At 44.1% G+C, this 576,716-nt stretch overlaps 2 protein-coding genes across 2 annotated transcripts in view; one reads left to right on the top strand and one right to left on the bottom strand.

Annotated features, from left to right (window-relative positions):
- Positions 1 to 153,265: 153,265 nt before the first annotated feature.
- On the bottom strand, positions 153,266 to 430,397 carry FER1L6 (fer-1 like family member 6). Its single transcript, XM_029591997.1, has 41 exons — positions 430,287 to 430,397; positions 393,732 to 393,814; positions 385,253 to 385,385; positions 382,309 to 382,363; positions 380,243 to 380,374; positions 379,873 to 379,935; positions 375,296 to 375,374; positions 372,272 to 372,428; positions 369,689 to 369,875; positions 362,526 to 362,718; positions 360,025 to 360,374; positions 357,120 to 357,228; positions 353,417 to 353,603; positions 346,616 to 346,736; positions 338,854 to 338,954; positions 337,107 to 337,197; positions 335,218 to 335,334; positions 332,381 to 332,533; positions 326,591 to 326,774; positions 324,196 to 324,320; positions 313,345 to 313,479; positions 310,553 to 310,702; positions 300,831 to 300,941; positions 289,903 to 290,064; positions 289,068 to 289,257; positions 274,499 to 274,737; positions 272,415 to 272,543; positions 259,994 to 260,033; positions 248,572 to 248,690; positions 246,153 to 246,284; positions 243,393 to 243,518; positions 241,368 to 241,495; positions 237,307 to 237,477; positions 232,372 to 232,526; positions 214,163 to 214,305; positions 201,956 to 202,044; positions 194,591 to 194,689; positions 185,960 to 186,201; positions 181,699 to 181,862; positions 159,656 to 159,756; positions 153,266 to 155,938 (listed from the first exon to the last, which is right to left on the bottom strand). The coding sequence occupies exons 1-41, from the start codon at positions 430,319 to 430,321 to the stop codon at positions 155,758 to 155,760; spliced, it is 5,661 nt and encodes a 1,886-aa protein (XP_029447857.1). The 5' UTR covers positions 430,322 to 430,397; the 3' UTR covers positions 153,266 to 155,757.
- A 132,800-nt stretch (positions 430,398 to 563,197) lies between these two features.
- The window catches only part of LOC115085691 (E3 ubiquitin-protein ligase TRIM39-like), a 139,914-nt gene continuing 126,395 nt past the window's right edge, over positions 563,198 to 576,716 (top strand). Inside the window, exon 1 of the mRNA XM_029591996.1 lies at positions 563,198 to 563,595. Coding sequence (XP_029447856.1) covers positions 563,209 to 563,595 — 387 coding nt within the window. The 5' untranslated portion in view covers positions 563,198 to 563,208. The remainder of the gene's footprint in view (positions 563,596 to 576,716) is intronic.

Genomic DNA, 576,716 nt, shown 5'->3' with positions numbered 1-576,716 from the left:
TAACCAGTTTGTAATCCACGCCACTACCTTGGCACTTGCTCTCAAGCTTCTCATTTTATTCTCAAGCCTCCTATGCAGGACTGTATCAAAAGCTTTGCTGAAATCCAAGTAGATCACATTGAGTGTTCTTTCTCGATCCAATTCTTTAGTCACCCAATCAAAAATGTCAATCATATTTGTCTGACAGGATCTTTCTCTGGTCAATCCATGCTGCCTCGGGTCCAGCAATCCTCCTGACTATAGATAGTTCACTATCCTTTCCTTCAGCAGAGTCTCCATTAATTTTCCCACAACCAAGATAGGCTAAATGGCTGTAGTTTCCAGCCTCCTCTCTGCTACCACTCTTGTGAAGCAGGACCACTACCGTTCTTCTCCAATCATTCAGCACCACTCCCATTTCCAGGGATCTATTAAACAGATCATGCAGCGGACCTGCTTTCTTTAAGCTGCTGGTATTAAGTGTTTATTTTGGTAACCCACAACAGTGCTCAGTGGTTGAGCATAGTCACTGTGATGACTGGCCTTGCATAGTGGGGCATTTAATAATGTGGAAACTCTTGTGTAATTGTGCATGGAAAGCTCAAAACACCATAATCCCCCCATAGAGATCAGTTAACCAGTTAAATGGTAGCCCAGAGGAGCCAGAGAAACTACCAGATAAAAAAAAAATGAATAAACTTAAATATCTAATAACATTGGAATAAAAACTTTCATTCCAATGTTATTAGCTGACTAAGTTTATCTGGCTAATTTTAAGACTGGACATTGGTAGCCTTAATGCCGAAATTCAGTGTTTATCCAGCTAACTTAGCCAGATATTTGGCTTTGCTCCAGAACATCCCGACATTGTTCCTGAGCTAGCCAGATAACCTTTTCACCAGGTAAACAATTATCTGGCTATTTTGGCACCAGTCAGCAAGGCAAGATTTTCATATTCCATCATTTGTCTGGCTAAATACAGCCAAACAAATGGCACTGAACAAGGACCTTGGTGATTTTTACCCAGCTTTTATACAGTACTATGTTCTTTTTTAGTTAGGGAAACGTACACTAAGCTGATAGAAATCCAAGTTGGTCGGAATCCTATATCTAGCAGCTTGCAGTAATTTTTTAGCCTGGTAGCTTAGTCGAATGCCCGTGAGACAGGGTGGCTTTTTATGTTCTTAATCTTTCACAGACTTGAGGTTGAAATATGGAAGTTTCCTGAGAGCGAAAATAGAGTAGTTTATGGATTAAAGAAAAAAAGACTTTTATTTATTTTTTCTCATTGTTATGGCATCTCATAGATCTGCTTGTCTGCGAAAGAGGCATGATAAATGTACGACATTTTGTTAATATCACTATACTGCCACTGTGCTCCTGGGATATTGCCTTGTCTTTCTTAAGATACCCGTGTGTGAACGTTGGTATATAAAAACAAATAAAGAGACTAGAATGTTACAGGGTATGGTGGGTATGCTGAGCAATGTGTTCTTAGTTTGATTTGTTCAAATGCAAGTGTCATGTGTAGGAGGCTATTTTCCAAAATTCGGTATAGAAACCATGCATGACTCTAAAGGTTAATGTGCTGCATTGTCATACATCAGATAGAGAGGCAGCTTGTTGCCTGTGCCTAATGTAATAGGGCGTTATATTTGCAAAAGATTGTGCCTTGTCTGTTAGAAAGGGGCAGGTTTGAAATTGAAACCTGAAAGAGCCATTTTGTCTGCTTTCTAGGGCTAAGAATTAAAAAAAAAAAAATAGGATAGCCAGTGCTCCTAGCTATTGATTATTTCCCTCCCTCCCTTCCTGCCCCTCTACCCACCCACCCCAGCTTTACTTTCGTATATACTCTTCCCTGGTCTCCTAAATAATTAGCTTCAGTTACCCCATCCCCAATTACTTAGTAGTTCCTTATAGCCTAGATATAATGTATACTGTCATATTGCTTGTTAATTTGGTTTGCATATTCTGCCTATTAATCTTTTCTGGATAACACATACTTTTAGTTCAAATACCTATTAAAAATCTTTGCTAGGCACTAACCATACCTTACCTTATCTTTAGGATTTTAATTAGTCAGCGAGAATAGCTTTAATTCAATGCAACAATTGTGATGCTTATGTCCCAAGGCTTATCATTTGGAGAACCAAGGGCTGTCCCTTTTACCTTCAGCTGTCTAAAATTAAAATGGAGCTGGAAGGGATAGAAGGTAAAGTTTGTCTATTTGCAAATGATACTAAGATCTGCAACAGAGTGGACACACCGGAAGGAGTACAGAGAATGATACTGGATTTAAGGAAGCTGGAAGAATGGTCGAAGATATGGTAGTTGGGATTCAATGCCAAGAAATGCAGAGTCATGCATCTAGGGAGTGGTAATCCGAAAGAACTATATGCGCTGCGGGGTGAAGGGCTGATGGGCACCGAGCAGGAGAGAGACCTTGGGGTGATAATGTCTAACGACCTAAAGTCGACAAAGTAGTGTAACATGGCGATAGCCAAAGCCAGAAGAATGCTAGGCTGCATAGAGAGAGGAATATCTAGTAAGAAAAGGGAAGTGATAATCCTCTTGTACAGGTGCTTGGTGAGGCCTCACCTGGAGTACTGTGTTGTTCAGTTCTGGAGACCATATCTCAAAGGGGACAGAAACAGGATGGAGAGACGGTCCAGAGAAGGGTGTCCAAAATGGTGTTTGGTCTCTACTGAATGACTTATGAGGAGAGGTTGAAGAACCTGAATATGTATACCCTGGAGGAGAGGAGGAGCAGGGGTGATATGAACTTGAATTCGCCTTCTTCAGGTCCAAACACCTTCAAATATGCTTAATCTATGCCCCCCTTGAGCTCCTAGATTCAGACCCTTCCCCTCTTATCGAAAACATATCAACACCGATTCCCCAGCCATAATCCTGGGAGACTTCAACTTACATGTCGACGCTACCCCTCAATCTCCCAATTGCGAATTACTACTCTCCTCTCTTAGTCTCATGGGCTTTAAACAAATCATCAATAGTCCCACCCACAAAGCAGGACACACTCTGGATTTAATGTTCTTAAACGAAGGCCTCAATATCGCCACTAAACCTAAATGCTCACCTGTTCCTTGGTCTGACCACTGGATGATCTCTACTACTCTTGAAACCACCGATCTCCCATCCCACTCCCTCACAAAAACAACAGTTCAAATCAGGAAACAATGTACCATGGACAAACTTAGTTCCCATCTCTCCAAAGAACTAACCCAGCTCAATCTCTCAGATGCAACTGCAGCCACTACTTCCTGATTCAACATTACTAACAAAGTAGCAGAGCAAACCTGCCCCATAACTACGAAAATAATACACCGGAACCCTGATAACAGGAAACCCTGGTTCACACCAGAATTGAAGACCTTCAAGCAGGAACTAAGAAGCAAAGAACACAGATGGCGAAAAAACCCCTCCACTATGACGCTGACCGCATACAAATCACTCATGCATCGCTACAGAACACTATCCGTAGAACAAAGAGAGATTTCTTCGCCTGAAAAATACATCACTTCATCTTTGACTCCAAAGCCCTATTCTCATATGTCTCTGCTCTCACCAGTCTCCTCCTCCTATCCCGGATGACCAAGCACTAAGCAAAGCCGCAGAACTTGCTACCTACTTCAAGAAAAAAATCACCAATTTGATCACCCCTCTCGTCTCAACCAATCGCCAGCCCCCTCTACTTCCCACCTCGTCAATCCTCTATGATTCAAGATTTGAAATTTTTGAGCCTACATCATCTCTGGAGATAGAAAACATCCTCAAGAAGCTCAAACCATCCTCTCACCCATCAGACCAGATCCCGTCAAATCTACTCATCTCCATCCCTAAAACCATCACTAAGCACATTGCTGAAATCATAAATTGCTCCTTATCACAATGGCTAGTACCAGACCCTCTAAAGCTCACCACTCTCAAACCCCTTTTAAAAAAACCAAATCTATCGGCAGCTGATCCTGCATACTTCCGCCCTATAGCCAACTTACCATTTATTGCCAAACTCTTGGAAAAAATTGTCAACAAGCAACTCACAGAATATCTTGAGGAACACAAGATCCTCGCCCCTTCCCAGTTCGGTTTCCGCAAATCTTTGAACACCGAATCCCTATTAATCTCACTAACAGACACCATCCTCCTGGGCCTAGAAAATAGACAACTGTTTCTTCTCATCCTTTTAGATTTATCAGCAGCCTTTGACACAGTTAACCAGTCAATACTCCTTGACCGCCTAGCAGACATAGGCATCACCGGAGTGGCCCTCAGCTGGTTTAAATCTTTCCTAAGCAACAGGTTTTTCAAAGTCAGAATTAACAACAAAGAATCCCACCCGGTCAGCTCCACTCTGGGTGTCCCCCAAGGATCGTCTCTCTCCCCAACCCTTTTCAACATCTACCTCCTCCCGCTCTGTAACTTACTTTCAAACCTAAAGCTAACTCACTATATCTACGCCGACGACGTTCAAATTCTCATCCCGAACACGGAGTCCTCACCAAAACCCTCAGCTTCTGGAACAGCTGCCTTCAGTCAATCAACCACCTTCTCTCCAGCCTTAATTTAGTTCTAAACACCAACAAGACTGAGATCCTCATCGTCTCCCAGGACGACAGCTATGGATCAACCAACATCCCACCTTCATCCCATTAAGTCTCTCCCAACAAGTGAGAGACCTGGGTGTCATCCTGGACAACCACCTAAAACTTAAAAAATTCATTAACAATACCTCTAAGGAATGTTTCTTTAAACTTCAAGTCCTAAAAAAATTGAGACCCCTCATCCACTTTCAGGACTACCGCACTGTACTCCAATCCATCATTTTTTCAAAAATGGACTATTGCGCTGGAACTTTGCCATTTGCCTCAGGCTGGTAAGCCTTTACAAATTTTCCTAAGCTGATTGGTTCCCGGACTGCAGGAGGAGGGCTCATCCCTGCATAAAAGAACTGCTGTAGCGGCGCGACGCTGCCGCCGGAACTTTGCCATTTGCCTCAGGCTGGTAAGCCTTTACAAATTTTCCTAAGCTGATTGGTTCCCGGACTGCAGGAGGAGGGCTCATCCCTGCATAAAAGAACTGCTGTAGCGGCGCGATGCTGCCGCCGGAACTTTGCCATTTGCCTCAGGCTGGTAAGCCTTTACAAATTTTCCTAAGCTGATTGGTTCCTGGACTGCAGGAGGAGGGCTCATCCCTGCATAAAAGAACTGCTGTAGCGGTGCGACACTGCCCGGCGTGTTGCCTAAGCCGCGCGCGCCGAAGGGGTGCGCGGCTTTGGCCGGCTTAGGCCGGAGAAGGTGGGAGAAGGCCAGGATTTATCTTTGAAACACTCGAATTTTGTAAAGGTATTTACCTTTTACCTTTTTCTATATAAATTGCTCGACGGCCACTAAGATACACATCTTAGGTATTTGAAGATATTGTCGGTTTTGGTGCTTTCTTTGTGACTCTTGTATGATGCCACACACCAAAAGAAAAGCAAGGGTTAAAGAGTTAACGTCTACTCCAGTTCCTCGTGTTCATCAAACAAGTATAGAAGAGAGTTTCAAAAGGTCCTCAACCTCGGGGATGGCTGCAGGGGGTGTCAATATGGAGCCAGAATTGAGCCCTAAGCCTATTGAAACATCGTTAAGCCCCGGGTTCTCCCACGAGACCTGAACCTCCACAAAACAGGAACACTGAATTAACATCAACAATAACATCAGACCCCACAACCCAGAGGAGCTCAGGGATAATAACTGAGTCTCCGGTGGGCCCAGTGGAAATGGGTCCCAGAGTAACAGAGGGGATGCACAGTATTATACCTGATTTGGAGGACACTATGGGAGAAGGAGAAGGTGTAATACAAGTAATAACTGTGAGAGAATTTACTTTAAAAGAAATTGGTGAAATGATTGTACAAATGCCCAAATCAATAAATAATATGTCCCATAGAATCCAGCAAGCTTTACAATTGAACCATGAAGTTGAACAGAAGGTGGGAAAATTAGAAGAGGAAATTAAGGTGGTTAAAGAGAAAGTAGATAAAAATAGTGAGGTCCAAATTAATTTAATAAGATCAGAGAAAATGTGCCTTGATAGAATAGAGAGTATTGAAAATCAATCTAGAAGTACAAACTTAAGACTTCTTAATTTTCCAAAGATAAATCTTATTTCCCCATTAGACTTATTTCACAGTTATCTAAAAAATGTATTAAAATATACAGATTCCTCTATTCCTGCTCTATCCAAGGATATTTTACCTTCCAACTTATAATGATGAAGTATTAAATGCTTCGAAAGGAGAAATGGAATCAGAAATTAGTTTAACAGATATACTGGAAAAATCTTTTGAGGTGAATATACCGCTGAGAGCGACTTTAATAGTCCAATTTGTTTTTCTTACAGAGAGAGATGCAATCCTGAGATCCTATTTTAGGAATCAGGATAAAAAGTTCTATGGGCAAAGTATAAAAATATTTCCGGACATAGCCTGTTCTACACAACTTCGTAGAAAAAAATTCTTAGTAATGAGAGCCGAGGCTCTACAGAAAGGGGCTAAGTTTATTTTAAGATATCCGTGTCGCTGTATAATTATTCACCAAGATTCCTGCTATATTTTTAATTTTCCAGAGCAGTTAAGGGAGTACTTGAATTCACATCCCCAAAATGCCCCATAGGTAGGGAGGTTAGTAATGTAACTGAGGGTCAGACAATTATTATATTAAAGCTATTTCTTGAATAGTAGCTCCACTATTATAGATGTGTATTCTTATTTTCTTTGCATAATGATTGATGAAAATAATTCAATTTTGATTTCCTTTGTTTGTAACAAATGTGTTTTTTATATGGATAATTTACATTTAATCGATAGATGTTAACTGTATGTTAAATTGAAATTCAATAAAAATATTAAATATAAAAAAAAAAAAAATGGACTATTGCAACTCCCTCCTCCTCGGACTCCCAGCCAACCACATCAGACCCCTGCAGATGGTACAGAACTCGGCCGCTAGGATCTTGACCAACACCAACATAGAACACATTACCCCTATCCTTTGGAACCTCCATTGGCTACCTATCAAATTCAGAATTCTCTACAAAGTCCTAACGACAATCCACAAAGCCCTTCACAATCTTTCTCCTCTTGATCTCAAGATCCCTTTGCGGTCCCACTCCTCCTCCAGACCTGAGAGAAGCGCCTACAAAGGCATTCTATACTCCCCCCCCCCCCCCCCCCTCCCCAGCCAAGACCTCTCTAAGGAAACACGTTCTATCGACAGCCGGTCCCCCTCAATGGAATGCTCTCCCCCCGGACCTTCGTCAAGAACCGTGCCCACTGACTTTCAAAAAAAAGCTCAAAACATGGCTATTCAGCCTAGTTTTTCCCCATGCTGACGATCATTAAAGAAACTTAGACGATTAATACTTTTTTAATGACGCTTAATGGCGAACACTGACGTTTATTGTACGTTTAAGGATGACAGTTTAATGTACACTCCCGAGTCTATTTATAATTTATAACTTGTTTGTTACTTCTATCTCTGAATCTACTGTTAATTTCTTGAACTATCATTATGGCTGGCGTTACACCTGATGGTTATGTTAGTAGTTTGTATTTACCCCAGTTATTTATCTTCATGGACCCCAGTTACATTTTCCCCTGTTCCATGTAATGCTCTTATGCAACGTATATAACTACTGTTTTAATGTAAACCGACGTGATATGTATTTGCTACATGAATGCCAGTATAGAAAAATTCAAAATAAATAAATAAATGATACAGACCTCAGATATTTGAAAGGTTTTAATGATCCATGGTCATCAACAAACCTTTTACATTGGAAACAATTTAGTAGAACTAGGGGTCATGATTTGAAACTCCGAGGAGGAAGACTTAGAACCAATGTCAGGAAATTTTTCTTCACTGAAAGGGTGGTGGATGCCTGGAAATGCCCTTCCGGAGGAAGTGGTGAAGACTAAAACCGTGAAGGATTTCAAAGGGGCATGGGATAAACACTGTGGATCCCTAAAAGGCTAGAGGATGGGAATAAATAAAAAAGCTTAACCGGCATGGCACGGCAGTTACTACCCTTAAGAGAAACATGGGGGTAACCTGCACGGAGCAGCAGTGACTACCTTAGAAAGCTTGCTAGGCAGGCTAGATGGACCATTTTGGTCTTTTCTGCCATCATTACTATGTTACTCTGTTACTATATGTTACTTGCCTAGCAGCTTGATTCTCCAAGGGTTGAAGAGTCCTGTTGTTGCCCTGACTCTCTTTAAAGGCCCCAGGACCATCTTGCTCAATCAAGCTGTTATTAACCTATCTAGAGCTTAACTTACAAATTTCTAATTTGTAGTGCTCCCTTAAAATATCCATCTCTTTTAAGTCCCTCTTTCTATTTGAAAGGAAAAGCAAATAGTGCACAGAGCAAGTACTGTCAGAATGTTTTTTGAACCCCTCAATGTATATTATTAACCCCCTAAGTTGGTGTGATATACACAAAATTAAGACGTTGGCTTCCCTTTACCTTCTGTGTACCCACTGTGGATAAAACAGTATAGTTGCTATGGGGATGGGAAGAAGTAGAAATGTAATTTCATTTTTTTTTGGGGGGGGGGGTCTCCATTAATTTCATTTTGTTTAATGTTTATTTCATTTATTTACTATATAAAACCCAAAATTAAACAGAAAAAACCCCCCAGAAAAAATGAAATGGGGCCTCCCGAAACCTTCTGTCCCCACCAACCATCCCTCCCACCCAAAATATACTGTGGGCCAGGATCATCTCTGGCCCCCACTTACCTCGTCCAGGGGGATCTAAAGCAGAGGCCTAGGCCTAGGCCCTGCTCAAGGCCCAGGTTTAAAGGCCTAGGCCCGATGCTGGGGCCTCAACCCGGGCTCAGAGATTGAGTCCCGACCAGATTCAGGCCCGACGCTGGGGCCCAACCCAAAATGAAATAGGAAATTTCATCTCGTTTCCTATTTTGTGTCTCCCGAATGCCCATCCCTAGTTGCTATGTTAGCTCATTTAAATAAATGGAAATAAGGTCAATAAAAATAAATAAATAAAAAATAGTCATGTGATACCTTTTTATTGAACTAACTTAATATACGTCTTGACTATCTTTCAAGAGCTTATACTCCTTTCATCCAGTCAAACAAAATGAGCAGGACATAGTAAATGACAGCAGATAAAGACTAAAATGATCCATCTAGTCTGCTCGGTAGAGATTTATCCAATTTAGATAGATGCACATACAAAATCCCTTATGTACCCCAACAGCAAAGCAAAAAATGATTGCTTGAATTACAGTTTACATTACAATAATGTGTGAAAGGGAAGGGAAATAGGTGTGCATGTGTTTGAAGGAGTGTGGGGGCAATGTGAGGAATGAGTGATGTGTTACTAGAATGATAAAACGATAAGAGAGGCAGCAGAAGTCTGTCTGGTAGTGACATAAGCCTGAGTCTATCTTATGTCCTTTTACGTTAGTTTTGGCGTATTAGATCATTTTAACTTCTAATGTCTTTCCTGTACATTCCTGGATAGTTCTGAATTTCTTATACTTCACTCAGATACAGCTCCAGCACTGCTATCTACGATGGCAGGGGTGGAAGGGAAATAGAACCAAAAAAGTTATTTAAAGGGACAAGAGTAACAGAAAAGTATGAAAAAAAAAAAAAAAAAGCGTGAAAGCTTGCTGGGCAGACTGGATGGACCGTTTGGTCGTCTTCTGCCGTCATTTCTATGTTTCTATGCTTCTTATGTTAAAGTTGAGAATAAACCCTCACAGACACAAATGCACATCACAAAGAAAAGCAAGGCAACACCTTCATTGGAGGGGGAGCCAAACTGCTGCATCTATGTCCTTATGATTTTGATTCCAAAGGGAAAATTCAGAACTAATCACAAATGCATGAAATTTGAAGTTAAAAGGATCAAACGGTTTTGAGCTAGCCTTTAGTAATGATCCATTCGCATCTGCAAATTATTTAAAAGTATTTGTGGTTTTTTTGGGGGGTTTTTTGTATTTACATATATTGATGCTTTTGTGACTGTCACAGCTGCCTCTCATTCTATGCATCATTAGTATGGTATGGCAGTTTTTGAGCTTTTTCTTTTTGATTGAGTGAAAAGCATACTGCTGGATATTTTCGGCTGCACTTGAATAGCAGCAGGAAGCCAGCCCGGAGTGCTCTGAGACGTCAATAGAACTGACAGAGACTCTTGCATGGCAGGAAAGCATCTTTTCAAAAATGAAGCTTTTTTTTTTTTAGCTCTGTTTATTATGAAAGAAAAAATGGAAAAGTCATAGATTTGTACAGGAAGGTAAAACTTGAAATGAAACAGAGGGAAGAAAAACCATGCTGACTGTTCTTTCCCTTTAGACTATTTTAAGAGCTGGAACCTGCTTCCAGCTCCTGCTGATTGTTTCAAGAATGCTGAAAAATGAAAAGTGTTTACCCTGGGGCAACCTGGGATGATTCTTTTGTAGCAGCCTTTGGGATAATTGTGCCAGAATGTCCTAGGTTGACTTGCTTTGTGCACTAAAGTGCTTCCACAGAGGCAGTGGAACCGAGCTGACATCAGCTCTTAAAAAAAAAAGTGAAAACAAAAATGTGTGTGTATATATGTGTGTATTCCCTTCCTCCAGTTCAATACTCCTGGGAGTCCATCATGCTTTACCTATAAAGAGGAAAAGGCCAACTTAGAAAAGATTAAAATTGTAAATATCCACTCGTTTTTTTTTTTTTTTTGGGGGGGGGGGGGGGGGGTTGTGCATGGAAAGAATTTTGTGTGTTTTTCTATTTCATTCTGTTCCATTTGTTACTTTATTAAATGGTTTCAATTTGTGTTAAAACAATTTAGAGAGCACTTAAATGACAAACAAAATAATATTGTTTGTGTTTCAGATAAAATGAGACAAAACCAAACAGCAAATGTCATTTTTATTTCTCGGAGGACAAGCAGAATGGCAGTCCTCACACATGGGTCCAATCATCCAATGGAGCCTGGCTCGGAAAACTTCTAACAAAGTTTTTAGAGCTTTGACTGTGGCAAACCACGCATCCTTCAGTCTTTCTTTTTCCGCGGAGCCTTTCAGTCCTGGTTTGGTGTCTTTTCTATTCTGGGCCTCTTTTGGATTTTTTTTTTCCCAGTTCACAGGATCATTCATTATGGGGTCCTGAGATCTTGTTCCTCATAGTTGCCCTAGGTAAGATTTTTTGGTCTGTTTTCTAAGTTTTCTTTAATTGTTTTCTCTCCACAACAGTGTGCCATTGGTGCCTACTGGCCATCGACCCATCATTCCCATCAAAATTGATTTTGTATCCCTTTTGTTTCAGCTGAACATGTCTAGCGGGTTACAGCGATGACTCCAGTGCAAAAGGACAATGTCTATTATAGACACCCATGATTAATGTGTTCTTTGCCTGGAGGCATAACATGATGTACAGAGATGTCGCAAATATACAACCAGGACCCTAAAAGGCTGCTGGTCCCAATTGGAACTTATGGAGAGACTCTTTAGGCACCAGAAGATCAATCTATCTGCATTGGTAGCATTGACATCAAATGACTTTAGAGCTGAACTGATGGAAGGAGTGTCATCAACATCAGAGGAGCCACTGGTTCCCTCAGTGCCATCAGTCAATAGAGAAATCGGAGACAGGCCACTGTCTGACACTTCCTGGACAAAGAAGGTTTCAAGTTCCATCTCTTCAACTCTGGCATTGAGGAGATCTCATGCTGAGTACTTAGGGAAGCTGAAGATGTTGAGAAGTTGACTTTGTAACCTCTTGAGTTATCTGACAATGTGTCTCGAGTTCTTCTAGCTTCAAGAATGGATTCCACTAGAAAATCCTATAGATTTAAATGGAGGAGGTTTGCCATGTAATATGACCTAGATCCTTTCTCCTGCTCTGCACAAAAACTGCTTGAGTACTTTCTACATTTGTTTGTCTTGACTTGAGTGCTGCATGCAACACAGTTGACCATCAGCTTTTAATAGATGGACTCCATGATATGCATTACAAAACTAGGCAATGCCCTGGCTAAACTCCTTTATGGAAGCAAGAGCTGCTTATGTTAATTGGAACTGTTTCCAACAGTGGCCAATCCAAGTCACAAGTACCTGGGAAGTACCCAAACATTTAAATAAATCTCAAACTACTATTGCTTATTAATTAATAGCAGTTTATGGATTTTTCCTCTAGGAACTTATCCAAACTTTTTTTAAACCCAGTTACTCTAACTGCTGTAACCACATCTTCTGGCAATGTGAATTCCAGATCTTAACTATGCGCTGAGTGAAAAAACATTTCTTCAATTTGTTTTAAATGAGCTACTTGCTAACTTCATGTAGTGCCCCCTAGTTCTTCTATTATCTGAGAGAGTAAATAACCGATTTACATTAATTTTTTCAAGTCCTTTCAGGATTTTGTAGACTTCTATCATATCCACTCTGTCGACTCTTCTCCTCATAAGATAGTTGTTCTATGCCACTTAGCATTTTGATCGCCCTTCTCTGAACTTTCTCCAATGCAAGTATATCTTTTTTGAGATGCAGCAACTAGAATTGCACACAGTATTCAAGATGCAGTCTACCATGGAGTGATACAGAGGCATTATGACATGCACCATTTTATTTGTCATTCCCTTCCTAATAATTCCTAACATTGTTTGCTTTTTTGACCGCCAGAGCACACTGAGCCAACGATTTCAATGTATTATCCGCCTAGATCTCTTTCCTGGGTTGTAACTCTTACAGGCCGATACAGTAAAGCGCGGCTGCGATTACCCCGTTTCTAACCCGCTTTGTAGTCAATATAATGACTACATTATATTGGGCCTCGACAAAGGACAGGCCTTCCTACTGATTTTATTGGATCTATCGGCAGCTTTCGATACTGTTAACCACGCCATATTACTAAAGCAACTGGCGAACATCGGTATTGCAGGATCAGCACTAACATGGTTCAAGACATTCTTAGAAAACAGAGGTTTCAAAGTTAAAATCCACAACAAAGAATCCCCCAGATACCCATCTTCACAAGGAGTTCCTCAGGGTTCCTCTCTCTCACCAACACTTTTCAACTTATACCTTCTCCCGCTTTGCCAACTGCTAAACAAATTGAACCTAAAACACTTCATATTCGCCGACGATGTCCAGATTGTGATCCCCATCAAAGAATCCATCACTAAAGCTCTAGAACTTTGGGAAAACTGTTTTCAAGAAATTAACGATCTCTTATCCAGCTTAAATCTTATTCTAAACCAATCAAAAAGCGAATTCATGCTAATCTCTCCAGATAATTGCAAAATCACTACAAACCCGCCAGCCAACTTGCAAATCTCAAAAGTAAGAGATTTAGGAGTTTCTATAGACAACCGGCTAAATTTAAAATCGTTTATCAACCAAACAACCAAAGACTGCTTCCACAAACTGCACGTATTAAAAAGAATAAAACCCCTATTTCATTTCCATGATTATAGAACAGTGCTCCAAGCAATAATATTTGCGAAAATTGATTACTGCAACTCTATCCTACTAGGCCTCCCATCATCCCACACTAAACCTCTCCAAATGATACAGAACACGGCAGCAAGAATTCTAACAAACAAAAGGAGAAGAGATCACATTACACCAGTCCTCAAAGACCTTCACTGGTTACCAATCCACTACAGAATAATTCATAAGTCCCTCACCACAATCTACAAAAATATCCATGGACTGGCTCCACTCCATCTACAAATAGCTCTCAAAAAACACTCCTCCAACAGACCCATCAGAGAAGCATATAGAGAATATCTACAAGTACCTCACAACAATACTACCCAGCATATAACATTGAGAGATCGGGCCTTCTCCACAGCAGGTCCCCCACTATGGAACTCAATCCCCTTAGAATTACGACAGGAACCATGTCTTCCAACCTTCAGGAAGAGACTTAAAACATGGCTGTTCATGAAAGCATTTCCGGACCCTTAATGATTCACTTCCATCAAATGCAGCAACACTGAGCATCTTCTATTAAACTGAAACAGACAATACCAACCAATCACTACAAGGTTTTACTTCTTGTTAAACTTTTTATCTCTCCTCTAACTCTAATCCCAGTTAGAATAACCCCTGTTTTATTGTAACTTTTTCTTCTATGCACTTGTTATACTTTTGTAATGTATACTCTTACGTTTTAGCTATGTACGTTATAATGTATTGCTCACCCCTTGTTTTATGTAAACCGACATGATACGAACTTCCGTGAATGCCGGTATAGAAAAACACAAATAAATAAATAAATAAATAAATAAATTTGGCCGCGTAAGTCCAACCCGCAATTCACTATCCCTTTTAACCCATCCCTACCGCTTCTTTAAATCAACGGGTAACCCTTTCCGCCCGCGGCATGTATATGATATGTAAATGCTCCGATTAGCTATTCCCTCCCTTACAGTAACGTGCACCCCGACTATCACCTTTTTAACCTGCAGTTTAGCCGCATCTTTAACCTGCTAACTTACCGCCTACCCTTACCCCTGTGTTAGAGGGTAGGCGGCAAACTTTTCCCCAGCCCCCGCTCACCTGCCCTGGCCGTATCCATGGGTGCCGGTCTCCCGTACGGGCCCGCGCTGACAGGGACATTGACTCACAAATGTCCTTTCACTTTCTCTTTCAGCATGCTTTCTCCTGCTTTGGCTCACAACCCTTCACTCTCTCCTCCAGCATTCCTTCTTCCGCTTTGGCTCATGTTGCCCCTTCATTTTCTCTTTCAGCATTCTTTCTTCCGCTTCAGCAGCCTGGGGCAGATCGGGTGCTCTCCACGAGGCGACTTCCAGCAGCCCCCGCCAGCGAAGATGCATGAACGCACGCCTGTACTTCCAATTTGGGCGCTCAAAGCACCTTCGCTGGCTTGAGCGCCCAAATGGGACATACAGGCGGTCATCATGCCAAAAATATTGCACCGGCAGGCAACTGGAAGATTGCCAGAGCAGCGGAGCCAGGGCCGGGGGGGGGGGGGGGGTGCGCGGGAGGGGGCGGCAGCTCCCCTACCTTTCCTGCATGCGGGGCAGCTCCGGCTCGCCTGCCTGCCTGCCTCCCTCCATTCCGCCGCTCACTGCCTCCCCAGCGCCATCTTACAGCTTGTGACGTCACCCTTGACCCTTGAGCGCCCAAACACCAGCGAAGGTGCGTCCAATTTGGGTGCTCAAGCAGCGAAGGCGCATGAGCGAACGCCGTGACCTCTTGGTAAGAGCCTTCGTGTGTGTATGTGTGTGTGTAGTTTTTTTCTTCTTTTCTTTTGTGCTGCAGAGGATTTCATGATATGGTCCGCACAGGCATCAAGGCCCTTTTCCTGGGTGATGAATCCCAGTACAGAAAGAAACCAGCATTGTTTTACTGTAGTTGGGCTTATTTTTCCCTATGCGCATCATTCTGCACTTTTCCACACCAAATTTCATCTGCTTTTCAGTTGCCCGGTCTCACAAAGTCTTTCTGCAGTTATTTATTAAATTTAGGCCTGGATTTTCTAAAATCGCAGGCCTTAGTGAATCGCGCGGCACCGGGGGGGGGGCCTGCGAAAGCCGGCAGGGATCGCACCACTGTGCTGCCGGCTTTCGCACCCAATAGAGCCACCGTGAAAGGTGGTGCTATTGGGCGCGATACTGGCGGCGATAAGGAGTCTTACCTTTCGCCGTCAGCGAAGTTTCCGCGGTGTCTGCCTCGCCGCCGCCCCGACTCCTCCCCTTCCGGTGCAGACTCCGCCCCAATTTAGCTATCGCACACGAAAAGTCCCTTTTCATATGCGATACCGTTGGATAATGACCCCTTTAGTCAGTTTATTTCTATCCCGCTTTTCGGCACTTCAAAGCGGGTTACATTCAGGTACTCGCAATCCACTGCTGCTTTAACAAATTTGTGTTTGTTTGTGACTTCTACAGATTTGATCACCTCACTCGTCGTCCCCTTTTCCAGATCGGTTACGAATATGCTAAAGCGCACGGGTCCCAGAACCCATCCCTGTGGGTTACTCCACCTCTGGGGCTTGTGCAGCACAAAATAGGAGCTTGTGCCAATGAGCCGGTTTCTCCAGCACGGCCGTACTTTTGCAGACCTGTGATATGCTGTGGTAATGCTGATCACGTAACAATCATGTATGATTTTTAGCAGCAGCAGTGACAGTTGCCCTCTGCCAGACAAGCCCATGATGCAAGATGTGCTTCTCAGCTCAGAGGGTGGATGAGACTGTATACTATGTATGATCTGCAACTCTCTGTCAAGTTTCAGTGCTGAATTAATATGTTTGCTCTGATTTCATCCCCTCTGTTGAGTATTTTTCTTTTAGGTGTTATGTTATTCTATTTGATTTCTGTTCACCTAGGGCAATTGTCAGAGAGTGTATTATGGTTAAGCTTTCTGATGGTTCTACTTATCCACATTTTCTGTGATTTATCTGCTGTGTTTTCATTCTGCTGATCATCATTCCATCTTGCTGCTATCCTTGGGCTTTTCTGGTTCGGTCTGTGATTTGTTTTCTTCCTCTCTCTCTCTAACTACTCTTTTTAAGCCCTTGCTAATAATTCCTTCTCAGACTCCTCTCCTCTCTCAGTTGCTGATTCCTCCGCTTCCCTTCCCTTCTCTGTTTGCTCTCACAGTCCTGCTCCCTTCTTTCCTCTTGCTTGATTGAAATACCCACACAGGCACGTGCTGAAATCCCTTTTACACCACAAAGATATTCCAGATCCCTCAGCTGCGCATAAGCACTACTGGGCTGGCGTAATAAATGGGGAGGCTGTTTTGTTTATATTTTCCTAGTTTTGCTGATTTAATCAGCCAGTGGCACTTGGCAGACCAATATGTGGTTTTCTGTAGATCAAGTGCAGCTGAGACTACTACTTATTCTGATGGCCTAAAAATACCAAGTCTGTCATCTCGACCTGCTGTTGGGAAGGTGGGATTTCTCCATATTAATAGCAGAAGCGGAGCTCTTTTGTGTGGCACCATGCCCCCAGGCAGCCCTAACCCTGGGTATATAATCGATTGCAGGCTCACAATTTGCCAGAGATGTCTTCCTAACAGTAGATCCTTCAAAGGGTCTTCCATCACAGGAATCTTAGATCTACCAGAAACAGAGGAAAATTACATTTACTGTTGTGCTGTAGGACGACTAGTCAAGGCAAAGCATCAGTTACTGCTGTTATTGCTTTTGCCGGTACAAGGTAAATGTCACTGATGTCTCCTAGGCTTTTCTTACATTTATACTTGGAACATATTTTCAGATCTCCGTCCTGCTACAGTTCAGGTCTCCTTTCTTTCAGGCGCTTTTCATCATTCCCCCTAAACAACTGTCCCTTGTTGGTTAGCCGATTCATTTATCCAAGCTTGCTAGGTATCTGCCAGAAAATTCAAAGCCCCCCCATGCCTGGGAATGTTAAATTCTTTGATTTCAACAAATGTCTTGGTCCTATCAGTCAATGTTTTGTCCCAGAAACAGATGAGGAAGATGAGAGGGAGAGCCCAGTGCTTTTCTGTTTGAATAGTACAACAGGATTACTTAGCTAGGTGTATGCACTGCTGATAATGGAGTTAACTATACAACTTATACCTGCTTATTTACTGTGTCATCACCTGAAAATATAAATGGAGAATGCTCTTGTCTTCCCGAATACTCAGGTCTCAGATATACTGAAAATCAAGTGATAGTTATGCATTCCGGCAGGAAACAAATAAGAAAAATAAATCTTGTCTTTTTATTTGACAAAATGCATCAAAATACTGACACTATATTTTTTTTCTTGGAGCAGTGACATATTCCATCTTTTATTAGATCTGCCTCTGACTGTAAACTAGGAATCTTTCTCTCTTGACTGTGGATAGCACACATAAAGAAAAAAAAACAACAAAATAAAAAGCTCCAGATTGATTTCTTGCTGTAGTAAACCTCCCTAAAAGCAGCACAAACCAAAAACCTCTAAATTGGAGGTAATTTTCCATGAGCTGTCTGACACTGGGAGCTGTCATTTATCACCTCATTGCTGTATTTCGAAGTGAATGTAATATGCAGTGAGAGAACAAGGACACCTAGAGAACTAATTAATAAGCTATGGTAAAATGGTGCATTACCGTGCAATTTTACCACAAATACATTTCTATGGGTTTCGCTAAACTGCAATATCCAAGTACCACAGTTCAGTAAAACCCACAGATTCCTTTACTCACTCACAGTGGTGGTCACTCATTCTGGATCGTGGATCCACCATCTTTTAAAAGGCCCACAGTGCCCTGTCAGAGACCTCTCCCACCCACCACTGGTGACCCCAACTTCCTTCCATTAAATTCCTTCTTAGCCCATAAATGCAAGCAAAAGGCTACCATGATTGAGCCTTGCCACTTTCAGAAAGCCCACCGCCTGGATCCTCTCCAGAGGGTCTTCTGGGATAAGTAATCCTGACTCACTCCTCTCCCACTGACCCCATCTTTCAAAATGGTATTGGCTGACCCCAGGCTTCCCTTTGTCCCTCATATGTGGGGTAAAGGAGTACTTGGGGGTCAGCTGGTGCCATTTTGAAAGGTGATGCTGGCAGGACAGGAGCAAGTGGGGATCACTCCTGTTTCTGAAGAGCCCCCATGATTTGGGGGAAGCCTGGGGAAGGGGGTGGGCTTTCTGAAGGGGGAATTTTGGACAAAAGAAGGTGGGTCTTAAGGCTTTGTGGTAGGGCTTAAGCATAAGTCCTCACTTGCTTACAGTTCTGAGCTCAGTGGGGATTTAGGGAAGGGGAGGAGGTCAGCTGGGTTCCCACACAGACCACTAAGCTCTTTTAAACATTGTGAACCTTTTAACTTAGTGCCCTGGGAACATCGTGCGACAGATCTTCCTGGTCTGGTCCCTATTTTATTTTATTTAAAATCTTTTCTATACCGTCGTTAAGCTAGTTGCCGTCACAGCGGTTCACAATAAGGCACATAATTTCAAACTTAAATGTGTTGAATTATATTAACTAAACAGGTGCCATCAAATACTGTAACATAGTTTCATATTAAATATTACTTAGTGGTTGTGATAAGTCATGTCGACTTTAAGTATATCGGCTATAAGATAAACTAACACTTAAGTCTGGTCCTCTGTTGTTGCAATCTAATAGAGGTAAAGTAAAATAAAATATACACGCACACACCATTCGAGTAAGCTGACGCCACTATCCCTGTCCTTAGAATATACTTAGTGGGAGCCCTCCCACCAGGAAACTTTGGATTGGGTGACTCAGTGTTATTTAGCTCAGTCAATTTAATACTCGGGTGGTTCAGTTAGAGAGAGCAGCTGCAGAATAAACACGTATTTTTTTTCACACTCTGGAAGGGCCTCCAAGCCCAAAGGAGATTTCTTTTAGAAGAGATCCCTCACTGTGCACTCCCTGCCAGAGGGTCCTTTTTATAACTTTCAGTGAGATGGACCTTAAACCTGATACCCCTTTGGGGCAAAGGGGCTCTCTTCAGGGGATCAAAGACCTGTGAGCCTACTCTACTCACTCGGTAGGCAGGCACCAGTGATGGATCCTGCTGTGAGAGATTTTTTGGAACTGAAGAGTAGTGGGTAGGATTTTGGATCCCCCTTCTCCACTGGGATCTCAGCACAGGATTAAGAGCCTGGACCCCAGATTTTTCCACAAGAGAAATCACCTGAGGTAACAGCTGAGGAATAAAGTAACAGCATAACAAAAGGAAGAAAGAACAAGAGAAGTAGATTCCATCCGGATTTCCACCCAAGGAATCAGGCCAGGCCAGGTGTCCATGGGAAAGAAGATCTCTAAAGGTAGAATTTATGCAGTAAAAAGGGAAACCTCTCACTAGGATTTCACAGGACAGACGATGGGAAAGTAAGTGCATTGAAATCACCATGGTCTCTTTCTAGAGATCTGTAATAAGGACGCCTACCTATACAGAAAACAAATCCTGTAACTACAGTCAGATATACACTCATCGGTTTGGACAAATGGACTTTAATTAAACTTTAAGAATCAATAAACTTTACTTTAACACCCAGACCTGGTCCTCTCTGACAGGCCGATACAGTAAGGAGCGGTAGGAAGAGCTGCGTTAGTGCCGGGCGCACCCGCGGTTGCCGCACGCACAGCCCAGCTCACCTACCGCTCGATACTGTATTTAAATAGCTTGCAAATGCAAGCTGCGTCTAAGAAGCATCCGTGAAGCGTTAGGCCCGCGCAACCCATTTTACTGTATAGAGCGCTATACAGTATCCTGGGTGCGCTTGCCTAACGCTTCACGGACACGCTGGTATCTGTCATTTCAAATGTCATTTCAAATGACATTTGAAATGACTGGTACCAGGAAGTGGACGGTTCTCTTACGCTCGGGATTGCCAGTCCTCTCTCCTCTCCTCCCGAAGCAAGCAACGAAAGCTACCTACCCTTACCCCTGCCTCTAACGCAGGGGTAAGGGTAGGCGCTAAGTTAGCAGGTTAAACACGCGGCAAAACGGCAGGGTAAAATAGTGATAGTCGGGACGCACGTTACTGTATGGGAGGGAATAGCTAATTCGATCGTTTACATGTAATATACATGCCGCGGGCGGAAGGGGTTACCCGGTGATTTAAGGACACAGTAAGAGTAGGTTAAAGGGGATTGTGTATCGCAGGAAGGGCTAACGCGGCCGGAAAGTGGGTAGAAAGCGGGTTAGGAGCAGGGTAACCACGGCCACACTTTACTGTATTGACCTGTGAGTCATTAAAGCCTCTCACCACATGGGAAGCACTTAAAGTACAGCACACACACTGGCAACCTTCTTTCATTGTCTAGGCCACAAACGAAAGCTCCCCCCCGCCTGTAAAAAAGAACTCCCCCCCCCCCCCCCAATGGATTGAGTCAGTGTGGGAGTGAATGGTTAACCGGAGCAACCCCAGAAGATATAAATAAGATTGTGTGCCCTTGGGACTTAAATCACACCAAGTAAGGGTTACAGTCACACAGTATCTTAACCTGCTGATGCTCTCCAGGGGAAGGGGGAGTTAATTATACTCTTGAGGTGTAGCTAACTTTCACAAAGTAGCACAGTACTTCTACTTAGCATGCCAATGAGTGTGTTGTATGCAGCTTCGAAGTTCCCTCGAATTTTGCTTGATTCCCACCTATGCTGGGATTCCAGTGTGTGCCCTTGCAGTCACGAATGTGTCGGCTTATGAGAACTTAACACGCAGTTATCTACCCTCCCCCCTTTTCCTGTCTGTTAAATTCCTATATGAATAGCAGTAGTACTCAGAGAGGGTAATTATAGGTGGGTATATTTTTTCTTACCTATAATAAGATAATATATTTCTTTTATCAATAAGAAAATAGATTACAATAGAACATAATATAAAATACAATGGTAACAGAGAGCATATAGATAGAGAGCTAAGCTGAGCAAATTTATTTCCCTGAGAAATCTCTGAATCTGAAATGATTGTCTGGTCAAGCAATCTTCCAGTCAGGTAGGCAGGTAATCAGGCAATTGGGCATATGAAAGCGATCACTGCAGACAGGATCTCTAGGCAGGTGAAGAATTAACTGTATGGGAGTGGGAGTTGGGGAACAGCTCTGAGGAGGGCTTCAGGCATGAGCCTATGTGCTCAGTTTGATGGCTCAATAGTACTTCGCTTTCCTGTCTTTTGTCTTGGTCCTTTATACAGGCTGGGCACATCATCCTGGTCCTAGCATTCCGCCCTTTGTATACAAATTCTTTCCCTACATCTTTTCCTTTCATTGGTGATTACACACAAGTACACGCCCTTGTCCATGTCCTTCTTTTCCCATTTATCTGTTGTCTCCCTGTCTGCTTTTTAGTTTCATTCCCTGCATCACCATGTTGCCTTTTCTGGTATTGTTATTTACAGTTTATTCTCGTTCCCAACTATGTATATGAACATAGAAATACAAAAACATGTTTCACTCTCCTGCCCTCTTTGTTCACAGTATTAGAAAGTATTTAGAAACAATGCAGTGTCTGTATTTACATGACTACATTGTTCACACAGGGTTTCAAAGTAGCAGGAAATCTCTAATTACTGTAAAAAAAAAAAAAAAAAAAAGAAAAGCTCACAGCAGCTTCCAAGACAGACATTGCCTTGCATTAAGCATTTAACCCTTTCTGTTCCTCTGTTTGTGATCAAGCATTCTTTGAACCCAGCGCCATCCCTGTAGCAAGCAATTTAACCCTTTAGCCACTATATATGTTTCTCTATGAGCTCCGTGCACTACACAATGAGCAAATTTCTGTATGCTATTTTCCAGTCCCTAAATCAAGCTTGGGACTAAGAAATAGCATGTGGAAGTTTTCGATAATTGCAAATTCTGCAATTTCTTTCCATTTTGCCTTCAATAACATGTTTTACTGCACAACAAATATATTGTCACAGCTTAATAAATAGGACCTCTAGTCAGCTTTTTCATAACAGCATGGTCAAATTCAGAGAATTCGTCCTATCTTTTCATTCTGTGCTTCTGGTGCTGAATGTTTGGTTGTTTTTTTTTGTTTGTTTGAAATGACAGAACACCAGGAGTTGAAAAGCAAGCAGATTTATTTGAAAAGATTATGCAAAAATAGCACTGCAGATTTTGAATCCACTGGTAATTAAAATATCTGTTGATTAGACTCTTTGTATACATACAACTTTATCCCTGGTCCAGATTTTGAGACTGCCCGTATACCTTGATTTCACTTAAGATCTACCATTATTCTTCATGGTTAGTTGGTTCTGCAGTATAGGATAGCATTTAATTTATCTATGCCACTAAGTGATTATATTGTAAGAGATTAGTTCTAAAGGGGGGTACGGTCCTAGAAATACAAATCTGAGTTTCTGTCCAGAAACTTAGAAAAACCCAGACTGAGAGTCTAGAGTTAGAATCTCTGGGAGCAGGACTTGCTCTTGGTTTCTGGGTTTGTCCCTTAAGGCCTTCTGGTTCTTCCAAGCCAGAAGGCCTTAAAAAGGACATACCCAGAAACCAACAGGGGTCCAGGCTGGGAACAGCAGTCGATAACATACTTTATATGGGCAGGGGGAAGAATGGGCAAAACCCTGTCAAAATCCCCATTATACTGCCTGCTTCTCTTTCCGAAACCAATCAGAGAAACCCAAACCTTCAAGGAAACCCACACACATCACACAAATCACTTTATCAACTGTCATATAGTGCCCACCCATCTCATATGCCATCCTGTGGTTTTTTAATGCTATGGCAGCAACTAAAACGTTTAACATTATTCCTTAACTAGCCAACCATGATAGTTTTCTCGGGTTTCCCCCACACAGAATCTTCTGTATGCCCCTAGGCATCACAAAATGGCAGAAATAATTGACGGTTTCCGCACATCTGTTTCAGATATCTCTGAGCTTTTAGCTGACAAAATGAAGCTGAAAGGGTGTAGACTCAGGAGCGGCTTTAGAAAATATTTCTTCACAGAATGGTGGATGTATGGGAGAGCCTTTCCCGGTGGTAGAGGCAACAATGATAACAAAATTTAATAAAGCCTGGGATAAGCTCAAAGGATCGCTATTTGAAAAGGCGTGAAGAGAAAGCCAGAGATTGAGTCGAGGTCTACAACATTGTAACAAGAAACAAATTTGGGCAGACTAAGGGCCTGATTTCCTAAGTATTTGTTTCCCCATAGACCCAAAAAGGGGAAAAAAGCCTTAATAAATCAGATACTAAATGGGTCTTACAGTCCCTTTTTTTTACCATCATATTCTGTGTAATGTGGAGAAGCAGCCTAGTGGTAAGAGCAGCAGGCCGAGAAACCAAGAAGCCAGGGTTCAAATCCTGCTGAGACTAATCACGTCACCTTCCATTGCCTCAGATACAAACCTAGATTACAAACCTTCTGGGGACAAGGAAATACTTAATGTAGCTAAATATAATTTGCCTTCAGTTACCAATGAATAAATGTGAGCTAAATCTAAATTAAGTTTCTCAGGGGAGAGGTGTTCATAGTGTACGGTGTGCATAGGTACCACCAATTTTAGATGCTATATACACAAACACCAATTCCTGCCTCCTGATTTCCTCTGTGCTCCTAAGGCCCATTCTTTCCTTTCTCCAACCAGCTCCTGTGGGTTGTTGCCCTTCAGCTCAAATATGGGCACCTCCCCCCTTCTGCAGCTTCATAGTGAAAAATCCCCTGCTTGAAGTGCGAGGCTCTGCATCTATGGATGTGTTAAATGTCTGCTGTGTAATGCATGTGTTAAATGTCTGCTGTGTAATGAGAAAGTATTTTAGAAAATGTCCTATTTCGTATTTGAATGCCAATGTTAAGATTTGGCCTCATTTACATAATCTAGTCGAAGGGGTTTTTTAGCCCTGCGTCAAGAGGTTCTTGATTTGGGTTTTTCTTTCATGCTTAAATTTCCTTGTAAATGCGTCCTAAAGAGGAGGGGGAGAAATCTTTATATTTTTTTCTTCTGAACAATTAAGGACTTTTATAGATTCAAGGAAACCAGCTACATCTAAGCCCATTAGTACATGAAAATGAAATGTGTTGCTGTCAGCGTGCTAAGTTTCTTTCAGATGTTTATGTATATTTAATTTAGTACAACTCTCTTTAAATTGTGGGGGGCCTAAATAGAAATTATTGATTTATGGGCTATAGGGAAATATTTGTTAATATGTAGGCGGTTTCTTTTGTTTAAATTCTGAAATGTTTAACTCAGCTTTTCGAATTTGCAAAAATGATTAGTTTTTGTAATGGAAAAATGATAAAGAATTGAAAAAAAATAAATGCTGTTAGAACTGTGTGGCCCTGTGCATTTCTAAGAGCAGACGTTTGAACCATGTGGGGTTCCGTTAGATATTGAACCCTACAGTTCAATCAGGGAATGTTTCACCATGAGGCTACAGGATTTTAGACATGATCAAATTTGAATTAATGACTGGATCACTTTCGAAAGGGAAACTTTGATAAAATGAGAAAAATAAGTTAAACAAAAAAAACCCCCTGAAACAAAGGTTAAGAGTGTGCAACAGGCGAGGACATTGTTACCAGCATAGAAGTACAGTCCAGATAATGTATTCCATGCATTAAGAAAGGTGGAGGGAAGGCCAAACAATTGCCAGCATGGTTAAAAAGTGAGTTGAAAGAGGCTATTTTAGCCAGATCTAGCATCAAACATTAGAAGAAGGAAATAGCATAAGCATTGCCAAGTTAAATGTAAAAATTTGATAAGAATTTGAAAAGAAGCTGGCTGTAGAGGCAAAAACTCATAATAAAAGCTTTTTAAAATATATCTGAAGCAGGAAGCCTGTGAGGGAATCGGTTGGACTGTTAAGCTGATCAAGGGGTTAAAGGGGCGATAAGGCCATCGCGGAAAGACTAAATTAATTATTTGCTTTGGTGTTTATGGATGAGGATATTGGGAAGATACCTGTTCCAGAGACTGTTTTCAAGGGTGAACATTCAGATGAACTAAACCGAATCATGGTGAACCTGGAAGATGTAGTAGGCCAGATTGACAAACTGAAGAGTAGTAAATCACCTGGACCAGATGGTGAACACCCCAGGGTTTTGAAAGAATTCAAAAATGAAATTTCAGATCTATTACAATTAATTTGTAACCTATCATTAAAATCATCCATTGTACCCAAAGACTGGAAGGTGGCCAATGTAACCCTGATATTTAAATAGGGCTCCAGAAGTGTTCCAGGAAACTATAGACCAGTGAGCCTGACTTCAGTGCTGAGAAAAATTGTGGAAACTATTATAAAGAATAAAATCACATAACATTTAGATAGAAATGGTTTAATGGGACACAGCCAACATGGATTTATCCAAGGGAAGTCTTGACTCACAAATCTGCTACATTTTTTTGAAAGGGCAAATAAACATGTGGACAAAGGTAAACTGGCAGATGTGGTGTATTTGGATTTTCACAAGACATTTGACAAAGTCCTTCATGAGAGGCTTCTAAGAAAACTAAAAAGTCAAGGGATAGGAGGCAATGTCCTTTCGTGGATTACAAACTGGTTAAAAGACAGGAAACAAAGTAGGATTAAATGGTCAATTTTCTCAGTGGAAAAGGTAAACAGTGGAGTGCCTCAGGGATCTGTACTTGACTGGTACTTTTTAATATATTTATAAATGATCGTGAAAGAGGTACGACGAAGAAGGCGATCAGATTTGTGAATGACACAAAATTATGCAGCGTAGTTACATCAAAAGCGGATTGTGATAAATTGCAGGAGGACCTTATGAGACAGGAAGATTGGGCGTCCAAATGGCAGATGAAATTTAATGAGGACAAGGGCAAAGTGATACATATAGGGAAAAATAACCCTTGCTGTAGTTACACGATGTTAGGTTCCATATTAGGAGCTACAATACAGGAAAGTGATCTATGCTTCATAGAGGATAATACATTCAAATCATCACCCATTGTGCTGTGGCGGTCAAAAAAGCAAACAATCGGGCTGATACAGTACAGTGCGCTCCAACGGAGTGCACTGTTAACCCGCCATTGGACGCGCATTTTCCCTTATCCCTTATTCAGGCCCTATTACACATTGACGCTCCCATTCCTTCGACGATCCCCTCTATTAAACACTTTCTCCCCTCCCCTCCCCCCCCTACCCGCTTCTTCCCCTCTCACCTCCCCTTTCATCGCCCTCGTTCCTCATGCAACCTTATCAAGTCTTTACCTGAAACCACCTAACATACCCCGAGCTCCTTTCCAGACCCATTTCATACATTATCCCTCCCCTGCTCAGATTGCTATTTGTTCCACATAATAGCTAATGAATATCATATATTATATCTTCGTATAGATTATCTCCTGTATATAATTTTCCCATTTAATATGTTAAATAAGGTTCTACTCTTTGAATGTTAAAGATAGTTATAAGATATTTGTATGTATTACGTTGTTATCCTGTAAACCGGAGTGAAGGCAAAACGCTATACTTCGGTATATAAAAAACCCCAAATAAATAAATAAATAAATAAATAAATAAATATTAGGTATTCCCGCGCAATTCAGGCCCTATTAGGTATTCCTGCGCCATTCAGAAAACAAAATGTGCAGCCAAGCTGCACATTTTGCTTTCAGAAATTAGCGCCTACCCAAAGGTAGGCGCTAATTTTTTCAGGCACCGGGAAAGTGCACAGAAAAGCAGTAAAAACTGCTTTTCTGTGCACCCTCCGACTTAATATCATGGCGATATTAAGTCAGAGGTCCCGAAACTTTCCAAAAGTGTAAAAAAAAAAAAAAAATTTGAAGTCAGCCCGCGGCTGTCGGGTTGAAAACCAGATGCTCAATTTTGCCGGCATCCGGTTTCCGAGCCCGTGGCTGTCAGCGGGCTCGAGAACCGACACCAGCAAAATTGAGCGTCGGCTGTCAAACCTGCTGACAGCTGCCGCTCCGGTCCAAAAGGAGGCGCTAGGGACGCGCTAGTGTTCTTGGGGTTTCCGTTTCAGTTTTTGGCTGCATTTTTCTGTTTCTAATTTGTGGTCCCTTATTTTGTATTAGGTATGGTTTGGTTTGTGTGTGACTGAGGTGATGAAGGATTCTGCTGGCATGTAGTGTCTGACTTTTCTGTTTTTCCAGAAGGTGTATTGGTGTTCTAGGGCCTATAGTAATAGGGGCAGTGCTGCCTCTTCCCAGGTACAGTTTCTGCTGTTAGAATCCTGAGAGTTTGTTATGGCTTGGCAGGTTCTGAATGGTTTTTTTCGTTTTTTTTTTTTTTTTAAAGGTTTTGTATTACTTCAAAAAGGTTCTGGCAGTGAAAGGTACTAGTGTGGCTGTTAGTGAGGTGAACACTAGAATGTATTTATTTATTTTTTTGTATGGTGAGTTGGTGTGGTCTTGTCTCTTGGAAAGTGTACCCCTTTGGGGTATCTTAGCAGGGGCAGCGGCGGGGAGGCATCTCATCCTACCCTATCCCTCTCCTCAGGCAGCAGATTGCCATGAGCCGTTCTTGACTGCCGGCACCAGTTACCGATAATGTAAAGCTCTGCTCCTGCTCTGGGCTGCCAACACTCTGAACTGCCTCCCACTTCCTGACATCATCATCAAAGGCCGGCTCTATGTCCTGCGGGTTAGCCTGTCATAAGAGACCTTTCAGGCCTGATCTTTATTGATGTCAGGTGGGGGCGGGGGAGCAGCTCAGAGAGTTGGTCACATGGCAGCAGCAAATTTTCTGATGCACCACCAACTTCAGAAGTCACCCTGCACCCCTGACGTTTCTATAGCTTCTGGTAGTACTTCTGCACCGTTAAGCTTAATCATGGAGGCATGCCAGTTGTTACTGACACAAGGACAAGCTTCCCTTCCAAAATTGCAAAATCATTCCTCTGGCACCAAATGGCAAGCAATGAAGGAAGCTTTTTTTTTTTTTTTTTTTTAATTTGTTCTCTGAAGAGTCACTACTACATGGATAACATTCTTGCAGGCTTTAAACATTTTCTTAATCTCTCTGCTTACCCCGGGCTAGAAAGGAAGAATGTTATCTGCAAAAACACTCAAGGTTAAGTACAGGCTCAAATGGTCAGCAATCTTGCAAGTAAACACCATCAGAAGCAAAATAGCCCTTGCAGAGTTTAAATTGCACATCCCATGTTTTCTGATGCAAAGAAGCTTTAGCGATTTAAAAGTCAGAGAACGGAGGAGTCTAAATGAAAGATTTAGGTCTTTTTATTCCAGTTCTGCCAGCGGGCATTGCTTCATTTCACCATAGGAGGGTAGAGCAACGTTTATAAATGGCAGGCACTCCGGGAAAGCTCTTCCCATGTGCACCATCTGTATCTGCCTCAGGAGTGCTCCGCAGTCCAAAGAAATGAAATGATTTGAATTTAAGGGAATGAACCAGCTGATTTCTAGGCAAGCCACTGGCCAGCTGCTACTTGTTGACATCAAGTCAGCCACTGCACATCTGAAATCACGATGACAGGGTGCTGTGGCATTTTTATCCCTGGCTCGATTAGGGAAATATGTAACTAAAAAAACCCCAAAAAACTCCACAAAAAAACCCACCTTATCTTGGTGATAACTAAATAATTATTACAAAAACCACAACCAGCTGGACTCTACAAAATAAAGAGAGACCTTCATATATAATAGAGTTTATATCTGGTGGTTTTTTGTAAAAATGAATAATTTGTATAGGGGAATAGCTACAGTAGCTGAATGCAATCTGCTTTGAAATACCTGGCAAGTTGAATGTAAATCAGATAAATAAATAGAAGAAATGGATGATGGGGGTCATGGAGGTGAAGAAATCTGTGCTGCCCAATATTGGAGTTCAGAGGATTTCTCATGTTGTAACAGATGCATTTTGTGTTGTGCGGGAGCAGCACCGATGACGAGTTTGACTGGAAAACTCTGAGAGGTTTACACAGTTCTTTATGATCAATGAAGAAAGTGCCAAAAAGCAGGATGTGGTGGATTTTTTTTTTTTTTTTTATTATCCAGGTTCATAGTTGTGACCCTAAGCCCAGACAAGCCAAGTGATAAATCTTATGGAAAACTCATTGCTGTATTGATGTCATTTTTGACTCCAAATTCCCTCATTATTTATTTATTTAGATTTTTTATATACCGGCATTCGAGACAGCAGTCACATCATGCTGGTTCACATAAAACAGGGGTGCAAAGTAAACATAACAATAACAAAGTGCTGAAAAGGCAGTTACATATAACAAGGTGATAAGAACTTGGCTTAGAGGAAGAGAAAGGACAGGTTATTAATTTACACAAGTAAATGATAGGAGATAAGGTCGACCATAGTGTAGATGGAGATTAGGGGTGGCTTGTAAGTATTAGATCAATTGACGTCTGGGAAGGCTTGTATGAATATCCAGGTCTTTAGTCTTTTTTTGAAGGTTGAGATGCATGGTTCTATTCTAAGATTTGAGGGTATGGAGTTCCATAACGGTGGGATGGCTGTAGAGAAAGCTCGGTCTCTTAGTGTGCTGTGTCTGGTAGATTTGGGCGGTGGAACCTGTAGCGAACCCTTGTATGCATCTCTTGTCGGTCTTGACGGTGGAACCTGTAGCGAACCCTTGTATGCATCTCTTGTCGGTCTAGAACTAAATGCTTTAAATATAATCAGTGGACTAAAAGAAGGTGAAACTATTTCTGCATGTGCCGCAGAGCTAGTGTCCGTCAGAACATGATGCCGTTCCACAAGAGGCATTGAGGGACAGTTTTGTCTGTGGACCGAGACATGCAGATCTCACATCTACTCTAGCTATAGGAACAGCCCTGGCAATAGAAATGACAGAGAAAAAGTCCAGTGACCTGGAAGGAATGAATGTGCCAGATCTCGGCATCTTAAGGGGGATGAATGAGAGAGGATGCCTAGGAGTGGGTCATGATGAACCATAAAAGCAAACTGAAGAAGCTGCCTAGAACCGGTTTTTGCCTTCAAAATGTGTGTAGAAAAAGCTTTCACTTCTAGGTTGGCAACAATTGTATATATATTAGGGACGTGCATTCGTTTTCAGAAAAATAGCCAATGGCAACAAAATTGTCTATTTTGTCTTGTTTCGGGAGCGCCATGAAACAAAAAAAATTGACGAAATTTCATGAAAATTAGTATTTCGTGTTAGTGCGCGCTAGCTATAGTTTTCCTATTTATGGGCTTAGTGTGCACTAACGGGACTTTGGTGCACACTAACTAGATGTTAGTGCGCATCCAGTTAGTGCGCCCTAAGTCCTAGTAGAGTGCACTAGGGATGTGCATTCATTTGCAACGAAATAGGAAATAAAGATGATATTTCCTATTTTGTTGTGGTTCGGGGGGCCGACGAAACGATAAGAAAATCCTACGAATTTTCGTGTGGTTTTCTTATTGTTTTTGGGGCAGGGAGAAAGGGCACATTAAAAAAAAAACCAAAAACCCCAAAAAAACAAACAAACCCACCCCCCCTTGTTTTATGTAAACCGACATGATACGAACTCCGTGAATGCCGGTATAGAAAAATACAAATAAATAAATAAATAAATTTAATTAATTGCAACCCCCCCCAAGACTTACCGAAAGTCCCTGGTGGTCCAGCGGGTTCCCAGGAGCGATCTCCCCCTCTCGGGCTGTCGGCTGCCACTAATCAAAATGGCGCCGATGGCCCTTTGCCCTTACCATATGACGGGGCTATCGGTGCCATTGGTCGGCCCCTGTCACATGGTAGGAGCAATGGATGGCGCGTGCCAGCTTTTAAGATGGCACCAGCCGTCCATACCATATGACAGAGGCCGGCCAATTCTGCTTTTTAGTTCAACTTTTGAGGCTCCTCAAAACTTAACACGAGCTCGGGGCTGGCGTTAATTTTTGAGGGTTAAAATGTGTGCATTGGTCACATGGTTACTTTTTTAAATTACATGTGATGAGCGCTATTAGCTACTTGCTGGTTTAAACGCATGTTTTGCTGCTGCCATGGATCAAACTCTCTGAGCTGCCTCCCCAGCCTGACATCATCAGTAAAGGCCAAGCTCAAAATGTCCACTTTGACATGCTAACACGTGCGACATTGAGCTGGCCTTTGATGATGATGATAATGATGATGATGTCAGTCTGTGGGAGGTAGTTCAGAGTGTTGGCAGCCCAGAGCAGGAGCAGAGCTTTACTTTCAGGCTGATGCAATTCTGTGCTCTGGCTGCAGCATACGGCTCAACACGCAATTGGACGCACGTTTTGGACACGTGTCCATAACCCCCAATGCAAAACGTGAGTTAGCATGTCCAAAATGCACATCCAACCGTAAAATACACATCCAACATGTAAATTTATGTTGATGAGGCTATTAACTATTTCCCCCAGCGCAAAAAAAATAAAAATGTGTCCCTGTTGCACACATGTTTACCCTAGAAAATGAATGCTTTCTCTGGAGCAGGCATTAATTCTTGAGAAGCCCAAAATGTTTACAGAAAAAAAAGAAAATACTGCTTTTCTGTAGTTCCTCCGACTTAATATCATGGCGACATTAAGTCGGAGGAGCCGAAAAAGGAGAACCCTTAAAAAAAAAAAAAAAGTGTGCCTGCAGTCAAGTTAGGAAAAGGGACGCTCAGTTAACGAGCGTCCATTTTCCTAACCCATGGCTGTGCACAGATTAGGAAAACGGACGCTCATAAAATTAAGCAGCCACCTCTCCTGGGCATCCGATGCCATGGAGGCACTAGGGCCGCAGAATTTCCCCTAGATCCTTTTTTTTTTTTACCACGGCACTTGATTTAAATCTTAATTCGGGCACCCCGGAGAGGTGCATCAGCGCACATTAAGAGAGCGGGCGCTCAATCATAAATGCCCGTTTTCTGTGCGCCGATATTGCATCGGCCTATTTATCGGTAACTGATGCTGGCAGTTAGCAACAGGTCATGGCAATCTGCTGCCATAGGATAGGATAGGGTGAGAGGCCGAACCTCCCCCCCCCCCCCCCCCCCCCCCCCAGGCTACTGCAGCCCCTGCTAAGCTGCCCAAAAGGGATGCACTCTCCAAAGCCATCAACTCACCATACAAAAGAAAATTCAAATTCTGGTGTCACCTCATTAACAGCCACACAAACTCCTTTCACTGCCAGAAAACCTTTGAAGTAACACCTGGGAACTTTTGATTTTCAGTCACCCTGAGATTGTCCTGGATTAGATAGAGGGGAGCAGGGAACACACAAACTTTCTCCTCTCTCACAAAACCCTTCTACCCTCTCTTTTTTTCTTATTCCCATCTTCCACTTTCTCATTCACCCTCCCCCCTCACTCACCATTCCCTCTGTCAGTCACCCCATCCCTCCCTCCCACTCAACCCTTCCCTTTTCTCTCAGTCACTCTCCCCTCCCTCCCATTCCTTCCCTTTCTCTCAGGTACACACATACGCTGGCTCCTTCCCTTCCCTCTGTCACTCATTCCTTCCCTCCCACTCACCCCTTCCCTTTCTCTCAACAATCCCCCCCCCCATGCCACTCACCCCATATATTCCCTCTGTCACTCAATCCATCCCTCGCACTCACTACCACACAGGGTTTCTTCTCACTGGGGAGGGATGGTTATGGTTACCCCTCCAGCGTATCACCACAGAGCACTGCTGAGCAGGGCCAGTGCTAGCTTTTTTTGCTGCCCTGTGCGAACAATTACCATGCTGGCCCCTCCTCCTCCTGTTTTTTTTTTTTAATGTTTAATTTGTATTCTTTTTCTAATCATCCTAACTAAATCTTACAGTTTTGTGTCCAGGCCTTCCCCAAACTCAGCCCTCTCCACACACATTTTAATATTATGCATTTATAATATAAGATTTTACATGAAAAAGGACACTCAAAAGTACAGTCTTGAAGTAAAAATATCACAACAGCATGTATATTATAATTACATGCACTGCTGGTGTCAACCAGAAAACCCTGCATAAAAGCCAAAAAGACACTTGGAACATATGGTATTAGGACTATTGTAACGCATAGTGGATGTGGGCTTGGTCTTCAGAAAGCCATGAGGAAACTAAAGTACAATTACAATATAATAAACCTCCCATTTCAAAACAACACTAACTGCCAGCACTCAAACAGTAACAGCCCTACCTATGAAAATGCAGCACTGCAAATACTACACCAGGCCCCAAGACACTAATACATCTGCTATTAGGAAAACAGATGTTATGAATCGGCTCCTGAGGAAGGGAGGAGTTAGCAATCTGTTATGATCTACTCCTCAAGAAGGGAGGAGTTAGCAATCTGTATGAATCTGCTCCTGTGGAAGGAGGAGTTACCAATCTGATATGCTCAGCTCCTGTAGAGGGAGTAGTAAACAATCTGTTAGGGTTTAGACTGCGGAGTAGCAATCTGTTATGAATCTGTTGCTGAAGACGGAGTAGCAATCTGTTACCAGCGGAGTGCTTGGAGAGGGCACTCAGCTGTAAAGGAAAGTAGATAGGTGGATCCTTGGGCCGATGGCAGATGACTGCACCCCCAGGAGGACATCCTGAGAGGGACCACCGGCTAGGCTTGGGTACGGAGACAGACACAGATAATTCTTTTATTAGAGAGGTTAGTAGAACCACCAGAGGTGGCAGTAGTGAGCTGATATGCCCGGCAGGGCTGAAGTCCCTCAGGTACTGGAACAGCGATCCCAGGGTTGCTGAACAGTAGAGAAACTATAGATAGTGAGTAGACAAGGTATGCTGTGTTCATAGCCAGAACTAGATGATAAAACTCACATAAGGTCTTAAGGAAGCTCAGTAGCTGGAAAGGGTTAGGCCCTCGAGGAGCGAGTACCTGGTTCCAGGGAAAGCTCTGAGAGAGCGATGGTAACTCACAAATGTCTGTATCTGCGATAGCTTCCAGGCAGTAGAGAACCTTCAGAGTGTTCAGGAACATGGGCCCTCGAGGAGCGAGTACCGGTTCCTATCTGCAATTTGAAAAAGAGAAAAGAAAGCGAGACCCCCGAGGAGCAGGTACCTCTGGTAAGTCCAAGGAGGCAGAGTTGCTTGGGAGAAAAGCCGAAGCAATCCCCTTTTATATTGGAAGCGGACCTTTTATATTGGAAGCGGATGACATCATCTCAGGGGGACGCCCCTGAGGTTCGCGCCCTTGCTGGCACATCAATTGGAGCGCGTGCGCGCGCCCTATGTTATCAGGAACATGGCAGATCCGCAGCGTAGTGCCGGTCCGGGGACGCCGGAGGGAGATGGCAAGAAGACGCCGCGGCAGCTAACCGTCCATCAGACCTGGAGGGAGTCGCCACAGTGGTAAGGAGGGCGGAGTGAGGGCGTCGAGCAGAGACGGACGCAACAACAGACAAGCCAGGCTGCTATAAATCCCTACACAGAAGCTACAAGCTAGCAATATACCTCACCTGTGTCACACACCTGCAGAACCCAGACAGACCCTCACTAAATGCAGAATAAAGAGATCATAAGTAGAAGCACGCAGACAAAAACTGTACTGGGAATCACAAGTACATACAATGTGCCCCACTGGAAAAACAGAAACCTCACCATTCCTCAGACAACATCAAGAAATCTAAAGCATAGATTATAATCGTAAAACCATACTGATGAACAGAACAACATCCAATAATTAAAAAGGCATATTTTTTTTTTTTACATTTCCCAAATATCAAAATATTTCATATCATACGGATCAATTAACACCTGATTAATTAAAATCGATAAGAATAAAAAAAACCCCCACTCTCGCCATACTTGGGAACTTTTAATTCCAGTTGCCCTGAGATTGTTATGGATTAGCGGGAGGGGAAGGGAGGTGCACAAAATTTGTTCTCTCTCATATATACAAACATTTATTCTCATGCTCACACAGACATATGCAAACACTGTTTCAAAACTCACACAAGCTCACAGATACACACACACACACGCTGGCTCCCTCTCTCAGGTGTGCATGTTACCTCGGCCGCGCAGGTCTCGGCGCGACGGCGTGTGGGTGGGACCGTCCGGGCTCCGGGTAACGGCGAGGTCAACTTAGCAGCAGTGGCGGCGCGATCGGGCGAGGATCGGGGCGTCTCTCTTCGACGCGTCAGCCAGCACCCGCGCGCAACTAGGGGCTCCAACTCTCGCGCGATTCGGGTCCTGGCCACGCCCCCCCCCCGACGTCAGACGCCGGCAGAGGCTTCCCAGCGCGGGAAACTTGAGTATTTAAAGGGAGCTGTTTCCCTGATTCCCTGCTTCGGCCACAATTGCTCTTGAGCGCTTGTCTGGGGTTTGTGCCTGTGGTTCCTGCTTGTTGACTGCTGTCTGACTCGGACTGTGTCTTGGATTTCGTTGCCTGCCGCCTGCCCTGACTCGGATAGTGCATCGGATCTCGCTGCCTGCTGCCTGCCTTTGGATTATCTGCTTCTGGTTCCGGATTGTCTGCTGCCTGCCCTGACTCGGACTGTGTCTTGGATTTCGCTGCCTGCTGCCTGCCTTTGGATTATCTGCTTCTGGTTCCGGATTGTCTGCTGCCTGCCCTGACTCGGACTGTGTCTTGGATTTCGCTGCCTGCTGCCTGCCTTTGGATTATCTGCTTCCGGTTCCCGATTGCCTGCCGCCTGCCCTGACTCGGACTGTGTACTACGTTCCTCGCCTTCAGGTAAGCGGTCTCACCAGTGGTTCCACTACTATCTGTAAGGCTAGCGTAACAGTTGGCCGAAGCCATGGAGTCAGTTGATTTGACCGCTCTACAAGCCATTCCCGGGATGGCCAATAAGATCCAACAACAGCAGGGAGTCTTGGATCAAGTGACGGGGGTCCTAGATCGATTGGTGGCACGTATGGATGCTTTAGCCCACGTACCCACAGGGCCCGCTCCCAGTCCGGTGGTTACTCCTGCTCCCATCCGGGTGCCCCCTCCGCCTCGATTCAATGGGACTGCAGCCTTATGTCGGGGTTTCATCAACCAATGCCGGATGCATTTCTCTTTACAACCTGCTTCTTTCCCCAATGATAAGACGAAGATTACTTTCCTTCTGTCCTTACTAGAGGGTCCAGCACTGGCGTGGGCATCTCCCTTATGGGAACGAGATGACCCTATCCTCCATTCTCTGGACCGGTTCCTCAAAGAATTCCGTCTGATTTTCGATGAACCCGGACGTTCCTCTTCCGCAGCGAATGAATTGCTTCAGATACGACAAGGCTCCAGAACTGTGGGTGAATATGCCATTCAATTTCGTACCTTAGCAGCTGAACTGGCCTGGGGAGAGGAGAGTCTCACGGCCATTTTTCGACAAGGTCTAGCAGAAAATATCAAGGATCAATTGGCTGGTCGGGATCCTCCGGAGACCTTAGAGGGCTTGATTCGGTTAGCTATCCGTTTGGACTTACGTGTTCAAGAGAGAAACCGAGAGCGAGCTGTCACTCGCAGGAATTTCCGTTTGGCCCCTACGTTCCAGCAACCGCTGGTCGTACCTCCAACGTCTCAGACTGCGGGGGACTCGGAGGAACCCATGCAAATTGATAGATTTCGCCTGACTCCTGAAGAGCGGAATCGCAGACGGGCAAAGAATCTCTGTTTATATTGCGCCGGAGCAGGTCATTTCCTCAATAAATGTCCCAACAAGTCGGGAAACTCCCGGACCTAGGTCGGGTGGGAGAGGCCTCCCTGGGTTCCACCATTCCCTCTCCGCAATTATTACTACCAACAACCATTTGCCTTAATGGCGAATCACTGCATTTCCAAGCCTTCATCGACTCAGGAGCAGCGGGAAACTTCATTCAGGAACACTTAGTAGAGAAGTATCGAATTCCGGTGGAACCATTACCTACTCCTCTGGCGGTAACCTCTGTTTCCGGGCAACCGGTGGGAATGCATATTGCCTACATAACTAAGCCCGTGTTGCTACGCACCGGTATTCTTCATCAAGAAAACATTCAACTATTTGTACTTCCAGCATCAGTGAATCAGATAATATTGGGACTACCCTGGTTACGGATTCATCAGCCGCACATAGATTGGGCTTCTCTACAGCTCACAGCATGGAGCCCCTTCTGTTTCCACCATTGCCTTGAGAAACTTCCAGTTACCTCCGTATATACTACGCAACTCTCCAGTGCTATTCCGCTTCCTTATAAAGACTTTCAGGACGTTTTCACTAAACAATACGCAGAGACCTTGCCACCCCATCGAAAGTATGACTGTGCCATTGACATTCTGCCTGGGCAGACTCCACCTAAGGGACGAATCTACACTCTATCGGAACCAGAGTCCACCGCTTTACGTCAATATATCTCTGAGAACTTAGTTCGTGGTTTTATCCGACCCTCTACTTCCCCGGCAGGAGCTGGATTCTTTTTTGTTAAAAAGAAGGATGGGTCCCTAAGACCTTGTATTGACTATCGGGGTCTTAATTCTATCACCAGGAAGAACAAGTACCCTATTCCTCTCATTTCAGAATTATTTGACCGGATTAAGGGGGCTCAAATCTTCACCAAGTTGGACTTGCGGGGGGCTTATAATTTGATACGGATTAGGGAGGGGGGATGAGTGGAAAACCACGTTCAACACCCACGACGGGCATTATGAATACCAGGTAATGCCTTTTGGGCTTTGCAATGCTCCAGCGGTGTTTCAGGACATGATAAATGACATCTTCCGCGATATCCTTTATTCCCACGTCATTATCTATTTGGACGACATATTGATTTTTTCTCCCTCATTGTCCCAGCATGTGCTTCATGTTCGACAAGTTTTGCAACGCCTCCGGGAGCATAAATTGTTTGCCAAACTGGAGAAATGTGTCTTTCACCAGCAACGCTTACCGTTCCTCGGTTATATTGTTTCTAACACCGGATTATCCATGGACCCTGACAAACTTAATGCCATTCTGAACTGGCCTCAGCCGGTGGGGTTGAGAGCCTTACAAAGATTTTTGGGGTTCTCTAACTATTATAGACAGTTTATTCCTCATTTTTCTTCCTTAGTGGCGCCACTCACAGCTCTCACTAAGAAGGGTGCTTCTATACTGAACTGGCCGGAGGAGGCGGTATTAGCCTTTCACCGGTTGAAGGCTGAATTCACCAACGATTTGTGCCTCCGCCATCCTGATCCTGCAAAGCCTTTTACACTCGAAGTTGACGCCTCAGCAGTGGGCGTAGGGGCGGTTCTTCTACAACGATCAGAAGAGGATCAGTGGGTAACATGTGCGTTCTTCTCTAAGAAATTTACACCGGCGGAGCGGAATTATACCATTGGTGACCGAGAACTTTTGGCCATAAAATTGGCCTTTGAGGAGTGGCGACACCTTTTGGAGGGGGCCCACCATATCGTCACGGTCTATACCGATCATAAAAACCTTGAATATTTGGCGACTGCCCAGCGTCTGAATCCACGTCAAGCCCGGTGGGCGCTCTTCTTCAGCAGGTTTCATTTTCTCGTCCGCTTCCGTCCGGCACAAAAGAATGTCCGAGCCGACGCCCTCTCACGCAGCTTCGACGTCATTGATGCTCCGGATCCTCCCCGCTTCATCATTGATCCCGCTCAACTTCAGTTGGCTGCCACCTTCACTGTACCGATTGGGAAAACCGTTGTTCCAAAACGGTTGCGCCTCAAAGTCCTTCGGTGGTCTCATGCTGATCAACTAGCGGGCCATCCGGGGGTCGCCCGTACCAAGGAATTGCTCTCGCGTCATTATTGGTGGCCCAAGTGGGAGAGGGACGTCAAGGATTTTGTGGACTCCTGCTCTGTCTGTGCGGCTCAGAAGACACCGCGCCGGAGACCTCTTGGCTTACTACACCCGCTTCCTATACCAACACATATTGCCACCGATTTTATGACTGATCTTCCGCCCTCCGGTGGTAATACTGTAATCTGGGTGGTGGTGGATCGTTTTTCCCGGATGGCGCATTTCATCCCTCTTCCTGGTTTGCCTCGGCCCCGGAACTGGCACGACTTTTTTTGCACCACGTATTTCGCCTCCATGGACTGCCTCTTAGTATTGTGTCCGATAGGGGCGTCCAGTTTACAGCACAGTTTTGGACTAATCTTTGTAAACTTCTACGAGTGAAGCTTGATTTCTCATCTGCCTATCACCCTCAGTCCAACGGCCTTACTGAACGAACCAATCAATCAGTGAAGACGTTTCTTCGAGCATATGTTAACCAACGCCAGGATGATTGGGCCTCTCTGTTGGTCTGGGCTGAGATCTCCCATAATAATCACGTTCACCAGGCCACCGGCGGCTCCCCGTTCTTCTTGGTGTATGGCAGGCATCCACACTTTCCTCTGCCCATTCGTACCGTTTCCAATTGCCCTGCGGTCAACGCCACGGCCACTTCTATGTCTCGTCTGTGGTCCGCCACTCATGCCTTGTTGGCCAAACACGCTGCGGCCATGAAGCGGCGGGCAGATAAGATGCGGATTCCAGCCCCTGATCTCCATTGTGGGGATCTCGTTTGGTTGAGTACTCGTCACCTTCGCTTACGTCTCCCATCTGCCAAGTTTGCGCCCCGTTTCATTGGGCCGTTTCCGATTCAGCGACGGATCAACCCAGTTACCTATGGGCTTTGCCTACCGCCCTCGTTGCGTATTCACAACGCATTCCATATCTCATTACTGAAGCCTGCTATCCTATCTTGGCCTCAACGGAGACGGAGGACCACCGTACCCATTCTTCCTGATGATGGTCAGTACGAAGTACGTGATATTCTCGATTCCAGACGCGTGAGAGGGCGACTTCAATATCTTATTTCATGGAAACACTTCGGCCCTGAGGACAATACCTGGGAACCTTCTTCTCATATACAGGCTCCCCGTTTTGCTTCAGGCCTTTCACCTTCGTTTTCCCTCCAAACCGGGGCCTCATGGAGGGGGGCGGGGACCTTGCGGAGGGGGTACTGTTACCTCGGCCGCACGGGTCTCGGCGCGACGGCGTGTGGGTGGGACCGTCCGGGCTCCGGGGAACGGCGAGGTCAACTTAGCAGCAGTGGCGGCGCGATCGGGCGAGGATCGGGGCGTCTCTCTTCGACGCGTCAGCCAGCACCCGCGCGCAACTAGGGGCTCCAACTCTCGCGCGATTCGGGTCCTGGCCACGCCCCCCCCGACGTCAGACGCCGGCAGAGGCTTCCCAGCGCGGGAAACGTGAGTATTTAAAGGGAGCTGTTTCCCTGATTCCCTGCTTCGGCCACAATTGCTCTTGAGCGCTTGTCTGGGGTTTGTGCCTGTGGTTCCTGCTTGTTGACTGCTGTCTGACTCGGACTGTGTCTTGGATTTCGTTGCCTGCCGCCTGCCCTGACTTGGATAGTGCATCGGATCTCGCTGCCTGCTGCCTGCCTTTGGATTATCTGCTTCTGGTTCCGGATTGTCTGCTGCCTGCCCTGACTCGGACTGTGTCTTGGATTTCGCTGCCTGCTGCCTGCCTTTGGATTATCTGCTTCTGGTTCCGGATTGTCTGCTGCCTGCCCTGACTCGGACTGTGTCTTGGATTTCGCTGCCTGCTGCCTGCCTTTGGATTATCTGCTTCCGGTTCCCGATTGCCTGCCGCCTGCCCTGACTCGGACTGTGTACTACGTTCCTCGCCTTCAGGTAAGCGGTCTCACCAGCGGTTCCACTACTATCTGTAAGGCTAGCGTAACAGTGCACACATGCTGGCTCCATCTGTTTTAGACACACACACACGCTGGTTCCCTCTCTTAGGCACACACATAGGCTCGCTCTCTTTCAGACACTCACTCACTTACTCACTCACTCATTGAATCCCTATCTCTCAAGCACGCACACACACACACTCTCTCATTGGCTCCTTATCTCTCAAGCACACACACACACACACTCTCTCTCTCACTGGCTCCCTATCTCTCAAACACACACACACACACACACACACACACTCTCTCTCTCTCTCACTGGCTCCCTGTCTCTCAAACACACACACACACACACACACTCACTCATTGGCTCCCTATCTCTCATGCACACACTGGGGTGGTTCTATAATGGGGCAGCCGCTTCAGGCAGCAGAATTTTGAGGCGGCAAAAAAATGTCCCTTTCAGAGCACCATTGTGGCGTCTGCCTCACCCTGCCTGCCCCCACCGACCCAGGCCCATGGTGGCAGAAAAGAGGAGGGTTGTTGCCGCAGGCCACCGCTGGAGGCCCGGCTGGCGGCGTGGAGGAGGGAGAAGGGACTGGGGGCGAGGGGGCGCCATCTTGTCTCTCACCTCAGGCGGCAGATTGCCTTGAGTCGCCCCTGTGCACATATACATGCATGCTTCCTCTCCTCCAGTTGGGCCTCGTCCTCATCCATTAATGGCTATTAATCAAGTTTACTTAGGGAATAGCCACTGCTATTAATTGCATCAGTAGCATGGAATCTTCTTAGTGTTTGGGTAATTGCCAGGTTCTTGTGGCCTGGTTTGGCCTCTGTTGGAAACAGGATGCTGGGCTTGATGGACCCTTGGTTTGACCCAGTATGGCAATTTCTTATGTTCTTATGCCGGGGACAATCTTCAACAACTGCAGGGCTGCTTTCACTTTGGCCGGTGGGCGGGATAGGATTCCCTGGCAGTCGCGTGGCCCTCTTTCACTTTGGTTGCCGGGCGGGCCTCTTTCACTTTTGGCTGCAGGGCAGGATAGGAGCCCCTGGCAGCCACCCGGGCCTCTTTCATTTTGACTGCCTGGCAGGATGGGATCTACCGGCAGTACAGATGTCTAAAATTGGTGGTGCACCGCACACACTTTTCTGAAGTTAGCAGTGCCTGTGCACCACTGTACACAAAGGACACTACGCCCCTGCCACTGCCGGCCCTGACCCCGGCCCACCATGCACTGGGCCTGTCGGTCACCAGACCCTGCAAGAGAGAGAAAATATGTTCTCTTGATCTGTGCTAAGCCTGGCATTACATAGAAAATAACTTTTAAATGAATAAAATTGTTAAATGAATTGATAATAGTTCTGAGAATTATAGCGCTGTGAGGTCAACGTACTAACCTGGGGGTTTTCAACCTTTTTATGCCAAAGACCCATAGACAGGAGCTAGGTAGCAAACCTTCATGCAAAAGTTTGCTATAGGAACCTGCCCTAAAAAGATGATTACACCTCATTGACTTATAGTTTTATCTTTTTTTGCAAAAAGCAGCCCGCAAAGATGTTTTTATATGCTGGTTTTTGCTAAATTCAGAATTTATGCACTGCTTTGCAGGAACTTGCATCAGAGCAGCTCATTCAAATTGAATAGAAAAAATGTCATGCATAGCAAACTATTAGGGCCATTCATCAAAATGCGTTAGGGCATCATTGCGGGCGTTAAGTCACTAACGCCTGCAATAACACCATAATGTGTTATTGCATCGCGAGATGCGTATGCAAATTTTAACATTTTAGTCAAAGGGGAGGAGTTTAGGCGGGGTTTATGAAAATGAGGGCTGTTTAATGTTGTGTGCGATAGTGTGTAATGCATGTTATCATGCTGAAAATATCTACACAGTTTTTTCCTGGTGTAAAGCTGTGCGATATGCCTGAAACAGGTGGGAGAGGGCGTGGAGTAGAGAGAGAGGGAGAGAGCGCCTTTGGGATGGCACATCTAGGTAGAGAGTTCATCAAGCTGGGGCGAGAGTACATTGTACAAATCTAATCTTTGTGTACCTTTCCTCATTCCAAATCACATCAGATGTTCACTGATGTGTACTGTGCTGTTCGTACCTCTGACTGTGCATGTAAAACTGGCTCCAAAACCCGAGAGCACCACCAAAACCGCACCTTGAGTTAGTAGTTGATCCTCCTACAGTGAGATAAACCCTTATGAATCTCTCTCTCTTTCACTCTCACTCACATACACACACACGAGGAGCATCTTAAATCATGGGCTCAATGAAAAATTGTGCCAGCAGGGCTTTGTGCACAAAACCCTAGTATTTAAAGGTTTTCCTGTGTTTTTATGCCTTGAAGACCCATTGACTATTATTTTCCCTAATATTCTCTGTATTTTACACAGTCTATGCTATTTCAGCCTCAGACTTTCAAGCCAGAAAGATGGAAATGGCCTATTTAGTTTGCTATGTGGTTCTGCAATTTCAGAGGCAAAGGTCACATTCTCTGGAAAGATCAGAGACGCTTGTCAATTACAGTTTATTGCAGCCCTTCTAAGCAGGAATGGTTTGCTCTGCACACCACAGGACAGCTCGTCCACCAAATAACCCTTTGCTTGATAAAGCTCTGTACTGGAAAAGCGCAATGAAGCAAAAAATAGCTCCAGCTAGAAAACGTCAAGAAAGATGATCTCAAGCTTTAAGAAGCAAGAAGAAAGCTGGAAAAATGAGAAAATAGGCACCTGTTATAGGAAAAGGGCATTGAGGATACCTTATGCTGTATTCATTCTCTTATAATATCTACTGTGTACAGAATTTTAGCTAAACGCCCTTGTAGTTCTTAACGAATCATTACTGTACTATAATTTTATTTCTAATATTAAATTATATTCTGTATTACATGATACTTTATATATTATGTACAAAATGTTATATTAATGCGCAGGAAGCTGCTAATCAATTGCATTTTACAATGTTGTGCACTATGAAAAATATACAGTATGGCTGCCATAAATACAGAGGGTAATATATAGAAAATCTTGCTATAGTGGTGAATAAGGGCTTATTTAAAGAGTGACCATCATATAGTGCTTAAGGCTTTCCAAACCGGATCTGCCCTATTTAGCAACGGGACTTTGTAATCATCATTCACTCTGTGTGTGGGTTATGAATGCTTATGATTATAGCTATTCATACAGATGCTTGTGAAAACGAGCTATCTCCACACTTATCTGAAAAAACATCCACTGAGTTGGCGAGCCTCTTAATGGATCAGTGTCCTACATTGCAGTGTTTCGGAGTCTTCATAAATCTCCTTCTTCAGGGAAAAGATTCGCTTATGTGGACCAATGTCGTTTGTTTGATCAGTCAGATCCTGCGTGCTGAACGCTGCAAAGCAAGTTAATTTAGTGATAGAACGTCAAGATGCTATGAGCACCTTTCTTCTTGCTTCTTAAAGCTTGAGATCATCTTCCTTGACGTTTTCTAGCTGGAGCTATTTTTTGCTTCATTGCACTTTTCCAGTAGAGAGCTTTATCAAACAAAGGGTTGTTCGGTGGACGAGCTGTCCTGTTAAGGTAGCTCACAGCACCTTGACGTTCTATCGCTGAATTAACTTGCTTTGCAGCGTTCAGCACGCAGGATCTGACTGACCAAACAAACAACATTGGTCCACATAAGCGAATCTTTTCCCTGAAGAAGGAGATTTATGAAGACTCCAAAACATTGCAATGTAGGACACTGATCCATTAAGAGGCTCGCCAACACAGTGGACTTTTTTTCAGATAAGTGTGGAGATAGTTCGTTTTCACAAGCATCTGTATGAATAGCTATAATCATAAGCATTCATAACCCACGCACAGAGTGACTGATGATTACAAAGTTCCATTGCTAAATAGGGCAGATCCGGTTTGGAAAGCCTTAAGCACTATATGATGGTCACTCTTTAAATAAGCCCTTATTCACCACTATAGCAAGATTTTCTATATATTGGCTTTTGCATGAGATTCATGCTATTGGGGTTTTTTTTGTGATTTGATTGATAAATACAGAGGGAGCATGGCTGGATAAATTATCCATTCTAACTTTTTTTTTTTTTTTTTTTTTTTTAATATTGTCCTCCTTAATGCCATATTGAGAGGATGCAGAGTATTTGCAGTGCTACTTGCCAGTATTTTTCATTGGCTTTTAAAAGGAACCTCTTTAAAACTATCTGGGTCTCTTATGCATTCCTTAAGGTTATTCAGATTTTGTGATGTTATGCAATGTCATAACTCTGTTCCTGTTTACTGGCAACCAATGGACGCACAAAGCAGAGGGTGGAATTTAAAATGTTTTAATTTTTAAATCTTTGTGCATGATTGGTCCCTCTTATTTGGCAGATCTGATAACCTCTTACAATCCATCCTGCTCTCTGCATTCTCAATCTAAGAATTTCTTAAAAATTCCCTCAGCTACTTCCACTAAATGTATGGCTCCAAGGAATTGTGCATTTTTTTCCTAAGAGCCCTGATTTGTGGAACGTAGTGCCTGACTTTCTAAGAGCCTTTAATGATATCGTATTTTTCTGTAAACATCTTAAAGCTTTTTTTTTTTCCAAGCAGCTTACGGCAGTCTTCACTTTTAAGCCAGTGAGCTTGCTGCTCATGTTTGCATGGATTTTATGAAATATGTTATGTTTGTTTTATTTAGAATGTTTTTGTATTTATTTTGTTTATTTAATGTTTGTTATGTGCACTTCTATTGTAATCTGCTCAGTATGAATTTTTTTTTCAATACGAGTGGAATATAAAAGATTTGGGGGATGGGCTATGTGAATGGGGAGGTTTCACAAATATTACATTTCTGGGAAACCGGCCAGCGCTAGGGGTGGGTTGGACAAGGGGTCTCTGGAGACTCCCAGGGTCTTACTCATTGTTTTTCCTTTTTTTTTTTTCCCTCTTTCTTTTAGTTCTCGTTAAATAGTATGGACTATTTGCAAATAGCACATACTATTTTCTGAAACACAAAAAAAGACAAATATAAACAACATGTTTTGCTCTGCACACATCTAGGCCTTTGCTCCACTGTTCACAAACGGTTTTCATCTTTTTTTGAATGGGCATTCTACACACTTCTCTGTGGTCCCTCTAATCATGCGTCCCTCAAGGATCTGCCCTTTCTGCAGCCCTGTTTAATATTTATATTGCCCCTATCTGCAGGGAATTAGGTGACTTAGGAGTTTCAGTTTTTCTTTCCAATTGAGTCTAAATTGATTTGACTTTGTCAGAAATTTCTACTTGTTTAATCCAAGGTTACTAAATAAGAGGATGGTACTAGCTGCAGCTATTGCACTGACCTGTTCCCCAGTTCCTGGTATCTCGGCCACTTTTGCTTTCAACAGAATACAGATTCCCATTTCTAATCAAGTATGCAGTCCTGGAATCTTGCTTGAGTCCTTTAACCGTGCATTCCCTCATCAAGCATGCAGTCAAGGCTTCCTTTTTTTTTTTAAAGCTGCTGCTCCTTTGTAATATAAAACATGTTCTGAATGACATTGACTTCAGAGCTAGTATCCAAGCGTTTGTTACTGCGCCACTAGATTACTGCATTCTGCTATATTTTGGCCTTCCACAACCTGCGTTTAAGCTGCTCCAAGGCATTCCCAATGCTGCTGCTTGTCTTCTTTCTGGCATTCCTTTACGTGAGCACGCATCTCCCCCACTCCAAAAACTTGAGATAAGGCCTCCTGGCCTAACTTGGTGTTTGGGAGGAGATTCCGGCAGTGCACCCCTTGCCTGTCAGGATCTGCCTCCAGTTTTGTGGCAAAGAGGTTTGAGCATTTTTGGGTTTTTACATGTGGTAAGACCCCGGTCCATTCTGGTGAGGGACGAGCCCTGGATCCGGAGGCCAGATGTTACAAGATCTGTGTGCCCCTCTTCCTGCAAGTGAGGGCTTGCAGTGACTTGTCACCTCAGAGGAAGTGTGGATTTTTTTTTTTTTCCGGATTGTAAAGAGGTTAGTACTGCCCCTTTCCTCTCACTGAAGCTGGGCTCCTCCAGCAACAGACCTTTTCCTATAAGAGGTCACATCAGGAGGAGGCCGCAGTACGAAGGACAGAGAGAAGAGGAAGACATCTTTGGAGACCCATCCTTGGATTCCCCACCCCTTTGTGGACACCGGGACACAAGCTGGGGTTTGACAGACTTGTTCTCTAGTGGGCCTCATGTATGATTCTGAGACCGAGGGGATCACACACACACGGATTTCCATTGCCTAACTGGGATATCTTATTCACACACTTCCCCGAGGGATGAGCTCTAGCCCAGGATCTTGAACTAAGGACCCATCCGCAGAGTTAGGGAGGAGAGAGGAGTTCAGTAAAAGAAGCCAGTTTGAACACAGACAAATCAAAGTAAACTTTATTTTTGAACGTCTAAACTGTGTCCTGTCTGATCCCTGCGGCACCATCAGAAAGAAAGGGCAGGAGGATAAAGGAGGGGATTGCACTGAACTGCCTGGGCCTGGAAAGGTCAAGCTTCCCCCAGTAGAAAAGAACCCGCTGTTTGGGGCAAGAAGAGTGGGGAAAAGGGGACAGCTGGAGTTAGCCCCGAGATATAAATTCTTTATGGACTCTTAGGACATAGCCCAGCCCCTGAAAGAGGATCGCACAGCAGTGGGCAGGAGCTCAGAGTGGTTCACTTCTTGTTACCGCTGTTGTAGGATTGGAGGTATTGGGAGAGGTCGTAGGTCTGTGTATTGGAGGCTGCTGGATTCCATTACCATGTTGAAGGGGGGGGGTCTGATGTTGCTGAGCCAGTATTTCTGTAAGAGAAGGGATTTGGGGGGGAGGGGGGGAAGAGGGGTGCTAGCTCTTTGCCAAAAGAAATGTGGTTCTTTACCCACTAACAGACAGCTCTCTCTGTCCTCATCCTTTTACTTTACAAGACTTCACAGCGTTGAAAACAAACACCATTACCATTGTACTGCAACCTGCAATGCATTTGTTTGTTTGGGCAACTGCGGCAGTCGATAATTCTGCATGAACCCACCGTAGGGAGCACAGCTGTCGAAAGGCAGTCACGACTGCAGTCAATAAATAAAAGTAAAACAAATTACAGTAAAAAGGTGTCAGATTCAGATAACGTCATTGGCATGACTATTTTACATGTATCACCTACATCCTTTTTGTTAACCCTTTATTTCCACATACTTAAGGGGACAAACATGGCAGCCAAACTATTTTATTGTTAAATACCTGTGGCAAACCCTCCCAGTTTGGCCACTAGATGCCACTATCCCTGTCCTTATAATACTCTTAGGGGCCGATGCAAAAAACCACGCGGAAAGTGGGCGCTGAAAAATCAACGCCTGCTTTCTTAACGCGCGCATGGTGTCCTCAAGGGGGTGCCATGCTATATGCAAATTAAGGGGGGGGGGGGGTCGCGCTAGCACCTCCTTGCTAACACGAACCCGCGACGGATGCTGGTTACGAAAACCGACGCCGGTAAACTCCCAGTCTCACCCAAAGGAGTTTCTTTCAGAAGTGACACCTCCCAGTGCACTCCCTGCCTGAGGGCCCTTCCCCTGTTTTACAGAGAGATAGATTTTAAGCCTGATACCCCTTTGGGGTGAAGGAACTCTCTTCAGGGGACCGAAGACCTCTGAGCCTACTCTACTCCCTAGGTAGGCAGGCACCAGTGATTCACACACTTCCCCGAGGGATGAGCTCTAGCCCAGGATCTTGAACTGAGGACCCATACACAGAGTTAGGGAGGAGAGAGGAGTTCAGTAAAAGAAGTTAGTTTGAACACAGGTGTACTTTTTTTGTATCCGTTATTTTCAGTTGATTGGACTTTATTTATTCTGCTGTGAGAGACACTGAGGGCAGAGAAGAGATCCAGTTTAACTTTTGAAAGTATGATTTGGACTCTGAGTTAAGGGGGGAGGTTTTTGGATTCCCCTTCCTCACTGGGACGGCAGTGCGGAGAAATAGCCTGATCCCCTGATTTTTCCACAAGAGAAATCCCAGGAGTAACAGCTAAGGATAAAGGAACAACTGAATCAAAGGAAGAAAGAGCAAGAGGAGGAGACCACCCATCCGGTTCTCTGCACATCAAAGAACCGTGACAGGCTGGGTGTCTGAGGGAAAGAAAAGGTTTAAAAGTAGGATTTTTGCAATGCAAGTGGGACCCCTTCCATAGAAATCCCTTACAGCCACTGGGAGAGTATGCGCATATAAAATCACCATGGGCTCTACCCAGATGTCTGGAACAAAGTCATGCCTGTACCATCAGTCAGCTGTAATCTCACACTTCTGAATGATGGATTTTGTTTTGCCTTAAACTAATTGGTAAATTATTATTTAGCACCCAGTTCCTGGTCCTGTCTGTTCTTTTGCAGCATTTCCCTCCAGGGGATGCCACAGCTACAGCAAACACAAGGGATACACTAAGAGGTAGATTTTAAAAGCCTTGCGCATGCAAAAATGGCTACATACACACGTAAGTGGGCTGACAGGAGCTACGTGGATTTTTAATAGCCAGGAAGTACACGTACGCCAGAAAAAGTAGGCAGAAAATGGGTGTTCCAGAGGTGGAGCCAGCACTGACGCACACACGAATGTTATGCCCATAACTTTGCTACAGCTCCTCACTAGCGAGCATTTGGGCGCGCGTTTTGGATGTGCTAGCTTTACCCCTTATTCAGTAAGGGGTAATAGCGCGTCCAAAACATGCGTCCATCCCACCCCGAACCTAATAGCGCCCACAACATGCAAATGCATGTTGATGGCCCTATTAGGTATTCCCGCATGATTCAGAAAGCAAAATGTGCAGCCAAGCCGCACATTTTGCTTTCAGAAATTAGCGCCTACCCAAAGGTAGGTGGTAATTTCTCCGGGCACCGGGAAAGTGCACAGAAAAGTAGTAAAAACTGCTTTTCTGTGCACCCTCTGACTTAATATCATAGCGATATTAAGTCAGAGGTCCCGAAAGTTTAAAAAAGTAAAAAATTAAAAAAAACAATTTAAAATGGGCCCGCGGCTGTCGGGTCGAAAACCGGATGCTCAATTTTGCCGGTGTCCGGTTTCCGAGCTCGTGGCTGTCAGTTGGCTTGAGAACTGACGCTGGCAAAATTGAGCGTTGGCTGTCAAACCCGTTGACAGCCGCCGCTTCCGTCAAAAAAGAGGCGCTAGGGACGCGCTAGTGTTCCTAGTGCCTCTTTTTACCGCCAGGCCTAATTTTAAATAAATTAAGATACTGAATCACGCGCACAGGAGAGTGGCCTGTGCATGCGCCGGGAGAGCGGGCGTTCGCTCGCTCTCCCGCGTTTTTACTGTATCGGCCCGTAGGAGAGAGAGAGAGAGACTCATTATAAAGCTCAGCCCGACACTCAATAGATGGACCATTATAAGGGGGGCACTTTGATTCGGTGTGAGTTTTTGGGAGGTGGGTTGGGGTTTGGGGGGTGGTGCTACAGACACATTCGGAGGTGTTTGTTGTAAAATTGACATCATTAAAGAATTTTTGACCTTATAAGTGATGAAAAGGAGTTGATTTGTACATTGCAGCTAGCAGAGACTGCAGTGTACAAATCAACTCCTCTTGTTAGAATTGTCATCGCTTATAAGGCCTAAAATTCTTTAATGATGTCGATTTTACAACGACCACCTCTGAATGTGTCTGTAACCGCACTCACCCTAAACCCCAACCCACCTCCCGAAAACTCGCCCCGAATCAAAGTGCACAGATAGAGTGTCGGGGGAGCCTTATAAAGAGACTGTCTGTCTGTCTCTCTGAGCTGCAGATGTGCATGAAGAGTATTTTGAAACCTACGTGTATGCTTTAAAAAATAGCACGTATCTTTCCACGCGGCGAGATCCACCCGTTTATGGGTGCACCCGCGGCCCTTTTAAAATCTACCCATAAAGTTCTCTCTCACTGTCTGGGCCATAGATGAGAGTCTCCCCCCCCCCCCCCCCCATATAAAGAATCCCCACAAGGGATCAAGAGTCAAACTGGGAAGGAGTAGGCGAGCCGAAGGTTAGAAATGTGATTGTGTGCCCTTGGGACTAAAGGCCCCGGGTAAGGGTTACGTACCCATGAAACATATTTATAACTTTAAACATTTTAATTTTAAGCATTCACACCCGTCGCTTCCCTCTGCCTTGCATTGGTGTGCTTTGGCCTAGCATCCTTTTTGTGCTCCCTCTGGCATGGCTTTTTACCACCTCACGAGAAAGTCTGTGCACGCGCCCGTGAAGAAGATTGCAAGGGGCAGTTTCTTCTCCTCTGCTGAGTGCCCTCGGCCAGTTTGCAATTTGGTATTTACTAACCTTCAGCGGGGCTTGGCGACTCTTTGGCGCTATGATGCTACCTCTAATCCTCTCGGCATTCACAGCCCTCCTGCAAGGAGCTGCATTTATTCATATGATTGCATTGCAAAGACCCACCAGCCCTTTTTATACATTACACATACAAAAGCCCTTAGCCCTGACACCTGCCGCAGTGAGCTGTGATAATAGGCAGAAGAGCCTCTGCTCCTGCAGATGATGCGGCTACAGCGCTTGCTGAGGGGATTTCAGTGCCCTCCCTGACAGCTGGGGACCTCTGAGACCCGAACTGGTTCCACCTCAATTTTCTGCGTTCAGATTAATAACTGCATCTAGGCTCGTTGCCGCTGGCTTCTTCCCAACAGCCAAGAAGTATTTTAAAGTAGCTAAAGGTTTTGTTTGGCTAATTGCACAGTCACAATTTTCCCCTTCTCCTGCTAACTTTCTGAGCTCCGCGATCTCGTTCACTATATTGGTGCAATGCTTATTTGTAGAAGAGTAGCTAATTAGAGCAAAAGAAGGGTCTGGTAACAATTTAGCCGTAAGACCCTAGAACATTCCCCAAGCTTTGCTGGATCCCTCCTCATGTTTTCCACCCCTTACTGGCTGTCCACTCTGTTGTAGATTTTGGTGTCATTAGCAAAGTATGTGATGTCTAGTAGTGTTTTCCCTTGATCAACTTTCCAGTCACCCAATCAAAGAAATTGATCAGATTTGACTGACAAGGTTTACCTCTAGTAAAACCATGTTGCCTCGGATCTTGCAATCCACTGGATTCCAAAAAATGCCCTATCTTCTGTTTTAACAGCGATTCTATTAATCTGCTCACTACAGGGTTCAGACTAAGTGGTCTGAGGTTCCCAGCCTCCTCCTTACTTCCACATCCACCTGTCTCCAGTCCTCCGGAACGACTCCTGACTCTAAAGAAGCATTGAAAGGGTCGGCCAGCGGGGCTGCCAGGACATCTCTACGTTCCCTCAGTACCCCCTTCAGTGTATCCCATCCAGCCCTAGCGCCTTACCTACTTCGAGTTTAGTTAGCTCCTCATAAACACACTGCTCTGAAAATCAATTGAGGTTTACCTCACTTGAAGTCTTCTGTTTGTTTTTTGTAGTCCGGCCTCAGGCCCTTCCACAGTGAGCTCGGAACAGAAATAATTGTTAAGGAATTTTGCTTTTTCCTCTTCAGACTCTCCATATTCCTCCTCTTTACCTCTGAGTCTCACAATGCCACATTTGCACTTCCTTCTGTCAATAACATATCTAAAAAAGAAAAAAAAAGTCTTGTTCCCCCCTGTTTTACCATATCTTCTACTTCTTCTTCTATTTACATTTTTGCATTCCTGGCTACGTTCCCAGCTCTCTTAATTTTTCCAGATGTTGTTGCCTCTCTTTCTGCAATCTCTTGTAGTTTATGAACGCTAACCTTTTCTCCCTTACCTTTTCAGCTACTTCTTTAGAAACACATAGTGGCCTCTTTTTCCTCCTTCCTTTATTTACTTTCCTAACAAAAACGTTAGTTGCCTTTATAATATCTCTTTTTAGTTTTGCCCACCGCTCTTCTGCTTCTCCTAGATTTTCCCATCCAGCTAATGACTCCCCCATTTTAAGAGAGTTAGTCTTCCTGAAATCTATGACCCTTGTCTTTGAATGAACCTTCATCTCTTATGCACAGAACCGCACCATCAGGTGATCACAGCGTCCTAGATGATCATCCACTACAACATCAGAGATATGTTCAAGCAGGGCGAGCCTGTCTGGCCCTGCGGACATAACTGTAGTCAAGTGAGAGAAAGGAAGGGCGGGACATTAGGCAAAGGGGAAGGAAGAGCGGGGGGAGGGGGGGGAGAGAGAGCGAGGGGGAATGTAGCCAATGGGAGGAATAGAATTCAAATAGGAGAGCAGGATTGGCGGATAAGGAGAGAAAAGAAAAGGTGGGGGAAATAACTGCCAGTCGGTGAGGAATGACCGAGGCAGTAGGTTGAGGCTTGTAGGGGTAAGCAGAGTAATTTCTATATAAAATAATAATAATAGAATAAAATTAACAAATCAATCCAGTTACGACATCAATTCAATTGATAATTATCAGGGATAGCTAAGTAAGAAGTTACTAATTCTATAGTTAGTTTTACTTCAGTAGCAGTGCTAGTAGGCTATAAAAAAAAAAAAAAAAAAAAAACACAATATCAGGCACTGCCCGACCAGATTTAAATTCCCTCCCCAGGGTTTTTCCCCTGCTACCCAGCAAATTCCTCCCCCTAGGGGTACTCGCCTTCCAGCGCCTTGGCATGCCTAAGAAGGCCAGGGATCGGGGCCGTGCTTCCTCGGCCACCGGCTCCCGCCGGGCAGCTTTGCCTCCCCCCCTTGCCTCTGACCAGGCTGCCTCGCCTCCTCCTCGCCGGCTCCCGCGGGTTGGCGCTCCCTCAGGCGCTCCGGCTGACCCTCCTTTCCCCCGCTCTCGTTTTTCCCCGTCGGCGCCTCCCTCCTCCCCGCCCCCCCCCCCCGGTTTCATGCAAGCAGATTCCGGCGAAAGCGGCCCCGAGTCGGAGGAAGTCGGCTTGGGCCCCGCTGACCCTCCGCCCTCCTCCCCCGGCGACGAGATGGCGGCAGATGTGGCTGAGGTTTCCTTAAATGCCTCAGTTTTTGATTTCAGCTTCCTGCCTGCTGAGGACAGCTCGCCTCCCGCCCGCTCCCTTTGCGCGCCGGCCTTTCGCGCCCCCCCCCTCCTGCGGCGCTCTTACCTCCTGTCCCCTCGGCAGCCCGTGCTACTCGCCGTTCTAAGTTTAGTTCGGCGCAGCCCAGCGGTAACCCCCGCGCGCGCCCAGTCGGACCTCCCCTCCCGGGTTTGCGTGGAGCTGGTGGAAGGAGAGGCCGTGCCGGCAGGCTTGCCCATTGCGTGCCCCGGTCTCGCCTGCCTGTCCCCGGTGCTTCCGGGCCACGTGGGCCTGGTGATGTTCCCGGCCCGACCCCTCATCCAGCGAGCGGGGCACCTCCCGATGGAAGCCGGGTGAGTAAGCACAGCTCACAGGACACAGCAGGATACATTAGGAAAGGGGAGAAGTTTAGTGTGGGTAGCTCAGTGCCTACTGTTATTCCCCGGCGCTGGGGATCCAGCTTCCGGGGCCGCATCCGGGATTCCATTGTGCGGGGTAAGGGGTTGTTGAGAGCCCCACGGCGTGGTGACGGAGACCAGCCTACGGCACCTCCCAGTGCTTCCCTTAGTGAGCACGTGCTCCCCCATCAGTTTGCAGGGAACGCACTAGAGCAGGAGGGATTCGGGGGATGGACGGCATGGAGCGAGCGCTCGGCCGGGCTGGGGGATAGGGCGGTTGACCCTTTATTTGGGGTCCTGGCCGGCAGGCAGGAGGGTCAGGCAAGGGGTAGAGCACGCAGGGTGGCAGCAGGGCCTGATCCGCGGGTGAAGGGTTCCCATGGGATAGTGGGGGTGGGTAACCGGGGAGGGACGGAGGTGTGTTTTCTTCCAGATCCCGATGACGACGAGTTACCAGGGACTTCCAGCCATGAAGCTTGGAGGGAGAGAGAGTTTCCTGGTGCATTATCTAGGCCGGTGCATAGTGGGGCATTGTCTAGTGGATCAGACGGCAGCAGGAGGAAATTGGCGAAGGAGCAACGGAGCAGGGTGGATGCTGGCGCAGGTGAGAAAGTGCAGGCGCATAGGAGGGGACAGGGAACATCCAAACGTAAGAGGTCTAGCTCTCCTTCCAGTTCATCTTCTAGCGATTCTGAGTCATCTGAGTTTTCTTCAGATTCAGGTCCCAAGTATAGGAAAGTGTTAGAGGAAGGACCCTTGCATGGGGTTGGGCAGACGGCTAGCGCTACGTTGGCTGAATTATGGGAAGGGGTCCCGAGGAAGTTACGCAGGAAAATTAGGAAGAGACGATACGTGAACATCTTTAGATTGTTAGAAGGGAGGAGGAGGGTGAAGAGGAGCAAGAAGAAAGATAAGAAGAAGCATTCTAAGTCAAAGGGTGTTAAGGTGGCTAAGAATATTGTGAACTGGGTACGAGGATTTTTGAGGCTTGCCAGTGTAGTTGGGCATTATGACGCTTCCCAGTATGGAGCTTTACTATCATATGCTGATAGTATCCTCGGAGCGTTCAGAGATTATGAAGGTTGGGCATGGCTCAACTACGATGAAAAATTTAGAGATAAGATGGCAGGTAACAAAGGGATGTCCTGGGCTGCTCAAGACATCAATTTGTGGTTAACTCAAATGACATACAAAGGGACTAGTGGGAGCAAGGCTACGAGCGTTGGAAGTGGAGGTGCGAGTTTTGGTGGTGGAGCAGGGTCCAGTAGCGGGATAGGGCAGTCCTTTCGTGCGGGAAGTCAAGCCCTTCGCAGCTTGCAAGGCGGAAAGGCAAAAGCGGGTGGAAGCGATACCTGTTGGCGATTTAACAGGGCAGTTTGCTTGTTCCCAGATTGCAAATTTAAACATACGTGTTCGAATTGCGGAGGCGGGCACTCAGCCCTTAAATGCGGTCAAGCGGGTAGTGGAATACCAGGGAAGGGAGGGAAAGTTTAATACATTGTTTAGGGTGGCGGACTCTCCAGTGTCGGTGCAAGCGATGACCCCTTGGTTGGAAAGATATCCGAATAAGCAGGCTGCCCAGTTTTTAGGGGAAGGGTTTCGGGAGGGTTTCGTGATTCCTTATGTAGGTCCCGGGTTTGGGGGTACGGGCAGGAACGCGCAGTCGGCTAGTACCCACGCGCATTTGGTAAAAGAAAAGATAGAGGCAGAAATACGTTTGGGTAGGGTGGAAGGACCTTTTATTGATCCACCGTTTGTTAAAATGCACTTGTCTCCGGTGGCAGTCATCCCAAAAAAGGAACAAGGAAAGTTTCGTTTTATATTGAATTTATCGCATCCTTCGGGTAGTTCGGTGAATGATTATATCCCACGGAATTATTGTTCAGTTAGTTATGCTTCATTTGATACAGCCGTCAGCTTGGTCCTAGCTGCTGGGAGAGGTGCGTTGCTCGCAAAGGCAGACATTGAAGCAGCGTTTCGTCTATTGCCCATTCATCCAGCCTGTTTTCCTTTACTGGGTTTCCGATTTGAAGGGCGGTATTATGTGGATAAATGCCTGCCGATGGGATGCTCTGTGTCTTGCGCGTTTTTCGAAGCATTTAGCACTTTCCTGCATTGGGCTGCGGAACAATACACGGGCGGGGGGGGGTATTTTGCATTATCTGGATGATTGTTTATTTGTTGGGGAGGAGGGGACGGATAGATGTCAGGGGCTTTTGCACGGTTTCCTACAGGTAGCACGTCAGTTTGGAGTGCCGATCGCAGCTCAAAAGACAGAGGGCCCGGTTTCCCGTTTAGTGTTTTTAGGGATAGAACTAGATTCCATCACCTTGGAAGCGCGTTTACCCGCGGATAAGTTGGACACGTTGAAAAGGTTAGTAGGGTCTACCAAGCAGTTAAAGAAAGTGACTTTACGTCAGATGCAGTCCCTGATTGGTGTGTTGAATTTTGCTTGTAGGGTGATTCCCATGGGTAGGGCTTTTATTCGACGGTTGTCCAGTGCAACGAGGGGCATTAGAAGTGGACATCATTTCATTAGAGTGACGTCTAGAATAAAGGAAGAATTGGGAGTGTGGGAGGCTTTTTTGGCTTCGTTTAATGGAGTTTGCATTATGCAACAGGATGAGGTTTCCAATGCGGAGTTGGAGTTGTATACCGACGCAGCGGGAGGGATTGGATTTGGTGCCTATTTTCGGGGGCAGTGGTGTGCTGAGCAATGGCCTGAGGACTGGAAGGAGCGAGGATTGACAAAAAATATTACTTTTTTAGAATTATTTCCGATTGTGGTGGCGTTATATTTATGGGGGGGGCAATTGGAGAACAAACGAGTGTTGTTTTGGTGTGATAATTTGGGTGTAGTACAGGTAATTAATCGTCAGTCAGCAAAATGTCCTAGGGTATCTGAATTATTACGGGAATTGGTATTTCGCTGCTTACAGTTGAACCTGACCATCCGTGCGCGACATGTGCCTGGGGAACTAAATGTGATAGCCGATGCTCTCTCTCGTTCCAAGTGGCAGGAATTCCGAAGAGTGGCGCCCGGAGCGAAGGACGTGGGAGAGACGTTGCCAGATCAGCTATGGCGGTTGGGTTGCAGGCTTGGACGCTGATTCGGAAGTCACTGGCGCAGTCCACTTGGAGGGCATATGTGAGAGGATATGGCGTGGTAGGAAGCTATTTAAGAGGAGAAGGATGGCGCAGGGGCAAGGTACCGGAAGATCAACTGGTTCAATTTATTTTGTGGGCCAAGTCTAGTGGTTATTCGCTGGCGGCGGTACGGGCTCACTTGACGGGATTTTCCTTTTTTCAGAAGTTATATGGATGGGGAAATCCGGGAAATAGTTTTTTGATTAAAAGAATTCTAAGGGGCTGGAAACGGGAGCAAGGCGCTATGCCCGACATGCGTCTTCCCATAAGGTACAGAGATCTCAAGATGATAGTGGAATGTTTGCCAGAAGTTTGTTGGTCCGAATATGAAGTGCTGTTGTTTAAGACGGCGTTCATACTAGCATTTTTTGGAGCTATGCGGGTAGGAGAGTTGGTAGCATCTTCCAAATTCAATGCCGGGGATAGGGGTTTGAAGGTCCAAAATGTATGGGTCGGGGACGGGATAGTTACCATGTGTATTCATAGGTCCAAGGTAGATCCATATGGTAGGGGTCAATTAATTCGATTAATTCCGGCAGAAGACGGGTGCGTGTGTCCAGTGGAGTATGTCATGAGGTTTATGGCAGTGAGACCCGCGGTGGATGGGCTATTCTTGATTCATAGGGATGGATGGCCGGTGACGGTATATCAGTTCGTGCGAGTTTTGAAGAAAGCTTTGAGTTGTTTAGGTTGGGAGGGACGACATTTCACGTCCCACTCGTTTCGGATAGGGGCAGCGACTTCGGCAGCAGAAGGAGGACTGCCGGATAGAGCAATACAATCGATAGGGAGATGGAAATCCAAGGCTTTTCAGTCTTACGTTCGGCAGGAGAAATAAGGGTGGAAGCTTGCAGGTCAAAAAAAAAAAAAAAAAAAAAAAAAAAAAAAATAGTAGGGCTTTCTATCTTTGCCAAGGGGGGGGTCGATTCGGATTAAGGAGGCAAATGAATTGTTGTGAAGGAATTCACTCTGATGTGTTCTTTCAGAAAGAAAGTCAGTGCGGGGGCAACAAGAATGTGTCTGGGTCGTGGGCCATTCTTTTATCCATTGGGCTGCGAATAGAGCGCAACACAGACCGTATGGGCTGAACTTGGAGTTGGATGAGAGGAGTTGGAAGATCGTATGGCTCAGTCATCGAGGGATGAAATGGGACAACTTGCTATCCATGGTGGAACAAAGTGCATCACAACTGGAGCTTCCAAAAATTGTGCTTATTCATTTGGGGGGGAAACGACGTGGGCGCGGGATCTTGCAAGGACTTGATCGTTAAGATTAAGAAGGATTTCGGGACTTTGATGAATGCCATGCCCGATACACATTGGGGGTGGTCGGACATCATTGTTCGTTTTAAATTCCTGCAGTCTCACTTATGGTGTAGGGGGGTTAAAAAGTTAAATACACAGGTTGGTAAGTGGGTCGTTAGGCAAGGGGGTTTTTGGGTGAGACACGAGTGGGCTTGGGAGGTGATCCCAGGGTATTTTCGTTCAGATGGGGTACATCTCTCGGATATAGGTATCGATTTGTTTAATACTACGATACAGGAGGGTTTCACACAGGTAATTGGTAATATGAGGACCGCAGTGGGGGGGGAAACAATGACAACTAACGTCGTCATTGTTTATGGCGGTAAACCCGAGCCTCAAATGTTGTTTATTGCATTGTGTTGTTAAGTTTACAAGGGGGGGGGGAATCTTGTGCAGTGCGGGGGGGCTGCTGCACGAGATTGCCAAAGAGCAAGAGGGGGGCCGATGCTCGGAGGCTTTACAAGGGGATGCTCTACCACTGGAAACGGTGGGGGGCGCTGTTGGACTGTTTACTTGGGGATGCTCTACCACTGGAAACGGTGGGGGGCGCTGTTGGACTGTTATCAGAATGGGGGGAAAAAGGGGGGATTGTTATATGATGTTATAAGTACTAGGCGAGGCTCGGGTTAATATAAAATAAACTGCGGCCTTTATTACTCCAAAGAAGTGTGGTGTGATTTGTGGGAAAACGTGAAGACAAAAGGGGGTCAAGAGGGAAGGGGGGGGGGGGAAAGGAATGAGCGAATCTTGTATCTAGCAGTTAGTTCAAGCAGGGCGAGCCTGTCTGGCCCTGCGGACATAACTGTAGTCAAGTGAGAGAAAGGAAGGGCGGGACATTAGGCAAAGGGGAAGGAAGAGCGGGGGGGGGGGGGGGGGAGAGAGAGCGAGGGGGAATGTAGCCAATGGGAGGAATAGAATTCAAATAGGAGAGCAGGATTGGCGGATAAGGAGAGAAAAGAAAAGGTGGGGGAAATAACTGCCAGTCGGTGAGGAATGACCGAGGCAGTAGGTTGAGGCTTGCCCACCCTCCCACCCGGTACTGTTGGAAATGTGTTTTCGGGGGCAACGTTGTATTCGTCGCAGTGGCGGTAAACCCGAGCCTCAAATGTTGTTTATTGCATTGTGTTGTTAAGTTTACAAGGGGGGGGGGGAATCTTGTGCAGTGCGGGGGGGCTGCTGCACGAGATTGCCAAAGAGCAAGAGGGGGGCCGATGCTCGGAGGCTTTACAAGGGGATGCTCTACCACTGGAAACGGTGGGGGGCGCTGTTGGACTGTTTACTTGGGGATGCTCTACCACTGGAAACGGTGGGGGGCGCTGTTGGACTGTTATCAGAATGGGGGGAAAAAGGGGGGATTGTTATATGATGTTATAAGTACTAGGCGAGGCTCGGGTTAATATAAAATAAACTGCGGCCTTTATTACTCCAAAGAAAGTGTGGTGTGATTTGTGGGAAAACGTGAAGACAAAAGGGGGTCAAGAGGGAAGGGGGGGGGGAAAGGAATGAGCGAATCTTGTATCTAGCAGTTATGATATAGCAATAGCACCTTCCTTTTCATGGTAATCCTGTGAATATCTTCCATTAAATCTCTATCCATTTCTTCTGGCTGCGATAGAGATCTATTTATTGCACCAATATATATAGATGTTCCATTCCTTTCCAGATTAATCCACAGTGCCTTCTCCTTAGCTTGTAAGCCCTGCAATGCTTTTGCTTTAATATTGGGTTTTCTTTTTCTTATATATATAATGCCACAACTCCTCCCTTCCTTCTTAAATAGATTGTAGCCTGGTATAACTTATCCCAGACATGGTTTTCTGGGACATCGGCCTGGCTATATAATTGGCTTTTATCTGCCATTATTTACCAGATGGGAATAAAGATTAACAAATAAAAACAAAACAAATATATATATATATATATATATATATATACACACACACACACACACACACACACACACACACACACACACACACGTACACGTGTATAAGGTGGCACCTTTTTATTGGACTACTGTAATACATTTGTGCCAAGTTAAACCCCGTCCTAATGCATTCTGGTACCTGCAGTGCTGACTGTAAATACCAGAATGCATTGAGATGCAAGTTCAGAAACCAGGACTGGTCTATACTCCCTGCAGGGACTGGAAGCTCCAGATTTCATTTACGATTGCAGTTCCAGATCCAGTGAGCCTGACTTGTTAACTCCACTTTCTGACTTTTGCACAGATTGCATTGAAACAGACCTTGGAAAAAAAAAAAAAAAAGAGCTGGCTCAGCCTGAAATCCGGTGTTTGCCATGGAGCTGTTCCTTCCCCTGCAAGTGAGTCTGTGTTAAAAGCAGAATAATTGTTATTTTTATAACACTTTTATATCACCCAATATGTTCCTTCATATGCAAGTGATTCACATCACAAAAACACAAAAACCTGCCATGGATTACTATTAGTAGTCGTACAGCACATATCAGATGCACACAGCACTGTACAGACACATAAGGACAGTCTCCACTCCTTGGAGTTTATAATCTATTCAAGACAGAGAGAGGCGAGGCACACAGCAAAACTACATAAAAGGTTTTGAGGTAAGTGAGCAAGGCCATGACTAAGGAAATTTAAAGGATGAAGGAATTAAATCAGGTGATTTCTGGGTAGGTTTAAATTTTAAGAAGCTTTAATTAAATAAAGTGATAAAGAATCAACAGTTTCCCTAATTGGCGAATCAGCAAAAAATGTAAATCTTTGCACCAGAAGCTATCTATATAAGTGTGACAAGGTAAGGGTACCTGTCCCTATGAGCTTGTATGTGGTTCTAGTCGAAGCAGGACAAGGACTTTGAATGACTTAAAAACTGATAAACTGATCAGCTGCCTTTAAGTCCCATACAGGGAAGGCACCTACCATTTATGACACTCCTTTACTGAAATAAAGAACAAAAGAACTGTGAGTTTTTTGTAAATGTTCGCTGCTCTCTGAAGCCTCCCTCTCCCTTCCTGAGGACAGCTGAGCTAAGCTGCTAAAAGAATAAAACGGAAAATGTCTTAATGCCTCTGTATCACTCCATGGTGAGACCACACCTTGAATACTGTGTACAATTCTGGTCGCCGCATCTCAAAAAAGATATAGTTGTGATGGAGAAGGTACAGAGAAGGGCAACCAAAATGATAAAGGGGATGGAACAGCTCCCCTATGAGGAAAGGCTGAAGAGGTTAGGGCTGTTCAGCTTGGAGAAGTGACGGCTGAGGGGGGATATGATAGAGGTCTTTAAGATCATGACAGGTCTTGAACAAGTAGATGTGAATCAGTTATTTACACTTTCGGATAATAGAAGAACTAGTGGGCATTCCATGAAGTTAGCAAGTAGCACATTTAAGACTAATCGGAGAAAATGTTTTTTCACTCAATGCACAATAAAGCTCTGGAATTTGTTGACAGAGGATGTGGTTAGTGCAGTTAGGGGTAGATTTTTAAAGTTATGCGCAAGCGTATATTTGTTCGCCCAACCCAGCGCGAACAAATCTATGCCCGATTTTATAACATGTGCATGCTGCCGCGCGCATGTTATAAAATCCAGGGTCTGCACACACAGGGGGATGGGGGGGGGTGTGCACAATTGTGCAATCTGCTTTCGCCGAGCCGAGCAGCCTGTCTCCGTCCCCTCCGAGGCCGCTCCGAAATCGGAGCGGCCTCGGAGGGAAATTTTTTCCGGCCCCCCCCCCCCCCCACCTTCCTCTCCCTTCCCCTACCTAACCCACCCCCCAGCCCTAACTAAATCTCCCCCTACCTTTGTGCAGAAAGTTACGCCTGCCCGAGGTAGACATAACTTGCGCGCGCCGGCAGGCTGCCGGCGTGCCATTCCCCGGCCCGGGGGCTGGTTCGGAGGCCTCGGTCACGCCCCTGGAATGCCCCCAGCTGGATTTACGTGTGCAGGGCTTTTAAAATCTGCCCCTTAGTTTAGCTGGGTTCAAAAAAGGTTTGGATAAGTTCTTGGAGAAGTCCATTAACGGCTAATAATCAAGTTTACTTAGGGAATAGCCACTGCTATTAATTGCATCAGTAGCATGGGATCTTCTTAGTGTTTGGGTACCTGCCAGGTTCTTGTGGCCTGGTTTGGCCTCTGTTGGAAACAGGATGCTGGGCTTGATGGACCCTTGGTCTGACCCAGGATGGCAATTTCTTATGTTCTTAAGTAAGTTGGACCAATGGGGAACCTCATGACTGCCTGGGGAAAGTGAGGGGGCTTCTATCCAAGGAACAGAGAGATGGGGAAAAAAAAGACATGGGCTTCTGCTAAAAAAAAATAAAAATAAAAAACATAGAACAAAAACGGCAGTGGAGAGGTGGAAGGAAAGACAGAGACCTGGTATTTGTGTAAACACCACACAAACTTCAAGAAGTTGTGCTAGCACACAGAAACACTGGGATATAAACTGGAAAAAAATCTCTCAGCAAGGGAGTGGAGTCAAGTTAGCAATAGTCTCCTCCTTGGCTACTCTCCCTGATATCAGGAGACAGTGGTTGCAGCTTCTGTGGAGGGGGTGCTGTTCTACTACAGAATGAGCCAACTGAGATAAGCAAAAGGAAAAAAAAGAGATAAATGCTGACGTAAGCTTAAGAGTCAGAGTTTCCTTGAAAGTATCTCCCTGCACTTGCTACTCATAGTTCTATGATGTGGGTCACCTCCATTTCACACTGCATCCAGGTTTCACTTGCACTTGTAAACTCTGAAGGGGAGATAAACTGCTGGGGGTGTAGAGATCAGGAGCAGTGCCATGAGCTTTACACGTGGGGACATATAGTGGGTACCTGCATCAGAAATATACATTGGATTAAACTCATTTCCCGGGAGGGGCTGTCGATGACAATGCAGCTGCATTGTATGGACGCTTGTTTTATTCAGGATGTATGGGGCCCTTCTGTGCTTTTTTGGGTGTTTGTGAATACAGTATCAGGAATGGGGAAACCACACCTTGCTTTCTTTTCCCTTGCAGTTTATAACAATTACTTTGCAGGCTGCTTGCGATCCTTCTGATTGGGTCCGGGGATGCTTTTTTTTGTTAATAGTGACATATCCTGCTGCTGTTAAAATCGCATATATATGCATGTATAATGGTGGTTCCTGTTTGTTACTTGTTTAATTGCCACTGCATTTATGTTGTTTCCCATTTAACAAAGAGTAAAGTGGTGTGTTGCTGGGGGGGGGGGGGGGGGGGTGTCAGAGGACCAATGTAAGAACCAGTGCTCTAGGGTATATCTCCTACCCTTCTTATCTTGCAAAGTCATTACTGAAGTAGCATTAGTCTGTCCTATATGTGCAGATGTGTTTCCTTTGTGGATGGAAAGCTTTGTTACTGTTCCCAGCATACAGCTATAGTATACATGACCGACAGGAGGTGACATTTGTGCTCAATGAGATGTGGGCAGGAGGATGGGCACGGTGTCCTATCCAGAAGGCGACACTTTCTAAATTTCCGTTGCCCCCCTTCATGGCCGCTAGAGCGTATTGAATGAAGTGTCTATGTCCTTTCTAGTGAGAATCTTATAGCAGCAGGAGGCTCAGAGAAGGTTCCGGTGGTGTATGTGGTTTACTGGAGTGACGAGGTGTTCCTCCCTCCCCAAGGGTATGGGACAAAGGAGGGAGTATAGAAATGCCTCCCACGAGGTATAGCGTGGAGTTTGCAGGACTCAGGAGTTTCTGGTGCTGAAAGACCAGTCTATTGTTTGTGCTGAGATTGCTAAGCAGTGAAGTGTGAAGAGCTGGGAGAAAGGGAGAAGGAAGGAGTCCTTGCCCCGGCTCGCCTCTCCAGTCCTTGGTTGTGTCTGTGGGAGGAAGAGGACCTGGAACGCTTGGCCACTAGAAGCCAGCTGGAGGATTTCCGTGGGTCACCTACTGTGTTGTGACTGTGAGTACTTTGAGTAAGATCAAGAGAGACTCGGCAGTTTCTTTTGGGGAACAGCAGAGAACCTGTGAAGGAAGGAGTAGAGTGCTAAGGTCTGCCGAGACTTATAGAGCCTAAGACCCCATTATGCGGAGAGTAATTTTGGAGGAACGGTGAACTTTATATTTTTGTGTCCGGACTTTTCTGCTGTGGAATTTGTTCTTGTCCTGGATGGAACTGGTTTTTTTTTTTTTTTAAATAAACTTTTTTTCGTTTTGGTGCACCAGCATTTGGTGTGGACACATTTTCTGTAACTTCCTTGTAAGTAGAAAGCTCTTTATGACCACAGATGAAAGATTTCTCTCTTTCCCTTGCCCATAGAACTGTATGGAGTAAGGGCTTATATCAGGGGTCTTGTCATATTTAAATGAAGCTATGTGGTTACTGGGACGAGGACAAGTATTTTTTGAGCTGACGTCATGGCAGGAGTTTGCTCAGATGATTTCCTCCACCTAATTTCAGGTGCTAGAATATTGACGTTGTATATCCAAAAATGGATAATGAGCTCCATCCGTACTGCAATAAAGCTGATAATGTATTATGCGACTCTGGTGGGATCCAATCTAAAAACAAAAAACCCTGAATGAAAGGGGAATATTTCTATTTTCCTAGATATTCAAGGCTTCTGAGCAGCATTTCAGCATGGGGTTTAAATTATTTTTGTATGCCATGATTGATGAACACTATTTCCAATGGAAATTTTCCATAGTCCCAATTTTGGGTGAATTGAGTCCTTAAAACCTGACAAGTGAGTTTATATCTAGAATTAACTTTTCATCAGGAATTGTGACACTGGCTATTTAAATTATTGTCTGCAATCCATCTGTGCATCCTTGATATGTTGCTCTCTTATAAAGCCAAATCCCCCAGGCATACTCGTTGACAAGTATAGATAAATTCTCAGGACACGTTTCAGCAAAGACAGACAAATTTGTTTTTCAGCTGATGGCAATTCATGGGTATCCTGCTGTGAATCTAGTGCAGGACTGCAGCCTTGGCTGCCATGGGATAACACAGATTAATGGCACCCAAGAAGGGCCAGCTCCGCAGCAGAGGGGGAGCCCTGGGAACACCCCCTATCCGTGCACAGGTTGGTAAGTGGGGAAGTTAGTGATCCAAAAAGTGGACTGAATTTCCTCGGACGTCTCACCGAGCTTTACAAGACTACTCTTTCCCGGTTCCGTGAGATTCCCCGTACGGAGACTTGTCCAGCCATGGCTGGAAAACTCCCAGCGCTGAGCAGCGCCCTAGCTTTTTAGCAGGCAGGGTCTGTTCTGTGAATCTTGCACCTCAATGTGGAGGGGCTGTCGCTGTCACTCAAACAGTCCAAAAGTAGTAATATCCGTATACGATGTTAAAACATTAACAAAAATACCTCTGAGACTCGACTTTAGTGTGCAGTATTTATATAAGCATTCATTCCTGTTCACAAAACCTGGATCTTCTGCGGCTGACCGTGAGAAACCCGTGGTGACTCTTCTACTACACATGGAGCCGCACGTGGATTTTCCATGGTAATAGTGAGTCCTGTGGAAGTCCGTGCATTTACACTGTTGTCATTATGTATTGATCTCAACCAGGCTGAAAAAAACCCCATATTATTTTCAAAGTGACCATTCTGCTGGGAGTGTTAGTGAGATTGCATGGAAAATGCAGCTGATGACCGTAATGCTCAGAATACAGTACACTGAATTTAGTTAAAATAAGCAGTGAGTGGGTAGGCAGTCTAACCTTCCAGGAGTGTTTTACAGCTGGGGTTCAAGGTGCAGGATTAGTCATTTCGATAGGATAAACCAGTCATAAGTGTGGCCGGACCCTCTGGTCTGCTACCAGATGTCCCTAGGTCCTAGTTAGATATTTCAACTCTCATACGCCTTCCATCCCTCCTTGGAGAGCTGGGATCGTTTGCTCTTGTCTTTATAACCCAGCCATTTTGTGATTCAGGCAGTACAGATGTCTGTTTTCTCCCTCCTGCTTGAGGCCTCCTTGTCTCATCAGGCTTTGGCTTTTTGAAGAGGACCTACTCTGTGTCCTCCCTGCCAGAGGGTCTATCTTATATTAGTTGCAGTAAGGAAACTTTTTGTCAGAGACCTATGGGACTCCTGATCCAGGGCTGAAGACCAGTGAGCCCGTTCACCCCCATGAACATGGCAAGCACCCATGACAACAGAACCCAATTCAAGCAAGATTTTTGAATCAAAGATTTTTTTTTCTCTTTTGGTGGAGGAGGTTTTGTTTTTTTTTTAACCACCCTTTCTCACTGGGAGCCAGGCTGGAATAACAGGTTCCTGATCCTAAAGACTTTTCAACATGAGGAGTCACTATCTACAGGAGACAAGCAAGATGTGGAGACCCCATCTGGATCTCCACTTATATGGCACCAGGACACAGGATTGAGCTGGTAGAAGGGGAGCCCTGAAATAGGAATCCTGGTAGGCTTCTGGGAGAGCTTTTGTGCGCATTTTCATCACCATGGGAAGCTCTGCCGACGTTGAAGCAAAGGACACCTACCCAGAGGGAACACCCCTGCCTGTACCAAATGAACTTCATAATTATGAATAAAATGGACTTTAATTTTGACTTTAACAAATCAGTAAACTTATTTACTTATTTATATGAAACACATTTATCCTTTCCGTTTTCTATCCCTCTACAAAACTTTTATCCATGATTTAGTAATCTCCGTTTGCCCCCTCTCCAGCTCATTTCAGACTTTGGCAGCTTGCTGGACTTCTCAATTCATTTCCCAAATTTTTGTCCCCTTTTCAAGACTGTGTTTTTCAACAACACTGGCTTCCCCTAAAATGACCCTTGCATAAATTTACGTACATAAACTCATTCTAACCTGTCTACAGTCTCAGAATCTGTATGATGTCTACATATCTCCTGGTTCACAGGCAGCTTCTTTGCTTGTATTTATTTATTTATTTAGTGCTTTTATATAACATTAATCTATAATTCATTCTTAACGGTTTACAGAAAATTCAAAACATGGTCATAAAACAGTAAATTGTAAAACAAATTCTTCATACAATGAACATTAAGAAACAGAAATAATATTTTAACCGAATCTAAAAATTAAATTATTCAATATATTGCAATAAAAATAAAAAGTAAAAAAGATAAAAATAAAATGAAACTTAAAAAAGCTAAAATATAAAGGTAATCGTCAAGAGCCTGTCATAGCTCCCAATTCAGCTGTTGTATGCCTTTTTAAAGAGCCAAGTTTTCAAAGTCTTCTTGAAGACTTGTATTCCACATGGCCGCATTTCAGCTAATCAATTTTTGACCATTTCCCTATGCCACTGATAAGGAACAATCCTTGCCCTGACATAAGTTGCAGATGACAGTAGAAAAAAAATCATGTGGCCCATTCAGTCTGCTGGGTTATTCTGGCCACCCAGCTGCCAACCACAGCCTATAATTGCCTATGACATCTCTCCCTCCCCAGGGCACTCTCTTATGTCTTCCTCCCCTCTTCTCCATTATCTTGAGTAGATGAGCACAAAAGATCGTCATTAGTTCCCTTTATTCCCATGTCTAAACACAAAGCTCTGTAATAATGTAAAATAGTCAGCAATGCTAGTACATTCATTGCCTCACGGGAACCCTGCGCAGCCTGCTGGACAGCCCGGCTCCGTGAGTGCTTGCGTTTCTGTGAGGTCTTCTTGCGATTTCTTTACTTGCAGCATGCAGCTTTTCCTCATCTTCTGGATTGTCAAAAAAAAAAAAGTTTCCATCTTTCTTCTTCTGCTTTTTAACTCTTTCACTGCATGGTTGGCTGTAGTTCCATCCGGCCTCCTCACCAGTACCAATTTATTTTATTTATATTTATTTTTATATACCGGTGTTCGATTTTACATATCACATCGGTTTACATTTACAATTTATAATCTTTCTTGGTTAGTCTCTCGTAATGGGTTTGTGTTTTTACATACAGCAAGGCAGAAACAAGCTTCATTCATAAACCAGGCTATTACTAGGCACAGCCTCAAGCTCTCAGGCTTATTGCTAGTGCTTGTATGTGACTGCTCTTATGTTTTATAAGGCATGTTGTAGAAAGGTATCGTCTAAATGTGTTAAAGGCATATGCAGCCTTCCAGCCACCCCAGAGCACTTCTCTGACAGGGGGGCACCAATCAGTACTGAACTGAGTTCTGTCTCACACTTTCCGGTCGTGTAGGGTTCTCCAACGGGGGCTTTTACCTTTGGGGCACAAGGCTCTAGGCTTGTAACTTGATCACAATGTCTCCTCACTCTGTAAAAGTGATCCAAAATAAAGTCTTTACTGTAAAACTTCAACAGAAGCCATTTGGCACATGACACATTTTCTCCTTATGGCATCCACAGTAAACAGGATCAGTCATAACTCGGGCTTCCTGATCCTTTTCTGGACACTCTTCTGCGATCTCCTCTCTTCCATCTTGGAATTTTTGTTCCCTGTGCACTGGTGTTGTGTCCCTGACTCCAAAACGATCCCGTATTGTACTATTTTGCTCCCATGCGTGATCTTGGTTCATTTTTACGCTCTCCTTGAACGCCTCAGATATTTCTCCTCTCCCAAAAGTTGGGATCTAGATGCAGAGGCAGCGGAATGCTTTTTTGATTTTTTTTCGGGAGGAGGGGGGGCACCAACCAAGCTCCGCCCTTTGTTCCACCCCAGCTCCACCCCACTGCCAATTTCTTATTTTACGTTTACAGTTAATGTCATTCTTTCTTACGTACATTCTATGCATAAATCATAGATTTGAATTATTCATTCCTAGACCTACCAATAAAATACTTGATGCTAGAAAACCGCTAAGGCCTTTTATCTGCCTGAGGGAAGTGATGGCCTGCCCCTGAGATAAAGTTGGCCGGGCAAGGGGCTCATGCCCGTTCCAGTGCCTTATCGGTACTGCCAACTCCTACTTGAAGAAAGTCACTAGATCCACTGTGAACAGGCTCTAGCTTGGGTAAAATTGTAGCTAATACCATGTCGTTGCACACTGGCATAGGCATAGGTGGTGAGCCCAAGCATGGTGGGAAAAGGAGCTGCTCACGTTCCCACACACTTTCTTCCTCTGCTCATGCTTGTATTCTCTCATTTCACACACTGTGAAACACTCTCAGACACAGACACAAACACACACACACACACTGCTGTCACAGGTGCTTGCCACATTCATGGGGAGAATGGGCTCACTGGTCTTCAGCCCCTGCACTCTGAATCCAACCAGCGAGGATGACCTTCATCAAAGGAACAGAGTGAAATGCAGTCCCTTCGGTGCTAGAGTCCTTCCAGGCTTCACGCACCTCACATAGCCAAACCTGTCACAGGTGCTCTTTTCACTCAGGGGGTGAATGGCTCTCTGGGCTTCAGTCAAGGAGTGCAAGTTCCAAAAGGAATCAGATCAAGATGATATCCCTACTGTAACTAAATACCTAGAATCCACTGGCAGGTTGTGCAAAGCGAATCCCCCTCCAAAAAGGGAGGCCTCATCAGGGAGGGGAAAAAAAAAATCTACATCTTTTTCCTCTGGTGTCTGCTTTGCCCTGACTTTAGCCACACCTTTAGTCACAAAATGGTTGGTTATAAAGGGCATGAGCAACCAATCCTGGCTCTCCTAGGTGGGAAGAGGGCAGAATAGGATGGATAACTCAAGATGTTTAAGACATGGGAAATGGAGCTAAGGCACATACAGGCTGATACAGACGGAGCGCACTGTTAACCCGCCATTGGACGCGCATTTTCCCTTTCCCTTATTCAGTAAGGGGCGGAAAACGTGAGTCCAACCCGCTGAACCTAATAGCGCCCTCAACATACAAATGCATGTTGATGGCCCTATTAGGTAAGCGCGCGGGATACAGAAAGTAAAATGTACAGCCAAGCCGCACATTTTACTCTAAGAAATTAGCCCCTACCAAAAGGTAGGGGCTAATTTCTTCGGGCACCGGGAAGGTGCACAGAAAAGCAGTAAAAACTGCTTTTCTGTGCACCCTCCGACTTAATATCATGGCGATATTAAGTCGGAGGTCCCGAAGAGTAAAAAAAGTAAAAAAAGAAAAAAACCATTTGAAGTTGGCGGCGGCTGTCGGGTTGAAAACCGGACGCTCAATTTTGCCGCCATCCGGTTTCCGAGCCCGTGGCTGTCAGCGGGCTCGAGAATCGACGCCGGCAAAATTGAGCGTCAGCTGTCAAACCCGCTGACAGCCGCCACTCCTGACCAAAAGGAGGCGCTAGGGACGCGCTAGTGTCCCTAGCTCCTCCTTTTGCCCCTTTCTACCGCCGGGCCTCATTTAAATACTGTATCGCGCGCACAGGCCACTCGCCTGTGCGCGCGCCGGGAGAGCGGGCATTCGCCCGCTCTCCCGCGGACTTTACTGAATTGGCCTGATAGTGATGGACTCGAGGTCCGGTCACACACAGGAGGGGAGGGAGAGCAAGAGTAGAGAGGAGGATGCTAAAACAATCTCTGATGTAGAGAACAGATTGTTCTAAATGGCCAAGCTAATGCTTTAAGCTCTAGGGCTTCCTCCATGACCAGTCAACCTCTCGCCTCAGAGAACAGGGATCGAAGCTCCAGGGAAACTCAACCAGCTAAAATAGGTTTTTAAAACCTGGGAGACAGGCTGCTACTTCTGCTATTTCTCCAGAAGCCATGGTCTTTTTAGCTGTTCCAGATTAGGTAAACCCAGGTTCTCGAGGGACATCTCATGTCCTTGATTGCTGGAGACAGAGTCTACTGGCGTCTGTCTCAGAACACAGCTCCCTTATAGCCAGGAGTGGCATTATGGGAGTGAAAAGATTACAGGTATGCCCTCTGTCTCCAGCAACTGTGAAGTGGAGATATCCCATTCCTGCTCCAGCAGAAAAAGAAGGAAAAGCCCATTACATAGTAGGCGAATGTGGTCCTGTTCTAAAAAAAACAAAACAAAAAACAATCTACACAGTGCAACTTGTACATACAGGCCTGTATTTCTGCATAGGTTTATTAGGCTTGTGCCTAGGGTGCCACAATTCTGGGTGCTGCAGAGTTCGGAGGGTCGCAAAATATATCAAATCTGAACCACAGCACTGTACTGTATCGGCCTGTCAGATAGTTACTGTTATGCAGCCACAGAGGGAAGCAGAGATTTTCAGCTCTGGCAGTTTGCCCAGTCGAGATGGGTCTTACTGATACTATCCTGCCTGATGCCTCTGCAGCTATCATTGCTTGGTGGAGGCTGTGACAGAAGGGCTCAGGCTGCTGAAAGACATGGGGAGAGGGGGAGACACAAGGGAGAGGACCAAGTGGTACAGGGGTTGGCCAAAACCTAAATCTATCTCTGCTTTTATATTGAGGACAGTAAAAAAATACCCCCTAATAGGAGTAATAATATGTTTGAAAGATAATAGGTTAATATGATAACTGTAGAAGATGCATCTATTCTTGTCAGACTGGTTCCGGGATACAGTGGTTGGAATCTGAGTCTTTTTATTCTGCAGAATCCTCAGGGCACTACTCTGACAAGGCAGGTTATACGTAAACCTTTTAAATTAATAAACAGAGTGAGATGCCCCCCTGACCACATACATTTATCATTAACCCATAATTTTGAGTTAATATAAATAAGAAAATTCAACACAGAACAGAAAGAAGACAATGAATTGAATTTAAAAAGTTATGTAATCTGAGCATAGTGCAATCTACACTGCAACTGCGTGAATGTCATTTTTTTGTTTTTTTGTTACTGAAGCACGGTAACATTACATCAGAGTACAAAGCTCGGCGGATACCATCTCGAAGAAGAAAGGAATGAAATTCTAATAAACGTGGAAGGACATAGTACATGTGGGGAGACCACCACATATGTGCTCCTGTTTTCTGTTCTAGTTACACAAGATATTTTGATTGGGGGAGACCCCAGGATTCTCATTCGATTGAAGTTCATCTAAAATGTTTTAACTGTTTAAGTATGTAATACCACTGAATGACCACAGGATGGCATTTATTCTGGGAGGGTTTATATGATGTCTTAACGATGTGTGTTGGTCCCCTTAAGATTGTGGGTTCATGTGAGCGGTGGAAGATGGTTTTATACCTAGTTTTAGACCTTCCAGGAAGGTCTAAAACTAGGAGGATTTTCTGGGAGTTTGCCTTTTCCTAGACGGGAGTCTGAGTGAGAGGGACCACTAGGATGTAGTGGTCTGGACTTCCCTGGGGGCACTCCTCACGTCAAGAGAACCCCTTTCTTCCTCCTCCTGCCTATTTCCTCAAGGAGAGGAACCACCTCTTCTCAACCCCATCAGCCTCGGGCATTTTTTCTAAGGTGAAAAGCCCCTGCAGGGCCTCCCTCCATTCTAGGGTGGTTCCTGGGGCCCGCCTGCCCACAGCCTGACTACTCCAGACCACTACATCCTAGTGGTCCCTCTCACTCAGACTCCCGTCTAGGAAAAGGGAGACCTTCATGTTATTGGATGGGAGGAGTCGAGAAATTCAAGTGGAATAGTTTGAGTGGCCAAGGAGTCGGAAGTAAATCCCAGGACTGTAATCCTCATGTTCCCACAGAGATGTGAGTAGGGTATCTGAAAGGAACTGGAGTTTGAGGGAGTATTGTACCTGCTCCATGTGCTTGGTGTGGGATAAGATGTGTAACTAATTTGGAGACTTGGAACTGTAAGGATTGTAATCCAGATATTCCAGATATGGGGAGTTGGGAGATCTGTTTGATGTTCAAGGGAAGCCTAACAGGTTGCTACTTTCATCCTGTGGGTACCATATGGTTAACTTTGGGGAAGATTTATTCTATCCCATGAATTCTGGGTATGCAGGACTTATATACCTATCGTATTCTATTCCTGTTCCCACCAGAAATAAAGTGAAGAGTCTGTGTTTATCTAAGAGTGGTGCTTTATTTGTGTCACCACTGAGGGATAGTGGGAAGGGCCAGGGTTCATGGGGGGAAGGAGATGGTTGCTCTCCCTGACCAGTCCAGAGATTGTAAGCTGCCCCTATTGTCTCTACTTGGGTCCACGTTGGCATACGGATGGCCAATAACTTGGAACCCACTAAATAAGTTTGAGAGGCTGACCCTTACTTCAATAGGGAAAATCCTCCCATCATTTTGTGTGCCCTAGGGTGGGGGGTTACAGTCTGTATATATTTGATTCACAGTAATGTAATTCCACCCCGGGGAGCTTACTGCACTCTGGCGGGATCTGAAAAGAAAAGAATTTAGTTTTTCTTCGGGGCTGAAATCACTCCTGGTTAGCACTAGCATGTCTCTCTCTTCCCTAGGGCTAGGATCCTTATTAGTGGGGGGCAAGTTTCCTTCCAAGGCCCAGCGTGCTAGGAGTGACTCTTTCTTTGTCCCTGGGAGGGGGGGACACTTTTTCTCTACTGTGTATGCTGTATGGGCCAATAATCACATGGTTAGGGTCCAAAATTAAAATCCTTTACTGTCACAAAACGGCAGATGAGAATGGCACAGTTCGACTCGATCTACGGCACCACAGGCTCTCTTTGTTAACAATCTCTTCCCTCTATCTGTGTAGGAATCTCATTGACCAGGACAAGGGAACGCTTACCCTCTAGGACTTGGAAAAAGATTGAGTCCCCAGGTGGGTAGGGGTATCCCTCAGACGGGCAGGACACCCCTTCCAAACTGGTAAAAAATAGAAAGTCGCTGTCTCTGCACAGAGAGCCCAAACCTCTCTCTCTCCCCAGGGTGTGCAGACCTCAGATGGGTGTCCTCAGTGTTCTCAATTAAATCCCTGAAAAGGAGGGATCCAGGCTGGAACAGCAGCTCTGATGGGCAGGAAGAAGGGCAGCCAAAACCTCCTCTCAGATCTTCTTACAAAAAAATCTTCTTTTCCCAAAACTGAGAACAACACTGGAAGGTGCTGGCATCAGGTCACCACCTCCTCTGTCTTCGCCGAGGGTGCAGAGGGGCTGCTCTTCCCCTAACTCGGGCAGCCCCAGACACAGAGTTCCCTGCGCCCCCGAGCCCAGGTGGGGCCCAGGGTTTCACCAGATTCCCTACCAATCCCCATAATAGCCCCAGGATGCGGACCTTACCCAGCAGGGAGTGGACGGGAAAGGCAGGTCTTCAGCCTAACTCGCAGACTTCCAGCAGGGTTTACTGGAGTCCGCGGAGCAGGCCCAAAAATCCAAAGAGAGCAAAAAGCTCCAATCACCTCCCCTAATTTCTGAATCAACTCACACTGCTCGCCGAGCTCTCAGTAGGGGGACGGCTCTTCCAGCACCCTCAAAGGCAGGGGCTGCATGTGACTGGCTCCTCCCCTTCCTTCACTAACCTGCGCGGCACTAGCACTATAGGGAATACCCGGGGCTTATTGGTAACGGAACTGGAGTGTCCGTCGCATTAAGACACAATTGTTTTTGAACTATTAAAACACTTAAAAAAAGAAAATTGATCAGTGGGTAAGCCTGGGGTGGAAGGTCTCTGATTTGATTCCTTAGCTGGGTCTTTTGCTCCTTGGGAGAACTGGGGCTTGGGAGGCTTTTTTGGGATCATGGGGTGGAAGTGGGATTGGTGGGTGGGAGGGACATTTACGGGGACTGTTATACTTTTTGAGGGTCTAGGGTAGAGTGGAGATTGGAGTAGGAGGAGGGATTGAAGGTGTTACTTTATTGTTGAGTAGGTTAACTTTTTTTTGGATTAGGTGGAAGGGTGACCTTTTCTCTCTCAGGAAGAATCTGGGAATGGCTTTACTTTTAGAGGGCATTGGATTCGAGGACTACGTACTGGTAATTGTGCTGTGCATAGGGGGCGAAGGCTATTGTGGATTTATTGTTGACATCCCAGAAAAGCTGAGACGGGAGAAAGGGAGGAGAAAAAAAGTATAACGAGGTGTAGTGAAATAGTTGTAGCTGACTTTGAATCCCCAGCTGCTCTTGCTTCCCTTGTCTAATCTCGAGTTAGTTTATTGCTCTGGTCTCAGCTTCTTCATCAGAGGTGCATGTGTGTTTCATAGAATGGGGCTTCCCAAACCTGTCCTGGGGGTCCCCCACAGGCATTTTCAGGATAGCCACAATGAATATGCAAGAGACAAGTTAGTATATACTGGGTTTCCAAAGTATGCAAAATGTATCTCATACATATTCATTGTGGCTATCCTGAAAAACCCAACTGGCGGTGGGTTTGGGAAGCGCAGTCTTAGGGTCTGTGATTGTAAATGTTTCTAGTGGGGAAACCAAGTCTCCGCAGAACCATTACAGCATCTGACGAAGTGCACTCTGTCCTTGAAAGCTTAGGCCTCAATAAATTGGTTAGTCTGTAAGGTGCCAGCCGCCCCTTGTCACTACAGCATAGGAAAAGGTAGTGCAAGTTTGCCCATGCTGCCCTGCCAATGTGCTTCAACCCTGCTCGAAGGTAAGAGGCCAATTAAATATTTCCATGCTCACTCTGCTTAGACCGGCAGCAAAGTCCATTAAGTGCAAAGTTTGATTCTCCACTAGAGACTGAATTTAAAACACAGCTCCTCTCACTGAAGCTGCCAAATGACTTTCAGACACTACTAAACCGAACTGGACTTGAACTGTAGCCAGAGAGAAAAGACTGAAGTCCTCCGTCAATCCACTGAGCTACCCGATCTTCCTATGACTTGCTTTATTGGTATTTCAGACATGCTTGATAAGGTGAACAGTTTTCATGGCTAAGAGGGTTTCACTGTAATAGAATTTAATTCCGCAGAACCTCCAGTTACAGGGAAATGTGCACTCAGGAGGGTAAGCTCTAAAGTAAGACCTCTCTTAAACATTTCTATTGCCTTTGAGGTGTGTGCTCCCAAATCAATTATAAAGCACTTAAAGCTAACTGATTTGACTGAAAATGAATTGTGTAAAAAAAAAAAAGGTTTTTTTTCCAGTTGTCATGTTACATGCACAGGATATGGTTCAGGTATATAGCCATAAGATTTCAAATAATTTTAAAATAATCTGACAGGCTGGGACTTCTGCTAAGTAACAAGATGAGCAATACAGGCTTATAATTTTCTAATTCTCCGCATACAGTTCACAAGTACTGATAACATTCTGGCTCCAGAACTTAGGAGAGACTGCCTCAGACTCTATAAAGACAATATATGTTCATTAGCATGAAGTAATTTTACTTTACTTTGATTACGTTCATCTACAGTAGATGTTCCCTTAGTGATCATTCTGTCATAGACCTGCAGTCCTCTCCCATATGAAGCATTGAACATAGAGATAGTAACTTTAAAATGAGAACGCAGGTGCCCACACATGTGTGCATGCACTTGAAAGCACACATACACAGGAATTTTAAGTCATGCGTGCAACTGTGTGTGCAAGATTTAAAATACAACCATTGTGAGTGTGTGTGTGCTCCTAATTTTAGTTGGTTACCCGAGCAAGTATAGTTCACATATCTTCCTTAGGACTGTGTCAGCTTTAACGCACGCAGGTAAGCAGATTTTAAAACCATACTCATGTGAAGGACATTCCCAGTTTTACTAATTAGTCCACCATTTTGCCCAGCCTATCTCTAGGTCATCCAGATTCTCTGGTTCTTCAGCCTGTACGCCCCCAGTCTACCCAGATCCCGCACCCTGTTCATTTAGTCCTAAAAAGATTTCTGCAGAAGTAAATATATGCAGCTAACAGCCTGCCCCATCCTGAGGCTGATGGATTTAAAATACAGATTTATACCCCAACATACCCTAACACTCCACCCCTTTTCCCCACGCATTTAGTTGCTCATGCACGCGTATATATGCGCATAATTGGGTTGCTTTAAAACACTTTTTGTGAGTTTATGTTAATGTTTTTATTTTGGTGATTGTACATTTGCTTTGAGTAATTTTTTACTCTGCAAGAGCGATTAAAAGTGCTTTTAAATAAATACATAAATATGGGCCTTTTAATGCGAGGAACTCTTACAATTCACCCATGAGTAAATACGAAGCACTTTTCGTCAGATTTACCTCATAGAGTGAAAGGGAATATGCTGCAGAGCAGGAATTGGAGGGGATCACATAGTCATGGATTGAAAGGATTCGTTGCGTAAGGTATGAAAAAGCGAAGCGCGAGAAATTGTTCATAATATATCTTATTTTGGAAGGGTTTTTTTTTTTTTAATTTTCTGTTCACTGCCTTTGCTGCCCAGATAAAATTATTGCAGAGCCCTGCTAAGAACATGCTTGGAAGTGAGGCGGTCTCTGAGAGGACGGATTTGGTTTGCTCATTGGTGATTTTAAGGGTAAAACTATCTCATCCGGTGAGTCTACATTACGTCTGAGGGATTGTTTTGCTGTTGTGTGCTCTTCGGTGGTGATAGGCCCTGTAAGTGATGCTCTGGGTCAGTATTTTTAACACTCTTCAGCACACAGCAAAAAGTTCTTTGGCGGCGATCCGATCTGGCTGCCTGCAGGCAAGCAGGCTAACACTCCTGAGTAGACCAATGAGGGCCAAACTTTGGGGAAAAGCCCAGCCATGGGCCTGGAATTTAGTTCAATGAAAATGATGAGGATGAGGTCACTTTCAACAGAGTCACATTGAAAAGCCCTGGAAATGTCATGCATTTGCATGATTTTTACCTCCTGCCTCGTTACATGGGAATAAAAATAGTCAGGATTTATTGAGTACCTTCCATCTAAACGGAATACCAAAGCACTTTAAAGTGTAATATTCAAGGGCAGCTCAAGGCAATCTGCTGCCTGAAACAAGGGATGAAAAAGGCACCCCCTCCCCCCCCCCCCCACCCCTCCACACACACATTTATTGCTGAGACAAAGTAAAAGAAAAGTACATAATACAGAAAGATTTCTGTCTGCATGGCTCTATTTTCCCATGTGCAGCCAGCGCAGAGAGATTTACACCCTTGCAGACAGGTCGCTTTGCAACAGAAATGCTGGCGTCTATTTGCAAGGTTTTTTTTTTTTTTAATCCTAATCATATACATATCAAACAGGTTTCTTCAATTCAGAGAAAACAGAACATGCCAATGAATGATCATATAGCCAAGAATATACTTAGGAAGCACTACACATTATGGAGCAGACTTTCAAGGATTTACACTCATAGGGGGGTTACACGCACTGGGCCTATTTTCAAAAGGCCCGGTGGCGCGAGTAAAGTCCCAGGATGTGTGTATGTCCCAGGGCTTTTCTGAATGGACGGGCAGGGGTCGGTATGGGTGCGGGGCGGTCCGGGGGCATGGCTGGGCGGTCCAGGGGTGGTCCGGGAGACGTGGCCGAGGACTCCGACACAGGGGGATCGTGCGCCGGCAGACTGGCAGGCATAACCTGTGAGATAAAGGTACGGGGGTTTTTTTCGGGCTGGGGGCGGGACAGGTAGGGGAAGGGAGGGGAAGGGGGGGGGGAGGGAACGGGGAAAGCCAGTTGTCCTCCCTGAGGGCTCGGCGCGTGCAAGGTGCACTAGTGTGCACTCCCTTGCGCACGCCGACTCCTGATTTTATAACATGTCCTGAGCCCTTGGTTCCTCGTCGCCACTTTTCCTGGCGTGCCATGTCGTGGCACAGGCCTGCCTTCTCGTCTGCAGTACAAGTCTCTGGAAGGTCATCCTGCCTGAAGCCAAGTTTGTCTTGGTCCTATTTCTTGAATCTTCCTGTTTGAAGCCAAGCCTCATCTTGGTCCTCTGTCCTGAATCTCATTCCGGCCCTCAGATTCCCTTGTGGCTGCTCCGTCCATGCCTAAGACTCTGTTTGAACTTGCTGCGCATCAGCGCCATGTTCCAGCTTCAACTTCCACATATCCGTCTGGAGTCTACCTCGCATCTAGCGTGGTCTGCGACCAGCCCCATGGGTCCACCCTGTGGTGGGCTGTGTAGGGCACGCTGCATCGTAGCCTCGACTTTGATTCTGAACCGTGATCCTGGACTTCTTCGTTCCAAGTTCCTCATCTGAGACTCCCCGTCCAAAGTTCCTCGTCTGAACCTTCCATGTTCCAAGGCCTTCATCTGACCATGGCCTCCGTCCGGCCTGACGCTTATTGCCGTTACACAGCAGCAGGTCCGAAAGGGCGTGAAATGGTCGGAAGACCATACAAAGATCACCATTGCATTGTTGGTCTTCCTGAAAGCGTGCAGGTCCGGTGGAGAGTTTGAATCTTCAGTTTCCACCCATGCTTGTACACGTCTCGCCTGCCTCGGTACCGCCTTGGAGCCCTCTGGAGTTGTGCATGGCCCAAGGACACACATTTCCCTCAAATGGGACCGCTCTCCTAGCGCTCCCTAACAATTCAGGAAAGAGACCATTTTCAAAATTCCAGTCAGTGTCATTTCTATAAAATATTTATATAAAATTCTCAACAGTATCTCTTCAAATAAGTGAACACCCCCCCCCTTCCCCCCTTAAATGCGGATTAAGTTTTTGTATCATTTGTCTAACCAAATCTCTTGACTGAATATAAAGGGGATCAGCAAGCCATGTCGCATGTGATTATTATACCACCACCGGACTACTCAATCATTTACCCCAGTCAAACAAGATTGTATGAGTCTCCCTTCTCCTGCTTGAGACCTGCTGGTCCGTTGTTGAATAAATGGCATATTGATCATCCTTCAGATAAGTACTATTGGAATGCTTTGCCCCTGACTTCACAAAACATCGGCTGATGCCGGGCTGCATGCTGATTTTAAGAATTGTGGTTCTCGGTAAAGATGTTTTTACTTGCTTTCTAAAATTCACAAATAATCTTGTTTGACGGGGTAAATGTTTAACTAGTCTGGCAGCGGTATAATACAACCACGTGGAACATGGCTTGCATCAATGATACCCCAATATTCAGTCAAGAAATTTGGTTAGATGCATTTTTTGACTTTGACTTTGTGTTATGATTTTTGGCTTAGTCTATGCAGCTTTGTGGTTGATAATTTTTGTATAAAAATATTTTACACATTTTAGAAACCTTTGATTTTAGAGTGTGAATTTAGCTTCTGATGCCCTAAAGTCAATGACATTGAATAAACAAAGGCCAGTCCTTATTGGCAAGGAAACAAGTAATGTGGGGAAATATTTTTATGCTTATACTGTATATGAAAATACTTAACTTACTGAATGTGGGTATTGGTACTAAAACTTCCATGGCAGCCCCTTACAGTAACTTGTTCATGCCCAAAATTTCACTATCACTACTAAAACGCCTCTAACTTCAGTACTATGTTAAAATGCACTTGATATTCTGTACTTTATTTTATGTATATAATTGATATCTGTTTTATTTTGCAACAGCTGCAGCCCAGGGCAGTAGTGATATTGCTGCATTGTGCTTCCTGGATGGCATGGGGGAAACTTGCATGGAGCAGCAGTTGCAACCCTAAAGGGGATGCAACGTGATTGGGAGTTGGGGAAAATGCACAAGTAACCCCCTTCCAACAGGGTAGGTATAATGATGAAATGGGACCTCCTTGTTGTGCAGTGGTCATCCCTTCCAAATTTATTTTGGGGGGTTCTTAAAATGGTTGTGCAGATGGTAAATGAAACCACAGGGTTTCATCCCTGTAAAAGTTCAAACTCCTTTTCCCATCACTGACTGGATAGGAAGGACATCCATTCCCCAACATGACTCTGAACCCAACCATATGCATGGAGTAGACCCCAAGTTCAAGCTTCCAGCACTATTAACTATTTTCTGGAATTTTCAGCCAGCGAAACTGTAACAAGCCTTTGGCTCTCCACTAGAGGAAATAAAGATTTCAGGAGAAGGAGCTCCTGTAGCATTAGCAAAGAAGAGTTTAGTGAGCGGTGTGGCAGTTTAGGAGTTTCTTTTGAGGGAATCAGGAGTGTCTTAGTGTAGAGTTCTACTCTCCCAATTTAGGTTTCAACCTAGAACAGAGGTGGAGAGGTACAGCCTAGCCAGATCCTTTGCAGGACTGGTAGGGGGCCTGAGAGGAAGTGAGAGTTTTTGCCATTTTTCCAGTTTTTTTCTTGGAATCATTTTCCTTGGAGACCACCAGTGCCTTTCTGGGAGGCTCAGGAGGCCAGGAGAGATCTGTATACCTCTTTGTTCCAACCAAGAAGAGGTTGCAGTGACCAAGAGTGAAAAGAGTTTTCTGCCTCTTGTATACCTGAATTAGGGAAGAATGTTTTTCCATGCCACCCTTCTTTACCCTATAGCTGGAGAGCTCTAAAGAACTGTTTTCCAGGAAGAGGACGTTCTTCAGGGACAGTCTACAGCCATCTGTTGTGAAGAGGGGTTCAAGAGAACATCTGGAGATCCCCAAAGGAGCTTCCACCTGGGGACACAGGGTACGCCCAGATTGTGAGTACCCTTGGACCTCAGCTACTGTGGGGAAGGGGACCTTATCCACACTTATCTTTCCATCCCATGGAGGATAAGCAAGTTTCAGGACTTAGCACTGAGTGACACCTCTACAGATATAGAGAGACTGCAAATCTGTACTCCCAGCCGACAGGAAAACCTGGTGGTAACTGGACATCACATTGTTTATGCAACTTTGAGATCGTCCTGTCAAAACTTATTGTCTGTTCCATTGTTCAAGTAAATTAGTTTAGATGAATTTTGGGAAAAGCTGCTTTGTATACGAGGATTTCAGCTCTGGAACCTTTTGCCAGAAAAGCTTAAGGAAAAACCCTCACTATTAAAATTTAGGAAGCTGTTAAAAGCATTTCTATTTCAGCAAGCATTTGACAATTGAGGCCTGGATTTTCTAAAGTCGCAGACCTTAGAGAATCCGGTGGTAACGGGGGCGGGCCTGCGAAAGCCTGCGAAAGCCGGCAGCGATCGTACCTCTGTGGTGTTATCCCTGCTGGCTTTTGCACCCAATAGCGCCATTGTGCTATTGGGCGCGCTACTGGCAGCGAAAAGGGTTCTTACCTTTTTGCCGGCAGCGAAGTTTCCACCTCGTCCACCCGATGAAGGCCAGATTCCTCCTCTTCCGGGGCCAACTCTGCCCCAACACCAGCTATCGCATGCGAAAAGGGACTTTTCACGTGCAATACGCTACGAAAATGACCCCCTAAATCTATTAAGTAATGTCAACATTTGCTTTTATATGAGATTGGTTTTTTAAATGTGCGGCCTTTTAAGTGTGTGGATGTTTTTTATTTAGTTTTAATGGGGTCTGCTGATTGTTATTACTAACCGTTACATATATTTATGATTTTACCATTTTAATATTATGATCTTAAGGTATTGTTTTAAGTTGTTTGCTATTTCGGGTTTCTATAATGTTTTTTTAATCATATGTACATTTATTTATTGTTAGATGTTATTTATGATGTTAAATCTGTAAACTGCTTAAATTTTTAGATTTGCACCATAAATAAATATATTATTTACTTATATTCCGCTTTTCAGCACTTCAAAGCAAATTAAGTTCAGGTATTGTAGGGATTTCCCTAATCCCCGAGGGTTTACAATCTGTTTGTACTTGTTTGTATTTTGCAACTAATCATAGTAAACTTATTTGAATACCCAAGCTATGAGTCCAGCCTGGTTTGTCAGTGTGCCTGCCCCAAAGATCCATAGTAAAGCACCTATGTCCTGAGCCTGGAAGGATATCCTTCCCCTCAAGAAATCAAGAACCCACACCTAACGGCAAAAGGAACCATGACTAATATTGGGACATAGCCCTAGGATTTATAGGCCCTGCTAGGATGCAGCTCTTACACTGAATTGATGTTACATAACTATTTACATGGATGAGGATTTTGCTCTACCTCTTTGTTACTGAACATGTCAGAAATTCATGGACATACTGCACAGTCAGCTCCATTTTTTATCTCTATGGCCAGTATCAACTTTTCCTTCCATCCCTGGTTAGAGGCAGGGATCAGCTTATAATACCCTCATATCAAAACTCTTATCCAATAGGGGCCAAAGATATATTAGGGTATACATGTTTTATTCACTCTTCCTCTGCTCTTCACTTGTTCTGGTCCTCCAAGAGCAAGTTTCCCTGGATAGCTGTACTGCCTGGACCTTTTGGGGGTACTCCTCCCTGAGGACTCACCCTTCCTCCAGACCTCTTCTCCCAGATGTTCAGTTAATTCCCCTGGGGGTGGGAGAAGAAACCCACTGCAAGCACTCCATGGCCTTTGGCCTCTCTGCTTGCTCCCTTCTGGTTGACTCCTCTGGATGAGGAGACTTCTTCAGCGCCTTGGCCCTCTCTCCATTGCCCTTGGAGGTTCCCTGGACCTCCCAGCCCACAGGCTAAGTATTCCAGTTGATCACATTGTCAAGAGGTTCCTTTACCCCACCCCACAGCGGAAAGGGCGGGAAAGAAAGGGTAAAATACTGCCAAAACGCCACAATTTTATACCTACTGCTTTAACCTTGGGCACTCAATTAGAAAGCCCTAAAACTTTAAAAGAACAGCTGCACATTTCTACAAAAGCACATTATGGTTACCCATCAAATGCAGAGCACAATATAAAATATTATCAATCATTCATAACTTGGTTAAATGCCTCTTTGCATCTCTATATTCCCAATAGAACTCTTAGATCTGCAAACAAAGGTCTCTTACAGGTCCCTACTATTTATGGAGCACATTTAAGTGAGGTCAGGGACAGAGCAATCTCAATAGCCGGCCCTAAGCTTTGGAACACATTGCCGAGTGAGTTAAGATTGAAATCCAATAGCAAGATCTTTAAAAAAAAACACTGAAAACATGGCTATTTAACAATGCATATCCAAAAAACAGTGACTGAGCATTTTATGCTGAAGCTATTTGTTTATTTAAAGCTATGTATATTAGGTTATAATTTTATTGTAATTTAGAATTGCGTATGCTGTCATTTTATGTTACTCAATGTACTGTAAACCGCCAAGATTGATCATATGGATTGACAGTATACCCCAAATAATAATAAATAATAAATGCTCACACCCCTGAAATGTCATCCAGCCCATATTACCACATGCACCACTTAAAACATTTTCTAAAAACAGATAGCGATGATTCCCATGGTTTCCCCCTCCCAGAGCTTTCTGTACACCCAGACTCAAAGTGTACTCTAATTGGGGGTCTCCCTACATACAAAAACATTACTGGGCAGGCTAGATGGGCCTTTTTTGGTCTTTTATTATGTTACTATAGATTCTTGTACGATGTTTTTATCTTTGTCTTTAATGCTTTTGGTGCAATATTTTTCCCTTTGTTGAGTGGGCTATATAAATAATTGAATGAATCACATTTTCATAGGGACAGAATTCCACGATGACTCCAGTATTTGTCCATGGTGTACCGGAGAAACTGCACACACATGAGCAGGTCAAAAGAAAATATCACTGCGGCTGCCATCATCCTGTTTTCTGTTACCCTATACCTCTGTTATAGTACCCTCCCTTCCCCCAGCCACCTTCATGGAAACTTTGAACACGGGAGCAGTCGTGCCAATCCTTTGAAATGGTGCAGGCCCGCAACACTATTTGCTAAATGTCTTTAGATCCTGGCAGCACTGGTTAATTTTTTCTTGGCATACTTTTTATTAATGTTTGTGCCAACCTAAAATCATTCACAGTCTTACCCAATCTCAGCCTTCTATAAAACAGTCATGCTGAAGTTCTCAAACAAGATTTATAGCAGCGCCGATGAGAAAAATGTTTAAAGAACGGGAGAAACAGACAACATGATGCAGGACAGTCTCTAGCTATTTCTGGCCAGTTTGTTTTTACATTATCTACTTTTCTTACAACTATCACGCTGGTTAATGCCTTTTTCAGGCCAGTGGATAGGATAATAGGTGGTAGTGGTAGTGGTGCTGGGTTGAAGATTCTTTGCTCCGGGTTCACAGTCCCTCTGGTTCTGGAGTCCTGGGGTGGACCAGAAAAAGTCCAATTTTTTGAAGTTAAAAATGGTAATAAAGTTGGTGCATTTTTTAAATGTTACTTCCCTTTTTAGCGCACCTGGCCAAAGTAAAAAGGTGTATTGAGCTTTTTATTCATCTTTTAGAGCAGTTTTTTGTCTTAGTGTGCTTTTTTAAACTCTTGAAGCATTTGCATATCATTTGCTTACTGCATCAGGAGTTAACTTTTTAAGGCCTGGATTTTCTATTGTCGCACAGCTTTGTGAATCCCGCGATCACGGGGGGCGGGCCGGCCTGCGAAAGCCAGCAGAGATTGCACCACCGCGGTGTTATCGCTGCCGGCTTTCGCACCCAATAGCGCCACTGTGAAAGGTGGTGCTATCGGGCGCGCTACTGGCGGAAATAATGGGTCTTACCTTATCGCCTCTAGCGAAGTTACAGCCGCGTCTGCCCTGACGCCAACACGACTCCTCTTCCGGTCCAGACTCCGCCCCATCAAGCTGATAGAAAATGACCACTTAAATGTGTTAGTATAACGCATGCTAAATTTTAGCATATATTTTTTTACTCATCTTATTACAGCGCCCTAAAAGGGCTCGGTTTGCAAAGGCTTTTTTTACTTATTCTCTGTCCAGGGGACAGGGGGGCCACAGTTCAGGGATTGATGGTCACTAACCCACTTGTTTTAGTGCCAGGACACAGCGCAGGTTCAGGCTGTGGGGGAGCAGAACACGTCTGAGGCTCTAGGGATGGTCAGAACGAAAGACAAGTCCACACCACATAGACAGGCCGATGCAATACTGACGCGCTAAAAACATGCATCCAAGCTAGACACTTTTTTTTATAAACGCGCACAGAACTCCCTCTCCTGGGTGCTCGAGGCAATAGGCAAATGAGCCACAAGGCCAAAAAGGACGGGCTAGGAATACATTGTGCATCCATGGCATCAGAGGGGTCAGGAGAACCCATGCGAGTTTGGGAAATGGACACTCGTAAATTAAGCATCCGTTTCCCTAACCCGCGCACATGAGGAACCACAGAAAAGCAGTACTTTCTGCTTTTCTGTAAACTTTTGTCAGCTCTGGGGTTGGCTTTAATTTTTGAAGGTAAAAATGTGCGTGCAGGCCTATTTTTTATATCGGGGGTACTAGCTAATAGCCTCATCAGCATGGTATTTACATGGTAAGAGCGCTATTCGCTACAGGGCCGATTTTAAATATTACGCGCGCAGGGTACATTTGTATGCGCTACCTGGCACACACAAATGTACACCCGATTTTATAACATGCGCGCGCTACTGTGCACATGTTATAAAATCTGGGGTCAGTATGCGCAAGGGGGTACACGCATGTGCAACTTCGTGCTCCGAGCCCGAGGGGTGCTCCGATGGCTTTCCCCGTTCCCTCCGAGCTTACAATCTAATAAGACAAACATACAGGACAAAAGACTTGGTATTTCATAAAGCAAAATAATGGTTACAAAAAACAAAGAAAAGAAATTTTAGTTAATAAGGATAAAAGCAGACAATCAGGCTTAAGGTTTAAAAACAGCTTCAAAAAGGTGGGGGCGTCAATAATTCAAAACTGACCGGTTAAGTAACTTAGCCGGTCAGAACTTATCCGGCCAAATGATTGAGTGGCACAGCTATGCTACTGAATATATGTGTATAACTGAGCGATTAACCAGATAAGTCTAACTGGCTAAGGTTAGAGCTGCTCTATGGCACATCTAGATTAGATGTACAACATGTGGCTAAGTCCAAATATCAGTAGTTAGCTGCATAACTCGCTCTGCCCCGATCCGCCCACAACTTAACTTTGTGAATGCATATTCAGCAGCTGCTACTTAGCCACATAAGTCCTCCTTATACAGCTAAATAGCACTGAGTCTTTAGATGGGATTTAAACACGGCAAGAGGGAGCATGACGCCCCAGTTCAGGAAGGCTATTGCATGCTTACAATGCAGCCAGAAGGAAAGCACAGAGTTGGGAATTGAGGAGAAGGGTAGGGATAGAAGTGACTTGTCAGATAAGCGGAGTGCATGAAAAGGGGTGTGGCAGAGAGATAAGAGAGGTTATGTAAGGTGCTGCAAAGTGAAGGCATTTGGAGGTGAGAAAGATGAGCTTGAAATGGATAGGGAGCCAATGCAGTGACTTCAGAAGAGGGTTTATGTGAGCATAGTGACTCTATATACTATATATAATACATTTAAACATTATTGATGTTTAAATGTATTAGACTAAGGAATTTTACTTCCTGCTCATTCTGTTTCATTGTAAACCGGTTTGATATGCATTTTATGCAGGAAAATCGGTATAAAAAAACTTAAAATAAATAAATAAATAAATAAGTTATACAGCTAAATTTAGGACAGATTGCAGTGGAAAGAGATGGCTTGATGGGAGATCTGCGAGGAGCAGATTGCAATAGTCTAAACGAGAGGAGAAGAGGGAGTGGATAAGGGTTCTGGTAGTGTGTTCAGAAAGGAAAGAACACATTTTGGCAATGTTATAAGAAAGAAACAGCAAGTTTTAGCAGAGTTTTGAATATTTATTTAATTTTATATTCTGCTTTTAGGCACTTCAAAGTGTACATCAAAGTGGATTACATCCAGGTACTATAGGTATTTCCCTATCCCCACAGGGCTTACAATCCAAATTGTCTAAATGTGGACTCCAAGGTTACAGGCTGATGAGATGGGGACGATGATTGTGTTATCCACAGAAACAGAGAGACTTGGCGAGAAAGACAAGAAGCTCTGTTTTGGCCATGTTGAATTTACGGTCGTGGCAGGACATCCAGGCAGCTATGTCAGACAAGCAGGCTGAGATTCAAGACTGGTGTAGAAAGGTAGATCTGGGATTCATCAGCATAAAAATGGTACTGAAAGCCATGAGAGGAAATCAGAGAACCAAGAGAATTAGATTATTGTGAGAAGAGAAGAGGGTCCAGGACAGAACCCCGAGGCACACCAATTGATACTGGAATGGCAGTAGAGGAACCACCAGAGGGAATGCCAAAAGTGTGATGGGAGAGGTAAGAAGAGAACCAAGACAGGACAGTCCTGAAATCCAAGCGAGGACAGAGTATCAAGGAGTAGGTGTTGATCACTGTCAAAAGCAGCAGACAGGTCAAGGAGGATAAGGACAAAGTAAAGACCTTTGGCTTTAGCCATAAACTGGTCATTGAAAACTTTGGCAATTGGATATAGAGGGTGAAAACCAGACCATAGTGGATCAAGAGTGGCTTGAAATGTAAGAAAGTCAAGACAGCTGTGGTGAATAGCACGTTCAAGTAGTTTGGAGGCAAAAGGGAGAAGGGAGATGGGATGATAGTTGGTAGGACAGGTAGGATTCAGTGAGGTTTAAGGAGTGGTATGATTTCAGCATGTTTGAAGGCAGCAGGAACAGTAGCAGTGGAGAGTGATAGATTGAGGATGTGACAGATGGAAGGGATGACTGTAGTGGAGATGGACCTGAAGAATTGGGTCAGGACAGAGGAACAAGTAGTGAATTTAGAGGAAGACAGAAGGCTAGTAGGTTCTTCTACTGTTATTTCAGGAAAGGAGGAGAGTGGTGGAGGCTAGGGAAAGGGTAGAGGAAAGAAGTGGGGGAGAAGCAGGTAAAGATGACCTGGTTGAGAACTCAAGACTAATTTTGTGAATCTTGTTATGGAAGTAGTTAGTCTTAGTCTGGCTAGAGAGTAAAGGGGAGGAGGGAGGTGAGGGAATTGAGTGTGGCAAAGTGACAGTAAGGGTTTGTCAAATTGACATAGTAGTCTTGTTTGGCAAATGCAATAGCAAACTGGAAAATGATCAGAATGAATTTAAAATGTACGAAGTCTGCATGGGCAAGGGATTTTAGCCAGAAACATTCTGCAGAGCAGGTGTGGGAATGTAGGTAGCAAATTCTAGGGGTGAGCAAAGGCTGGGGGTTCAGTATGCTTTACAGGATGGATAAGAGAAGGGGCAAGAGTGTCTATAGCTGAAGAGATTATATTGTTGTAAGAAAAAACTGCTTCATCAGATTCAGACAAAGTTGTGGAGGAAATGAGAGATGAAACAGCAGTGGAAAAGATGCAAGGGTCAACAGCTTGGAGATTGCTAAAGGTGTAAGTGGTGATTGGATGAGTTTGCATGTGTGTGGGGAGGTTAATATGAAAGTTATCGGATGATGGCCTGAGATCAGAAGAACTGAGGTGGTGAAATCTCAGAGACAGCATTTGGAAGCAAAGATTAGGTCAAGGCAGTGGCCATGCTGCTGAGTAGGGGTGGTAGAGCAGAATCTGAGATCAAATGAAGAGGTTAAAGAAAGGAGTTTTAAGGCATAAGAGTTAGAGGGGTCATCAACATGGAGGCTAAAGTCACCCAAAGAAGATGGGTCAATGAAGAAGGAAAGCCAGGAATCAAAGTCAGTGAGAAAGGAGGAGGGAGATTTATCAGGGGGTCGATAGTCGACAGCTACCTAGAAAAATAGTGGAGTGAATAGGTGGTTGGAATGGGCTTCAAAGGAAGAAAAAGAGTGGGGATTGAGGTGAGAGAAGGGGGTTGAAATCTACAGGAGTGGGGAGAGCAGCAGTCCAACACCGCCACCACAACCTACTGGGCGAGGTGTGTGGGAGACAAGATAATAACCTCCACGACAGAGCAGCAACTGAAGCAGTGTCCTCAGGGGAAAGCCGGGTCTCTGTGAAGGCAAGGAAATGGAGAACAAGATCTAAAAAGGGCCTGAAAAATGGCAAGCTTCTTGGAGATAGAGTTTGCATTCCACAGGGAGAACGAGAAAGGACGAGAAGAGGGAGGGAAGAAGAGGAATAGTGATAAGATTGGAGATATGGCTTGATATGGGATAATGGGGTGAAAATTGCCTTGAAGGGCCAGGATTGGGATAGATATCCCCAGCTGAAAGTAGGAGGAGGAGCAGGATACACAGAAGATAGGCAGAGGTGCGCTAATAGCGACAACAATGAGATGGTGTCAGGGATAGTGGAAATGGCAGGATGAGGGGAAGAAAACTTCGAAGTTCAAGAGCAGTGGAGAGTGCAGATGACAGATTGGAATGTAAGAAAGAATGCAGGGATAGGGGAGGGGGTGCTTGATAGTAGTAGAGGCTAAGTGGCAGTGGAGCTGGAAAGACGTTTTTCAGATTTTTATTCCTGCTGGAAACTTAACTCCATCTCTGACCCATTGTTAAAAAACCCAGGTTAGGCCTGCCATCTCTCTGTATTAGGAGTACTGCTTAATGCCCTCATTTGCATGGGATTTCCATGTGAGAAGAACTCACATTTTGGAATGCACATTTTGGGAGCGTAAAACTCCATGCAGTATCGTTTGTACCCACAAAATGAGCCTTCCAATGCAAGTTAAGCTGCGCATTGGGCCGAACACACCTTTGTGCATCACAGCCTGCAGATCAGCAAGTAGCAGGGACAAGAAAATCCGTCCAGAAAATCACAGAAGTCACGGTTCCAACAAATATTTGGTTACAATCTTCTCACGGTACTTGAGTAAAATCAACTGGAAGGGCCCTTGCCTTCCCCAGACTCTCACCCAGGCCTTTCCTTCCTCCAGTCCCTGATGACAAAAGGCAGGAAAACTCTCCACATCTCTCACTCCACTTCAACCTCACGTCTCACTCCACTCCTCAAACTTAGCTCTGAAAACTCAGAGTCACCTTTTATACCATGAAGCTTTTGACCCACCTTATTGGGAGGGGGTGGGGTGGGGGAACAGATCCGTCTGTCATTCTTTTCCACCCCATATCTCCCGAAACTCCTATTTCTGGAAAATTATGTTACAGGCTAGTTGGAACTAAGCAGCCCTACGGGAGGTGGGAGGAAGAGCTTAGTGAAGCATGCCTCATGTGATGTAAACTGCGGCACACTTTGCAATGTAAACGGCTGATAAAAATAGCCCGTGTGTTAAAATCTGTTATGTACAGGGTGTGCACAGGTACAGGCAAGAGAAAATGTTAATAGAAGACAAGTGTTGCAAAATATTGTTTTACAATATTCTATTGTCAGAGTAATTGAGACAAATTTTTTTAACGTAATTGCTCAAAGAGTTTCTGAATGGCTTTCATTAACCATCAGAGAGACAGATTTAACCGATTTTGCTAATTGTGTTTCACACTGTTAATGCAGAACCGTTTAAGTAGTCTGTAAAGGCACCTCTTGCTATAAGCATGTTAATTTGCTTCAATGCTCGACCCATTGTGACGTGTGCTGGTAAGGATTCCTTGAGTATTTTTGTGAACTTCATCAATAAAATAAGAGAATAAAATAGAGAATATCATAATGTCTCTGTATCGTTCCATGGTGCGACCCTATCCTGAGTATTGTGTGCAGTTCTGGTCACCACATCTCAAAAAAAGATATAGCAGAATTAGAAAAGTTACAGAGAAGGGTGACCAAAATGATAAAGGGGATGGAACAGCTCCCCTATGAGGAAAGGCTAAAGAGGTTAGGACTCTTCAGCTTGGAGAAGAGACAGCTGAGGAAAGATATGATAGAGGTCTATAAAATCATGAGTGGAATGGAATGAGTAAACGTTAATCAGTTGTTTACTCTTTTGAAAAGTACAAAGACCATGGGGGAGACAATGAAGTTACTAGGTGATACGTTTAAAACTAAGAAAATATATTTTTACTCAACGCATAATTAAGCCCTGGAATTTGTTGCCAGAGGATGTGGTGAAAGCTATTTGTTTAGCTGTGTTTAAAAAAGGTTTGGATAAGTTCCTGGAGGAAAAGTCCATAAACCATTATTAAGGTGGAGTTGCAGAAATCCACTTCTTATCTCTGGGATCAGAGGCATGGAATGTAATTAGCCTTTGGTTTCCTGCCAGGTACTTGCCTGGTTCCCGCGGCTGGGGCTGCCACCATGCCAGCGCAGCAGGAGCCGCGTCGGGTTGACCTTGCGGCATGGAGCCGCTCCTGTCCTTCCTTCACGGCTGGAGGAGGCCGCCGATGCCGCCATCTGATGCCGTAACCTGGAGACAGCATCCCTCGATGTCTCCTGCGGCAGGAAGCCGCTTTTCAGCTTCTTTGATGCAGCTGGGACACTGCCGCTCCCTCGTTGGGTCTGCCGAGGCCTCCTCCGTTTCCTCTCCTCGCAGCGGCAGCATGGCCGCTGTCCAGGGTCCTGCCTCTTCCTTCTTAGGGGCAGGCCTGTGGCTTCTTACTGGATTTAAAGGGCCAGCCAGGTGTGGCCCATCTGAACCCCTCCCAGGGAGTTGCCTGTCTTCAGCCCTATAAAAGGGCTTCTCCGTCAGTCAGTCCTTGCTTCAGCAAGGAGCTAGTCCTCCTGTGCTACATCTCCCAAGTACTCCTTGAGGGCTTCTCCGTCAGTCAGTCCTTGCTTCGGCAAGGAGCTAGTCCTCCTGGGCTATGTCTCCCAAGTACTCCTTGTTTCCAGCTCCTTCCTGGCATCCTGATTTTGTCCATGAACTTCCGTGTATCCTGTATCTTCGTACCTCCATGGTCTCCTTGATGTTCCTGAGTTTCCTTGATGTCCTGATGTTCCTTGATGTCCTGTGATGTTTCCAAATTCCGTGATGTCCTGATGTTCCTCGATGTCCTGACGTCCCAAGTTCCATCATGTTCCCGGTCCTAATGCTCCAGGTCTGGTGGGACCCATGCCTCCAGAGATTCCCTGCTTTTACTCTGAGTTTCCAAGCTTGAAGATTTTATCTCGTTTCCCAAGTCCCGACTCTGGAGGATCCAAGGGGTTTCCACTAACCTGCGCTACGAGACTTCCTGAGCCTGTCCCGATCTCCTTGTGGTCCACGACCAGCCATGTAGGGTGCGAAGGGGACAGTGTGGTCCGTGACCAGCCCCATGTGCTGTGTAGGGTGCCTGAGGGTCTTGCTCATCCCTCTTGTTTCCTGTCTTTGTCTCAAGCTCCACATCAGAGTCTTCACTCCAAGTTCCAGTCTTCACTCCAATACCTACGACCTCCTACCACCGTGACTTCTGCTACACCCTGAGGCAGGTCTGAAAGGGCTTGGAACGGTCGGAGGACCATTCATGGTCATGGGCATGCAGGTCAGCGGAGGATTCGAGGTTCCTGATTCCCAGACTTGGACTGTCTTCACTGCAAGGGCACGCATTCTCCTTGTTCCATGCTGGAGAGTACTTGGTTGTGCTCCGTCCCATTGTCAGCTCAACAGGATTGCCAAGCCTTGAGCATCCCGAGCTCGAGGCCGACACAAGCTCCAGCACTTGTGACCTGGATTGACCACTGTTGGAAACAGGCTACTGTGCTTGCTGGACCCTTGCTCTGACCCAGTGTAGCAAGTCTTATATAAAACTCCATTTTTTAAAGCAAGTTAAATAGAAGAGAGTCAGTATGGTTTTATTTACCATTTATTTTCTCATTAAAAGATTTGCAGTGCAGAACAGATCAATTTCACTGACATCATTATCTGTTGTATTCTCACTGTGCTAATCATACCATGCAAAAGTGATTACATTATCTTGCCTTCACATGTCATTTGTGAAGGAAACTATTAATGGCTTGTGACAGCACCGGCAACTACTTTTCAGATGAAAGCTTCAGGGATGGGAAGGAAATCTGACTTCAGAAATGTTCCATCGCTCAGTCTAGTGACTTCCCTTGCTCCTCCCCCTCCCCAAACATCCAAAGCACGTACTCGCACATTCTTTAGCAAGAGTGTAAAGCAAAGGATAATCTTTCTTGATATTTTTTCTTTCTGCTGCAAGCCTACATGCCAGGAGATGGACTCGGGAGCAAAACCAGAAAAACATTTCTTCACTGAAAGGGTGGTGAATGCATGGAATGATTTTCCAAGGGAGGTGGCAGAGACAAAAAAAAATGGTAGCAGACTTTAAGGAAGCCTTGGATAAAGAGAATTGCAGTTAAGTGAGAGGAAAGGCAGAGATCAGTTATGGGTATACGACAGTGTATCAGGAAAGTAGTTGAGCCTTACTGTCCTTATCAGCTGTCATATGCTGTGTTCCTGTATAAGAAGAGCTGCAGAGTGCCAGCAGGCACCAAAACAGACTTGACAGTAACACTCATAACAGTTGTATTAAGATACTGGCCACTTGTATGTGGAGTAACAGCATGAAAAAGCAAAAAAATAAGTCAGTTCTTGTTTACATTTGAATTATTTTAGCAAGCAGTGAATGATATGGCTTTGGCCACAATCTGATTGTTGATAGCCAGTGAAATTATTATTGACATTTAATATATTTTCTCTACAGCTTAACATGAGCCCAGTACATAAGACTGCCTACACAGATTTTTCCAGCAGCTTCTGTTCATGGCTCGAGCTTCTTTGTCACTCAAGAGGGCAGACCAGCAGAACCTTAGATACAAGGTCAAGTTCTAGAAACACTACACAGCTTCCAGTCTGGCAGAGAAAGCCATAGTAATATGTCAGATATCATAACACCCTGCAAAAGAAGGATTGCCACCAGCAATGTACTAACTATAACAGACACATCTTGCCACTTCACTTTTCCAGTTGACATCAGTTCAGGTGAACCAGCAGTCATCCATCAGTGGAGAAACTTTGTAGAGAGACTGAATAGTTTGTTCACAGAGATGACACCAAAGCACCAGAAATTATGGAAGAATGCATTCACTACATTACCTTTTTACTATCCTTCACAAGTTGCCCCCAGAAACTGTGCAAAAAAAAAAGGCAAGATGGCTTCTTTGTTAATACCCTGGGATGCCAGTCCTATACTGAGGAAAATCCAATCTTGTATCAAATTGCCAGTCACATACCCTTTTTCCTGAATGTGCATGCCAGTTCCCCATAGAAAATAGCCTTTGGGCAGCGTTTTCTGGCTAAATCTTAAGGACAATTTTAAATATTGTGCCTAAGTAGACAAATAGCCACTCAACTGTGGGTGCCTACAATTTTCCCTGGATTTTGAAACTAGAATGCAAGCCATCTGTTCTCAAAATCCCACTATGTCAACCCACAAATATATACACATAGGGGCGGATTTTAAACCCCCTGCTCGCATAAATCCGGCCGGAGGCATAGCAAAGGGTGAGCCTTGGAGCCTCTACTCCCTTCACTTTTGGCTCAAGCCTCCACCCCTAGCAACAAGGTCATATCTCATCTGAGTCAGCCCCGTAAATGTGCAGGAGTTAGAGGACATGGATGCACTGAAATCACTACCAGTCGATGAACCTCTGTCCCTTTAAGAGGGATAACTTGAATGGGGAAGTACTACTACCCTTGAACTAGACAAGTAAAGGTTTGAGGCCATCAAAGTCTGTTTACTTTTAGCAGTAATTATCCCCACCTCCTCTCAGCCCCTTAAAATTTCAGGAATGCTTGTATAAAAGGCTAGACACCTATTTACATAATTGCCTTTGGGAGACCTGACAGATTAACAATGCATAAGGTGACAGCTTTAACTCCAGAGGGAGAGGGTTGCCAGAAAGTAAGGGTTTCGTAGCCACTGCCTTGAAGACCCATATAGAATGGGGTAAGGGGTAGGTAGGGGTGGGGCTTGGTCCTTCCCCCCCAAAAAAATATGATTCTGTCTATGACCTGTTCCTACCCACAAGGCAGAACTATCTGTCTCCTAGGACGACCTCCTCCAATGTTACAAGTATCCTGGTGAGCTGATGGACTTATAAAAAGAGGTCAGGAAATTTTGGCTCTGGGACCGGAAATGGGATTTGATTCAGCAAATCTGTCCCACTGTCATTTTGTAGCTTATTGCAGGACTTGTAAGTATATATATTTCCAAATTTTAATTTAATTCTGATAGTTATAAGCTTTCCTTTCCAAGCCCGTGATCCACAAGATATAGCATAAGGGGCATAGCAGCGAGGAAGAGTATTTGCCAAACTGTGTCAGGCCGAAAGTGCATTAAGCCTATCATGTTTCCAACAGTGGCCAATTTAAGTCATGTTGTGAGCATGGACGTGAGCTTGAGCCCCTGAGCCACGACATGACCAATACAGCCCTGGAGCTGGCCGTGGTCCATGTTGCTGGCAGGCTAGTGTATCCAGGCAGAGGATGGACAAAACAAGAATACTCTTGACTTGGAACAGGAACACTTGGATGTCCAACATGCACTAGGAACTGAGAACCAGCAGCCCTTGCTGGTCTCTGGGGTAGCGCTCAAGCCACTCTGTAAGACCTATTGGACTAAAAGCTTAGGAATGGCTTGAGCATAGGACCGATGAAGGCTGAGGGCTCTGGACACTCATGACAAGATGAAGGCTCTGAAGACTTGGAACAAGACAAAGGCTATAGGACTTGAAAACACACAGATGGCTGGAACAAGAACTCCGGAGACCAGGATCAGGACTCAGGAACTTGGAACTCTGACTCAGAATAAGGAAGAGACTCCGAGGACTTGAATCAGTGGACAGGACTCTGAAGACTTGGATGCAGGATTGAAGATTTGGACGCAGGAACCAGGAGACCAGGAACATGGAGAACCACATGAAACAAGAGACCTTGAAAGACCAGAGCAATGGGAGAAATGGCCTTTAAAAGGCCCGAGGCAATGACATCAGGAGGGGCTGTGAGGCTTTTCCCGCCGTGGTTCCTTTAAATATCAAACAGGGGAGCAGGCGTGCACCTAGGGAGAACAGGAGCAGCAGCAGCATTTGGTAGTGTTCCAGGCCACGAAAATCACGGGCACGATGGCATTTCTCAGCCGCAGGAAACTGGCCAGACCTAGGTGGCATTGGGGTCAGTGGCACTCCAGCCATGCAAGAAGGCAAAAGGTGACCACTCAGTCACAAAGACCAGGTGCTGCAGTGGCAACTCTCCTGCTGCAGGCACCTCCTGCGAGCTGAATCGCAACAGTACCCCTTCCTCAAAGTCCCTCCCTCCAGCTTCAGAGGGGATACAGATAATCCCTTACTAACAGGGGTTTGAGGGGCAAACACAGCATCTGAATATACTTGGTTTCAGGAACTGAAGTGAGGAATCATATTGGAGAAGCTGAACTAAGACATGACTGCAAACTGGATGAAGACATGACATGAAACACACTGATGGCTAGAACCAAGGCTGAAGAACGTGAACAAATATCTAGTTGCAGGTACCTCCTGTGGGTTGAAGGCAAAAAAAAAACACAAAACAACTCAGGAAGGAACAAGAGTCAAAGTATGGAAGGCCCATCATGGGGATAAGTTCACCAAACTTCGCAATCTGAAGTGAGCACGAATGGATGCAAGCTTGAGCCCCTGTGCTGTGTCATGACTGACAACCCAGGGGCTGGCTGTGATCCACACCACTGGTGGGCAGGTGCATCCAGGCATAGGCAGGTCAAAAGAGAAACACTATTGACGTGGAACAGGAACACTGATGTCCAACATGCACCAGCAACCTTTGCAGGTCTCTGGGGTAGCACTCCGGCCACACTGTAAGCCCTTTCAGACTAACCGCTTAGGTATGGCTTGAGCGTAGCACCAACAAATGCTGAGGTCTCTGGACACTCATGACAAGACAAAGGCTCCGAAGATACATGACAAGATGGAGGCTCCGAATAAGACAAAAAGGTTCCAAAGACTAGGAACAAGATGGCTCAGGACTTGAAACATACAGATGGCTGGAACAAGAACTCCAGAGACCAGGGACAAGACTCAGGAACTCAAAACTCAGATCTTGGACTCAGAGTAAGGTAGAGACTCTGAAGACTTGAACCAGCAGCGAAGTCTTGGATGCAGGAACCAGGAATACAGAACCACATGAAAGAAGAGACCTTAAAGGTCCAGTAGCCTTGCGAAGGCCTGGAGCAACGGGAGAAGTTGCTGTTAAAAGCCTGAGGCAATGACATTTCAGGAGCAGCTGTGGGGTTTTTCCTGCCAAGGTTGCATTAAATATCGAGCAGGGGCATGCACACATGCCCAGGGAGGACAGAAGTAGCAGTGGTGTTCAGTGCTGTTCCAGGCTGCAAAGATCATGGGCATGTCGGCAGCATCTCTCAGCTGAAGGAAACAGCAGCCAGACCCAGGCAGCATTGGGGACAACGGCGCTCTGGCCCATCAAGAAGGCAAAGGTGGACACTTAGCCGCAAAGACCAGGTGCAGCGAAGGCATCTCTCTTGCTGAGGGATGTGGCAACAAGGTAGAGGCGGCATCTGAGTGAGTGAGGCCGCTCGCATGGCACCTCCCACGAGCAGAATAGCAACAAGTCACAAGTATCTGGCAGATCCCAAAAAGTACATAGATCCCATGCTGCTATCATGCAGTGATAAGTAGTGGCTATTCTTTAAGCCTACTTGGTTAATAACAGTTTGACTTCTCCTCCAGGTAAATGTCCAAACCTTTTTTTTTTTTTCAAACTTGTTTATTGTAACTGTTTCAAAATACAATAATCAAAATCACAGATAGAAAACAGCATTTAAATTGAGATATAATATACCAGAATAAACCAGAGATGCACATAAACAACCTCTTTTACTTGTACTCATGGTTTCTTTTCCTTCCTCCCTCCCCCCACCCTACCCTTCACTTTTCTTGTTCTTGGGTCACAATTCCTTATCATGCAATCTAGATCACTCTTCATCTTATATTATGAGTAGCAACATTCCCAGACCTCCCTTACTTCAACCACATACAAATTAGCAAGTGTGCAGTTACAAATTTAATATTACAAATTCAATATAGTAGATTCAGTGCTACAGATTCAATATTACATTCTATACTACAGATTCAATATTACATTCGGTACAGTGGAGGACAGATGGTCTATGAAATTCTGACAGAGCTCCATCATAGTAATATATTTTTTTCTATTTGAACAGTTTTTAGCTGTAGGATATTCAAAAGCAAGTAATCTTGCCATTCTAGCATGCCAATGGGTTAACTGCGGGCTCTCTTTACTTACCCAAGTGGAGAGAATTATTTTCTTTGCTAGTAATCCTGCCTTTTCTATGAATAATAATTTACTAGGCCCTAACTGTGTGCCTTTGAAAATCACAAACAGCCAAATTTTTTGATCACCCAGAAGAGGTACATTTAATACATTGGAGCCAAAACCCCTTACTTTTTCCCCAAAATTTTGAATTTCCTGGCAAGTCCAGACTCTGTGAAAGATTTCCTTCTTCCTTACTTCTTTTAAGACACAGCTGAAGGACAAATTGTGGCCTTATGGGCTTTCTCTTGCGATAAAATAAAATTGTCGTAGACATTTATATTGTGTTTCTCTCAAAATCACATTCTGTTATCTCTTGTACGTGCGCAAAACAAAAGTTATTCTTTCAGTGTAAGTTGGAAAGCTGACCATCTATTCCATTTAGCAAACTTATGGTATTTAAGGCTTTGTTACAGAGTGTAACACTTTTCTGTTGCCGCACCCGGGTCGGCAGCCACGGCAGGGGCAGGCAGGGTGAGGCAGACGCCACAGTGGCATTCTGAGAGGGGCATTTTTTGCTGCCTCACAATTCTGCCACCTGAAGCAGCCGCCTCACCCTGCCTCATTTTAGAACCACCCCTGGTAGAGAGAATTTCTCTTGTAGCTCTTGAAAACTATGAACAATAAAATTCTCAACAAATAGTTGCTGAATGCTTTTAAATCCCTTCCTATACCAACCCTGAAAAACAGTATTATCCATGCCCGGAGGGAAAAGTGGATTATTACAAAAATGCATGAGATGAGACTCTGCCCTTTGGATGTGATATTTTGCAGAGCAATATCCACGCTGTTCTGCATGAATTCATCAGTAAGTGAGAACTTAAGTCTTTCACCTCATGTCAATTTGAGGTAATACATTCAAAGAAATCAACCCAAACCTGCTCTGTAAACATTCCTGGGGAGAGAAATGGGATGAGTCATCTACCCAATCTGCAACATGTCTTAATATGCAAGCTGTTATAGCACTGCAAATTTGGACAATTTAAACCTCCTTGTACTAGAGGCCTTATCAATTTCCTCAATGGGATTCTCGCCTTTTTCCCCCATTCTAAAGGTAGTTTCTAAGGAGCCCATCTACTTCTTTAAGGTCTTTTCTAGTTACCCAAATGGGTAACATTTGCATGACAGAGCCACTTAGGTATTTCCATCAGTTTAAGTAAATGTATTTTTGCCTATAAGGGATAGGGACAGAAACCAGCAGGGTGCTAAGGATTTAGCCATACCTTGCAATAGGGGTTTAATATTCACATTATAAATGGAACTAATCTTGGAGGGTATTTTAATTCCTAAGTATTTCATTTCCCCTTTGTTGAGATTCTGCTTGTCATGCAGCCTCCCAACCACCAGAGGTCCTCTGGGAGCTGTCTCTACCCTCTTTCCAGCTCTAGTCTTGGTGACCTCCTGACTAAGATCTCTGCCTATTTAGCCCTGCCTCAGTCTACACTCAGTGCCTTGTCTTTGAGTCTGAGTCTGCTTGGCCCCTCGTGTCTTGTTCCTTGTGGCTCTCCATAGCCTTCTTACCATGTACTCCTTGTGGCTGTCTGCAGCGTTCTGCCTTGTGGTTTTCCAAAGCCTTCTCGCTTTGTACTCCTTGTGGCTCTATGCAGCCTTCTACCTTGTGGCTTTCCTAAGTCTCCTGTCTCTAGCTTGCCAGTAATATTAGCTCCTTTCTTGCTCCAATGTTCCATCCCAGACCTTAAGAACATAACATAAGAAATTGCCTTACTGGATCAGACCAAGGGTCCATCAAGCCCAGCATCCTGTTTCCAACAGAGGCCAAACCAGACCACAAGAACCTGGCAATTACCCAAACACCAAGAAGATCCCATGCTATTGATGCAATTAATAGCAGTGGCTATTCCCTAAGTAAACTTGATTAATAGCAGTTAATGGACTTCTCCTCCAAGAACTAATCCAAACTTTTTAAATTCAGCTACACTAACTACACTAACCACATCCTCTGGCAACAAATTCCAGAACTTAATTGTGCGTTGAGTGAAAACATTTTCTCCGATTAGTCTTAAATGTGCTACTTGCTAACTTCATGGAGTGCTCCCTAGTCCTTCTATTATCTGAAAGTGTAAATAACCGATTTACATCTACCCATTCTAGACCTCTCATGATTTTAAGGACCTCTATTATAACCCCCCTCAGCCATCTCTTCTCCAAGTTGAACAGCCCTAACCTCTTTAGCCTTTCCTCATAGGGGAGCTGTTCCATCCCCTTTACCATTTTGGTCGCCCCTCTCTGTACCTTCTCTAGTAGAACTATATCTTTTTTGAGATGCGGTGACCTGAAATGTACACAGTACTCAAGGTGTGGTCTCACCATGGAGCGATACAGAGGCATTATGGCATTTTCAGTTTTATTCACCATTCCCTTCCTAATAATTCCTAATGTTTATTTATTTATTTATTTTGAAGAGTTTATATACCGGGGTATAGCAGTTTGCCTTCACTCCGGTTTACATTTTAAACAACATATTACAGGAGTAAACAAGAATAGGTCACATTAATACATAACATGTTGTTTGCTTTTTTGACTGATGCAGCACACTGAGCTATTGATTTCAATGTATTATCTACTATGAGGCCTACATCTTTTTCCTGGGTGGTAGATCCTAATATGGAACCTAACAGTGTAACTTCTGCATGGGTTATTTTTCCCTATATGCAACCCCTTGCACTTGTCCACATTAAATTTCATCTGCCATTTGGATGCCCAATCTTCCAGACTTGCAAGATCCTCCTGCAATTTATCACAATCTGCTTGTGATTTAACTACTCTGAATAATTTTGTATCATCTGCAAATTTGATAACCTCACTCATCGTATTCCTTTCCAGATCATTTATATATATCTTGAAAGGCACTGGTCCAAGTATAGATCCCTGAGGCACTCCACTGTTTCCCTTTTCCACTGAGAAAATTGACCATTTAATCCTACTCTCTGTTTCCTGTCTTTTAACCAGTTTGTAATCCATGAAAGGACATCGCCACCTAGCCCATGACTTTTTAGTTTTCTTAGAAGCCTCTCATGAGGGACTTTGTCAAACGCCTTCTGAAAATCCAAGTATACTATATCTACCGGTTCACCTTTATCCACATGTTTATTAACCCCTTCAAAAAAGTGAAGCAGATTTGTGAGGCCAGACTTGCCTTGGGTAAAGCCATGCTGACTTTGCTCCATTAAACCATGTCTTTCTATATGTTCTGTGATTTTGATCTTTAGAATAGTTTCCACTATTTATTTCAAGCAAAGGCATATGCACAGCCCTATTTATACAGTTTAATCCATCAGCATAGTCAAAGCACATCAAAATCATAGACATATAAATCATAAAACATCTTCAAATTATGTGTTTGATAGTTTGGATTTCTGTTTGTGAAATCCTTTTAGAGTCTCTTCCCCTTGTTTTTCTGTAAGCTTAAGTCTTTCAGTTGTTTACAGACTTTCCCCTCCCCTCCCCGCCCCTCCCCTCCACACAGTTGGGTTACAGCCTTCCTTGCAGCCATCCCCCTGTCATACCCTTCCCACACACACACAATTTAAAATTATGCATTTATAATACATTTTGCATAAACAAGAACATTTAAAAGTACAGCATTCTGAGGTAAAAATCTCTCTTTTAACATGTATATTATATTTACAAGTACTGTTGTAGTGCCAACCAGAAAACTCGGAATAGGTATTATATCTTTTGTAAGATGTGCTGGGAATGGGCTTGGCCCTCAGAAAGCCACAAGTAAACTGAATTACAATTCCAATATAGTAAATCTCCCATACCAAAACAGCAATAACTGCCAGCATGCAAACACTGACAACTCTACTTATGAAAAGTCAGCACTGTAATTACACCAGGCCCTAAAACACCAATACACTTCCTATTAGGAAAACAGAATAAGCCAAGCTGCTATAGACCCCCTACACAGAACCTGCATGCTGGCAGAATACGTCACTTTGGTCACACATGCAAAACAGAAACAGACCCTCACCAAATGACAAAGTAAAAATACAAATGTGCAGACAAAATCTGAACTGGAATCCACAACAAGCCAGACTATGCAAGTAGTGCAACAATGGAAAAATAGAAACATTACAATTCCTCAAAATATCAAACAATAAAATCAGGAACTAAAAGTCAATAGAATAAAAAGAATAATTATTTCAAAACAGCTGACGAATAGAATAGCTAATAATTTAAAAAACTCTTACAAATTTTCCAAAGGCATAACAACATGCTATACTGGGTCAGACCAAGGGTCCATCAAGCCCAGCATCCTGTTTCCAACAGTGGCCAATCCAGGCCATAAGAACCTGGCAAGTACCCAAAAACTAAATCTATTCCATGTCACTGTTGCTAGTAATAGCAGTGGCTATTTTTTAAGTCAACTCAATTAATAGCAGGTAATGGACTTCTCCACCAAGAACTTATCCAATCCTTTTTTAAACACAGCTACACTAACTGCACTAACCACATCCTCTGGCAACAAATTCCAGAGTTTAATTGTGTGTTGAGTAAAAAAGAACTTTCTCCGATTAGTTTTAAATGTGCCACATGCTAACTTCATGGAGTGCCCCCTAGTCTTTCTATTATCCGAAAGAGTAAATAACTGATTCACATCTTCCCGTTCTAGACCTCTCATGATTTTAAACACCTCTATCATATCCCCCCTCAGCCTTTTCTTCTCCAAGCTGAACAGCCCTAACCTCTCTAGTCTTTCCTCATAGGGGAGCTGTTCCATTCCCCTTTAACATTTTGGTCGCCCTTCTCTGTACCTTCTCCATCGCAACTATATCCAATAAATATTTTAAAACAGCAGACATAAATGCCACCCAATACTTAAAACTAAGAATAAAACATCCTTTGCTGTCCATACCTGGGATCTTTTGATTTTCCAATGCCCTGACGTGGATTAGCAAGGGGGGAGCGGGGAGTTTTTGTTCACAAACTTTTTCTCTTGTTTTCTCACCCACACAAACATTTTACACGCTCAGACGCACACTTTCACAGACATGCTCTAACACACACACACACTCTCGCTCTCACACACGTATATCCACAAACACAGACATTTATTTATTTATTTTTATATACTGACATTTGATCCGAGATATCACATCGGTTTACAGCAAACAATTAGAAATGGATAAGGCATATGCATCTTATTTCTTACAGAGTAACTTAGTAAACAGTATAAAGCAGTGTTAAACACTCTTATGTAGTTATACAGAAAACTTAGTAACGGTATAAACAGTTTACAGCAAATGATTAGAACAAATAAGGCATATGCATCTTATTTCTTACAGAATAATTTAGTAAACAATATAAAACAGTATTAACTTCCTCACCTAACTATACAGAATAACTTAGTAACGGTATAAACAGTCTTAATATTACTGTGTAACTAAGTACTCAGACTCTGGCTTTGAGGCTGGGTTTACAGCATTGGAGATTGTGGTTGTTGCAGCGATAGTCAGGTTTAGTAGAATGCTTTTTGGAAAAGCCGTGTCTTAAGGTTTTTTTTTTTAAAGGTTTGTATTACGGGTTCCATTCTTAGATCAGTTGCTAGTTTGTTCCATAATATGGGACCTGCTATGGAGAGGGCGCGTTCCCTGACTGCGTTAAGACCTGCTCTCTCTCTCACTTCCTTCCCCTCGGAAGTACAAGGCCAGCAGTAGCAGCAGCAGCCTCCTCCTTCAGCCCCTGTGGCCAGCGGGAATTTCCCTCTTTCTTCAGGCCCAGGGGCTGATATTACTCTGCTTGTTGTGCTTAGCAGCGCATGACCATGCTGCTCCTCCTGCTTCTCTGGGGTCTTGCTCCTCTTCCTACTGCTGGCCAGGGACCAGGGCCGATGCTGCTGTTTCCTCAGGTTGGCGAGGGGGGGGGGGGGGGGGGGGCATGCTGATGCTCCTCCTCCAGCTCTTAAATGCTGCACAAAACCGGGGCCAATACTGCCCCTTCCTGTGCGGGGGGGGGGCTGCACTGTTCTTCCTCCTGCTTCTGGCACCTGCGCCATTCCACTTCCTCTTCTGGGGTGCACAGACGGGAAGAAAGAAGCCGAGCTGCCTAGTGTTTACACAAGTCCTGCTTTCCCCCCTTTGTTACCCTAATTCACTTTTTCAAATGAACAAATACATTTAATTTTGGGGGTAGGTAGGGCACATCTATTTCTTATTTATTTATTTATTTATCTATCTATCTATCTATTTATTTATTTAACAGCTTTTATATACCGGCATTAGTAAAAAAAAACACATCATGCTGGTTCACATTTTCAACAAAAAGGCGTGGAAAATACAATGCAACAAGGGATTAAGGGGAAAACAGGATAACAATAACAAGAGAAAGGCAATGAAATGATAGATCTCAACTAGATTAATAACAAAATCAACCGAAGGTTAGAAAACAAGAGTGCAGGTCAAAAATCAATAGAATACGATGTTTTGAAAGGGGGAGAAAGAAGGGGGTGGGGGTATAGGTAAGAGAGTGGGTAAGGGAAAGGAAGGAGGCGAAGAATATGGAGCAGGGAAGCCTTCGAATAGGGAGAAGGAGAAACCTCAGGGAAACCTACGAGATAGTGAGAGAGAGAAAGATGAAGCGTAAAGAAGCCTACGGTGCTTTGTTGTTGTTTGATTTTTTATTTCTTTTGCTGCTTCTCAAAGCCTTTAGAAAGATTTATGGTATTTATTTTTCCCCGTCTTTCATTCAGAAGGCTTAAAACCTCACTTATCTACATATTTTTTTGCATTCATGTTTTTTTGTTTGTTTAAGCAGCAGCACAGAAACCTGCCGAGGGCTGCTGGCTCGAATTACCTTGCCGGAGCAGCAGGATGCCAGCACAGTCTGAAGTGAGCCACTTCCCCCTCCCCTCCCCTCCCCCCATCTTCTCTTACAAAGCTGTTTCTATTTCTATTTTCTTTTCAGCACTGCTTTCTTATCCCCCTTCAAATAGCCTTAATTTCCCCCTGTTAAAACCCTTTTAAGCGGGTGCTTCACTCCCATTCCCTCACTGCCTCCCCCGCCCCTCGCACAACAGCAGCCGAGGCGGGGATGAAGGGAGAGAGGCAGCGGGGGTGGGGGGAAGACGCGCCCTCTAGCTGGCTCCAGCCGCCCCCGGGACGAGGAAAGTTGCTGGAGTTCATTTTTCTCTGTGAGGTGGGAATCGGGATTGCCTCCAGTTCGGTGCCAGTACCCCGAGGCTGCAGCACCACCCTCTGCTGAAGCCGCACCCCCTGGTACTGGAGGTAGCAGTAACAGCTGCGGCGTGGGAGTCCCAAAGTCACCCTGGCCACTGCCGGCATCCACCCAGGGAGGGAGAAACTAATAAAAACGTCACTCGCTGTCCTCCCTGGATGTTCCTCCTCCAGCTCTACCCATGGGAATGTAGCCCTTTTGCTGGCCCCGAGTTCATTTTGCTACTCCACTAACCTGGGTGGCCATAAGCTCTCCTTTTCACCCCCCCCACCCCCTTTACCATTACAGCCCACCACCAAAATACCACAGCACACGTTGGTTGAAAGGTATTAATAGTGCTGCAGCTTTATTGCATATTCATGTGTGACGTTATGGGCCCCCGAGCCAGTTCCAATTTTCTCCGACCTAGAGAGCCCTCACCTTCCTCCACTACCCCACAGCCTGCCATCCGGGACCAGCCAGACCATGGGAGAGGCTGGGGCGGCCATCCAGGACCAGCCCGCACCCCCCCCCCCCCCCCATGCTGCCGCCCTCCAGCCTGCCACGTCTCCAGCCATGCCGGCCGCTCAGCATCCAACATCATCCTTGGCAAACTACTTCTCCATGCTCTCACTGGCACACGCACCCACCTACCCCCAAGCTGCGACACAGGCAACACGCGACCCCTTTCACAGATATTTTTTCACAGGCCTACCCATTTAACATGACTAACACGGAGGGTGAATGGGTGGGAGCAGGAAAGGGAAGAGAGGGATTCACCTGCTTTTCCCGCTTTCATAGCCACTGGCTGCCCAGCCTCCAGCCTCTCCCCTCAACCTGCCTCCGGAGGAAATGACCCTTGCAGACAAAGGGAGGGGGGGGGGGGAGACCCACACCAGCTCCCCTCATCAGGTGGGCAACGTCGTGAGTTAATGTCACCTGCCCAGGCACTCTGGCCTGGGAGGGAGCTTCTTATAACTCGGGCAGCCTTAAGCTCCCCCTTTTCACCCCCTTCCCATCAGCCTTGCAGCCCGTCACCAAAACACCACACCTCACTTTGTTTGTTGGGAACATCGGAACCGCAGCTTTATTGCATATTTATGTGTGTGACTCCGATTTTCTCTACCTATGAAGCCCTTTCCTTCCTCCACTATCTCACAGCCTGCCATCTGGGACCAGCCCGCACCCCCCATGCCACCACTCTTCAGCCCGCCAGGCCGCTCAGTGTCCAATAGCATCTTTGGCAAACTACTCCATGCGTTCACTGGCTCGGGTGCCTGTCACAGTTTGATGGCATTGACTTTGCCTCAGACTCCCAACCAAAGCTGCGGCACATTTATCAGCATCTCAAGGCCCTTTCTATTGCATCTTGCATTATCGTATTAAAAATATCATTCCCAATGTCAGATAAATGCACCCTATCCGAGTGGAAGATTCAAGGTCATTAGCTCGTGCTGAATGGCGTAACTCCTCCATCCCGCTGAATAAAGCCACTGACTTGCTTGTTGACCTTCTTCCATGATCTGTATACTGGTTTCCAGGAACCCCGCTTTGGTCATGGAATGATGTTCGATCAAACAAACTGAACCACTGGGTAGGCTGTGCATAGCCAGGCTTAGGTCCCTTTTGATGTTCCTTATCAATGCCAGGGCTGGCATTCTGCCAAAATCATTGGCTCCTAAGTGAATGACCACTGCTGCCAGACAAGCTTGCTATTCCAGTAGATGCACCGTCACCGTCAGAAGCTGTGACCCGCCACATGCCGTGGCACCTATTCCACACCACATGGACACCTCCTGACGCCATCCCGAGGTATTCCCCGTACATCCGAATCCAAGCCCTTTTTCCGCTCGGACCATGAAGGAGTGTCCAAACAGCCACACCACCACTGACAGCACGGTACTTGCATTTGGAACACAAACATTACAAAAAGGTTAATATGAGCCAAGCACCGGCACGCAGTGCTTGTTGCACACATAAGCTGTGTATGCTGCGGACTTCCTCCTCTGTATGGCCGCTCCTGTTCGGAAGGAGTGCAACTCAAAGGGGCCCGGGGTACAGAGACAACGCTGCTAATATCTTTCTGAAAACTGCTGTAAACTAGAACTTCGTCAGGGGGGGAACCATCCTCATGTATCAGGAAACGGGTTCCGCCCCTATAGCTACAAGACTTGTGTGCCCTTAGATTGCTCACCGGGCATGTGACAGCATCAACTTCACCCCTTTACCCTTTTGGTTGACATTGGACTTGTGCATCTTAAGCTGCACCTTTCCATCCATTAATGCCATATTGCCTGCCAGTAAACCGGTGTCACCGCTGTTGCTCTTTGAAGATGCCGCCAGTTCACCAATGTGCGGAGCCCTGAAGAATGCCAGGGAGAAGGCCAGGCAGAAGATGTCGTTTCAGATGCAGAATGGCATCTTCCTCATGCCTCCTCCCACAGCTGGCACAGTATTTCACGTGTGACCGGGCGCCTGCCATCCTAGCAAACAGGCCGATACAGTAAAATCGCGGGAGAGCGCACTGGGAGAGCGGGCGAGTGCCCGCTCTCCCAGTGCGCGTACAGGCCACTCTCCTGTGCGCGCGATATAGTATTTCAATCTATTTAAATTAGGCCCGGCGGTAAAAAGAGGCACTAGGGACACTAGCGCGTCCCCAGTGCTTCTTTTTTGACACAAGCGGCGGCTGTCAGCGGGTTTGACAGCCGCCGCTCAATTTTGCCAGCGTCGGCTCTCGAGCCCGCTGACAGCCTTGGGTTCGGAAACCGGACACCAGTAAAATTGAGCATCCGGTTTTCGACCCTCCAGCCGTGGGCCCATTTTAAATTTTTTATTTTTTTTATTTTTTACTTTTTTAAACTTTCGGGACCTCTGACTTAATATCGCCATGATATTAAGTCAGAGGGTGCACAGAAAAGCAGTTTTTACTGTTTTTCTGTGCACTTTCCCAGTGCCCGGAGAAATTAGCGCTTACCTTTGGGTAGGCGCTAATTTCTGAAAGTAAAATGTGTGGCAGAAGTGAGAGACGCTGTGCGGGATTGAGCGATTGCAGGGGAGGCTCGACCGCATGGTCACCCGGCTCGGGGCTGGATGCCTACCAGCGGCAATGGGCTACTCCGCCGGCGCTACTCCTGGCCTGGGAGCGCCGCCGGGGAGCGGTGGGGCCAGGAAAGGGCGGCACAGAGAGTTGAGCCGCGGCACGAAGGGCTCGGCATTTGGTTGTAGGACGGAGGACAAATGCCGGGCCACTGCTCACAGCCCTAGAAAAGCTCAGCAAGGAAAGTCAAGATGCTGCCCGGAGGGGGAGGAAGGCAGGGGGATAACAAGGGGGCCCCCCCGAGGGAGGACAAATGAGGGGAATCCCTGAGCGGGAGAGGGGAAAGAAAGGGAAGGGACTGGCTCGGCAGGGATTACCTTGCTCCACGGCCAGCGGGAAAGGGAAAAGAGAGCGAGACACGGTCACCTGGTTCACCCCCTTTTATATCCACTAACTGCCTGCCAACCTCCACCCTGCTTTCCCCTCACCCTGTTCTGGAGGAAATGACCCTTGCAGACTTACAGGCCGATACAGTACAGTGTGCTCCAATGGAGTGTACTGTTAACCCGCGATTGGACGCGTATTTTCGACACGCTCGCTTCCCTTATTCAGTAAGGGGTAATAGTGCGTCGAAAACGCGTGTCCAACCCCCCCGAACCTAATAGCGCCCGCAACATGCAAATGCATGTTGCGGGCGCTATTAGTTATTCCCGTACGATTCAGTAAGTAAAATGTGCAGCCAAGCCGCACATTTTACTTTAAGAAATTAGCGCCTACCCAAAGGTAGGCGCTAATTTCTGCCGGCGCCAGGGAAGTGCACAGAAAAGCAGTAAAAACTGCTTTTCTGTGCTCCCTCCGACTTAATATCATGGCGATATTAAGTCGGAAGTCCTGAAAGTAAAAAAAAAAAAAAAAAGAAAAAAAAATTTGAAAGAGGCCGATGGCTCGCGGGTTGAAAACCGGATGCTCAATTTTGCCGGCATCCGGTTTCCGAACCCGTGGCTGTCAGCGGGCTCGAGAACCGACGCTGGCAAAATTGAGTGTTGGCTGTCAAACTCGCTGACAGCTGCTGCTCCTGTCCGAAAAGAGGCGCTAGGGACGCGCTAGTGTCCCTAGTGCCTCTTTTTACCGCCGGCCCTAATTTAAATAATTAAATTAAATTACTGTATCGTGCGCACAGGAGAGTGTCTTGTGCGAGCGCCCGCTCTCCCGCGATTTTTACTGTATCGGCCTGAATGGGAGGAGAGGGGGGCCCTACGTCCCCTCCCGTCATCAGGTAGGGAACGGCGTCTAGCTAACGGGGCCTGCCCAGGCAATCTGGGGAACTTCTCCTTCTGCTCTTCCTAGGTGCTCCTGATGAACCTTTCAGAAGCATCACTGCTGCTATTTTGAAGACTGGAGGGTCCCAAAGAGGTACAAAGCATGGGATGCAGGAAGGAGGCAGACAGCCTGGCAGGCTAAGCAGAGGATCGGAGAGACGTGGGCTGCATGCACAGAGCCTGGAGAATAAAGGTTCACAGCTCTGTGTTCTAACCATTAGCCCTCACTGACAGCTCAAGCCTTTATTAGCATGAAATGTATTTATCTGTTTACTTACATTACTTATATTCCACAATTCTCAGAAATTCATTGGTGATTATATAGTAAAACAGTGTTCCACAATACAACCTAAAAAAAATAAAATGAAAATTATAAAGTCAGAGTGCAAAATAAAACTCAATTATTAAAAGCTTGCGTAAATAAAAGAAAGCTTTCAACCTCCTCCTAAATTTAAGGTAGTCTGACTGGCTGCGAATCTCCAGTGGAACAGAAATCTGCAACACTGGGCCAATTACAGATAAAGCTTTAAGTCGGGAAGCATTCAACTTCATCTGAGATGTGCTAGGGATATTAAGCAAACTTTGCGAGGCAGAACGTAGGGTTCGAGAGAGCACATAAAATATTTTATCCTTCAGACAAAAGGAATAGTCATGTAATGCTTTACGTATGAGCATTAATTTTTATTGAATTGTTTGAGCAACAGGTAACCATTACAGCGCTTTTAAGTATGTGTGTGTGTAGGGGGTAATACTTTCTCTACACTGCAAGCCAAACACCGTCTTTACTGCAGCAAAACATGTATTAGATATATGGCCAACCTGACATACAGAAAAGTTACAATAATCTAAATTAGTTAGATCCATAGCCTGTACTACTAGAGGGACATCAAGAGGAGATAGAATATGTCTCAGTGACCTCAGAAAGTGCAGTTTATAAGAAGCAGTCTTAGCTACTCTTTGTACTTGAGTGGTTAACAGCAAGATGACACCTAAGTTACCTGCTTCTGACTAATTTCATTAAAGCATCACCCAAAACATGGGGAGAGAGGCACCGAAGGTGAGGACAAAGCTCCTAGCCATAAAACAGTTGAGAACCAAATCATTTCCTACAAGCCACTGTTTACTAATCCTCAAATTGCTATTAAAAGACTTAATAGGAAATTCCCCAGTCTTTTCAGTGAGTAAATCAAAGGGCATGTCATCCACATAAATCCTGTATATTAACTGTAACCTTTCCTAAGGGTTTTAAGTAGACATTAAAAGGGACAGGAGACAATGAGAACCCTTGTAGTGCTCCCCGCCTATTATCCTACCACTTTGAACAGTCACCATCAGCACTGACTTACTGCATTTTTCCCTGAGGAAAAGAGGCAAACAAATTGTCAATACTACCCCACTGAGTCTAATATCAGACAATCTCTTAATCAGCTTCAAGTAGGGGGCAGTACCAAAAGCAGCTTTAATGTCCATTTGGACTAATATCCCACTCCCCCCCCCCCTCCCATCTAAACATTGAACATCATCTAATAAAGAGACCAATATAGTCTCAGTCCCCTTCATTTACAGAACCCATAATGGCCTTCATCTAAAATACTATGTTCTTGTTAAAAAAAAAAAAAAAAAAAAAAAAGCAATTGATCTAAAACACATTTTTCCAAAACCTTTGCTGCTAAATCTAGATTGGAAATAGGTCAATAATTTGACAGTTTGTCTGAAGAGATAGCAGAGACTTTCATCATAGGCCTCACTATAGCTTTTTTTTTAACCTGGCAAGAATTTCTTCTTGAACTAGGGACAAACTGATAATTTGCAACAGGTATCCAGCAAATGTATCTACATTATTCTTAACCTATATAAATGGGCAGGGGTTCAAGCTGGAAGAAGTTACCCTTAACATAGATAAAACTGTCTCCCAAGACCTTAGCAACTAAATTAAATGTGTAATGCCCCTAAACCTCTGAGCACCTCCAGTGTAGCACCCTGCCCTGTGCTGCCTCCAAACATCCTGGCTAGGCTTTTCTGCCGCCTGGGCCCCTTATAAATGTCCTGCAGCCAGGACTTCCTGGAGCACCGGCTGATGACATCACATCCTGCCTAGTATACAAGAGAGCTCTGAGCAACCAGCTGGCCCCTCAGCAACAGGTCCTCCTATGATAGTTGTTGGTGCCACTGTTCCTACTTTTTCTCAAGTACTTGGCAGGATCCTAAAGATTACTCAAAGGCCAAGCCTTGCCTCCCTTTCCAGCCTTGTTTCCCTGTCTTGCTTTGCCTTGCCTCCCAGTCAGCCTTCCTTGCACTGATCTTTTGTTGTTGACCTGGATGTACTCCTGCTCTTGCTGTGCTGTTTCTCTGCCTGTCCTAACCTCTGCCTGGATTATTGACCTTGCTAGTTCTCTGCCTGCCCTGACTATCATCTGGACTCTGTATCTTCTATACACTGCCATCCCAGCCTCCTTTCTAGTCTCATTCTCCTTGCCTTGTGGTGTATTAACTGCCACCTGCTAGGGCCTGGCCCGTGATTGTATGCACCATGCTGTGTCAACCTAGCAGCGGCCCAAGGGCTCACACCCCTAGATCGTGACAAAATGTATCCCACTTTACCTCAGATGATCCCTTAATATCCCCTGCCTCCTCATATAAATAGGTGTTAGCATCTGGAGTAGACACAATGGGCTTGATTTTGAAAAGCATTTACATGTGTAAAACTGGGCTTTACCTGTGTAAATGGGCTTTTGAAAATTGCTACAATACATGCTATTGGATTGTTCATAGGATTTACTCGTGTAAGTGCACTTCACTCAGGTAAACGGCTTTTGAAAACGGCTACGATTGTATCTTACATTTACGTGCGTAACTTCTTTGAAAAGTACCTCCTCTAGAAAACATAAGGGCAAGTCATCCCAGCTAGGTCTGAATACATTGACAAGTTTAGGGGGTTTAATTGCTGCCTTTACAATGCTAACGAGCTCTAAAGGCTTATTAATTACTTTGGTCAATAAATCCAAAAAATTATTTTTTCTTAGTGTCTAGTAGCTCATTTTTAGACATAAGTTATGATACTACATTATCTATCTTAGCAGCTTCTTTTTTTTTTTTTATTTCCCACACTTCCTTTCTGCATTCCTTAATTTTCTCTTACAGTCTCAGATTAGCATTACGCGGTCCTCTTCCCAAATCTCTTGGTAGTCATTTCCATAGGAGCTACTATAACATATACTTTATTAAGGGAGCTGTCCCACCATTCTAAAGCTTATCTGAAGTAGCAAAATGTGATCACTTTGATCAACGGTATTGCAGCATTACAAAAACACTTCCGATTCAACTTTTTTCCTCATTAGCCCCAGGTCACATCAGAAATCTCATCCTTATGGCCCAGATTTACAGACTACAGTCACGTGCACTCTTATTTTTTTTTTCTGGACCTGAGCGTCCTGTTTTGAATAGAATTTAAATGAATTCTGCAAGGAGCCAGTGGACAGCATACAATTAGTTGCCCCTCTCCTATAAATGGCTTTTGGTCTTATTTGCATGCATTTTAACAAATTTATTCATCTGCGAGGGAAATAGCATTTGCCCTTGCGTTTTAACTTATATCTGAAAATGATTAAAACTTAAAATGGGTAATAAAACAAAAAGTAAAGCCTTGCATATTGTCATTTTTATTGTACACGAGGCAGCTATGCTTGCTATTTCACAGGACAAAAATTATAGCCCAAGGAAAAGTAAAAGCAATAAAAAAATAAAATAATCAAGTATGCTGCTTGAGATAAAAAAAAAAGTAAAGGATATGCAAATTAGTGTGTGATTATGCAGCTTATCTCTTCCCATTTGACAATGAAACAAAACCCAATGCTGAGCACCTTGAACAGAAGAAAGTAAGAGGCAGAAAAAACAAGCAGCTGATCTATTTATTCTCCCCCCCCATATCCTTTGGAGCTGCCAGACTGATCTGTAAAAGAGGGCTAAAGTATTCAAAGTTAATTTTGTTTTTATACCTGCAGTCCGAGAAAGGGCTCTCACATCCCTCCAAGCTAAACTTTTGTCAGTGAAGGTGACAGCGGAGTATTTCTATAACTGCACTCATCAAGGCAAGCAGTGAGGATGTGCTGACATTTCAAAATGACATTTAAACACCAAAGATATTTGTTTCATTTTGTGCCTTTTCCCCATCAGAAACAGCACATAAAAAAAAATCCCCCAACTGAATGGTGTTGCATTTTGTTTTTGTCATTTAGCGTTTGCTAATTGGGTGTGGTACACGAGCAATCCTGGCTCTGTCTCCCTGAGTAAGAAATCAATCCTCTGCTCTCCCAAAGGCTCCACTTATAAGTCCCCTTCTAAAGTAAATAGCTTTCCGTCTTTTCCTGCTTTGGCTGACACCCTGCAGGTGGCATTGCCATTAGGGATGTGAATCGTTTTTCAACGATTAAAATTATCGTCCGATAATGTTTATATCGTCTTAAATCGTTATAGAACACGATACAATAGAAATTCTAACGATTTAGTGCGCATTAACTGAAAATGATACAAATAAACACTTTCCAGGTCACTGAAGGTCAGTTAGGAATGAATATGTGTTCCTATTGGCTGGCTGCCCTCTTATCTATTGATGTTACCAAGGTTACCACTGAGGTGATGGTTGGGGGGATGGGAAATGGAACTGGAAACTAACGAACACCAACAGAAAATGAAACAAAGTGTTCACACTTCCCAGGTCAGTAAAGGTCACTTAGGAATGAATATGTATGTATGTATTCCTATTGGCTGGCTGTGCTCTTATCTATTGATGTTACCAATATGGTTGGGGGGATGTGAAATGGAAACAGTTGGAAGCTTGACAAAAAAAGTAATGTAATGATCAGCACTCACGTGACTAGAACTTGTTTGTTTATTATTTTTGTTAGCAGGCACCTGAAATGCTAGTGCATGTTGAATTTGCCAATCACTGTGCATTTTAGAAAGGTGGTCCTGGCTGGAACTGTACACAGTTCAAATATATGTAATTGATTGTTGGTAAGTGTATTTTTTAAGTAGCCACACTGGCACCAGTATGTTTACTTTTCCTCCTACTTAACTCACTAGCTCAGCTTTGTAAGAAGGGCTTCTCTGCTTGTGTGTTGTTTTTGTTTGGTGTGAGGAGAGCAGAAACATCAGATCTTTATTCAATCTACTACAGTCATCTCTTACAGTGCCCTATCCCTATTAATACCAGGAGTGTTGTGATCTTCCTGCACACAGTGCCCTAACCCTGATACCAGTCTGAGACAGCTCCCTCCCTGCATTACTAGTGAGAGGCTGGCTTCACAGACAGGGGGGAGCTGCCTGACCCTCACTCCTGACTTCCCCCATGTCCCAGCTAGTGAATGGTGTGTGGGTGAGGGGGGGGGGGGAGGATGGTGAAGTCTGAGACAGCTCCCTCCCTGCATTACTAGTGAGAGGCTGGCTTCACAGACAGGGGGAGCTGCCTGACCCTCACTCCTGACTTCCCCCATGTCCCAGCTAGTGAATGGTGTGTGGGTGAGGGGGGGGGGGGAGGATGGTGAAGTCTGAGACAGCTCCCTCCCTGCATTACTAGTGAGAGGCTGGCTTCACAGACAGGGGGGAGCTGCCTGACCCTCACTCCTGACTTCCCCCATGTCCCAGCTAGTGAATGGTGTGTGGGTGAGGGGGGGGAGGATGGTGAAGTCTGAGACAGCTCCCTCCCTGCATTACTAGTGAGAGGCTGGCTTCACAGACAGGGGGGAGCTGCCTGTCCCTCACTCCTGACTTCCCCCCATGTCCCAGCTAGTGAATGGTGTGTGGGTGAGGGGGGGGGGGGTGGATGGTGAAGTCTGAGACAGCTCCCTCCCTGCATTACTAGTGAGAGGCTGGCTTCACAGACAGGGGGGAGCTGCCTGACCCTCACTCCTGACTTCCCCCATGTCCCAGCTAGTGAATGGTGTGTGGGTAAGGGGGGGGGGGAGGATGGTGAAGTCTGAGACAGCTCCCTGCCTGCATTACTAGTGAGAGGCTGGCTTCACAGACAGGGGGGAGCTGCCTGACCCTCACTCCTCCGGGGTATTGTGATCTTCCTGCACACAGTGCCCTATCCCTGATACCAGGGGTGTTGTGATCTTCCTGCATGCAGTGCCCTATCCCTATTAATACCAGGAGTGTTGTGATCTTCCTGCATGCAGTGCCCTATCCCTATTAATACCAGGAGTGTTGTGATCTTCCTGCATGCAGTGCCCTATCCCTGATATCGGGATGTGTGCAAGAAGATCACAACACCCCCGGTATCAGGAATAGGGCACTGTGTGCAGGAAGATCACAACACCCCCAGTATCAGGAATAGGGCACTGTGTGCAGGAAGATCACAACACCCCTGGTATTAGGGATAGGGCACTGTGTGCAGGAAGATCACAACACTCCTGGTATTAATAGGGATAGGGCACTGTGTGCAGGAAGATCACAATACCCCTGGTATCAGGGTTAGGGCACAAGTTCTAACTCCCGTTAGTGCGCACTAATCGGAAAAAACGATTTTTAACGATTTTTTAACTAAAAAATCGTGCCTAAGACGATTTTCTTGCCCTGCCACACGATTTCTATCGTTAAGACGATATGGAAAACGATTCACATCCCTAATTGCCATAGCAGTGCAGCAGGCCCAGCCAGCCTGTGGATCAGGAGCTGGAGATATGCACCAAATCCAGGTCATAAGAACATAAGAACATGCCATACTGGGTCAGACCGAAGGTCCATCAAGCCCAGTATCCTGTTTCCAGCAGTGGCCAATCCAAGTCACAAGTAGCTGGCAGGAGCCTAAAGATTCCATGATGCGTATCCCGGGGTTAAGCAGTGGATTTCTGCAGCTCCACCTTAATAATGGTTTATGGACTTTTCCTCCAGGAACATGCCCAAACCTTTTTTAAATGCAGCTACACTTAAAGCTTTCACCACATCCTCTGGCAATGAATTCCAGAGCTTAATTTTGTGTTGAGTAAAAAAATATTTTCTCTTACTAGCTTCAAATGTATCAACTAGTAACTTCATTGTGTGTCCCCTGGTCTTTGAACTTTTTGAAAGAGTAAAGAAGGATTCAAGGGTTCCCTCCCCTCTTCTGATAAGACTCTCAGCTCCCAGATGAAATCGAGTGCCTGAAGGTTTTCCAGGCCCCGGACAGGCAGTCGTGCAGTCACGTTTAACCCAGAGCTCCCTTTGGTGCCCTTCAATCGCCAACTTTAGTCCATGAAGCCGGCAAGCTCTGTCCACCACTTTCCTGGGGGTCAGCTGCCCAAAACTGCTTCAGGGCAGAAGCAAGAATGCAGAGAGAAAAAGTCTCAGTCATTTTGCATTAGCACCCGAGGGGAACCTAGTGCATAACATTCTGAGATGATCTATTAACCAGGCAACTGAAAAACAGGAAGAAAACCAATACTGGCTGGAAAGGATTAGATGGATTGTTACCGAGTGATCTTTGGTGGCATGCAGTCTGAATGAGCAGCAAAGGCAACTTTGCAGGGAGCTCGGTGCTTTACAGTTTTGTCAGGCATGGTGGGCTGTAATGCTGTCCTATAAATGAATTAAAAATCAGTGCACACATTAGTTGTTTAATATTCATGAGGAGAGCAGCTGGCATCTAAATGCCAGGACACGGAGGCCTGAGGCCTTTCTGTTACTGAAACGTCTACCGGTAAAACTTCATGCTCAGTTACCTGCGGCCCTCGACGCCGAAGGAAAGGATTTTGATTTTGCTTTGTTTCCAAGGCAACCTGCAGGCTCGTCAGACGGAAATAGATCCTGCACTTTGAATAGTGAACAATATGGGAAAAGTCAAATGTGTGGAACGTTGAGATGTTTCAAGTTAGACCATATCAGATGATGCCCGCATAGTACTACTATTTTATTGTACCTAAGCTAAGGCATATTACTAATAATCATAGCACATAAATGCAAAAATAAAATCAGACAGCAATTTAAGGACCTTATTCAATAAAAAGCTTTTTCCCATAGGCCTAAAAGTATGAAAAAGTTCTTTTTGAATAAGGGCAATATGTGCCATCTATGTTTTATACATGTAGAGGCACCGTATGAGTTATACTGAGTAAACAGAAATATCCCACCTTTTAACCAGGTGAAAGAGTAGCTGCTTGTGGTCATTTAAAAGAACCTTATGATTGAGAAACTTACTAGCAAACTGGATGGCAGTAAACCGAAGTCTTAAATGACCATCCATGCCCTCTGCAACCGCAGCATACAACAGCATGAGGGGAGAAATCCCTCAAGCAGCCCCAGCTTGCTGTGTGGTAGCAGTTTAGGAGCTTTATTCAATAAACATACACATGCTTACTGTGACTCCAACATCGCTCTAAGCTTCAACAGCAAGAGGAAATGTGGAAAAATGGATTTACACTCACAAAGAGGGGAGTAGCTGGCTTGTTACGGCGGTTACTACCCCAAACCAAATAAGCCTGATACTTCACCTTCAATGCATATACAGCATAGCTCTCTGCTTCAACGGCAGGGGAGAAGAATAACTGATACTTCACACATCCAGCAGAGCTCTCTGCTTCAACGGCAAGGGAGAAGAAAAGAGGGTTCGCACTCACAAAGCGGGGAGTATCTGGCTTGTTACGGCGGTTACTACCCCAAATCAAATGTGTCTGATACTTCACTTTCGATGCATATCCAGCATGGCTCTCTGCTTCAACGGCAGGGGAGAAGAAAAAAACTGATACATCATGCATTTCCAGCATAGCTCCCTGCTTCAACAGCAGGGGAGAAGAAAAACAACCATTAAGGACTGTATAACATAGTCTGGGTAAAACAAATAAGCATGGGTGCAGCTTGCTTATTGCGGCGGTTACTACCCCTACTACCCCTAACTAATCAAGCTAGATATTTCACTTGGATGCAGCTCCATCACCGCTCTCTACATTAATGGTGGGGGTGGAAGGGAAATACAACCAAGAGCTAAGAGAAACAGATAAGTATGAGAGAAAAAATGTGTGAAGCTTGCTGGGCAGACTGGATGGGCCGTTTGGTCTTCTTCTGCCGTCATTTCTATGTTTCTATGTAAATGGCCAAAATAGTATGGACGTAGGAGGCAAAGAAGAGCCTCGGGGTGTCCCACAAGCAATTTTGTCCATGGCAATTTTGTTGCCGATGGGATCAGCTTGTTCACGAGTCCTGGGTTTGGTAGTGAGCGAGCCCTCTTCAGCACAATCTGGATCTGAGAGTCACATTCAGAGATGATTCTTAAAGGACCCTGCCATAGCTCTGGAAGCGGGGTGGACCAAGTTCTGGATTTAGGACGAGCTGTCTCATAGAATAGCCGGTTTTAAAAAATCTTTTGGATGTGCAATCCAACAGGACTCCTGTATTTGATTTTACATATTATTCTCTTTCCACTGCACTTCTCATGTCTCGAGTATGTTGCGATCCCGGGCCATCCCCGGGATCGCCACCTACCTCCGACACGGTCCCGGCTCGTGCCCACCTCGCTGAGGCCTGCTGGGGCCTCTAACACCGCGCTCCTGCTCCGATGGAGCAGTCAGCGTCCTGCCGCGGCTAGCCCTGCCCCCTTAGACGCGCGCGCGCGTCTCAGCAGCAAATTTAAAGGGGCCAGCGCGGGAAAACCCTGCTCCTCCCTCGGATGACGTCAGACGCTGCAGGGCTATGTAAGCCCTGCAGCCCCAGCTTTCCCTGCCTTGCAACGAGGTTCCCAGGGTGTCCCTGCTTACAGTTGCGGTGTTCCTGCTTCGGCTCCTACTCTTCCTTGCTCCTGACTCGGACTGGTATTCGGAAATCCTCTGGCTTCTGACTCGGACTGGCATTCGGAAATCCTCTGGCTTCTGACTCGGACTGGCTTTCGGTGTTCCTCTGGCTCCTGACGCGGACTGGCTTTCGGTGACCCTCTGGTTCCCCACCTTGGACTCCCTCAAGACCTCGTCTCCGAAGAACCGCCTAAGTCCCAGCGGCCGGGTCTCTACGGGCTCCTCCTGGGGGGACACCGGCTTCCAGGGTGAATCGCCTAAGTCCCAGTGGCCGGACTCTTACGAGCTCCTCTCGGGAGAGTGCCGGCTTCCAGGGTGAAGACCTTCTATCACCGGGCCAGCCTCGCCTCCTCTTCATCTTCCTTCTGCGCCCTTGGTCGCATAGGGTCTTCTGTGCTTCTTCCTCCGGCCATCCTCGAGCCCGCCTCTGCCGCCTACCGGTCGGGACCGCTGCTGCAAACCCTCACAGCATTCCATCCATCGGTTCCGGTCGGCCCAAGGGTCCACGAAGCTAACAGAGTAAGGCTAGTTTTGTAATTATACCGTATGTTCTTTTCTGGCAGAGGGGCTGTAAAGGTTAATTTAAAGTTAGCAGCACTAGACAAATTGTTTAGACAATGCAGCTGGAGGAAATACATTGATTAAGATCCCCATTTTTCATTCTGATTTATATTTCCTTTCTTTGGAGATACTGTAGTAGTGTTTAAAGTTTGTCGAAAACTCTTCCTATTTATTCATGCCTAACATACTGTAAGTGAATCAGGAGAGGATGATGAGGGCATCAAATGGGTAGATGCATCAAAGAAGAGACAACCTTGCATTTTGTAGAGGAGGGTTAGCTTTTCCCCATAGCTTATTATTAGGAATTTTCCAATTTTAAGGGGCATTAGTAGTCACTGTGAGTAGCAGCAAGGGTCAGTGGCTTATAAGAACATAAGAAATTGCCATGCTGGGTCAGACCAAGGGTCCATCAAGCCCAGCATCCTGTTTCCAACAGAGGCCAAACCAGGCCACAAGAACCTGGCAATTATCCAAACACTAAGAAGATCCCATGCTACTGATGCAATTAATATTCCAACAAAAACGTATAGGGGATTAATTGCTAGGTGATCTTGTACGGAGGTAGGTCTATGAGGGTAACCAATTAATGGTAATCCTCTTATGTACCTCCGTCTATTAGTCTTTTTTTAATTTTTATTTAATTCACCAACATCTTTTACTTTCTATAATTTTCAGTTTTTCTTAAAATCCCTTCTCCCCTGCTGCTTTTCCGTCCCACTGATGTTTTATTGCATACTTATCGGGACATCGCCTCAATAATATCTCATGGGCGCGGAGCTGCTCGTCCGACACGGGCCATGTTTCGGCACGGGGTGCCTGCTTCAGGGACTGTGGGAGAATGAGCTGTGTCCAACACTGGGTTCACAGCATATGGCAAACTGTTATGCCGCTTTCCTTTGTCATACTCGGAATGCCCGTAATGCTGATGCAATTAATAGCAGTGGCTATTCCCTAAGTAAACTTGATTATTAGCCGTTAATGGACTTCTCCTCTAAGAACTTCCAAACCTTTTTTGAACCCAGCTACACTAACTGCACTAACCACATCCTCTGGCAACAAATTCCAGAGCTTTATTGTGCGTTGAGTGAAAAAAGATTTTCTCCGATTAGTCTTAAATGTGCTACTTGCTAACTTCATGGAATGCCCCCTAGTCCTTCTATTATTCGAAAGTGCAAATAACCGAGTCACATCTACTCTTTCAAGACTTCTCATGATCTTAAAGACCTCTATCATATCCCCCCTCAGCCGTTTGGTAGGATAATTAGTGACTCCGTGAGACACTAGGAAGGAGCTCTTGAATTAGTTGATGAAATTGAAGGGAGCTGAAGGGAAGCAGCTATGGGCAGTGGATTTTGCTGAGCTCCTGGAAGGGAATGGTCTGTTTTCCTCTCTTCCGTTTCTGAAAGGCATTCTGTGGAAGTCTCAAGGTATTCTGATCCATGCTGGGTTTCTGATTCCAAGAGTGAAGGAAAAAAGGAGTGCCTGATTACAGAGATAATACAGACATCAGGTAGAGAGTTACTATTTCTTTGAGTGGGAAAAGAGGATTTTCCTGGATTCCAAGGGTTTTGCTGGAGGATGTGGTAAAGGCAGTTAGCATAGCTGGGTTTGTAAAAGGTTTGGACAACTTCCTGGAGGAAAAGCCCATAAGTTGTTATTAAACATGGGGAAATACATGGGCATTAGCAGCATGTTTGGGATCTTGCCAAGTACTTGTGACCTGGATTGGCCACCGTTGGAGACAGGATGCTGGGCTTGATGGACCCTTGGCCTGACCCAGTATGGCAATTCTTATGTTCTTTGTTCTAAAGAAGAGAAGACACCATTGGGAGAACTAGGAGGGATCCCCTAAGTCTTACCCCAGTACTCAAATGCAGTGGTGTAGCTAGTAGTGAATGGGCCCTTGGCATAGAAATTAAGATGGGCTTCCATAACACTGTTGTCCTGAGAACATACTAGTGTGTAATGTTGTCAATCTCCCTGGGGTTGGTGTATGCTATAAATCCAGTGATCCCCTTCCATAATGCTTAGTGTTGCTACAAAAGACAGAGAGAAAGTGGCACACATATCCTGAGGAGAATAAAATATATTGTATGATGTTACTAGGACAATATAGGATAAGTTGTAAAAAGAACTAGAGCAGAATACTACACTCATAAAGTAAAGGGTTCAATCAACCATCTATTAGAACTTTTATATGTAGCTAAGAATTTAACTTCTCGACCCCCACTAAATATGCATGAATAATATCCAACTTGTGACAAACTAGTGGATTATTTTGAAGAAAAGATCAGAAAAATCGAAACACAGGTTAACATCAAGATTAATTCATTTATTGTTGAGATGGACAAAAGGACCATGTCTATAAATTGGTTGATACAGTATTTAATATGGTGATAATTAAGGAACTGTCTGATATAATAGGTCAATTAAAATCAGTTTTTCCCTTATTGGATTCATGTTCATTCTCCATGATATGAAAAACGAAGTCTGAATTTTATGAGTTCATAAAACTGGTTGTCCATGCCTCTATAGTAGAGGGAATTTTACCAGAAGACTGCCACTATAAGGCCAGTAATAAAAAGTGAGAATATAGAATAGGGAGATTTAACTAATTATAGACCTATATAATTCTCCTTACACCTGCCAAAATAATTGAAAAGTGTAAACATAGAAACATAGAAATGACGGCAGAAGAAGACCAAATGGCCCATCCAGTCTGCCCAGCAAGCTTCACATATTTTTTCTCTCATACTTATCTGTTTCTCTTAGCTCTTGGTTCTATTTCCCTTCCACCCCCACCTTTAATGTAGAGAGCAGTGATGGAGCTGTGATGGAGCTGCATCCAAGTGAAATATCTAGCTTGATTAGTTGATGGAGCAGTGATGGAGCTGCATCCAAGTGAAATATCTAGCTAGATTAGTTAGGGGTAGTAGCCGCCGCAATAAGCAAGCTACACCCATGCTTATTTGTTTTACCCAGACTATGTTATACAGCCCTTATTGGTTGTTTTTCTTCTCCCCTGCCGTTGAAGCAGGGAGCTATGCTGGATATGCGTGAAGTATCAGTCTTCTCCCTTGCTGTTGAAGCAGAGAGCCATGCTGGATGTGCATCGAAAGTGAAGTATCAGGCACATTTGGTTTGGGGTAGTAACCGCCGTAACAAGCCAGCTACTCCCCGCTTTGTGAGTGTGAACCCTCTTTTCTTCTCCCCTGCCGTTGAAGCAGAGAGCTCTGCTGGATGTGTGAAGTATCAGTTTTTCTTCTCCCCTGCCGTTGAATCAGAGAACTATGCTGTATATGCATTGAAAGTGAAGTATCAGGCTTATTTGTTTTGGGGTAGTAACCGCCGTAACAAGCCAGCTACTCCCCGCTTTGTGAGTGTGAACCCTCTTTTCTTCTCCCCTGCCGTTGAAGCAGAGAGCTCTGCTGGATGTGTGAAGTATCAGTTTTTCTTCTCCCCTGCCGTTGAATCAGAGAACTATGCTGTATATGCATTGAAAGTGAAGTATCAGGCTTATTTGTTTTGGGGTAGTAACCGCCGTAACAAGCCAGCTACTCCCCTCTTTGTGAGTGTGAATCCTTTTTTCCACATTTCCTCTTGCTGTTGAAGCTTAGAGCGATGTTGGAGTCACAGTAAGCATGTGGATGTTTATTTAATAAGGGTATTGACTCCAGGCAGTAGCCATCATTCTGGCGAGTCACCCACTCTTCATTGGCAGCCTCTTGACTTTATGGATCCACAGTGTTTATTCCACGCCCCTTTGAAGTCCTTCACAGTTCTGGTCTTCACCACATCCTCCGGAAGGGCATTCCAGGCATCCACCACCCTCTCCGTGAAGAAATACTTCCTGACATTGGTTCTGAATCTTCCTCCCTGGAGCTTCAAATCGTGACCCCTGGTTCTGCTGATTTTTTTCCTACGGAAAAGGTTTGTCGTTGTCTTTTGATCATTAACACCTTTCAAGTATCTGGAAGTCTGTATCATATCACCTCTGCTCCTCCTTTCCTCCAGGGTGTACATATTTAGATTCTTCAATCGCTCCTCGTACGTCATCCGATGAAGATCCTCCACCTTCCTGGTCGCCCTTCTCTGTACCGCCTCCATCTTGTCTTTGTCTTTTTGAAGATACGGTCTCCAGAACTGAACACAGTACTCCAGGTGAGGCCTCACCAAGGACCTGTACAAGGGAATAATCACTTCCCTTTTCTTACTCGATATTCCTCTCTCTATGCAGCCCAGCATTCTTCTGGCTTTAGCTATCGCCTTGTCACATTGTTTCGCCGACTTCAGATCATTAGACACCATCACCCCAAGGTCCCTCTCCTGCTCCGTGCACATCAGCCTTTCCCCCCCATCGAATACAGTTCATTCGGATTTCCACTCCCCATATGCATGACTTTGCACTTCTTGGCATTGAATCTCAGCTGCCATATCTTCGACCACTCTTCCAGTTTCCTTAGATCCCGTCTCATTCTCTCCACTCCTTCCGGCGTGTCCACTCTGTTGCAGATCTTGGTGTCATCTGCAAAAAGACAAACCTTACCTTCTATCCCGTCCGCAATGTCGCTCACAAAGATATTGAACAGGACCGGTCCCAACACCGATCCTTGCGGTACACCACTTAAAACCGCTCTCTCTTCAGAGAAGGTTCCATTTACCATCACACATTGTCTTCTGTCCGTCAACCAATTTGCAATCCAGGTCACCACCTCGGCACTCACTCCCAAGCTTCTCGTTTTATTCACCAGTCTCCTGTGCGGAACCGTATCAAAAGCTTTGCTGAAATCCAAGTATATGATATTGAGCGCTCTTCCTCGATCCAATTCCTTGGTTACCCAGTCAAAAAAGTCAATCAGATTTGTCTGACAGGATCTTCCTCTGGTGAATCCATGCTGCCTCTGGTCCATCAATTCTCCCGACTGTAGATAGTTCACTATTCTCTCTTTCAACAGTGACTCCATTACTTTTCCCACCACTGAAGTGAGGCTAACCGGTCTGTAGTTACCAGCCTCCTCTCTGTTCCCACTCTTGTGAAGCGGGACCACCACAGCTCTTCTCCAATCACTCGGCACCACTCCCATTTCTAGGGATCTATTGAACAGGTCGCACAGCGGTCCCGCCAGCACATCTCTGAGCTCCCTCAGTATCCTTGGATGAATCCCATCAGGCCCCATGGCTTTGTCCACTTTCAGATTCGTCCACTTTCAGATTCTTTAGCTCTTTCTAGATGAGCATTAGATACTGAATGAAAAACAATATAGTTTCCGAAGAAATCACAGTCCAGAATTACTATTGTTATATCTTTAACTGATATGTTGTATCAGCAGCTAAATCAGGGGAGGTCAAGTGTAGTGGTGCACCTCGATCTAGTTCCTGCATTTGACACAGTAAATCATGAGATTTTGATTACCAGGTTACACAATTTTGGGATCAGGGGTGCAGTTTTGAGATGGTTCATCTCATTCTTAGGACATTGGAAGCAGTGGGTTCATATGGGCACCACTCATTCCACATGGAGGACTGTTTCAGTGGGTGTACCGCAAGCTTCAACACTAGCACCTGTGCTATTTAATATTTACATGTCCCCACTCCCCACTAGGGAATTAATTAAGATAAATTCAATAAACCCAAATGTTCAGAAGACAAAAATACTGTGGGTGGGGAAATACTCTTCAAGGAATGATGCTATGAGCATTGTTTATGATAACATTGCATTGCCATTTTTGACTGAGATTCGGAATCTTGGTTTACATTTGGATTCCAAGTTGATGTTTAGAGCTCATAGTCATCATTTGGTAAAAACATTTTCTACAAGTTGAAAATGCTGCAACCTCTTAGGCATTTTCTTGCCCTTGCTTTGTTTAGATCTGAACTACTGGCACAAGAATTGGGCCACTTGGACTATTTCAATAATTTGCTTGGGCTAGCAGTGAAGTTGCTTCGAGCATTGCAGCTGGTTCTACTTGCCACAACCAGGCTAATTAATAGAGCTAAACTCTAGGACCATATTACTCCAGTTTTCCGATCATTGCATTGGCTGCCTGTAAAATGGAGATCTCACTTCAGAATGATTGTGATAATACATAAGTCAAATGCAACACAGCCCAGCTGCTATATTGGTATGAGCCAGCTCGCCTCTTAAGATCTTCAGGGACTTACTTAATAGAAATGCCAGCAGCTTGCAAATGCAGACTGCAAAGCAAATGAGCCAGAGCTTTTTATTACATGGGCTCCTCATTGTGGAATATACTACCAGTCAAATTGAGAGCAAAAAAGACATTACACTTTTTAGGTAGAAAGTGAAGCCTTTGAATTTTAGTATAGCAAATACGATCCTTCAATGTGTGAATAGAAGCTATTGTACTGTTTTTTGTTTTATTTGTTTTACTTCTGACCATGCTATGTTTGTATTTTTTTTGTATTTTTACAATAAACTGTATTTGATGGAATCTGCACTGGACGTATTAAGATGTTGCCATACTGGGTCAGACCAAGGGTCCATCGAGCCCAGCATCCTGTTTCCAATATGGCCAATCCAGGTTACAAGTACCAAAACATTAAATAGATCCCATGCCACTAATGCCAGTAATAGCAGTGGCTATTCCCTAAGTCAACTTGATTAATAGTAGTCTATGCACTTCTCCTCCAGGAATTTATCTAAACCTTTTTTAAATGCAACTACACTAAATGCCATAACCACATCCTCTAGTAACGAATTCCAGAGCTTAAATAAGCATTGAGTGAAACAGAATTTTCTCCAATTTGTTTTAAATGTGCTACTTGCTAACTTCATGTAGTGCCCCCTAGTCCTTCTATTATCTGAAATTGTAAATAACCGATTCACATTTACCCATTCTAGACCTCTCATGATTTTATAAACCTCTATCATATCCCCCCTCAGCCGTCTCTTCTCCAAACTGAACAGCCCTAACCTCTTTAGCCTTTTCTCATAGGGGAACCATTCCATCCCCTTTACCATTTTGGTCGCTCTTCTCTGTACCTTCTCCAGTGCAACTATATCTTTTTTGAGATACAGCGTCTAGAATTTCATACAGTATTCAAGGTGCGCTATCACCATGGAGCAATACAATGGCATTTTGACATTTTCCGTTTTATTCACCATTCACTTCCTAATAATTCCTAACATTCTGTTTGCTTTTTTGACTGCCGCAGCACACAGAGCTGACAATTTCAATTTATTATCCACTATGATGCCTAGATCCCTTTCCTGGGTGGTAGCTCCTAATATGGAACCTAATATAATATAACTACAGCATGGGTTATTTTTCCCTATATGCATCACCTTGTACTTGTTCAAATTCATTTGGGTGCCCAATTTTCCATTCTTGCAAGGTCTTCCTGCAATATATCACAATCCACATATGATATAAGTACACTGAATAATTTTGTGTCATCTGCAAATTTGATAACCTCACTCATCATATCCCTTTCCAGATCATTTATAAATATACTAGCTGTACCCGGCCACGTGTTGCTGTGGCTTAGACTGGTTAAATGGAAAAGAAAGAAAAGAGAAAGCACACGTTCTAATATGTTTAATTTCACAATGCTTGTGGGTATACAATATTTTTTGTTGTTCCATTGTCTGTGCAGATATAGAGATTGTCTGGTTTGCCGACTCTAGAACACGCAACATATAATTGTCCATGTGAGAAGCAATCTGTGTCTAGATGTAAACCGCATAATTCTAGAAATGAAAAAGAATGAAAAAAGAAAAAAAAACTATACTCAGTAAATGAATGGCATGGTAAATGACACAGCTCAATTCCAGTGCAATGTCACATGAAATAATTAAATCAAAATGAAAATAAATCGAAATCTATGAAAATTCAATTTAACAATGCAATCGGAAACATTGAAATGGAATCGTAAAATATTTAGTACAAGCCGTTAAGCCCGTTAAAGCGGGCGAGATTTTTGTCCCCTCTCCTCCTACGTCTTTGCTCTGCTTCGCTCCTCCCCCCCCCCCCCCCCCAGCACCACGAAGGGCCAAAGGCGGCGGCGGTGGTAGGAGCTGCAGCGGTGGCCAAGGGGGATCTCGCGAGGTATAATGGTTCTGCCATCCCAACTCCCTCCCCCCTTCCCCGGTGGCGGAGGGACAGGCTCAGACCCCTTTCACTCTATCCTTACAGGCCCCAGCTCCTTTGCTCTCCCATTCCCCTCTACACTCAACCCTTTCCACTCTAACCTATAAGTGGAGAGCTGGAGGGGGGTAGAGACTCTCTCTCTCTCATACAGCCCCCTACATAGGCTTCCTCTCTCTCTCTCTCTCTTGCACATATACTCTCCCTCTGTCCCTCACACACGCACGCCCAATCCCTCTCACACACATACACAATCCCTCAAGTAGTCTCCTTCTCTCTCTGGCACTCACACTCGCCTTCAGCGCAGATTAACACACTTCTCTCTCACACAGTTAAAACGGGCGATATTTTTGACCCCTCTCCACCTAAGTCTTTGCTCTGCACTCGCAAGAGCTTGCAAAGTTCCCACGCCTTTTGTGTCTGGGAGAGTGAGGAAAACACTCCGTCCCGTCCCTCACCCCCCCCCCCCCCGCAAAGGGGAGGCGGCAGGCACTGCAACAGATTTGGGACATGTTGCCTAGCTTACTTTGCTCTTTCTGGGAGACCTGTGCCTTTAAGAAATCCGATTGGGGGCTTGAGAGGGAGGAGGGAGCAGGGCTTTGGCTTTCACTTTTGTGACGGGGCTTTGCTGGGAGTGGGGGGTGGAGCGATGCCCATGTAAACTCTTCCCGTAGTGGCTGAGACCCACAGGCGGCTTGACAGCACTGCCTTCCCCCTCCCCCCCCCCCCGCAGTTGTGGGATATTTACTTGGGTTCTCCTTATCTGCGGGACTCAGGGGGCGGGGGAGGAGGGTGAGCTGTTCTCTGTTCAGCTCTTTGCGCTTTGGCTGCTGCAGGCTGCAGCTGCTTGTGATCTCTTCACAGCCGCTTTCTACTGCATTTGCTCTGCTCCGGCCATCCCAACTCCCTCCCCCCCTTCCCCGGCGGTGGACGGACAGGCTCGATGACTCTTCTACCCTTTCCTCCTCCTGTGTGTAACTGTCCGGCAGTCCCTACTACCTACCCCCCTTCCCCAGCGGTGGAGGAACGGGCAAACAGACTCGTCTGCCCTTTCCTACTCCCCTCTGTGATATCCAGCATGTAGCGCAGAGCTCTATGGGCCGCACATGCGCGGTAGAGCTGCTCTGTACTGCGCATTTGCGGTCCGTAGGTCAGAGCCCATTTATATTGTAGATAGCGTGTGTTGCTTTTACGTCCAACAGATGGCGCTGTTTTTCCAAAAAAGCATGTTTTTACCTGTCACAGGTGTAACATCTATATAATATAGGTATATAAAAATACGCGCATATTGGAATGCAACGTTGTGTCAAAATTTCAAAGCAATCGGTGAAGAACTTTCGGAGATTTAAGATTTTGAACAAACAAACATTTACATTTTTATTTATATAGATTGAAAAGCACTGTTCTAAGTACATATACCTGAGGAACTCCACTGTTTATCTTTTTCCACTGAGAAAACTGACTATTTAAAACTATTCTCTGTTTCCTGTCTTTTAACAAGTTTGCATTCCATAAAAGGACATCACCTCCTATCCCATGACTTTTTAGTTTCTTAGAACCCTCTCATGATAGGACTTTCATAAATGCCCTCTGAAAATCCAAATACACTACATCTACTGGTTCACCTTTATCCACATGTTTATTAACCCCTTCAAAAATTGTAGCAGATTTGTGAGGCAAGATTTCCGTCTGGTATATCCATGCTGGCTGTGTTTTATTAAATCGTGTCTTGCTATATGTTTTGACATTTTGTTCTTTAGAATAGTTTCCACAATTTTTCCAAGCACTGAAGTCAGGCTCACCGATCTATAGTTTCCTGGATCATCTCTGAAGCCCTTTTTAAATATTGTTGTTACAGTGGCCAATCTCCAGTCTATAGATACGCTGGACGATTTTAATGATAGGTTCTACATTTTTACTAATAGCTCTGAAATTTCATTTTTTAGTTCTATCAGAACCCTGGGGTGTATACCATCTGGTTCAGGTGATTTACTACTCTTTAATTTGTCAGTGTGCTCTACTGCATATTCCAGATTCACCATGATTTGGTTCAGTTCATCGGAATCATCACCCTTGAAAACCATCTCTGGAACCAGTATCTTCCCAACATCCTCATTAGTAAACATGGAAGCAAAGAATTAATTTACTCTTTCTGCAATGGCGTTGTCTTCCCTAAGAGCTCCTTTAACCCCTTGATCATCTAATGATCCAACTGATCCCACGCAGGTTTCCTGTTTCAGTTATATTTTAAAAAGCTTTTAAAAATTATTTTTGCCTCTACAAGCAACTTCATTTCAGTGCTCTCTTAGCCTATCTTAACAATGTTTTAAATTTAACTTGACAATGCTTATACTGTTTCCTATTTTCTTCAGATGGATCCTTCTTCCAATTTTTGAAGGAAATTTATTTGGCTAAAATAGCCTCTTTCACCTCACCTTTTAACCATGCCAATAATCATTTGGCCTTCCTTCCTCTTTTCTTAATGTGTGGAATATATCTGGACTGTGTTTCTGAGATGGTATTTTTAAATAATGCTCATGCCTGTGGAACACTCTTAACCTTTGCAGTTGCACCTTTCAGTTTTTTCTATTTTCCTCATTTTATCAAAGTTTCCCTTTTGAAACTTTAGTGCTAGAGCTGTAGATTTTACATATTGTCCCCCTTCCAGTCATTAGTTCAGATTTTTCATGCTATGATCACTATTGCCAAGTGGCCCCAGCACTGTTACCTCTGTCTGCAAATCCTGTGTTCCACTAAGAATTTGATCTGAAATGAAGTAGTCATTTATTCCATCCAGGAATTTTATCTCTCTAGCATGTTCTGATGTTATATTTACCCAGTTAATATTGGGGTAATTGAAATCTGTAAGCAATGAGGGAAATCAAAATTGTTTTAAATATAGCCTAAGTGACGGTGTCAGTAAGCCTGACATTGTGATTTCTCAAAAAGAACCCAACCGGTCTTTTAATCATTCACCATCACTTACAAACATCTTTTATTGGTAAATCAAAAATATGGGGTAGATTTTAAAAGGTGCATGCAGGAGTAGATTTGTTCGCGCAACCTGGCGCGAACAAATCTACTCCCGATTTTATAACATGCATGCACTGCCGCACGCATGTTATAAAATACAGGGTCGGCGTGCGCAAGGCTGCGCAAAATCGGCAGCCAGCTCCGAAATCGCAGCCACGCCCCTGGAACGCCCCTGGGCCGGAACCACACCTGTGTCCCTGCCCCTGGAACGCCCCCAATGACACACCGGCCGAGACATGCCCCAACAGGCCCCTGACATGCCCCCCAAGAAAGCCCTGGGACTTACGCGCATCCCGGGGCTTGCACGCGCTGCCAAGTCTATGCAAGATAGGCTCGGCATGCACAGGGGGTGGAAGGGGCAGCTTTTCTGGGGTTACACACGTATGTTACGCGTGTAACCCTTTGAAAATCTTCCCCTATATTTCTATCTAAATTTTTGTCATTTTCATTAAAAGTCTAAATAGACATTAAATTCCAATATGAAACCATGAAGAAGATATGGCATCAATCTCTTTGTCTTGAAAAAAAAACCCACAGCACAATAAAAGGAAGAACAAGTACTTATCTTAACACCGCAGGCTACCATTTCAAAATGGACTCGACGTCTCTACTATCTTCTTCATAGGAAAGAGGAAACGAGGCTGACGTGAAAGTCTCATTAAATACCAAGACAGACGTGATGTCAGACAGTGACGTCCTTGAAAATGCAAATCACATAAACAGTTCATCAGTGAATAGGAAATCATAAAAATCAAAACCAAAGCAGAATTGAGTAGGTGTTTTCAAGAAAAAACGTTTATGAACCTGGATCTATTAAACTGATATTAAAGGGGTCTTTTATCCCAAAAACATATGTAAATCGAGATCTGTGTTGAGACCCATAGGACTGACAGTGCCAAGCCTGTATATCCAACGTTGTTGAGATTGCAAAAGTTGTAGTTCTCGATCATCGCCGCGCCAGTATTCAGGTACGTGCTCAATCGCTCAGAAAGAAAAGTCAGCAAACTGATGTTAGAATGTAATACAATGTGAGATCAAAGGTTCATCAACCCGAGACTGCTTGATATTAGACCGATGCTCAATCATCCAAGTCTTTAAAAGATGCTTCGACTTTCCAATGTATAACAGATCACAAGGACAACGGATCAAATACATGCCCATTGTAGACAGGCAAGAGGTTATATATTTCAAAAAAATTGTATAACTAGTTTTGAGAATAATTTTATTTGTGACAGACATCAAGGATGAACATACAGAGTAGTTGTTACAAGGTTGATGAGATCCATTGAGAACGGTATATTCTCCTGAAGAGCTGGAAAAGTCAGAATGAACCAACATATATCTAAATTGGAAGCTCTGGAAAATGTAATCCGGGGAAGAGATTGAACATAGAAACATAGAAATGACGGCAGAATAAGACCAAACGGTCCATCCAGTCTGCCCAGCAAGCTTTCACACTTATTTTTTTTTTCATACTTTTCTGTTACTCTTGTCCCTTTAAATAACTTTTTTGGTTCTATTTCCCTTCCACCCCCGACATCGAAGATAGAAGTGCTGGAGCTACATCTAAGTGAAGTATCTAGCTAATTGGTTTGGGGTAGTAACTGCCGTAATAAACAAGCTACTCCAATGCTTGTTTACCCAGCCTGTGCAACTCAGTCCTTGTTGGTTGTTTGACTACAAATCCTCTTTTCTTCATACTCCCTGCCGTTGAAGCAGAGAGCTGCGCTGGATATGTATTCTAAGTGAAGTATCATGCTTGATTAGGGGTAGTAATCGCCGTAACAAGCAAGCTACACCCATGCTTATTTGTTTTACCCAGACCTGTGGCGTAGCCACGGGTGGGCCTGGGTGGGCAGCTGCCCACCCAATTTAGACCCAGGCCCACCCAACTGACACCAGAACTGCAAGGCTGTCGCGGGATCCCATCCCCGCGACAGTGAAGAGGAGAACCCATGCTTGGCACGCCATCACGGCACACGTGGGGAAGCGGTCCTACAACCATATGGCCAACCGATCTTCCTGTTTGCGGGGGGAGGGGGGGAGCAGAAGCGCCGCGCACAGTTTCCACTTCCTCCCCCCAAAGCAGGAAGATCAGCTGGCCTCTCCTGCTATCTTCGGGCCGTATGGCCGACCGATCTTCCTGTTTGGGGGGGGGGGGGAGGAGAGCGGAAGCGCCGCGCACAGTTTCCGCTTCCTCCCCCCAGAGCAGGAAGATCGGTCGGCTGTACGCAGGAGGCCAGTGGCAGCAGGAGAGGCCAGCTGATCTTCCTGCTCTGGGGGGAGGAAGCGGAAACTGTGCGCGGCGCTTCCGCTCTCCTCCCCGCCCCCCCCCCAAACAGGAAGATCGGTCGGCCATACGGCCCGAAGATAGCAGGAGGCCAGTGGCAGCAGGAGAGGCCAGCTGATCTTCCTGCTCTGGGGGGAGGAAGCGGAAACTGTGCACAGGCTTGAATGTGTATGTGAGGATGAGAATGGGAGCCTTGTTGTGTGTGTGTGTGGGTGAAAATCGGACCCTGGGTGTGTATGGGAGTGAGAATGGAGTCTTGAATGTGTGTGGGTGAGGATGGAAGCTTGAATATGTGGGTGAGGTTGGAAGCTTGAATGTGTGTATATATGGGTGAGGATGGAAGCTTGAATGTGTGTATATATGGGTGAGAATGGGAGCCTGGGTTTGTGTGTGTGGGTGAGAATGGAAGCTTGAATATGTGGGTGAGAATGGAAGCTTGAATATGTGGGTGAGGATGGAAGCTTGAATGTGTATATATATGGGTGAGAATGGGAGCCTGGGTTTGTGTGTGTGGGTGAGAATGGAAGCTTCAATATGTGGGTAAGAATGGGTGCTTGAAAGTGTGTATGTGTGGGTGAGAATGGGACCTTAAATGTGTGTATGTGTGGGTGAGAATGGGAGAATGGGTTTGTGTGTGTGTGGATGAGAATGGGTGCCTGGATGTGCGTCTGTGTGTGCATAAGAATATAAGCCTGGGGAGGGGTGAGAAAGTGAGAGCTTGTATGTGTGTCTGCAGAGAATGTGAGCTTGGGGGGGGGGGGGGGGGAGAGCATATGAGAGTGAGAGCCTGAGTGTGTGAGGGAGTCTGTGAGAGAAAGCATTTATGTATATATGTGTGTGTGTGTGGAAGGGAAGAAGACAGTAGTAGAAAAGACACTGAAGAGGAATTAGGAAATGAGCGACAAGGGAAAAAATGGGAAAGAGAGACCAGGACCAACTGATTAGAAAAATACAAAGATCAGACAACAAAGGTAAAAAAAATATATATATATAGAGAGAGAGAGAGAGAGAGAGAGAGAGATGTTAGCAATTTAAATATGTCATCTTTGGGAATGTGCATTCTTATATTTTTGAATTTTGCTCTTTCTTAAGTATTCCACTGTTCAGACATTTTAGTTTCTCAGGCTTTCTATTTTGGCTTTATCTACATGTTTCTGTTTCTAATTTATAGTCTCTTATTTCTATATTAGGTAAGGGTCGGTCTCAGTTTTGCCTGTTTGTGACAGAAATGAGTATTTCTAGCATATAGTTTCTCTGTAGTAGTAGTCCAGCCTGTTCTGTTATTCCCGTAGGTGATGTATTAATGTTCTAGGGCCTTGTGTAGTATTTGCATTGCTGCTTTTTCATAAGATTGCTGTTTGAATCCTGAGAGTCAGTGCTGTGATTGTTTGGCAAGGTTCCAGATGCCTCTTTCTTTGCAAGAATTTGTTACTTCACAAAATAGCAGTGGAGGGTTATTTTTTGCTGAGATTACACCAGAATTTGAATTTTTTTTTTCATGTTACTTGTAATGTGAATTGCCCTAGCTCTGCGCTGCACCTGTTCTGATGATTAATTATATTTTATTGTATTTATGAAGATTTCTGGGTTTCTGCAAAGATGGTTCATGAAAGAATACATTCATTTTTGTTTTATTATATGATTGGATTTGATTGTTTTCTATACTTGAAATAATTGAAGTAAATTATTTTAAAGTTTCATACATGACACATAATGGCTGTTGCAAACTACTTAGAAAGCCATTCTAGGGTGCAGTATATGGCATTATTTATCAGTAAGAAAACAACTAGTAGACCTGCATGCCTTGTGCCCACCTATGTTAACCTTGTGCCCACCCAAAAAATCAATTCTGGCTACGCCACTGACCCAGACTATGCAATTCAGACTTTGTTGGTAGTTGTCTGAATATAAATCTTCATTCCCCCTGCCGTTGAAGCAGAGAGTTATGCTGGATATGCATTGAAAATGAAGTATCAGGCATTTTTGGTTTGGGATAGTAACTGCCGTAACAAGCAAGCTATTCCCCTGCTTTTATGTGGATGCAAATCCTTTTTTCCACATTTCCTCTTGCGATTGAAGCTTAGAGCAATGTTGGAGTTGCATTAACTGTGTGTATGTTTATTGAATAAGGATATTCATCTCCAGGTAGTAGCTGTCATTCTCCCTTGCACCACCCCCCCCCCCCCCCGGTCTTGGCCCCGATTCCTACATCGTTCTCGATCACGCCCGCTGACTGTGTGGTTTTCTGGGTCGCAAGCAGGTTAGGCCCGCCAAATCTCCTCTCCTCTTTGCCGCCACTTGTGGCCCCTTATGACTCGCACCCAGTGGTGCACCAAGGGTCTCCAGCACCCAGGGGCCAATGCATTTATGTGCCTCTCCAGCATCCCCCCCGCCATAATCCTTCTTGTACTAATGCTTAAGGTCACAGAAAATCAGTGGCATCTCTAGACAGAAGAATTTTTTTTTGGGGGGGGGGGAACGGGTACCAAAATGACATTTCTTCATCACACCTACCTCTATAGCATGGATCCTGCTTTAAAACTGGTTATAAAAATAGTGTTAATAAAAAAGTCCAAAGGTTCTTCTGCGTAATTTTAAAAAGCTGGCCAGTTTCACACTTCTAGTAAAACTACTATAAAATTATTTGATAGCCTCATTCAACTAATTCTATGTGGCTATGAGAGTGAAGTCTGGAATATATAGGAAGGGACAGAATGTCAATATAAATCCTGCACCTCCAGTTCTGTAACTCTGTGCATCCACTGACATTCCCCCAAACAATGGAGCTTGGATGTTTCCCTTACAGCTCATCATACTAAAAGATATTTTCAAATGCTGGTGTCACCTCACAGTAACAGCAGCACAAACACCTTCCACTGCCAGGCACATTGTGAACTAACACAAAACCCCACAAAAAAGACACTCAAAATCTACACTGCAATCCCATCGCAACATAACAGTAATAACACCAAGGACTCAAACAACAATAACCCTACCTGTGAAAAAGCATGGGTAAATATTACACTGGGTCCTAGAATACCAATACACCACCTGCTGAGGAAACAAAACAAACCCGATTGCTATAGATCCCCATATAGACACTACATGCTAGCAGAATCTCTCATCACGGTCACACACACAGAGCAGAGACAGATTCTCACCAAATAAAGAATGCAAAATAAAGGAGCTCAAATTAGACAAAAACTGAAATGGAAACTCCAAGAAGCCAGACTCTGTGTATTAACAATGGAAAAACAGAACCACCATTCCTCATAAAACAAATAAAATCAAGAAACATAAAGCATCAGTTATAATAGTAAAACCACAATAAAAGAATATTTTAAAACTACTGATAAATAGAATTTCTATTAATTAAAATCATATACATTTTTTACAATTTCCCAAACGCCAATAAAATATTTCAAAACAGCACATATATCAAATAACATCCAATAATTAAAACTAATAAGGATTTTAAAAAGCCTCTGCTGTCCCCTTCTGTGGGAGCTCTTGATTTCCAGTCACTCTGATATTGTCGAGGATTAGGAGGTTATCCTCTCTCTCTCACACATACACTGTCACATACATACACATTCATGCTCTTATATCCACCATAACCTCTCGCTCTCTAACACACTGACAATGACACACTCTCAGGCTCTAAGACACTCTCTCCCCCTCCACAACCCCCCGCCCCACACAAAGTCTTACTCCCCTAGATTTTCTCATACACACTCAGGCTCTCACACTCACTGGCTCTCTCACATACACATAAACACACACACCCAGGCAAGCTCCCAGTCATTCACACACACACACACACACACACACACACACACACACACACACACTGATCCCCTAGACAGGCTCCCATTCATTTTCACACCACTCCCTCCTTATCCCCCAGGCATGCACACATTCATTCTCACACACACAGACCCCAAGCAGGCACCCATGCATTCACACACATACACCCCCAGGCAGAGTCCCATTCAAACACATGCACACACTAAAGGCAGACCCCCCTCTCTTTCTTTTGCCAGAAACCTCGGAACCTTTCTCATTCCTCTGCTACCACTGTCACTGCTGCCGCGTGGCTATTGGGGAGGCACCGATTGCTGCTACTGGCACTGAAGCCGCCTGCTGCAATGTGGGATCCACGATGGCCCTGCTACCAGGCCTCCTCCTCTTCTCAACATGCTGCTCCTCTTCTGCACATGCTGATGCTCCTCCTTCTTCCTGCCCGTGCGGCTCCGGCAACGTTTTCTTCCGGGGCCGTGCAGGCAGGAAGGAGGAGCACCTGCACGTTTAGACGCGACCTTTGTCTTCGGGCCGTGCTCCACCACGGCTCTGCCGATCTTCTTGCTGTTTGTATCCTCTCTGTTGGGATGCCCTAACTCTCCTGTTTCATTTGTATCCTTCAAGGATACATTTCTCCAAACCATGCACTGCTGAGTGACTGTCGACTTTCCCCCTTGTTCTAGTTTAAAAGCTGCTCTATCTCCTTTTTGAAAGTTATAACAATACAATCTTAGATGCGCAATCCAGATGTTTTCCATGCATTAACAAAGGTGGAAGGAAGGCAAAACGATTACCAGCATGGTTAAAAGGTGAGCTGAAAGAGGCTATTTTAGCCAAAAAAAATCCTTCAAAAATTGGAAGGATCCATCTGAAGAAAATAGGAAAAAGCATAAGCATTGTCAAGTTAAGTATAAAATACTGATAAGGCAGGCTAAGAGAGAACTTGAAATGACATTGGCCATAGAGGCAAAAAGTCATAATAAAAAGTTTTAAAAATACATCCGAAGCAAGAAACCTATAAGGGAGTTGGTTGGATGACTGAGGGGTTAATGGGGCTCTTAGGGAAGTTAAGGCCATTGCAGAAAGACTAAATGAATTCTTTGCTTCTGTGTTTACTAATGATGATGCTGGGGAGCTACCAGTTCCAGAGATGGTTTCCAAGGGTGATGAGTCAGATGAACGAAATCACGGTGAATCTAGAAGATGAAGTAGGCCTGATTGACAAACTGAAGAGTAGTAAATCACCTGGACTGGATGGTATACACCCCAGGGTTCTGAAGGAACTCAAAAATGAAATTTCAAATCTATTAGGTAAAATTTGTAACCTATCATTAAAATCATCCATTGTACCTGAAGACTGGAGGGTGGCTAATATAACCCCAATATTTAAAAAGGGCTCCAGGGTCGATCCAGGAAACTATAGACCAGTGAATTCTGACTTCAGTGCCAGGAAAAATAGTGGAAAGGGTTCTAAATATCAAAATCACAGAACATATAGAAAGACATGGTTTAATGGAACAAAGTCAGCATGGCTTTATCCAAGGGAAGTCTTGCCTCACAAATCTTTTTTTGAAGGGGTTAATAAACATGTGGATAAAGGTGAACCCTACCTGTGAAAAAGAAACGGTAAATATTACACTGGGTCCTAGAATACCAATACACCACCTACTGAGGAAACAAAACAAACCCGATTGCTATAGATCCCTATACAGACACTACATGCTAGCAGAATCTCTCATCACGGTCACACACACAGAGCAGAGACAGACCCTCACCAAATACAGAATACAAAATAAAGGAGCACAAATTAGACAAAAACTGATACGGAAACGCCAAGAAGCCAGACTCTGTATTAACAATGGAAAAACAGAACTACCATTCCTCATAAAACAAATAAAATCAAGAAACATAAAGCATAAGTTATAATAGTAAAACCATAATAAAAGAATATTTTTAAACTACTGATAAATAGAATTTCTATTAATTAAAATCATATACATTTTTTACGATTTCCCAAACACCAATAAAATATTTCAAAACAGCACATATATCAAATAACATCCAATAATTAAAACTAATAAGAATTTTTAAAAGCCCCTGCTGTCCCCTTCTGTGGGAGCTCTTGATTTCCAGTCACCTTGATATTGTCGAGGATTAGGAGGTTATCCTCTTTCTCTCATACATACTCACATGTCCATTCTCTCTCACACATACACTGTCACATACAAACACATTCATGCTCTTATACCCACCATAACCTCTCGCTTTCACAGACACTGACAAGCTCTAAGACACTCTCTCCCCCTCCACTTCCCCCTCCCCCCACACACAAGCCCTTACTCCCCTGGATTTTCTCATGCACACTCATGCTCTCACACTCACTGGCTCCCTCACATACACACACACACACACACTGACCCCCAGGCAGGCTCCCATTCATTTTCACACCACTCCCTCCCCATCCCCCAGGCATGCACACATTCATTCTCACACACATACACCCCCAGGCAGAGTCCCATTCATACACATGCACACACTAAAGGCAGAACCCCCTCTCTTTCTTTTGCCCGCAACCTCGGAACCTCTCTCATTCCTCTGCTGCCACTGTCACTGCTGCCGCATGGCTATTGGGGAGGCGCCAATTGCTGCTACTGGCACTGAAGCCCATTCTGCTGCCTCCTCTGTGCAGGCCCCGTGGGCTTCCACTTCCTCCATGTTGATCTCGTACATTGTGAGATCCGCATGGAGATAGTGTTACTCTTGCACATTCCCAAAGATTACATGTACCAATCACTAAAAAGTAATTTTTTTTTACCTTTGCTGTCTGATCTTAGTTTTCTAATAGGTTGGTCACAGGCTTTTTTTTCCCCCCACCTTTCCTTTCTTATTTTTTTGCCAATTCCTTTTATATTGTCTTTTTTTCTATTTCTTTTCTCTCCACCTTCTTCCCTCAAACACACAGTCAGGTTCTTATTCTTACATGCTTTCTCTCTCTCTCACACACACACTCACACACACAGGCTCTCACTATCACATGCTGTCTCTCATATAATCATTCATACACACAGTCTCTCACTGGCACATGCTGTCTGAGTCTCACACACACACAGGCTCTCTCTCACTCCCACATGCTGTCTTGCTCAAGCACAGGCTCTCACTGCCACGTACTCTGTTTCATACAATCATTCATACATACATTCTCTCACTGGCACATGCTGTCTGAGTCTCACATACACAGGCTCTCTCTCACTCCCTCATGCTGTCTTGATCAAGCACATACTCTCACTGTCACATGCTGTCTCTCTCACACACACAGAGGCTCCTCACTGTAGTGTTCTCCGTGAGGAGTTAGCAATCTGTAATAATACAGTGTTAGTTGTGGGTGGATCCTTGGGCCGGTGGCAGATGACCACGCCCCCGGGGAAAGATCCCAAGAGGGACCACCAGCTAGGCTTAGAGTATGGAGACAGACACACACTAGTTCTTTTATTAAACAGGGTTTTGAAACTACCAGAGGTGGCAGTAGTGAGCTGAAGTGCCCGGCAGGGCAGAAGTCCCTCAGATACTGGAACAGCGATCCCAGGATGGCTGAGCTTTTGAGAAACTGTAGACAGTGAGTAGGCAGGGTATGCAGAGTTCATGAACAGAACTTAGATGACAACACTCATAATCTCGGAGAGGCTCAGCAGCTGGAAAGGGTAGGCCCTCGAGGAGCGAGTACATGGTTCCAGGGAAAGCTCTGAGAGAGCAATGGCCACTCACAATGATGTAGGCAACTCTCTCAGAGCTTTTCCTGGAACCAGGCAGAAGAGAATCAGCAGAGAGTCAGGAACGAGGGCCCTCGAGGAGGGAGTACTGGTTCCTGTCTGTAAACCTGAAAGGCAAAGAGAGAGCGAGGCCCCCGAGGAGCGGGTACCTCTGGTGTGTCCGAGGAGGCAGAGTAGCTAGAACGAATCCTTTCCTTGCTAACTCAGCTAGTCAGCGATAACAGAGACCTTTAAATATTGGAAGCGGATGACATCATCTCAGAGGGACGCCCCTGAGGTTCGCGCCCTTGCTGGTACTTCAATCGGAGCTCGCGCATGCCCTAGGCTTCAGGCAACATGGTGGATTTGCAGCATTGAGCTGGTCCAGGGATGCCAGAGGGAGTCAGCAGGGAGACGCCGCTGCAGCCAGCCATCCTTCAACCCCGGAGGGAGTCGCCACAGAGGTAAAGAGGGCGGAGTGAAGGCGTCAGGCAGCGATGGTCACAACACTCACATGCTATCTCTGCAAACATTCAGGTCCTCACTCCCACACACAACTCTCACATACAATCTCTCAACGCATTGTTATTGTTTGTAAGAATTTGGATGGACCCCTGGACTCTGTGGCTGCTGACCATGCCCACGGGGGGAAGTCCATGAGGGGCCACAGGTCAGGCTCAGCTTTAGGACACACACACAGTTAGATCTTTTATTAAACAGTATTGAGGAGCCACCAGAGGTGGCGGTAGTGAGCAGGAATGTAGCCCGACTGGGCTTGTAGTCCCTCAGGCTCTGGAACAGCGATCCCACAATGGCTGTGCTGTAGTGGAGAGAAACTGAGATCGTGAGTACAAGCAATATATGCAGGGTTCAGGAATAGAGCCTCGTTGGTTGAGTACTCACACAGCGGTTTCTCTCGGTATGGAGCACAGGAACTGAAGTAAAGGCAGGCCCTCGAGGAGCGAGTACCTGGTTCCAAGGAACAGCTCTGAGAGAAGTAGTTGGTAACTCACTGATGGTATAGGTAGCGGTGTCTTCCAGGCAGAAGAGAAGTCCAGGTAGCGAGTCCAGGAACATGGGCCCTCAAGGAGCGAGTACTGGTTCCAGACAGCGACCTGAAACAGAAGAGAGAGAGGCCCCCGAGAAGTGGGTACCCCAAATAGAGTAGTCCAATAGTGGAGGCAGAGTAACTAGGTATGGAGAGCGAATCCCATCCTTTAAGGAAACCTTTGCTAACACGATGGCTAGCAATCGCATAGGCTATTTGTATCCGGGATGCGTGATGTCATCACAGGGGGACACCCCTGAGGTTCGCGCCAAAGAAGGTATTTGAAGCAGGGCTGCGTGGCGCGCGCGCCCTAAGGCAACTGGACAGCATGGCAAGAGGCAGCGCCCAAGCTGGACCGGGGACGCCGGAGAGGACGGCAGGCAGACGCCGAGGCAGCCAAACATCCGTCAACCGCAGGAGGAGTCGCCAGAGAGGTAAGGAGGACGGAGTGGAGACATCGGGCAGCGACAGTCATAGCACGCAACTCATACACGCACACATACACACTCTACAGACCCTCAGCCTCTCTCTCGCCTCTGGGCCTCCTCTTCACGGGTTGCCGCAGGATGGGCTCTGCAGCGGCCCTGATCTTCTCGGGACACCCGCCACAATGTGGGATCCGCGGCAGCCCTGCTACCGGGCCTCTTCCTCTTCTCGGGCCGCTGCAACTTGGGATTCACGGCGGCCCGTAAGTGCTGCTCCTCTTCTGCACGCGCTGATGCTCCTCCTCCTGCCTGCCCGCGTGGCTCTGGCAACGTTTTCTTCCGGAGCCGTGCAGGCAGGAAGGAGGAGGAGCACCTGCACATTTAGACGCCACCTTTTCTTCGGGCCGTGCTCCACCACGGCCCTGCCGATCTTCTTGCTGTGTGTATCTGGCACACAGCACAGCATGCGGCTGATGCTCCTCCTTCCTGCCTGTGCGGCTCCGGCAACGTTTTCTTCCAGGGTCATGCAGGCAGGAACGAGGAGGAGCACCTGCATGTTTAAACGTGACTTTTTTCTTCGGGACCGATCTGCCTGCTATGTGTCGCTGCTCAGCCGCCAGTGGGATGAGGTCCACCGGTGGCCGCATGAGCCTCTCTGCACGTGGGGGCATTGGCTCCCCTTGGGATACCACTGCTCGAGGCGCCCTCTAATACTCGGCGCCCTAGGCCTAAGCCTAGTTCACCTAGTGCTTCCACCGGCTCTGCCTGTGTAGGACAGGCCAATTATTTAAAATAGATTGCCGGACTACATAGGCTTCCGATGAGAATGGTAAAATACATGTCTAAGGAGAAGAGGACTCATCGGTGGAGCGAGGGAGAAATAACGAGTCGCGATGAGCAAATTTGGCTCGTAGATAGGCTAGTGCCATCTCCTACGTGGAACCGCTGTGTGAGTACTTTACCTTCAAGCCTCTAAGCTCTCAGGGATCAGGTACTCGCTCCTCGAGGGCCTGCTCTCCCTATCCTGGGGTTCTCCATACTGGGGCTTTGTGCATATTCAACTGTACTCATTGGGGCGGATTTTCAGAGCCCTGCTTGCCTAAATCCGCCCAAAACCGGGCAGATTTAGGTGAGCAGGGCCCTGCGCGCCGGTAAGCCTATTTTACATAGGCCTACCAGCGCGCGCAGAGCCCCGGGACTCGCGTAAGTCCCGGGGTTTTCGGAGGCGGCGTGTCGGGGGGCGGGCCCGAACCGCGCGGCGTTTTCGGGGCGTGTCGGGAGCGTTCCGGGGCGGGCCCGGGGGCGTGGCTATGGCATGGGGCGGCCCGGGGGCATGGCCGCGCCCTCCGGACCCGCCCCCAGGTCGCGTCCCGGCGCGCAGGAGGCCCGCTGACGCGCGGGGATTTACGCCTCCCTCCGGGAGGCGTAAATCCCCCGACAAAGGTAAGGGGGGGCTTAGACAGGGCCGGGTGGGTGGGTTAGGTAGGGGAAGGGAGGGGAAGGTGAGGGGAGGGCAAAAGGAAGTTCCCTCCGAGGCCGCTCCGATTTCAGAGCGGCCTCGGAGGGAACGGAGGTAGGCTGCGCGGCTTGGCGCGCGCCGGCTATACAAAATCGATAGCCTTGCGCGCGCCGATCCAGGTTTTTAGCAGATACGTGTGGCTCCGCGCGTATCTACTAAAATCCAGCGTACTTTTGTTTGCTCCTGGAGCGCAAACAAAAGTAGGCCTATTCGCGGAGTATGAAAATCCGCCCCATTATTCTCAGTTCTTTCCACTACAGCAGCACTGCTTCTGGAGGAGTCACTGTTCCAGCGCCTGAGGGACACTAGCCTAGCCGGGCTACTTCTGCTGCTCACTATTGCTACTTCCGGTGGCTTCATCACATTGTCTAATAAAAGATCAATCTCTGTGTGTCCTAAGCTGAGACTGACCTGTGGCCCCTCACGGGACTTCCCCCCATGGGCGTGGTCAGCTTCCACAGTGTCCAAGGGTCCACCCAAACCTTACTAATTATAAAACAAGTCTCATCTATGAGTTCCTGTTTTCTACACTCTACTGAAAATACATAAGAATTTAGAACACCCTCCCGGCCATCCAATAGTCTCCAGTTGTGGATCCTTATTGGAGCCTTTGTCACGATTCATAGATCGTTTTCTGGCACCTTTCATTCCTCAAATGACCACCTTTATCAGGCACTCTTCAGATATCGTCCTGTTTTTGGAATAACTGACAATCGACACCTCTGACTTAAAACTGGTGACCCTAGATGTTGAAGCATTTTATACCTCCATCTCCCAAGATGAAATACTTGAAATTGCAGATGTATTTCGAACGTCGACCTCATCCTCACCGTGTCCCGAGTGATTTTTTAGTACATCTTCTTGAGATTGCTCTAAAAGAAAACTTTTTTACATTTAACCACAAGTTTTACCAACAAATTTGGGGAACAGCGATGGGGGCCACCATGGCCCCCAATCTGGCCAATTTATATATGGATATTTTTGAAGAATGTTGCTGACTTGTAATCCTTTCCAAAATCAAGTAGTTGTATGGAAACGTTATACTGATGATATCTTCATCCTTTGGAGAGGCACACAGGAAAGCTTTAAATTGTTCCTTGATTGGTTGAATACCTGCAATCTGTATTTAAAATTCACAGCAGAAATTCAATGTTCTTCCATATTGTTTATGGATATTCAGGTAACCATGACTGATGACGGTTTTATTACTTCCATCTTTTGTAAACCAGTATGTTGTAACATATATTTGCACTTCCGAAGTGCTCACCCCGGACTTTCAAAGCCAACCTTAAAGTAAGCCAGTTTATCCACCTTAGATGCCTTGCACCACTGTTGCCAACTTTGAAATGCAAGCTAAAAGTCTTTTTGAGCGTTTTTTACAATGTGGATATCCACGATCATGCATGCCCAAAGCTTATCTACAAGCCAAATTTGTTCATCGCAAGTGGTTATTTCTCCCTCGCTCCACTGATGAGTCCTCTTCTCTTTACACATGTATTTTACCATTCTCATCTGAAGCCTATGCAGTCCAGCAATCTATTTTAAACAATTGGCATGTCCTACAGATGTAAGAGGTCTTTCAATCTCTTCCCCAGATTACATTTTCCAGAACTTCCAATTTTAGAAATATGTTGGTTCATTCTGACTTTTCCAGCTCTTCAGGAGTAAATACCGTTCTCAATGGATCTCATCAATCTTGTAACAACTGCTCTGTATGTTCATCCTGGATGTCTGTCACAAATAAAATTATTCTCAAAATTGGTTATACAATTTTTTTGAAATATATAACCTCTTGCCTGTCTACAATGGTCATTTATTTGATCCGTTGTCCTTGTGATCTGTTATATATCGGAAAAACGAAACTTCTTTTAAAGACTCGGATGATTGAGCATCGGTCTAATATCCAGTATTCTCGGGTTGATGAACCCCTGGTCTCATATTATATTACATTCAAACATCAGTTCGTTGACCTTTCTTTCTGAGCGATTGAGCACGTACCTGAACACTGGCACGGCGGTGATCGAGAACTACAACTTTTTCAATCTGAACAACGTTGGATATACAGGCTTGGCACTGTTAGTCCTATGGGTCTCAACACAGATCTCGATCTACATATGTTTTTGGGATAAAAGACCCCTTATAATATCAGTTTAATAGATCCAGGAACAGATCATTGTTCATAAATGTTTTTTCTTGAAAACACCTACTCAATTCTGTTTTGGTTTTGATTTTTGTGATTTCCTATTCACTGATGAACTGTTTATTTGATTTGCATTTTCAAGGACATCACTGTCTGACATCACGTCTGTCTGGGTATTTAATGAGACTTTCGCGTCAGCTTTGTTTCCTCTTTCATATGAAGAAGACAGTAGAGATGTCGAGTCCATTTTGAAATGGTAGCTTGTGGTGTTAAGATAAGTACTTGTTCTTCCTTTTATTGGGCTATGTTTATTTTTCAAGATAAAGAGATTGCTGCCAAATCTTCTTCATGAATTCATATTGGAATTTAATGTCTATTTAGACTTTTAATGAAAATGACAACAATTTAGATACAAATATATTTTTGATTTACCAATAAGATTTTTGTTAGTGATGGTGAATGATTAAAAGACCAGTTGGGTTCTTTTTGAAAAATCACAACGTCAGGCTTGCTGACACCATCACTTAGGCTATATTTAAAACAATTTTGGTTTCCCTCATTGCTTACAATTTACCAGACGGGTTACTGTATTGACTCTCTTTGATTATAAATTTGTGGTAATTGAAATCTCCCATTATTACTGCACTGCCAAATTGGTTAGCTTCCCTGATTTCTCTTAGCATTTTATCATCCGTCTCATCATTTTGGCAAGGTAGATGGTAGTATACACCTTTCACTATACTCTTACCCAACACACATGGGATTTCTACCCATATTCTTCGGTGTATTTAGTCTCTTGTATGATCTTTATCCTGTTGGAGTCTATACCCTCCTGGGTAAAAAGCGCTACCCCCCCCCCCCCCCACCAAGTTGTTTCTCCCTATCATTATGATATAATTTGTAACCTGGTATAGCACTGTCCCATTGGTTATCCTTCTTCCACCAGGTTTCTGAGATGCCAACATTCGGGGGAATTTTAAATCCCCTGCACGCACAAATATCGGGAGACATGCGATTGCCGAGCCGAGCGTATTCCTTGGTCTTTGCAGAAGAGCCAGGTTTTTGAAGAGGGGCGGGCCGGGGGCAGGCCTATACGGGGTATGGGGCGGGACTGAGGATAACTGGCGCGTGGAACTGACTGCCACTCTATTGAACAGGTAAGTTCTGAAACAAAAAAAATCAGGTAGGTAGTGGGGTTTAGGGGTCTGGAAAGAGAGGGGGAAAGGGAGAAAGGATAGGCAGGGGGTTAGGGAAGTTCCCTTCTAGTCTTCTCCTTAATTGGAGCAGACTGGGAGGAAACTGGGGAAGGTCTGATTGTGTTGTCGCTTGCTTTTAAACAAAATACCCCCCCTGTGTGCTTCTCTATCTGCTTTTTAAAAGTTAGTGCCAACAGCCTGATTCCACCCTGGTTAAAGTCCTTTCAGAAAAGTCTCCCCCTTGCCAAAATTGAATCTCTCTTCCCTGCACCATTGTCTCATCCATGCATTGAGACTCTTGAGCTCTGCCTTCCTCTGGGGACCTGCACATGGAACAGGGAGCATTTCAGAGAATGCTACCTTGGAGGTTCTGGATTTCAGCTTTCTACTTAAAAGCCTAAATTTGTCTTCCAGAAACTCCCTCCCACATTTTCCTATGTTGTTGGTGCCCACATATACCATGACAGCCAGTTCCTCACCAGCACTGTCTAAAAACCTATCTAGGTGACGCATGAGGTCTGCCTCCATCGCACCAGGTAGGCATGTTACCTCACTGTCCTCACATCCACCAGCCACCCAGCTATCTACATTTCTAATAATCAAATCACCAGCTATGGCGACTGACCTAACCCTTCCCTCCTAGGCAGTAGCCCTGGAAGGCTTCCTCAGTGAGAGGGGGCAATTCATCAATTTGGGAGCAGGTCCTTGTTACAGGATCACTTCCCGCTACACAAAGGTGATGCTCTCTGACTAAGAAACCTTCCTAATCCAATGCAGCACCAGGACTGCCAGATTGAATTTGGGACTTGGCTATTGCATCCCTGAAGGTCTCATCTATAAACCTCTCTGTCTGCCTCAGCTCCTCCAGGTCTTCCACTCTAGCCTCCAGAGCTCAGACTCATTCTCTGAAAGTCAGGTGCACACATCAATATCTCATCAGTAGTTGAAAAATCATACATCTGACACTCGATGCAAAAGACTGGAAGACCTCTCCCCCCTTGCTGCTGGACTATTGCCTTCATCTTAATTTTGTTGAGTTCCTAGTTAAGTTTAGGTTGCTATGGGAGTAGGAATGTGTACAATAAGAGTCCTTTGAATTTATTGATGCATTCACTTTTAATTTGGTAATGACCTACAAGGGAATGATTGAACTCTCAATAAGGGCTGGTAAATAGTGTGATTTAGATAAGAATCTGATTGAGTTTTAATGAGAAAGTGCCTCTTGCCTATAAATCAAAGGATGAGCTAAGGGTGGGAGGGAGGGAAAGACAGACACTAGAATTAACTCCCCATGGCTTGCTTTCTATCTCAGACACACACAAACTCTATTAGCTTTTAATGAAAGATATGAAATACAAAACTGCATAAATAATAAATAAATACAAAATGTTGTGTGAATTTACAGGACCACATAAAAATTACATAAGCTACAGCTAGGAAAGATTAGGTTCTTAGCTCCAGTTAGCTTCCTGCATAGGGTAGGACAGTTTAATATAAACCAAACAAAAATCAGCAAACTGCTCTCATTAGGTTGATTTGCCGATGGCAAATCAACCTAATGGGAGCAGAGATCCAAAAACAGTGAAAAAAATATTGAAAAACATAATTGTTCATGCTGTTTTTCTTGTTTATAAAATAACAAAGGTATTTCCCTTACATTTTTGTACTGAAGGATGCTTTATGTTTATTTTTCTTTTTAATATGGAACTGAAAACAAGACAGCTGGAACATTTTAAAATGCAATTATATTTCTTTTAACCCTCAAAAAAACTCTCCTCTCCCACGTCCCAAAAACAAATGAATTTCTCTGAAATAAACATGGATTTTCTTCTTTCCCACTCCTTCTCTCCTATGGGCCCAAAAAGAGGAATGGAGGCTCAGAATTCTAATTTAGTTCCCTGAATTAAAGCATTTTAAATGTATTTAATTTCCCTACCTATGGTTTTTTCTTTCTCAAACTGACGCATCGCCCTTTTTTAATCTTCAAACTCTGCCTCCTTCTTATCCTGGAGTAATCAATTCATGGTGAAAAGGGAGAGGGGGCATAATAAGTGGAGCCTGGGATGGGTAACCCTCCTCATCTTCCCATCCTGAGGCTGTAATTCAGTATTCCTCTCTCCATCATGATTCTGACCATTTCCTGGAAGTATCTTTCCAGGTTTATCTATATTTTCCTGCCCCCACCACCTCATATGCTCTGGTGGTGGCTTTGTCTGCTCCCACCAGGGCAATGGGGAGGTAAAATGCTAAGGTTGTACCATGGGATGGAGCAGGTGGGTGGTTTATTTTTAAGGCCTCTCTCATTCTTTTTCCTCAGGACAGGTCAGCCATTTTGGATCCACCAAGCTCCTCTCTCTGTAGCTCCCATCCTGGTGCTGCAGATGATGGGAATATCTGGGATACTGCCCCTTGGATGATGGTGAATTGGCTACTTTATTGTGTAAGAGAAGGATGTGCCATTGTAGTTTTGGTTTCATGGTCATCATGAAGGTGTCAGGCTATGTTGGCCATGTTTATTAGAGGTCAGGCAGATTAAGTGAGTTTGGTGGCAGCCACATTTATTCAGGGTGGAAAGGTTAACGTGGGTTCAGCAGTGGCCAGGTGAAGAGGAATAGATACGGTACTTGTCCAGCACCTGCCATACTGAACAGTGGCGGGCAGCCCTCCTTGTAGATGGCCCCAGACTCTTTGCCAGGTTCACTCAGTGTTAGCTGTGCCCCTGCTGAAGCAGCTTGAGGACTTGTCTGTGTTTCTGGGGTTGCTTGAACTTATTCTTAGGTAAAGAGTTGTTTCTATTTTTGTACTCTCAACTGTGATTATTTTTGTATGCTGAAATTTTGATTCCTTTCAGTAAAAGCTATTTTCTGCTTGGAACACAACACATGGGAGTGTTGACTATTTCATTTCAGAGCATGACCATCTTTAAGGACCTACAGGTTACGCCTGTCCCCATCAAAGAATCTGTGTACCTAACTCTGCTACAGAGGATGGCTTGGAAGTGTAACCCCCTTAAAAGGGGGATGTTTTCAACAGAAGTATTTAATGATCTTTTAACAATGGTCGTGACTATCATTTAGACTACAGATAATAGTAAAAATCCCTGTCCTATCATAATAGCAGTTTACCACACCAAACCAAGCCAACATTATGAGGACAATATGTGGCACTGAAATCATTAATTTAGCACATAAAATTGATAACTGAAATAAACTTTGGTTTAAATTCTGTTCAAGTCTTTCTTTGGTAACAGGCCTTAGATTAAGTATTGGGCAACTCTCATCATTTAATAATTGTAAGGTAGGGCTGCGAAAGGGAGACTAAGGTATAAGATCCCTGATAATGAGGCTGGCAGGATTCAGGAATATTTCGAAGATGATGTGTTCAAACCCTGGGTGACTGCTGCTATTATGATGACCCCCTACTGGCAGAAGAGTGGCAATGTCTTGGAGGATTTGGGCAGACTGGATGGACCATTTGGTCTTTATCTGCCGTCATTACTATGGACTTTGACTATGAGTGTTTCATTCCATTCTTCGACTGTGTCATCCAGTCAGGCCTTGTGAAGAGATAGGTTTAAAACAGGGAACAACTGTAGGGGGAGAATAACCAATATACACTGAAAATGTTTTTACTGAAATAACTTTATTTTGTATTTTCCAAGTTAGCAAAATTGCTTCAGCAAATCACAATATAAATACAAAGTTTCACACAGACATGTCATTCTCTTCTTTGTTTTCTTCTCAGAAATGTGTTTACTTGTTAATATAATAAAGATGTAAGTACGTATAATTAAAATTTAGTTGAATTACAATTTACAATGTATGCTGCCAGATGAATAAATTAGAACGGTTGTTTGAGTATAGCCCCCAGGGGATTATACTGCACCAGTGCCATAAGAGAACCTGCTATCCAGTGTTTAACAATAACCTATATCAATATTAAGTGGGGATGGAGAAAAGCAGTACATGAAATAAATGACAAGAGATTTACCTAGAAAGGAAATTAAAGTTATTATAATACCTCAAGATTGAAGCCTTGACGATTGGCACTACTGCTCACGTTTCAAATTTGTGCTAATTCAGTCCCTTTTTTGTGCTCATTATCATGTGTCCAATATATGCACGCACACTTTTCTGTGTAATAACAATTTAGCCGAATGTGCATATGTACCAAGGATACTCTCTCTACAGATTCAAGAAAATGGATCCACTTTGTGGCTGAGATCATAAAAGCATCAGGAATATTTCTAATTAAATTGGACAGTCAAATTTCAAATTTTGAAATTTATATAGTAAGAGGGTGAGGATCATGCTAGGATCAGTGACAATGTATGATTCTTGCTATATTTGTTTTGTGATTTTAGCTCTCTTCCATAGGACTGCATCCCAGCTACTTTTAAAAATGTGCTATCTCCCAGCACCACCCTGCCCTTCTCTGCACACCCGCCAACAAACTGTTCACCTGCTGATATTTAAATTAATAAAGGCAAGCCCTTAAGAGTTTCAGCCTGCATGTTGCCCAGCCATTTCTGATCCAGGCACGAGGTAAGGAAATGCACTTTACTATATTCTGTAGGGAAGTCCATATTCAGACACAGTCTGGATAACAAAGTTAGCCAGATAAACTTATCCGGCTAACTTTGGAGGTTAACTGGCTAACTTTAGGGCAGCCCTTTGGCCTGACCAGACTTAGCCGGCTAAGTCATCCAGTTAACTCTGAATATCGAAGTTGGTCAGTTAACTTAGCCAGCTAACTCAGCTCCTCCCAGGAGCCAGGTAGCAGAGTGCATCAAACTAGGTTGAGAGTATGATGAACAAATCTCACCTTTGTGTAACTTTTCTCACGCCAAATCACATCAAATCTTCACGGATGTGTACTGTGCCATTTGTACATCTGACTGTGCATATAAAACTGCCCGCCAAACCCTAGACCCAACACCAAAACGTCACCTCGAGTTACTAGTTGACCCTCCTACAGTGGTATAAATTGTTGACTAATTTGAGAGCCTTATAAAGAGTGTTACCTCTCTCTCCATGCAGCTAAAGAATTAATATAGATGAAAAATGCACAAATGGAAGGTGGCCAGGGTTGAAGCTGTGATACTGTTCACATGTTTAATTCACCCCTTTTTTTATGTCTAAAAACCCTCAGAACTCTTTAACCACTTTTGGAGACCAATAGTTTCTGCAGGTTAGTGCCAGTTTGCTATGGCTACAAATATACTCCATAACAAACCTCTGGGAGAAGTTTTCCATGCGTTGCCACACCCAGGAACTTTGCATGTTCCTGGCTAGGGCAACACGCGAAGGTCGTCCCCAAAGCTGCAGCCACCATCGTTTAAACAGTGTAGATGCCCTTCCACGCCCCCATGCATCGAATACCTGGTGTTCGTGGGATAAGGGCTGAACTCCCTCCCTCTGACCTTTTTATTATAAAAAAAAATCCGCCAAACCCCCTGAATGAGCCCCCTCCCTTTCACCCATCCCTGTTGTGTATATGATTTATTTTATTTGTGAATGTTCAATTGTTACTCGAGCCGAACTATTATATTGGAGGAGGTGGGTTATAACTCTTTGTAAATAAATAAAATAAAAGCCCCCCCCCCAACCTTATCCCAAATGTGTTGGGTTTCTTCAAGGGGCACAAATGATCCCCACTTGCTCCTACCCTGTTGGCACCATCTTGGAAAATGGTGCCCACTGATGGCACTTGTTCCTCTGCTCCGGCTTCTTGTTTCGGATTAGATTTATAACTGTAAATATTGTGGGGAGTTTGTTCTCTTGCTGGAAGAGAAATAACCTACTTAATTTAACAGGTCCAGTCACCAGTAACCTTTTCACTTTCGCAAATGCCCTAGGCTAATGTCTGAGTAGCTAAGTGTTCCAAGGATGTCAGTAATGTCTATATGTAGAACTCATTATAATTCTGTATTGATCTATTGTGATATATATTTTTTTAAGGAATACTCAATCTTCAGTTTCATTACAGTGCTTCAGGCTGTTTAGAATCATTACTTAAAATTACTGTAGTAATGTCAGTGGCATATTATCACTTAAGATTAGCATTGACTACCAATAGTAATATCTAGCTTAATTAATTCAAGATAATCTTGCCATTTATCTACATATCTATGTATATACACACACACACAGAATATAAGTGCTAGTAAATAATTAGATACTACCCAGAAATTGGCAGTCTAAAGTGCAGGTTTTACTATAATATGCATTTTTCATCTTACTTCTGTTTGTTTATACAATTTGAAGGTATATACTCCATCTTCACTTATCGCAAATGATAAAAAGTCAGATTTTGTTAATATGTGTAATTAAAATGAAGGCAAGTGGTCCTCATAGGATAATTGTACTAGAGCTGAGGAAGGTTCTGTTATGAGAAGGGGGTGATAATGGATTATAATCTACATGAAATAAAATCTACAGAAGGGTTTTGTGGTATCTGATTGGCTGTCTGAAACACAGGATGAGAACTCCCTAGAATAACTCTGTTTTACTGGTGTAACTAGTTGGAGCATACATATTCACTGCTTCTTTTTTAAATATACATTTAAAATTAAAAATAGCTTTGACAGTTATCTTTTATCTTATAAGAGCAATAATTCTGACAGGGAAGGGCATTTGGTGTCAGTAATGCACCCAATCCCCCCAGGTCTATGGCCTATGACAAAGCCTTTAAATCTTCTAGTACATGCCCCAGTGATTAACTGTAAATACTCATTTAAGAACGTAAGTGTATTATTTTCAGTGGGGAAGGGACGAAGGCAATTTCTGTTATTCTAATGATTCCAAATATAAAGCATGAGGTATACGGAGTCGGTAAAGCTTGCAGATTTCTCTTAGCATTTCACCAGTAAAATTAATCTCTCACTCCCCAATAAGTCAAGTTGAAACAATTACACAGTGAGTATCCAAAGGGTAACTGAAAGTGTAATAATTAGTAAAATTAAACTACCACCAAAGAAGGCAGTGGAAGACATAACGCTCAAGTTTAACCTTTCTCATGTTCTCTTCTTAAAAATGCTTTTTTTTTTAAATTTATATGCCCAGTGCAATCACGTAGTTTCAGGGGAACGGTGCCTGACACAGAACATTGAAGCCTTTGGAGTGAAGGGTTGAGAAACAGCAAGAGCTCTTTCTAGTGTCAGAGGTCTTCAGATGAGAGGAAAGGGCTTTCCCTAAAAAGGGATTGCAGGATCGGCGATTTTGAAAGCTGTTAGAAATATTCTTTTCTGGATTCCAGGAGCTGATGAAATCAAAACAGAAACTTTCTATAGGGCTAAGATCTTGTGACTTATTGCCCCAGGCATGGTGTATATGAACAGCACAAGGAAAACAATGAGGATAATTAAAATCAGCCCAATGATGATGTATTTCTTGTAATTCTTCCAGATCAGATGATAGAGGCACTTGAAAGGATTCACGAACCAGGAGAAGGAAGTGTCTGGACGACTAAGGAGCAGAAGAACAAAACAATCAGAAGAAAGGGTCCAGAATAATCAAACTTTGTTCCCAGTTAAATGCCAGAATATGAAATCCCCACCTGAAAACAAAATGCACTAGACTAGAGGAATCGAGCAATTTTACTTAATTATATCAGCAAATAATCTCATGTTTGGGTATGTTGGCAACTTTCAGGGTGTCAGACTGCTCTTACCTGCACCGGGGTAGATTTCAAAAGCCTGATGAGCACATTAATTGGTGGACACGTGAATAAGTTGGGTTCGTGTGCACCGAGCGGATTTTAAAAGCCGCCTGGATACGGATCTCCCACAGCGCGCACATCTCCAAAGCTTTCAAAAAGGGGCGGGGCATTTCTGGGCATGGACCTGAGAGGTGCGTGCAAATACTTACATGTCCAGGCACGCACAGAGGTCCTCTGTCGTGTAACTTTACTTCTGCTAGAAACGACGTGTGTGTTAAAAAAATAAAGAAATCTAGGCAAATCAGTGGGGTTTTATGGGTTGGAGCTAATTGGGGGGAGTGAAGGCTATTAAACTAATGGGGATTAGAGAACCTCTCTCTGGGTGTTCTGGTGACAAACTGGTAAAACTAGTGGCAATGGTGTTGGCGCACGCCCCTTTTAAACCCCCCCGATTTATGTGGTAGAAGTGGGATTTGCACGCACAGGCTCATGCCACCTAAAATTTGGCGCACATGTGCACGCGGCAACTATTTTATAACGTGCGCATATGTTGCGCATATGTTATAAAATGGCCATGTCCTTGGGCGCGGGCTGACGTAGGCACACAAACGTGCGCCTACGTGCCTGTTTGAAAGTTAACATCCCTATGAGCACTGTTATAGCCACAGGAAAGTAAGATTAGTATAACATTCAGTGGCACATGGCGCACATGGAAATTAATTTGTTCATTACTTTTGGATCAAAATGGATCAAGCACCAGTGAAAACAATTATTTACAATAAAGGCTGGGAGCACTAGTAAGGCGCTGATTAAACTGGACTATTTATAGCACTGGTATTGATCTGGTTCTTCAGATTAGCAATAGGTTGGGAAAACAGTATTTTTCCCCACCGATTTCTAAAAGGTAGGAAGTCTACATAGGAGGGTGTGTGGTGGGGAGAACGAAAGAGTGAGTGAGGAGACAACATGGTGCTTCTCTCTTCTCCCCAGAGGTGGCAAAGAGCAAGATGCAACGTTGCATTCCAGACCTTCCTCAGCCTATCTGAGGAGACTGAGGAGAGCAGGTGGTCCATGCCAGCCTTCCGCCCCACCCCCAAGGCAGATTCTGGCTCAAAGAGGAGGCCTGTCCCTTACTGGCAAAGGGGATGAGGAGGAGAGTTACTGTAGAGGATATTTTTCCGGAAAGGGGAATTAGTGAGCATCAGGGTGAGTGTGTGTGTGTGGGTGGGTCTCGAGAACCATCAGGGATTGGGATTGAGAATTAGGGGCTCTAGGATCATTGGGAAGTGCCGAGGACAACTAAAGAAATCATGGGGGCAGGGGTGTTGGGGGGCTTGGGATAGAGAACCAGGATAGAGGCCCCATTCTCTCTACCTCCTCCTCCTTACCTCAGTGACCTTCCATCTGGAGCCCCCAAAAGTGTTCAACCCCCTTTGTCCTTACTGAGCACTGGTGGGCAAAGAATGGCTGGATGTTGAGCACTGGTGTGGACTGGGGATGAGGGACTACTGGAATAAGGAGCAGGAAAAGCATGAGGAGTGTGCTCACATTTATGTATGAGAGAGAGTGTTTGTATTTAGGAGAGATTTTTTAATACTTATTTTAAGAATTTTTTATTCTTTTGTCCATCGCTTTGATTTACATTTGTAAAATATTGTGATTAATGAAGCCAATAAATATTATTATTATTAATAATAATAATAATAATAATAATAATAAAAAGAGAGTTCACATCTGGCCTTGGCCCCATTCCCCCCACTCTGCCTCTCTGTCCCCTGTTCCACAGTTCCACTTCCTTTCTGTCTATAAATTGACCACCAGTGAAATATAACTACTGGTTTGCCAACACATCACAGTAGGGTCAGCAGGCTAAGCATTAAAATAAACCATCTTCCCCTACCCTGGACCCCTCCGATAGCAAAAGGACCCAGCAAAGTCAAACTTCACCCTAGCAATTGTCCTATCCCTTGTGGACCCACACAACATGAAGACCCCCTGATCCCTCCCCAATTACATCAGGTGCTACCCCCAAGCCAGCAACAGCAAAATCCTTATGCCCTCCACCCCCACGTCACCTCTCTCCTGCGGATCAACTGAGAATAGCATCTTACTTTCTAAGGCCTCAGCTTCCAGAGTCAGTTTGGTGCAACCAAGCACTGACACAAGCATTGAACTTTGAATTGCAAACCTGTGTGCAGTTCAAAATGTGCAATACCGCTAGGGTGTGCCAGGTTAATGATGGAGGCTGACTGGTAAGATGCCAGTCAGTCTGGGGTACATGTATGTGTGTGTGTGTGTGTGTGTGTGTGTGAGGGTCTTGATGTCACCATGAAAAATATAGCATCAGCTTGCTCTTGATACTTTCCATAACATACATGATTATGTTGGTAGTTGGTGGCAGCTTGCTATTAAATTTTGCTATAAAAATACATTTCTGAACCCAGGGCACAACATACAACTGAGAGTTTTGCAGATGGGAGGGGCTCTGATGTCTGGCAGTTTGCGTGTTTTACAGTAATTTAAAAACAAAAGAAGGTTATTTGTGAGCCAAGTTAAAAGGTTCTGGTGTTCTAAGGATTGTCCATGCCCCCACTGGACATTGCTGGAGGGAAGTGTGTGTGTGTGTGTGTGGGGGGGGGGGGGGGGGGGGGGGGGTCCAGCCCGAAATAGCTTTGCAATTCCTGTAATTCTGCAGAAAGTTTTCTATAGGGAGAAACCTGTATTCTACTGCAGGGAAGCACATTAAACCGAGCAGAGAGAGCTAGAGCTTCAACTGTTCTAACCTAATTGTATCTATTGCGTGAAGCTCCGGCTGGAATAATAGCTTCTGTTTCTCTACACTACACTGTGTTCATTTGTCACATTAGATCAGTCATGGCTGTTCACTGAAAGAAAAATAAATCAAAAGAGGAGATGCCTGTGTTCCCTCTATGTTAGTTCACGGATGTAGGCGATAAGCAAGCAAGAAGTACGACACTGTCATCTGCCAACTCTCTTCTCATTTATAAGGAAGACGTTAACCACGAAGAAGGTCCCAATTTCACTGCAGTACAGATTTTCAGGTGTATTTAATGGAAAAGTTTTGACATTTATTTGCTTATTTTGTTATATTTCAAGGCCGAACAAGCTGCTGCAGCAAAGTGCTGGCCAATATATGGACTTAGGCAGCGCTGGAAAAAAAAATGGATCATTCAGCTCACAGATCTATGGTGGTAAAAGCTGAAAGAAGGGTTTGTGGATTAGCATATTCTGCAATATTATAATTGCGTTTTAACAGATCTGAACTGCCTCATTAAAAAGTGCAAATCCTCCTGCTGCACATCAAAAGGCTCAGTAAAAGCCTGATGAGAAATTCATGACCTCCATGTGATGGTCGTAGAGATTTTAATGGATTGTCTGCGTGTTCCTGCTGCATCCCCCCTACCAATGACTTACAGATTCATGGCTTATACAATGTATAAAATATGAAGACACTTACTACAGTATTGATGGCATACAGTGTTAATGGATGCATTGTCACTTACTTCGGCTTCTCCAGAGGTTCTGGTTCTTTACGGGCTCGGCCAACTGGATTCTTCTCAGCCTCTTCTGCAGTGACCAAATGGAATTCTGCTTCCACTTTTCCCTAAATCAATAAGACAAATTATACTCTGTTTGTCACCTATGGCTGAGCACTGTGAGAATTTACTTGATTCTAAATTGTGAAAATGCCTCAGTCTGGCTGAGGAGTCCACATTACAAGCAATAGTGATTTTGACAGGGCTTTTTTGGAAGATTTCTTTTTTTTTTTTTTGTTCACCAAGAGCCTAGTATGGAAGCCCTCTAAGATATGATGGGAAATAAATAGTTAGAATCCAAAAAGTGCAGTCCAGGCTCAAGCTGTCCAAGAACTGAAGAACAAATCAACCAGGCATGCAGCAATGTTTCCATTCCTAAGCTGACACAGAAACAGAGCAGGAGGAGGCTGATCTGGTCTGCGCATTTTTCATTCTTGCTGTAACACTGCAGACCTTACTCGATCACCGTCCTTAGCTTTACTTCTTTATAACTAAGGATCCTCTCTGCTTATTCCATGCTTTTTGCCGTCCCTTAAAGGTTGATGGCTACATGGAACACCCACATTACTACTCATTCTACCCCTTCTTCTGCCTCGTATCATGATGCTTTGTTTTAGAACTTCCTTTCTACCGAAAAATAAAATGTGTGCCTCTTTTGATTATTTATTCCTTCGAGGCATATCTCCCGTCTCCACCCTCTCTTCCAGGGTATGTATATCTAGGCCCTTAAGTCTCTCTTCACAGGGCCAATGGTGTATAGCAGATGCAGTTTGCCATTTACAAAACTTAAAAAATAAATAAATCAAGAGGCATGTATGCATTTGGGGGAGGGAGGGTTTAAGATGCTGCTTTTAAATCAGTGTAACATGGTAACATAGTAAATGACCCAACCAGTCCATCCATTCTGCCCCGCAAATTGCTTAGGATTATAACTGCCGCTCCGTGTTTTCTGATAAGAGTAGTAACTACCACCACTCTGTGCAGGTTACCTCCATGCAGAAATGTTGCCCCTAAAGTTAACATACAGTAAGTGTTCCCCATTTTTAGCCTCTAGGATTATCCCATGCTCTTCTGAATTCCATTTCTGTTCTTGTCTTCGCTGCCTCTTCCGGGAAGGCCTTCCATGAATCCCCCGCCCCTTCTCGTGAAGAACTATTTCCTGACGTTGGTCCTGAGGCAACCCCCCTTCGAGTTTTATATCATGGCTCCTAGTTCTACAGTTTCCTTTCCATTAGAAAAGGTTTGATTTTTGAGCCTCATTAATACCTTTCAGGTAGTTTTCAATAAACATTTTACAGGTAGAAGCTGTTGCATCCTCAGTGTGCTAGACGGAATGATTTTGGTGGTCACCTCTTGGACAGCTGGAGAGTTTTTTCCTCGGGCCCTCTGACCTCTGTTCATTCAGTACTAATTACCCGGGAAATATTTGTTGTTTTAACTGTCTTGTGCGAAAACGCTACTGTTTCTCTCTCAGTTAGTGGCTGTGAAGGGAGTCAAAGCAGTTGGGAGCAGAAATTTCTCACAGTTCAGATTTCTAAAAACACTTTTCTCTCTTTTTTTTTTTTTTTTTTAAGGTGTATATACACCCACACTTTGTTTTTCCAAATCACAGTCATGCAAATGTTTGGTATGGAAATTTTAAGTTTTCTTTCTAAAATATGCAAAAACACCAGGGTACATATAGACCTAGAAATAATAAGTTCTACCCAGAATTATAGGAGCCTCTTTTCCAGGACACACATAAGTAGCATGGGAAGGGGCGGGGGATCCCACCCCTGGCAGAGTCCTCATGTCCTGAAAATTTGGTGTGGCTAGAACACCGAACGCAAATGTTGTTAAGAGGAAACACATACACACATGCATAGTGATCTCATAAGCTGCCTTTTCCTTTGATCAGCAGGTAAAAATGAATGCAATCTATAGCAGACGCCATCTTATTTATTTATTTATTTTTAATTTTTATATACCGATATTCTTACATCCTATGTAAATCATACCGGTTTACATTAAACAGAATAGCAGGAAATAAATTTCCATAGTCTAATACAATGAACATTTCTAATTAAAATTGTTAACAAGCGAAAAGAAAATCTTATGCCATACTATAATTAATTTGCCATTATCAGGACTCACATAGAATATTCCCAACTACACTAGCTCTATTTGAACTACAGGACAATCTTTTAAACCTGTCAGTAGGGCTACACTGACATCCAAATCCTCTCTGTAAGAGTGTGTTTGAAAAAAAGAGATGCTGTGGTGGCCAGCTTTTATGAAAACAATCAAACTCCTTATATAGATGCCCAAATAAATACACCAATAATTAGCACCTCCCAGAGAGACAAAATGCTTCCGCCTACCTCAGAGACAAGCATTTTTACTAGTAGGTAAATGTGTTTCAAAAGACTCTGACTGACTTTCACACATTTAGACAAAATAGGAAAACACAAAAACCCCCAGAAGCAAAGCATAAATGAACACTTTTCAGCTTATTTGGAGAAGCCATTACATATCCTGGGAAGAGCCACCCCTCTTTCTTGTTCCCATTTTTGTGTAGTGGGACTAGACCTGCTTTTTCCTAGTCCCTCAGGACCTCCTTTCTCTTTAAGGATAGAGGTGTGAAGGGTGTGGTTAGCTTTCTTTTTGGTAGGCCGAGGTATACACCATTAGGTCCCATGGCCTTATCCACTAACGTTTGTGTAAATACTCCGAGACTTCCACCCTCTGCAGGTTCTCCTCTGTGCAAATCCTGCTTTCTCCCATTATCTTAACTATTCCCCCATTTGCTTTTTTCTCATCTTTCCCTTAACTGTCTAAAGGTTTATCTCCTTGCTTATCTAACTGCCCTGTCTGCTTCCATGTTGTTTTCGTGTTTGTTTCCACTTTGATAATTCTGTCAGCATTCCTTTGCCTATGTTTTTTTTTTTTTTTTGTATTCTTTGAATGGTAATCCCTTTGTTTGGATCATTTCTGCTACCTTCTTAGAAACCCATATTGGTCCCTTTCTCTTTTTCCTTTTGGTGATTGGCTTTACATAGAGATTTGTTGCCTTCTCAGTGCAGCCTTTTCTTTCTGACCAAAGCTCCCCTGTTGTCTTCAGTTCTTGGCTTCCTTGACACTATCACTTACCTTGAAATTGGCTGAACTGAAATCCATGGCCCTAGTCATAGTCATAGCATGGTTCAGATCAGGTCAGAGTAAGAGTTTAATACTGAACCACAATGCACAATGTGCAGTACACTGTCTATGACACTGTCTCCATTTCTCAAGGCTCCAGCGTATCCTCCCTTCCATTAGTTCCTGAGGGGTGTCTCTAGCAGGGTAACTAGCACGTCTTCATTCCTAACTGGTGTTGCACTATGTAGGCCCAGCACACATGCAGTATATGTCTTTTCCTCCTTTCCGCCTCCATCCCTCCCATCTTCCTTCTCTTTCCTTTCCCATTCCTCACATTTCTCTACCTTCTCCATCTTTCTTTCTTCCCCTTACCCTCAAATCCAGCAGAAGGAGAGGCACACTTCTGAAATCCACCTGTTCTTGTGATTGGCCCATTTACCCCATTGAATTACATGATGGCAGCAGGATTCAAAAAGTACAGCATGACAAAAGCTGGATTGCTCTTCTCTCCACTGCTTTCATACTTACCCCCTCCCCACCCCCCCAAAGCTTACTTCTGTCTCTTTTCCTCAGCTATGGGGGGAGGAGAACTTGGACTGATAGCAGGAGAAAAGAGACCAGAATCAGAAAGGAGTGCAATGACCCTGATTTGACTTGTTCTTGTCCGTAAAAGATGACAAATCTAGACATAACATAATGCCGGGTTGGAACCTTCTAAGGTCACGCAGCTGTTATAAGCACATGTGTATAACACATCCATCCTTAAGACCTTCATAACCCATGAAAAAGTTTCAGATTCTTCAATAAAAGCGATCGATAATAAATCATTTCTCTACTTCAGCACTTAGCTTTCTATCACTGATGCAGGGGTTTTTGTGTGTAATAAATCAAGAGTAGGGAAGAGGATAATGATGATCAGTCAGGCTTAAAATAGTATGAAAATCTAGTCTAGAGACTGAGAGTAGAATGAAAATGAGGGTCAAGGAAATAATAAGCCAGATTAAATGTATTTTCTCTGTACTGGTTTGTTCTATTTTAGATTATTTTTCTTAGCTGTGCAGTTCTACAAACAGTACGAATTTTTCTTGATACTTGAATCCTATTGTTTTCTCTACTTAGGAGCTGATGTACTAAAGAGCAATAATTTTGCTAGGTTACCAGAGACGTACCAAGTTATCAAGTGAAAAAATATGGCTGATATTCTGCTATGCATGAGGCTACTGATATGCAAAAATACCATGCAGCATTATTACTGTGTTAATGTGCAGTATCATAGATACAGCACAATAGCTCTTGATCAAGAGATACAATAAAACCCCATGCAATATTTTGACCACATGAGACATATTTATTTATTTATTCATATCTATATCCTACCAAAACTGAAGCCCTCAGTGGCTTACATTAAAAGATACATAAAATGCAAATCAAGTCAAGAACATGGCAAAACAAATTAAACTAGCCGAAATATTTATTTATTTATTTATTTATTTGTTTGTTTGTTTTTAATTTTTATATACCGATGTTCCTGTAAAGAATACATATCGCACCGGTTTACAAGGAACTGAACAGTCGCCTCCAGGGCGGAAATACATTAAAACAGTCGCCTCAGGGGCAGAATACATTAACACAAGTATACAGGAAAACTATTAAAGAGAACTTTCATAAACTCAATTAAATGTAACTGGGAACCATAAATCAGGAACATATGTACAGAGGTACATATGTACAGAGGTTCATATCATGGGAATTGTCATTTCCTCAAGAGAAGTATAAAAGCCAGGTCTTCATAGTCCCTCATTGATAGTGCTGATAGGAAGGTTAGAAGAACTACAGGATGGAAGCATGCGGTAGAAGAGGAGGGGATGAAAAAGATGGAGGAGGAGGAAAGACAGGAAGAACATCAGGAGACAAAAGAAGGAGGAAGAAAAACAGGAAAGATGAGGTGGGGAGAAGGAGAGGGGAGTGTAGAGAGTGAGGAGGATAAAGGACTGGGGAGAGGAAGACGATGAAAGAAAGGGAGGGAGCTCCCTCAGGCACTTGATGTGGATTTGGCATCACAGGTAGCAAGTAGAACAGGGTCACTGTGACCCAGACCCAGAATAAGCTTTTTTTTGACTTGGTCCTAGAGCTCTACCCAATATTCCTCAGGGGAGAATCCACCAAGAGATCCAGGGTAGAAGAGGACCATTTGTGAAAGGAGACAGTCACATGTGTCAGCTGTTTGATATTCTGGCATACTGTGGATTACTAGAAGAGCTACAGACTACAGAGTGCAAACAACTACTCCTGGAGACAGTAGCAAAGAAACTGGCTCAAATGAAGACTGAAGGAAGGAGGCCATGCTCCATTCAGCTCAGTGGCATGAAAGAAAGGCTGAAGGCCATTCTGGGGCCAAAACAAATTGAATGCACAATAGCATGGCAAAATATCCTGGTTGACATAGCCTCTCCTCCTGTCTTCTCAAAGACAGCGTGTGAGTATTTACTTTGCGAAGTCTATTGCCTCCTGATTGCAAACTCAGTACCTGGTCTGGGGCAGGAGGAAGCCCCCAGTGAAGACTGAAACATGGTCCATGGAGCCCATTCTGCATGGGCACCACAGCCAAAGATGGTCTAAGCCTGCCAATAATGTACAAGCATTCTACAGCATCTGAATATAATCTGCTTATAGGCGGGATATATACCAAATAAATAAAACCTGTGTAATCATGAGACTAGAACAGCTGCCCACTGTTTTAAAATGTTTGCACAGTGCCAGTAGATTTAGACAGCTTTCGGCCACTGCACAAGCAGGATGGGCTCTACTGGCCATGCCACCTCAATCTGATTTATTTGTTATTTACATATTTGTTCACATCTTTTCCTCACCTTACACTCACAGAGCTCTAAGGGCCTCATTTTCCACCCGGATTCCACGTGATACCAAAATGGGGGCGGAGTCGGCCCCGGAAGAGGAGGAGTCGGGGTGTCACCGGGGCCGACTCCGCGAAGATGTCACAGATGACGAAAAGGTAAGGCCCTTTTCACATCCGAGTTCACGCCCAATAGCTACACCTCCTATAGTGGCGCTATTAGGTGCGAAACCGGCAGCAATCGCACCGCGACGGTGCGATCGCTGCCGGCTAGCGCAGGCCCGCCCCCCGTTTCAGCCCCCCGCCCCTCATTCCCTAAAGTATCGCAGGCCTGCGATACTTTAGAAAATGAGGCCCTAACTGAGCTAGAAAAAAAATAAACCATTATAAATACAAATAAAATATCCAAGACACAAAATCATACAGATAATTCCAAAATAATATTAAATAGACAATAAATAACGGACCACAAAACAAAATAGACCCAGACTTGCGTATTGTAATTTACTAACACCTGGAGAACATAAAGGCCAAGTGTTGCATGGGGGTTTGTGGGACTGGGATAAACTGGAGGGAAGATGAAAATCAGTAGTAGTTTTTATATTTTATATTTGATGTTTTGTGGTGGTGTAATTTTTTATATTTTATATTTGATGTTTTGTGGTGGTGTAATTTTGTAAACTGTAAATTTTAATAAATAAGCTAATATATAAAAGCTCCATTCAAATATTTTAACAAATCAATTAAATACTTATTCCAATTTAAAATACACCTAACTCCAACCAACATAGCTTCTTAAACACTGGCCCTGCCTCTGTCATTAAGAGAACCTAATAACAATAGATCCTCCATACAGCATAAGTTAAACTCTCTCCATGGCTCTAATCTGGAAATGCAATACAGTCTTAACTATCTAAACACTACTGGCTGTCAGCGAGTTTGACAGCTGACGCACAATTTTGCCAGCGTCGGTTCTCGAGCCCGCTGACAACCAAGGGCTTGGAAACCGAACGCTGGCAAAATTGAGCATCCGGTTTTCGACCCGACAGCTGCGGGCTGACTTCAAATATTTTTTTTCTTCTTTTTTTTTACTTTTTTTTACCCTTCAGGACCTCCGACTTAATATCGCCATGATATTATTATTATTATTTTTTTTTTATATACCAACATTCGATCTCAATCAGGATATCACATCGGTTTACATTCAGTACTGTAGGTATTTCTCTATCCCCAGAGGGCTTACAATCTAAGTTTTTGTAAGCCCTCTGGGGATAGAGACTATTAAGTCGGAGGGGATAGAGACTATTAAGTCAGGAGGCCCCCCCCCCAGCTTGGGGGGGGCCTCCTGACCCCCACAAGACTTGCCAAATGTCCAGCGGGGGTCCGGGAGCGACCTCCTGCACGCGGGCCGTATTGCCAATCTTCAAAATGGCGCAGGCACTACCTTTGCCCTCACTATGTCATACGGCCCGCGTGCAGGAGGTCGCTCCCGGACCCCCGCTGGACTTTTGGCAAGTCTTGTGGGGGTCAGGAGGCCCCCCCAAGCTGGCCAAAAGTCCTTGGGGGTCCAGCGGGGGTCCAGGGGCGATCTCCCGCACGGGTGATGTCGGGAGCCAGGAAACAAAATGGCGCTGGCGCTACCTTTGCCCTGTCACATGATAAGGGCAAAGGGCCACCGGCGCCATTTCTCTTAACAGCAGCCGTGGCCAGAGAGCGGGACATTGCGCCGGGATCGCGTCGGGACCCCCCCACTGGACCCCAGGTAATTTAAAACATTTTGGGGAGGTTCGGGAGGGTGGGGGTTTGTTTTAAAGGTTCGGGGTGGGTTTTAGGGTTTTTTTGGTGTGCCGGTTCTCCCGCCCTCCCCCGATTTACGATTTCAAAACAAAACAAAACACGACGATCCGAAATCCCTCCCCCCCCCAAAATCGATCGTTAAGACGATCAATCACACGATTCACACCTCTAACTGTAATACACTATTTCTAGGACTACCATATTCAACAATAAGACCTCTACAAATATTACAAAACTCGGCTGCCAGAATACTTACTGGTAAAAGCAAAAGAGAACACATCACTCAAACATTGGCTGATTTACACTGGCTGCCGATAGAACAAAGAGTGCAATATAAAACACTTTGCACAATTCACAAATTGATCAACGAAGAAAAAGCAGACTGGCTAAACACACCCCGATTTCCTTGATTTACTTTAATATTCACAACTAAACCATGATAAATCAACATACAAATCAGGTTTTACCTCTTTCATTGAATGCGTGTATTTGGTGCTGTATTTATTTAATATGAGTACTATATGTTGATTTATATGATTGTTGAGTTGGAATGTGAAGATAACCTTTGGTATATCTAAGGAGGTCAGAAACTCTCCTTTCTGAACCACCATTACTGACTTTAAGGTTTCCAACCTGAAGTGACCTAACTGCAAGAAGTCATTTGACCCGTTTCAAATCCAGAATAGGGCGAAAAGACAGCCCTCCTTCTTTGGAACCACAAAGTAAATGGAGTAGTTTACTTGTTCTTCCTTTTCTTTTAGAACCAGATACATGGCCTTCAATTTGAGGAGCCTCGTCAGAGTATCTTTTAATGTCTCCCTTTTCACAGCTGAGTGACAAGGAGAAACCATAAAAGCATTGGAAATGGGACGGACAAAGTCCAGAGCGAAACCATTTCTTTTCCTCTCCAGGACTCATTGATCCATCATAATTTGGGCCCACCTCTGATAGGACACAGACAGATGGCCACCTATCTCTGGTATCAAAGTGCATTGTGGTATTCTGGAGGAGCAGGAATCTGCTGCCCCATCCTTTTCTTAGATTGAAAGGACTGAAATCTGGAGAAAGTTCTGTTCCTTTGTCCCAAAGAATTGCAGCTCTGCCTGAATCTTTGAGAATCTCAATACCTACTGTGAGAAAAGTAATCCTGAGGTAGAGCCCTAGCCTTGTTTTCCAGGAGTCTCGAGACTTTAGAGTCACCCCCATGCCTTTGCCATCTTTTCCAGCTCTTTCCCAAACATAAGCCACTCTATAAAGGGCAGCTTTGTCAAGTTAATCTTGGAGATAGAGTCAGCTAATCAGATGTCCATTCACAGAAGACGCTGAGCAGCTATAACAGATGCCACGCCCCTAAGCTGAGACATGCACCAAATCATAGCCAGCATTCGCCAAATAAGCTTCTCCCAACTCCGGTGGCAGATACTCTTCTCCCAGCTCTTCCTGGATATCCTGTTCTAGATGGAGCCCAGATCTTGCCACAATACAGCAACATACTGCTATATGAAGAGCCATGCTCATCGCCTCAAAGGCCTGTTTAAGGATTGATTCTATCTTTTGGTTCTGCATGTCTTTAAGCATTGCCCCACCTTCTATTTAAAGAGTAGTCCTCTTGGTCATCGAGTACAACAAGGCATCTACCTTAGGAAAATGGAACGTATCCTTCATCTGGGGATGCAATAGATACAACTTGGCCAGAGAGCATCCCTCTTTGAAATTAGCTTCCGGAGTCACCCATTTCAAATCAATGAGATCCTGCACTGCCTGGTGCGGGGGGGGGGGGGGGGGAATGCCAGACTTCCTCAAGCTGATCATAAATGGGTCCTTCTTGGGAAGAGGAGCTTCCTCCTTCTTATCATTTGAAATCTGCAAGGTGCACAAGGACTGCGAAATTAGGGAAGTCAGTTCATCCCTATGCAAGAACTGCAGCATGGATGCATGGTCTTCCCCTTCCAGAGTGAGGGGATTTCTCAACTGCCACTCAGCTGTTTAGTCCTCTTCTTACTCTGGAAGCCTGAAAACAAGGGTGCTAGAAGGGAAGGCGTAGGGGGGCAACAGGGAGGCCAGGTGCAGGGGGGCACAAGAAAGGTAGAGACAACCCCTGAGGCTGTATCCTGGTCCTGGAAAAAAAAAGCCTGTACACCCTTTACAATTTCCCGAGAAATTAATGCCCAGTTACACTGGCTCCCTATTCAATCAGGAATATTGTACAAAATCCCAGTGTTAGAGGATAAGTTATTGACAGCAGATTCTGGTCCATGGGTTAATGCCCTCTTGCAAATGTATAATCCTACATGGGCATTGCGCTCTTCACAGAAAGAGATGTTGGAAATTCCGACAATTTATCAGGCTCAGAGCCTGTGCTTTTTCGATAGCCACTCCAGTCCTGTGGAACTTTCTCCATTATCAATTGCAAGTAATGAGCTGTGTGAAGACATTTAAAGCGAAGTTAAAAACCCATCTGTTTCGCTTGACATATTCTTTATTAGCTGAGTTCCCCAAGCTATGGAGTTTTTAGGAGTTGTTTGTGCTGAAGCAGCTGTATGATGTCTGTAGTTTTATTTGGATTTATTTGTTTTTATTATGTATGTTCAGCATGTTCACCACCTCAGGCTATGCATTGGCAGTATATAAATTTTAATAAATTAAATAAAATGAAGAACAGATGTCCAACGCAGAGGAAGCCAAGTCCACTACACATAGCAGGAATAACAGTCCTGAGTCCGGCTAGATGCTCACCACTATTCTCAGGGCTGAGAAGGGGAGGCCTGAACTCCATCTCGGTGCCCTGTGGCTGTGAAATGGTCACTGGGGCAATCAGGAAGCAGACACTGGAACCTCAGCCAGAGGCTCCCCCTGCCTGCTGCCACAAATTCATGGTGAACTAGCTCCCTTGGGCCAGTGAACACTCTCGGCAAACAGTCTGAGCAGCCCCAGCCAGTACTTTCCTCATATGACAGGCGGAGTACAATGTGGTCTTTCTCTCACGCTCCCCAGCTGGTGCCATCTAGTTTCCCTCATGCCTTTTTCAGAAAGATGGCCACAGCACAAGTTTCTCAAGAAACAGTTCCCCTCTCTCTGGCAGATACTCTAAACTGTCACCCGAAGTAAAATCTGTGTTCCCGTGCTGCTGTGGTGAACCGCTGCTGAGCAGTTGATGTGAAACTGGCTCTTTTGTTTGTAACTTTATTAAAACCAATTGCCAGAGCATAAAAGACACAAGGCACTGATAGAGAGGAAAGTCCAAAGGAGGAAAATTCCAGGAGGGAGGAGCGTGGGCCGGAGGAGAGGAGTGAGTAAGAACCAAGTCCCTCAGGAAACTCCCTGGCCCTGAAGTGCTCAATAGAGGAAGTGAGGAATGGCTATCACCTCTAGAGCCCCCAATTACCTTATCTGATCTTTTTCTTCTTCAGAAGGAGGGAGATACTTGTCTTTTACCTCAGGAGCACTGAATAATTCTTCTACTCAGTCTGTCAGGCCAGTCCCACAGTTGTAAACCATCTGATGGAGAAAGACAATACTGGCAGGCTGGTGTCAGTACAGAGATATATAAGGAGTGACATCCTTATATACCTGTTGATCTCAGTCTCCATCTGCTGGTTGGTGTTCATAACCCATTGGGCTGGCCTGGTCTGACTGGATGAAGAGGAATTTGCAATTTATCACAATTTAGGTTGCTGAAATCTGCATTAACTGCAGACCATATAGATGTTTTTCTCAGCACCCTAATTAGCAAAATATTGTAATAATCTAAACTTGATATAGTTAATGCGTATACCACCTTAATCAACTCATCCCTATCTAAATATACCATATATACTCAAACATAAACCTATCCATGTATAAGCTGACTGTTTTTCAACCTTCTAAACTGGGAAAATGTAAAACCCGCGTATAGGCCAAAACTTGACAGCCTACATTAGTATTTGCAACGAACTGTCAAAAACAGACCTGTTATTAGGGATGTGAATTGTGTCCTCGATCGTCTTAACGATCGATTTCGGCTGGGAGGGGGAGGGAATCGTATTGTTGCCGTTTGGGGGGGTAAAATATCGTGAAAAATCGTGAAAAATCGTGAAAAATCGAAAAATCGAAAAACCGGCACATTAAAACCCCCTAAAACCCACCCCCGACCCTTTAAATTAAATCCCCCACCCTCCCGAACCCCCCCAAATGACTTAAATAACCTGCGGGTCCAGCGGCGGTCCGGAACGGCAGCGGTCCGGAACGGGCTCCTGCTCCTCAATCTTGTTGTCTTCAGCCGGCGCCATTTTCCAAAATGGCGCCGAAAAATGGCGGCGGCCATAGACGAACACGATTGGACGGCAGGAGGTCCTTCCGGACCCCCGCTGGACTTTTGGCAAGTCTCGTGGGGGTCAGGAGGCCCCCCACAAGCTGGCCAAAAGTTCCTGGAGGTCCAGCGGGGGTCAGGGAGCGATTTCCCGCCGCGAATCGTTTTCGTACGGAAAATGGCGCCGGCAGGAGATCGACTGCAGGAGGTCGTTCAGCGAGGGTTCCGGCGCCTCGCTGAACAACCTCCTGCAGTCGATCTCCTGCCGGCGCCATTTTCCGTACGAAAATGATTCGCGGCGGGAAATCGCTCCCTGACCCCCGCTGGACCTCCAGGAACTTTGGCCAGCTTGTGGGGGGCCTCCTGACCCCCACGAGACTTGCCAAAAGTCCAGCGGGGGTCCGGAAGGACCTCCTGCCGTCCAATCGTGTTCGTCTATGGCCGCCGCCATTTTTCGCCGCCATTTTGGAAAATGGCGCCGGCTGAAGACAACAAGATTGAGGAGCAGGAGCCCGTTCCGGACCGCTGCTGTTCCGGACCGCCGCTGGACCCGCAGGTTATTTAAGTCATTTGGGGGGGGGGTTCGGGAGGGTGGGGGATTTAATTTAAAGGGTCGGGGGTGGGTTTTAGGGGGTTTTAGTGTGCCGGCTCACGATTCTAACGATTTATAACGATAAATCGTTAGAATCTCTATTGTATTATGTTCCATAACGGTTTAAGACGATATTAAAATTATCGGACGATAATTTTAATCGTCCTAAAACGATTCACATCCCTACCTGTTATGTATCTTTGCCTCTTAACATCACCCTAATGATATAGGCATACATTTGCCTTACTTTTAAGAGCTTTCAGAAAGTAGCTTACTCACTTTGCAAATATCTCGATGCCCTATTGTAGTAAGGTAAATTTCATTTAAAACCAAAGCTGGCATGTTCTTTATTATAATACCTAGTTCATATGTTCAACCATATTGTGGTCCTAAATTTGGCCGTGATTGATTAGCCAAACTCAGCTTTTCAGGCATATTTTGGAGCATAAAATTCTAGGCTTATACGTGAGCATATGAAAAATAAGTCTCAACTGTCTAAAAGCAGATCCTAACACCTGAGTGAATCTGAAGCCTCATACAGAGAGGTTCATCAAACAGTATGCCCAGGTTCTTTCCTTATGGAGACTATCCTACCATCCAGCAGTACCACACTATCTAAAACACACATTCCTAGCTTAAAGATATGGACCACGTCTATTTTTCCTGCACTTGACTTCAGCAGATTCTCAGACTTCCAGCTTCTAATGGCCATGAGACATAATTCAAAATTTTGCAAGACCTCCATTTGGCCAGCATGTAATGGCACATATTGCTGGATGTCAGCTGCATTTAACAAATACTTGATCCCATAAGTCTGCATCAACTTCCCAAGTGAGTTCAGGCATAGACAGAACATCGTAGGTGACAAACATGATCCCTGAGTGACACCACAAGTTGAAGGGAGCACATGCTCAATGGCAGCCACTTGTCATCTATTCACTAAGAATGAGGTGGGACATTTCAGTTAGGGGCAGGACTAGCCTAGTGGTTAGCGCAGCATGTTATAAACCACCAACTCCCAGGCTCTTTGTGACCTTGGGTAAGTCACTTTATCTTCCACTGCCTCAGGTACAGACTTAAAGTACTTTCAAAAGTGCTCACATGCACTATACACACATCTCTGAGCACACTGATAATTGCTACTGTATTATATGATATGCACATGATGTAAAATAAGAGTACATATGCTTGTATATGTCAAAAACCATGAGCCACACAAGTTTGGATTTATCTAGAAAAGTAGTGGCACGTATCCAGATAAGTTCCAATTTTTGCAGCTAAGTATCTTGAGAAGTCTGAAAGCAAGTAGCACTTTTCAGACTCATCTGGGGATGTAAGTATGTGGAAATGATATATCTGCGTATTTGTACTTCAGGTTTTAAAGGAATACGGGAATAGGTTTTATTCGCATCATTTAGATGCATTTACCCCGGTGAATTGTTGGCTTTTACACACGTACGTCAGAGGATTTTCTAACATGCACGTGGTCATGAAATAACCAGTTTTGCCAATTAGTCTATGAGTTTGCTCAGTCCATCTGCTGCTCATGAAGACCCTCCTGGCTTTTCAGCTAGACATCCCCCCCCCCTTTTCACCCAGCCCTCCCCACCCAGTCAATTTTTCACTTTTAAGATATTAATGGTCACTTACACCAGATATTGAGCAGGAGAAAATATACACAAGTAAAAGACTTAGGGCTGGATTTTCTATCTTCGTGCACCTCTCTGAATCCTGCGGTAATGGGGGGCGAAGCGGGGGGCGGGCCTGTGAAAGCCGGCAGCGATCGCACCACCGCGGTGTTATCGCTGCTGGCTTTCGCAACCAATAGCGCCACCGTGAAAGGTGGCGCTATTGGGCGCGCTACTGGAGGTGATAAGGGGTCTTACCTTTTCGCCGCCAGCGAAGTTTGACTTTAATAGTGAAAGAAAGTATTGAAAAACATCAGATCATAGAAAATAGAGCTAAAAAAATGGAAGTTTCTATCATGGGTGTTGAACAAAAGGTGGTAGAGTTGGAAAAAATCCAAGGGAACTTGATTAAATCTGAAAATATCCAGATGATAAAAATGGAAAATCTTGAAAATTACCTAAGAAGAAATAATCCAAGAATACTCAATTTCCCTAAGCTTAGGTTACTTTCTCATCAGGAATTACTTAAGAGTTATTTACAGAACTTGCTAAAAATCCCTGAACAGGCAATGCCAACGATCGTCAGAAAAATCAAGTACAAGGGGAAAAATCAAGAACAAGATGAGAAGGCAAATCTCTCGTTTGACTTGACATCTATATTAGAAAAGTCCCACGAGTTAATTGTGGAAGAAAGAGCTACTCTTTTTGTCCAGTTTGCTACTTCGTTAGATAGAGATTTAATCCTGAGATCTTTCTTTCGCAATCAACATCTTAAATTTATGGATATCCATTAAAAATTTTTCCGGATATAACCAAGAACACACAGATTAAAAGGAAAAGATTTATAGCCATGAGGGAAGATGTTCTGGCGAGAGAGGCTAAGTATATGCTTAGATATCCATGCTATTGTTTGATTACCTTTCAGAATTCACGATATATATTTAGAGAACCAGAACAATTGCGAGTGTATCTCGACTCCCACTCTAAGTAATTTCCAAGGGAGAAGGATGGCATAAAAGTAAAGGCACTGGTTAATTTAGAAGCAATATGTAATTTATACTTGATTGTATTTTCCTATTATATCTGCTCTAATTACTTTTAGGATCTCTCAATTTCCTATAAATATTGACATGGGAAAAAATAGTATTTTTTTATTTTATTGTTTCTTTATATTGTTAATCCTGATATATGATGTCTAATCTTGAACTTTTGTTCTGTATAATATTTGAAAAATTCAATAAATAAATAATTTAAAAAAATAATTAAGTGGAGTGACTGCTCCCAGTAAAAGATTATTGGGAACATAGGAGAGGGCCAAGATCAGGGAGGGGAGGCTGAGCAAAGTCCTTTCTTGCCAGGCAGACATGGACTTATAACATTTACTGTTTCTATTAGGGCCTACATCACCATCTGCATGAGCCAAGGTTTTGAACCCATCATATACATTAGAGAGTCTGTCCATCACAATACTGGGACAGAGCCTCCTCGACATTTTATGTACCCTGGAGATGGGATTTACATACCGGTAAGTTTCTGTGAACTATGATTTCCTAAAGCATTCAGATTGCTCATGCTCAAGATCTGGGTATATTAGGCCTTCAAAAAATTGTTTATTCTAACCTCTCTTTTACACATAATACTTGTTATGCCAGGATATATTGTTATGTGTTTTAAATCAATGCACACCCTAATTCCTGACTACACCCTCCAGGAACTACAATTTAAGATTCTGCATCACGCCTTTTGTGACGATGTTCGGAGATACAAAATGGGGCGATTGACGTCTCAGCTGTGTATCAAATGTCATCAAATAGCCGGGACCTTATCACACCGCTTGTTTACGAGCTCCAGCTTGCAGGCCTTTTGGGACGTGGTTCTGGAGTTTATCTCTAGCTGTACGGCGGTTGTGCTTTCGAAGCCCGGCACTGCTCTTGGCCGGATTAAAAGGATCCTTACCGAAGTACTCCTCTGCACACGACCGGTTTGGACGTACTGGCATGCCGCACAATTTTGGACATTTGGATAGAGCCCTTGACGTCGCCTTCCATAACACCATCCAGATGGAGTGAATGGATTACAAAGTAGGCAGTAGGAAGATGAGTAAAGAATACTGTCATCTCTGGGCTGTTTGTTTACCTTATTGCCACGAGACATTCAATGTACCCTCACTGACTTTGTCTATCTGCCTGTATGGATATCATAGGTCTCTCAGCTGCTATGGGTGCTCCTCGTTACGATAAATATGTAATCACTCGGGGGATGGTAGGGGAGGGGGGTGGATGCATGGGGGTGTGAATGGTGTGCATGGGGGTATGTGTGTTAGGGAGTTCCCCTGCTTGTTGAGTATGGGGCTGGTGGGGGGGAGGGGTCCATAACATAAATAGAAAAGGAGAGTCGCAGTCATTTTCCCTATACGTTTTTTTCTGTGATTGCCATGGTACTTACTGACTGCTTATGGTTACTATGTTCTGTATTTGTTTCTGCTGCTTCTCCGAAATAAAAAAGTATTTTGCAAAAAAAAAAAAAAGTAAAACTTTATCCAAGCTTACTTGTAATATATGAAATAAAAACATCAGGACAATCTCTTTCTTTAGAGAATAAACATATCCTTTAAATTATCCACTAGTGGTTGATAAAGTTCTTCAATTCTCTTAAATGCTACAACTGCCTGACCCTCCATAGCAAACATTTGAGAGCTGAGTGCAAAGAATAAAAATGAATGAAGATATAATAGCTCCCGCAAAATACCCAATGATCTCTTGGCGAGTTACTTTGTTTATAAAAAGCAGCATCTGTCTTTCATCCGGTCTCTTCAACACAAATATTGTCTCAAAAGACAAGCAAACTTTCAGGAAAAGAAGTGCCAAATAAAAGTTCAGGAGCTACAGATCTTGGTAAATAGATAAAAGATTCTAAATATGGTCCCCTGGGCTCCATGTGGTACGGGTTTTTATTTCAATAGCACAACCAAAGTAATTACATTTTGCTCAGTAGTTCAATAAAACTAATCTGGCATTACCTAGAAATTTTGCTTCTACATCTGTCAAGTCAATAAAAACAACTTGATTTATTTTCCTCTCAATTACAGTCCACTCTGTGCATGCTTGGTTTTTTATACTAGCAAAAGGATATGTTGGTATGTGGGGGTCTACCACACCATCCTTATCACCGCAATGCGCCCAATCAGTCTGTGATTTCTCCTGTCCTCTGACAAGTAACCTGCAGACAGCACTGGCTACATCTAGAATGCATATTTTAAAAATGCTGGGTAAAAAGATTTTGTTCACTTATAAATGTCCTCTTTTTTTATTTTGATATTCTAGAGGCAGGAAGCAATTTACTTAGTTCTTTATAAATAAGACAATTAATAGGAAAATCTTGTTTATTTGCTTGCAATGATATTTTGGAGAGGAATGCTACTCATTTCAATGCAACACTTCTTTTCTTTCTACTAGTGTCATCTGCATTGGCCTGAAAATCTCCCATTTAGAGGTTATGTGGTCCTCCCACCAGCAGATGGTGTGAACCCTTCACCGCTGCCTAGCATCCACTGAGGCTACTCAGCTGATGATATTGCTTCCCGGCCCCTGCTGCTAACACTGCAGGCAGAGTGTGGAGCTGCCAGTTCCTGTGGCCCATACTCTGGCTCCCTACTTGCACGTGTATGCAGGTACACTGATGGATGCAGCCAACGAGAGGTGAGAGAAGAGGCTGCATGAGAAAAGGGCGTTACAGAGCGGCACAGGGAACCTGAGAAACCAAGATGAACATATGCGAACAATAAACATGCTTACTTCTAGTTGCAAATTGTTAGCCAAACTGTGCAACAATGACCAACCCGGCAGGGCTGGTGCAAGAATATTAGGCGCTCTATGCTAACCTTCTGCCTTGCGCCTGCCCCTCCCCCCCAGTTGCCCCCCAAGTCACATGCCCCTGCCCCGGTCGTGTCCTCCCTGGTCTCGGCCTCCGACTCCTACCTCATTCGCTGAGATGCCATTCATGGCCCGCCGAGTCTCTACTCCTTCTCTGCCATGAGCAGGATAGGCTCTGCTCGCGGCTTAACATGACTGCTTTTCAGCGCCCCCCTAATGGTTGGCGCCCTAGGCGACTGCCTAGTTCACCTAATGGGCAGCACCAGCCCTGCAACTCAGTGCTTGGGGAGGAAGGGGAATTTGCTTAAACTTAAGTATACACACAGACTTGATATAGAGACACCCAACACAGAAATTGATTGGAATATTATATGGCCACAACTTTATTAGTATTAGCAACATAAACATCTAACTATGTACCCGAGCAAGCAAGGCCATGGTCTTTTTGGGGAAGTAATGGCTTGGCTTTACTGTCTAGCTGATCCCATGCAAGCAAGGCACCAGCACTCTGGGCTATTGCATGAACATACCAGGGGTTGTCAGTTTACCAGCAAACTGGGGCAAGTGTAGCCCAGACAGAAGACAAACCCAAACTATGCCCACAAAGTTAATATCCAGGTAGCTCCATCCCCTCCCTAAGTAAATCTCACATCCAAGGCCCAGGTACTCCACTACAGGACCTGAGTAGCCAGAACATGGCTAGCCCAGTCCTCTTAATAGCTAGAAGCTGCAGCCATATAATTACTTATTATTATTCCATTTTAGTTACCGCTCAATAACTCTTTTCAAGCTGTGACGAAATAAATCTTGGTTCATATTGGACAGATGAATGCCATCTAGTCAAAACAGTTCTGTACATTCAGTATCTATTTGTGTCTCCTGAGGGTACCCTCTTCCCTATGCCAGGCTTCATTCCTCTGTCCCAAGCTACTAACAGTGTTGCCACTTTTTGGGAATATGAAAGCTGCCTGCCTTGAATTCTCATTATTAATATTGTTATTATTTATTTGATTTGATATACCACACATAAGCCTACTTCTCAGGTGCAGAAACCTGTAATCTTGCCCTAATAACTCACTAAGAGTCGCTAATTCTGCCCTGCATACCCATCTTACCAGGAGACCCAAGGGCAGTAATGTTGGCTTGCTATCAAATTGACGTGCCGATCCTCTCACTGCCAATATCTCTGCTGGGCATGGCTGCTCCTCAACAGGACACACAGAAGGAGTTACTCACGAAAATGTAACATACTATCTTAGCAATTTTCAAAAGCCTGTGTTCAAGACCGCTGGTCAAATCTCCAGAAGTCCCTTGTTTTTAAACACCGGGGTCCCATCTCTGGTTCTGAGTCCTGAGTCCCTGAATCCTGTTCCTGGTCTTCGGAGTGCCTTGTCCTAGTGTCCATCCATGTCCCAAGTCTCAAGTCCAGAGTCTGTTCCATTTTGGCATGGTCCGCTACCAGGCCAAGGGTTGTGTAGAGCACGCAGCAGGTCAGGACTCTCCCAGAGCCTTTGTCATGTTGCAAGTCCTGAGTTTGCTCCACATTTGGCGAGGTCCCTGACTAGCCCACAGGCTGTGTAGGGAGTGCTGCAGTGCAGGGCTCATTCTGTTCTTGAATCTGAAACCTGAACCTGACCCTGGAATCTGAAACCTGAACCTGAATCTTGAACCTGAATCTGAAACCTGAAACTGAGTTGTTGTCTAGTTCCTAGTTTCCAGTGCCTTTGTCTAAGTTCCACGTCTTCAGTGCCTTCGTCACGTCCGTGTCGCCAGAGTCATCGTCTGTTCTCATCCTCCATTTGTTCCGATGCTCATAGAAACATAGAAACATAGAAATGACGGCAGAAGAAGACCAAATGGCCCAACCAGTCTGCCCAGCAAGCTTCACACATTTTTTCTCTCATACTTATCTGTTTCTCTTAGCTCTTGGTTCTATTTCCCTTCCACCCCCACCTTTAATGTAGAGAGCAGTGATGGAGCTGCATCCAAGTGAAATATCTAGCTTGATTAGTTAGGGGTATTAGCCGCCGCAATAAGCAAGCTACACCCATGCTTATTTGTTTTACCCAGACTATGTTATACAGCCCTTATTGGTTGTTTTTCTTCTCCCCTGCCGTTGAAGCAGGGAGCTATGCTGGATATGCGTGAAGTATCAGTCTTCTCCCATGCTGTTGAAGCAGAGAGCCATGCTGGATGTGCATCGAAAGTGAAGTATCAGGCACATTTGGTTTGGGGTAGTAACCGCCGTAACAAGCCAGCTACTCCCCGCTTTGTGAGTGCGAACCCTCTTTTCTTCTCCCCTGCCGTTGAAGCAGAGAGCTCTGCTGGATGTGTGAAGTATCAGTTTTTCTTCTCCCCTGCCGTTGAATCAGAGAACTATGCTGTATATGCATTGAAAGTGAAGTATCAGGCTTATTTGATTTGGGGTAGTAACCGCCGTAACAAGCCAGCTACTCCCCCACTTTGTGAGTGTGAATCCTTTTTTCCACATTTCCTCTTGCTGTTGAAGCTTAGAGCGATGTTGGAGTCACAGTAAGCATGTGTATGTTTATTTAATAAGGGTATTGACTCCAGGCAGTAGCCATCATTCTGGCGAGTCACCCACTCTTCATTGGCAGCCTCTTGACTTTATGCATCCACAGTGTTTATCCCACGCCCCTTTGAAGTCCTTCACAGTTCTGGTCTTCACCACATCCTCCGGAAGGGCATTCCAGGCATCCACCACCCTCTCCGTGAAGAAATACTTCCTGACATTGGTTCTGAATCTTCCTCCCTGGAGCTTCAAATCGTGCTCAAGCCGTTCCCAAGCGGCAAGTCTGAAAGGGCTTTTGGAGTGGCCGGAGGGCTTACTCAGAGACCAGCATTGCGTTGCTGGGTCTCATTCTCATGCGTGCAGGTTCAGCGGAGGCTTGAGTGCTCCAAATATTCCAAGTCTCCATTGTGTTCCAAATTTCTAAGCTTCTTTCCAGCCCATGCCTGGATGCGTTCGCCTACCCTCAGCATATACCTTGGAACCTTGCCCTGAGGTTGTACCGTGGTCCAAGGGCTCTCCGCTCTCACAACAGATTGCGAAGGCCTCGTGTCTCTAATCGGAGAGTGGGGCCTCCGATCGCAACATTTATATATCCATGCCATACTCCTTCACAGGTTATACGTTGAACCTTCACAGGTTCAACGGCAGGGGAGAAGAAAAGAGGGTTCACACTCACAAAGCGGGGAGTAGCTGGCTTGTTACGGCAGTTACTACCCCAAACCAAATGTGCCTGATACTTCACTTTCGATGCACATCCAGCATAGCTCCCTGCTTCAACGGCAGGGGAGAAGATAAACAACCAATAAGGGCTGTATAACATAGTCTGGGTAAAACAAATAAGCATGGGTGTAGCTTGCTTATTGCGGCAGCTACTACCCCTAACTAATCAAGCTAGATATTTCACTTGGATGCAGCTCCATCACTGCTCTCTACATTAAAGGTGGGGGTGGAAGGGAAATAGAACCAAGAGCTAAGAGAAACAGATAAGTATGAGAGAAAAAATGTATGAAGCTTGCTGGGCAGACTGGATGGGCCATTTGGTCTTCTTCTGCCGTCATTTCTATGTTTCTATGTTTCTATATTGCCTTACACACTTACTTAAAGGAATATAACATCACAGATTATCCTGTGCTTCAGGACCATCCACCCATTAAGAAAAATGATAGAGGTTAAGCAGTATAGGTCAAATGCAATAAAGGTATTCCTGCAGTTTCCAAATTTGGGCCAAGGCTACAATAAGACTGAGGTTTTTGTTTCAGCTGTAAACGACAGCCTTTGTAACATTTTCATTCTCATGAACTGGTAAATGTAGTAGAGCATGTTACTTACAGTGAGTTCTCCCGTTTTCACAAAAGGCCACCATCCTCGAATACGCTTTTGCTGAAATATAGAAATCTTGTTTTCTTCGTTCTTGTCTGTAGTCATGCTTATGTCGCAACTCTTTGCAGACTTAGCTCCTCGTGGAAATCCATTCAGGTTTAGTTCAATGGAACCTTAGCATATCATTTAAAAACAGCGTTAGGCCTTTTCATAAGCACTTAGGTTGTATGCACACATTACAATTTAAGCTGCACTTTTTAAACATATCAAAATGCTGTATTTCTCATATAATGCACCGTGTTTAATTTCCACAAATGTCATTTTGTCATATATACATAATCTGCTAGGTGGAATAATTGCTGAGTGACAATTTCTAGTAGCAGTCTACCAAAATGGACCAAAATTATAACGAGTTTACTTGTCATATTGAGATCAATGTATTAAAGTCCATTAGGCATTGCTAATCACTAGTTTTTGAACTTTTATGCATGCCATTTGCCCTTTGTCTTGTGGAATTGAACTATTTTACTACAAAAAGCTATTTTGTTTCACATAGTAACATAGTGCATGATGGCAGATAAAGACCAAAATGGTGCATCTAGTCTGCTCGGTAAACCTTCTCTTTAGAGGAATAACAAATGTTGCTCCATGCAGGTTACCCACCCCCCAAGCCTTCTGCTCATGGTGGTAGCAGAAGGCTTGGGGTTAGCCTGCATGGAACAGCAGCTGCCGGTGGAAGGGTATCCAGCCGCCCTAGGCAGTGATCTCTCTCTGAACACCTCCCGCAAAAATCGCACACAATGCAAGTGCAGTGCTAATTTGCATATGCAATCTCATCCACGTCTCTGTCGCCACGCCTGCCTCTCCAGCCTCAATCCATTTCAAGAAGGCCACCCTCATGTCGGGCTATGGTGCTCTGCCCACTTCCAGCGCCCTAGGCAGCCACCTAGTCCGCCTAATGATTCCGCCGGCCCTGGCCACTACCCTTAACAGAAGGCTTGGGGGTAGCCTGCACAGAGCGGCAGTTGCTACTACCCTTAACAGAAGGCTTGGGGGTAGCCTGCACAGAGCGGCAGTTGCTACTACCTTTAACAGAAGGCTTGGGGGTAGCCTGCACAGAGCGGCAGTTATTACTACCCTTAACAGAAGGCTTGGGGGTAGCCTGCACAGAGCGGCAGTTGTTACTACCCTTAACAGAAGGCTTGGGGGTAGCCTGCACAGAGCGGCAGTTGCTACTACCTTTAACAGAAGGCTTGGGGTAGCCTGCACAGAGCGGCAGTTGCTACTGCCTTTAACAGAAGGCTTGGGGGTAGCCTGCACAGAGCGGCAGTTGTTACTACCCTTAACAGAAGGCTTGGGGGTAGCCTGCACAGAGCGGCAGTTGCTACTACCTTTAACAGAAGGCTTGGGGTAGCCTGCACAGAGCGGCAGTTGCTACTGCCTTTAACAGAAGGCTTGGGGGTAGCCTGCACAGAGCGGCAGTTGCTACTGCCTTTAACAGAAGGCTTGGGGTAGCCTGCACAGAGCGGCAGTTGTTACTACCCTTAACAGAAGGCTTGGGGGTAGCCTGCACAGAGCGGCAGTTGTTACTGCCTTTAACAGAAGGCTTGGGGTAGCCTGCACAGAGCGGCAGTTGTTACTACCCTTAACAGAAGGCTTGGGGGTAGCCTGCACAGAGCGGCAGTTGCTACTGCCTTTAACAGAAGGCTTGGGGTAGCCTGCACAGAGCGGCAGTTGTTACTGCCTTTAACAGAAGGCTTGGGGGTAGCCTGCACAGAGCGGCAGTTGCTACTGCCTTTAACAGAAGGCTTGGGGGTAGCCTGCACAGAGCGGCAGTTATTACTACCCTTAACAGAAGGCTTGGGGGTAGCCTGCACAGAGCGGCAGTTGTTACTGCCTTTAACAGAAGGCTTGGGGTAGCCTGCACAGAGCGGCAGTTGTTACTGCCTTTAACAGAAGGCTTGGGGGTAGCCTGCACAGAGCGGCAGTTATTACTACCCTTAACAGAAGGCTTGGGGGTAGCCTGCACAGAGCGGCAGTTGTTACTGCCTTTAACAGAAGGCTTGGGGGTAGCCTGCACAGAGCGGCAGTTGCTACTGCCTTTAACAGAAGGCTCGGGGGTAGCTGCACAGAGCGGCAGTTGCTACTGCCTTTAACAGAAGGCTTGGGGTAGCCTGCACAGAGCGGCAGTTGTTACTACCCTTAACAGAAGGCTTGGGGTAGCCTGCACAGAGCGGCAGTTGCTACTGCCTTTAACAGAAGGCTTGGGGGTAGCCTGCACAGAGCGGCAGTTGCTACTGCCTTTAACAGAAGGCTTGGGGGTAGCCTGCACAGAGCGGCAGTTGCTACTGCCTTTAACAGAAGGCTTGGGGTAGCCTGCACAGAGCGGCAGTTGTTACTACCCTTAACAGAAGGCTTGGGGTAGCCTGCACAGAGCGGCAGTTGCTACTGCCTTTAACAGAAGGCTTGGGGGTAGCCTGCACAGAGCGGCAGTTGCTACTGCCTTTAACAGAAGGCTTGGGGGTAGCCTGCACAGAGCGGCAGTTGCTACTGCCTTTAACAGAAGGCTTGGGGTAGCTTGCATGGAGCAGCACTTACTAAAAAAAAACTTTTTTAGTTTTTTACACTTTTTCCTTTTTGTGAAGTTTAAAGCAGATTCATTACTAATGAGTGACTGCAATACACAATTATGTAACACAGCTCATTAGCTATGAGGACATAGTTTAATTATGTATGGAAAACACTTCACAAATGTGATTTTGCAAAAAAATAAACAAAAATAACTACACCTCATTTAGGGATGGGGGAGGTAGTCTAAAAATTGGGAGGGCTTGGGTGTTGGTCTAGGTATGGAAACTTATATGCTGAATGAGGTCATGAAATGAAACTCCAGGACGGATGACTCAGAACCAACATCAGAAAATATTTCTTCACCGAGAGGCTGATGGATGCCTGGAATGCTCCCCAGAAGAAGTGGTGAGGACAAAAACAGTAAATTAATTCAAAAGGGCATCAGATAAACACTGGATCCCTTGAGGCTAGATGTTGGGGATAACCTGCATGGAGTGGCCGTTATTACCATAAGCAACTTGCTGGGCAGACTGGATGGACCATTTGGTCTTTATCTGCTGTCATTACTATGTTATTTGGAGGAGTATCAAAAAGGGGAGACAACAAAACGGAGTTACACAGAGTAGTGCATTGGGTGCTTTGAATTTTCAGGAAGAGATGGCAGAATGAACCATCAGCATGGGCGGTAGGACCTTGGCATACTATTGGGTAGAATCTGGAAGAGACGGTAATTCACCTAGCATGGGCAGGATACAGACAACATGAATAAGGAGTGGGTAGGCCTGGGGGCACAGTGGTAATGACAGCGCACTGGGACCTGGGTTCAATTCTTGAGTCAGGTTTTCCACTCTCTGGGCAGGCTCAGGCTGGAGATGCTGCAGTGGCAACATTCACAGCCCCTTAGTGGTGGGAGTCCTGGTTATCATGCAATGGTGATAAAAAGTGGATGGAATGTCAGGTTCTAGTAGGATCCCTGGTGCATTGCTCTCAGTTGAGGACTGGGCTAGATGAGATGGGAAGGGATATAAATTAGGGGAAAAAAAATCCATGGCTGGTTGCAAATGAAAACTCATGGTACCAAGTTGTAGCCCCAATTGCAACTGAGCTAGAAGCTTAAAAGAGCAGGAGGAAAATCGGTCCCATCTCCTGCCTTACCCCTCCAAATAAAAGCATAAGGATCAATTTCCTGAAGGTGATCAAGACTTGTATAGCTGGGAGACATTTTTAGTGCATTGGGTGGTAGGAAGAACAAGAACCAGTGATAATCAGAACAAGAGCAGTATAGATCAAGCTTCTATGACTGACACCTGGAGGTATCTTTAGCTAGAAGAGTAAGGATATGTCATCCAGGCATCTGGATAAGCCAAATGGCACTTATCTGCTGACATCCAAATATAAAGGACTGCTTGGGAAGAGTTGTTTACTTGTCCCTTTTGGTAAACTCATTATGGTGAACACTACTTTCACTGTCATGAATTGATGAGAAATCACAGTGTTTTGGAGGACAAATTACCAATGAATTTCTAAGATGTCAAAGTACAGCCCTGGAGGGGTATTCATTAGTCTAGTTGGGCCATCAGGATTTGGATTTAATTGCGCACCTTTCTAAACTCATGCTTCAGGCGAGTCACATTTCAGGCACAGTAGGTATTTGGACCTCCGCCCCAGAGGGCTTATAATGATTTAGTATCGCACTTACCTAAAAAGTCATCGGAAGAAAGTCTATCAAAATCCCAGACCTGGAGTAGAAGAACTGCTGGCATTTTGCGTTCTGTCTTGTCCAAGGAAAATATATTATCTCTCTTACTGACCACCATCTGCTTATCTGCTGGCAGGTAATGGAATGGATAGACAAAGCGCCAGTTGAAGTTTCCTTCTCCAGTCAAAGAGTTGTAATGAACATCTGTTTCCTGGCCATCATCTTCCAGTCCCTTCAACCATCTACGCAAAGTGTTTGACAATCATTAGGTCATGGTATACTTATTCACAAGTGTGCCACAGGAATGTAAGTCATACTATCGCAGTTTACAGTGTTAATACAATATTTCAAAATGCATTAATTATTGTATCTTGCTGCAAATATTCAAGAATAGAAGGGATTATATTTTGGAATGCCCTAGAAAAGCAACAAGTAGGGCTAGATTTCCCAATAGGCAGAGTAGGGAGCTGCCCGGTGGAGGTACATGTGGCTGCCCTGATAACCAGAAGTCTTGTCTTCTGTGCAGCTGTCATTATTTTGGGCTGGCTGCTGACATGTTATCGTAGGGAGGGGTGACTTCCTCCAGGCTGGCTGTGACTTTGGCAAAGATCCTTTCCCAGGGCTGTGACTTCAGAGGGCCCCTCCTGCACCATGACTTGGGAGGGGGGATTGGGGGTAAATCCACCTCTGACAACAAGAGGCCAATTTTCAAAGGCATTTATCAGGTGAATAAATGTTTACTCAGCTAGATTGCTCTGGATGAATAGCATCTCCCTCAGAGGAGCTGACTTTCACACTGTGTGCACACTTAGTTCTTGGGGTGTGGGGTGGGGTATTTAGGCCATGGGAGGAAAACAGAGCATGCATATTGAATTTTCAAATGCTCACCTGCTGTATTATCTCTCTCTGTCAATTACTCACCAACCTCAAGCTAATTCATTTTCTATATGCGGATGATATACAAATCCTCATCCCTATAGAAGACTCACTACACAAAGCTATGTCACACTGGAATAAATGTCTCTCAGCTATCAACAACCTCCTCAACAGCCTCAACCTAGTCTTAAACACAAAAAAAACTGAAATCCTCATTATAGCGCCGGAAAACTATGTCCCACCCACAACTCTTAATACTAGCCAAAGCCTGGATACCTTTTCACAACAAGTAAAAGACCTAGGAGTCATCATAGACAGCGGATTCAGCCTCAACAAATTCGTCAACAACACTACAAAAGAATGTTTCTTTAAACTTCAAACCTTAAAGAAACTAAAACCACTCCTGCTATACAGAGACTTCCGCATGGTACTACAGGCCATCATACTCCCAAAACTGGACTACTGCAACTCCCTCCTTCTAGGCCTACCAGCATGCACCACAAAACCACTTCAGATGGTCCTTAATGCCTCAGCAAGAATCCTCTCAAATGCCAAAAAAAGAGATCATATTACACCAATCCTTCTTCATCTCCACTGGCTACCAATTAAATTCAGGATCCAATTCAAATCCTTAATGATGATACATAAAGCCTTGTACAACATAGCGCCTCTCAAGCTAACATTCCAAATTCAACTACACACATCCATGAAACCGACCAGAAGCGCTTATCAGAACAGACTAATCACCCAACCAGCTAAATCCGCGCTGAGAAAACGCGCCCTATCCACAGCAGGCCCTTCACTCTGGAACTCACTTCCCACAGACCTTCGCCTTGAACCATGCCACTCCACATTTAAAAAGAAACTTAAGACTTGGTTATTTAAACAAGCATTCCCGCAGAGCTAAGAGCAGGTAGAAAGTCAGTCACATATCATCCGTTTACCCCAGCATATTTCATATAACTTGTTATCTTATTTACTGTTATTTTTCATGGATGTTTACTGTTAGTTACTTATTTATTTCTATTTATTTCTATTTTATTTATGTATTTATTGTTATTATCTATTTATTATCACTTCTTAATTGTTAACATTATTATTTATATTTCCCTGTTATTTGGATTAACCATGTTCATTGTAAGCCTCCAACTTGAAGCGATATTTACTGTTCATTGTAAACCGGGGTGATATGTATATTATACAGGAACCTCCGGTATATAAATCCTTTAAATAAATAAATAAATAAATAAAGAGCGGCCCACAGAAAGAGTAGATATAAAGTCTGATCACAACGATGTATTATAACTAAAAATTGAATCGTAAAACTGAACAGTAGTCGAACTTGTATATGATACCCTTTTTGTTAACAATAGTTTGAACCTTTTTGAAACCCTTGTTATCTCCCTTTAACTTGTAACCTTCGTATTTTGTAAACCGTTATGATGGCGAAACCGAATGACGGTATATAAAACTCTATAAATAAATAAATACTGAAATGCAACAAATTTTACAAGGTTTCAACTATTTTAAATATTTGTTATTTTATTAATATTTTTTATAGAATGATGAGGAATTCATTGGATGTTGCTCCTCTGCTAGATGTTTGTGTATGTTGCCAGCTTTGTGCTGGATTTCATATATTTTAAGTGACGTTAATGGAGTCGATCGATAAAACGTTGATGCATGCTTTCCTGCTAGCGTTATCCGATGTTCGCCTATTTGTGGAGCAAATCAGTAAATGTAAAGTATTAATTATTTAATTAATTAGCCACAAGATTCGTGTGATCCTGGCAACTAGTGGGCTATTGAAAATCGCCCCCAAAAATATAAGGATTATTTATCCTTACAAAATTAGGGGTTCATATACATCACTTAGGGGTAGATTTTCAAAGGGTTACGCACTTAAGATATGCGCATAACCCCCGAAAACCTACCCCTGCACACGCCGAGCCTATTTTGCATAGGCTCGGTGGCGCGTGCAAGCCCCAGGACGTGAGTATGTCCCGGGGCTTCGAAAAAAGGGGTGGTCCGGGGGCATGTTGGTGGGCCGGGGCGGGGCTGAGAGCTCCGGCACAGTGGCCTGTGCTGGGGCATGGCGCGCAGGCAGCTGGCGGGCGCACGCAAGTTACGCCTGCCTCGCAACGAAATAAGGTACGGGGGAATTTAGGTAGGGCTGGGGGGTGGGTTAGATATGGGAAGGGAGGGAAAGGTGGGGGGGACCAAAATAATGTTCCACTCCATGGCCACTCCGATTTCGGAGCGGCCTTGGAGGGAACGGGGAAAGCCATCGGGGCTCCCCTAGGGCTCGGCGCGCGCAAGGTGCACAAGTGTGCACCCTCTTGCGCGCGCCGACCCAGGATTTTATAGCATGCGTGTGGCAACACACGCATGTTATAAAATCGGGTGTACATTTGTGCGCGCCGGGTGGTGAGCACAAATGTACCCCGCGTGCGTAACTTTTAAAATTGGCCCCAAAGGGTTTACTGTCTACAAAAGCTTTACTAGTTTACAGACCTGAAGTATCTATGCTGTGGGGTTAGGTACTTTATTTTTTAGCAGTAAGGATACAATAAAGCACCATGGATAAAGGTGTGATGGATGTTGAAATAGAACAGTTGACTGGAAATCCAGTTTTTTGGTTTTGTTTTGGTATAACCATTCTGTGATGCATTATTTGCAGCATACAGTGAAACCTTTTTCTAATATGAGTCACAGTAGTTTTCTGCTATTTCGGAATAGGTAGGTATTATTGCTTGATATAAATAGAGTATATGAGCAGCTTAGAGGCTGAAAAGAGAGTGCAGTAAAGAGATCTGGTAGCTGCATAGCAGCGTAATTTCAGCCCGTGGAGTGATTTAGTTGCATGTGTCCTAGTGGTCAGAGTGATTAATGAACTAAAACACCCAGAGACCTTTGGGCAACTCACATTCTGTCCAGTTCCCCACTCACACCTGTGTGTACTTTGCTGTAAAGTGCCCTGGTTTGGGGCTTTTATTTGACATCTGGTTTAGGACTTTTATTTTGACATCTGTAGATGTCAAAATAAAAGTCACTTTTAATACAGCTTATTGAGAGACATCATGAGAAGTGGCTCTATTGTTTTGATTTAGTGCCCAGAAGCAATACCACCTTTTTCTGGATACCAGGCATGTGTATGCTGAACATTTTAATTTTGGGGAGGCAGGGGTAATTTTTTCCACAGTATTTTAAATTTTATTTTGTTTCATTTTCCATTTTTTACTGCACCAGCACCATCTTGGATTACATCGCTGGTGGGGCAGTAGCACTCCCTTCAGACCCCAGGGATGGGATAAGATTCTGGGGCAAGCCTGGGGGGAGGGAAGGCTTTTAAAAATAATTTGTTACCCATGTTTAATAGGCGGGGGGGAGAGAGAGAAAGAGATTAATGAAACAAAAACACACGAATTAAATTTTGGAAGTTTTCCTTTTATTTCCTTTATAAAATGAAACAGAAAATGTTGTGTGGAAGGAAAGCACATCCCTGCAGGGTATACCTAATCCTATAGAATTCAGCGCGTGCGCCATTGCTGCAGACGCCGGGTCCTCGCCGAACATCTCTCGGGCAATTTCAAAGATTGGCATTGCAGGTAGACACTAAATGGAGTGAAAATGCTTATGCTAGGGAGAAAGAGTAAACAGGATTGTATCCATTTCTCCTCTGAAGGGTGGCATTTCCTATGGCGTTAAGTGACTGCAGAGCCTGCGATGAGAAATGAATCCAGGCCTTCTGGGTGCCACTGTTCCAAACAGCTGGTCAACAAGTCATTTACCTTACTGGAAACAGCTCTCTAAGTCTCAAAGGTTATTCACTCTAACAAACTGTTCCCTAAAGTGTTATGCTCTATATGGCACAAAACAATTCCAAGGTCTGCTCCTTTGGCTTCATATGAAAATCACATTTCTAAGCAAGATCAATGTGACTAAATAAAGGTAAATGTTATTTTCTAACTGAGCAACAGCCCCTGAAATCTCCTTGTATTTATGCGAACAAGGTAAATGTCCTTGTTCTTGAGGATCTGTAGAAAGTACAGAAAGGTGGAGGTAGATGTGGCATGTTGGTATACTGAAAGAAGACAATAAACATTGGTTTTCCACAAGGATTTCCCTCATCCTTTCCATTTCTTCCATGTTTCACATACAGTTTTGGGGTTTTTTTTTCCCCCACTATACTGTCATGTGTGCAATAATTTGGTATTTCGGTGATTATGTCTGCTTTCAAATGTCGATTTCTATATGTTGATCATAAAACTGTTTAGTCCAAATGTTTATGTACTTTTTTCTCCCCCCTTCCTACAGATGTGGTCTCACTATAAATGACTTTTGCCAGATATTCATACATCATAGGGAGATGCCTATTCCCAGAGCCAGATTAATGCATAGAAAAACTGGGGCAGAGTCAAGAGGAGACCTGCGGACCTGCCAAGTCTCCTGCCATTGATAGGAATCTCCTGCATGAGAGCAGCAGACGTTTTGCAGACATGGGAGACTTGGCGCCAGGGTAGGCGTGTTAATCGGTGATTTTAATTAAAGTAGGAAGGCTAGACCCTTAACCCAGCGATAACCAACCACCTTTTCAGCAGACCACCCTTCCCTCCAATCTCTTCTCGGCCTCCCCACCCCTCAGCTCCATGCCTTCTATATCACTCCCTGCTCATCTCCACCTCTTACTCCCCTGCATGGATCTCCACTCACTCCTCAAGCTCCCTACACCAGTTCACCTTTTCTGAAGAGGCCTTGGGTATGGTGGCAACAGTAGGTCGCGAGTAACACAGGGACTGAGCCACTGAGCATTCACAAGCTGTACCTTTCCAGCTTGCCTTAGGCTGCTTCAGAAAAGATGAACTGGGGGTGAAGTTGTGATCTGGTGGGTGGGGGGAGGGGGGAAGATGGAAAAAAGAGAACGAATGACGGTCAGACAATGGGTGATGGGGGATAAAGAATTGAATGGGGTCTGTGGTAGTGGTGGGGGAGATGGGTGAGGGAAGAAGTGAATAGCAGTTTGCAGGAGGTGGGGGCCTGAAAGCATGTCTGCCTAGGGTCCAGTAAAGGTTTAATCTATCACTGCCTGTTGTCCTGAGACTATAGCTGCACACTGCAGTGGGTGCCACTGTGCCCCTTGAACTGGTGAACAAAACTGGGGCATACAGTGCATCCCCGGGGCAGATGGGCATACCAGCTGCTTACTGAAAAGCTATTCCTGCTGCAGTAAGGCAGGACGCAGTACACCAGATGCACTTAAAATGTTTCCCCATTTTACGTCTGTGGGAAGAAATATGCTTAGTGCAGCCTACCCTGTGTATCCTACAGAGAATATCTGGCTAGCCCACGAAGAATGTTGGTGGCCTTGCCGTGGCTAGCGGAATCCCCGTGGCTGCCCTTCCACGGCTTCATGTGGGAATGTACTTCCTTTTGGAACAGGAAGTGCAGATTAGGAGGACTGAAGTAAGGGGTAGGGAAGGGACTGCAAGCACACTGAGTGTGCCGCCTGAAAGCAGAGAGATGGTACTGGCGGTAGGGTTGTCAGCTGCCAGGTTTTGGGCTGGACAGTCAGGTTTTCAGGCATGCGGTGCAGCGTCCAGTCAGAAGTACCGACCGGATGCTAAAAGTCGGGTTTTGTAGGTGGCTCCTCATCTCCCCCACGGTCTCCGAGTCACAGGGAGAGAAAGGCAGGGTTGGAGCCTCTCGGAGGAGCGCTGCGTTGTATTCCTGCCCCCAACTTTCTTTCTTATGCTGCAATTGGACAGCATAGGGAGACGAGGTGGGGCACAGCTGAGCCCTCAGCCACCAGTGGCTCTACAGATTTCCATAGCAATGACCCTCTTGGTCCCGCCCCCCTCCTCACAGCATGCTGGGCCAGGACCCGAGAGAGGGGCTGCAGGAGCCAGGCGAGACAGATACAGGCTCACTGCTCAGAGGAGAAGGTGGAGAGACAGACAGACAGCTGGAGGTACAGGGTGAGGAGAGGGGAGAGACACAGAGGTGACAGAGAGCAGGGGTAGGGTTGTGACACGGGGGGGGGGGGGCCTGGAGGAAAGGAATGGGCCACAGGGTCCATTACTCAGTCCACCCGATAGCTGCGACTGTCTGGGAAGTTGCACTACAGGCTGCACCTTCCTCCCTCGGGTCTCACTCTGGACCCTCGCCATGTCCCGTAACGACTTGGAATTTACCTGATATTAAACAAAAACTTATAATGTACTGCAATGACCCCCCTTCTCCTCTCTGCCCATTCCTGAATCCCTTTTCCAGCCCTTTCCGTGACCAGCATCCCCTGCCCTGAACCCAGTTTTCCTCCCCCCCCCCCCCCAGCTTATTATCTCACTGCTCCCTTCAGGCCTATTAGTGGGCTGCCCAGTGCTCTGGCCAATGTAGGTAATACGGCTGAGGGGGGTGGCGGGTGAGGGCAGGCAGTGCCTCCTTGGATGACATGACTGGCCAGCTGAGCCAGCAGCCGTATAGGAGCTAAGGAAGGCTTGTTCCACCACAATGGTGGCAGGCAGCACTAGTGGCCAGCTCTCTGATGAGCTGCGTTAGTGCTCTCTGGGCTCGGCAGCCTGGGCAGTTGCTTGCCTCTTCTGACAGCCCTGGTTCTCCCCCTTTTTTCCCCCCCCACCTTCCCTGCCCAGCTTGACCTTCTGAGATCATGAGAGAGGGAGCACGTATGTTATGAGAGAGGGACACAGGAAAAAGTGTGTGCCACCCTCCTCCCCCTAATAATCCACGAGATAACGGGGAGCAGCTGAGTGGCAGGGGGGCCCCCTGGAAGAGAAACTGTTGCCTGTGTGCAGCCTGTCAGTTCTTTATTGCCCTTTAATGTATACTCACAGATACATTTGTTTAGGCAGTTTGCCGGCAAGATCTAAAATGTATGCAATTAATATCTTCTCTTCTCCCCGCTCCTCCAGTCCTGGTCTGTGGAAATGTTGGCAACCCTAGGAGGTGGGGTGGAAGGGCTTGTAGAAAGGCAAGAGAAGAAAAGGGTCAGTTTAACTACCTAAAGATAGAGTTTGGTACTTTGGTACTTGCCAGGTTCTCATGGCCTGGATTGGCCTCTGTTGGAAACAGGATGCTGGGCTTGATGGACCCTTGGCCTGACCCAGCATGGCAATTTCTTATGTTCTTATGATCTTAATGTGTGTGTGTGTGTGTGCGTGTATTGGGGCAGGGGGCGGGAGGTGGGGTGTAGGTGTATATGAAGCCTATAATAAGGAAGGCGGTCCACTAGCAGAAGATCTTCTGAGCTCTGTTCTAGTCATGGAGAACACATCACCCAAAGTAGAACCTGCACAATTGTAGTCAATCATTCAGGAGGCTGTATGCCCTCAGACTCGATCGTTTCCTGTTTTTCTCCTCAGGACAGGATGCTGTTCTAAAAAGTACGGCTGATCCACTATCTCTTCTAATTCTTTCTTGGCTAGTTTCACTTCAGAAGTGTCTGGCAGAGGTTGCACTGTGAATTGCTGCCTTTATCCCAAAGAAACCGATCCGGTTAACGAAAAGAGACACATCAAATTCGCATGCAACGTTATGAGGAGACTGCTGTATCAAATCTTAGTGTTACTTGGGTGATGAGTGCCTCTTGAGAAAGATGTGTTTATTTCTGCTTTCATTTTTAAACAGCGCAAATGCAAGAAAACCATCACTATAATGAAAGCTCAGAGGGGAAAACAGTCTCGCCGTACAGTATAAGCAAGGAAATAATGAGATTGACGGCCATTGACTGGATGAACCTACCCTTTAACGTAGATATCACTCGATTTTTGGCCGGTGAAGATATTCTCATCCTCTAAAATGACATCTTCGGTGTTCCAGATTATTATTCTCAACTCAAAGCTATAAAAAAAAAGAAAAAAATTAAGGATTTTAGCATCTGCATGTACAGAATGGATTAGAGGCACCGAGAGATACACAGGGCTAATTTGCCAAGGATTGGGGTTTGTTTTTTTTTTCCAATAGATGCCAAATGGGAGACCATTTTACTGATTAGTAAGACTGCAGGGTAACAGGGTGTCACTCCAGATGTGTCTCCTTTATGGGGATCTGCACCCGTGGGAAAGGATGCTTGGTTTTTCAGAAGGTATTTCAGAATTCCCAGGCCACATAAATGGCTGCTCTGAAGCCCTCTGGTCCAATGCCATTTTCCTTTTAATTGCTATATATTCGGCAGGAGGATTTTCAGCTTTGCTGCATGGTGACTTCCTACTGTGCACCTCACAGTTTTACAGCCTACAGGGCCACAAACAACTTACAGGATAAAATGGCTGCACAGGAAACATAATGTGTGCTCACTTTTGGTTTAAGGCAACATTTTTTTAAAAACCTTTTTCCTTCAATTTCCTCCGTGTATGATTAGTCAGTGGCATCTTCAAGGATTGAACAAATGTAGGGTAACACCCCCCCCCCCCCACCACCACCACCAAAACTCCACATGCCGTTATATTTACAGAATCTTGAAACATGGTATAATTTATCAGAGGCATCAATTACCTAAAGTATCTCAAAAGGAAAATTTTGACATGCAATATTGTTTGAGCAAAAAAGCACCTTGGGACATTTGCCCCTAAAAACTAGCTTTAAGGATCACTTGAAAGTTGTATGGAGCTTTATGCACAAGGGTTTACTTCTTGCATTTTTTTTTTCAGTGGACTTTTCTCCCCCTGCCTGAAGTTGCAGGAAATTAATTCCCAGGGAGCAGGTGTCGGTTTATGTATGTGAAAGCATTTGGTTATCTACCCAAAATGGTAGGGAACTAGAGAGGAAGACCACTGAGCAGAGCGGATGGGCCAATTGGTTGTTATCTGCCATCATCTCCAACCTTGGCATGTTCAAGCTGGGGGTGGACCTTCATTTATTTCTCCCATTCTGACAGCAATTTTCCATGTACGTTAATCTCCGTCAATGCTTTCTACCCACGGACTTCAGCCAGAAATCCCTAAGCGAACCGATGCACGTTAACTGGCACTGAAAATACGCAGAGATGTGCACGGATCCAGTGCTGACCCCTGCATGAACAAAACGACACCACTGCAGGAGCAGGTGTCACCAGGGGCTCCCACGCTTAGGCGCGTGCTTTCAAAGGTTGAATGCATGCGTGTAAATCGGATTCCCCGCTCCAGCTCCATCCCCCAGAATGCCTCTTTGTAGTGCATGTGGAAGGACATGCAAAATCGCTTTTGCGTGTACGTTTACGTGTAAATTTTAAAAGGCCATTTGTGAGAACGAACTTAGAATTTATGTGCGTAAACTCTTTTGAAAATTACCCCCTCACCGTGCCTGTGGAAAACTTTTTAAACGGGGTCCTTATTTGTGTCTTTTTTTCCTCTTTTAATTATAGCCTATGAAGGACAGTCATACGTTTCAATCTTGGCACTAGAAGGTTAAAAAAAACCAAGTGCAGCTCTTTAGCTGTTTCTAACAGGAAGCGTGTTTGTTACAGCAGCCATACGCTGTATGGGAATAAAAAGGAAAAATATGATGGCACATAAAAGTGCAAAGCCGGTCTAATCTGGCCATTTTTTCTTCCTGTTTTATATTCCATGGAGTAATAAGTAAATCTAGACTCTCTCCCACGATGATAATACTTTCAAAGATTCAGCTGTGCGTAATACAAGCTATTAAATAGGACTTTCATACTGGATTCACCAAGGCTTTAATTCATCAGTGCCAGGAACCATGCCCTATATATAATCATCGGTCCCTGGAGTAGTCCATTATGTCCATAAGTAGCACCATATTTATTTTTTTTTACAGCTTTTTCCTTTTGATGATAATTGATATTTATCCCCTTTGTTTCGATCCCAGACCACAGGTCCATGTTTTGAAATCGCTTTTCAGCATCAGTGGGGTTGCTTTAATCGTAATGAAAGCAACCCACTGATGCCAGTGGCGTAGCCACGGGTGGGCCTGGGTGGGCAGGTGCCCACCCAATTTAGTCCCAGGCCCACCCAACTGGCACCGGAACTGCAAGGCTGTCGCGGGATCCCATCCCCGCGACAGCGAACAAGAGAACCCACGCCTCGCGCGCCATCACGGCACACGTGGGGCAGCGCTGCTGCGGCCGTATGGCCAACCGGTCTTCCTGTTCGGGGGGGGCGGAAGCGCCGCGCGCAGCTTCCGCTTCCTCCCCCCAATGCAGGAAGATCAGCTGCCTCTCCTGCTGCCACCGGCCTCCTGCTATCTTCGGACCAAACGGCCCGCCGAATTTCTTGTTTGGGGGAGCGGAAGCGCCGCGCACAGCTTCCGCTTTCTCCCCCAAAGCAGGAAGATCAGCTGCCTCTCCTGCTGCCACCGGCCTCCTGCTATCTTCGGGCGGCGGGCCGATCTTCCTGCTTGGGGGGGGGGGGAGGGAGGAAGCGGACGTTGTGCGCTGCGCTTCCGCCCCCCCCCCGACAGGAAGTTCGGACGCCCGAAGATAGCAGGAGGCCGGTGGCAGCAGGAGAGGCAGCTGATCTTCCTGCTCTGGGGGAGAAAGCGGAAGCTGTGCACGTGCTTGAATGTGTATGTGTGGATGAGAATGGGAGTGTGTGTGTGGGTGAAAACTGGAGCCTGTGTGTGTATGTGGGTGAGAATGGAAGCTTGAATATGTGGGTGAATGGGAGCTCGAATGTGTGTATGTGTGGTTGAGAATGGGAGCCTGGGTTTGTGGGTGGGTGAGAATGGGAGCTTGAATGTGTGTATATATGGGTGAGAATGAGAGCCTGGGTTTGTGTGGGTGGGTGAGAATGGAAGCTTGAATATGTGCATAAGAATGGGTGCTTGAATGTGTGTTTGTGTGGGTGAGAATAGGACCTTAAATGTGTATATGTATGGATGAGAATGGGAGCTTGAATATGTGTGGGTGAGACTGGGAGCATGGGTTTGTGGGTGAGAATGGGAGTCTGGGTTTATGTGTGTGGGTGAGAATGGGTGCCTGGATGTGCGTCTGTGTGTGTGCATAAGAATATAAGCCTGGGGAGGGGTGAGAAAGTGAGAACTTGTATGTGTGTCTGCTGAGAATGTGAGCTTGTGGGGGGGGGGGGGGGGGGGGGAGAGCATATGAGAGTGACAGCTTGAGTGTGTGAGAAGGGAGTCTGTGAGAGAAAGTGTGTATGTGTGTGTGTGTGTGTGTGTGTGTGGAAGGGAAGAAGACAGTAATAAAAGAAAGACACTGAAAAGGAATTAGGAAATGAGCTATAAGGGAAAAAATGGGAAAAAGAGACCAGGACCAACTGATTAGAAAAATACAAAGATCAGACAACAAAGGTAAAAATATATATCTATATTTTGAGATGTTAGCAATTTAAATATAAGCAACACAACCGCTCTCTCAAAATTTATGGACAGGTAGGAGCCATGTATAAAATCGTAATAATAAGAAGGCTAAAGTACCACAAATCACCGTGAATTATGTTTGTATCATTAAGTAAACCTCATACTTAGCCGTAGATGTGAATGCTATGCTGCATAATTTGGCATTATTTATCAGTAAAAAAAACAACTAGTAGACCTGCATGCCTACAGCCCACCCATGTTAACCTTGTGCCCACCCAAAAAATCAATTCTGGCTACGCCACTGACTGATGCAGAGCTATTTTCATATCAATACTGTTATCAGAGCCAAACGTGGTCGCTAACATCAATCCATGAACAGAAACTAGCAACAAACACCAGGAGGAGGAGCAGCCTAGGGTTTAGAGCAGCAGGGCTGTGAGCCACTGAAGCCAGGGTTCAAATCCTCCTGCTGCTCCTTGTGACCTTGGGAAGCTCACTTCATCCATCATTGCCTCCGGTATAAAGTTAGAGTATAAGCCCTCTGGGGACAGGGAAAATACCTTCAGCACCTGAATGTAATCTGTTTGGAAGTGTTATGAAAGGTGGGATATACATGAAATATTATTATTAACAGAAACTGGAAGTAATATGAAGAGAAAGTATCAGAAATGGAGAGATTTACCATAGAATAAGCTTACAATTTGTCCTACATTATAAGATAGTAACAAACAATGTGGGTTGGACATTTTATTTATATATTTATTAAGCTCATGCCTTTTCAATGGTTGCTCAAGGACGGTTACATTCAGGTATAAGTTCTGAGACCTTTTTTGGAATACTGTATATAGTTCCGAAGACCGAATATTTAAAAGGATATAAGCCAGCTGGAGTTGGTCCAGAGGATGGCTACTAAAATGGACAGTGGTCTTTGTTCTAAAACAAATGGAGACAGACCTAAAGATCTAAACATGAAAAAGGAGAAATACAGGGGATATGATACAGACATTTAAATACCTCTAAAGTTTCCATGCACAAGAGGCAGGCTTCTTTCAAAGGGAAGGAGACTCTAGAACCTGAGATCATGGGATGAGGGTGAAAGGGGATAGACTGAAGAGTATTCTAAGTGTGGCCCTACTGGCCGCCAGCTGGCAGAGGGAGATCAGCATTGGTAGAGGAGCAGCTCCTATGATTAACATGGGGAATTTTCTAACTCATGAAGGTTCATCTGGAGTTCAAAGGTATGAGTGACAATGTGGACCTTACCCTAGAGGGGTATGTACAATTGGGAGTACAAAAAGAGTGTTGCACATGGAACCAGGGCTGATCTCTGAGCAAGGGGGTCTCAGAGGAAGGAATCTCTGGAGGGTCTGAGTCAGATGCTACTCGCTGTGGGGCCACAGTAAGAGGAGATTTGGAGAGTTTAGAAGCTGGGAGGAGTTTGGAGTGCTTCAACAAGCCCTCAAGGAGTAACCTAGGAGCTAAGGTGCTTCTAAAAGCCCTCAAAGGAGTCGATTTAAAAAGGAATCTGAGAAAAAAGGAGTTTGAGAGAAGGAGAAGTTTGAAAAAGTAGAGCTTGGAGTAAAAAAAAAAAAAGTAGCTGTGCTGGAGGCCTACAGGACTAAAGGAAGAAGATACCTGTGTAGAGCTTCAGTGCAGGGCTGGGGAATCTGCATTCACCTAGATAAAGGGGTGAGTCACCTTGGAATTATTCCATGAGCAGTGTAAGTAAATGAACTGTGAGAAGAGAAATTGATAGTGACCCTGAGATAAGGAACAGTAAAATGAAGTTTGAGGGGAAGAATTGGGAGAGAGACTATTTTTCTTGTCTGGAAACATAGAGGACCAACCTGAGAAAAGATATAAGAATAACTGGGAAGGAATAAGTGGCTGGGTGAGTGTGGTCTGTGACTTATGGATTTGCCCTGTATTTTTTTTCAGATTTTTACTACTGTAATAGACTGTGAACTTAACATTTTGTTTGTGTTCCTGAATTGGTTCACTTTTTAAGTATGGTACTTTTTTTTAAAGCACAGTTATGGCCTAGACATTGGGTTTTTTTTGTGGGAATATCCTCAACCCAGTTTGAGCCTTGCAGGTGATCCTATCCCCGAACTCATAGTATCCAGAGAGTGTGAGATTTCCCCCACCCTGGTTGAGTTGGACCAGTGCTCCCCAGGTCTGGGAAGGTGACCCTGGCAAATAAGGGGTTACTTAAGGAAATATTTCTTTACAGAGAGGGTAGTGGATGCATGGAACAGCCCCCCTATGGAAGTGGTGGAGAAAAAGATAAATCTGAATTCAAGAAAGCATGGGATAAACACAGAGGGGCGGATTTTAAGAGCCCTGCTCGCCTAAATCCGCCCAAATCCGGGCGGATTTAGGCGAGCAGGGCCCTGCGCGCCGGTGCGCCTATGTTCAATAGGCCTACCGGCGCGCGCAGACCCCGGGACTCGCGTAAGTCCCGGGGTTTGGCGAGGGGGGCATGTCGGGGGCGTGCCCAGTCGGCGCGGCGTTTTGGGGGCATGTCGGCAGCATTTTGGGGGCGGGCCCGGGGGCGTGGTTACGGCCCGGGGCAGTCTGGGGGCATGGCCGCGCCCTCCATACCCGCCCCCAGGTCGCGTCCCAGCGCGCTAGCGGCCCGCTGGCGCGCGGGGATTTACGTCTCCCTCCGGGAGGCGTAAATCCCCTGACAAAGGTAAGGGGGGGGGTTTAGACAGGGCCGGGCGGGTGGGTTAGGTAGGGGAAGGGAGGGGAAGGTGAGGGGAGGGCAAAAGAAAGTTCCCTCCGAGGCCGCTCCGATTTCGGAGCGGCCTCGGAGGGAACAGGGGTAGGCTGCGCGGCTTGGCGCGCGCCGGCTATACAGAATCGATAGCCTTGCGTGCGCCAATCCAGGATTTTAGCGGATACGCGCGGCTACGCGCGTATCTACTAAAATCCCGCGTACTTTTGCTGGCGCCTGATGTGCCAGCAAAAGTACGTCAAATCGCGCGGTTTGAAAATCTACCCCAGAGGATCTATGAGGGAGTGTAAAGCTGAATAGTTGGTATGGATGGGCAGACTAGATAAGCTGTAATGGTATTTTTCTGCCATCATGTTTCTATATAGGTACTTCCCTGCTCCTAGAGGGGTTACACTCAAGTGCCTCCTTTGCAAAGGATTTTTCCCATAGACACAAAAACATCTTTGTAATACCTAAGTTTACACTTGAGACAATAGCAGATGACTTAACTAAGATCGCAAAGACCATCAGCAGGATTTGAACCCTGTCTTCTCTGTTTCTTAGCTTGCTGCTCTAACCAACCACTAGACTATTGGAACAAGCTGCCTCAAAAAGCTTATATACAAAACCATAATGGATAGAAAGCCAGAGCACGACCACATAGAAGATGGGTAGAAAACATCAACAACATATTGATCTAACATTAACTAGACATTGTAGAAACATCAAGAGCTTATATCTATGCCTTGCACTTGTACTTGATAACCAAGGATGGGAGAAGAATAATCAGCTTTTTTACCCCCAGCAGGGAATGGAGGTCAGGGCATGTAGCCCTTCCCATTGCACATCATGAGTGAAAATACATGGCCAGAGTCAGATATCCCGAGTTGACCAGATTGTTTTTTTGCTGCATGAGATAAAAATCTGCAAGCCATATCACTCCAAATTGTAAACCATACATGCAGCTAAGGAATTTTACAGCATCAAGACAATATTTTTGATCTCTAAAAATAAGAACACTTCGACATGGATGTATTTTCACTTTTAGAGAATAAACTAACATATTTTCTTCACGCAGCTTACAAATTAAGAGGATATGTACACGAAGAATGAATGAATACATAAATTACCCTTTAGGTTTTCTGGGTGAGATATCAACAGGAGGTCCTGGTAGAGGCATATCTGTGGGAAACATGTCCACCCACATCTGAACTCGACCCTTATAAAAAGAAAAATCATACAAGTAACATTATTTATTTATTACAATATTTATATTCTGTCAATATTAACATAGCTTTGCAAGTCAGTAATTTACTTTTAATGACATCCCAGTTTATTAAAATTTGTGTGTCACTGTTCTAGAACAAGATATGGTTTCATTGGTAAGCATCAAAAGCATGAACATTTTACTGCATTATGTAAGAACATGAGAACATAAGATGTATCATGTTGGGTCATAGCAAAGGTCCATCAAGCCTAGCATTCTGTCTCTGACAGTGGGCAGTTCCGATCAGTGAAAAATACCTTGCAGGCCCCAAACAGTAGATCCATTTCTTGTTGCTCACTTCCAGGAATAAAGCTGGCTAATAAATGTACTTGATTTATGGGGAGTCAGAGTGACTCCCCATAAGACAGATTGAATGTACTGTCTCCACTGTATGCAAATGTGTTTGTGGATCTTGAGGACCGGATTTGGCTACCCTTGTTATAGAAAGGGGATGTAACAGCAATCTTGAATTGCAAATTTTTGTCCCATCTCTATTTTAAAGGGTCATCTTTATTCAAAATTTTATGAGATGTTTTTAAGCAGGTGTACCTGTTGCAAATGACGAGAGCCTCTCTTGCTGTGGTGCAATCTCGGGGGCTGGGCCCTAGGGTTTGTGCCAACGGCTGGTGAGATCGTCTTGGCATGGGCAGGCTATGACAGAGTCCAAGAGGCTAAGACAGAGGCAAGGCTGAGGGTGAAGGTGAAGACTGTAGTGGAACAAGACTGAAGGTGTAGCTGAAGATTAAAGCAGAGCAAACCTGAAGCTATAGCTGAAGACTGGTGGAGCAAGGCTGAAGTTTTAACTGAAGACTTGAGCAGAGCAGGCTGAAGCTGTAGCTAAATAGACTTGGAATGGAGCAAAGACTGAAGCAGGCTGAAGACTTGGAACAGAGTGGAGCTAAAGACTGGAGCAGAGCAAGACTTGAAGACTGGAGTGGAGCAAGGCTGAAGACTGGAGACAGGACAGCAGACTAGGAACAAAGTTTGGAGACAAACTGGAACAAGACTGACAGATGACTTTTGCTGAGTCATTGAAAGAATGCATGAGATAGGGTTATGTAGGACAGAAATGATGACCTCATCAGCGGGCGCTACAGGGGATTTTCTGCCGCAGGCCCTTTAAAACGGGTAGCATCGGCACTCGCAAATGCTAAGGAACCCTGCAAGTTCCACTACACGGAGAACAATGGTGGCGTTTGGGGTGAGTGCAGCCATTTGCGGGACTGCCCACAAGCAGCAAAATGTAATAGTATGATAGTCTCTCCGGCGCCCCCGGACCGGCTTGATGCTGCAGATCCGCCATGTTGCCTGAAGCCTAGGGCGCGCACGCGCGCTCCGAGTGAAGTACCAGCAAGGGCGTGAACCTCAGGGGCGTCCCCCTGGGAAGACGTCATCCGCTTCCGATATTTAAAGGTCTCTGATATCGCTAACAATTCGAGTTAGCAAGCATTTGTTCTAGCTACTCTGCCTCCTCGGACTTACCAGAGGTACCCGCTCCTCGGGGGCCTCGCTCTCTCTTTGCCCCTCGAGGGCCCTTGTTCCTGACTATCTGCTGATTCTCTTCTGCCTGGAAGCCATCACTGTCTACATCATTGTGAGTTACCATTGCTCTCTCAGAGCTTTCCCTGGAACTGGGTACTCACTCCTTGAGGGCCTATCCTTTCCAGCTCCTGAGCTCCCTGAGACCAATGTGTGAGTGTTGTCATCTAAGTTCTGTTCATGAACTCTGCATACCCTGTCTACTCACTGTCTACATTTTCTCAACAGCTCAGCCATCCAGGTATCGCTGTTCCAGTATCTGAGGGACTTCAGCCCTGCTGGGCACTTCAGCTCACTACTGCCACCTCTGGTGGTTTCAAGACCTGTTTAATAAAATAACTAGTGTATGTTTGTCTCCATACTCTAAGCCTAGCCGGTGGTCCCTCTCGGGATCTTCCCATGGGGGCATGGTCATCTGCCACCGGCCCAAGGATCCACCCACTACTCTCCAGCAATCTATAACAACAGATTGCTACTCCGCCTACGGAATACATCAGATTGCTACTCCTATCTGATTGCTCCTACCATCAACATAGCGGATTATGACAAAAATGAACCCTAGGTTTTTCACCTGATCCACATAACTTCCCCGCCCACCATAATAGTCAGCAAAAATTCTGGTCTTGGTCTTTGTGAGATCCATAATGATTTAGATTTAGGAAAATTCAAGACAAGTCCATTCAAATGCATCCATTCCCCAACTGCTGTAAGACATTGAGTAATCCAATCAAGAAATTAACTCCTATCCCTTGAACTGATAAAATACAGCTGGTTATCTTCTGCATAGCATCTACAAGAGACATCAAAAGAATCCAGCATTGAAAATAATGAGAGCATAAAGATATTAAAAAGTGTAGGGGACAATATAGACCCCTGCAGAACTCCCACCTTGGATACAAACCAATCTGAAGTGTTTGAATTACAAAACACTTGCTGTTGCCTAAAATCCAAAAAAGATTGAAACCACAGATATACCTTCCCCCAAAGACCTAACCGAATCAAAGGCCGAGGTAATATCTAAATATATTGCAACTACATCTTCTCCCAAATCAATTCTCTGCAGTAAGTTGAATTATGCTTTGCATATGTAAGAAGAGAAAGTATTGAGATCTGAATCATAGAAGGTACCTCAAGCACAGGTATTGCTATAGGGTGGAAAGTGCCACCCCAAAGTGGCTTTCTACTCCAGTTTCAGGCATCAGATTGGGCAGGGTTCTTTCAGCAGCCCATGCACCCAGAGCTAGTGAGAGGAGCAGTAGGAGCATATGTTACTATCCCTGCTATTCCTCTTGGTCTGTGCTGGTTGGGAGAGCACCTCCAAAACTTGCTGGTCGGGACCTCTTGTACACTGATTTCATGATGAATGGGATCAGGCTATCTGCAAATTTTAAACATTTTCCCTAAGCCGGTACAGACCAAAAAGAGTGTCAGGACTAGGGATGTGAATCGGGCTTCGGACGATTGAAAATATTGTCAATATTTTCAAAATCATCAGAAATCGGGGGCTCCACCAAAACGATAGGAAAACCCCACGATATTGTTCATGGAGGTTCTCTTATCGTTTTGGGGGAGGGCGGGAAAAACGGCACACAAAAATAACCCCTAAACCCACCCCGATCCTTTAAAACTAATCCCTTAGCTTCCCCCACCCTCCCGACCCCCCCAAAAACATTTTACAGGTACCTGGTGGTCCAGTGGGGGTCCCGGGAGCGATCTCCCGCTCTTGGGCCGTCGGCTGCCACTAATAAAAATGGCACAGATGGCCTTTGCCCTTACCATGTGACAGGGTATCCGTGCCATTGGCCGGCCCCTGTCACATGGTAGGAGCACTGGGTGGCCCACGCCATTTTTATTAGTGGCAGCCGACGGCCCGAGGTACCTGTAAAATGTTTTTGGGGGGGTCGGGAGGGTGGGGGAAGCTAAGGGATTAGTTTTAAAGGATCGGGGTGGGTTTAGAGGTTATTTTTGTGTGCCGTTTTCCCGGCAATGATCTCCTGCACTCGAATCGTTTTGCCGTACAAAATGGCGCCGGCAAAATGATTCGAGTGCAGGAGGTCGTTCCCGGACCCCCGCTAGACTTTTGGCAAGTCTTGTGGGGGTCAGGAGGCACCCCCAAACTGGCCAAAAGTCCCTGGGGGTCCAGCGGGGGTCCGGGAGCGATCTCCTACGCTCCTGACGTCGGGGGACAAAAAACAAAATGGCACCGGCGCTACCTTTGCCCTGTCATATGACAGGGCAAAGGTAGCGCCGGCGCCATTTCTACAACGCACCGGAGGCCCAAGAGTAAAAGATCACACCGGGACCCCCCCCCCCACTGGACCCCAGGTAATTTAAGGCATTTTGGGGGGGTTCGGGAGGGTGGGGGATTTATTTTAAAGGGTCGGGGTGGGCTTTAGGGTTGTTTTAGTGTGCCGGTTTTCCCGCCCTGCCCCTTCCCCCGATTTACGATTTTTAACGATAAATCGGGGGAATTCCTATTAAATATCGCCTCTAACGATTTTTGACGATTTAAAATATATATTTTAAATCGTGAAAAAACGATTCACATCCCTATTGTATGCTATACTCTGGACTTTCTACTATTTTTGCTGTGGATTTTGTCTTTGTACTGCTAAAACTGGTTCTTTTTCTAAGTAAACATTCTTTCCTTTTGGAGCATAAACCTCTGTGTGGACTGTGCTGTGCCCAGTTTTCAAAGAAATCCCACCATCAGAAATATAGCAACAGATACACTTCAGATACGCAGCAAGAAAAGAGATGGCAAGTGAATTACAGGAAATGGAAAAGCAAACAGTTTCATAGTTTTTGAAAATAAGATGCATGCTAAAACCGTGCAATGGCTGCAAAAATAAAGACAAAGAAACCCTAAAATGAAGAGTATGCCTAATTATTAGCGCGTGTGTCTGCTGCTTATTGGGATTTCATGCATGAGAAAGATGAGACTCCACCAGTATTGGCAGATTCAGACTTTTCTGGCATATGACAAAATCGGGTTCCATCTCTATCACAAGCACAAATTGAAAGACAAGAGAAATGCAGGCTGGATTTGGTTGTATAAAAAGTATCAATCAGGACCTAGATATAGAAATACTTGAGATTACTATGAACAAGTACAAGGATGAAAAAACTCCAAGCTGCAGCATGTAAGATATATAAGATATTCTCTAATTAACCATGCATCCCTTCCCACGAACCCACTTAAAAACAAGGCTTTGTTTTTTTAATTGACTTTCCAGGGGCACAGATTTAAAATAAACAAACTGTTCTTACAGTATATCCTTCAGAGGAATTGCTGGATAGCCCAGTCTTGTGTGGGAGACAGTGGTGACTTATTATTCCACAAGGCACTGACCTCTGTTGTGACATGATATGATGGAATAAACCCGATCTCCATGGAAAATATGAGAACAGAAGATAATCATAGTTTCTCTGCACTCAGGCAGGCTAATTCACACCAGTGGGTTTAATCACCTCTACCAGCAGATGGAGACAGAGCAAAAGCTGACATCAAGGTTATATAGCCCCTCCCTGTTAGCCCACCAGTATTCTCTGTCTCCAGCAGATGGTGGGCATGCATTTCCCTTCTGGGGCTTGCTTGTGGTAAATATTAATGAAAGTAAAGAATAAGATAGAACAAATTTCTAACACCGCATGACCTCCTGAGGTGACACCAGTGGGTCCCTTCCTCAGTTGAGCTTTTTTCAGTCTGGGAGCCTGCCTCAGGCGTGGACTTAAAAAGATAAGAGGTTGGAGCTAGAGGGAGGCTTGGCGGTGATGGCCTGTGCCCTCTCCGCTCCGTTGCAGGGAGGGGAGAGGGCACAGGCCATCACAGGCCTCAGTCAGGAGAGCTGAGTTCAGGTACACACACACACACACACACACAAAAAGGGAACAAGGAAAAAGTTTAGGGAGGTTTTTATTTTACCTTCCTTCCTTACCAGGACTCCTTCCCTCAATGCTGGGTGTTCAGTGTCCCTTTCCCCCCTTTTCCCTCTCACTTTCCTTGGAGTTTAATGTAGAGCAGGTGGCACGGGCCTAGGCTTTGCTCATATGGCTTGTTTTTCTTCAGCCATGTGGAAGGCTGTGGTGCCATGTTTTCTGCAGGTGTTGGCGTGTATGCGAGCTGCACGGCGGTACACTGAAGGGAACACACAGGTACACATGTTCTTGTGTGTATAAGACCATGGCCTATATAGAATGCAAGGAGGAGGGGGATTATGGTTTGAGAACATACTATGCATGTTCTATTTGAGCATATACTGTGTGTCCACTATTTGAGCGCTCATATTTCAGCGCATACTATCTGAGCGTCCATTATAGCAGTGCATACTGAGCCCATATTGTCTGAGCACATATCAAGCACACACTGTCTAAGCTACTCCTATCTGAGCGCCTACTATCTGGGTGCATGATATCTTGGAGTATACTAGCTGAGCACATACTGTTTGGGCATTGAATGTTTGAGCATTTCCTGTCTGGGGACATCCTGTTTGGGTGCTTAATGTTTAAGCACATCCTGTTTAGGTACATGCTGTATGGGTGCATTCTGTCTGGGTGAATCCTGTTTGGACGCTTAAGGGCGGATTTTAAAACCCCGGCGCACGTAAATCCCAGGCCTTACATTAGTGGCTGGGCCTTACAAGCGCAGGGCCAATTTTCAAATGGGCCCAGCCACGCGCATAAACCTCAGGACGCGTGTAAGTGCCGGGGCCTTAAAAAGGGGCGGTTTGGGGGGGGGGGGGCGGGCTGGGGGGCTTTTCTTAGAAGCCTCTCATGAGGAACTTTGTCAAATGCCTTCTGAAAATCCAAATATACTACATCTACTGTTCACCTTTATCCACATGTTTATTAACCCCTTCAAAAAAAGTGAAGCAGATTTGTGAGGCAAGACTTGCCTTGGGTAAAGACATACTGACTTTGTTCCATTAAACCATGTCTTTCTATATGTTCTGTGATTTTGATATTTAGAACACTTTCCACTATTTTTCCTGGCACTGAAGTCAGGCTAACTGGTCTATAGTTTCCTGGATCGCCCCTGGAGCCCTTTTAAATATAGGAGTTACATTAGCCACCCTCCAGTCTTCAGGTACAATGGATGATTTTAATGATAGTTTACAAATTTTTACTAATAGATCTGAAATTTCAATTTTGAGTTCCTTCAGAAGCCTGGGGTTTATACCATCCGGTCCAGGTGATTTACTACTCTTCAATTTGTCAATCAGGCCTATCACATCTTCTAGGTTCACCGTGATTTGGTTCAGTCCATCTGAGTCATTATCCATGAAAACCTTCTCCGGAACGAGTATCTCCCCAACATCCTCTTCAGTAAACACCGAAGCAAAGAAATCATTTAATCTTTCCGTGATGGCCTTATCTTCTCTAAGTGCCCCTTTAACCTCTCGATCATCTAACGGTCCAACTGAATCCCTTGCAGGCTTTCTGCTTTGGATATATTTAAAAGTCATGTATCAACAGGTAATATATATCATTATTCAACTAGTTTTTAACATTTCTATGTTACAGAATACTACTGGCACCTTTTTTGTAAAATACTAACTATACCCTACTATGTGTGCTTTCTTGTAAACCGTTATGATGGTAAATAACTTAATGATGGTATAGAAAAATTTTTAAATAATAAATAAATACATAAAACAGTTTTTGCTATGAGTTTTTGCCTTTACGGCCAACTTCTTTTCAAATCTCTCTTAGCTTGTCTTATCAATGTCTTACATTTAACTTGCCAACGCTTATGCTTTATCATATTTTCTTCTGTTGGATCTTTCTTCCAATTTTGAATGAAGATCTTTTGACTAAAATAGCCTCTTTCACCTCACCTTTTAACCATGCCGGTAATCGTTTTGCCTGCCTTCCACCTTTCTTAATGTGTGGAATACATCTGGACTGTGCTTCTAGGATGGTATTTTTTAACAATGTCCATGCCTCTTGCACACTTTTTACCTTTGTATCTGTTCCTTTTATTTTTTTTTCTATTTTTCTTATTTTATCAAAGTTTGCCTTTTGAAAGTTTAGCACGAGAACTGTGGATTTGCTTACTGTCTCCCTTCTAGTCATTAATTCAAATTTGATCATATTATGATCACTATTGCCAAGCATCCCCACCACCGTTACCTCTCTCACCAAATCCTGTGCTCCACTGAGAATTAGATCTAAAATTGCTCCGTCTATCATCGGTTCCTGAACCAATTGCTCCATAAAACTGTCATTTATTCCATTCAGGAACTTTATCTCTCTAGCATGTCCTGATGTTACATTTACCCAGTCAATTTTGGGGTAATTGAAATCTCCCATTATTACCACACTACCAATTTGGTTAGCTTCCCTAATTTCTCTGAGCATTTCATGTCCATCTCACCATCTTGGCTAGGTAGACGGTAGTTCCCCAACAGACAAGGGATTTCTACACATAAAGATTTGATTGCACATTTAGTCTCATGCAGGATCTTTATCCTGTTATACTCTATGCTATTCCGGACATAAAGCACCACCCTGCTTCTCAGATGCTCCTCTCTGTCATTGCTATATAATTTGTACCCCAGTATAGCACTGTCCCATTGGTTGTCCATCTTCCACCATGTCTCTAAGATGCCAATTAAGTCTATGTCATCATTCACTGCTATGCACTCTAATTGTCCCATCTTACTTCTTACATTTCTGGTATTAGCATACAAACATTTCAAAGTGTGGTTTTTGTTTGTATTTTTATTCTGCTTTTTAAGAGGTTAAGAGGGGTGCCTTTTCAGTTTTTTTTCTCTGACTCCCTCTGCTGGAAGGGAGACACAACCCAGCGGTCTGGACTGATCCTGGTACGTACAGGGAATGGAATGTTTTAGCTCAGGTGAGTTTTTAATTACAGGCACTTGGACTACTTTTCTTATTATTGGAACCTCACTGTCGGGATGCCCTAATTCTAATGCATCAATATCCTTTGAAGATACCTCCCTCCGAACCATGCAATGCTGAGCAACTGTCGGCTTTCCCCTTTATTCTAGTTTAAAAGGTGCTCTATCTCCTTTTTAAAGGTTAGCGCCAGCAGGATGGTACCACTCTGGTTAGGGTGGAGCCCATCCCTTCGGAAAAGATTCTCCTTTCCCCAAAAGGGTCCCCAGTTCCTTACAAAACTGAATCATTCTTCCTTGCACCATCATCTCATCCATGCATTGAGATTCTGGAGCTCTGCTTGCCTGTGCGTGGAACAGGGAACATTCAAAGAATGCTATCCTGGAGGTTCTGGATTTCAGCTTTCTACTTAAGAGCCTAAATTTGGCTTCCAGAACCTCCCTCTCACTTTTTCCTGTATTGTTGGTGCCCACATGTACCACGAGAGCCGGCTCCTCCCTATTACTGTCTAAAATCCTATCTAGGTGACGTGTGAGGTTCGCCACCTTCGCACCAGGTAGGCATGTTACCAGGTAATCCTCACTCCCACCAGCCATCCAGCTGTCTACATTCCTAGTAATCGAATCACCAACTATAGTGGCCAACCTAACCCTTCTCTCCTGGGCAGTAGCCCTGGGAGACACATCCTTGGTGCGAGAGGACAATGCACCACCTGGAAAGCAGGTCCTTGCTACAGGATCCTTTCATGCTGCAGCAGGTTGATGCTCTCCGATTATGAGACCTTCTTCCTCCAAGGCAGTACCAGGGCTATCAGTCTGAAGTTGGGGCTTGGCTACTATGTCCCTGAAGGTCTCATCTGTCTGCCTCAGCTCCACCAGGTCTGCCATTCTAGCCTTCAGAGATCGGACTCGGTCTATGAGAGACAGGAGCTCTTTGCATCGGATTCACACGTACAACTTCACACTGGTGGGTAAAAAATCATACATGTGACACTCAATGCAAAAGACTGGGAGGACACCCCTCTTGCTGCTGGACTCCTGCCTTCACCTCAAATTTGTTCAGTTCCTAGTTAAGTTTTAGGTTGCTATGGGAATAGGAATGTGTCTAATTAGGTTCCTTTAAATGTATTAGTGTAATCACTATATATCTGGTAGTGGCCTACACGGGAATGATCAAACTCTCAATAAGGTGTGGGTAATTCGTAAAGTGAAGTTAAAAGGTTGATTATTTTTTTTTTTTAAAGTGTGAAAGTGGTAGGGATGTGCAGCAGGGATGGATTCGTCCGATTCAGTATTTGTATTCGTCGGGACCCAAATCTGTTGCATCCGTTTTCGGGGGACCCTGATTCGTCCATTAGATATATATGGTATTCATTTCCCATTAAAGTTGAAAAAACCACCATCCCGACCCTTTACATTTAATTAACTACAACCCCCCACCCTCCTGACCCCCCTCCCAAGACTTGTCAAAAGTCCCTGGTGGTCCAGCAGGGGTCTGGCTGCCGGTATTCAAAATGGCGCCGATAGCCTTTGCCCTTAGTATGTCACAGGGGCTACCGGTGCCATTGGTCGGTCCCTGTCACATGGTAGGAGCAATGGACGGCCGGTGCCATCCTGGAGCGATCTCCTGCACTTGGGCCGTCGGCTATCACATGGTAGGAGCACAAGATGGCACCGGCCATCCATTGCTCCTACCATGTGACAGGGGCCGACCAATGGCACCGGTAGCCCCTGTGACATAGTAAGGGCAAAGGCTTTCGGCGCCATTTTGAATACCGGCAGCTGATGGCCTGAGTGCAGGAGATCGCTCCAGGACCCCCATTGGACCACCAGGGACTTTTGGCAAGTCTTGGGGTGATCAGGAGGGTGGGGGTTTTATTCGTTAATGATACGTTGCATTCATGGGGGTTTGCCATACATTTCGGGACCCCACAAATGCAACGAATAGGGACCTATACGTTACGGATTGCACATTTGTTAAAAACTAATGCACATCCCTAGAAAGTAGCACCTACCTATAAATTAAAGGATGAGCTAGGTGTGAGTGGGAGAGGAGTGGGAGGGTTTGGAAATACAAACATTAGGGATGTGAATCGTTTTAGGACGATTAAAATTATCGTCCGATAATTTTAATATCGTCTTAAACCGTTATGGAACACAATACAATAGAGATTCTAACGATTTATCGTTATAAATCGTTAGAATCGTGAGCCGGCACACTAAAACCCCCTAAAACCCACCCCCGACCCTTTAAATTAAATCCCCCACCCTCCCGAACCCCCCCCCAAATGAGTTAAATAACCTGCGGGTCCAGCGGCGGTCCGGAACGGCAGCGGTCCGGAACGGGCTCCTGCTCCTCAATCTTGTTGTCTTCAGCCGGCGCCATTTTCCAAAATGGTGGCGAAAAATGGCGGCGGCCATAGACGAACACGATTGGACGGCAGGAGGTCCTTCCGGACCCCCGCTGGACTTTTGGCAAGTCTCGTGGGGGTCAGGAGGCCCCCCACAAGCTGGCCAAAAGTTCCTGGAGGTCCAGCGGGGGTCAGGGAGCGATTTCCCGCCGCGAATCGTTTTCGTACGGAAAATGGCGCCGGCCATATGCGTATGGCTGGCGCCATTTTCCGTATGGAAAATGGCGCCGGCAGGAGATCGACTGCAGGAGGTCGTTCAGCGAGGGTTCCGGCGCCTCGCTGAACGACCTCCTGCAGTCGATCTCCTGCCGGCGCCATTTTCCGTACGAAAACGATTCGCGGCGGGAAATCGCTCCCTGACCCCCGCTGGACCTCCAGGAACTTTTGGCCAGCTTGTGGGGGGCCTCCTGACCCCCACGAGACTTGCCAAAAGTCCAGCGGGGGTCTGGAAGGACCTCCTGCCGTCCAATCGTGTTCGTCTATGGCCGCCGCCATTTTTCGCCGCCATTTTGGAAAATGGCGCCGGCTGAAGACAACAAGATTGAGGAGCAGGAGCCCGTTCCGGACCGCTGCCGTTCCGGACCGCCGCTGGACCCGCAGGTTATTTAAGTCATTTGGGGGGGGTTCGGGAGGGTGGGGATTTAATTTAAAGGGTCGGGGGTGGGTTTTAGGGGGTTTTAATGTGCCGGTTTTGCGATTTTTCGATTTTTTCGATTTTTCACGATTTTTCACGATATTTTACCCCCCCAAACGGCAACAATACGATTCCCTCCCCCTCCCAGCCGAAATCGATCGTTAAGACGATCGAGGACACGATTCACATCCCTAACAAACATACTGACTTCTGTTTATTATCTGCCTTACTGACTATTTAAAGCACAAACACACTAAATAATATACCCCAATAGTTTACTTCTTCCCAATACTTTAAAAACATTTCCCAAGCAGGACTTACTGATTCCTTTCAGCCACCAGCAAGTGATCCTCTCCTCTCAGTGCTCCCACTGAGAAAACTGCTGGTGAAACTGGTCATGGCCTGGATGCACGTCTGTTATAAAATTTCCTCACTCGCATGTCCCAAAGCCACCTTTCGCTGCTGTGTGCATACAAGCTTAGAATGAGGAGCATACATACACGCGCCAGGGCGCATGTATGTGTGTACATGTTATAAAATTGCCACGTACCTGGCCACGTGCCTACAGTATATACACAGGTATAGGTGCGCCCGTTCTAAAGTTACTGTCCCTGTTTGAATAGTACCTGTTCCATTCCTGGCTTGTCCTTGTGATAGAGGGGTCGGGATTCAATGTACTCTGGAACCAGTTTACACCCAACTCCAGGAATATCCGACCAGGAATGCAAAACTGTTAAGGCCAGGTGTTCGTAGGATTCAACTTTCTCTTCTGCAGGAAACAGTGACAGAAATGGAGAGTTGGTTGGCAGCCTCTGAAGAGCACTGAATAATGTGATTTATGCGTGATTAATTATAATCATTAAAAATCCCCGAATAGCAAAGCCTGATGCATCCTAGGAAATATCAGATTCCTCTACCTTGCAGCATGTTGCAATCTGTTACTGATGTTTCCTACTAGCTAATTTGTTAGCAAAAAGATGACAAGCTTTTAATTGTCTTTTCTACAAAAGAGAACCTGTCAAGGAAGGTGTTGAAAATAATAGAGTTATAAAACGTGTTACATGGCAAATGACAAAACTACAGCAAAAGATTTCTAAGATCCGGCCATCATCCTCAATAGGGCAACTCACAGGACTCAAACCATTAGCAAATCTTCTGTTCTACAAACCCAAAATGAAATAAAATGATTGTTGTTTTTGTTTTTTTTCAAAAGAACTTAAGGCTAGATTTCCATTTCAGCAACAGAATGCAAAAAAGCCAGCAAGTCAGTTTAATTGCACAGTTTTGGGGAAAAAAAACAAAACATTTTTGACCTCCAGGATTCTATTTCCTCAAGTCCAGGAAGGTAAAATGTTTCACCAATGTAATCACGTAAGCAAATGCTTGGCTCAAAACTCCCTGGGGAGTTTTTGACAGATTCTTAAGACGTCTGCTTGTAGAAAAGTTTGCCTTCTTCTAATGTAGCAGAAAATGTAATTCAGGGGTAAACGATGCATGTTTTCAAAAGCACGCAAGGAAACTTGTAACCCAGCCCATGGTATAATCTCTTCAGAAGAGACTAACTAAAGACAGCTACGGAAATACAAGGAAAGCAGGAAGAAGCTAAATTACTGTTTGTTGCTCTGGAAAAAGCTAAGAAGATTTCTGTGTACGTGGAACAGACATTACAAGGATGGCTTGTAAAGGGGAGATGCTTTGTGGACTGGAGCCTTCCTGCTGTAGTTTCAGCTAAGAGCAGAGAAGTCCTGGATGCCCTGCAAGGGGCGCGCCTCATGCAGCCAGCTGAAGGGCTTACTGAGGAAGAGGATGACTCTACCGAGTGCTTCTGCAGACGGGGAAGACGGCATGCCATGCCTAAGGCAGAAAGCAGGGGTATAAACAGGGCTTCTGATCCTAGGTATTTATAAACTGCAAATTAAGGTTCTTATTTTTCAGGCAATTAGGTGTATTTGGAGAGTACTGAATATAGGTGTTGATTGCTGTTTTCACATCATGGCCTCTGGGGCATTTTTAGGTTAATTCAATTGTATTGAAAAAAGAACCATATCAAAGCCTACTATCATTTACAATCAAAACAAGGGGGAGGGGGAAAAGAGAGGCCTGGGCATCAGCAGTGAAGGAGTGGAGCTGTGTGGCTATGAGGGGTGACAGGGTATGTGGATGTATAAAGCTGAAGGGTAGGGGAGTTGGGTATGTGGGGCTAGGGGCTGGTGGGGTTGGTGGGTGCGAATGTGTGTAGCCAAGGGGTTCGTGGGGGGAGATCCCTCCCCTCCTTGCACTCTCCTTCCCACTCTTCACTCCCTCCTCCCCTCCCCTTCCCCTCTTCCTTCCCCACTGCACTCCTTTCTCCCTATTTCACACTCTTTGCTTCTTCCTTCCTTTTTCACCTCCTCTTTCTCTTTTCCCCTCTTTACTCTTTCCTCCCCTTGCCCCTCTTCACTCACTTCATCCTCTTCCCACTGTGTCTCTTCTTGGCTGGCAGGACTTGGACTCCCCTCCAGTCCACCACTATGGCATCTCATCTTTCTTTCTTGGGCTGGTCCTGCCCCCCAAAATACCAACTAGCCCCACATGATGCAGCAGCCACATGATGTCATTGGAGCTCCAGAAGGTTAAGTCTATTTTGGGGAATTTTCGGTTAGAATTGAAAAAAAAAAACAATTTTATTGGGGTTTCTTGGTTTTAAGGAAAAATCAGAATTCCTAGCTATAAATGACTGTGAAATGATGAAACACCCATTTAAAGAGAATGAACTATTTAAAACACTTACACACATGAGAACAGATAAGACAACGAGACCTGAAAGATCTCAAGTGCATCCCTCACAGCTCCTTTCAACCTGTATTTGGAGACAAGAGTTTCTGAGAAACTGAGGGAGAGCTGACGTAGAGGCACTCTATAAATATGAGAACAAGGAGAAGCAGATATCTAGAGACCCATCAAAACCATTCAAAGCTTCCAACTTTATGATGTAATATCATTTAAAATTAATCCGCAATGGAACTGTATCTTGATTTATATATGAAAAATCATAATCATGTAGACTCCATATGATATGCGCTTATGTGAGTGGAGACTATACACCCCACTGTTGAGCTGAAAGGCACCATTAGATGAATGGAGTCTACATGAGTACGATTTTTCATACATAAATCAAGATACAGTTCCACTGTGGATTAATTTTAAATGATATTACATCATAAAGTTGGAAGCTTTGAATGTTTTTGAGTCCAATTGAATTTTTAAGCCCCTAAGGCAGCCGTTTTAAGAGCGGCGAAACTCGGCCTGAGTCGGTTATTTGTTTTAATACGTCTCCACCACAATAAAGAATTGGAAAATACTTTGGCATCTATCTCTTTTGTTGTCCAAACAATAATCATAATTCTATTGTTCTTTGACCCTGTTACTTGGCACCAAGTTATCTTATACCTGTTATATGTAAAAGCATTCTTACATGCTAGTTTATGTTATACTGTAAACCAAAGTGATATGTAATTGTCTACATGAATTTCGGTATATAAAAATGTTAAATAAATAAAATAAATAAATAAATATACATCCAAGCTTTGGAATGATGAATATCCTGTGAAGCAGTTAATTGATGTCTTCATTATTATAGAAGAATCGTGAAGAAGTGGATTGTTCAAGTAATGGGACATTCAAGTGGTGCAATTATGGTGATGACATGGAACTGTTAATTGACCAACATTTTGTTATAAATGATGGTGAAGTACCCCAAGTACCCCAAGGGTCATCCCTCTCTCCTACCCTCTTCAATATCTATCTTCTACCCCTCTGCCAGCTACTATCAAACCTCAATCTATCTCACTTCATCTACATGGATGATGTGCAGATACTCATTCCCATAACAGAATCCATTTCAAAAACCCTTAAGTTCTGGGACAGCTGCCTACACTCCATCAACCTCCTACTTACTAGCCTCAACCTAGTCCTCAACACCTCCAAGACAGAACTCCTTTTCATCTCCCCTAACCCCAATACTCCTCCCCCCACCAGACCTATTATGGCGACAGTTGCCCATGAGAGAGACCTAGGTGTCACACTGGATAACCACTTAACCTAAAGAGATTCGACAACAACATGACCAAAGAATGCTTCCATAAACTTCAAATACTGAAAAAGCTCAGACCTCTCCTACACTTCTGGGACTTCTGGACGGTCCTCCAAGCCACCGTGTTCTCAAAAATTGACTATTGCAACTCCCTCCTCCTGGGCCTCCCTGCAAGCACCACTAAACCCTTACAGATACTCCAGAATGCAGCCGCTAGAATCCTAACAAACTCCAAAACAGGTGACCACATCACACCCATACTTAAGAATTTACATTGGCTCCCCATAAGCTTCAGAATCATTTATAAGTCCTTTACAATCATACACAAAACCATCCACAATCAACACTCACTCACACTAAAACTCCCTCTATGATTCCACACTTCAAATAGACCGATTAGAAAGGCCTATAAACAAACTCTCCACACACACCCCCCCCCCCCCCCATCAAATTCACCATGCACTCCCTCACTAACAAACGGGCCTGCTCCATAGCGGGACCAGCCCACTGGAACGACATGCCCCCCGACCTCCGCCAGGAAAGCTGCCCACTGACCTTCAAGAAAAAACTTAAGACCTGGCTGTTCACTCGAGCCTTTCCCTAACCCCACAAACGGCTGTAGAGACCCAATCGCTTCATATCCAATTTGATTCCCCAGAAAGGTCAATGGTTACCCTACCATGTTATGTCATATTACTCAAAGTGGACTAGCTGTTCCTATGTAGTCTTATATTTTCGCTTGCAGAGATAACCTCATATTAATTAATGGCGGGCTCTCTTTGCTCGGCCCTAATAACATTAGGGATGGGCTAATTGGTCTTTATCTTCCATCATTTATTATGTTACTGTGTTTTCAATATATTTATTACCGTACTTGCACAGGGACTCGAGGACAAAATGTGCTTGTTTATATGTAACCAATCAGTAGGGAAGAAGTTTCTGGAGGGTTCCAGCTCTCCAGGTCAATTAAGGAGGGTTCTCAGTGGGTTCCTGCTCTCAAAAAGGTCATCTAAAGGACAGAGAGTTGTGCTACTGCAAAGCTCTTGCAAGCTGCAAGCCTCTTCTTAATTAGGAAGATGACCCTGAGGAAAAGAGGCTTACATATAAAAGATACAAAAATCTGTAACAGATTAGAAATCATGAAAGGGGACTTGAAAAATTGAAAGAATGATCAAGTGTTTGGAAAATATACCTCATATTTTTATGAGTCAAGTGGGTAAGATCATTCGAAAGGCTGGCTTTTCACATTAGATCTCCACAGATGATGGCAGATTTTGGTTCCTCTAAGAACAGATCAGAAAGATTGTTAACAGAAGCTAGATGATTGTTTGGACTATGAAAATGTGTTTTAATATGAACAAGTTGGTTTTAAATACTGGAAAAACAGAGATTCTGTATTTAGGGAATGGAGAGGTGGAAATTTCTTTGGTGATATCTCTTGGAGTTCAGTTGGATTTAACATTGAGCATGGAAAAGGATGTTATGCAGTTGGTTAGAAATAGCTATGTTAGGATTAAAATGCTGAGGAAAATTAGAGCTTTTTGGATTTTTTGGTACTAAGATCTGTGGCTTATGCTTTGGTCCTCTTGCATATTGATTATTGTAATGCTTTGTTTTGGAGACTTCCAATGAAATTAATGCAGAAAATACAATTGATTCAGAATACGGTGGCCCCTATTGTTGCAAGCAGACACCTGCAAATCAATTGTGATTGGATCTTCATTGGCTCCCGGTGAATGTCAGATGTAAATTTAAGAACCTTTCTTTGGCATTTAAAACATTAAGTGGAACAGGCCCAAAACATCTGAAAAATCATTTGAGATGGCATACGACTAGTAGAAACTTAAGGTCATCTAAAAGGCAACTGTCACAGATTCATTCAATTAAGGCTTTTTGGCACTCAGGTCTACAAGCTAGATCCTTCTCTGATGTAATTCCAATTGTGGAATAGTCTTCCATTAAGTTTGAGAGAAGAGGGTGATTTGCTAAGGTTTTTGGAAGGCTTTAAAAACTTGCATGATGACTGGTGATTCATTATAATAACATGGCTGCACATATTTGATAAGGAATGACTATAGAAATCATATTATTGATATGTTTGTTTATTTAAACTGTGTATTAAGTTATATTGAATTTATGTTGTAGCAAGATTGTATTAGTTAGGTGATTAATAAGTGATTTTAAATAAATGTATTTATTTATTTATCGAGTTTTATATACTGTCGTTCAGTTTCGCCATCACAACGGTTTACAAATTTCGAAGGGTAAGATGTTAAGAGATTAGGATGGGGATTAACATCGTATTCATATTGGTTAACACATTTTCGATGGATAAAGAGTTAGAAGGATAGTAGATGCATTGACGTACATAGAGCGTTCATTTATACATACAGCGTTCATTCATACATGCAGTGTTCATTTAAAGCATTAAATGGATACATTACATAAAGAGTATAAAATTATGCATTGGGGGCACAATAATTCAATTATCAATTAAGAGGAGACGAGCTGGCAAATGTTGAACAAGAAAGATAACTAGGCATACTCATTTCAGAGTACATAAAAGTTGCCAGTCAGTGTAATAAAGCAGTAGAGATAGCTAAAAGTATGCCTGGATGCATAAAGAGGGGTATCACCAGCAGAGAAAGGAGGTAATAATAGCCTGGTGGAGATGAGGTGGGGGAGACCCCTCCTCAAGCACTGTCTTCAGTTCTGGAGATCATATTTTTAAAAGGGCACTAAGAGAATGAAAGCAGGTTAAGAGAATGCCGGCCCAAGTTGATGCAGGGCCTGAAATACAAAACATGCATAGTAAAGATGAGATGCAAAATGTATTTGCTGGAGGAAAGAATAGAAAGAGGGATATGATAAAATCATTCAAACATTTAGCATAAAGCACAAGGAAGTGCAACTTTCCATTAAAAAAAAATCAAGGGAAAACAGATCTCGATATGAAATTGGAGGGAGAAAATGATGTCATACTTCTTTTTTGAGAGGGTGGTAAATACCTGGAGTAACCTATAAGCGGAGGTGGTAGAAACAAAAACTGTAACAGAAGTCAAGCATGCATGTCACGAATACAGAAAACAGTGGTATAAAGAGAGATGAGGAAAGCCTGGGTAGAAAAAATGGGGTCTTGATGTTAGTTTGTACAAGGAAATTTAAGTCCTCAACAACCAAAAATGTGAGAGAACCCAAAAGGAGAGAGTACAAAACTGAATTGGATATAAAGCAATATCCTGCAGGTACTCAAGCTTGTACAGCTGACAACTGAGAGAGATCCTTGACAGTGAGAGGTGAAAAAGGCAAGAAAAGTACAGGCTATCAAGCTAGTATGACCGACAGTTGGGAATTATCCTTAGTGAGAGCAGAATAAGTAAGGGCAAAGCAGACTGAGTGGGTTAATTGGTCCTTATGTGCAGACATCTTCTATTATTATTTTTATTGGAATTTATTTCCTGCTTTTTTGAATGGGGAAAGTCATTCAAGGCAGGGTACAACAGCTTTAAAACAGTTTGTGCAAACAATGGGTATTGCGGCATAACAAAGGTCTAATAATTAAGATGGTCTATAAATTAAGTTGTAACAGCCTAAAAAGGTCTAAATCTATATTAGATAGACAAAATAGGGGCTAAATTTAGTAAATTATTTATTTATTTAAAAACATTTAGGGGCAGATTTTCAAAGGGTTACGCACGTAACATATGCGTGTAACCCCCGAAAAGCTGCCCCAAGCTGCCCCTGCGCGCGCCGAGCCTATCTTGCATAGGCTCGGCGGCACGCTGAAGCCTCGGGATGCGTGTATGTCCTAGGGCTTTGAAAAGGGACGGTCCAGGGGCATGGCCGTGGGCGTGACGGCGGTCCGGAGGCGGGGCCGAGAGCTCCGACACAGCGGCCTGTGCCGGGGCATGGTGTGCCGGCAGCTGCCGGCTCGGGCAGGCGTAACTTTTGGAACAAAGGTAAAGGGGGGGGGGTTTAGGTAGGGCTGGGGGGCAGGTTAGGTAGGGGAAGGGAGGGGAAGGTGGGGGGAGGCAGAAGGAAAGTTCTCTCCGAGGCCGCTCCGATTTCGAAGTGGCCTCGGAGGGAATGGAGGAAGGCTGTGCAGCTCGGCGCGCGCAAGTTGCACAATTGTGCACCACCTTGTGTGCGCTGACCCTGGATTTTATAACATGCGCACGGCTGCGCGCGCATGTTATAAAATTGGGCATAGATTTGTTTGCGCCGGGTTGCGCAAACAAATCTACGACCACACGCTGGTTTTAAGATCTGCCCCTTATTACCTGCTCTTCCTATGTTCAGAGCAGGGTACAATATGAACATACACGGTAAAATGAAATTAGAGAACAAGACAATGCATCATTCTTAATAAAAGGGGAGCAACATAATTCTTCAGGAAGGGCGAAAAACAAATATGCACCTAGGGAAGACATTTTTTGAGATGGGGTCAGAAATGAAGGCAGTATTCTGCTATGTAGAAGCATTCGAGAAGGGACATATTGGGGGTATTCCATTATCATTTCGGTTTGAGAACATTTTCTTAAAGAGGAAAATTTTTAGGGCTTTTTTAAAGAAAGTTCTTTCTTGCAGACATCTTACTTCCTTAGGTAGGCTGTTCCATAGGAGTGGTCCTGCAGAGAAAAATGCTCTTTCTCTGGTTTCCTCAAGGTGGGTGAGCTTTAGAGGAAAGGTATCTAGTAGCATTAGGTTAGACGATCTAAGTGGTCGGGAGGGGGCGTGAATTTTTATTGTTGAGGAGAACCATGGGGAGTGTAGATTGTGAATTGAGGAGTGTAAGATCGTGGCAAGCTTGTATTGAACTCAGTAAGAGATAGGGAGCCAGTGTAGAGCTTTGAGTACAGGAGAGATGTGATCACGCATGGGCATGTTGGTAAGGATCCTACTGCCAAGTTTTGTATGTGGTGGGTTGCATAGGCCTGTCAGGCGGGAGTTACAGTAGTCAATCCCGGAGAATAGTAGAGATTGAAGGACTGACCTGAAGTCAGAGTGTTCATGAAGGTGCTTAAGGTGACAGAGCAGGCATAGTTTGTAGAAGGAGGGGTTGATAATAGTCCTTATATGGTTGTTCATGGAGAGAGAGGGGTTAGTTGTGACTCCCAGATTTCATACACTTTGAGAGGTCGAGATGGAATGGGACTCAAAAGAGAAATGGTTGAGAGTGTCAGCAACAGGATGGCGTGATAAAATAACGATTTCCATTTTAGATATGTTGAGAGCTAATTTGTTGATGTGAAGCCTTTATTGGATGGTTGTTAGATAGTGAGTGAGGAAAGATTCTGTAAGGGTCCATATTTCCTTGAGAGGATAGAAGAATTGAATGTCGTCAGCATATATTCGCTGCATTTGACATGGTCAATCACTCCATCCTACTCTCAAAACTGTGTTCCTTTGGTATAACCAGCTCTGTGCTGGCCTGGTTCTCTTCATACCTTAATAACAGGACCCAACAAGCCCAGATTGATTCTTTTACCTCCTCCATTGCCTCTGAACTCTGGAGTGCCCCAAGGTTCTGCCCTATCTGCTGCACTATTTAACCTCTACCTAACTCCTTCATGCCACACCCTTAATGATCTTGGAGTGCACTATAAAATTCACAGTTTTGAGAGTAGGATGGAGTGATTGACTCTGTCAAATGCAGCGAATATATCGAGAAGACAAAGAAGGAATAATGATCAAAGTCCCCTCTCACTGTATTAAGACTGGAGAGTAGCAATAATTCAGTGTTGTGGCATTTTCTGAATGCGAACTGATATTGGTTAAGGATATTATTAGCATCAATAAAGTTACAGAGTTGGTGGAGAACTGCTGTTTCTAATCATTTGTTCATGATGAATAAGGTGGAGATCGGGCTGATCCCATCATTGGAGATAATGGTGGGATCAGCCGAAGGTTTTTTGATTAAGGGTCAGACTGAAGCTTGTTTGAGAAGATCAGGGACAATGCAAGTTGTAATGAAGAGTTAATTAATTTAGTAATAAATGGAGCAATATCCAGTTTGATCAATTTAAGAAGTGAGGTAAGGCACAGGTTAAGGGGATTAGATGATGGTTTCAGGTTATTGATAATCTTAGTGGTGTCAAATGCTGTAATATCATCAAAGCATTCCCAGGTTGGGCCATCGATGTTCAGTTCATCATTGGATTCTTCAGTGTAGGAATTATTAAAGGTGCTGATGACAGATGTTGTCTTATTGGTAAAGTGAAAAGCGAATGTCTCCGCATTGTTCATCTCTGGGAGGGTGGAAGAGAGAGAGTTGAGGGGGTAGAGCATGGGTTAATTACATTCTTTATTGAAGTATATAATTCTCTGGAGTTGTTTCGTGCAGCTGACAGGTTCCTGTAGATATAAGATTTCTTAGCAGAGTTGATGGCCTCTTGATATGATGCCAGTTTATCATTATATATCTCATATTTCCTCAGTTTGCGTTTTTGGGTTTGGAGCATGGTATTATACTACTGGCAGAGATTTTCTTTTGGTTGAGAATGGTTTCAAGGGGGCCAGTTTGTCGAGGGTTGATGTAAGGGAGGAATTCCAGAATTCTAAGAGTTCTTTGGGTGAGTTACAGGAATTATCTAGAAGGTCAGGTTGGATGCAAGTGTCATAGGGTCTAGATGGCCTCGTTTCATGGCTGAGGTGTTATTTCTGTGAGAGATTCGTTTGAGGGATTTGGATTTGAGGGAGAAGTAGATGAGGAAATGGTCACTCCAGGGAATGTCAGTTATGGTTACATTCGCTTCATTTATTTTGTACACTGTATTTCCTGTTGAATGTAAAGCTTATTGCTGTGTTATTGTTTATTGTAAACCGAGGTGATGTTTTTAACGTGCCGCGGTATATAAAAAAAATCACTAAATAAATAAATAAATAAATAAACCCGAGGGGTTGACAAATACCATGTTGAGGCAATTGCCTTTTTTGTGAGTAGGGGAGGAGAAAATTTGTTTCCAGCCACAAGAGAGGAGGGTATCAAACATGATATTAGTGGGGGATGCAATAGATGAGGTAAAACAGCAAACGAGGCACTCACTGTCAGGGAGGATTTGAAGTTTGCCCGCCAATGTTATCAACCACTAGAGATTACTGATTTGCAGCCATTTTTTTATATTTCTTTGTCTAAAACGTAGACCTAGTCGTTAATGAATATCTTAAAAACCAAACCCTGGAATTTATTGCTTTTGAAATTCACTATGTAGAAATCAATAGCCTTCCTTGCAGTCTTCCAAATGTCATGAGTAACAGAATGCAATCTCTTTTGTAACAAATAACAAATCCTATACATGTCTGATCCTAGCGTGGCTTCTAGAAAAATGTATTTCAGGCATTTTAGAAATATTGTAAAATAAGGGAACATCTCTCTCTCGCTCTTTTTATATATATATATATATATATATATAATGCATTTAGGAGGAAGTGGTGTCTACCTATCTGCAGCAGAGGATCAGAAGGCTCATCTGTATACTTTTCCCGGCAGCCCCGGAAGAGGATTCCAGAGGACAATGCGAGCCATCTAGGTGACAGCTTTCACAGCCCCCACACGGTTTCCAGTGGCAAAGAACTGGAAGGTTCATTTACATACTTTTCCCAGCAGCACCAGCAGAGCACTCCAGAGGACATTGCAAGCTATTTAGGTTTCATTTTTCAAAGCCTCTGCACTCTTTGTAATAGCAGAGAACCTAAAGACTTGTTTGCATAATTTTCGCAGCACCTCCACTGTGAGCTGTCATCTGGGCTTCAGTTTCCACACTGTTCTAGCACCAGAGAACGGGAAGGGTCATTTGCATACATTTCCCAGCAGCTCCCGCAGAAGACAATGTGAGTCATCTAAGTTTGAGCTTCCACAGCCTCTACATACTTCCTAACAACTGAGGACCAAAAGGCTCATCTGTATACTTCTCCCATTAGGCCTGGAAGAGGACTCTAGGCTTTAGCTCCCACAGCACAGCTTTCACAGCCCTTCTTCTTTCCAGGAGCAGAGGACTGGAAGTCCTGTGCTTTCCTATAAATTTCCTGCAATAGATTTATTTGTTACAATCACAGGGAATTAGTTTAAAACAAGGGTCAATACAGCGTGTAACCAGGTAGCAAGTACGTTAATTGTAGTCTCTGGAGGATCACTGACAGGCAAATATAAAATAAACCAATAGATTAGAAGTACTTTAGATTGGTTTGAACATCCCTACTTCCTTTGAAATTTAAATTCACTAACGACTGAACAAAATTAAGAGCTTCTAGTCCTCAGGGAATGAGTCTAATATCTGGTGGCTAGAGTGGCTGGAGCTCAGACTTGTAGGGGGCAAGCCGTACTGTGTCTGGGGAAAGGGGCTCAGCCCGGGAAGGACAGGCTGTGCTGAGGCTGCTGCGGGGGGGGGGGGGGGGGGGGGGCAGGCTATGCTGGGATAGGGCTGCAGGGCTGAGGCAGGCTGTGCTGAGGCTGGAGGGCAATAAATAGGACTTTTGGGGAATTTCCATAGATGGCTGTGCTGGAGCTGGGGGTGGGGCTGGGAGGGATATATCCTAGCCTGGAGCTGGGGTGGGGAGACAGACAGGCTGTGCTGCTCCTGAGGCTGAGGGCTTGGGGTAGGGCAGGCTGTTTTGGAGCTGGGGATGAGGGCAATTCATGGGGGCCTCTGGAAAATGTCCACAGCTGTCAGCTAGTCTACAGTATTTTTGTTATAGCTGATTTGCAACATGGCTCAAGGTGTGTGTGTGTGATTCATTCAAATGTTCATTGGTTGTTTGTAAAGCTGACAAATATATTTTTGCTGACCTAGGCAGATAATATTTGGTATTGTCCCTCTCTCCTCCGTTCCTTCGCATGCCCTCTTTCATAGCCCCCCCCCCCCCACCCTCAACCAGCAAGCCTTCTCTCCCTCCCAATTTTTCTCATCCCCTCCCTGGTTGTGCCTTCACTAACCTCCTCCTCCCCTCCCCCACCCCCTATCTTATTTGTGTTCTGATGGCAGAGCTGGGCAGGGCATCGCCTAAAACCTGGCTTCCATAAGCCTGGAGAGGCTTTATCTGTGGAACCACCTTCTTCTGTTTGAAAAGGAAATGTGTGTCTGGAGAGGAGAAGGAGATGTTGTTGCAGGAGCTGTGAACATGGGTCAGCTCATAGAGTCCATGCTTACTGGGGCTACGATTTTCCCCTGATATCAGACATGTCCACCCAGTGCAACCTGGCAGATATGAGCTGTGTGAGCAGAGGTGGCAGGGCAGTGAGGGTAGGGGAAGAGGATAAGGTGAGAAGAGAAAAGGTAGATGGGGGAAACGAGGATAGAGGATAGTGGGAAGGGAAGAGGAGTGTGGAAGGACCATGGAGTTGAAGCACAGGGACACAAGTAGGGTTGTCAACTGGCTCCAGATTTTCAGGACAGGTTGATCCAGTCTCGGTTTTACTGCCCTGAATGCAAGTACTGATAGTCTTGCTTTACTTAGGGAGTGCAATAGGTAAATCAGAATACGTCCCAGCATGCACTGGGATAAATCCAGGAGTGGATCAACCTGTCCTGAAAATATGGAGCCAGTTGGCAACGCTAGACACAATGAATTTTGCCTTCTTTAGGGGTCTGCTGCCTGAAGCGGTGGCTTTTCCAATTGCTCAGGCTCTGGTTGTTTGGATAGTTGTTTTTGTGGTGTACAGTTATATTTAGAGTAATTTGGTTGTTTGGAACACAGAACATTAATTCCCTGGAAAAGCTCTATTTCAAAGCATCAATTAGAAAAAGTAAAATTCCTGGGCTGGCCCAGTAGCTAATGTGGTAAATGTTGTGCCCTGCCATGCGGAAGGTTCCCAGTTCTATTCTTAGACTGGGCCTTCCACTTCCTGGGTTTTCCAGCACTCGAGATGGAAGAAGAGTTCACAGACCCCAGGGTGAGGGGGCAGTTATGGTCATTGCCCAAGGGTGATATCTAGTGGCTACATTTTAAGACCTATGATTGTAGGCCTTTGGAGTCTCTGGCCCAGGACTATCACTGCAATGACTGGATTAAATGCAAGTTGAGAGGGAACATACAATAAGGGAAAACAAATCCCCATTACAAATGAAGGCTCAATGCACCAGATCCTAGCCCTGGTTCCTGACTGTGCTAGAAGCACAAAAGAGCAGGAAGGCATTTCCTGTCAGTTAATGTTCTGAGTTAAAGACACTTAGCTTTGTCTTGGGTACTCAGACAATGGAATTAACTGGCAATAGGTGCCTCACTCCTCCAGGATTGATGCTTAAGTCATTACTTCTCAAATCCTTGAGGTCTCTCAGGAGGTCTGGGTAACCAAACATGCAAACTAACTTGGATCCAAGAGCAAAGGCATGCAACGATAAGCTCATGGGTATTCATTGTGGATCCTCTGAAAACCAGACCTATTAGGAGCTCTCAGGGATTCAATTTGGGGGTTATTGACTTAAGTAAAAGGGTTAATTCTGGAGTTGCAACTAGGCATTGCTGTTGCAGATGTGTTTATTTATAGGCAAGGATGCCACTTTATGGGTATTTTTATGCAGTCAAGGCTCAGAGCACAACAGGGATTGTGAGCTTCAGGCAGTGGCAACTTCCTTTCACTGCTGAGAATTGCAGCAGAGGAGTACTTCTTCATCCAAAAGCTGAGGAAATCACTGCACTTCCACAGCAATCAGAAACTGAAAGACGTTGGCTTTGCCAGGTGCCCACATCCTCTGTCAAGCTTCAAGTCTTGCTGAAATCCCCCTGCTGGAAAGGTTGGAAGGAGGAAGAGCATGCTGTCATTAAATGGAGTGAGGCAATGTGGTGTGAGCCACCAGGCTGGGAAAGCCAGAGTGAGACTGCTTAAAACATCTAACGAAAACATGAGTCAGAGTTTCAGGTTAAAGGATTTGCATGTGACAACCCCCTTGACTATTGCTGGTAACTTACAATGAAATATCACATCACAAACAAATAATGACATAGTTCTAAAATCTAGAACTTTGACAAAAAGAGGGATTTATTTTGGAAATGTACTGAAATACAGCCTTATCAAACCAAAGTTCCTCATATTGAATGACAAGGGGGGTCAGAACCCTCGTCTACTGAGTTTTCAGAGCCAAAAGAAAAAAAGGGCTGGATAGGAGGGAAGCGCTTGCACTTGTTCTCTTTTCATAATTCTGCTTAGGTCTTGGGGCTGAGAAGAAGGAGTCCCTCGAGGCTGGATAAATGTGAATAACCTTTCATGGGTTTAGCTGTGTTAGTCTGAACAATAGGGATGTGAATAGTTTTTGAACGATTAAAATTATCGTCAGATAATTTTAAAATCGTCCTAAATCGTTAGAGTGCACGATACCATACAAATGCCCCCGATTTATCGTCAGGGGCATTTGTATTGTATCGTTAAATAGGGCACGGGAATTATTTGGGGGAGGGTGGGAAAACCGGCACACCAAAACAACCCCTAAACCCACCCCGACCCTTTAAAACCAATTCCTTACCCTCCCCCACCCTCCCGAACCCCCCCAAAATGTTAAATTACCTGGTGGTCCGGGGGGGCCTCGGGGAGAGATCCAGGGAGGCCTCGGGGAGAGGAGAGATCCACCCGACCCTTTAAATCGACCCCCCCCCAAAACCTTTTAAAATTACCTGGTGGTCCAGGGGGGCCTCGGGGGCCTCGGGGGGAGATCCAGGGAGGCCTCGGGGAGAGGAGAGATCCAGGGGGGCCTCGGGGAGGGATTTCCCGTTCCCAGGTATCAGCTGTTCTAAAAAAAAATGGCACCGATGCCCCTTTGCCCTTACCATGTGACAGGGTATCCGTGCCATTGGCCGGCCCCTGTCACATGGTAGGAGCACTGGATGGCCAGCGCCATCTTTAAAGATGGCGCTGGCCATCTTTACTCATCAGCCCCTATGGGAAATCTCTCCCCGAGGCCCCCCTGGATCTCTCCTCTCCCCGAGGCCCCCCTGGATCTCTCCCTGAGGCCCCCCGAGGCCCCCCTGGACCACCAGGTAATTTTAAAAGGTTTTGGGGGGTCGGGAGGGTGGGGTCGATTTAAAGGGTCGGGTGGGTTGTTTTTTTTTAGCGGCACGGGCCTCCCTAAAAAAAAAAATTAGCGATGTGAATTGGAATCGGAAACGATTCCAATTCACATATCTTAACGATCAGATTCCCCCCCCACCCCCCCCAGCCGAATCTGATCGTTAAGACGATCTGGCACACGATTCACATCTCTACTGAACAATGAGCAAGCCATGAGCCTAGCAGAGCTACAAATCCAAACAAGGAAGAAATCCTCAGGACATTAGCTCTGCAGAGGTAAACTTGAGTGCCCCAGGAGGATGTGGACCCCAGTCGCTGACTGGAAGATAATATCAAATCTCCCAGGAGGATCTGGACCCCAGTGGCTGACTGGAAGATAATGTCAAGTCCCCCTGAAGGATGTAGACCCTAGTTGCTGACTGGGAGATGACATCAGGGCCCCCAGGAGGATGTGGACCCCAGGGGCAGAGCAGAATGTGGAGCTGGATCTCCCAGAAGGGTGTGGATTTAAGCAGTGATTCCGAAAATGTATGTAACAGCCTCGTGCATGACTATCTTGTAGGGGGGGGGGGGGGGGCTGTTCCTGTACCCACCAACTTTACCTCTGCACAAATGATATCCTGAGGTTTTCTTCCTTAGTTGGAGAGGTTTCCTTTGATTGAGTTTATAGCTCAATTAGACACATGGTTTGATTGTGGCAGGATTATGAAAATAGAACATAAGAACATAAGACTTTCCATATTGGATCAGACCAAAGATCCATCAACTAACTGTTTCTAACTGTGGCCAAGCCAGGTCATCAGTACCTGGCAGGATCCTAAGGGGTAGATAGATTCCAAGCTGCTTATCCTACGAATAAGCAGTGGATTTCTGCAAGTCTACCTTAATAATGGTTTTTATCCAGGAAGTTGTCCAACCCTTTTTTAAACATAGCTACATTAATAGATTTCACCACATCCTCTGGCAATGAATTCCAGAGCTTAATTATGCATTGAGTAAAAAAAATATTTTCTCTTATTAATTTTAAATATATTATTTAGTAACTTTCATTGAGTGTCCCCTAGTTTTTGTACTTTTTTTTGAAAGAGTAAACAACTGATTAACATTTACTTGTTCGATTCCACTTATTACTTTATAAGCCTTTTTCATTTCTCCCCTCATTCGTTTCTTCACCAAGCTGAAGATTCCTAACCTCTTTACGCTTTCCTCATATGGCAATCGTTCCATCCTCTTTATCATTTTGGTTGTTTTCCCTGTACCTTTTCTAAAGGGTCAATTTTAAAACCCCGGTATGCGCAAATACCGGGAGATATGCTTGTGGCTGGGCTGTGCGCACGCCAAATGCATTTTCAAAGTAGCCCAGCCACGCATGTATCTCCCGGTACACGCGGAAGATCCAGGTTTCGCAAAAGGAGAAGGCCAGGGGCAGAGTCTGGTTGGGGTAGTATTGGGGTGAAGCACTCGCCGGCAGCCGGCCAATGCGCAGAACTTACTGCCGCTCGAGAGAGCAGGTAAGTTCTAAAATAAAATAGGTTAATGAGGGGAGTTTTACGGGTCAGGGCAGAGAGGGGAAAAGGGAGGAAGGTTAGCTTGGTGAGTTAGGGAAGTTCCTTCCCAGTCTGCTCCTTTATTGGAAAGAAAATGGTCAGGCAGGATGGAAGAGCTTGCACTTGTTCTCAGGAAAAGGATGTAGGTGTCATCGTTGAAAATACATTGAAATCTTCTGGTCAGTGTGCAGCAATAGCCAAGAAAGCAAATAGAATGCTAGGGATTATTAAGAAAGGAATGGAGAATAAAACAGATATTCATGATGCCTCTGTATCGCTCCATGGTGCGACCTCATCTTGAGGGAACCAGGGAAAGGCCTACTCGTGTCAGTGCACGTTTGTTAAAAAAAATAATCCCCTTGCTCACAATATAAAATCAGGCTCACACATGATTTTATAACATACGCGCCACGCGCACATGGACGGCCACGCGCCCCTTTTAAAATTGACCCTTAATTCTGCTATATCTTTTATGAAATGTGATGACCATAACTAAACACAATACTCAAGATGAGATTGCACTATGGAGCGATACAGAGGCATCATGATAATCTGTTTTATTCTCTATTCCTTTCCTAATAATCCCAGGCAATCTATTTGCTTTCTTGGCTGCTGCTGTACTCTGATTAGAAGATTTCAATATATTTTCAACTATGACACCTAGATCCTTTTCCTGAGAACAAGTGCAGGCGCTTTCATCCTGCCTGACCTTTTTTTGTTTTTTTTCAGCTCTGAAAACTCAGTTCTGACTCCCCTTGTCATTTTTCTGATAAGGCTGTCTTTCAGTACATTTCCAATGCGAAGATTTTTGTCAAAATTCTACAATTTAGGACTTTGCCGTTATTTGTTTGTGCAGTGATATTTCAGCAGCAATAGTCAGGGGGGTTATCACATGCAAACCCCGTAACCTGCAACTCTGACTTATTTCTTCGGTAGAGGTTTTAATCACCTTCACAACAGGGATCTGACTCTGGCTCTGGCTTTTCTGGGCTGATGGCTTGCATTTCATTGCCTCTTCCTGCTGCAGTTCATTTTAATGACAGCATGCTCTTCCTCTCTTCTCTCCCAGGAGGGGTTTTCACTGCGAAATGACATGCATGAAATTACCGAAGATGTTTCCCTTTCCCAAGATAAGTCATTCACCTGCAATGTTCAGCTTGGGAGGGATAGTCTGTAGCTAGAGTTATGTGCAGAGATGATAAAATATTTTACACTTACCATCTTGATCAAACTCCGTTTTCCCCGTGAAAACCTTGCCTCCGATTTGAATCTGTCCAGGTTGGAAGATCGGTCCGTCCAGCTTATTGTCCTTGCACAGCTTGGTTAGGATCTCTGTGGGCTTCGTGGCATCGCGCCAGGCATTGTATCCTTCTCTGAAAGCCAGAGAACACAGGGTAGAAAAGATTGTTTTTGTTTGGTGCTATTTACTTACTGCCTGTTTGCCGGTGCTAATTCAGAGATTTATTTTACAAAATCTATAACCCACCCTTTTACCAAGCATCTTGTTCGTGGAGATAAAAAAGCAGCTTGCTTTCCGACACTAATGTGAGATCTGCCTAAGCACAGGAATGGGATCATTTTTTGCAGATTACAAAGTAAATTTACGGGTGACAGTCTGTCACTAAGCTCTGAATTTTTGCGCTATGTTATTTCGGAGCAGTCCATGGACCGCGCGCACATGCACGACGGATTTTATAATATTTCAAAATTAAGGAGCGGACTGGGAGGGAACTTCCCTACCCCTCCTATCTATACACCCTCCCACTTCCCCTCTCCTCCCCCACCCCCTAAATCCTACCTTTTTGGGGTTTTTTTGTTTTACAACTTATTTCAGGGCCCGCCTGAAGTAAGTTGCACGCGCCGGCCGGCTGCTGGTGCACGAGTCTTCGGGACAGCATTCAATGGTGCTGTCCTGGCCCCGCCCCCTGCCCCGCCCTGTCCCCTGGCCTGCCCCTTTGAGGAAGCCCGGCACATGTGCACGCACCAGGCTTTATGCGCATGGCCGGGCCCCTTCGAAAATTCTCTCGGCCACGTGCGAAAAGCCTGGCTTTTACGTGCACAGGACTTTTAAAATCCGGGCATTATAGCACATGCATTACACAGTAATATCTGCAAAAAAATGCCAAACAAAAATCTCCCAACAGATTAAAACAAGATTTCACACAAAAGTACATTTTGTTTACAGCAGAAGAGTGAATAGTGCTCTCAGAGAATACTGTATCCTTGCAGCCAATCTTCTCAAACTACTGCTCACCATACCCTTCCCACACAAATGATTAAGAATTAACATTGAGGCCTAATGGTTAGAGCAATGGGCTGAGAACTAGGGTCCAAATCCCAATTTTTCCTTCTAAAATCCCCTTTTAATTTGAATAAGTCACTTTATCTCCCATTGCCTCTGGTACCTATTTAGATGCTAAGTTGTTTGGAGCAGGGATTTATCATACCTGAATACTTCTTGTAGCACTATAGAAATGAGAAGTATTATTAGCCTCAGAATAAACAAGACTGGCAGAGGCTGGAAAAGAAGTAACAATCAAAACTAGACTCGTCATTTGCAATCTGCACTATGCAGATCATTTTACAACCTACATCTTTTTAAAATCATTGGAGGCATGCAGACCCTCTCCCTACACATCTCAGCAGTACTGCCAGCACTTTCAATTTCAAATCTGCCCCTTTAAAGAATGCAGGAGATGAAAACAATCTACTGAGTGAGGTTTATGAATGTAGAGGAAGAATTTAAATTGTGATTATCTAACTGCAGCAGATAGGTCCTTGGTGAAAGTGTTCTCATGGGGTTTTATAACATTCAATCAGTCAAAAGGTGAGGTCTAGACATGATTTTTCAGCTATTGCGGCCTACCTTGACAACCTCCCTGCATGCAGGAAAATCTCAGTTTTCCCTATTGTGGTGAAGGCCATAAACCAGCACCAGGCTCATGTCATTGGTTACCTCCACAAGCCAGTCTCGGAAAATCAATCACCTCCTTTCTGACTTCTGCACAAGAGGAAAAGTGCAAGATGGCCTAACCTCAGAAAGGAGTGAAGCAGGTTTTCTCCATCACTTCATGCAGGCCTGGATTTTAGCCTCGGGCAAAACTCCTACAGTGCTTTTACGCTTGCATAAAAAAGAAAGCAGAGTTTAATATGAAGCCAATTTTCAAATGGTTTGGGCACCTAACCTTTGTAGTTAGACTTCTAAACTGGCCTTTTTGAAAATTTACTAGGGCTGAGTCCCTAAATTTCAGCTCCTGGTTTCACTAGGAAGCTAAATTTGAGATTCTAAAAAGTGGCAGTGTTAGGGCACAAATGGAAGAGGCAGCTTGGATGAGGATGGCATAGACTGCCTATGGGGCAAACCAGCAGCAGGAACAGCAGAAGAGGCAGCAACAGCTCAATGCACCGAGAACAGGACACGGCAGAAGCAACAGAGGAAGCAGTGCCCCGAGGCATCAAGGGAGAAGCAGGGCAACAGCAGCACTGGCATCAACAACCCAAGGCACTGTGGGGGGAAAGCAGAGCAAACAAGCAGAGGCAGCTTGGCTGAGGCTGGCATAGAGTACTACTACGGGCCAAAGCAGCTGCAGCAGCAGAGGCATTAATGCCCCAAAGCACCAAGAGAAGGGCAGGACAGCAGCAGCACAGGCAACAGCACCCCAGGGCAATAAGAGACAGCAGTGAACAATAGCATAAACACTCATCTGTCTTGAGACCAACTTTAGGAACAAATGCTCATAAATAAAAAAAAAATAATGTTCTCTCTTATTTCTCTCGCCTTATTTATTGACTGCTGAAGATTTAAAAAAAAAAAAAAGAAAAAAGAAAAGACAAGCCAAGATTGCACATCTCTACCTTTCTAATCGCAGCTCTACTGTGATTTTCCTTCCTTTGATTCCCTCCCATCTAGCCTAATCCTCGCAGCAGCAGCAGTCTTCCGGCTGAGGCTCTGGACTGCAGTTCCTTCTTCGGGAACCCTGCGAAGTGCACCCTTGAGCCTGTGAATGGATATCGCCTTTGGTTGGGACTCCCTCCTTCTCGGGGGCTGAGAACACACTTCCTGCGCTGCGCACCCCGTATCTGGGAGCTGAACCCAGATTTCCCATGCAGTACTGGTCCCTGGCCATTGGGTTGACTTGTTAATGCGTGTTTTACATGAATCAGGCTGATGCCTCCGTGGAGTGCGGACAAGGCTCTGCACTTAACACTCTGATTTCTGTGGATTCGCAGGAGCAGCTGTGTTGGCTATGGAGGAGCATTGATCAAAAAACCTCAAACACTAATCTCTCCTGGGAAGTTTTTCGAAAATTGGAATGCACAAAAAGGCTCTTAAGGCTTGTTTTACCTGACAACTAAAAATGCTTTTTTTTTTTTTCAGCTTGTTACTTAAATTATCTTACAGTAAGGCTTGCAATTTATGCAAACCTGTCCTAGTGACCACACAGCCAGTCAGGTTTTCAGGCCATCTGCAATGAATATGCATAAGATACCTAAGCATGGGTCTTCAATATGTGCACATTTATCTTATCCAGGTTCATTGTGGATAGTCTGAAAACCTAACAGAGGGGCTTATGTAGTGAATGTTCACGCATTCCTCAGTGCAGGCATTAACCTCTGAAATAACTTCATATAAGGTAATGATATGCTGTGTGTGTGAATGTCTTGCGTGTCATTACGTTAGTACATCTTCCCTTGGGGGTGAAGTGAACTATTGGCACACAGATTTGTCATGGTAGCAGTTTTCAGATGGGGCTTTCACCTCAACAACATGTAGCTCTCTGCATCCTCAGTCTGATTCTGATCTCCCACTTTGACCCGCATCCCAAGACTGCTCCCCCTCCAATTCTGAACACTCTGACCCCCAATCCCAAGTTCAATTACCCCCCCCTCAACACCTTCCTCCTCTAATTTGAATCCCTCTCCTCCCCCCCCCCCCCCGCCTTAGCTGAATCCAAAGTCCCATCCCCCAAACCAAAAATATCTGATCCCTGGGGGCTCTCCCCTATAAACTGCCCAGGCACCCCTCCCTGCTGGCAGGAGGATCTTGCACTAGTCATTAAATGATGCCAATAGACAGCAGTAGGTATACTATGCTCGTGCACTGCCACGTTGCTGGGGGACTCAGGCCAGTGGGGTCCTAGAGATAATGTGGGGGAGGCTCGGAGGAAGGAGATCAAATATTTCAAACTGGGGGGGACTGAACTTAGGCTCCGGGTCATGAGAAGGATCAGAAATGAAGAGAACTGCAGCGGTACTGGGGATGTGTATTTGATCATACTTGGATTTGGGGTGGAGGGGAGATCAGAACTGGGGGAAGCGCAGAGGGTCCATGCTGTTGGGAGGAAGATCCAAGACACAGCCTCCCCTGCATTTGTCAAAACTGCCACCGTGCCAAATCGCCATGGGATCAATTTACCACAGCTCTAGGCAGGAACCAAATTTCACATGCAAGAAGCATACATTACATTTAGCTCCTGATAACGGAGCCTTAATAAATATCTAATGATTAATGAGGTAATTATCAGTCTATTTTAACATTTTGCATATGTGGACACATTATAATTCAACTTGCCATATTAGCACATGCTAAATAGAGGTTTTGCATTGCATTAGGAGATTAGAAAACAGCACATTAATGCTTGTGCTAACAATAGTTAACACCTGCAGTAAGTAATTGTAAGGTGCTTATGAATTTGCAATGCATGTAGGAAAAATAAATCTTGCCCCACTGCAATTTTTTCATGTATTGATGGGTTGATTTTGTGACAGGCTTAACTTCCTATAAGGACTTTTTAAAAGATTGTTTTCATAATTGCTTGATGTTTTGGAGGCTGGGTCAGGATTCTTGTAGAAATCAAGTTGAGTCTTGAATTCTTGGTTTACCAAGGCAAAATCAGTTTGCTGGGACGGTTTGTGTTCATAACTGTGCTAAAGGCTGTCAGATGCAAATAGGTTAATCCTGCCTAGGTTGGCAGATCCTCTAGCTCTGAATTACCCAAACTCCTACCAAGTGGATTTTTAGCATATTTTGTTTTAAAATTTCTGAAACTTGACTTTAAAAAACCACATTGCTTTCTCCATCTGCCTTCATCGGGAGATTCGTGGTAGCTGTCACTCTTGCATGAGAAGAATGATGTTTGCAGAGGACCTTACATTTCGTATTGACTTTGCAAACCGCAGGTGGCTCTGTGCCTGCTGTAGAAACGATTCTCCAGATCGATTTTTGTCTCCCCAATGAGGTCATCCGTTCCCACCAGGTCGTAGTCATAGATAAGGATTGTTAACAGGGACTCCTGTGGAAAGGTGGCCTGGAGTTCAAACGACCTAGGAAAACCAGAATGAAATGCACAGTTGCTCAGTATTATTTATTTGCACATGAAGCCACAAGTCAAATGTCAATAAACCGAGCGATAAGATTCTTTGTAAGTAAAGCTATTCAGACATTTGGTGGGGCAGTGAGCATTAGAACAGGCACCTAATGTGACCAGACTTAGCTGGACTGTGCCAATGTGTGTAGCGCTCTCCGGCTAAAGTGTAACTACACAGCTAACTCTGCCTCTTCCTATGGAGGTAAATTCTGGGTGGGCAATGGTTTGTCCTGACAAAATTTACCCACTCATTGGGGTTGTGGGGGAGGGGAGAGGGAGGTGATATTTTTAACCCTTCAGATTTGTCCAGCCAGCTACCAATGTTAGGTAGACAAATCTTTTGAATAGGGAGCTCAGTATATGTAATGTCCAACTGAACATCCGTCAATGACTTAGCAAGAAACCTGCTCCTTCAAGTGCCCGGTGTGCCCCTTCTATAGTTTTACGCAATCCGGCTGCATGTTTGTGTTTGCTATTAGATCATACGCCCTATACATTAAATGTATATTTAAATCTTTCCAAGAGTATCTCTCTCTGTAGGCCACAGCCAAATATCTCCCAAGTCATGCGGACTGAATAATTTATCTACAGCTATTCCGGCATGAATTTTGCTGAATCTCCCGACTGAATTTGGCGATGTAACAGTGGCATGGGACATTTAAAAATCCTTGACATTTTGTGGCAGGCTTGCTGCAGTACAGCTCAGGCTCGCACCTGCACAAATGTCACTGCCTCATCATGAAAAGCTTCCAATTAACACAGAACACTCTGCAGCGCCGTGTCTTAAATTGGTTCATATTTGGATCATATCAAAATAAAATCGAAACTCCATTTCTGCCACAAGTACTTTGAATGGAGATACAACTGGGAATTATGTGCTGTCGTATGACTCTATTATACCTTTTTCGCAGATAATAACAGCTACAAATAAGTATACTGTAAGGCAGTGTTCTTAAAGTCTGATCTCAAAAATCCCCCAATAGGTTTGGCCTTCTACAGTAAACTGCTATTCTTAAACCATTTATATAGAAAAGCCAGTCCCTGCTCCGTGAAACGTAACCTCTTGTTCAAGACGCAACCAAGACAAGTGAGGTTATAGAATCTTCGTTATTATAGAAGCTGCTAAAAAAAAAAACAAGGCCATGATAAGACAGAACTAGTTTTGGGCAGGATTTAACTGGTTCTCTTTAACAGATCAAATGGTTTCTGCCTTATAAAAGTTTCTATAAGAAAAACAATCAGGAAAGGCAGGAAAGGAGAGAAACCAGGTAGGACAGATTAGCAACTCTACCAAACCAACAAAACATACTTCCTATATCCGACTCTCCCCAGGAACTCATAGCTCACCTATTCCTACTCCCCCCCCCGATAGACCTATAAGTTTTTGTAATTTAGTTTTCTTTTTCTCTATCCTTAACTCCTGTACTTGGTCACCCTGACCCTCTATTTTCTCACTCTCCCCTTGATCCTTGATATCCCTGTTAAATGTAACTTTATTTTTCCCTTTCTCATTTAAAGGTATTACTCCCCTTGTTAATTGTAAACCGATGTGATATGTATATGAATGTCAGTATAGAAACGTTTTAAATAAATAAATAAAGGTTCCACTGCCACATTTTTACTCAAGACTGTTAGGCAGCACAATTATAAGAGCAATGAATCATTTTTTTTCTCTCTTTTTATCTTAAAACAGGTAGTTAGACCCAAAGTTGATTCTTTGATGACCAAAGAAGTGTATGCAAAGATCAGTGACTAAAGTTTGCCCATAAGCTTTATAATTTCTAAAGACCACCCCAGCCGTCATCTGAAATATGGAGATTAATCTGGCTCTCAGAGCAAATGAATGCAAGCACATCTTGTGAATATTTAATTTGGATAACCTGAAGATAAGGCCTACTGGAGATTCCTGTGGACCAGATTTGGGAACTACAAAGGCACAGGATGAAAGACATGTGAGAACTTTATAAACTGATGGCCACCTATAGAGTCCCAGTGAGTGGTGGGGAAAGGGGAGAGGAAAGGAGAGGAGAGTCTGTTGATCAGTAGTAACAGGGCTAGTTCCTGTGCAGTGACGGATTTAGGATTTTGATGCCCCTAGGCACTGTTGGTACTGATGCCCCTTGCCGCCTGTGCACTCCCTCCCCCCGCCCCCCCCCCCCCCTTAAGGGACAATAGAGCAAAGGCACCATTTGTTTGCTCTACTCTATCTGCTTCAGGCTTACTTCCTCCCCTTACCTCCCTAAATAACAAGAGGAGAGGTGAAGACGGAGGTCGGGGGTGAGGTTGGGGGGGGGGGGGGGTGTTGCAGCAGGAAGCAGAAGGCTGTTCACTGATGAGTGAGATTCAACACAGCTGGGAGACAGCAAATCTTAGGTGGGCCTGCTGCCCGGCCTCAGATATTTGCTGCCCTAGGCACAGGCCTACTGAGAAATCCTGGCTTGTTCCTGTGCTCTTAGATACAATTTGCATATGTTTGTTATGTGCACCTACAGTATGAATGTTTTGTAGAATAGGACATATCTTCTCCAGACTGTTTTAGGAAGTAAATGCTGATAAGTCCCTACCACTAGTCTTTCTCATAAGAAATGGGTTGGAATCCAACAATTCTTTTGTTTAAGCAATTTATTGTAGAATAATTTGACTGTTATGAGAAATAAAGATGTGCAGAAAGCACATTTTCAGCAACAATGTGCTTGGAAGTGATTCCCAGCTGCTGATGTCATGCGGGACCGAAGCGCCATATAAGATGCTCCAGTGATATAATTCCATGAATTGTTACGCCTGCAGTAACTTCAGGAGCCAAGATGCCACTACCACATATGAAAAGGATGCTATTTCCAAAATCACAGCCTCACCAAGGCATGGATGATTCCTGCTGTCATTTACAAAAATATTCTTTAGAAAAATCCATGGTAGCCTCCCTTTAAGGTTACTTTTTTGGCACCAGTTTTGGTTGGTTCTAGAAAGAGAGGACCGTCATGCGTTTTAATAAACCACGTGGATGCTGTGAATGATCATTGTCTTAAGGCGACTCACAGCCTCTCAACAACGGGCTTTGGTATTACTATGTATTGCTGTGGGTACACACTTCTCTATTCCAGGGTCGACAACCTTAACCCCTTCAATTTCACTCCCTCTGCTTTTAATTTGCTGGCGTCTTCGGTAAAAGGGAGGACACGTTCTGCGTCCAGAAATAAGGAATACAGTGGGAAGGCAGGCCATAAATCTCACCTCTTAGGCAATCCAAAATACAATGGCCTGAAGTTATTGTTTCAGGAATACAATAAAATGACCTCAGGTGCGTAATAAACCAGGTGTGGAAAAAGGCAAATACCACGTGTAATGCTGCAGCTTCAAAAAACAGTTACAACCGTGATATTAAAAAAAGGCACAATCAATGAAGTAAAAAAATATGAATTTTACTGCTTGAAAGTAACATTGTTTTTCTTCCAAATATCTCAGAATAATATATATGTGCTAAATCTGGATTTATGATTAGTGTATGTGTTTTATTCCTCAGTCAAAGGCATAACTGATCTAAAGAGACAGGGTAATTTTCTGCGTTCCTTCTTCCAGATCAATGAGACTGAGCCTGAACATTATGTTTCAGGAAACGCAAGGCTTAGCTACATACGGAGCAGAATCTTTTTTGATCTCCAAGTTCCAATAAAAATCCATGGACTTAAATCAATATGCTTAAGAAACACTCCTCAGCTTTCAAAGGTCCACCCTTGCGTAAACCTGCCAGCCTTCTAATGGGTTCTTGCAGCCCTAAATAATTGGAAATTAAAAAAAAAGAAAGGTGAGAAACCAGTCTGCCGCTATGGCCATAATGAAGTGACTCACCTGCCAAAAGTTGGATTCAGCTGTTTGGGGATGTAGTTATTACGATCTTTAATTTCAGTCTTTCCAATTCTCAGTACGATATATGGGTCTGATTTGCCATCGGGATCAGCTGGGCTGAGATTAAACCCCTGGCGTGGAAGTGGAAACAGATTAGTGTAACGTGGACATGGCATACTGATTAGGGTTTTCCCCACTTTTGTGTCTATGTCTAGCATAAGAGGAAACCCGCATACCAAAAATCCTGGATGCCATACTGTGCCATGAAACTGCTCAGCTGTATGCTTAGGAGACTAAAACTAAACACCTTTTTTTTTTTTTTTTTTTACAGAGATATATTAAGATAAATAAATCCCACCACTGCCAAATTCCCAGTTTCCATCTCTCTATGTTCCTGATGTTTCCTTGCTCTTAATTGTTACCATTCACAGACTAGAAGAAAGCTTGATTTAACCAACTGTTATTCAGAGAGATGGAATAAATCCATATTTCTTCCCATGCTTACTAACTTGAGGAGGTGCTTCTCATCAGGGAAAAAGAAACTCAGGAGAGGGACATCCTGCTTATATGTACTGGGTGTACGTACTTGCATAATTGCATTAAGTACTTGCATTAAATAATGCAGTACTTGCAATAATGCAAGTAAATCATAATTGCAGTCATGCAAGTACTGCATTAAGTACTGCATTACTTATGCATTACTGCAAGAATGCATTACTTGCATTATTGCAAGTATCTACATCCATTGTGTGTTCAAACAGTACCCCCAGTACCACTGGAGAAATGGCTGCATTTCTGAGAGAGTTGCTTTTTGCTGAGACCAAGGATGGAAAAGGTACAGAGAAGGGCAACCAAAATGATAAAGGGGATGGAACAGCTCCCCTATGAGGATAGGCTGAAGAGGTTAGGGCTGTTCAGCTTGGAGAAGAGACGGCTGAGGGGGGATATGATAGAGGTCTTTAAGAGGTCTTGAACGAGTAGATGTGACTCGGTTATTTACACTTTCGAATAATAGAAGGACTAGGGAGCACTCCATGAAGTTAGCAAGTAACACATTTAAGACTAATGGGAGAAAATTCTTTTTCACTCAACGCACAATAAAGCTCTGGAATTTGTTGCCAGAGGATGTGGTTAGTGCAGTTAGTGTAGCTGGGTTCAAAAAAGGTTTGGATAAGTTCTTGGAGGAGAAGTCCATTATTATACTTAGGGAATAGCCACTGCTCTTAATTGCATCAGTAGCATTGGATCTTCTTAGTGTTTGGATAATTGCCAGGTTCTTGTGGCCTGGTTTTGGCCTCTGTTGGAAACAGGATGCTGGGCTTGATGGACCCTTGGTCTGACCCAGCATGGAAATTTCTTATGTTCTTATGTTCTTATCACAGTTTCATGGCCCATATGAATTCTTTAATATTTATGCAGTGCATACACCCAGTACATATAAGCAGGATGTCCCTTAATGTAAGTACTTAATGCAGTAATGCATCCGGACTGAAAGTAACAAAGCTGCTATAGGCTAAGTCTTCTAACAGATGTGGTCAGCCACAATGGACCCACAGGCCATTCACGACTTCTTTAGTAGTTCTGATCCAATCAAGGCCAAGCCTCAGGAAAACATCCCCTGTATACTTAAGTGGTGGAGCAAACACTGTGATCTTAGCTTTCCAAAGCCCAATGGCCATGTTTTCAAAGGGGTTTCTTATTACCCACTGTGTCACTGGCTTTAAAAAAGCTTGGGTCTGAATATCCAAGCCCAGTAATTGTTCACTCTTTTCTGATCTGTGGCGCACTGCTAAAGGATCATAACGTTCTCGTCTTTTTTATTGTTTTCAAACTGCAGGGTTCTGTGTGTCTCAAACCAGGTTCTGTATACTGAATACAATCAATTTCGCCAATCTAGACACAATGACATTACCTGGAATTTTGTTTTTTATTGTCTCCTTGTTGGAAATGAAGACATGCACCTTATCCTATTCAAGAAGTAAATGCCAAGGTACTTCTGATATAAGGGATACAGCGCCCAGTACTTACTGCTACTATATATACTCTGATTAGGACTTTAACCGAGTGGTTGGGTGGGATGCCTTGCAGAATCTTAAGCTGCCCACCGTCTGCAAAGCTGGAATTATCCGAACTCTTGTAAATGTTAAAATAGCCCTGTTAAATAACAAAAATATCTTATTTACAAAACAGTGCCTCTGAATGGAAGCAAAAAAACACAGCTGCAATAACCAGCGAGATAATGGCAATGGCATCAATAAGAGAACAGAAATAACAGCAAAGCGTTTTTATGAAGGCAAGAGGTCAGCTGGTGCCGTTTTTGCATGGGGGTTCACGGGGGGGGGGGGCAGGAGGCAGGGAGGCTTTTCCCTTTTGCTACCTTCACTTATTGAACAAGCATTAGAGGGAGCGAGGGTGGTCTTTGGCCTGGGAGGGGGAGGGGAGATGGTCCTGCAAAGGTTGCAGCTTTAGTTGGGAGGAGGGGAGAGAAATTGTCCTGCAGGACCTTTTTCTACTCACTTGGGACTGGAGGAGATCACAGCCTACATTGGGCCATGATTTAGATCAATGTCTTAGGCCAGGGCTTCCCAAACATGGTCCTGGGGACCCTACAGCCTGTTGGGTTTTCAGGACATCCACAATGAATATGCATGAGATAGATTTGTGTATTCCGAATCTCCACGATATACAAATTTAGTTCATGCACATTTATTGTGGATGTCCTGAAAACTTGATTGGCAGTGCGGTCCCCAGGGCAGGTCTGAGAAGCCCTGAGTTAGGCTAATGTTTAAAACTTAACTCCGCCTCTGGGAGGTGGCGTTAAGATGTGCATTACTGGGGGATTAATGCAAATCACATTTCTTAATGCAATTTGCATTAACCCTCTTTTAATATTAATAAGTTGCTTTGCATACATTTGAACATGCTGCAACTCATTAATATTTTATTATGTCAGTCAAACTGTGTTAAAGTTAACATGGGCTAGCACAAAAAAACATTGACTAATGCAGCATTAACGCCCGTTAACACACGTAAACATGTACTTTACATGCATTAGTGCTGCATTGGCCTTAATGCACTTTAGTACATTGGCCCCAGAGGGTCCCTTTACACATCATTATGGGCACAGACAAAGACTGCATGGACCACTTTTATCCTCTGCAGTATCCCAACTTGCACATCAGCACATTTTGACTGATGCTGAAAACCAAAGGATTTTGGCTGCCATCTTGTCAGTAGAATTCTTGATCATCAAATATCACTTCTATAAAGATGGGAAGAATAACTAAAGGGCACTGATATTTCCTATTCCTTGTTTCCTATGGTCTCTTAGATTCTAACTCTATGAGGCAGTAGAGTTGTGCACTTTTATTTCAATTTGTATTTCTTTCTTTTTAAAAATGTGTTTTGCTTTTTTTTTCTTTAGCATGGATTAGAAATTATACAAAACTAAACAACAAACTTTGTTGTTGCTTCCAAGTCATTTTGAAATGACAGCACATCCCTCTGAGGAAGGAATCTCCCTTCTAATCATATATGTTTGATCTGCATGTGTAACCTTTCCTTGTACTGATTTGCATACTTTTATTTTTGCATTCTTAAATCACGCTGTCAGCAGATTGGTAAGTCAAGATTGACTGGCTTTAGTTGATTTATTGATTTGTTAATCAAAATGACTGTACAGTAGGTTAACCATCCATGTAGCTTATACTATTATTATTCTATTATTATTATTGTGCTGGTTTTTATATGGTATCCTGAATAGTCTGCCTTACAGTAATGCTAGTGCAAATTATGAAACCATGCAAAGGTACATGGTTGACTGGAAATTAACAAAATCTGAATGGTTACAAGTCAAGACAGGCCTAGGTTTGAATGCCATTCAATAAATACTTTTGCTATTGGTATTTTATGTTATCTTGATATTGGTAGACAAATGCATGTTTTTCTCTTAAAATTAAATGTCTATTTTTGTGTGAAATAGTTGATTCCTCCTTGGCACCAGAACATGTGACCTCATTAGGAGCAAACATTCCCAGATGGATAGAGGCAGGCAAGACTACTGTCCGGAATTTGGCTCAGTTTGGAAATCAGTTTGGGAATAAAATGAACTTCACTATGAAACAAAAATCAAGGCGTCTTTTCTCAAGGGAAGGCATTCTTTTCTCAAAGAGTTCCTGAAACTATGAAACCATCGCACCCACAGCACCAAATAACATTGAAAGAAAGCTGTCCAAAGTTGCTTTATTTTGGAAGGACAGAAAAAGATTGGTGAGTACGATGGTTTAATTACACTGCAAAGAAAAGTCATTATCCAGAGATTTCAGTTCAGTATTATTTTGGGATCGAGAAGGAATTTATTTTGTTGAAGAGTTGGCTGCAAATGCAGAGTGACTCTTTTTTTCACTTTCCACTGGATTTCCACATTGCTTTTAGGCATAGAAGAGGACTGGACTTGATGGACTACTCTGGACTTCTTTAAGCCTAACTGACCATTCAACTTTATGATACTAAACTGCTAGTTGTCGTTGGACAAGAATCTAATAGAGCTTGCAAGGAAAGTAATGAGTCCAACACCCACAAATACTTCAACAAGTGTATGTACTACAACAACATGTACCAGTTTCATCCCTATGATGAAATATTGTTTGGAGGACTAATGCAAACTAACAGAGGAACCACGTTATGGGTCCCTATTGGAAGATGCACAGCCTTAAAGCGATGTTTCAGATGAGAATGCCCAGCAAGTCAGATTAAGCCACACCTATAGCCTCCAGTATTTAAACTTACCTTAAATTTCCCAATGATTCTGTCATCGTGGACGCTGTTGTCCTCCTCGGTAGACTTGCCTCTCAGGAGGTCAAAGGTCTTTACCCAGTCCTGAAAACTGAGAAACTCATTCTCTAGCTCTCCTTCATAGATCTGAAACACAAGACAGCAAGGACTCTTGCATGACAAAGGATGAGCACAGCAGTGATGTACATGTGGGGATCTTGGCTCAGACACGATTTGGACCCACTGTGACTGTCTTCAGGATTCAATTTGCTTTCATTTCCTCTTTTTTCTTTTTCAGTTGTATTTTAAAATATCATTCTGGGACTAGATAAGCACGATGGTATTGATTGACAGGCTGATGTGCTGCACCACTGAGTAGGCCTAGTTGTCATAGGAACCAGAAATATGTGCATTCATCAAATCAGTTTAAGCTATTTGACTTGGAGACAGCGAAACTTACTGCCACCACGGAAGCCTGCAAAGCAGCAGTAAAGTTTCTATGGGCCTCATAATAATGATTCAGCTTTTTTTTTTATTTCTTGTCTCTTTTCCTCCTCTCATACTCCTATTTTCATTTTCCTTTTTGGGGCCAACAGGAAAATCCATGAAGACTGAAACAACAGGACTGACTTATTCTTCTGATTTCTCCTGATTCTCTAAGCAGTGAATAAAGGCCAGACCAGTGCTTGAAATAAAACAATAGCAGCAACAGGAGTGGTTTCCACAATTTACCATTACTCTGATCTTGACATGCAGTTTTACTTTCTCTCAAAGTGCACAATTTTAACATTTTGTGTAATACTGCCCCTTCCCAATCTCTTGGTTTCTGCACGCCCCCCTCTTCAGTTCCCAAAGCCACTTATTTATTTTCCACTTCACAATCCCTCTACTTCTCCCCTGGCTACTGTTCGAGAGCGAGGGGGCAATACTACAACGAGATCAGGCCGCTGTTGAGCCACAAGAAGTGATGGGAGAAGGCCAGGGGTTTGTTGGTTTGTCCTTTCCTCTTTATCCCCATTTCTGGGTGTTAAGGTTTGGGCAATTGCAGCCTCACCACAGTGCCTCTGATTTCATGGCGGAACACTTCAGAGGTGTGCCATTGCCTTATGCAGCCTCCAGGATCTGATCTTCCCTACCACTTCTCCATTTAGGTATCAGCCAGTCCTGATCCTCTTTAGCATCTGAGACATCACAGGTTTGGGCTCTCCCGGTGTTGTTGGGGGTTCCAGAGCGGTTGAAGCAGGGGAAATAAAAGTGAGGGCACTCTCCCTTCTTTCAGGTTATCAATGATCTCATTGTCTCCTCCCATCCTACTCCCCTTTCAGCCCACCCATGCTTGTGTCTCAAGCTACTTTCTCTATCTGTCTTCACACATCTCCATATCTTGTTGTCTCTCTTCTCTTCTTCAGTCATTCAGTATTATCCGTCCCCCTCCTTATCTTACTCCCCTGCCCTCAAGCACTGGAAGAGTCCCTAAGAGGTCCTACCTCCATGATCCTGCATGGGATAGGATGACCATATAAATCCATGTCAAGAAAGACAAGGTGAGTCAGTCAAGGTTTTACCCCACACATATGTGAAAGGCCTGCCACTGGGAAATCACAACTGTATCTTCATACATGCAATGGGGCAAAACCAGGCTAGCTCAGCCTGTCTCATTTGACAGGGAACTCTATGGTCACCCTATACATAGGCTTCTACTGCTCTTAGGCTCTTAGGCATAGTTTCTACTGGAAAGGGCGACGGCTATTTTATTTGCTACCAGAACCCTGCTCCAGACCATTCCAAACAATCTTGAGGACAGGATCAGATATTGCAATATGATTTACCAATACTCTAGCAAAAACAATGACTCCTGTCACATTAGACTATCAAAATGGTTTTTTTTTCCAAAAATGTTTTTTTCCCATTATGCCACCTTGAAATTGTCCCTTTAACCTTGTAGACAATATCTGGTAAGTAGAACATATCTAATAAAAGTGATATAGATGCTGAATTTTTTTATTTAAAGAACTTGAGCAGAAACTGTTTTTCTTCCGTTAATCTCTCATGCAGATTAATGGCCTGCTCCAGCAATACCGAAGAGTAAAGAAGAGAAGGGACATAAGAACAGAATTCTTTTGGTACACTGCATATCTGTACAGCTCAATCAAGGGGAAGGTTATCGGCCAAGTAAAATGAGGCGAAAATTCAAACAAAGGCATTGCTTTCAGTTTGGGTAATTTTTGTTTTGACTAGCATTATTGCAAAAAGATAATTTCAGGATGTAATATTTCTATGATTAAATACGTTAAGGAAAGTAATCTGAACATAGATACATGCGAGTATATAAGTTAATATGGTAAGGTGTAGAAGTTGAACTGAATCTGGAAGAAAATGAGAGAAAAAGTAGACGTAACCATTCAATATCCAGGCACGAACTAAAACAACGCACCTTCAAAACTGCAAGCTTCGGGCCTTCTTCTTTTCCCTTCTTTTTGATGACTTTATCTTTCTTCTTTTTATCCAGATCACTCTCAATGGTTAGGGAAACCTGATCTGGAGACTTAAGAACTGCGGAGATTCAATGCTAACAATTAGGTTTTTAGTGGGCTTTTCATGCCCTTGTTGCATTAATACTTTCTACTGCATCTTACCGCATCTTTCATAGTTTATAAATCTGGTTTGGGAATTATTATAGAGTCAGGCAATGCAATGAAGACCTTTTTGCATTGACAGACACCATTCATAAGGTGTGCATGTAAGATTAACAAGATTTACTTTCAAAAGACTTTCTCCTCTTCTTGCCTGTGCATTTTTATTTTGGAAATAGGATCTTATGTTCCCCTATGCAATGCATGCACAAATCTGATTCTTTATCTTGTCTGTTATTATTTGAAGATGAATTCATTCATTGAAAATATTAATGATATGCAGTGTCCCATATCTTTAACTTTTCTGCCATCTAACTGAAAAATATTACTGTTAATTCCTGGGTCCTCCTCTTCACCTTGTCACAGTCAAGGAAGGCATCGCCTTATTCACAATAAACTCCCAGATACTCAAAAGATTCACTACTTTTTTGGGATACATTGATTCAGTTGCAGCAAAACGTATACGCTTCTGAACAAGAAGGTCTCGAGTCCTAGCCTCTAGCATAAGCTGGTAATTAAGTATTGCCTTTGCTACAAAGTTCAGCAAATATAGAGCACCAGTTCTCACTACACTCAACTTTCTTCTTTATTTCACCCAAGTTTCCAGATCTTAATCAGTTTTTAATGTCATTTCCCCAGAATGCTTTCTGCTTTCCTCTTATCTCTTTTGCCTGCTATCATTCCCTCCAGTGTTAAGGGAATGGTTTACTAAAGCTTTTCTCCCATTCTGTGTCTATGGGCAACAAAAGTTTAGTGAGATAGGCTCTAAACTAGCTAATTTTCCAGAACCTCTGAGTACATGACCAGCAAATCTCGCTTTCCCTTTGGCCAGGTGTTCTACTTCCCATCATCTCATGAACCCTTTCAAAATGCCTTTCTTTTGAGGTTTATGCATTACTCTTACAGATGACAACGTTATAAGACTGATGAATGTTTAAAGATACAAGCTTCCATTCCTATAAAGGTTCTTTCTTCATGCAACAACATTTTCTTAATAAGGAATCATCATTGTTCCAAAAGTCTACATCTTAAATCCTTCATTACCTCATCATTTTATCAGCTCTACCCAACTAATTTTGGTGGCTATCTTCAAATAGTCTACCAGCTTCAATCTGTCTTACACTCTCATACCGCTAGTACAGACAATAGTAAAGTCTCAGCTCGAGCTGTATCACTCAATATATCAACGTGCTTGGGTCATAGCTCTATTTCTTCCTGGTTCTCCTTTCTTTTGTCATAATATATTTTATTTCTTACAGTATAACCAAGTTTTTGCTATAAAGGGGGTATGCACATTTAACAATAGACACGCCTGTTTTTTTTTAAATTAAATATCCCTTCCCGGAGTTCATGCTTAAGTATCCCAGACCGTTGTGACATATCCTGGTGACAGGTGTGGTGTCCCCAACTAAATAATGTACATACACTGATGACAGAATAAAGTATGGCCACAGCTTTATTAATATTACTCATACCTAACTAATTACCTAGCCTTCGTACCTGAGCACACCTCAATTTCATAATGATATCACAACTATGACTCCCTTTTGCCTGACCTTGTAGGTTGGGGATAGAGGGGGATGAAGAGGAGGAGCCTTTTGGGACTTAGCAGGGAATCACCTAGTGGACCAATTGTCAGCAAGTAAGGTTCCGACCTTTCCAGGAAGCAGTATTGACCAGGCATTAGCAGGTCATTGGTCTGCCATCATACTGGGGCCAGGCCAACCTCAGCAGACAGACGGACCCCATCTGTGCTTGTGAAATCTTAGAGCAGGTATCGCTGGCTCTCTCTCTAGCTAATCCCCCACCTGAGACTTGGGCATTCCTGCCCCTGATATTGCAACAATTTAAAAGCGATGAATGAGAATAAGCAGCATTACAATGAACTTTAAATGGATATTTATTTATTTATGTAGACATTTTATATACCGTCATTCCATAGTTATAATTCAACAAAGAAAGAAAGAGTGGTTACAGAGGTAGTATTCATAGGCAGGCATTAATATCTATCAAGTGAAATTTACATATTAAAAATGATCTAGTACATAAAGCAAATTTGGATAATTAAAGCAAAATGATAGTTTTCACATCTTAGTCAGTGGGTTGTTTTGAAAATCTTGCATTCTCTTGTTTGATTTATTCTTCATGATTCGATTATTATCTTTTGTTCTTCTTGTCTTTGTGGGTCTCTATATACAGATTTTTTTAAAGTTAAATTATATGCATTTTTGAATAGCCATGTTTTTAACTCACATTTTAAATCTCTTTATATCTGGTAAAACACGTAACGTCTCAGGCAGAGAATTCCAGAGCTTTGGACTGCTATGGAAAACAGTCGATCTCTTACTTGTGTCAGATGTGTACTCTGTATTATGGGAATAGTCAATAGTCCTTTATTTTGAGATCTTAGTGTTTGCTGAAGATTGTAAGATTATACTGTCACTCCTAACAAGCCAGTGTTGTTGGAATGAATGATGTTGAATATTATTGTTAATACTTTATAGTAGATTCTGGATTGTACTGGTAACCTATGCAGTGACATCAGAGAGGGTGTTATGTGATCATATTTCCTAGATCCTAATAATAGTCTTGCTGCAGCATTTTGTAATAGTTGTAGTGGTTTTAAGTGGCTTGCTGGAAAACCTAGTAGTAAGAAGTTACAGTAGTCAAGTTCTGAGAAGATTAGAGTTTGCAGAACAGTACAGAAGTCCTCAAAGTTAATAATGGTTTCAACAGATGTGGTATATGCAACTTGCCATAACCTGTCTTGATTAATTTACTGATATGCATTTTCATTGTGAGGTTCTCATCTAGCTGTACACTTAAATCCCATACTTGATTTGAGGGATTATCCAGGTCTAGGGCAGGTGGTTTAACAATTGATGAGTTTCTACTCAGCCAAATGATTTCAGTCTTTTTAGGGTTTAGTGTCAGTTTAAGTGGTGATAGTTCTTGTTGTATTGCTTTCATATAGGTAGAGAGTATCAAACCTGTATTTTCAAATGATCTGGAGCGTGGGATGTAAAACTATATGTCAGCATACAAGAAGAAAGTTATTCCTAGATTCATCAGTAATTTACAAGGTGGGAGATTGTAAATATTGTGTTGCTGAGAGGCTTGCGCCTTGAGGGACCCCTGTATCACACTGGAAAGTGTCAGATATATGGTTTCCCAGTTTAACTTGGAATGTTCTGTTAGATAGAAATGAAGAGAACCATCTGAGAACCCTGCCATTGATCCCAATGTTTCTCATCTGATGGCATAAAGGTTATGGTCCACAGTGTCAAAGGTGCCTGTTAAGTCAATTAGCAGAAGACAATAAGATTCATCTGCATCAAGCCCTCGTAAAACCGAGTCCATTAATGAGAGGAGAAATATCTCAGTTGAGTGATGTTTCCTAATTCCAAACTGATTTGGGAAGAGAATACTTTGATCTTCCAGGTGATTTACAAGTTGGGATAACACTACTTTCTCAAGAACTTTTGCTAGAAACGGCAAGTTGGATATTGGATGATAGTTGTCCCAATCATCAGTTCTACCAGTCTTATTTTTTAGGATCAACTTTATCACCGCTTGTTTTAATCCATGTGGTATAATTCCTTCTGACAGTGAATGATTAATTAAGGTTGTGATTTTCTGAGTGATAACTTGGTGTACTTGTTTCAAGGAACTGGCTGGTATTGGGTCACATGGGTGAGTAGCAGGTTTAATTTTAGCAATGATTTGACTACCGTATTTTCGCTCCATAAGACACACCTGACCATAAGATGCACCTAGGATTCAGAGCAGTAAAATTAAAAAAATAATGGTGTGCTTAACCGGCTATGTTCCTGGGAGTCTGTGCATCTTATGGAGCAAATTAGGGAAGGGCATAACATTTTTTTTGGTCCCCATTTCATTTTCGGGTCTGAGGAGGGCCATTTCTGTCCACTCCCCGGATCAGAAAACATTTATCGTTCTCTTTGTTGGGAAAACAAAACAAAACAAAAAAACCCATCCCAACCCTTTAAAGTTAATTAACTACAACCTCCCACCCTCCTGACCCCCCAAGACTTGCCAAAAGTCCCTGGTGGTCCAGCGGGGGTGCGAGAGTGATCTCCTGCACTCGGGCCGTCAGCTGCCAGTATTCAAAATGGCACCGATAGCCTTTGCCCTTACTATGTCACAGGGGCTACCGGTGCCATTGGTCAGCCCCTGTCACATGGTAGAAGTAATGGACGGCCCTGGCATCCATAAGATGGCTCTGGCTCCATAAGACGCACAGACATTTTCCTCCCACTTTTGGGGGAAAAAATTGCGGCTTATGGAGCGAAAAATACGGTAATTTCCATTTTCAATACTCCGTTGAATGTGGACCACTTAACCATGTCATTTGAGACTTCAGGTGCTTTTGTTGGAGAACAGATAGGGTCAGATTTTAAAACGTACGCGCGCATGTTATAAAATCCGGAGTTGGCGCACGCAAGGGGGTGCACACTAGTGCACCTTGTGTGCGCCGAGCCCTTGGGGAGACCAGCTGGCTTTCCCCATTCCCTCCGAGGCCGCTCCGACGGCCGCTCCGAAATCGGAGCGGCCTTGGAGGGAACTTTCCTTTCCCCCACCCTCCTTCCCCTCCCTTCCCCTACCTGTCCCGCTCCCAGTTTAAAAATAAAACCCCCATACCTTTATCACACAAGTTACGCCTGCCAGAGGCCGATTGCCAGCACGCGATCCCCTGGTTTAGGAGTCCTCAGCCATGCCTCCCGTCCCACCCCTGGACCACCCTGTCATGCCCCCACCCCGCCCCCTGCCCGCCCATTCAGAATAGTCCCAGGACTTACACGCATCCTGGTGCTTTACGTGCGCCACTGGGCCTTTTGAAAATAGGCCCGGCACGCATAGGGCTTTTAAAATCTGCCCCATAGTGAATTTTTTTTCAACTTATTGATTTTGTCTATGAGTGCGGTGGCATATTCATTGCAAGAGGCCTTTGTGAAGTTGTAGTTTTTTAAGATGTAAGATATCAAGTCTTTAATAAATGTTTAACAAGCTCATAGAGCAGTTTAGAGTGAAATATAACCCCGTGAATCTGTTTAGCATAGTAATCTTTTTTTGCTTTATTGGTTAGTGTACGGTTTTTGTAAGGAAAGATTTATATTTACCTAGGGATTCAGCAAATGGGCATTTCTATCATTGTTTCTGTAATTTTCTAGGGTTCTGTTTAGTGCTTCCTAATTCATCATTGTACCAGGGCTTCTTATGTTTGGAGTTATCTCTTTCTTTGCTAATAGTTTTCATCTGGACAGGATTAAGGTTTTCAGCTATGACATTGACTCTCTTATCCCAGAAATCAAGTGCTGATGTGGAATTGGTTTGATTTAGTTCATGGATCTTATTTTCTTTTGCTTCAGCAACTACTTTCATCTCTATCTTTTTCCTGAAGGTAAAAGTAAGCTTATTATCTTTACTGTTATGGATTTAGTTGGTGAAGTCTATTTCTTCTTTTATTAATTGGTGATCAGACTAGGGCAAGGTATTGATTAGGCAATTACTTGAATTAGCAAATATTAGGTTTAGAGTGTGGCCTGCTTTATGAGTGGCTTTCGAGATAATAAATTGTGACCATCCCAGGGATTCTTTTATTTATTTATTTAGTTGTTTGTTTTAATATACCGGTGTTCGATTTACATATCATATCAGTTTACAAATAATTTATGACAGGTGCAGTTCTCAGTGTTTTGTCTACCTGGAGGTTTAAGTCTCCTACAATTAATGTAGAATCACTTTAGTGAATAATTCAATCAGCGATGAACAGTCTTTTTGAAGTAAACCTAGAGGGCAGCAGACCAGTCCTATGTTTAGTTGATTAGATTTTAGAATTGCCATTTCATAGGGTGGGTTAATCTCTACTTTTCAAGGTATTAGCTTAAATTCTTTTTTAAAAATTATAAATAAATTCCAACCTTTTCATTTAGGTCTAGGAAAGTGAAATACCTCATAGTTAGGGTGAAAAATTTGGTTTAGGAGTACATTATCTTTGTTTCAGAGATGCCAAAAATAGAGGGCTGTACATCTTCTAGCAGGTCATTAATCAAAGGAATTTTTTTGACATAGACTGAATATTTAATAGGAGCAGAGTGAACTGGAAGAGATAGTGGAAGCGTTGGTACTTATTGTTGGGAAGACCAAGTTTGTTATCCTTCTTTGCTTCTTACTTGGGGAACTCCTTAGATCTCCATACAGGCCTTGTCCTAGTACAGGCTCAATAAAGCACATCTGGTCCATGATTGTAATATTCAATCCAGGGATCAAGGAATTAATGAACTAATGCCCTTTGGGCATGCCCAAAGGGGCCAGCTCCTTTGTTGTGCTCCTTCGTGCACGTGCCAAGTGCGTGCTCCCTACAGCACAAGCACCTGCAGCGTCGCCGCCACGTTGATCTAAATGGGGGAGGTGGGAGGGCGGTAGGTCGGCTGAAGATGGGGAGCCAAGATGATGCCAGTAACTCCTTCCTCTCCCTCCTCATTCTGATGGAGGAGCACTCTCAGTGCATCCTAGGCGCTGTCCTAATGTTGGTGGATGGCTTTGATGCAGCCTAGTAGGCCATGCTCCCTCTCCAGTGCTTCATCTCCGGCTTCGCTGCTGCTCACTGCTGCTTTGATCAAGATGGGGAAGGTGGGCAGGTGGTGGGCAGGCTGTAGGCAGAGGAGCCGAGATGGCGCCGGTGACTCCCTCCTCGTTCCGGGAGGGGGAGCATTCTCAGTGCATCCTAGGCGCTGTCCCAGTGCTGGTGGATGGCTCCGAGGTGTCCAGGTAGGCCTTGCTCCCTCTCCAGTTCTCCTTCTCCGGCGTAAGATGGACTAACTGGACAACTCTATCTGTCTATGATGTTACATTGTATCCCATTTACGCAGAACATTTGGAGAAGATTTTAGCTGTGAAGCCAAGAAGAAAGCAAGCCAGCACCCAGGTTGCCCCTCCTTATAAGCCCTCATACTGCTTGACTTATCCTCCCTTCTGCCCTATGAATTCAAATTGGCCAGAAGTCCCCCTGAAAGCCCTATAGGCAGGAGTCTGGGCAGCTCCTGTCCCCTCCTTGCAGGCTCACAGAGTAAGGGAGGAAGAAGAGGAGGAGTAGTTCTGGCTGCCCAGTATCGTAGACAATGGGTGGGGGGACAGTGATATCATGAGGCAGCATGGCTAGCAATGTCAGAGGCAGCAATGTCCCTGCCTCCGACATTGTCCCCCTCCATGTTGGCCCAAACATGGCAAGGAACACCACCACTGTGAAATGGGCAGCATGGTAGTGAGTGGACAATTCCCCCTCCCCACCGTCCACACACTCAGCACAGCTCTGTGAGTTTGTCTTTTCTCTATCCTTACTTTATCTGTATCTCTAGAATTCCAGCACACAGTTCTGCCAAGTTAATGCCCCAGTTTATTTAGAACATGGCAATGGCTTTCGTAGGAAGAACTTTTAACAATTTTAAGTACTGACATCTCAGGAATGAAGTAAAAGATCAGTATGAAAAAGGGGAAACATCCATTATTTTGTTTTAACTGGCAAATTAATTCTGTAAAATAATGTTTTTACTTGATCTGTTTTATATTGCCTTGCATGCCTTTTATTTCATGCCTCTCAGTTTTTTGTTATTTCCCCTATGTAGCTGATATTGATGAAATGTTACCGATGAGTCTAACAATCTGAGTTAGCTCAAGGTTGGAACTGATTGCAAATTACTGTATTGGATTTACCTGGAGCTCATCAGGGGTGGCTGTGTTTTTTTTGGTTTTTTTTTTTTTTAACTAGTTTGGGGAAAATATGAGAACTGAGCTTTTCCCCTTATATCATTTTTGGTCAGGTCCTGCATATCCTTACAAATGATCCTTACTGAAGAATCCGCATTGGTTGTCCATTATTTAAATCTGGCACTGGGTGGTTCCATCATTACGCGAGGTGAGGTGGTTGCCTCAGGCGGCAAATTTTTGGGGTGGCAGAAAAGAACAAGACCCGCACGGCTGCACGGTGACTAACGTGCTGGCAGGGGTCCAAACTGGGGGGGGAGAAAGACCCATGCGGTGGAGCGGTGAGTGAGACTGAAAGGCAGGAGGAGGGTGGGAGTGAAAGGGACTGGAGGGGAAAGGTAAACGTCAGGGCTGTGAGCGAGGGAAGAGGATGAAAGAAAAGGGGATGATAAAGGGGTGTGAATGAGAGGAGAGGAAAGGAAGAAAAAAGGGGAAGGGAACAGTGAGGGAAGGACGAGGGTGTGAGTGAGAGAGGTTGGAATGAAAAGGGAAGCAGGTGTGAGAGTGGAAGGAAGGATTGGAAAGAGAGAGACCCTGCCCCTGGGCCCCCCCGTGCCTTGGGGAAGGGGGCTGTCATCTCAGCCCTTCCTGCAGGCAGATTGTCTTGAGCTGCCCCTGATTAAATATAAATATACAGTGGGTACAGGCCGTATGCTTATAAAGGTAACATTGTTTTACCTGCAGCAATGATTCAGGTATGCACAACTGACACTGTACCATTTTCATTATTTCATTATTTCATGCGTGATCCTGTCACTGCTAAATCCTTTCCGCCGGAAGAGATTGCTACAGGACCTTTACTAAAAGCTTGTTTGTTTCAACGGATAGGTCTGAATGGCTATGCAAGTTTCAATATTTTTTCATGTTTGCTTGACCTTTGCTCTGTATTGTAGTCTCCTTGTACCATTTATTATAAGTTCTATGACATCTTGGCTGAAAATACCAGAACCAAATGCCAGATCAGAGGGGACAGAGAAGAACGGAAGTACAAGTTAGCAGATACTGACCCATTTCAAACCCCTTTCTGAACAGGCAATGTGGCAGCCCCTTTGGGATCTCCACTAGAAGGTGCCCTAGGCTAATACCTGTAAGGCGTGTAGGAGCTGGAGCACACTATTTTGCCGCAGTATCCTCTGTGTGGCTGCTGCAGTGATGTGCTCCTGACTTTTCAAGAGCGGATGGGATTAGAGGTCAGTGTGACTTTTTTTTTTTTTTTTTTTGTTGGACTTAGAAGAAGCATTGTGTGGCATTTTAGTTCAGCTTTTGCAGGAGAAGGCTCGTTTGTTATTTCCCTGCTCCAGTGTGGCTGTGCCCTACAATCCTGGCTATACAGAATAGGAAGCGAGACTGCTTTCTAGTCCAAAACCTGGCTGGTAGGTGTTTGTCAGAGATTTTTGAGTTTCCTTTCAGATTTTTCTGGAACTCTAGCCTTGGCTCTGTACTATATAAATAAGAGGACATTTGTTTGATGCTGGTTGATGACCATTAAAGATATTCTACAGTAAACTTTACTTCTGGAACCAAAAATGTCTTGCTTGGTTATTTCCATCTGATAAGGGGAACTTCCAAGAGTCTATAAGTATGCCCAGAGACAAGGTTGCCCCACTGTGCTTGGGACTTGGAGGTGTATCCTACCTTTCCTTCAGAGAATCCATGCCCTAGGGCTGTTGAGATGGTGCAAGGACTTAGCATGACCCCTGCCTTCCCGGCTAAACGCAAGAAGAGTGGCAACAGCAATAAACGTGCATGTCTAACGGCAAAGGAGCAGGCAAGTATCTCCAAAATAAGTTATAGCGCAGTCATGAAAATTAGTCACTATTACATGTTAATTCACCATTGCGCCGCTGGGAATTCAATTAGAATTGGTTCTTATTGGCTGAGGTATTACCATGAAATGAAAATGGTGGATAATTGGATTTTGAGCCCATGCTGATTAGACAAGCTTTATGACAGAAAATGGCTTCCGAGAATAGAACTGAATAGAAGTCCTTCCTGGGTATGAGAGTTTCTATGGCAAATTTAGGGGTTTCATGCCTGGCTTAGAATACTAGTGCGATGAGAGGGGGGAACCCAGACTGTGCAGGAGCTTTTAAAATGGTAAATATTTACACACGACCTCATTAAGTGGGTTTGAAATACCTTTTGTGTTCAAAGGGACATGGAGATCTTTTTCACTCCTGCTGTGTTTTTGGAAGCATTTCCAGATGTATTCAGCACAAAGACTGCATAAGGCGCATTTGAAAGGACATTTTCTGAAGGGAGGAGGGGGAGGGGGTGTTTTGCAGGTTTCATCTTATGTTTGTCCCTCAGCAGTCAGTCTGCAACAGTTTAAGATGACAGCAAAGCTGCTGCTCAGCTACACTTGTCAATAAATGGAATCAGGCTATAAATATACCCCGGTTATCCAATTAAGTTATTAGGTTATGTGTACACTTCTTCATGAAATCTATAAATAACATCCTTGGGGGTCTTTGAGTATGGATTTCATTTTATTTTATTTTCGCTTGTAATAGCTTTAAACCCATGGTATAGCTCAGAACCCGCAGGCTCCAAAAGGTTACCTGACAAGCAATAAATATAGTCTGTATATAAACATAGGAAAGCAGATTGACTGAATAAAATTAACCATTTCTCTACCTTCATGATTGCAAAACAACATCTCTGAATAATATTAGCAAATATGAAAGCTTTAACAAGGAGTGAATATATCTGAGTCTGACGGCCGCATGAGATGATAACACATATGTATGTATTGTATTTGGATAAACAGGACTTTGTAAACAGGTCTGTGGTAAGAGAGGAACGTCTATATTAGCTCCTCTTGTATGCCCTATGTGATTTTTGAACCTTGATACAAATATTGTGGGGGGATTTTCTGGTGCTGAACATCTTGTGAACAGGGCCAGTACAAGGGTATTAGGCACCTAGGCGAACCTTCTGCTTTGCTCCCGCCGCCCGCCAGTCCAGGACCCGGCTCCAGCCCCAACCTCATTCACTCAGACAGGCACTCTCTCTTACACACACTTAGGTTCCTTGTCTCATTCACACACGTACCCTTTACACAGGTTTCCTTCCTCTCTCTCACTAACACCATTGCTCTGTCGTACACGCACAATCCCTCTCACTCACATACACACACAGAGGCGCCACTCGGCCGTGAGTGAGATGGGCTCCGCTTGCAGCCCCACATGACTGCTCTTTGCCGCCCCCCCTAATGGCTGGCGCCCTAGGCAACTGCCTAGTTTGCCTATTGGGATGCACCGGCCCTGCTTGAGTATATCCTCTTCTCCATTAATTGCTATTCAGCATTTTCAAATATTCACTCCTCAAGGATCCAATTCTATTTTGGGTTAATCAAGCCCTATGTGAATAAGACACAATGTATCTTATTGCAGGGGAATATGATATCATTGAACATTATAAGAAGAATCTACTTACCGTTATTGCTATTTTCCACCTGTGAATCACTTGGTTTTTCCTGTTAGAATAAAGACAGAAATAGAGGCCTTGTGTGAATATCTTCCAGTACAATCTGGGGAGCAATAGCTGATATCTTCTGAAGTTCTACCTTAGGCCTTGTATATTTGACAAGAAGTTACAGTTGACTAGATTGGGAAGGCGGTCAACACATGAACATTTTTTGACAACCAGCTAAACTGTGTTATGTGAATAGTGTCTGGCTTGCTTAAAACAACACTGCCTTGGCCGCCTGTTCTTTTGAACATGGCTCTACCACATATCAGGCGCAAAGTAGCCACATACAGAGAACTCCAATGAATAGAATCAATTCCTATTCTGCCCGTTTCGCAGGCCTTTAATGAAAGCCCTGCGAAAGCAGTTGTAATTACATCACCCATTCTGACTAAATGCACCCTGCCGTGGATGTTTTCAAGGATGTTTTCTGCTCCGGGGGTACTGAGGATGCTGTTCACAGTAACACCACAGTGAACAGCATCCACAGTACCCCCAAAGCAGAAAAAAACCTTGAAAGCAGTTTGCAAGGGTCGGATTTTGATTTCCATCATGGATTATTCAAGTATTTCCCGCAAGAGCTAAGTTATTACTTGACAAGGGGAGATGGTAGTGTAATAGAAAAAAACCAAAAAGAAATAATGTATTTACACTCTCATGGATCGATGATTATACATAGAGACAGCCAGCAGCATTTGCTTTTGGTGCAATATGGTGTCATTTTATGATGCTCTATCAAGTATTCACTGCTTTATGAACTACTGTAACCAAACCACACTATAAACATTGGACAACTATCTTGTGGTAACATGCTTTGAACTTTTTGGTTGACAAAATGTGATATAAATAAACAAGGATGATGATGAGGCGGATATTATAGTACAGAAAAATGTTTTAACAGCAGAAAGTAAGCTTCAAGCACCCTTACTTTTCAACTTTTGAAATTCTTTGTGCCCACCCCTAATCTCGCTCCAATAAATGAAAACGTGCTCCTTGCCAAGTTTCAGCTCAATTGAACTATTTTAAGGTGACCCCCAAAGGCCTTAAAGTTTCAAACTTCACCGAAAATTAGTATTTCTTATTTAAAACGTTTGTATTTCAAACGTTGTTTGGGAAAATAACAGTCAAGCATAATCGAAAGGCAATTTTAGTTATAACTATTTTCTTCATACAGTTATTTACATGAAATAAAAATTAGCCAAGATATTGAGCAAAAATTGAAACCAAAAGAAAAATACATACTTCGCAAAATAAGGTCTAAAATGGAAATAATAATAAGATGCCAGATTTTCTACTTCATTAGGCCAGTTTTGGTAGGATCTGAGTACTTTCTTCTGTGTTTACCAACAATCTGCACAATGTATTGCTTTTCTTTTTTATTCTTGGTCAGAATGTTCTGATATTCTTGGATTAGCTTCACTCTTCTCTCAGCCACATTGTTAACTACTACAATGCTTTTCAATGTTTCCAACCCATGTTGGAAATTGACATCATCTTTCCAAGTAGATGGGTAGTTTTTTTTTCTAGAAAATGTGTGTTTATTGAAAATCTTGAGAAGTACATCTTCAATTCTGCAGAAATAAAATCATTGTTAAGATTTGTGGGTGTGTGGACCCTTGGCCCGAGATACGAGTTGTTACTGCCTGTGGGGAGGAGCCCCACAAGTCCGCACCAGTGGGAGGCGAGGTACTGGCACAGCAGGGAGCTCTGGGCACAGTAATGGAAAGGTCCCCAGAACTAGGAAGTAACCCTCATAGGATGGCAGAGAGAAGGCAGTACCTGGTCAGGGACCCCGAAGGGAGAGGTGCCAGTCGGACCGCGGAGCGGAGACCGCACGACTATCAGTACAGGAGGTTCTCCGGGAAGGCAGCCCCAAGGGGCGGAGCTGAACAGCAAAGTGGGCGTAGATGTAGTGACGTAAGCAGGAGCCTGGAGAGCCGAGGATGTTGGCAGTCTTGTGGAGATACAACCCCGAGGAGCGGGTAGATGACAGTCAAGAAAGCACAGAGCTCAGCCTGAGGAGCGGGGGAGCTCTGGAAAGTCTTTGGAGTAGTAGGCACAACCCGAGAAGTGGGAGGGCATAGGCAGTCGCAAGTAGGACGCAGGCTTGACCCCGAGGAGCAGGAAAGCCTGGTAGAGGAACTCACAGGATGCCGCAGTGTTCCGGGGAAGACCCAAGCAGTAGCATCCCTTGCAGAGTAGGACCCAGGAAGCACAGGGCCAGCCCGAGGAGCGGGGTAGGCCAGGAGAGCAGGTCCCCGTGGAGCACACACTGACCCCCGAGGAGCGGGAGCCAGACAGGGTTAGGAACAAGGCTGGAATCGTAATCTCAGGAACACGAAGGCAGGAGTTGTAGACATGTACGGAACTTGTTGCCAAGTCGGTTTGCTGGGGGCGAAGGTGGAGCTTAAGTACGGAGCTCTGATGACATCATCAATCAGGGATGCCCCCGAGGTTCCCACCGAAGAGGTTTCAAAGGCGGGGCTGGTGACACACGTGCGCGCCTGCCTAGGAAGCCCCGACATCGTAGAGAGAGGTAGCGGCGTCCATGCCGCCATGTGGAGTCCCGAGGAATGCGGCGGTGCAAGCTGGCCCGCGCAGCAAGCAGCCCTGGGGAGAGCAGGAGAACGGTGCAAGCAGTGAGTACTCATGGTCGCAGCTGTCTGCGACCGACAGGCATAACAATCATAGAAGTGTTTTTCTTTTAAATGGTTAAGGTCTTCACTACTAACAACGTATTATTTTATTTGATTTTCTGCATTGCTGTCTTCTGTAGTCATCAATCATTATAGTAGCCATTTCTTAATCTCTAGTGGAACTTCACCATCAAAAAGTGTGAATGCTGCAGTTTCTGATGACAGATACCATAAATGGTTTGCAAACTTTTTTATGGCAGCACTACTAATTTCTGGATCTACGTCCTTATACTTGACTAATGTCAGTAAAAAATTGCAATCTAGATACAGAGCTTTCAGAGCCAGCCGTTCTAGGAACCAGGCTCATAAATAGGGTCTGATAAGAAAAATGCATGTCCTTCTGATTGAATTGTGCTCTTTTTTGGTCACATTAAATTGATCTTGGAATAAATATATTTTAAAGGCATAAATAGCCTTTGCAATCCACCGTGTAGAGCTCACAACTCCAGGAACGCGAAATGAGACTCGTTTTGGGGGAGTACCACCAAGGAAGGTCATGGCCAATTCTAATACTTCGCGGTAATCATCTCTATGCTGTTTATGACGTAACCGTTCTTGTAGAAATTCCAGCATACTGACATGAACATCATCGGTGACATCTTCTATCCCACTACGGTAATTTTTGTTGTCTATGGCTAACCAGGTTTCCCTTTTAAACAAATTGATATCTGGTCCAGAAGTTGCACCCATTACTGCATCAAAACTACTTCTCAAGACTAATTCGAAGAAGTGATGTTGACACAGAAGGTAGAGTAAATCACGATCAAACTTTTCTCAAGATTTGTACAGTCACCACTTATTCGACCAGTGTTGCTTGCAGTGGTATCAAAACACAAAGCCTGTATTTTTTCTTCTATGCCCAGTTTTTCCAATGCTTGGTAAATGGCTACAGCCTGATCTTCTCCTGTAGATGTTGGACTTTCAGGTATACCTAATAATTGTTCTTTGTGTGAAAAATAAAAATTATGGCTAATCTATCAACCTTTTCCACATCAGATAAAGCTGGAAGCAGTTTGCTATCCCTGTGTAACACCAAAGCGTCGCAATCTGCTAGATTAAATTGTCCTTTAATTTCTGCTTCTCTCTGTTCCCTGAATTCTTTTAGAAGCATTTTTTATTGCAAATTAAATTCTCTTTTAATCATATTCTATAATTCTTTCAAAAAAAGTATGATAAAGAAGATAATATAAAAAATATCAATTTTATAAAGTCTGAAACTTCAGGGCCTTTGGGAGCCAATATAATATTATCTGATTGAGCTGAAATTTTACAGAGAGTACTTTTTCACAGATTGGAACAATTTTGGGGGTTGGGAGATGAAAAATATTTCAGTTCACAAAATCATATACAACTAAGGGCTATTGGCTCCCTTAGAAGATCCTCAACTGTTTGGATGTAAGAACAGGTACAAACTTAGGGCCAAATTCATTAAGGGGCAGATTTCAAAGGGTTATGCATGTAACTATGCGCATAACCCCCGAAAACCTGCCCCTGCCTGCTCCTGCGCGCGCCAAGCCTATCTTGCATAGGCTCGGCGGCGCGCGCAAGGCTCGGGACGCGCGTATGTCCCAGGGCTTTGAAAAAGGGGCGTTCTGGGGGGGGGGCGGGGTGCCGGTCCAGGGGTGTTCCAGGGGCGGGGCTGAGGCCTCCTCCATTGTGGTCCTACCGAGGGGTGTTGCGTCACAGCTGGCCAGCATGCGCAAGTTTCGCCTGCCCAGAGGCAGGCGCGCGCATGTTATAAAATTGGGCATAGATTTGTTCGCGCCGGGTTACACGAACAAATCTATGCCTGCGCGTACTTCTGAAAATCTACCCCTAAGGCTTTTCTCCCATTTTGTGTCTATGGGAAAAACCATGGGTCAGTAACTTTGATACTGGCACGTGGGCACACATGTATGCGCGTATGCTGGTTTGCGCCAAAGGATGCGTACGCTGGCACATGTGCACACAATTTTATAAGGACGTGCACATGTGCGCGCAAATGCCGCCTCTACCACATAAGTGGAGGACTTTTAGTAGACAAGCGCGCCCATGCAATTACCAGTTTTGCCAGTTTGTTCCCAATTCACCCTGGTAAAGAATAGGACTTCCTAACTCCTTCTGTTAATTTGCATCCCTTTACCCTGTTAGTCCCTTGCTGGGCAGACTGGATCACTGACTATTTTTCTGCCATCAGCCTAATTAATATAGTAATAGGCTTACCAATGAACGTTAATAAACTTTTTAAACATTCATACACTGTATACTAAATTGTAGTAAATGTATTATTTACAATGGGTTATTTAAATCTGAAAAGAATTTGGCATACAGATGGTAGTGGCAGATCGCAGCCTGTATAAAAGAGCATTCCTAACAGTAAGAATTCTTTCACTAAATGGAGCCTCAGCATGAGAGAAAAAAAGCTAAGGCTCTTCCCCATTCTGCAGGTGGAGAGAGAGAGAGAGAGTGACTCTGAATAGAAATCAATATGTCACTCTCTATTTATACCACTTAAGAGGGGGTACTTTTAACTCGGTGCGGGGTTAGGTTGGGGGGGTGTTTAATTATTTTGTATACTGTCGATCCATGAAAATTCACAATGGTTTACAAGAATAAAATTCATAGTTCCCTGTATGTACACAGATCAGTCCAGACTCCTGGGTTTTGCCTCCCTGCCAGCAGATGGAGACAGAGAAAGTTTCGCTAACATTGTACATAACCCAGTGTGCCACCTGCAGTCCCTCAGTATTTCTCTTAAAATCCGCCCCATTATTGCTTGGATGTCAGGGCTCCGGCTTCCATGTGCTTTATTGAGAGTGTTCTGTGAGCGGAACTCTCCATGCCTCACCTCAGTTAAGGGGAGCTTAGGTACACCCCGGGAGTCTGGACTGATCCGGGGACATACAGAGAAATTAAAATTGGTTCTTCCCTGCTAATTATCATTCCTGTAGTACCACAGATCAGTCCAGAGACCCTCTCATTTACTGAAGGGGGAGAGTCCGCTGCTCATACTGTTCCTTTGTATATAGTGCGGAGTTGTTGGCGGTTTTCAATGCTGATCACTTATGTTAAATTTGGGAAATGAGTTTTCCATTGTCTTTTGGGGCAACTTCACCTTCTTCCGGCTAGTTGGAGGGGAGTGAGTTTGCTTAGAAGCTTGCTTAGAAAATTATGGTTGTTGTTGTCATCTTGGTTTGGATACAGGTCAATACTGAGGGACTGCAGGTGGCACAGTGCCAGTGAAACTTTCTCTTCTTCATCTGCTGGCAAGGAGGCACAACCCAGGAGACTGGACTGATCTGAATGAAAATTTGAGAGTAAGAACTAATTTTCTCCTATAAATCAGCAGATAGTGACGCGTTACAGAGGTAGTATTCATAAACAGGCATTATCATCCATCAAATGAAATGTTTTAGTACATATTAACTAATGATCTAGGACAGCGGTTCTCAACCTATGGGTTGCGACCCCGGCGGGGGTCGAACGCCCAAAACGCAGGGGTCGCGCGCTCCCGGTCTCTCCCGCTGCCGTTGCCGCCGGGCTGTCAGCACGTTCAAGCCCAGCGGGAACGGCAGCGGCGCTAGAAGAAGCTCTGCACCCGCGGCTGGGCCTTTTCTTCTTCCTGCGCCTGCCCCCCCCTCTCCTGTGACCCGGAACAGGAAGTGAATCGTGGTGCGCGGGAAGGGGAGAGAGCCGCGCCGCGCGAAAAAGTAGCAGCGGCGGCTGCAGCATCGGCCCCCGAGCAGTTGAAGCAGCCGGTAATGGAGAAAGGAGAGAGCAGCACGAGCCTCCCGCGGCCAATGGGATTCTTCTTTCTTGGCCAGCGAGGCTGCTGCAGCTCCCATTTGTGCTCGGGGGAGAAGAGGAAGTGAGTGAGAGAAAGAGAGAGAAGCAGCCAGCCAGCCTGTGTGTGATTGACTGGTCAGAGAGCTGATGTGTGTGTGTGTATGTGAGAGACAATGAAAGTGATTGCTCAGGGAGATGACTGATGTGTATGTGAGAGTGTGAGACATTAGTCAGGGAGGTGACTGATGTGTGTGTGAGAGTGTGAGACATTAGTCAGGGAGGTGACTGATGTGTGTGTGTGAGAGAGAGAAAAAGCATGGAAGGGAGAAGTCTGGGTATGTGAGAAAGCATGGGCGTAAGAAGCCTGGTGTTGTGGGGGTGAAAGAAAGCATGGGAGTGAGAAACCAGGGTGAGTGTGCATGCATGAGAGAGAGAGACTGCTTGGTAAGGTGATGGTGTGTGTGAGAGAAAAAGACTGGTGTGTGTGTGTGAATGTGAGAGAATGTGATTCAGGGAATGAGAAGCCTGTGCACGTGGAGAGTGAGCATGGAAATGAGAGAGACTAGTGTGTGTGTAACAGAGAGAAAGTGATTATGGGAATGAGAAGCCTGTGCATGTGGAGAGAACAAGCATGGGAGTGAGAGACTGGTGAGTGAGTGAGTGTGTGTGTGTGAGAGAGAGAGAGAGAGACAGAGAAAGTGATTATGAGAGTGAGAAGCCCATATATATAAGTAGAACACGGGAGTGGGAAGCCTGTGTGTGTGTGTGTGTATGGCATGAGAGAAACTGTTCAGGAAGGTGACTGGTGTGTTTGTGTGAGAAAGTGATTATGAGAGTGAGAAGCCCGTATATGTAAGTAGAACACGGGAGTGGGAAGCCTGTCTGTGTGTGTGTGTGTGTGTATGGCATGAGAGAAACTGTTCAGGAAGGGGACTGGTGTGTGTGTGCCAAAGACTGTTTGGGAGATGATTGGTGTGTGAGAGACAGAAACTGGTCATGGGGGCATGACTGGTATGGTGTGTGTGTGTGAGAGACATGGGCACTAAGGAAGAGGACCATAAGTATAGAGCTTAGCTTCTACTGCTGCTTCTGGTGAGCGCCACGGCCTGCAGGGAAGGGGAGTAGGAGAGCTGCTGGAGGGGGTAAGTAAAGGTGGCTTTTTAAGTTTATTTTTCTTGACTACCATTTTAATTGTGTGATGTCTGCTTTTTTGAAATATTTTATTGGTGTTTGGAGAATGTTTAATAGTTTTTATGCGTTTTTAATTGTTGGATGTTCATAGCTGTTTTGAAACATTTATTCTGCTTATTAGTATAGTATAGTTTTACAATTATTTCTGTGTGGGGATCTATAGCTGCTTGCTAGTTCTGTTTTCCTAATAAGAGGTGTATTGGTTTTTAGGACCTGATTTAATATTTGTAGTGTTGCCTTTTCATAGATAGGGTTGCTCCTGTTTGAGTGTATTCCATAATACAGGTGTAACTGTGTGCGGATTAGTTTATGTGCATTACTACAGATCCTGGGAGTATGTTAGGTCGGTTCTGTGTCTGTTACCGAGATGAGATATTTTGCTAGCATGTAAGCGTTTGTATCGGTCTTATTTGTTGTGTTTTCTCAGAGGACATGCATTGGTGGTAAACTGCTGTCTTTTCATAAGTAGGGCTATTGAGCCTGGAAATAGAAGGAGTTTGAGTTGCTGTTACTGAGATGTCACTAGAACCAGAATATCTTTTTTGTAGGGTGAGTTGTATGGGGAATGTCATAATTCTGCTTTACATCCATTATTGTGGGTCAGGGGGGTTCCTGTGGATACAAACTGTACTTTTACATCTAGCCCCGTGACGATCATGGGTCAGTGTGCCATGCATGTGAGAACCCATGGTGAGTTGAGTTACATTCACATTATAAATGTCATAATTAAATGATAAGTGTGCACTAAAATCCAACCCCATCCATAACCCCGCCCCCATATGACCAAAGCCCCGCCCTCACCCCACCCTCACGGGGCGAGGGCGGGGCGAGGGGTCACCACAACATGAGGAACTGTATTGCGGGGTCACGGCATTAGAAAGGTTGAGAACCACTGATCTAGGACATAAGACATTAAGTCCAGAAAATAAATTAAAATACATTTCACATATTAGTTTTATGTTCACAGTCAGAGGTACGAACAGCAAAGTTGACATCATTGAAGTTTTTCTGTCGTTTGACTCGATGAAAGGTACAAGAGGAGTCGATTTGTACAATGCACACTCTACCTAGTATTTTGATAAATCCAGACCTAAAGGCCTTATTTACTAAGCTTTTTCCCATAGACACAGAAATGGGAAAAAGTCTTAGTAAATGAGGCTCTAAGTTTGTACCTGAGGTAATGGAACGTGACATGATTTACCCAAGAACACAAGGAGCATCAGCAGGATTTGTACTCTGGTTTCTCAGATTTGCAGCCTGTTGCTGTAACCGCTAGACCATTCCTGCACTCTGTGTCATCCTGACCACATTCAATGGTTCAGGAAAGTAGACTGCATTTCTTTCTGAGATATGGATGCCCTCCCTTATCTTCTCTCTTTTCTTCCTGTCTCCTCGCTCCTCTTCAGTCTTGTCCTCCTATCTTCACCCCATTCTCTATTCTGCTCTCTACTTTTCCTTTCTCCTTCTCCTCTCCTCCTCTGCCTCCATCTTGCCTTCTCTTTGTCTCCTCCAATACTCATCTTATCAACTTATTTGTGTAGATTTACTCCTGCTCAATATCTGGAGTAAGTGATTGTAAACATCTTAAAAATGAAACAATGACTGAGTGGAAGGATCTGGGTGACATGTGGGTACTTCAGGCTGAAGAGCCAGGAGGGTCTTCACGAGCTGCAGATGGACTGGGTGAACTGTTAGACTAATTGATAAAACTGGCTAGTTCATTGCCAATGCATTTTAGAAAATCCCCCAACATATGCCTGTGTAATGGTTTCGCCTGCTATGCAGCTTCCCGTGCCATGGTTCTGCCTATGATGCAGCCTTTCCACTTGCAGAGGTGTTCAGTGAGCCCCTCTTCCAGCAGCGCAAGTTATCTCCTCACTGATCACCTGATGCCTCAGCCCTAGGCCTACTAAACCCTGCCTGTCTAGTCCCTCGGTGCCTCTTCATTGAGTCACTTCAGCTCCTTGACATGGCTACCTCCTTCTCTCTATTCTAATTTGCCTTGCAGCCTACCCAGCTCTCCTGTATTGCCTTGAGGCCTATCCAGGCCTTCTACCTTGCCTTGAGTCTACCCAGGCCTCCTGTCTTGCCTTGTGGCCTCTCTTGGCCTCTTAACTTGCTCTGTGGACTCTATTGGCCTCTTGCCTTGCTATGGGCCCTTCCAAGCCTTTTGGCCTTGCTCTGTGGCTTCTTAGGCCTTCCTGCCATGCTTAGTGCCCTCTTGGTCTTTTCTGTCTTACCTTGTGGTCTTCGGGCCTTCTAGGTTTGCCTAGCCAGTCATGCACCCTGCTTGGGCTTTATTGTTTCCTGTTTCCTGTCTAGTCCTTGTGCAGTTCTATCCTTGTCTGGTTCTTGTTCAGTCCTGTCCTACACCGGGAGGCCACTCACATGCCACATGTTTGCTATTCCCACACCCTACGAACTCACACAAAATCACCCTCCTCACCCCCCCCCCACACCCATGACTTTTCTACTTACTGCCCACACCCTCAGAACGCACGCAAAACGGCAGAATAGTTCGGGCTGCTCCTGGGGGGGGGGGGCAACACCACTCCATGACACATCGCATACACTATGGCCGTCAGCTGCCAGCAATCAAAATGGCGCCGACGGCTCTGTCCCTTACTAGGACACTCGGGAACGCCAATGGCGGCAGTAGCCCATGTGACATAGTAAGGGCGAGGGCCCTTCGATGCCATTTTCTGGACTGGCAACTGGCGCACCTTCGCCCTTACTATCTGAGCGAGACGACCGCTCCCATTGCTCCACCCTACTGACAGAGTAAGTTCTAACAGCCGTCGGAGACAGTTTCAGTGCTGACTGCCGAGGGCCCGGCGCCAATACTTCCATGCCGTAATGAACGCCCGCTCCACCGACTACCATTTTTGACAGGTATCAGCGGGCCTGCAGGGGGGGGGGGGCGTGGGGATGTTATTGCGTCCATGTTCGGGGGGGGGGGCAGGGGGCGGTTATCCCCATTCTCTTTTCTTTCTTTTCCACTTAACCTGGCTCTGCCACTGCAACGCGTGGCCGGGTACAGCTAGTACAGAATAAATGACCACAAATTAGAAATCCACGCCCCACAAATGGCTACATTAGACATCACTAGAAACCGTGCAATTTCAGTTGCCACCCTAAGACTTTGAAACGCTATCCCTGAACCATTGTGGGAGACCTCTGACAAAGAACTTTAAAAGGATCTTGAAAATATTTCTCTTCAGACATTTAATGGGTAATATTGATTTCCCAGTGCAGAGTAAATTCAATTTTCTTTTTTTGATCCTTTATATGATAATTTAGATATATCTTCGAGGACTTTATAAGGGTTTGGAAGATATTCCTTTAAGCAGGCATTTAATCTGTAATTTTGAATTTCCAGTGCAGAGTGTATTTATCTTAATTTTTTTTCAAACATTTATTCTTTCATTTGCTTTTGACTATGTATGTTTTAATGCTTTTTGATTATGTTTGTTTTACATTGTGAACCATCTTGGGCCATTATGTAGAGCATGGCATACATTTTTGTAAATAAATAAATGGAAATATGAAAGCAAGAACTATAGTGGAAACTCCCAAGAAGGCAGACTCTGCATATAGTGCAATCCTGCAGAAAGAGAAACCGAAATGCATTTCCTCCTGTATTGTGAAAAATACACAGCTATCATGAATGCACTTTGCTAAAATTGACATATTTCATTCTTTAAACTGAAAATAAAATACTTTTCCTTTGTTGTCTGGACATTTTTCTAATCATGTTGGTCCTCATTTCTTGTTTCCTGCTTTCCTGATGTCAGTCTTCTAACTCTTTTTTTTTAGGGCCTCATTTTCCATTTCTTCTCTCTCCTCCTCACTTCCTTCCCTACATCCCTCTATCCCTGTCATCTCATTTTTCTCCATTTCTCTGTCTCACTATAAAATCATAGGAGATTTCATCCCTCCTTCTCCCACTCCATGGGGACAACAGTTGATCTTCAGCTCACATTGCAGACCATCATGGATGGGGGAGAGCAGCCATGGCAGGAACAAACTGTTCCTCAGTCCCATGAGCCAGGAGGAAGCTGGCAATACTACTCATGCGTCCTGAAGGCCTGTAACCACTCCTGTGTCCTGAGGGCAGGATCATGGAATACAGGCAGTTCTTTGGTAGCTTTATTGCAAAGGGGACCTGGCACACTCTAGTTGATAGCGCCTTGTGTGACCACTCAGGTTGCACAGCCTAAAGCTGGCCATGAACATCTTTATTGAATAAAGATTGTTTTTTCCATAGGCACAATATGGGAAATATGTCATTCTTCAAAAAGGCCTATAAAGAGACAGAAGATCAAGGAGGAAACGATTCAGAGATAAGCAAATGTGGCAAAAATATACCCAGAAATAATATCAATCATCGTGGACGCTATCAGATCGATCAATAAGCATTCCCCAACATAGCTCATTTTTTTGCCCATGTCTGCAACATTTTACGAGCTCCAGAAAGACGCTATCTTTGGTTCAGTGCAACTATTAAGAAGAACACAAGCAGCAAATCTAACAAGTTGAGATTGTACCTATCATACTCTGGTAGAAGAATGGGCTTCACGCCTGTTTATGCAAAACAAATCTAAGTGGGAAACGTTATTCTGTGAGAGAACATGATGACAAATATTTACTTATTTATTTGTATTCCACTTTTTCAGGTAATTACAAATAGTAAATGAAAAACAGCAATCAGATGCTATTGTGATCATTGTTAGTACCTTCTGCATTTTCTCCAGGGAAGCATAGTACTTTGACCACCAGTCAATAACATTCTCTGCGCATTCATCAGCAATTGTCCTCTTTTTCCTCTTGGTGGAAAGTCGAGTGGACCTAGTCCTTGACAGAGGCTGTTACAAGGGGAAAAGCAAAGCACTGTGTTAGGGCCTCATTTATTAAGGCTTTTTCTCATCCTGTATCTACGGAAGATGGGGGGGGGGGGGGGAAGTTTAGGAAACACCTCCTCAGTCTCCACTCCAGCACTATGGGAGTCCAAGAGGGACCCAATGAAATCAGAAAGATGAACTGGAAATGGGAAAAAGTGTCAAGATGCTGGAGAAGTAAGTCTTGCATGCTGGGTGTGATCTGCAGAGGTCCAATATCAATACTTTCGCCCCATGAATATCGGAGCCCAATTGAATAACCATGTGCATTTGAAAATTCACTCCTTTAATGTTTATCTACATTCAAGTCAAGAATGTGCATTACTATGCTAAATAATTGAAATAATAGCACCATGCGGGGGCAATTTTCAGGACACCCACACAGCTGCAAAGTCCAAGGGTACATTTTATTTGTGCCAATTTTCAAAGTAAAATGCAGCGCAGGCTTTTGCTTTAAAAATTGCCCAAGGGAAAGGCATCCACAGAGGCTGGCAACTGCTTCTTCTGCAGGTACTTTTTTCTACCAAAACTATGCGCATACTTTTGAAAACGTACCACAATGCAGCCTTGGCAGGAACAAACTGTTCTTCAGTGCAATTTTACTTGCATAAAGGGTTGGGAAATGTTCCGATAAGAAATTTATGCAGGCAAAATGCTTTCTACCCATGCAAATCCCCTCAGGGAGGGTAATTTTGTAACTGTTCAGATATGGCTGAAGTCTGCCTGTAACTTGTACTACATTTTCAAAAACAAACTTATATGTATAAGTTCGTTGTGAAAACAGTTGGGTAATTGGGCCCCATTCGAGCACAGAATAACTTGCGTAAACAGCTGCACGTCCTCTTCGGAGGGCGTAACTTATGCCGTCTAATTTACGTGGATACTTTTTAAAATCAAACTAGTAGCAGCCTAAGTTCCAACTCCATCCCAGTTCCACCCCCGGGAATGGCTCTCTGTAGTTCACAAGTGTAACTGATTTATGAATTTATTGATATACAAATTAAGCCTTGGGCTATTGTATAACCAGGTTTTATGCTTGTAAATACATTTCAAAAGTATCCCCTATGTTTAAAAACAACACACCATAAGCTGGAAAACAAACAAGAAAGATGTTAAAGAAAATGCATCAACATTCAGATGCAAAAAAGGAGCATCACCATAGGGGGGAGACACATGGGGGCGGGGTTTTAAAAGGGTTTCACGTGTATATTACGCGCGTAACCCCGAAAACCTGCTCCTGCGCGTGCCGAGCCTATCCTGAGATAGCACTGTTATTAAAAAGACCCCTCTATTAGTTGACTTTGTACTGGAACCACATAGTTATGCATCTTTTAAAAATAATATTACAATGGCTTTTTATGGGCAGTTATGGTAGAATTTTTCCCAATCTTTCCTGTACAATGTACAGGCCAAGAGACAAAATTCCTTGGCGATGCGGTCTGATGCTTCTAATCTAGGTGCTAATTTTGTCATAATTAAGTATCTCACCCAATTTTCTGATTTCCTTTTCTGACTTTTATTCCTCACATGATGTTAGTTCTGTTACTTCAGAGGGCTGAGGAGAGTGGGACAGGATTTTATGATTTATTGGTTTGGGTATAATTTTATTTTGCGGATGGCATATGGGATGTTCATTTTGATCTGCTATGAATATAATGGAGGGGGGGGAGGGGTTTGCAATTTTTATTTCTATTTTCTGTCGTTTTCCTCCAATCCCTCATATTTGTGGATCTCTTGACTATATATTTTTTTTGTCTAGTTTGTATTATTGTGTAGACCTGTGGAATACGCTTGTAACAATCATATTAAAAGTTAGTACATATTAAGTTAAAACACGAAAAGAGAAAAATAGTCTTTTATTAGCTTAGAAGTTTACAGTTAAAAAAAACAGTTTCAAGAGGGTAAACAGTGCGGGACTTTACCTTTCTCTTGTCCCCTTTCTCTGTTTTTAAAGGGGGGGTAGTCGAATCGGGTGCAGTCGTCTTAGCGGGATCCGGATCTAAACCCGAAGCTGGGAGAGCACCTGGAGCTGGAGCTGGTGGTGGCGTGGGAACTGGACTGGAAGCCTGAGCCAGGGTCGATTCCACATCAACATAGATGTGCTCTGCTGGAGGCTGCACTTCCTCGGGTGTGTCATAGGTCACAAGCCCCTGGGGTTTTGCTGCAATCAGTAAAAGATAAGCAAGGTCTTAAACAAAGAGGTTTGTGTAGAAGGCAGGGGAGTTGCATTAAAAGACTGACTGGCAGAAAGTGTATCATGGGGGCGGGGGGGAAATAATGGTCCCATACCTAACCTGCAGGTCGATCCAGTAAAGTGTGCTCCGTCGGAGCGCACTGTCAGCCTGCTCTGGACGCGTGTTTTCCCTTACCCCTTATTCAGTAAGGGGAGGAAAACACGCGGCCCACCCGCGGCACCTAATAGCGCCCTCAGCATGCAAATGCATGTTGATGGCCCTATTAGGTATGCGCGCGGGATCCAGTAAGTAAAATGTGCAGCCAAGCCGCACATTTTACTCTAAGAAATTAGCGCCGCCCAAAGGTCGGCGCTAATTTCTTCCGGCGCCAGGGAAGTGCACAGAAAAGCAGTAAAAACTGCTTTTCTGTGCACCCTCCGACTTAATATCATAGCGATATTAAGTCGGAGGTCCCCAAAAGTAAAAAAATGTAAAAAAAAAAAAAAAATTTTTGAATTCGGCCCGCGGCTGTCGGGCCGAAAACCGGACGCTCAATTTTGCCGGCGTCTGGTTTCCGAGCCCGTGGCTGTCAGCGGGCTCGAGAACCGACGCCGGCAAAATTGAGCGTCAGCTGTCAAACCCGCTGACAGCCGCCGCTCCAGGCCAAAAGGAGGTGCTAGGGACGCGCTAGTGTCCCTAGCGCCTCCTTTTCCTCGTTTGCACCGCGTCGCCTAATTTAAATACTGGATCGCTCGCACCGGCGAGGGGCCGGTGCACGCGCCGGGAGAGCGGGCGTTAGTCCGCTCTCCCACGGACTTTACTGGATCGGGCTGCTGGTCTGTGGATATAATTTTGGGTTTTAGGTTTGTTACATGTTTGTTACCAAAACGAGAAAAAAAAAATGTTGGCAGATGAAAAGTGGTTAAGCAATGGAGCGATGGCCGTGTATGGAGAAGGTTGTGTGTCATGCGGAGCTGTTTATTATCTTAATTATTCATGATTTGCCAAGAAAAATAATTGGAACAACTTAATTCAAGATTAATGAAGGTAGCAAGGCAAGAAAGTGGAAGGTGGCATATATTTTATTGTTCTGAATAATTAGTTTACAAGTTAGAATGATATAGAGTAGATACCCACACATCCACATTCCTCTTTTAATCTGCTTCCCTGACCAGGGAGGCCTCACAGCTAATGATACAGCAAACAAAGGCCAGTCCAGAGGACCTGAAAGTTGTCCAGAATGAGGGCTCTTGACAAATTAGGACAGCTGAAGTGGAAGAAGCGAGCCTTTCAGATGCAGATTCACAAAGCTTTATTGGCATAACAATGTGTGCATGCACTGCCAAAGTAAATACATAAACGGTTAAAGGAAAAGGAGAAAGAGAAAAACACATGGTAACGATGATGATAACACTAAAATAAAATGACAAGGGACAGAAACTTCATTCAGAACAAAAAAAGAAAGAGTGAAACAGCATCTTGGATTTTGGTGGGGGAAGGGGGAGGCAGAGAAGAGTTCATTCCAGAGAGGCAGGGCCAGGTAGTGAGAATGCACAGAAGTGGAAGAGACCTGCTTGGTGGGGCTGATGCAGAGTAAGATGCAAGCCTGGGAATAGAGGATAAAAGGACAAGTTTATAGAAGTGGCTGGAAGAGAAAGGCTATGTATGCATGCATTTGCAGGTAAGGGTTAGGAGCCTGTGCCTGATGCAGACTGTGAGAAGGAGCCAGCATGGAGATGGCATCAAAGATGTGGTGTGAGAAGGAAATAGAAGACTATATGGGAGGTGAGGAGCAGAATTTCAAAGAAGTTGAAGGAAACAGCACGAAGGATCAGGAATGCTAGAAGGCAGAGAGTTACAACAGTAGAACAACCATGGAGCCGTACATGACAGGAGTCGGGGCGAGAGAAATATGGAAGCTGTGAGTGCTGTAGAGCTAAGGGCAGAAGGAAGGAGTAGAGTGAGAGGGATTATTTGGTACTGGAAACTGTACAGGAAAATGAATACTGGGAAACCATAAGCAGTCTATAATGATTAAAAGAAGTACATTTAATTCAGGGCCAGTTTTTCCACTAGACAAACTGGGCAGTTGCCTCCTAGAGTGTCATAATGTTGGGGGGGATGGCAAATCTGCCAGGCAGCACCTATCAACCTTTGAAATACAGTTCCATAAGGGAATGGATGCTGGGTGGATGTGGGGATGGGGAATGGGGAATGGAAACAGAACGGAAGCTGGGAGGGGCAGTTATGGAGAGAAGGTGCTGGGTGGGTGGAGAGAGCAAGGGTGCTGGGCAGGTGAGGGTGGGTGGAGGGAGAGGAGAGGAGAGGAACTGGACAGAGGGATAGAGAGAACGGATGCCGAGCACTGTGTTCAGGGGGCAAAGAGAGGGGGGATGCAGAAGTTGGCAGAGGGTGAGAGGTGGGTGCTGAGTGGTGAGAGAGAAGGGGGATGCTGTGCCAGAGCTTTCACCGATAGGCAGGTATGTAAGGGGAGGGACACTAGACTGAAGGTTCACCTGGCCCTGCTTCTACTGGGTTAGAAAACAGAGAGGACAACTTTCAAACACTGCACAGAAGTGTAAAGTCTGCGGGTACTTTTTACCTGCAGAAAAAACTTTTCCTTTGAAAACTGAGTCAGAGAAAGTATGCACACAGAGCAGCACCTGCCGTTTCTCCAAGCAAACTGCATGCATACTTGTATGCATATGCACATAACTGCATGCACACATGCGCAAGCGAAAACCTCTCTCCTCCTCTGCCCCGGGGCCCCTCCCCTCTCTGCCTGCACTGGCCCTACACACGTACATTTACACGCAGAGAGGATAGGCAATTTTCAAATACCCCCATATCCGCAGGTATAACACCGTTTTATCCATGATTAGCTTAACAGGTGACTTCATATCCTCAGGGACAGGCTGCGATAGATTTGGCTTGCATAGTTTACATCTATGGAATTATAGTTCCAATTTCTTAAAAAAAAAAAAAAAAAGAAGCAGCTCATTAGGCATGATGAGCTATCAAAATAACTTATCATGCCTAATGTGATACTGATGCATTGTATTGCTAATACTGCACATAGAGATAGGATGGGAAATGGGCTAGAAGCCTATTTCATCAAATAGTCATTTGGGGGGTCAATTTTCGAAAGGTTTGAGCAGCTAACTCTTAGGCCCTAGCCAGTTCAACCTCTGCTTTTAAAGATTGTCCCCCCAGCTATTGAAGAGATAAATTTAACCCCCTAAATTTACAAGGCAGCCAAATTTAGCAGGAAAACCCCCTACCCCAGAGTGGCTCCAAGGGCCGGGCAGCTGTCCTAAATCTAAACTGGATCAAATTTTGACCAGCTAGATTTTCAGCAAAAAATCTAGCTGGTTAAGTTCGGCTAAAAGTAACCAGTTATCAACTCTGTTCAGCTTGTAGTCAATCTGACAAGAACAAAAAATGCGGATTACAATGGATTTCATAGTTAACATTCATACAAATACATGATGAACAATTTTCCATCATCAAGAATACTGGTAGGTTTTAGAAAAAAAATAAATTACTCACACTAAAAAGACATCTGTAAGCTATTTCCTAGATTTCCATCTGAAAAGTATTCCACTGACTTACACTAGGAATATGAGTTCCTGGACCATTTTTATTTATTTATTTATTTTATTTCTTTAATATTTTTATATACTGACGGTCATTGGGAACATCCCGTCGGTTTACATTTGAACACAATATCGCAACAGGCTTTACACAGAACAATAACATGAGAAATTGTAGGGAGGAGAAGGGGGAGTATAAGGTTCAATCCAACAACAGTAACTACAAATATAATACTCAGAAACAGTAATCATAATCAATTATAGTCCATAAAATATTGATTAAGAAACTTATATACAGAGGAAGGGAACTTATATGGAGAGGAAAGGAATGGCTATATTCACAGGGGTTACCTGTAAATTTGGAGAATAGCAGGGGGTATTTTGAGGGGGAACTTTGAGGGGGTACGTAATACTTGCCTGGTGGTAGGGAGAGCTAGAAGCAGCTGTCCTGAGGGGGGGGGGGGGGAGGACATGGAAATCTACCTCATGGAAATCTACCTCACTATATCTCCCTCTGACGTCCTTTGTACTCAGTGGGATTTAGCACACATCTCTTTCATGCACTGTAACTGGCAGCCTGCCTTGAATGAGAAAACCGAAACTGATCTCGTTGCATCGCAGAACTGTGCAGATCAATACAAGCTATGGGAAATGTACCAATGAATATTTTAGTCATTAGAAATGTAGCTTTATGCTCCAATCCGCATACTAGCAAGTTGCTTCTGTCGTTCCCCTCATCGCAAAGACATGACCAGAATATAAAACTGGAGCTCAGGTTAGAATCTGTACGGTTTCCTCCCATTCGGTTGGCAGATAGAATAATACAACCATTAATACACCCCTTTCTTTATTTCTGAAGTGAAAGAGATATTTGAAAGTTCCTACTGGTTTGCTATTATGGAGCTGAATTGTTACGCTCGGGCTGTGTTCTGGTGTTGTGAACACCACCCAGAAGGGTGGCTCCAGGTGGAGAGAGACAGGGATGGCTGGAAACAGTGTCAGAGTCCAGGCTGGGTCAGGGCAGGCGGCAGATAACAGTGTCAGAGTCCAGGCTGGGTCAGGGCAGGCGGCAGGTAACAGTGTCAGAGTCCAGGCTGGGTCAGGGTACCTAGTAGTAAGGCAAAGAGCCCGAAGGCCACACACGCACACACGGCAGGGAAGAGGGCCCGTAGGCCACACACGGACACAGGGCAGAGAGCCCGAAGGCCACACACACACACACGGCAGGGTAGAAGGCCCGAAGGCACACACAGCGCAAGGCAAGGCAAAGCAGGGTAGAAGGCCCGAAGGCACACACAGCGCAAGGCAAGGTAAAGCAGGGTAGAAGGCCCGAAGGCACACACAGCGCAAGGCAAGCAAGGAAGGCTAGAGCAGGGAGCCCAGGTGAGCTCGATGCCGAAGCACCGAGGGAACTGTCAGGCAGGGTTATAAAGGGAAGACCAGAACATAGAGTGACCAAGGGAGATGGACTGGGCCTGTCAGGAGAGCCAGCTCTAGAGGGACCCCTGGTGGTGAGGCGGTTGCACAGCAGCCATAGCCGTAACAGCTGACTAAAGCGGCGGCATTGTTACTTGTCATCAGAAGTCTGTGCTCGTAGTACATTGATGCAGCCAAAGCATGAAGACAGCATAAACAACTGAAAACTGACTTCAGCTGGAGCCATTTTGTAAAAAGGGGACATGGTCCTTATAAAAGGAACCTGCGTTTTTATCCTTAGGAATGGAAAAATAGAAAATATATTTTGGATGGAAAGGAAAGAAGAATACTGATATGATGATGAGCAAAGAAGATCAGTTGATAGCCTGAGAAACAGAATTCTGTCACTTTAAAAGCGTAATCTGTGCACAGTGGCCTCTGTTCTGCAAAATCTGAAAGCGAACAAAACATTTTGGGCAACAGTAAATCCTTTCAGGACAGATCAGAATATCACTCTCCCCAAGCTATCCCAAATATCGTTATCACAGCATGAGTTAAAAAAATGTCTGGGTATGGAATTATGCAAAATGGAGGCCTATGTAATTTGCAAATAAAAAGCATTTACATTGAGTCTGTAAGAGAACATACTTGTCTTTTCTGAATTTTGGGCAACTGTCCATTACAAGAAACTCTAAAGAACACTTTGGAAGCAAGAGAGGCAATGATGTCACTCTTAGGCATAGCAATACCCAAGAACTCTCCGGATCTGACTCGGAAACTCCAGAATTCTAAAGGAATCCTAAAGGTCTCTGGGCCATCACCAGTAAACTCTGGGTGCCCTGTGTTGAAGCAGTCTGTGCAGGCCAAACGGGAAAGGAATGAGGCATCTGAGGGGGCGAAATAAAAGTTTTAAAATAAATAAATTGATCTGTGAAGGTAGAAAAAGGGGAGGAGGAATCCCATTGGCCCACATGGGCAGGGAAAGAGGAGGAGGGGTTAGATTGGCCCATGAGGGGAGAAAGGAGGAGGGCATCAAACTGGTCCGTGCAGGGAGGAAAAAGGGGAGAAAGCAAATGTTGCTTACCTGATGTAACAGGTGTTCTCATAGGACAGCAGGATGTTAGTCCTCACAAATGGGTGACATCGAGGATGGAGCCCACCACGGAAAAACTTCTGTCAAAGTTTAACAGAACTTTGACTGGCCCCTACTGGGCATGCCCAGCAAGGCACTGACCCTGCAGCCAGCAGGGGTCTCCCTTCAGTCTGATTTTCAAAGCTACAGGCAGTGCCTAAAAAGTAAAAAGAAACGAACCCAACACCGCGGGGTGGCGGGCGGGTTTCGTGAGGACTAACATCCTGCTGTCCTGTGAGAACACCTGTTACATCAGGTAAGCAACATTTGCTTTCTCACAGGACAAGCAGGATGGTTGTCCTCACAAATGGGTGAGTACCGAGCTGAGGATGTCCTGACTTGCACCAAATGCACCCAACGGTGTGCAAGAGGCACAACAACTGGGGTGGAATTTGGGAAAGGGCATCCGCACCCCACCGGGCAGGTGGAAGGGTGTTGGTACATCAGGTTGGAAAAAGGTTACGCAAGACAGATTGGCCGAAGATGGAGTCCTGTCTTCCAGCCTTGTCCAAACAATAATGGGCTGCAAAGGTATGGAGAGAACTCCAGGTTGCAGCTTTGCAGATGTCAGGAAGCGGCACTGATCGAAGGTGTGCCACTGACATCGCCATGGCCCTCACAGAGTGTGCTTTAACACGGTCTTGAAAAGGAATGCCAGCTTGCTCATAGCAAAAAGAAATGCAGTCCGCCAACCAGGAAGAAAGAGCCTGCTTACCCACAGGTTGTCCTAACTTGTTAGGATGGAAAGAGATGAATAATTGAGTGCTCTTCCTGTGAGAAACTGTACGGTCTAGGTAAAAAGCTAGGGCCCGTTTACAGTCTAGGGTATGCAGGGTCTGCTCTCCAGAGTTGGAGTGGGGCCTGGGAAAAAAGATAGGTAGTACGATAGATTGATTGATATGAAACTCCGAAACTACCTTAGGCAAAAATTTAGGGTGAGTGCGGAGTACCGCCCGGTCCTGCAGGAGCTTAGTGTAAGGCGGATAGGTAACTAGGGCCTGTAATTCACTAATCCTGCGAGCCGAAGTAACAGCCAAAAGGAATAACACTTTCCAAGTGAGATATTTAAAGTCACAGGAGTGGAGAGGTTCGAAAGGAGGTTTCATTAGACGACCAAGAACCAGGTTAAGGTCCCAGGATGGGGCCGGAGGGCGTTAAGGTGGCTTCTAATGGAGCAAGCCTTTAAGAAAGCGTGTTACCAGGGGTTGTACTGAAATAGGATTACCCCCAATACCCTTATGGAAGGCGGCTACCGCACTGACATGCATTCTGATAGAAGAGGTTTTAAGACCGGATTCAGAGAGATGCCATAAATAGTCCAAGAATTTGGAGATTGGACAGGAAAGGGGATCAAGGGACTGAGAAGTGCACCATGATGTGTACCTTTTCCATTTGTATGAATAAGACTTTCTTGTGGAAGGCTTTCGTGAAGCTATCAGGACCCGAGAAACGGAATCTGAAAGGTTAAATGGTTGAAGGACTAACCTTTCAACATCCATGCCGTCAGGGACAAGGCTTGGAGGTTGGGATGGAGGAGGCATCCGTCGTTTTGAGTGAGCAGATGCGGGTCCTTTCCCAGAGGAATGTGCCTGCGGATGGAGAGATCCTGGAGTATTGGAAACCATACTTGGCGTGGCCAGTAAGGTGCTATCAGGATCATGGTTTCTCCGTCCTGGTGTAGCTTCACGAGAGTCTTTGACACAAGAGGGAGGGAATGCTTAGAGCAGACCGGTTGTCCACTTGAGGGAGAATGCATCCCTCGGCCGAGAGTGCTGGCTCTGAATGAGAGAGCAGTAATCGTCCACTTTGTGGTTCTGAGGGGACGCAAAGAGGTCTATGCGGGGAAAACCCCACTTTCGAAACAGAGAGGTCGCTACGAGAGGGTTGAGTGACCACTCGTGTGGTTGGAAGACACGGCTCAGCTGGTCTGCCAATACATTGTCTACTCCCGGCAGGTAAGTGGCCCTGAGGTACATAGAGTGGGAGAGGGCTTCCGCCCAGATCTGCGCAGCTTCCTGACACAGAAGGAAGGAGCCTGTGCCTCCCTGCTTGTTTATGTACCACATGGCCACTTGGTTGTCCGTCTGGATTAAGATTATCTGATGAAATAGATGATCTTTGAAAGTTCGGAGCGCATAGCGGATTGCTCGAAGTTCCAGGAAATTGATCTGGTGTTCGGCTTCCTCTTTGGACCATAACCCTTGGGTTTGGAAGTCGTCCACATGGGCTCCCCAACCGATGTGAGAAGCGTCGGTGGTTAGGATTACTTGCGGATCCGGTGGAAGAAAAGGTAAGCCCTGAAGGAGGTTGACCTGAGTCGTCCACCAGGTTAAGGATAGGCGCAGCGCTTGTGTGACTGTGACTATGGAGGACAGAGGCTGAAAAGCTTGAATCCATTGGTGTCGTAGAGTCCATTGTGTTACTCTCATGGCTAGTCGGGTCATGGGAGTGACTTGAACCGAGGATGCCATGTGTCCTAGGAGAATGAGGAACTGGCGAGCCGTGGCAGTGTTCTGAGACTGGAGCTGGCGAGCCAGGGATATTAGGGTGTGGACCCTCTGAAGAGGAAGGTAAGCCTTTGCCTGTAAGGTGTCCAAGTCTGCCCCAATGAAGGATAAGGTTTGAGACGGGACTAAGCAAGATTTCTTGTAATTGACAAGAAACCCTAAGGAAAGGAGTGTTTGAATTGTCAATTTTAGGGAGGATTGAGCTATCTGTTGGGTGGAGGCCCTGATTAGCCAATCGTCCAGGTAGGGGTAGACGTGGACACCTTCCTTCCTTAGGAATGCTGCTACCACTACGAGACATTTGGTAAAGACTCGTGGGGCAGAAGCCAGACCGAAAGGTAGGACACAGTATTGATAATGGTCGTGGCCTACTAGAAACCGCAGATATTTGCGATGGGATTGTGTGATCGCAATGTGGGTATAAGCGTCCTTGAGGTCGAGAGAGCACAGCCAATCCCCTCTTTGTAGCAGAGGGAGCAGCGCGCCTAGGGTTACCATTTTGAACTTCTCTTTTTGAAGGTATTTGTTGAGGGCTCGAAGGTCCAAAATGGGACGTAGTCCCCCTGATTTCTTTGGTATTAGGAAGTATCTGGAATAGAATCCCTTGCCTCGCTGAGAGGGAGGAACGGGTTCTATAGCATTTGATTGCAGAAGAAGAGATACTTCCTGTTGTAAATGAGCCAAATGGGTGGATAGACTCCACGCTTGAAGAGGCGGGGAGTCTGCCGGAAGAGTTATGAAGTTGAGGTGGTAACCCTGTGCGATAATTGTTAGCACCCACTGATCTGAGGTGATCTGCAACCAAGGTTGTAGAAAATGGTACAGTCGACCTCCTACAGGAATGTCTGGAAGAGGGGTTTGGCATGTGTTCCCTACAGGGGAGTCAAAGGCCAGCCGCAGGTCCAGGAGGAGGGGCTACAGTAGGCCTTTGTTTCCTAGGCTGACGCGGCTGAGGCCTAGTAGAGGATCGAGCTGGACGAGGCCTGGCCGATGGAGGGTAGTAACGGCGTGGCCGAAAGAACGACTTCTTAGAGTCCTTCTTAAGTGGTTGTTTGGAGGAAACCTCAGACGGAACAGAAGAAAGTTGTTTTAACGTCTCGTGGTGATCTTTTAATTCAGCTACAATTTGCTGAATTTGTTCTCCAAACAAATTGTCCCCTAAGCAGGGTAAATCCGCTAAACGATCCTGGACCTCTGGGCGAAGGTTGGATGACTTTAACCAAGCCCAACGTCTGGCCGAGATGGCAGTAGCCGAAACCTTTGTGGAGGCATCGAAGATGTCATAAGCCGTTCTGATCTCGTGCTTCCCCGCTTCAAACCCTTTGTTAAGAAGGGCCTGAAGCTGTGGCTGGTATTGGTCAGGTAATGTGTCAGCAAAATCTTGCATCTGTTTAAGGATGGCTCTGTTATATTGCGTCATGTAGAGTTGATATGAGGCTATGCGAGAAATCAGCATAGCTCCATGGTACACTTTCCGTCCCACACTGTCCAGGAATTTATTGTCCTTGACAGGCGGAGTGGAGGAGTGTGGCTTTAGACGCTTGGCCTTTCTTTGTGCGGACTCAACCACAACAGAGCGATGATCCAGTTGAGGCTTTTGAAAGCCTGGTGCTGACTGGACGAGGTATGTGGAGTCAGCCTTCTTGTTAACTGGTGATACAGATGAAGGAGATTCCCAGTTTTTCTTTAAGAGATCGAGAAACACCTGGTGAATGGGGATGGAAGCGATGATTTTTGGAGCGTCCAAAAATTGAAGCAGTTCCATCATCTGGTGTCTATCATCGGTCTCAGATTGCAGCTGAAAAGGTACAATTTCGGACATCTCCTTTACAAAATTAATAAAGGAGAGATCCTCTGGAGGAGATCTTTTTCTACTCTCTGTAGGAGAAGGCGGTGATGGTAAATCTGTGTCAGAAGATGTATCATCACCCCAGGTATCATAGGGATCACTTGGGGATTGAAGCCCTGATGGACCTGGTTGAGGATCCGAAGGCATCGAAGGAAACCTTGGAGGAACCGGAGGTACAATCGGCACTGGGAACGGCATCGAGGGTTTCGGTGCTGCCGATGGAGTCGGTGCCGGTCTTGGAATCGATGGAGCCGAAGGATAAATCGGTGGAGATATACGAGAAGGCACCGATGGGACCACCCCGGAAGGGGGAATCAGGAACGGTATTTCTCCCGCCGATGAAAATCCAGTCGGAGACGATGGCGCTGTCGGTGCTACTGGAATCATCGATGGAAGGGCATGTACAAGTGCTTCCATACGTTGTAGTAGCGGTGCCAGCGCTTCCACCAAAGGTTCGGTGGTCGGTTCCTTCCTCGGTGGCGGAGTCGGTGCCGGGGTCGATGCCGGTGGCGGTGCCGGAATCGGTGTCGGAGACGGTGCCAATGGAGGTTGGAATCTTTGCATCGCTTTCTCGATGGCCTCCTGGACCAGCCGGTCCAGTTCAGCCCGGAGACCAGGGGTAACAATACCCGGCTTGACGGGAGAGGGAGGCTGAGGCAGAGCCGGAGGGACCACCGTAACCGGTGGGATCACGGCTCCCACACCCCGAGAGGGTGAGGGTTTCCTCGATGCCTGCGAACGAGAGGTGGACGGTGCCAAGTCTGATCGAGGCCTCTTAGTCGGTGGTTCGGCCTGTTCAGAGGTCGATGACTGTGGATCCTCGACAGGCCGAGACTTGTGCCGTCGATGGCGATGCTTGTCCTTCCGGTCTCCTCGCCCATCCGGGGAGGGGACAGGAGTCGACGGCCGAGAAGTCATCGATGGTGGCCGGTCACCGGAGGGTTGACGATGGTGGTGCAATTTCGACGGTGCCGGTTCCGATGACGTCGATGCTATCGATGGCGTTGGGGTGGGTGCATGGAAGAGGAGCCCCATCTTCTCCATCCTGGCCTTGCGACCCTTAGGTGTCATTAGGGCACATTTGGTGCAAGTCAGGACATCATGCTCACTACCCAAACACAAAGCACAAACCCTATGGGGGTCTGTGATTGACATAGTCCGGGTACAATCCGGACATCGACGGAACCCCGTCGCCATGGCTTAAGGCCAAATTTAGTCGCGGGCTCGGTAAGTGCCAACAGGCCTCGAGGGCCAAATTCGACGGTAGTCGAGGAAAAAAGGCAAAAAACTTACCGGTTTCCGCGAAGGTGACAAAAATTTGTCGAAGGGAGACCCCTGAGGGGCAAATTTTCTTCGGAAAGAAAAGTACCGAATTCCTGTCAGGAACGTGGTAAGGGAGCTCCTTTCACCGCGTGGCAACTGCTGCGCGGAAAAAAGAAGACTGAAGGGAGACCCCTGCTGGCTGCAGGGTCAGTGCCTTGCTGGGCATGCCCAGTAGGGGCCAGTCAAAGTTCTGTTAAACTTTGACAGAAGTTTTTCCGTGGTGGGCTCCATCCTCGATGTCACCCATTTGTGAGGACAACCATCCTGCTTGTCCTGTGAGAAAGCGTTGGATTGGCCTGGACGGGCACAAAGAAAGGAGGAAGTGTCGGATTGGTCTGTGCAGGCAGGTACTATTGACCTGTGGATGAGCAAGAGCAGGATAGGGCTGGAAGAAGGATCCATGCCCTTCAGCTGAGGGAGCTTCAAGGAGGAGAGAGAGAATGAGTGTATGGAGGGGGAGAGAGCGTATATGAGTGGGCATGGGGGGAAAGAATGTATTTGAGTGAGCATGTATGTGGGGGAAAGATCATGTGTATGAGTAGGCATGAATGGGGGAGAGAGTGTGTGTGAGTGGCCATGTGTGTGTGTGAATAGCCATGTGTGCAGAGGGGAGGGAGTGTGTGCGTGAGTGGCCATGTGTGTGATTGGGTATGTGCATGCAAGGGTGTTAGTGCGTGTATTCAAGAGGAGAAAATCTGTGTGCATATTGCCTGACCCTCCCCTGCTATTTAACAAAAATCTCAGGGTGACTGGAAATTCAAAGTTCAAGGTGTCAGCATACCTTGCTGGAAGTCGAAATTTCACGGAAACCCAGACTGGGACCAGGTGGAAGAAAAGCTGACAGCTGGCAGAGCAATAGTTAGAGAAAAACAGGGATGGGGCTGCTGTTAGGAAGACAGAGAGCAGGAATGGATAGGCAGGGAGATGATAAACTGGTAGGGAATCTCCATGTAAGAAGCCTGGGCAGGTGGCTGGGAGGGGTTTTTAGTTCTCTGTCACTTGGTTGCTTTCCCACTGGATGGAGTTCTGCCAGGTGTTATTTAATCCCTGATACGCATGTCTGAGATACGCAGATAACCTGGGCTATAAATAAGGAACTTTTAAGTAACGAGAACTTATGCATTTCATATCTCATCTTTGGAAAGGCGAGAGCAGTTGAGTATCTACCCAAAGAGCTTACTAACAGGCCGATACAGTACAGTCTGGAAGGGTGTAAAAAGAAAAGAAAAAAAATTTAAATTGGGCTGGCGGCTGGCGGGCCGAAAACCGGACGCTCAATTTTGCCGGCGTCCGGTTTCCGAACCCGTGGCTGTCAGCGGGTTTGAGAACCGACGCCGGCAAAATAGAGCGTCAGCTCTCAAACCCGCTGACAGCCGCCGCTCCGGGTCAAAAGGAGTGTAAGTGTAAGTTGCCCTTTTGCCCGTTTCTACCGCACCACCTAATTTACATACTGAATCGCGCGCACTGGCAAGTGGCAGGTGCGCACGTCGGGAGAGCGGGCGTTCGTCCGCTCTCCCGCGGTTTTACTGAATCGGCCCGTAAGGTAGTAGCACAAATTCACAGAGTGGTAATTTTGTGCCAGGTCACCAACCTGAAACCTTTTAGGATCAGCGGCCCATGCAGGTCAGAGGGAAAGAGGCAGTGCCAGTGGCCCGCGTGGACCAAGGGATCAGCGGCCCCTGCAGTCTAAGGGATGAGGGAGCAGCATCAGTGGCCCACACAGGCCGAAGGGAACAGGGTGCCATCAACAACCTGGGCGGGCGGGCTGAAGAGAAGAAGGTGTCCGTCTTTCTCACTTGCCAGGCCCTGAAGAAGGAGAAGAGCTGCTATACAGCGGGACCATCTGTTTGGGATGCCATCCCCCCTGACCTCAGACAGGAACCATGCTTACTAACATTCAGAAAAAGGCTTAAGACAGGGTTGTTTAGACAAGCCTTTCCTGATCCCAACTGACTCTCCCAACTTTCTCATTAGACAGACTTCAACCACCTATAAGAAACCCGTCAGCACTATGTAAATAATTTATTCCTCTCATTGTTGTTGGTTAAATTATTCCTGCTTCTCTTCTTCTTTCCCTAGTTCCAACTTCCCCTGTTTTATTGTAACTTTTTACTTCTTTGCTTCTCATCACCGATTTATTGTTCAAAGTTAACACTCCCCCTGTTACCTGTAAACCAGCGTGATGTGATTGTATCATGAATGACAGTATAAAAAAAGCTCCAAATAAATAAATAAATAAATAAAATAAATATACTCTTGAGTACCTGGATACAGTAAGCGAAAGACTACCAGGGATGTGGTGGTGGGGGCGTTTGGACCAGGCCTATGCCACTGGAGGGGGTGAGCTGAAAAGAAGTTTGGTAGACCCTTTTGCTATTACTGTTCCCCCACCCCCTGTCCCCAGTACCTTTCCTTTTCCAGAAAATCGCCCCCTGCTCACAGGATCCCCTAAGATTTGCTTGCAAACTTGTTTGACAAAGCGGAGGAATACGTTTACCTGCATCATCTTTTTTCAAGTCGTCCGCCGGTGGCTTTTCAGTAACTGCTGGAAGCACCTTGGGCTTGTATACAAATTGCTTCAGGCAGTTTATTGTGTGTGTCCCAACAAGGGTGCTGCGGCCGAACGCCCTCCAGTCAACCACGCAGATACTGAGTGGCGGATGCAGGATTTCATTTTCTGGCAATTCCTGAATTAGGAGAGAAAGAGAGAGAGAAAAAAAGCATGACGAGTCAGATCTCAAAATACAAGGGACCTGCCTGGCCAATGAGGACTGGTTTATCTCTGGGCACCGTGACGCTGCAGCTCTCGTGTTTGACAGGGCTTAAGGGCTGTGTCGAGGCAACGCGTCAAGGCCTCGGGGGTGAAACAGGTGCTCCCCTGGGCATCGGCTGGCACTGAGGTTCACTCTCAGAGGAGGAGTTCCCCTGCTATCGAGGGAAAGCTTATGAGAGCCCGGCGTGACTGTCAAAGAAAGAGACCGCCGAAGCCCTATACCGAGAGAACCGTGCAGCAAGCAGGACCGACGAAGCGCGGGCTAATTTTCATGTGTGCTAATATCCTTCATCAAACAAAAGAGGTCGAAGAAAGATTTTAGGTATTTCATAGTTTTATAGTTTTAGTTAGGAATTCTGCTATTTTGTTATGTATTTTTTAGAAGTTTACAATGTATTTTAGGTACTAGGAAGATGTTATTTTAACCTGTTGTGAACCGTTTCGATGGAACCTGAGCGACGGTATATAAAAAAAAAAAAAAGCTAAATAAATAAATAAATAAATAAAATATCGAGTGACAGGAAACGAGTGAGGAAGGTGGAAGCAAAGACATACGCACCACTTCGAACCAATCTGCCAGCACGTTGAAGTTCGGATTTTTCTTGTAGCTCTGGATGACGCAGGACTTCACCCCTTTCCCTGCACACTCGATCAGAACCTGCGGGCGATCCACCGAGAGCAGCTGGACTTTCTTCATCTCACGGACTCCCCAGAACAAAACCTTGGAGAGGACGAGACAGATCAGCAGTTAAAGTGTAAGTTGCGCTGAAAAGCTGCTACGAGAGCTGGTCCCGATAAGCCCAGTGGCAGCACTGCTGGGTTAGGACACCCAGGTTTGATTCCCAGATTCATTTCCCTTCTCTGCGAGCAGGGAGGGTCTGGGAGTGCTGTGGAAGGAATGATTGAGGCCTCGGAAAGGAAGGGAAGTCCCAGGCATTGCCCGAGAGTGAAACCCTACTGTTCTAGCTCGGGAGGCGCACGTACCATGTTCTGTCGTCCATGGCTGAAGGACGGTCAGTGCAACGATTGAGCTATAAAGGCAGAGGGGTATTAAATGGGAGGAATATGAAAAAAAAAAAATCATCTACCAGAAATTATTTCAGCCATCGTCTGACTGATCCTGATTTTCAGAAGATAACTGGAATAATATGAAACCTGCAGGGAGCAATACTAATGTTGAACAAGCAGAGAGCAATTCTTAAGTTGCAGACTTCCTGTTCAATCTTATCGGATTAAACTCTACAGTCCTTACTCAGACCCAGCATGAACCTTAAAAATGAAAAACAAGTGTGTAATATTGGGCAACTTAATACTTCTTAAGTTTGAAAAGCCAAAAAAAAAAGCAAAAATAAAATGTAAAATGATTGCTCTCTGGATCCCCCTTTGCCTGAGAGGGACACTTCAAAACATCCTTGAACCAAAGTGCACAGTCCATTTAAGGACTCATTATAGCAGTGTTCAACATCTGGTCATAGTTCAGATGCGATGTTACTTTAACATTTTCTCCTGTTCACCACCAACCGAGATCGATAGGCAAAAGATCTATTCACCTATCTTAAGGAATCAGGCATATAGATCTGTCTAAATGAAAATGTCTCCCCACTGAACTCCCAAATTTGCATCAGAATATAAGACTTGCCATACTGGATCAGATCAAAGGTCCATCATTCCAGTTTCCTGTTCCCAACAGTGGCCATTGGCCAAACCAGGTCACAAGTACCTGGCAGGATCCCAAGGGGTAGACAGATTCCATGCTGCTTATCCCAAGTATAAGCAGTGGACTTCTACAACTCTACCTTAACAATGGTTAATGGACTTTCCCTCCAGAAACTTGTCCAAACCTTTTTTAAATGCAGCTATACCAACAGCTTTCACCACATCCTCTGGCAACAAATTCCAGAGCTTAATTATGCTTTGAGTACAAAAAATATTTTCTCTTTTTAGCTTTAAATGTATCATCTAATAATTTTGTGTCCCCTGATCTTTGTACTCTTTGAAAGAGTAAACAACCGATTAACGTTTACACGTTCCATTCCACCCATTATTTTATAGACCTCAATCAAATCTCCCCTCAGCCGTCTCTTCTCCAAACTGAAGAGCCCTAACCTCTTTAGCCTTTCCTCAAATTTGCCATTTGCGTGCCCCTAGTTTTGCAAGGTCCTTTTGCAAGGTCTCACAATCCTCTTGTGATTTAACAATTTTGAATAATTTTGTGTCATCAGCAGATTTGATCATCTCACTTGTTGTTCCCATTTCTGGTCATTTATAAATATATTATAAAAAGCAATGGTGCCAGAACAGATGCCGGGGCACTCCACTACTCACCTTCCTCCATTGGGAAAATTTAACATTTAATCCTACTCTTTGTTTTCTATCTTTTAACTAATTGGCAATCCACAATAGGACACTGCCCCCTATCCCATGACATTTGAATTCCCTAAGAAGTCTCTCACGAGGGACTTTGTCAAATGCTTTCTGGAACTCCAGATACACTGTATCAACTGGCTCACCTTTATCCACATGTTTATTTATGCCCTCAAAAAAAATGTATGAGCCCTTTTTTCACCAGGCATCTAAATGTACACTTTTTAAAAAATGGGAGGGGCCAGGTCAGGGGAAACAAGTGTAACCCCAGTGCACTAGAAAAAGAGTGGGCTGGAGCTCCCTCAGAGTTTACCAGGCCAGGAGAAGGAGGGAGCTGTGATACTCTCCAGGGGTTTACAGGGGAAAGGAGAAGGAGCTGGGCAGAGAATACCCTACAGGTGTCTCAGGAAGCCTGAGGAATGTGAAAGAGACAACCGAAGAATTTAATATTGGAGTTACAGAGTGAATACAGGGCCTTCAGGACCAGAAGGAAGGCCTGTGCCTGAGTGGAGCCTCTGAACAGAGTGGGGAAGCTGCATTCCTTCTACAGGAGTGGGAGTGAGTCGCCTTGTAGTTATCCAAAAGATTATAAATAATATATTGGACTATGATGAGGTGTGGATGATAAGGAGATCTGGGCCTCATTCAAGGCTGAAGAGAGATTGTACATAGAACTGTGATTTTACTTTGTTCTTAAATATTGGAAAAGAACTGAGACTGACATTTCTGAATTTTTACTGGAAGTGTGATTATTACACATTTTTGGACAGATTGAACAGTTACTTACATAAATTATTTTTGTTCACGCACGCCCTCTGTAGTGCACAGTGAATTGGTGAGCGTCTTGCCTCAGTTTGGCCCTACAAGTTCACCTGCCTCCAGCCCATGGGCCAGGAAATTTTTTTTTTCCCCCGCCGGATAAAAAATAGGCATTCTAGAGGCGCAGCTGGGAAGAGTTACTAATCCAGCTACGTTATCTAGCTAACCTTAGACCTGCTATTCAGTAGATTATCCAGCTAACTTAGGGGGTTATTTTCTAAGGCTTATCGCGAACAATAGCTTGCTAGGGGCGGAGTCGGAGCGGCGACGGGAGGAGTTGGGGCGGCGTCAGGGCAGACTCCACAATGTCTTCGCTGGCAGCGATAAGGTAAGAAACGTTATCGTCGCCAGTAGCTCGCCCAATAGCGCCACCTTTCACGGTGGCGCTATTGGGTGCGAAAGCCGGCAGCGATAACACCGCGGTGGTGGGATGGCTGTCGGCTTTCGCAGGCCCACCCCCCCATCGCCCCCCCCCCCCGCCCCCCGTTTTCGCTGGATTCACCATTCTGCGGTAGAATGGTGAATCCAGGCCTTAGTTAGCCGGCTATATCTAAATATCGACCTCAAAGTGTCTCTGTCAAGTGTTCAGCTTTTTTAAAACATTGGTCTCTAAGCTTCTGCTAATTTATGCTGTTTTGAAGATCCCTAGAGAGGGAATTTCTTCTCAAGGTATATCTGTTTCCTTCGCTCAGCCTTGCAGTCACATCTGACAGTTGAACCTGTGTGGTCTTGATTGCTCATGCCCAGCATCATCTTTCGGTAATTCTTACACTAGACCAGTAAAATGTGTTTTGCAATTCGATTCAATTTATTAGACTCAATGACTGCCTTTCAAGGTGAATTAAATAAAATAAAAATCACAATAAAAACAGAAGGAAACTGTAATGAAACAATAGGGCAAAGAATAAACATGAGTAAATGTACAGAAATATGAGTGAACACACACACACACACACACACAAAACCCTATAAACCAACAGAAATGTGCCCCCCTCCCTTTGGTCTGAACTATGCTTGGGGTGGGGAAGTACCATATGAGAAACTGTATTTACTGATATGATTTTTCTTCATATTTGTAGCCTGAATGGGGGATGAGATGGGGGTCCTGGTTACCCTGCTACCACAATTCCATGCCCTTCCTAAACACCCTTTCACTTGTAGCGCCACCAGGTGAAAGCATCACAACAGAATAAAACAGTAATTAACCCTTTTACTAGTACTGTGTAAGTAGACAGTAAATCCAACCAGAACATTAAATGGGAAAAGTACAGTAGTGAAAGTATAATATAAACTTGCAGCTTTCTTATTTTATATCATGCAATGCAAAAATAACACTGAGTATGGCCTGTTAGCCAGGGCAACCAACATACTCATATGGATAGTGAAAAAAAAAAAAAGGAACGCTAATAGAGAAAGGGTGGGGGGAGGCAGTGAAGTATATAGGTTTAAAAAATTGTCTTTACCCCTGAGTACTCAAAAAGTGTGTGTGTGGGGGGGGGGGGGGGGGCGGCGGGGACAGATCCACCCCAATGTCACCAGTTCATAAATGGTGCATCCTACCTAAACACAAAATTGTGTGGAAGAAAAAAAAATCAAGAAAATTAAGAAGTCTCTCTGGATGGTTGAGCTAGCTAGATGACAAACCAATAGATGAGCATTACAGTGCTCACTACAGGTCTCTTTCTCCTGGGGAGCTTCCCCAAATGGTTTATTTAGTACTAAACAGAAAGCAGGCCTGATTTCAGTTTCTTACAGAAAGACCATGGTCCATCCCTGCCCTTTCTTGTGTGGCTGTGGCAAGGGTTTATGCTTGACTTCGGCTGAAAGGCTGAAGCAGTTAAGATGAGATATTACATTTCTGAAAAAAGGCAAGGAAATAAATCTTCTTCCTCCTCTTCTAAGATACCCTCTGTGCAAAGTATAATCCTGTTGGAGAAGTGGATGCCCTAGTGCCGAAGGGTGGTTTACGCTGCCTAGTGAGCAAGCCCACTAGAACTACCCAGTCAGCTGGCAGAGAAACCCTGTGGCAGGACCGACTGGAGCTTCACCTATACCAATCCCATTCCCTGCAGTTTGAGCCTTTGGGTTCCAGGGACCAGAAGGACTTAGGTGGGTCCCCAGGGCAATCCAAGAGAAGAGTCCAGGCAACTGTGGGTCAAGGCAGGTAGCAGACAGCCGAACTGGTAACAAGCCAGAGGTCAGGGCAGGCAGCAGAAGGACAGAGGCCAGGCCAGGGTCAGGATCCAGGAAGCCAAGACAAACAGAACAGACAAGTAACAGACAGGGCCATCAGGGAGGAACAAGCAGGAACTGGGACAAGTGCAGACAGGCAAGGAACTGGAGAAAAACAGAGCGCAGAGGAGCAAGGGACAAGGCAAGGAACCAGAACAAGGAACACAGCACAAAGTACAAGGCAGCAATAGGAACAGGATAGCACCACACACTGGACCACAAGGGCACCAGAAGATCTATTGCTGAGGCACTGGCTGGTTGCAAGAGACTTCCTTATACACTCCTAGAGGATGTGACATCATCAGCCAGCGCCATAGGAAGGCCCAGCTAGGGGACCTATAAGGTAGTGCAGAATTGGAGGAAGTTCTTTCCTGGGTCCTTAGAACAGTATGCTGCTGGAGGCTATGCCAGAGTCACTTTGGATCAGAGGTGAGGGGCATAACACAAAGTTTACATAATAACATAACATAGTAATGATGGCAGAAAAAGACCAAATGGTCCATCCAGTCTGCCCAGCAAGATTCCCTAGGTAGTAAATGCCGCGCCGTGCAGGTTACTCCATGTTTCTATTAAGGGTAGTAACTGCAGCTCCGTGCAGGTAACCCCCATGATTCTGTTAAGGGTAGCAACTGCTGCTCCCTGCAGGTTACCCCCAGGCCCACTACCCCCATGCTTGTTTTTCATTCATTCCCATCCTCTAGCCTTTAGTGATCCACAGTGTTTATCCCATGCCCCTTTGAAATCCTTCATGGTTTTAGTCTTCACTACTACCTCTGGAAGGTCATTCCAGGCATCCACCACCCTCTCCATGAAGAAATATTTTCTGACATTGGTTCTAAGACTTCCTCCCTGGAGTTTCAAATTATGACCCCTAGTTCTACTAAATTGTTTCCAAGGAAAAGGTCTGTTGTTGACCATGGACCATGGATCATTAAAACCTCCTCTTCTCCAGGGTGTACATATTCAGGTTCTTCAACCTCTCCTCATAAGGCATTTGATGGAGACCACCCACCATTTTGGTCGCCCTTCTCTGGACTTCCTCCATCCTGTCTCTGTCCCTATCTCTTAAGAGGGTGATCCAGCCATCTGCTCCTGGGCCTGGATATCTATGCACAGGAAGTATTCTCAGCTCCAGGCTCCTCTGTCCCTTGTTGGGATTTTACATGTAAATCAACTATGAAGCAAGAACAGCTGTCTGTCTCTCTGTTTCCTCAGAACGTTGACTTCTGTCTCTCCCTCTCGATAATTACCGTATTTTGTGGTCCATAAGATGCCCCTGACCATAGGACACACCTAGGATTTAGAGGAGGAAAATAAGAAAAAAAAATTCTGTCCTCATGACGGGCTCTGTATGGAGCTCCCCCTGGAGCAAATGTAGTGTTTCTCCCTCTTGCGCGCCGTCCCCTTCTCCTCCTCCTCCCAACTCAGCCCAATCAGTATGGTGGTGCAGGTCAAATGCATGAAACATCTAATATATCTAAACAAATGAGAAGGAAATGGCCTGTACTAACTTTGATGCCATGAATCATCCTCTGCTGGCAGAGCTTCAGCTCCCTGCCGGTCTGCTGTTCCCGGGGTGCCGAGGGGTGCATCTTACTGCGAAGGTCGGCGGCACCCCGGGAATAGCAGACCGGCAGGGAATTGTTTGAACTGGAGGGGCATCTGTAGCGCACGCGGTTCAAACAGCTGATGTTTGACCTGCGACATACTGATTGGGCTGAGTTGGGAGGAGGAGGAGGAGGGGGAAGGTGCGCGAGAGGGAGACACTACATTCGCTACATAAGACGCACAGACATTTTCCCCCCACTTTTGGGGAAAAAAGTGCATCTTATGGACTGCAAAGTACGGTAGTTCTTCAGGAGAAGAACTGACTGTAGCGCTGCCAGCTACACTCCTCTTTTCCTGGCTCCAACTCCTGGACATCTCCAGTCCCTCACACACAGACAGAGCCAGCCAAATTGTGCCTTTTCTTCCTTAAATGGTCTCCCAGCATTCCTTTAGCTTCCTCCTCTGTTGGCTATGTAGTGCTGTTTTCTAGGCAGGCTAAACAGTAAAGCCCTTTTCCCAATTTGTTAACACTGTGAGCGCTGATTGCTAGTTCTTGCAGAACATTTGTCATTTACAGGAATGCACACAGGAATTTTTGACCTTGGCTTGGCGGCTTGCAGTCTCTGCAGGGTTGAAAAACCTTTTTTGACAGGTCTGAAACACATCTCACATCTAGATACAGCTCGGTCCACATTGTAAGGCTCTACCACATGATAAGCTCATGGGGGCAGGAATCTGGTTTATAGTAGCTTGCTACATAAATCTCCAAGAAAACAATTAGGAGTGACTTGAAAAGAATCTAGACCACTGAAAGACAAAGGACCTATTGTTTTCCTCATAGTAGGCAATAAAACAGCAATAGCAACATTACTTTTGTTGCTCATAAATGTCTTTCTAGTATTTTTCTTCCTGTCTCTTTTTGAATGTTGGATGTGAGACTTTAGCAATGTATTCATGATGGAAAATGTCTTCTGAATTCTCACACACAAAGTTTTGTGCTGAACATGGCTTTTTTTCCCTTTAGGTAATAAAAACTGACTTGACTGGGAAATCATCAAACAAGAGCGGCTTAGCACAAAATGAGAATCTACAAGGCAATCTATGAGAAGCGACACAGCATGAACAGCTAATTCCAACTGAGATTGCCCTTGCTGCTGCACAGCTGCTGGGTTTGGGCTATGTTTGCCAGCATTTCCTCAGAAATGCACAAAATAAATCCCAAATTACTAATGCACCACTATATGAAAAGCAGCCACAGCAATAAAATTCAATCCTTTCCCCTCAGGGATTTGCAGCAAATATTTCTGCCCATAACCTGGACATATCCTTTTTTTTTTCTGTCCTATTGGCTTTTATCTTCCTTTTTTCATTTGGTCTTCCCACTTGTACGCTTAGCAATCTTTGCTGCCCTCACTCCATTCCAAGTGCATCCCTCAGCGTCATTGGTAGATCAGTAGGAGCTGCCACTTCAGAGGCAGACATCCTCTCTCCCTCCGTAGCATGCCCAAGGTCTCAGTGGATGTGGAATCTGAACCCTGATCTCATAAACCACAGTGCTCCACCCGCCTGTATTTTCTCTTCTTAGATCTTTAGGTCACCTACAGGTTTTGCAATGTCTGGCTTTCTCTCTGTCTATGCCTACAGTACTCTCTCAGGATGTTCCTTGGCTGATCTTTGCACTATCTGTTCCTTTTCTCTCCATCTCCTGCCATCCATCACTGACAATACCAGCTGCTAAAGCTATAAATCACAGTACATGAAAACATAGCCTCCTGTGAATGACCGAGCCCAGCCTACAATGAAAGTGGCTATATAGTGCCCAGCAGAGTATTGCACTGTAATTTGTCATAGAAATTAAAATAGTGAATTTGAAAAAGAAAATCTGACTACCCTGTGCATAGCTGTTCACCTGGGTAAAAGCCTGTCTGAGAACTGCCCAACTTCTATGCTGGTAAAAGAATGTGCAGGAATCAGCAAAACATGGACTTTCTGCCGCAGGAAAAGTAGGCGGGATCAGAGGTGGAGTTAGATCAGGGGAGGCCACAGCACACATAGCTTTATATTTTAAAAACTACAGGAAAAAAGTATCCACAGAAAAAGCAGGTGCAGATCTCGAACAGTACTTTTTCCTTAGGTGCATAAGAACATAAGGCTTACCATGCTGGGTCAGACCAAGGTCCATCAAGCCCAGCATCCTGTCTCCAGGTCACAAGTACCTGGCGAATACCCAAACATTACTGTCTCACTGGGGGACAGTTTTGAAAATTATCCCCCTCCCAGGACTGCATAATCCCGGAGATGTAAAAGCTGACAGAAGGCCACCCAGGTACCACATGAAAGAGTCAGGATTAGAATTTCAGACTTCTCTCCTAGCCCCCCATACTCTGACCACGAAGTGGATTCCAGGTTTTATAAAACTAAACAATCCTTGGCCGTATCTCACTGAAATACTGAGGCGGACAGCTCATGGAGGAGAGAAGGGAGGAAAGCTAAAGGTTTCCACTCCTCTGCAGATGTAGGTGACCTGGAACAGGGATTTACTTTTGTCTGAGTTGAAAAGCAGGACACTTTAATGAAATTTCCCATTTTGTTTTGAAAATGAAACAAAGGAAAATTAAATTGTGCTAATTCTAGTTTGTTTCATTTTCACAACTGATTTTCAGCAAGTCCTAGCAAAACAGCCCCCCTCGCCCCGACTTGATCCTGCGTTCCCTCTCGAGTCCCCCACCTCGTCTCTTACCCCACCCGCAGTCTCTCTTCATAGGGCAGTTATTCCTTTCCCACAGGTGCCGTTTCTCAGAGTGGCACGGGCCTTAAAATTATGCCGAACAACAAAGTGGCATTGCCTCTCTTGGGCAACCGGTACCACTTTGTTGTGCGGCAACATTTTAAAGCTGCCACCATTCGGGCTGATACAGTACAGTGCGCTCCGACGGAGTGCAGTGTTAACCCGCCATTGGATGCGCGTTTTCGACGCGCTAGCGTTACCCCTTATTCAGTAAAGTGCCGAAAACGCGCGTCCAATCCCCCGAACCTAATAGCGCCCGCAACATGCAAATGCACGTTGATGGCCCTATTAGGTATTCCCGCGCGATTCAGAAAACAAAACTGCTTTTCTGTGCCTCCTCAGACTTAATATCATGGTGATATTAAGTCGAAGGTCCCGAAGGGTAAAAAAAAGAAAAAAAAAAGAAAAAAATAAATTTGAAGTCGGCCCGCAGCTGTCGGGTCGAAAACCGGACGCTCAATTTTGCCGGCGTCCGGTTTCTGAACCCGTGGCTGTCAGCGGGCTCGAGAACTGACGCCGGCAAAATTGAGCGTTGGAGGTCAAACCCGCTGACAGCCGCCGCTCCGGTCCAAAAGGAGGCGCTAGGGACGCGCTAGTGTTCCTAGCGCCTCCTTTTGCCTGTTTTTACCGCCGGACCTCATTTAAATACAGAATCGCGTGCACAGGAGAGCGGGTGTTCACCCGCTCTCCCGTGGACTTTACTGTCAGGTCGATACAGTAACGTGCGGTTGAAGATTTCCCGTCTGTAACGTGCTGGGAGCGCACAATACAGACGAGTAAGGCGATCCAGCGATACAGTCTCCAGTTTCACGCGTCCTTAGCGCTTCCTAAAATAGACACATAACCCTTTCCGCACGCAGCATGTATATGATGTGTAAATGAACGAATTAGCTGTATAATGAAGGAATTAGCTATTCCCCTCCGATACTGTAACGGGCACTGATATTATCTCCTTAGTAACCCGCTGTTTTGCCGCGGCCTTAACGTGTTAGTTTACCGCCTCCCCCTAGTAGGTGTTAGGACTGTGAGTCTTGTAGCAAACTCATCGACACCACTTAAAATACTGAAACACAATAAAACACAATAAAAAAAAAAGCGATACAGAGATGATAGAGAAAATGTAATGCTGTGGGACACATAAAACCTGTCAGAAAAAAAAAATAAAAATTTTTAAATACCTGTTGGAGGGCTGCGTGGGTCCAGGCGGCCGGCGGCGGGAGCCGGGGGGCAGGTGGTCGCGTGTTAAATCTAGGCCGCGGGCGGGTGGGCGCCTGTTCCAGGCGGTGGCGGCGGCGGGGGCGGGTGGACGCGCGTTAGTTTCAGACGGCCGGCGGCCGGCGGCGGGAGCCGGGGGGCGGGTGGTCGCGTGTTAAATCTAGGCCGGGTCGCACAGACGCGCATTCATCCAGGCGGAGGAGCCGGCGACGAAAGCAGCCGGCTCCTCCGCCTGGATGAATGCGCGCCTGTGCGACCCCTGCGATTCGGCGCTCAAGGCGTGACGTCACGACGCCCGACGTCACGGCATGTGACTGCCTTGACACTCCAACAGTAAAAAAATGAAAAACCTTTGCAGATTTCAAAATCAAGCATAACATGGTGAAAACATCTCCTTATTTTATGTAAAGATCTTGAGGACTTGATATTACAGTTTTTCTCCTTGTTTTCAATGTGTGTCAGACTCGGGAATAACAGAAAAATGATACTTTCCCGCTTGGCTATTATTTTGTTCTACATACCTCAACTCTGTGTTTACTTAAAATAGGTCGAATGTTGGCTGGAACAGGGTAGATCTGACTTGCATCAGGAGTCTCAATTGGAGGAAGAGTCTGTGGACCCGACTCAGGAATCTACAAAAGAAATCCATCGTCAGTATGCTGAAAGGCGATGGCTCTGCCTCAGGGCTACCTATTTTCTACAGACCCATACGCTGGCAAGTTAATGTGCGCTACAGCATTCAGCGGCATGTTACATTCAATTAACTTTGCTAGAAGTCATAATTGGTTCCCCATTCAGAGCAATGACTTCTGCTCGCAAGAAATCACATTATGCTGGGCCAACCCAAACATGAAACATCGAGACAAATTTGAAAGACGTGTTTGTCCATAATGAGTTATGTTGTAAAAATCACTTGTGTGCTAATAGGTTTGAAGAACTTTCCCCCAAGATGCTGTCTTTAGTTTTAGTTTTATTTGCACCTTTTTGTAAGCAGGGCAAGGGAGTAAAGGCACCTGTAGCTATTTGTCAAACAAATCGCATTCTGTACAAAATTTGCTATAGTCAAGATATACAGAAAATCATGTGAACATGTAAGCTGTATGAGGTGAAAAAGACCCTATATATTATTTTCAAGCTGTATCCACCAAATAGCAAGTGAAAAATGAATAATCTTAATAATCTATTAAGATTATTTACAATTGATTATTTACAATCTTAATAATCTATTATGATTATTCATTTTTCACTTGCTATTCGGTGGATACAGCTTGAAAATAATATATAGGGTCTTTTTTGTCTTGTCTGCTTTGGTTTGAGAAGATTGTGTTTGGTTCTTTCTATTTGAGCTGTATGAGGTGAGACATAAGGATCGAAATATGTACATGCTGGAGAAGTGGAGGATGCTGGGGATATGACAAAGACAATCCCAGTACTTCAAGGGCATAAATAATGCAGGAAGCATACTTTTTTTTTTTAGCTAAAAGGAAGTTCTATAACAATGTAGAGACTCCATGGAGATCTCCACTAGTAGGTGGTCCTGGTGTTGGGACTGATGAATAGCAGTCATAAAGTTATTGAATAAGTTTATCCGGCTATCTTTAAGATAGCCGGGTATATTCAGTGCTGTGGGCCTGCTGCTGAATATACCAAATGTTAGGACAGCAACTGAAAATGGACTCCACATTGTCTTTTTCTGAAATCTACCTACAATATACTTTGAGGACAATGTAGAAAGCCTCATTAAAGACCGCCCCATTACTACATATTTATGGCCAGTTGCAATGCAAGTGTTATCTACTGCAAAACAATGCATTACATGACCGATGTAGAAAACCCATTGTTTTGTGGCAGATTCGACCGATGCAAGTCTTCTGCGGGTAACTCATTGGCATTGCTTGGTAATGCAGTGCCCTCCCCCCTGGTAGAATGAGGTCCCGTTCTGCCACCTGACCTCCCCATCTGTGATCTCCTAGGGCAGGAATCTCCGTTTCCCTCCGTCTAGATGAAGGGGGCAGGAGGCTACTCCTATCATCTACTCTGCCAGCTCTGCTGTTCAAAATGGTGAAAGTCAACCTCACACCCCGGAGATCCAGATGGCCCAATGGGCTCTCATTCTCCCAGGACGAAGGACAAATATATACTATCCTGGATAAGCAAATAAGCTCCTTATTTAATCCAATCCCCTCCTTCATGTCTTACTTCTAATCTTTGTAATAATCTACTACAACTAGTAAGGTTGCTGCCTGAGTATCCAGCCACCTAAGTCCCCTTGGCATTGCTGGATGGTACTTATCTTCCAGCAATATATAGAGCAGTCATCCAAATTTGCCAATTGTTGCAGAAATGTTCTGTGAAGCCATTGTTTTCAATGGAGCTGATTGTGGGTTGCCATTGCAACTTTAACTAAAAGCACAGGATGCAGCACATTGCCATAATCTTAGTAAAGATGGAGTTATACTAGTTGGATATTGTGCACAACTGAGTGATTATGTCCCTGTGAAATGTAGCAGAGCAGCTGCTGAACTGGCCCAGTTGTAAAATCTCACACTCAACCTATTTGCATGAGAAATCCAGTTTTATAAGACTAAGTAAATAACATTTTACTTTCAAGCTTTCTTGCTTATAGCACTACCGCCTCAAGTGAGTGTGAGGCTGAGCCTATTAGACCATAGAAGCAAAACAGTGCCAGACCTGGCTAGTAGTAGGATGAGAGACCATCTGAAAAGATCAGGTGCTGTGGGTTGTAGAAAGCAAAAACCAACAACTGAAGTATCTGGCCAAGAAAATCAATCTGAGAACAGCATCTCTGAAACTCATGATGAATGGAAACTATACCATATGTTCACCTGACCAATATATGATATATAAATTACTGTAACTCTGTTCTATTCAGTGAAATATTACTTGTACTAATTTATTTCTATCCCACCTTACTATTTTACAATATCCAAGACAATGCACCATATAAAATCTACAATTGTAATACATAAACCAATAATTATGACATTAAGAATAATATATAGCAAAATAATAATAAAAAAGCAATTATGTCATTAATCAAAAACATAAATAAATTCAAAGCCCTCCTGCAGGTCATACAAAATACGAGGAAGCAAAAAAAGATAGCCAAACACTTGTGTTTATAGAAATGCCAAGTTTACAAATGTTTCCGGTAGGGGAATGTTATAGGATCCAGAGAATGTTAATTCATACTAGCTGAAATTTTCAATAACATGCCTAAGAACATAAGAATTGCCATACTGAGTCCAACTGAGGGTGGATCAAGCCCACTATCCTGTTTCCAACAGTGGCCAATCCAGGTCATAAGTACTTGGCAAGATCACAAAATCAGCATATGAGCGCATAAGTTAGTACATCTAATGTTAAGGCTGTATTTTATAAACTGTATGGTGGCAGTCGCACTATTTATTTAATGCCGTGTATCTCTGCTCCAAAAGTATTCTTGTATGCATCAGTAAAAACAGAAGAAATGACCATACTGGGTCAGACAAAGTTGCACTGTTTCCATCCTGCTTTCAACAGTGGCCAATCCAGGTTATAAGTAACAGGCAAGTACCCAAACATTAAGCAGATCCCATGCTACTAATGCCATTAATAGCGGAGGCTATTCCCTAAGTCAACTTGATTAATGGACGTTAATGGACTTCTCCTCAAGGAACTTATCCAAACCTTTCCTAGCTGCACTAACTGCCCTACCCATATCCTCTGGCAATAAATTCCAGAGTTTAATTGTGTGCTGAGAGAAAAATAATTTTCTCCGATTCATTTTAAATGTGCTACATGCTAACTTTATGGAATGCCCACTATTCTTTCTATTATCCAAAAGAGAAAATAATCGATTCACATTTACCCAATCTAGTCCTTTCATGATTTTATAGACCTCTATCATATCCCACCTCAGCTGTCTCTTCTCCAAGATGAATAGCCCTAAACTCTTTAGCCTTTCCTCATACAGGAGCTGTTCCATCCCTTTTATCATTTTGGTCTCCCTTCTCTGTACCTTCTCCAGTGCAACTTTATCTTTGTTGAGATGCGTCGTCCAGAATTGCACACAGTGGGGCAGATTTTAAAAGCCCTGCGCACCAGCATGCATTAACTACCATTAATCGCACTGGCATGCATTAACTACCACCGGCATCCATTAACTACCATTAATCAAGGCTGCCGGCGCGCGCAAAGCCACAGGACGTGCATAAGTCCCGAGGCTTTGCTTGGGGGGCGTGTCGGGGGCGGCGCGGCAATCGGGGGCATTCCAGGGGCGGGGCCGTGGGCATAGTGCTGGCCCAGGGGCGTTCTCGGGGCATGGCCAAGGCCTCCGAACCAGCCCCTGGGCTGGGGAATGGCGCACCGGCAGCCTGCCGCGCGAGCAAGTTACACCTGCCTCGGGCAGGCTTAACTTTATGAACAAAGATAGGGGGGCTGAATTTAGTGAGGGCTGGGGGGTGGTTTAGGTAGGGGAGGGGAAGGTGGGGGGCCCAGAAAAAAAGTTCCCTCCAAGGCGGCTCCGATTTCCCTCCGATTTCGGAGCAGCCTCGGAGGGAATGGAGGCAGGCTGCTCGGCTCGGCGCACGCAGGTTGCACAATTGTGCACCCCCCCTGCGTGCACCGACCCTGGATTTTATAACATGCGCGCGGTAGCGTGCACATGTTATAAAATCGGGCGTAGATTTGTTCACGCTGGGTTGCACGAACAAATCTACGCCCACGCGTTACTTTAAAAATCTACCCCAGTATTAAAGGTGCGGCTTCACCATGGAGCAATACATAGATAATATGACGTTTTCCATTTTCACCATTCCCTTCCTAATAATTCCTAACATTCTGTTTGCTTTTTGACCACTGCAGCACTCTGAGCAGATGATTTCAATGTATTATCCACTATGATACCTAGATCTTTTTCCTAGGGGGCAACTCCTAATATGAAACCTGACACCATGTATTTACAGCATGAGTTATTTTTCCCTTATGCACCACCTTGCACTTGTCCACATTAAGTTTCATCTGCCATTTGGATGCCCAGTCTTCCAGTCTCGCAAGGCCTTCCTGCAATTTATCACAATCCATTTGGGATTTAACTACTGTGAATTTTTTTTCATCTGCAAATTTGAACACCTCACTCATCATATTCCTTTCCAGATCATTTGTAAATATATTGAAAAGCACCGGTCCAAGTATAAATCCCTGAGGCACTCCACTGTTTACCCTTTTCCACTGAGAAAATTGACCATTTAATCCTACTCTCTGTTTCCTGTCTTTTAACCATTTTGCAATCCATGAAAGGACATCACCATCTATCCCATGACTTTTTAGTTTTCTTTGAAGCCTCATATGAGGGACTTTGCAAACGTCTTTTGAAAATCCAAATAGACTACATCTACCAGTTCACCTTTATCCACATGTTTATTAATCCCTTCAAAAAAATGCAACAGATTTGTGAGGCAAGACTTCCCTTGGGTAAATCCATGCTGATTGCATTCCATTAAACCAATTTTTTCTATATATTCTGTGATTTTGATCAGGCTGTGGACATTGTTTAAAAATACCATCTTAGAAGCACAGTCCAGATATATTCCACGCATTAAGAAAGGTGGAAGGAAGGCAAAACTATTACCAGCATGGTTCAAAGTTGAGGTGAAAGAGACTATTTTAGCCAAAAAACATCCTTCAAAAATTGAAAGAAAAATCCTTCTGAAGAAAATAAGAAAAATCATAAGCATTGTCAAGTTAATTGTAAAACATTGATAAGAGAAAATTTGAAATGGTTGGCTATAGAGGCAACAACTCATAATTAAAAACTTTTAAAAATATATTCAAAGCAGGAAAGCTGTGAGGGAGTCAGTTGTACTGTTAGATGACTGAGGAGTTAAAGGGGCTGTTAGGGAAGATGAGGCCATTGCAGAAAGACTAAATTAATTCTTTGCTTCCGTGTTTACTAATGAGGATGTTGGAGAGATAACGGTTCCGGAGATGGTTTTCAAGGGTGATGAGTCAGATGAACTGAACCAAATCACTGTGAACCTGGAATATGTAGTAGGCCAGACTGGCAAACTAGAGAGTAGCAAATCACATGGACTGGATGGTATGTATCCTAGGGTAGTAAAGGTACTCAAAAATGAAATTTCTGATCTATTAGTTAAAATTTGAAACCTATCATCCAATATTTAAAAAGGGCTCCAGGAGTGATCTGGAAAATTATAGACTGGTGAGTGTTGCGTCCGTCGCTGCTCAACGCCCTCACTCCGCCCTCTTTACCTCTGTGGCGACTCCCTGCGGGTCTGATGGATGGTTAGCTGCTGTGGCATCTTCTTGCCGTCTCTCCAGCGTCCCCGGACCGGCATGACGCTGTGGATCCGCCATGTTCCTGAAGACGTAGGGCGCGCGTGTGCGCACCCATTGATGTACCAGCAAGGGCACTAACCTCGGGGGCGTCTCCTGAGATGATGTCATCCGCTTCCAATATAAAAGGTCTCAGTATTCGCTAACGAATTGAGTTAGCAAGGCGGGGGATTGCTTCGGCTTTATTCCCATGCTACTCTGCCTCCTCTGACTTACCAGGGGTACCCGCTCCTCGGGGGCCTCGCTCTCTTTTCTTTATTACAGATTGCAGATAGGAACCGGTACTCGCTCCTCGAGGGCCCATGTTCCTGAACACTCTGAAGATTCTCTACTGCCTGGAAGCTATCGCAGATACAGACATTTGGGAGTTACCATCGCTCTCTCAGAGCTTTCCCTGGAACCAGGTATTCTATCCTCGAGGGCCTAACCCTTTCCAGCTACTGAGCTTCCTAAAGACCTTATGTGAGTTTTATCATCTAGTTCTGGCTATGAACACGGTATACCTTATCTACTCACTATCTATAGTTTATCTACAGCTCAGCAACCTTGGGATCGCTGTTACAGTACCTGAGGGACTTCAGCCCTGCTGGGCATATCAGCTCACTACTGCCACCTCTGGTGGCTCTACTAACCTGTCTAATAAAAGAATTATCTGTGTCTGTCTCCGTACCCAAGCCTAGCCGGTGGTCCCTCTCAGGATATCCTCCTAGGGGGCGCAGTCATCTGCCATCAGCCCAAGTATCCACCTATCTACTTTCCTCTACAGCTGAGTGCCCTCTCCAAGCACTCCGCTGGTAACAGATTGGTACTCCTTTTCCATCAGGAGCCTTCAGCAACAGATTCATAACAGATTGCTACTTCACAGTCTAAACCCTAACAGATTGTTTACTACTCCCTCTACAGGAGCTGAGCATATCAGATTGCTAATTCCTCCTTCCACAGGAGCAAATTCATTACAGATTGCTAACTCCTCCCTTCTTGAGAAGTAGATCATAACAGTTTGCTAACTCCTCCCTCCACAGGAGCCAAAGCATAACAGATTGCTAACTCCTCCCTTCCTCAGGAGCCGATTCATAACAGTGAGCCTGACTTCAGTGCTAGGAAAAATAGTGGAAACTATTTTCAAGATCAAAATCACAGAGCATATAGAAACACATGGTTTAATAGAACACAATCAGCATGGATTTACCCAAGGGAAGTCTTGACTCACAAATCTGCTTCATTTTTTTGAAGGGCTTAATAATCAAGTGGATAACGGCGAGCCGGTAGATACAGTATATTTGAATTTTCAGACGGTATTTGAGAAAGACCCTCATGAGGGGCTTCTAAGAAAACTAAAAAGTCATGGGATATGAAGTGATGTCCTTTCGTGGACTGCAAACTGAGTAAAAGACAGGGAACAGAGAGTAGGATTAAATGGTCAGTTTTCTCAGTGGAAAAGGGTGAACAGTGGATATGTACTTTGGCTGATGCTTTTCAATATATTTATAAATGATCTGGAAAGGAATACGATGAGTGAGGTAATCAAATTTGTAGATTATACAAAATTTTTCAGAGTAGTTAAATCCGAAGCAGATTGTGATAAATTGCAGGAGGACCTTGCAAGCCTGGAAGATTGGGCATCCAAATGTGAGATGAAATTTAGAGGCGGATTTTAAAAGGGTTACGCGCGCGCCGAGCCTACCACACAGTTTATAAAATACAGCCTTAAGGTTAGATGTACTGATTTATGCGTGTATGTGCTGACATTGGGATCTTGCCAAGTACTTGTGACCTGGATTAGCCACTGTTGGAAACAGGATAGTGGGCTTGATGCACCCTCAGTCTGACCAAGTATGGCAATTCTTAATTTCTTAGGCATGCTATTGAAAATTACCCTTTTTAATTGATACAGGGAGGGGTATAATCACTTGATGAAGGGATGTTTGTAACATTAATGAGTGTACAGTTTTGAATTTTCTTTTAAAACAGAAATACTAGCTAGGTCATTTTTCTTACCTGGAAGAAATAAAACAAGAGTATAAAACTTGATAGAATAGGAAGATAAAGGGAACCTAGGGATATATAATTCCCTATTACTGAGACAAATACCCTGAGAGAGCAGTTGTTCTGGATTAAATCAAATTCAGCTCTTTCAGTGGCCTTGGCAATATAGTATTATATAGTATTATAGTATATAGTATTACATTGCCAAGAAGAAATTTAAAACCATATATGAGAACCTTGGAAATTCCAATTAGTAAGTTACCATAAATTCATGTTCCAGTTCACGTGACCATTCTTAACCGAGTGACATTAGTATCTGGATAATTTATATAGAGACACGAATCCTCAAACTCAATTAGTACCCAAGAAGTCTTCAAAGTCAATTACCTGTTTTCCTGTGTCCCCAGATAGTTAGGTCTTCTTGTCTCTGAAGAAGTAGATAGTTTATACACTGAGGAGGTGCTGAGGCTCATTTTATGAGGCCAATGTACTAAAGTGCATTAACAAAATGTGCATTTATTAGCTGCATTAATGGCCCATTTTAATGGCATGCAAATGAGTTTTGTATCAATTTACTAGCGTTACTGGTAATTTTCACAAGCATTTACATGCATAAATGGGCTTTTTGGAAATTACCGTGGGGGTTGAAGGTGCAGAAGCAATTCTGCAGGCACTTTTATGTGTACTAAAGAGACTTTTCTGGAGTGCACAAATGTTCACATAGACATTTATACCTGCTGTCATGTGCGCACCTATGCTGCATTAAGGTACACACAGTCCCACTACTTTGCAAAGTGGACTTACACACATGGATTGTTATAAAATAACCCTCAAAGTTTGAACAAAAATGTAACTACATCTCCCATAGGGACAGGCATATGCGTGCAAAAAAAAAATGTTTTGGTTTTGGTTTTATTTCCTTTTTATTTCGTTTGTTTCTTGTTATTATATTTATTTATTTTCATTTTGTATTTAGTGTGCAACATTTGCAAAGAGCACAACATTCTGTTCATTTTTTCAGTCTTTTCATTTAGGAAATGTCATTTCAAATGACTGCACGGGCCTATCGAGATGTAGCTAAGTTTTTTGCTTTAAGGGCTCCATGTTCATGCATTTTAATGCATGCTATTTTTCTATGTGCTAAGAGGTAATGGCTGCTTTGCCTAGTTTTGGCATTTCATGACTTCATTAGCATAGCATTTTGTGTTAAAATCCTCAGAGCCAAGTAACCCCTAATAAAAGCAGTTAGCATGCGTAAACTGGATTGTGCTTGCTAGCCGCTCTTTGAATGTGTGTGTTGACACTTGTGAAAGCATTAGTGCACTTTAGTCACTGGGCCTTCCAATGGTAGCTGGTAGGGCTGTCTCCGGGACAGGGCCTCACTTCTGTGCCTAGATCCAGTCAGTTCCACGGTCGCTAGAGAGCCTGTAGCACAGGAAGGAAATGTCCCTTCCATTCTTTAATCATTTCTTGCCTCAGATTCCTGGGCTTTAGTTCTTGTACCACGTGCTGCAGCAGTAGTATTATCTTTACTTAACGCTGAGGTGAAAAGAGTTGCAATATTTATTTTTCGGGCGCATTGCAGCTGGATTCTGCCATTATGGCACTGCTTCTTTTGTAAGTGCTGTAATGCTTTCTGCTCTTTCCTGTTTGGGGATAGCAGCAACCAGTTTTCACTCCTTGCAAGCGAATAAAAGGCACATTTTGTTAATACAGTTTAATGCTTTGGCCTCTTAGATTGAGCCTCAGCATCTCCTCAGTGTATAAACGATCCACTTCTGCTGAACAGCTGGACTGATTAATAATAATAAACAGTAATAGTTCGATTGATCTTTATGGTATTTTCCCAAGCCACCCAAATGCAAGCAAATATCACATTTTATGCTGTTTTGCATCTCACCTGTAGCAACTCAAATGCAGCCAGAAGGTCCCCTCCAGACATATTTCCACAGAAGATGGGATAATAGGATAGTTTGGGGGGCTCGTATGTCTGGTTAGCTAATGTCACAGTAGGGGAGGCCACTGTTGAGCCAATGTATTCGGCTTTACCCTAGCAATGGACACAAAAAATATGATTTATGTGATCTCATTTAAAAAAAAGACACTTAACCTTGTTGATCAAATGATTAAAAGAGAAACATACACAAGAAAATAAAGGGATGAAATGTAGATATCTAAGTCTATTGGCAGCATTACTACATTGGGAAGTAATACTGAGACATCTCACATGCTAAACAGAGATGGTCTAGTCTGAACTTAGACATAAGTTCTCCTAGGAAAACTGGCTGCTATAGGACGTGGTATCTGTAGTATACTGGAGGTCACCTCTAACTATGTATCTTACATCAGCACTTCCCTTGTTTGCAGTATTAGTGAGTACTGGTTCAGTGCCACAGCGGTGCAATGTTATTTGTGCAAGGAACAAGTCAGTGTAGCATGCACTCAAACAGCACGGATTAACAGGTTCTACCAGGAATGACCAGGATGGCTCAGGTTAGATATAGATATGGACCACTACAAACCAGAAGGTAAATGCAGCAGCAGCAGATATAGCAGCAATATATTGACTATCAGGCTGATGCCATATGGTGCGCTCAGCTAAGCGCACGGATTTACACGTGATTGGATGCGCCTTTTGGACACATGTCTAAAACACCTCATGCAATAAGGGGATTAGCACTTCCAAAACGCGAGTCCAAACCAGTACGTAGCTAATAACACTCATCACATGTTAATTCATGTTGATAAGTCTATTAGCTATTACCCCCCACCGATTGAAAAAAAAATGTGCACCCGATACGCACATTTTTACTCTCAAAAATTAACTCCTGGCTTGGAGCAGGCATTAATTCTTGAAAAGCCCCAAAAGTACAGAAAAGCAGAAAATACTGTTTTTCTGTAGTTTCTCCAACTTAATATCGTGGCAATATTGAGTCGGAAGAACCAAAAAGAAGAGAACCATAAGAAAAACAATAAAAAATAAAGTGTTGCCAGCAGTCAGACGGCTGTGCACAGGTTAGGAAAATGGACGCTCGTACAATTGGGCACCCGTTTCCCTAACTCGCTGATAGCCACGTCTCCTGGGTGCCCAATGCTGAGGAGGTGCTAGGGATACAAAGGTTTCCCTAGCACCTCCTCTTTACCGCGGCAGCCCATTTAAATATAAAATCGGGCGCCTGGGAGAGGCGGACCAGCGTGCGTTAAGGGATCGGGCTCTCAATCAGGAGTGCCCGTTTAACGCATGCTGATATTGCATCGGCCTGAATGCCCTTTAGAACAGGATATACATTGAGTATATGGCTCAACACTGGTACTGAGTGAGAATGATGCAGGACCACTGGCAAAAAAATCCCAACAAGCTTGGAATGATTACTGTTATCACACAGAACTGTACCAGATAGGCGTCATAAAAATATAAACCAACCACAAACATATAAATACTAAGACTTGAAAAGGGTGACATGAAACCTCAGCATGTTCACAAGCATGTGACTGGTCAGGAAATGGCATTCAAGGCCAGGAACATGATGCTGTGTTGTCTAACAGCAATAAATGTACCAGACCTTCCTGAGTGGCTCTTCTCATACAGGCAATATCTAACAGAGCTGAACTGGAGGATCAGAACCCATTGTGCACATCATTTTCTCTACACAAGCTGGGTTACAGCCAGGCTCAATCAAGATTTGAGCCAAGTCAGCAAACAAGCCTAGCTCGGTTTTATTCTTGGACAGCATAAAACTTTCAGAATGGCTATCAGAAAGGAGAAATTATTCACAAATATACCAGAGTTGATATGAATAATCTTTCATAATTCTGCCAATTCCTTCCTTAATGCTTGAAGTAAACTATGGCCATGGATGGTTTAGTGTAATTTGTTTATTGATATTGATGCTTATTTATGAGTTTTAATATTTATGTCTGTTGTACTGTGACTGTAGAATATTTTGGGTTATGGATGCCCTTTATATTTAGTTATTGTGACATATATATGGTTTTATTGTGGATGTTTTGGCTGTTTGCCACCAGCTTATGTAGTTAGGAAACTTAGAAATCCAATTAAATACATAAATCATACATTTTGAAGTGCTCTGTGTGACATCATTTTTAAACTGTATGCTGTTAAATATTTTTATTCTAGATAAATGGAAAGCGTATGCTTTTGCCCCATTTTCCTGAACTGTCATGCGACCTGAGTCAGTGATAAAATACCCAAGCATGTTAATGCTTGCCAAAACACCAATCCTTTTGCACATTTGTGCAAGTGCTTCTGCTATTTAATCTGTAAGCAGTTTGTAAAGTGCACATCAAATTATCAGTTCAGTTAACATCTGAACTATATTTACACACTGTATTTAATAAGCACTAGAATAATGATGGGCCCTTTCATGAAATTCATTTTATATTTTGTGAGGATTAATAAAACCGATTCCTTTTAGTCTATAAAGCCATGAAATAAAAAAAATAGTAATTTCTCATCCCCACGATAATTTTTTTTGGCGCTTACAGAAAAAAACATTTTTATTTACAAATGTGCATTAAAAAGGAGACTGAGTCTGAAAGCTCACGAGACATTCGGCACGTGCAACTTTCCCAGTCTGGAAATGTTAGAAGGGGAGGTGGCTAGAAACCCCAGGGGGCGGTAATTAAAAAGGGAAGACAGCAGAGGACATGAATTCATTTTGTGCACAGTACCAAGGCGTCATCGTCGTAGAGTTCTATAACCACCAATGGAGGGTTCTCCTGGAATTCCTGCGCATCGCCGTGCAGTGGCACCTTCTGAAACAGCAGCATCTGATTCCAGGTGGGGGATAAGGTCTGCGAGATGATCTGAGGGAGACAGAGAAAGCATGTCACTGATAACGTGCAGCAGCGGGTTACCTCTCCTTTGCACAGCCTTGGGAAGAGATGCGCCGCGGCACCCCAGCCAGAGCAGGCCTGAAATACTGCATGAACTGGCATCTATGGAAAAGCGGCAGGGGCCCCGGCGGAGGGGGCCTTATCAATTCCAGTGGGGTTCCTAACGGGCTCCCGTTACGGTTTGTGCGAACCGTTCAAAGTTGAACTCGAGGAGGCGGACTTTCAGCCTGATTTGAGTCTGACGGGGAATTCAGGTTTTCCTGGCATCCATTGGGAAAATACATCGTGGATCCACCCAATTTCAGAGTGGATCTGACGATGCGGATAAATCTGCAGTCGTTTTCCTGAGATCCACTGGGGCATCTTTTCCTTTGCTACCCGCTTGTCAAACTGATTTGACAAGCCTGCAGCTTTTCCGTGGGTTTGTTGAATCGGGTGATGAAATCTATCTGTAAAGGGATTTGCACATCTCTGACTCCCAGGTTCTGACGACAGCCAACCCAGAGACTCACCTGCAGCTGCCTGCGGCATTTAAGTGGAGACAAGTCTAAAAAAAAAGCAATTCAAATGTGCCCTTTCCTCAAACCCTTTCTTCTGAATTGGTTTAATTTTTATTTTACAGGGTGGGGTTTTGGTTTTTTTCCCATATAAGTCCCACTAAGGGCAGTGACTTTTGTGCTTCTTTCTCCGTTTTGGCTTGCTGCATTGGAAATAACCCCAGAACTCTCTCCTGATTCCTGCTCTTTGGCCAGTGGAATTCTATAGGGCAGAATGATGGGAATGGAAGTATTCGGGGTTGTTTTTTTTTTAAACTTGGTTGCTTCCTCCTGCTTCTTCGATCTTCTAGCTCAGTCTGAACCAGACTGGTTTTTACTCCTGCTTTAGGGTGCCTTTTATGTGCAGCTAAATTAACCCTGGTATTTAGCAGGGATTTTTGCATGGAAAAAAAACCAATGTCCTAAAACAGGAGTTAAAACCAGCACTAGGATCAATGCAGGTGCATGCATATCCCCAGGTCAAAGAAAATATTAGCCATTCCCCAGCTATACAGAGGAGTGCTTTGAGCTGAAGGAACATTTTCTTAGCACTGGAAATGTAACTCCTGGATCTGAAGTGGAGTAAAGGTTAACTCACGTTTCTGGCAGCCATGTTATTCTAGTGCTGGGCCCAGGTCTGGTGTTCAGGATATCCACAGTGTACAGGGCACTAGTCATAGGTTTTCTTGCTTTTCCCAAACAGCTGAACAGTATAGAAAGCTTATACGTATGCTTGCAGTTTACTGGCCGTGCCTTGTCAAAATGGCATTGTATGAGAGATTGTGCTGGAAATCCCAACTTTTGAGCACATCTCAAAACCAAGGATATTTTGGCAAGGCATGGCAAGTAAAACCAGAGGGTGTCTGTTTTTAGTCTCGTTAACTAACTTTCTTTTCTTTTTAACCATTGTCTTGCTTTATGAAATAGCCCAAGTCTCTTGTCCTGTTTGCGTGTCTTATTAGACTGTAAGCTCTATTGAGCAGGGACTGTCTTTTTGTATGTTTGTACAGCGCTGCGTATGTCGTGCAGCGCCATAGAAATGTTAAGCAGTAGTAGTAGAGGGAGGAGAGGGTAAGAGAGTGTGATGGGGACAGAGCCCCAATTCATTCATTCCCCAAGATGCTCATCATATCCCCACACCCATCACACAAAATGCCCAGACCACTACCCCCAGCGCCATCCCAAGCACCACAAGGGCCTTCGGAGTTTTGCTGGAGTCTGATCCTTTGAAATGGTGGCGCAGGGGGAAGGCAGGGGTCATGGTTTCCAGAGGAGAGACAGATAGATGCCAGTGATGATATTTCTAGGAAGACGGCAACTCTACCACACTCCCTCAAACCCTACCACCTGCCTCCTACCCTTCCCCTGCACCTGCCCCTTGGCAAGTGGGAGATGGGTGAATGGTGAGGATCTATGTGTGATGCCCTCTCCTCTGACTCCCTCCACAGTACAGTCTTGCTCCCTTTCTACTTCCCTCCCTTTTCTCTAACCCATCTCCCCCTTCCCTTCCCCTATCTTTCTCTCTTCTCCCCTCACTTTCACTCCCCCTTCCTTTCCCTCCCCTCTTCTCTCCATTCCTCCCTCTCCCCCTTTCCTTCCCACCCCTCTCACTCAAATCCTCCCTACTCTGCCCCTTTCCTTGCCAGTCCTTCCCCAGGTGCCAGTCCCAGACAGCTCACACTTCAGTTTCACTTGCTATGCCTTGGGTTCAATGGCCTTACTGCAAGACTAGCGCTGTGCATCCAAGGCCATCGTGGCAAGGCATGGTAAGTCAAATCGAGGCGTGAGGTCTCTGGGGTGGGCACCCCCAGTTGGCAAGTACACATTGGCACCATGGCTCAATGGCCTTGCATGCAAGATTGGTACTGTGCACCCTGACCTGGGCACAAATCTCCCAAACAAGAACATTTTTTCAAGGCATGCCAAGTCAAATCAAAGGGTAAGGTCTCTATGGCAAGCATCATCAGTCTGCACTCTTTTGTGCTCAAGTCAGGATGCACAGTGCACGGGTGCAGTGTTCTGCTGTAAGTGCCCTTCCCCAAGAGCTTACTCTTTGATTTCACTTGGCATGCCTTGCATGCAACTTTGCGCCCAAGTTGGGATGCATTGCACCAATTTTACATGCAAGGCACATTCCTTCCAACTTCCAGCACATGCCTCCCTTTATACCAGTTTTTAAAGCATTTTTTTTCACGTTAACTCGTAATTTTAGTTCATTTTTTCCATTTGGTGTGGGTTTTTTTCTTTTTACTTCTGGTCTATTTGCATGGCATCCGCTTACTGTAGGTCTCTTGCATGTGAGTAAACTAAAACCCAAACTAAAAATTAGCTCTGATGTTAGCACAGGTTTTATTACATCGGCTCCACTAGTCTAGTTATCTTTCTGAGGCCGAGAGCCACGTTCTAGTGCTCCTTCTGAATCCACCCACTAGATGATTATCACTCCCTCCCCCACCCCTGGAGCAGTGAATGTTGCCTCCATGTCATCCCCAGCCCTGGCCAACCCAGGAAGAAGATTCAATTCAGAGACTGAATGGGGGAACGTCTGCATAGCAGGGTAGTATAGTGTATGTGGCAATGATCCTTTAAAAAGAAAGAAATATAATTGTATGCTAAATATTTGACAGTCATTTGAGCTCACCAGGAGGCAACCCCAAGCTGCAGAAACCGTGTTTACAACCCTTGGGAAGAAGACGTCATGGACATCATACAACAGCACCACCTAGTGGCTGAATATAGGATGCACGAGTGCAGGGTTCCAGAAGGATCCTTGGGGCATGGTCTCCTGCTGTAATGTCTGGATTAAAGTAAGTTGGGAGAAGATATAAATAGGAAAAAATATCCATGGGTAGTTAGAATTGAAATGCCAGATCTCAAGCGCTGGTTCTGACTGAGCTGGAGAAGGAAAAAACTGCCAGGTTAACAAAAAAAAAAGTTTGATAGCAGCAGAGTTAAGTCCATAGAGGAATTTTAATTTGAGTGATAGATTGTGTGAGGCTAGCCTTACTGAAGATGCTACATGTTACAAAGATAATAGAAGATAGTTTTATGTGAAATTAGCGGGATATCACAAACCTTGCTAACAAACATTTATGCATACCAGTTAGAATCCACAGGTGTACAAAACAAAGCCCCAAAATGCACTGGTGAAAAAGAAGAATTATGCATAGATTCATTTTGGCATTTATTTGGTGCCCTATACCAAGTCACCAAAGAATCGGGCCGATACATTAAAGTCTGCCCAGCGCGTGCACAGGCCACTCTCCTGTGCGCGCGGTTCAGTATGCAAATTAGATCTGGCGGTAGAAATAGGTAAAAGGAGGTGCTAGGGACACAAGCGTGTTCCTAGCGCCTCTTTAGGGACAGGAGTGGCGGCTGTCAGTGGGTTTGACAGCCGATGCTCAATTTTGCCGGCGTTGGTTCTCGAGCCCGCTGACAGCCACGGGTTCGGAAACCGGACGCCGGCAAAATTGAGAGTCCGGTTTTCAATTCGCGAGCCTACTTCAAATTTTTTTTCTTTACTTTTTTTAACCTTCGGGACCTCCGACTTAATATCGCCATGATATTAGGTCGGAGGGTGCACTGAAAAGCAGTTTTTACTGCTTTTCTGTGCACATCCCCGGCGCCGGCAGAAATTAGCGCCTACCTTTGGGTAGGCGCTAATTTCTTAAAGTAAAATGTGCGGCTTGGCTGCACATTTTACTTACTGAATCGCGCGGGAATACCTAATAGGGCCATCAACATGCATTTGCATGTTGCAGGCGCTATTAGGTTCGGGGGGGGGGGGGGGGGGGGGGTTGGACATGCGTTCCGGTGGACATAAGAACATAAGAAATTGCCATGCTGGGACAGACCAAGGGTCCATAAAGCCCATCATCCTGTTTCCAACAGAGGCCAAAAACCAGGCCACAAGAACCTGGCAATTACCCAAACACTAAGAAGATCCCATGCTACTGATGCAATTAATAGCAGTGGCTATTCCCTAAGTATAATTGATTAATAGCCATTAATGGACTTCTCCTCCAAGAACTTATCCAAACCTTTTTTGAACCCAGCTACACTAACTGCACTAACTACCTTCTCTGGCAACAAATTCCAGAGCTTTATTGTGCGTTGAGTGAAAAAGAATTTTCTCCTATTAGTCTTAAATGTGCTACTTGCTAACTTCATGGAATGCCCCCTAGTCCTTCTATTATTCAAAAGTGTAAATAACCGAGTCACATCTACTCGTTCAAGACCTCTCATAATCTTAAAGACCTCTATCATATCCCCTCTCAGCCGTCTCTTCTCCAAGCTGAACAGCCCTAACCTCTTCAGCCTATCCTCATAGGGGAGCTGTTCCATCCCCTTTATCATTTTGGTTGCCCTTCTCTGTACCTTCTCCATCGCAACTATATCTTTTTTGAGATGCGGCGACCAGAATTGTACACAGTATTCAAGGTGTGGTCTCACCATGGAGCGATGTAGAGGCATTATGACATTTTCCGTTCTATTAACCATTCCCTTCCTAATAAGTCCTAACATTCTATTTGCTTTTTTGACTGCTGCAGCACACTGTACTGTATCGGCCTGAATAAAAATAGCTGCAGATCCAATGATGAGTGTAAAATGTAAGCAGGTTCCTAAGGGAATCGTAGATAAAAGTGTCTATGTATTAAGTCGCATTAAATACAGCATGGTAACACGAGTTATCTGCAGTTCTAATGCAAGTGTTACATCGGGCTCTAATGGGTTCTGTATCTCATTAGTTCAGACTTTAATACCTGATGTACCAAACCAATGAGATGCAGCAGGTGACAATATTAGAATGGCTGTTTTAAATTGAACCTGCTTGCCTTGATGACCTCGCATCTTGCAGCTCACATTAATCAGCCCCAAGAAATGCAGCCAGCTAATGTAGGCTGTAAGGGACCCGGTGAAGGGGGGAAGGGCTTGCTGTCCCTTCCTCTGAAGATAAACACTAGGGCCTCTGAATCCTAACCCGCGCCCTTTCCCCAAAACATCAAGTAGGTTTCCATCCCACCCACCCCCCCCCCTCCCGTCTCATGTCACTGCCACCCCAAACCAAAGGCCTGAACTCCACCAACCCACACCCTCCTGATAAACAAACAAGGCCTCCAATCCTCGCTTGAACCTCAAAACAGAGCTTTGGGTCACAGTTCTTATCACCAACCCCCTTCAGAATCCATTCTTGCCTCTAAAAAGACCTCCAAATCTTTGCTAGCAAGAAGGAGCAGATTTCCCTCCTATTAGCATTAGCATCAAATTGAAAATGACGCCACTGACACTTATTCTCAGGAGAAAGATATATGTGGCAAGGTACTACAGTACAGGTCCCTGCCCCCATGAGCATGCATTTGTGCGAGGCTTAGGTATGGACAATGAGTGCTACTGAATTGCTACACTGACTCCCTGTTGCATATTAAAAGAGAGGCACTCACAATCTGTAGCTGTTCATCACTGCTACTAGAAAGGAAAAATAATAAAAGAAACCAGAAGAAACCGTCTGTAGGTGCTACCAGACTTGTTTCACCTCAGCAGTTGTGCTTTTTCAGAACCATATGCTTCTCGGTAAGACTTAAGGAACAAAAAAACCTCTCCCCTCCCTTCCTGAGAATAATGTAACCAAGGAGGACCCATGCTTTGCGTCAGCAAATGGGAGCTCAACAGAGATCCAGGAGGCAAAATCAAGGGGAGCCCAGCCAATGGAAAGCCAGATGAGGAAAAAAGGCGGCTGTATTTGTTTTTTTCCCCCATGATTTTTGTGTGTGCCAATAATAACCAGAGACAGGAGCTTCACAGAGAAGCAAGGAAAGATAGTTTCCCAGGAATATAGTCCAGAGAGAGAGAGAGAGAGAGACAGATTGCAGTCTGAGGACAGAGAAGCTTGCTGGTCTACAGAGAACTGGAAAGCTAAGGAAAAGAGAAAACCTGCAAACAGAGAGCTGGAGAGGAAGAATCAGAGAAGGAACATACGGGCCGATACAGTAAAGTCCGTGGGAGAGCACGCGAACGCCCGCTCTCCCGGTGCACGCACAGGCCAATCTCCTGTGCGTGCGATTCACTATTCAAATTAGGCCCGGCGGTAAAAACAGGCAAAAGGAGCGGCGGCTGTCAGCGGGTTTGACAGCCGGCGCTCAATTTTGCCGGCGTCGGTTCTCGAGTCCGCTGACACCCACGGGTTCGGAAACCGGACGCCGGGAAAATTGAGCGTCCGGTTTTCGACCCAACAGCCGTGGGCCGACTTCAAATTTTATTTTTTTTTAACTTTTGGTAAATTTCGGGACCTCCGACTTAATATCGCCATGATATTAAGTCGGAGGGTGCACAGAAAAGCAGTTTTTACTGCTTTTCTGTGCACTTTCCTGGTGCCTGAAGAAATTAGCGCCTACCTTTGGGTAGGCGCTAATTTCTGAAAGCAAAATGTGCGTCTTGGCTGCACATTTTGTTTTCTGAATCGCGCGGGAATACCTAATAAGGCCATCAACATGCATTTGCATGTTGCGGGCGCTATTAGGTTCGGGGGGGTTGGACGCGCGTTTTCGGCCCCTTACTGAATAACGGGTAAAGCTAGCGCGTCGAAAACGTGCGTCCAATAGAGGGTTAACAGTGGAGCGCACTGAACTGTATCGGCCTGAATGTTTGCACAGCCCTGTCAGACAGCAGTTTCAGGCTGCTGGGAGGATATCTCCCCCATCCTCCTCCTTTTCACAGCCCCCAGGAGCCCCAGGGTTTCATGATAAGGCTGCCAAGGTCTCTGGATGCAGGAGCTGGATGTCTGAGCCCTCCTCCAAAGGACCAACTCACACAGTGGGTCTCTCTTTCTGACTGTGCGCCTCCATTGTAACATCTACACAGCCACAATAACTGACAGTTAGGCTCTTCAGCTAAGTTTCCAGAGACACGCTGCTGGCTGTCCCAGACTGAGTAGAAAACAATTCAGGTGGACGAGGCCCCAGCCTATCTGGGCAAGTTGAGTATTTAAGGAACTGAAGTTTATTTCACGAGGGAACTCAACACATACCAAAATATAGCAGCACTCTTGAGGTGGTGGTTTAGCAGCATCTTGCGCCAAACTACTCGGCCCCCAACTTTCATATATAGATAGACAGATAGAGAGATGTTCCTTTTTTCTGTTATTTTTTTCTTTTTTGGTGTGCACACTTACTGGACTGCAAAAGGTGACCGAGAACAGTATAGTCCTGTTGTGGGCAAGTGTGTAAAGTTCCTCTAAGGGTTTTGGGGTAGAAATTGGTATCCGTCACAATCCGGAATTTTCTTTATTGCTCTTAATGATCTGTATTGTGTATACCTAACTTCATTTTATTGTTTTTGCTCCTCCATTAGAATGTTTTCCTCTATTCCTGCCTTATCAACACTGCATCTATGGTGTTATTCCAAATTTATAGTAAAAGCATTAAATGTTTTCAGTGGAGTGGTATTTTTATTTTTATTTTTTTGCTGTACCCCATTCCCAGGTCTGGGGTACAAATCACAGGGAGTCAGAGAAAAGAGTATCGGGACTCTAGGATTATCTATCCCAGAGTCCCTAACATAACCCACAACCCCCCCCCATTCTATCCCCTCATACCCCGGGGGTGCATGTGGGGGTTATTCTTCTTGTGCAGCCCTCTCCCTTGGCACTAAGTAAACATACATTGAGAGGCGTGTTACATGTCGTTAACTTTGTAGTATTAGGCCATTTGCATGCACATGAGTTGTAAAATCTGGGAACCAATGGTTAACAAGCTAAGACTACGGCTGACAGCTAACGCCCACATTAACATGAGTTAATTGCCGGTGTTAACACTAACTAATGTACAATTCCCACAGAGACTTGCTCCAGGTCACGGTGGGTGCCAGTAACAAGACTTCAACTCAAATCCCCTGATTCCTTTTATTTTAACCACAAGCCATTCCCTCTCCCTGAAATACACATTGATCAGAATTGCACTTGGAAAGGTGAGGGCTACATTTTACCCCAGTGAAAAGTAACTACAAGCTAGAAATGTCAAAAAGAAAATACTAATGAAAAAATCTATTTGGTTTTAAAGCAACTCATTGATTTTTATCAGATCTTTTTTTTTTTTAACTAGATAACTCATTACTGGGCTAAACTAGAGCACTAAGGGTTTTATATACTATAGACACAAAATGGAGGAAAAACCTTTCGTAGATCAGGCCCCAGATTTGTGTCTGTGAGAAAAATGCTTAGGCTCTTATGGGAAACTGTGAGAGGTCCATATTCAGTTGCTGGCCGATTTTGTCTGGCTAATTTTACAAGGATATTCAGTGAGGCAGGTGCACTACCAAATATAATCAGCTGTGTTAAAATGAGCAGGATAAACTTATCTGGATAATTTCAGGACAGTTCTTCAACAGCTTGTTATCGGATTATGTTAGCTGGATAATGCTGAAAATCAGCGTTTATAGGAGTACAATAGCTTGATAGCCAATTCCATCCTGGAATTCACCCAGTACAGTCAGATAAACAGTTATTTGGCTGCCTCAGGGCCGGTCACCACAGTGGGATTTTTTTAAATCCCGTCATTTGTCTGGTTAAGTCTAAGTATCTCAAAGATAATTACAAAGGAGCTGCGTATGGCATCCTCCATGTAGTGAAGTTATACGTTTTTAATTTAATGCCACATTTTGACAGTGAACGAAACAAAGATGTGTCGGGAAAAGCAAAGATACTCACATCAAACAGACCTGGCCGGGCTTTACAAATTCACCTTTAATACCATAAAATAGTTCTGTGATGAAAAGAGGCTCTCGCTTTCCTCACCAGGAAATCAACTAAAATTTTGCCAATAGCATCAGCTGCAGGAGAACATAAATCAGAAGACCAGTCAAGCTGGATTAGAACCAAGGGTCCCTGCAGCCCACCATCCTGGCTCTAGCAGCGACAGGAGGTAGGCATACAGGAGAATAATGAACGGTCATGCCGTGAGAGCGGGTTATCTCCTTTCATCCCCTGCCACTTTCCAGGGGTCATGGTTTAGGGATACCCTGGACCTGGGGTGCTCATCCCTTACTATTGTGTTGACCTCTCTTACATAAACTCTCCTAGTCCCTTGTTTTAACGTAGTGATGGCTATTTGCCTCTAAAACGTCCCTTGGGATTAAAGTTGCAGTAGCCTGGAAACTTAATGGAACGAGCTGATGGAAACAGCGTCTCCTGATTGGTCATGTTTGGAGGGCAACAGTGGTTTTGACGATGCCTATTAAGGTGAACAAGGTTTGATCTCCATAGTAACATGTGTTTTGACACCATAAAGAACTTAAAACTAGTGTTTTAAACCAGCAAAACAAAACAAAAAAGAGGAGATGAATGTGCATTATTAGCCCAGAAGAACCATCTCCTGAAAGTTAGCGATAAAAGGCACTTCAGCTGACTCGCTTATTTTTGAGCAGATGCTTTAGGTATCTCTGAGTTCACCCATTCCTTCTGTCTATCTGCAGGTATCACCCACCTGCTCCCTAATTATAATGAGCCTGCAAACTACAGCCAATCAACCTAGCTGGACGCTACTACAAAACGTCTCTGGGAGAAAACAGAGAAATTAAATTAGAAATAGTTTTAATACAATATTTTATATAATTTTACTTTATCTTGTATTATTATTATAATCATCCTCTGATTTAGGTAGCTTTTGTTGTACCAGATTTGTTAATCCAACCCTGTAAGTCGCTTTGAACTCCCCGGTTGGAAAAGCGTGTCATAAATAAACAGCGATGATGATATTAATGATTTTGGAGATGACTGACTTCTTCCTACTGAAATTGAGTTTGTTCTCCACGCGCATTACCTGGCGCAGTATTTGGGTCTACACGCTTTGCTTGGAGATGTATGGCATGTGGTGGCGGATAGATGCCCAAGGGCCTTGCCTTTTGTCTGTTCTCCCTTCCTGCTGCAAATACCACAGGCTCTTACTTGATTTCAGCCTTTACTCTCACTGTCCCCATCCTCTGGGCTTGTCTGCCTACTGTCTTGAATTCTGGATGTTGCATTGGCCCCCACTGCTGCCAGTGTCAGAGGCTGTTCCATACGATCCCCCTGGGGAGGGCTTCATTCTGCCATTCTACCATGAGGTCCAATCCTTCAAGAGTCTCATTTCCCCCCCACAAACTTCTGTCTTTCCTTTACCTTTGTGGTCTGGCAGTGGGAGACAAATGTCACTTTGGCAAAGGGGTCGGAGAGCCCCGTGCTGTCAGCTGCAATCAGCCCCCGGGCCTGGTACATGTGGGCTCGTAGCTGGAAAAGGTGCTGTGCTGTGTTATTAAAAGAATAAACAGAGAAGTTTAAACACTTTTCATCAGATTTTCATTTTTGCTTTTATTCATAGGTGATTATTCGACAACAGAAAATACTTTTCCCTCACTAAATTCTGATAGAATAATAGGAGTGGGCTTTATCAAGCTCTGTTCTGAGGCGCTCTTCCACTATAAACACTTCTGCTTTATTTTTACAAAAAAAAATATTTTTTAAATGTCTACAAAATGAGCGACCATTCAGTAAAACAGATCTCCTGAGCAAACATCCCTATACACAAAGTGTCCTTTTTGATATGAAACATACAATCCTTTTGTTAAAATCATATCTGAAGTCTCTTCAAACTAATCCAGAATTCCACTGCCCAGTTAGTTCAGGGTACACCACATCTTTCTCTGGTACTGGCCACCTTACACTGGCTCCCAGTTCCTTGGAAGATCAAATTTAAAGCTCTTATTTTGATTTTCAAAGCCCGGAACGATTTGCTCCCACAAGGTAGGATGTCTGTATTTCACAATTACAAGCCAAGGTGTTCACTTTGCTCAGCTTCCTAGTGCCTTTTGGAAGTCCCCTCAATAAAAGAGGTACGCCTAACAGAATCCATAACTCATATGTTTAAGATCATACATCCAACTTTGTGGAATGACCTCCCAGAAGAAATTAGGATAGAGAAGGATTACTTGAGTTTAGAAAAATCTTCAAGGCCTATTTTTTACTATGACCTTCCAGTTATGAACTCCCAGCAGGCCATAATGAAGTCCTTGAGAGCCATCAGTTGAGTATTATATTGATTTCCTGTACATGAGATGGCCGATTAATGTAATTGATTTTATTTTTGTTATTGTTTACTTTGTTATTATTTTTATTATTGCATATTTGTTTGTCATACGTTTGGTGTATTTTGATTATGTATGTCCACTTGTAAACAACCAAGATTTATGGATTGGTGGGATAGAAATATTTTAAATAAATAAATACATAAATAAATAATTCGGGGCTGCCCTAGTTTTTCCCTTCCAGTAAACCCTAAAGCTTGTTAACATCAAACCGTTCAGCTGGCAAGGCACAACTTCTTCTTAAACTGGCAAGGGGGGTCAAAATGTATTCCAGATACCATGTCAGGATGTTTCGAGCCCATCCCTTCTGCAAGGTGCTCAGCTTTTGCTGCCCATGCAGCCGAAGTCCTGGGAATTTCCCCATCAAAGGTTTCTTCCTGAGCCACGTCATGTCACGCGTCTTAAATTTGCTGCATGTTTCAAGCAAACCCAGTGAACCCAACAACCTAAAGCTTCTTCCATTCATTATGTACAAGGAAGCTCCTTTGTGATTAAACCTCCGAATGTTAACAGCTATCCATGTGCTGCCTAACGATATTTACGATCTCTCAAACCCAAAATAACTTCGGCATTCTTACATCATGCTATCAACAGACGAGGCAAAAATGTTAGAACTAAAAATTGGAAGTCAACAAAGGTTTCGTTTCTTATGAGTGAGGTCTATTTAGCCTCGTTCAGAAGTTTGCAAATAATTACGCGCAGGAGTGGGGCAGAGCTGGATATCCCCCAATCCAAAGTGAATGCTAGGGGGGTGCATGGAAAACTCTCTCGTTTTGTTTTTGTTTCTTTAATTTTGTCTCCTATTATTTCATTCTTTTCATTTTGTTTCTGTCGTTTTAGTGCATGCTAAAATGATAGAAATGAAACAACAGTTCATTGTTTCTTGTATCATTTTTGGATAGGAAATGGCCAGAATAAAACATATGTCGCTCCTTCCTTGTCATTTTGAAATGATAGCACTTCCCTTGTCAACATCTATTTTGTAGCGTGAGAGAAAATGTAATGGGATAAATATCTTCAGGTTAGGGAGACATCTGCATGGTTTAGGGATTTTACAGACTTCAGAGCAGAGTGCGTTCATTTCCTCCACCTCTTCAACATTAGGAAATGCATTTAGAAGGAGTGGAAAAATAAACTATATTTCTTTTAACTTTGGAGAGGTGCTTATGTTATTTAATGCCCTCTTTGAACCCTGTAGCTTGTATTTAGTGTAATTTTAGCAGTCTGTCAGCCTCATTATGAATCAACTCATTACTGTAGTTTAGGTGGCTTCTACCTCTTGCAGCCTACAAGGCTTACAAATAATAGTCAAATCAGAATGCCCTTACTGTCTGAATCTCTTATAAATATGCGTAATTCCTCCCCATTCTGATGCTTCAGTTTTTGCCAGCTCAACATGCCTGTGCCAGCAGGCTGCAGAATAAGGAACTTACTTTTATAGACCAGGATGCTGGGGGTGGCAGGGCCCTGGTGCCCTCCACTAGCTGCAGGTATATCAGTTTCATAGCCTATGGGCAAGTTGTCCAAAATATTATGGGAGTGGTTGGTGGAGCCGAGCCATAGATAAGTGTCTACCTTTGCCTGCACGTTCCAACCTGCTGTTCGCTTTCCTGGCAGCTGTAGAAGCAGAAACCATGGGGGCAGAAAATTAAAACATGTCTGAGTCACTCAGAACAAATTATCAGACTAATTTGGATTCCAGATAAGCGAAGAAAAGTCCAGGTGTTCTTTAATTATTCTTGATCACATGTGGCATGTCAATTTTCCAATTAAAACCAATCGAGAATAGCTCACTAATTTATTCCCAGGATGACATGTTTAATGGGCACATTTTCATGATCATTTTCTACTCTCCTTCTCTGTTTTGGAAATACTGTTTTCCTCTTCACCGAAGACCTGATTCATCAAGATTTTTTTTTCCCATAGGTAACAGAATGGGAGAAAAGCCTTAATGAATCAGGCCCTAAATCTGATTTCACTTCCCAAAATATAAATGCTCTTTAAACTGTGATAAGAAAAGAGAACCCATGCAAAGCCAAGAGTCAATATACTAGAAGCAGCCAGAAAAGAATTCTGGTTACAGAACTTCTTACCAACTAATTCGATGATTGTCATATGTCAGTGTACAATAGGATGTATACAAAACACATTTTCCATAGCATTTAAATCAGAATGTCATTAACACAAATCACCATGGGCCTGATATTGAAAGCGGGTTTAATTCTAGATAGCCGGATAAGTAGGACTGGTTATATTCAGTGGCTGCTAGATAGCCGGATAAGTCACAGTTACTGCAGGCAGGCAGTGGGCAGATCAGGGGCAGTACAACTTATCCGTTTAACTTAACCGGATTAGGAGCTGTTTTTACTCACCCAGTTAAGTTAATTGGATAAGTTATACCTGCCAAAGAGCAGGTTAAACCTAGCCGGATATGATTTATCTGGCTAAGTAGCTGCTTGTATGGGAATATTCATTTAATATGCCTTGTAACTTAACCAAATAAGTTATATACCCAGATAACTTTAAAAATTGGATCCCATATGTGTAAAGCATAACTCAGAGCATGTCTCGCGTCATGCTTAAGTAGAACATGTGTAAAATACATGTCTAACTCCTCAAATATAGGAAATCAAATACAGGAAATCACAAAGAGCAACACAACTAATACAAAATATAAAGCAAGAAACCAGACACGTTTTGACCAGAAGACCTGCATCGGGGTTACTTTCTAACATCTCCAAGGCTCTAGGATGCAATATGCCAGGGATGACTAGAGATTCTGTAAGAAAACTTGAGTTTCAATGTTAATGAAGTTAATCTTGAATGGCTGAATCTGGCATGTGAGAGATAATAAGCTTAAAAAACCCCCAAAATAATTCCCAAAATAGGAAGAAATGAATTAGAAATGGAATGCAAAGAAAACTGAAATAGAACAGATATTAAATACATTGTTAAAGAATGGAAAGTAAATTGCACAGCCAATAAAATAATTAATGAAGCAAAGAAAATACATTGATTAATAGCGGTGCCCAAAAAGTAATGAGAAAAGACGACTGAATAAAACATGAGTTTCCTCTGGTGATGATGAGAAGACAGACTGCCTGTCAGAGAAGTCAGAATAGGTGCAGAAAAGAGAAAATAAATGTGACATCTCCCGCTAGTTGTACGGGAAAGTAAATGGGGCAGAGTGAAGAATGGATAACCAAAAGTTATTTCCTTGGTCGGCACAGACAACGAAACGCCGTGAAGAATGTTACAGGTAATCAGGCCGCTGCAGAAAGCTGAGCGATGAAACTGTGTGCTGAAATTCAGTGGACACTTCCCTAACACACACGCTACTTAAAAAAAAAAAGAAAAAAAAATGTCCCCGATGCAGTAAGCTAATGCCATGCTAATGCGTCGGGAGTTAAAATGTGCATTTGGCACAGGCTGAATGCACAATTGAACTCAGTAGGGGGGAAAGGGATGGATCACTCCTCTGCCGTCAGTCTTTGAGGCGCGGCCTCTACAGCTGAGTGCACTTCCCTAATGCCCTGCACTTCCTGTCAGCTCTTGGGGTTGGGGGGGGAATCTAACTCCCCCCTCGGCCCCAGGTTCACAGAAACGTCCCGTGTTCCAAACCCGCAACTGCAGAGTCGTGAGGAGGGGGGAGGGTTCTGCGAAACCAGCAGGACGAGGAGGAGCAGCAGGTGGAAAAGCGGGAAGGGGACTGCCTGGGGAGAGCACATGAGAGGCAAACAGAGGCGGTGACGCTGCTGGGCAGTCCGAATTGGCGGTTGCTCTCCTTTGCCTTTTGCCTCTGCAGGTACCCCATTTCTCCTGCGCCTACCCCTGCCCCCAGTAGGAGCCGCCATACTGTTGTGTCTTCTCCTGGTTGTGCGCCTTTCTGAGACTCGGAGCCGCCTCGGCAGGTTTAGAAGAAGCAGGCAGGGGGGACCGCTGGCAGGTTCCCCCTCCCGGTAGGGCGTGCATTCCCTCAGCGCTGGAAACTTTACTCCACCTCTGACCAGGACTCAAATTTCCAGCGCTAGGAAAATGTGAGTTTTACCGTGGCACCTAGTGCATTGGGAGGCAATAGGCCTCCCCCATTGGCAGGGGATTTCCTTGCGAGAGTGCTAACTTAAACACGCAGTTTTGCATGCATATTATATTCGCGTAAAGCTCCTTGCTGCATCGGAAGTAATGTTTCCGTGCACAGAATGCGCGCACGACTATGGGTGAAGCTATGCGTTCGGCTGAATGCGCCTTATTGCATTTGCCTGAATAATAGGAGAAAGAAGAATCTGCAATAGAAAATGAAAATCTTTTTTTTCACCTGAAGATAAGCCAAGAGCATAAACCGATCAAACACTATCCATGAAAAACTGAAAATAAAGAAAATGTGACTGACACCAGGGAATCAGCAAACTGGATCACACGTGAGCTGCATACAACAGTTCAGCCATTCCAGGTCTACTCATTTAACATTCAAATTCCTGTTTGTTGCGGAATCACCATATTGTTTCCTAGAGCCCTCACATTTTCAAAATTAACCCCTTTCAGGGTCTTCTGGCCAAAACTGTGCGTCAAGCCTCTTGGTTTGTATGTTTTGATAATTTTGTTGCTGTATGTGGTTTCCGACTTTATTTTGTATACTTGATGAGTATTCCCATGTTTTACACACACTGTGATATGCTGTACCTGATGCGCTATTTATATAAACACTTATGTGACATTTTTTTAAATCCCATTTGGGACTTGCTCCATTGTACCTGCGAGACTGCAAACTTATTTTCAAAAGGAAGGTTTCCCTTTAAAAATGAAGCAGCTGTCAGCACCATAGGTACCTCAGTAACTGTGTGCTTTGCTTTTTAACTCAATGTGGTGTTTATCCAATGAAAAAAACAAGGAGGGGGGGAGGGAGAGGGAGAGAGAGCACATCTGTAGAAGCCAATATGTTACTTTGCTATTTATACCTCTGTAAGAGGGTCACTTTTAACTCGGGGTGGAGTTTGGGGGAGGGCAGTTTTACATACACACAGGTCGATCCAGTATCGTCCGCTCGAGGATTGCCCGTCTGTAACGTGCTCGTAGCACACAATTCGGGCGCGCAAGGCAATTCGGCGATACAGTCTCCAGTTTCACGCGTCCGTATCGCTTCTGAAAACAGACGCATAACCCTTTCCGCACCCGGCATGTAAATGAACGAAAAAGCTGTATAATGAAGGAATTAGCTATTCCCCTGCGATACTGTAACGGGCGCTGATATTATCTCCTCCGTAACCCGCTGTTCTGCCGCGGCCTTAACCTGCTAGTTTACCGCCTCCCCCTAGTAGGAGTTAGTGTAGTGTAGTGTAGGGTAAAAACATTGCTTACCCGCCCTGGTCCCGTCCGGTCTCCTGCAGCCCCGTCGGGCTGCAGGAGACCGGACGGGACCAGGGCAAAAAAAAACAAACGAAAAAGTAGCAAGGCTCGGGCCTGCTATGGTAAGTTTAAAAAGTGTAAAAAACAAAAAACCTGTGTGTTATATAAAAAAATAAAACAATTTTAAATACCTGTCGGAGGGCCGTGGGTCCCGGTGGGCGGCGGGCAGCCATCAGCGGCATCCGGTAGTCCCTTCTCCCTTCCTCCCTCCCTCCCCTGCCTGGATGAGCGCCAAAATCGCACGGGCGGGGCGGCAGCGGGGGGGGGGGGGGGCGGCAGCAGGATCCGGGGGCGGCGGGTAGGCGGCAGCGGGGGCCGGGGGGGCAGCGGCAGCGGGGTCCGGGGGTGGCAGCGAGATCCGGGGAGCCAGCAGCGGCAGCATGTTCGATCGGGTAGGCAGCTAGGTGGCAAAGTAAAGATGGCCGCCTGCACGGGAAAATCGTGCAATTGGCCGCTGAAGACGTGACGTCACGACGTTTGGCGTCACGGGGTGTGACGTCATGTCTTCAGCGGCCAATTGCACGATTTTCCCGTGCAGGCGGCCATCTTTACTTTGCCACCTAGCTGCCTACCCGATCGAACATGCTGCCGCTGCTGGCTCCCTGGATCTCGCTGCCACCCCCGGACCCCGCTGCCGCTGCCCCCCCGGACCCCGCTGCCGCCTACCCGCCGCTCCCGGATCCTGCTGCCGCCCCCCCCCGCTGCCGCCCCCCCCCCCCCGCTGCCGACCCGCCCGTGCGATTTTGGCGCTCATCCAGGCAGGGGAGGGAGGGAGGAAGGGAGAAGGGACTACCGGATGCCGCTGATGGCTGCCCGCCGCCCACCGGGACCCACGGCCCTCCGACAGGTATTTAAAATTGTTTTATTTTTTTATATAACACACAGGTTTTTTGTTTTTTACACTTTTTAAACTTTTTTACACTTCCTGGTGCCTGTCATTTCAAATGTCATTTGAAATGACAGGTACCAGCGCACCCAGGTTACTGTATAGGCGCTGTTACAGCGCCTATACAGTAAAATGGGTTGCGCGGGCATAACCCTTCCCTAACGCTTCACAGCCGCGGCATGCATTTGCATGCGATTAGAGGAGAGTATCAGGGAGTTAGTGAAGAGAACTGTGCGTGTGGGGAGGAAGGGTGCGCCTGACACTACCTCACTGTTTTTACCGCGGCCTTACTGGATCGACCTGACAGTCAGAAGTACGAACAGCAAAGTTGACATCACTGAAGATTTTCTGTCATTTGGAGGGATGAAAGGTAAAAGAGGAGTTCATTTGTACAATGTACTCTCTACCTAGATTGATGCACTCCACCTAGTTTCAACCACGACCCCCTTTTTTTATCACTATATTTATAGCTTTGTGATGAATCTAGGCCTAAATTGGCTAAGCCCACCCTAGGAATTCCCCGAGTCATCCTTTTTTTCTCTGGCTAAATCTGGCTATCATCTGGAGGGAAATTTTAAAAGGTTCACCTTGGGCAGGGCTGGCCAACTCTGGTCTCCGAGAGCCACAAACAGATCTGGTTTTCAGGATATCCACAATGAAATAGGCATGAGATAGATTTGCATGTGCTGCCTCCATTGTGTGCAGATCTATCTCCTGCCTATTCATTGTGGCTGTCCTGGAAACCTGGCCTGCCTGTGGCTCTTGAGAACCGGAGTTGGTCATCCCTGCCCCTAGGGCACTTAATACCCTTGCACCAGCCCTGTTTACAGCGGATGGGGATGAGGGGAGGTAACCAGCGCTCCAAGCAGTTTTCTGCAAGGCATTGGTGATGTTTGGAAGTTTATCGCTGAGCCAACCAATGGCCTGCACTTACTTTAAAAAAGAGCGTTTGAACCTTCCCGCAGTGTTTGCCTTTCTCCTCCAGCACCTGGGAGTAGAGCACATCTTTTGCCGGGATTCGAGCGTAAGCTACTTTTTTGTTGTTGCTGAGCAGCCAGATGAACACGTCGGGAATGGTGTGCTGTGGCTGTTAGGGAGAGAGCAAACACCAGTGTAAATGTGCTGAGGAGCTCCTTCCCGCCAAGGCCGGAGCGACATAGAGCAACACCCCTGCCACTGTCTTTCTCTTCCACGTGGGAAAAAAAATACAACTCTGCAAGAACTGTTCCTTCCATTGCAAGAAAATAATTTGTTTAATGATGAATATGTCCCTTCCGTGACAGGCAGGCTTGGGTGATTAAACATTGGCTGCTTTTAGGCTTAATAGATGCATCTAAGATAAGTACAAAGTGTAAATGATGCCAAAGTGATACAGCCTGAGTTTTTATGTGCAAAAGAAAAATATGCTGAAAAAAATGTGGATGTTCACATGACCAATGATTAACCTTCCTGCACATTTAAGGGATTTAAACACGAGTTCAGTAGGTGTGCCCTGTGCTTATATGATGGTCAATTAACAAGACATTTCAATTTGAGTTACAGGCTGCGTCCTTAATAGCGTTTGTTTTCAAGGTGAGAACTTTTATATATTGCTCAAGAGCTGATTCTTTCACATTTGGGGTTCTTTATACTACTCTTAAAGCTATGCTGGAAGCATAAACTATACCAGGTTTAAGCTTCCGGTGCTAGAAGTGAGTCCCCTGCGCTTCTGAGCAGGCCTAAGTTATGCAGCTAGGGGGATCATTTACTAAGCGGATCGCACGCGATAAGGGACGTTTCGCACTCGAAAAGTCCCTTATCGCGTGGGATACCAAGATGGGGACGGAGTCGGGGTGGCGTCAGCCCCAGAAGAGGAGGAGTCGGGGCGGCACCAGGGCTGATGCCGCGAAGACTGCGCCAACAGCGAAAGGTAAGCACCTTTACCGCTGTCGATATCACGCCAAATAACTACACCATAAAAGGTGTAGTTATTCGGCGCGACGCCGGCAGCGATCGCACCGCGGAGGTGCGATCGCTGCCGGCTATCGCAGGACCGCCCCCCCCCCCCCGTTTCGGCCCCCGTTACCCAACTCCTCCCTGGAACACCCCAGTAATGCTCCCTTTTTATCCGGCAAAATTATAGCTGGATAAGTAGTTGTCTGACTATAGTTTAGCTGAATAAATGGCTGAACATGCCAATTTTGCCCTTCTTTTGGATAACTTTTGAGTTATCCGTTTAAATGGCTTTTGAGTATGGGCCTCGAGATCTTTATTAAACATCCCGTAATGCACTACGGTTTTGCTCAGGCATGTTTTGTAAGACAGGACGTTAATGCTGGCTGCACGATGTGCTCCCCTAGTATACAATAATCATTCTGTAAAGGAATAAGAAAATGAAGGGGGTGCTTCTATGTATTCTGGCTTTCTAAACAGGCAACAGACACAGGCTTGGCGGTCTTTATGAATCTCTACGCTTTCTATTTTTTAAAAATTTTTTAATGTAGTTTTTCCTCTCTTCATTATCAGCGCTTTGATCTTTGCAGCTGGGTTCTTTTAGTATCATTTTTACTCCGATTTTTCCCCCACTTAATCACCTCAGTCCCCCTCCCTCACCTGACAGATGGATTGAGGCAGGGCTGCTAGGCCGACCCGTCAGGGCTGCTAGGCCGACCCGTCAGGGCCGCTCTCCCTCCAGCAGGGATCATGCGAGCAGAAGGAGTCCTCTTCCCTCCATCCCACCCCAGAGCTCGAGCCCATCAACTCCCCAGCACCACTGGACCAGGAGCCTCAGAATACAAGCGTGCCACGGTACAGCACCAAGGCTAGGCCTTCCTTCCACATTTGAGGTCACCGACATTCTCTCTCTTTGGTCTTTTATACAGAAGGAATTTTGTTAAAATCACGATTCCGTGATCTGCTCGCTTCTCCAAGCTGAAGCCTGGCCTCAGAAGGAGATAAAGAAACAGTTTGGCACTATTACCACCACAGCTGACAGAGGTTCTTGCTAAAATGCTTAAGTTACTGTTTTTGAAGCTGAAGCTTTTTAAATTTAGCAGTGCATGAGAGAGACCCTGGAAATAGCAGATTCTTTCTTGTCCAAACAGGCCCTAACAGTTGGACGTGCTATCTCTCATCGCTTATTTAATATTGCTACTTCCTTTTTTGGTTTCTCGCTATATGGTGCTTTCTTATATAGAGTGTGCTCTCTTCCACGGGGGGGTTCGCTACTGTTTTACAGTTGGAATGTTGACTTTTGTTTCCTTTTTCTCTTTGTATGCAAACTGTTTAAATAAAGATTTTAAGAAAAAAACAAAAACCCAACCCATTGTAGAAAGTACATCACAATGCTGTACATGTGTGCTTAGGGGAACATACAGTAATCTCCATCTCGTGACAGAGAGCTGTGATCAACATAACATCACTGCTATAGCAGCCCCACAGCCAGCAGAGACTCTGCTATAGCTCAGGTGGCTTAGCTGGATCCAGGGGGGGGGTGTCTGCTGATGACCGGGACGCCTTTTCTCTTCTAATGATTGTAATTTGATATAATTCTGTAATCTGATGGCAACTGAAGAATGTTTGGTTCTGTTACCCTTAATTAGCCTTCAAACGTTTCTTTTGTAGTTTTTTTTTTCTTTTATGACTTCCAGAGCTTGTTATCCATTATTAAAACTATTCGGATTAAAAGAACCGGTTTCCAACTGTGAGCTGTGTCTGTAAAGCCAAGACCGTTTTCAAGTAGCAGAAGAGGAAAGCAGGATGCTCAGAGCCTCTGCAGGTTTTCCATTGTACCTCATCACCCAGGAAGGCAAGTTTCTCAATGAAGCTCTGGACTTCGCGTATCATCTCCTTAATGGACATCTTCTTCTTACGCTGCGCGATCGTTTTCGCCTCCGTGCACATCGCTTCCTGAAAGAGACACAGAAACCCAGGCGTTCATGTCTGACATTATTTCCGCAGGACGTCAGGGTCCGGAGGGATGACGCCGCACCCAAACGGGCATCCTGACAGCACAACTCTCCTGAAGGTCTCTAACTGGGTAATTTTGGCTGGATGAGTCTGCCGCTGAATATATACCTGGCTAAACTTACCCAAGCAGATTTAGGGCAGCAGATTTTCTGACCACGAAGCTAGGTTTGTGCAGCTACTGCTGAAAAATGGGAACTAGCAAGCCAAATTTTAGCCACTCCCCTGGAATCCCCTGCCCTGCCTTTTTTTTTATCTGGTCAGAGGGGCAGGAAATTCAAATCTTGGGGTGTGCCTGACTTAAGTTACAACTCTTCCTAATAACTTTCAAAATTCTGTCCAAAATTCTGTCCCTGAATGGTTTTCTTGGCATTGTACAGTACTCTCTCTCTCCCTCTCTCTTTCTCTCACCCACCTCTACTGATAAGGCCAATGAACTGTGCAAATATAATATATGAGGTTCTGAGGGTCTTCTTTAAAACAACCAGCCTGTGTTTGCACAGGAATTGTAAAACACTGCATTTGTGGGAGGACTGCCATGCTCAGGTGCTCGGTCTCTGGCCACCTCACCTCCTTTTCCCTTACTCCCAAACCTTCCTCTGCCTCTGTCCAAATCATGTTTGCATCCCGCCACTGTGTTGATTGTTGCCCTCTCTGCTGGTAGGAGACTCCAGCTATTAATTACCCTTTCAGTGAGGCAGTGATCTTTCTTCACATGTCCCTGGTATCTCCCTCCGTCCCACGAGCTTCTTTTTCCTTTACGGAAAATGCAGCCTTCTTGTAACTTATCGGCCCAGCTGCTAAGAATGTGGTGAATTGTAAAATGCCCTGCGCGCGCCAAAACAACCGGGAGATGGGTGAGTATCTCTGGCCGGCACGCACCGAGCAGATTTTAAAAGCCGCCAAAGTACGCACGTATCTCCCGCTCCGCGCGCAAAATGTTTTTTCTCAAAAAAAGGGGTCGAGGCGTGGGGATTCCTGGATTTCTCAAGGGAACCAGCGCGTGCCGGGGTCCCCCTATATCACGTAACTTTACTTCTGCTAGGGATGGCGTGCAAGCCCTAAAACAAAACAAAAAATAAAGTAAAGAGGTGAGCGGGGTTTAAGGGTAAAAGGGAAGCGATTTAACTAGGGAGGTTGGGAAGTCTTATCCCTTACCCGGGCGAATTGGGAACGAACGGGGAAAACGGCCAATTGCGTCAGCACGCATCCCTTATAAAATCCTCCTCCCACTTACATGCCAGAGGCGGCACTTGCACGCACGTGCGCGCGTTCATTATAAACCTGCGCGCACATATACGTGCGTTCAGCCTGTTTTATAGCAGGCGTGCATGCTACCAAATGGCTGTGTCCTTTTGCACGAGCTAGCTCGCCGCTTTTAAAATTTAACTTTATGTGAGCATTTCTTTCCGGAACCCACTCCTGAAACCAGATTCAACCCATGGTTTTCTCCCATTTTGTACTGTCTATGTGGGAAAAGACTCAGTACATATTATTACTCTCATGGAAACCGTTGCTTATTTATTTCATGCTTTTCCACGGCTCTGCGTCAGGCTCATGTCGCAGGCTCTGCACCATTTTGGGAACAGTCTCATGGAAGCTGCTGATGCATGCTTAAAAATCAAGACAAGAATAAAGCTGAAATTGTCCCTTTTTACTCATGCACACACCACCTTCTTCCACAGTAAGAACAAAAAATTAAGCTCTTCCCTTACCAGCTCTTGTTTGCATAAAGTGACTCTTTTTTTGTCCAAAGCAGTCTGGTTTGGGATTTTGGATTTCTTTTCAGCAGCAGAGATTAATATTCTGTGGGAAAAGAAAGAAAACAAATCCATAATGACACAATAAAAGCAGGCTCTGTGATATTATATTCTAGCCCAGCACTAGGGTTAATTATGCACGGAATTGTTTAAACTATTTCATTATTAGCCGTGTGAGCAGTAGCTTATAATGCAAAAGCAGGGTATAAATCTAGAATCTAAATCTATCTAATCTAAATCAGATGATGTAGCATGCGCTGTGCAGCAATCCAAGCCCTGCAGTCACAAAGTATCCAGTGCAGTTTTTTTTTTCACAGACCTTTGGCAGATAAATATTTAGAATGGATACTCAGCCAGTTTCGGTCTTTGTTGACTGTGATATGTTTTTCTTTTTCCCTTGCTCGCCTGGGGCAAAGGTGTTGAAGATTTGTGTCACATACGCCAACGCCACTCATCTCTCCCACCTCACCCAACAGGGTGACCGAAACATAGTACAAACCCAGTGACCGCTTTTATTATGACCTGCACGTGAGCACTGCAATAGTGTCAACAGCGGATGTGGTGGTTTTAGAGCAGCGGGATGGGAGGGGGCATTTTTTTCCCCTACATTTCCTTTTAATTCATGACGTTCTTCGGATATGCGAAATAATGAGAACGGTTGCCCACTTTAATCCAAGACCAATGTTTACAACCTCTCTAGAACTGACCATGGAAGGGATTACAGGTTGGCACACTGCCACCACTTTGGGGGTATTTAAGAAGATAATATGGCATGACAGGTGCTAGGGTTAGCATGATTATTTACTGATCAAGCATGAGCCAGACATCACAAGACAGAGGTCCCGTGACGTTCACAGGATGTGTGTTGGTAAAGTAGTTACTTGCACTCCTAACTGCAATACGATTATTACTGAATGCTCTGCAGTGGTGGGAAGGGAGGAGATATCCAGCACTGACCTTAGGAGGGTGCGGAGCCCAGGACGAAATCAACCCAGACGCAACCCTGGAATGCTGCAATTATAGTGCTGGGGAGTGGGACTACCATGGTGGTGCGGGGCTCCCCAAACCAGGCTGCCCAGGCCATCACCCTTATTCGCCTACCCCTATGGACAGTCTTGGAAACAGCGGCTGAAGCAACAGAGTCCATGGTAATGGATAAACACATGCTCACAGGGGTCATGTAGACATCATTTGTGGAATGGATGATTACGTGTCCCCTGTTGTCCATTCAAGGCCACGCTGATATTTGTGCCATTTGCTATTGTAAAATATCAGCTCCGGCAATGCATCGATTAAGCATATTTATATCTATAAAGAGACCCACCCCGGAACCGAGTACTAAACAGGATTCGACCTCCCAAGTCTGCTAGGACTCACTGAGTCGACTGCCAGCAGGGATGGGTCAGGATACGAGCCGGATCACAACCAGCGTTTCAGCAGTAATTATTTTGCCCGTTGTCTGCCAGGACTAATTCTCAGCGCACGATAGGAATTTCCAATTCCAGTCTTTGGTGACTGGAAACCACACTTGTGCAAATTCACTTTGCTCTGTTTCCTCTAGACCTCCTGTGTGGGATTTTACGCCAAGCACAGGCAATATCTCAGAGTCAGTATCTGATGGATTTGTGACTTTCAAACTCAAGAATCGGCACATTTTAACACCCTACTTGCTCTTTTAAAGTAGGATGGAAGGGATAAGTACCTGCATTGGCTGATAAACACATTTAACGTGTTCTTCACCTTCTCTTCCGCTACAAAATCCGAAATCTTGGTCAGCTCTTTTATTTCCTCCAAATTCTCTTCCTAAACAGTACAGAAGCAGTTGTGAAAAGGAAGAGGAATAGTTTTGCCGTGGTGATGAAACGGTGCATTAAGTTTCATCATGCGAAGAAACCCAATGCATGAAGAAATTCCATAATATAAAATCAATAACCATAAGAAAAAGCTAATAGTGTTGGGTGACTCCATAATCAGAGGCACTAACATGGGAACTCTATTCAAGGGAAACACTAAAGTTAAAAGCTTTCCAGGATCATCTGCCAGTAGAAATGCTATTCAAATAGTCAATGCGCCAATTAACTTTTCATTTTAATATTTCAGAAATCCACATGTGGTGGAAGGCCTATTTTTATATTTTTTTGGTGCCTGGACTGCTTGAAAGCTTTCACGGGGAGAGATAGGGAAAGGAGCATCTTACGAAACAGTAAAAATATCTCATTACAGTTGGGTAAACTGAGTGTCTGTTGCGATCTTGCCTGCGAGGAGCGTGGGCAGGCTCTTACCTTCTCGCAGCCAGTCGGGCTGCTGACGCTACAGCTCTCTGTTCTCCCTGCCGGTGCCTGCAGCCAGCCTTACCTCTCTTTGCTTTTTCCTGCTTCAGTCCTTGCAGCTGGGAGCTGCTCCAGTGACCTGCCTTCACCCAGCTCCAGCCCAGGGCTGCTCCGCTGCTTCCCTGGGCCTTCCACTTGGCTGAGGACGCCACCAGCTTCCAGCTCTTCTCTCCAGCTTCCTAGGGCGCGGGCACGCACCTCTCTGCTCCTCTTCAAGGGCCAGCCAGGTGTGGCCCCCTGCTGACCCCTCCCTGGGCGTTGTCCACCTCAGCTCTACTAAAGGGCTCAGCGTTCAGTCTGTCTTTGCCTTCGCAATGAGTTGGTCACTCCTGAGATCCTTCGCTCCAGAAAGTTGTCCGTGTTCCAGCACTTCTGCAAGGTCCTGTGTTTCTTGTTCACTGTCGGAGCTCCTCGTCCAGTCCTGATGTCTGCCTTCTGTTCCAGTCCTGACGTCCACCTGCTGTTCCAGTCCCAAGGTCTGTCTCCTGATCCAGTATCCGTGTTCCAGTCCTGATGTTCCCTGCTGTTCCAGATGTCTGTGTTCCAGCCCTGAGGTCTGTCTTAGTCCTTGTTCCTGACCCTGATGCTTTTACCTGTCTTCGGCTGCCTGGAGTGCAGCAAACCTCGTCTTCGACTGCCAGGAGTGCAGCAACTTGCCTCGACTGCCAGGAGTGCAGTAAACCACCGCTTCTTCTTCCCTGTGCTCTCCCGCTCTCAGCGTGGTCCGCGACCATCCTTCCAGGGCTGTGTAGGGCGCGCATGGGACAGGGTGGTCTGCGACTCAGTCCCGCGGGTGGTCTGAGTAGGGCGCCCTGAGGGACAGTGCCCATGTCTTCCTTCAGCCCTCGTTCCTGAGTCCACCTCTGTGCATCCTGTACCTCGTCCTGAGTCCATGTCTGCTCCTGAGTCCACCTCTGTGCATCTAGTACCTCGTCCTGAGTCCACGTCTGTGCCTAAGTCCACATCTATGCATCCTGCACCTCGTTCCTGAGTCCACGTCTATGCCTGAGTCTACGTCGTTCCTGAGTCTCGTCTGAATCCATGTTCCAGTCTTCGCTGCCCTGGCCTCCATCCGGCCTGCCGCTTCGTGCCGTACCCTGCGGCAGGTCCGAAAGGGCTGGGAACGGTCGGAGGACTGTTCACAAGACCAACATTGCGTTGTTGGGTCTTCCGAAGCGTGCATGTCCGGAGGAGGGCCTGTCTTCCAGTCACCACTCCAGCCTTGCTCCCGTCCAGCCCATGCTCGGGCATGCCACGCCTCCCGCGGCACCTCTTCAGAGTTCCTCTGGGGTCGAGCCGTGGCCCAAGGACACACATCTCCCAGGAGTGGGATCGCTCTCCTAGCGCTCCCCAACAGATTGCGAAGGCCATGTGTCCGGCGTTCATGTCCTTGTGATGGGCCTGTGCCAAGTTCCGGAGTTTCTTTGCCAAAGGAATTTTTTTTTTTAAAAGGAAAAAAAAACTTCAGTCCCAGTTTTTTCGCTGTGTTTACTGACCTGCTGGAGGTGCCAGCTTATTTGAACTTTTGTTTTCCCACACCGCTAGAGGCCTAGCACCTGTTTTCACCAAGTGCCTTCTTGAGACTTTTGCTTAGACTGGGTACACTTGCTGTACGACCTGCAGGAGGCGCCTGCACTCAGTTTCACCACCATCTTCCACGCTGCAGCATCTGGTTCCTGTGTTGCACGACTATCTTGTCCAGAATTTTTATTTTTTCCCTCCGAGAATGCTTGTTCACCAGCAAAAGGTACCTTCTCAGAAGAGCTTACTCTGCTGAAATTCCTGCGTATCTCGCTCACTGAGTTTACCATCTTACAAGTGAAGCCTACTACATGCCAGCTTGTGGTACACCTCTCCAGACGACCTGCAGGAGGCGCCTGCACCCCATCTGTGGTCATCTGTCCAATGGGGCCTGGAGTGTCTGTCATCTCTTCCAGCTGAACCAGCAGATGTCTTCGCTCTTCCTGCTCAGCCTCTATAGTACTTCTGTTACCACATGTTTGACTCGCTCTCTGCCCCGAGCGCGAGTCCAACAGCCTCTTCGTGGATCCGCTGCAAGCTTCACCATCCAAGCAAAGGTACCGGTCCAAGTGTGCCTTTCCAAGTAACCTGCTACCAGCTTGCTCTCAAGCAATCCTGAGGATGTCCATCTCTACCATCAGCCTAGGACCACTCGTGTGTGAGTGTCAACTAACCAAGCACCGTAAGATTCCACCCTGCCTTGGGCCCACTCCTACGGGAGTTACAGAACTTCTGCACTGCCCCCAGTCACTTTAACTACCTGTTCAACCAGCCTGGACATTGGCCATACGCTAACTCTGGGGAATCCTATTACCAACCGAAGAACCTCAGCTTACATGCTTTGCCAAGCATATTTCCATCTGTGACCACCAGCAGTGACTAGCAGTCTACCTGTCTTCTTGCATCTACATCTCAAGGGAAATCACGCTCGCTCATACTGCATATCTTCTAAAGACTGCCAAGTCATCCGGTCACCAGGGCTCTTCAACCCTGACCCTCGTACTACAGAATGGTATCCAACACCGAGTGTTCCACCATACTTCAAAGCCAACTTAAACCTACAGTGGGACACCTTCCAGTCTCCAATGCTAGCAAAGTCTACTCCTCGATGCATTCAAGCGGCTAGCAGTCTGCCAAGTCGTCCGGTCATCAAAGTCCCTACGCATATATCCTTGACCAACTTGGGGGCGCCTGCCATCGTGTTGAGACTTCTACACCTCTACTCGTCGAAGCTCAAACAGCTACCTTGACTCCTTGCACCTATCGTGAGTCACTGAACTGCTAAGTTCCTGGAACCATCAACTCAACGGCTAACCTTCACCTAGTACTCCAGCCTGCACCACGGCTTCAGTCTTAAGTTTATGGACCTCCATTTAAGCCAAGTCTTGGATGGAGCCTTGCCTCTGTCTTGATCCTAGAACCAAGATGCCATCTTGTGGTTTTGTACCCTACACCCTGCCTGACCTAAGCCTTCAGCATTCCGTGTTCTATGTTTGTCTTGCCTGGACCTTGACCGCTTCTGCCTTGTCTTCTGCTTCAGTATTCTTCTCGCTACAGTTACTCACCAAGAAGTACCAGCTCGTCCTTGGATCCTTGCTTGCCCTCGACGGTATGGACTACTGCCTTCTTCTCAAGCTGTTGACAAGAGGCTTGAGGGAGGGCTTTGAGGAGGGGGTACTGTTGCGATCTGGCCCGCGAGGAGCGCGGGCAGGCTCTTACCTTCTCGCAGCCAGTCGGGCTGCTGACGCTACAGCTCTCTGTTCTCCCTGCCGGTGCCTGCAGCCAGCCTTACCTCTCTCTGCTTCTTCCTGCTTCACTCCCTTGCGGCTGGGAGGTGCTCCCGTGACCTGCCTTCACCCAGCTCCAGCCCAGGGCTGCTCCGCTGCTTTCCTGGGCCTTCCACGTGGCTGAGGACGCCACCAGCTTCCAGCTGCCAGGAGTGCAGCAACTTGCCTCGACTGCCAGGAGTGCAGTAAACCACCACTTCTTCTTCCCTGTGCTCTCCCGCTCTCAGCGTGGTCCGCGACCATCCTTCCAGGGCTGTGTAGGGCGCGCATGGGACAGGGTGGTCTGCGACTCAGTCCCGCGGGTGGTCTGAGTAGGGCGCCCTGAGGGACAGTGCCCATGTCTTCCTTCAGCCCTCGTTCCTGAGTCCACCTCTGTGCATCCAGTACCTTGTCCTGAGTCCATGTCTGCTCCTGAGTCCACCTCTGTGCATCCAGTACCTCGTCCTGAGTCCACGTCTACTCCTGAGTCCACCTCTGTGCATCTAGTACCTCGTCCTGAGTCCACGTCTGTGCCTAAGTCCACATCTATGCATCCTGCACCTCGTTCCTGAGTCCACGTCTATGCCTGAGTCTACGTCGTTCCTGAGTCTCGTCTGAATCCATGTTCCAGTCTTCGCTGCCCTGGCCTCCATCCGGCCTGCCGCTTCGTGCCGTACCCTGTGGCAGGTCCGAAAGGGCTGGAAATGGTCGGAGGACTGTTCACAAGACCAACATTGCGTTGTTGGGTCTTCCGAAGCGTGCAGGTCCGGAGGAGGGCCTGTCTTCCAGTCACCACTCCAGCCTTGCTCCCGTCCAGCCCATGCTCGGGCATGCCACGCCTCCCGCGGCACCTCTTCAGAGTTCCTCTGGGGTCGAGCCGTGGCCCAAGGACACACATCTCCCAGGAGTGGGATCGCTCTCCTAGCGCTCCCCAACAGTGTCAAAGATAATGTGATTGGTATAGGGTTACATTTAAGGTTGGTGGTAGATCACTGTTGTATCCCAGGACTTTTCATAGTTTAAATGCAATGTTTGGTTAATCTCTTTGAGATTTTCCACCTTCCTCAACTAAGATTATATATTCTCTTTATAATAATTTACATTTATGTTTTTATCCTAAGGAAAACTCAAAACATTGCATCAACAAAACCATTAATGGTGCAGCCTTCTTTTTGATGATTGAGGTGGCAATAAAATGGTACCAGTACGATGTAGAACATTTGAAGCAGATAGGGAAGAGTTGGACCAGAAAATAATGGATAACACATCTAACCTTGCACAGGTGACCTCTGAACTTCCATTTTACCTCTCGTCCAAAAGACTGAAATTTGTTTTAGTTACTTTGGATTTTGGCTATCATTTTAGGTTGACTTCTCTTAAGGGAACAGAAATACAATAGACATACTGCAGCCTAATTTTTAATAATTTGTTACTTATATTCCTCCTTTCGTGACACTTCGAAGCAGATTACATTCAGGTACTGTGTGTAGCATTAATACACATGTTTTTAACCCGTTAGCTAACAGCCATTTACTACACCTTTTAGTGCATGTTAAGTACACGTGTTTTAATATTATCACTGTATGAAAATTAAAAAGCAAAACAATGTATTTACATTTCCTCATGAGGTATCAACCATGGATAGTACATTGTCAATTCCTGTGAAAATTAATGTGGTCCACCTGAGGATATAAAGCTAATCACACTACACTACGGAGGTGTAGTGAATTTTGCAGCCTTAGGTGGACTGTGTTAATAAATGAGCCCCCATGAACACAGTCCCTTTCAGACCCTGCTCCCTCTGCCCTCCGAAGTTCTTAGGATCTCTGGATCTAGCCCCCTTCTTCCTGTCCCTTCCCCAAAGTTGAATGGGGCCTCCAAGCCTGAACTCCCCCCTTCTAATCCCCAGACCCCACTCTTATTCCTCCTATTGACCCTTAGAAATCTTCACCAGCAGGAGGGAGTCTCCTTTGCTAGCAGCGTCAACCAAATTCAAAATGTCACAGCAGATATTCTGGCCTGCAGGTACTGCATTTCAGGGGAAAGGCGAGGCAGAGGTCTGGACTCAAGGTTCCTTCAGGAATCCAGGTGAGGGGCCAGAGATGGTGGGTAATTCAGGCTCAGAGGTCTTCAGAGGGCCTTCACTTACTTCAGGGGATTAGGGGGCGCTAATTGGCACTTTCACTTTAGGCTGCTTAGCAGAGGGAAAACCCGAGCTGCTCGCTCTCTTGAATGTGGCCACGTTGACGCTGCCACGTTGTGCATCTTGTTAGCGTTGGCTGCCAGTTTCAACATGGATTATTACATTTATCCACATCTACTACACAGAGACGGCTTTCTAGTTTCACTGAAAAACTGTGCAACCCGAAACGTTTTCAGAAAGCAACTGTGGTACTTGTGCCCAATCCTTTCATTTAGCCTGTATGGACAACATTTCCTAGCACAGTTTTCCGACACCATTTTTTCCCGTGGGATATTTTCCTTTACATGGTGCCCAGGAAATTCGACTAGGTTGAAAGCTTCATCATTTCAAACCTGTGCAAGCAGAATTCTTTGCTGAATTTTTGTGGTAATTTTGCATGATTCCTAATTTGCCTTTAATTTCTATTTAGAAAGACAGTAGAACAGAAAAATAAACATTAGAGATGGGCTGAATTTTGCAGGCATTGTGGATGTATCCTGATGTTCTCTCCATCTTGGATTCCGTGCTGCGATCATGACTTTTGAATTCCGGCAAACAATCTGGGTAAGAATTTAAATCTTTGATTATATTTATCCCCAGGTAAATAAAATCCAAATCATAAAACATGATGCATAAATGGCATCAAGCCAGGAAATATTCAGGAGGGCCGCGGAGCTCAGTTTTCATGATCCAAAAAATTATCCGGTTTTTGGTGAACTTAACGAATAGTCAAATACTCAATGAAAAGTTAAAGTAAATACCACTGTGATTTTTATCTAACCTATCATAAAACAAATCAAGAAAAGGGAACGTTTCTGAAATAATAATAATAATAGTGCTTCTGCTAATGTTCCACTGCAATTGGCAAATGCTACAATTTCTATCAGTGAAGAAGGTCAGGGTCTGGGCGAGTATTTAGGTTCTTCCTTAACATTGCAAAAACAACTTTAGAATGGTAGCTAAAAGAATTGTTCTACCTAAAATTAGTGAGACCTTTAAAGAGCTACCTCAGTAGGTGCGTTTTACAGGCTTTGGTACTTAGCTGAATTGTTTACTGCAATCCCCTTTATCTCGGTATTTCCAGGAAATGGATGGGAGCCTTAGAATCAGTCCAGAAATGCAGCAGCAAAACCCAGGGAATGCATTGCTTCCTATCTGAAGCAACCCCACCGGCTTCCTACTCAACAGAGGGTCAGAATTAAAGTTTGAACATTCATTCAGAAGGCGGTGAAGTTCAAAATGGCCTAAGGTCATTACTACAGCCGTATGTTACTTCCAGGGTCCTGCCTGCTACAGGACAACATTTGTTTGCTGTTCCAACTTTTAAACATTTTAAGTTACAAAACAAATCCCGGAGACAGACTGTTTTCATTTCCTGGCCCACTTTTGTGGAGGTCATGATCTTAAATTCGGGAAACAGTTAAAGCCTCAGTTGCTTTGTCGGGTATTTGACTAAGATACAGTTTCACAGGACAAACATTCAGCGTCCTATTGTATGTCTTTGTATGCCTATTTAATTGTGCATGCGATCTTGTAATCCGCTTTGGACAAGTTTACGTGGCTAAGAAACGTTATTAAATACATACATATCTAAGATATGATTTAAATAATTAATTTGAACGGATTTAAAAACAATGATTAGCTCACTAGACAAGCAAAACTTACAAGATGAACGGCTACTTTCTCTAAAATGTTGGATGAGAACAGTCTGAAGGTCTGATCTCCCCATTTGCTCTTTATGTAGACACAAGGCTTCTTTTCAAGGTACGGCAAATAGTGATAATTCCTGTAAAATAAAATATAAATCTTTATTTCTAATAAAATTCGAAGGATAGCATTTGCAGGGGAAAATATCAGAATGTTCTCTCGATACCTTCTATTAAAATCTGCAGTGCTTTGTATGGTCACTAATATCCTTTTTTTTTTTCGGTTTCAGGATCTTTTTTTTTTTTTTTTGCACCAGCATGTGCCTTAAAAAAAACCCAAAACACTTATCTGGTTTCAACAGAGTCCCTAGAGTCTATTTATGGAACTGGCCCACACCCAGGGGTCTCACAGTATAAACGTAGCCTCTTCCTTCTCTTGCCTTCTCCACCCTGAAGCTCCTTGCTTTGCAAGTTGTGTAGCACTGTAACAATCCGTAGGGTATCAGTAGAGGCTGAGGCTTGCAGCCCCACACTGTGTATCTGACAGGTTGAGGTTGCCATGTCACGATACTGGGTCAGAAAGCTTCTCGGAGACAACTTTGCGATTTTATTTTAGATTTTTTTTTTTTTTTAAAGTTGCAGCACTAGTGAAGGGAGCTCAAAATAGCAAGTTGCACATTTTAGGTGCTCTTGTGGCCTCTATTGATCTTGCTACAAGGTTTTCATTTTATTTTTGTTCTACTCAGGGAGGATGACTTTGAAACAGCCGCGTAGGCACACATGTAACCACAGATGCTGACTAGCATCCAGAAAGGCGTCCATTTTATAACATACGCATCCATTTTATAACATACGCGCGCATTCAGCCTATTTTATAAATAGGCTGAATGCGCGTACATGCGCGCACAATTTTATATGAACATGCTCATGTGTGTGCAAATCCTGCGTGTATCACAAGGGACTCGCGCCGACACCATACCGTTTTCCCAGTTTGTTCCCAGTTTGCCCAGTTTAGGGATAGGACTTGCAACTCCCCCCAATTTTATAGCTACTATTCCCCCCTGTTAGCCCCGACCTTTAAAACCCCACTGCCTGGTCTAAATTTGTTTTCTTTTACTACTTACAAGTCCTCCATAGCAGAAGTAAATTTATGTGACAGGGGACCCCGGCGCGTGCCTGTGCGCATAAGGATTTGCACGCACATTCTTTTGGCCAGGCCCCCCCGACGTGCCCATGCCCTGCCCAGACCACGACTATGCTCCGCCTCCTTTTTAAGAGACTTTTCACTTGTGTGCACAACGGGAGATATGCAAGTCCATGAGCGGTTTATAAATTCCGCTCGGCACACACCAGCCTAACTTGTACCCATATTCTCCCACTTTTGGCACCTGCAGGGCTTTTAAAATCTACCTGGAAACTTCATTTCAGTGCTTCCCAAATCTATACTGGTGAGTGCACAGCCAGCCAGGTTTTCAGACTAACCACAATGAGTCTGCATGAGAAACATTTGCAAACACCTGGTATTCAATGCAGGCAAATTCATCTCATGCAGATTCATTGTGCATAGCCTAAAAATCTGACTGGCATGCTGTTACCTGAGCAGGGTTATGAAGCTCTGTCTTATATGTTTACCTTTTTAAGGACAAACTTTGGCCTGGATTTATCAAAATGCGATAAGTATCGCATGCAATAGCAAAAAGGACGTGGTTTATGCTAATAGGCAGTTTATCACAATTTGCGCTAATTACCTATGTGAAGAGCTAAGTTAGTGCAAATTGCGATAACGATAGGTATTTGTATCCCTATGGGAGGCCCACCTAGTTACTCGAGGTGAGGTTTAGGTATTAGTGTAGTGGGTTAGGGGCCACTTTGACATTCAACGTGAGATGTACAAACAGAACAGTGGTCTCTTGTGAAGATTTGATGGCCTTCGGAGTGAGGAAACTCACTCCAAGATTATATTTGTGCAAGGTTCTCTCAACCTAGTTTGATGGACACTCTGCCTGGGTAACATCAAGCTAGGTGGAGAGAACATTGCCCAAATCTCATCTTTGGGTGAGTTTCCTCTCTCTGTAGGTCATCAAGTCTTCACAAGAGACCACTGTTCTGTTCGTACATCTCACATTGAATGTCAAAGTGGCCCACATGTGTTAAGAGCCTATCACATGTGATAAGCCCTTAACGCATGCGAAAACGCTTTAGCGCATTTGGATAAATGACCCCCCTCTGTACGGTTTATGATTATTCTTATGGATTCCCTCCTTAGTGTAATTTTCAGTTGTTCATGCTATGTTCGTACTGTCCATGTGTCAGTATGTTGGCACATGGGGACATTCTTATGTTGGATGAGTACAACTGCACCCCAAACTCATGACTGCAGGAACAATCAAAAGCCTTTCTAAAACTTTTGCTAATCTCTACTCGGGTATAAAATATCAAGTACAGAAAGTATTCTCCCACCATGAGTACATGTGTGGGCGTGGCGTTCTTGCGTAGCTTGGGCAACTACTAACGAGTTTACTCTAATGCAACCAAAATAAGGAGAAACCAAACTCCACAAAATGGAAGGCAATAACCTTTCCCACAAAGTTTTCAATCATGAATATTTAAGCCTTCTAACTACTAACTACCCAAGTATAAACTGTAAAATATCTGTAAAATATCATTCTGTTTGGTCAGACAGACAGACAGATGGATTTCTACATAAAATGTTCTTGCTTTACTTAATGGAAGAACACCTAAAAACAATACTAAGGGTTTTAGTTTAATTGTAAATTGAATTATTATTACTGTCAGCTTAAGTCTTCAATTGTTGATCTAATAGTATTCTTTTAATGGAATATTTTGTATTTTCCATCCAGATCTGCTTGGCAATATACAGGGAACCTATCATAGAGAATTAGAAGTGTTGGGTAATTTTTCTGAAACAATCCAGTGAAAAAAATGTGAATGAAAGCAAAACACTGCAGTATTCTAAGCTTGTTGTCACATGGCGTACCTCCTAGGGGAAATGGTGCTTTTTCATTTTTAGAAGTACACAGATTACATGCATCCAAAATTGGAATCATTCTTATGTTTTTGGAAGTCAAAATAATAATAATAAAAGTCCCACATTTTGTTTTTAAAAAAGAACTTAACAGAAGTCTTATTTTTGGAGGTTTTTACATATTTCAGACATAAAATGCTTTTACATGGATGTTAACTGGAGCCCTGAAACCAAGTATCCACATGTTTGATAAACAAAGCAGGTTTTGTCTGTTCTGCCCATGGGGTCATTTTTGACAGACGATACATGAAGAGCCACGGAAAAAGCATAGGAAAGGCTTAATGCAAATTTGAGTAGAAGCTAATAAAGTAGTTCCAGAGAGGAACATGGCATTAAGACAGACTAAAGGCTGTCAATCAGGGTCCTTGAGGTGATGTTCTGATTGGTGGGCGGGCCAAAATTCCTTTCTACCAGATGGATTTTCAAGGTTCTAAGAAGAGAGGGACCTATCTACTTGAGAGAAAGTCTATCCTTATAGATGCTTTTCAGACCACTAAGATCCTCACTTGGACCTCTATAACAACAACTCCGTCAACAATAGAAATTTAGAGAACTGATACCTGGCAACGATCCTTCTGGGGAGCAGCACTTGGCCCTGTAGAACTCTTTCCCATAAGAGTTCCGGCAAATGCATAACCACTCCCACTCCAGGAAGCAAGTAAAAGCTCGGCTCTTCCGCTAGGCCTTTACTGCCAATTCATAGCTGCCTCCATCCTAGAAAGCTGAACTGATTGTGACAGACTGCCTATTATTTTGCCTAGACTCCATTTATTTTATTTCAAGTTTCGTTATTACTGCTAAGTTATTTTAAATTTAGTCATTACCTCTGATATATTTCAAGTTTAGTCTTTACATGCACCTTATTCAGACTAGAACTCTAAGCTGCTACTGATCAGTGTTTGTATGTTACCCTTCTAATATGTCGTACCTGGTTTTGGGTGAATTTCCTACTATAAAGGGCAGGTAATAAATCCTAATAATAATAGCAATAATTAAGGAATCATAAAAAAAAGATATTGAGTCAATTTCAGTAGTCTTCAGACTGGTAGGGTAGGTGAAGGACTATACGCTGACCTTAAAGTTAAGGTTTGGTATTGTTCAAAAGTTTCTTGTATTAGTGAAAAGCTAGTAGGCTGAAAATTTATTGTTCTTAGAGTTTTCCATTTTCTTGTTACTCTGAGATTTATTCTGCAGAGAGGACCTCCGGGTGTTGGGAACACACAGTTTCCTTAAAGTGTTTAGAAGTAATCAAAATGTTTAAAACTTTAGCACTGTTATGGTGTGTTGATTTGAAAGATGACTTCCAGGCCAATGGAATAATAGCTCAGCCCTTTCACAGGCTCTCGTTTGACATCAGTGCAAAAAAAAAATAATATATATATCGTCAGCAGAGAGACAGCTATCCAGCGTTTCATTAGAGAGCGCAGAATGTTTACAGGTGATGTACTAAGTTTCGAGGGGTATATTGTACCTGCTACTGTAACGGCTGTCTTCCCAGGTGCCCCATCTTCCCAGGTGCCCCATCTGTTAAGTTACTGCAGACCCTACTCAATTTCCAGTCACCTCTCTCCCTTGCCTTTACCGTCATCCTCTGGATCTGTCTAAAGTCTGCTCAAATTGACTCCCTTGTCCTTGAAGTTTATTTTATGGAAAATGCTACCTTCCTGACTTTTATTGAAGCCTGCTAAACATTAGCCTGTTTCTCTCTAAACTGTCAGCAGGGACTTTCTCTAGTGTGTACCTGTACGGTGCTGCATATGGCTAATGATTCTACAAAAATGTTGATTAGCAGTTGTATCCTGTCCAATTATGCCTTTGTCATTCTGAGATCCTCATTCCTCTGTGTAGGTCTTTTGTGTTGCAGACTTTGCATCGTCTCAGTAATGATGCAAAGATAGTGGTGACATATCTGAACTGCTTCCATTCCCACAAAGTGTGGCCTGCAGAACTCCACCCAGTGCTCCAGCTAGGGTGTACCAGAGTAAAGCCCCAAAATACCCACTTTTAGAGGGAAACTGCATATCTGTAATCCGGGCCAGGGTCTGCACCTCTCCTGCTTTACAGGAGAAGGGCCTGGATGGAAAGACAGCAGGCTGCTGGGGAACAGGCTCCCCGGGGGTGCAGACCCATCCGTAATCAAGCAGGCTTGAAAACTCTCATTTGCAGGCTAAGAGACAGCGAGAGGCTGCTGGACAGCTGCAAGCAGAGGGGAGGCCACAGCATCCTTTCAGGGCCAGGGATGATGTTGGAGGGGGATGCAGCCGTTCAACTGGTTGGACCTGTGTGGCTCAGTTCAAAGGCCAAGGAAACACGGCGGGAGAGCGCTCCACGCAGGGCACCAGGTCTGTCATCTGGTGCCAGCTGGTCTCCGTCTCCGGCAGCCCCAGCATCCTGTTCAAGTCCCTGGGGCCAGGGCTGATGGTGGGGGCAGAATCACTCAAGGTGGGCAGCGTTATGCAGCTCAGTTCTCCCCAGATGATGTTCGGGTATTCTCTCTCTTGCTTTCCTTTGTTTCTGCACTCTAGTAAGGTCTTCATTAAGTAGCCCTCCACTCTTTTCTGCCATTTCCCAGATACCATTTCTATTGCATAGTTGGTTTTGGACTTTTATCTCTGGAAGCATTACCCTGTTTATCTCAGTATTTTGCAGAGTGGGAATAGTCAGTGCCTTTCCCCCTGCCTAGTTTAAAAGTCGGGCTAAGTATCGTTTCAGTCACTGGCTAAGGACCTTTCCTGGATGGATGTAAGCCATTCCCTCTGTATAGGTTTGTATCTTTTCAGATACAGTGCCAGACCCCCATATACCCCACACCACCTTCCTTATACCAAATCTTTCCACTAGGAATTGAAGTCACTTAAGTGTTTTTTTCACCCAACCTGATTATCTTCGAAAAGGCTGTCACTCACAGCCGCAAGCAGTCTTTGGAGTCATTGGGTCTTTTTCATTCTACAAAGTTTTCATTCTAAATTGATCTATTTTCCTTTGCTCTGTTTGTTAACACTAATAAAGCTCATGATAATTCATGTGATTTGTTGGAGATTTATTCTTTGCTATATTTCTGTTATAAATTACCTGCGTATCAGATGTGCAAACTCCAGCCTGTACAGCCTGCATACACATCACTTTTATCTGCAGGGAGGAAAAGCATTCCTGGGGGTAGAATTGGGGGGAGGGCGTTTGCACTTAGATTCTTACGTTTGCATTTTTTAAAAGTAAGTGTGTAAATTGCGCACAATTTGGCAGGCATAATATTGCGCAGGTTTAAGTTTCGGTGGGGAACTTCACAAAAGGGAAAGTGTGCATGGCTTTTCCCTTTGAAAACTGCTATAACTTATGCGTGCTTTTGGTTTAAAATTTAGGTGGGCTGTTAGAAAATCAACCCCCCCAAAAGAACAAAAGTATTTTATGTTTGATGTTTGTATATTTGTATGTGATATGATTTGTATATGAATGTGATGCTTGTAATCCCCCTGGACAAATATATTTTTTAGAAGAGGCAGAACATAAAAACGTGTAAATAAATAAAATTTAATTAATAAAATATGCAATATTTTATATCTATGAGTTCAGTTAATAAGTTATAATTAATAACATGCAATTAAGGTGGCCAGGTTTTATAGCTTTGGGACATATTAGTTACCTTTGCAGGCTCAATGGCTCAGATAATGCAGTATTTTGGAAGGGTGACCTTTGAGCAGAGTTACAAGTACAGACAACAGCAGCTGTAAGCTTATTTCAGTGTAAGCGCCAATCATTATTCTCTAAAAGATCTACCTGTTCCCCTCTGTTATGACTGGCTTCACAGACTGTGTGGTGGACAGGAAGGACTGTGGGATTTCAGATGAAGATTCTTCTTCAGCAGACTGTAAAAGTGCGGCACTTTCCCCGTCGGCAGCATCTGCGGTCTTCTTCTTAGCCCCAGCTGCCGATGGCACCTTATCTAGGGTAGTCCCAAAGTTACCTGCAGAGATGAAAAATACATCAAGAAAAATATACCTTCATACAAGTGGTAGACAAAAGGAACCCTAAAAGAAATGAGGGGACGTGATCAATCGATCACAAATCCCTGCATACCCCATATATTCCGAGCACTTACAAAGAGGACAGAGGGTGTAGCACCAAGCAGGGATTTCTCGAGGGTAACTGACAAACTAGTGTTGACTGAGAAAGAAAGTAGGGGTGTTATATGTAAGATATAACACACAGCAATACATGCATAGAAATACTAGGGATGTGCACTCGTCCAGGACAAATTAGGCAATTTCAACGAAATCCTGGTTCGGGGCGCCCGAAACCCGAAGGAATCTTTCCCGAAATTTCAGGAAAAATTCGTTTTCGGGTTTAGTGCACACTAAAATGAAATTCGGGTCTCCCTGAATTTTATAGGCCCGAACCGCGGGAAATATGAAATCTCCCGCGGCGGGCCGGAAACAAAGCTCGAACCTATTTTATTTGTATTAACAGTGAAGCAAATTTGCTTTCCTATAACAGGAGTTCTCTGAAGACAGCAATCATACAAGTGGTGTCATATAACCATACCTGCTGGTAAATGGACAGAATCCTCCAAAGCTCTGCAAAAGCCTTTCCCTGCTCTCGCATGGTATTTCCCCTGCTGCTGCAGACCCCCCGGCACTCCCCAGTTTTATTATTTAGCTTTGACTGGGGCATGGAACAATTCCTAAGGGAAGGTGGGTGGATCTGCGTGACTTGTATAAACCAGATGGTAAACATCATTTGTTTAAAACCTTAAGTCCTCCTTGTTTGTTTGCTTGTTTTTATAAATTTATTAATCACCTCACACTAAAAGGCTGAGGCGAGATACAAAGAAAACATACATAAAATAATTATTTACATAAACAAAACAATAAAAACAACCTATAAATTAATAATTAGTTCAAACATCTGCAATAAATATGATTGAAAAAAAAAATCAAATTGTTTTAAAAGGCCTTTTGCAAAAAGGTGTTAATTGATTAAATCATCTATATCAAATGCCTTTAAGAAAATTGTCAACATCTTCTAACAGGCCTGATGCAGAAGAAAGCTCCTGAGCATAGACTTAAATATCTTACTGCAAGGGTTCAGTCTCAATTCAACTGGTAGGGAGTTCCATACCATTGGTGCTGTTACAGAAAAAGCTGTCTCTCTAGCGGAAGAAAGACAAGCGAGTTTGACTGAAGGGATGTCTAACAAGCCCTGTTGAGTTGAACGAAGCACTCTGGATGGATTCCAGAAGCCAGAAGGATTTGAAAAACCTTGTCTAAGAAACCGAGCAACTATTCTCTCAACTTTCAGGCTACGGGGACCAGAGAATGAATATTGGAGTGGAGCAATGCACCCTGTTTATGGATGATCAATTATTGGGAAAAGTTCCCACTTTGACTGATTTCCTCAGAGACAATTACAAAAGTATAAACCAAATCTGTTTCAGTCAAAAGGAAACTATGGGGAGGTTTTCCAGAGAGCTCTGGAAGATTCTGTTGTTTGCTAAGTGTGGTCATGTGATCCCCACTTTTGTGAATACGATGAACTGCATGCTTTCAGAGAAAACAATTTTCACTTGACATCTTTCAGTTAAAGCAGATCCGTCCTGTAGAAGATTTCCAACTGACCCATGGTCATGAGATGTTTCGGCGAGAGCACTTCATTTCTGACTACAAGTGATTTTTTACTGAAACATAGAAATGACGGTAGAAGAAGACCAAATGGCCCATCCAGTCTGCCCAGCAAACTTTCACACTTTTTTTTTTTAATCTCACTCTCTCATACTTATCTGTTACTCTTGGCCTTTAGTACCCTTTTGGTTCTTCCACCCCTGCTGTTAATGAAACTTCAGGGTTCTTGATTAGCCTTCTAATGGCCTTGATAATTTTCCTCTTAACATAATGCCACTATCAAAATAATTTTAAGTGATTCGATCAGATGTCTCTGCATGTATGGAGTTTGGTAACAGGCAGCTGTGGAGAGAGCCACTTGGCCCCCACCAAGATCAAACTAACCGTAAGCTTTCCCTCTCACAAGTGATTTTCTTTATTAAAAATTAAAAAAAACCTTCTTGGGAGGAGGAGGTTGGAATCGGAATATATGCACCAAACCTCTCTCCACATTTCCCTTTTAGTAATGTAGGCTTGTATAAAACATCCCTCCTTCCCCCTTCCCCACCAGTCTCTCACTCTCTGTCTTTGCTCCACAGTCCATCCCAACCAATCCCCCTCTCTCATTCCACCAGTCCAGCCTCTCTATCCCCTCTCTTTCTCTCCACCAGTCCGTCCCCAACAGTCTTTCTCCACCATTTCACCCCACCAGTCTGTCTCTTTCTGTCTCCCTCCACCAGTCCACCCTCACCAGACCCTCTCTTCACTAGTCCTCTACCAGTCTCTCTCTCTCCCTCCACCAGTCCATCCCCACCAGTCTCACTCTCCTTCCACCAGTCCCTTTCTTGCCAGTCTGTTTCTGTCCCTCCACCAGTCCATTGTAGTCATTCTCTCTCTTTCCCTCCATCTGTCCATCTCCACCAATCTGTCTCTCCCTCATTCCACCAGTCCATCTCCGCCAGTCTATCTCTCTCTCTCCTACCCCACCAATCTCTCTCTCTCTCTCCCCCTTCACCAGTCCATTCCCCCTCATTCGGTCTCGATCCAGACAGATCCGGCTGTGTGGCTACACTTACACTAATAAATTACCGAATATGAGTATATTCTTGCACATTTACTGCTGTGCTTTGCAATTATATGTATTCCATTTATATTAGCAAGCATTATTTAATAAGTTTTATATATCATGAATGAGACTGGAGTATATATAAGGGAAGATTTTAAAAGGCCCGCACGCGTAAATCCTGGCATTTACACGCGTGGCTGGGCCTTGTGCGTGCCAGGTGAATTTTCGAAGAGGCCCGGCCACACGAATAAACGCCGGTAGGCGAATAAGTGCCAGGCCTCTTCGAAGGGGCAGGCCGGGGGGAGTGTGTTCTGGGTGGGACAGTGCCATTGTTCACTGTCCTGAAGACCCAGCTGTCAGCGCGTGCAACTTACTTCAGCTCGTGCGGAAATTGCAGAAGTCGTCCTCCCCCCCACACCTCTTGCGCGTGCCGCCCACACATACACGCATGGATTATAAAATCCGGTGCGCACGTGCATGCGGCCCACAGATTTTCTATACTATGCCTGCGCCGGCACGTGCATGTTAGAAAATAGGAGCGTTCATGTGTGCACGCCGGGAAGCGAGCACACATGGACGCGCGCCCGAGGAGTGGAAAATCTACCCCATAATTATTTCCTCGTTATTACATTAATAACTTTTCTATATTGGGTGCATAACTGCAGGTGAAAATGAAATGAGAAGCTTGTGGGGTGGTCTGTGAAAATTTTGGAGTTGAAAAGGGGTTCACGCTCCCAAAAAGGTCGGGAACCTCTGACCTACGGCTTTACTTCTGTGCACACGAATCTGCTGTGAACAGAAACCTTTAGCTACTCACCTACAGTTACCTCAAAACTGATCCCTTTATCCCCAGTCTTCCTGTCAATCATGGTGGCCTCGAAAAACGAACCAAATAAGAGGAAATCCTCACATTCCTCTTGATGGATCTGAAAAGGAAAAGTGTGTTTATAATTTTGAAACTGGAGGTCCTAATTAGTTTCCTTAGCCATTAGCTAAGGTTAGCAGGTAAAGCTAGAAGATAGACATGAGAGAATATCAGATCATTGAGCTACTTTGCCATATTTAAGCATTGAAATTTAATCACTCTAAAGCAGGTAGAGAGCCCTGGTTACCCCACAGGTTTTCTGTAAATCCACAAAAAAAAAAAAAAAATGTGTAACCCAAGTTGTTAAAATGAGTGTATTCCAGATTGCTGAACACAAGTTCTCTGCTGGAAGCAAATAAGAGCCTGTAGCTTTAAGGCCACAGAACACTAGGTTTTCCCTGGAGAATCCCAGATCTAGATCATGAACACCTGAGGTTGGGGATCATCAGGAAAGGCTATGGAATCCCTGCTCTAGAGGTGCTACTTACTGTAAAATGTATTATTTAGCAAATGGCATGTGGTTAATAACAGGCGTGCATAAAAGTTACTGTACAGTCTCCATGGTAGGTGCAGAAGCCAGAGAATTACTGGTGATGCCCGGCAGCAGTTAAGAATGATTTTTCTTGCTGCAATCTGTCTTTTCATAAGTAAAGGGGCCTTTGGCCCCCATCATTAAGGATCGTGCTCCTCCCAGCAGATGACACTTTCTAGACAGAACCATTTGCCATGGAACCTCGCCTTAGGGGTGATCTCAATGGGGCGGTCCAGGGTGTTGGTCAGTAAAGCCCGAGAATATCCTGGGCCAATAGAGGGAAGTCCAGTCTCTCATCTCTCTGCAGGAGTTTGGAATATGGGGAAGAGGGGAAAAGCCTACCTTTTGTCCCCAGTGACTCCAGAGGGCCACCCAGACTATAAGTATTTTGTTTCTGAGGGATCCAGCAGTGAGGGGGAGCCCTGCTCTGAGGGAGTAAAACCCTCTCACCTTGGGGGAGAAAGAAGACCCTGATCTGAGCTCTGCGTGTGAACAAAGATCTTCACAGGAGGAGCGGGAAGTGGGTGTCAGGTGCCTGTCTAGAGGTAGAAAGAAAGTAAAAAAAATGAGGGAGCTGCCCAACTTGGGCTCTGATCCAGGAGTCGAAAGGAGTACAGGGGAGAGAGGTGTGAAGGAGCAAGATTCAAGCAAGAAGGGTGCTTGGGAGTCAGGAAACCCAGCATCTGTCCAAGGGAGCCTAAATGCCAGCAAAAGGAGTGAACTAGAACTAGAGGCCATGATGTGAAACTCCAACGGGGCAGGCTCAGGAGCAACATTAGGAAAGGGTGGCGGACGCATGCAGGACCCGCTCAGAATAGGTGGTGAAGTTCAGAAAGGCATGGGATAAGCACGGATGATACCTGTGGTAATTTTAGGTGTACAGCAAGCGATGTGGTGGCGAGGATGAGTGCTATACTGAATGGTGAACAACCCTATAGCAACGGGAAAAGCGCTAGAGGTTTTCTGGATCCTTGTAAAAGTGGTCACATCAAACAGTCATTGAAAGTATTTTTCAAGCATTTCCAATTCTTTTATTCAGAACATACAGGGAAGTTTCTGTCCTCCGACATGGACCGTGTTTCACCACAAGGGCTGCATCGGGAGGGACAGAAGCCCAAGGAGTTCAACAGTGATCTTCAAATGTGTCGTGGAAATGCTGAGATAAATTGTTAGAACAATTTGAAGAGGGAGACCCTTACGGTAATCATAATAAAGGAGAAAGAATGGAGCAAGTGTGAAACAACGGCAAGCAGCCGTCCAATTCAAAGAAATAAAGGTAGGGGAGTGGCAGAAGATCGGATAAGTACTGCACTGAACAAAACTAGCAGTGCATAGCTTGAAGAGACTCGTAGATGTCAAGCCCTTAAAAGACTCCATCAAAGGATTTGAAAAACGCCAGTCGTCGTCACTGTGAGTCAGAGCCATAACCGCAAGGGGCCCCTTGTGGCCCTCCTTGGGCTTCAGTCCCTCCCGATGGTGAAACATGGTCCGTGTCAGTGGACCAAAACTTTCATGTGTGTTCTGAATAAAATATTTGGAAATGCTTGAAAAATACTTCTAATGACTGTTTTTACAAGGATCCAGAAAAATTCTAGCGCTATTTCCATTATATGGTAATTTTAGGTATAACATTTCTGCATGGGGGTAACCGGTTTGTGCCTTTTGAAGACTGGAGTCAGCCACTCCTGACCTACAAGATAGTAACTAACTTAACATAAGAACATAAGAAATTGCCATACTGGATCAGACCAAGGGTCCATCAAACCCAGCATCCTATTTCCAACAGAGGCCAATCCAGGCTACAAGTACCCAAAAACTAAGTATATCCCATGCTACTGATGCTAGTAATAGCAGTGGCTATTTTCTAAGTCAACTTGATTAATAGCAGGTAATGGACTTCTCCTCCAAGAACTTATCCAATCCTTTTTTAAACCCAGCTACATTAACTGCACTAACCACATCCCCTGGTAACAAATTCCAGAGTTTAATTGTGCATTGAGTGTAAAAGAATTTTCTCTGATTAGTTTTAAATGTGCTACATGCTAACTTCATGGAGTGCCCCCTAGTCCTTCTGTTATCTGAAAGAGTAATAACCAATTCACATCTACCCGTTCTAGACCTCTCATGATTTTAAAGACCTCTATCATATCCCCTCTCAACTGTCACTTCTCCAAGCTGAACAGCCCTAACCTCTTTAGTCTTTCCTCATAGGGGAGCAATTCCATCCCTTTTATCAATTTGGTCGCCCTTCTCTGTAACTAAATCCAATCAGATACTTTAATACTTCAAATGCAATAAGCAGCAGCCAAAGTATTTTACACTAACCTCTGGAGGTACATCAAAATGTTCAACCTCCACCTGAGTGGAGTTGGTCTTATCTGTTGCTTGGGAGGGCTTAGTTTCCTCTGCACCTTTCTCTCCTTTTTCTTTTCCTGATCCTTTGGACGGTTTAGCGTCTTTTGCAGGTAGTTTTATTTCTTTAATGATCTTTGAAAATTTTGACTCCTGCGCCCCACCTGACAGGATCTCCACAGCGATCTCGATTAGGATGCGACCCCGGAATGAGACACCTTCACCAAAGCCCTCGTTGAGCTCCTGATGATCATCCATTACGCTGGAGCTCCTAGGGGAGCCATAGAGATTGATCCATGCTGGCCCAAAGGTAGGCAAAAAGCCTGGAAAGGAAGCAGAAGAGTTGTGATGGGCCTTAGAAACTATGGAATGCTTAGAGGAAAACCATTTCTCTTTAAAATGTATTTTAATAAATCAGCCCAGAATTCGAAGAACACAAACACCATAGTATACCAATCGATGGCTTCATTCAACACCTTCGCTAGCCTGAGATGCTCTTCCAATGAAGAGTATGGGCCAATTACATTGGATAAAATAAACTACATTTAATGAATTACAGTACAAATAACTGATTTCTTACAGTAGGGGCATGAATATCAGAAATCAGATCATTAGAATGGATTTGCCTTCTCAGACTAGGCTGTTACCCAATGGATTGATGTTGGGACACCATCCATGTAATGAGTGTGATATAAGCACTAATATGCTTCCTGGCAAGATGTGGCAACATCCCAACACCCATGAGGTGTTTAGAAGAAAAAGTTATTTGGACTGTAATTCACTAAATGTAGTTCATTTTTTCCAATGTAAATGGCCCTTACTCTACATTGGAAGATCATCTTGGGCAATTAAAATAAGTATCAGTGAACACTGCAGGAAGAACACACCTATAGTTAAACAGTGTTTGACATTTCAACACAAATTTGATTATCTAATTTGGTCAGTCATAGAATCTATACCCATTTCCAATTGAACTGGTGATACATTAGTGCAGCTAAATTTACGGAGCAACAATGGATATTCTGATTGGATATTAAATTGCCGAAGGGGGTTGAAGAAGCCATCAATTGGTATACTATGGTTTAGTATCAGATGATTAGTCAATCTGTTTTAGTTCTTGCTTTCTACTGGCTACTTTTGTACTCACATTTTCCTATTGGTCCTATAGTATTTAAATATTAGAAAGTCTAATAATGCAAACGCATGCTTCTATAATGTAAATTGCAAATTGCAGAGCACTTTGAAACTCTGTTTTCTGACCTGGAGAAACCATTGTAAATAATTTATTTCATGATGCATTTCAATTCTTGACAACAAGGTAATTCTTTGATTTTCTATAGTATTGTAGTGATATTCCCGATGCCCCTGAAGAAGAAACGAAACACGCTGCGTGTCGGGCTTTCAATATAAAACAGATCCGATGATAAGAGAGAGAATTTGGACTTAAGTTTTGAGATTACATCAAAAGAGATTTGCTGCATTATTTGGGATAAGAATTAAAATAAGATAAGTACCATGCTCTTTCACTTTTTATCTTTCACTGATTAGTGCACATTTAAGGAGAGCACTTTTTTGATATTGAAAAAAAGCTTTACAAAATTATGAGACCTATGAGTTGAGCGTCTTTAACACCTTGCATTCCAAAAGCATAATTGGAACAGCATTAAGGGGTAGATTTTAAAAGGAGCATGCACGGCATACATGTGCACGTGCACACATGTACACCCGGGCGCATGCATGTTATAAAATCGGGGGTCGGCGCGCGCAAGGGGGTGCACAATTGTGCACCATGCGCGCACCAAGCTGCGCTGTCTTCCCCCGATTCCTACCCCCCCACTCCACCTTCCCTTCCCTTGCCTCACCCGCCTTTTCCCCACTACCTTTTCCTTCTTTGTTCTTTTATTTCAAAACTTACTTCTGCCCTGGGGCTGAAGTAAGTTGCGCACGACGGCCAACCCTTGTGGTGACCTCTGGCCCCACCCCTGGACTGCCCCGGACTGCCCACACCCCATCCCTCCCCGCCTCTTTTTGCAAGCCCCGGGACTTACATGCGTCCCGGGGCTTTATGTGCGTCAACTGTTTAAAATCTGGCCCTAAGCAAACACATATAGCTCAGTGTTATGAAGGTCTCATGAAGATTGCATTGTCTGTGACTTCATATTACTGTGGTTTTGCTATGTATTTATAAGTTCTTACCACTGGTGTTTTGGTTTATTTTGTGTGAGCATTTTTCAGTGAGCAGTGTGCAGAGTGGGTGGAGGAGAGCATCAAAGAAGAGTTTGCATGCTACCACGTGGCATGCATGCCAAGGGTGATCGTTCTTGCTTTACACTCTTTCAAATGTCTTCATGAAAAAATGAGCTATGGCTATTGAAAAAAATCTGTTTCTCTAATATCAACAAATGCAAATGTTAGTGCACATCGCAATTCAGGTTTTCAGTGGGTTTGACAGAAACAAACATTTACTATTGTACCTTTATCCCCCTCCTGGTCATCAGAGATTTTCTTCAGGTCAATGTAATGAGTGGCCAAGGCCACATCATTCATGCTTCCCTCATCCCACACCTGGATTTTAACTCTACGGCACAGCGGTGGGAACATTTCCTTGAAGATAATCTGTTCATGCCATACAGGAGCAGCAGAGTTCTTTTGTGTTGTTGTTCGACCCTGAAGTGAAACACAGGCAGGTTGAGAAACAAAATATACTTATTATTTTGTGTGTTTACTGTATGATTTATCCTAGAAGCATCTCAATATGATGGCAGATAAGGACAGCAAGAAATATCTGATCTTCCTGTTTCCCCTAACTACTGCAGTAAATGCAGACCGTGCTGATCTCTGGCAGCAACCTTGACTTTCTCTGAGCCTGTTTAATTCATTCTTCAATCCCATCACCACTTCCAGCGGGAGGCAGGCAGGGGCAGATGTGGACTTATGCTTGGGCAATCGCTTTGGTCTGGCTTTCTGTCTTAGCAAATTTATAAGCTAAACTTTCAGTGCTGAGTAGCACAGGAAACTTGGCATTCTTCTTGGAGAAATGATCCATCAAAAGTGATGATACAGCACATACTGTAGTGTTTCTCGTCATACACTTCTTAGGATACCTAATGGCCTGAGAAATCCTCCAATATTATGGTCCTCTCATACAGAAAATAAAACAGGCTCATAGTGCATTACTGCATCTCAAGAGACAAAGAAAAATAACTTCAAAATCATCTCGCTGATGGATGAGGAAAAACAAAATTGATTTATTTCATAAGTTATCAAGAACTGGCATAAAATGTCCTTATTATCACTTGGCATTCAACTCAGCACTGATCAGGTAATCACAAAAGAAAGTAAAAGATTGATGTAGCATATTAGGTTATGGTTTCTGTTATGATGACTTTTCAACCTTTTTAAAATGTAGAACTGCTTCAAAATTTCTATTAACCCTCATATTTTCTAGTAGCGTAATAGAAAGCGGCAATTTTCAGTGGCTAAGCCAGCAACTTGAAGCCCAGTAGAAGCTGCAAGCAAATGTTTAAAGGGAAGCATCCTGCACCATTTTCCTTTAAATATTTGCCTGTTGGCCAGTGCCAAAGACAGGCTCTTTCCCCGCATGCTTTGTAGGTGCAAAGTAATACAGGGAAAAGCAGGAGGAATCTCCTGGTGCCAGCCCTGGTCCATAGGCCATCCGTTTTTTTCCCTGTGGGGAAAAGTATGCCAGCTCTCAGCATGGGTAACTTTGAAAATTTCCCATTAATCCACGCAAATCCCTTTGAGAATTGCCCCCAGAAAGCACTGTATGAGGCACAAGAGTCCATACTGGGAGGAGGTGGTCGCACAAAAAAATGCAATGGGCCCAACTCGGTGTTTTGACCTCTGAAATATTGCATTAGAAAACACAAAAAACAGGTCCAAAGTCCCTTTGAAAACTAGGCACAAGATTTTCAGGTACAAAGCACCCATGGACTGTACAACTAGAGGGGCAGTTTGAATGTTGATCCCCCCCTTTATTCTAATTGGATCAAAATGAACATTTTTATTCAGCTCCTACTAATATCTGGAAGATCCATTGACCAAGAAATAAACGTGAGCACATAAAGGTGAACGTTAAAAACCTGGCATGCGCCAAAATTAGGGGAAGCGCTAATATGTCGGGCCAGCACGCGCCAAAAAAGCCGCCAGGATATTTCCGTACATTCCATACATTCCATGGGCATGTTCTGGGCGGGGCATTGGTGTTCCTGGATTTTATATGGAAATTAGCACATAAATATTTACGCGATCCAGTGCACGCCAGTGTCCCCTGCTGTGTAACTTTACTTTTGCTATGGATGGGGTGTAAGTCATAGAACAAAAAAAAAGCTAAACAGATCGGTGGGTTTTTAAGGGTGGGCGGTCTAACAGGGGGGAAGGAGGCCTATTAAACTAGGGGAGTTTGGACATCCTATCTCTTAACTGGGCAAACTGGGAACAAATTGGTAAAATGGGCAATTATGTCAGCGCGCTTCAATTTGAAATCCCCCACTTACATGGTGGAAGCAGGATTTGTGCACACATGCTCGTTCCCACTTAAAATTGAGCACATGTGTGCTCAATTTTAAGTGTGTGTGGGGCAAATCTATTTTAAACGTGCACATATGATATAAACTAGCTGCGTCCCCAGGTGTGAGCCGACAGATGTGCACACATGTGCACCACGCGCCACTTTGAAAGTTACCGTCTTAGTCACTGTATTTGCATTTATGTGTGAGCAGCTGTGCACTGGTCTATAGAGAAACACTGAATATCTTGTTTTTACCCGTGTGTCTTTTTGGGAGAACTATAACTCATAATGACACAAATACCAGCAAGTTTGTTTCATAGGGCCACATTTTACTCAAATCTGTTTTTAATAGACAGAAAATGTTAATCAGATTTAATTAAATATATTTAATGGGCCTGACACGCTTTGAGTCTGATTTTTAATCACTGAGAACCAATCCCTGATACGCCTGGGTTATTAAACAAGGCAACAGTTAGGCCAATACAAAAGGACAAAAATAAAGCTGTTGGTGATCTTTCTAACTTTTGCCCAATTTCTAATTTGCCTACCTTGGCAAAAATTATTGAAAAGGCTGTATTGCTTTTTTTTTATTTGGAGGACTACATGGCTAAGCATGGTCTCCTTGTCGAAAACCAATTTGGTTTTTGCAAGGGACAGAATACAGAATTGTTACTAGTGTCCTTGATGGACACTTTGTTATATCATTTGGTTCAGGGCAAGGTGGGCATTTTCATACAACTTGATGTGTTGTCCTGGTTGGAGGCTTTTGGAATTTCGGGGGAAAGTTTGGTTCTTTCTTAAATGGGAGATAACCGCAAGTCCAAATCGAAGAGACTAAATCCAGATGGTATGATATTGATTTGGATGTGCGACTGGGAGATCTGCACTGTCGTCTACCCTTTTCAGTCTCTACCTTTCCCCATTGGGAAGGCTGTTAAGGGAACTGGGTCTGATATACTTCATCTATGCCGATGATGTGCAGATCTCTATTCCATGTAATAATGATGGTAGGTTTCCAGTGCCCTTTTTTCAAGCATATATTATGAGGGTAAAGCAGTGGTTAGCAAAGAGTGGATTAGTTCTGACTCTAACAAAAATAAAATTGTTGTGAGTGGGTTCACCAACATTACTTCTAAAGGTTTCTCCAATCATAACTGAGAACACTATTTTGCCCATCCTAACTGAGGTAAAGAATCTGGAAGTCCTACTGGATTCTCAGCTGACCTTGAACTCTCACATTCATCGACTGGCTCAATCTTCCTTTTCTAAGTTGAAGTTGATAAAACCAGTTAAACATGTCCTGCCGAAAGACATGTTTAGGACTGCACTTCAGGCCTTGGTTCTAGGTCATCTAACTTATTCCAACCCTCTTTATGAGGCTTTACCAACTAATTTGTTGTTCAACATGCCGCCGCACGTATCCTTATGGGACTGCATTGGAGTGATCATATTCAACCTGATTAAGGGAGCTGCATTGGTTAGCGGTGGGGCTGAGATCCAAATTTAAGATCATTACTGTAGTGCATAAGCTTTTGAATTCAGGTGAGAGATGCGGCCTACAAAAGGAACTGGAATGGTATAGACCCAGTCGTAATTTACCATCAGCAAATAAAACATTTTTGAGGGTACTTGCAAATAACGCCTATCATTTACAAAGAACTAAGGTCAGGGCCTTTTCTTATTTTTCCATGTTATATGGAACTTTCTTCCTCATCAACTTAGATCTTAAACTGATGAAAAGGATTTCAGAAAGCAGTTAACATCAATGCTGTTCAGGGAAGCATTTGAGTGACAGTCATGTTTTTATGATTTACATACTTAAAACTGAATTTTGCATGTGTAAATGCCCTTTACACATGTAAGTGGGCTTTTGAAAATTGTTACAGTATATGCCATTGAATTGACAATAGATTTTACCCATGTTACGTGCACAGAGAGGATAACACTAAAATATGCGTGAGCGCGCCCATATACAAAGCTATATGGACACACATGCACGCATGCTAATGTATTTTATATCATGCATGCAAATGCACACCATTTATCCAGCAAGTGGTACTTTTTAAGACTTATTCGTATAAGTGCCGCAAGTCTGCTAGGCGCGTGTATTTGTGTGTAATCATTTACACAAGTACATTTAAATCACATATTTCCTTAGCATGTGCTAGCTTTTACATGTGTAAATCATTACATTTTGTTACATGGTGTGTGAAAGAAATTAACAGTTTTACCAATTAGTCCACCAGTTTGCCCAGTCTATCTCTAGGTCATCAAGGACCCCCCCCCCCCTCCCAGTTCTTCAGCCTGAACTCCCCCAGTTTACCCAGATCCCTCACCCAGTCAGTATTTGGCTATAAATAATTTTATTCTAACTTACATCAGATAATTAGCAGATGTGAACATACACAGGTAACAGCAGTATATGAGTCGTTTACACAGATTATAAAATAGCACCTTATCCATGTAAATGGTGGCCCCACCCTTGAATGCCCCTAGTCCACCCTTATTTTTTTATATGAGAACATTTATTCACACATTACTTGCACGTGAATGTTTGAGGTTTATAAAACAGCACTTGTGTGAATATGTGCTATTTTCATGTACATATGCTAATTTGTATGCACACAACTCTTTTAATGTGAGTGAATGTGCTTTGAAAATCGCTACAACAGTATGTTACATTTATATGCATAACTCCTTTTGAAAATTCACCTGTAAGAGGATAAATTTCAAACAAATGTGCGTGGCGGCAGATATATGCACGCGAGAAGATATATGCAAGTATTTTTTTTAGCCCACACAGTACGATATATGTGCTGTTCATGAAATACATGTATCTCTATCCCGCTTACATGCAAATACATGTTATGCATTAAAACCATGTATATCAATGCGTTCAATGCACATACTTCTAATATTTAAAAAATATACGTGAATATGATTTACACGCAAAAGTAAAGTAGGACTTACATAAGTCCAGATTTGTGAGCGTAAGTCAGCCAATTTTAATACGTGTGGGTAAATAAACAGTAATCAGTTTACCAATTAACCCACCGGGTCACCCAGTCCTTCTCCAGATCATTGAGACCTACCTGGTTCTTCAGCCTGACCTCTGCCAGTTCACCCAGATCTCCGACCCATTCAATACTACACAATAAACACATTCAGTATCACTTATGCCAGATAAGTGATTAATTTGGTAAATGTTCACCTGTGTCTTTTAAAATGCATCTAGACTCCCCTATTTTTACACGCACATATTTTCAACTTTCATAATACTTGGAATACTCTAGTAGTGCATTTGCTCGTTTTTACATGTGTAAAGCTTTGAAAATTCATTCCTATAGCTTTTCCCCTATTCTGTGGGGAACATTTTTTTTTAGTAAATTAGGCCCTAAGTATGTACAACTAAATTTAGAAATTAAGATGGCCATTGATGTAGGCTACAGTTGCACAAAGTTGATTTAAAAAAAAAAAAAAAAAAAAAGTTCCCAAACTAGTTTGAAACCATAAAAAAATTGGGGGATCCATTGAATTAAGTCTGGCAAACTTTTTTTTATGTGAACCACTTGAACTAGAAAATTTGCATTGGAGTTTGAAGAGCTTCATCTGCTTAGAAACATCCCCAAGAGGCAAACTCAATTTGGATTCCTACATATCAGCAAATCCATAGCAAAGATGCATCAAATTTACTCAGATTCTATAAATACGCAAGGGAAATTTCAGCCAGTTTCCCCAGCAAACCTGTAGAAAATACAATAATTCTGTCAAACTCAAACCAGGAATATTTTAGCCTCAAATTTTCGGCACATATGCAATGTAGACATCAAAATGAAGGAGGGGGTCCCAACTTGAATCACTTACAGATTTTAAAAATCTTGGTAACTGGACTGTGAAGGCCGAATTTACATGCATAAAATTGAGTTTTACACAGGTAAATTCACTAGCATTCAACTTGGAGCATCTACTGTATCTGTTTGACTCGTGACCTTTTTTTGTCTTGTTTACATTGTAAGCTCTATTGAGCAGAGAATGTCTCTTGTGTGTTGTTTGCAAGGCGTTGCATATGTCGAGTAGCGCTATGTTAAGAAGTAGTAGTAGTATTGTAACGCACCTCGAGCTCAGATTAAGAAAGGCAAGTAATTAAATCTAAAATCCAAATCATATAGATCAACATATATATATATATATATATATATATATATATAGATCATATAGATCAAGATCTTTTTTAATGAGGCAGGTTTATTTACCTTGGTTTTATTTACCTTGGTCATTCTTTTGTTATCTCAGTGTTAATCTCTCTTTTGCCTTCTCTTCATTCCAAGTTGCATTTTATCCCTGTTTTATTGTAACTGCTACCTTATTCTTCTATCACATGTTAATGTTTTTAAGTTATTAAGTATTTATTCTGTTGTCACACCTTGTTATTTGTAAACCGGCATGATGCGACTCCCATCGCGAATGCCGGTATATAAGAAATTTAAATAAATAAATAAATATAAATAAAATAAATAACAAGTTGGTTAAATGCAGACAAATAACAGCCTGGAAACTATTCCTTCCAATATCTGGCAGTAAATGTGTATCACAATGTTGGAGATGTGTTTTTATGTCTCCAGAATCCATATACTTTATCACTGTTGTATAGGCAAAATGGAGGACTTCCACTAGATGGAAGACAGGAAATTCTGTCACTGAGGTTGACACATAACAATTACTCTGGACTCCCTGCTCCCATGTGCAGAAAAATGTATTCTTCCCAGAAGTAAAGCAAAGTTGTCCCAGAACAACACTGAATTTGAAAAAAGGTTCTTTTTATTTGCTGGCCCTCAATGTTCATATAAGTCTTAGTAGCTTCAAATCTGCTTTACGAGGATATCTGATAACTGGGCATGTTTGTAAACCTTATGACTAATGATGTATCTAATTATTATGATGAGCCTGTTGTTCCATTGTTTTCATATATTCCATCATTCTTGTCGACCTCAACCACAAACATGGCTTATGTCTTTATCTGAGTCACCTGGTCAATGAGCATAATGAAGCAAGCACATATATATAAATCAAAACATTCTAATAAGACTAGTAGATTACTGTAATTACCATTTGACCTGCAAACATGACCACCACATATGGATCCACAAGGTCTTTATTGTCTCCTACAAAGGCTTTTGTGACATTGGCCATGATACTTGAGTTCATCTTCGGGAGGCCCTCTGCTCGGTAGATTCTCACATAGAATCTGGCCCATGGCCTTTCAGTTGGAAATCCTTTGGGGATCAAGAGGTTCCTGCAGTCAGAGTAAAACAAACGATTAAGGTAAGCAGAGTCATGTTCTTTTACTATAACCATGATGAAAAGAGAACACATGATTTTGCTGTGACCTAGTTAAGATCTTATTAGTCCCCAGATCAGATGAACTGGAGAGGGGGAGGCTAAATCTCGGTTTGACTTGGATTAGTCCCAATATATAAATAAGTAATAGTAATTTGGAGTTTTTAGGCTCAGATCTGAGCAGGCTGTATTATGCCAAACATAAAGTTATAAATATTTTAATCAGGTAGATAAGGTTAAAAAAGTCACTGATTCTTCCAAGCATAAAGACAATTAAATCTATTAAAATGCTTTTGAATTATGTTTGATTAAAAACCTTTTTAAAGAGATTTGTAAGCTTTGCTAATGGTAAAAGGCCCCATTTAAATTCTCTCCATCAGAGAATTAGTTAAACTTCGCAAATCCTTCTAAGACAGGGGTAGGCGACACTGTTCTTGGAATGCCACAAATAGGTCTGGTTTTCAGGATATTTAAAATGAATAGGCATGAGGTAGATCTGCATACAATGGAGGCAGTGCGTGCAGATCTATCTCAATCATATTCATTGTGGATGTCCTGAAAACCCGACCTGTTTGTGACACTCCAGTGCTGGAGTCCCACGATATTAGGCAACTTTGAAATGTTTCCTGGTAGATAGTAAGTCTTCTGAAATGTCAGCAGCCCGTGCAAACCAAAAATATTTTTGCCTCTGGAAAGTGAACATTATAAATCAAAAGAAAACAAAACTGAATATCAACAGTTGTAAAAAGAGATATTTGGGAAATGTCTTACAAAAAATAAGGTATTGATCGTGATTTGAAGAAAGATATTTGGAGTACACAGGAGGAAGAGTGTTCACACATCCCTCATGTTATTCACAAACAATTATTCGCACAAACATATATCTGCCTTTTGGTCACCTATGGTGGTTCTCATACTAGATGTGTGTAGTAGTCCTATAGAAATGATAAGGAGTAAGTACTGTAGTAATATATTAAATTCTGCTCAAGGCTATCATAATTCTGGCCAATTCCATTGCCACAGTCACGCATATAACATATCTTTTTATGGGAGCAATTTACACACTTTTAGAATTTGATTAGACTTGTGCAAAAATATTTATGTATTTATTTAAAATAATTTTTTTGTTTGCTCCTCCTAAATTTGAAGCAGAGTACATATTAAACAAACAATCTCTAATATTACATATATTTACCGGAAGGGAATTCGATAGTGAAGAGCCGGTCATAAAGGAGGCACATCTCTTCAAGGTTTGCTAGTCTGAATAAACCATCTTATTTTACTCTATTAGACAATACCTCTAAAGATATTTTTTTTTTACAACAGTCCCCTACTGATTAAAGTTTCCCATGTAAAAGTCACTTTTAAAGGGCCAGTACCAATACAACGCATTGAGGGAAGGGGAGTAGGGGAAGGGACATGCAGAGTTGCAATGTTTGCACTATGTTTTGATTCTAATACGTATGTGCATAAATTACTGCACACAAGTTAAGCCCAGTCTGGAGCAGGAGTAAGTTTGTGTGTGGAAATGCGTGCGCATGCTTGGATCAATTTCCCGAGTGTTTTCAAAATGAATTTACGCCCGTATGTTCACTTTGAAAATACTTGGTAAATGCAAACTTTGCTGCTATGCAGACTTTTCAAAATTAGCCTCTGAAAGTACTAAAATATTCTTCATATAACTCAGTTTAACTTTACTTAAAGGAGACTTCAATAGTAACTGAACCACATACACCACAAATAGGTGCTAAAAGAAACAGAACACCTAATATATGAAATTATTTTATCATCACTGTAAGTGTAGGCAAGTTGAAATAGAATAGGAGTTTATCCCCTTAGTATTAACAAATCAAAGACAGTCAATTCATTGTATCATCTACACTGGGATCGTGCTTGTAACACAGAAATACTTTTTTTTTTTTTTTTTTTTTAAAGAATATTGCAATCTTATCCTTACCCTCACACTTGTGGATTCATCACTGAATCCTACCTCTCAAAATGTAAATGATATATAATTAATTGTTTGTCCACTACAATTACCTGATGTGCAGCAAATCTGGCGTAAGCATCATGGAATCATATTAACAGCCAAATGTCTTCCTCGGCTATTTACCGGAAATATAGCTTCAGAATTATATGGGAGGGCCAGCTCGGCCTGGCCTAGAGGAAGTGCTATGCACTTCCTTGCCAAAAACTAAAGGAACCATTTCCAGGATTTTAATGTTTTTCTTTGCTGAGGTTGATGGCTATCATTCTGCTAGAAATGTGGGTGATTTGGGAGCCTGGATTTAATCTCTGCCAGCTCACCCAAAACAAGACAGACACAAAGCGATGAAGCTGGGAGGTATTTACTTTTCAATTTGTTCCTCGGCATCGCTGGTTTTCTGACTAGACTGAATGCTGTCTCCTTTCCCGGCAACGCTGATGTCACATTTCAGGTATCCCTTGACTCCGGTTCTAATGTCACCAGGATCTGTGAGAATGGCCCACTTATCACAGAACTGGTGCCCTGCAAAACATGAAACAAGAAATGGAACTGCTTCGGTGACCCTTTCATCGTGGTTTTTTGCTCACAGGTAAATTCCTATTATTGCAATTAAAAACAGAAGAGCTTGAGGGGGAGAGGGCGGATCAAAAATTGTAGTCATGTTGATACCAAAATACATTAACAGTAAAGGGCACTGCACCCACTCCCACTAATCTTCCTTCTTTCTCATTGTGTGAAATTCCTAGACTGTTAACTTCAGGATCCACAACAGTGCCCCCCCCCCCCCCCCAATCTCTCTTTAAGGTGAATTTTAAAAGCCTGGCGGGCACATTCATTGGGGAAAGTGTGGATAAGCCGGGCTTGTGTGGATTTTAAAAGCCGCCTGGATATGCGCGTACCTCCCCAGCGCGCACATCTCCAAAGCTTTCAATAAGGGGGTGGGGTCTGGGCGGGGCATTTCGGGGCATGAACCAGAGATGAGCGTGCAAATTCTTACATGCCCGGGCACGTGCCCAGTGCCCAGATCTCCTGCCATGTAAGTTTACTTCTGCTCTTTTGGAGGTATAAGTTATAAAATAAAGAAAACTAGGCAGACCTGCGGGGTTTTAAACGTCAGAGCTAAATAGGGGGAGTGAAGGCTATTAAACTAGGGGGGGTTTGGAGGACCTACCCCTGAACTGGGGATGTACTGGTTTAACTGGCTTAACTCGTTTAACTTTCAAAAATCCCCCACCATATGCAATAGAAGTGGGATTTAGCATAACCAGGCTATTTTATATCATGCACATGTGTTATACAATGGCTGCATACCAGAGAAAGGGACAGAGAGAGAGAGAGCCTCTGGGTAGCCCTTCACAGTATTCAACTATTTATATCACTATAGGAGGGCCAGCTAATAACTCGAGGTGAGGTTTTGGTGGTGGTTTAGGGTTAGGGGCCAGTTTGACATGCAGAGTGAGATGTACAAAATGATAGTACCCTGTTATATAGAGTCCATCAAGCTAGGGCAAGAAAACATTGTAGATATCTCATCTTTATGAGACTTTCCTCACTCCAGTCTTCACTGTGGTGTACTGTGCTATTCGTACGTCTCACTCTGCATGTCAAACTGGCCCCTAAACCCTAAACCACCACCAAAACCTCACCTCGAGTTATTAGCTGGCCTTCCTATAGTGATATAAATAGTTGAATACTGTGAAGGCCTCCCCAAAGCATTTCTCTTTCTCTACTCTACTCCACTCCTCTCCTCTCCCTTCCCTAAGCCCAGAAAAGGCAGAAATGCAATTTGCAATCTTTATCGTAAATTGTGTTACGGCCATTTCGGGCATATCGCACGCTTAATGCCAGGAAAAAAGGTGTAGTTATTTCTGGCATTAAAAACATCATTAATCCCACCCAAACCCCTCCCCAATCCCACCCGTTCAAAAAATTTGCATTCGCGCCATGCGGTAACATAACTATTGCATAACGCATTTTGATGAATGACCCTATTTGTGAGTCACCAATAGGTCTGGTTCTCAGGATATCAACAATAAATACAACATGCACTACATTTATTTATTTGGTTATTCTGAAAATCAAACCTATTAGCTGCTCACAAGGACTGAAATCGAGGACCATTAATCTACAGATTCTAGACACTGGTCATCAGAAAAAACATTGGCATTTAGCAAACCAAGAAAATTGTATTTTTTAATCCGTGCCAAAAAATGTTTTCAACAAATGCAAACGGACATAATGCAGGTAATTTCAGAACCTGCTGCAAAATTTGAAACTAAGAAATGTTTCAAATTTGAAATGTTTGACAACAAGTTCAATTGCTTTTTTTAAAATTTGTGTAATGGATTTTTTAAAAATGTCTTTAATCTCAGTAAGTGATTTTCTTTTTTGCATTTTTATACACATACCACTTGCTATTACAGCACACTAAGGAGGGGATATTCTGATGAATCTGTCATTAAAGATTTGCTCTATCACTGATACTGCCCTGGTTGCCAGGAACCGTGACTAGAAATCTTTTACAGTGATAACTCGGGATGTGCTTTTGTTTGAAACCAAACGAAAGAAAAGCAAACAACTGAAATAGTAAAAAAAAAAAAAGGGGGGGGGGAAAGAAAGTCCCGCCCCCCCCCCCCCGGACTTGGCAAATCATCCCCTTCACCCCTTAACTTAGCCTGAGGGGTCCAAATGGGGCAGAAGAAAGATTTAGTCAGCCCTGTCCTGCCAGTGCTGGCCTCGGGCCCATCTGATGCCATATTGAAGTACGGCACAGCTGTGCCAGGAGTGAATGGGGGTCAGGCCTGTCCCATTTAGACCCTTCGGATGGGATGTTAAAGGATGAGGGGGGTCTGGAGGACTCTGTGGTAGGGGAATGTTTTGCCAAGCGTGGGAAGGAGGGAGGCTGCTTTATTTTTTTTAACATTTAGGTGGTGGAAGGATGAGGCTGGCAGCCAGATTTTAGTGTGTGTTGTTGGCAAATAGCACCTACCAAAAATAAAACAAAATTAAATTAAAAATACCCTAAACAAAACAACACCCTAACAATAAAACAAAAATGAATAAAATGAAAAAAAACCCCAAAAAACCCCAAAGCCTGCACACCCCTAGTGATAACCTGAAAGGGTGACAGAGTGTTAAAGCAATCTTTAGGGCTCGATTCACTAAAGGCTTATGTCTCCGGGAATAGACCTTGATGAATCAGGCCCTAAGTGTTATAGAGCCATAGTCTGGGAAGGAGTGAGTTTGCCACCGTACTCCATGAAATAATAGACTCCTTCAGTTATTATCAGTCACTAAATATAATATATTTTTCAATCAACGGTTTCTGCAGGGAAATAAATACAAATTCCTTGAAGAAAACAGAAAAGAACAGAATACTTTTTCCATACCTGGCTGATTGTAAACTGTCCCCAAGTCGACTTTAAAGGACCCAATTAAAATGCTTCCTATCAATTTGTTGTGTAAAACCTGTGAAATAAATGAATATTAAAGGATGGGAATCTGCTTTGCCTTTTCATATATGGATACATGCTAACACGTGCATCGTGAAAGAAGAAAATGCTGCCGATTGAGAAGCTCTGGAAATCCAGCCTCCACATTGCTCTGTGCAACTTCACATCTTCTACTGGAGCTGCAGGTAGTGCTGGGCACGCACTTATCTATTTACTTGTTAACCTCCAATCCCGGAAATGGGTGCATTGTTTGTCTTTTTGTGGGATTGATTTTGTAACAGCGCACAGAAGAAAGTCTTAAATAAGAACTTAATTTTAAAAGACACGCACAGGCCTCCATGTTGCGCGCTGTTCCCGGCACGTGCCACATGGACGCGCCAATTTTATAATACGCGCGCATGTTATAAAATTGGCTACCTGCGCGCACATGCACGCCCGATTTTATATCAGCACACACAAGTATGCGAGTGCAAACTTGTGCACACAAGGGGGGGGGGGATTTTCTTACAAAAGCAGGGCGACACGATAGGCCATTTCCCCAGTTCCCTCCCAGTGTGTTCCAATAAAGGTACGGACTGGGAGTGAACTTTCTAACCCCCTTGCTAACCTACCTGCCTTTTCCTTTCTCCTCTCTGACTCCTAAAACCACCCAACTACCCCCTTTTTTTCCAACTTACCTGCTCTACAGAGCAGTAGTAAGTTCCGTGTGCCAGTCGGATGCCGGTGCGCATTTCAGCGGGACAGCGCATAATGATGTTGCCCCCGGCCTGCTCATGCCCCACCCATGCCCCGCCTAGGGATGATAGTTCTAGGCGACTTGAAGGAAAAAAAGCTATAAGGCAGTTCTCAAGCTGCCCCACAGCAGAAGTGGAGGGCCGGGGCTGCTGGGAGAGGCCTTGGTGTAAGCACTGATGCTTCAGTAGATGTGTAGGGTTTACGATTATCAGGAATTATTCTTATGTAAGGCCAGGAGCCCAAAGGGAGCTGTGAGCTACCAGCAGCATGGGCTTCCTTCCTCTGCAGCTGCACAGCTGGCTGCCTGGAATCCTCATCAGGCTCTTAGCCCTTCCAAATGTAAGGAACCCTTGGTTTCCTTACCAAAGGAATGAACCAAGTTTGTAGGGAGGTACAGAGAGATTAGTATTTAGATATTGGGGTTTTGACTCCCCCATGTAACAACAGCAGATGGTGTGTTCTTAAGCCTATACAAACCTCTGCCACCATCTTAGGGTGTGGATTTTAGTTGTGAATTTTTGGTTAATCATTCAGATGGCAGGTTGTCCTTTCAAAATTATTTAAGAGGACTCTCCTTAGTTGCCTTTTGTGGTTCAGCCTTTCTGTCTGACTTGCAAAATGTTGGCTTATTTACTTTCTTTAGTCCATTTCTTGGAAACCTTTTCTGTAAGAGGATTTCGGGGAGTCCCTGTGTAAGGTTAGACTAAGGGGTAAGGGAGACCTGCTGCTCTCTATCTCGCCTTCAGCAGAGAGATCAGTCAGGGGCTCGATGCAGAGGAGTTTCCATTTGAAGCTGTTTTTCTTCAGTGACTATCTCCTCATTTTTGGAAATGAGGAAGTTTTTTCCGCACTTTCTGTCTCTTCTTTGTTTTCCCCTTTTGAGTCAGAGTTTTTAATGCTTTTATTCCTTTTGGGACTGAGTGCCCTGGTACAAGACACAATTTCCAATCATTGGGAAGAAGAGGTTTGATTATTTCTGCTATAGATTGTGGGGATCATCAGTGCTGCTTACAGGGACTGGAAAAAGGCTGTGTGTATGTATGTATATATATATATGTATTTTAGATTAGCCTTGGACTGAAGAAAGCTATTGCTATTATCTCTGGGAGTGAGTAAAAGGAATTAGACTTACTTTATGGGATCTGCTGGGTACTTGTGACCCGAATTGGACACAGTCGGAGACAGGATGTTGGGCTCGATGGACATTAGTCTAGCCCAACATGTCAATTTTTATGTTCTTATGTTCTTACAGCAGATTAGGTGTCAGGATACTATCCAAAAAGGTCATGGAGACCTAGGGGGCCAGACGTTCAGGCAACAACCAGCCTTGGATAAGTAGCTATTTAGAGTAATACGAAGCTTTGTGTTTAGACACGGGAAGGGAGGCGGGCTGGGGGTGAACCAAATAGGGGTTCTTGTATGCTCATCTACCCAAGATAGTTGAGTGTAAAGAAGGAAGACATCAAAAACTGTTTTAGATGAGGAGTGATATTTTACGAGTGGTCATGCTCTACTTATGGCAGCTGGGCTATGTCCATAGCATTGAAGACTGGAATAACTAGGCAGACTAGATGGATCAGTTGGTCTTTTTCTGACATAATCTATTGTCAGGTCAATATAAAAAAATTTACCGAATGGGCCAGATAACCGAATAATATTACCCAGTCATCTTAAGCTGAATTTTTAGCTAAGTCTAACCAGCTAAGGGGGTCATTTTTCAAAGCGATCGCATGCAAAAAAAAATCCCTTTTCGCGTGCAATCACTAAAAAGGGGCAGAGTCAAGACCTGAACAGGAGGAGTCGGGGCGGATGCCACGACGACAGCGTGGACGGCGAAAAGGTAAGGAGCCTTTTCACTGCCTATTTTACGCCCAATAGCACCACCTTTTATGATGGCACTATTGGGTGCAAAAGCCGGCAGCGATCGCACCGCAGAGGTGCGATTGCTGCCAGCTTTCGCAGGCCCGCCCCCATGTACCGCGCAATTCACGACGCCGCAGTAGGTTAGAAAATCTAGGTCTAAGTTTGTAGTTGAAAATTTGTCTAAATTTATTGAGACAAAATTATTTGGCTAGATTTAGGACAGCTATTTGTGTGACTAGGGTGTACAGGTAGGTTTAACTGGTTAGTGCTGAAAATCCACCCCGACTGGCTACATTGAAATCTCACCTCCCATGAACATCTCTAGAGCCACCCTTTTTCTAACTGGCTGAAGGTGTGTACCTTGCGATTTTATGCAAACCAATTTAGCCAGTTAGATGGCGGAATTTTTAACCCATTATATTTATCTGGCTAAGTTCTGAAGTTATCCAGATAATCCTTTTGAAAACCTACTCCATGTTACTATGGGGACGACATTCGGCTGGGCCAGGTGCACTTAGGACTCCTGGCTAAAACGTAGACGGGGATCTTATGCACATTTGTAGCTGCAACAGCTCATGACTGAAAATTCCCCTAACGCTAGCTTGCCAAAATCTGACCAACTGTATTTATACCTCCTATTTAGTGCAGCTGGAGGTAGCCACTTAATCTTAGCTGGCTAATGCTGAAAATTAGTGTAAATTAGCTAAGTCATAAGCATGTCCTGGGAAATCCCCTGGAGTTGACCATTTTTTGACTGGTTACATTTTCCCAAGTTCAAAATTTCGGCAACTAAATTTAGAGGCTCAGCCAGGGGAGGAATTTTCAAAAGCAGAAGTTTAACCAGCTAACTCCCAAAGTTAGCTAGTTCAGCTCTTTAAAAATGTCTCCTCCCCCACACCCCCAATATTATAATGTTGAAAAAGAAGCTCATTTGGCATCTCCATTTCCTGGAGGCAGCGTAAAGAATTTTTAAAAAATGCAATGCCTTCCAAATACAATAGTATTTTTATGTAATTTTCAAAGACACAGCAGAATTTTATACAACTGAGAATTTATTTATTTATTTATTTTATTTAAAGTCTCTTCTATACCGATAGCCGTTCGCACATCGTATCGGTTCACAAAAAACACAAACTATTGGGCAGAGCCCTTACAAGTAACCGAAAAATACAATTAACAGGGAGGGTGGATAATACTGAGAGGCAAGCAAAATCAATAAATAGATACAACTATAACATAAATAACAATGTACAATAATCAGCGGTCATATAGCATTCTTAGTTAGAAATCGGGGGATGATTCACAGAGGAATTTTTATGTAGGGGCGGTAACATGTGGTAGGCTTGCCGGAAAAGCCAGGTTTTCAGTTTTTTTTTTAATTTGGGAGTGGAGGTCTCCATGTGTATCTCAGAAGGCAAGGAGTTCCATATGGTGGGGCCGGCGAGAGAAAACGCTCTGCTTATAGTGGTGGAGAGTTTGAATGATTTGATGGATTGGGCACGTAGGGTTCCTTGGAGTGCTGGGCGGGTGGGTCTATTGGAGGTACGGGGAAGGAGGGGGGGGGTTGATCCAATTGAGGTTTGAGTTTAACAGACTTTTATGGATGAGGGAGAGTGCTTTATAAAGTATTCGTGAGTGTATTGGGAGCCAGTGTAGATCGATAAGTGTGGGGGTGATATGGTCTCTTTGTTTAGAATTTGACAGTATACGAGCGGCGGCATTTTGTAATAGTTGTAACGGCTTGGTGTGTGTTGCGGGGATGCCAAGGAGGATAGAATTATTTTTAAGTTGTGTGAATAATATAATTTCTTTTGGTGGCAAGCGAATATGAGAAACATAGCAGATCCCAGCCTTAAACCCATAGCAGGATCTCTTAAACTTTTTATAAAATGAGAGAAAGCTTTCTTTGTACTTACAGAAAGTTTGATGATTTTATCAAAGAGATGCTCTTGGGGACCAATAAAGTCAAAAACAAAGTACTGCAGAAAAAGAAGATAGAAAATGTCATCGTCAACCGTGCTTTCTACAAGTGGCAGCACCCATCCTCATCCTGCCCTGTAATTCCTTGGTACCACTGAAAGGAGCATTTAAAGAATGGTTTGTGACATGGGCTTCATACTAGATGGGTTTATAATTGCTGCTTCCCATCTGTAATGGTGTTAGCACAGGGACAGTGATCTGTCACAGTTCAAGGGTTCTATTTCAAATACCAGGAAGCAGATTATCAATTTTTTACACTTTAAAAAAATATATATGTACATATATACATATATATGTATACAGTACCTCATTGTAAAATGGAGCATTAGTTCCTTCCTTGACTGTCGTCTGCTTCTTTTCATCTCCAATCTCTATTATCACGATGGGGTCAATGTTTTCACCGGACAGTTGACGGGCTTCTATGATTGTTATGGCGATCTACAATTTAAAAAAAAAATGTTGAAATCCAGAAGTTTCTTCATGAACATATTAGAGTAATAATTTCAATATCTTAAGGCCCATTACTAAGGAATAAATGAAAACCTGGATCCTTGCCTGGGTTTCTTCACCTCTGGTCAACTGAAGTGGAAGGAAAAAAGCACCAAGTGTCTCTCTGGTTAAATAAATTTAAGTTTATTATAATTTGTCCACGAAACTCATCCTTTCTATTATATTGTAATTGGTGATAAGTATTGCCCTTTTCCCTCATACATTTCCTGTAAGTGTTAGTGGATATTTTTTAGGTACAGTGAGTGTGTTGATCAGGTGCATTGATCACAGCTGATCAAGGATGGCAGACATTAGCACTACTCTTCTTTTCTTAGCCCATTAAATTCCTCCTTCTGCTTTGGGCTTCCAGTTGTATTGGAACTGACCTCTATTGAGCTATAGAGCCATGAGCCTTTATTCACAATTTTTCCTCTGCCTAGCCACCACAGTGGTAGTCTTCTGTAAGAGGCCACAAACCATGACTTGCACCAGAATCCAGCTAATGTGGACCTTGAATCTGGCAACTAGGGAGCGATGGCCTCAGTCTCCCTCCTCACGGGATGGGGGGTGGGCATGTTACTAAGAGCACTGCCTCTATGGCGTCCCTGACCCCAGCCATCCTGGGGGTGCAGAGGCCGCTGAGTCACTGAGCCAGCCCAACTAGTAGTGATCTTACAGGACAACTATTATGCTCTATCAATAAGCACCCCTAACATTAGAGAATCATTTTGGCTAAATGCCAGTCAAATAAATTCTACTTTATCAGTAAGCTGACAGGAAAGTTCTGCTTCTCAGATTCTGAGTGCATTCACTGTGCTCCCAGTAAACAGAAGTAGTTAGTGACATCAACTCTTTCCCCAGTTCTCCTGAAGGGGTTGCACGGGCCAGCATGGCGATGTCTGCTGCTGGACACAAGATAGATGAGCCAACAGCTGAGAAGGTGCTGGGAATTCTGTGCATCTATCATTCTTGACATAGACACTCACACCCTTTCTTCTCGGTTCACGAAAAATGTAAACTATTGATAATTAGAGGACCTCAGCTTTATTAATAACATAATGTATTACATCAAGCAAAAGGTTAGCACAAACTACATACATAGAAGAACAAACATTTCATAAGACTCCTGTCCAACCCCCTCCGCCCCCATACCAGTCAAAATATCTCTTAAGATCTTTGAATACATTGAAGGCTACTGGCTGAACTAAAACCTTAGACCTACTAGCCCAAATATAGGGTACACTGCTGAATTTGACCATACAGTCAGTAGCAAGCTAGTCATAATTAGATAACTGTTCCTCTGAGGATCCCCTCCAGCAGGACTCACAACCCATGGTAACGCTAGGCTCTAAGGTACCCAAGACCCTACCCAAATCTCCATGGCAGTATCATTCGTACAGCCCCGACTCCCCTGGACCTCTGCTGTACAATAATGAGGAACTTGCCTTTAAGCTGACACCTGAGAGGCCGTGGAACCAAAATCCCACCAGCTAAACTGCGCTAGCTAATCTAAGCCTTGCCTCTTAATAACCCTCAACAAAAAATGTAACCGCAAATCCCTTTAGAACAGGGTGGGAGGGCCAAAAGCACCCGACACTGAGTGGAATCCGCAGGCAACTGACACCCGCAAAGCCTGCCAATACGGAGGGAGCCTCCTGGAGGCCAGCAACTGGCTATGTAAATTGTGCCACTAATCAATGCTCCCTCTTTCTCTTTTCCTGCCAGCATGAACCTCACTGGCCCAGTGGGAAAAAGCCTTAGCAGAGCAGGTGGGGAGCCTGAAAAAATGGGCAGGGACTCGGCCAGGTTATTCTCCCCCTGTCCATCTTAGGACCCCCTATAAATGTGTGTGTGTGTGTGTTGAGAATTAACATTATACTTGCCTGATAATTCTGAGACTTTGTCTCCGGATCTTGGATTCTGGATATTGGTTTAGATCTGATGAAATTGATAAGTAAATGATTAGCCAGGAAAACTTTATTTTGCCCTATTTCCTTCTTTCTTATTCAGCAAACAGAATGTACACTTTTTGATATAAAATACAATAGAACGCAAAGTGGAAGTATATTTGTTAGTAAGAGAAAACCCTAAGCAGTGTGCAATCATTGGAATATATGTAGACATTTGGGAAGCATACAGTAAGGACAGAGATATCTCTGGCACTCAGCAGACATACATGCTTGATCAGATATGGGACAGTCTGGTGGAAACAGTCTCCCATAGTAAAGAGTTTTGACAAAAGTATATATGGTACTAGAATAACCTCCATTGACTTTGTCAGTGCTGGTGAATTCCCCTTTACAGAAAACTAACAGAGAGGGGCACGGTACATACCCAATGAGCTTTTGTGGCCATGGAGGCAGCCATGTTGAGGGGCATGGCACATGCTCAGTGCAAACAAAATTGCACAAAACAAAATAGTCCACTGAGGGTGGGGTTACTTCAGTCCTACTGAGATGTGAAGGGAGCGGCAGCAGACCTGAGAGCAGGAGCCTGGCAAACTGCAGGGTCTGTGGCCTGAGCAGGGTCCTCAGAGGGTTACAGGCATCATGCTATGACTGCTTTAAACCTAGATGGAGCCAGTTGAAGTGTAGAGCCAGTAGTACTTTGCAGTGGGGAGAGACTGTTTCAGGAATTGGATTGTGAAGAAAAAAAATCAAAAGAACCATAAGTAGGAAAAAAAAGGGGTGGCTGAATATTTTGGTTTTCATTCATAAATATTCACAGAGAAAAATTGTATTTTGTCTGCATTCATCTTTAAATCATTCTGTTTGGAATGTTATATCCACTGCATCTAAGGCCAAGCACTTTGATTTATTACAATTAAATGCATCTTACTTTACTGTGCTTAAGGGTTCAGACTTTGCTTCTTTGGCTTTTCAATAGGGAAGCTGGCAGACCCTGTCACTGAACCTAGAGTACACTGGGATTACATAAGATTAAGCTAAAGTACATCCTGCACCTATAACATAACCGATGGGCAATACAAATGTTCTTCCTTGAAGTTCAGAATAAAATCCAAACACTAAAGCTGAAAGTCTCCAAACGGGGTCAGATTGCAGCTCCCATCAACCAGGTGCTTGAAACAGCACTAATAGGATGAAACTCATTTCCCTCTTTAGTTTGCTCTTTCTTGGAGTCTAGTCACTTATAGAGATGACATTTCAAAGCAGTTTATGTGCATGAAGCTGTGTTTTATGTGCATAAATGGTTCTTACAAATAGCCTGGAACTCAGTGCATAAATTTCAGAAAGGCATTCTGGGGGGAAAGGAGGGCGGAGTTTGGAATTTAGGCATGCAGCTTTTTATTTTAAAAGGTATGCGCATAAATTAATGAGTACAAGCTAAGCCCTCTGAAGAGCAGGTTTAACTTTCTGCAAGTTAATCTGCGTATGTACCAGCTCAGTTACCCACAAGTTTTCAAAGTCAACTAGTGCATGTTAACTTTGCTTAGAAAATATGAGATAAAGTCTGAGCATACAAGGTACGTGCAGGCTTTACCAGAACGCGCACAGTTATAAGGATACCCTACCTGAGGGCAGTTTTTAAAGGTCCTGGGTAGCTTGCAGGACTTGCAATCTAATTTTCAAAGAGAAAGCCTTTGAAAATTTGGGGAGGGGGGGGGGCAGCAGGAGACTTATGCATATAAAGCAGGTGCAAAGCATACATGGTAAAATATGAACAGAGATTTAAAAATTAAATTGCCGCCACTGCATGCACTTTGTCTTCCTTACTCTAACCCTGCAAAGTTTTTTTCCCCACATTGTAACGTGACACATTCTGTGAAACAGCACACTAGGCCAGGCGTGGGTATGAGCTCTTGTTGTTGTGGCATGGTGTGAACACGTTACTGTGGCATAGTTGACGCAGCTTCGTAGGCGAACGTACGAGGCCTACGTTACAGCCGGTGAACATGCCCTGAAGCAGGACAGGCTGGAGCTTCACTTATACTAGCCGCCTCCCCCACAGGTTGAACCCTTGGGTTCTAACAACCAGCAGGGCTTAGGTGGGTCAGGTAAGAAAGAGTCAGAGGGCACGCCAGGGTTAGGGCAGGCAACAGACTTGAATCGAAGGCAGGCCAAGGTCAAGGCAGACTACGGTCAGACGTGGTCAAGTGCAAGCAAGAGGTCAGGTCCAGGCGGCAGGCAATCCTGGTCAGGTCCAGGTAAGAAGTCAGAATCTGGAAGTCAGGCCAAGGGTAGATGAAGACACACAGAAGACATTGGACGAGATGGACAGGATAAGGCAAGGCTGGACAAGACAAGGCACAGGAACAAAGACAATCGGGAACGCAGGAGCAACACACACTGCTATCAATAGTTGACAAGGAACTATGGTGCCAGGAGAGCTTATAAAGGCCTGAGGCCGTGACGTCATCCAAGGGCAAAGTGTGGTTGTTCCCCCCATGGGCCCCTTAAGAATCAGTGCGCGCCTAGAGCGAGGCCTGGGAGGAACAAAAGCCTGATGGGGCCTAGGTGCCGCACCGGCGTGCTGACAGCACGGCAGTAGTCTGGCGGTTGGAAGTGGCATCGGGGATAAGTGAGGCAGCTTGCTGGGCCTTTCCGTGAGCCGCGCATCATGTCAGCACTTACCTTTAGCCACTGCGGGGAGGGCCATTCTCAACCGGGGGAGTTTACCCAAGTAACTGCTCTTATGCAGGTGAATTCCTATTTGCCTTATTATTTTTTGGTACCAATACGCATTTTGATAGCAATAAGCAGACACTGGTAAATATCATTTAGTGTAGTCACCAACTGGTTTGCTGCCACGATGCGTGCATGGCGGAAGAGCACACACGACAGCAGAGGACTGACGAGAAGACCGTACCTTTTCTTTGAGCGAGCTGTGGAGCCAGTACCACCGGAAGCTGAGGCATCAGCAAATAAACTCTCGGTGCTGGTGCTCGTCCCTTCTTCTGCAACGGAAACCTCCTGAATGCTGTCGGTGTCGTCATGTTCACCTGACAAAATGTACACAAATTAAAATTAACACCAGGTGAGGGGCGTGCTGTACAACAGGGCAATTCTGAGCAGCCCGCCTTATGGCTTGGTGCATTGGTCCTTCCGTACGCACATTCTCAGAAGGAAATTACACAGCTGTGGTGGGGGAGATTCCACGTCTACTTGCGCTTGCTCTCTCTTTGACCGCGGTGGCTTTCCCAAAAAAAAAACGTGTTCTTACTAAAACATGCCAGCATATTCCAGCTGATGTTCCGTATAAGTAATAAATTATTTCACTCCCCTTTGTGCACCCCTTCGTGCAACCCTTAGTGTTAACCTTTCCCAAGTTTTTATCTCCCTTGTTAACAATTTCCATGTTTATTATTGTTCAATGTATGCATTGTTCAATGCTTGATTTCCTGCATTTTTTGTTGGAATGTAAACCGATGTGATATGTAAAATCGAACACTGGTATATAAAAGTAAATAAATAAAAATAAAATAAATGAATAATTCGCTGCCGTTATCTGCGCATGCTTTTCCTCTGTGCCTGATGGTTTTCTGAGTCTTTGTCTTGTGAAATTTTAAGAGATTTAAAAAAAACAAACCCAAAAAAAAAAAAACCGTAAGATTGTTTTATTTGATTTGGAATACCTTCCCCGGCTCCACCTGCTTCCAAACGCCTTGCTGTATGTGTTGTTTTTTGGGGGGGGTTTTGCTTTTAACTTGCACACTAATACTAGCTGGAAGACAATTGGTACTAGTCTCCCTAGGGCTGGGATATATTCCCTTGGGGGGCAAGCTGCTGGTACCACCTGCCCCGACGACTCCTAACTCTCTTCTCGTCTTGATGGTGCACACACCATCTCCAGTCCACCCTGATGCAAGCTAAAAATGAATTGCTGCTGCCCTGAAAGACTGCGGCGGGCTCTCTCCGCGGGCACGGCTGCCTGCCCTGTTTCGGCATGGTTCTAGCTCTTTGCCTTGGAGCTACTCGACCAAGGCCAGCCACACACCTCCAATTTAGATTAAATCAAAAAAATGATTCCGAAAGGAAAAGTCAAAGTGATGCTGGATAACCTTCAGGGGGTTGAGCACGGAACAACATATGGAGAATGTGCTGTCTTTGGCTGCGATGAGGAGAAGAAAAAATTGATAGTAAGTGAATTTCTGCGACACACAGACGTCCAAGGGTCAGGGCACTGAATTTTTTTTTTATTGCTCGTGTGTGGGGTTTGCATGATGAATTTGATGAGGCTAAGTTTCAAAGACCCACATAAGGCTAAAATCACTTTAGCCCGAATTTACGAAGCAGTCTTATGCATATAAATCCACTTTGAACATTCAAGGATGTGTGTGGAGCCGGCACACATGGAGAAAGTTACACCTGCTTAAGAGCAAATGTATCTTTGCACTTGTATATTTACACACCTACTTACGAAAAGCAAAAGTATACATGTACCGTGAATCAGGTCCCCACCCCGCCTCTCCTCGGAGCAATTCTGTGTTGTGTGCATAAAAAGATATTGCAAAACCGCTTTTGTGGGCACTTTTACATAACTTCCTGGGTGATTTTTAAAAGGCCATTTAAACACATAGTGGTGGGTTTTATGCACATAAATGACTTTGAAAATTTGTATAATTTATTGGCAGGATACTGATGAACAGATCTGCATGCACGGATGCTTCCTTTCTGGCAAAGCAAGACGAAATGTTTGGTGTGATGAGAATGCTAAATTTGGGGCCCTCCCACAAATTTCTAAGATTAATTTTGCTTTTCTCATTTTAATATTGTTTTGTTTTCCAGTCTCTGCATGCAATAGTTTCCTTGAGTCTTTCTCCTCCTATCCTGTTTACCCTTGGATTAGGTGTTTGATAGTAGGACTCTGCTCTCTCAACACTGTTTACTTTCTGGGTTGGGATACCCAGAAAGTGCTGCAGCCGAGAATAGCCATACAAGAAAATACCTGCCTTTCAGGAAAATCACTTGTTGTTCATTTAATTTCATTTTAAAACAAAGATCTGCAGGTAGAAGTGGGCCAAACCAAAATGTGTGACCTGTGAACCACCTGACTAGTGATCTGTGATTTTTTTTTTTTTAGCTTTCTTTTCAAATTCCGCCCATTAATTGTTATCGATACCCATGTATTTATACCAATTTACCTTGTACATTACTAGCTGCTTTAGAAAAATAAAAAGTTAATGGTATTTTTCTAAAGTAGCATGGTGTGAAATATTTTCATTGAGATGTCATGGTGAATGCTTCTTTTCCTTTTGAATGTATGGCCTATTTCTCAGACAGATGTGGGAAACGCAACCTTTTGCAACAATAGCACCCATTCTTTCCAATATTTGATATAATATGATTGCTTCTGGCCTCCAAATAGACCTTCCAAATCTATCGCGTTGGGAGCGAGTCTTCCGCTTCGGGAAGCCATCTCCCGAACAAGAGTGGGAAACTCCCACCCAACACAACAGACTTGGGAGACAGGTGGGTAGCAGCTCCCAAGGGCACCGTATCACATTGCTGAGCCGGCCTGTGAAGGCACTCTACCATTCAGACCACAGATGAGGAGTGGTGTGAGCCTGTAGCACAGCAGCCCTTTGCTCATTTTCTTCTGCACCACCACCGCGAGTAACTTCAAAACTTATAGGCTGGCCCTTCCTTCTGTTGATCCTGCGAGATTAACAGCAGGAAGTGCAGGCCTATGTGATTTGAAGTTGCTCAGGGTGCTAGTAGTGAAGAAAGCAAGCAGTGGGCAATAGGAGGAGTAGGAGCTGGGGAAGGGGAGTAATCAACAGGGGGATAGAAAAAGCTGGGGAAAAGAGAAGAGCAGGAGGTAGATGTTGGAGGAAGAGGGAGAAGGGGATGGATGCTGGTGGAAGGGTGATAAAAATGGAGGCTGGAGGAAGGGGAAAGAGCCAGAGGGGTGGATGCTGGAAAGAGACAAATGAAGGGGCAAGAATGGGAAATGAGACATATGGATGAGGGATGATGAAGAGGTAGAGGGATGGGAGATAGGATACAAAGCCATGGAAGGGTAGGAGAGAGAAAAATGAACTGAAGGGGTAGGTTGGGGGATGCAGGGGGCTGATGCTGAGGAAGAGGATACTGGGGAAGAGGAAAGGGACAAATGGGAAGAAGCAGGGGGAAGATGGGAAAGAGAGAGAAAGAAATAGAGGGAATGAGCAAAGGGTAAGAAACGAGGGATGGGAAAGGAGAAATTATAGGAAAAAAGGATTATGTGGAAGAATAAGAAGGATGTGGAGGCGTTGAGAGACAAAGGAAAAGGAATGGAAGTGTAGGAGAGGAGGGATAGGGGAGAGAGTGGAAAGATGTGAGAAAAGCTCCAACTAGGTGTCATGATAGGAAGTTCCAAAGGGGAAGACTCAGGAAATATGTCAGGAAATATGTCTTCATGGAAAGGGAGCTGGAGGCATGGAATGATCTCCCAGAAAATGTGGTAATGAAACACAGAGGATACCTAGTGACTGATACACCTGTATGGAAGTCCCTGCACGGAGCAGCAGTTACTACCCTTAACAGAAGGCATTGGGGGAACCTGCATGGAACGACAACTTGCTGAGCAGGCTGGATGGACCATTTTAGTCTTTTGTCTGCCGTTATTAACTACATTACTATGCAAGAAGAGACGGCATTGAAGAGAAGAGAGATAGAGGCTGAGGAGAGAAATGGGAAGAGAAGGCAGAGAGTACTGGGGAACGGTCCTGAAATAGAGAGAGAGAGGATCTGTGATGGAGAGGAAGCAGAGAGAAAGAGGACAGGGGATGATGGGGAGGAACAGAGGGCGAGGACTAAGGAGAGGGCGAGGACCAAGAAGGAGAGGATTCTGGATTGGGGAAGGAGGAATGAAAGATTCCACGAAGATAATGGAGGAGAAAGGGAAGGAGAATTGAAGGAGAGCATGTAGGAGGGACGAGGAAAGGAGAGCATGCAGGAAGGGAGAGGGAAGAAAAGGAAGGAAAAGTGTCAAAATATTCACTAGGAAGAGAGAGAAGTGAAACAGAAAAGAGAAAGGAAGAAGGACACCAGAACGAATGTGGAGGCAGAGCTGAAATTAAAGGAAGACAGAGAATAAGCAGAGATGCAATGATAGAAATTAATCTGCAGACTCGCAGTTTGGAAAATACCTAAGGCACTTGAATGTAATCCTCTTTGTAGTGCCAAAAAGCAGAATATAAATCAGATAAATAAAGTAAATAATAAGTAAATGGATTTCATGCCTTTGTTTTTCTACTCCTGTCTAAGGCAAGGAACCCTGAAGGCAGGGGAAACAGCTGTTCTCTAGATGTCCTTCTCATTTAACCCTGTTGTCACCGGTATTTTCTGGAAGAAGCAGGGAGAGGGGGTGGGGAGAAGGCAGGGACTGCACTGCACAGTGCTAAGCATCAGCTCCCTCTTAAAACTTGCTCCCCCTTGGCAGCTCTGAAGAAAGCACTGGCGCGGCCTGCATGGAGCAGCAATTAGAGCCCCAAACATCTGCGGCACAGCGGCCTTTGGTTTCTAAGCAAGGGCCATGGATAAAAGCCAAACTTCAATGAACACAGGGAGGCTGGAATTGTATTTTTTTTTTTAATGGGGATTCTTTCAAGACTCGGGAATAAGACATAGAAAGCGATCTGAATGTTGGCTTAAGTATTGGTCTGAGATGGTCCTGCCAGCAGGGCTGGGGGAGGCCATGGAGACTCTCAGTGTGGCAGTACTTTGTTCCTGCTTGGGACTGGTGTGGAGGGTGGAGATAGGGATTAGGGATGTTCAGAGGAGAAACTTTCATTTGGTTTTTGTTTCGCTACTGTGTTTTAGTGCGTGCCAAATTGTAAAACCAAAATGAAAAAAAAAATTGTTTTTTTCTGTTGTTTCAGATAGGAAAAACTACTTGCAACAAAACTGCAGATGCTTTCCATGGCATTTTAAATGCCTGTCCATCCTGGCAAGGAAAGGAGTTCTATGGCTGGGTAGAAGACCTAGGGAAAGGGAGTTGGTGTTGGGTTGTGGGTAGAAATTTGTATTCATGTCTACCCAATATGGATGAATCTCAACTAGGTAGACTAGATGGACCATTTTGGCCTTTATCTGTGGTGATTTAAATTATATCTGGCTAAGTTACTTAAATGGCCAGCTTTGAATATTGACCCCTAGATATGGTGTATGTGAACTACTATAGCCACTAGAAGGAAACATGATAGGGTTTGATAGTGTATTGATTATCATAGGGGACTTTCCAGTAGATGGAGGCTCAGGGTAAGTTCAAGAGGTGTGAGCTACAGGAGTGATGGTTAGGAGTTTCCTTTCCCCAAAGGGGCTGGGCTGGAAGAATGTAATAAAAATGTTGCCCATGAGGGAAACAGCTCAGGAGAAGGGCCATGGTTCCCTCGAGCCGAGAGACCTGAAGTGCTTTAGCACCTGGGGTACTGAGGGGAGGATGAAGAAACACAAGATTGTTTTCATAAAGTGGGTCTGGAGGAGGAAGACAGAACTGGACGTGAGTAGTTTGAGAAGCATCTGTAGTGGGTGAACTGTTTAAGAGTTCTGCTGAATTTTCTGGGCTGTACTGTTAATCAAGAGGTCCATATTCAGATAACTCAGTCATTATTCAGCTAAATTAATATGAGAGAGAGAGAGAGAGAGAGAGAGAGAGAGAGAGAGAGAGAGAGAGAGAGAGAGAGAGAGAGAGAGAGAGAGAGAGAGAGAGAGAGACTTACTATAGTGCCTATGCCCTAGACAGGTATTTTAATCCCTATGGGAGGGCCACCTACTAACTCGGGGTGGGGATTAGGTATCAGCGTCGGGGGTTGGGGGCCACTTTCGCATTCCACATGAGACCTACGGAAAGAACAGTGGTCTCTAGTGAAGATTTGCTGGCCGTCGGAGTGAGGAAACTCACTCCAAGAGGAGATTTGGGCAACGTTCTCTCCACCTAGCTTGCTGGACACTCTACCTGGGCAAGAACAAGCTAGGTGGAGAGAACGTTGCCCAAATCTCCTCTTGGAGTGAGTTTCCTCACTCCGATGGCCAGCAAATCTTCACTAGAGACCACTGTTCTTTCCGTAGGTCTCATGTGGAATGCGAAAGTGGCCTATTTTAATCCCTATGGGAGGTGGCCCTCCCATAGGGATTAAAATACCTGTCTAGGGCATAGGCACTATAGTAAGGTGCTCTCTCTCTCTCTCTCGCTCTCGGATGGCGATAATCCTTTTCTGGCCCGCCGCGCTAACACTGCGGCTGTTTCGCCGCACATGATAAACAGGTTCCCGCTTTACATATGCTCCGCCCCAACTCCGCCCCCTGAATACCAAATTACTGATTTGCGAATTTATCGCACGCGGTAAAGTGCTTGGAAAATGAGGCCCTAAGTCTGGTTGTGCTATAGAGCTGTCCTAAAGTTAGCCAGTTACAGTTATCCAGCTAATTTGAAGAAGTCTGGCAGTATCTCCAAAGTTAGCCAGATAAGTTTATCCTGCTAACTTTGCTAGCTGGACAGTAACTGAATATAGATCTCCTGCTAGCTTTTTGTTTGGACTCTGATTTATGTAATCTTTTGCAATAAATTCTTTCTTCTGCTTTGGAACAACACTGGGGGGGGCCCAATGCAATAAGCTGCGCATAAAAACGTGCATCGAAACTGGGCACCCGTTTTTTTTATTGCGCGCACAGCTAAGTCTCCTGGGTGCCAGATACAGCATGGAAATGAGGAGCTGTGCTAAAAAAGGACGCGCTAGGAATCAATTGTGCGTCCCTTGCACGCCCTTGGCATCGGGCGCCCAGGAAACATGGCTATGCGCACAGCCATGGGTTAGGAAAACGGACGCTCGATTTACTAGCATCCATTTTCTAAATCTGCACACAGCCATGGGTTAGGAAAATGGACGCTGTTAAATTAAGCGTCCATTTCCCTAAGCTGGCAGCTGTCAAGACTTTTTTCTTTTCATGTTACCGCTTTCGTGGTTCCTCCTACTTAGTATCGCAACGATATTAAAAGTAGGAAGAACCACAGAAAGCAGGATCTTTTGTGAGCCCTTGACGCCCGGCAAGACTCAATGCCAGCCCCGGGGCTAGAATTAAATTTTCCGTATTAAAAAGAATGTGACGGGCATATGGCAATTTTTTGCATTGGGCTATTAGCTAATAGCCTCACCTACATAGCATTTACATGTGATGAGCGCTATTAGTTACGCATGAGTTTGGACACGTGTTTTGGATGCGCTAATACCCGTATTACATCAGGTGCTATCCTAGCACGTTCAAAACGTGTGTCCAATCACTGGTTAAGCTGTGCGCTAGCCTGAGCGCACGATATTGCATTGGCCCCTGGGTGTGGACCTGTTCAGAGTAAGGTTCCCTTTGGGCCTCCCAGGTTTTACTGGTCCGCACTAAACTGAATGCTGATTTTGATCTGTTCCAGGGCTGCAGTAGGGTCTTTCACCATACCTTGTAGCCACTGAAGGTGATCCACGAAAAAGGGGATGTTACATATATTTTATGCATACATACATCCAAAAAGGAAAAAGACACCTCTCTGTCTCTTGTCAACACACTCACAATATAGGCTATAGCAGATATTATCAGTTTATGCATATATATACCGCATCAGCAAGCCTGACGAAGTGCCAACCCACAGTTTTTTGAGGCCGTCCGGTCTTTTAATCATCTGTGGTTAGAGTAAACTTGCATTAAGCCCATCACGGTGCAGTAATATAGTCAATCGCGGTGTAGTTGAAAATTGTCAATTTTTCAAATTTTTCAAATTTTTTAAACATTTTTCAATTGTTAATTTTTTAATTTTTTAACCTCTCTGCGAATCCACTGTATTCAACTCGAAAAATATGGCATCAGCTCATGTTTTTATCTCTGTGACATATATATTATGTACATAATTCTGTATCCAGTATTCAACCTGACTAGCTAGGCGCCCATGTAGAGAGCTGGTTTGGTATTCAGATGTGGTTTTAGATGTTTAATACCAAATTAGAACCACATTTTCTTTCCTTATGCAAAATCTTAATATTACACTTCCATGCACAACTGCATACCTTTGAACTTGTGCCCCAATAAGCACTCAAACTCTTTGTTACTCTGATCCAAATAAAGCCTTTGATCACCATTTACTCCTGATATTCTACAATATGAGTATGCTGTGTTCACATGAACTTTAATTAACTTCTTTGACAGCACCTAACTCAGAAAGTAATTCCCCTTCGTGTTTAGCTGTGACTGTCAAGGTGTACCAGTTGTTAAAGTAATAACGGGAATGGTCAGGTCTCACGCTTCCAGTGCAGGAAGAAAAAAAAAAATCTCACGCCCTTGCTCTGTTCTAAGTATTATGATATTTATTTACTAGGCCTTACCCAGTGCACCTTTGTTTGCTATAACTAACCCCTTGTCAGCCTTCTTCTTCTTCTTAAGGTGTAGTCCGCCAAAGATTCCCTTTCTGAAAAATATAAGTGAATAACATTAGTGGCGTAGAGTTAAACAGACTGTGCGCTGCATAATTTTGCAAAAGTTATGACTTGCTTAGCTGATGAAACTGGGGATTTCGTTTGGCAACCTGTTTTCCATGAGTGCTAATTGTAAATAGCAGGAGCATTTCCAGTTGTACTCTGTTCCCTCAATAACATTAAGCCTGACTTACTTTCACAGTATTACTGGTGAAGACGGCAGAAGAGTTTATTTTTGTGCTGCAAAGAAGATCCCTTGTTTTAAAGAAAGGAAACAGAAAACACTAGGACAGGAAGTACCGGTTCTCCCGCATGACAATGCCTGTGATTCTGTTGTCTGTGATGATATCTAATGACTGCCTGCTATGCTGAGATGGCAATGGGAACTTCGAAGCAGTATGCTTCAAAATATTCAAACCATAATCCTTCAGGGTAAATTTGTGGCAGCATAACTGTTTTTTTTCTTTTGGTTATCTACAGACTTTATTGTGCTGAAGATGAAACCTCAATAGCATGCACCTATTGCTGTTAGCAGCATTACATGTTACCTCACTGACATATCACGCCATTGACTTAAAAATACAGGAACAGATATTTTCATGTCAAGTGTATTTTGCCAAAATAATCCTGAACTTTCACAGCTGTCAGCTAGTACATTGTGTGACCCTCAGTAACACCAGCCCTCTGTAACATAGCCTAAGATTTTCATCTTTTGTGAATTCAGAAAACTAGTTCTCAACTCCTGCAAAGTCCATCCTCCTTCACCAAAAGACCTTATCACTCCAATCCTCAAGAAACTCACCTGGTTCCCTGACTCATTCAAGTACAAAACTGCTCTTCGTGTTTCTTCTATGAACTACCTCATCACCCTCCCAAGTCCTTTCACTCTTCGAATTCATGTCTTATCTTCACATTGGTTTCTTAGTTGAAAATCTAGCCCCAGGTGATGGCAGTTCTTTCTTACTGCTGTGACTTCTGTTTAGAATGTCCAACCAGTGACCTTTTGACTCTCTAACTCATGAAGGCTGATGTACTAATGTGCATCCAAATGCGCGTTAAAATTGCCGATAGCATACTCTATCACATTAAAGCATTCTATTGGTGTCTTTAGAATGCCAAATTTAGCATTTGCAAATTGGGCCGCACTTTCAATGCAAAATAGGTAATCAGCTACATAATATTATTCAAGCAGCTCATTACCTATGTTCGCAGAGGTAAATATCACAAACTTGCACAAAAAACGTGTTTTTGCATGAAACGTAACTACATGTTAGGGAGCTGTAATTAAGGTTTATTTGTTTTAAAGTCTGTGATTTTGCACAAACTTTAACACAAAAATCTCCCTGTGAATCCCATGCATATACTATGGAACTGGTCAGTTGCCAGGAGAAAAATATCTTGCATTTTCAGGCCATTCATATGGTGCTATCTGCTGGCTAGTATATTGGTCCTTGCACCTTTTCAAACACAGTCTGAAGACTCCCTCCATCACCCTTACCTATTACTGCTAATTTCAAGTTGAATTATTTTACATGTATTTAATTTTCTATTTACATGTATTTTATTTTTTATAGCTCACTCTTCCATTTATTCGAAGCGGAAAACAGCATATTCATCATGTAATGATGCAGAAAAATTAGCTGTTTGTAGCTCAACTCCATTCTTGTAGTTTTTCTGGCTTGAATTCAACTGCTGAGGGATATTTTTTATTAATTGCTTTTGTTCTTTTTATTTTTTTTTAAAAGAGGTATTTGCATTGTGTTTTTGTTTGTTGGGTATTATTACTGCTTAGGTTTAAAAAGAAAGTAGAGCTCATCACCAGACACATCATGAAGGGCTCAGAATAGGAGTTTTGATCTCCCAATAACTAAAATAATTATCCTATAGTCAATTTTATTACATAGGTTATGCATTTATTGTATAATTTTACTTGGAATAGTGTAAAGGATCTCATTTGAGGGCTTGATTGACAGGGATGATTTTTTTGATGTTAACAGGGTAAATATATAATTGAAATTATAAATCATTTCTGTATACTATATTCAGGTAAATACTGCTTGATGTATTAATTATAAAACTTAATAAATATTAAAAAAAAAAAAAAAGAAAGTAGAAGGAAGGACTCCCTCCCCCCCATTCCATCTCTACCACACCTCTATCTTCATTCTGTTATAGACTAACTTACTCATTGGGAGATGGAATACATGACATAACTTGATATTGGTTGGTAAAGAAAGACAAGGAAATAATTTAGATACATTTAGTCATTTATGAAATCATAAGAACATACTATACTGGGTCAGACCAAGGGTCCATCAAGCCCAGTATCCTGTTTCCAACAGAGGCCAATCCAGGCCATAAGAACCTGGCAAGTACTCAAACATTAAATAAATCTCAAGCTACTATTACTTATTAATTAATAGCAGTTTATGGATTTTTCCTCTAGGAACTTATCCAAACCTTTTTTAAAATCCAGTTATACTAACTACTGGCATTGAATTCGAGTTGTGAAAAATAATTTTCTTCAATTTGTTTTAAATGAGATACTTGCTAACTTCATGGAGTGCCCCCTAGTCCTTCTATTATCTAAGAACATAAATAACTGATTTACATTTACCTGTTCAAGTCCTTTCATGATTTTGTAGACCTCTATCACATCTCTCCTCAGTCGTCTCTTCTCCAAACTGAACAGCCCTAACTTCCTTAGCCTTTCCCATTTAAGTAAAGTTCAGGGGAGCTTAATTAGTAATACCTAGAGTCCTTCATTTTCAGCTTTTAATTTATTTTGCCTGGGAATTTCAATCATAGAATAAAAAGGTTAGTGGAAAAATGAAGATGATATAACACTCGGGAGAAAAATCAGCGCAAAAGTCATTTTTTCCACTGACTTCTCTTTTTCACTCTAACATAGAAATTCCCAGACAAAATAAAATAAAAACAAAAAATGAAAGTCCCTATAAATACTTCAAGTAATTCATTTTTAGTCTGATCTTCAGTAGTTAAGGCAATAGGATTCTTTATAGAAGACACATTTAATAGAAACAAAAAAGGAGTTTGGAAAATTGTGTATAACTGTACCTATTAGTGTCCGTAGACAAATAAGTACAAAATTAACCCTAACCAAGATTATAAGAAATAGTAGGTCTATTAGAGATTATAGGTAAACAGATTAAAATCATAGATTAGGATACATGACTAGTCAGCACTTGGAGAAAAGGACGGCTTGGTACCAGAAAGGGGAAGGAAAGCAATTAGTTTAGGTCATTTTGGGAGTAGCTTAAGTAAGCAAAAAAGGGGACTACAACTAAAACCTAGATAAGGAGCTAAAGCCTGCATGTAAAATGTTTCAATGACAAGCCCTTGTAAAAATCCAGGTCCTCACAATCTTCCTGAATACTTTTGTAACAGCCCTCATAAATTAGATGGCAAATACACATATAAGTTACACCAGTTTTAAAGGGAGTGCATGCACATATGCATGTGAACAATTACACCTGCTAAACTGTGTGCTGAAATTTTCTCAGGTAAATTTTACATACATTCTTTTGAAAAAGCAATACACATGTAGTCAACACTATGAGATCCTACTAAGAGGAATATTCCATTATAGTAGGGGGGTATAAAAGCAGATTCCCACATGAGTTTTAGCTCTCCCATGTGGGAGTCTGAAATGGTGGTGTCCCTAACCTATAAAACCCAGTGCCACCATTTTAGGGTGTGGACTTTTTAGTTATTTATTTATTACAAAAATGTATATGCCACCTATACCAAGTTCTAGGCAACTTACAATATGTACATACATAAAATATAAAAATGAGAACAGAATAACCAAATATTAACTAAACATAAAAAACCCAACATGAACAATTTGTACCTGAATTTATATTCGCAACACTCAATTGCCTGATGGAAAAGGTGTATCTTTAGCAACTTTTTAAAACATTTTATGCATTCAGTGGTCCTCAAAGCCATTAGCAATGAGTTCCAGAGAACTGGGTCAGTAACAAAAAAGAGTCTCTCACGAAACTCAACTAAGCAAATCTGCTGCATTGAGGGCACATCTAATAGCCCTCTCTGAGATGATCACAATGCATGGCCAGGATAATAGATATGAAGCAGCTGGTTGATTCATGGGATCAAGTCCCTCTTAAGCATTTCTTGAATTAGCAGTACAGACTTGTATTGAATTATCCGCTTGACTGGAAACCAATGGAGTTCTTTCAGAATGGGAGATATGTTTTCCTGTTTAGTTACGGCAGATATCATTCTAGTGACGGAGTTCAAAAGAACTTGCAGGACACGCAATAAATATTTGGGAAGACTAATCAGAAGAAAATTGCAATAATCTATAACTGGTAACACTAAGGACTGTACAACTGAATGGAAGGCTCAAGAGGACAGCAGAGATTTGACTGCCTACTTAATTTGGCTAAGCGTGTTAAGATTTGAATCAAGGAATACTCCTAAACTCTTAGGAGCAGATTTTAAAATGTACGCCCGATTTTATAACAAGCGCGTGCAGCCGCGCGCATGTTATAAAATCAGGGGTCGGCGTGCGCGCAAGGGGGTGCACACTAGTGCACCTTCCGCGCAGCGAGCCCTCGGGGAGACCAGCTGGCTTTCCCCATTTCCTCTGAGGCCGCTCTGAAATCGGAGCGGCCTCAGAGGGATCTTTCCTTCCCCCCCCACCTTCCCTTCCCTTCCCCTACCAGCAGTTGGCAGCAGTTCCCTTCCCCTACCAGCAGTTGGCAGCAGTTCCCTTCCCCTACCAGCAGTTGGCAGGCATGTGCAAGTTATGCCTGCCAAAGGCAGGCATAACTTGCACATGCCTGCCAACTGCTGGCACGATCCCCCAGCCCAGCGGCCTTGCAGAGGCCTCTGGCCATGCCCCCGCCTGCCCCCGGACCATCCATTTTTTCAAGCCCCGGGACTTACATGCATCCCGTTGCTTTACTTGTGCCGCCGGGCCTTTTGAAAATAGGCCCGTGTGCTTATGGCTTTTAAAATCTGCCCCTTAATTTCTGGTACAATTGAATCTCTTGATTTTGGAATGAAAATGAATTAGGGATCTGCAATCAGTCAGATTCTGCAGGACCATAATTTCAGTTTTGTTTAAGTTGAGAGATAGTTATTCCTTGTAGGGGAAGTATGTCCCTTAGGGCCTCATTTTCCAAGCCGCTCAAACGTGATAAGGGACCTTTTGCACGCGAAAAGTCCCTTATCGCTTGCAATACCAGGATGGGGGCGGAGTCGGGGCGGAGTCGGCCCCGGAAGAGGAGGAGTTGGGGTGTCACCAGGGCCGACTCTGCGCTGACACTGCGGACAGCAAAAAGGTAAGGCCCTTTTCGCATCCGCTTTCGCTCCCAATAGCTTCACCTCCTATGGTGGTGCTATTGGGTGCGAAACCAGTATCTAGATACCAAGGGAGTAAAAAAGAGGAATAAAGTCTGAGACAACTGGACTAAAGATATGACACTTGGGACTGTGAATTAATACATCTAAATTGGATTGTCATCTCAGCCACCAGCTATTGGGAGGAAGCTTAAAAACTACCCCATTGATTGGAAAGGAACAGGAAAAAAAGAACTAATTGACTTTAACCACAGAACAAATTAATTATAAGTATAAGTTCACAAATGTATTAAAGATCAATGGTCTGAAAAGACTGTAAAGCACAAGACGTTGTAATTGAATATTCTCATCAATTTTCCATCATTAATCAGTAAAAGTTAAGTTGGAAATCAGATCAGCTTTTTGTTGATTATTGTTGCTTTATAAAAGAATCTTTAATGTTGAATTAACTATGGAACAATGCTCAGGGCCCAGGAGATAATCTCCATCCCCAACGAGAAATCTTGGACATCAGGTTTGGTTTAACATCACTGGAAGACTTTAACAGCTTAAGTCGTATTTGAGGTGTTGTCTTTGGGGTCCTGAGATGGGACGTTAGCCCAGAGTTTACACACATAACACACAAAGGTGGAACCCCCCTTTCCAAGCCCACCCCTGGGAATGCCTCTGCTCAATCTGAGCAAACTTATGCTCAGATTTTTTCAAGTACAAATCAAAAAACACTCTCAGACAAAGTCTCACTGATAACCGGTGTCCCACAGGGGTCAGCCCTGTTGGCAACTCTCTTTAACATTTATCTCCTCCCGATATGTCACCTACTAGCGGGACTTGGAATAATACATTACATATACGCAGATGATATACAGCTACTGCTACCCATTGTAAACACCATTGAAGAAACAATGAAACTTGCCAATATGTATCTTGAAATAATCAAGCAGCTCTTAAATCAGATGGAACTAGTAATAAACATCGACAAAACAGAATTCTGACACCTTGAACGTAAAAACATACACCACATACAACCAACACCCACATTCAAAAATACTCAAGCTGCTATGCTAGCAACCAAAGTAAGGAATCTAGGAGTAATAATTGATCCTGAGTTAAACATGAAACAACACATCTCATTGAAAACAAAAGAAGGATATGCAAAACTAATGATCTTGAGTAGACTAAAACCTCTATTAACACTAAACAATTTCCGCACAGTCCTACAGGCATTGATATTCGCAAGCACTGATTACTGTAACTCCCTACTATTAGGACTACCACAATCCACAATGCGGCCACTGCAAATATTACAAAACTCAGCTGCTAGAATTTTGACTGGCAAAAAAAAGAATGAACACATTACAGGAACACTAGCCGACTTACACTGGCTCCCAATTGAACAAAGAATACAATATAAGGCTTTATGTATAATTCATAAACTAATCCACGATGAAAAAGCTGACTGGCTTAATACTGCACTACGAGTACATGTCCCACAAAGAAACCTGAGATCTGCTAATAAGGCTCTACTAACTGTCCCCTCTGTTAAAACAGCCCGCCTCACACAAGTAAGGGAAAGAGCACTGTCACTGGCTGGCCCCGTGCTATGGAACACCATGCCACTCGAATTAAGGCTGCAGAGAAACTTAAAAATTTTCAAAACAAATCTGAAAACCTGGCTTTTTAAACAAGCTTTTTATAAAGATAAAGAGAAGGAGAAAAACAGTTGATTGATAAGGACGCACCAAACTTGAAGTTGTTAATTGTAACATACAAAAGCATAGTAACATACAAAAGCATTAGTAATATTAAACACAAGCTGCTTAATATGTTCCTAATATACAAGCTTAAATTACACACATAGTTATTATATTTATATATATTAAATTGTTACCGTACTGTGATGGCACTGTGATGGCACATGATTTATATATATTAAATTGTTACCGTACTGTGATGGCACATGATTAAGTTGTAATCATTCTTTCATTATCGTGCCCTACTGTAAACTGTTGTGATGGTTAACTAACTTAACGACGGTATATAAAAGTTTTTAAATAAATAAATAAATAAGTAGATTTATCCACATATCAAGCGGGCAATTTTGTACAAAGCCATATCTGCATGTAAAACACTATTTTAGCTTCAGAAGTCCCTAATCAAAGGATACACAATATATCATGATGAACACCAACAAAAATAGCAATGCCCTGAGGAATGTTTTGATGCTACAAGTCACATCAAAGTGTATATACCTCACTTTTAAACAATATCACTGGAGGCTGAATTGTAAAATATAACAAAGAAAATTGTTATGAGAACTTGCAGTCTCTGAAATCTGATTCTGGAGGCCTGGTTATTCACAAAGGAATCACAGAGACTGCCATAAAGACACTCAGTACTAAACTATGCATCAGTGTGTGTATGTGTGTGTTTATGCAGAGATGTGCATACCCTTTAGTAACATAGCAAATGCTGGCAGAAAAAGGCCCAAGTGATCTATCCAGTCTGCCCAGCAATCTTTTGTTTTCCATTTTTTTTTAAATTAGGATAATTGTTGCTTTGTGCTGATGATTACCCCAGTCAACACAGGTTACCTTTTTCTTCGGCTCCATCATTTAACCACTAGGAATCCTTTGCGTTTCTCCTATTCCCTATTGAATTCCATCCATTACCGTCCTTGTCCTCACTAGCTCTTCTGAGAGCATTCTATGCATCCACCATCTCTTCCATTCAGAAATCTTGATGTTGGTCTTGACTCGACTCCCCCGGAGCTTGATATCAAGACCCCTTGTTCTACAGTTTTTTTCCATCAAAAAAAGTTTAATTTCTGTGCATTATTAATAGCTTTCAGATATTTAAAAGTCTGTATCATATCATCCTTGTCTCTCTTCTTCTCCAGTATAGCGAACATTGTTTTTAATGTGTTAAGGTTGAAGTGTGTATGTTCCCTTAAATTCTTGGGTTCTGTGACTGGTAGTCCACAGTGAGTGGGCAATATAAAAGAGGGCAATTCTGGTGGGTTTTAGCCCTTTTTCTTCCCTTGCCCTTTACATCATAGGGACCTCCAGAAAATGTGATCATCTGGAGCATCCAACCTGTGGGGTGGGATGCTCAGGGACCCTCCGAGGGGAAATGGCTCTTCCCCTCAAGGGGAGAGACCTGAAGCTATGAAGAAGGAAATGTCTCCTCCTCATCCAGAGGAGTTAATCAGAAAAGTGCAAAAGAGAGGCCAGTGGCCATGGAATGGCTTGGAGTGGGTTTCCTCCCCACCTCTTGGGGAGCTGACCAGGTGTCAAGGTGAAGAAGTCCAGGGATGGAATGAATCCTCATCAAGGAGGAGTACCCCAGGGGGTCCTTGTAGAGAAGTTGTATATGTATTTTATTATTATTGATGTTTTATTATAGTTTAATGCATTATATATATATATATATATATATATATATATATATATATATATTTCTTTTTATCTTACATCACTGTCAGGCCAAGCGTCTAAGAGCAGGCTAACAGTGCGCTCCAACGGAGCGCACTGTTAGCCTGCTCTTAGACGCAGCCAAGCCACACATTTTACTCTAAGAAATTAGCGCCTACCCAAACATAGGTGCTTATTTCTGCTGGCACCCTCTGACTTAATATCATAGCGATATTTAGTCGGAGGTCCCGAAGGGTAAAACAAAGTAAAAAAAAAAGAAGAAAAAATTTAAAATGGGCCGGCGGCTGTCGGGCCAAAAACTGGACGCTCAATTTTGCCGGCGTCTGGTTTCCGAGCCCATGGCTGTCAGCGGGCTCGAGAACCGACGCCGGCAAAATTGAGCGTCGGCTGTCAAACCTGCTGACAGCCGCTGCTCCTGTCCAAAAATAGGCGCTAGGGGCGCACTAGTGTCCCTAGCACCTCTTTTCACCGCCGGGCCTAATTTAAATACATTTTTTTACTGTATCGCACGCACAGGAGATTGTCCTGTGCGCCCGCTCTCCCGTGTTTTTTACTGTATCAGCCCGTTTGATTTTAAACAAGAAAGGTGATCTATCAAATAAATTGAACTAACTAACTAAATCATGTGTGTCTGAGATGCATTTGGTCCCCACTGGATGAGAATGTTGATATAGGATGTTATAAGCTGTTCCTTGCCTCTAACCACGGATGGAAGGGGAAATCTCAAGTTAACGTAATATGGGAGTTTATACTGACCCATACAGTCAGTACTGGATATTGTAAGGATGTACTTGGTGGATGTAGAGGGATGTACTGTCTGTGTCCCAATAAGATTTGTCAACTATTAACGGAACTGACTCTTGTATACCTATGCATTTCTGACCTGTTCAGTAACTAAAATGTAAAACCAAATCCTCACTCATCCATGTAAATATTTTTGCTGTCTGGTATATCCAGAGAATAAAGCTTATTGTTAATTGGAAGTTGAGCTTGGCATCAGCTCCAATTATTTGGCCAGCATAATTTATGGAAGGGTAAGAACATAAGAATATGCCATACTGGGTCAGACCAAGGGTCCATCAAGCCCAGCATCCTGTTTCCAGGAGTGGCCAATTCAGGCCATAAGAACCTGGCAAGTACCAAAAAACTAAGTCTATTCCATGTTACCATTGCTAATGGCAGTGGCTATTCTCTAGGTGAACTTAATAGCAGCTAATGGATTTCTCTTCCAAGAACTTATCCAATCCTTTTTTAAACACAGCTATACTAACTGCACTAACCACATCCTCTGGCAACAAATTCCAGAGTTTAATTGTGCGTTGAGTAAAAAAGAACTTTCTCCGATTAGTTTTAAATGTGCCCCACGCTAACTTCATGGAGTGCCCCCTAGTCTTTCTATTATCCGAAAGAGTAAATAACCTATTCACATCTACCCGTTCTAGACCTCTCATGATTTTAAACACCTCTATCATATCCCCCCTCAGCCATCTCTTCTCCAAGCTGAAAAGTCCTAACCTCTTTAGTCTTTCCTCATAGGGGAGCTGTTCCATTCCCCTTATCATTTTGGTAGCCCTTCTCTGTACCTTCTCATCGCAATTATATCTTTTTTGAGATGCGGCAACCAGAATTGTACACAGTATTCAAGCTGCGGTTTCACCATGGAGCAATACAGAGGCATTATGACATTTTCCGTTTTGTTCACCATTCCCTTTCTAATAATTCCCAACATTCTGTTTGCTTTTTTGACTGCCGCAGCACACTGAACCGACGATTTCAATGTGTTATCCACTATGATGCCTAGATCTCTTTCTTGGGTTGTAGCACCTAATATGGAACCCAACATTGTGTAATTATAGCATGGGTTATTTTTCCCTATATGCCTCACCTTGCACTTATCCACATTAAATTTCATCTGCCATTTGGATGCCCAATTTTCCAGTCTCACAAGTTCTTCCTGCAATTTATCACAATCTGCTTGTGATTTAACTACTCTGAACAATTTTGTGTCATCTGCAAATTTGATTATCTCACTCGTCGTATTTCTTTCCAGATCATTTATAAATATATTAAAAAGTAAGGGTCCCAATACAGATCCCTGAGGCACTCCACTGACCACTCCCTTCTACTGAAAAAATTGTCCATTTAATCCTACTCTCTGTTTCCTTTTAGCCAGTTTGCAATCCACGAAAGGACATCGCCACCTATCCCATGACTTTTTACTTTTCCAAGAAGCCTCTCATGAGGAACTTTGTCAAACACCTTCTGAAAATCCAGGTATACTACATCTACCGGTTCACCTTTACCCACATGTTTATTAACTCCTTCAAAAAAGTAAAGCAGATTTGTGAGGCAAGACTTGCCTTGGGTAAAGCCATGCTGACTTTGCTCCATTAAACCATGTCTTTCTATATGTTCTGTGATTTTGATGTTTAGAACACTTTTCATTATTTTTCCTGGCACTGAAGTCAGGCTAACTGGTCTGTAGTTTCCCGGATCGCCCCTGGAGCCCTTTTTAAATATTGGGTAAGGAAATCATGAAATGGAATGAGGGGATTCCTTCCTGTCCAGTCAGTTAAAAAAGGATTAGTGAGTATATTTATCCTCTGTTCATCATAATGGCCCACTTTACCATTTGCATGACCATTTTTAAAACCCACAAAATAAATTTTGAAGAGTAACTACTACATATCAGGGAAGTCCCATTCCATTATGTTATGTACACTGTTGGGAGGGTGGCAGGTTACGTACAAATTTAGGTCCTTCAATCTCATATCATAACTCTTTTTGTAGGAAACCCAACACAATTTTGGTTGCTTCAATCCTGTCTCTATCCTTTTTGAGATACGATTTCCAGAGCGGAGCACAGTAGTCTAGATGAGGTTTTATCAATGACCTGTACAGATTCATTATTAAATCCTTTTTCCTGCTGGTTAAGCCTCTGTCTATGCAGTTCAGCACCCCTCTGGTCTCAGCTACCGCCTTGTCACATTGCTTCACCGCCTTGAGATCACCAGACACAATCAGCCTGAGGTCTTTCTCCCAGTTCGTGCACATCAGGTACAGTTCCTTTCAATTTCTGCACCTCAAATGCATGACTGCACTTCTTGGCATTGAATCCCAACTGCCAAACCTTCTACCACTCCTCGAGCTTTCTTAGATCACTTTTCGTTTTCTGTCCTCCTTCAGGTGGATCCACTCTGTTGCAGGTCTTAGTGTCATCTGCAAATAGATAAACGTTCCCTTCTAACCCCTTTCACAATATCTCTCACAAAGATATTGAACAGAACCGCTCCCTCTGGCACTTTATTTATCACTCTTCCCTCCTAGGAGCAGGTTCCATTTATGGCTACTCACTGTCGTCTGTCAGTCAACCAATTACTGATCCATTCCACCACCTTCCAGGCTTCTTATTTTATTCATGATTCTCCTACGTGGGACAGTATCAAAAGCTTTGCTAAAATTCATATAAATCCCACTGATCTAATTCTCTAGTCACCCAATCAAAAAAACTCAATCAGATTTATCTAACACAATCTTCCTCTGTCAAAATCGTGTTGTCTCGGATCATGCACCCTATTGCGTTGCAGTTAGTTCACTATTCTTTCCTTCAGAAGCATCTCCATTAGTTTTCCCACCACCGAGGTAAGGCTAACCAGCTTGTAGTTTCCAGACTCCTCCTTGCTACCATTTTGATGAAGCTGGACCACAACCGCCCTTCTCCAATCTTGTGGCACCGCTCCCTTTTCCAAGGATCTATTGAACAGGTTTTTCAGCGACCTGCCAGCACCTCTCTGAGCTCCTTCAGTATCCTGAGATGAATCTTATCTGGCCCCAAAGCCTTCTCCACTTCCAGTTTCACTAGTTCCACTCACTTTTTTCCGTAAACAGAGTGGAATCAATCCCACTCCCATCCCTGCTCTTACCAAATAGCCCTAGTCCTTCCCCAAGGTCTTCTTTAGTTAATACTTATTTCCTGTTTCTGCATTTTCTTTTCTCCACATAATGACCCTTGTCTCCTTGCAGTCTTACAATACCATCTCTGAACTTCCTCTTTCCTTTGATATATCTGAAAAATGTTTTATCATCTCACTTTAACTCTTTGACAATCCTTTCATCAGCTTGAGCTTTTGGAATCTTGATTACTTTTCTCGTCTCTTTCAGCTTCACCGGATATTTTCCCCTATCGGCCTCTTTTTGCAGCCCTGGCCCCTTTATACTTTTGAATGCTGATCTTTTTGCCTTTATTTTTTCAGCCACCTCTTTAGAGCATCATATCAGTTTTGTTTTCCTCTTGCTTTTATTCAGTTTTCTTACATAAAGATGTGTTGCTTTTGTTATAGCGCCTTTTAATTTAGTCCACTGTTCTACTTCTCCTATCTCGTCTCAGCCTTCTAACTCTTCCTCAAGGTACTTCCCCACTTTAACAAAGTCTGTATTTCTGAAATCCATGACTTTGATCTTTGTGTGGCTTTATTCCATCCGGTCCAGAGCTTAAGGGGTGCACTGGACCCCCATTGAATCACCAGGGCTTAATTTGTGAGTAACGGGGGCTCAGAGGGTGGGCTAGGGTGGGGGGGTCCTGGCTTCTGGGGGCTGGATTTTTGTATTGCAAGGGAGAAGTGGGGGGTAGGGGGGACAGGGCCTGGACCAGTCATAAAAATGTTTAAAATTTTACAATGTTTTTATACGGCCTTCTCCAGGGTTGGTGGGCTGAGGTGGGACAGGCAATCTATGGACACTCCCAGGGTTTTTTTTGGCAACTTTCAAAGGGGGGGGGGGGGGTGCTTACTCAGGGCCATCAGTTCCTTTAAATGATGTTGTGGCCCCACAGTTTTGGGGCTGCCATCACATGTTGTAAGGGAGGCATTAATCACCATGGGGATTTTTCCTCATGGCATTTTTCCATGTGGAGAAATATTGTGGGATTCACAGCCACGGCTTTCTGACTCCTGTGGCACTTTTTGCTCAGGGAAAAATACCGTGACTTAGTGAATGAGCCCCTTAGATTCTGAGCCCTCTGGGGACAAGGAAATACCTACAGTACCTGAATGCAATCTGCTCTGAAGTGTATGAAAGGCACTGGCAGAATATAAATAAATAATAAAATAACACCAGTCTCTCTGTAGGTTAAAAAAAACAAAATTGTAGTCATACAGACGGGGTAGGGGACCTGGCACAGTGGAAAGGATTGTATTCGTCAAGCTGGACAGAGAACTAAAACCAAAAATACTTCTTTCCCCTCTGTGATCCTTTTGACTGCACCCCAAATCGTTCATTCCACTCTCTGGTCACTGAGAGATACCTCTCATGAACCCACACCTTGGGATAAAGGAAAGTCTTGCTCGAAAGGTTTCTTCAACCAAACAAAAAAAACTTTAGTTTTTGGAAATCTGGGGTTTTCTGCAGTCACAGAAAACTCTGAAAAAATTCTCTGATTAACTCATGGCTTACAAGTTCTTACAGCATTGAGTTAGCAGCAACAGCAAAACTTACTTCCTCTACACAGCCTCTTCTCAGAATAACATACTCTTCTTTCTCTTCTTCCCCTCTTGAATATATAAATAGGGGAATTAGTCCCACGTCTTCATGAAGCAACAATATTCAGTACTCACATTCCTCATATGTCTTTCTCCCTGGTCCAGGAATGGGTATTGTGTACCCACATTCTCAGTAACCCATGAGTCCTCCCAGGTGGCTCAATGGCTCTAGCCAGGAGTTTAATATTGATGTGCTAAAGCTATGGCCTTGCTGGCACCGACCGGTTGGTTGCAGTGAAGAAGAGAGACTGCCCACCCTAACTACATCTCAGCTTCTGGCTCCAACTCCCAAACCAAAAGACCCTATTTCCTGCTCTGATTACCACCTTATATAGACTGAAATAAAACTCTGCCTAGAGGTTCTCCATCATAACATTCCGTAAAGAGATACACCATCCCCCTTAATAAAACTCTGCCAAATTGACCCAACCCCAAAATCTCAATGGTGGAGGTCAAGTGACAATTTGTGGAATTTCTCCAAGGACAACATCCTACTGACCTGGACCTGTCTTTGGGCCCCTGTCACACCAGTTTCAAAGTTGGATGAAAAATTATAAACCAGGTAAGAAGTTAGTTGACCAACAGGATTCAGGAACTAGTAATCCATGGGGTCCACTCTGGAGAATGGAAGTGGCCAGTGGGGTGCCAGAGGAATCAGTTTTAGGTCTAATCCTCTTTGATGTTTTTATAAATGATACTGGGGAAGGGCTAGAGCCTAGAAGGCAAAACATGCCTAGATGCAGATGATATGAAAATCTGCAAAAGAGTACACATGCAAAGGGTAAATAATGAATCTGGGATGCAGAAATCTAAAGAAAATATATCATTTTGGAGGAGAAGACTTAACAGTCACAAAACAGACCTAGGGGTTATCATCTTTGATGGCCTCAAGGTAGCCAATCGGTGTGAAAAAATGGTTTGGAAAGCTAAAAGTATACTTGGATGCACAGAGATATCATGAGTAGGACGTGAAAATGGTTTAATGGAACACAGTCAACATGTATTTACCCAAGGGAAGTCTTGCCTTACAAATCTGCTTCATTTTTTCGAAGGGGTTAATAAACACGTGGATAAAGGTGAACAGGTAGATGTAGTGTATTTGGCTTTTTAGAAGGCGCTTGAGAAAGTCCCTCATGAGAGGCTTCTAAGAAAACTAAAAAGTCATGGGATAGGAGGCGATGTCCTTTCGTAGATTACAAACTGGTTGAAAGACAGGAAACAGAGAGTAGGATTACATGGTCAATTTTCTCAGTGGAAAAGAGTAAATAGTGGAGTGCCTCAGGGATCTGTACTTGGACCGGTGCTTTTCAATATATTTATAAATGATCTGGAAAGGAATATGATGAGTGAGGTTATCAAATTTGCAGATGATACAAAATTATTCAGAGTAGTTAAATCACAAGTGGATTGTGATACATTATAGGAGGACCTTTCAAGACTGGAAGATTGGGCATCCAAATTTCAGTTGAAATTTAATGTGGACAAGTGAAAGGTGTTGCATATAAGGTAAAATAACCCTTCCTGTAGTTACATGATGTTAGGTTCCATATTAGGAGCTTCCACCCAGAAAAAAGATCTAGGCATTATAGTGGATAATACTTTGAAATCGTCCGCTCAGTGTGCTGCAGCAGTCAAAAAAGCAAACAGAATGTTAGGAATTATTAGGAAGGGAATGGTTAACAAAACGGAAAATGTCATAATGGCTCTGTATTGCTCCATGGTGAGCCTGCACCTTGAATATTGTGTACAATTATGGTCGCCGCATCTCAAAAAAGATATAGTTGCAATGGAGAAGCTACAGAGAAAGGTGACCAAAATGATAAAGGGATGGAACAGCTCCCCTATGAGGAAAGGCTGAAGAGGATAGGGCTGTTCACCTTGGAGAATAGACAGCTGAGGGGGGAATATGATAGAGGTCTTTAAAATCATGAGAGGTTTTGAATGAGCAGATGTGAATCGGTTATTTATACTTTCAGAGAAGGATTGGGAGGCACTCCATGAAGTTAGCAAGTAGCACATTTAAGACAAATCAGAGAAAATTCTTTTTCACTCAACGCACAATTAAGCTCTGGAATTTGTTGCCAGAGGATATGGTTAGTGCATTTAGTGTAGCTGGGCTTAAAAACGATTTGGATAAGTTCTTGGAGGAGAAGTCCATTAACTGCTATTAATCAAGTTGACTTAGGGAATGGCCTCTGCTATTTCTGGCATCAGTAGCATGGGATAGACTTAGTGTTTGGGTACTTGCCAGGTTCTTATGGCCTGGTTTGGCCTCTGTTGGAAACAGGATGATGGGCTTGATAGACCCTTGGTCTGATCCAGCATGGCAATTTCTTATGTTCTTATGTTCTTAAAGTAACAGTTCACAAAAACAGAAAAGTCGGCTAGGAAGTGCAGCTGGAAAACTATGACCACAAATGCTCATAGTCTGAGTAATAAAATCCCAGACCTGCAGGCCCTAATGGTAGCGGCAGAATTGGACATTGTTGCTGTTACAGAGACATGATTCACTGAGACTCATGATTGGGATGTGGCTATCCTGGGCTATAACTTGTTAAATAAGGACAGAGAGGTCAGAAAAGGGGGAGGCGTATCTCTTTATGTAAAAATCAATATCCAAGCAACTGAACTGCAAATGGGGTAAAGAAGAAGTATTATGGACCATCCTAAAAAGAGAGGCTGGTACTTCCATTTTTGCTGGTGTGATCTACAGGCCTCCAACCCAAATGGATGAACTGGACAGAGACCTGATCGAGGACATTCAAAAGTTGGGAAAGAAGGGAGATGTGTTGCTCATTGGAAATTTTAATCTGCTAGATGTGGATTGGAGCATCCCTTCTGCGGAATCTATAAAAAGTAGAGAGATAGTGGATGCCTTTCAAGGTGCTCTGCTCAAACAAATGATAATGGAACCCATAAAGGAGGTTATGATCCTCGATCTAGAGCTCACTAATGGGGATAATGTCTTTGATGTTTGGATAGGGGCTCACCTGAGCAGTAGTGAGCATCAGACAGTATGTTTCAATATTGCAAATAGGAAACAGAGAAGTCACACAAAGACCTGAGTTTTGAATTTCACAAATATGGACTTTGTCAAAATGGGGTCATACCTGGAGAAAGAACTGGAAGACTAGGAGAACATGGGTGAGGTGGAACAACAGTGGGCCAAATTAAATGGAGCTATTACAAAGGCAACAAATCTATATGTTTGGAAAGTAAAAAGAATAAGAGGAAAATGAAACTAATCTGGTTCTCTAAGGAGGTGGCTGAAAATATTAAGGCAAAAAGAACAGCATTCAAGAAGTATAAATGATCCCAAAAAAAGGAACACAAGGAATAGTATCTGTTAAAACTGAGGGAGACAAAGAAAGAAATCAGGAAAGCATGAAGTCAATCAGAAGAAAGAATTGCCAAAGAGGTACAGAGAGGAGTCAAAATATTTTTCAGATATATCAAAGAAAGAAGGGAGGCCTGAAGTGTATAGAGAAATTGAAAGATGACAAGGAGCATTGTGTGAAGAGATTTGAAGAAATGGTGGAAATATTAAATAAATACTTCAGTTCAGTGTTCACTAAAGAAGACCCTGGAGAAGGACCATTGCTGGTTGATGGAGATGGGGTAGATGAAACTCTGTTTACAGAAGAGAATGTATGGGAAGAGCTAGGAATACTGAAAATGGACAAGGCCATGGGGCCAGATGAGGTTCATCCCAGGCTAATGAGGGAGCTCAGAGATGTGCTGGGGAGTCTGCTACATGACCTCTTCAATAGATCTCTGGAAAAAGGAGTGGTGCTAAGTGACTGGAGAAGAGCGGTGGTGATCCTGCTTTACAAGAGTAGTAGCAGAGAGAAGGCTGGAAAATACAGGCTGGTTAGCCTCACCTCAGTGGTGGGAAAATTAATGTAGACTCTGCCGAAAGAAAGGATAGTGAATTATCTATAGTTAGGAGGATTGCTGGACCCGAGGCATAATGGATTCACAAGGGGAATCTGATTGATTTTTTTGATTGCGTGACTAAAGAATTGGATCGAGGAAGAGTGCTCAATATTTGGATTTCAGTAAAGCTTTGATACTGTCCCGCATAGGAGGCTTGTGAATAAAATGAGAAGCTTGGGAGTGAGTGCCAAGGTGGTGGCATGGATTACAAACTGGTTGATGGATAGAAGACAGCATGTAATGGTAAATGGAACCTACAATGAAGAGAGAACAGTGTTACGTGGAGTGCCACAAGGATCGGTGTTGGAACCAGTTCTGTTCAATATCTTTGTGAGTGGTGTACTCATGGCCAGGGCTGGTGTGGTTCCCTGATGCCAGGGAGCTCCTGTCGCTGCCGACGCCGGCGCAGGACCTCCTGTACCACCCCCAGCTTTTCCTGCCTTAGGCGTGCACTCCTTCAGCAAAGAGTTAAAGGGCCCACGTCAGGAAGTCACCACCAACCCTCCTCACTGATATCAGGGGCTCTTCCTCATAAAAACCTTCAGCGGACATTCCCCTGATGACTTGGCAACAGGTCTGTTCGGGATATCCCTTGTGGTGACGTGCTTGTTCCTGATTCTGTTCAACCCAGTGCCCGATCCTGTCATCCCAGTGCCTGTTCCTGTCTTTCCAGTGCCTGTTCCTGCCTTCCAGCCTTATTCCAGCTTCTACTCCTTCTCCCTTGGACGGATTCCCCTGGCTTGACTTCAGATTGGACTTCATGCTTCTTGCTCGCTGCCTGCCCTTGACTTTGGATTGGACCTCACGCTTCTCACTCGCCACCTGCCCTGGACTTCGGATTGGACCTCATGCTTCTTGCTCGCCGCCTGCCTAGGACTTTCGGACCGGACCTCACGCCTCCTGCTCGCAGCCTGCCCAGACTTGGATCATCACTCGTCAGAGCTTCATCACAGGGACCCATCTAAGTCCAGCCAGCCCCCGGAACCCAAGGGCTCAACCTGCGGGGAATGGGGTTGGTAGTGGTGAAGCCTCAGCCAGCCGGCCCCTGTCGTCCGCCGGCCTCGCCTCCTGACTTTGGGAACCTGTGGTTGGTCTTCTTTCTAGGTGGCGTCAATCCCAACTCAGGCCAAATGTCCACAACCCACGTCAAGGTTACAACAATGAGCAACATTGCAGAAGGGACAGAAGGATGATATTAAGATCTGCAATAGAGTGGACACACCGGAAGGAGTAGAGTGAATGAGATGTGATTTAAGGAAGCTTTAACAGTGATAGAAGATATGGCAGCTGGGATTCAGTGCCAAGAAGTGCAGTGTCAGGCATCTGGGGTGTGGTAATCCAAAAGAGCTGTATGTGATGGGGGATGAAAGGCTGATATGCATGGAGCAAAAGAGTGACCTTGGGGGTGATAGTGTCTAGCGATCTGAAGATGCCGAAGCAATGTGACAAGGTGATAGCTAAAGCCAGAAGAATGCTGGGTTGGATTGAAAAAGGAATAACAAGTAAGAAAAAGGAGATGATAATCCCCTTGTACAGGGCTTGGTGAGGCCTCACAAGGAGTACTGTGTTCAGTTCTGGAGACCATATCTCAACAGGGACAGAGACAGGATGGAGGCAGTCCAGAGAAGGGTGGCCAAAATGGTGGGTGGTCTCCATCAAATGACTTAAGAGGAGAGGTTGAAGGACCTAAATATATATATCCTGGTGGAGAGGAAGTGCAGGGGAGATATGATACAGACTCTCAGATACCTGAAAGAGTTTAATGATGCACAATCGACAAACCTTTTCCATTGGAAAAAAATCAGTAGAACTAGAGATCACAAAATGAAACTCCAGGGAGGACAACTCAGAACCAACGTCAGGAAATATTTTTTCATAGAGAGGATGGTGGATGCCTGGAATGCCCTTCCAGAGGAGGTGGTGAAGACAAAAGCAGTGAAAGATTTCAAAGGGGCATGGGATAAACACTGTAGATCCCTAAAGGCTACAGGATGGAAATGAAGGAAAGAGTGCATGGGGATAACTTGCTGGTATGGCAGTTACTACCCTTAACCAATAAGCCTTCATACTGTAGATGCAACTTCATCATTGTTCTCTGCTTCAACGGCAGAGGGGGAAAAGAAAAGGGGAATTAGATTCAGACAGCAACCAACAAGGACCCTGACTTTTACGGGCTGGGAAAACAAATAAGCATTGGGGTAACTTGCTGATGCAGTTGCTACTACCCTTAACCAGGAAGCCTGATACTTTTGATGCAACTCCAATATTGCTCTCTGCTTCAATGGCAAGAGGTAACAGGAAATTGGACTCAGACAGCACCCAATAAGGGTCCTGATGTTTACAGTTTGGTAAACTGATAAGTTTGGGGGTGACCTGTATGGCGCAGCAGCTACTACCATGGGAAACTTGCTGGACAGAATGGATGGACCATTTGGTCCTTTTCTGCTGTCATTTCTATGTTTCTATGGGAAGTCTTGTCTTACCAATCTTTTAGAACTTTTTAAATGTGTAAATAAACCATGTAGATAAAGATGAGTCAGTTAATTAAGGGCCTGATTTAAAAAAGCGATTACATGCTTAAAATTGAGGTTTACACATGTAAATGCACTTTACTTGTATATGTGGGCTTTTGAAGATTGCTACAATATATGCCATCAAATTGTCCATGTAAGTGCACTTTACTCGCGTAAGTGGCTTTTTTAAATTGCAACGATAGTATGTTACATTTACATGTAACACCTGTTAAAATTACCTCCACATTGTATTTGGACTTTCAGAAGGCATTTGAAAAGGTCCCCATGAAAGACTCTTCAGGAAATTTCAAAATCATGGAATAGGAAGCAGTGTTCTATTGTGGATTGGTAACTGGTTAAAAGGCCAGAAACAGAGAGTAGGACTAAATGGTCAGTTTTCCAAATGAAGAAAGGTTGTCATTAATGGAGTACTACAGGGGCCAGTACTGGGATCTGAGCTGTTTAACATTGATAAATGATCTGGAAAAGAGAATGATGAGTGAGGTGATCAAATCTGCAGATGACACAAAATTGTTTAAAATGTATTTATTTATTTATCTAAAATCTCTTCTATACCGTTGTTAAGTTAATTCACCATCACAACAGTTTACAAAAAGGCACTAAAGGAAAAACTGTGAGGCACTGCAGAAGGAACTTGTGTTAATCCCTCAGCCCTCTTGTCTGCTGTCACATTCTCTGTTTCAGTTTTCCTATGACTTGAATAAGCCAAAGGCAATTCACAGGAGAGCTACCAAAATGGTGTATGGCCTGCATTATATATACCGAGAGGCTGAAGGAGCTATAGATGTACTCTCTAGAAGAAAGAACGAAAAAGGTGAGATATAATGAAGGTGTCAAGAAAGCACTAGAATGAAATATTTTTTCATAGAATGAACCTTAAAGGGAGGGAAGCATAAAAGGAAAGTGAAAGATTACTTTCACTGAGAGGGCTGTAGATAACTGGAACGGACTTCCAACAGAGGTTATCAGAACCAAAACTGTGGAATAATTCAAGCATGCATGAAGCAAACTGAAAAGCACCTGTTTCTCCCATTCTGTGGGAATAATCCTTGATTTTATTTTTTTTATTTATTTAAAATTATTTATGTTTCGCCTATGGTGACACAATCATGCTAGGCGACATACAACAGATTTAAAACATCATAAACAATAAGTAAGACAGATAAAATTCATAAAATCATTGTTAAAGAAGCATAGTATGCTATTAACTTAGGATAGAAAAGCTTCACAGAATAGAACACTTTCTATCTTTTATCTAAAAGACTCAAAATCCTGCATGTGCCTTGGTTCCTCAGGGAGCAAGTTCCAAAGTGAAGCCCCAATCACAGACAATGCGCGCCTATGAGTTATCTGTAATGCACAGCTCTAAAATCAGGGAACTTCCAGAAGATGAGACTCAGCAGATTGCAAAGCTCTTGAGGGAATATAACAATGAAAAAGTTCTGAAAGATAACTAGGGGCATCATTTTGTAAATGAATCGGCCCCAAGGGGAGCTTAGTGGGTTTGAGGTCATTACAAATAATTACTTCTTTATAATTTTGTTCTTTTTGATAGATAAATGCAATACATGTTTACTATTTATTGCAGATATACTGCAGAGTTACCTCATAAACAACTGACTCTTGTTCCCAAGGATCTAACCTTCGACCGCCCCAGAGAACTCAGACCACCCAATTGCAGTACACGCCCTGCATAACATATTTATTTAAAATATTTATTAATGCTTATTTTATAAAATTCTAAATGAGTTAATGGCAATAAAAAAAATAACATCAACCAATCATACATCAACCTGGCCCCATTCCCAACCAAAACATCCACCAGCCCAATATATGCAGAAAATAGATGAATACCCCGCAAAAAGCAAAAGTACTACCAGTTTACAAAGCATTTCATGTGATTTTTCCAACACCTTTCAGCAAACGGGCTTAAAACGTATTTCAGCGAAGGTGTTTAACATTTACATGGATTGCATTTCAAACTCACTTGAAGGGATTTCAGTGAAGACTGTACTGGAATCTATACCCTTCCTCTCTGTTACCTATTTCTGATACTTAAGCTCTGTGCATACAATTATGGTCTCTAATTGTATGCCACAATGCCAGCTGCTGGCAATCCCAAAATACCGCACATTGTCCCCTGGATTGTCCAGGCAACTCGCCGCCAGCTTCATTGGCTTCCCTGTGGTTTTCTTGTATTGTTGTGAACCACTCTGGACACTTTCACATAGGCGTCATGATAAATGGAATAACCAGAATAAGAAAATAGTGGTGCACCAAGACTCTCACTGGACTGGAATTTACTGGATACTGCATTTCACTGATGGAGAACAACAATAAAAGGCTCTTCTGCTTGGATAATTGCCAGGTACTGTATTCCCATAGGCAAATATTGCAGCCCGCTAGACAGATGCCTAGTATTTTATTCATCATTTTGCCGTACATACTATCAAAGCTGCTCTGTGGAATAGGGAATGTTTTCTTGATAAAAGACTGCATTTTCAGCTGAGCATGCCAAGTACTTGCAAATTCCTACAGAGAGAAAATATGCAGCTCCATAATGTGAAGCTCACAGCAAGAACACGGAATATGACGCAGGGCAATTTTGTCATGGTCTTTCATGCAAATGTTTTACTAAAATACATTATAATTTATAATATATTATAAAATACATTACCATGTGAAAGCTGCATAAATTGCAGGGGTGATAGAAGAAAAGAATGGAGGAGAGGCAGTGATATCGCCAAAGATGTTCAATTCAGACTGCACAAAAAATGTTGGCCTGGAGAGAGAGGAGGAGAGAGGGCTACTGGAAGAACTAGCAAAGATGAGGGGGGAAAAGCTGAGTTTTCAACTGGGAGCAGAAAATGGAGATCATCGCTACCAAGTTGCTGACAGCTAGCAAGAGCAGAGGACAATGTATTAAAGTGAATTAAGGTTAACCTGCATTAAACCAATATTAACGCCGCATTAGCCAAAGACTACATGAGGTCAGCTGGTGCCATTTTGGATTCCAGCTCCACAAAGGCAAGAGTTTGGATGACTCCATCCTGTCCCCGCCCAACACGGCACAACTTCAGAAGGACCTGATGGGAAAACAGTTGGAGAATGTCAATTTTTGCACGGGGTTAGGGGAGGAGGTGAATAGATGGAAACCCTTATCGTGCTGCATGTTACCATGCCAGTAATGCTGATGAATCACAAGGGGTGGAAGCAACGCAGAGTTTAACGCCCATTGGTACACGTGGATGTTTAACTCAGGAGTTTGCAGGAGATAATGCCCTGCATTAAAAATCGTCCAAGAGGGGGTCACGTGATGTGGTAGCGGGGAGGACGTGGATCTTCTCGGCTCCTGCCTGACCTCGCTCATCGCGGCACAAAACGCGCGCTAATTGTGACCCCGCTGGCTTTCTCGGTGCTGGGAAGGAAGCCTATGTCTGTGGCCAGAACTCGGACCCGTTTAGCGACGTCGATGACTGCAAAACCGGCAAAAAAAGATCGCGAAAAGTTGCAGGACCGGGACGGCAAAATGGCGGCGGCGGCGGATCGGGACTCCCCCACCCCCCTGCCGCCTTGTTGACTATTGCGGACATTAAGGAGGCGATGCGGGAGGCCTTAGAAGAAAAGTGGTCGATACTAACCACGCAGCTGAGTGAGGTGCGCGATTCGTTGGCCGCGTTGCCGCCGTGGCTTGAGGAGGCCGAAAACAGGATCTCCGTGCTGGAGGACTCTGGCGGTGAGATGGCACGCAAAATGGCGGCGCAAGCCAGCGATTTAAAAAGCCTGCACCTCAAGGTCGATGACTTAGAAAATCGTGCGCGGCGTGATAATTGCGCTTTCTGGCTTCCCGGAAGACATTGAGGAGCAGACGCTGTGTGGCCTGTTGGAGACCTGGTTGCCTGATGCTTTATCCCTACCCCACTTGCAAGGTAAACTGGTGGTGGAGCGGGCGCACCGGCTGGGCGTGAAGCGCACGCCTCTTATTCGCCCACGGCTTGTGATAGCTAAAATCTTGAATTCGGCGCATAAAAGTGAGATCTGGCGCGCGTCCCGCGCAAAACGAGACCTCAGCTACCAGACTCATGCTATCCGTATCTTCCAAGATTTTTCAGCTTCTGTTTCAGAGGCGCGGAAGGCCTTTTCTCCCATCTGCTCCACACTTCATAATATGGGGGTGAAATTCGCATTGCTCTTCCCTGCGAAGCTTCGTATTTGGCATGTGGGCCAGGCGCACTATTTTGACACTGTGGACCTTGCGCAGGCCTATATCAACACCCTGCCATCTTGACTTTGCTAATCTTTTCTTAAGAACTTGGCCTGTGTGTTGCGCTCCCTAAGGGGGGCCCTGATTACAGTCATCACTCGGAAGGGACGGCCCCGGATTTCTCCTGGTGTTCTTCTGGACACGACGGACTGGCAGTTGTAAAATGGCGGTGCTTTTCCGTCTGTTTTTTTTTGTTGTTGTTGTTCGCTGTAGATTCATGTAGGCTTGCAGTTTATTTTTCCCACTACTTCTCTGGTCTGCTACTCCCCTTGGCCGTGGACTGGGGTTAGCTGTGACTTTTTCCATCATGTTACTGGCTTTCCCCTCACCCTGGCTGCGGATTGAGATATGTTGGTACATTGCCCTGGAGGCCTTCTTGCTTGACTCTTCTGCCTGACCAGTCGGGGTGCATTGCAGGCCTCCTTGTTTCCCGCATTTCTTCGCCTTGGACCGGGACTTGGCCCTGGGGGACATGTCCCTTGTTGCTGGGTCACCACTGACTGTGGGCGAGTGTTGTTTTTTTTTTGTGGGTGTGTATGGCTGTGTGGGGTGGTGGACTGGAAGAGGGTGGCTGGGCTTATTTTGGCGGGGTGGAGGTGACAGTCACAGCTTGGTTGTTTACTATAGCGCGCATCATCACTGTTTTTCATAGAGGTTGGTTGGGGACACATGATGTCCTGACCCTTATCCTTCAGTAGGAAGGACTAGGTGATACAGGTGGGAACAGGGGAAGGACGGGTAGTCTGCTGGACTTGGGTGGGGGGGCGGGGGCGGGGGAGGTGGGAGGGTAGGGGGGCTAGGGGGGGTGGCTGAGGGTGGAAGGGAAGGGCTGGGTTTGGGGTGGGGGACGGTGATTTTGAGGTCCGTGATGAGTTTCTCCTTGCCTTTTTTTCCTTTTCGATTGTCTAGAAGTGGGGGAATGTTGCTACAGGGGGGGGCTTTGGCTGGGAGAGCACCCTCTGGATGTTAATGGGGTTGGCCCGGTGCTATGTTTTTCCTATTTACTGTGCTCTGAGTAATCCCACAAGAATTATCTCGTGGGATATAAACGCTCCAAGATCCTTGCAATGTTGAAAACGTCAGTAGCTCATATAGCTTACCCTACAGGAGACACACCTTACTAAGGAAGAACACGCTAAATTAAAGCGTGATTGGGTGGGCGAGTGTGCGCTGTTGCTCCTGGCACTACCAAATCCGCGGGAGTCGCGATACTGCTTCATAAGAGTTTACCCATACAGATTGTGCGAGAGGTGGCTGACCCTCACGGTCGCTTCCTTATTCTGGAAGCTGAGTTGTGTCATCGCAAGGTCATACTGTGTAATGTGTATGCTCCCAATGTTTATAATCCTGGTTTTTTCCGGCACCTCTACTCTCTTCTGCTTCCCCACTTAAATGATTTTTTGTTATTAGGAGGGGACTTTAATACGATACATGACGTAGCCCTAGACTCCTCCAGGTCGGGTGGCGGTGGGTAGGGGGGAGGGGCGGGGCCCTCAGATGCTTGAGGACTCTTTACACCTTCTTGACGCCTGGTGCACGCTCCACCCCCTAGAGAGGGATTTCACTCATCTCTCACGCGCTCATGATACCCTTTCTCGACTGGACTATTTTCTGGTTAGTCAAAGTGGGCTTTCCTCGGTGCAGGCCGCGGATATTGGGAACATAGTGATCTCTGATCATGCCCCGGTGTGGCTTGATGTTTGGTTTGCGCCCCCGCAGCCGTCGGCTAGACACTGGCGCTATCCATATTTTTTGGCGCATGATGTGCAATTTCGTGCTTACCTGAGGGAGAAGTGGGAGACGTACGCGTCTTTGAACCAGGAACATGCCTCCCAGCCGGTGTTGTATTGGGATGCAGCGAAAGCGGTCCTCCGCATGGTGACATTATTTCATATGTATCCCACCGTCGCAAGATGCTTGACAAGCGTATTCTGCTTTTGAATGCCCAGCTGAGTGGGGCTCGGCGACGTTTGATGAGTTGCTCGACAGACGCTGCCAGAACGTTGTATCGGGCTGCCCAAATGGAACTTAATTCCTTGTACATCAGAGGGGGAAAAAGAGTCTCCTTATTACAAATTCCATCTTTACCAATATAGCAATAAGATGGGGGCGGACGATGGCAAATCTGCTTCGGTCCACCCGCGCATGCAAGGTGATCCCGGCGCTGCGGTTACCTTCTCGGAGTGTAGTCCGTGATACCCCCTCGATTTTGCGGGGGTTTTCGAGATTACTATGCGGCCCTCTATACGTCCTCGGTCAGGGTCGGGCGACTGTGGCGGGGACTTCTGCTCCAGGGTGGATCTCCCCACCTTAACGGTAGACCAGCTTGAACAGTTAAATAGGCCCTTGTCGGAATCAGAGGTGAGCAGGGTTATACGACAGCTTAAACCTTTGAAAGCCCCTGGCCCGGATGGGTTTACCTCGGAATTTTATCAGTTATTAGCGGACAAGATAGTGGCCTCTTTGACCGCGGCGTTCTCGGCATTGATCGCGCATGGTTCTTTCCCCTCGCGGGATAATATCGCTTTGATTACTTTGATTCCCAAGGGGGGGAGGGATTTATTGGAGCCGGGATCCTACCGTCCAATCTCGTTACTAGATGTCGATCACAAGATTTTGGCGAAGGTGCTGGCGGAGCGTCTGGCGCCACTATTACCTACGCTAGTGGGGGATCATCAGGTCGGTTTTGTGAAGGGACGCTATGCCCTGGCTAACGTCCGTCGTGTCATGACGGCGATGACCATATGCCGGGCGCTTGATCAACCGCACCTGGTCATCAGTTTTGACGCGGAGAAGGCGTTTGACCGGGTGGAGTGGCGCTATATGTTCTCCCTGTTGGAAGATATGGGATTTACTGGTCTCTTTTGCAGGCGGTGCGGTTATTATATTCTGATCCTCGAGCGGTGATCTTGGCTAATGGAGCGCAGTCTGAACCATTTGTGATAGCCCGCGGCACTAGACAGGGGTGCCCCCTATCCCGCTGCTTTTCATTTTGCAGTTAGAACCGTTGTTGTTAGCGCTGGAAAACTGCCGCGCGATACGGGGTGTCCGGCTGGGCGAGAGCATCTTTAAGGTGGTGGCCTTTGCGGACGACCTTCTGGTGTTGTTGACAGACCATAGGCTTCGCTGCCCCCATTGATGCGTCTGGTGTGGGAGTTTGGGGTGTTTTCGGGACTGAAGTTGAATGAGGCCAAGTCCTCTGCTTTGATTACCCGCCGGCCTTGCGAGCGACCTGGCAGGATACTTTCCCATTACGTTGGGTGGAAGACTCCTTACCTTACTTGGGGATTCGTCTCCCGGCAGATCCGGCTCTTGTGTATCGGGTGAACGTCCCGGACAGGCTTAAATCTACCCAGGACAGGTTGGCTCGGTGGATGAACCTGCCCCTTTCATTGAGTGGACGGGTTCATTTATTTAAAATGGTCATTTTGCCTCAATGGCTCTATTTATTTCAGACCCTGCCGATTCTGTTACATTCGATTGACGCTCGGCGGCTGGAGAGCAGCTTGCGGCGGTTTCTTTGGCGAGGGGGGAAATTGCGTGTTCCTCTGCGCTGGTTGCGGTCGCGCTGGGGGCGGGGTGGCTTAGGTGTCCCAGACTTGCGAGACTACAATCTGGCCTGCCTAATGCGGACTATTAGAGGCTGGTTGCTGGGTTCCTCTGGGATTTCCCCACTGTTTGTGGATGGGGCCTTAATGTTTCCTTTGACCCTGCATGTGTGCTCCAAGCCCCCACTGGCAGGCTACCTCCTGTGTTGCGCACGGCTAGTTTGCTACGGCCCTTGCGCTTGGGTTGGAAGAGACTGCTTCGGTTGTTGCACCTACCAGCCCAGTGTGCCAGCCTTCTGCCGGTGCGTGGCAATGTAGATTTTACTCCGGGCTACCAGTCTGCTAGCTTCTTGCTCTGGGAATCTAAGGGGATTACTCGACTGGGACACCTGCTTAACACTGAGGGCAAACTTCTGTCATTGGCGGAGCTGAGGGTTCTTTATGGGTTGGGCCCTACCCAGGTATTTCCCTATCTTCAGGTTAGGCATTACCTCCAGGCGATCCCGGAAGCCTATAAGGCACCCACTATGGTGCATGCTTTAGAAGGGATGTTCCACTTTGGGAAGCCCCAGGTCCCAACTGTCTCCATGTATTATAAGGAGATTCGTAAACTGCGGGAGGAGGATCATCTGGATGTTTTGGTATCCCGGTGGAATCGGGATGGGGACTTTCTTGTGACCAAATGCATATTGCGTGCTGGATTTCGCCGTGCAGCCAGGATCTCGAATAACTCTTACTATAGGGAGATGCAGTTTAAGTTTTTGAGCCGGGCATATCTAGCGCCCAATGTGGCCTGTCACTTTCAAGCTGATTTTGCAGGGGGCTGTCAGAGATGTGGCGCTGCCGTGAGTACTTTATCCCATGCCTTTTGGTCCTGTCCTCTAGTACAGCGATTTTGGCGACGAGTGGGGGACTATCTTGCTGACCTCCTGGACGTGGCCTTCCCAGTGACGCCTCACTGGATGCTTTTTGGTTGTGTATCCCCTGTGCGTGTTCGAGATCCTGGCTCTCGCATGTTATTGCAAAAGGCTTGTCTTGTAGGTAAGAAGGTGCTTCTCTCTGGGTGGCGTTCAACAGATAGCCCGTCCTTTTGGGCTTGGAGGAATGGCGTGCATTTTATGATGACCATGGAACATTTGGCAGCTCGGTCTTCCCCGGCACACCGGCGACGATTCCTAATCAACTGGCAACTTTATATCCAATCTCTCCCGCACCGTGCGAGAAGCTATGTACTTAACGATTGAGAACGGGTCATTGTGTGCTCCCTCCTGTTTTGTCTTTGTCAAGGAGTAACTCAACTTGTTAGTGTGGATATGGTCAATGTGGAGAGGGGGGTGGGGGGGGCGGGTTTCTCAGTAATGTTTGGTTTTCTTTGCTGTTGCTGTCCGGAGGGGTGCAGAACTCACTCCCCTCCGGTGGTTGTATTATCTTCTTTTTGAAAACTTAATAAAAGTGTTTAACCATAAAAAAATCGTCCAATAATGCATGATATCAGTCAGTTTGAAAGCAGCTTAATGCTTTGACCTCTTACCTGACCACAAGGTTGTATCATGTCGACTCTTAAAATGTTTTTTTTAAATATTTAAAAAAAGAAGAAAAGATGAGAGGAACAGGAAGGTGGAAGTGGTTAAGGCCATGGCAGAGATAAAACCAAGGAAGAAAATAAAGGCGTGGAATACATGCACATTTTCAATTTTATCCTAGAGTATATTTTCCCTTTCCTTTCCCATTATGTGTGCTTTAAAACATTACGGTTTAGTACAACAAAAACCTGGGAATTTCAAAAGAAATAGAAGCCAATGAGCTCCGGAGATGAAATGAGCATGAGAAACCAGTAAACAAGGAGCTAATCAAGAATTGCTGATTTATTTATTTTACATTTATTGAGATGTCACAAAATAAGCGCACAAGATAACCTTACATAAAGAAAACCTGGTTACCGGTCAAGAAGCATTCATAAATAAGAAGCAGAATTCCAAAATATTCAATAGCAACGTTCGTAACACTAACAAGACCACAAAAAAAGGGGAAGGAGAAAAAGAAAACCGAGGAGCTATAAAAGAAATGATTGAGAATTGCTAATGCTAATGTAATGAATAAACCCTGCAGGAAGCTTCAGCTGTGAACAAACTTGTAATCCAGCCATAACACAAATCCACCCACGTGCTCTGTTCAGCATTGATATTGTTCACACAAGTAATTTGTAATTTTAAAGAGCCCGTACAACAGTATAAATGGATGAAAATGAAGGAGGTATGTGAATGCTTATATTGTATCTGGAGGAGCATTTTGGGCTGACTTTTTTCAAAAGGCTGTATAAACATTAAGAGATCTAAATCTGCTGTTTTATCTAGTGGCAACTATCTCAGCTACCTTTTCCTCAGTACCTAATTGGCTTCCCTCCCTGCCTGGTGATACTAACTCCGATTGGAATGACTGAATATATTTCCTCTCTGGAGCTTGGTCAAGTTATTAGTAAAAAGAATCCTGCTCAGTGTCCTTGTAACACTGCTGTATTGAAGGGAGTTAAGGATGCCATCACTCCTTCCCTTTTAGCACTGGTGAACTTGTCTTTATCCCAAGGCTCATTACCTCACTGTCTCAAGAAAGCTTCAGTTAAGCCTCTTTTAAAGAACTCCTCACTAGATCCAACTGACCTTCTTAACTATAGGCCTATATCTTCTCTTCCGTTCCTAAGTAAACTGATTGAAAGTTGCGCCCTTCAACAACTGTCAGAATATATTGAGAACAAGCAAATTCTTGACCCTCACCAATATGGGTTCAGGAAATCTATGAGTGCATAATTACTTATTCTGTCTCTCCTAGATTCTCTGAGAAGAGGATTGGACGCTGGAAATAGCTATACATTGGTTTCATTAGATATTACGGCCGCATTTGATAAAGTTGACCACTCAGTTTTACTTCACCGTTTACGTGATAGTGGTATCTCAGGAGCTGTTCTACGTTGTTTTTCTTCATTTTATCGGAGCATCAGCAACAAGTATAATTTAACAATAATTTTTCAAATTGGTCTGATATGAGCACTGGTTTACTGCTTTTTAACATTTACCTTGCTCCTTTGTGCAAAGGTTTAGCAAGTTTATGTGATGGATATAAAATATATGTGTATGATATCCAATTTTTTGTTAGGGTGAGAACTTCTTAGTCCGATACTGTTAATCTGGTTAATCTCTGTATGCTACCATTAAGACATGGCTATTTTATAATAAATTAGCCCTTAATCTGGCTAAAACACAATGTTTGTTAGTTCAGTGTCCCTTATCCAAAACTGTTCACACTTCGATCGTGGCTGACAATACCTCATTCTCACTAGACTCATGCATCCGTAACTTAGTAGGTATTTTTGATTCTACGCTATCCTTCCGACCGCATTTTAAAAATCAAAATAAATCTGGCTTTCTCAAGTTACGAGTTCTTTATGGGCTAAAACATTTGATGGATCCTCCTGATTTTAGGACAGTGCAGGCTTCAACCCTCCCATTGGTGGACTTCTGAAACTCTGTTTTGTTAGGTTTGCCTGCTGTCTCAATAAAACCACTGCACTTATTGGTTAATGTCTTGGCACAACTGATTACTGGGACAAAGAAGCAAGAGCACATTTCCCCCACTCTGAATTGCACTGGCTTCCGATCCCTGAGCGCATTAAGTATAAAATTGCGCTAATCACTTTCGGGCTAATTTCCTCAAATTCTTCCCCTTGGGCTAATGCCCTGCTTCGCTTCTACTGCCCTAGTAGACAGCTGAGATCACCTCAGCGAGGAATGTTAGATGTTCCATCACCTCAACAAGCCAGACCGCACCACTAGAGATTGTGCCTTCTCAGTAGCTGCACCTATCCTCTGGAACTCACTCCCTATTGAATTAAGACAGGCAGATAGCTTAAAGTAATTTAAAAGTCTCTTAAAAACATGGCTCTTTAGACAGGCGTTTTATTAGCATTTTTATGATTCTGGCCCAGACACTAAGAACATAAGAAATTGCTATACTGGGTCAGAGCAAGGGTCCATCAAGCCCAGCATCCTGTTTCCAACAGTGGCCAATCCAGGCTACAAGTACCTGGCAAGTACCAAAAAACTATGTTTTACCCTTGATTTTCAGTTTGTTGTTTTGCATATAGTATTTTATTGTTTTAATCTGTTTTATGTACATGTGGTTTTATTGTTGTCATATTAAGTACGTTCTGTTATATTTGCTTGTTTTGTGTTTATTATTGCTTTGTATTTCATGTTTTTCATGTATTTCATTTTTTTTTTTAAAAAAGCTGAAAACATGGCTATTCAGCCAGGCCTTCTTGGAGGGATAATCCTCCCACTGTAACTGCCCGTCAGCTGATTCAGCTCTACCGGTTACCCATCAGCTACTCCAGTATTTCCCGTTATCATGGCGTTCCCCTAAGTTTATTTTGAGGTTTCCTCCTATATAGCCCTATGTTTTATATTATACCTCAGTATATTTCTATTGTACCAAATGTTCTTTGCTGCCTCTTGTTCATTATACTTCATGTTCTTTGTATCTGCCTCACGGCGATTGTTCAGTTTATATGTAAACTGGTGCGATATGTATCCTATACAGGAACATCGGTATATAATAGTTATAAATAAATAAATAAATAAATGTTTTATTATGCATGCTTTGGCTTTTTATAGACCTTTTGTACATCGCCTAGAATATAGGCAATTTATAAATTCTAAATAAAGATAAAGATAAAAGATAAAGATAAAATTTGCACTTAGATGACTATCTGAATAAGTTAGTCCACTGGAGACCAATATTCAATAGGCCGTTTATTTATTTATTTATTTTATTTTTTACTTTTATATACTGAGGTTCCTGTATGGGAAACAGATCACCCCGGTTTACAATAAACTGCAACTTCGCGCAAAGGCGGTACATAAAACAAGTGAATACAAGAAGAATGCAAGAGCTGGTACAACTGGTACATAAAACAAGTGAATACAGAACTGGTACAAGGAACTTAAATTGAATATTCTATAATATGAACCGTTTAGTGGACAAGTTATCTGGCTAGAGTTATCTGGATAACTTGTCCTGCATATTCAGCGAGATAAACATTCCACTGAATATACTTGCTTAAAGTTATCTGGCTACATGTATCCAGATAACTTTAAAACCTAACCAGTTATGTTTCAATATAACCGGTTAGATTTTTGAAGTTAGCTGGCTTTCTGTGGTCAAATAACTTGCTATTTAACCGGATATCTTGTGCGCCTAGAATTTAGGAGCATATGGCGTAACTATAGATGACTTTCCATTTAGATGGCTAACTTTTCAGTTACAACAAGGTGTGGAACAACGAGCAAACACACTAAATATTAATCAATCCAGCAGGTGTGTTGCAATAAGGTAGAAAAGATCCAAAAATAAGTTTCAAACAATCAATTAAATAGCAGAAAAACATTAATTCCAAGTATTTCAAAATATTTATTGAAACATTAGTCCCCCGAAACGGAACCGAGTTTCGCTAGGGCTGCATTGGCGAACACTCAGCGCCCACTTTCGGCGCATTTCTATTTTATTGGCCCCAATCTGTTTGCTTTTTTGATCACCACAGCTCACTAAGCTGACGGTTTCAATACATTATCCACTATGACGCCTGGATCTCTTTCCTGGGTGGCAGCTCCTAAGATAGAACCCAATCTCTCCAGAAGAGACAGAGAAAAGGGGGAGGTATGGTTCTTTATGGGCCCTATTTACGAAATATTTTTCCCATAGACAGAAAATGGAAGAAAACCTTCAGTAAATAAGCCCCAATATTAGGAACACAATAGTTTCCTTTCAAATAAAAGGCAAACAAGAAGAAGCTGAATCACTGTGGTTGCCCTGGAAAAACCTAAAAAAAACTCCATATGGGAATAATAAACACATGGGAATAATAAACAGACCTCCAACATAGGTACAGGTAGATTCAGACATGGTAAGAGGTATTAACAGGATGATACACACATGGGAAGTCCTACTTGTAGGTAACTTCAATCTACCAGATGCAGACTGGAGCCTACCAGTTGCAAAATCAATTAGGAGCGGAGAAATCCTTGATGCCTTACAAGGGGCCTTCCTCAGGCAGTTAGTGGAAGAACCGCTCAAAGGGAAGCTATGCTAGATTTGGTGATGACAAATGGAGTCAGTGTCGCTGACCTCAGGATAAAGAAAGATTTACAGACCAGTGATCATTGTACTGTGCAGTTCAATATTAAACTCTGACTTGAACTGAGCTATATGAAGACTAGGGCCCTGGAGTTCAAGAGGCTGAGTGAAAAGGTAAAGGATGTCATAAGTAGAATGCAAGTGATGAAGGGTATAAAGAAAGTTCTGTCAGCAACAAAAGGGAGCAAGTGATGCAACAAATCAATGTGAAATGATTTGTGGAATGTGATAAGGGTTAAGAAAGAGAAAAAGAGAAATTGATAATACGGTTATCTAAAGAGGTGGCAGAAATGGTAAGAGCAAAGAGATTAGCAATGAAACCTCAGGTGAAGGTAAGAGAGGTAGGGAAGGAGGTTAGTTACAATAAAAAGTCAGGTACCTGACTTTTTGTAAGATCTGGCTTTTTGGTCAGCTCTCTGAATCCAGTTGTTTTTGTATCTAATTGATGGGGAAGAGAGGATGGGGGGATCTCAACAATTTGTAGAAATTTAAATAACGATGACCATTGGATGGCACAGATTTCCCCATGTTGTCTGAAACAGAGATTGTTTACTGATGATACTGTGTTGTATTTTTTAATTTGATGATAAAGATGCTTTTCTTTTTTCTGTCATAAACATAATTTTTGATCTATTATGTATTGCTCAGCATTTATTATTTCATTGAATGATTATGTGGAATGTGATAAGGGGTTGAGTGGGGTTTACTATTTTTGTTATCCATCTTGAATGAGGATTTCCCCCAGGAAAGGTAGAACACAAGCCTCAAATGAAGTTAAGTAACAGACAATGGAGCAAATTTATGATAAGAAATAAACATACCAATAATAAAAAGAACAAATAAAGTAAGATTTTTCCAACAGCAACCATAAACGACACCAAAACCACAATAAATAAAACTAGGTAAAAGCCTGAGATATGAGCCATGCCTTTTAGTACAAGGTCTGTTCATGTTACAGTCACTTATGGTAATACTTTTAGGAGTTTAGTGCAAAATCTAAGACAGGAAGGAGTCATTTTTCACAAGAATTTTGCAGACAAACATTCTACTTTTTGCACTGTTCATTTTTGGTGCAGAAATGTTAGGTGTGGTCACCTTAAGACATCTGCACCTGCAACTTTGTAATTATCACAACTATTAAATCGGAATGGTTGCTCTCTCCCAGTGCTATACAGGCACTCCAAAATGTTATAAAAACAATGTACTACTTATGATGTGCTCAGACACGTAATGGCATTTATGAAGGAACCGAAACATCAGATTATTTCCATTTGAAAAGAACAGAGAATTACTTTCATATCATTTTAGAAGTACCTAACTTTTTCCTGTGTTTGAATAACTTACACCTGTACTTTTGACAAGGTAAGTGTAACCCGTTCCATGCCCCATAATCACAATATATATTCTGAGCAAAACCTGCAAAAGTACAACAGTTTTATTATATTATTGCAGTAAAACTGTATGGTAAAAAGTACCTTAATGCTATTTAGCCATTTCCCCTAAAAAATAGTAAAAATATTTCTGTAGTGAGTCAAATAGTTATAAACTGGTATGTATTAAAACTAAATCAACACTTTAATTCTTTGCTTATTAAAACAATGTATTATTGCAATTTACCATCTGTCTCCCTCCAGTATTAAATGCCTTCAGTCTCACAATAGTCTGAGTTGACCGTACCTGGGGTGTTGTTGACTGCTCTCGGCAGGCTCCATGCTGCCTCGGACTGTTTTCCAACTGCTTGCTGTTTCCTCTCTGAATGCATTCACCGGGCCATAACTGTACTTCAGACTCAAGGAGCTCCTAGTCAGGTGTGACCAGTTAAGTCAGGCTTGGAGACAAAAGCAAGGGCGCCAGAGCCAAAGCCTCTCACACTGTAAATATTAACTTAATATCATTTTGGCTGTCCATGAAAGAAGAATGTTCAAAACATTCTCTTATTCCCTTTCAGAGAAAACTAGTGTAGTCCACTTGTACTTGTACTTTATTTCTAGGTTAAACCAGGAAATGATGACTAATGACAGAAGCATCGCCAAACACATTACGTTTTTTTTTTCAAATCAACTTCTCCATATGCAAACATGCTGACCATTGTCTGCTCCTCAAGGCAGTCCCTCTCCTTCCCATACCAAATGCTTTCTTTCTCTCCTATCTCTTCCCCAATCCTCCCCCACCATAGCCTATCTTCCACATGTCCCTAACCCCCACCAAGATGCCTCTTTTTCCTTTCCCCTTTCCTCTCTTGGAGATTGTCTCACTTTCCATCCTTCTCCATGTATATGGCTTCTCTCTCCTATTCGACAGAAGGTCGTCTATTTTAATTTTGAGCCACTCGGTGCTGTCCACCATGAGACGGGAACAATGCGGGATGTGCACCCCTCGAAGAGGAAGAAGAGTTTACTACTGATGATTCCTGCCGGCTGGATTATTATATGCACGTGGAAACCTCCAGCAAACCATGCTGCGTGAAAAACCACAACAGATTACAGTGTCAAGGAAGCAGTAGACAAAAGTTTGCACTTAGCTGATAAGTCAAGTACATTTCAAGACATTGGGAGATACCTAAAAGAGAGACAGATTGGTGGAAAATGCTAAGAGCATGGAAAATGTCATGAAGAATAAAACTTTTCATCTTATTGAGCCCAGATAGACAATGTATCTCTTTTTGGAAACGGTAAACCATTTTGTCAAAAATCCCAATTGGCTCATGCCTATTATGCTTATGATCGTTTCTCCGCCAATATGAAAAGTAGAATGTTTGAGCTGTTCTGTAATGGTAAAGAGTGAACCAAAGCATTTAACTTTTCATGTTCAAGGAGAACGTAATAAGAGGTGAAATTGTGTTGGTGTGAGCACAGAGAGATCGATATTCAAAAGGGGTTGAATTTCCATCCCCTTTCACTGGTGAAATTTTACCCTGATAAGTTTTTACCTGTCTAAAATTTAGTTGGATTAAAAAAAAAGGCAGGGCCGAGGGGTAGCATGCCAGGGGCTTGGCTAAAATGTTTCTGGCTCATGCCAATGTTCAGCGCTAACTGGATAAACAGCCGGTTAAGTCCAGTTGGAAAAATCACTACCCTAAGCTTGCCCCAGTAACTTTAGCTGGGTATGTTCAGTGGCAGACCTATCCAGCTACGCGCTGCTGAATATCCAGATAACTTTCCCACCCGCCAGCTCACTGAATATCAAATTGTAGAATGACCATGGCTCCAGGAAGGTGAATTCCCATACTGACTTGGTTAAGTACAAATGTAGCTTTCAGAGCCTTCTCCTCGCAGGTAGGGAGCCGAGAGGTTTCCTCTAACTGCAAGATACATTATACCAGCTACTAAACATTTCCTTGGATGGGAGAGAGGATTTCTAAAATTCTATTAAAATACAAATTACTAATGTAAGTTCCCATCATAAATGATAGGCAAAAATATACATTGTAAAGACTCACTCCCCCAAGTTGCCCCCTGCCACCAGGAACACACCATGTCTCAGCTACAAATTGAATGTGCGTGTACTTTTCATAATGGGTAAAAGTTTCTTAGATTTGGTCTGTATTACGGAAACTTGGCTGATTGATGCAGATCTAGTATTATCAACTCACCTGTGCTGCTATTGTATTAATCATTGTCCCAGAACTGATTTTAAAAAAAGTGGCGATGTTCTAATTATATACCATAAATCTCTAGGCTTAATTAGGCTTGTGTTGCCCTTAGTTGGCAATTGTGAACTTTTCATTTTAGCTGCACATGATTGAGGCTTATTTATCTGTTTTTGTCCCACAGGATACCTTACCCTTTATCTGTCACCTATCATTGAGTTTCTTGCAGACATGACAATCTCTGCTGATAAATTCATGGCGCTGAATTCGCTCTTAACTCCCATCTCTCCGCAGCTACGGGATCCTCTCCGTTCCAAATTGTGTATGGAAAACAGCCACGACCGCCTCTGCCCGTGCCCATCACCGTGCCATCTCCGCTGGCCCGCTGGCCCAGCTCTCTGCGGAAGAGCTACATCGCCTGTGGGTATCCACACAACGCGCCCTGATCAAGGCCGGTCAGGCGGCAAAGAGGTATGCGGACCAACGGAGAAGACCTTATCCACCTTTTAAACCAGGCCAAAAGGTTTGGCTAAGTACACAGTTCATCCGGTTGAAGCTGCCTTCATCGCGACTGGCCCCGCGATTCATCGGGCCGTTTCCCATTATCCGACAGGTGGGTTCTGTCTCTTACCAACTCCGTCTCTCAAGATACACAAAACGTTCCACGTCTCCCTCCTAAAGCCTCTGGTATTGTCATGGCCCTCCAGCACACCTCCTACTCCTCAACCTGTCGCCTCTGAAGATGACCTTACCTACCAGGTCCGGGAGGTGTTAGATGTGAGAAAACATCATAGGAAATGGGAGTATCTGCTGGCATGGGAGGGCTTCGGCCCCGAAGAGAATTCCTGGGAGCCCATGGCTAACATCCTGGATCGGAGTCTATTGGACCAGTTCCACAGAGACCACCCGTCCAAACCCAGGCCTCCAGGGAGACGCCCTAAAGAGGGGGGTAGTGTTGTGCTCCGCAGCTGTGGCGCCCCACGACCGCGTCCACCTACCTGACTCACAGCACCATGGGAGCCCTGGGGGAGGGCTCCGACTCGGGCCCCCACTGCCCGTTGCAGGGGAAAACCTTCTGCTTCCTTCCAGCGGCATCTCCCCTCCACGGAGGAAATCCAAGATGGCCGCCGCCATGCTTCAGGACTAGGCCACGCCCCCTCCACAGAATTAAAGGGACCCATCCCTTTAATGACCTCACCTGTTCTCTATCAGCCAGGGCAGAGGAAGTATAAAAGGCAGCTTCCTCTGCTCATCCAGTGACTTGGCAACGTCTCCTGTGAGCTTTGTCCAGTCTGCTTGCTTCGGTGAGTTCTTCGAGCTTGGCTTCTGCTTTGTCTTCCTGGTTCCTGACTTCGGATTGGCTTACGGTGATTCTCTGGTTCCTGACTTCGGATTGGCTTACGGTGATTCTCTGGTTCCTGACTTTGGATTGGCAAGCGGTGATTCTCTGGTGCACGACTTCGGACTGGTGAGCGACGACCCTCTGGCACTCGACCTAGGACTCCCTCAAGACTCCGTCTCCAAGGGCCCACCTAAGTCCCAGCGGCCCGGGTCCCTACGGGCTCCTCCTGGGGGGACCGCAGGCTTCCAGGGCGAAGCTCCAGTTGGCCTTTGCACCGTTGCTCTGACCTCCATAGGTCCACCTAAGCCCCAGCGGTCGGGTCCCTATGGGCTCCTCCCGGGGGGACCGCAGACCACCAGTGGTGAAGAACACAGCGCCTCATCTCGTCTCTTCATCGCCTCTGTATTCGCCTCAGCCTCCAGTGCCAAGGGCCAGCTAGTCCCGCCTCCTGTTCTGCCTCGCCACCCGACAAGAGAGCCTACGGACCCTCCGAAAGGTATACCATCCTCTTGTCGGCCAAGGGTCCACAAGCCTGAGCATAACACTTAGAGAAAGCAGTTTTGTTTTTTTCCTGCAGGGGTGGCTAAAGATTGGGTGAACCTTATTTACAGGGCTATTAACTGGAGAAGGAAGAGGTGCAGAATTTACCTGGGGCCAAGGAATGGGAGCGGGAGATAGAGGACTCATGGGAAAAGGAAGATTAGGATCAAATGATTGAAAACATATAGAAATGCTCAATCTCAGCAAGTATTGTTGAACAATAATATTGCATTCTTCTTAGAATTTAACTTGATTCCAGTGTGGATGCAAGCAATAAATAAGGTTCATTTAGAGAAGTGCTGGAGGGGATGCGGGCAGATTGCGCATTTTACACATATTATATATGGGTGCCCTATTTTGACACCTTTCTCAGGGGAAATTAAGAGGCCTGTTGAATCTATTTCGAAGATCACTATTCCAGATGATCCGAGAATTTATATTTTTTGTTCATTATTACCGGCTGGCCTGACTACAGGCAATATGAACTGTCTGATTAAAAAACTATTTTTTTTGGTGGGATGGAGACTTATTTTAAGTAAATGGAGATCTATGGAGCCAGCCAAGCTGAAAGAGTGTTTTGAAGGGAATTGGATCAATGTTATTGACCGACAAGGTCAAAGGAGTGCTAGGAAAAGTGAAAAGGCTGTGGGGTCCTGTACCGTGTTTTTGGAAGAACTAAGATACAGTTTATTAAAGTCAGCTTGTGGACGCTGAGGTGGTATGATCAGTATGGAAGCTTGTTGGAATGTGTATGCATTTGAGGGATGGTGGGTTGGGAGAGGTATATTGTTGGAGGATGGCGGTAGCAGAAGTTGCTTTGTATTAGGGAGGAATAGTTCTATTGTATTTCTTACAGCATTTGACTGTTTTGTATAGCAGAAAACTTAATAAAATTTAAGTAAAAAAAAAAAAGTCTCAAGTTTAGGGGCAGGACAATCATTTTTCTCACTGCTACAAGTACTGCTTGTACCTCTCATTTGTTGGCTGGTTCTGCAGCAAATCCTCTGCCCTTGCTGTTTCCTCTTCTACCCTTTCCTCATAGTCGCATGATGGAATTTGAAGTGCCTACTGGAGGGGGGTTTTAATATCACAAAATAATTTATTGATACTGTGCTACCATTCATAGTATCACTTTAGTGTTTGCAAAAATGTCTTTGTCATATACACACACCCAGACACATATACGGCATTCGTGTGTGCACCGCTGACTGATTCCTTTTGCAGATACAAAAAAACCTGTTAGAAACAGACCCAAGAAGGCTGACAAGGCACTGCTTGTCTTCAATCTGCCTGCAGATAAACTCACTGCACTGCTGCAATCAGATAGAGACAGAAAAATCACTGGCACTGCTTCAATTTCTACTCCACTCCCACTCTGCCCCAGTGAACATGGAAAGCAATGCCACTGCCTCTCTGTTTTTGTCACATTGAATGAGAGACTACTCATTGCAAAAGAGATCAGAAAAAGCCTTTTTAAAAGCTTTACTTCCACTCTAAGAGAGATTCTGAGCACACAAAAAACTCTGCAAAATGCAAGAGAGCAAAGTTTCTTGCACACACTCAGACCTTTCAGTAGGATGACATCAGTGTCATTTGATCCAGATGGCAGCTATAAGCTAGTTAAAAAGATGCTTCACTGTGATTTATCCTCTGTTGGGTCTCCTTGTCAACTTGAACTGCCTCGGTTCCCAGGAGACTGCGATGTCTCACAGGCAAGAACTGGTTGCTATAGTTACCCATTAGACCTGCACCTGTTTGCTTGCTCAGCACAGCCATAGACTTGAATGGAAAACATAAATGAATGAGATGACATATTTTCTTAAATTTGTGGGAACCCTCCATTCATTTCGGGGGTCCACTAATGAAATGAAAATGGATTAAATCACCTCATTTTACCCATTTGTTTCAAACAAATGTACGTCTCTACAATGCAATAGTTCAGAAGCATGCACACAAGCACCTCTGGGGTAGAAGACTTGGCAGAATATTGCAGGCATCTGAACTGCATGGAAGCATGATGAGGAAAGAAGAGAAAGCATACAGAGATAAATGTGATCAGCCATAGAGGGAATTTAAACTTGAGTTCCAGAAATTCTCCTAGTTTGTATGCTAATGGTCTAACCACTATACATCACATAATTCTCACACTTTTTATATAAAATGAACAAAGATAAACTTGCATTAATCTTTGCTACAATTATCAATCAATGCTAAAATCCTACACTTATAATGCAAATAGAATATGTTGTTACAAGCCAATTAAGGTGAGAGCAGGTCAGATTAGCACATAAATCCCTGACTTTGGTAGCAAACAACATACCAGTTGTTTGTAACTCAAGTGCAGTGCTATTTCATACACCAGTAAGATGCAAATCAACAAGTAGCGCATCAACATGCACTGCATTTACAATGGTAATGAATTCAGCGACGATGTGCACGTCATTCAGGTTGGGTATCCTGCAAGTCAGCGTGGAGTGTTTTCAGTATTATTGCAAGGCTGTTCTTTGTGCAGTGAGACAATTCAGTTTTACTTCATGATTTCATTTTCTAATGCTGTTTTGGTGCACTAATTTAGCACCGCTACCTCTCTGAAATATGACTGACTGCATTAGTACTGGAGCATAGGGGAGTTGCTTAGATGTTAGAGCAGCAGGCTGCCAACCAGGATTCAAATCCCACTGACAGGTTTTGTAACCACGGACAAGTTATGTTATCCTCCATTGCCTCAGAGACAAACTTAGGGCCTGATTTACTAAGCATTTTTTTTCCATAGACCCAGAATGGGAGAATCAGGTCCTTAGATGGTAAAAGCCCTCTGGAGACAGGGAAATAGCTACAGCACTTTAATGTAATCCACTTTGAAGTAGCTGACCAGTCATGGAAGGTGGAATTATAAATTAAATTAAAATGAATGCTCTATGCAACTACCTGGAAAGCGAGGCGCTAAAGCAGTATAAACCCTACACTGACAGCAATGAAAAGGGCTTCAGTAAACCACCACACAACCACTTCTCTTCTCCCTGATACCATAACCAATATCCTACATAAATAATCCTGCTCTTCAGATCGACTGCTGTTAGCTGAAAATCACAAGCAGCATGCTTTACTGTATCGGCCTGACTGAGCCTTGGAAATTGTACCCAATCTGGGACTATGGGGGAGAGAAACCTCTTTGTTGAATAAGGCCCACTGTAAAAAATGTTCAGCCAACTCCAGACAGAATTCCCACAAAGGACAGTTTCTGCAATTCTTGCAAGAAAAACAATTCAACGTTTGAAAAACTTCAAAATGGTAGTATGAGGACTGCAAAAACGCTTGGGATGAAGACTGACAAAATCGGGAGGCAATGGGGTCCTAGCAAATTTTCCAGGATTATTTTTTTTTCTTTCACCCTTTTCCCTCACAGTGCAGAATCAGCAGATGCACAGCTCAGCCTGCAGCTGGAAACCCACCAGACTGACACTATGGGAGTTTTCAGCCACACAAAAATCATGTTTAATGGATTCTGAGGGATATCAAATAAAGTACAAGTTAAGGAAAAGATTAAGATGTGGTTTCAGTTCACCCTTCTTATTGTGATTTTGTTTAGGCAAAAACCAACTCTGCTGTTACAGAAGATCTTTTTCTATGTATATATACTGTATATAACTATATATATACACATATATATATATATATTTATATATATATATATATATATATATATAATTATTATTTTACACACACAAATTTATCTCATGCATATTCATTGTGGATATCCTGAAAACCTGACTGGCTGAGGGGTCCCCAGGACAGGTTTGGGAAGCCCTGTATTAGGGTATATGCCGCAAACATTATCTCCTTTTGTAATTCCACATCTAGTTATCTGCTCACATTATTAAAGAACCTGGTGTAGTTGGTTACTGCACCTGAACTCACGTCTTGCTAATTTTTCTGACCTTCAAGATAGTTATCTCTTAGTTAATTGTTTTTCCAAGTATGTAATTATTAAGATTCAAGAAGATTTTCTAATCTTAAATCCCTAGGTAAGGGATTTAAGATTAGAAAATCTAATTAGATTAGATTACATATATTTTTTAATTTAGAATACTAAATTAAAAAAATATATATATATATAGTAAAGAAATATATCTAAGGCAGTGAATATAATTAATAGTGTTCCTTGTAAATGTTACGTACTGTAAATACAGAAAAAATGGGAACACTTGCAAATTAACAAGAAAATGAAAATACAATGTTTATTAGATTTTTTACACACTTAGGGCCAGATTTTAAAAAGCATTTACATGCGTAAATCTGGGTTTTACGCATGTAAATGCACTTTACTGGAGTAAGTGGGCTTTTGAAAATTGCTACAATATATGCCATTGAATCGTCCATAGGATTTATTCGCATAAGTGCACTTTACGTGAGTAAATGGCTTTTGAAAATTGCTACAATAGTAGTTACATTTATGCGCGTAACTCCTTTGAAAATTACCCCCTTATTGAATATTTAAGTTATATGAAAAATCATACTGTGAAATAAGCTGACTAGAGCCGTGTAATGAAAAAGCAAGAAATGCCAAAAACGTCTATATTGGAAAATATCAATAATTCCAAATCCTGATGAAAATGCTGTAAAAGTAGAAACCTGGTTCAGGTTGCTGAAAAGGAAATTGCTTTTCCCTAGAATAGTTCTTGGATTAGCTGCTCCAACAGGAGTCTGCATGGGTTGAAGTGTTCACAATTAGGCCCATCCTACTCCAATGGGAGTCTATTAAGGACTGGAATCTTCACAAGTAAGCAGACCACGGATGTTCACTGCTGAGCACCTCCCCCACATTAAGGCCTTAAGATGTTTCACCAATATTGGCTTCCTCGGTGGGGGGGGGGGGGGGAATAATGTTTAGGACATGTTTAGGAAGTCCTGCCCTAGTAAAATATGAAGGGCTGAATTTTCAAAGCTTTTTATGTGCATAAAACCAGGTTTAATGCATCAGGACAGCTATTATAAAGCAGTCCGGGGCTCAATACATGTAAAAGTAATCATGCAGCCTTCTTATGCATGCAGTCTTACCCAAACTGCAAAGGGGGGGGGGGGGGGGGAGGGGAAGCGCGTAGAGTCAGGGTGAGGTTTAAACCTACGTGCATACTTTTTTCCTTTAAATAGTATGTGTGTACATTAATCCCCATAAGTTACAGCCTCCTGAGCAACCTTATGTGAGTTAATCTGTGTGCGTATGCAAACACTTCAAAGCAAACATTTGTTACACGTAGATATACCCCTCTACACACATAAAATTACCCTCCAAGGGCTATTGTTGTACAAGGTATAGGAAATAGGATTTGGGAATTCCCTTGGCCTTGGATCAAACATGATCTGCAGTACAGCTGCCCCTCCTTGTAAGCCTTTTCCAGCTATTCTCTCCCCCTCTCTGTAACTCCTTTCCTGCCATTCTCTTCCCCCTTCTTGTCATTCTGTCCTCTTCTTTGTACCCCTTCCCATTTCCTTCCTTGCCCTATATATTATTTTATGCACTTTTACTCTTCTTTCCTTTGTTCTGGTCCCCCGCAGCCCTTCCAAACAAAGACGGATTGTGATTACTGCATGGTGAACAGATGTTACCCAGCTCCAGCTGCTGTTCTGGAGCCCAAGCTGGCCTGGCACCATAACTAATAGCATCTTGGGTGGTGCCAGTGCTGTAAGCTCTTTCACGCAGCTCGGGTGTTTGGCTCACCCAGCACCAGCTGGAGGGACATTATCCTTTGCACCAGGTACTGGTGATTGTATCGTAAGATGGTGCTCAGTTTAACAGGGGGCTCAAAAAAGCCCCCTCCAGCACATCACTGGACCACGCATGTGCAGTCTTAACAGACTGGGCAAATGTTTCCAGTTGCTTCCCCCCCCCCCCCCCCCCCCCCCCACGAGGCTGGGCCATATGCAAAATCATCAGTGGCTTGTGGTTCTCGAATCAGTTCTCAAGTGAGCCTCCCAAAACAGTCTCCACCCTCAGGAAAGTATCAGAAAACTCATGGAACACATTTTATATACTGTTCCACATAAGTGAATTTGAAATAAATATGTCCTATGTATAAAAGCAGTCACAATATAGATATTCAGCTGGAAAAGAAACTCTTATAAGATTGTGTTATGCAACCTTCATAAATATCTATATTGTGACTGGATTCTTTGTTTCAGCTGCAACTATGGGTTTCTATTGTATACTATGTATAAACGCAGCATGAAGTTTTGTGCAATATTTAGGAAAATAGGATGTAGATTTTCATTGACCCTTGCCCACCTATTATCACTGGCCAGTGCAGAAGTGCTTGCCTGAAGAGCACATGAAGCCCGGTGCCTCAGAAACGGGAGAGTGGCATTTAAGATCTACCCCCCCTTTCCTTCATTTGGTAGCTCCGTACTCCACGCAGTGACTCACACTAACCTTTGGTCAGGTAGGGTGTTCTAGTGATAATGTTATCGCTGCATTCACTAAAACTTCATGTTTCATCAAGTACAGCAGCACACCTAACATCACTTAATGCAGGAACACGGCTAAAAATATATTTTATATAACTCAGCTGTCACTTAAAGCAAACACTCAGTAAAAGTCCTGGCTGGCTAGCGGCTGTGCCTCTAGGTGTTGTCCGTTCACAGGCCGCTTTATCTGAAAGTGAGGCACCCTCACTCCCCATGGTGAATGCAAGCCTCTGATTTTATCCCCATTAAAGCAACAGTGCGTTAAAACACACACTGTAAAATTAAAATTTGCAGTGTACAGGAGGACACACACACAGAACTTGGAAATCACTAGGTTGGTTTTCTATTATGTGGCTCCAAAAATCAGCAAAACATTGGCCTAATATTAGTAAAGCAGGATTATCTGAAATTGTCCAACAGTTTTCCTGTTCTCCTGCTGCTCTTGCCCTACCTCCAAGCATCTACTGAGTACGCCAAAGCTTTTTTGCAAACTGGAAGCATTTCAGAAGTGGCGGATCAATGGAAACTTGATCCACAAATTGTATGCATGAGTTGTACCATTTCTGGTTCAGTTTGTTGATGAAACACCATTGAAATTAAAATATCGTCACAGTGATTTGCCAGACATGCTTTCTAGGCATACACAGTCTGAGCTACACTTCCATTTTCAGAGCAGAGTTCAGCTGGGAAGGTCAGGCAGAACAGCCTTTTATGTGCAGAGAGGGTGTAAGGAGCTTGGATAGTTTAAAAGAGAGAGAAAAATAGCTTCCTGATAGCCCCTATTGGGGTTTAAGAGGGCACCCAAAAGTAAACCTCAACATTTCAGAAAAAAATATTACCAAATAAATATGGCCACATATATTAGACATGCTCAAAAGCGGTAGAATTGAAACTTGCACAAAACGAGCCTCTTTGTGCGTCATAAAACGATGTAATGTAAAAGAGATGTTGCCCTTCCTGGGACAGAGGGTACTGAGCTTGTTTGTGCCGTATTCCCTGTGGAGGCATTACAGCCCTGTCAAGCTAAGCTGAAGTGCTCCAATCCAACAAGTCTACTGTGGCTTAAAGCATGCTCCCTGCCAGCAGATAACAGGAGGGTACGGTTAACGCGTTCCCGAACATGAGGTTAAGAAATGGAATTGGCTGTATACTGGTAAAAACCGCGCCCACAATAAATTGCCAAATTATAACCGTCCAGGCTTCTCTGCAGCTTGCAGATTTTCACAGAATGCTCTTGGTTCTTGTTGTTTTAGTTTTTTGGAGCCGGTTTTCTTCCTTTGAAAGGTTTATATGGGCAGCTTCCAGGCTGTCTGTCCCCTTGAATCTGAGCAGAGACCGCAGAGATATATAAAGCCTCAGCTGTGAGAAGGCAGAGCAAATAGAAAGAAGAAATTGAATAGCAAGAGGAGGTGGGGTGGGGGTGAGGGGATGAGCTTTTCTATCCTGATTCCTCAGCAAGACAAAGGGAAGAACAATCCAGGAAGAATGAGAGATAAAAGTGTATCCAGGGAAACGCCAACAAGGTCGTAGGATCATTTTCAAAGCAGTTTCCCTGGCTAAAATCGTGCTTTCTCCACAGAAAAGGGCTTTTTGGAAACCGGGCTGCTGCGCGGGTTTAGGTGCACGGATAGCGCCGTTGCATGCCATCTTTTGCCCGCAGTAGGGTGCTGGGTTCTTGGGCATGGGAGCGGAATTCGGAACCCGCAGGCGCCCTTTTGAATTTTCAAAAGTAAGCGCACATTTTTGCTCCGAAAATTTTACCCGCACAGAAAAGCGGTTGTGAAGAGTGTGCAGGTAATTTTCCTCGGGCAACAGTCCAAGTGAAAGTCGGCAGGTAAGAGGGCCTATGGACTTTGCTGATTATGCGGCCACTTTGAAATTTAGCATCCCCCGCCCTCTTCCCCCCCCCCCCCCCAAATCTTTCTGAGGTTTCAAACTTATTCTCAATTATTTTCAAGATTTGCCTAGATGTGTGGATGATTATTTTAGATTTTACAGGATTAATTTTATGAATATAGTTGAGTAGAAATAAAGGTTAACAACCAGAAATTTAATTTAAGTTGCTACCTTTTTATTAGACTCACTTAATACAGTTAGTTAAATAAAAAGTTATCACCTTATTTCTTTTGGGGGGGAAGGGATGGAAACTTTTATTTTCATGCATTCACACTACCTTATCCATAAATAAACTTGAAACAAAGGTCAATAAAGAAGTTATGGCTGCAGGAGCAGTTCTATAAAGAGGCAGGGTGAGGCAGCCGCTTCAGGAGGCAAGAGTTTGAGGTGGCAAAATTGCCCCCTGAAATCTTCCTGCCACAGACGCCTCACCCTTCATTCAGGCAGGGAAACCTGCAGTGCCTGCGGCGTGGAGACCGTTAGCCGCCAGCATCCAAAAGAAGAGAAGAGAAGAGAGACCGCGAGCCGCCTCCGGAGCCCAGGCCGGTGGCGGCCAAAGAAAGGGAAAGGAGACTGCGGCCCGCTGCCGGTTGCCAGACCGGTGGCAGCAGAGAACAAAAAGGGGGCAGCGGGCCGCCTCCAGAGCGCAGGTCGCCGGCGGCCTAGAAATTAAAAGAAGAGCACGGGCGCAGGCAGCCAAGGAAAAAAAAAAGAAAGGCCGCTGCTGGAGCCGGTGGCGGCCAACTAACAAGAAAGAGGCCGCGTGCGTGTGCTGCCGCCGCCGCCAGAGGCCAGGCTGGCAGTGGCGGAGAAAGGAAAAAAGCATGGCAGATCATCAAAAAAGAAAAAAAGAGACCATGGGCAGTGGCGGAGAAAGGAAAAAAGCATGGCAGATCATCAAAAAAGATGAATTTCTAGCAGTTATTTTATGAATAGTAGTACTTAATGTTCTCTCATGCTTATATATAACTACATCCAAAATCAAACTTTTCTCTCTACTATATTGAAAACGAATTGTAAATTGGTATCTCTTGAATATAACCATGTCATAAATCCCTGTAATGTAGCGAGAGATGTTGACCAAATGAAAAAAAAATCATTGATGAAACAAACCCACATCTTGATGTTACACCAAAAATCTGAAGAGTAAACATGATGTTGTTCAAAAGCTGATACATATAAACAGGCCACTGAAGGGGCCATAGTGGCCCCAATCACCGTATCCTTTACCTGATGGTATATTGTATTTTCAAAACTATAAAAATGTTTTTGGAGGGCCACCTGAGCTAAGTCACAAATAAATGCTTGCTTTAATTCTGAATAACCTGCCAACTTCGAAGAATCACTTATAACCCCCACTGCCGCTTCTTGTGGAATATTGGTATAAAGTGATGAGTTTTCCGCTGTAACCAATAACCACTTTCACACGGAGGGACCAAAGCATTCAAGGTTTAAAGATGAGTGGAATCTCTAACGTATGAGAAACCAATGAATTAATGTGGGAATCCACATGTTAGATAAGGATTCCAACAACAACCCTATGCCCGATACAAGGCCGCCAGGTGGGATTTCTAAGGTTTTATGAATTTTCGGCAACAGGTAAAATTGTGGCGTAATAGAGTGTTTCTCAAACAGACATTCATACTCCCTTGTGGAAATAAGCCCCCGTTCTTTCCCTTTGACAAGTATCACCATTATCTCCTGGGATAGCTGTAGCGTAGGATCAGAGTTCAAAGGTCTATAAAATTAGGATTCACTGAGCTGACGCAATGCCTCTGTAGTGTATGCTGTCCGATCTAAAACCACCGTTCCTCCCCCCTTATCTGCAGGTCAGATCTCTTCATAAAGCCTCACATGCTTCCTTCTCTCTTAAACTCAAATGATAGTGTATTATACATTTAGATTTTTTTTCCATGGTCTTTAAGTCATTCATGACATAAAAGCCGCAATAAGGGGTTCTGTTGGTCCTGGAGGAGCCCAATTTGGTTTTCTAACCAATGAGTTACCACTTGCTGGTTGTGGATGATTAAAGAAAAACAGGGCAATTTTTAATTAACATATGAACCTATATAAATAAGTTCTTGTAGCAAACGCATCTTACCGATATGTTGGAATAAATGAAAGACCTCTCTCTCTAACATTGACTGCAGAAACTTTATTGGCATATACACACTGACACACACTCTCTTTCTCAGACTTTCTCTCACAGACATTCACAATCTCTCTCAGACACACCCACACACTGAGAGCAAGAGAGTGTGTATGCGTGTGTCTGTGTGTGTCTCACTCAGACATGCTGGTGACACTGCAAATATTACACCAGATCCTAATACACCAATACACCTGCTATTAGGAAAACAGAACAAATCTATTATAGATCCCTACATAGAAACTACACACTAGCAGAATACCTCACCTCAATCACACTTACAGAACACAGACAGACCCTCACCAAATACAGAATAAAGAGATAATAAAGTATAAATAGAAACACGCAGCAAAAAATGTAACAAGCCAGACTCCATATGCAATGCAACAATGGAAAAACAGCAACAACACCAATCCTCGTTACATGTCAAATAAAATCAATACATATAAAACATCAATCATAATAATAAAACCATACTCATATAAAGAAGAAATATTTCAAAGCAGCTGATGAATAGAAAATCCAATGATTACAAATATATAACATTATTTTTTTAATTTTCCAAACATCAATAAAATATTTTAAAACAGTAGACACATCAAGTAACACCCAATACTAAGGCTAAAGAAAATCCCATGTTCTCCATACATGAGAACTGTATGGATTCCAGTCAGCCTAAGATTATCATGGATTAGTCAGGAATGGGAGGAATGCATAAACTTTCTCCTCTCCCTCATATCTGCACATGTTCATTCTCACACAAACACCCTTATAATTCTCTCACTCACATGCTCATTGTATCACACACTCTCTCTCACACTGTCACTCACACAATACTCACACTCTAACTCACACAAACGTTCAATGACTCTATCTTGCTCATATACACATGCTCACACACATGCCCACCTGCTTAAATAGTCCTCTTGCTCACACATATGCTCATTGGCTTGCTTGTTCTGTTTTGCTTACACACATGCTCACTGGCTCTCTCGCTCATGCACATACGTTGGAAACCACAACAAGTTCAACTGTGTTATGCAGTGCAACAATAGAAAAACAGAATCATCATTCCTCTCAAAACAACAAGCAATATGTCAAAACAGCTGACAAAATTCAAATAATGAGAAAAATTCACATACATTTTTTCTAACATTTCACAAACAACAAATATTTCAAAACAACAAAAGGAAATGACACTAAAAATGTCAAAAAATAGAATCTCCAGCTCTCCATACCTGGAACCTTTTGATTTATTGTCATCCAGAGATTGTTGTGGGTTGGCAGAAGGCGGGGGGGGGGGGGGGCACACAAACTTTATCCTCTCTCTCTCTCTCATTTGCACATGTTGTCACATACATAGGCTCTCTCTCACACTCACATACATGCTGTCACATATACAGGCTTCGCTCTCAGTCAGATATATGCTGCCATATGCACAGTCTCTCTCTCTCTCTCATACAGGCTGTCATGCACATACAGGCTCTCTCACTCACATAAATACACAGGATCTCACATAAACACATGCAGGCACTCTCTCTCTCTCTCACATGCACATGCAGGCTCTCTCATTCACATGCACATGCAGGCTCTCTCATAAGCACGCAGACACTCTCTCTCATACACATGCAGGCTCTCCCAAGCACATGCAGACTCTCTTTCTCACATACATATACCCAATCTCTCATACACACAAACACACATTCTCTATCTCTTCCTTTCTTCTGGGCCTTATCTAAAGTTTCTACCAGACAGTCAGCTGCTGCTCACTGTCAGAGGGGAGGTGGGAGGAGACCATAATAGCAGCTTTGCTCTGGGGAGGAAGGTGTGTACCCCGCAAACCTCTCTTTGGGCCAAGGTGGGATAGCCTCCACCGCAGCCTCTCCGAGCCAGTCTTCGGGACACAACGGGTGGGCTCCGTTGCGGCCCTGCAAGCCTCTCTTCTGGCCACAGTGAGATGGGCTCCCACTACAGATTTGCTGAGCCATTCTTCGGGCCATGATGGGTCAGCTCTGTCATGGCCTTGCCAAACCTTTCTTCTTTGCTAGTGCCCAGGAAGCTGATGAATCATGTGACTAGACAGACCAGCCCACAAGGGGATGCTTGATCCCCCAATAGGCCAATCCACTCCTGAGTGGAAGAATATCTATGAGAGTATCAGATTCTAGATACACTGCAATATTGTTTTAAGAAAAAGCATGGTACAGAAACTTTACTTTTATCCTTGATGGATTTCCTGCGTTGTGAATTAGATAAAGGCAGATCTGAGTTACTGCTCCAATTGGCTCTCATGGCAGCATTTAATATAGTAAATCATGTTCTGCTGTTAAAGTGCTTAATACAAATAGGAATTGGAGGCACAGTGCTAGCCTGGTTTATTTCATTTTTGTCTGATAGGCAACAACATGTACAAATAGGTGAGACATCTTCCAATTAGAATCCAGGCCTATCCCTGCAATCATTTGCCCCCTGATTTGCATTTGTTGTAGGGCTGTTTGGCCTTTCAATAGGCATTAAAGATGCAGGTGTTCTTGTTGGCCTTTGATCAGTTTTAGTTTTCCCAGGTACCAGAAAGTGTGGAAGATGTTGATGGTACTGTTTTGTTTAGTAGCACTTTCCTCCCCTGGACTCTGTTGTAGAGGGTCTAGGATGCAGGGACTTAAATTGTTTTCACTTGCGTTATTAAATGTTATATGTTAATTGTGGTTTGTTATTAGTAGTTCTATTTTAAATTGTTTATGTTATAAATGACGGTGCACTAGTTGTTGTGAAATGCCAGGAGCATTATTGTAAACCGCCAAGAGTTGGTGGTTGAGCAGGTACAAATCCATTAAATAAATAAGTTTAGGCAATCTAGCTTGAAAAAAATTAGAATAAGTAAATGTGGGTCTTATGAGCAGCCAAACTTTCTTTGATGATCGGATTTAAGGTTGTGATGCCTAACACTGATTCCTTTTAGAATGCATGCAATTTAGTGGACCTTAGGATCTCTGTGATCTTCCCACCGTCTTACTGATGCTTTCCGTTCTCTACTTGCTGAGAGGGAGTTGAGGGAGGAAAAAAAAGCTAGAAAAAACATGAAAGCAAGGAAAGGTTAAAATAGGAAAAGGTGGTGAAGAAAAGCGAAATCACCGTTTTTAAAGAAATTCAGGCACAACAGAGAGAGAGAGAGAAAGGCAGGGGAAGTTGTGGAAGACAGTGAAAGTCAGTGGAAGTCAGGCTGGCACACACATTGTGCTTTCATTCTTTTGTCTGCAGTGAGACAATCTACCAGTTCTAGTTCAGAGTATGGACAGCAAATTATTAGTTCAGGGGTGGGGACCTGTTAAATGTTAATAGGGTGCAATAACTAGCCGGTGACTTAGCATCACACCTGGGAACTCTCCGGATTCCCCCCGGAGACTCGGGAAATTTGCATCAATTGCCGGATCTCCGAGAAAACACTAAAAAGCTCCCAGCATTTTTGTTTACTGCAATAGCCCCTCCTCTTCAGTAAGCCCGCAGGGAGGTGAGAGGTGAGCCTGGAACACCCACACTGCAGGCAGCATGTGGGAAGAAACTACAGCTGTGATTCCAGGACTTGGGACTCAGCGGAGGGTCGAGTAAGTGTGCACAAGTTTGTGAGCTGTGGCATGTAAGGGAATGGGAGCAAGGAGAGTGCTGGGGTCAGGGAGGGAGGAAGAGGAAGAATGCTGGTGTTGTCCCTGGAGTGGTGGAGGGCTAAACTGACAGAGAGAGATAGTGTGGATTAACAGGGAAGGGGGTGCAACAGAGAGTGAAAGGAGGCAGACTCAGGAGTAATCTAAAGAAATATTTCTTTACCCAAAGGATGGTGAATGCATGGAACTGTGAGGGAAGTAGAGACACGAAAAGCAACTGAATTCAAAAAAGAATAGGATAAGCTGTGTAGGAGTGATAGGGATTGTTAAGCTGAACAGTTGGTGTGGATGGGCAGACTAGATAGGCCGGAGCATTTCTGCTATGCACATTACTAGAAAATAAGAACATAAGAACATAAGGCGTGGATGCAGTACCTACCATTTAGTGTATACAAACACATGTATAGGACCAATGAAGCAATGTACAAGCTTGTCCTGATTCAGATGCTTCGCTCTCATTGTCCAGATAAGTTTTTAGTTTCTACTGATTGTCTACTTGCCTGGTATAAGTTCTGAAGATTACTGTTACAATGGAATGGTTTTTTCTGGCTATTTTCTTTGGCCTTTCGGGAAGAAAAGTTTCCCTTGTTTTTCTAAAATATTAAGGGCTTGATTTACTAAAGGTTTTTCTCCTCTTCAATACCTTAGGGGGAAAATGCAGTAGCTAAATATACATCACTTTTAGCACTCAGGACTCCGGTGCACAATTGTTTGGCCACACCCACAAAGCAACTCTCCTATATTTTAAAGGCTGCAGTTTCATGCACAATATCCTTAGGTACGCAGACATATGTAAAATGATTCCCTGGGGAAATTAAACATCAAAGGAACATTGATTAGGTGGAGACAATTAAAAGCTTGAAATGTTGCATTGCCTGCACTATAAGTTATATATAGAAAGGCCTATAGAGCTAAAGATGTACTCTTTAGAGGAAAGAAGGGAAAGGGGAGCTATGATACCAACATCTCACTGTCTAACAGGCTTCAAGAATGTACGAGAAGATATAGCCAGCACCGGTGCAAGCGTATTTGGCACCTTAGGCAAACCTTCAGTCATGCACCCCCCTCCCCTAAGTTACCTACCGGCGTCAGCCCCAGCAAAACGCTCCCTCCTATTGGCAGTAGTCGCTCTTGGTTTGCACCCCTCTGGCTGCTGGTAGGATTTTACCACCCCCAACATTTTAATACTCCAGGCGATTACCTAGTTTGCCCAACAATGGAAGCACGAGCCCTGTGCATATAGCATTTTCAAAAGAAAGAAAAGCTCAAGGAGAAAGGGTCATCATCTGAGGCAGAAAATCATTTTTCACTGAGAGACAGTGGTTTTACCTGGAAGAGACTTCAAGCAGAGGTGGTAGGAGTGGCAGAATTCAAGCATGCACTGGGGAGACAGAAAGGGACCATAGTGGCGGGGAGCGAGAGGAGAAAGACCACAGATTGAGAAAAGAAGGTATAAATGAGTGACCCAAGTGGTCCTTATCAACCCACACCTTCTGTTTCTATGTTCAAACTTACAGCAAAAAAATGTTATCATAATTTCTGCTCTATTCTTCACATCTTCGTAATTAGGCTTTTAACTTTTTAGATAGCACTGCGGTTTTTGTTTCTGTATTTAGACAACAAGAAATGTAATGAAGAAAAGCCTTTCAGGCTATTATAAAGCAGCAATGTGTCCCTGCCAATTAACCTGTCATGAAATTTTGTAAGAAAATTATTCAGTCTATAACCATTAAATGTGCGAGTATGTTATTCAAAAGAGGCGGGTGATAAGGGTCAGTCGACTTGTGTTCTGAACTCGCATCATTAGTGTCTGTATTCCGTGGCAGCATGTAACATATTTGCCTTCTTATCTGAACAACACAAAGTTCAATTAAAGCAGTAGCGAAGCAAACTGAACTTTTAGATCATTCAGCAGGCAGTTAAAAACCCATCCAGCCCTAAGGATCCTCCCATGTTGGTGAGCATTTCAAATTGTTCCTAATAAGATATTCATGTTGAAAGTGATTGAAAGCTCCTCTTCCTTGGACACTGCCATCCCTTCTCAGAGCAGTCATTTAAGCAGCCCCACAGAGTTGGAAATGGGGACGGTAACTTTGAAACATTTTATAACATATGAACACATTGTATAAAATAGGTTGCATGTGTGTACATGCACGCACAGTTTTATATAGACACACGCATGTATGCGCAAATGCCGCCTTTATCGTAAGTGGGGGCTTTTTGTAGACACCCATGCTGACGCAATTACCAGTTTCCCAGTCTGCCCAGGTAAAGGATAAGTCTTCCTAACCCCTAAGAAGTCCCAAAGTTAACTAGCCTATCTTTTACCCTCTTAGCCCCAACCCTTAAACCCCTGCTAAACTCTTTAGTTTGTTTTGTTTCAAGACTTACACACCATCCATATGCAGTAAGGGACCCTGTGGCGTGCAGATTTCATTGAGAAATCTAGGAATTCCTATGCCCCACCCTTAAGAAGAACATAAGAACATGCCATGCTGGGTCAGACCAAAGGTCTATCAAGCCTAGCATCCTGTTTCCAACAGTGGCCAATCCAGGCCATAAATACCTGGAAAATACCCAACACTAAGTCTATCCCATGTTACTGTTGCTAGTAATAGCAGTGGCTATTTTCTAAGTCAACTTGATAGAAGGACTAGGGGGCACTCCATGAAGTTAGCAAGTAGCACATTTAAGACTAATCGGAGAAAATTCTTTTTCACTCAAGTCACAATAAAGCTCTGGAATTTGTTGCCAGAGAATGTGGTTATTGCAGTTAGTGTAGCTGGGTTCAAAAAAGGTTTGGATAAGTTCTTGGAGGAGAAGTCCATTAATGTCTATTAATCAAGTTTACTTAGGGAATAGCCACTGCTATTAATTGCATCAGTAGCATGAGATCTTCTTAGTGTTTGGGTAATTGCCAGGTTCTTGTGGCCTGGTTTGGCCTCGGAAACAGGATGCTGGGCTTGATGGACCCTTTGTCTGACCCAGCATGGCAATTTCTTATGTTCTTATGTTCTTATGATTAATAGCAGGTAATGGACTTCTCCAAGAACTTATCCAATCTTTTTTTAAACACAGCTATACTAACTGCACTAACCACATCCTCTGGCAACAAATTCCAGAGTTTAATTGTGCGTTGAGTAAAAAAGGACTTTCTCCGATTAGTTTTAAATGTGCTACATGCTAACTTCATGGAGTGCACCCGTCCTTCTATTATCTGAAAGAGTAAACAACCGATTTTTTGCAAAAACATTTTTTGTGTGCATACTGGGAGATACGCGCATACTTGCGTGCTTTTTAAAATCCGCGTGGTGTGCACCAACCTGATTTCTGCACATATCTCCTGGCTTTGGCTCGCATAGGGCTTCTAAAATTCACCTTTATGTGAGCAGTTTTCACATTGAGTGCTTTAACCCACATTTTTTAAATGGAAAACCACACAGATTTTCAATTGTATTTTAAAACAACAGAATTTCTCACTGGCAAAAGCAAAAAAGATCACATCAGAGATACACTAGCCGAACTACACTGGCTACCCATTGAACAAAGAGTTCATTTCAAAGCACTTTGCACAATACACAAATTGATCCATGACGAAAAAGCTGAATGGCTGAACACAGCACTTCGAGTACACGTACCTCACAGAAATTTAAGATCAGCAAACAAAGCTCTCTTAACCATTCCATCAGTAAAAACATCAGTAAAAACAGCAAGACTTACCCAGGTCAGGGAACGCGCACTATCACTGGCTGGGCCCATATTATGGAATGCCATGCCCTTCGATCTAAGACTCCAGAGAAATTATAAACTATTTAAAACAAACCTGAAAACCTGGCTTTTCAAACAGGCCTTTTACAAAGAGAACAGTGCAAATAAGTAAGGAAGACAGGCATATAGCACCTAAAACATAATCTCCAAATGCATACCTGGAAATTATTCTTTTTTTTATCACACAAATAATCGTAGTTAATAACCCGTAATGCCATGAATGAACCACATGTTATCTCCTAGGAGACATACATCAATGGAAAATCCATGTCATAAACCAAATAACCTTTAATGTTTATTTGTTACCGGATACTATTGGCACCCCCGGTACTTTGTAAAGTATGAGCTAATCTCCTCTATATGTGCCTTATTGTAAACCGTTATGATGGTTTATAACTTAATGACGGTATAGAAAAACTTTTAAATAAATAAATACATACATTTTTACAATTTTCTTTTCCTGTTCTTTCAAAGTGGCATGAAACAGTTACAACAACCCTAGTGTGAATGCATCATTATAAACAACTGAAATTCAAGAAGTCTTTTAAAAACAGGTGAGGTGCACACAAAATTATAAAGGCATTTTATTTAAAAAAAATGGTATTTTGGCAACCTGTTTAATCCTGTTGCTTTAACAACAAGGAATGTACAGTTGTGTAAGAACTATTGTTCTGATTTTCATATATCTACTAAATATCAGTCTTTTAAAAAGAAAATTGTATTCACATTTTGAATCTCGGCACAAAATCTCAAATTCTGTTGCAACGCATTTAACATTAAAGATAGCCACGTTCTGTACATATGTATGTATCTGGATTTGAAAACGTTCTAATACAGTTACATACGTGTTAGCAGAGATTATATACTAATGCGTGCAGCCCCCTGCCCCAAAGGAAATGCTCCCTTCCAAAAATCTTAAGGGTGAGGTAGTCTATTACCTTAGTTTCCATACTTGTTACTACAGCCTATAAGTTAGATTTTATTGGATACTGAAGACTCAATTAATGACAACAAAAGTCTGTTCCTTGGTTGGATAGAAAAAGAAAAGAGGAGGCTCGAGAGAAGAAGTTAGAGGGGGAAATGAGAGAAAAGAGTCACATTCTAGTTTCTCTATGATGCCTACCACCCAAAACCAACTTGATCATGATCTGGCATATGGACAGGCATTTAGTAAAGAGGCAGAAGATCTGTCAAATAACCTTTACGGTATATTTAATTAGTCCATAAGATTAAATGGTGGGTACCTGGGATAAAAAGGGGGAAATGAGAAAGATTGAAATCTGAGAGGAAAGCGTATGTGTCCAGATTAAGCAAATGTGGTCCAGCGATGGAAGAAGAGAAAATAGGAAAATATGGCTAGGCCGTTTGGCAAAGAAGAAAGAGCTGGAGAGCAACCCAGGAAATTGAGCGGCATCTGTGATGTGAGAAAAATAAAAGAAAGCAGAAAAGGAAAAAACAATCCACGTGTAAAGTTGTATTTAAGCAAGAGAAAAAAAATATATACCAATTGCTGTCTTTCTACATAATAGACAGCTACAGTTTTCTATGGGAGTAGTGGCGCTCAATATCAAACAAAGTGTACTGGGCAATATTGATTTGCTAAAGATAGAAGAATACTCTGTGTGAAGGATTCAGTATCTAGATATCAGATTTTCCTATTCCTTACATTTGACCAAAAGCTATCAAACTAGAAAAGAGAGAATTCTGACCTTCATCCATTGAGGTATCGATGTTTGTGAATCACTGGCTATATGTAGAATTCTAGATAATCTTGATTTACTTTACAGTCAGTAGTACTGCAGATTTATTTACTTTGTATGTCTCTGCATGCAGGTTGGATGGATAATTTGCACATATTTTTCAAGGCAATTCCTGAACACATTTTCTCTTTTATCCTTAGGCTCTCCAGCAGATTTTGAATGCTGCAGTCATCAGTTTGCCCAATAATATTTCCACTCCCAACCCTCCCTATCTATTCATTATACCGAAGATATTCTCATCACTGACTTTTCTTTCTGAATGAGTTCTTATAATTCTTTAGCATCAATTTAGAACCTTTCCTTATACCGATGTTACATCATTTGTAATGAACAGCTGGCATGTGCTATCTATCTTGAGTTAAGAATAAAAATGGAACTTCTGTACTGGAATATTTTAAGATGAATTAGAAAAGTTAATTGGATGCTGTGCCCATCTGCCTGTTGTCCACAGAGAGATGATAATAAAAGGCAAAAGGTGAGACAGTTGAACTCAGAGAAAGCCTGCAAAGCAGGAGACCTATTTAGTTTACTAAATCAAATATCTAGCCCTTTTTTTCATAAAATGCTCAAACCTAGAAGAGGATATTGGATAACACCAACAGGAATTAGAAGAGAGGCAGAAGTGTAATCTAACCAAGAACGTTGAAAAGTCTGACCGATGATGTAGGATGAGATTCTCAAAAGGGAAAAAACCCTAGAGACATGGAGATAACAGAAGAAAGAATTGAATGAGTAACAGTATCAGCCATGGAGAACAGGGTTAGAGGAGTATTAAAGACGGTGAATTCTTGTCATTTTATAAATTGGAATATGCACTCCAAAGAAACTATGCTTCTGAAGCCCTCATTGTGGTACCTCATGTGTTGACAGGACTTTGCATCTCAACCTTCATTTTCAACACTAGCCATCAAAGGGGGTCATTTTCCAAAGCGATCGCACGCGAAAAGGGACTTTTCGTGTGATCACTAAATGGGGGTGGAGTCGGGGAGGCATCAAGACTGGAACAGGAGGAGTCGAGGCTGCAGCGGGGCAGACGCCGCGAAGACATAGTGGACAGCAAAAAGGTAAGAACCCTTTTCGCTGCCAATTTCGCGCCCATTAGCGCTACCTTATATGATGGCGCTATTGCGTGCGAAAGCCGGCAGCGACTGCACCACAGAGGTGCGATCACTGCCGGCTTTCGCAGGCCCGCCCTCCTATACCACGTATTAGAGAATCCAGGCCAAAGTTCTGCATCCTCAGAAAACGCCAAACTTGTTTTAAACAAGCAAATGCTGCTGCTAAGGCAGTCACTAGGTGTTTCACTTTTAAAAGTTGTTTGAAGATCGAACCAAGCCTTACTGAGATTAATACTTCCCCAAACACGCAAGAGCGGCCTCCACCCTTCTCTGAGGGAACTACCCTGCCATAGGTAGAAGTCAAGCAGTTTGTTCTTTCCAAGGATGACTCAGCAGGGTTAGATTTAAGCCCAAGCAAACACAGATATGTTTCTCTGGTATTTATCAACAGCTGCATGAAGCTTTATTGACATGACTTACGAGTAACATTGTAATCAATAGCAGAGATAACCCATAATAGCCAGGCAGATGGGCACAGCATCCCTGTTACTAGCTCACTTCAATTTTCTGCTCTAGTAAAAGAAAGAAATTCAGAAATAAACATGTTCCTTTCTCTTTCACTTTTCCATGGTGTGACCTGGAGCTTCGTGAGAAAATAAGGCTTCCTGGTTATAAATGAATGCATGAAAACCGTGGGTCATGTGATACAAAGCTGGGATGGAACTTCCAGAGTTCGGGGAAAGCAGATGCCAAAAACAGAGTCTCTGCTGGGTAAAAAAGAAACAAATCATGAGTCATCATGCAGTCCTGTAAGGTTGCATTCAGTTGAGGAACATGATGCTCAAAGAGCAACAAAGATTAACAATTAAATACCAAATCGAAGCTGAAGTTAACTTGAGGCTGGAATACTGCCTTGCTGAACATAAATCAAGAAAATATTTCACAATGACAAGTAAAACCAGAGATACTTATAAGGAACCAGAGAAGCCAAGCTAATCAATATGAAGAAAGGTTGGAAGGAATTCATGCTCACAGAACTTGCTCAAAATCATGTCGTCTTTCAAGGATGTCTACATGGCCTATTCTGAGGCAACCCACCATGACCTCAAACAAATTCTTGATGCCAAAAATGAGCAAGGAAACCCACCAAATTCTTGGCACTAGGTATCCTTTCATTTCAGCACAGAATTCAATAAATACCTTACTAATGGATAACCTCTAAAAGACTTTCGAAGAAATATTAAACACGTGCTTTCAAGCTAAGGGCATGAAATTCACTGTTGCAGTGTCATAGTTAGTCGATTTTTATGTGTTAATTCACTCCATCCCTACAGTACAGTTTCCCCACTTCCCCAGAGAAGGAACTGGTTCCTTCCTTGAAAATTTAGCAAATAAATAAGCTAGTCGCTCTAGTTTAGTGCCTCCCACTGGCAGCAGTAAAAATCTGGTGTTGAAGCAAGAAGATGGTAAAGGGCATGCTGTCTTCTGCTTGCTGAGAAGGGGTGGGGGGTTTCTTGATAGAGTAGGGTGTAGCTGTGGTCAGAGTAGGAGATGTGCGGGGCATCAATAGATTATTTTTATCAGGCTGCTGGAGTGGAAGGGGGTATCTGAGGATGCGGGGGAACCTAGGGCCAGCCACATTTACTGCTATCAGTGCAGACTGAGTTGACCACACAAGTGTAGCTCGATAGTGCTGAATTTAATTTTGAAATGCCACCCCTGGCATGCATCTAACCCAGTCCCCTTTTGTCCAGGAAAATTTTAACCACATGGCAATTTTGTGCAGACAAAAATTTACTTGAATAGGGGAGATTTTAAACCAGTAACATTTATGCATTTAAAAGCCAGTTTAATATGTAATACTGGTACTATGTGCTAGGATTGTATGCTTAACCTATGTTTCTTCTTTTTGTATTATATAATCCACTGTTTCTAAAACTTTAATAAATAAGTTTGCAAAAAAGAAAAAAGCTAAATTTAACTGCATAAATGTTTTGAAAATTGATCCCTTTCTCCTGCTGGTGCTCTGGGATGTTGAGTGCCTATAGGGTGATATACCCTATTTTTGCAAGGTTCTATCTAGGATTACAAGTTATACTTTCTAATGAATTACCTGATTTGTTTTTCTTGTTTTTGCTTAGACCATTTCCTTACTACAAGGAACAGCTGAGGTATCAATGTGCCCTGGAAGCTGTGAGAGGGCCCAGGAAAATCAGCAGGAGGTTGGCACAGGCATGTTACGTGTAGCCTAGAACCATGGATTGGCCGGCCTTTACGTATATTAAATAAATAATTTTTTTTCCCAGCTGCATCAGATGTTTGCTCTATTCTATGTGTGGCTGTGGGTCTGGGTGTGTCTGTCCATAAGTGTAAATTCACGTGCCGTCTGTTTGTAGCGCGTGCTTTCGTGACAGTATTGTCTGTGTGTCTGTTTAATGCACGTGAGTCTGGCTGAGGTGCTTAATGCTTCCACTAATTCTCCACCTGCGCTTCTTGCACGCGATGGATGGTTGCAGTCATTGGCTGAAAGTTTTAATGGAATGAATGGGTGCTTCATTTTGCCATTTAGGGAACAATTCCCAAGCTGTCCATTTCGCTGAACAGTCCTCGGGTACCTTTGCACCAAGTTTCAAGGAGAAAGTGTGTCTGTACTTTCTCTTTAAAATTTGCCGTAGGTACTAAGGTGTCTAAGGAATTTTGCAGCTGCTTTTATTATGCATACATTTTCTATGGCAAACACTATGCATACAGAGAGAAATGGCATTCAACAAAACATATTAGTGCTCTTTATATTCCCAGACATCAGCAATGTGATTTAAAAAACCATCACAACAATAACACCCTTAATCATGAGGGCTAATTAGTAACTCATATGCTTATGAACGGGTCATGTATAATCATTGGTCTATAGTCACAAATGCTTTCTTTGTGTTTCTTTTCTCTTTGCACATAAAATTAGTGAAATAAGCAGAAATAAAGAATCACTTTCCTTCACGAAGCTTCCTTCTTCGTCTTTATTTATTTAGTTATTTAGTTATTTGTTGGTTTTTATATACCGACATTCGTCGGAACATCATGCCGGTTTACATTGTAACAAATTAACAAGAGAGTGAAATACAATAAACAGGGAAGGGAAGGGGGGAGCAGCAATGAAGGAGGAGAGAGGACAGCAGTAGGAAGGATAGGGGAAGAGAGAAATTTGATAGGAACATTGGAAGAATATAAATTAACAATAGACAATATATGTACAGGTGGGCTGGTAGGTACCAGACCATTGATGTCAGTGAAAGGGATAGAAGGGAGGGAGGGAGGGAGGGAGGGAGGGGGAGGGAAAGATAAGCTAAGGGTGGAGGAGGGGAGCTAATAACACAGTATTTAGGAGTCTTTGCTAGGGGGAAGAAACACTGTATTGTGGAGACTTTGCTTGGAGGGAAAGAGAAGGGGAGAGAAAGGAGAGGCAGATAGGAGGAGGGGATGGTGAGAGGGCTGAGGGGTTAGAGTGCAAGCTAGGTTTGGTCAACATCTGGATACGCTAATGTAAAGAGCCAGGTTTTGAGCCCTTTTTTAAATTTAGAAAGCTTAGGTTCTAGGCGGAGGGCCGTGGGCAGGGTGTTCCCTAGGGAAGGGCCGGCAATGGAGAAAGCCCTTTCTCTGGTTGAGGTGTGGTGAGCAGTTTTCAGGGAGGGGGTGTATAGAGTTCCAGCAAGGTTGGATCTGGAGGGGGGGGGGGGGGTTGATGATCGGAAAAGTGGTGCATTCTCGAGCCTAGTGTGATTCTGATTGTACAATAGATTGTGGAGAATGGTGAGGGAGGCTATAGGTAACCAGTGGAGGTCTTTTAGGATAGGGGTAATGTGATCAGATTTACGTGTGTTTTTATGTTGGAGGACTGGTGATTCGTTAAAGGTCAGCACTTGTAGGTGGCATTCCGACATAATGTTATGTTTCGAATTGTTTCTGCATCGGGGGTACCTTCTGTGCCTGATATCACTCATTCAGTGGCATCACGAGCTTCAGTTCATGCAAATGGAAAAAAAAGTCTACCCCTGATACAGAAACGGTTCGAAGCAACGTAATGTCGGAATGCCACCTACAAGTGCTGACCTTTAACGAATCACCGGTCCTCCAACATAAGGACGAAGAAGGAAGCTTCGTGAAGGAAAGTGGTTCTTTATTTCTGCTTATTTCACTAATTTTATATGCAAAGAGAAAAGAAACACAAAAAATGCATTTGTGACTATAGACCAATGATTATACATGACCCGTTCATAAGCATATGAGTTACTAATTATTCCTCATGCTTAAGGGTGTTATTGTTATGATGGTCTTTTAAATCACATTGTTGATGTCTGGGAATATAAAGAACACTAATATGTTTTGTTGAATGCCATTTCTCTCTCTATGTTTAGTTGGTGCATTTCACTTCTTTTTGACTCTTGTGCATGGAAATACCATGCATATTTACCCTCAAAAATTGTGCTTTTAGGTGTTCAGCATGCCCCTGTGTTCTTCAGACTGTTAGTAGCTTTGCTTTCAGTGCCTTCATTTTCAGAATTCACCTGATTTGGTTTATTCTTCCAGTGATCTTTTCTCTGTTACTGTTTCCCTCTATGGCTGCTCCCTTTGTCTGCTTTTTCTCTGCGAGCATTATGTTTAAGACAGCCTTTGTGGTCAGTAGGCTCTAAGGAAGAGTTTAAGTATTTCTATTTTGCAGACATGCAATGATATGCTGTTCTTATTGTAAAAGAGTGGCCAATTGAGGAAGAGCAGCAGATGTCTCTTCCAGCCCCCGTAACAGTGCAAAGGACAAGAGATAATGGCAGAAGCCCAGCCACACCTGACAATCTTTACCTTTCCTTCAGCGTGCAAGGAGCTGAGAGTTTATTAATGTTTCATTTCTGTTTTCTTTTTTTGTTTTTCTTTTATTTTTCTATCAAGTATATGTTGCCAGTTTTTGTATGATCTGTTTTGTGTAGCACTGTGCACAGCAGAGCAGATATGAGGGATGATGTGTGAGTGAAATTGGTTGCATGATAGGCTGCAGCACAATAGATTGTACGATACAGGTATGCAGGGCCAGTGTTAGGTGACCCTTGCGCTGCTCCCCCCCCCTCCCCCCCCTCTCCGGTTGTGCCCCCTCTCCCGGTTGCGCCCCCCCCTACCTGTTTCGGTGCCGACTGTGTGCTTCTCAGGGCCACGAGCAGCGGCCCTGAGAAACATACAGTCTCTATTTCTCTTTGCCGCGAGCGGGATAGGCCCAGTTTGCGGCACCACGTGGTTGCTCTTCGGCGCCCCCTACGGCTCGGAGCCCTAGGCGACCGCCGAAGTTCGCCTAATGGACGCACTGGCCCTGCAGGTATGACTACATAAAGTAATGCTATTTAGTGCTATGTGTAGTTAGTTGATGAGCTTTATACTTGATAATATAGTTGAGCAGTATTATAGTATAGTACTGCATGTGCCTTTTGCTATTCCTAGTGCCCTGAGAATATAATCATATGAATATGGATTATGTGTTTGAGAAGATAAGAGGTATATACGTGTAAAAAGTTTTGAATATTTGTGTAAAGCAAATGATATATGAATGTTTGTGAGGGAGGTAACACAGTAACAGAGTAATGATGACAGAAAAAATACCAAGCGGTCCATTCAGTCTGCCCAGCTAGCTTCTCATGATAGTAACTGCTGCTCTGTGCAAGATACCCGCAACCCTTATGTTAAGGGTAGTAATAGTAACAATGAAAACCAAAGAACTGTCAAACCCATAACATAATTATTGCAAGCAACATTTTCCTTCCTAATAATTCATACAATGCTTGCTGCTTGAACGTGCTTTGCTTTTGGACTTGGCCGTAGAAGCAGTCCTGTGCTTTTCCCCTAATGTCTGCGTATCAGTGCCATGGACTGCAAACGTCAGGGCTCAGTGTTGACAGTTGTCTGAATCCAATTCCCCTTTTCCCCTCCCCCTGCCTTTGAAGTGGAGAGCGATGCTGCAGTTGCGTCAAAATCATGTAAGCTAATTGGTTAAAGCTAATAATCCCCACGCCTTCTGTTAGGGGTAGTAGCGGCCGCTCCAAGCTGGTTACTTCCCATGCACCCCTTCATTAATTTCCAACTCTAGCCTTTAGGGATCCACAATGTTTATCCCATTTATTTATTTAATAGCTTTTTTTATACCGGTATTCGTGGGTACATCATATCGGTTTACATGTAACTGAATGAAATACAAAAAACAGGGACGGGGAGAGGGGAGCAGGGGGTGAGGCAAAGTGAATATACAAAAAAGGAGAGAGACGGAAAAAAGGACAGGAAATTAACTATTGGAGGAACAATAGAAAATCCCATGCCTTTTGGATTTCGTTTACTGTTTTTGTCTTCACCTCCTCTTCCGGAAGGGCATTCCCAGCATCCACCACCCTCTCCGTGGAGAAATATTTCCTGACCTTGGTTCTGAGTCGTCTTCCTGAAGTTTCATATCGTGAGCCCTAGTTCTACTGTTTGCTTTCCTATGGCGATGCGTCTGAATGTAAATGGTAGAGAGGGAGCAAAGATGAAAATGCAAGGAATATGGGGCTTTTCTGGGGATTATCCTCAATCTGTGCCTGAGGGGAAAATGCTTCATTTTTTCATTTTTATTATTAATGAATTGATCTCATTCAAATATAAAGAAGGAACCTATGTGGTCTCCAAAATTCATGTACAACAACAAAATTGGATCTAGATTTATCAAAATATTGCATGTGATAGGAAAAGGGGTGTGTTTTATGGTAATAGCCTATTAAATGCTTTGCATAGGTATTACCACAAAAAGAGAGAGAAAGAAACTATCTACAAAGCATTTGTAGTAGTTAGCTATTTATACTACTATAGGGGGCCCACTTAGTAACTCGAGGTGAGGTTTAGGTAGTAGTGTAGGGGTTAGGGGCCAATTTTACATGCAGAGTGAGACGAACGAACAGAACAGTGCTCTCTTGTGAAGATTTGATGCCTTTCGGAGTGAGGAAACACACACAACGATGAGATTTGTGCAATGTTCTCTCAACCTAGCTTGATGTTACCCATCCATCAAGCTAGGTTGAGGGACCATTGCACAAATCTCATCGTTGTGTGAGTTTCCTCACTCCAAAGGACATCAAATCTTCACAGAGTGCACTGTTCTGTTTGTACATCTAACTCTGCATGTAAAATTGGCCCCTAACCCCGATAGTACTGCCTAAACCTCACCTCGAGTTATAGGTGAGCCTCCTGTAGTAGCATAAATAGCTGCTTATTAGGGTTCCACCCCTAGATATTCTCTCTCTTTCTCTCTTTCTCGCTTTCTCTCTCCCTCTCCCTCTCCTTTTTCCTTCCCTCCTCCTCCACCCCAGCCTAAAAATGCCTAAAATGGAATTTGTGAAAAATTGCAAATTACGTTAAGGGCATATCGTAACAGCTTAACGCTATTGAAAAAAGTGTTGTTATTTTTGACGTTAAAACTTTGCAATATCATGCATTATGACTTTACAGTTTGTGAAGCCAGCCCACTTTTACAAAATTCCCGCTCCCGACTCCTCCCCAATCCCTCCCCTTTTAAAAATTTGCATTGCACCAAGCATTATGGTGCTTTTCACATGCGAAAATGCCATAATGCAAGTTGATAAATGACCCTGTTGGATAATTCTTGTGTTAGTCCAATAAAAAACATTGTAGCCTGCATAGACTTCAGTTTCAGAGTCATGGAATATGCCACTGTCACTACAGTAATGGATCAGTTAAAGCTCCCAGATCTCTAGAATTATGTTTAAGAACTAAATACCAGCAATAAATATAATATTTTGACCTGCAATGATAAATAAATGGGTGGATAAGTGTTAAAATGTATTGCCTATAGATTTTTGTATTTCTTCTATTGTCTATGAATAGCTCTGCTTCTAATATTGCACTATGACATTTATTAGCTTTCAGTAGACAGTCATCAATATTACAATATACATAATATATGTAATTGTACTTTCCTTTAAGTACTTTATGAAGCCTGTCGAATAAGATCACCCTTCTTTCAGGAGTAGAAATTCATGATCCAATGATGTTCATACTAGATATATTTCACAATGTAAATTAATAATTTATTGTATTTTATGTATTTTCCTCATGATTTAGTGCTGGATGGACAGTGCCAGAAGCTTAACTCCTCCATTTATCCACAGAACAGGGCAACATGACAGTGGCAAATGCCATCATCCCCACCCTGCCCTGCCCTGCCAAAGTGCCTCAGCCCTAGTCTGGATGGACCATTTCTCAAGGATGGGAGCTCAACTTATTCATTAGTTTGTGACTTCTCTAATGGGACTGTCTACAGTGGTGCCAATTAGTGCAAAAATAATGATGGCAGTTCTGGTGTTGTAGACATCAGCCCAGTGAGAGCCAAGCTGAGGCCATCAACATATTTCGCACAGGTCGCCAGCTTTCTGATGCCTATTACTTTGGTTCCCTACTGACCTGCACTGGATACGAATGAACCACTTATCTGGAAAGTGAAACACTCTAAAACCCTGTACCAATTCCCTGAGTCATCCAGCCTTGATAGTTTTTTAATGTAATTCAGTGAAAAAAAAATCTTGCGCAATTTATCATCATTAGCATAGTTTATTTTAATAGAAATCTCATCTTGAATTAAATTTTCATCCCTGCATTCCACACCTGCCTATGTACCTAGAGAAAAACACAGAGAAGTAAAAAAAATGTGATACAGACAGAGCTGATAAATTTATTCACCAATCAATCATCCAAACAATATAACAGTGGGTGATATGGTACCATGAAAGAAAACACAATGCAAGAAAATTTAGATGTATGTATTTATTTATTTATTTATTTATTTATTTATTTAGATTTAGATTCTGCTTTTTGCACTTTTTCAGCGCTTCAAAGTGGATTACATTCAGGTTCTGTAGGTAATGTAAGTAATGTAATATTTCATGTATTTGTTCTCTACAATATGAATCTGGCATGTTTCCCACAAAAAAGATGGGAAATGTTAGAATATAAGAACATAAGATATGCCATACTGGGTTAGACCAAGGGTCCATCAAGCCCAGTATCCTGTTTCCAAAATGGACAATCCAACTCACAAGTACCTGGCAAGTACCCTAACAAATAAATCTCAATCTACTGTTGCATATTAATTAATAGCAGCTTATGGATTTTTCCTCCAGGAACTTATCCAAACCTTTTCTAAACCCAGTTATACTAACTGCTGTAACCACATCCTCTGGCAATGAATTCCAGAGCCAATCTATGTGCTGTGTTTAAAATAATTTTCTTCAATTTGTTTTAAATGAGCTACTTGCTAACTTCATTGACTGCCCCCTAGTCCTTCTATTATCTGAGAGAGTAAATAATCAATTTACATGAACTTGTTCAAGTCCTTTCATGATTTTGTAGACCTCTATCATATCCCTTCTCAGTTTTCTCTTCTTCAAACTGAACAGCCCTAACTTCCTTAGCCTTTCCTCATAAGGCAGCCCTGGATCACCCCTGGAGCCCTTTTTAAATATTGGGGTTACACTGGCAATCTTCCAGTCTTCAGGTACAACAGATGATTTTTAATGATAGGTTACAAATTAATTGATATAGGTCTGAAATTTCATTTTTTAGTTCTTTCAGAACCCAGGGGTATATACCATCTGGTCCAGGCGATTTACTACTCTTTAGTTTGTCAATCTGGCCTACCACATCTTCCAAGTTCACCATGATTTGGTTCAGTTCATCTGAAACATCAGCCTTGAAAACCATCTCCAGAATGGGTATCTCCCCAACGTCCTCTTCAGTAAACACAAAAAGCAAAGAAATTGTTTAATCTTCCTGTGATGGCCTTACCTTCCCTAAGTGCCCCTTTAACCCCTCAATCATCTAACGATGTAACTGACTCCCTCACAGGCTTTCTGCTTCGGATATATTTTTTAAAGTTTTTATTGTGAGTTTTTGCCTCTACAGCCAACTTCTTTTCAAATTCTGTCTTATCAATGTCTTAAATTTAACTTGTCAATGCTTATGCTTTATCATATTTTCTTCTGATGGATCCTTCTTCCAATTTTTGAATGATGATCTTTTGGCTAAAATAGCCTCTTTCGCCTCATTTTTTAGCCTTGCTGGTAATCATTTGACCTTCCTTCCACCTTTCTTAATGTATGGAATACACCTGGACGTGCTTCTAGGATGGTATTTTTTAACAATGTCCATGACTTTTGCATACTGTTTACCTTTGTAGCTACACCTTTCAGTTTCTTTTTAACTGTTTTTCTCATTTTATCAAAGTTTAGTGCTAGAGCCATGGATTTACTTACTGTCCCCCTTCCAGTCATTAATTCAAATTTGATCATATTATGATCACTGTTGCCAAGTGGCACCACCACCTCTCTCATCAAATCCTGCGCTCCTCTGAGAAATAGATCTAAAATTGTTCCCTCCTTCGTCGGTTCCTGAACCAATAATTCCATAAAACTGTCATTTATTTCATCCAGGAACTTTATCGCTCTAGCATGTCCTGAAGTTTCACTTCCTCATTCAATATTGGGGTAACTGAAATCTCCCATTATTACTGCACTACCCATTTGGTTAGCTTCCCTAATTTCTCTTAGCATTTCACTGCCCATCTCACCATTTTGGCCAGATGGACAATAGTATATCCCTACCACTATACTCTTTCCCAACACACAAGGGATTTCTATCCATAAAGATGTGATTGTGCATTTAGTCTCTTGCAGGATCTTTATCCTGTTGGATTCTATGCCATCCCGGACATAAAGCACCACCCTGCCACCCAGATGCTCCTCTCTGTCATTGTAATATAATTTGTACCCCGGTATAGCACTGTCCCACTGGTTATCCTCTTTCCACCATGTCTCTGAGATGCCAATTAAGTCTATGCCATCATTCATTGTTATACACTCTAATTCTCCCAGCTTACATCATAGACTTCTGGCATATAAACATTTCAAAGTGAGTTTTTTGTTTGTATTAACATTCTGCTTTTCAGTTGACAGTGATAAATTAAAATCTTTTAGCTCAGATGAGTTTTTAATTATAAGCACTTGGACAACTTTTCTTATTATTGAAACCTCACTGTTGGGATGCCCTAACTCTAATACTTCATTAGTAACCTTTGAAGATACCTCCCTCTGAACCATGCGCTGCTGAGCGACTGTCAGCTTTCCCCTTTGTTCTAGTTTAAAAGCTGCTCTATCTCCTTTTTAAAGGTTAGCGCCAGCAGCCTGGTTCCACCCTAGTTAAGGTGGAGCCCATCCCTTTGGAAAAGACTCCCCCTTCCCCAAAACGTTCCCCAGTTCCTTACAAAACTGAATCCCTGTTCCTTGCACCATCCTCTCATCCCCATATTGAGACCCCACAGCTCTGCCTGCCAATGCGGACCTGCACATGGAACAGGGAGCATTTCAGACAATGCTACTCTGGAGATTCTAGAACTTTCTACCGAAGAGCCTAAATTTGACTCCAGAACCTCCCACCCACATTTTCCTATGTCGTTGGTGCTCACATGTACCACGACAGCCGGCTTCTCCCCAGCACTGTCTAAAATTCTACCTAGGTGAAGCGTGAGGTCCGCCACCTTCACACCAGGTAAGCATGTTACCGGGTGATCCTCACACCCAGCAGCCACCCAGCTGTCTACATTCCTAATAACTGAATCACCAAGTATGATGGCCGACCTAACCCTTCCCTCCTGGACAGTAGCCCTGGGAGACACATCCTCGGTGAGAGAGGCCAATGCACCACCTGGAGAGCAGGTCCTTGGTACAGGATAATTTCCTGCTGCACCAGGTTGATGCTCTCCGATCATGAGACCTTCCTCCTCCAAGGCAGCACCAGGACTGCCAGACTGAGTTGGCACTTGGCTACTCTGTCCTTGAAGGTCTCATCTATATACCTCTCTGTCTGCCTCAGCTCCTCCAGGTATGTCACTCTAGCCTTCAGATTGGACTTGTTCTCTGAGAGACAGGAGCTCTTTGCATCTCATGCACATGTACAATTTCTCACTGGCAGGTAAAAAAAATCATACATATGACATTTGATGCAAAAGACTGGGAGGCCCCCCTCTTGCTGCTGGACTGCTGCCTTCATCTTAAATTTGTTCAGTTCCTAGTTACGTTTTAGGTTATTATGGGAGTAGGAATGCGTACAGTTAAGTACCTTTAAATATATTAGTGTATTCACTAAATATCTGGTAGTGACCTACAAGGGAATGATTAAACTCTTTATAAGGTGTGGGGAATTTCTGAATTTAAGTTAAAAGGCTGATTTTTTTTTTTAATGTGAATGTGTTACCTGCCTATAAATTAAAGTATGAGCTAGGTGTGTTATGTATTAGTGGAGTATCAGTATATTCATACAACCTGCTTTTCTTTTGTGAGAGGAAATCTGTTTTCCCATTTGTTAATACAGAGCTCGGAAGTCAGGCCAGCAAAGCGTGATCAGTAAATTTACCAAGCATATATTGTACCTGCTCCCATCTTTTCAAGCCCATAATGTAAACATGTGCCTTCAATGTGATTTATTACAGCACATGAGCGTCAAATCGGCACTATCTGCTTGGAAAATGAGGGTAACTCAGACACCACAATGACTATTTCTATTTAAAAAAAAAAAAACAGCAGATGGGCAGAAGGTCAGACGAGGCAGATGACCCTCGCTTCCTTTCTCCTACGCTGCCTCTTAAGTTCTGGTGTGTGCAGGGCTGGTGCTGCCATTAGGCAAATGAGGCAGTTGCCTAGAGTGCCAAAGTTGTGAGGACAGCAAACTCCTTACAGCCCAGGACCCAGAGTGATGTTGTGCCAGTGCTGGTAAGAGAAAGCACTATGCTGGTGCTGATGCCAATAGGTAAGTTGCAGGCGGGGAGGGGTACATGACCGAAGGTTCGTTTAGGGTGCCAAATACTCTTGCACTGGCCCTGGGTGTGGGCAGCAGTTGTTCATGCACTGGGGTGTTTATGAATGGTTGCAGGCACTCTACCTTCTGTCTTCAAAAAATGACTGGAGAAGCAGCACAGAATGACCTTGTGACAATATTTCGGTATCCTTGACTTAAAATGCCTTGGTGCAGCAACATTTTATGAGCTGCTCGAGTGCTGATGGCTTTAGAAAAACATAAAGCCATCAAAGGAAACCTGGACAGCATAGCAATGACAGAAATAAACAGCAAGAAGATGATGTGTTGTGGGATGTTGTTAGCTGTCATGATAATATCTTCTAGTTGTCTTGCTGCGTCACACCTATTTGAGGTGAACCTATCCCAGCATGTCAAGGCTTAAAATCAGCTCAGGGCTCTTCCTTCTGTGCAGGTTATAGAAAGGAACTCTATGCTCTGTTAAGTCATTCTGAGTTTAGAGTATGCAAACAGTGTAGGCAATTGTCCTTCTCCAATTCTTCTATTTAATCCTGAGTGCCTTTTTTTCAGAGGGCTGTTTCACCAACCTTTCTTGTTTCTTTATTATCATTAAATTTTTTTTTATTGATGTTTCCTAAATTAGTAGTCACGCAATGATATTTAAATATGGAAGGAAGCAGGGAAAAATGCACAGATAAACCCTGACAATGAAAAGAGAAATAAATGCATCACTTGCTTTAAAGCTATCAGTGAAGAAAAGGGAGGGGGGGAGGGGTGTCAACGTTCTGGAAAAATATAAACTGGTCCAAAATAAATTCAATCAGAATTAGGCAGGCGCTTTCAAGTGCTCTCTAGCAAACGTCTCAGACTGGCAATGCACACAAAGCCTTACCATAAGAGAGAGATCCAGAAAAGCACGGACCCATACACAAATACTGAACTTAGAAGTCGAGATCTTCAGTACGCAGGCAAGAAACAGGAGTGAGGTGGGTAAATTGACTGAATCCCTGCTTTTAGCTGCATTAAAAATGGGTGCTCCAGGGTGGGGACATGGGGTTAGGTTTGTTCCAGAGGTGTCGTGGAAAACTGCACAAGTAATTTACATCTTCATTTGGAATGACTGAAAGGATGTGCACACTTTGTATGGTGCATAACTCGGTCTTCAGGCACCAGCTATGCGGCTGGTTTATGTTTGAATATTAAGTTGGTTTATGTGGGCTGAAAAGTATGCACCTACTTTTTATACCTTATTAAATATTTACCTCCACAATCTATAATCAAGTCATACTGGTCCAAATAAGATTCATAAAACTGAGCCTTCATTTCAGGGGTAGAGGAGGATGTTTTACCTGCTGGATAAAAAAAAAAAAGTAAGTTTAAGTTTATTAATCTGTCACTTTGCACTGAGTTTTCATGGATCCAACTGTTTTCCCATTTGCTAGCACTGATTCCTTATCCTCATAATGGTCAAGAGAAAAGGAAACTTTTGGACCATGCTGCAATATAAGAACCTCTGGACACCTGAATGGGGAAATGCAGACTATGATATTGGATCTGATTAAAGAGAATTGGGTCTTAAAATCAAGATAGAGGGACTTGAGAACAACTGAGACTTAACTTGAAGTTTCTGAACCTCGCCAAAAATCCATCAATATCTCCTAATGAAATGTTCGCGAACTATCTCACGGAATATCCACAGGATGCTTTACCTACTACTGTGAAGATTTCCATTTACCACAGAAGAAAATAAATGATAGGCCTGAAGGAGGCACTTTAACTGATCAGCTTACTATGAACAGTATGGGCCGGATTTTTAAACCTACACACGTGACCTGCATTTCTGCGCGCTACCCGGTGCGCACAAATGTACGCCTGATTTTATAACATGCACGTGCAGCTGCACGCATGTTATAAAATCATGGGTCAGCGCACGCAAGGGGGTGCACATTAATGCACCTTGTGCGCGCCGAGCCCTCGGGGAGACCAGCTGGCTTTCCCCATTCCCTCCCCCCCCCCACCTTCCCCTCCCTTCCCCTACTTGTCCCACCCCCCCCTCCCCAGCCCGAACAAACCCCCCCCCCCCGGTACCTTTATTTCCGAAGTTACACCTGCCACCTGGATTTACACGCGTAGGCTTTTAAAATCTGCCTCTTTGAGCTTAAACCAGATTCTTCAGACTTCTTTGAAGGGTGAAACTGCCCCTGCAACTTTGTTAGTCTCCTACATCTTCGAACTTGTTAAGGACTTCACGCCAGTGAGAGTAGGGGTTATGTTTATGTTAATATTTTATTGCATACTGAAAGACCACTTTGTGCAGTATCAACTGGGAAGGTGGTACAAAAATCAATAAACATTTTGAATGTTGAAAATGCTTTGGTATTTTTTGCTTTTACAAAGAAATGGAGTTTATAAATGTGAGAAATGAAATGAAAAGCTTTTTTTTTTCTCAAGGGTATGTAGGTGTTTTTCCAGATATTTCCAAGGCTACTCTCAACTTAGATGCAGAATAATGTATTCAATGTGACAGGCAGCTCTGTCTTCAGGAGCACAATTTTTCCTTAGGTACCCATATAAGTGCCTTATGAAATGTCACGGAGACAGATAATTTTTACTAAACTTAATCATCTGCAAGTTCTCCTACAGGACAAGGTCATTAGTACTGCCACTTTCTCATTCTGCTCCATGATATCTTTTGCTTGTATTATTGTGGGGTGTGAAACAACGGGCTGTGTTTAACTTAAAATGTGCTTCTATGCTGGATTAATTGGATGTGTATGGGTGGCTTTAGCTCTCATAATGCTCTTTTTTCCCCCTTTCTTCTTTTTCTGTCATCCTGCACGCTCTGAGACTAGTAGGAAGAATACAAACCACTTAATGCTCTGATTCTGCTTTAATAGTGATGATAAAACAAATCAGATCAATTTTGATAGTCACCTGGAAGGCAAATGTTCACAGAAGATAAAAGGAGCTTCTGTTTCAGAGAAAGCACAACACTACAGCTCGGGCTGTCAACTACCTTGAAAAGTTCTCATGAGTAGTTCTTCATCATGACTAAAACTGATGTAAAGTGCAAGCACTTTGTTGTGGTTCTCAGTTGAATATATGATCTGATATTTTACTGGATTTTCTCCACTTTGTATCAAGGCAGTACTCAACTTTCTTCATAATCTTCAGCTTTGCATAAAAACATGTTCAGTTAAGAGTTGTTTTGGGGTCAGAGAGTCAATTGATTTGCATTTGATATATAATACTTTTTAGGAGACTATTTTTGTGATTTTTTGGTGATTTTTCTGTTTGATTTTTCTATGATAAGGATTTTTTACTTTTATCAATGTCAATTTTTGAGGTTCTTAGGGTTCTAGAGTTTTTATGAGTCTAATAATGATGATGATGATAATGCATTGTATTTATTGATGACATATTTATTACATTTTGATTTTTTTATGATCTCTTGTATGTATGCCACCTTGAGTTGTTCTTGGAAAGCTTTAAATCAAAATAAATAAAATACATTTCTGAAGATCTCCAAGTATTAAAGACATCCACAATCACATCAATGGGCCGATATACAAAATTGTGAATGAGTTTGCAAATGCGATTGTGTGTACAAAAACGCCAAATAGCAAGTGTAATCATGTCTGTGAATTTTTACCTTATAATATTTTGGGCCGGATTTTAAAAGGCTTACGCGGGCCGGGCCTATTTTAAAAAGGCCCGGCGATGCACGTAAAGCCCCGGGATGCGTGTAAGTCCTGGGGCTTACAAAAAGGGGCGGGCATGGGGTGGGGCATGGGCAGGGTGGACATGGGGCAGGGCGGGGGCGGGTCAGGCTCCCGGCACAGCGGACATATTTGTAGCTGTGCCGGGGATCGCGCGCCAGCAACTTATTTCAGCCCCAGGGCTGAAGTAAATTGTGAAATTAAAAAAAGCAGAAGAAAAAGGGAGGGGGGAAAGGACGGGTAGCACACGCACATGTACGCCACACGCACATGTACGCCGCACGTGCTCCTTTTAAAATCTACCCCTTTCTGTTTTTGCCTGCTATGTTTTTTACTTGCCAACCCTGTCACAAAACGTATGTTAAATCATTAAGGAATTGAGAAATCATGCAGATCAATGCATTAGCAATTCAACATAGGTCAAGTGGGCACCTCATGGAGGTGTAGTTAAGTGTTTTGCCAAAAAGTTATCAATTTCTTGCTAAGCATTTTGCAATGAAGTCAGTAGAGACAGTGCAGCAAGCTAGGTGGAGAGTACATTGTACAAATCAACTCCTCTTTTACTTTAATCACTCCAAATGACAAAAGGTCTTCAGCGATATTAACTTTGCTGTTCGTACCTCTGACTGCGTATGTAAAACCGCACCCCCAACCTACCCCACCCCCCCAACCTCACCCCGAGTTAAAAGTGCCCCCTCTTACAATGGTATAAATAGTACATTTACAGATTGCCCTCTACTGAGGTTCTCTCTCTCTCTCTCTCTCTCTCTCTCTCTCTTTTCACCCACATGCAGCTAAACTGGGCATAATGCACAGAAAAAAGTTATTTTTGGCATTAAACCTGTGTTACTCTATTGTATTTGACATTAGGAGCTACTCATTACTATTAACTTCTCCCACTTGTATAATTAATGTGATATTAGCACAACATGAAATGATAAATGACCCAGTAAGATTGTACCTGACATATCCGAGAATAAAGCGACTTGTCTACAGTCATAGGGGTAGATTTTCAAAAAGCGCAATTTGGCGTACTTTTGTTGGCGCATCAGGCGCAAACAAAAGTAAGCTGGATTTTAGTAGATACGCGCGTAGCCGCTAAAATCCTGGATCGGCGCGCGCAAGGCTACCGATTCCGTATAGCCGGTGCGCGCCGAGCCGCGCAGCCTACCTCCGTTCCCTCCGAGGCCGCTCCGAAAACGGAGCGGCCTCGGAGGGAACTTTCTTTTGCCCTCCCCTCACCTTCCCCTACCTAACCCACCCCCCCAGCCCTGTCTAAACCCCCCCCTTACCTTTGTCAGGGGATTTACGCCTCCCGGAGGGAGACGTAAATCCCCGCGCGCCAGCGGGCCGCTAGCGCGCTGGGACGCAACCTGGGGGCAGGTCTGGAGGGCGCGGCCACGCCCCCGGACCGCCCCGGGCCGTAACCACACCCCCGGACCCGCCCCCGAAACGCTACGTCCCGCCCCGAAAACGCCGCGCGGATCGGGCCCGCCCCCCGACACGCCCCCCTCGGAAAACCCCGGGACTTACGCGAGTCCCGGGGCTCTGCGCGTGCCGGTAGGCCTATGTAAAATAGGCGCACCGGCGCGCAGGGCCCTGCTCGCGTAAATCCGGGCGGATTTACGCGAGCAGGGCTCTTAAAATCCGCCCCATAAGGAATAGCAATGCGATTTGAACCCTAGCCTCCGTGGTTCATAGGCTACTACTCCATTCCAATATACATTGTAAGACTCAATTGCTCTGGTAAAGCGTTCCAATGTGCTGGACCAGCTACAGAAAATGCTTTTTCCTTGAGTTCCAGCAAAATGAACAACTTTTACGGATGGTATATCAAGCACACCAGACTGCAACGAGTACAAAGCATCCAGAGGATTATATATTCTCAACATCACACTAATACATAGAAATTCAATTTTGCCTAGCAATTTGTGAGCTAACCTCACTATTTTATATTTTATCCTCCATTCTTCTGGAAGCCAACGGAGCTTTTTGAGAACTGGAGAGTGATAGCAAGTTAGTAATCAGCTCCCAAATTTTTTGGCAACTTGCATAGGACCCCACATATGTAATAGTGTGATCAGATTTATGAATGGCATTCTGGGCATTTGTTGATTAATGGGAAGATAGAAAGCGCAATATTCAATGGGCCGAAGAGCAGGAATGGTGTCCAGGAAATTTTGACCAGGGATTCAGTGGTGTTTAGCTGGATAAGTCTACTGCTGAATACTGGTAGTCTACGGGCTGAAGTTACCTGAGTGGCTTTAGGACAGCAGTTTTGCTGGCCAGACTTAACCAGCTAAGCTTTTTGGCAAAGTGCTGAGTATTGGCACTAGTCGGATACATTTTAGCCATGCTCCCAGTACACCTACTGCCCTGCCTCTTTTTATCCAACTAAATTTTAGCAGCATAGTAACTTAACCCGGGTAAAATTTTGCTGGTGAGAGGGATGGGAAATTCAAATCTCATAGTTTGTTTGGTTAACTTTAAAGTTAAAACCCTTTTGAATATCGAGCTGGAAGCCTATGGTAATACAACATGAATTAAATTAGGCAGACCAGATGAGCTTTGCTGTTTTCATCTGCCATCATGATCTGTGTTGCTAGGATTATTTTACTGAGCTCATATCTTCTTTGAATTTTCATTGCAGTCAATGTTTTACTTTAACTTCTTACTTTGGAATGACCCTATGAGGAAAGCTATTTATTTATGTATTTATTTAACAGTTTTTCTATACCGACATTAAAATACACATCATGTCGGTTTACATGATAACAAGAGGTGGAAATTACAAATAACAGGGAGGGGGAGGAAACAGAGGATAACTAGGGGTCGAAGGGGAGCTAAAGAGGTTATGGCTGTTCAGCTTGGAGAAGAGCCAGCTGAGGGGGAGATATGATGGAAATCTGCAAAACCATGAGAGGACTAGAATGGGTAAATGTGAATCAGTTATTTACTCTTTCAGTAGAAGGACTAAGGGGCATGCCATGAAGTTAGCAAATAGCACATTTAAAACAAATCAGAGAAAATTCTTTTTCATTCAACACACAATTAAGCTCTGGAATTCATTGCCAGACGATGTAGTTAAGGAGGTTAGCTTAGATGGGTTTAAAAAAGGTTTAGACAAGTTCCTGGAGGAGAAGTTCATAAACTGCTATTAGTCAAGCTGACTTAGGAAATAGTCACTGCTTATTACCAGCATTAGTAGCATGGGATATATTTAATGTTTGGGTACTTGCCAGGTTCTTGTGGCCTGGTTTGGCCTCTGTTGGAAACAGGATTCTGGGCTTGATGGACCCGCGGTCTGACCCAATATGGCAACTTCTTATGTTTTTATGTTTATTTTATGGCTTTGCTTTCTACAAAATCAGAGTTTTCTAAATTGCTTTACACAAAATCGGTTTCTCTTGCTCATAAATTATCCCATGTTCTGCACCAATGAATGCAGTACCATATTAATATCAGTTACAATTACGTTTGTGTTTCAGCCAGAACAGGAGGAGGAGATGGTAGAGGGAGGGGGTTAACCATATCTATCTGAGCTTAGAAACACTGAGCTGTCTGCACAGTTTGACACATTAGAGTAATATCCCATAAAGGATATACTAAAGGTATCGACAGCATGTTCCTTTGTTACAATCCAATGCAAAGGGATGCTGTTTTCAGAAGGGTTACAGCGCTTCCAGTTTAGGTCTGCAGGATACCTATAAACAAAAAATGCAGCCCTATGTGTCCATTCCAGAACCTTAGCACTTGGCTTTAATTTTATTTATTTATTTAACACTTTTCTATACTAACCTTCATAGATAAAACCATATCGGATCGGTTTACATCGAACAGGGTAAAAAAAAAAACTGTAGTGACAACTAACGTAAATCAACAAATGGTGTGGAAGAGGCAAAGTTTCATTCAACAGGGAGTAAGAACTTGGAGGCTTAATCAGCTGGAAAGATAGTTAGAGCAGACAGCAATTATAAATATAATACCATTGATAAGATAGACAAGGCATAATGTGCTTAGGAGTATCAGGGTCTATCGTACAGGCAGAGAATAAGGCCATTATTCAAGCATAGAGTAAGGGTGAACTAGTGAATATCAGGGGGTTCAGAGAAGACTTGGGTGAAGAGCCATGTCTTGAGTTTTTTCCTAAATGTTAAGAGGCAGGGTTCCAATCTGAGGTCTGCAGGGATCTTATTCCAGATATCTGGCCTGCTATCGAGAAGGCTCGATCTTTAGTCGAGGTGAGGCGTGTGGCTTTAGTTGGGGGAAATTGCAGGGTTCCTTTGTGAATTTCTCTCGTTGGTCTGTTGGAGGAATGTAGTTTGAAGGGGATTTCGAGATCGAGTTGAAGTTGGGGGTGGATGGATTTGTGTATTAAGGTGATTGATTTGTGCAGGATTCTGAAAATCACTGGTAACCAGTGTAGGTTTCTGAGGATGGGTGAGATGTGGTCTCCACGATTGGTGTTGGTCAGTAATCTCGCTGCGGCGTTCTATATCATCTGTAGTGGCTTGGTGGTAGATTTAGGGATGCCTAGGAGGAGGGCGCTGCAGTAATCACGCTCGGCAGATTGGAGAGGCCAACAGGGAAACGCTCATACATCATTTTGCCTTATGATGTATAATTGCCTTTTTGACAAAGGCGGCGATGCAATATCGCTGTCTCACGGACAGAGCTGAACTGAGCAATTTCTTCTCAGGGTCTTGAGGAGCTGAAAGGAGGCAAGTAATCTGAGCTTTGGCTCACTGTCTGTAGATCATCCTATTCCAGCCGCCAGCACGTGTACCTTCTATTTATAAAGGATTTTCTAAAACATCAATCAGTGCTGTGCTAGCCAGAGGTAGTGCTGAAATGCCACCTTGTGGTTACCTGCCTACAGCTAAGGCTTCTGATTTTAGGTGTTCAGAAATTGTAAATTTAGGCATTTATTTTCTAGCTAATTAGGGGTTCTTTGGGGCTGCCAAAAATTGGTGTTCAGCAGTGTTTTTGCGGTGCTGGTACTTATGCTGTGTACCTTTTCTGGCTGAATCAAATACATAAGATTTTTGCAGCTGAGGAATCATTAGCATGAAAGGGGCACAAAAACAAATGGGCCGATACAGTAAGGACGCGTAAGAAAAAGTGCGGCAGTGCCGTGCGCCCGCTCGTTTGCCGCGCGCACATTTTGGTTCACAAGCCGCTCGATTCAGTATTCAAATTAGACGCAAATCCAAGCAGTGTCCAAAGCGTGTCAATGAAGTGGTAGGCATGCGCAATCCATTTTACTGTATAGAGCGGTATACAGCGCCTATACAGTATCCTGGGTGCGCTGGTACCTGTCATTTCAAAATGTCATTCCACTAAGTAAGTGGATGGTTCTTTTCTACAGACCCCGCTGTCTTGAGTGCCCGGCCGGACGTCCAAGCCGCGACCTTGGACGTCCGGCCGGGTGCTCAAGGCAGCGGGGCCTCCGATCATGGACGCCCGGATACAGGCGGGAAGGTCCATGAACAGATGCTGCGACCTTGGATGTCTGAGGTCACGGCTTCCATTCATGGACCTTCCCACCTGTAGGCCCTGCTGCCTTGAGCGCCTGGCCGGACGTCCAAGCCGCGACCTTGGACATGGATGCCTCTACGGACGCTGGAGAGATGCCCAGAGATGGAGGCATCCACCCAAACAGAACACATACCTCCTCCAGTCTTGCTGCTGGGTTCCCCGGTCTTGCTGCTGGGTTCTCCGGTTGGATGGGCTCTCCTTGCTGCTGGGCTTCCCTGTTGGCCTCTCCAATCTGCCGAGCGTTTCTCATTTGAGCATTTCTCATTCTGCTTCTGAACCGAATGAAAAATAGCTCCAGAGCAATAATATGCATGTTGTCTATGGCACTGTCCGGTACGAAGCTGACCGAACACCACACTAATGCCAGGGTCAGGGTAGGCGGTAAATATTCTGGTTAAAGATGCGGTAAATAAGCTGGTTAAAAAGGCGATAATCTGGGCGCACGTTACTGAATCGGAGGGAATAGCTAAATCAATCATTAACATATATACATGCGGTGGGCGGAGACGGATACGCGTCCATTTCAGCAAGCGGTAAGGACACGTAAAACCTGATACTGAATCGTGGGTCTGCATTGCACGTCCAAAATGTGCGTCCAAAGCGGGTTAAAAACAGGGTAAACGCAGCCGCGCTTTACTGTATCGGCCTGAAAGTCAGGGATTCAGGGTAAGCAAAGCAGGGGGTGAGAGAGTACTAGGGGAAGCGGCGTTCTTCCGGTGTTTAGCTAATAAATACCTATTTTATTTCTTCCATCAGGAGTGTTTTATTGGGCTTTATCAGTTAAAACCTAAAATCAGAAGCTCTATACCTCTAGCACATTTTGTATAAACCTTTACCAATACAGGATCTCAAGAATTGCTTCTTGATAGTCAGCTCCCCACCAAATAAAAAAAACCAACCCACATGGTCCTGATAGGATACTAAATGAGAAGCTTTAAATACAGCAGTGCACAAAATTCAGGCAGCAATAGTGAAACAATTTAACTGGTTCTTTGTTCGGGCCATTTCCCTGAAACACTGGCAGAAATGGTTAATTACGCCAATGCACAAAAAGATGGGGATACTACACATCCAAATAATTATGGAAGGATCTATACCAACAGAAATGTAAGTAAACTGCACAAAAGGGAGGCTGAATTTCTCTTCAAGCACTGAAGCACTGATCTCACTTTCCCCTTAAGGACACTGACTAACCAGCATGTAGAAACACTCCTCCTCCCAGGGGAAATATTAGCATATTTTAATTAGTTCAAAAAAGCATTTGGATGTTTGACATCCTGGCCTCAGTTGCAAACTGGAATCTAAGAGGGCGGTGAGAGTGTGCAGGGGAGCAGGGCGGGGGGGATGAGGGATTAGGTGATCTGGGTTGCCCAATTATGGAAATGTTTCTATTTTTACTGATAATCTGCCTGACGTTTTACTGACAACCTAACTTTATTTTACATACACAACATTTACTGTTTGCCATTTTCGGCACAGCTGGACATACTATGCTCTGAAATCTAGTTCCCAGCTCCCGAGCATTGCAGACTTGTAGAGCCTGCATCCATGCCACCATAGGCAGGCCCCCGTAGCTTATGACATGAAATTATTTTTACAGACATATCATGTTTTGTTTTTTTTCTCTTTTACTGACTGGTGGTAAATTTACTGACAGTTGGCAAACCTGAAAGAGTGAAATCTACAGCATAATTAAATCTATGCTGTCAATCGTCAGTTGTAAGGTGAATATAAACAACTACTCACAGACAGCTTCAGTCAGGAGTTAGGAGGAATACAGGGATGCAGTCTCAGTCCCACCTTCTTGTTACAGCTATCAATGATCTCCCTGCACTACTGAAGAGATCTCCAAACTCAGAAGCTAAATGATTCAGGGGTCAAAATTAATTATATCCGGCTATGTAAGTTAGCCGGATAAGACTTATCCAGCTAACCTTCGTGGGATATTCAGCGGCACAACAATGCCGCTGAATATATCCAGATAAGTATTAAAGTTAGGGTCAGTCCACAGCTGCAATATTAAAGCAGAAAATAGTGTATTTATAGCTAGAGATAGCAGCAACATGGACAAAGAGTTTCTCGACCGCCCTGTGATGGTAGGAGAGAATGGGCAGAGTAGAGCTAAGAGAGCATGAGAGCAATATATGAAGGCAGGGTCAATGAAAATAGGAGAATGGGGGTGTGCGGGGGGTGTATGGGGCGAGAGGAGCAGGCAGGAACGAGAGAAAAAAGAGATACCTGGAGATGAGCATTAGGGGATCAGAAAAGAGAGATTCAATGCTTGGGTCATAGAGACCAGGAGAGCACAACAAAGATGTGACGACTGAAGAGGAAGTGGCTAGAACAAGCAGGAGAGAAGGGAACAGAAGGAGGGAGACAGCATGCAGAACACTCTCTCTTTCTGTGCTGTTATTCTCAGTGTTCTGCATGCACAGACTTTATGTGTTAATGCTACTGTGTAGTGACTGTAGAGAGGATGTCTACTAAAATTTGCTGGTGTTTGTCTTAACACAGGAATGTGTAACCTTTGCTCTCATTGGGCAAGAAGCAGTGTGTTAGGGGAGATTTGGTTCATTGTGTCTAAGGCCTCTCCATTTTCTGTCAGCAGCTCTCAGACAAGCCTGCAGATCCCAATTGTTTCCGTCTCTCCCAGAACCACAGGAAGCATTGTCTTTTCACTCTTGTTCAAGCAAATACTTTAAGAAGGTTTCAAACTAGCTGTGATGCAATTAAGAGACTCTTTCCAGTTGATCTTACCTCATTTTCATCTTCCAGTAAGTTCTTGGGGTGTGCATTCATTATGACGCATTTGCAATCCGCATCGCGACTTCCAGCTTATTCAACATAGCTATGTTGAATACGTTGAACCGCGAGGCGCGCGCCTTTCTCGCCGCCATTAGCTGCGAGCTTGGAGGCCCGGATTACCACAAAATGGCGGTGCCCCTGCGGTAACCATGCCGACCTGTCTGACCCTTTCCTGTGAGTCGCAGTGACTCACAGGAAAGGGTCGGACAGGTCGGCATGGATACCGGAACGCAGCGAATCTGCATTCACGTTTTCAGAGAAGCACTGAATGCAGCGAATCGCGCTGTCATTCAGTGCTCTCTGAGGATTTTACTGACGAGCCAGCAGTATATAAGCAGCAGCACGAGGACTCACGCACATTTCCAGCGATTCTGTGGGGAAGTGGGCTGGGTGGCAGGCTGAGGCAGGCAGGCAAGCAGGAATAGAAGCAGAACCAGAAGCAGAACCAGAACCAGATTTGATAGACAACACAGAACAGATTCTGTGTTAGGCTAGCAAAGGAAAGAAAAATATTCCTGGTCTTGCATTAGTGGCAGGGGTCAGCTACAGTCACTAGTATTCCTATTCCTGTTTCTTTCAAGCAGTCTAGTGGTCTAGTCAGCTAGCACTGACCACTGTGACCAGTGACACTATTTACCATTAAGGGTGTTGGGCTGGCTTGGAGAGAGATATTAATATTTTCAATGTCATCCATGTTTCTGGAGTGAAAAAAATTCCTGCTTTATTAAATTCCAATTACTTAGTCTGTCAGTACAGTGGGCATTTTTAACAGACTAAACATTGTTCTTGAGTGGGTCTGTTCATTTGGGCATTTTAAACAGACTGAACATTGTTCTTGAGTGGGTCTGTTCATTTTGGTATTTTTAAACAGACTTAAGAACATTGTTATTGAGTGAGTCTGTTCATTTGGGAATTTTAAACAGACTGAACATTGTTATTGAGTGAGTCTGTTCATTTTGGTATTTTTAAACAGACTGAACATTGTTCTTGAGTGGGTCTGTGCTGGGAAGTGCCTGGGCCGGAGTACTCAGCCTCTTTGCTGCTTACAAGCAAGCTACTTCTGTGTGCACTGCACACACATGAGTGCACTGGCAGGCAGGCAGTGAGACAGTGGGCAGTGGGCATTCTTAACAGACTGAACATTGTTATTGAGTCAGTCTATTCATTTTGGTATTTTAAACAGACTGAACATTGTTATTGAGGCAGTCTGTTCATTTTGGTATTTTTAAACAGACTGAACATTGTTCTTGAGTGAGTCTGTTCATTTTGGTATTTTAAACAGACTGAATATTGTTTTTGAGTGAGTCTGTTCATTTTGGTATTTTAAACAGACTGAACATTGTTCTTGAGTCAGTCTGTTCATTTTGGTATTTTAAACAGACTGAACATTGTTATTGAGTCAGTCTGTTCATTTTGGTATTTTAAACAGACTGAACATTGTTCTTGAGTGAGTCTGTTCATTTTGGTATTTTAAACAGACTAAACATTATTATTGTGGGACAGTGGGCAGTGTTACCACATAAAATCATCCATAATGTCAGGGAAAGAGAGATGCAATCGACTTATTGGGACTGGCCGCGGAGGCACCGCAAAAGACACAAGTGCAACACCACCAGTACAGCTAAAAAGGCAACTGTCACAATCTAAAGTCTTTGTAGGGGATGGCAGTTCCATGGCAAAAAAAAACAAAATCGGCCCATTATACTTCGCCATCGCCACCACTTATTTCTGGCCCTGTAGTTTTGGAGGAGAGGGAAAGGGAGGCAGAGTCAAGCCCGACAAAATTTAGACACCCAAGAGCAGCCTGGGGACAGAAGTCTCAACTAAGACTTAGTGGTCACAAGGTAGCGCTGGCACTGCTAGCTTCTGATTCAGAAGAAGAATCTTCTTGGGTGGGATTCTCATCAGAAACGGAAGAAGTAGTAGCTGACACATCTTCGGTAGAATCAGTTAGTCCTGTCTTAGCCTCCACCTCCAGAATTGTGCAGCAGGGGAGATATTACAGTGATATCGAGGAGGAGGAAGAGCTGTCAGAAGGGAGACAGAGGGTGACTGGTGCCCCCGCTGGCATTGCTTCTCAGGGTGCACCACCCACTAGTACCTCAACTCCAGTGCCAGCATCCACACCCAAGGTGGTAAAGAGAGGAGGATCACAAAATAAATCTCCGATCTGGAAACATTTTAAAGTGACAGAAGACCCGCGTTATGCTCGGTGTAATTACTGTGCCAGGGATATTAGCAGAGGCAAGCAAATGGGACATCTATCAAATTTTGGCATGACCCATCATATTAAGAGGCAACACCCAACAAGATTACTGCCATCTGGGGATGGTGGCAGTTTCAGTCGGGGGACCCCTTCTGACCACTGTGCAGTGGTAGGAAAGCAGCAGAGTCAGCCCACGCCCTCATACCCTTCTAGCAGTCAGGCGGCAGGCCAGCAACCCAGTGACATGTGGCAGAAGTGACAATCCACCATGGAGGAAATGGGGTGGAGTGCGGTAACGCTATCCCGGGGTAGGAGGCAGGCAGCCTCAAAAGTTGTAACCAGGAGCATTGGGGAAATGATTGCCCTTGATGACCAGCCCTTGCAGTTAGTGGAGAATGTGGGTTTCAAGCGTTTTTTGAAGGTTGTACTTCCAAATTACAAAGTCCCCTCCAGAACCACATTTAGTAGAAAGGTCATCCCCAGCCTGTACAAGCAGTGTCGCAGTCGCTTGCAAGCACTGCTAGCTAAGGCAGACGGAAGAGTGCATTTCACCTGCGATATCTGGACCGCCATGAATGCTGCACACTCTTACCTCTCTCTGACAGCACACTGGTGGGACATGGCAGAGGCAGGGGCAGCCAGCAGCTCTATTACTGAAGAAGTATCAGGGTGGAGGTGGGCTTTACTGCACACCCACCTGACGGACCAGGCCTATACCGCTGCCAATATTCTAGCATGCATCAGAAAGATGCTGGAGCTGCAACTGCACCAGCGAGACAGGAAACCGCGGGCAGGGTTTTTTGTCACAGACAACGGTGCAAACATGGTTAAGGCAATAAGCGATGGGCGGTTTAAGAACACACTCTGCATCTGGTAGTGAAGTCAGCTCTGGGCTTGGAGTCCAATGACAAGGAGAATGAATACCTGCGTAGGTTAATACAGAAGTGCAGGAACATAGCAGCACCCTTCCACAGAAGTGTCAAGGCGGGGCAGGTTCTCCGACAAAAGCAGACTGATTTGGATATGCCTCAGAAGCGTCTCATTCAAGACATTGCCACCCGGTGGAATTCCACCTTTATGATGCTGGAGAGGTTACTGGAGCTGCAGACACCCCTTCATGAACTTTCTGGTACAATAGACATAGGTGTGCAGAATCCCCTAGGGCATCACGATTGGTTAGTCTTGAGTCAGCTGGTAAAAATCCTGCAGCCCTTCAAGGATGTCACGGAGGAGCTGAGTTCCAGAAGTGCCAACTTGGCTGACATCATCCCTATAGTTAAATTCCTGGATGACCATTTGGAGGCCTTTAAACGGCAAGAGGGAATGACTGCTGAGGTGCTGCAGTGTGTGGACGTTTTGCAGCAGCAGGTGAAAGACAGATTAAGGCCTTTAACAGAGGACAGCACATACATGCTCGCCTCTGTCTGTGATCCCCGTGTGAAAGGTAAACTCGCCCTACAGACCAATTGTCTGTCATATGTGAAGGATCTGCTGTTAGGTAAGGTCCGTGAACAGGAGCGCCATAGGCGGAAACAGAGTCAGATTAGGCTTGAAGCAGAGGTGGAAACAGCAGGCACGTCACAGAGTTGTGCTGCTAGCCCAGGCAGGAGGAGTACTGTGTCAGTGACAGGTAGTACCTCCTCCTGCACGTCAGAATGCCCAAGGCATGTTGGCCATAAAGATTCATCAGTTGTGCAACGGGCGAGAGAGAAAGTAGCTGGATTGAGTGACTCTGAGCCCTCCCAAGCACAGGAGGAGACAGCAGCACAGCTGTCAGTGACACGGTATCTCTCAGAGCCGATAGAGAACATGCAGACAGATCCGCTGGCATATTGGGCACACAAGTCCACTGTCTGGCCACACCTAGCCAAAGTGGCTGAACGATATCTGTCATGTCCACCAACCAGTGTGCCCAGTGAACGTGTCTTTTCAATGACAGGGGATATCATGAGCCCTCACTGCTCAAGGCTGGCACCAGAGTTGATGGAAATGCTAGTGTTTTTGAAAGTAAACCTGCCTTTGCTTGGCTTTCCAAATTTTCCCTGTGAATGGCAAGACGAATAAAAGCTATTCAAAGCCTTGCAGCAGCTCCAATTGCCTCCTATGCTCCAGATAATAAGCACTGCAGCACATGTTCCTGACATGAATCGCTGTGCATGACCATCTACTGTGCAGGCCTTGTGTTCCTACCGGTGTTTGACCTCGATTGCTGAGCCTGTTCATCCAGGCCTTGTGTTCCTACTGGTGTTTTAACTCAATTGCTGTGCCTGTTCATCCAGGCCTTGTGTTCCCACAAGTGTTTTAACTCACTTGCTCTGCCTGTTCATCCAGGCCTTGTGTTCCTACTGGTGTTTGACCTCCATTGCTGTGCCTGTTCATCCAGGCCTTGTGTCCCTAGGTGGGATTGACCTCTGTCCTCGAATGATGTGCCTGTTCATCCAGGCCTTGTGTTCCCACAAGTGTTTTAACAAAATTGCTGTGCCTGTTCATCCAGGCCTTGTGTCCCTAGGTGGGATTGACCTCTGTCCTTGACTGCTGTGCCTGTTCATCCAGGCCTTGAGTTCCTAAAAGAGTTTGACCTCGACTGCTGTGCCTGTCCATCCAGGCCTTGTGTTCCCACAAGTGTTTTAACTCAATTGCTGTGCCTGTTCATCCAGGCCTTGTGTTCCTACTGGTGTATGACCTCCATTGCTGTGCCTGTTCATCCAGGCCTTGTGTCCCTAGGTGGGATTGACCTCTGTCCTCGAATGATGTGCCTGTTCATCCAGGCCTTGTGTTCCCACAAGTGTTTTAACTCAATTGCTGTGCCTGTTCATCCAGGCCTTGTGTTCCCACAAGTGTTTTAACTCAATTGCTGTGCCTGTTCATCCAAGCCTTGTGTTCCTACTGGTGTTTGACCTCCATTGCTGTGCCTGTTCATCCAGGCCTTGTGTCCCTAGGTGGGATTGACCTCTGTCCTCGAACGATGTGCCTGTTCATCCAGGCCTTGTGTTCCCACAAGTGCTTTAACTCAATTGCTGTGCCTGTTCATCCAGGCCTTGTGTTCCTACTGGTGTTTTAACTCAATTGCTGTGCCTGTTCATCCAGGCCTTGTGTTCCCACAAGTGTTTTAACTCAATTGCTGCGCCTGTTCATCCAGGCCTTGTGTTCCTACTGGTGTTTGTCCTCCATTGCTGTGCCTGTTCATCCAGGCCTTGTGTCCCTAGGTGGGATTGACCTCTGTCCTTGAATGATGTGCCTGTTCATCCAGGCCTTGTGTTCCTACTGGTGTTTTAACTCAATTGCTGTGCCTGTTCATCCAAGCCTTGTGTTCCCACAAGTGTTTTAACTCAATTGCTGTGCCTGTTCATCCAGGCCTTGTGTTCCTACTGGTGTTTGACCTCCATTGCTGTGCCTGTTCATCCAGGCCTTGTGTCCCTAGGTGGGATTGACCTCTGTCCTCAAATGATGTGCCTGTTCATCCAGGCCTTGTGTTCCCACAAGTGTTTTAACTCAATTGCTGTGCCTGTTCATCCAGGCCTTGTGTCCCTAGGTGGGATTGACCTCTGTCCTTGACTGCTGTGCCTGTTCATCCAGGCCTTGTGTTCCTAAAAGAGTTTGACCTCGACTGCTGTGCCTGTTCATCCAGGCCTTGTGTTCCTAAAAGTGTTAAACCTTGATTGCTGCGCCTGTTCATCCAGGCCTTGTGTTCCTACTGGTGTTTGACCTCCATTGCTGTGCCTGTTCATCCAGGCCTTGTGTCCCTAGGTGGGATTGACCTCTGTCCTTGACTGCTGTGCCTGTTCATCCAGGCCTTGTGTTCCTAAAAGAGTTTGACCTCGACTGCTGTGCCTGTTCATCCAGGCCTTGTGTTCCTAAAAGTGTTAAACCTTGATTGCTGCGCCTGTTCATCCAGGCCTTGTGTTCCTACTGGTGTTTGACCTCCATTGCTGTGCCTATTCATCCAGGCCTTGTGTTCCCACAATTGTTTTAACTCAATTGCTGTGCCTGTTCATCCAGGCCTTGTGTTCCTACTGGTGTTTGACCTCCATTGCTGTGCCTGTTCATCCAGGCCTTGTGTTCCTAAAAGTGTTTGACCTCGATAGCTGTGCCTGTTCATCCAGGCCTTATGTTCCTAGAAGTGTTTGACCTCTACGGTACAAAGTCAACATAGGTTGATATTGCAGATTTTGACTGGAGTAGCAGTATTCTTATTTCTGAGAGATCTTCCAATTCCTTTGTCATCAGCTGAAGTGCGTAAGTACAGTCGGAATTCACTAGACGCCAACGGAATTCACTAGACGCCAACGATATTCACTGGACGCCAATGTAAACACCGGGTACACCCAACTCTAGGGGTGGACCCGTTCCAGGGAGTCCTTCCCTGCACAAAGGAAAGGGAACTCTCTCCTGGGCCAGCCTGTCTTTCCCCTATCAAAACCACAGGGACCAGACCAGACTACCTCCACTCTGCCAGCCTGTCTTGCCCCTATCAGCTTTCTGCCACTCTGCTTTGCTGCATTATACCAGATGTCTCACTTAACTCCTTGTGGTGTTCTTGCCACTCTCATGGTTCCTCAGTGTGTTGGTGCTAGTCTATCTGCTTGCTATGTTCCCCCTTCATTGTGCTGTTGGATGTCAATGCCACTTGTCTTGCCGCTTTGCCTGTGGTGCTGCCTTTGATGGTTCATGCATCTGGTATTGGTGCTCTGTTTTGAAGCTGTAGTGTGTTTTTGACATTCTCACTGCTGCTTTGTGCCTCTGTTAAAGCACTCTTGCCACTTCTGGTACCCCTTTGCACTTTCCAGTGCCTTAGGCTATTCATGCCACTTAGGTGCCACTTTGCCACAGTCTAAGTACCTTGGAGCTCTTTTGTTGTTGTGATGATTGCTCCCCAGAGGTTTCATGACAATTGATAAGAAAACCCCAATTCTGCAGCCAAAAATAGGCTGGAAATCCTTCCCCCATTGACTTTAATGGGAACCGGGCAACGTATGGACAGATCCTCAACTTATGGAATTCTCCATATGTTCATATTTAACGAAATCGACACCCCACGAAAACGTATCAACGATTCAACGAAAACTTTTTGTCTGCACATCCCTAGTAAGTTCTATGCTTTCCAGGTTTTTTTTTCTCTTCAGTAAATGTTTGGATTTAAGAATTGAGCCTGTCTTTATATAGGAAGATGAATGAGAGTTTAGCTGTCTGTACAGCCATACAGAGTGATGTGCAGTGAGGATAGAATAGATATAATGAAAGAGGGAGTTTAGAAGAAGCAAATGTGATGCTGAGGGAGAGGTTGGGATAGCAGAAAAGAGATATGGGGCCTATGTTTTCAAAAGTTTAGTTGGGAGCTATGTATGTAAAAGGAGTAATCACACAAATAAACCCACAAACACCAACCGGTGTATTCCAGTACACACCAATGTAAACAAACCCAAAAACAACAATGTACTGGTCTCTAATTAATGTAGCACACTAACGCCTAACATACTTATGTAAGACCCTCTAATTAATTAATTAGAGGGTCTTACATACATTAATTAGAGACCAGTACATTATTGTTTTTGGGTTTGTAAAAGGAGTAACACATAGATTGGCTAAATGCTCCTACATAGATTTTCAGCTATTGAAAACCACACATAAGTTCACAATTTGCATACATTTGGCCACGTATAATTTTTTTTTTTTGGGGGGGGGGGGCGGAATGGGTATTTCAGATGCATGTTATGAATCTACACTCGTAACTTCAATTTTCAAAAAGTGTATATGGAACCTGCTTTACACCATCAGTTTGAAATGGATAAAATTAAGAAAGTCGATGGCCAAATGTAACGGCACCCCAGGCAGCCAAGAGAAGGGGGGACACCCCCCCCCCCTCCAATGACAGAGCTGGCCTAGCGCAGAGAGTGGCAGCACGGGACATTCCTCTGTCACTGGACCTACTCCGGTGGCGCTGCGGCATCCGGTTTTGCCTGCCTCTTGCGACAGCCCTGACGTTATGCACGTACATATCCACCGAGCAAACTCATATTTAAGCACAATTTATATGGGTGCCTCGTGTTTGATAACTGGGTTGTTTTGTGCCTACTTAAAAGTAGGCACATAACTTGACATTTGGGGCACTATAGAAAGTGTATCCGATCATGACTATGGAATAAGGGGTGCTAGGAGAGAGAAAGAGAGAGAGAGAGAGAGAGATTTATTTATTTATTTATTTAACATTTTTATATACCGACCTTCATGAAAGAAATTCATATCAGATCGGTTTACAAATAACATGAGGTTATGTGGTAACGGGGAGATGGCAATAAAAGGGAAAGAGGGATGTGATGAGAATGAACTTTGAATGATCTTTGAATGAACCCATTTAGAGGGTTCATTCAAAGTTATCAATCTAAATGGCAAGTTTTGGCATATTCAGCCTCTTATCTGCCGGATAAGTCACTGCTGGCCTAAATCCAGCCAGATAAAAGAAAGAATTTAAACTTATCCGGGTGTATTCAGTGGCACGGCCGCTGAATACACCCTGTAACCGCTGGACATGAATGGATTTTATTCACGGTTGATGTATTTATCCTGTAACCGCTGGACATGAATGGATTTTATTCACGGTTGATGTATTTATCCTGTAACCGCTGGAAATGACTGGATTTATTCACGGTTGATGTATTTATCCTGTAACCGCTGGACATGAATGGATTTTATTCACGGTTGATGTATTTATCCTATAACCACTGGACATGAATGGATTTTATTCACGGTTGATGTATTTATCCTGTAACCGCTGGAAATGACAGGATTTATTCACGGTTGATGTATTTATCCTGTAACCGCTGGACATGAATGGATTTATTCACGGTTGATGTATTTATCCTGTAACCGCTGGACATGAATGGATTTTATTCACGGTTGATGTATTTATCCTGTAACCGCTGGACATGAATGGATTTTATTCACGGTTGATGTATTTATCCTGTAACCGCTGGACATGAATGGATTTATTCACGGTTGATGTATTTATCCTGTAACCGCTGGACATGAATGGATTTTATTCACGGTTGATGTATTTATCCTGTAACCGCTGGACATGAATGGATTTATTCACGGTTGATGTAGTTATCCTGTAACCGCTGGACATGAATGGATTTTATTCACGGTTGATGTATTTATCCTGTAACCGCTGGACATGAATGGATTTTATTCACGGTTGATGTATTTATCCTGTAACCGCTGGACATGAATGGATTTTATTCACGGTTGATGTATTTATCCTGTAACCACTGGACATGAATGGATTTATTCACGGTTGATGTATTTATCCTGTAACCGCTGGACATGAATGGATTTTATTCACGGTTGATGTATTTATCCTGTAACCGCTGAACATGAATGGATTTTATTCACGGTTGATGTATTTATCCTGTAACTGCTGGACATGAATGGATTTTATTCAAGGTTGATGTATTTATCCTGTAACCGCTGGACATGAATGGATTTATTCACGGTTGATGTATTTATCCTGTAACCGCTGGACATGAATTGATTTTATTCAAGGTTGATGTATTTATCCTGTAACCGCTGGAAATGACAGGATTTATTCACGGTTGATGTATTTATCCTGTAACCGCTGGACATGAATGGATTTTATTCACGGTTGATGTATTTATCCTGTAACCGCTGGACATGAATGGATTTTATTCACGGTTGATGTATTTATCCTGTAACCGCTGGACATGAATGGATTTATTCACGGTTGATGTATTTATCCTGTAACCGCTGGACATGAATGGATTTTATTCACAGTTGATGTATTTATCCTGTAACCGCTGGAAATGACTGGAATTATTCACGGTTGATGTATTTATCCTGTAACCGCTGGAAATGACAGGATTTATTCACGGTTGATGTATTTATCCTGTAACCGCCGGACATGAATGGATTTTATTCACGGTTGATGTATTTATCCTGTAACCGCTGGACATGAATTGATTTTATTCAAGGTTGATGTATTTATCCTGTAACCGCTGGAAATGACTGGATTTATTCACGGTTGATGTATTTATCCTGTAACCGCTGGACATGAATGGATTTTATTCACGGTTGATGTATTTATCCTATAACCGCTGGAAATGACTGGATTTATTCACGGTTGATGTATTTATCCTGTAACCGCTGGACATGATTGGATTTTATTCACGGTTGATGTATTTATCCTGTAACCGCTGGACATGAATGGATTTTATTCACGGTTGATGTATTTATCCTGTAACCACTGGAAATGACAGGATTTATTCACGGTTGATATATTTATCCTGTAACCGCTGGACATGAATGGATTTTATTCACGGTTGATGTAGTTATCCTGTAACCGCTGGACATGAATGGATTTTATTCACGGTTGATGTATTTATCCTGTAACCGCTGGACATGAATGGATTTTATTCACGGTTGATGTATTTATCCTGTAACCGCTGGACATGAATGGATTTTATTCACGGTTGATGTATTTATCCTGTAACCGCTGGACATGAATGCATTTTATTCACGGTTGATGTATTTTTCCTGTAACCGCTGGACATGAATGGATTTTATACACGGTTGATGTATTTATCCTGTAACCGCTGGACATGAATGGATTTTATTCAAGGTTGATGTATTTATCCTGTAACCGCTGGACATGAATGGATTTATTCACGGTTGATGTAGTTATCCTGTAACCGCTGGACATGAATGGATTTTATTCACGGTTGATGTATTTATCCTGTAACCGCTGGACATGAATGGATTTTATTCACAGTTGATGTATTTATCCTGTAACCGCTGGATATGAATGGATTTTATTCAAGGTTGATGTATTTATCCTGTAACCGCTGGACATGAATGGATTTATTCACGGTTGATGTCCTCTCCCAGCTGCATTAAGTATTCGCTATTCTAGAACCGCTCCTGTATATTAACATTCCAATTAATCTCCATTATGTAAATATGTATTTAAGTTTAACAGAGAAGCAACTGCTCCTTGCTGATTGACTCTTCTATACATTTAGAGTAGAAATTGTTAATCTATCCTTTTTCTTCAAACAGCCATGTTCGATTTACCTGTTTTAATGTAACTTTTCGCTTCCTATGTTAACTGGTTTCACCCTTGTTTATTGTAAACCGGTACAATAAGACCTAGTCTTGAGCATCGGTATATTAAACGAACTTAAATAAAAAAATAAATTAATGAGAGGGGGAGAGACAGGAGAACTGGAGAGAGAGAAAATTTGATGACTGAGAAGAGGGACCGGGAAAGCAGCAATGAGACATGAAGGCTGAGTGGAGAGAGCCTTATAAAATGGAGGTGCAGAATGTAAATTCAAAGCAATAACTAAAAAATGTTTGCTACTACTCGGAAAGTTGAACAGAGCATTTTCATGATCTCGCTTAATACTACTGGTTGCTAGTTTGCTGTTGCACTGTCGTTTTAAATCTGCCATAGAGACGTGTTGAACCCCCCCTTGGGCAAGCTTTTTTCCAAGCTGCATGTACTCTTTATGGCACATGCAGCACCAAAATGACTACTATATGGTATTCCACCTGCCAGCTCGGATCTCGGTAATCAAGGAACATGGTATTTGCACTGGCAAAAACTTGCCAAGTATTCTAACAGTATGAACTTGCCAGCTACATTTGTTCGCACTACTTCTTAAACCAGGTGCTCATGTAAACACAGATGGAAACACCTTGTGACCTTGGTGCAAGCCTGTGTTTTCGGAAATGTCACTGTGCTCTAATGGATCGCTCTGTTTGTTGGGCAGTGGTGTCAAAGAGACCTGCACAAGGGATAAAACTCAGCGTGAGCCAAGATTGGCTTCTGCTTCTGCGGGGAGCCTTTTAGAAAGTTCTAGAGGGGTGCGCTGACGAATTGCACTCAGTGGAGTGAATTTTGAAAAGGAGTTGCACCCGTTAAAATGGCATTTATCACAGCAATTTTCAAAAGCCTATTTACGTGTGTAAAGTCTATTTACGCATGTAAAACCTTTCAAAAATTCAGCGAAATCTCAAAGGAATTGTGCACGTAAAAGCAGCAATTTTCAAAATTCCATTTACGCGCATTAAAACCCAGTTTTACACATGTAAATCCTTTTGAAAATGTCCTCCAGTGACTTCAGTCTTACATTTCGTCCATATTCCAGGTGTGCTGAATTTCTAGTATAGATCAAATTATATTAAGAACCCAGAAAATTAAGCAGACATGACAGAAATCCCTAATATTATACCAAATTCTTCCCCTAAAGCAGAAGAAGGACCTTATGAACCTTGGTTCTCTATCCTCTTGTGACAGAGTTCTAGGCCAGAGATGCTCTGTCTGGTCCTTGGGCTTTTCAATATACCCCAAATGAATATGCAAAAAAGTATATTTACTTATTACTTACATTGGAGGCAGTGCATGCAAATATATCTCATGTATATTCATTCTGGGATATACTGAAAACCCAACTGGCTAGCGGTTGGTGGGGCAGGACCCATCTGAGCACATTCTAGCAACAGATATGCAAAGAAACTCTCTTCCCTGTAGGAAGCAGGGAATTGACAAGAGGAGGATAATAAAATTCCCAGGGTGAGATTGACTGGAATCAAACCCTGGAAGAAAACACGCAGGGAAAGAACTCTCGGGATGAGTGACACAAACCTTCAGGGAAAATCAGTTAGCAAAGAAATTAGACAAGCGCCAGGGCAGAGGGAGCGGCTCAGTACATGGTTTTGTGCATACTCCTACACGCGCTGAGGATTCTGGGAGCAAAGCGGGGGCAGAATTAGCACTCACACATGTAGCTGATCGCCATTTTTGGTTCCCGGTAAGCCCTGGGTAAGTCCTGTTTTCAAGCTAGAGCACTGCAGGTCTGTAAGGGGAGGATACCATTCAGAGGCAGCCCTTCCCTTTGAGGGGTCTGGAATGGCCGTACCCCCCCCCCTAGAGGTTTTATAACAGCTCTCTCCCGAGAGTCTGGGGGCAGTCCTTTATGGGTTTCGTGACGTTAGGAGGTAGTTGGGAGTTTTTGCTTGTGTTGTTTTTCAGGCCCATTCAGTGGACGCAGGCTAACCCGGCCTGGGAATATTGACCAGGGCTGGAGGTTTTCCTTCCTGCCTACTCTTTAACTGGTAGAGATATCCTCTGGGGTGTTTTTTTTTGGGGGGGGGGGGGGGCTTTTTACAATTTTCTTGGTGGGAGGCCTGGTGAAACCCTGGGCACCACCTGGACTCAGGGGCTGCGGAACCCTGTTTTGGGGGGGCTGCTGCTCCTGAAGGATTTCTGCCATCGGGGATCCTGGTACAAGGAAACAAAACCAAGGGACTTAACAAAACTGTGAGTAAGAACTTTTCTGACATCACCAAAGGCACTCACCAGTTGTCTTCCCCACTGGGGAGAGAGAGAGGATTTGCAGCTCTGTATGCCAAGACTGCTTTACCTGCTCTCATACAGGATTGAAGGGGATCCCTGTCACCTAAAAAGGGGTACTTCTACCCAAGGCCTTCACTTCTCCACACACTGGAGGGTGGAGAGAGTCAGGATTCCTGGGAGGAAATCTCTTGCATAGATTGAGAGAAGAATCTGTAATCAAGTTAACTTTACCTGTGGAGCTAATGACAGAGTGAATTCTGCCACTACTCTATTTATTATCTGAAAGTAAACATCATCCTGGCATTTGGAGTGGATTTTGCACCATGAGCCCTGTGATGTAATCTTCTCCAAGGGGTACATAGACTTACAAGAGACACTCTAAGCACTCGGGGTTGTGAAAGATAACTCCCCGCTCCCAGCCAACAAAGGACCTACACCTTGGGGAGACGAGGCTGTGTCTACAGCTCGCCAGGGACCCCTGTCCCGAAGAATTTATAAATTCTTTTATGGCCCCACCCATGTGAAACAGGCACACCAGAGTGGGGTTACGCATGGATACGCTTTGATATTAAATAGCACGTGTGTCAGTGTGCATGCACAAATTACACCCTCCAAAGAGGAAGCATAACGTTACGAGAGTGAACGTGCACGAGTACTCGGCTGATTTCCTGAGCAATTCCAAAGCAAACTTCTGCATGTAAATTCAGTTTGAAAATCCTTGCTAAAGTCTGCATGTGCATTGTACAATCCCCTCACGCTCCCTTGTTCGCTTCTCCACATCCTATCACTCTCCCTCCTTCTCTTCTCTTCCCCATCCCCTCACTCTCCATTGCTCTCTTCCCCCCCCGATCTCTTCACACGCCCTTGTTCTCTCCCTCCGTTCCCCTCACTCACCCTCCCGTGACAGCTTGGGGATAGAAGAGGAAGACATCGGAACCACAGAGCCTCAGGCTGAGTCAAAAAAACAAACCAGAAACTGATCCAATATTGCAGTAGTGACCAAAGAAAAAAGGATTGGTGAACACCAGGAATTCTTTATTCAGCACAGAACAAACTTCAAGTTTTGTTCATGTTCGGTGGCGCCAACAAACCCATTGCAGCCGACACACCGAGCAGCTGCACATTCAGAAAGGCTGAACTGCTGTGTGGAGACATACCACCGGCATTAGATGTAATAGCCCCTGAAGCAGCTCAAAGAGCGAAACTCGGCCTGAGTCGGGCTTTTTATGATGTTCTGTGCTGAATAAAGAACTCCTGGTGTTCACTGATCCCTTTTTCTTTGAGCCTCAGGCTGAGGCCTCCTCCTCCTCCGCTGCCGGGGCCTGAGTGTTACGGTTGGAACAACCTGGTTCAGAACGCGACACTCAGACTTCAGCAGACGAGGAGGAGAATGCAGCCTGAGGCTCAAAGAAAAAGGGATCAATGCCGCTCTCCTCCCATCTGCGAGAAGGAGTGCGAGTGAGGGGATTAGGGGCAGGGGAAGAGGATGCTGTTGCTGTCGCCACCACTGCCACTTTTCCTGATAGGTCCCGGCCCCCTGTCTCCCACGGCAATTTGCCTGTGACTAACCCACAGCTAGGGCCTAATTTTGTTGCCCTTACACTGTGGAATCACAAGAGACCGGGGGCCCTGATTCTGTCCTGCTCCTCTCTCTCTCTTGCTACAATCACTTATCCCTGTGGGTACGTCCTAGAGCTCTCCTGGAGAGGCCATATATTTTTTTTTTCAGGGTTTCTGCTTTCCTTACATTCCTCTGGAGCATTCCACTTCCAGTGCTGGCGCTTGCTTCTTCAAATCCCAATTTTCCTGACAAAGAGATTACTTGAATGTTAGGAAAACCAATGCAGAAAAGTAAAATTCTGATCTTTCTAGTTGAATAAACGTAACTAAAAATGTCTGGAAATTCTTTGTTGCAATTATTTATATAATTCTTTTGTTACCAGGCTGTAACTCTCCATCACGCATTTGCTATCTAAAAAGGGCTAAGTGTAATGCCTGCCAATTGAAAAAGAGAATGAAGTGGACCAGAGTCAACATGGACTCCTGTAGTCTGTCTCTAGAAATGAGACAGGAGAGAAGGTGATAAAAACCGGATTCGGTGGATCAGAAGAAAGATGGTCCATAGACATAGCATGTCCTCATATTGTAATAAGCTGTGCAAAACCTGCTGTGAGATTTTGTGTGGATAATTACGCAAGGTTTTCCGTGCTAATCTTACATGCATATGTAATAACATGTTTAGGGGCCGATGCAATAAAGTGTGTCCAGCCTAGCGTACAGGTTTACACGTGGTTGGATGCGTGTTTTGGACGCGATAGTCTAGCACCCGATGTAATATGGAGATTAGCGTTTCCAAAATGCATGCCCAAATAAATGCGTAGCTGCTAACGCACATCACATATTAATTCCATGCAGATGAGGCTATCAGCTGTTACCCTTCCGATGCAGAAAATTGCCAGGTGCCCAACGCACACGTTTCAACCTGTCACATTTACCTCCAGCTCCGGAGCTGGCATTAAGTCAATCTGTGACTCAAGGGCTCATGAGAAATTTAAAAATACTGTCCTCTGTGGTTGCTCCTCTTCCAGTATCATTGCGACACTTAAATCTACTGCTTGGTGTTTAAAAATAAAGGCATAATATAATGGCTTAATTTAAAAGAAAAATTCTGGACACACACTGAACACGCACACTTTACATGCAAAATATACACGCAAAATATAGAAGCAGAATAGCAAGGGCCAAAATTGGCCTGAAGCGGGATAAAACCCACGCGTGCCCATTGCAATTCTGGGCGCCCGATGCATTTGAGCGCTAGGGATGCACATTTTTTTCCCTAGCGTGTCCTTTTTAATGCAGCGCCTCATTTTAATACTGCATCGGGTGCCCAGGGGATATGGCCGGGCGCGCGCTAGGAAAATGGGTGCATCTTATTGCATCGGCCCCTTAGTGCAGGAAAAAATGCGAGCACATACCCACCCAATAACCCTTGGTAAAGAAGGTAATAATCTATTCATGAGCTGTACAGGGAGCCACGTTAGCAGGGAGATTAGTAGTCCGGGTTTATTTAAGCGGGTCTTTAAGTGCCTGGTTCAGAGCAGGAGTTAAGTGACTGCACTGTGGCTCTGGGCAGTTCGGCACTGGTCCGTCCGTCCTGGCTCCTACTTTCTCCTGGCGGGGCTGATGCATGCCAAGTGGTCCTGGGCGCCCAGCAAGGAAAATGCTGCCCAGACACACAACCACATTATTGCCAGCAATGGAGTAAAAGGGCCAGTAGAGGCTGAAACAGTTTATTTTTTAATAACGTGGGGCCGGTGTAAGCAGCAGTAAATTAGAAATACCCCTCACCAGTCTGCAACATTTTTTTCAATTGTGCTTATTTTAGTGTGGGCTTTTCCTGCAGCTTTCATCATCGGGGCTTTTATGCAGGCATTGGCGCATATATTTGGCCTTGCGCATGGTTTTTTTTTTGCACGTATCTAATTTGCATGCCGTCCACTTATTACATCCCGCGGAGGTGCCCGCTTTTGCCATGTGCTAAAAAAAAAAAATATACGCAGAAAATTGGCGCCGATTTCAGCGCTGTTTCTGCTGCTGTGAGAAGAGGGAAAGGCAGAAACAGCTCCAGCAGAAAAGGACGCATTTGGGAGTCTGTGTAAGGGCCGACCAGGGGAGGAAGGCAAGAGGAGATGTGGAAAAGACCAGAACGGTGCAGGGGCGAGAAGGGGAGCTTCAGGGAAGTACTGCCGAAGAGCTAACAGTTTTAAAATTATTTTAAAAGAAAAGAAATTTCATGGCAGCACTGTTGAATCAGTACAGAAAATGGCCGTGGCTTTTGTTCACCCTCCGCAGAGCTGCACACCAAGAAAGCCTAGGGCTGCAGAAAGTGTCCACAGAGCCCTAGCACTGCCTGTAAAAGAGGGCTCCACTGAAAGGTGCCAGCTTTGGGGTTTTACCCTGCAGCTTCAGCTGGATTCATTACAGCGACTCACTCTTAGGAATCAGTGGCAGCATCCATATCATGTCAGCATTTATATAGCACGGCTAAGGGCGCTTTACAACGGACTGCGTAAGTTACAATGAGTCCCTGCCTAAGAAGTGGAAGCACTAGGCGAGCTAGTCACCCGCCTAAGGTGCCACAGGTTTGGGGGTGGCACAGCAGCCCACCTATTTGCTTCTACCAGACCTGCTCTGAATTGTGAGAAAAAAAAAACATTGACCCAACTCCCGACACCGGTGGCAGCTGCAGGAACCCAGGCGATTGGACCTCCTTCTTCCAGCCCTGGGGGACCGGAAAGAGGAAATATGTGTTGTGGGCCCGCATGGGCAGGAAGAAGGATGCCCAACGGTCGCAGCTGGAAAGAGCGGGCCCGGAAGAAAAGGCTGAGAGGGCCGCACATCGCAGCATCGGCCGGGCCGTGTGGCAGAAAGGAGGAGCAGCAGGCAGACGGCCTGTGTGGTCCAAGGACAAGGAGCCGTGTCTGCTCAGCAAGGAAGAATGGAGGTATCCTGAAGTTAGTCCAAGAAGAAAGCTGCTGCTGCTGAGAGAGAAAAGGCTGCATGCGTGTGCACACGTGTGAGTACATAAAGTTTAAAATTTTGTATGGGAAGGTGGGGGGGAGGAGTCACCAGGCTGCAAGGTTTGCCTACGCCAGGGTGCCCTAATACCCTTGCACCGGCCCTGCCTAAGAGTTTGCCATGCGGTATCTGAAGCAACAGACAATGAAGTCACCCTTCGCATCAGTGGGAGGAGCAAGATTTGAATGTAGGCAGGGAGGGATTTAGGATTTTGCCACCCCCAGGCACTGTTGGAGCTGTCAGCCCCTCTCCCCCCCCTGTCAGGGGCTGTTACAGGGTAGCAGAGGGCTGCTCTCTGAGCAAATCTTCAGCCAGCCTGCTGACCCCCAAATATTTGTCACCGTAGTCACAGGTCTAATGAGTGTCTGTTAACAACTCCAGAGCTGACTGTAGGTCTCCTGGCTCCCGGCCTATTACTCAAACCACAAAACCTCCCACTCCCCCCTGATTTTGCTGGGTTTGTCAACAGAGCACAGGGCCAAGTGGTTTGTGGCAGCGGATTAAGGCTCTGGGGTGAAGGTTCGTATCCTTCCCATTGTCAGTGTTTTGGCAGATTAACTTCACTGACAGCACAAGGAAGAAAGCCGCAGGGATCTTGGGTTTTTTCTTTGTCACTGCGGCTCCTCCTACACTGCAACTGAATTTCAAGGGTTTTTAAACAGCAAAACAAAAAAAAAAAGCTCTGCAGAACTGCACGAGCAGGAAGGTACAACATATTTTCAGCTGGTCTCTCTACTCTTCCAGCCTTTGGGGCCGATGCAAAATAAGAAGCGCTGACAGCGAGCACTGAGGGTTCAGTGCCCGCTTTCTAGTGCGCCCCCCCCCCCCCCCCGGCACCTCTCCATGCAATATTTAAATTAGGGGGTCGCATTGTCAAGGAGGCGCTAGGGTCGATTGCGCGCCCCTAGCGCCTCCTTGACAACTGGTGCCCGCGAGCGGTCGGCTGTCCATGGCTGTCCGCCGGTTTAGAAAATGGACACTGAATAGGTCGGCGTCCGTTTTCCTAATTGGTGCACAGCCATGGGTTCGGGAAATGGACGCTGGTTAACTGGGCATCCGTTTCCCGAACCTGACTGCCGGCACTTTAAAAACAATTTAAAAAAAAATCTTTCCTTCCTCCAACTTAATATCACCACTGTATTAAGTCAGAGGATGTACAAAAAAGCAGTATTTTTCTCCTTTTCTGTATAACTTTTTGGGGTGCTCAGAAATTAACATCTGCTCTGGGCAGGCATTAATTTCTTTTTTTTTTTAGCGCAAAAACATGTGTATTGGACGCATATTTTTTTTTTTTTTTTGCATTGGGAGTGAATAATTAATACCCTCATTGGTATGCATTTGCATGTGATGAGAGCTATTAGTTTCCTGGCGCGTTGGACGCGCATTGTAAAGGCACTAATCCCCTTATAGCATAATGGGCTGTGCACGCTCCTACACAACCAGGGTCCAACTGCGGGTTAAACACTGCGCTTGGCTGAATACACTGTATTGCATTGGCCCCTTGGCAGGGCTAAAAATTCAGAGATCTCTCTCTTTCCCTCTGCTCCTGTCTCAGCAGTCTCGCTCGGCAATTGTCTATTTAGGATTTGAGAGCTCTACTACTATTTATCAGTTCTGTTGAGATACTGAACATAGGCAGCACTGTATAAATACACATGCGAGAGAGCCCCTCTACCCAGAACATCCAATCTAGTCAAGACAAACATAACAGACAAAAGTGACTTTGAGAAATTAATTTGTCAATGAAATGGTTAAAGCCATCAAGGCTGCAATAAGGAGAATCAAGGGCTAAGATTTAAAAGCCACCTCAAAAGGGTGAATTTATAGACTGGATTTGGATAAGGCCAGAGAGGGAGCATGACACATGGACTCAGGAAGCCTCTTCCAAGAGAACGGTGCAGCAAGGTGGAAAGCACAGAGCCAGGAGCTGGCAGCAGAGAAGAAGGGTTCAGATAGGAGAGACTTTATCTGATGAGCTGAGTTCATGAGGAGGCCTGTATGGGAGAGATAAGAGGGGAGGTAGTGAGGAGCTGCAGAGTGGATGCACTTGTAGGTGAGTTATTTATTTTTAAACCCACAATCACTAGGGTTTAAAAATAAATAAATACATTTCCTCTCCCCTCCCCATTTGTATCAGGTCCTAGCACCAGGATTGTATTTCAGCCCTTACAAAATAACTGCCCCTGTTCAAAAAATACTCTGCCTGTATGTATTGCATTGAACTGCATCCTCGCATGCTTCAGTCAGAGCCTATGTACAGTATATGGTATATGGATGTGTATGGTCAGTCTAGGCATATGTGTGAAACTGAGGCTTTGTGTATATATGTGAGGCTCAGGCAAAGTATGTTGTACATCTCTGTGTGTAGGCATGTAGCTGAGGCTATATATATATATATATATATATATATATATATGCATGGGTGTAAAACTGAACATATATGTACATGCACATATGAGAGGCTAAGGCTATGTAGTCCTGCTCATTTGGTCTAAGCGACTGCCTCCTCCTTTCACCACATTATGTGGAAAGAGGAAAGGATGTGAGTCAGACGTAAGGTTCCTTATGCGCGAAAGGAGGAAAGTATGTCAGTTTATCCCCATTCTGTGTCTATAGGGAAAAAAGCTTAGCAAATAAGGCCCTTGAGGATGTCCCTTCCTCTGTGGAAGGAGGAGAGGGGACCATAACCCTCATATCTGGAAAGGAAGGTAGATGTGAAGAATTGACTCATGCCTGCTTGTGTGAAGAGGGAAGGATACAGCTATCTGCTCGTTCAGAGAAGCCATTGTGCTATCCCTCTCCGAAAACCCCACAACAGGAGCTGAGAGTGGGCAGCTGGGGGTTGGGGAGGTGGCAGAGTGCTAAAATCACGCTGTTTCTCCGTCTCATGAACGAAGTGTGGCAGGCTTTTTTTTTTTTTTGTAAATAGCGTTTCCTTCTGCCCGCATGTCATGCACCTGCATGAATGCGATGCCGAGGCTCTGCACTCATGCACACATGAGCCCGAGGTTCTGCGCCCGCAGGCGGGTGTGATCCTCGAGCTGTGTGCATGAGAAGAAACAAAATCTGCGTGGAGGCGACACCACAGGACCTAACAGAGAGAAGAAAAGGGAGTGGCGTTCAGGGAAGGGAAAGGGAATCTTGCAGAAATGTAGTAAGCGAGATATACTCTGTGTAATAAGTAAGCAACGCCTCACGTCCCAGCCTGTGAGCTTTGCTCATGTCTCTGGTTTTACCTCTTAACATGTTCCGTGTTTCCTGGGGCCGGCACTTCCATTAGGCAAACTAGGTGGTCGCCTAGAGCGCCAAAAGTTTGGGGGGGGGGGGCAGCGGCAAAACCCTGTCAGTGTGAGGTCCGGGGGGGGGGGGGGGGTGCTGAACCAGGGCCACAGAAGCCACTGCTGTGCTGGAGACTGGAGCCGCCTACCCTATTTACTGCTCTCATTCAGGAATGGACCAGGCGAGTTCACAATAAAATTAATTACAAAACCAAATACAAAATATTTCAACACCGGGGACCTGGTGTTGAAATATTCTTGTGTCTTTAGAGCAATGGAGTTGCCGCTTTGATGAATTAAATAATCATATATTTAAAAAATTTTGAATTTTGGGACTGACTTTATTTTCCTGTATCTCCTTGGTGACTTGGCTATTATATTTGGAGATCAGTTCTTGCTCCACTGTACTGCCAGTGGGATAAATGTGACATAATTAGGGCTTCTGATTTTCAGTTATAATGAACCTCCCCAAGCAAATGAAAATTAGGTCTTTTTTTTTTTTTGTTATAATTGAAAATCCTCAGAAGCTGATCTTTCTGTTAGATGCAATGGTGTTTGTCAACCTGCTACTTCCTGTGCTCCCAATCCTGCATCAGGGCCACTTCATTTGATGAGCTCCTGCTGCCAGTACCGCCTTCTCCCATGTGGTTGAACTGTAGGAGCTGGTGAGGCCCGGATGGGGAGATGGAGTCTCGACAGAATCAATAGCTGGTGGGGCATGAGCCAGGAAGAGAGAATGTCATGGCTGCTGGTGGGTCCCAGCTCTGGTGCGCTGCAGTGGCTGCTGGTAATGGAAGGAGAGAAACTGGAGGGAAAAAATCTGAGGCAAGAGGGCTGCTGCTGGCAAAGTCTGGATAGTAGAATGATGCAATGGCTGCCACAGAAGAAGGGAGAGAGAGCTTGGATGCCTGAGAAGCAGAAAGAGTGCCTGAAGAGATAAGGGCAGGCCTGGGTTTGCTGATAGGCATACTAGTCCACCTAGGCATAATTTCCACCTTTTTGTTATCATGTAAACCGACATGATGTGTACTTTAATGTCGGTATAGAAAACTGTTAAATAAATAAATAAATAAATAGTCCTGTTCCTAGATTGCCAAAAATCCATGAGGGGTGTGGGGGTGGGGGAGCAGACTTGCTAAACATTTGCCGCCTCCCAGCTGTTGGATCGCTCTCAGTAGAAACAGCCCTTCCCCTCCCAGGCAACCTGCAAGGAACTCGATGGTAAGGGCTGAGAATGGAGCAGCCATAGCGGAGTACAGAAAAGCCACTTGGCTCCCTAATCCTTCCTTCTTGTCATGCAGAGACGGGGGGGGGGGGGGAGGGAGGAGTGAGCCTACAGCAGACAAAAAAGTTGCATTTTGGGGAGTTTGGGAAGGGCATGAGTGTGCGTGAGAGAAGGGAATGGGGGATAGAGATACAGAAGGAATTGGGTATGTGTCTGTCTGTCTATCTGTCTCATTGCCAGATTGGGTGGGAGGTTAGAAGGGATGGAAATGCAAGTGGGAGCAAGACTGGAGCACAGTAGGGAAATCTCCCTCCTCCTCCTCTCCACCACAATTTGGATTCTTCCTCTCTTAATCTCTGATTCTATTCCCCAGATCCCGAAATCTCCCTTCCTTCTACCTTTCCGTCTTCCTCAGATCCTGGAACTGCCTCTTCTCTCTCCACCCTTCCACTTGCAATCTTGATCCCCCCCTCCTTTTATCTCCCTCTTCCTTCCTCCTTCTCTTCTCCATACCAGATTCTACCCTATCATCATACTCCTCTTCCTCAGCCTTCCCTATTTCCCAATCTCCCTATTCCCGATCCTGTCTCCTCACTCTCCTCCTCCCAACCCCAGGCCTCTCACCTTCACCCTGTTCCTGATCTTCTTCCCTTTCCTCTGCCTTTTCCTGGTCCTGTACCCCTATCCTTCTCCTCTCCTCATCCCCTCCTATATTGATACTCAAGTTCTCTCTTATTCACCCAAGGAAACAAAATCAATTATAGGGACACAAGCAAGTTTGGAAAATGACTTTATTTCTATATTGTAATATTATCGATGGATATCTTTGCTAATATTCATCAGAATTTTCTACTTTTTTACACCTGAGATGCCACAGGAAACTATGGGGCTGTGCTTCAGACCTTCTGCCCTTCTGAATGTGTGTGTGTGTGAGTGTGTGGGGGGGGGGGGGGGGGGATTTCAAAAGGTCTCCCACTGGTCCCAGTTCATAGACGACATCTTCTTTCTCTGGCATTCAGATGAACATGAATGGACAATATTCCATCATTGGAAAGGATGGTCATAAATTAACTTCTAGGAAAACACACAAGCAAAGCCAGCACTCAATGTATATATATAGAACGTTATATAGAATGTTAACTTCTAACATTTACGTCAAATCTTGGTGCAAAAAATACCTATTTACATTTTTCTAGTTTTCGCCCGTTTCATTTGTGCAAGAATTTACCAGTGGGACAGATCCTTCGACTCCGCCGTCTGTGTACTGATAAAGCAGATTTCATTGTACAATCACAGCGGTTGTTTGATAATTTTTTACAACGGGGCTATCCAGTTAAACATATCATGCCATGGAAATACCAATAAACACAGTGTTGTTCTTGCCAGATTTTCAGAGCTCTACAAAAACACCTAATTAGCTAGAAAATGAACACTTACATTTCCAATTTAGAAATACCAAGAATCAGAAGCCCTAAACATAATGGGCCTGATTTTAAAAAGCATTTACGCGAGTAAATGGGCTTTTGAAAATTACTACGACAGTAGTTACATTTACGCGTGCAACTCCTTTTGAAAACTACCCCCAATGGAGATAATTGTAAAAGGAGTTACGTGTATAAATGTAACGTACTATCGTAGCAAGTTTAAAAAGCAAGTTTAAAAAGTGTGTAAAGTGCAAAATCCTATGGACAATTCAATGGCATATATTGTAGCAATTTTCAAAAGCCCACTTACTCGGGTAGACCCAATTGTAAGCATGTAAATGCTTGTGAAAATCAAGCCCTAACTATCTTGGCCTGCCTCACAAAAGCAGCAGAAAGCTGCAGCTGGCACAAAATGCAGCAGCTTGGCTACGTGGGGGTCGTCAGTCCAAACAGCAGGTCCCTCCCATTTTAGAAAGCCTGCCCTGGCTGCCTGTGGACTCCCAAATTAGGTTTAAAGCTTTACCCCTAGCTTTTACAGCATTAGAAGGGACGGGTCCTGAATATTTAAGAAATAAATGAATCACCTTATGTACCAGGTCGTACACTCCGGTCACAGGGGAAAAGATTGTTGAAGGTTTTCACAGAAGGAACAATGAAGCTGTCAAAACCCAGAAATCAGTCTTGCTGTTATGCATGTGAAATAAGCCACGGCCACAAGCCATACTCTTATCGGATGATCTTATTACTTTCAGGCATTCTCTGATGACAGTTTATTATATGAGATTAGCTTATCACCGTATCAGTAGTTTCTAAACAGTGTTTACAGGATGTAAGGTTAAGATTGCTGGTTGTTTAGATTAGGATGGTAGGAATTTGTGAGCTATGTTTAAATGTGGTTTACCTAGTTTATTGTCTGTTTTAGATTTTGTTCTTTATGTTGGAAAATATTATCCCATGGATATATTGTTATGGCTGTGTTTTAATTGTATTATTGTATTTAATGTATTATATTTAGGACTTCTGATTTTAGGTTCTATCAATGAACAACAATAAAATAGGGGTTAGATATTCCAAGCGAAATGTTTAAGTAACTTAGCTAGATAAGACTTAAGACTCATGCAGCTAACTTACAAGGGATATTCAGCAGCATGACTGCTGGCAGAATCCCAGAAGGTTGATGGATTCTATTCTGCTTATCCTAGGGATAAGCAATAGATTTCCCCAAGTCCACCTTAATAATGGTTTATGGACTATTCTTCCAGGAACATGTCTAAACCTTTTTTAAACTCAGCTACACTAACAGCTTTCACCACATCCTCTGGCAACAAATTCCCCCAGATCTTTTTTTTTTTTTTTTTTTTGCATTGAGTAAAAAAATATTTTTGTCCTCCTTTTCTTAAATGTATCATCTAATAACATCACTGAATGTCCCCTAGTCTTTGTACTTTTTGAAAGAGTAAACAACTGATTTGCATTTACCCATTCCACTCCACTCATTATTTTATAGACTCTATCATAAGTCCTCTCAGCCATCTCTTCTTCAAACTGAAGAGCTCTAACCTCCTTAGCCTGTCTTCATAGGGGAATTGTTCCATCCCCTTTATCATTTTGGTTGCTCTTCTTCGTATCTTTTCTAATTCTGCTATGTCTTTTTTGAGATGCAGTGATCAGAACTGCACTCAATACTCAAGATGTGGTGGCATCATGGAGCGATACAGAGGCATTATGATAGTCTCTGTTTTATTCTCCATTCTGTCCCTAATAATTTCGAGCATTCTATTTGCTTTCTTGGCCACCGCCACACACTGAGCAGAAGATTTCAACATGTTTATTTATTTATGAAATTTATATCCCACTTATTTACAATTCTAAATTATCTATGATGATGCCTAGAACCTTTTCCTGGGTGGGGACTCCCAAACTGGAACCTTTCATTGTGTAGCTATAATTTGGGTTGCATGTCCCTAAGTGCATCACTTTGCATTTGTCCACATTAAATGTCATCTGCCATTTGGATGCCCAGTCTCCCAGTCTTGCAAGGTTCTTTTGCAATTTCTCAAAATCCTCTTGTGATTTAACAACTTTGAACAATTTTATATCATCAGCAAATTTGATCACCTCACTAATCATTCCCAAATCAAGTAGGGGTGTACAAGAGTAAACATTTTGTTTCATTTTTCTTTCATTTTTGGGGGATTCCCAACAAATTAAAAAAAAAATGTTGCCAATATTTTTCTGATTTTAGCTTCTTTCCCCAGGTCAGTTTAGGATTTTTTTTTTTAATGTGCTTCCACATTCCCCCGCAGGCTTCCATTCTTCAGTGATATTTAAATTTCCTAACAGCAGTCTTTAGAAACTCCAAGAGAGTACTCCCCTTTCTTCCCTCACCCTTCAGACTAGACTCCTGCTTCTCCCCTCACTCAATAATTTAAAAAACTCGCATAAATTTGATATATTTCCCAAACACCAATAAAATATTTCAAAATGGCACAAACATCAAATCACACCCAATAATTAAAACTAATAAGGATTAAAAATCTCCTGTTCTCCATACCTGGATCTTTTGATTTCCAGTCATCCTGAGATTGTCGTGGATTGGAAGAGGAGGGCTGCACAAACTTTATCTTCTTCTCTCTCACACACAGACTCTCCAACACAGTCATTATCTCACACACTCCTTTTCTCATATACACACTCTCTCTCTCTCTGTTGCTCAGACACACATTGTGGTGTCTGTTTGCCTGTGAGAGCCTATATGTGATGCATAGGCTTCCATAGGTGCACACACATACACACACACATGTATACATGCAGTCACACACACACAAACATACACAGGTTCTCACACATACATACACATGCACAGGCTCTCACACACACATATACGTGCACAGGTTTTAATCCACACATACACATGCACAGGCTTTCACACACAGGTTCTCACACATACATACACATGCACACAAGTTCTCACGTATACATACATACATATGCACAGGCTTTCATACACAGGTTCTCACACATAGATACACATGCACAGGCTCTCACACACACAGATACATTCACAGGTTCTCACACATAGATACACATGCACACAAGCTCTCACATATACATACATACACATGCACAGGCTCTCACACACACAGATACATGCACAGGTTCTAACACACACATACATACGCACAGGCTTTCATACACAGGTTATCATGCATACATACACATGGACACGTGTTCTCACATGCATACATACACATGCACAGATTCTCAGACACACAAACATAACCAATTTCTTACATACAGCATATAGATACATATATGTGCACACAGGGTCTCTCTCTCTCTCACACACACACACACACACACACACACACACTCAGGGCCTTCCCTTCTCTTCTGACTGCTGTGAGATGGGCTCCATCATAGCCTAGACGGCTTATTTAATTCTTCAGGCCACAGTAAGATGAGCTCCACTGTGGCCCATCCCAACTCTTCTCTTCAGGCCATAGTGAGATGGGATCCACCACATCTCAACTGGCCTGCTCGATTTTTCTGGCCATGGTGAGATAAGCTTCACTGCGGCCCCTCCCATCTCTTGTTTTTCTTCGGGCTGCGGTGAGATGGGCTCCTCCACAGCCCAGCCAGGCTCCTTGATTCTTCGGGCTGCAGTGAGATGGGCTGCACCGTGGCTCTGCCAGTGTCCTCTTCTCTTTGGCCACGGTGAGGAAGGGGGACCACCAAGGCACAAAAGGAATATTGAGTGTGCCGCGGCACAGTGGTTGAGAAGCTCTGCATTAAACCATGTCTTTGTATATGTTCAGTAATTTTGTTTAGACTATTCTCAACCATTTTTCCTGGCACTGACATCAGGCTCACAAGCCTGCAGTTTGCTGGATCACCCTTGGAGCCCTTTTTAAAAGCCAGCATTAAATTGCCCGCCCTCCAATCTTCAGGTGCCGTAGCTGATTTTAATAATAGTTACAGATTACAGATTACTAACAGTAGGTCTGCAATTTCATTTTTCAGTTCTTTCACCAATAAATTGCTAGTTAGCCAGATAAGTCTTATCTGGCTAACTTTAAGCCTGCTATTGAGCCAGTCTAACTTATCTGGTTAACTTAACTGGATAAGTTTTCAATATCACTACTTATCTGGCTAACAGGGTTATTTTCCAAGGACTTATCGCACGCGAAAAGGGCCTTTTCGCAGTGGTAACATTAAAATTAGGGGAGGGGGAGGAGTCGAGGCGGAATTAGGGAGGAGTCAGCGGCAGCACCGCTGCCGGCAATAATGTTTCGAACATTATCGCCGGCAGTAGCGCAGGGAATAGCACCATCTTTTACTGTGGTGCTATGCCCGCGATAGCCTGCAGCCGGCTGCATCGCTGCAGGCGAAATCGCACCGCCATGGTGCAATCAGCTGTGGGCTATCACCCGCCCGCCCCCTCCTTCACCCCCTCTAGCACAGGCTTCATCATTCTGCACGGAATGATGAATCCTACCCTGTTTGTCACTTATCCAGCTAACTACTTACCTGGATACATACTTATATGGCTAAGTGGCAGCCACTGAATGGGATTGGATATTCAACTGCTGCCACATACTGGATAAATCCCTACTTATCCGGTTAAGTACCACTGAATATCTTCTAAACACCTGAAAAACACCATTTCCCCTAGCACTCTCTCCCCCTCTCCCCTTGCTTGTCTTGGATAATTTACTCTGTTTTGTGCCTTTTCCATGCTGATAACTCTTCAGCTGCACATATGTATGTATTTAATTCAGCTAGAAAACGTACCCAGCAATAGTTCCTGTAGCACAAAAACACCAATATACACAGATTTTTTGTATTTTCAAAGAACCTCTAATTAACTGAAAAATAAACACTTAAATTTACAATTTGTAAACACCTAAGAACAGAATTAATTATATTTAATGTTTTATTTGTTCTGTTATATTTTAATATATTTTTGTATTTATGCTCAATTGTAACCTGATTTGGACATTTTTACAAGAAATTGGGGGGAAAATTTGAATAAATATATAAATATAAACCATCACAAAAACCTTAGAATTGTCCTTGTTGTCGCCCTCTCCGCACCTTATAATTTTATCTTATTGTTATTTTCAAAGTTTTGTACACATTTTTCTTCCTTTTAGCTACTTTAAATATTGCTTTGGTAATACATGCACAAGTTGCTCTGTTAATAAAGTTTCCTGAATTTGTATCCACCGACATTTGTATCCAGCCCTCAAAAGCCAGCCATTGCAGCACGCCACAGCAAGGCTCCTATGCATTCACATAGAGAGGACAGCAAACGTCAAGCGAAATTGAGGTAGTGCTAGGCATTAACTAACAAACAAGAATACCAAGATTAAAATTCCATGATCTTGCTTCAAAAAAAAAAAAAAATCTCTTTTGTGACTGCACAGGGTCTGGTGGTATTCTTTTAAAACCTACAAACATATATTACATGACTGGTGTCCACCTGGAATATGTTAAAGATTCCAGAAATGTTTCAGCAATTAGTTTTAAAAAAAAAAGGAAACAAAGCATTTTTCCCCGGGGGGGTGACCCTCTCTTCCTCACTGGGTACTTATAGCAGAAAGCCCCTAAGTGAGACCTGCTTTCTGAATTGATATACTCATTAGAGACCACTAGAAAATGACATGTAAATAAGGAAAGGATCTCCTACAGAAGAGACCCCTTTCATATTTCATATTTTTGTAAATAGACCTAGAAACTACTTCATCCTCATTCTCTCCTCCCCCCCCTTTTTTTTTTTTTTTTAAATGGTTCCAATACTATACAACTTCCAAGCTTAAAAAAAAAATGGACTAAGCATTGGAGGACCCGAGCCAGAGACCCTCTGCCTGGACCCTTGAGCAACAGGGACTGCACCCCAGGAAACCCAAGTCGGAGACGCAGCATTGCTCTAGGGGCAGCTGTCTATGGTCATGCAGGCCCTTTGCAGAAGGCAGTTATGGAAGCGTGCCATCGGGCAGCGCTCGCTGGGTCTACAATAGCTGGCTGGGCCATTTCTTTTGTTAATTTTTAATGTACCTGTATAGGCTTTATCAATATTTATAAATATTCCGCTCTCCCCCCAAACATTTGTACACAGTCGTGTATTCCACATCAGAGTGGCAGGGACTCCAGTGAGGAATTTGCACTCCAACTAAAGAACACATTACTTTTGTCTGTCATGCTGTTGTGTACACTGTGTCGGGGGATTAGTCTGGTTTCAGTGACTGACACATGCAGTAATCACACAATCGCATGCACATGTCTCGGGCTTTCCTCCGTGTATGCACAACATTGTGAGCGCTAAACCATACGGAACCGTAAGTAGCTTGCATGTACAATAAAGCAAATAATAAGCCAGTGCAAAGCTTGCACTTTTAAAGGAGGGGGCCCCCGTTCTACTCTTGGTTTCCTTACAGAATCACCGTGGAGCAGTCACCACATCCTAATCTTACACTTCTCAGCTGTACAGGATTTTACCTGAGGCGGCTAATGATTGTCAAAAATCCATCTGCCAGGTGATTGTCAGATTCATGTGACTACTCCGTGTGAACTCTGGTAACTCTGTAACCCATTCACTACTCAGGTAAGGAAGGAGACGGACATTGAGATGTCTCTAGCACTGCCCCCCACCACCCTTCACCACCGACCTCCTCCCCACCACACATACACACATCTGAATCTATGCATGTGGATTTTTACAGGGATATTCATGGCTTTGATTATTCCAGAAATCTTTAGGTTGCTGTGAGCAAGGAATGAAATATAGTAGCATTCCCCTGTAGTAAAGTAAAACGGAGAACAAAAAAACAGAACAGAGGCCTGACCTCACCTTTGTTTTAGGAAAGAGTGGATCATTATTATGCATTATCCCTCTACAAAACTCCAGCCCATCCAGCACATTTCCCTTTAATCCCTCCAATGCGTTACATGCTATACAATCCCTGTTTACAGCTTTGAAAATATTGGAAACTTTGAGGGACTCTCAAAGACTCTTGAATGGTGAAGCATTTTGCATAAGATATGCACAGCATATAACTGCTGATGAAAGTTTCCCAGATAGCCAAGAGACGTAAAACCAGAGTCATGAGACAGTATTTTGGAATCCTGACTTCATAAATTCTGGTTGGTTTCTGCAAATGAAGTCTGGATGATGGATTCTGGGTAGAAGGAGAGGGGTGTTGGGTAGTTGCAACCTCGGTTATATCATTCCTATGTATAAAGACACAATACTTTGAATTATTTGATTTCCGGCTGTGTACAACCATCCAGATCATTCAGCATATTCTAAACAGAATACTTTGCAGAGTGCTTTATATGAGTGTAAACCCTGCATTTGGCTAATCTGAATGGCAAATGAAGAGCCCTGTGGGTCATAGATTTTCTATCTGTATCGGGTATCAGGTATTATGTGATTCTGGAGATTATAGGTACGCTACTTGGCACACGCAGAAAAGGCTCTTCTAATTGAGCATTACAGCACAGAAAGGTCAGCTTAATTTCTTGTTCTCTGTAAAATCCCTACACTATTTCAACAAATAAACACGGAAAAGTCTACAGTACACGTTCACAGAGAGAAAGAATGGATTTAGTTCGTATTTGATTATCTGCCTCACTAAATACACATTATGTTAAATATATGAGCTGTTTGCATGATGGCTTCTTAATGAACAGAACAGGAGACTATGCCTATACACTACATCAGGAGGCTTAAAAATATACTGGACATCTGTTCATGAATATTCTCCACATTTTTACCTCTGATCATTTCGCAAAGGAGAAATTTTGTGGGCTTTTTCAGGCACAAGTTGCTCTCCAGACATGTTTTTTTTCCTTCTAGCATCCTGTAGCATCCATAAGAAATTCACATAAATAAATATGAAGGCCTGCTTCCCACATATATGGTCCTTGAATTTACAAGTGACCCAAGTTGTTTGTGGAACAGAAATGTAGCTATTTGTAAGACTCCAACAAAAACGACAGACAAAAAAGTCAGCTACATGTGTAGATTTGCTGTCCCCAACTTTCCCCTGCCCCGGGACAGAATTATCTCTCAGACATTGAATAAGAATATCTATTCCCAATGGTGAAAAGTACATGCACTGTTGCACAGTCTGTGTACTTTTACCTGCCGACAGGTCAGACTATGTTCTGAAGTGTGGTTTATGCACATATGTAGGTTCACGCTGGTGGGAAACATCCGAAAGGTTAAACTGATTTTAATTATATTTGTCTTTTAGGGCCTGATTTACTAACAGGCCGATACAGTACAGTGCGCTCCGACGGAGTGCACTGTTAACCCTTGATTGGACGCGTGTTTTCCCTTACCCCATATTCAGTAAGGGGCGGAAAACGCTCGTCCAACCCGCCGAACCTAATAGCGCCCTCAACATGCAAATGCATGTTGATGGACCTATTAGGTATTCACACACGATTCAGTAAGTAAAATGTGCAGCCAAGCCGCACATTTTACTTTCAGAAATTAGCGCCTACCCAAAGGTAGGCGCTAATTTCTTCGTGCACCCTCCGACTTAATATCATGGCAATATTAAGTCGGAGGTCCTGAAGGCTAAAAAATGTAAAAAAAAAAATTAAAAAAAAAATTGAAGTCGGCCTTCGGCTGTCGGGTCGAAAACCAGATGCTCAATTTTGCGGGCGTCCGTTTTCCGAGCCCATGGCTGTCAGCGGGCTTGAGAACCGACACCAGCAAAATTGAGCGTCGGCTGTCAAACCTGCTGACAGCCGCCGCTCCTGTCAAAAAGGAGGCGCTAGGGACACGCTAGTGTCCCTAGCGCCTCCTTTTGCCCGTTTCTACCGCCGGGCCTAATTTAAATACTGTATCGCGCGCACAGGCGAGTGGCGCTCTCTCGCGGACTTTACTGAATCGGCCCGTTAGTAAGGAATTTTCAAAGTGGTAGGTGTATAATAATAGCATATATGCAATTTTATAAATGTCGAAAGTGTGCGCATTATTTTGGCTTCATACATTCATTTTACCAGGGAAGTAAAAGTGACAGTCTAGTGGTGTTCCAGGGCAGGGTTCATATATACCCATGTTAGTAGCTATTTTGTAAGAGATATACATGTATATATTAGCAAACTTGTTTGTACACTTTTACACCTGCTAATTCACTGGTGCAAGTGAAGGCAGAATTGTCTTTTACATAGACATGATGGTGGAAAAGGATCAATGGTCCATCCAGTCTACCCAGCAACTTTTCCATGGTATTATCTGCCGTGCCATACTGGTTACCCCCATGTATCAGTCCATGCTGCTTGACGTGCTTTGACGTGGCCATAGAAGCAGTCCAATGTTTTTTCCTTAATGTCTGAGCATCAGTACCCTAGACTGTAAAAAAGTCATGGCTCATGTTGGTTTTCTATGAATCCAAATTTCTCTTTCCTTTCAGCCTCCATTCCTCTCCTTCGAAGCAGAGAGCAATGTTGGAATTGCATCAAATGCATCAAGGCCAAGGGTTAAGGGTAGTAATCCCATGCCTTCTGTTAAGGGTAGTAATTGCTGCTCTCTGCTGGTTAACCCCATGCTCATCAGTTTCGCAGACTGTATGTTGGAGTTGTATCAAAAATATCAAGGCTTATTGGTTAAAGGTAGTAACTGCCACACAAGCAAGTTACCCCCATGCATGCTTTCTTCATTTCCTTTAGGACTTCACCATAGAAGCAGTCCTTTGCTTTTTCTCTTATGTCGCATAGCAGTATCCTAAATCATGGAAGTTGGGGCCCTCAGTTGTCATCTGAATCCAATTCCTCCTATCCCCCTGCCGTCTAAGCGGAAGCAATGTTGCAGTGTGCATTCAAAGCATATTGGTTAAGGGTGGTAAGCTCCATGGTACTTCCATATCAGCAAGTTACCCCTCTGCACGCTTATATCATTTCCATCCTCTAGCCTTTAGAGATCCAGGGCATTCCAGGCCTCCACCATCCTTTCCATGAAGAAATATTTCCTGATGATTCAGAGTCGGCCCCCCCTGGAGTTTCATTTCGTGACCCCTAGTTTTATTGTTTTTTTTCCATTGGAAAAGGTTTGAAAGAAAAGAAATCAACATTCTGTTGTCAGCAGTTTTTGGATAGGAGTTCTAGGAGAACTGGTAGAGATTCATGATGAAGTGCTAGAGGATATAGGTGAACTAGAGAAGGACAGCATGGTAAGACCTCATCTTGAACATTCTGGCAGTTCTGGTCACCATATTTCAAAAGCAGAATTAGAAAAGGTACAGAGGAGAGCAACCAAAATGATAAAGGGGATGGAATGATTCCCCTATGAGGAAAAGCTAAAGAGATTAGGACTCATGTGCTTGGAGAAGAGATGGCTGAGGGGAGATTTGATAGAGGTCTATAAAATAATGAGTAGAGTGGAATGAGTGAAGGGTTGTTTACTCTTTTAAAGAGTATCAAGACTAGAGAACACACAATGAAGTTACTAGGTGATACTTTTAAAACTAATAAGAGAAAACATTTTTTTACTGAACACATAATTAAGCTCTGGAATTCATTGCCAGAGGATGTGGAGAAAACTATTAGTGTAGCTGCATTTAAAAAAGATTTCAACGAGTTCCTGGAGGAAAAGTCCATAAACAATTATTAAGGTGGACTTAGAGAACTCCACTACTTATCCCTGGGATAAGCAGCTTGGAATCTATCTACCCCTTGGGATCTTGCCAGATACTTGTGACCTGAATTGGACACTGTTGGAAACAGGATACTGGGCTTGATGCGCCTTTGGTCTGACCCAGTATGGCAAGTCTTATATTCTTATGTTCTTACAAGGTATTGGCGAACTGTTCTGAGCACTCATGCATATGTTGTAAAATACCTGCCTCCATGTTGACTTTTGAGAGTTTACTCATGCATATGTTGCAAAATACCTGCCTCCATGTTGACTTTTGAGAGTTTACTCACACAATGTCACAATTATTTTGCGCCTAAAATATACACACAAATGTTTATAAAACAGGTAGCGAAAGTATGCCTTTTCATGCATTGTAAATATACCCGCGTACTAAAACATAGTTTTGGAACAGATAATACGTGGTAGATCCTGCCACACACACTGCACTGTGGATAGATTTGCAAGTTAGGCTCCCTGGCATTTTCCCCTTTCTGTATCTTGGGAAAAACCACTTAGTAAATAAGGCCCTAATCATGATCCCTAAGGGATAATTTTGGGTGAAACACTGAGAGGAGAGCTTAAAGAACTGGAATCCATCATCAAATGACCCAAAAAGGCAGCACAAATATGCATTTTTTATGAAAATGACAGTGTTAGGGGGCACAACATGGGGAAAGGCCTTAGTAAACGAAACTCTAACACTCTGTCAGTGATGCTCAAAATTACAGATTTGACCTGTCTTTGTGGGCTTAGTTGATGCTTGATTACAGTTCCTCAGGCCTGCCTCTTGTTGTCACAACCAAAATTGTCCTTAAGAATCATAATTAAGGACTTTCTTTACTAAGAGGTAGATTTTAAAAGCTTTGCGCGTGCATAAGTGGCCATTTATGTGGGCCACATGAATTTTTAATAGCTGGGCAGGACGCGTATACATTCATGTATGCATGTCCAGAAAAAGGGCACTGTAGCACTGACACACATAACTTTGCTAGAGAGAGAGAGACTCTTTATGAGCGCTCAGTCTGACACTCAATATAAGCAATGGAAAGGAGTTGATTTATGCAATGCAACTAGCAGAGACTGCAGTGTACAAATTGACTCCTCTTGTTAGAATTTGCATCGCTTATAAGGCCTAAAATTCTTTAATGATGTCAATTTTACAATGAATACCTCTGAATGTTACTGAAACCCCATCCCCCAAACCCCAACCCATCTCTCAAAAACTCACCCCGAATCTAAGTACCCCCTTACAATGGTGTATATATTGAGTGTCAGAATCTCTCTCTCTCCTCTCTCCTCTCTCCCTCTTTCTTTCCCCCCATTCCTAAAGTCTGCAGACATACATGTATACTTTATGAAATGGCATGTATCTTTGTGGACATGCAGCCCTGTTAAAATCTACCTATAGGGCTTTTTCTGGGTCTGTAGGAGAAAAGCTTAGGTGGCAATTTTCAAAGGTTTAAAGTGCATAAAGGTAGCCTTTTGAAATTTCAAAGGAGATGTGTGCATAAAAGTAGCAATATTCAAAAGCCCATTTATGCCTATAAATCCTTTTGAAAGTTACTTCCTGTGTAAATAAGGCCCTTAATTATGATTCCTAAGGGACAGTTTTCAATGGAGCACCAAGAAGAGATCCTAAGGAACAGAATCTAGTATCAAATGACCTGAAAAGGCCACACAAATATACATTTTTGAGTGTGACAGAGTGACCCAGACACAGATTATGCTAATTATATATAGAGAGATTATTTATAGAAAATATACTTGTACCAAAGAGAAGGTGATTACACCAATAAAGAACATTTTATTCAGGACCTTTCTTGTATAAAATATACAGTTGATCTTCTCTTCTTATTTTATCTAACTGTATAAGTGTTATTGTTTACTGATTTGGACCATTTGTGACAGACTAGATGCATGTATAATGCCTTTAAACTATGGGTAGGGCTTCTGATTTTGGGTTTTAGCCGATAAACCCCAATAAAAAAAACCCAGATGACGAAAATTTATAAAATAGTTGTTTATGAGATAAACACTGGAAAAATACCAATTCCACTAATAATCTCTCACCTCTCCTTTGTCTATCCTGGATCCTCCAATTTTTTTGGGTGTCTTTTCCATTCTAACGACTCCTCAGCTGCACCACAAAAACACTGACATACACTGAGTTTTGGTACACACAGAGAACCCACAATTAGCTGGAAATATGTATTTATTTATTTATTTATAACATGTTTTATATTCCGCAAATCCATGATGTTCAGCACAGATCACATCAAAATACACACCTCAGTTTCCAATTTATAAACACCTAAAACCAGAAACCCTGTTTATCTGTCAATTTAACTATACAAATGTTGTTTATTTCATGTGCACCATTTATGATTCATGTACCAGGAACTTATAGCATTTTACATTGCCTTGAATGAAAGTTTGCTTTCATAAAAATGATTAATAAATCATAATAAATAAATGTGATTTGCATTCACTTGTTTCACTAAAAACTGTGGAGGTAATATTAGAAAAGATACTTTTACTGAAAAAGAAGAAAAAACTCTCAGTACAGCTCTCAGCCAGACTAGCAGAGTGGTGACCTGAACCCCGATATTGCATTTCAGTTCTTTTTCTTCCAGGTGAGGAGGCTTCGTTTTGCTATTTGGCACCCCAATTTCGTAAAAACACAATCTGGCCAGGCCAGCTGTGCTCTCGTATGTCAGAAGACAGAATGAAGCAGAGGTGAAAGCAGCCCATCCAGTACATTATAGGATATACTTTGGCAAACAGTGTAGCAGAGGTTTACATTCATATTCTTTCATAGCAACAGATGGAGATAAACTGAATTGGAAGTACAGAATAAGCGGTATCCTTGAACTGCAGGTTTATGACTTCTAAAATGCTCCCTATTCACCCATTACTTTATTGCCTGCATAGTCTAAATGTTCGTGATTTTACAAAATGCCTCATTGCCGAATAGTTATTCACTATTGCTTTAATGAGCCTAATTTCATAACCAAACGAAAGCAAACTGTTATGCACAATCTCAAAAAAAGTATTTCAATAGATTGAAAGGCCATAGTAGTTCCAACCTACTCTTATACAAAAATTCGAACTATCTCAGAATTAAGCAGCAACTCTACACATTTTGTATATTTTCTAAATACTACAAATCACAATCCATTGCTGCAAATTATGTAGGATTATAATCCAAGCAAATACCAACCAATCTCCCTTTTTACGAAATAAATGTGTTTCCCTCTCACCTCCATCCCCTTTCCTATGTACAGAACTGGACATGTGGACATGTGTAGTATGTCCCTGAGCTGTTTTGTGAGAACGCAGAGCCTTTACACTTCCTGAATGCTGTATACTTTGACAGAACTGCAGCCAGATTGGAAAGAAACCACAAGGCAGATCTAGATATTGTGACAAGAGCTAGCTTCAGCCAACAATCTCTCAGGAAGCCAAAATAAATTAGCTATCTTCACGAAGGAAATGGATAAAACAGTATTTCTGGTCACCAACAACAAAATCATCAGTCCTAAAAAGGTACCTTAGTTGCCAACATGGATAAGGATCCACCAGGTGACCACAATAACAAAGCAATAGGGCACTGTATGTCTTTAATGACAGTGCCTACATCAGGAAGCCTTAATCAGGAATGTAATAATAATCAACTGACTCTTCAGGATACAATAATAGGTTGTAAATTCCACATATGCTAATAATATACGCTTTCTCTCTCCCTCTCTCTCTCTCTCTCTCTCTCTCTCTCTCACTACCACACTACTTTTTTCTCGTTTGGTAATGGTTAAACAAAATTTAAATATACTGGTACTTTACTTTGCTTTTGGTGGCTTTTCCATATTCCTGTCCGTTGATGTGGCAGCGCGTTATGAACTGTAACTAGGCTTCAGAATGCTTTAGACATTCCTGGCTTCTTGCACCTGCTGTGGGCTTGTGTGCTTATTATTAAGTTAATCGCCAAGATACACAGTACACCATTGCAGGGCGCGGTTGTTTAAACATTTGATTTCCTTCGTGACTCTTTCCTTAAAGTTAACATTAGCCTGGTTATTTGCATGGCGTCAAAGAGAAGCTAGATAAGTGTCTACAATATGTTTGCTATACATAACCAAGAGAAAACAGATATGAGTGCTGTGTTCCTTTTTTATTGTCACTCTAGAAATGAGTGACCCATTTTCTTTACAGGTTCTAATACAGCGTTCAAGAGAAGGCTCTGTATTGTAACTTAGTAATTTCTTTTCTCTTTTAATGTACACTGTGCCATCTCACTGAAATGTCCAGAGGACAGCTAGATATCTCAAAAAGCAAACCTCCAGTGGCCTTATTAGTCCTGGAGAAAACAGGAATCCTTGTTATGACAGCTTTTAGTGGACAAACATAAGAGCAATGAAAGGACGTTGTAGTACATGAGATTTTGAGACTCCATAGGTTCCTTCTTCAGATGTGGCTATAAGGCTGAAGGAAGCCTTTGGAGCTGATGCAATAAATGTGCGTAGAAAGCGGGCACTGAACAGTCAGCGCCCACTTTCTTAATGTGCCCTAGGCCATGCAATATTTAAATTAGAGGGTCGTGTTGCTAACAAGAACCTGATTGGTTTCCCTAACTCGGCCATCTGCCGCTTAGGGAAACTGACACCGGGGTTCAGGAAATGGACGCTTGTCAGTTGAACGTCCATTTCCTGCACCTGACTGTCAAGTGTTTTTTTTTTTTAAACTTGTTTCTTTAAGTTTTTCCTCTTACTTAATATCGCAATTATATTAGGAAGGAGGAAGTACAGAAAAACGGTGTTTTTCTGCTTTTCTGTACTTATTTAAATGCGCTCAGCTATTTAGCTGATCACTAAATGTGCATCCGAGACGCACATTTTTTTTGCATCGGAGTGAATGCCTAATAGCCTCCTTCACATGCGTTTGCATGTTATGAGCGCTATTAGATTCACTCTATGTTAGATGCGCATTGAATATGAGCTAATCCCCTTATTGCATTAGAGGATTGATTAGCGCTTATTCAACCCGCATGCGACTGCGGGTTAGACAGTGCGCTCGGCTGAGTATTGCATCGGCCCCTTTATGAGCAAAGAATGCTGAGAGATAGCAATTCCAAGAATAGTCTTCAGGATGTGTCAAGTACAGACTGTATTATACTCAGTTAGTATTATTTAACACTTTGTATGGGACTGACATAAGAATAATATGAAGTTTCCACCACCTCTCTGTCCCTGGGAAGGATACATTTCAAAGACAATTACATGTGTGTATATAGTGATTTACATACGTAAATTTGGATGCCTGAAAATTGACCTTCTTTGATGTACCTAGAAGTACATGCAGTATTCCACAACTAGCATACTTTCAGCCGCATTAAGGCTTTCTTAGGGCTAGCATCTTGTATCTATAGTTAGGGTTATTTTTTCCTATATACATTGCACGTCTACATTAAATTTCTCCTGCCATTTAGTCACCCAGTCCCCCTCATCTTGCAAGGTCCTCTTCCAAATTCCCACAATCGGCTTGAGATTTAATAACATTGGATAACTTTGTATCATCTGCAGATATGATCATGTCATTCATTGCTCTCTTTTCCAGATCATTTATAAATATATTATGAAACACCAGTACCAGCACAGATCCCTGGGGCACTCCACTATTTAACTTTCTCCACTGAGAGAAATGACAGTTCAATCCGACTCTCTGTTTCCTATCTTTTAGCTACTTACCAATCTACAATAAGACATAGCCTCCAATCTCATGACTTTCGATTTCCTGATGAGCCTCTCACAAAGGACTATGTCAAATACCTTTTTAAAATCTAGATACACTGTATCAACCAACTCACCCTTGACCACAATTTTATTAATCCTTCACTTTCACGCTTACATTTTTTTTTTATATCAGCCTTTTAACTTCAACTCAGAAATTCCCCACACCTTATCAAGAGTTTGATCATTCCCTTGCAGGTCACTACCAGATATATAGTGAATACACCAATACATTTAAAAGGACCCTAATCGTATGCAATCCTACACCCATAGCAACCTAAATCTTAACTAGGAACTGAACAAATAAGAACATAAGAAATTGCCATGCTGGGTCAGACCATCAAGCCCAGCATCCTGTTTCCAACAGAGGCCAAATCAGGCCACAAGAACTTGGCAATTACCCAAACACTAAGGTGAAGGCAGCAGTCCAGCAGCAAGAAGGAGGCCTCCCAGTCTTTTGCATTGAGTGTCACATGTATGATTTTTTACCTGCGGGTGAGAAGGTGTATGTGAGCATTCGATGCAAAGAGCTCCTGTCTCTCAGAGAACGAGTCCAATCTCTGAAAGTTAGAATGGAAGACCTGGAGGAGCTGATGCAGACAGAGAGGTATATAGATTTATTTTTTTATTTATTGATTTTTTTAGACCATTATTCGAATAAACATCATAACGATTTACATAAAACTGAGGAGAAATACAATGAACAGGAGGAGGGAACGGGAGCAGCGAGGAAGAGAAGAACAATGAGAGGGGAGGAAGAAAAGAACAGCGCAAAAAAGGGAAACAATTGTCGAGGGGCTGGAGTAAAATTATCTACAGGATGACAGTAAGCATCAAACAGTAAAAACATCAAACAGTATATAGATAGTTTAAACTATATTACAGTAAGCCTCAAACAGTAAACATCAGGCAGTATATTCTATAGTACAGTAAGCCTCAAACAGTGAGCATCAAGGAGTATACAAATAGTTGAAATGTAATCGACAAGGTGCGTGTACAACCGGGTGCAAAATAGCACTGAAAGCAATGAGGGAGAGGGAGGCTAGGGGGGGTTCAGATCTGGGTAGGTTTGGTTGAAGAGCCAAGTTTTCAAACCTTTTTTGAATTTTTTTGTGCAGACTTCCAATCTAACTCGAGAGGCATAGAATTCCAGAGGGATGGGACGCTATGGAGATGGCTTGTTCCCTAGTAGAGGTGTGTGCAATTTTAAGTGAGGGGGTGAGTAGTGTGCCTAGATGAACTGATCTAGATGGCTGGTTGGATGAACGGAAGCAGGGAGCATCGTCAAGCCATGAGAGATTATGGTTGTAGAGTGATTTGTGAATGATTGTAAGGGTTTTATGTATTATACGGGCCGGGATGGGGAGCCAGTGCAATTCCTTAAGGATGGGGGTGATATGATCAGCTTTGCGGGTGTTAGAATTCTTGCCATGGCATTCTGCAGAATTTTGAGGGGCTTAATGGTAGTGTATGGGAGGCCTAGGAGTAAGGAGTTGAAATAGTCCAATTTTGAGAGTAAAGTCGCTTGTAGGACTGTACAGAAATCTTGTGCATGGAGCATGGGTTTGAGTTTTTATAGAATATGTAGGTTAAAGAAACCATCTCTTATGGTGGTGTTAATGTGATTTTTGAAGGTGAGTTGATTGCCTATAGAGACCCCAAGATCTCGCACATGAGATGGGAAGGAGTCAGAGGAGAATTGGGGTCTTGGGGGTTGAGTGGAAAAGGGTTCTGATGATTAGATATAAGGAGGAGTTCGGTTTTTGAAGTATTGAGGGCCAGATGGACGTTAGTGAGGAGGGTGTTTATGGAAGTGAGGTAGTTTTCCCAGACCTTAAGGATTTTGGGAAGGGATTCTTTGATCGAGATGATGATTTGGACATCATCAGCATATAGGAAAGATTTGAGGCCGAGGTCGGTAAGGAGATGGCAGAGGGGCAGAAGGTATATATTGAAGAGGATAGAGGATATAGATGAGACCTTCAGGGACATAGTAGCCAAGTCCCAACTCCAATCTGGCATCTCTGGTGCTGCCTTGGAGGGGAAAAGTCTCATGATCAGAGAGTATCAACCTGGTGCAGCAGGAAATGATCCTGTAGCAAGGACCTGCTCTCCAGGTGATGCATTGTCCTCTCGCAAAAAGTAGGGAAGGGTTAGGTCAGCTGTCATAGTTGGTGATTTGATTACTAGGAATGTAGACAGCTGGGTGACTGGTGGGCGTGAGGGCTGCCTGGTAACATGCCTACCTGATGCGAAGCTGGTGGACCTCATGTGTCACCTAGCTAGGATTTTAGACTGTTGTGATACATGTGGACACCAATGACATAGGAAAATGTGGGAGGGAGATTCTGGAAGCCAAATTTAGGCTCTTAGATAGAAAGCTGAAATCCAGAACCTCCCTGTAACATGCTCAGGTCCCAGAGGCAGGCAGAGCTATGGAGTCTCAATGCATGGATGAGACAATGATGCAGGGAAGAGGGATTCAGTTTTGTAAGGAACTGGGGAACCTTTTGGAGAAGGGGAAGTCTTTTTCGAAGGGATAGGCTCCACTTTAACCGGATTGGAACCAGGCTGTTGGCGCTAACCTTTAAAAAGGAGATAAAGCAGCTTTTATTTATTTATTTATTTGTTGAGTTTTATATACCGTCATTCAGTAAAGCCATCATAACGGTTTACAAAATTTATTGTAACTCTCTTAACAATTGTGGAAAAAATATAACAATGTGCATATTAAACAGAGGTTAAACATTTCAATCCCAGAAAGTATCATTATGTGGGAGGAGGAGGGATTGTTTGTTGTGGTTGGAGAGAAGTTATTTTGAGATTTTTGGATGAAAGTTCGATTGGGAGTTAGGATGTTCAGAAGTATGAAGGTCAGTGTAGAATTTGCAAAACAGCAATGTTTTTAGATCTTTTTTGAACGTTTTGAGGTTGGATTGGGTTCTCAGATCTTTAGGTAGGGAGTTCCAAAATTTAGGGGAGGCAATGGAAAATGCTCTTTCTCTTGTTGTTGTTGTTAAATGCGCATCTCTGGTGGGGGGATGTTTAAGCATCCTGAGTTGTTTGAACGTACGTTTCTTTGAGGATTCTGGGGGGTTATGTTTAAGCCATTTAGTCCATGAAGATCATTGTTTAGAATTTTATGAATGATGGTCATTGATTTGTGTTTGATGCGTGCTTTAATTGGGAGCCAATGAAGTGAGATCAATATGGGCGTTATGTGTTCATTTCTTTTTGTTCCTGTCAGAACTCTGGCTGCTGGGTTCTGCAGAATCTGGAGCGGTTTGAGGTTTGAATAAGGTATTCCAATTAGTAAGGATTTGCAGTAGTCGAAGGTGGAGAAAATGAGTAGTTGTGAGACCGTTCTGAAATCATAAGGGTTAAGAAACGGTTTTAAGTGTCTTAGGGTTAGAAGTCTCTGATATCCTTCTTTAGTTTTATTTGATATGTGGTTCTTGAATGAAAGTTCTTTATCGATGATAATTCCAAGGTTCTTGGTGTGGGTGGTGGGGAGTATAGAGTTCATTTGTTTGTCAAGTAAAGGCAGGATGGCGGAGTTGGATTGGATTTTTTGTCCATGAGTATTATTTCAGTTTTGTCGATGTTGATTATGAGCTTCAGAAAATTTAGGAGATGTTTAATTGACATAAGTAGAGTTGAGATTTTCTTATAGGTGTCTTCAATCGAATTTTGGATGGGAATTAGAAGTTGAATGTTATCAGCATAGAGGAAGTGGGTGATTCCATTATCTTTTAGTAATTGGCAGATGGGGAGAAGGTATATGTTAAATAGGGTGGCGGATATCGCTGATCCCTGAGGAACTCCAGTGTTGAGGTTGATCTTTTTGGATGGGTTGTTATTGATTAAAACTTGGTAGGTTCTGTCAGATAAATAGGAAGAGAACCATTGTAGGATGGTGTCAGTTAAGCCGATTTGAGTCAGTCGTTCTAACAGTATATTGTGGTTTACTGTGTCGAAAGCAGCTGAGAGGTCAAGGAGGATGAGTAGGTATTTTTCACCTTTGTCGAAGCCTCTTAGTATTATGTCATTTAGTGAGAGGAGGAGAGATTCTGCGTTTAGGTTTTTTCTGAATCCATATTGAGTTGGAGGTAGGATGTTGTTTGTTTCCAGATAGTCGTCAAGTTGGGTGTGTACAACTTTTTCAATGGTTTTGGCTATGAACGATAGGTTTGAGATGGGGCAATAGTTAGCGAGGATTTCAGGATCTAAGTTGTTCTTTTTTAGAATAGGTTTGATAACTGCAGATTTGAGGCATTTGGGGTAATTACCTTCAGTCAGGGATAAATTGATGATTTTGGTGATAGTTTTAGATATGGTGGGTTCAATTGTTTTGAGGGTTGTTATAGGGATGTTGTCTATTGGATGGCTGGCGGGGTTCATTTTGTTTATAATAGATTGAATTTCGAGAGTGGAGGCGGTATCAAAATTTAACCATGATGAGGTTATCTTAGTGTTAAGTTTGATGTTTTGGTTGTTGGTTATATTGGTTTGGATTAGATAGATATTTTGTTGTTGAAGAAGTCAGCAAAGTCATCGCTTCCATGTTTGGTACATGTAGAATCTTGGGTGGTTTTAGTAAGCTTCTGAATTATTAAGAATAAAATTCTGGGGTTATGATGAAATTTGGAGATTTTGTTGGAGAAGAATTCCTTCTTTGTATTGTTGATGATATTTTTATATTGTGCCAAGTGGTTCCGATAAATATTTAGTGTGGTTGTATTTTTGTTTTTTCTCCATTCTCTTTCTTTTTTCCTGAGTATACGTTTGGCAGTTCTGATGTTATCATTATACCACTGGTTGTTGTGTTTGGATTGTTGTTTTGTCTTTGTAATAATGGGATTGATGCTGTCTGCTACTAGTTTCATGATATCTAGCCATGATGTTGTTGCATCCTCGGAGTTAGATAGATTTATGTTGATTAATTTGGCTTGAAGAGTTTTTTGTAGAAGTTCAGTGTTGAACGGAGGACAGTAAGATATTTTGTTTGGAATGATTTGAGGTGCTTTAAGGTTGGACTTGATAGATAAGTTGGCTTGGATTAGGTGGTGGTCAGACCAAGGTATCTCTATGGTTTGAGTAGTATTTGATTGCCAGACTTCAGTGTTGATAAAGAAGAGGTCGTTGGTGTGACCTGCTTTATAAGTTGGAGACTGGATTATTTGCTTTAGGTTTAGTGTTGATAGTGTATCAATGATAGTTTGGCAGGTTTATGAATGGTTGGGTAAGTTAAAGTGTATGTTAAAGTCACCAAGGATGATGATGGGTTTGTTGAGAGATATGTTATTCATGATATATTCAATTAGTGGGGAGCAGGTTTTTTTTAGAGCTCCTGGAGGACAGTAAACGAGGCAGATCTGTAGTTTTGGTGAATCAAATAAAGCAATTTCAAATGGTGGAGATATGTTTGAAGGACGAAAGGTCAGTTGAAAGTTTTTTTTTTTTTAGATAAACATTAAACCACCTTCTTTTTTTATTTTTTCTGGGAATTATTTTATAGTAGAAGAAAGGGGAAAGCCAACAGTTGCTCAGCAATGCATGGTTCAGAGGGAAGTAACTTCAAAGGATACTAATGAAGCATTAGAGTTAGAACATCCCAGCAGAGAGGTACCTATAATAAGCAATTGGTTCAGGATCCGACGAGAGAGGGAACAATTTTAGATCTAATTCTTAGTGGAGCGCAGGATTTGGTGAGAGAGGTAACGGTAATGGGGCGGCTTGGCAATAGTGATCATAATATGATCAAATTTGAATTAATGACTGGAAGGGGGACAGTATGTAAAATCACGGCTCTAGCGCTAAACTTTCAAAAGGGAAACTTTGACAAAATGGGAAAAATAGTTAGAAAATAACTGAAGGAAGCAGCTATAAAGGTAAAAGGTATGCAACAGGCATGGACATTGTTAAAAAATACCATCCTAGAAGCACAGACCAGATGTATTCCATGCATTAAGAGAAGTGGAAGGAAGGCAAAATGATTACCGGCATAGTTAAAAGGTGAGGTGAAAGAGGCTATTTTAGCTAAAAGATCTTCATTCAAAAATTGAAAGAAGGATCCATCAGAAGAAAATAGGATAAAGCAAAAGCATTGGCAAGTTAAATGTAAGACACTGATAAGACAGGCTAAGAGAACATTTGAAAAGAAGTTGACCATAAAGGCAAAAACTCCCAATAAAAACTTTTAAAAATATTCTGAAGCAGAAAACCTGATCAAGGAATTAAATGGGAACTTAGAGAAAATAAGGCCATCTTGGAAAGATTAAACAATTTCTTTACTTCAGTGTTTACTGAACAGGATATTGGAGAGATACCCATTCTGGAGAAGGTTTTCATGGGTGATGATTCAGATGAACTGAACCAAATCATGTTGAACCTGGAAGATGTGGTAGGCCTGATTGACAAACTGAAGAGTAGTAAATCACCTGCACCAGATGGTATATGCCCCAGGGTTCTGAAAGAACTAAAAAAAAAAATGAATTTTCAGACCTATTACTAACATTTTTTAAACTATCATTAAAATCATCCAATGTATCTGAAGATTGGAAGATGGCCAATGTAACCTTGATATTTAAAAAGGGATCCAGGGGTGATCTGAGAAACTATAGACTTGTGAGCCTGACTTCAGTGCCGGCAAAAATCTTGGAAACTGTTATAAAGAATAAAATCACAAAACATTTAGATAGACATGATTTGATGGGACACAGCCAGCATGGATTTACCCAGGGGAATTCTTGCCTCACAAATCTCCTATATTTTTTTGAAGGGGTGAATAAACATTTGGACAAAGGTAAACCGGGAGATGTGGTGTATTTGGATTTTCAGAAGGCATTTGACAAAGTCCAGCATGAGAGGCTTCTAAGAAAACTATAAAGTCATCGGATAGGAGGTGATGTCCTTTCGTGGATTACAAATTAAAAGACAGGAAACAGAGAGTAGGATTAAATGTTCAGTTTTCACAGTGGAAAAAGGTAAACAGTGGAGTGCCTCAGGGATCTGTACTTGGACCAGTGCTTTTTAATATATTTATAAATGATCTGGAAAGGGGTACAATGAGTGAGGTGATCAAATTTGTGGATAACACAAAATTATACAGAGTAGTTAAATCTCAAGTGGATTATGATGAATTAAAGGAGTATCTTGCGAGACTGGAAGATTGGGCTTCCAAATGGCAGATGAAATTTAACACGGACAAAATGATGCATATAGGGAAAGATAACATTGTGTAACTACAGCAAGGGTTAAGTTCTATCTTAGGAGTTACCACCCAGGAAAGAGATCTAGGCGTCATAGTGGATAATACATTGAAATCTTCGGCCCAGTGTGCTGTGGCGATCAAAAAAGTGAACAGAATGTTAAGAATTATTAAGAAGGGAATGGAAAATAAAACAGAGGATGTCATAATGCCTCTGTATTGCTCCATTGTGAGACCACACCTTGAATACTGTGTGTAGTTCTGGTCACCGCATCTCAAAAAGGATATAGCCGCAATGGAGAAAGTGCAGAGAAGGTGACCAAAATGATAAGGGGCATGGAACAGCTGCCCTATGAGGAAAGGCAACAAAACAGGATTAGCAGCCAATGTCCAAAAAATAGGATCTCTTTATTGCAAAGTGACACGAGTGTGTAAAAAGTGCCCAACTCTGGCCGAGTTTGTACTGATGAACACATGAAAAAACAGTGACATCGCTGTCAATGAGTTTTTCGAGCCAATCCAATAGTGAGTACACATCGCAAGCTCTTGTGTCAAATGGCACACATTTTTATTCAGAGTGACATTTTTAAGTTTTAACACATGTTTCAAAAATTGTGTATTAATTTTCACCTTTTTTATATTCCATAACATGCCAGCTTAATGAGTCTTACTTTTTATTTATTTTTATTTTTCAGACTACTTAATGCATAGTCTTTTTTAAGACTTGATCTCTTTCATCCAATACATGAATTAAGTTGAGGTAAAGGCCATATTCTTGTTGTGTTGATTACATTCAATTTGTCATATTCTGTATGTTACACCACATTTTCTATGTTACCATTTTATTCGTTTTTATGAATTATGTTTTTATGTTTTTTTATTATTTATTTATTAATGTGTCTTATTTATATGTTGTAGCCCCTGATGTAGCCCCACTGTGAGAGGGCGAAACTCGGCCAGAGTTGGGCACTTTTTACACACTCGTGTCACTTTGCAATAAAGAGATCCTATTTTTTGGACATTGGCTGCTAATCCTGTTTTGTTGCCCTCACGGCTTTGTTAGACAGCCTTCCTTGCTGTTTCTTCAGTCCTATGAGGAAAGGCTACAGCAGTTAGGGCTGTTCAGTTTGGAGAATAGACGATTGAGGAGGGGATATGATAGAAGGCTACAAAATCATGAAAGGACTTGAACAAATGAATGTAAATCAGTTATTTACTCTCTGTTAATAGAAAGACCAAGGGGCACTCCATGAAGTTAGCAAGTAACTCATTTAAAACAAATCAAAGAAAATTCTTTTTCACTCAGCGCATAGTTACATAAGAACATAAGAAATTGCCATGCTGGGTCAGACCAAGGGTCCATCAAGCCCAGCATCCTGTTTCCAACAGAGGCCAAACCAGGCCGCAAATACCCAAACACTAAGAAGATCCCATGCTACTGATGCCAGTAATAGCAGAGGCCATTCCCTAAGTCAACTTGATTAATAGCTCGATAATTCATTGCCAGAGGATGTGGTTACAGCAGTTAGTGTAATTGGGTTTAAAAAAGGTTTGGATAAGTTCCTAGAGGATAAATCGATAAACTGCTATGATGGTAATTAATCAGCAATAGTAGCTTGTGATCTATTTAATGTTTGGGTACTTGCCAGGTACTTGTGACTTGGATTGGCTACTGTTAGAAATAGGATACTGGGCTTGATGGACCCTTGATCTGACCCAGTATGGCATATATTATATTCTTATATTCTTATATATCTATCCAGATGGCCAGTAATTTTGTTCTTCAAATAGCTTCTACTATTTTGCCCAGTACCAACATCAAACTTATTTGTCTTTAGTTCCCCGTATCACCCCCGGAACCCTTTCTAAAAATGGGTATTATGTTGGCCACCTTCAAACCTTAGGTACTATATCTGATTTAAATAAGAAGTTAGAGATTACTAGTAATAAGTCTGTAAAAAATCGAAGCAAAGAATTAATTTAGTTTTCTGCTACAGCCTTGTCTTCCCTGATTACCTTTTTCACACTTTGGTCATCTAGCAGTCCAACTGACTCCATCACAAGCATCTGGCTACAAATACACTTCAAAAACTTTATTTGCAGTTTTTGCCTCTCTGACAAGCTTCTTTTCAAATTCTCTTTTGGTCTGGCTTATTAATGCTTTACATTTAGCTTGCCAGTGCTTCTGCTCCATTCTATTTTCTTCATTTGGATCTACTTTCTGTTTTTTTGAAAGATGTCCTTTTGGCTTTAATAGCCTCTTTCACCTCACCATTTAACCATGCAGGCAGTCATTTGGTCTTCTTTCTTCCTTTGCTGATGCATAGAATGTATCTAGTCTGAGCAGAGCCAATGCCTTCAGTCAGGCATCTTCCCTCCCCCAATTTACTATTGGTGGCAGCTTAACTCTGGCAAAGTACCTCTCTGTGTCTCATGCTGGCAGGTTTTTGCTGCCTCCCAAATTTTGGCAGACTAGGCAATTGCCTAGTTTGCCTAATGGAAGTACCAGCCCGGGAGAAAGAGGAGAGAGACCGGAGAGACTGGTAACCAACCCACATATGGAGAGAGTCCCCGGGATATTCTTGTTGGGACTTTGTTGAACATCTTTAACGGCCCTGAGGAGGTTTTTGCCAGGGCGTTCCTCCAAGTGACGTCATCGGGCCACGTCTGCCGCTACTTAAACAAGCGGCAGATGGCGCGTCGTGCCGTCGGCGCGCTGCCTAAGCCGTGCGCTGCCTAAGCCACGCGCTCCGTAAGGGGCGTGCAGCTTGGTCCGGCTTAGGCCGGCGAAGGCGAGGAGGCAAGAATCTCTGGTCCTTCTTCTCTCTATGGAAGTTTCTTAATTTATCATTGCTCCTCGTCCCTCTCTCCATTTATATTTTTAGTTACATAAGGGAAGAAGTAACCCTGCTGTAAAATTTTGTGATTACCTTTTTTTTTTTTTTCCGTAGTGAGTGGCATTCTTAATAGTAAGATGCCACACACTAAACGGAAGGGGAAGGTAAGGCAGGACGCCTCGACCCCAGTCCGACCAACACCCATTCAAACCACTTTGCCAGGTTATTATCTAAAAGCAGGAAAAGAAACCCCGGAGAGTCCCGTTATAATGTTGAGTGAGGAGCAAGCACCCACATTATTGGGAGATGTAAGCCTGAGTCCCGGGGCCCCAATAACACCTACCCCATCAAAGAGCACTGCGTCAGCCATTGAACCAGGCTTCTTTCTAAGATGGATGGCGTCGTTGGAATCAAGCCCGATCGAGGAGGTAAAAGGCATAGAGACAGCAATGCCAGAGAAGGTAAGAGGAGGTGAACCTCTTGCCGATGAAGGGGACCTCTGTCCTAATAGAGACAGAGAGATAACCGGCGGAAGAACTGCGCCGGTTAATGGACTGGAAAGCTCCTCCTCTCTGGATGACAAAGATACCTCTAGGATCTCTAATGTTCAGCTTTTACGAACTGAAGTAGATTTTTTTAGAGGAGATGTTACTAATGTTACATTAGAAATGATATGGAAAGCAGTGAATGTAATTCATAAAGATATTGGGAAGCTTAACTTAAGTGTAAATGATATGCAAAAAGCAATATCAAATTTGAATCCATTGGTAACGACTAATGTGTTAGCAATAACAAAGGTTGAAGAGGAAATAACTCAACTGAAACAAGTTCAGACAACTATCATACAGGGTGAAACAATGCTCTCTAGGAAAGTAGAGATGTTAGAGAATAGTATTCGACAGGTTAATTTGAGGATGGTCAATTTTCCTAAGTGTGGATTGACCTCCCCAAAGGAACAGTTGAAGAACTATTTCCAGGAGGTATTACTATTACCTCCTGAGAAAATACCTAAAATAGTAAGTGCTTACTTCATTAAATGGAAAAATAGTGAAGAAATATTAGATCAGCCAGAAACAACATTAAATGTAACAGCTTTGATAGAGACGTCTTTTAGTGCTCAAGTAAAAAGGAGGGGTACATTATTGGTAAAATTTTCCCTATCATCTGAGATGTACGAACAGAACAGTACACTCTTGTGAAGATTTGATGTCCTTCGGAGTGAGGAAACTCACAAAGATGAGATTTGTACAATGTTCTCTCAACCTAACTTGATGGACTCTCTACCTGGGTAACATCAAGCTAGGTGAGAGAACATTGTACAAATCTCATCTTTGTGTGAGTTTCCTCACTCGAAGGACATCAAATCTTCGCAAGTGTGTACTGTTCTGTTCGTACGTCTCACTCTGAATGTCAAAGCGGTCCCTAACCCCTACACTACTACCTAAACCTTACCTTGAGTAACTAGGTGGACCTCACATAGAGGTATAAATACTAACTACTATAAGGGCCTTATAGCTAGGTTCTCTCTCTCTCTCTAAAATGCTTCTTGTGAAAAGATTGAAAAGTGCAATATAACCACATTGCGCAGCTTAACACAAATGGAAAATGTGTAGTTATTTCCATTGTTAAAACTGTGCAATATGACTTTGCAAATTGTGAAGCCAGCCCACTTGGACAGAAATCCCACCCCAAACTCCTCCCCTTTTTCCAAATTAGCATCACACCATGCGTTATGGTGCTTTTCGCATGCGAAAAGGCCATAACGTGGTTTGGAAAATACATATTAATACAACACAATCCCTGGCCTAGCAGTGTTTTGCAAACGTGCCCGCAATGTTCAGGCACTGAAGATTATAAAGTCCATATTGAAAGGTATTTAGTTATCTGGTTAAATGAATATTTGGGCACTTCCCTAGCTAAAGTTTAGCTAGATAGCTTATTACCTGGCTAAAGTTAGCTGGATAAAGTAGGGGCATTTGGGGGAGCCAGATAACTTATATGGCTAACTCCAATATTCAGTGTTAGCTGGATAACTTATCTGGCTAAGTTTGACCAAAGAGAAACACAAAAACAAAGTCCACTGTCCTTCCCCTGAATGATCCCTCTTCCAGCATGCAGCAGTATCAGTACAGAAAGATCATATTTAAAAAAGCTGAACCCTAAGGGCCCAAAAAATGAAAGTTGATAATCAATCTCCAGATGTAGAACTTCCTGAAAATCAAATCTAGGTTGAAGTACAACAGGCATGGGGTGATGACCTCCAATTGCCCAGCGGCAGTGGTAAGTGCACAGGTAATAGAGTAGGCCCTGGTCACGGCTGGGATATGCATGTACTCCTGCATGAAGCCCTGGTACAACATGCTAATTGTCCTAGAACACATTCATCTGCTGTCCCTTAAACATATCTAACAGCAGTGCAGAGAACAAAGTATCACCATAGTTATCATCTCATGCACTACCAAAGAAAGACCTGAGCAGAAAACTCTGCTTTAAGCTTTTTTTGGAATTGCTGATAATTATTTTCTTGTCTAAGCTCTAAGATTAAAGAATTCCACAGGAATGAGGAAACGTAGCTGAAAGCAGTATACCACATTGGTTCCAACCTAATAACCGTGGGAGCTGAGAGTACAAGGAAGCCCTGCTGCAATGAGCATAATGCTCTTCCTGGCTTTTATGGTATGAAGAGGTTAGCCAAATATTGTGGCTGACCTCTGTAAATACATATAAGCACTTCAGTACGTATGTTAAATTTTATCCTATAAACTACTGGAAGCCAATGAATTTCTTGAAGTAGGGGCGGTCAGATTTGTTTTTTCCAAACAGAAGCTTTGCAGCTATATTCTGCACAAGCTGGACATGTCTTAACAACAAAGCTGTACATCCCTACTAAAGAGTATTACATTAATCTATAAAATAAAAGAATAGACTACTATTTTTAAATCTTTGCTATTTAGAAAAGGTCAAATTTGTCACACAAAAAAACATAGATACAAAGAGGAACACACAATAACTGCAATCTGGTCATGCATAGAAAGTTGGGAGTCAGGTTTAACACCCAAGAAGGTAACAACATGAGCAACAGAAGGGACTTTACTCAAGGATTGATTTACTTTACTAATCCATAATGCTTCAATTTGTGGAGGATTCAATTTAAACTTATGGTCATATAATCAGGTGAAGACAGCATCCAGACAATTATTAATAGTTTTTAACCCTTCTGAAATATCTGGGTCAAAATAAACCGCTAGCTGAATATCATCAGCAAACATATAGTAACTGAGCCCATGCTCTTGTATTAACGTGGCCAACAGCACCAAATAAGGTTTGAGCCGAGACAGATCCTTTCAGAAACACCACATAGGAGTGGCTTAGTTGTAGAAGGAATTGTAACCTAGTGACTCCCCAAAATGACCTAAACCACTCTAGGATAGGACCATTTAGACCAACGCCCGGATTCTCTAAGGTTGCAGACCTCAGAGAATCCGGCGGTAACGGGGGGGGGGGGGGCGAAGCTGGGGGCGGTCCTGCCATAAAAGGTGTAGTTATTCGGCGCGAAACTGGCGGCGATAAGGAATCTTACCTTTTGCCACCAGCGATGTGTCCACCAGTGCCGCCCCGACTCCTCCTCCTCCGGGGCCGACGCAGCCCCGAGCTACCTATCGCATGCGAAAAGGGACTTTTCACGTGCGAAACGTCTCTTTTCGTGTGCGATAGCATTAGAGAATGACCCCCTGCGATAGCTAGTGCACGCCTGCGCTACCTACATCGGGGCGGAGTCGGCCCCGGAAGAGGAGGAATCGGGGCGGCACCGGGGCCAACGCTGCGGACACATCGCTGGTGGCAAAAGGTAAGATTCCTTAGTGCCGCCAGTTTCGCGCCGAGTAACTACACCATAGAAGGTGTAGTTATTGGGCACAAAATAGGCAGCGATCGCACCGCAGAGGTGCGATCGCTGCCGGCTAGTGCAGGACCGCCCCCACATTTCGGGCCCCCGCCCCTCATTACTGCATTTTTCTAAAGTACCGAAGGCCTGCGATACTTTAGAAAATGAGGCCCATATTGAGATACTGGAGCTCTGCCTGCCTCTGGGGTCTTGCATGTGGAACAGGGAATATTTCTAATATTGCTACTCTGGAAGTTATAGATTTCAGTTTCCTATCTAAAAGCCTAAATTATGCTTCTAGAGTCTCCCTCTCACACTTTCCTATATCATTGATATTCATGTGTATTACCACAGCATGCTCCTACTCAGAACTCTCTAAAATGCTATCTAGGCGGCATGCCATTTTTGCACCAGGCATACAAGTTACCAAGTGATCCTCATGTCCACCAACTACCCAACTAACTACATTCCTAATGACAGAATCACCAAATACAACAGCTGTCCTAATCCTTCTTTCCTGGGCACATAACCCTGGAAACATCCTCAGTGCATGAGGATGCTGCATCACCTGGTGGGAAGATCCTAGCTATAGGGTCACTTCCTATCATGTCATGGTGATTCTCTCCTTCCTGATAATTTTGCTTCTCAAAGGCAACTGCCAGATTAGAGGTGGGACTGTTCTCTGTTCCTGAAGGTCTTGTCTATATACCTCTCTCTTTGCCTCAGCTGCTCCCTGGTCTGTCACACTAGTCTCCAGAGATAGGACTAGTTCTCCTAGAGCAAGGAGCTCTTTGCATCAAGTGCACACATACAACCTCTCACCAACTGGTACTTGGTGCAAAAGACTGCAAAGCCCGCATGTCACTGCTGGACTATTGTCTGCATCATAATATTGTTGAGTTGTTAATCAATTAAGATTGCTAATCTTAATTGATTAACATATTTATTTATTTATTTATTTATTAACTTTTATTTACCGACATTCGTGCAGCACATCATGCCGGTTTACAAAAAACTCAGGTGGGTGATACTCAGGTGATACTCAGGTGATACTCAGGTGGGTGATACTCAGGTGATACTCAGGTGATACTCAGGTGGGTGATATTGATTAACATATACTTATATGAACCGTGACCTTTGTGAGGGGATATCCATCATGGTTGTGATGTTATCTTGTAGTCATGATGGTAGCTTTGGTAGCAGCAAATTCTTCAATGGTGCCCTACAAGGTTTGCGAACAATGCCCTCCTCCTAATCAGGTTTTCTACAAGAGAAAGAGGTCTACAACCCACCCAGCTATGTTTCGCAAGGGTTGAATGGAAGGCAGGGTTGAATTAAAGGAATATACACTCCTTCTGAATAAAAAATTCAGAATAACAATATTAGATATATCATTCATCAACTAAAAAACTATAACTTCTCAACTATTTTCTCAAATATTCATAACAATAAATTTTCTTCTAGCAATCTTAACTTATGGAAACTGGTTTCCTCTTATACAAAAGTTTCTTCTAGATAAGTATTACTCTATTTAAATAACACTCCTAAAAAGCTTTGTTCTTTAGTCTTCTCCCTCTTTGTGTGTGTTTTGTTTGCCAGAGTTGCCCTAGAACATATAGATGCAACTGGCGATCCTTCACTGGTAAATATTACTGAAGCTTTCTTTCTCTTTCTGTTTTTCTGTCTGTTTTGTGATATTCACACGTATTTGTGATATTCACACGTATTGTGTTTCCTTTTGTGTTCTTTATGGATTTTTCCCCCTGTATTGTTTCTTTTCTCTATCCTTTACATAAGAACATAAGATATGCTATACTGGGTCAGACCAAAGGTCCATCAAGCCCAGTATCCTGTTTCCAACAGTAGCTAATCTAAGGCACAAGTATTGGCAAGCCCCCAAACATTAGATAAATCACAAGCTACTATTGCTTATTAATTACCATAATAGTAGTTTATGGATTTTTCTCTAGGAACTTATCCAAACCTTTTATAAACCCAGTTACACTGACTACTGTAACCACATCCTCTGGCAATGAATTCCAGAGCTTAACTATGTGCTGAGTGAAAAATAATTTTCTTTGATTTGATTTCAATGAGCTACTTGCTAACTTCAGGGAGTGCCTCCTGGTGCTTCTATTATCTGAGAGTGTAAATAACCAATTTACATTAAAACTCTGTCTTTGCTGCTGAAGTTCACCTGTTGGAGCTTTTACCACAAGGGTCTTTCTTCCTCCTTCTCCCAAATTTTAAACATTTCAAAAAAGAAAATCTAACTGCCTGGCACCATGAATCTTCCATCGGAGCTAAAAATGTACCCTCGGTGTTATCTAGATGGCTTGTTGAACTTTCATTCTGAAATAAAAGGATAATTGATTCACCCTAAGCTGTGTTTGGAAGAAAATGGTAGTCTATATTTGTTGTGATCTCAGTCACTCTGTAACTCATTCACCTCCCAGCTCGGATGATTATATTGTTGGGTGGACTTTGGCGTCTATTCACTATTGATACTGTTTTGATATATGTGCCATAGTCTCTGCTTATCAATGGAGTAGGACTTGGGCTTCCTATATAATCTCCTGAGAAGTTTCCCAGTTAGGCTTCCCCAAACTGTGTTAACCCACAATACTGCCAATGCCTGACGATAGAACTTCACTATAACATTTTTGAGAATATTCAGCTTGGTTTTTTAATGTTGAATTTTGATCACATTCTACTTTAATTACACCATGAAATATATCTCCCCAGCAGGCAGGCCAGTCCTCTAAACTGTATCTCTAAATTAATCGTCAGTCATTCGTTTTGTGAAAAAAAAATGCACTTCATTAAATGTGCTAGAAGAGTAATAAAATTAGTATGGGGAGATACAGACTGCAAAAGAACTATCCAAAACTGTCAGGAGATATCCTTCACTTTTCAACCTGACATGGCAATGTTTCGGAAGGTGAGTACCTTCCTTTCTCAGGGAAAATACAAATGTTCTATGAAGAACAATATAACCCGGTATTTTATGAAAAGAGCATCACCGTCAGTGACAGAGATTCAGTCTCTCACTCCGTCTCTGTCACTGCTGGCGACACCGTTTTCATTCCTCATACTTTAATGTTTCTCAGCATTTCTTCCCCTGCCTCAGTGCCGCTTTAAATTCATTTGGCTTTCACAATAAAATACCGGGTTATATTGTTCTTCATAGAACATTTGTATTTCACCTGAGGAAGGAAGGTATTCATACTTCTGAAACATTGCAGTGTTGAGCTGAAAAGGGAAGGTTATCTCTTGACTGTTTTGGATAGTTCTTTTGCAGTTTACATCTCCAGGTACTAATTTTATTACTCCAGCACATATAGTGAAGTGTATGTTTTTCACAAAATGAATGACTGATGATTATAACTATTAGCACATATGGTTTTTTTTCCTAATTATCCCCCGTTTTCACAAGTAAACATTCAGCAGTGTTCCATGTGCTGGTACCTGTGCTATAACTATGAATGGCCATATTGCCACCCAATACTTCTCTTTAGCCTAGTAAGGTTTCTCTGTGTGTAATGATCTACTCCTCCAGAGGGGAGGAGTTAGCAATCTGTAGCAAACTACTCCCCAGAGAGGAGAAGATAGCAATCTGTTGGTGATCAACCCCTCAGAGAGGAGGAATTATGCTTACCCTGTCAGGAGGGCGGATTTAGCAATCTGTTAGCGAACTGCTGCTGGATGCTCCTGTAAAGGGAAGAGTCAGCAATCTTGTTCAGTGGTGCTTCTCCGAGGAGAGGAGCTAGCAATATGTAATTCTATAGGCAGAGCTAGCACTCTGTTAGTGATGCGCTCGCCAAGAGGGCAGAGTTCGCTATCTATTGTACTACACTTCAGGGATAGCACTCTATCACGCTTCCGCTATGGAGTAGCACTCTGTATATGTTAGGCTGTTGACAAGTCCCATAGAAAGAAGAGTAGCTATCTGAATATACTTCCGAAGTGGGGTTAGTGGTCTATAGTGGTTGGCTCCCATGGAGTGGACAGTCTGAATGATGCTGCTAGTAGTGTAAGGAAAGACCACTAAAGGAAATGGTGAATCCTGGGCCGATGGTAGATGACAGCGCCCCCAGGAGGAGATCCTGAGAGGAACCACCAGCTAGGCTGGAATATGAAACAAACACAGATAGTTCTTTATTAAACTGGAAGTTTAACCACCAGTGGTGGCAGTAGTGAGTCGATGTGCCCACAGGGGTGAAGTCCTTCTGATACTGGAATTATAATCTCTGGGTTGCTGAGCTGTAGAGAGAGACTATAGGTAGTGAGTAGACAGGGTATGCAGGATACATAACCAGTAGAAGATGGTATACTCACAATTGTAAGATGTCTGCAATGGTCTCTATGCAACAGAGAGTCTTCTGTACATTCAGGAACAGCCATAGGAGCCTCTGAACAGTCTGTAATAAGAACTCACAAATAGCTGTATATGGAATGGCTTCTAGAGTAGAAGAGAGTCTGTAAAAGATTCTAGGAACATGGGCCCTCGTGGAGTGAGTACTGGTTCCTATCTGCAATCTGCCAATATAACTCACGATCTCCTTACCTGCGATAATGTCTTAGACAGAAGGGGGTCTTCAGAGAATAGGAATATAGGCCCTCATGGAGCGAGTTCCGATTCCTATCTACAAAAGAACTCACAGTGTTCACATCTGCGATCGCTTCCAGGCAATGAGGAGTCTTCCGAGTATATAGGGACGTAGGCTTTCGAGGAGCGAGCACCGGATCCCGTCTTGGCAATCTGAAATCAAGAAGAGAGAGTGGAGCCCCCAAGGAGTGGGTATTCCTGGTAAGTTTGAAAAGGCCGAGCAGGGGAGAAGGTTTCCCCTGGCTGACTCGGATCGTTGTTGCAAATAGCGTGGACTGCCAAAGCAAGTCCCGTTGAGTTCCTTGTTGCAAATAACATGGACTGCTGAAGCAAGTCCAAGTGTAGTTCCTTGTTGCAAGTAGCGTGGACTGCCGAAGCAAGCCCAAGTGGAGTTCCTTGCTAACTTAGCAAACAAAGACCTTTTAAATGGAAACTGAATGACGTCACTATGGGGGGGACCCCTCCCCCGAGGTTCGCACCCTTGCTGGTACAAAGTCTGAGCGCGCATGCGCGTGCGCCCTTATGTCATCAGGAACATGGCGGATCCATAGTGTCAAGCCAGCCCGGGGATACCAGGACCAAGAGGCAGGGAGAAGCTGCGGCAGCATCTGTCCGTCAGAGCCGAAGGGAGTCGCCACAAAGGTAGAGAGGGTGGAGCGAGGGACGAGAAGAGGCACAAACGCAACACTGTGTAGGAAGTTTTCTTTGTCACTATTGATGTTGTTAATACCCCCCTTGCTTATTCTTTTTCGTCACTTTTATATCAGCAGTTTAAATGTCTAAGAATCCCTCTCTGACAGGCTTGAAGCCGATATCGGCAGGTGTCATAAGCATACAGCATCTCTAAGAGTTCGTCTCAGCCCAGGGTACTCCCTGAATATATAACTATCAGTTGGTTTAAAGATCTATTCTAGCTGTTGGTATTCTTCACAGCCCTGTTGTACAATTCCCAGGTTCACAACCCATCTCGTGCTGCGGCGAGTCCCACTGCCATTCCACGGCTGCGGTGTTTGTATTGACTCATCGGCATTACTGCTCAGTGCATGGTTGGTCCTGCACTGTTTATTAGTTTTCAGCATTTGACATCTCTTGGTTTCTACGACATCTTTTTTGATATATTATTTGAATATCTGGAAGGCTTGGTCCCCCTAATGCAGCCCTGATGCGAAACACAGCTGTGTCGGGGTCCCTGTTTTCAAAATATATGTGATGACTTTGCCTTTTGAATTTGTACCACTTATCTGTGTATTTACAATTAAAGTTCTGTTTTGCCAACGTGTATTGACCAGTGTTTATTACCTGCCACACATTTATTTTTGTTCTATAACTATGAATGTCATTCAAAAAAGCTAAAAGTTTCAAAATTGTTCCATTTCATTAGATCTCCTTATAACACATCTGGATTGTGCCATGAAGTGAGATCTTTATTGTGGATATTGATATTATTCTTACACTTCTTGGTTTGTTTGATTTTTTTCTCTAAATTACTAGCAAGTCTGTAAATACTTTTATATATCTTATCTGAAAATTCAGATACTGTACACTTAATTTCTCCCAGCATCCATTTGAGCAACTATTTAAGTTGACAGTTATATACCATGGGTAAGTTATTAAGTTAACTCTGACTATACCAAGTTCTATGTGTAGTCTGGATTTCCTTTGCTTAAACCATCTCATACTCATTTACTCAATCATACTGTTCTCTTTCCAGATCTAAGTGTTTTTCACTTTTTAAAGGCCTCAGAGAGAATGCTGCAAGCAGCACTTCCTCTCTGTTCAATTTCCAGTGCAGCTCTCCAGTCTTCTAAATCTATCACAGATTTTTCAGTGTTCAAGAGATCATTGAGTTTATGATGATACATACCAGATAGTTCCTTCTCTAGCCAAGTTAGTATATAAGGAGTCCTAGATCAGCTCCTTTTCCCATTGTTGTACTAAACAATACAATATTTTTTAAACTCTTTGGAATTTTCTAACATACATTTGTTATCCTAAATGAATTTATGCTTTGTCTGCTTTTTGGTGTCACTACACCATCCCTGTCACAAATTGTTTACTTTCAGCTCTGACATTTCCATGGAAATGACTTTGGAATGTTAGTTTTTCCACTTGTGTTAGGCTGACAGACCTTATTTCTAACAGTCTGTGAAGATAAAATCTAGACCATGATGGCACCGAACTGACACCTGTGAACACCAATGAAGTTTATTGTACTGGGTATTTTCTCCTTGATAACACTGAACTGAAGATACATATGCAATAAATTTGAATTTTAACTTTCAGAAATTTTCACAATATGTTGCACAGGTCATATGAACACATTCAATGATATTCAATACCCTCCTGAATTAGTATAAACACCCTTTAGAACCATAAACCTATGCACTGGGATTAATTCCAAAATTTTAAATTCTGCACCAACTAAAATAAGAGTTGAATAAGGATTCTCCATATCTCCTCTGCTGCCTACTTGCCTAATTTAACTTTTTGTCACTTTTTTTTTAATGTTTTATTTTTTTAGCATGATGTTTGGGACATATCAGAAGCATCCCCAGTGTCTCTGTGACCTGCCTATCTGCAGGCTGTACTTGTTTTAATTTAATTTAATGTGGTTGATTTTTGGTACTTTTATACTTCTCTCCGACCATGACTTCAGCTGCCCTCTGATGTCACTGCTGATGTCAGTGGGATCAAGGCTTGAAACAAATTGTCATGCTGGGGGCTTCCCTAGGGCCTCTGACACCTCCTGAAGCCTCTCCTGCCCATCCATGATAGCACTCATCTTATTTTTAATCACCGCTACATTTGGGAACCCATGGGGTTACTAGGTCGTTACTAGGTCTCCCCAAATCCACCATAAAACCACTACAGTTACTACAAAATGCCGCTGCTAGAGTACTGACCGGAAATAAAAAATCGGATCACATCACCCCAATATTAAAAAGTCTACACTGGCTACCAATCATTCAGAGAATAGAATACAAAACCCTGACGATCATCCATAACGCAGTACACAATACAGATAACTCTGCAGTCAGTAAAATGTTCCACCCCCACAAATCTCAACGGAACACCAGATCTTCTGACAAACGACTTCTCGAAATACCCACATATCCCATGGCAAAGCTTACGAACACCAGAAATAGAGCTCTCTCAATAGCTGGGCCAAAACTCTGGAATGCCCTTCCATACTATCTAACCAATATCATCGATAATAAAGCATTCAAAAAAGAACTGAAAACCTGGATCTTCAGCCAGACTTTCAATGATGACTTAAGCAAATTACAATTATGATGCCATAAGCCTCCACCTACTTCTCCCCTCTTCTCTTTTCCGCAGATATTTACCCCTTCCTCCTCCCACTGCCTCCCTCTCTATTGTATATACCTTCCTCGTTTTCGTTTCTATATTCATTTTCGTTATTTGGCTTAAACTATTTTAGTTATTTCCTGTTATAACCTGCTCCATGAGCTGTTATATATACTTTTGTTTCACCACTTGTTCTATGTATCATTGTTTCGTTTCAATGTAAACCGGGGTGAAGGCATGCGCTAAACCTCGGTATATAAAAGCTTCAAATAAATAAAAATAAATAAATGGGGGGCCAGCAGTAGCACAATACTCATTGGCTTACACCAGCCCTGCCCCTCCTTCAACCACTCCAGCACCACAGTCCTCACCATGCTCCTGCAGCACTGCACAACGCCATGGCCCAGGATCTCTGGCAATGCACCGTTGCCTTCACATTCGGGATCTCAGTAGGCCTCACTACTACAGCAGCCCTCTCTGGCTGCAAATAGAGCTGCCATGTTCAGAACATTAGAGCCCCTTATCTGCAGCCTAACACTATGAACCTAGCTCTCCCTCCTTCACTTCAGCTCTCATCAGGCCTTTCATCTCAGGCCCATACCTTTTTGTCTTACTAGGCCCCACTACTATTCCACGCCTATAACCAGCCCCAGACCTCTCCTTCAGCTTCTCCATGGGACCACCACTACTGGCTTCTCAACGCCACTACTGGCAGGCATCCCAGCTTTCAAGAATCCAGGCTTCCACCTGAGGTGACCATCAAAATCTTCTAAATGAAAATCCAAACATGCCACCGTCACCTAACCATGTAAAACTCTGAATGTTATATGTTGCTAATCAAAGTACATTTTTCTGTATTACCCTTATTAATAAGGAAATCAATTATTTGTTGGGAAAACTTTACTATAATCATTTGGTTCTTTACCACCAGCTTAGCTCTCTCTGTTAATGGCACTGAGAGATACAAAGTAATCAACTTCATTCAATAGACTTATTTAATACATAGCATAATTTTCTTTCAGATATTCTGGAGATATACCTTTATTTACCCTGCTTGATATTCTGTATTGCTGAATAGGTTTTAGAACCCTCACCCAGTGGAATCCCCAGGAGGCTTTGGCACCGAACTGACACCTGTGAGTCAATGAAGTTTATTGTACTGGGTATTTTCTCCTTGATAACACTTCAACAGGAATCCAAACTGTTTACACTCCATTGTTTCTTTTCCAAATTCTTATGTATATCATGATATGTTGCATCCCTGAATGATGTTTCTTTGTTTTTTTATGGATATCTACATTAAATATATACCTATAAGTAGCTGAGATATCTTAATTTGATTTCTATGTACTACTTTTCTCTACTGTTTACTTTTTTCTGGAAAAGATTCAAGGAACATACATCATTAAAACCATTCAGGTATCTGGAGGTCTGTATCATATCTCCTCTCTTCCAGGGTTTGCATAATCAGATCAGTAAGCCTCTCCTCATAAGTCTTCTGGTACAGATCCCACACCATTTTTAGTTGCCCTTCTCTGGACCACCTCTGTTTTGACTCTATCCTTTTTCAGATATGGTCTCCAGAACTGAATACTGTACTTCAGGTGAGGTCTCACTAAGGACCTGTACAATGCATTCAACCCCTTTTTTCTTACTGGTTATCCCTCTCTGCATGCAGCCCAACATTCTTCTGGCTTTAGCTATCGCCTTGTCACATTGCTTCGCCGCCTTAAGATTGTCAGACACTATGACACCAATGTCCCTCTCCCAGTTCAACCACATTAGTCTTTTACAGCCCCCCCCCCCCCCCCATCACCTAAATCACTTTGGGATTACTATACCCTAGCTACATGACTCTGCACTTCTTGGCACTGAATCCCAGCTGCCACTCTTCAAGCTTTCGTAAATCATTTTCATTCTTTCTACTCTTTCAGGCATGGCTACTCTGTTGCAAATCTTAGTATCATTCACAAATAGACAAACTTTACCTTCTATCCCTTCTGCAATGTGAATCACAAAAATATTGAACAGAACCGGTCCCAAAGCTGATCCCTGTGGCACTCCACTTACCATAGTTCTCTCTTCAGAGTAGATTCCATTTACCATTACACACTGTCTCCTGTCAGTCAACCAGTTTGTAGCCCACTCCACCACTTTAGTGCTGAGATCCAAATTTTTCATTTTATTCACGAACCTCCTATGCAGGACCATATCAAAAACGTTGCTGAAATCCAAGTAGATCACATCTAGCAATCTTCTTTGATCCAATTCTCTAGTCACCCAATAAAAAAAAATCTGATTTGTCTTACAAGACTTTCCCCTAATGAATCCATGCTTCCTTGTGTCCAGCAACCTACTAGATTGTAGATAGTTCACAATCCTTTACTTCAGGAGCATCTTCATTAATTTTCCCACTACCAAGGTGAGGCTAACCAGCCTGTAGTTTACAGTCTCCTCTCTGCTACCACTCTTGTGAAGTGGGACCACCACAGCTCTTCTCCAGTCATATAGCACCACTCCTGTTTCCAAGGATCTATTGAGCAAGTCTTTCAGCAGACCCACCAGAACATATCTGAGCTCCCTCATTGTCCTGGGATATATCTTAACTGGCCCCAAGTCCTTGCCCACTTTCAGTTTTCCTACATTCTCTTCTGTAAATGGAATTTCATCTACCCACTCCCATCTTCGGTCTTCTCAACCAGCAATAGCCCTTCTCCAGGGTTTTCTTTTGTGAACACTGATCTGAAGTATTTGTTTAATATTTATGCCATTTCTTTGTCTCTCTCCACACCTTACCCCTTATCACCTTTCAATTTCACTATTCCATTTCGGGCCTCCCTTCTTTCTCTGATATATCTGAAAACTGTTCTGTCACCTCACTTTACCTCTTTGGCAATGCTTCGCTCCGTATGACCATTTGCTTTCTTAATTTCTTTCTTCATCTCCCTCAGTTTCAATAGGTATTTTCCCCTGTGTTCCTTTATGTTGCGAGGGTGGGAATGTGAGCCCTTGGATCATGGCACAATCCTCAGGGCAAGGCTCCAAGGTAAGCACCATGGGAAGCAAGCATATCCAGGCAGAGATGGACTTGGAACATAGCTTGGACTTGGACTGTAGCTCACTCAGGCCTCCACTGAACCTGCATGCACAGAGTGAGACCCAACAATGCAATGCTTGTCTCTGATTTCGGACTGGCCGATTGGGAGCAGCTTGTACATCCAGATCGACAAAGGCTGAGGACACAAGACAAGACATGATGAAGGATTGAACTAGACTCAGAAGACTCTTGGCAAGAGGACATTATGAAGGCATTGAAAATATGGAACATAGACGAAGGCACTGAAGACTTGGAACATGAAGGTTTGGGTTCAGATTCAATGAGCTCCGTACTACAGTCCACCCTACACAGCCTGCCATGGGCTGGTTGTGGACCACACTTTCCTGCTGTGCACCCTACTGTTGCATTTGTGCCTGTTTCTCGCCCTCGCTCCACCCTCTTTACCGCTGTGGCGACTCCCTCCAGGCCTGATGGATGACTTGCGGCTGCGGCGTCCTCCTGCTGCTTCTCCTCGGGATCCTCGGGCTGGCCTGATGCTGTGGAACTGCCATGTTCCTGATGACGTAAGGGCGCACGCACGTGCGAACCTCGGGAGCGTCCCCCCTTAGTGAAGTCATCCATTTTCCATTTAAAAGGTCTTTGTTTGCTAACCTCATACAAGTTAGCAAGGACTCAAATCTTCCCTTTTTGGATACGATTCCCCAAGCTACTCTGCCTCCTTATTCTTACCTGGAGTATCCGCTCCTCAGGGGCTCCGTTCTCGCTCTTCTTGATTTCAGCTTGTAGTACAGGATCCGGTACTCGCTCCTCGAGGGCCTACATTCCCGAAGACTCAGAAGACTCCTATTGCCTGGAGGCAATCGCAGACTTGAACACAGTGAGGAGTGGTACAGCTGGATTTGTCAATTCTAGTTCTCTTCCAAACAGAATGTAAAGAAAAAAGGATGCTGGCATAGCAAAACCGGGACCCTTCATGTTTATTTTGAAAGAAACTAACTTAAGATGAGAGACCAGGGTGCATTCCTCTGTTCAAAATTCAGTGGCATGGCTTGCACAGATCACACCATTACGATTGTGTAAACCCTCCTCTCAAACTACTACACTGGCTCCCCATCCATTTCCGCAGAAAATTCAAACTTGTCTGGCATTGCAAAATATTGGCTTATGCTGCTGTGCAGGTTCTTCTGTAAACACGGTTTTGTGAACGTCCTGAGCTGCGTAAATGGATAATAATCTGGACAGTATTTTTTTATGCTTGCAAGGGGTTTTTTGAGTCAGCTTGAGAGATATTTGGCTCTGGTTCATTCGTAGTCCATTGATCTCTTCATTAGATCAGACCTCCTATCGCCCCGCACCTAAGCAGGTGAGGCTTACATGCCCATAAAATGGCATTCCCTACCATTCACAAAACCCAATTGCATTTACCAGGGCTTGTTTCTAGTAGTAGAAGATAACTTTGTGAGGCTGATTTAAAAGTACACGTTCTGCAGCTTTAACATGTGTATATATATTCAGGTGCTCTGGTTATTGACATTGTTAAACAAACATTTCAAGAACCGCCAAACATTACAGCTCTTTACTCCCCCTGACTTCTTACAAAGTAACATAGTGAATGAGGAGAGTTAAGGATAAAGTGACCCATCCAGTCTGTCCATTTGTCTTCCTCTCTGCTTTACTACCACTTGAGGTAAATTAGCATACACATTACCACAGGGGCAGTCTGTGACAAAAAAAGCATTGGCTGGCATGGGGGAAGGACTCATCAGTGTCTCAGTCTCTCTCTGTCTTCTTCACCTCACCGCTGGGCCTCAGGCTCCAGTTAGCCAAAAAGCTCTTTGTACCGCAGGTTCCTCTCGCCCACACACCCGGAGGGCCCACTCGCCCACTTTCTAAATGCATTTCACAGTCTCTCACTAGATTTCTTCATTTTCCACAAGCCCAAAATGTCTACTCCTTCACAGCTGGTGAGTTTGCTAACCCAGTCTCTTATTTTTATTTTATTGTTCATTTTACGCTCACCTCACTTCAGAGAACTGTGCTGGGCTCGATTACCTTTGCAGGGCTTAATAGTTGGTAAGTAGTCTGACACAGTAAACCCCTCCTTCCAAGCCTTTCCTCCACCCCGCCACTTCTCAGCAAAGGCCATACCTGGGACCTTTTGAGTTGCGGCTACCCTGAGATTTAGCATGATCGAGGGGTGAGGTGAATGCATCAACTTTCTCTCTTCCAACCCCTATCTCGCCACACATTCACCTCTCATACAGATATTCTCTATTTCCCCCCTCCCCCAAGGATGACTGCAATACTCTCCCCAAGCCCTACCCAGCACTCTCCCCCTTCTCTGGCTCCAGGACCAACCCCAGCACTCTCCCTCTCCCTAAGCATAGGCACATGGGGCTTGTGCAAGAAATCTCACTCAGCAGAAAACAGCCCTCTACTCTAGCCCCTCCCCTCCCAGGCAGCCTTTGGGGGTGGGGGAGGGGGGGAACAGAAGTGTGGCGGTGAGGAGAGGCTGAAGGAGACAGAGCAGAGAAGAAAAGAAGCACCCTGTCCTCTCCTCCAGCTCCTCCCCTCATGTTTTGCAGAGCATAAGAGGGGAGGGGTGAATCTAAAGTGGACAGAATAGAGCAGAGCGGACCAAAGAAGAGCCGCTTTGATCCCTAATCCAGCCCCTCCCCTCCTATTGCTTCTCCCTCTGCCAGGCAGCCTGCAGACCCTACAGACCAGCGCTGAGGCTGCCAGAAGACCAGCCCACTAGGCAATGCCTGATCATCCCCACTAGGAAATCTGCCCCTGTACTTAAACCCACACCAGATCCGTTACATATTTGGGCTTCTTCTCCCCTTTTTTCTGTGGCATCATGTAACAAAGGAGGGTTCATGCAGGAATGGTCCAACGCTCTTTATTTTGTATACACACTTGAACAGCAGTAGAGTGGCAGGCAAAGTCTGCTTACTCACAGTTCTTGATCTCATTGGTCCCCTGATAAGATGTGCTTTAGTACTGTGGTGCTGCACTGCTGCGGCCCTGGGGATGCTGGCTCAGTCCTGACAACAGTGGCTGCTCCACGGCACACCGGCCGACTTATGGCAGTGCTCAGGCATGGGAACTGGCAGGCATGGTTGGATACCACCGGCCCTCCCTTGAGTACAACTGCCACTCCTGGTCCTGTCAATGGCTGGGCCTTCCAGCCTCTTCACTGAGGTGTTCCTTCCCCCAGCATGGGTTTCCCTCTCTAGGTGCAAGGACCTCTCCTCTGAAGAGTCCCAGCCATCTACTTAGAGTCAGGAGAGCCTGAAGCTCTATAACTAACATTAACAGCTCCTACAGTAATTGCCTCTAAATACATGATAAACTAACAATACAGCAACCTTAATGATGGCACTCAGTTTCATGTCTTTCTCTCTTGACGTCTTGGGTTTCTCATAGAAACATAGAAATGACGGCAGAAGAAGACCAAACGGCCCATCCAGTCTGCCCAGCAAGCTACGCAGTTTATCCATTTTTTTTTTAAATTTTTTTTTTATCTTCCCCCCCCCCCCCTTTTTTCTCCCCCTCCCCCGTCACTATTGGCTTCCAGCACCCTCCGGCCACAATTCCCTTCCACCCCTCCACCAATGCAGAGAGCAGTGCCGTATCCGCATCCCAATGAACATCCAGCTCAATCAGGGGTAGCAACTGCCGCAATAAACGGCCACACCCCTGCCCCATACTCTTACCCACCTCTGTTTTGTTTGTTTGTTTTTTGTTTTTTTGTTTTTGTTTTTTTGTTTTTTGTTTTTTTGGAGATGGCAGCCCTCCAACCTTCCGCTCCGTGAAGGTGGAACACAAACCACTGGCATCCCGCTCCGTGAATGCCTCTGGCTACTGCCGCTCCGTGCAGTATTTTGCTGCCTAAAGGTGGAACAACTACTGGCCACTGGCATCCCGCTCCGTGAATGCCTCTGTGGCTACTGCCGCTCCGTGCAGTGTTTTACCACCTCCTCTATATTTATGCCCACTAGACTTGATGGATCCACAGTGTTTATCCCACGCCCCTTTGAAGTCTTTCACAGTTTTAGACTTCACCACTTCCTCCGGAAGGGCATTCCAGGCATCCACCACCCTTTCCGTGAAGAAATACTTCCTGACATTGGTTCTTAGTCTTCCTCCCCGGAGCCTCAGCTCGTGACCTCTGGTTCTGCTGATTTTTTTCCGTCTGAAAAGGTTTGTCGTTGTCTTTGGATCATTAAAGTTTTTCAAGTATCTGAAAGTCTGAATCATATCACCCCTGCTCCTCCTTTCCTCCAGGGTGTACATATTTAGATTCTTCAATCTCTCCTCGTACGTCATCCGATGAAGATCCTCCACCTTCTTGGTCGCCCTTCTCTGTACCGCTTCCATCTTGTCTTTGTCTCTTTGTAGATACGGTCTCCAGAACTGAACACAGTACTCCAGGTGAGGCCTCACCAAGGACCTGTACAAGGGAATAATCACTTCCCTTTTCTTACTCGATATTCCTCTCTCTATGCAGCCCAGCATTCTTCTGGCTTTTGCTATCGCCTTGTCACATTGTTTCGCAGACTTCATATCATTAGACACTATCACCCCAAGGTCCCTCTCCTGCTCCGTGCACATCAGCCTTTCCCCCCCCCATCGAATACAGTTCATTCGGATTTCCACTCCCCATATGCATGACTTTGCACTTCTTGGCATTGAATCTCAGCTGCCATATCTTCGACCACTCTTCCAGTTTCCTTAAATCCCGTCTCATTCTCTCCACTCCTTCCGGCATGTCCACTCTGTTGCAGATCTTAGTGTCATCCGCAAAAAGACAAACCTTACCTTCTATCCCGTCCGCAATGTCGCTCACAAAGATATTGAACAGGACCGGTCCCAAAACCGATCCTTGTGGTACACCACTTAAAACCGCTCTCTCTTCAGAGAAAGTTCCGTTTACCATCACACATTGTCTTCTGTCCGTCAACCAATTTGCAATCCAGGTCACCACCTCGGCCCTCACTCCTAAGCTTCTTGTTTTATTCACCAGTCTCCTGTGCGGAACCGTATCAAAAGCTTTGCTGAAATCCAAGTAGATGACATCGAGTGCTCTTCCTTGATCCAATTCCTTGGTTACCCAGTCAAAAAAGTCAATCAGATTTGTCTGACAGGATCTTCCCCTGGTGAATCCATGTTGCCTCTGGTCCATTAATTCTCCTGACTGTAGATAGTTCACTATTCTCTCTTTCAGCAGTGACTCCATTACTTTTCCCACCACCGAAGTGAGGCTAACCGGTCTGTAGTTGCCAGCCTCCTCCCTGTTCCCACTCTTATGAAGCGGGACCACCACCGCTCTTCTCCAATCTCTTGGTACCACTCCTGTTTCTAGGGATCTATTGAACAGGTCACACAGCGGACCCGCCAGAACATCTCTGAGCTCCCTCAGTATCCTTGGATGAATCCCATCAGGCCCCATAGCTTTGTCCACTTTCAGATTCTTTAGCTCTTCCCATACATTTTCTACTGTAAAAGGATTTTCATCTATTCCACTTCCCTCCAGTTTCTTGTTGTGTAGAGATGGTCCTTCTCCAGGGTCTTGTTTAGTGAACACAGAGCTGAAGTATTCGTTTAATATTTCTGCCATTTCTTCATCTCTCTCCACACATTGATCATTACCACCTTTCAATTTCACTATACCACTTTGGACCTTTCTCTTTTCGCTGATGTATCTGAAAAATGTTTTGTCACCATTTTTTATCTCCTTGGCAATCCTCTCTTCCGCTTGACTTTTTGCCAACTTGATTAATTTCTTCGTCTCCCTCAGTTGAAACAAATATTCTTCTTTGTGCTCCTCCCTTTGGGATCTTTTGTATTTTTTGAATGCTGTTCTTTTAGCTTTAATTTTGTCAGCCACCTCCTTTGAGAACCAGAAAGGTTTCAATTTTCTTTTGCTTTTCTTTACATTTCTAACATATAGAGCAGTTGCCTTGGTGATTGCTCCTTTTAGATTGGTCCACTGCTGATCCACATCTCTTTCATTCTCCCATCCTTTTAGTTCTTCTCTGTGTGTCCTCGTGAATTTCTCGAATGTCCTCCCAGCAGGCCCTCTTCTCTTCCCATTCGTTGTCTCCCCTGTCCTGGATCTGCATCCATCCAAAGCCATGGAGCTAGAGGGCAGCCGTAGGTGCTGTCCTGCTCTGCGCTTGCAGCATGGGAAGCAACAGGAAGCAGGGGAGGGCTGGAAGAGTATAGCAGCAGCAGCAGCGGTGGCGGCAAAGTAGCAGATCCGCCCCGTCTTTTACCCCATCTTCTCAATCCTGTTTATACCACTGCCCTCCGTGTCTGTCCCAAGCAGATTTAAATTCCGTCACGGTGCTGCCCTCCACCGGTAGCCCACTGTGGGCATCGACTCTTTCCATACCAAGGCCCCTTCCCATGTTTTACCATCCGACTTCGTAATGCTGTAAATGGCTACCGAAACTAGTGAGACCGTTATCTGTACATCTGGCTGTCCTGTTCTCAGTGATATCAGGGCTGTAACCATATCGCCCAGTGAGATCAAATATGTCTTTTCCTTCTTAGAAATCCAAGCTGTTATTATGTGCTGTCCTAAAAATCATGGCTTTACTAATCACAGCAGGGACGGTGGTCAGTTTCAGCAGTCTGAAAAAGACTATAACTGAACTGGCAGCTCACGCCTGGTTGGTAAGGTGCATGTTAGAAATTACAGGAAACATTCAGAACACGCAGTTATTTCTACAGCAGCGATAAAGGTCTTTTATCCTTGTCTTGTGACCCTTTCATGGATGTTGAACTGGTTTTCTGGTGTCTGAATGCAAATAGTTTTTGTTTGACATGAACATCCCACCCCATTTGTCAAGGATGTTTTCCTTGAGATAGTCAGAACAATCTTTCATAATGCATGGGTAGATAGGCAAGTTAAGCTAGCAATTGTGGTGCAGAAATCTTTATTTTGCCAGCTGACACACTGTGTGCCCGGGTCCCTGGTTTGCAATGTGGCACTGTGTGTACTTTGCATCTGAAATGTTCAGATTATTGTGCCTGCAGCCACAAGGCACAGCGCCTTGATGTTGTGCTCTGACATAGAAAGAAGAAAATTTGCTGATATGATGCTGTCTTGCCAGGAAAGTATTGGGAAAATTCCAGAAGGCTTTGACGTCATTACTGCAAGATGCAGAACATTTAGAACATTCAAGGAGCAATGCAAAAATCAAGAGACTGTTGTTTAATGGAGTGGAGGCGTAGCCTAGTGGTTAGAGCAATGGGCTGCAAGCCAGGGTTAAATCACACCGACACACTTTGTGACCTTGGGAAAGTCACTTTACCCTTAAGGCTTTTTCCCCATTTTACATCTATGGGAAAATGCATAGTAAATAAGGCCCCGTAGGGGGAAATTTTCAAAATTGTAAATTGCACTTATGCGAGTAAATCCTATGGACAATTTAATGGCATATACCAGAGCTTTCCAAACTTTTCATGTTGGTGACACACTTTTTAGACAAACATAATTTCGGGACACAGTAATTCAGTCTACTAGTAAACCAGAGGTTAAAGGTTAAACGAACGAAACATATTTCGACAATTTATGTATGTTTCCTTAAATATATTCATAAATAAAATGTTTCACGACACAACCTATCTCATGAAAACCTTAAATTTATATTAAAAATATATATTCCAAGATTCATGTTATTGTTATAATTTATGAGAAACAATAATAAAACAAATTGTCTGACCCCCACACACTCATTTCTCTCCCCCCCAGCACATGTCTGTACCCCACACACTCATAACTCTCCCCCTCAAGCACATGTCTGTTTCCCCAGCACGTTTGCCCCCCACTCACTCATCTCTCTCCCCCCAGCACATGTCTGGCCCCCACACTCATGTATCTCGTCTTTTTGATTGTTGCCAGTTAAGTGCTTCACTCCCTTCCATGATCACCAGACACGGCTGCTTGCAGTCAGTACTCCTCATGGCCAGGCCTCATCGGCAGCAGCAGCCAATGCAAGGATGGCTGGGTTCGTTCCACCCACCAAGCCCCCCAAAAAAACGCGATTGACAGCAAAAATCACACAATAATAAGCAACCCATAAACTGAAAAAAAAAAGTGAATCTCTAGGAAAAAAAAAGCCCAAACTCGCATCAGAGTTGACCGGGCTTCCGCGACACACCTGCACACTGCAGGCGACACACTAACGTGTCCCGACACACAGTTTGGAAAGCTCTGGCATATATTATAACAATTTTCAAGTCCACTTAGGTAAAGCACATTTACACATTTAAAACACATGTAAAACCCATTTTTAAGTGGGTAAATGCTTTTGAAAATCAGGCTCTTATGGGGATAAATACTTAAAGTACCTGAATGTAATCCACTTTAAATTGCCTGAAAAAGCAGAATATAAAAAAAAAAATCTAAATAGTGTGCAATAAAACAATGCTAATATTGAAAATTACCAATAATATATATTTAAAATAGGAATGAAGCTATGGTTATGCAGAATCACTACAAAAAATAAATCAATTCAATTTGCACTCTCTTTATTCTAAATAGCCAGTATAGCTCTTGGGAAATCAGAATCCAATAACCTATTAAATTACCAGTGTAGATTGTCTTAAATAATAAAGTAGGCCTTCATATAAGGAGCAGAGGCTATGTTCAACATAAGACCTCACTTGTGTTCCACGATTTAAAAGATGCAATATTTTTCTAAATTTTAAATGCCACTCCAAATACAGAAAATATCTCCCAAACAGCACCTTAATATGAACATCTCAAGCTAGTTGAGGGTATAAAAACCAGAGAATGGCGTAAGCCCATGATTAGTCTCTTACCAATGATACAATGGTTATAAAAGCAGATGGTGGTATTAGTGATTAGTCTCTTACCAATGATACAAAAGTTATAAAAGCAGATGGTGGTATTAGTGATTAGTCTCTTACCAATGATACAATGGTTATAAAAGCAGATGGTGGTATTACAAAAAAGAAAATGTAATGAATTCAGACAACCAAGGCCATCAGAAGAGGAGGACAAGATGGCTTACTAACTGTTAGGAATTGTGGACCCTTACCCCGAGGTGGGGTTGGCGCTACCTACGGGGTTGAGCCCCGCAGGTCCCCACCATCGGGAGGCGAGGCTGGCCAGGAACAGAGGCTAACAGGAACTTCTCCAATACCGGCCCTCGTTCCCCGCAGGTTGAGCCCTTGGGTGCTGGGGGGGGGGGGGGGGGGTGATCTTAAGTGTACCTCTGTGTGGCTGGTCCCGGAGGGAGCAGGCGGCTGCAAGTTGAGAGTGTCAGAGAGGTTAGATACAGTCCAAGACCAAGGTACTCTCCCGAGAGAGAGAGAGAGAGAAGGCCTCAAGGGGAGCGGTGCTACAGCAGTTCCGAAGGCAGCGGAGCAGAACCACGTGGGACTGGCCCCGAGAAGAGGAAGTGCAGGAGCAGAGGCTTGTATAGTGGTATGCTGAAGCAGGGCTAGAGCGGGAAAGAAGAGAAGAAGTGCAGAGGGACTGCCTGAGGGACGGCAGTGCAGTAACAGGGACCTGTGATGTAGAAGCGCTGAGAGGTGCCTCGGGGAGCGGGGACACCGAGACACAGTTCTGTAATGTAGAAGCGGTGAGACAGGTCCAGAAGAGTGGAAGCGCTGAAGCAGGATCCCCGATGTAGAAACGCTGAGACTGGTCCCGAGGAGCGGGAAGCGCTGAGGCAGGGTCCCAGATGAGAGGCGCTGTGCCAGGCCCTGAGGAGCGAGAAGCACCGAGAGGGTCCCAGATGAGAGGCGCTGAGCCAGGCCCTGAGGAGCGGGAAGTGCCGAGAGGGTCCCAGATGTGAAGCGCTGAGCCAGGCCCCGAGGAGCGGGAGCACAGAGACAAAGTCCCAGATGTGAAGCGCTGAGCCAGATCCCTGAGGAACGGGAAGCGCCAAGGCAGGGTCCCAGATGAGAAGTGCTGAGCTAGGCCCCGAGGAGCAGGAAGTGCCGAGGCAGGGTCCCAGATGAGAAGCGCTGAGCCTAGTCCAAAGGGAAGCGCCGAGACAGGGTCCCAGATGTGAAGCGCTGAGCCAGACCCTGAAGAGTGGGAAGCGCCGAGACAGGGTCCCAGATGTGAAGTGCTGAGCCAGGCCCCGAGGAGCGGGAGCACAGAGACAAAGTCCCAGATGTGAAGCGCTGAGCCAGACCCCTGAGGAGCGGTAAGCGCCAAGGCAGGGTCACAGATGAGAAGTGCTGAGCCAGGCCCCGAGGAGCAGGAAGTGCCGAGGCAGGGTCCCAGATGTGAAGCGCTGAGCCAGGCCCTGAGGAAGCAGAAGCGCAGTGACAGGATACCAGCGAGTAGAGCAGGAATCCATAGAGCAGGAACAACAGGTCCGGAGTTGTGGAGCAAGCACCAACTAGGAACTAGGGAACTCGTTGCCCAAGTCGGTTAGTGGTGGATGGAGGTAGTCCTTAAATATCCTGGGCCAGTGATGTCATCCAGCCAGGGACGAGCCTGAAGTTCCTGCCATTGGCCCTTTAAAGGGAGGACAGATGGCACACGCGCAAGCCTGGAGAAGCCCAGGGTCGGAACGCTGGTCGGCAGCATCCCAGCCACCACGTGGAGCACAGGGAGCCAGGAGGAATGCGGCGGCAGCAACTGGCTACGGCTGCGAGTATACCAGGAGTGGAGGGCCAAGCATGACATGAAGTGAGTTGGGCCGGCCGCAGGTGGCTGCGGCTAGCGGGCGTAACACTAACTGGCATATCAGCACATCTAGCCAGAGAATGTGGTGCCAACGTGGCAAGCCACTGCTGCTATTATAGTGGTGGTATAAACTCTAAGCTGAGGTGCAGCTGTTAGTGTGTAACTGTGTCATCAGAGAAGAACCATGACCGGCCACTAGTATGCGGCCACATTCACTGGAGGGGCACCTCACCACCACCACCTCCACCAGACTGCCCACAGAATCAGTGAGCCCGGTGTTGGGCTTGCAGACAAGAAGAGGACATACTGCAAAAAAAAACAAAAACCCAAAACAAAGGGACAGACTTATATTGTGGAAAGATTTTATTGATATATTCTATTAGAGGTTCTCTAATAGAGGTTGAAGGCAGTTGAACTTGCTAAATGGAAATATATTGTTACATAAGAACATAAGAAAATGCCATACTGGGTCAGACCAAGGGTCCATCAAGCCCAGCATCCTGTTTCCAACAGTGGCCAATCCAGGCCATAAGAACCTGGCAAGTACCCAAAAACTAAGTCTATTCCATGTTACAGTTGCTAGTAATAGCGGTGGTTATTATCTAAGTCAACTTAATTAATAGCAGGTAATGGACTTCTCCTCCAAGAACTTATCCAATCCTTTTTTAAACACAGCTATACTAACTGCACTAACCACATCTTCTGGCAACAAATTCCAGAGTTTAATTGTGCGTTGAGTGAAAAAGAACTTTCTCCGATTAGTTTTAAATGTGCCACATGCTAACTTCATGGAGTGCCCCCTAGTCTTTCTACTATCCGAAAGAGTAAATAACCGATTCACATCTACCTGTTCTAGACCTCTCATAATTTTAAACATCTCTATCATATCCTCCCTCAGCCATCTCTTCTCCAAGATGAAAAGTCCTTACCTCTTTAGTCTTTCCTCACAGGGGAGCTGTTCCATTCCCCTTATCATTTTGGTAGCCCTTCTCTGTACCTTCTGTAACTAAACAAATATATTTTAAAGTCCTTACTGTAGAAGAACCTATAATGTCTTTAATGCAAAGAACAGCTGCAGTATGGAACTGTGCTCTAACTTGCAATATTAGATGAAAACAATTCAAAACTCTATGTGACCATCAAAAATCCGGCATTGATCTCATGGTGTATAGAAGATATAATTTACTGTTTTCACAAAATAACTGCTTTCACAAAGTAACTGTTTTGAATCATCATTCCAAAGCTGAAGTCAATGGAGAAAATCACAAGTTTGTCAACGGTTTATAATTGAGGTGGACCAAAACCTACATTTATTTCCATTACGAGATCTACTGTGTAAGTCAGGGATAGGCAACTCTAGTTCTGAAGAGCCACAAACAGGTTTGGTTTTCAGGACATCCACAATAAATACGAATGAGATATATCCACGTACAATGGAAGCAGTGTCTATTTACTAGACCTCCTTAAAACTAGGCATTAATGCCCTGTTTAAATATAGGTTAGTTTCCTGCAGTATTCACTACACTGTGGTTCGTGAGTGCCATATTTAGTGAATACCACGGTAAGGGACACGTGGATATTACTAGGAGTGGTAACATGCATGTTGGTACCTGTAGGAGCATACATTCCCCCCTCCCCCCCCCCCCAAATCTCCCCATTTGATATTTAAAGGAGTATGAAGCCCAGAGTTCCAGCACTGTTCCACCACTCTCATGATAAATAAGCCCCTGCTGGCCCTTTCTCAAACATACACATTCCTTGACACTTCCCTAAAAAATGTGCATTTGTAAGCTGCGTCCCTGGTTCATAAATTCATCCCTCACCCAAAATGCAAAAATCATCATCACCTAGCCCACTCACCTGTGCTGCTGGCTCTTCCCTCTCTCTCTCCCACCTGCAGATGCTCCCTACCACAACTACTTATCACTTCTATAGTGCTACTCAATGTATGCACCACTGTACAAACACAGAAGAAACAGTCCCTGCTGATTAGATTACAATCTAATGTATGTGTTTTGCTTTAATTCAGGAGCGGCTAGTTCGAGGGCTTATATGTATGTGTTTTGTCTTAATTCAGGACAGGGGCGGATTGTGGGAAAATAGTGGCCCGGGGGATTTTTCTCCATACTGGCCCATGGGTACCCAATTACATATACAATATAATTTACATATATAATTTACATATATATATGTACACACCCCTATATTTCGGCATGGTCCTCCCGTATCAACACAGTACTATTTGCCAACACTCAAAGAATAACAACCCCACCTATGAAAAAGAATACCACAAATATTACACCAGAATCTAAAATATCAATACACCTCCTATCAGGAAAACAGAACAGGCCAAGCTACTACAGATCCCTACAGAGAAACCACATGCTAAAAGAATGCTTCATCTCAGTCTTTGCATGCAGAACACAAACTCTCACCAAATACAGAATAAAGCCACATAAAGTATAAATAGAAATGTGCAGACAAAAACTAAACTGTAAAATTTATCACACCAGACTCTATACAGTGCAACAATGGAAAAACAAAAATGTCACTATTCCTAATGAAACAATCAATAAAATCAAGATATATAAATCATGAATCATAATTATAAAATCATTCTAATAAAATAATTTCAAAACAGCTGATGAATAGAATATCCAATAATTAAAGACTCAAGCAAATTTTGAAACCTTTACCAAACACCAATAAAATATTTCAAACAGCAGACACATCACATACTACCCAATAATTAAAATGGTAGTCAATCAAGAAAAATAAACTTAAAAAGCCACCTTTACTTACCCTCACCAGCAGTTCTCCTACTCCTTTCCCTTGCAGGCCACACCAGAAGCAGCAGTAGCTGCTGAAGCTGTCCTCACTGTCCTCTTCCTTAGGGACGACAGCCAGTCTCTTCTCTCTCTCTCTCTCTCACACACACATGTCATACCCTCAAGACCAGTTTCTGTCTCTCATACACCAATCATCTCCCCAACCAGTCTCACACACACACACAAACACACACATACCAGTCATCTCCCTGATCAGTCTCACACATACACATGTCACCTCTCTGGCCAGTCTCTCTCAATCACACAATGCTCTCGCTCCCTCTTACACACAGGATTTCAATCACACACATGCTCTCTCTATTTCACTTACACACAAGCTCTCAATCACACACATGTTCTATCTCACTTACAAACAGGCTGAATCACACACATGCCTTCTCTCTCATAGCCACAAGCCAGCCAAAACATGCTCCATCTCTCTCTCGCACACACACATTGACTCATACAAGCACCCTCCCTGACTCACATATACACCACACACATACAGAAGTACCCTCCCTGCCTCACACACAGAAGCACCTTCCCTGTCACACACAGAAGCACCATTCTTTTCTCACATACACATAAACATACACAGAAGCACCATTCCTTTCTCATATACACACATACACACACATACACACAAGCACCATTCCTTTCTCACATATACAAACACACAAGCACCATTCCTTTCTCACATACACACAGACACACAAGCACCATTCCTTTCTCACATACACACACACAAGCACCATTTCTTTCTCACATACACACTCACACACAAGCACCATTCCTTTCTCACATACACACTCACACACAAGCACCATTCCTTTCTCACATACACACTCACACATAAGCACCATTCCTTTCTCACATACACACACACACATAAGCACCATTCCTTTCTCACATACACACACACAAAAGCACCATTCCTTTCTCACATACATACATACACACACACAAGCACCATTCCTTTCTCACATACACACTCACATACAAGCACCATTCCTTCTCACATACACACACACACACACACACACACACACAAAAGCACCATTCCTTTCTCGCACACAGAAGCACCCTTCCGATCTAAGGCCCCCAGCTGAACAGCTGGTCTCCAGCGGCGGTTAGCAGCACCAGTGTTCACTTCTTCGGCCCCCGCCGGGCTCGATTTTGATTTCTTCGGCCCCCGCCGGCTTGGTCTCCAGCAGGGGCTGGCTGGACAGCGCCCATCTTCATTTTTTCGGCCCCTGCCGGCTTGGTCTCCCACGAGGGCTGTCTGGGAGGCGCAGGCCCATCTTCTTATATTCGGCCTCTGCCAGCCTCAATTTTTATTTCTTCAGCCCCTGCCGGCTTGGTCTCTGGCGGGGGCTGGCTGGGAGGCACCCATCTTCTTTTCTTCGGCCTCCGCCGACCTCGATTTTAATTTCTTCAGCCCCTGCTGGCTTGGCCTCCGGCGGGGGCTGGCTTGGAGGTGCTGAGGCTGGGCCGAGGAAGACCCACGCGGTCAAGACCACATGACCAGCTAGACCGGCACAACGGGGGAAGCCCGATCCCCTGATAGGCCAATCTGCCCCTGATTCAGGAGAGGCTGTTCAAGGGCTTCTGGATGTGTTTTGCCTTAATTCAAGAGTGGCTGGTTCGAGGGCTTATGTATGTGTTTTGTCTTAATTCAGGAGAGGCTGGTTCGAAGGCTTATGTATGTGTTTTATATTAATTCAGGAGTCGCTGGTTCGAAGGCTTATGTATGTGTTTTGTATGAATTCAGAAGTGGCTGGATCGAGGGCTTATGTATGTGTTTTATATTAATTCAGGAGTGGCTGGATCGAGGGCTTATGTATGTGTTTTATATTAATTCAGGAGTGGCTGGATCGAGGGCTTATGTATGTGTTTTATATTAATTCAGGAATGGCTGGTTCGAGGGCTTATGTATGTGTTTTATATTAATTCAGGAGTGGCTGGATCGAGGGCTTATGTATGTGTTTTGTATTAATTCAGGAGTGGCTGGATCGAGGGCTTATGTATGTGTTTTGTATTAATTCAGGAATGGCTGGATCGAGGGCTTATGTATGTGTTTTGTATTAATTCAGGAGTGGCTGGATCGAGGGCTTATGTATGTGTTTTATATTAATTCAGGAGTGGCTGGATCGAGGGCTTATGTATGTGTTTTGTATTAATTCAGGAATGGCTGGTTCGAGGGCTTATGTATGTGTTTTATATTAATTCAGGAGTGGCTGGATCGAGGGCTTATGTATGTGTTTTGTCTTAATTCAGGAGTGGCTGGTTCGAGGCTTATGTATGTGTTTTGCATTAATTCAGGAGTGGCTGGTTCGAGGGCTTATGTATGTGTTTTGTCTTAATTCAGGAGTGGCTGGTTCGAGGGCTTCTGTATGTGTTTTGTCTTAATTCAGGAGTGGCTGGTTCGAGGGCTTCTGTATGTGTTTTGTTTTAATTCAGGAGTGGCTGGTTCAAGGGCTTATGTATGTGTTTTGTCTTAATTCAGGAGTGGCTGGTTCAAGGGCTTATGTATGTGCTTTGTCTTAATTCAGGAGTGGCTGGTTTGAGGGCTTATGTATATGTTTTGTCTTAATTCAGGAGTGTCTGGTTAGTGGGCTTATGTATGTGTTTTATATTAATTCAGGAGTGTCTGGTTAGTGGGCTTATGTATGTGTTTTATATTAATTCAGGAGTGGCTGGTTCGAGGCTTATGTATGTGTTTTGTATTAATTCAGGAGTGGCTGGTTCGAGGGCTTATGTATGTGTTTTGTCTTAATTCAGGAGTGGCTGGTTTGAGGGCTTATGTATATGTTTTGTCTTAATTCAGGAGTGTCTGGTTTGAGGGCTTATGTATGTGTTTTGTCTTAATTCAGGAATGGCTGGATCGAGGGCTTATGTATGTGTTGTGCCTTAATTTAGAAGTGGGTGTTCAAGGGCCTATGTATGTGTTTTTTTCTTAATCCAGGAGTGGCTGGTTCGAGGGTTTACATATGGTTTTGTCTTAATTCAGACGTGGCTCTTCAAGGTCTTCTGTATGTGTTTTGTCTTAATTCAGGCGTGGCTGGTTTGAGGGCTTATGTATGTGTTTTGCCTTAATTCAGGAGTGGCTGGTTCAAGGGCTTATGTATGTGTTTTGTATAAATTCAGGAGTGGCTGGATCGAGGGCTTATGAATATGTTTTGTCTTAATTCAGGTGGGGCTGGTTCGAGGGCTTATGTATGTGTTTTGTATGAATTCTGGAGTGGCTGGATCGAGGGCTAATGTATGCGTTTTGTCTTAATTCAGGTGTGGCTGGGCTTATGTATGTGTTTTGTATTAATTCAGGAGTGGCTGGTTTGAGGGCTTATGTATGGGTTTTGTCTTAATTCAGGTGGGGCTGGATCGAGGGCTTATGTATGTGTTTTGTATGAATTCAGGAGTGGCTGGTTTGAGTGCTTATGTATGTGTTTTGTCTTAATTCAGGTGGGGCTGGATCGAGGGCTTATGTATGTGTTTTGTATGAATTCTGGAGTGGCTGGATCGAGGGCTTATGTATGTGTTTTGTATGAATTCAGGAGTGGCTGGTTTGAGGGCTTATGTATATGTTTTGCCTTAATTCAGGAGTGGCTGGTTCAAGGGCTAATGCATGTGTTTTGTATAAATTCAGGAGTGGCTGGATTGAGGGCTTATGAATATGTTTTGTCTTAATTCAGGTGGGGTTGGATCGAGGGCTTATGTATGTGTTTTGTCTTAATTCAGGAATGGCTGGTTTGAGGGTTTATGTATGTGTTTTGTATTAATTCAGGAGTGGCTGGATCGAGGGCTTATGTATGTGTTTTGTATGAATTCAGGAGTGGCTGGTTTGAGGGCTTATGTATATGTTTTGTATTAATTCAGGAGTGGCTCGTTCAAATGTGGACTAGGGGTTTATACAGGGGCATTATCACCTCTCACTAGGCAACCAAGCACCTTTCTGTTTTTTTTTATCACCTTATCCAACTGTTTGGCCTCCTTGAGATCATCAGATACAAATGCCCCCAGACCCCACGCTTGTTTTATGCATAGAAGAATTTTACCGGCTTTACTGAAGCACAGATCATGACATTTATATTCAGAAATTGAGAGCAGTTCTCCTTCTCAGTGTGTGTTTGTGTATAGATATACGTTTGGAATAGAAAGAAGCAGCCACTCTCATAACTCTGGCTGTTTCTAAATTCTATTCCAAATTTTCCAAAAGTACTCAGTTCCACAGAAGAAAAACTGTAGGTGAACCAAAACAGGCCTTTATTGAGTTTATCTCTCTAAAGGTCACCACGATGTAAAAATACAGTGAAACACTTCAGAAAAGTCAACTTGTTCCCCTTGTTTTATGTGTAGTAAAACCAGAAACACAGCTTGAAAAATAGTTTCGAGACTCCAGAGAGAGAGAAACCCTCCCTTTCTGGGACGCTGCTAGAGAAGAAATGAAAGTAAAAGTAGAGTCTGCACTTCTCCTCTCAGGAGCGTGGCTGCAGGGAGCAGCATGGAGTATCTGCAGGAGGAAGCTTCTTGTTCCATCTGCTTGGATTATTTTATAGACCCGGTGACCATAGACTGTGGCCACAACTTCTGCCGCTCCTGCATCACTCTGGCCTGGAAGGGCTTTGATACAAACTTCCCCTGTCCCAAGTGCCAAAAAACATCTCAGCAGAGGAACTTCAGGCCTAACTGGGAGCTGCGGGATCTGATAGAAAGGGTGAAAAAGATGTCAGAGAGAAAAGGAGAGGAAACTCTGTGCCAGAAGCATGAAGAGAAATTAAAATTGTTCTGCACAGAGGATTGGAAAGCAATCTGTCTTATCTGTAAGGAAGGAAAGGAGCACAGATCTCACAGTGTGGTCCCCATAGAGGAGGCAGTGCAGGATTACAAGGTGAGTGTCAGTATCTTTATTATTACAGTGGTCCCAGGTGTTGCAGCTCTGATGTAAGCTGTGCACCCTTGGCCCCAGATGGTGTTGTCACTGCCTGAGGGGGACAGGTCACCACCGTCAGGAGGCAAGGCTGGAGGAGAGCAGGGGCCAGCTGGAGCTTCACCACTACCAGCCCTCGTTCCCCACAGGTTGAGCCCTTGGGTACGGGGCTGTCTGGTCTTAGGTGAGCCCCTGCAAGGAGGATCTTGTGGTACAGCCATGCAAAGCAGAGAGTCAGAAGGCAGGCGGCGAGCAGGCAAGGTGGAGTCCGGTCCGAAGGTCAGAGGCAGGCGGCAAGCAGGCAGGGTGGGTCCAGTCCAAAGCTCAGAGGCAGGCGGCAAGCAGGCACGGTGAGATCCAATCCAAAGGTCAAAGCCAGGGAAGTCCGTCTGATGTAAGTAGGCACAGGAAGCTAGAACGGGAACTGGGAGGCTGGAGCGAGTACTGGGAGGCAGGAATGCAGGAGCTGATATTCAGGAGAAAGAACGTAGAAACCCACAAGGAATTCAGCACGAGGAGACTCGTTTCCAAGCCATCCGTAGGCAGCCTGGGAGAGCCTTAAATAGGGTGATAGTAAAGAAAGAAGGCGGAGTGAAAAACACACACATATAGATAAATCACAAAATGTGTGGCATAAAGTATACTGGACAATAACAGTTTAACATCCAGAGATTACTTTTAGTTTAAATATGCACACTCGACAATGTGCACAGTTAAATACAGAGTAAACAGTTGTGAACACATATGTAAAATAGGGATGTGCAGCCAAAAAAATTTCGTTGCATTCGTGATACGTATTCGTCGGGGGTCATTTCCGTTGCATTCAGACGTATGGAGAATCCGATACATCGATAGGGATGGGAATTGTTTTTGAATGATTAAAAATATCGTCAGATAATTTTAAAATCGTTCTAAATCATTAGAGTGCACGATACAATACAAATTCCCCCGATTTATCGTCAGGGGCATTTGTATTGTATCGTTAAATAGGGCACGGGAATTATTTGGGGGAGGGCGGGAAAACCGGCACACCAAAGCAACCCCTAAACCCACCCTGACCCTTTAAAACCAATTCCTTACCCTCCCCCACCCTCCCGAACCCCCCCAAAATGTTAAGTTACCTGGTGGTCCAGTGGGGGGGGGGGGGGTCCCGGCGCGATCTCCCGCTCTTGGGCCATCGGCGCCATGTTTGCTGCCACTAATTAAAATGGCACCGATGGCCCGATAAAAAAAAAAAAACCCACCCGACCCTTTAAATCGACCCCCCTTAGCCTCCCCCACCCTCCCGACCCTTTTTTTTTAGGGAGGCCCGCGCTGCTAAAAAAAACCCCCATCCGACCCTTTAAATCGACCCCCCCCGACCCCCCCAAAACCTTTTAAAATTACCTGGTGGTCCAGGGGGGCCTCGGGGGGCCTCGGGGAGAAATACAGGGGGGCCTAGGGGTGAGAGGAGAGATCCAGGGGGGCCTCGGGGAAAGATTTCCCGTTCCCAGGCATCAGCCCATAGCTGATGAGTAAAGATGGCCGGCGCCATCTTTAAAGACGGCGCCGGCCATCCAGTGCTCCTACCATGTGACAGGGGCCAGCTAATGGCACGGATACCCTGTCACATGGTAAGGACAAAGGGGCATCGGCGCCATTTTTTTTTTTTTAGAACAGCTGATGTCTGGGAACGGGAAATCTTTTCCCGAGGCCCCCCTGGATCTCTCCCCGAGGCCCCCCTGGACCACCAGGTAATTTTAAAAGGTTTTGGGGGGGTTGGGAGGGGAGGGTCGATTTAAAGGGTCGAGTGGGGTTTGTTTTTTTTAGCGGCGCAGGCCTCCCTAAAAAAAAAATTAGCAATGTGAATTGGAATCGGAAACGATTCCAATTCACATATCTTAACGATCAGATTTCCCCCCCCCCCCCCCTTCCCAGCCGAATCTGATCGTTAAGATGATCTGGCACACGATTCACATCTCTAATATGTAAATTTGTTTTCCGGTTCCCATTAAAGTCAATGGGGGAAGGATTTCCAGCCTATTTTTGGCTGTAGAATTGGGGTTTTATTATCAATTTTCATGAAACTTCTGGGGAGCAATCATCACAACAACAAAAAAGCTCCAAGGTACTTAGACTGTGGCAAAGTGGCACCAAAGTGGCATGAATAGCCTAAGGCACTGTAAAGGTGCAAAGGGGTACCAGAAGTGGCAAGAGTGCTTTAACAGAGGCACAAAGCAGCAGTGAGAGTGTCAAAAACACACCACAGCTTCAAAAGAGAGCACCGATAGCAGATGCATGAACCAACGAAGGCAGCACGACTGGCAAAGGGGCAAGACAAGTGGCATTGACATCCAACAGCACAATGAAAGGGGGACATAGCAAGCAGATAGACTAGCACCAACACACTGAGGAACCATGAGAGTGGCAAGAACACCACAAGGAGTTAAGTGAGTCATCTGGTGTATGGCAGCAAAGCAGAGTGGCAGAAAGCTGATAGGGGCAAGACAGGCTGGCAGAGTGGAGGTAGTCTGGTCCCTGTGGTTTTGATAGGGGAAAGACAGGCTGGCCCAGGAGAGAGTTCCCTTTCCTTTGTGCAGGAAAGGACTCCCTAGAACGGGTTCACCCCTAGAGTGGGGTGTTTCCATTGGTGTCTAGTGAATACCGTTGGCGTCTAGTGAATACTGTTGGCGTCTAGTGAATTCCGTTGGCATCTAGTGAATACCGACTGTACTTACGCACTTTAGCTGATGACAAAGGAACTTGAAGAGCTCTCAGAAATAAGAATACTGCTACTCAAGTCCAAATCTGCAATATCAACCTATGTTGACTTTGTACCGTACAGTGCCTCTGTAAAAAATGGGAACACAGAGGATGAACTAGAGTACAACTACCACCAGTTTTCTATAGCACTAGAAACATTAATGTAGCAACAAAGAAACAGCTTGGGAAAATGGCCCATATTATGAAGGTCATGAAAACTATATCCTAGCTCCAAGCTGGACAGACAGGCACAGCGTTAGAGGTTGAGCCCTGGTAGGGACATAAGGCCTGGATGAACAGGTACAGCAATCGAGATCAAACACTTGTAGGAACACAAGGCCTTGATGAACAGGCACAGCAATCGAGGTCAAACACTTGAAGGAACACAAGGCTTGGATGAACAGGCACAGCAATCGAGGTCAAACACTTGAAGGAACACAAGGCCTGGATGAACAGGCACAGCAATCGAGGTCAAACACTTGAAGGAACACAAGGCCCGTACTGATAGGCAAAGCAGTCGAGGACAAAGGTCAATCCCACCTAGGGACATAAGGCCTGGATGAACAGGCACAGCAATCGAGGTCAAACACTTGAAGGAACACAAGGCCTGGATGAACAGGCACAGCAATCGAGGTCAAACACTTGAAGGAACACAAGGCCCGGACTGATAGGCAAAGCAGTCGAGGAGAGAGGTCAATCCCACCTAGGGACACAAGGCCTGGATGAACAGGCAGAGCAATCGAGGTCAAACACTTGTAGGAACACAAGGCCTGGATGAACAGGCACAGCAATCGAGGTCAAACACTTGAAGGAACACAAGGCCTGGACAGTTGACGGTCAGGCACAGCGTTTCATGTCAGGTACGTGTGCTGCAGTGCTTATATTATCTGGAGCATAGGAGGCAATTGGAGCTGCTGCGGCTTTGAATTGCTTTTATTCATCTTGCCATTCACAGGGAAAATTTGGAAACCCAAGCAAAGGCGGGTTTACTTTCAAAAACACTAGCATTTCCATCAACTCTAGTGCCAGCCTTGAGCTGTGAGGGCTCATGATATCCCCTGTCATTGAAAAGACACGTTCACTGGGCACACTGGTTGGTGGACATGACAGATATCGCTGAGCCACTTTGGTTAGGTGTGGCCAGACAGTGGACATGTGTGCCCAATATGCCAGCGGATCTGTCTGCATTTTCTCTATCGGCTCTGAGAGATACCGTGTCACTGACAGCTGTGCTGCTGTCTTCTGTGCTTGGGCGGGCTCAGAGTTACTCAATCCAGCTGCTTTCTCTCTCGCCCGTTGCACAACTGATGAATCTTTATGGGCAACATGCCTTGGGCGTTCTGACGTGGAGGAGGAGGTACTATCTGTCGCTGACACAGTGCTGCTCCTGCTTGTGCTAGCAGCACAACTCTCTGACGTGCCTGCTGTTTCCACCTCTGCTTCAAGCCTAATCTGTCTCCGCCTATGGCCTTCCTGTTCATGGACCTTTGCTAACAGCAGCTCCTTCACAAATGACAGACAATTGGTCTGTAGGGCGAGTTTACCTTTCACATGGGGATCACAGACAGAGGTGAGCATGTATGTGCGGTCGTCTGTTAAAGGTCTTAATCTGTCTTTCACCTGCTGCTGCAAAACGTCCAGACACTGCAGCACCTCAAAAGTCATTCCCTCTTCCTGTTTAAAGGCCTCCAAATGTTCATCCAGGAAATTAACTATAGGGATGATGTCAGCCAAGGTGGCACTTCTGGAACTCAGCTCCTCCGTGACATCCTTGAAGGGTTGCAGGATTTTTACCAGCTGACTCATGACTAACCAATCATGATGCTCTAGGGGATTCTGCACACCTATGTCCATTGTACCAGAAAGTTCATGAAGGGGTGTCTGCAGCTCCAGTAACCTCTCCAGCATCATAAAGATGGAATTCCACCTGGTGGCAATGTCTTGATTGAGACGCTTGTGAGGCATATCCAAATCAGTCTGCTTTTGTCGGAGAACCTGCCCCGCCTTGACACTTCTGTGGAAGTGTGCTACTATGTTCCTGCACTTCTGTATTAACCTATGCAGGTATTCATTCTCTTTGCCATTGGACTCCAAGCCCAGAGCTGACTTCACTACCAGGTGCAGAGTGTGTGCAAAACATCGGATGTTCTTAAACTGCCCATCGGTTATTGCCTTAACCATGTTTGCACCATTGTCTGTGACAAAAAACCCTGCCTGCGTTTTCCTGTCTCGCTGGTGTAGTTGCCAGCCCTCCAGCATCTGTCTGATACATGCTAAAATATTGGCTGCGGTATGGGCCTGGTCCATCAGGTGGGTGGGTAAAGCCCACCTCCACCCTGATACATCTTCAGTAATAGAGCTGCTGGCTGCCCCTGCTTCAGCCATGTCCCACCAGTGTGCTGTCAGAGAGAGGTAAGAGTGTGCAGCATTCATGGAGGTCCAGATATCGCAGGTGAAATGCACTCTTCCGTCTGCCTTAGCTAGCAGTGCTTACATGCGACTGCGACACAGCTTGTACAGGCTGGGGATGACCTTTCTACTAAATGTGGTTCTGCAGGGGATTTTGTAATTTGGAAGTACGACCATCAAAAAACGCTTGAAACCCACATTCTGCACTTGCTGCAAGGGCTGGTCATCAAGGGCAATCATTTCCCCAATGGTCCTGGTTACAACTTTTGAGGCTGCCTGCCTCCTACCCCGGGATAGCGTTACCGCACTCCACCCCATTTCCTCCATGGTGGATTGTCGCTTCCGCCACATGTCAGGGGGTTGCTGGCCTGCCGCCTGACTGCTAGAAGGGGATGAGGGCGTGAGCTGACTCTGCTGCTTTCCTACCACTGCACACTGGTTGGAAGGGGTCCCCCGACTGGAACTGCCACCATCCCCAGATGGCAGTAATCTTGTTTGGTGTTGCCTCTTCATATGATGGTTCATGCCAAAGTTAGATAGATGTCCCATTTGCTTGCCTCTGCTAATATCCCTGGCACAGTAATTACACCGAGCATAACGCGGGTCTTCTGTCACTTTAAAGTGTTTCCAGATCGGAGATGTCTTTCATAATCCTCCCCTCTCTAACACCTTGGGGGTGGATGCTGGCACTGGAGTTGAGGTAGTGGGTGCACCCTGAGAAGCAATGCCAGACGGGGCATCAGTCACCCTCTGTGCCTGTACTGACTGCTCTTCCTCCTCCTCATTATCACTGTCATCCCTGCTGCACATTTCTGGAGGCTAAGACAGGACTAACTGATTCTACCGAAGATTCGTCAGCTATTACTTCTTCTGTTTCTGATGAGAATCCCACACAAGAAGATTCTTCATCTGAATCAGAAGCAAACAGTGACTGCGCTACCTTATCAATGCTAAGTGTTAGTCGAGACTTCTGTCCCCCTGCTGCTTTTGGGTGTCTACATTTTGTCTGCATGACTCTGCCTCCCCTTCCCTCACCTCCAAAACTACAGGGCCAGAAACAAGTGGTGGCGATGGCGATGTATCATGGTCAGATTTCATTTTTTTTGGCATGGAACTGCCATCCCCTTCAAAGAGGTTAGAGTGCGACAGTTGCCTTTTTAGCTGTACTGGTGGTGTTGCACTAGTGTCTTTTGAGGTGCCTCCTCTGCCAGTCCCAATCACTCGATTACATCTCTCTTTCCCTGACATTATGGATTTAATGTGACTGAGTAGTAACACTGCCCACTATCACGGTGCCTGGCTGTCACTAATGTGTGTGGCGTGCACACAGAAGCTGCTTGCTTGTAAGCACAAAAGAGGCAGACTCCTGGGCACTTGACTGCACAGACCCAACCAAATACTTAGGATCAGTCTGTTAAAACTACCCACTGTCACGGTGCCTGGCTGTGCACTAATGTGTGTGGCATGCACACAGAAGCTGCTTGCTTGTAAGCACAAAAGAGGCAGACTCCCTGGGCACTTGACTGCACAGACCCAACCAAATACTTAGGATATGAAAATTATTCCTTACCTGCTAATTTTCGTTCCTGTAGTACCATGGATCAGTCCAGACGGTGGGTTATGTCCCCCGTACAGCAGATGGAGTCAGAACAGAAGACTTCTGTGGGAGGTCCTATATTACCTCACCACCCGTGCCTCTATCTTCAGTATCTAGCCTAGCCAAGCCAAGCCAAAAAGCAACAGAGGGATCAAGTAACTATTCCCTGACATAACTGTCGTTGAACCATCATTATAAACCTCAACAGAGAACTTGCAAAAACACAGAACTGCTGAATACAGACCCTGGAGAACCAGGGAGAGCAGAGAGTAACAGGAGAGGATAGTCGAGCAGAGGCAACCCACCAGAGATAATACACCCAAAACAAAAGGGAGGGCGTCTGGACTGATCCATGGTACTACAGGAACTAAAATTAGCAGGTAAGGAATAATTTTCATTTCCCTGTACGTACCAGGATCATTCCAGATGGTGGGATGTACCAAAGCTTCCCTCCTATGAGCGGGCCCGTAGAGAGCCCTGCTCGAATGACCCTATCCCCGAAAGAACCGCCTGGCGGCGCTCGAACGTCCAGGCGATAGTGCCTCGCAAAGGTATGAAGCGATTTCCAAGTCGCCGCTCTGCAGATCTCCTGAGCAGACACCGCGCTATTCTCCGCCCAAGACGCAGCTTGCGAGCGAAGAGAGTGGGCCTTAACCCCCAGCGGAGGATGCCTTCCCAACCCAAGATAAGCGGCGGCGATTGCACCCTTCAACCAGCGGGCGATGGAAGACTTGGACGCCATGTGACCCTTCCTGGGACCCGACCAAAGCACGAACAGGTGGTCAGAGATACAGAACTCATTTGTGACCTCCAGATATCGCATCAGACATCGCTTAACGTCTAGTTTGCGCAGATCCCTAGGGTCGCTCGCAGAAAAGGAAGGTAGTTCGACTGACTGATTGAGATGAAAAGCCGAAACCACCTTGGGCAGGAAGGATGGAACCGTGCGCAAAGAGACCCCTTCGTCAGTAAAACGGAGGTACAATTCCCGGCAGGATAATGCCTGAAGCTCCGAGATACGCCGCGCCGAACTAATCACCACCAGGAAGATAGTCTTAAAAGTGATGTCCTTGAGAGTGGCATCTCGAAGAGGCTCAAAAGGTGGACCACTAAGCCCCCGCAGAACTAGGTTCAGGTTCCAAGACGGACAAGGCGGACGTAACGGAGGTTTCAGGTGCTTGGCCCCTTTGAGGAAATGCCCAACATCCGGATGGGAGGAGAGGAGCGACCCCTTTCCGCAATGCAAAAACGCACCTAGAGCCGCGACCTGCACCCGGACCGAGTTATAAGCAAGGCCCAAGTCCAGTCCCTCCTGCAGAAATGAGAGAATCTGTGGGACCAATGCGTGAGTGGGCTGAATAGCATGTTACCCGCACCAAGTTTCGAAAACCTTCCAGACCCGGACATAAGTTACGGAAGTGGATTGCTTGCGCGCCCTTAGTAAAGTCGAAATGACAGCTTCTGGGTAACCCCGTCGTCTCAGCTTGCACATCTCAAAAGCTAAGCCGCTAGTCAGAAGCGATCTTCCTCCTCCAAAAATATAGGACCCTGACGGAGTAGGCGCGGAAGATGACTGAGAATTAGCGGGCCCTCCGTGGCTAAGTGAAGAAGGTCCGCAAACCACGGTTGACGGGGCCACTCCGGCGCCACCAGAACCACTGGACCCTGATGGATTTCTATCCTCCGGATAACCTTTCCCACGAGGGGCCACGGGTGAAATACATACAATAGGACGTGCCGTGGCCACGGCAGGACCAGAGCATCGACTCCCTCCGCGCCGTGCTCCCTTCTGTGGCTGAAGAATCGTGGGGCCTTTGTATTTCTCGTGGTGGCCATGAGATCCATGTGAGGGCGCCCCCAGCGAGCGATTATCAAACGCATCGCTTCCTCCGATAGCTTCCACTCCCCGGGATCTAGGCGCTGTCGACTTAGAAAGTCCGCCTGCACGTTGTCTACGCCTGCAATGTGGGAGGCGCTAAGCGCAGCAAGTGGAGCTCCGCCCATCGCATTAGCTTGTCCGCTTCCAAGGAGACTTGAAGGCTTCTTGTGCCCCCCTGACGATTGATGTAGGACACTGTGGACACATTGTCCGAAAGGATCCGAACCGCCCGGTGGCGGACCCATGGGGGGAAGTCCTTCAAAGCTAGGCGGACCGCTCTGGTCTCCAACCGGTTGTTGGGCCACCTTACCTGCACCGCTGTCCACCGCTGTCCACCGGCCCTGAAGGGAGCTCTCCTGACAGACTTCCCCCCAGCCCAAAAGACTGGCATCTGTGGTGACAACTATCCAATCCGGAACCTCCAGGGAAAACCCCTGAGCCAGGTTCTGAGGGTCCAGCCACCACTGGAGGCTGTCTAGAGTTGGTCTCGGTATCGGGAGGAGCGCCTGATAATCCCGCGACGCCGGCTTCCACCGGGACAGCAGAGCCTTCTGGAGAGGACGAGGATGAGCGAACGCCCACGGGACTAGATCGATGGTGGAGGCCATGGTTCCCAGAACCTGCAGGTAATCCCACGCCGTGGGTTCCAGCAGAGACGAGAAACGCAGGACCTGGTCGCAGAGAGCCTGTGCTCGTTCCGGTCTGAGGAACACTATGCCCTCCTTCGTGTCGAAATGTGCTCCCAGAAAATCCAAGGACTGGGAGGGGACTAGATGGCTTTTGGCATAGTTGACCATCCACCCGAGTGACCGGAGCAGCTGAAGTACTCTGTTGACCGCTAGGCGGCCCTGGATCCGGGACTTCGCCCTTATGAGCCAGTCGTCCAGGTAGGGGTGTACCAGGATGCCTTCCCGGCGCAATGCCGCTGCCACCACTACCATGACCTTCGTGAAGACCCAGGGAGCTGTGGCCAAACCAAAAGGCAGGGCTCGGAACTGAAAGTGATGACCCAGGATCTTGAACCTGAGGTAGCACTGGTGCTCCCTGCGGATAGGGATATGCAGGTAGGCCTCCGTGAGATCCAACGAGGCCAGGAATTCCCCCTGATGCACCGCTGCCAGGACCGAGTGAAGGGTTTCCATGCGAAAACGAGGGACCCGGAGAAACTTGTTTACCGTCTTGAGATCCAGGATAGGACGAAAGGTGCCCTCCTTCTTCGGTACCACGAAATAGTTGGAGTAATGACCCCGACCCAGCTCAGAGGCGGGGACCGGCACTATCGCTCCCAAAGCGCGGAGCCGGGTGAGGGTGTGACGAACGGCCTCTTGCTTGTGAAGGGACCCGCATGGAGAGAAGAGAAACCTGTCTCTGGGTGTGTGGAAAAAATCCAACGCGTAGCCGTGCTTTAGAATATCCAAGACCCACTGGTCCGATGTGATTTGGACCCACTCTTCATAAAAGAGAGCAATCTGGCCCCCCAGCCTGGGGACCGGATCGTGGATCCGCCTGGCATCATTGGGCAGTCTTGATGGAGGTAGAAGTGGAGAGGCCCTGTCCCTGTCCCTCCCTACCGGGACGGCGCCCACGAAAGGACCAGTTCCAGGAATTCGAACGAGAGGACGGAGTCCGAGGGGGTTGTTGACGCGTGGCCCATGTCCTACGCTGATTCCGGGACCGATACCTAGAAGAAGAGGAGAAAGGTCTCGAGGCACGCGGACGGTCCTCCGGGAGCTTATAAACTGCGTTCTCGTTGAGAGACTTGATAATTTGATCCAGATCCTCCCCTTACCCTTGAAGGGAAGGGACCCTAGCCGGGTCTTAGAAGAGGCATCCGCTGACCAGTTCCGAAGCCACAGGAGACGCCGAGCCGAGACCGCCGCTACCATGGAGCGAGCCAGGACCCTGAGGAGATCATAAAAGGCATCCGCCCCATAGGCCATAACGGCCTCCAGCCGATCCGCCTGTTGGGCTTCTGCCTCCAGCAGATCCTGGGAGGTGAGAAGCTGTTGGACCCAACAGAGACCCGCTCTCTGCGCTAGGGCGCTACAGATAGCCCCCCCCCCCCCCCCCCCCCCCGCATCCCCAACGCCGAAACCTCGAAAACTCTCTTGAGGTAAACTTCCAGCTTTCTGTCCTGAATATCCTTCAGGGCCATGCCACCCGTGACGGGGATGGTAGTATGCTTGGTAACTGCCGATACTGCCGAATCCATGGCAGGCACCTTGAGAATCTCCAGGAAGTCCTGTGGCAGGGGATAGAGCTTCTCCATTGCCCTACTAACCCTGAGGGTCGCCTCAGGGGTATCCCACTCCCGGGAAATAAGTTGAAGAAAGGAGGGATGGGTGGGAAAAGCTTTTGCCAAGGCCCGAAGACCCGCTAGCAGTGGGTCTCCCTTCCTGACCTTAGGATCCGGTCCGACCGGTTCCGGGGGAGGGTCGATGTCCATCTCCCTCAGGATATGGGGAATGAGATCGTCCAATTCCTCTGGCTGAAAAATGCGGAGGACTCTCGGATCATTTCCTTCCACCTGGGCTGCCAAGGTGGGATCATCACCAGAAGGATCCCCCGGAGGGGCCCCCCCGGACTTCCGAGTGGCGCTTGAGGGGGCACGGGAGGGTCCCTGGAGGGCCCAGGACTGACCCCGGACGGTTGTGCAGTGCTCTGAGAGGGAGACCCACCCAGTGGCGCGGTCAGGCGGGCCAGTTTGGTAGGAGTGGGACCCGGGAAATCCAGCGGCGCATCCCTGTACTGTAAAAATGCTTTATGCATTAAAATAATAAACTCGGGGGAAAAGGAAGAAAAACCCCCGGGTGGACCCCCGGGGTCTCCCCCTCCAGATGTCCAGCCTCCGATTCGGCCAAGAGTGCTCTTGTAAGTGGCGCTGCTGGTTTCGGGGAATCCTCCTCAGAAAGCCCCCCTTCGGAGTCAGACATCAAAATGGCCGCCGTTCGCGCACTCAGCGGGAACGGGGTCTGCCGCTTTCTTGAGTCGCGGTCCGGGCCGCCCGCGGCGTCCCCTCCTGAAGGGCTGGCTTCCCCGTCGGGAACGCAGCCAGAGCAATGCCCCTCTCGAGAGAGCTTCCCTCCCTGACGACCACCGGAGATGCAAGCCGCCGAGTGCAGCATTGGAGCACGAGGGGGGGAGGGGCGGGCGAGCGCGGCAAACTCCCTGCGTGCTACAGCCCCAGCCCTGGGACCGAAAACCCCCTGCCAACCCGGAGAGCCACCGGGGAATCTACCCTCCCGGCAGCCGGCAGCCCCGGGAATGGATCGTCGCGGGGCCACGGATCAGATACGATCGCCTCGTTGGGGGGGGGGGGGGGGGAGAGGCTGGAACCACCAGTGTGCACCCCGACGGTCAGACGTAGTCCCAACGGCGAAAATACACACTGACTGAGGTAAGCCTGAAAGGAAAGCAGCACACTTACCTCAAAACCAAATAAAGCCGAGGGAAAGAGAGAGAGAGAGAGGGGAAGAGGAGAGAGCAACAGGCCTGTCAGCAAGCCCCAGTGGAGGGAGATTACTCAGTCCCTCCTGGCAGGAATAGCCCTCCTAAGTAATCTCGGGAAATTAACCCCCCTTACCGAAACCTCTTCCTTCTTTTTGTTTTTTTTGTTTTGTTTTTTTTTACTTGATCCCTCAAGAAGATCAGAAAAAGCCTAGAATCCTAAGCTATAGTAGTGGGGAACACCGATTCCCCTGCTCGCATCTGCTGGAGTCAGAAAGATACTGAAGATAGAGGCACGGGTGGTGAGGTAATATAGGACCTCCCACAGAAGTCTTCTGTTCTGACTCCATCTGCTGGACGGGGGACATAACCCACTGTCTGGACTGATCCTGGTAGTACAGGGAACAGTCTGTTAAAACTACCCACTGCCCACTGTCACGGTGCCTGGCTGGGCACTAATGTGTGTGGCGTGCACACAGAAGCTGCTTGCTTGTAAGCACAAAAGAGGCAGGCTCCCTGGGCACTTGACTGCACAGACCCACCCAATAGTTAGGATCAGTCTGTTAAAACTACCCACTGCCCACGGTCACGGTGCCTGGCTGTGCACTAATGTGTGTGGCGTGCACACAGAAGCTGCTTGCTTGTAAGCACAAAAGAGGCAGACTCCCTGGGCACTTGACTGCACAGACCCAGCCTGTTAAACTGCCCAGTGAAGCCCAGTGCACTAAGAGACTAAGTAATTGGAATTAAAAAAAGCAGTACATTTTGTCACTCCAGAAAAATGGATGAAATTGAAAATAATATATCTCTCCAAGCCAGCCCTAAATGGTGGTCAGTGCTAGCTGACCTAGCACAGCTTCTCTTCTCAGTCAGAGATGACCAAAATAAACAGCTTGAAAGAAACAGGACTAGCTGTAGCTGACCCTGGCACTGCAGCAAAACAAAGAATAATTTTCTTTCCTTTACTAGTAGCCTGTCTCTCTTAGTTCAGCCTCCTCCCTCTTCCAC

This window comes from Rhinatrema bivittatum, chromosome 2, assembly GCF_901001135.1.
Source record: "Rhinatrema bivittatum chromosome 2, aRhiBiv1.1, whole genome shotgun sequence".
Classification (NCBI taxonomy): Eukaryota; Metazoa; Chordata; class Amphibia; order Gymnophiona; family Rhinatrematidae; genus Rhinatrema; species Rhinatrema bivittatum.
The sequence above is the reverse complement of the archived record's forward strand: the minus strand, read 5'-3'. Positions and strand labels throughout refer to the sequence as shown.

Bases quoted from the DNA above. Each gene is read 5' to 3' on its own strand.
- FER1L6 (XM_029591997.1), bottom strand. From the start codon at position 430,321: ATGGAGCCTGCCGAGAGCAGTCAACAACACCCCAG. The intron at 290,065-300,830 runs GTATGTAGAACA...GTCCTCTCCAAG, and splicing joins TAAGTAAACACAGAGTTGAG to GTTTTGTTCTGGGGAGTCCG. The intron at 232,527-237,306 runs GTAAGGTCCTCT...TCTGGCTTTCAG, and splicing joins TTGCAAAGTCAATACGAAAT to AGAAGGATACAATGCCTGGC.